Source organism: Mauremys mutica, chromosome 1, assembly GCF_020497125.1.
Source record: "Mauremys mutica isolate MM-2020 ecotype Southern chromosome 1, ASM2049712v1, whole genome shotgun sequence".
Classification (NCBI taxonomy): Eukaryota; Metazoa; Chordata; order Testudines; family Geoemydidae; genus Mauremys; species Mauremys mutica.
Genome location: NC_059072.1, coordinates 284849395 through 285426110, shown reverse-complemented (window position 1 = coordinate 285426110; position 576716 = coordinate 284849395). Strand labels below are relative to the sequence as shown.

The 576716-nt window shown below is 41.7% G+C and overlaps 4 protein-coding genes across 11 annotated transcripts; 2 read left to right on the top strand and 2 right to left on the bottom strand.

Moving 5' to 3' along the window:
* Nucleotides 1-113560: 113560 nt before the first annotated feature.
* On the bottom strand, nt 113561-270983 carry TBC1D4 (TBC1 domain family member 4). 5 transcript variants are annotated; one of them, XM_045011455.1, is made up of 21 exons: nt 270408-270983; nt 190470-191069; nt 188876-188965; nt 184142-184246; nt 178693-178825; nt 175976-176067; nt 174311-174421; nt 172886-173005; nt 166051-166125; nt 164657-164883; nt 162243-162380; nt 155365-155382; nt 143604-143764; nt 142165-142374; nt 136397-136555; nt 135376-135534; nt 133795-134039; nt 125621-125780; nt 122807-122976; nt 119713-119889; nt 113561-115861 (listed from the first exon to the last, which is right to left on the bottom strand). In XM_045011455.1, exons 1-21 carry the CDS (start codon nt 270876-270878, stop codon nt 115628-115630), a joined length of 3855 nt encoding a protein of 1284 aa, XP_044867390.1. In that variant the 5' UTR covers nt 270879-270983; the 3' UTR covers nt 113561-115627. The 5 variants fall into 5 exon arrangements, with proteins under 5 accessions (XP_044867390.1, XP_044867361.1, XP_044867371.1 ...); XM_045011426.1 differs by lacking the exons at nt 155365-155382; nt 162243-162380 and adding an exon at nt 139439-139441 and having other exon boundaries at nt 172886-173008; XM_045011436.1 differs by lacking the exons at nt 155365-155382; nt 162243-162380 and adding an exon at nt 139439-139441.
* COMMD6 (COMM domain containing 6) lies at nt 248899-298547 on the bottom strand. 3 transcript variants are annotated; one of them, XR_006578405.1, is made up of 9 exons: nt 298423-298523; nt 297552-297610; nt 296850-296915; nt 296647-296723; nt 295946-296114; nt 293818-293970; nt 291132-291261; nt 252021-252217; nt 248899-249174 (listed from the first exon to the last, which is right to left on the bottom strand). XR_006578405.1 is itself a non-coding variant. In XM_045011466.1 (7 exons), exons 1-7 carry the CDS (start codon nt 298469-298471, stop codon nt 291211-291213), a joined length of 624 nt encoding a protein of 207 aa, XP_044867401.1. In that variant the 5' UTR covers nt 298472-298547; the 3' UTR covers nt 286831-291210. The 3 variants fall into 3 exon arrangements, 1 of the variants encoding a protein (XP_044867401.1); XR_006578404.1 differs by lacking the exons at nt 248899-249174; nt 252021-252217 and adding an exon at nt 277499-277647; XM_045011466.1 differs by lacking the exons at nt 248899-249174; nt 252021-252217 and having other exon boundaries at nt 286831-291261; nt 298423-298547.
* Nucleotides 298548-301729: 3182 nt separating this feature from the next.
* Nucleotides 301730-368677, top strand: UCHL3 (ubiquitin C-terminal hydrolase L3). Of its 2 annotated transcripts, XM_045011411.1 has the most exons (9): nt 301730-301870; nt 302075-302086; nt 320533-320661; nt 328863-329019; nt 329596-329681; nt 330238-330285; nt 359102-359177; nt 365403-365461; nt 368447-368677. In XM_045011411.1, the coding sequence occupies exons 1-9, from the start codon at nt 301829-301831 to the stop codon at nt 368528-368530; spliced, it is 693 nt and encodes a 230-aa protein (XP_044867346.1). In that variant the 5' UTR covers nt 301730-301828; the 3' UTR covers nt 368531-368677. The 2 variants fall into 2 exon arrangements, with proteins under 2 accessions (XP_044867346.1, XP_044867354.1); XM_045011419.1 differs by lacking the exon at nt 301730-301870 and having other exon boundaries at nt 302086-302105.
* A 17186-nt stretch (nt 368678-385863) lies between these two features.
* On the top strand, nt 385864-574246 carry LMO7 (LIM domain 7). The gene is made up of 29 exons (XM_045011401.1): nt 385864-385968; nt 386608-386678; nt 439400-439470; nt 446273-446342; nt 480583-480689; nt 519614-519644; nt 520074-520187; nt 520676-520874; nt 523199-523451; nt 530918-531035; nt 532569-532711; nt 534145-534595; nt 535386-535703; nt 540741-540855; nt 543417-543578; nt 544675-544862; nt 546905-546965; nt 548056-548112; nt 550289-550314; nt 550633-550737; nt 554101-554193; nt 555843-556273; nt 557960-558025; nt 560483-560535; nt 563064-563283; nt 564566-564865; nt 568736-568844; nt 570698-570800; nt 573659-574246. Exons 2-29 carry the CDS (start codon nt 386610-386612, stop codon nt 573679-573681), a joined length of 4056 nt encoding a protein of 1351 aa, XP_044867336.1. The 5' UTR covers nt 385864-385968; nt 386608-386609; the 3' UTR covers nt 573682-574246.
* The last annotated feature ends 2470 nt before the right edge of the window (nt 574247-576716 follow it).

Genomic DNA, 576716 nt, shown 5'->3' with positions numbered 1-576716 from the left:
CTTAAAAATTCACACTCAAAAATGGCATAGACATAACCTCTTCCTGTTCCTCCAATAAATGTCGCATCCAAGAGCCACTTTCCTTTCACCCAGATTGCAATCTCAACCAGACAGTGGTTTCAGTCTATTCTTTGGTTTGCAAGATATTGGACCTTAAAAAAACTTGTAAATCTAGGACGCCAGAGCTAAACCTCCGATTAAATGTAACAGTCAATCTCTGCTTTCACAAGATCCACATTTGGAGGAAGAGAGGGAAGCATTTTTGTGGTAGGTTCTTAAGAAGAAAAGGTCAGTTGACAGCTCTTCAGAGGTTTGAAATGTTAGAAGCAGATCCACTGAAAATTAGTGGGCAGAGTTCAGGTAAGGAGCATGTCAAAGGTAGAAATTAAATGTAGTTTATTTCTTGGTTTCACAGTTTATACAGAAAGAGAGAGACATACTACAGATATATCACATACTGTTCAGCTCTCAATGTTTCACCATGAATGGGAAATTAAATATATGGGCTCTTTGCTCTGCTAAGGAATCCCCCCTCCTTTTTTTTCTTTTTGCCATTAAATAAGTTATTTTTACATTAATAGTATTCACCAAATGGAAATTTTTATTTTTGTGCTGGTTCAGTCTACTTTAATCCATTTATTTTTTCTAAACTATACTTCCAGAGAAAAGTATATGGAGCTTACTGAGATTTGTGCGTCTGGAAAGAAAAGGTGGCCTTTAAAAAAATTATGATTTTCATCAGCCCCATCAAGCTTTTTTGTTTAGTTTTTGGAGCAATGAGGGCAGAAGGAAATTATTTGCCAACTGGCCTCTTTCCTCTTCCTGAATTATGCACTCTACTCACAGCACAAACGTTTTCTTTTACTTTCAAAAATGGTGTCTTCTTCAGTGCTACGATAGTTGTTTGATAAAAAGATCTACTAGGGTAAGTGCTGTTTTTGTTTTATTTTTGCCAGTGAACTTTACCAACAGATGGCTCAGAAATGTACACTTCCAGAGAACTAGCTGGTCAATACACCGGTGAGAAGAATTTGGTTCAGACACCCAGACTTGTTAATGGGTGTAGAGGGAGTTTAAAGTGTCATTCAGTTTGTTGTGATTTTTGGCATGTTGGATGGATAATGTCAGGCTATGCTGCCTCAGGTTTCAAATCGGTAGTGATATTTGTCATAGGTGAGATCTGAACGTGTACAGGATGCCAGATGTCTACAGCCACAGGTAGGTTGGTAAGCACTATTTTCTTAATTTTACGTAAGAGTAAGTGAGGCCCAGAAAGGTTACGTGCCTTGACTTTGGAGGACTATGGTCTGGTGGATTAAGCACACTACTGAGAATTGAGACCCTGGACCAGATCCTCACATGATGTAAAACAGAATAGCTGAGAGGTACAGTCATTTACACCAGGTAAGGATATGGCCCAGAGGTGCTAATCCTGGTTCTGAAACTCATTTGATGTGATCCCTTGAGTATATCACTTAATGTCAATGATCCTCAGCTTTCTGCATCAGCAAAATGAAATTAATGATCATCTAACTGTGTTGTGAATCCTACCTAAATAGTATTTATAAAGTGCTTTATACATGCAAAGAACGTACTTTAAGGTGAGTTAGTGGTAGATATGAGACTAGCTCCTCCTAGCTCCTATACTTGTAATCATTTGTCTTGAGCAGGTATAGCCCCCTCCTCTGGCACCTTTTTTTTTCAAAATGTGTTTGTGAATTTCCATGCTTTGGGGGGTTCTCACTAATGTGATAGTGGAAATATTCTATATGCAACTTTGTCCAGAAGTTAAATTGACCCAATGGTGCATAAGTTTTGTTAACTTGAAAGTAGTTAAATTGTATAAAAAATGACTAGCAATTCACTCAGCTCCACATGAAAGGTCAGAAAGAATACAAATCTATCTTGCTTTCTCCTCACTTCACCACATGTGATTTTATCAAGAGTGGGATTGATCAAAGTGAGAAGTGAGTGAGCAGAATGTTCAGTAAATAGATGTCTTAATCTCCGTTTTTTCAGAATGTAGATTATAGCCAACCTGTACTTACTGGCATGCTTTACTCAATTAGAGTATATTCAAGGGTAAGTTTATTGAATTCTCCAATTTCTTTTTTAACTTGCTGTTAAAGATGCCTAAGAAGAGACATTATGATCTGTGTAAAATATTCAGAGTATGACTTCCTACTGAGACAGGCCTAGACAGCTCCGAACTGTCCAGGCAAAGCAAAGAATCAATAATTCTTAGAGGAAGTAGGAAGAGGAAGGGTTACTACAGTGGCAATTGCTTCACAAAGAATTCTAACTAAAGGGACTTCCTGTGGAGAAAAAGCAATCCCCAAAATAGAGCTAAGCATCCCATAACTCAGGTTTCAAGAATTAACTCAAAACTATACATTCTGCTATCCACTTCTCAGCTCTTTGGGGGGATAAGAAATGAAGAAATGGTACAAACATTTGGTTTTATACTCTTCCCTCTCTTCAGTAAAAAAGGTTACTGTGCCTTGTCTCCTGGAGACATTGACCTGACCCTAGCCTTCACTAAAACTGTACACTGTTTTAGCGCTTCACATATGTGATTTCCCCAGGAGAGGTTTATAACGGTGAAGTGTATACTTTAAATATAGGGTTATATGAACAGCTGCAAGTATACCTGTTACATTTCTAGTTTTAAAGTGTTCGGAGGACCCCTATGTGTACACCAGATAAAGCCTAGGGTGTAGTTTTAAACAGTGCTGATCTAATCATGAATTGTTTTTTCATGCTGTTGTGCAAGAGCAGGAATACAGAACTGAGCCAACTGCACAGATGGCCAAGTGGAGGGAGGCAAAGACAATGAGGATTCCATATGCCCATCTGCATCGCTGACTTGAAAATGCTCTAGGACCATCAGCAAGACCCACCCTGCTATAGAAAAAAATCTAGTGGAGTATCTTCCTACTTCTCAACACCAGTTATGTAGTTCAAATCCCAGTGGCCACCATGGCAGAGAATTGTGAACAAAAGCAAAAGATAAGGAGGATACAATATGCAGAAGATGAGAAGGAAATGGTACAATTGGAAATAGTATAACTTCTCTGTAATGTTATGTTTCTCTTCGTTTTGGCTAACACTTCATCCAAAGAAATCTGATCTCATAGTGTCTTAAACAAAGATTTATTGGCTGATAGCAGAATCTGAGGGTGTGTGAAATACCTGACAAATACCTTAAGAAATTATTTATGGCTGCAAATATCATATCCGTATGGGAAAGTTCATTTGCCTTGAACTTTTATTCAGACACTGAAGAAGCTGTTACTGATTTAATAGTCTGCAGGAATAAAAAGCAAAACTAAAAAAAACAAAAACCCCACACATAACAGGAGAAAAGCTAATTATGGTAATAAGAACAGGACATGAATAATTCCATCAAAAACCATTATTTACTTCTCTTCCTATATCATGATTTTTCCCCAGCCACAATACCCTGTTCATTAGGAGATAATTAGCTTTAGTGTGGAGCAGACTATAAATGCACTGTTTAAACCAAGAGCAGAAGAAATTAGTGTTACATTTCTTGTCAAAAATATTATTTTATTGATGTAGTATTACTGTATTACATCTAACAGGTTGCTAGACACGGAAGTAAGGCTGGGCACCTTTGGTAATGATTCAAAATGATTTCATTAAGTAATTGATAGATGCAGCTAAGTGGATTTTTCGGGTTAGGCTTTGCATTCCAGACTATTTATTGGGTTATCTCTACACTACAAACTTTGGGTGAAGCAAGTTAGATGCAGTAGAGCCGCTGCAGTTAATATATCGCTTGTGCACACACATACTAGGCTACTTGTGCTTTGCATACTCACCAGGAGTGCTTGTGTCGATGCAAAATATGGTGCACCATGAGTAGGTATCCCAGTGTATCATGCACTGCCCTCTGGTCCAATGCCTTTTGGTGGATTTTTGTAATGTTTTGTGGGCTACAAATGCATCACGCTGGGAACTAGGGGTCAGATTCCCCTCATGCAATTTTCCTCATCCCATAATATGATCCATATCCCATAATTTTCATTTCTTTTTTAAAATTCTCACAAACCTACACAGCACTTGTTACTGCCCACCATCTCTGACAGAAGCATGGAGCCTGCATAGGTCTGCACTATTGTCATGAATATTGCAAACACAGGACAAATTATCCTCTGGTATTTGCAGAGTTGCAGGAAGCACTACCATAATGGGGCACAAGACGATGTCTTCAAGAAGAGATTGCTAAAGTACATAGTGAAAACCAATTCAAGGTTGTTGGTGGTATTCATGGAGGTGCTGCAGACAGTAGAGTGTCACTTTTGGCCCCAAGAAATGAGCACTGACTAGTGGAATTGCATCATAATGCAGGTTTGGGACAATGAACAGTGGACAGGGCCGGCTCTAGACCCCAGCGCGCCAAGCGCGCGCTTGGGGCGGCATTTTGCCGGGAGGGCGGCAGGCGGCTCCGGCAGACCTTCCGCAGTCATGCCTGTGGGAGGTCCACCGGAGCCGCGGGACCAGCGGACCATCCGCAGGCACATCTGCAAGAGGTCCCCCAGAGCCGCGGGACCAGCGTGCTTGGGGCAGCCAAATTCCTAGATCCACCCCTGACAGTGGAGGCAGAACTTTTGGATGCAACAAGCCACATTCCTGGATCTCTGTGCCGAGCTTGCCCCAGCCCTCCAGAGCATGGACACCAGAATGAGAGCTGCATTGACAGTTGAGAAGTGAGTGGCAATCACACTGTGGAAGCTAGTAACATCAGATTGTGACCAGTCAGTGGGAAATCAGTTTGGAATTAGAAAATCCATGCTGGGGGCCATTGTCAGGTAAGTGTCCAGGGCCATTAATCATATTCTGCTATGCAGGACTGTGACACTTGGCAGTGTGGATAGATTTGCAGCTATGGGGTTCATGAACTATGATGGGATGCTAGATGGCCATCCACATCTCTATTTTGGCCCCAGCCCACCTTGCAACAGAGTATATCACCAATGTGGGCTGGTCAGGGAAGTTGCATGATGCTTGTGTCTTTAAGAACACAGGACTGTTCAGAAAGCTGCAAGCAGGGACATTCTTTCCTGGCCAGTGGATTATCATTGGTGATGTTGAAATGCCAGTAGTGATCCTGAGGACCCAGCCTATCCCTTGCTCCCCTGGCTCATGTAGCCAGATAGTGGCCATCTCTATACAGCATCAAGGTACAGAATGACAGCTGAATGTGCTTTCAGCAAACTAAAGGGATGCTGGCAGTGTTTACTCACTAAATTAGATCTCATTGAGAAAAACATCGTAATGGTTATAGATGCCTGTTGTATCCTGCATAATATCTGTGAGGCTGCCAGGGTGGAGAGCAGAAGTGGAGCAGCCAGCCAGACACAAAGGCTATTAGGAGGGCTCAATGCAGAGCTATGCAGCTGAGGGAAGCGTTGAAAGTGCTCCTGAACAGTCAGCCACAGTAATGTGCTGTGCTGGACAATGCTTTAACTGGCTCTGAAGTTTTAGGGGTTGTTAGGAATTGCATAATGCTTTCTGTACATGTATGAATATCACAGACTTGTAATGAACCTAGGAATTGATGTGTGCTTACTGTACATCTATAATTATTACAGTGTGTGTTGCATTGAGTCTATGAGTTCTGTGGTCCTGCTCAATTACGATTGCTGTGTGCTTTGGGTAGTGCTAGGCATTCTGCAGTATATGTTATGAAGTAATAAAGATGAAATTATTTGCAAAAAAATTTACTGCATAACAAAAACAGTGCAAAGAATAATGTGCAATTAAAAACCAATATAGTGCCAAATTATAAAATAAATTGATGGAACAGAACTGTTAAATTAGAACACCAGTAAATGTTCATGAATTTCTGCCAAACACACACCAACCATGGTTCTCACAGGTCAGCGTATGTGAATCTGTGTTTTCCTTACAGTCCCCTGGGGTGGAGTGGGAATGCGGCCCCTGACGACATGTAGAATGGTGGGGTGTAGCAAGCTGCTGAAATGGAGTCTTCATTGAGTGCAAGGGGAGGTGAACTTATGACTGTTGGATCTGTAGGTCAGCAAGAGTCTGCAGTATTTGTGTTTGCTACCTAAAAAGTCCCATAATGTCCTGGTGCATCTCCCTCTCTTTTTCCTGCGGGGACACCTGGGCCTTTCTATTATCTGCTTTTGCCTTCTCCAAGCTGTTTGCTATATTCAGTCACCAAGCCCTCTGTTCAAGGTCCAATTAAGTACTGGCTTGCAGGATCTCACTGAACATGTCCTCCCTAGTCTGCTTCTTTATCCTCCTCATCAGGGTCAGGTGTTCTGCAGGTGGGCAACAGCACCCCTCAAGGCCACAATGGCACCAGCTACAGATAAAACAGACAGATGCATCACTGTGTTTACAGTCACAGCAGAAAAAGAAAGATAAGTTTCACAACTCTCTTCCCTTATTCCCATAAAAGGGTAAAATCAGACATGTTTATTGACACTTCAGCCTTGGAGTGCCTGTGCACTGAGCCTCTCTCTCCAGTCCCAGCCACGGGCAGAGGTGGGAAGGAAATTGTTTGGTTGCATTAAAAAATTGGCCCTTATTTCCATGGGCACAAGTACAGGGCAATGGCACTTAGTGCTGGCACTATTTTCCATAGGATGTGGTAATTTTAGCTAATATCTTGCTTCTGAGGCCTGGTCTACACTGGGGGGGGGGGTCGAACTAAGGTACGCAAGTTCAGCTATGCGAATAGTGTAGCTGAACTCGAACTACCTTAGTTCGAACTACTTACCCGTCTAGACGCTGCGGGATCGAAGTCCGTGGCTTCCCCTTCGACTCCGCCACTGCCATTCGCGGTGGTGGAGTTCCAGAGTCGACGGGAGCGCGTTCGGAGTTCGATATATCGCGTCTAGATGAGACGCGATATATCGAACTCCGAGAAGTTGATCGCTACCCGCCGACCCGGGCGGGTAGTATGGACGTACCCTGAGAGTAATGAAAGCACAGAGCACAGATGCTACTGGTGTCCCAAAGCTGCCCAGGCATGTATGCTGCTAGTTTGTTTTACTGCAACAGTGTCTGCTGAAGTCATCACAGAATAACATCGGAAAGTGTCCTATTGCATAGTAAGAAATAGGGCAGCAATCCCCAGAAACCTTTGGGAGAGGTTTGCAGAGTATCACCATGAAGGTTTCTTTGAGATCTCTCAGGAGGATACAAGGGACAATCCTATGAACACAAACAAGCTGCTCTGCATAGCCCCCCCACCCCACCCCCCAGCACCTAATCCTACAGGGGAATGAAAAAGCATATAACAGCTCTACCTCTGTTTATTGTACCTCTACCTTTTCTGGTATGAGTAGGGACATTGCTATGTCTCTACCTCCTCTTGTATGAGTAAATCCATGAAAGGCAGAAACCTGTGCACTGATAACTTGGGGCTGGGCCAGATGCCATCTTCACATTTAAACTTTTTAAGGGAGAATGCATGCACACACTTATCCAAAGTTCCTTCCCCTGGATCAGGCTTGTCTGTGCTCAGCTGGTGGGACTGGCTAGATTGTGGTGGAGTCTCAAAAATATCCAGACTTGCAGTAAAGACCCAGACTCCACCCCCTGCACGTTTCTTCTCTCTTCTTCCTCCTCACAGCTCATGGCAATGATCTCTTCTCAAGGCTCCACCACAGTATCCATGGTGTTCTATAAGATGCTGGTGAGGTCTTCACAAAGTTTGGCATGCAGCTTGTAAAAGCGGCAAGTCTGTAGCTCGGCACCAGCCCCCCGGCTTTCTGGTATGCCTGCTGCAGTTCCTTCATTTTCATGCGGCACTGCTGCTGATCCCTGTCATACTCCTTCACCTGCATCCCTTATGCAATCTTTACATGAGAATCCATGTTTTTATGACTTGTCGGTAGCTGTGCCTGCAGACCCTTCTCTCCTCACAGGCCCAGGAGATCCAATATCTCCTGTCTAATCCAGGCAGGTGTGCATCTAGCCCCTGTAGCCAGCATGGTCAGTTGTGGAATTGTACACAAGGGAGAGTTGCTAGGTGTGCTCATCAAGCTGGGTAATCAGGGAAAGGCCTTTCAAAAATATGGGTGGTGGTTAAATGGGAGGATGGCTTCTGATCTCACTGACCCCTGGGCTGTGGAGTTCACAACTGTGACCAGAGAAGTCATTGTTGGGCATCGTGGAGGACTATTAAGGTCAACACAGGACACACAGTGTCTACACTCACATAGTGTCAATACCAATACGTTGACCATGGCTTAACACTGTTCAAGGAGGTGGGGTTACTGCATCACAGTAATGGGGTGCTTACATCATCAGGAGACAAATTTGAGTGTAGACACATGCATAAATAGGCCGACCCCAGACAACTTACATTGGCCTAACTTTGTACTGTTGACCAGGCCTTACTGTTAACATACAGAAAGCAGCACCAACAAGAACCATGTGTTTTCTTACTTCACCTTCACTGCGCTCTCTCCCTTTGCACATACTGGCAGCATCTAAGTAACATGCCTTGCTTCTCACTTGAGATTAAAAAGTAAAATTTACAATAATTAATATTAAGTTATCTACTTAGCAATTTGAACTGTACAAATATTAATTAATCCTCATACCACCTGTGCAAGGCAGGTAATTAATGATCATGGTCCCCATTTTACTGAAGAGGAAATTCAAAGCAAGGTAAGGTGATATTTCTAGCACCAAACAGCAAGTCAGTGCCAAAATCCCAATTATCTGCTCTGCTCTGTGGTAATTCCTCTATTTCAGGCTCGCTCTCTCTCTGTATTTAGTGGTAGCCAGGTTAGTCTGTATCACCAAAAAAAATTAGGAGTCCTTGTGGCACCTTAGAGACTAACAAATTTATTTGGGCATAAGCTTTCGTGGGCTAGAACCCACTTCATCAGATGTATGCTGTTAATTGATTTATCTTGTTAGACTGACCTCACACATGGTAAAGCAACCCCCATCCTTTCATGTATTTATATCTTCTCCTGTATTTTTCACTTCATACATCGGATGAAGTGGGTTCTAGCGCACGAAAGCTTATGCCCGAATACATTTGTTAGTCTCTAAGGTGCCACAAGTACTCCTCGTTTTTTCTCTCTCTGTATTATAATCCTGGGCTGCCATATGTCCTTGGAAATGTTGTGTGCTCCCATAAAGAAGACCAAGCTTCAGTTCCTGTGTTCTGAGCCACAGTCAGCATGGTCCAGGTACTGGCACTGAAGGAAAATCTGTATATTATTCACTGGTGACCCTCTGCCAAACAAAGAGTGTGACCGTGGTGGACTCTAAAGAGCATTGTGTCTGCTGATTGATGTTAGCCATAATTTGTGTAGTGTTTTGGGACGGAGTGGCATTCCCTTAAATTGGAGCAGGTTCAGAGAAGAGCCACGAGAATGATTAAAGAATTAGAAAACATTCCTTATAATAACACACTCAAAGAGCTCAACCTATTAACTTAAGGGATGACTTGATTGTAGTCTATAAGTATCTAAACCAGGGGTCGGCAACCTCTGGCACGCGGCTCGCCAGGGTAAGCACCCTGGCAGGCCAGGCCAGTTTGTTTACCTGCCGCGTCGACAGGTTCAGCCAATCGCGGCTCCCACTGGCCACAGTTCGCTGTCCCAGGCCAATGGGGGCAGTGGGAAGCTGTGGCCAGCACATCCCTTGCCCCACTGTGCTTCCCGCCACCCCCATTGGCCTGGGACAGCGAACCGTGGCCAGTGGGAGCTGTGATCGGCTGAACCTGCCAATGCGGCAGGTAAATAAACTGGCCCAGCCCACCAGGGTGCTTACCCTGGCGAGCTGCGTGCCAGAGGTTGCCAACCCTTGATCTACACAAATGTTTAATTCAATCAAGCAGAGAAAGGTTTAAGACAATTCAATGGCTGGAAGTTGAAACTAGACAAATTCAGACTGGAAACAAGGTGTACAATTTTAATTGTGAGAGTAATTAACCATTGGAACAATTTACCAAGGGAGACTCATGGTGGATTTTCCATCACTGACAATGTTTAAATGAAGACTGGATGTTTTTCTAAAAAGATATGCTTTAGGAATTCTTTTGGAGAAGTTCTGTGGCCTGTGTTATACAGAAGATCAGACTGGATGATCACAATGGTTCCTTCTGGCCTTGGAATCTATGAAGTACTTTGTGAGCCAGCTAGTGGCCCTCACTGTGTTCTATGTTTCAGAAGCCCCTGGAAACATACCTGTCTCAGGATAAAGTTAGCTTACAGCACAAGATTGTAAATTTTCTATTGGTCAGTAGGAATGCAGTGCATGCATCATAAATCAGATGCCAGCAATCTTGTGCAGGACATAATCTAAGGTCTTTCCTTGTCTTGTTAAAACCTAATCCAGGGATTGGCAACCTTTGGCACGTGGCTCACTAGGGTAAGCACCCTGGCGGGCCGCGCTGGTTTGTTTATCTGCCGCATCCACAGGTTCAGCCGATCGCGGCTCCCACTGGCCGCGGTTCACCGCTCCAGGCGAATGGGGCTGTGGGAAGTGGCGGCCAGCACATCCCTCAGCCTGCGCTGCTTCTCTCTCCCAGCCACTTGCAGAATTTGCTGTTTTCACACTGGTATTTGAATTTAGAAATAGTAATAGTCATTAAGCAAAAGTAATGTGTAGTAATCCCTTTACCATAGACTTTCTAAATCCTTTATTCCCCCAGGTTCGCAGAAGCCCCGTGCTGTAAAGTTAGGATATGTTCCTTATCTGAAGGATTAAAGGATTTGAAAGATGTGTCCTTTTTTCTCAACAGCACAGTATGTAAAATGTCCTAGATATTTTTGCAGAACTGCTTTTTTCTTTCTCTTGCACAGTAGAGGATGACAGACCTACAGAAAGTTCCCTATAAAACAGAATAATGGAAAGGACAATGTAAACTGTGCTTCATTTCTCTGCCTTTCTCAAGTTACTTTTAATGGGAAACATCCTGAAATCCTTGGGACATCTCCTGAGCTTGAATGCAGACAAAATTCCCACTGAAGCCAATTGGAGTCTGCCTAAGACAAGTAAGTATTGAGAAAAAAGAGGGGTAAGATCATCCTCACCCTCTTGAAAGCGGACTAGGTGGGGCGAGGGGGCAGGGAATCTGAGTGTCTACTAATGCTGATTTCCACAGATTGTTCTGTTAGGGAGGTGGAGTTTGTCCCAAGCCTTTGGGGAATGAGGAGTTGTTCTGTAGAACTAATGGACTTGGGAATCCAGTGGAGATCAGAACCCTCCATGTAGAGACACTATGCCTCAGCACTGGTTCGGTCAGCCAGGCCTGCACTACGGGGGGTGGGGAAAAGGGGTGCAAATGGAACATTTCCTCCCTCAGCAATCTTCAAGGGCCCTCAAATTATTTTCAGAAAGGCCAAAATATGTACCAAGTTACCCAGTGTTAACCAGTGGAACAGCAACAGATTGGAGAGTCTTCATCCTTTTTATAAATTACAAATCACAGCAAAACACTGCCACAGTAGCCAAATTTGACTTTTTAAAAGATTTTCCAGGGGTATAACTAGCCCCTGGACTCCTGGAAGCTTGTTTGTTTTCTAAATAGTGACATCCAGGGGCCCCAAAATTGCCCCACGTAATGAGAACCTAGAACCAGCCCTGCTGATGGCCCCTGCTTGGCTATTCCCCACCCTGCCAGGGCTGCTTATTGGAGCCAGGGTTCTGGCATGCCCCCTGCTGGCTGAAAACCCAGTTTCTCCTCACAGTGGGGGCTCTGTGGAAAAATGAATTCTGCATGATGCTGTATTAACCGTTTAAGCAAATTCCCAACTGGGCTGCTGTGCACCCTGCACAAATTCACCCCTTGCGCACACACGCTCGCTCAACCCTGCAGAGGTCCTCCAAACAAACTGGAAATGTGTGAATGGGTAAGGGAGGCAATACAAGGCGGCCTTAAGCCATCTGTGCATTTCCTTAGTCTTGCTCTGTCAAACCCCTGGACTAGTCCTCAACATAGATTAGAGCAGCCTCAAGGCTACTGTAATCTATGCTAGCTGCCCACAACACTCAAGGACCATTCTGGCAGGCCGGGATCACCGAGGCACAAAAGTGATCAGCCTCACCACCATGTCAACCTCAATCAGCCTCATCACCATGTCAACACTCATGATGTGAGGGCTTTCAGAGCTGCTACACCACCTGAAGATTCCCCTATACAGGGGATCCATCCAGCAACCTGGTAGGCCAGGCTTACGTCCAGTTGGTGCCATCAGAGTGGCAAAAAATGTCTGGAGTGCAGGGCAGGGTCTGGCCCTTAAAACCATATTCTGCCATAAGAAGCATAGACACGGGACCCCCCTGAATGTAATGGGAGCTAGTCATACACATTTCAGGTCAGAATTTATCCCCTACAATTCGCAACGGAACCTTCTCCATGTGTTTTGTAATTTGTTCCTATTTTTAACTCTGACTTGAATAGCAATTCTGATTATGATGTGAATATTAATGGTGTGAAGTTTGTCTAGCTGCCAGTCTCTATATTTGATGACAATAGTATTTTTAGAGGTGCTGATTCCAAATTTGGAACAGAATCTGAAAAAGAATATTTTTCCTATTTAAGCACATACCTGCTACTGGTGCTGTTAGCCGTTCAAAATATTGAAATGTTTTCAGTTAATTATTTTCCTCTTTGCTGTAATTCTGTTTTGTTAAACTTAAGTCCCCAGGATTGTTGGGGTCCCCCCCATTCTGATATCAGAGATTTACGGTTGCTTTTCTGAGGGAAGGACACATTCCAAAGCCCTTGAGAGGAGAGATGGTCTTGTGGCTAAGGCAGTGGACATAGATCAAATCATGGCTCTGCTACAGATGTCCCAAAGTTCCCATGTGACCACAGGTACATTTTTAGGGCTATATTTACAAAGGTAATTAGGTACCTAAAAATGCACATAGGCACTTAGTGGGATTTTCAAAAGCATCCAAGCTGGTTAGGCACCTAACTCCCATGATTTCAGTGGGAACATAAAAGCAAATACTCACCTCTGGAGCACCCTCTAGTGGCCTGGTCTGGAGATGCAGTTACATCTCTGCCTCAGTCTCCCCTCATGGACTTTCAATAAGTTCAATGAGGGTAGTATACAGTTAACAATGCCCCTTTAGGGGTCCAGTTTATTTATTCAGCTGCCAGATATAAAGAAGCCTTCTCCTTCTGTGGTAAATCCCCAGGCTTCTCCACTGCCTGGAGCTCTGCAGCATCTCCACTGCTGACTCAGGGTATCACCCAGGCTTCCCTGCTTGAACAGCTTTGTAGTGTATCTCCTCTCGAGTTTTCTCTCTTTGTGTTCTGGGAGATGTTGCTCTCTCCAGGAGCTCCTGCTCTCCAGGGAGGCACCAGTGGAAGTAGCTTATTAGCCAGCTCCCCTGAGGAGTTCTCTCCCCAGGAGCTGCCTCTCTATATTCTGGGCTTCTGCCTAAGCCCTCATAATTCTTTATAAAGCTCAGATGTTCCTTAACTAAACTTAACTACTCCTATGTTCAGATACAAGTTCTGACACTGACAGATCACACCCAGAAATATATAAACCTTAACTGCTCAGGCAATCTCTGATGACTCTCAGCCAGCAGCCATGGTAGCAAGTTTGAAGAGCAATAAGTTATAACCTTGCAGGTGGCCAGTATCACACATGATGTCATTTAACAATAGTACAGCCATTTCCAGCTGGAAACTAGAAAATGAAAAGATTAGTCAAAAAATTGTTGTTTGCAATACAACAGAGCTTACATGTAGAAAGACGTATTTCTCACCATGTGCGCTTTTGAAAGGTTATGCCAACCAAAATCAGAGCAGCTTTCTATTAATAGAGCTGGTATTCCTAGATGGAGCCGTCTAATTTAGGTGTAATAATTGGTCACAAAACCTGACATTTCAAAATGAAATTCCTCCATTAAAAAGATTTTCAATGAAAAATTCCATCAAAAATTTGAAATTTGTGAAGATTTTCACCAGCTCTAATGACTTTGCACTTATGAGCATTTCTCAGCTCTACATTTTAAAGCCGAGGCTAAGTATTATTCCCATTTTACAGATGAGGAACCTGAAAGAAAAGTGCCCAGAAGTTATTCCACCCACCTCACTCATATAGTTGCCTAGTCTACCAAAGCTAGTGCTAGGCTTGTATTTGAACATAGAGTTCCTTGCTTTCAGTCCCACTTTTAGTCGACTGGACCACACTGCCTGTTGACACAATGTCACCGAGTAAGCCAGAAGCAGAGCTAGAGATACAACTCTCAACTTCAAGTCCAGCACTCTGATCACTGGACCATGCTGTCTCCTGATCCTACGTCTCTGTTTACAACAAGAGGCAAGATCCAGTCCAATTTTATTTAGCTATTTGTGTGCAGATTTAAGATTATTTTCACGTTTCTCAGCTTAATGTAGGAGGCAGGCAGCATTGAAAAATGTGTTTCTCCCTAGTACAGTACTTAGGTTTGCAGTTTCCAGTTTGCTCATTCTGCAGTTGGCTGGCTGGCTTATTCCTTTTACTGATTTTAAAACATTATTAAACTCTAGAGAGCTGCACAGTTCATAGCTTCTGTAAAATGAATACATTCCACCAGGGTTGGTTCTAGGGGTGGGAGAGCAAGGCAGATGCCTTGAGCACCAACTTCCAGGCAGCACCGTATCACTGCTTTTTGTGTTCCACTGATTGGCTAGCTGTGCATTGGGGATTTTTTGGTTCGGCCACGGAGGATGTGGCACAAAAACGTTTTCTCCCCGGCTGGTAAAATGACTGGGGTGCACTCACTAATGGCCCATTTCATTTCTCCATTGTCCTCTTCAAAATCCCTGTGTGCCACCCTTCCATGCTCCTCTGTACATGTGACAACGTCTTTCCACTTATGCTGGGGAAATTGTTTTCAGCAGCAGAGGAATCCATCAGAGGCCACAACAGTTCTAGGCCCTGGTACTGATGAGAGGTGAAGAAGTGGGCCTCAGAACATTCTTCATTAAAGAAGAGTATTAACAGACCGGGGAGGAGGGCCTCTTGCTTCTCCAAGAGGTGGTGACTGGAGGGATTTGGACATCCCTTTTCAAAGATCTGCCAAGGCAACATGACTATGGGTTCAGTCCCCCTCAACTGGGCTGGCCATCAAAGTCTAACTCCAAATGTTTGGATGCTTAGCCAAACCTAACATTATTTTTTTCATATTTGTCCATCTCTTCCAATTACCACAGTGTAACAGCACGAACATGTAAGGAGAAACTGTCCATTTTTTATTTCAAAGAGTGTACTTGAAGGCCAAATTCTGATCTTGCTCAGACCAGCTTAAATCTGGAGTAACTCCACTGAAGTCAGAGGAGCTACACTAATGTAAAACCTCTATAAGACTGACCTAGGACCCAGTTGGTTACAGCGCTCAGATTCCCTGTCCCAGCCCTGGTTTACATTAGGGCAGCCTGGGGAATTCACTAACTTCTACCAGCTGGGCATGAGCAGAGCTTGAACCGCCAGCTGGGGGAGGCTGCCCCCAAACCCCACCCCTTCGCACCTGCAGTTGGAGCCCAGAGCCCACCCTAACCCCTGCCCCTAACCCCAGGGGGCCCCCAGCTTCCCCTCCTCTGCCCCAGAGTGGGCGGCATAGGCCCAGCCTTCCCGGCCCTGGAGTGCTGGGAGGACGGGCTGTATGGCCCTAGCATCCCCAGCCCCGGAGCTCGAGGAGGGTGGGTGGCATGGCCCAAGCCTGGGCCACCCCAGGAGACTGGAGCTACACTGAGTGGAAGCAGGAGGGAGGGGCAGGGGGTGGAGCATTGGTGGGGCCATGCTTGGCTGTTTGCGGAGGCACTGCCTACCCCAGCCTATGATACCCACCGTGCATGCAGCTGGATACAGACTTCATACACCAGCTGGGGAATAGCAACAACACAATGTATTCTGGCCAATCCCTGTCCTTGACCTGCACACACCCTATGCCTGTACCAAACACACCTTCTACACCAGACTGAGTGGAAGGAAGCAGATACTGAGGTCTCCCCAAAAATGAAGGAATTACCATCATGGGATTTGCATGTAGTTTCCAACCCCTTTGCATTGGAAAAGGACAAAAATCTGTCCCCCAAAGGCTTAATTTAAGGTGACTCAGTGAACCCTGTCATTTGCTGCATTTATTTGAATACTAATTTCTTTGAACTGTTTAATGCCATAAAGATTAAACATCTGTATTTTCATAATCTTTGTATCTTGGCCTCACAAGCTTTTCTGTTCTGATAGAGTGAAGATCTGATTTCACAGCTGTCAATAACTTAAAAGACTCTGTTACTGAAGTCTTTCTTCCCCCCTCCCCCGAGAAACTGTTCATTACAGAGTTAACAAGCACTCGCTTAGTAAACTGTCCTAACACAAAGCTAAGGACAAGTTAATGGTGTTATAAATTAGTCGTTATGTTAAATTATCAGTTTTCACAGTACAGTATTATTGCTTTATTGACTCCTACTTAAAGATTTATCACCATAGCTTGTATTGTGGTTACAGGCCACACAGTTGTAATGCAGCTGGGTGTAGTTCAGTTTATGCTCCTTTTTATGTTTAACTCTATTACAAACCTGTTGTGAACAGAGGGAAAAAAAGGTGGGGCCACAACGAATGAGAATGCAAGAGCCCAGCTACTGTATGGAGAGGATCAGCAGGATAGTAAAAAGTTGGGTGCGGAGAGAGGAGAACACACATCCTCCTCTTCCCCGTCCCATGGTTGCCTCTGTGTTATTGTTCTGTCAGTTATATTATTGCCACTTGACAACTCATTTTCTTGCATGAGGGCCACTTTCAGCTCTCACTACACCAGCATGCATGCAGAGGAGCTCCAAATTATACACTGTGACTGAGAGCAGCATCTGGCCTCAGAGTTTTAAATCCGCAAACTCAACCTGGGAACATAGTCAAATTGTGCTACCCTGATACATGCAGAGTGGAGCCCCTTCATGTGTAGATCTCTTCCCTTCTGTGTGGAAGAGGGGTGATTCATCCTCCTCTGTGACAGCACTGTCCCTTCCCCGGAATCCTGCAGAGGGTGCTCCTTAGGCTGGGATCTAGGGGGGGAAGGAGATTGAACAGGCTATGGCAGATAGCGCACTGTCTTGCAGTGATTGGAGGTGGGGCAGTGGATGTATGTTGTCCCTCCATTAATTCTGCAGAGATGATTTGGGAAAAGAATAGAGCCAGGGGAAGAGTGGGCAACTTCCAAAGGCAGCCACATCCCAGGGACTTCCGGAAAGGCACTGCACTGCCAGAGAGTGGTGCAGAATAGTAGGCTCCAGAGCCAGTGCCCAGGCGCAGAACCTCTTCAGAGATGTCTCTGGCCTCCTATGGATCCTCTAGGATAAGTTGGGTAGATGGGTCCTGACGATCATTTTCGGAAAGGGGAGCAAACCATATTTTCCCAGCTAATGGAAGGTGAGAGAAATTTGACAGGGAAATCAACACTGAGTTTTCCTCCCATTAGCCCACTCCTGTGGGTTTCACTATGTGAGAGGATGGTCCAGCCTTTCCCTTTTTCTTTTCATCCCTGAGTACTTTTACATGCAGGGGGAGCTATACAGCATTGCCATTCATTCCTGTCCATGGGTTGTTTCCCTGTTAAGCCCAACCTGGTTATGTCCCTACGTACAATGTCCTGCCATCTTGTCAGTGGTCGACCTTGTGACACTGTACTTCAGAGTAGCACCCTGAAACCCCCATATTCACCACTGTCATATAATTATAATATGTTTTGTACAAAGTATCACTTGTGAGGTATTATTTTTAAAGTCTTGATCTGTTGAACATTAATATCTTGGCAGGTTTCAGAATGGTAGCTGTGTTAGTCTGTATCAGCAAAAACAACGAGAAGTCCTTGTGGCACCTTAGAGACCAACAAATTTATTTGGGCATAAGCTTTCGTGGGCTAAAACACACTTCATCAGATGCATAGAGTGGAAAATACAGCAGAGAGGTATAAATACACAGCATATGAAAAGATGGGAGGTGCCTTACCAAGTGTTGGGGGGGGGGTCAGTGCTAATGAGCCAATTCAATCTACAACCTATCCTGAAGGCCGATCCCTCACTCTCACAGACCTTGGGTGACAGGCCAGTCCTCGCTTACAGACAGACCCCCAGCCTGAAGCAAATACTCACCAGCAACTACACCCCACACAACAAAAACACCAACCCAGGAACCAAACCCTGCAACAAACCCCGGTGCCAACTCTGTCCGCATATCTATTCAAGGGACACCATCATAGGACCTAACCACATCAGCCACACCATCAGGGGCTTGTTCACCTGCACATCTACCAATGTGATATATGCCATCATGTGCCAGCAATGCCTCTCTGCCATGTACATTGGCCAAACCGGACAGTCTCTAAGCAAAAGGATAAATGGACACAAATCAGACGTCAAGAATTATAACATTTGAAAACCAGTCAGAGAACACTACAGTCTCTCTGGACACTCAATAACAGACTTAAAAGTGGCAATTCTTCAACAAAAAAACTTCAAAAACAGATTCCAATGAGAAACTGCAGAATTGGAATTAATTTGCAAACTGGACACCATCAAATTAGGCCTCAGTAAAAACTGGGAGTGGATGGATCACTACAAAAACTAATTTTCCCCTGCTGATACTCACACCTTCTTGTCAACTATTTGAAATGGGCCAAGTTGATTACATTGGCCTCATTTGCACTACAAAAGTGATTTTTCCTCCCTTCTTGTCAACTGTTGAGAATAGCCCACTTCCACCTTAATTGAATTGGGTCGTTAGCACTGACCGCCCCATCTGGTAGGGTAACTCCCATCTTTTCATATTCTGTGTATTTATACCTCACTACTGTATTAATATCTTGTTGGATTGTATGTGCTATCATTAAATGTGAAGTTATGAAGTATTGCTGTAGGTGTCATTGAAATATGATGTGAGGTTGGGAACACCCACAACCAGCCTTTAAGGTACAACAATGGAGTAGCCAGACAGCAGTTAATGGCTCATCAACATCCATTAAGGAAAGAATACACTATCCCAGAAACTGTATACAATGGAGACTTCTCAAAGAGAGTATGTATGCAATGGAGACTGCTTGACCAATGGGGACTGACTGACCTGCATGTCACAGCACAGATCTTTCCAGCAAGCTGGAGGAAAGTATAAAGGAGGAGAAGTGACATCATCACTTGGCCTCTACCCCCGCCCCGCAAACTCAACTCCTGGAAGAAATCTCTGGAGGATAAAGACTTTGAACTGGAGAAGGGTGGCCCTGTGCTGGAATGCAATTTCAGCCTGTCTATTGAGGATCTGTGTGACCTCTTTGTACCATCTGTCAGGGTGAGACACTGCTTGATTCAAATCCTGTTTAGTTTGTAGAACTTAGACTGAGAACTTATTTTTAATTCTTAGGTAACCAACTTTGATTTCTATGCTTACTAATTATAATCACTTAAAATCTATCTTTCTGTAGTTAAAAATGTGTTTTATATTTTACCTAAAACAGTGTGTTTTGGTTGAAGTGCTTGGGAAATCTCAGATCAGTTTACAAAGGCTAGTATGTGTCTATTCATACTGAGGGAGTGGCAAACTGGATAATGAACTTACATTCACCAGGCTTCTGACCAGTGCAAGATGATACATTTCTGGGATGCAAGACTGGGGATCTGGGGGGAATTGGCTGGAGCCTCTCTATTGTTGGTTGATGAGGGGCTGGGAGATCATTCATGTAACTCAGTTGGGTGTCTCCCTGCCTGTGGATGGCTGTGTAAGTGCATTAGCTGCCTGAGATTTGTAGCTTGACATCAGCATCACGGTGTGAGAGGCAACTCAAGTTGTTGGGTTTGAGGGTCTCAGCAGTCGCACAGTCCAGGTTGCACCACAGGGACCCTGTCACAGGCTTCTAGTTCAGACTGACCTTGCTTGTGTTTGCATTATTTTGTTTGGCATCCTATCTTCTGTTTGCGTTTTGCAGTGTCCCTACCATCAAAATTTTTTTGATTGTAGCCAATCCTGTACCCCAATGATTTTACATAATACACCCCTTCTAACTTTCTTATTTGTCTCAAAATTATTCCACTTAACACTTGCCATCTTTCAAAGAATTCTTATCTCTACTGCCTCCACCCTTCTGATATCTGTTTCAGTCAGTGCAGTGGTTTTCAGGCCATAGAGTAATGGCTGTTAGTACACTGGTTTAGTTAGTACATTTTCACTTTGGTACCAAACAATGTTTTTAATCAGCCCACAATTTCTTCAATTTCTGTACAGAACTTGTAAGGCACATCTCCATTTAATCTCATCCTTGATGGAACCATCGGTACTGGTCAAGCTTCCTAGGTACACATAAGATTATACTTGTTCTATGATTTCATTGCTGCTGCATTTCAACACTTTATCTATTATGCCTTTTCAAGATACATCCACTTCAAGTTCTTGGCATTATTTGTAAGGCCAAGTTGACTAACCCAATTTTTCCAAGGTAGCAAAGGGTATCATCATTAATTCAAACATGCCTGCCAGTTGTACGATGTCATCTGCATAAGTTTAGGAGCTTATCTCTAGATCACCCAAGGTCACATCCTCCAACTCATCTAAAATTCCTAATGTCCAATTTAAGAACATGATGAAATGTGACTGCCATTTCCCTTTGTCTCACATCAAACTTCAACTTGAACCAGTTGATTAATTTTCCACCAAGTTTTATGGCACTGCGGGAATCTTCAATTTTTATAATTGCAAATATCTTATTTGGAACTCCAAATGATTTTGCTTCTTTCAAACCAAATCAAATGCTCCCCTCCAAACCAAATCAAATACCTTTGTGAAGTCAATGAAAATAGCAGACATCTTTAATCCCCATTTTTGCTTTCCACCCCACCCCTAATCAACTGTCAGAGTGGGAACATTTGATCAATGCAACTTTGGCCTGATCTCAAGACACACTGTCCCTTGCCTGCTAATTCCTCCAAAACTGGCCATAATTTGTTGACAATTACTTTTGTAACCCTTCTGCCCCTCTGAGTTGGCAGCAACAAGGGCCGGGTTCAGTATCCAGGGGTTCCGTTTCAATAACACAATGCAAAACCGGCTCGAGCCCCCACCCAGTGACCTGGGACAATTACCTACCACCCCCCCGGGCGCCTCTAGGAGGCAATACTTCCCCACTCACAAGCACGAAGTCTGAGTGTAGCAAAATCCTTTTAATAAAGGAGGGAAACAATGTGGCATCACGTTGGAGAGACACCACAAACAGGACTATACACAAACCATAAGCAAAAACCCACCTCCAAGTACATTTGGCACTGTCCTTAGGGTCTTAAGTCCAATCACCCTGAAGTCCAACAACCCAAAAGTCTCAGTCTCCGGTCAGTGCCACCCCAGAGTTCAAAAGTTTATCTGCAGAGTTTTACTCCCCCCCAGCCTGGGTGGAAATGGGGGGGGGGTCACGCACACAGGGTGCTAGGGACACCTTACGTGGGCCAGGGCCGACTGCCCCGCCTCTCCGTGGAGTTCTGCTGCAGCCTTCACCACGACTGGCTCCACTCCACCAGCTGTGCCGCTCCTCCAGCAGACCCGTGAACCACGTCAGCCGTCCCCCACAAACCGCTCCACACTGCTCACTGTTCCATGGGCTGCTCCAACGTGCTGCAGACTGCTCCGCTCTGCCAGCTGCTTGGTGATAGATCTTCAGGCTCTCCCACTACTTAACACAGCACTCAGTGATCTCAGCTTAGTAAGCTTAGCTCTTTTAGTGATTTCAGCTCTTAGTGATTTCAACTTGTAGTAGGAGAGCCCCACTGCCACATGGCCCAACGTGAATTCAGGTCAGCAACCTCTAGATGGACTCCTAAAGGATTCAAAATTAGCTCTGCTCTTTAACAGTGGAGAGAGGAGGATGTGCAATTGGTGTTCCAGGCCCTCAAAAAGGGCCCATACCATCAGGTACACACACCAGTCCCCAACCTCTCTCTCTTCACTGGGTTTTGGAACCCATGTCCCTTGTCTAGCAAGTACTATTTAATGTAGGTTGAGTCATTTCTGTCATAAAGCAGTCTCATAGTTCCTCATTCACATAATTAAGGTAACAGCCCCTTTTTTTCCTTCCTGCCCCAATAACAAAGAAATTGGGGATTCCACAGTGTGAAAATAACCATCCCATGCTGCTGTGTGTTATGCTAAGTGGAGTGGGTTTACCAATGCAAATGCACATTCCTAAAATTCCTTTGCCCACTCCTCATAATGTACCACCAGATGTCAGGGTAGATCTCATTCTGACTCTGCTTACACTTTTATCATGATTTTCCTGGATATGACAATAAGCTTATACTTCTATAATTATACGGATTGACAGGATCTCCTTTCTTCAAGATTGATACAACTATTGCCTTTAGCCAGGCATCTGGTACCTTCTCTAGCTCCCATATCTTCTTGTATATTTTTCTGATGCTTTGAAAGCACTTGTTCCACCAGCTTTAGCAGCTCTCTTATGCTGTCTATTCCTAAAACTTTCCCATTTTTAATCGCTCCACAACTCTTTCTATTTCTTCTTGTGATGGTGGTTCAGTGCTGACATCCATTCAGCCTTGCAAGTTGCCTTGTGCACATGGCCAGCTCCAGCTTTTTTGCTGCCCCAAGCAGCGAAGCAGGGAAAAAAAAAGATAAAGCCGCGATTGGTGGCACTTCGGCGGCAGCCCTACCATGCCGCTTCATTCTTCAGTGGCAATTCAGCGGCAGGTCCTTCGCTCCGAGAGGGAGTGAGGAATCCACCGCCGAATTGCCGCTGAAGACTCAGATGTGTCGCCCCTTCCCATTGGCTGCCCCAAGCACCTGCTTTCTTTGCTGGTGCCTGGAGCCGGCCCTGCCTGTGCATCTAGCATGTCTAAAATGGTTGTATCTGCATATTGTCAAAATGCTCCTTCCATAGTTCCAGCACTTATCTGGCATTTGGCATCAGTTCACTGGTAGCCTTTTCTACTTCTTGCACCATACCCTCCATCCCAAGGTCCATAAAATTAAATGCAAAAAAACTTTGCTATCACAGAGTTAAGGTTGTCGAACGGTATGTCATGTCCTTCAAGAATGTCACTTTCAGCACTACATTGTTGTGAAAACCACAGAGTTAAGGCTGCAGGTACCTAAGTTACCTTAACTCTGCTCCCCTGGAGCTGGCAGTAGCCACTGGGGATTATCTGCATCCAATCCAGTTGCATTCATTGTCTTAGGTCTAGCTGTATGGAATAGTGGAAGAATTTTCTGTAGCAGCTTGGAAGAGATGCAGTTGCAATCTGGGTGTCTGTGGCCCGCTGGGAGTGTATGTGAGCCCTTCTCCCTAACCTCTGTGTGTGATCACAGGAAAGAGGTGCATGTGTACCCTGAGAGATTCAGAATCCCTCATTTCAGCACTGCATTGTGTATGTTGTGTCACTAGCAGGGCACAGACGTCTTCGTGCCATGGGGACTGTTAGGGGGAAGATGAGCAGATATGGTGTTCTTTCTGTGGAGTAGGTTAGGTAACTGAGTCTAGGTAACGCCTGTTGAGTACAGTGCAACAGAAGAATGCAAATATGTTTTCTGGGCATATGGGGCATTACTCAAAGAGAGCAGAGTTAAGGTTGGGAGGGCATGTACATAATTCTGTATTTCCTGGTTTTCACAAGTTTGAGTTTTGCTAACCTTGACGTTCTGGAAAGGCATGAAATGCACTGAGGCAACCTTAACTCTGGGTTAACACATTTTTTGACTTGTAATGCCCTAGCTTTTTTAACGGGAGGAGAAATGTTGTAGGTAGGAATTGATGGGCATTTAGGCACTTGTAATTATCACATAGATGTACGGTTCAGATGCTACTGTGGGCAGATAATGATAATAATACTTAGCTCTTTTCATCAGTAAACTGAAGGAAAAAAACATCATTGTCTCCACTATATAGAGGGGAAAACTGAGGCACAGAGGTAGAGTGACATGGCCAAAGTCATTGCATAGCCCAGTCACAAAGCCAGGAATAGAGCCCAGGTTTTCTGAGCCCCAATCCTCTGCTCTCTCTCCATTAGACCACATGGTTGCCATGTGATTGCTAAGTGCTGCCTCCTGCCCACCCCCCCCACCACACACACTTTGTTATAGTAGAATGGGAACAATGGTAAAAGTTTGGAAGATGTAATTGGTAGCAGGGTCAGTGAGTGAAATCTCAGCCAAAGTCTATGTCCCAAGAAGTAACAGTTTTATTATATGTTGGTTACGGCAACTTTAAGCATCTGAGAGGAGACTGGTCCCACTCTCTCTCCTCCCCCACAATCTCCCATAATAGATAGCTCCCTTCCACCATTTCCATTACCCTTTCCTTCCCATCTCATCCCATTAAGCTGTTAGCATTTTAGAATCTTGATGTGAACAAAATAAGTTGGGAGAATATCTGAACTTTATGAAATACTGTTTTTTCAGGGTACTGTATCTTGGGAACCCCTTGGTCAAATGACCCCAAATGCAGCTCAAATTACTAGACAGCCTCTCACTGAGACACAATAGATTTCAAGGCAATCTAAGTACCTGTGATGATATTAGAGCACTTGGAAGAACTGAGCTTTAAACAGAACAATAGTGTAGATCTTTACTATAGTAGAACTGGTGGTCCACTATAATGCTGAAAGGGGAGATGTTTCAGGAGGGATAGAGGAAGGATGGAGAGAAGGGGCTCTACATATCCACCACAGGAGTCTCAGAGATGTGTGAAGTCACCCATTCATCTTAATGAGATGTTGTCCGCTGAATGAGAACACCTAGTGGAGATCAAGAGAGATAAGGTGGCTGAGATAATATATTTTATAGGACCAATTGGTGAGAGAGACAAGCTTTTGAGCTAATATCCTGGGGCTGACCTGGCTACAACACTGCATGCTGTGGAGATGAATACAGCCTGAAATAATAGTTTTTGAGATGTGTGAACAGCTCCATTCATATCAGTGAGTGTTCCCATCCCCATGCCCCAGTGCTGGAGAGTCTGTGATATGCATGAAGCATGCCCATTCTCAGCTCTTTACCCCATTGCACAAAGAGCCCCACAGCAGCAAGTTTCAGAACATGGGTCAACTTAGCCAAGTTCATGTACTGAACACTGGAGCCAAGGCTCTGAAACCTGGTGAGGCGAGAGAGTCCCAGAGCCCAAACTCCAGCCTGAGGAGGAATGTCTACACTGACATTTTTAGCCCTATAGTGAAAGCCCTGTGAGCCTGAATCAGCTGAGCCAGACTCTCAGATGCAGTGCTGTGGGTCTTCTTCCTCTTCTTTTTTTGCAAGGTAGCCATACCCAGAGTGTTCATAGTGCATGCTCCCAGTATGCCTTTTCACAGCTTCACTCCCAGAGGGACAGGGCTTCCCCAGGTATCATCTCACATGAAAAGGGTAGGGAGATGAGCTGACACCTCTCCAGCAGGCAAAGAACCCCAGATATCACAGAAGGGTGTGGGGAGAGGGGTTCAGAAAACTCTTGAGGGGCCAGAACCCCCATATCTTAGCTGACAGGACATGGAAGGGAGAGAGGCTCTGACCTCCCTTACACAGGCAGGGCCTCCAGATCCTAGCACATATGCAAAGGTAGGGAGAGTAGGCTCAGAATCACCAAGAGAGGCAGCTTCTCCAGATCTTGGCACAAACATGGGAGGGGAGATTGTAAGGCTAACAGGTGTCCCTGCCCCAGTTCTCCCTGCCATGCATGTCCATGTTCCCCTTCCCAGTGGCCTCCTCTTTCCTTCTCTCCCCCAAACCACCCCCACCATCCATTCCCATTTATTCCCTTCCTCATAATGTCCCACTTGCTGCAGCCCCAAACCCCTCTTGTCCCCACTCCTCTGCTCCCTAATTCCTCCTTTCCACTTAGCAAAGTGCCATGCACTCCCTGGGGGTAATCCTTAAACAAAGATGGTTAGGGAGATGTTTCTCAGGATCCATTGGTCTAATGATCCCATATTTGGCTCACTACCCATACCCCATGCTCCTATAAGGCACACCAATTTTCAAGGCAATCTGTGTAACCATAAGGATTTTAGAGAATTGAGCTTTAAACAGAAAGCTCATTTAAACCTTAACTAAACCATTATCGTGAGGCTGCTTTAAAAGGAAGACAGAAAAGGCCATCTGAATAGGGAAGGTGGACTATGCAGCCAACAGGCAAGAGAATTTAAGCAGCAGGCCAGGTTCTCATCTCACGTACACCAGAATAAATAAGGAGTAACTCTGCTGGAGCCAATGGAGTACACTGGTGTATACAAGTGGAGAACTAGACCCTTTATCCTATAATTAAGCAAGTCTGAAAAATGGGTATTTTGGACATAAATGCTGTTAGACACCCAATTATGGTGGTATTTACATCAGGAAATGCATAAGTGATAGCAAACAGATCAAAGCAAATTACCTAGTAAATAAACAAAAGCGCAAACTAAGCGTAAGATATTAGAAAGATAGGATATAAATTAGCAAATTCTCACCCTGGCTGATGATATAAGCAGGCTTGCAGATTCTCAAGGCCCAATCAGCACTTGCTTTGCAGCTTGAGATCCCCAGGTTTTCACACACTGGCTAGAAATCCCTTTAGCCTGGGTCGAGCACTTTCCCCAGTTCAGTCTTTTTGTTCCTTAGGTGTTTCCAGGAGTTTTATTGTGTGGGGAGTGAAGAACAACTGATGACGTCACTCCCTGCCTTATATTGCTTTAGCATATGGTGGGAACCCTTTGTTTTAAACTTGGTTCCCAGACCAGTTTGTGGAAAAATACAGACATCACAAAATGGAATCCAGAGTCATGTGGCCTGGCCCCATGCCCTTGCATACCCTGCTGAGTCATAGCAGCCATTACTTACAGGCTGTCTGGAGCATTCTCAGAAAGGCTTAACAAGTGTGGGATTCTCCTAAGCCTTATTGTTTTTCCTAATGCTCCATTACCTTGAATAGGCTCTTCACAGCCGGCTATCTAGACTGGAAGCATTTTGCCTAATGGGTGTTGCCCAGGAGTAACTATATTTGAAATACAGATACATAGTCAATATTCATAACTTCAGATAAAAAAAAATGATACATACATACAAATAAGATAATCATATTCAGCAAAGCATAATTTTTCCAATGACACCTTACATACCCCGCCTTTTACAAAACGCATTATAATTATGCCATAATCATAATAATATCACTATGAAGAATATGGAGTGCAGTGTCATACAAACCACTTTGGGATGTATATGAAGATCTGAGGTATTATTAAAATGTCATGGCAGTCAGGTGATGGTCAAAAGACATAGCAATCATTCCTTAATTAAGGATGAAATTAGCTCCACTGAACTGGCTACTTCTTTCCTAGGCAGAGCTACTGTTCATATTCATTTTGTGGTTGTTTCTTTTTCCATTGTATTTAATCCTATCCACAGGGGAAGAAATCACAAAGAAGAGAGAAAAAACAAATAGGCCAAATATTGTTAAACTTTATTTAAATTGCTGCTTCAAAGTGTTTCAAAGGATGACGGTATCTTCAGTAACAAACCTCCATGGTGATGCTAAAACCACACTCCAGCCACGAAAATTGTGGATACTGTCTTGAATCAGGATGAATTAAAAAGTTCCAAAGAGTAGAAGATAAAAATAACTTATAGCAGTTTGCATAAATTCTTATGTCAACAACATATAAAAGATCACTAACAAAAAAATCAATAGCCTTATTGATTAATGAAGCTACAGTGGTTTATTCTGTTCTCACTCATTTGTTTATCAGATTAATGACCAGAATATGCCTTTTGTCTGGCTGGGATAAGCTGGTTGACCGATTCATTGGTTGGCAGATGTTGTTCCTAGTTAGGCTGCTTCATTCTTTAGACCGCCAGCAAAACAAAATTTATACATTCAAGCTAGCCTTAGTCTGAAAAATATTCACATCTCTGAACCTGAATATGACAGACTAACAATATTTTGTAATCAGGGCCGGCTCCAGGCGCCAGCTCAGCAAGCAGGTGCTTGGGGCGGCCAAGGGGAAGAGGCGGCACATCCGGCTCTTCGGCGGCAATTCGGCGGTGGGTCCCTCGGTCCCTCTTGAAGGGAAGGTCCTGCCACCGAATTGCCACCGAAGAAGAAAGCAGCGCGGAGGAGCTGCCGCCGATCGCGGCATTTTTTTTTTTTTTAAGCACATCTTGGGGCGGCAAAAACCCTGGAGCCAGCCCTGTTTGTAATATCTTGAACAAACCTTATGGAAATAAGATAAACTTTATTGAATGAAGTTAAATTTTATTAAATTAGGGTTTAATACCTTTGGGGTACATTGTATTAAAAATGCAATCAATCATGTATCTGTTACCATGGCATTGTATGTACCTTCTTTATTAGGAGAGGGATGCTAATGTAATTCCTCTGGTTATCAGCCCTTTGAAGTCACCCCCCGAAGAGATTGGCATGTACTAATTCAAACTGCATTCTCTAGGGACCAACAGACAAAGAAAGGATTCTTGGATAAATAGCCTGGTTTTAAACAGGCTCGGGGCCTTCTTCCTCATCCAGCAAATTGGGGGCCCTTTTGGAAGGGTTGGAAGGACTGGGCCTACTGAAGCCTCCTGGGACTGAATGCTTGCTCTGAACTGAAGCTATAATGAACCTGTAACCAGAAGGAATCCTGTTGGGTGGGCACTTGAGGGACTGCTCCTGCCGGAGCCCATGATAGGGTTGGGATGATGTCTGTAAGCTTATTAGCATATGTGCGGGTTCTTTTATAGTTTTTAAATCTGTTTTCTCTGTAATGATTTTTTTAAGATTAAGAATAAAATAGGCTTGCATAGAAAGAAATGTGTGGTAACTCACAACTGTGGGCAATCGCTCTTATCAGTCTCTGAAGAGAAAGCAAGGAGGTGTGCTTGGGCAACCTGTCTCTGCTGGGAAGAACACAGTGAAGACAGCAGGCAGGGAACTGTGCAGCCTGGAAATGCCTTGGTCAGAAGGGTGTGAGACACAGGTCTCCAACCAAGCGAGGCAAAGGCTTGGGAGCTGGAAGGCAAGAGCAGGTGCCCTGGCTGGACCACTGAGGGGAAATACAGGTGCAGTTGTCCTGAACTGTGACACTGAGCACCACAAGCAGCAATGTACAATGACAAGATGGAAGCTACAGCTCAACACAATAGAAACATCTCTCTCTGGGTACGTCTACACTACGGGACTATTCCGAATTTGCATAAACCGGTTTTGTAAAACAGATTTTATAAAATCGAGTGCGCGCGGCCACACTAAACACATTAAATCGGTGGTGTGCGTCCACGGTTCGAGGCTAGTGTCGATTTCTGGAGCGCTGCACTGTGGGTAGCTATTCCGTAGCTATCCCATAGTTCCCGCAGCCTCCCCCGCCCCTTGGAACTTCCGGGTTGAGATCCCAGTGCCTGATGGGGCAAAAATTGCCGAGCTATGCCCTGACCCACCGCGGAAACGGTGTTTGACCCTAGAAGCATTTGGAGCTCTGTCTGGAGATTTAAAAAAAATGATTTTGAATTTCGTCTTCTGTAACGGAGCGCTGATAGAACAGATTTGCCTGCCCTTACAGCGATCACGTCCGCATGGTCCATGCGGGAGCTCTTTCTTTATTTTGATTTTTAACTGCATCGCCACCCGTGCTGATCGGAGCTCCATGCTGGGCAAACAGGAAATATTCAAAAGTTCGCGGAGCTTTTCCTGTCTACCTGGCCACTGCATCCGAGTTCAGATTGCTGTCCAGAGCGGTCAGTGGTGCACTGTGGGATACCGCCCGGAGGCCAATACCGTCGATCAGCGGCCACACTAACCCTAATCCGATATGGTAATACCGATACTAGCGCTACTCCTCTCGTTAGGGAGGAGTACAGAAACCGGTTTAAAGAGCCATTAAAATCGATATAAGGTGCCTCCTAGTGTGGACGGTTGTGGCGTTAAATCGGTTTTACGCTCCTAAAACCGATTTAAACGCCTAGTGTAGACCAGGCTTCTGTGGCAGTTAATTCGCTTGTGTCTGAAAGTAAAACCAAACACTTGCTACCCTTGCTGTATTACAGTATATACAGTGATAGTGCTTAACTATATACAATTTGCAGTTAATCAGCATCAGTATGTGCAATATTTAAACTATTTCCTACAGTAAGTATAGAAAAGTACAAGGATTTAAGATAAAGGATGTATATGCTTAAGCTGAGTAACTATGTAATCATGTTGCTGTAGCTCTCTTCTTTCATCAACCCATTTTTCTCCCCCTCATCACATTTTGTCAACCTCATTCATGTCAAGTCCCATAGATTTTAAGATCAGAAGGGACCGTCATGATCATCTAGTCTGACCTCCTGCACACTGGAGGCCACAGAACCTCACCCACCCACTCCCGTAATAGACCCATAACCTCCAGCTAGATACTGAAGTCTTCAAATCATGATTTAAATAAGTTACAGAGAATACACCATTTTCACTAGTTTAAACCCGCAAAAACACCAGGATCTCTGCCAATCTGACCTGGGGGAAAATCCCTTCCCAAATATGGTGAGCAATTGGACCCTGAGCATGTGGGCAAGACCCACCAGCCAGACACCTAGAAAGAATTTTCTGTAGTAACTCAGAGCCCTCCCCATCTATGTCCCATCACTGACAGGTGGAGATATCAGCAGACACAGATCAGCTACATGCCATTGTAGGCAGACGCATCATACCATCCCCTTCATAAACTTATCAAGCTCAGTCTTGAAGCCAGTTAGGTTTTTTGCCCCCACTACTCCGCTTAGAAGGCTGTTCCAAAACTTCACTTCTCTGATGGTTAGAAACCTTCATCTAATTTCAAGCCTAAACATGTTGATGGCCAGTTTTATATCCATTTGTTCTTGCACCTGTAGTAAAGAAAGAGAGCCTGGAGCACTGGTCATGTTGCAAGATTTGAGGCCTGAGCCAGAGGCCATGTAGTAAAACAGATGCTTAAAAGTTCACTATGCAGTACATGAACTTGGCATAGTTGTTGTTAGATTACTAGGCATTAGATATTAATGTAAATATATTCCAGTTAGTATAGATACATTTTAATCTAGTACAAGATCAGATGGTTTGACAACATGATAAATAGGGAAAAGGGGAGGTGACAAGCAGATGTTATGAAATGAAAAGGTGGTGTGTAAGTTGTGTGTGCTAGTTGTTTGCCTCAGCCTATAAATGTCAGGGTACTTCACCTTAACCCTTTGTCCAGCCTAAGGGGCAGCGGAAAGTCCTGCAGCTGACTGAGCTGAATCCACTGTAACGAGCATACATCTGATAGTGTAGACATTGACCCCGGGAGCTAGTACTGCGCTTCACTAACAATAAACCTGGCCAAGCACCTTCACCACTCAACCATGCCTGCGGTCTTCCTTTATAAGTAACATTGAGGTCTGCCAAATTAACGTGCCGCACTTTCTACCAATACCATTGGAGCCCCAAGGACAAAAGCAGTGAACAACCTAAACAGCACTACCGAGGCAACAATATTCCAGCCTCCAGCACTTAACCACACTGGATAGTACTATCGAGGTCTGCTGAACCAGCTATCTATGCAGAGCTGGTACAGCACAGGGAAAGAACACACATACACAACTTACAGTAGAGTCCACATTGACACTTAACTTAAATAACTCCACTCCCTCCCTGGTATTTATCCCTCTGATGTGTTTATAGAGAGCAACCATATCTCCCCTCAGCCTTCTTTTGGTTAGACCAGGGGTCAGCAACCTCTGGCACGCAGCTTGCCAGGGTAAGCACCCTGGTGGGCCGGGCCAGTTTGTTTACGTGCCATGTCGGCAGGTTCAGCCAATCGCGGCTCCCACTGGCCACGGTTCGCCGTCCCAGGCCAATGGGACAGGGAACAGCATAGAACAGAGATTGGCAACCTCTGGCATGCAGCTCATCAGGGTAAGCACCCTGGTGGGCTGGGCTGGTTAATTTACCTGCCACATCCACAGGATCGGCCAGTGGCGGCTCCCACTGGCCACAATTCACCGCTCTAGGCCAATGGGGGCTGCGGGAAGCGGCACCCAGCACATCCCTCGGCCCACACCACTTCCCGCAGCCCCCATTGGCTTAGAGCGGTGAACCGTGGCCAGTGGGAGCCGCGATCAGCCAAACCTGCAGACACGGCAGGTAAACAAACCAGCCCGGCCCGCCAGGGTGCTTACCCTGGCGAGCCGCATGCCAGAGGTTGCCAATCCTTGTTCTATGCTGTGCCTCCAGGAGCCCCAGGGAAGAGAACAAAAGGGTATCTTTTTGTCACCTTTGTGCCCTCAGGATTCTGGGGGCTTCTCATTGCTCTAATTTACAACCTGAGCCTTAGGAAATCTCCATAGACACCCATTCTACAGTTCTTTCCCTAGAATCCCCTGTGCTGGGATTTGCAGGGGCTAGGAAGAGCCCCAGCATACAGCTGCCTTGCATGGGGCATCTAGAGGGCAGACTGGGGTACTGAATCTGTCCCAGAAACACTGGTAAATATACAAAATATGAGCCTGCAAGCTGACAAAAATGCAATAAAATAATAAACAACAAAAAAGAACGGGAAGGCTCACATGGACTAGTTTCTCACAGGCATGTGCCTTAGACTTGCTCAGCCTTTTGACCCTATTACAATAGCTGCTGGAATTTGAAAGGGAAATGTTGTAAGAGAGAGACAGTCCATGTAGAGATGGCAGCTGATCTTGAACATAAAGCCTTGAAAAATCAGGGGCTAAATCTTTCACAGACTAAAAGAGGTTCATACATTAAAAAAAAACAAGAAAAGAGTATTTTCCTTCAATCCCCTACACAACTGCTTTTGCAGAGGACAGGGAAACTCTAGCTCTGAATTATTTTTATGGCAATGAATTTTCCATGATGTCATGTTCTCAAAGCAATGGGGGGAATTTTTCCACCACTCTGCTGCAGCTCTTATTCTACCTGTATGTAGAGAAATATTGTTCTCTGCTCTTTTGGCCAGTAAAATCACTCTACTCTCCTGCATTAAATAGATTGGGTGTTGAATTACCCACTGCAGATGATTTAATAGCTATGGCTTATTCTGGAGGACTTCTAAACTGATTTAAAAAGTCATCCAAAGGCATTTTTCACCTATAAATTTCTACATTAACCTAGCCAAAGGCTTGCAGGTCTGCTAAAATTTCTGAGGTACATGGCCTCTAACATCCCCTTGCAAAGAGAAAAATAACACCTCATCCACTGTATTAGATAGGAGTAGAAACTTGGAAGCCTATCCTTCATTTCCTAACACCTGTCAAATAAGGAACCTCTTGGTGAAACCTTGGAAATGCAGAGTTTGAGAAAAGTTGTTTTTAATAGACTGATCCAACACAAATTACACCCAATAAATCACAGTGATAACTAATGACAATCACTCCTCTGGCTACACCTTAGTTTATAAGAGCTGTGATGGGGTGGGGAGACCCGCCCCCATCCAGAGAGGAGTGAGTTTACTCTGTCCATCAAGCTGACCTTTGTCTCTAGACAGTGAGAACTAAGGGCTAAAGTAAATAGGGTTTGCAGGGTAGCAAGGCCTAGCAACCAGAGTCAATAAAGTTGTCATCTCGGTCAGGGCTGTATGGCCTAGTGGCCAGAGTCAATTGAATTGCCCTTCAGGAGGGGCTGTATGGCCTAGCAGCCAGTTGGGATGTGTGGGCCACAAACTGGGGCGGGGGGGCAGCCAGGGTAGGGGAACCCGGGCCCTCCCTGCTCCACCGGGTCCCAGCCCAGGGGCCTGTCAGTGGTGAGAGTGCCTGCTACTGAGTCAGCAGGGATCCATCTGCAACATGCTGACTATCGTCAGGACAATAGCTAGACTTCCCGGGCTGCTTCCTACTGTGATATTTGTGGTGGTGGTCTGTGCATCTTTGGGGTCTCCAGGTTCCTCTGCTGATACCCCTCCCTATAGCTCAGACCTCCGTAGGGCGTCCACAGGTAGCTGGACACCTGCTTGGGTCTCGGCGCCTTTGACTTCGTCGGTCCGGAATTCCAACTGCTCCAGGGCGGGAGCCAACAAGGAGCATCCTTCCTCTCTGGCAGTCAGCCCAGACTGAGCTGGGTTGCTCACTCTTATACTGGTGCTACACCTGGAGCATGCCCAGTAGGAACCTGGAAGTGTGACTTCTTCAGCCCACAGTGAGGAGTTAACCCTTCCCCATCCAGTGCAGGATGAGTTCATCCCATCACAAGAGCATATTGATTAATAACTGTCTCAATTTGAGTTCACACTAAAAATATCAACTGAAAAGGCCAGATCATCTGCTGGTCAAAATCAGGGTAGCCAATTTACACAGGATGAAAAGCTAAGATAAAATCTCTTTATACTTCTCTTAGAGCCCATCGAAGCCCAGTCTTTGAACTAGAGTGAATTGAAAAATAGAGTCATAGAGTCATAGAGTCATAGACTTTAAGGTCAGAAGGGACCATTATGATCATCTAGTCTGACCTCCTGCACAACGCAGGCCACAGAAGCTCACCCAATAGGGTTTCTTTGCCTTCCCCAAAAGATTTGACAAAAGCATGTTTTTCTCATTTTCATTGCAATTTTCCATGGCAAATATCAACTTTTCAGTGACATATTAAAAATCAAACACATTTTGGCTGAAAACCAAAGACATTTTGGTTTTGGGGTGTGTGGGTTTTTGACGAAACATCAAAATCTCCCCTAAGAAGCATACACCTTTCATGAAAAAAATTATTTAGTTGAAAACCCAATTTTCTGTTGAAAAACAGTTTATACAAAAAATGTCCGACAATCCTTAGTTTAGACTCTACCTTACAAACTGCACTTTAATAGTCCACCAAATAAAAAATGATGAGTGAGTAAGTGCTTTGCTTTTAAACTGTCACCTGTTCCTTCAAATAGTTAACTCACAGTTACAGTGGGGATGCAAAATATAATAGTTAAGTCTGGTGAGTGAGCTTTCTTTTCTTACTTTCAAATGCCGATGGTATTTTTCTTTTGAAATCTTTTAAGACTACATGGAAAAGAATGATGGTGTGCTGAGTAGAGTTGGAAATTCTAATATTAGAAGTGATCTAAATGTATCATTCAAATCATTTTTGAATGAAAAAATGGTCTTTATTGAGATTTTTTAACAGAAATTTTTAATTTCTTTCAAAATTTTCTATTTTTTTGTAGAAAAAAGCAAACATTTCAATTTTCAAAAAATAGAACCATTTCTAGATTTTAATACAAAAACAGGTAAATTTCCATGAAGATTTGAAAACAAACACACACACACATATTTTTCTTTTTTGGAAATTCTTTGCATAGAATCTATTTTCCTATGAGTTCTAGTTAATGTACACATTATTCTTTGTAAATGAGCTGTATGAATTGGGATGGGTCAGAACTGCATTTGTTGTTGTATTTATATATTTATTTGGATTGAGGGGAAATGTGGAGAGTAAAAACAACAATAGATTGCAGATATCTGGGCAGATTCTATGCCCCATTCCATTTCTTTTGTGCTGCTCATCTGTGATTGCCCTGCCAATTTTCTGCCCCTCTCCCTGCAACCCCCAGTGCAGGGAGTATATCAGGGCAGAGACGGGGTGTGGTTGGAACTATCCCCAGCTGATATTGGGCCCTTGGGAACCATTCCCAGCTGGCTCCAGTTAGAGTAACACCCTGGCTGTTCTAACTCGGGAAAGAGAGTAAGGACTGAGAATCAGGGAGAAGTAACTGGCTCTCTGATAGCACTCTGGATGCAGTAAGGGATGTGGCCCTTTGTCTCATTAATATGCTGTTTTATACTCTCTTCTCAAGTATTGTTTCTAGGTTCTATGATACTTTAATATTTTGGATACTTGCTATAGTGTCACCATATCTATGAACCACCAACATTTATTTTTGTTTAAAAAGTTGTCTTCTGTTTGCCTCTACAAACTGCAGACATAATTTATGCCATTTGGACATGTAACTTTCTGATAGGAACAAAGAATGTAGGTCATACTTACAGAGTGGAAAAACAGTGACTCTGAAAAAGTTGTGGGGTCATGATGGATAATACAGCATTGTCACATACATTTCACAATAATATATTGACCAGTATATTATTTGTTTTCAAATGATACCTTATAATGCATATTTTGTACAAATATCATTGCAGTAGCATGTAGGGTAGGGGTCAGCAACCTCTGGCATGCGGCTCACCAGGGTAAGCACCCTGGCGGGCCGGGCCAGTTTGTTTACCTTCTGCATCAGCAAGTTCGGCCAATCTGGCTGTGGTTCACCAGTCCAGGCCAATGGGGGCGGCGGGAAGCTGCTGCCAGCACATCCCTCACCCGCGCCACTTCCCGCAGCCCCCATTGGCCTGGGATGGCGAACCATGGCCAGTGGGAGTCGCAATTGGCTGGACCTGCCGACGCAGCGGGTAAACAAACTGGCCCGGCCCACCAAGGTGCTTAAATATCAAACACCAGGGTGCTTACCCTGGTGAGCCGTGTGCCAGAGGTTGCTAACCCCTGATGTAGGGTGTGAATATGGGGTATCTTGGGTCACAGAAGCATAAATAGGGAATATCAACTAGGAATAAAGAGGTTATTTTATCTGTGTATTTGTCACTGATGCAACTGCTGCTGGAATGCTGTCTGGTTCTGGTGCCCACAATTCAAGAAGAATGTTGATAAATTGGAGAAGGTTCAGAGAAGAGCCACAAGAATGATTAAAGGACTAGAAAACATGCCTTATATTCATAGGCTCAAAAAGCTTAATCTATTTAGTTTAACAAAGAGATGGTTAAGGGGAGTATAGAAATACCTACATAAGGAACAAATATATAATAACAGGCTCTTCAATCTAGCAGAGAAAGATATAACACAATCCACTGGCTAGAAGTTGAAGCTAGACAAATTCAGACTAGAAATTAAGTGTAAATTTTTGACAGTGATGGTAATCAACCATTGGAGCAACTTACCAAGAGTCATGGTAGATTTTCCACCACTGACAATTTTTTTTAAATCAAGATTGGATGCTTTTTTCTAAAAGATCTGCTCTAGGAATTATTTTGGGAAGTTCTGTGGCCTGTGCTATACAGGAGGTTAGAGTAGATGAACACAATGGTCCCTTCTGGCCTTTGAATCCATGATATATAGGTGCAGTCAGGTGACCAAACATATGGGATATTCATTGTTAATTCTTCCCACAAATGTGAGGATGCAAAAAAAGGGAATGGGGAAAGAGATGAGTTAAGGCTGGACTGAAAATCATACCTTATATATAGCTTTCCTTATATGTAGTTTTCTATGTACCATTTGAGTGATAGTGACATAAATGGCAATTTCCTGCAATAAACTTAGATCAATAAACATTTTCAAGGGTAAGTAACTTTGGAGTCCATTTTATTAAATCTATTAAATTATGGCTATGTATTATTGAGGGCCTAGATGATCAAAGTACTACATTGAACAACGTGGCAGAAAAGAATGAACTTTTGGGACAATACCTGTGAAGTGGAATTCCTTGGAAACATCTAGGGGGAGGTGAATGCAAACCCCTTTGACTGGTTATTGATAAATGCAACCTTTGGAAACTGCACCCAGAGAAGAGAACAACTGCCTATAATCACCTGTTCCTAAAGTTTGGAGCTCAAAGGCCCAAGCTATATAAGGAAACAGGCAGATTTGCACAGTCTGGGTGCTTGTTCTGAGCTGAGGCTGCTATGAACTTGTAACCACAGAAAAAACGGTTGGGTGGTGTGACACTGGCAAACCAGCTAACTTGTATATGACCCATAACAACTTAAGAGGTATTACAATTGTATCAGGACAATTCACTTGTATGTGAATTCCAAAGGGATGTATTATATCAGTAATCACTAACCCAGGGATCAGCAACCTTTGGCACACGGCTCGCCACAGTAAGCCCCTGGCAGGCCAGGCCAGTTTGTTTACCTGCCACGTCTGCAGGTTTGGCCAATCACAGCTCCCACTGGCTGCGGTTTGCCGTCCCAGGCCAATGGGGGCGGCAGGAAGCCGCAGCCAGCACATCCCTCGCGCGCTGCTTTCCACAGCCCCCACTGGCCTAGAACGGCAAATTGCAGCCAGTGGGAGCTGTGATCGGCCGAACCTGCACATGCAGCAAGTAAACACACTGTCTCGGCCTGCCAGGGGCTTACCGTGGCGGGCCGCATGCCAAAGGTTGCCGATCCCTGCACTAACCCATTCATTTGTAGTAATAGAATTCAAGGTTAGATGTTTGTCTGTGTACCTGTATCCAGTTAGAAGTTTACCAATGTAATCAAATTAACTTTTAGATGCTAAATCCTTTTCATGTCTTAGTTGCCTTACATTATATATGTGACCGTGCTCAGTTAATCTTAGGATCAAAGATGTGAGACACTGCAGGAAACTAATAATATCTACAGCTTATCTATCACTGTTATAATGAATGACCAGCTGTTGCCTTATGTGGATGAGTGTAACTAAATTACCTATGTATGCGTAGGAAAGTAAATGTTAACTTCAAAGTGGTGGATGAGTGTGTGCTCAACAAAGAAGAATTCTCAGTCACATAGGTTCTCAAAATACTTGACAGCCTGCTTCAGCTATAAAAGTGAAACCTCTGGCCTGATCCTGCATCTCTAGTCTGCAGAACTTTAATCAGGAAAAGATTCAAGCCGTAGGGCTGGGATCTACAAGTAGATACTTGGAATACCCTGTAAAATGCAAGGAAAGACTAAGAGACTCTACATCTAAGCTGCATTTGGATTCTAACCTTTTGGGGTGATTCCAGATTGATTTTTGCAAGCCAACAGATTCATCCATCACTGCTACAAATCTGATCTTCAGCTATCCCTTGATGTGAAGATAATGTCTGCCAAGGGGGGTTCATTGATGAGATTTTAAGTGGCTGAGGAGCCCAATTCTTGCCCTGCAGATTTTCCCACAGAAGTGACAGGTGTAATCTTGGAGGAGACGTAGTTGTTGGCTGGACTGTTGTGCCCTTTCTTTCCTCCTTTGTTGCTTCTCTGTCTCATGAGCACGTCTGTTCTCCTCCAAGTGAGCTGTGGCTTGGTGCCTGGTGTGGCACCACTGTGTTCCATTCAGAACATACTTGTGGAACAGAACAAATCTGATATAAGGGCCTTGCAAGCATTTGTAATGTATATAATCTTTTAATAATTCAATAACTCTCTTCTTTTATTAATTAATCTTTATTTCATTTATTAAGGATTGGCTGACAGCATGATGTTTAGGTAAGATCTGAAATATATATTGGCCTGATGGTGTATCTGATCCTTTGAGCCAGGTAGAACCTCACATGTAGTGAATTGGGTTTTCAGTAACCTCTCATTATATTAGACCAAATTTGTTTGGATGGGAACCAAGGGCTGGAATGCCTAAAGAGGGCTGTGTTTGGTTTCTTGTTAGCCAGTGTGGCGCTACAGAAGCTCTTTTGTTACTGGTTTGGTGAATCTAATTATAGAATAAACCACCAGTTTGGGGGGATTGTCTGCCCTGTTTCTTGAAGTCTGCCCTAAGGTGGCATTCTCAGTGTAGTCCATTCCAGGCACCGGTCACAAGTGGTTCAAAGAACTGACTCCAACCAGAGCCCTGGCTGGTGTTGGGGGGTGATCTCTGGTAAGAACATAAGAATGGCCATACTGGGTCAGACCAAAGGTCCACCTAGCCCAGCATCCTGTCTTCCAACAGTGGCCAACACCAGATGCTTCAGAGGGAATGAACAGAACAGGTTATCATCATGTGATCCATCCCACGTTGCCCATTCCAGCTTTTGGCAAAGAGAGGCTAGGGACACTTCAGATGGTTTTGCATCCCTGCCCATCCCGGCTAATAGTCATTGATGGACTAATCCTCCATGAACTTATCTCCTTCTTTTTTGAAACCTAAGCTTATTAGCATACTTGTAGGTTCTTTTATTGTTTTTAAATATGTTTTCTCTGTAATGCTTTCATCTTAATAATAAATGTGCTTGCTTAGAAGGGCTGTGTGGCAACTTGAAACTGCAGACAATTAAAATTTTCATAGCCTTCAGAGAGAAAGCAAAGCACAGACATTGGCCTGTTTAAACAGTCTGGTTTGCTGGGGAAATCACAGTGTAGGCTGCAAACTGTGCAGCCTGGAAAAGAAAAACAATAAGGAGGGAGAGATACTGGCCTCTGCCCCAGAGAGGTGATGGCTGAGAAGCTGGGAGCCTAGAGTGGGTGCCCTCACTGGACCAGGGAGGAGAAAATACAGGTGCAGTTGCCCTGAACTGCAATAGGGTTATCCATGTGACAGAGTGCAAAGCATTGTAATAAATGCAATGTATAATTCGCAGCTGACCACTTCGGCTCACTAATCCATATTTCCAGGACTATTTCTAACATACCAAACCTCTTTACAGCTTTAAGCAGTTCATTTAGTAAAAATCTGTTTTTTGTTTTTTTGGGGGGTTGGTTGGTTGGTTTTTTTAAGATTTCCTCAAATGTGGGTTTTCTCCAATAATGTTACACCTTCCAGAGGCCAGGAATGGGCAGCATTTAGTTCTGGAACAGTTACACGTTTAAAGACTGGTATGTCATGACACAACAGGGCTGCAAACTTGAGCTTTACCCCTATAAGAAAGCCAGGAATCTCCTTTTCTAATGGCTTTAGATTTTTGTTCCTAATCCTGATTCCACATATCATAAGGTTCAGGACCTAAAAATCAGTGTTGTTCTGTATGGAAAGGCTGGCGAGGCTTAAGTAATTATTAAAGATTTCCAGGTTTCTAACAATATATTGGTTATAATTTGTCTTCCCAGTCTTTGACTCTTATACAGCTGGACTCGTGGTACCAAGGAAGCCCAGAGGTGGTGAGATACTAAACAGAGTGCCAATCAAAATTGTGGACACTCTCTCAAACTTTTGTAAAATACTTTCCTGTAAAATGTCTGGCATACACAGACTATATGATGGTATGCAGCACTCATTTGGGATAACTTGGTAACCCATTGGTAACTTCACCAACCTCACCAAACCATCATGAAAAATATATTAAATCAGTTTTTTCACCCAAAACTCAAATCCAGCCAACTGCAAGAACACTTTAGCAACAATATTACACCATAGTTTAAGACAGAAAATTAAGAGTAAGGTATAAAGCTGCAGATCTGTAAGAAGTGTCTTATTTTACCAGAAAGGTTACTTAGAACTCTCCCACTTCTTAAATTAAAAAAACTATGTTGTTCTTTGCCCTGCTCCACCCTTCTGAAGTAATTTCATACAGCCTACATTACCATAATATCAATAAGGGGACCAAGCATGTTAGGCCAGGTAACCAGATAGAGGTGTAATTAAACAGAACTAGTTGCGAGTTTCTCTCCACTCATTTTCCAAAAGCCATCTGAAGCAAGTTAAAATAAATCTGACAAGATGGAGTGAAATAGTGACTGCCCTGTATCTTGCCAGCATTCCTGGAAACATAAAACACACTGACTCCTATAAAAGCCTTCAAGGGGTCCATAAGGGGCAGAGAAATTAATCTTTTCTTCATTTTCATCTGTTTTACTATAGCGATGAAACCATACTCCTTCTATTCTTCTACAAGGTAAGAATCCTTATGCAAAGAAGACCTGATTCTGAAACCCAGTCTTGTTGAGTAGTTCTTCAATGAGATTTCAGTGTGATAGTTCACATGAGAATGAATCATTCAACATGAATAAGAGTTGCAGAATTGGGCTTTCAGCTTTTGGTGGTGGTGCTGTCATTTGCAAGCTGGCAATCACCCAGAATTCGAACTGTCAAGGAAAACATTTTTTTATCCCTAGTTCAGCAATCCTCTAGTGTTGTGTATTTGGTTGTCATGGTTTTGTTGCTATGGCAACTGAGTTAGATTATTATGGGCTAGCTCAACCGGTTTCAACCGGCTGAGGTGCTCTCTGTATATATGTAAATAAAATGGAGGTTTTGGTTAGCTGCCTGCTCTCTGGCCTCAAGTGATTGCTTCCTACACCGGCTGCCCCAAGGATATAACACTGACGACGAGGATGGGATTCCGGTGCTGCTCCAGTAACAGAAGGAAGTAGAAGTTAAGGTAAAGAACAAACAAACAAAAAAGCTGCTTGTTGCACTGACTGTGAAAGTGAAACTAAAAATCATGGCTACTCTGACCAGGCCCCTGGAGCCTTTTGATGAGAATACAGAGCAGTGGCATGTGTATACTGAGCGTTTTGAGCTTTTTGGTATTGCAAATGACATTACAGAAGCAAAGAAGGTGCCAATATTCTTAACTGTTGTAGGGGCTAAAACCTACTCTCTGCTACGCAGCTTACTACACCCTGTTAAGCCTGAGACTAAATCTTACAGTGACATTGTGGAAATCCTGGGGTCTCATTTCTCCCCAAAACCACTGGTAATTGCTGAAAGATATAGGTTCCACAAAAGAGACCAAAAGGAAGATGAAACAGTTGTACAATTTGTAGCCATTTTTAAAAAAGCTAGCAGAAACACTGTGAATTTAAAGAAATGTTACATGATGCCCTGCGTGACAGGTTAGTGTGTGGCCTGTACAGTGAAGCTATACGGAAGCGCCTACTGACAGAGGCTCAGCTTACCTTACAGAAGGCTGTTGTGATATTGCTGTCTCCATGGAACTGGCTACAAGGGAGGCACAATACATCGGTGCACCCCCTAGGGTGCAAAAAGTGTCACAAGAACCGACCCACAAAACTGTGCAGAGTCAAGAATGTTACCGCTGTGGTAAGCCGGGTCACCAGGCATCAGAATGCTGGTGTAAGGACCTGGTGTGTCGACACTGTGGCAAAAAGGGACACATTGAGTGTGCCTGTAAACAAAAGAAAAAGAGGCCTGTGGTCTGGCCGACAAAAAGAGGAACCCTGCATACCCTAGAGCAGACCCAGGATGATCAAGGTGACACCTCATCGCAAGAGGAAGTGTCACTGCATGTTTTGTCTTTGGCAATGGGCTCACATGAATACTGGGTAACCCCGTTATTGGATGGCAAACGTATACGCATGGAACTGGACACCGGTGCAGCCGTCTCACTGATCTCCGAGACTGTGTATAAAGAAAAGCTACAGCATCTTCCGCTTAAGGCAACAAAAACTGTTCTGAAGACGTATACGGGAGAAGCTGTGCCTATGCTGGGCACTATTGATGTTAAGGTGGAGCTCAATGGACAGGTGGCTAAATTGCCACTGTTTGTGGTGAGAGGTAACTACCCAACCTTAATGGGTAAGTCTTGGCTTGGGAAGATTCAACTGAACTGGGCAGAAGTGCACCGGATGACTAAAGAAGAAACCAGTCTAGCCCCTATACTAAGGAAACATGCTGCTGTTTTTGGAGATGATTTGGGAAGTATGAAGGGAATCACTGTGACATTGAACATTAAACCTGGCAGTCCACCAAAATATCTGAAAGCCCGAACTGTGCCATATGCCTTCAGGAGAAGAGAGACCTATTGCTTTTGCTTCACGCACTCTAAGCAAAGCAGAAACTAACTACGCCCAAATTGAACGTGAGGCATTAGGAATTGTTTTTGGAATTCGGAAGTTTCATCAGTACCTGTTTGGGCGAAAATTTACTCTTCTCACAGACCATCGACCTCTGACATCAATTTTTGGACCTTACACAGGCATTCCCCCATTAGCTGCTAGTCGTATGCAACGTTGGGCATTGTTACTTTCAGCACACACATATGAAATCAAATATCGGAAATCCACTCTACATGGCAATGCAGATGGCTCTCTCCGGATTTGCGGTGATTTTAAAGTCACTGTCAACCCAGTGTTGTGTGCAGAGCAATACCCGCTTCCCCGCATCGATGACCTCTTCGCAGGCCTGGCTGGGGGACAAAAGTTCAGTAAGATTGATCTGAGTCAAGCATATTTACAGATGCACGTCGATGAAAAGTCCCAAGAGCTGTTGACTATTGTGACTCATAAGGGGCTTTATCGATACTGTCGTCTACCCTTCGGAATAACATCTGCTCCCGCCCTGTTCCAGAGGGCTATGGACCAGATCTTGTGTGGCTTGTCAGGAGTTCACAGTGCTATCTGGATGATATCCTGGTCACTGGAAGAATGAAGAGGATCACTTAAAGAAATTTAGAGGCTACCCTACAAAGACTGGAAGAGTATGGCCTACGAGTTCGCAAAGACAAGTGTGAATTCTTCAAGCCCTCTGTTGAATATTTGGGACATATCATTGATTCTGCAGGTCTTCATAAGGTCCCTGCAAAAGTTAAAGCTATTGTGGAGGCTCCCCCACCTCGAAATGTAAGCCAGCTGCACTCGTTTCTAGGACTCCTGAACTATTATGGAAAGTTCATCTCACAGTTAGCCACACTGCTAAAACCACTTCATGAGCTCCTTGGGCAGAACAAGGCCTGGAAGTGGACTGAAGCCTGTGATGTTGCGTTTAACAAAGCTAAGGATGCATTGCTAAATTCTGAAGTTCTAACGCACTTTGATCCATCCTTACCACTGCAATTGGCCTGCGATGCCTCCCCTTATGGAGTGGGAGCAGTCGTGTCACATATTATGCCAGTCCTCAGGACCCATCTGCAGTTGAGGGGTCTGACTTCACCTCTTCTGGTGAGGGATCGAATCACGAGTCACCTGTTTCTGACTGTTCTCCTCCATTACTGCCGGCGGCTGAGATACCCCTTTGCCCAGCACGAGCTGATACCACCTCCTCACCTGTTCGTGCTGCGGACCCTGAGCCCCTAGTGCTTTCGGGTGCAATAACACCAGTAGTTCGCCGTAATCCACCTAGAGACAGAAGGCCTCCTCATCGGCTGGACCTTTAGCTAGGGCGAACCCACGGTTATGGGGCAAAATAATCCCCAGGGTTTAGCCGGGAATGGAGGCAGTCTACCCTCCTTCTCTAGTCTAGTGTGTGTTTTATTTAGGGGATGTTCTTATTAGGGGGGGAGGAATATGTTGTGTATTTGGTTGTCATGGTTTTGTTGCTATGGCAACTGAGTTAGATTATTATGGGCTAGCTCAACCGGTTTCAACCGGCTGAGGTGCTCTCTGTATATATGTAAATAAAATGGAGGTTTTGGTTAGCTGCCTGCTCTCTGGCCTCAAGTGATTGCTTCCTACACCGGCTGCCCCAAGGATATAACATCTAGAGACTGCATGCCATGCCAGCTTAGGGAAGCCTTTGCTTAACCTAAAAAACACATCACAATAATACACTATCCTGTACAAAAATAATACAGGACAGGGCAGTTCATTATTAGAGTAGGAGCAAACAGAAATTTGAAAGACTGCATTGCACAAAGCTACCAAAATCCATCTTCTCATCTACTGTTAAAAAACAAACAACAGGTGTCATTACATAAAGGGGTCCTTTTTGGAGGTCATGTGAGCATTTCTTGACATTTCATCCATCATCGAAGGAATATTGTCATACATTAGAGAGCTTTCTCCATAGTTCTTTTTTTAGAAAGTAAATATTAAATCCTAAAAGAAGACATGAATTATGACCTGAGGTACTGTGTGATAAACTGGGAAATATCTTTATATTTAATTAATATTGTTATGTTCACAGCATATACACAGAGATATTAGATAAAAACAGAACATATTCTTGCTGGAAGGTAGCAATATAGCACTACTTTATTTCTTAGAATTCAGAATGATAACACACAAGAACCAAAAAAAACCAGAGAGAGACAAAGCAGGCTGCTCCCTAAAAAACAGCTAGACACAACTCACCCTACCTTACTCTAGGCTAGCTCTCTTCAACCCCCAAACTAATTTAGAGAATCGTCTGCACACTAAGGACTGCATACTACTTCTCTGTTCAACTCTGGTGAGAAGACATCTAGAATACTGAATTTTTTTTTGTTCACCTCAGTCCCAGAGAACTGTAGAGAAAAAGTAAGGAGTTCAGAGAAGAGCAAAGGATGATGTTTACCTGTGTGTTTGTACAGCACCTAGCACAATAGGGCCCTGATCCTGGTCAAGACTACAGCTATCTCAACAGTAAATCATGGATTCAATTTATTTTCACTGTCTCTTCTCTAATTCTGTTGGTGTTCATGACATTAAAACTGACTAGAATTAACTTTTGGTGCTAATGTGTGAGTCATATAAGATACGGTTTCATAGAAATTCAGCTTTTGTTTAGCAATAATAAATATGTATTACATATAAGCAGCAACTGATATTTTGCATTATTATTTATAATCTCATCAAGCATTTATATAGTTATTACAAGTACATATTTTTATTTAGTTAACAACTTAGAATACTATGCATAAGTCTTAGCTTTCTAGCCCAATTCTCTCCCTTTTTAATGGTACATAACAGATATTTAATATCCCCAAAGAGTACACTTCACTCTATATTTTGGGCTAAGCATCTCAACATCCCACATTACTGATTTGTGCTATTTTTTCCGTTACTGAATTCCAAATCACCACAGAATAGACTCCATTGCAGAGACATGAATAGCTGTTAATGGATAAGTGATTTATATTCTACCACAAGAGTGAGTGAGCATCACATCAATGAATCAATGTGTCCAAGAAAAAATATGGCATAAATTACAAACATGCTATCATAAAACTAACCCGATCAATAAATATTTGACACTTCCAAGCAGCCTGCACCAGCACCACTTCTAGTGAGAGACACTCCACTCCGGAAGTTAGAGGGGACGGCTGAGTCAGAACTGTTGGGCCACTTCAAAAAGCACCTTGTGCTGCATTTCAGGAGGAGCTGATCCAAGCTGAAGAGAAAGTAGAAATGTAAGAGGAAAGTAAAATATAAGATGAAAGACACGAGAACAGGAGATGATCCACAACCGAGCAGGAGAGGCTTCATTTTTTAAATATGGAACCCTGAACTACAGATAAATAAATAAATCTATGGGCCTATAATTTGACATGTTGATGTTGTTGGGCCTCTCACACTTTCATATGCTCCCTCATGGCCAAGTGTTTGATAACAGTGGCCTTACCTCCGTTTCCCTTTCGGTATCAATTCCAAAATGTGGCCTGTTAAGTTCAGTCTCACTTTATGACTCCAGCCGTCTGGGTAGGTCAGTTGAGACCCCACCCCCTTTCAGAGTAATAAGGGGTCTCACCCCAAGGTCCTAAAGGTCTTGTGATAGGCCTCCAATCACTAGTCCTGGCGGACAGTTGGCTATGGCTATTTTAATCCATCTGTTAGCAGAATCTACGGAAAAGACCAAAGCCACAGTTGTTCCTGTTTCCATTGTTATAACCATTGGCATATTTCATCAATGAGGCTGAGGAATGCTTGGTCAGTATGAACACCAGATTGTGTTCTTAACACTAAAGGTGGGGGCTATTCAGGTCAGAGTTCAGACACACAAGTGGACCGATGTAGTGAGCCTCACATTGTTGCTGCCCAGGATATACCAGTTTAGTTAATAACCTGAGGACTATAGTTTCCATCACTATCATAATAGGGGCAGCAAGACTGTATGCAAGACCTGGGGCAGGGACAATCTTTTTGTTCTGTGTTTGTACAGTGCCTAACACAATGGCGTCATGGTCCATGATTGGGGCTCCCAGGCGCTATGCTAATACAAATAATAAATAATATTTAGTCATCAACTTACTTCTTTAAGGCTTCTGCAGGTCTGGGCTAGACTTCAAGAAATTTCAAGCAAATTTGTGTCATCTGTCATATTGAAACACTTGACTGATAACTAGAGTAAAGCCAGATCATCACTGTACATTTGTCTCTATTTGTGTGTGTGTGTTTGCACAGCTATTCAGATGAGAAGAAACAAGGCAAGGAAGCCAAATTAAGTGCTAGTCAGTTGGTTTCGTTTTGTTCAACCCATTTAAGAACAGTTCACATTATACATTCCAGAAACTATTGTGTTCAGATCAGTCAAGGGTCTAATAAACATATGCTATCTTTTAATAATCTGTGAGCAAGCTGGATAAATCTGCTCACAAATTTTAAATCTGGCAGAAGCTCATATGAAGGTTCACGTGCTTTGGCTTCGAGAAGAGTATCTACAATCTGGCTTTTAGAAATGCACTCATTGATTATTTCCATGTAGTATACAACTTCTGTATTGCAATAGTGCAATTTTTATGAACTTTGTTCCCTAATATATTCTTTACACAAGCCACCAAATTGACTGGAATCTTGCATGTATAATTGCTCAACATATTATTAGAGTGCAACACAAAACTATGGCATGCACTTACACAGCAAGAGGGAGTTTTTTCCTAAGCCTTTATTATACTTCATTTAAAGAAGCTCCAACTACCATTGAAAAGCTTAGGCTCCAATAAAAATGACAACACAAATCAGACAAGTAGATATTTGCCATAAAAATATCACTGGGATCAATTCAGCAGAATAAGGCTTCAAAATAACTGTAATGAACAACATGTAAGACATACAAAGAATGTCCATTGATAAACTGCACTATCATTTTAATTAATGTTATCTTACAAAATTGTGAGTTTCTACCTGAAGTACTTTGATTAAGGTCCATCTTCATTTAAGTAACAGAGATGCTATATTTCATGCCTAGATAGCCGAGAGGATGTCAAGGTAACACGTTCTTGCCTTTCCCCATATGTTCTTATTTTTTTTAAAAAAATGCATTTCCTCCATGAATATCTCCAGCCAAGACACTAATTTATTTTCAAAGGTTGTTAGGTTCATTTTCTGATGCTAATATCCCTCAGTGGCTACAAAGAACCAAAAACAGGGTGAGTGACAGAATAACGTTTATAGTAATCTTATCTGTCAATCCCTATTTTCATTGAATATATATAATGTTGATTTTACTATTCCTTCTTATTAGATTAATTTATATTTGGCATAGAAATTATATTATAGCCTCTTAACTGAGTGTTTTTGTTATTTAGATGAATTATATAACACATTGTATGCCTGCAGAATAATGTGATAAATATTATTTATCTGTTAATAAGGATAATGTCAAATAAGCTATTTTCATTCTTCAGTAAGATGTTGTAAGAAGTTCAAGGAACCCAAAAGTCATATCTCAATTTTGAAAAGGCATTTTTAGTGCTATGTAGTATTCATTTGGTATACCTCCTTTGACACCTTACAATTCCTTCTCTGTTTCAATTGCTCTCCCATCTGTGTGTTCCTCCCTTAATAATATATGGAGATATACCTATCTCATAGAACTGGAAGGGACCCTGAAAGGTCATTGAGTCCAGCCCCCTGACTTCACTAGCAGGACCAATTACTGATTTTGTCCCAGATCCCTAAGTTGCCCTCTCAAAGATTGAACTCACAATCCTGGGTTTAGCAGGCCCAATGCTCAAACCACTGAGCTATCCCTCCCCCTGCTATATTTCAGAATGTTTTCATTTCCTCTGCCCTAAAAAAAGGCCCATTTGACTCCTCTTCCTCTCTAACCATAGTACCATTTTCAGTCCCCCTCCCCCAGATTTCCAGACTCAGGTGTCATGTGGTTGGTAAAATACCCTGATGTACTTGTGTGTGGTTTTGATAGGGTTTGCAATATAGACGCTATTTCTGTCTGCAAGCTCAACACAGAAGCTCAACTTTTCAGGTGTGAAAAAGGCCAGTTTTTCATCTCCAACATATGCAGAAGCTTCAATCTTCTCTTTCAGCTGGGAACATTGTCTTGGTGAACTGTGCCATGGTGAGCTTTAAGATGGATTATTATATTGCTTTTTCTTTGGAGAAATCCTAAAAATCACTTTCAGTGGAATCAAGAAAATTGGAACAGTAAGAAGAAAGCTGGTAATTGACTGGATACTAACTAAGTTCATAAGGAAATCAGAAAATGGCTGTAAGCAAGGATGGGGAAATGTTAGCTAAATTGTACAGGGGGAGAATTTACGGTGTCTTAGCCTGTAGTATAAACCATATTTTCAGTGGATAAGGTTCAGGAAACCAGTTGTAGCAGAGGCTGCATTCTGTTGCCAGGAGCTTCTGGAAAGTGCATTTTCTAGGCATCATGGGTGAAATTCTAACCCTCATAAAGTCAATGGTAGTTTTCCATTGACTTCAGTGAGGCCAGGATTTCACCCCATTAGACTTGTCTTGAAGGGGTCATGGAGACACAGAAGCTATGTGTCTGCAGGAGGCAGCAGGGCCTAGAGAAGAGTGCAATGCATAGGAAGAGAACTGCATATGAGGAAAGCTGAATGTGGCAAGAAAAACAGAAGCCAGCTGCATGTAGGTTAGGGCACTGACTGGAGCTGTGCAAACCTGGCCAACAAAGGAAAAGCCACAATGTTTGTCTCTGTTTTGTTTCACATCCCAAAATGTCTCAGTATGTAAAATGGGGAAATTATGTGCCCTTAATACCTCACGGAGGACACAGCCCTCTTCCTTAATAGAAAGACATAGTCAGTTTATTGGTCTTTTTTACATTTGTTTACTTTGGGAGGTGTATGGGAAACACATTTAATCTCACAACTGAGATAATTATACCAACATCAGTTAGGCAACAATTTTTCATCTACACATTGTTTCCAATGAAAAACTGGCTTTTCAACCACAATTAAAAATTTCTCAAAAATCATAATCAAAAATAGAACATTGCCAAATGTTCATTTGTGAAAACCAGATGTAACTCAGGTTTCAGTTTTTGTTGAAGAACCTATATTTTTTTAAAAGTTTTGTGGAACAAAGATTCTTTTTCTATATTGTCAAAAAAATAGCAGCAGCATTTTTTGACCAGCTCTGCTGTTTTGGGCTCAATGAACCTCTCAAAAATAGATAAATATCATTCCCATCTCCGATGAGTGTCGGGAGACATTACAAATGTTATCTAGTTAAGCCTCATTATTGCAAAGTATTTTTAGAACTGGTCAGTGGCAGAGGTTAGGAAAAAAACCTTGGGAGGTCCTGGCTCCCAGTTGTGCACTTCAGTTGCTGAATACATATGCCAGCCAGGCAGCTGTTGATCAAAAACATCCAAAGTGTGGAAAACATTTACTGCATAATTTTGTCCAAATGCTTTGCAAATGTGAAAACTGCTGCATGAAATGCTATACTTTGGTGGAAGTTTCAACAGGTCAGTCCATTCCACCTGAAAGAAAACATTTTGCTATGAATATTTTCCCCAGCTCTAGGAGTGACATGACGTCTCACAGGGCCAAGGGAAAAGCCATCATAGGCCACGAAAAGAGGTTGGAAGGAGCTTATAAGGCAATTCTCTGGAGGCCCAGAGAAGCCCTGGGCCAAGAGATAAGTCAGGCTTGCAAGAAGGCTGCCTCAGTGAAGCTGCAGCAGGAAGCAGGGCAGGGCAGCAAACAAAGGAGCTGAGAGCTCAGCATGCACGAGACAGAAAGAGTCTGGGGAACCTAGCATAGCAGCCATAAACATAGAGACACACACGCTGTATACCAATTAGTATGGATTATGAATCAAACCTATTGCAGAAATCTTTACATGTTCAAAGAGCACATCCATTCATTAGCATAGTGTAGAGCAGGGGTCGGCAGCCTCTGGCACGTGGCTCGCCAGGGTAAGCACCCTGATGGGATGGGCCAGTTTGTTTATCTGCCACATCAGCAGGTTCGGCCGATTGCGGCTCCCACTGGCTGTGGTTCACCATCCCAGGCCAATGGGGGTGGTGGGAAGCCGTGGCCAGCACATCCCTCAGCCCGCAGCGCTTCCCACAGCCCCTATTGGCTTGGAGCAGCGAACCGCGGCCAGTGGGAGCCATGATTGCTGAACCTGCAGCTTACCCTGGCGAGCCGCGTGCCAGAGGTTGCTGACCCCTGGTGTGGAGGGTCTCAGTGGGGTTGCCAGGGCTGGCATTAAGACTTGCTGGGGCCTCGGGCTGAAGCTGAAGCTTGAGCCTTGCAGCCCAGGGCCAAAGCTGAAGCCTCAGGGCTTCAGCTGTGGGTGGCGGAGCTCAGGTTACAGGCCCCTGCCTGGGGCTGAAGCCCTTGGGATTTGCATCCCCCCAAGATAGCAGAGCTCAGGCTTCAATCCACCCTCCTGGGGTCGTGTAGTAATTTTTGTTGTCAGAAGAGGGTCGCAGTGCAATGAAGTTTGAGAACCCCTGACCTAGTGGATTCTTTGGTGTGCTGAAAATCAGCTTTAACTGACATTTGGTAATATGAAGTTTGCACTTTTTTACCATGTCAGAGAAAGACACATAAAGGGTAGCTGTTCTATTAGATGCACTTTTCCTTTAAATATTAATGCACGAGCACCACAGTACAAGTATTTCTCACATCTTCTTCCAGGCATCAGCACCGAATGCCAGAAATGCAAATGAGCATCTGCCCTCCCAGCCCTTATTCTGGGTTTTACATAGTTGGGAGAATCTTTAGACCTTAGAGCATATTTATTCTTTGATTTCTTTTGGTAAAACAGTCTGTGCCTGGGTAAACACTGACGAAGGAATTGAGCCAAACTGTTTGTCTACAAAGCATTTTGTTTCTCTAGTTTTCAATGAGATTTACAGCAGAGTTTTTGTAAGAGGGTCATGGACCCTGATGAATCACTTCCATCCCACACAACAAAACTGAAACCAGTGAATGTCCCATCCCACTTCCAAATTCAACCTGTTCAATTGTTCGCATACATCACAATGATGATCTGTGCAAGCTCCTTTACAGTTCAGGCTGTCAAGTGCATTCAGTGCAATCCCGCCCACAATAGGCCCAATTCTGAACTTATACCAGTTTCGCACTAATTTCAGTGGAGTTACTCCTGATTGACAGCAGTACCTAGGAGCAGAATCAGACCCAAGGTTTCCATAGTCAATCAAAGAGAGTTCCATCTGTTACATCACTCCGCCTTACCAGTAAACATTTGAAAAAGCTTCATGTAGCAAGTTATTTAAAATCTTCCCCTTTAATAAGAATGCTGATATCCTCCACCTTGAATGAAGGTGAGGCTATTCTTTTTGTGACCTTGGACTGCAGATGTCAGGCAGCACTCACCTCCCGAAGCCAACTCTGCTCGTTGACAGGAGCTTCTGGAACGTGCAATTTCTAGGCTCCATGAGTGAAATCCTGGCTCCACGGAAGTCAGTGGGAGTTTGCCATTAACTTTAAGGGGGCCAGGATTTCATCTCATGGTTCTTGTCTTTGACAGAGGCTGGAAACACAAAAGCTGTAAGCCCCTCGCCTCATTCTTTTTCTGTCCGCCATCCAATGTTTCCAATTAGAGTGGGCTGTGGCAGGGTGAATGCCCCGGCAAGGTTTTTGCACTTGCTCAAATTTCCATAGGCCACAGTGACAGGGGCGGGGAGGGTGGCGAAGGGGCATGTCATGATCATTTTTAAGAAGAGTTCCTGTACTAAATCAGCATGGTTGCTGACAGAGCAGTCCAAAAGCACTGCTCTGGCTGCTTGGTAACAACACCACTGAAATTTGACCAGGCCTCCCTCTCCCATACAAATGGCGGGGTGGCCAGGCCAAACTTCAGTGAGTGTCATTGTGACCTGGTGTACAGGATCACAAGACCACTCAAATTTGGCCCAGCTATTCCTCCATTCAGATGGAAGGGTGGTTAGGCCAAATGGTGTTGCAGCCTGGTGCATGGGATGTCTGCTCTTGTAGGGTGGAGAGCAGAGGAGTCTGCAAAGAACTCAACTCCTGGCGAGAGAAGGGAGGTTGGAAGGAAGGTGAGCAGGGGACTGCAACAGGGTCCATGCCTGTGGAGGTAGCAGGGACCAGAATTTGCTCTGCCCCCAAGAAATATCTCAATTGGTGACATGGCTCCCATCCCACTCTCTCCCTTCCAGCAAGGTCACCAAGGGGAAAGCAGTGCCCTGATGGTCCCAATCCAACAGAGTGTCACTTCCCTCCACTAGACTTTAGTGGACCTGTCAGTTACAGAAGGTGCCTAACCACATCAGACCTCAGAGCCATTTCTGTGCCCTACCTCTTTCAGTTCAATGCTCTTCTCATGACCCACCCAGCTCTGCCACACAACTCCTGATAATTCCGAAAGGCAGTGAAGAACTCAAGCATTTAAAACTTTAAGTACAATTGCCTAGAAAATTTTAAGCACTAAAAGTGATTTAAATTTTAATTGCTAAGTGCCTGGTGGAGATCCAGTCTATTCTGATGAACATTGTTATATAGAGAACAGGATGGTTCTCTTAAGCATCTCTCTATAATGGGGAGAGGAACTGTGTTATCGGGGAGGGGAGAGGAGTTCAATCTAAAGGACCTATGCTGAAAGTCACATGCTGCAAGTAGTAAAACATCCTTGGAGTTAGACAATTATAATCTAGAATTTTTACAAACAAACAAAAAATTACATCCAAGAGAACATATTATATAAGACCTCATTCTGATGGATAAAAAAGAATTGATCAATTAAATAAACATTAGAGATTCTAAATTCTCACCTCCACCTTGTCTATATGCATTAGGATACAGTATATAACTACATAGTCACATACTACTTTTTCAGTGCACAGGAGGGATGCTTAAGAGGGCAGAATTAAGGATGCACAGGATAATGAAAATCATGCACTTCCTAACTTGCAAGTTCTTGACTTTTGCAGCCTAATTAATTTTCTGCTAGAGTAGCTTTTCGTCTGTAGTGTTCACATATATACCTTTGATATAGCACTCCTGTAACATTGTGCACCCCACTGGAAAGCTGAGTAGCTGCTTTTTCCAATGGCATAAAGTTCCCATATCTAGCTCTGCAGAATTTCAAGATATCTGATATTAAACCTATCATTGGTCCAGGATTGAATATTGTCTGTGCGGTGTGCTTTGAGCCAATATTATTTTTGAGGGGGGTATAGGGATTCTACATTTGGAGGAATTAAGAAAACATTTGTGGTAAATTGATTTCTTTATAAAAATGGCAGACATTGGAAGCTTTTCAGAAGTAGAGAATGTTCAAAGAAGTCCCAGCGAAAATGCATTAGTGGGCAGATTATAGGTGAGGCTGTCAAATGTGCATGATAAGTGCAATGTATCCCTACCTAACTGATAAATTTATGGATGTTGACGCCAGTATATATTTATGTCAAACAGTCTTTGAAGGTAGTAAAATAAGGACATTGCATCTAACAGGTTTATTTCCCTTGTAATCTTAGTAAATATCATGGGAGGAGGGAACCTGTTAGTGCTACAATAGGTAACTGCAAAACCTTCAAATGCGCATAGCTTATAATTATCTGTCAAAATTAAATACATATTCTATCTTGTTTCTGGGTGAGTGTGCTTAATACAGTTACTGAAAAGATTCCAGGCAGCAGAGAAAATAGATAGAGGAGTAGTAGTTTGTAGATTAGATAGATAGATAGCTAGATTCTTGCAGGCTTTTTGGCCTAGAAAAAATAATAAAATAAAAAAGAGCACGGACAGTGCTTTACACGCATTCTATAGAAAGGTTAGACTCAGACAATCTATTCATTTTCTCTGTATGCATGCATCACTGACTGTGTGTTGGAGTACACGGGATAGCTGATAAGAGAAGTCCTCAGTACTGTGTAATAGATAACTGAAAAACCACAATTTAAATTCTGTAGGACTTTGGGGAAGAGAAAATCAATTTCATTTCATTCAAAAAATATTATTGTAATAGATTTTCTGCTGAGGTAAACTAATCCTAACCATTAGCATCATAATGTCTCTATTTCTTAAGACTTTGTTTCTCTGAGTCGTAAAACGAAAGGCTGCTGTATCGTTTTCTTCCTGCTGCCCTGGGTAATGTTAAAACCACAAACAGATGATCACAGGAGACTACAGAATAAAATCACGGGAAAACTATTAACCCTGGGATATGTCTCTGTGAGACGCACACCTCTTTGATGTTGCTGTTGGTCTCTCCCTCTTGCTTGTTTTAAGTTTGAATCCACGTTAAGTCAGAAAATTAAATAATTTGGTGTGTGTCAACTGCACTCCTGGTAGACCACGGCTGTTTCTCAGTAGGCCTATTCCATTATCATTTGACAACTTCTGCCAGGACCATAAATTTACATAATCCCAACCTACACTGTACCTGAGCTGCAGAATAGCTGTTTACTATAGTTTATAGGCCTATTATTTCTAATAAAACTTTTCAGTAGACAGTTTCATCCATTCAGCCTGGAGACTTGGGTTTTGGTAACAGTTGAAATGACTTTGGTGGTTTCACAATCTAATCTCAGTGCCCATTTGTACTCAACATAAAAATTCCAAAGAATTGAAGACAGACTATCCCAGTAGCACTTCAAAGGGAAACAAGTGCTTCCTCACCTTGCCCGGCCATTGTTCGTTGTTGACAATGAAGAAGGCATGCTCCTTTGAAATTATGAATGAATACCACCACAATAACTACTATGATTAAGATTCTTAATAAGGACCTGTCTTCATGAGTCCCAATGGGCAGCAATAAAAGTTTAAATGTGGGAGATAGAAAAAACAGATAAGAAGTTGGGAGAAAACGGAAGGGGAAGGTTAACAAGAAGAGGGAGGAAGGGAGAGGAAGAAAGGGGAAGAAAGAAAGGGGACAGAGCAAAAGGCGAAATGACATGTTAAACTGGAGAGAAACCTTTTGAGGGATGGTCTACACCCAGAAATTGCACCACTTTAACTCAGTCTGTTTCTAAATTGATATGCTTAAACCAGTGAACACTCAGATTGGGTTAAGAATGGCTAAGCATGATTTAGCCTAATTAAACTAGATTGACGTTAGCCACTCAAATTGATTTCTGAGTATCAACACAAGGGGGTTGCATTGATTTAGCTACATGAATTTAAAAACAAATGTAAAGTGATACAATTTCTGGATGTAGAGCAGTCCTTATATGCCATAACTGCATATGCTTGCAGCACTAATAATAGGTGGTTACGGCCATTCTCCATTTTCAGTTTTGAAAAAAAAACTGTAGCTTAATGATTTTGAGGAGACAACTTTTTTTTTTCTTTCTAATGAAATGTCATCTTTATTTTATTTTCCACTTTTGCTTAATCAGCACAAATTGTTTAATTTTTAATGCATTTTTAAGGCATTAAATAGAGAGCCAGTAACATAGCATGTGGTTCCATTCTTCATCCTCTTCTTTGGATAGCCATCAGAGAATAACATTTTGAGGCAGAACCATCTGCTTACATGGATACTTCCCTGGGCTTTCGTATTAGTTTGATTGTCTCAAGGTCTGCCATGTTCTTAGTATGCTGATGGAGTGCCTGGACTTTGCTACAGACTGATTTTATGTTTACTATTTTTTAAAATAGCTTCATTAGATCCCTTGTGGGGCATATATAAAACCACTTTGATGGAAAACACTTGCTGGCATAAGCAAAATCCAATGAATTTGTCTTTTAGGATTTTATTTCTATTAAAAATAGATTTGTTACTTAAAGTGTGGTTCTATTCTGTAAAAAAAGACTGTGTAAAACTGGCAAACTCTTATTCCATAGATCTGCTCACTGTGTGCAATCAGGGTTGGGGTTCTTCCCTTTGGTGACAAAAATAAGTTTTGAATCACCTTTTTTTTTTTTTACTCTTCTTGGCCCAGCAGAGCAAACACAGAAAAGAGAGGAGCCCAACTCTGCTGCTTATTGTGTATCAACAGAATAGTTGGGCAAGTTCCAAATAGGTACACTTGTGCAAGCCCCGTGAAGGCAATGGAGGGTGGACACATGTCCAAGAGGGCAGAATTCGGCCTGCACTTTTTTTTTTAATTAACCAGTAGTGATATGAAAACAAGAATGCACATTGTTTGCCTTTCAAATCTCAGGCTGAGTTTGCAGCGTTGGCAGCTGGAAAACTGGACCTTTTAACTCGTAAATTGAGCACATTTGATGTGGAAATTAACAAGAGGAAAAAATGTGGAACCACATGGTGTCATTTTTCAAATTAGAACTTCATTTCAAGCCAGAGACTATCACAGGGTATGCATTTCTAATGGTAAAATAAAAAGGAAAAAACTAAACAATATATGAGCAATCAGAGTATTTGTGAGATGTTATCACACATATAAGTAGGTTCCTGTAGCTAAAAATTTGGGTTGCTCTCTCTTCATTGTCTTTCTGCTCCTGTATATTTAGCAACAGTTGTGGTACCTTCCCACTCCCAGGGAGGCAAATGAATAGCTGTCTCCAGTGTCCATAGCCATATTGAACCTCAGACAACAAAAGTTACCCTCCTCTGCTGAGACAAAGTGTAGAAAAACCAAGTTGGCCTGGGTTAAGGAAGATGACAGAGAAAGAATGTTGCTAGCTCTGCAACATACTACCCATTCTCTCCCTCTCCCAGTGCCCCAATCCAATACAAGCTTCTGCACAGGTGTTGCGTGGCGATCGGCATTTTAAAGGGAGAGGAACCATAGTACCAGCCCATACCACCAGATCATCATGGCCTACATTAGTTCTGTGTAAACACTAGCCAATAATTTCCATGGGTTTCCCCTCTCTACTATGACTTATCCTACCCCAAGGGGCACTGAGGAAACAGCAAGTAGTGAAGGACCTTTTGTGAAGGGAGTGGGAAGAGAATGGGTTGCAGTTTGGAGGCACAGGGCCTCTGTATGAATGGTCACATTTTACTGTGGCTCTCAAAGAATCTGTGGTTTTTGTAGGCGGTACCACCTGCCACATCTGCAGGGATCAAATTCCACCCTCCTACTGAGGAAACAATGAAAAGGAAACTCCATAAGTGAGAAAAAGCTATTCAGGGAAGCTTTGGGACTCTACGTGGCAATGCCTGGCTAAGGGAATGTGAGTTATCTCGGTAGTTAGCTAGATGGCACTAGACCTCATGTTGCTGTAATAATGTGAGCGTTTAAAGTACAATCCTTGCTTTCCTAGAAGAAAAAAGATTGTTTAACTGTTGCTGTGTCCTAATTACAGTAATTAACAATGGTCTCTGTGATAGTCGTTTGCCCAAAAGCTGAGGGAAAAGTTTCCTTCTCACAAACCCCCTATTGACAAAAAGCGTACTACTTGCTATTCAGTGGCCTGATTTGAGGATGTGATAATTTGCATTAAAACTGATTGATCATCTGGAGAAAATGTATTGATAGCTAATCTACATGATTAATATTTTTGGACAAATCAACTGAGATTATTTTAAAATCATATTTAAAGTTTCCCCCTATTTAAAATTCGACTGAACAAGGCATTAGAAAAATATACCCAGGGGATGATCCTGTGCCAGCAGGATGATGGACTGCATGCTTCCTGTATCTTATTTAAGTTATTCTATGATTCCTTAGATGGTCATTGACCCTGATGGCAAGATTCTTGCCACACACTGTATAAAATAATTTCCTTCAGAATGACCTATAGAGAAAAAAATCCTCCTTTGTAGTAGCTAAAGACTGTAAAGCACTGGTAAATGCAAGATTGCTAGAGTAGCTGTCAGGGGTGCAAACACACACAATGGAACAAAGCTTCACAGACTATTCTATAAAAAGGGGAATGGCAATAAATACCATGTAATCAGGTTTTTCACTTTTATGACTGACCACATCTATCTAATACTAGCCCCTTGGCCACAAAACTGCACTATTTAAATGGAAGCACTGGACAACATCATAAAACGACAAGTCCTTTTCAACTGCCTCACATTCCCTGACTGATATTTAAGAAATAAAATAAAAGAGTTGATCAACATCGAGTGTAAGCTTAACCTGGCACATTGAAGGTTGAATCGTGATTATTGGCAAGCCATTGCAGAAACCATGGAATTGAACTGTTTTATAGGAAAATCACACACACACACACAATCAGTGAGTATACAGAGGAGAGTTTTGCACCTCGAGAAAGTTTTTTAAGCCATATTAAAGATTTTGTTACAGTGAAAAGAGGGAACTTGTCATCTCTACAGTCATTCTTCCTCTCTGAACCCATAACATCCCCTCTGCCACGCCTCCCACAGATCTCTCAGTAAATAAAACATGCTTTGTGAGTGGGTAGGATTTTTCTGTCGTCTATCATTTATAACAGTCCATCCCCAAAGTATTGAAGAGCAGAAAAAAATATCTGCAAAGTCTGGAAAGCCCAAAAACAATACATTTTTCAAAATTTCTGAGCTTCATTTTCTCTTTCTCTGTCCTGACATTGTGAAGTATTCAAAAGGAATCTGCACTATGACAAGTGACAGAGTAAAGACTGACAACTCAAACAGAAATATTTTTTTCTGTCAAACTGGGAGGAAAAGTTCTACATGTGAACAGAAATGGGTAATAAACCCCCAATGCCTGATTTTTACTGGGACCTCGGCACTTGGCCCAGATTCTCTACTGCATTCATAACCCCATCACACTGTTCAAGGGGTACTAAGGGGCTGTAATCTGGCCACATAGATCCAGCAGAAAATGGCCCTGAAAGAGGGGAATCCCTCCTGGCACAAGCATGCAGTAGCCAGATCCTGTGCCTGTGCCCCATTCCTCCCTCTCTTGCAGTGAAGGGGATGTGTTGAGGGATGGAGGGCGAGTGCACACACCACCAACCGCCACTGGTACAGGATAATTTAAGAACTCTTGCCAATGGCATAATTTAGAGCAGCCCAGAAGCTCATCTAAGTCACTTCAAGGCAGAGACAGATCCTCAGACTCAGGAAATCTTAATTGGATCCCCGTTATGCCCCTTCTTCCCTCCCCACACCATCCCACCCCACACACACCAAGTGGCACTGGAGAGAATATAGCTATGTAATTTTAATTCTTGCAGACACAGCTATTAGTACTGGAGAAGTAAATACACAGCTGGACCAAGGTCTGAAAACAAGGCCTATGTATCCATATGCTTGTGCTGATTTCTGCTAAGATAATGATGTGCTGGAAGGAGCTCATGGAAGCTCCTGGTTACTATTCAGTTTCCCCACCAGAAGGAGCTGTGCAGCTTTACACAAGGCCATCAACAGGAGAGACATTTTAAACTCCAGTTCTCTCTACAGAGATGAGGTGGGTGAGGTAATATCTTTTATTGAACCAATTTCTGCTGGTGAGAGAGAGAAGCTTTCAAACTACGCAGAGCTCTTCTTCAGGTCTTCTCCTATCTATAGACCAGAGGTGGGCAAACTATGGTGGCCCGTGGGACCCTCCTGCCCGGCCCCTGAACTCCTGGCCCAGGAGGCTAGCCCCTGGTCCCTCCCCTGCTGTTCCCCTTCCACCACAGCCTCAGCTCACTGCGCCGCTGGCGCAATGCTTTGTGCAGCAGGGTTGCGAGCTCTTGCTGGGCAGCGCAGCTGCAGAGCCCAGCCTGACCCCAGTGCTCTGTGCTGTGCCGGGCAGCGCAGCTGCCTGTCCTGCTGCTCTGGGCGGCGTGACTTTAGCGCCAACAGCCACTGGTGCTCCAGGCAGCACAGTAAGGGGGCAGGGAGCAGGGGCGGTTGGGTAGAGGGCAGAGGAGTTTGGGATGGTGGTGGTGGTCAGGGGGTGGAGGGGTGGATAGGAGTCAGGGTAGTCATAGAGCAGAGAACAGGGGGGTTGAATGGGGGTAGGGGTCCCAGGGGCACAGTCAGGAAGGAGGGGGGGTTGGATTGGGCAGTGGGGGGCAGTCAGGGGACAGGGAGAAGGGGTGGTTGGATGGGGCTCCTCTGCTCTCCCCTCCCCTTTGCCTTTCACTACAGCACAGCAAGTGTGGAGGAGCTGGCAAAGGGAGATCAAAGAGGAGATAGCTGGCAGCATATGACAACATCAGCTGACCTCAGCTCATCAATCCAGTGTTTGGAGATGTGGGAGGAGGTAAAGTTCAAATAAAGCTGCTCATTAGGTAAGGGATGGAAGAGGGCAGGGGGAGAAACAACCCTTTGCCACTGAGAATAGCAGAGCCCTAGTTTTTAGCATGTTTCATAAATCAGTTTATAAAGAGTTTACACCTGTCTAGCTGGCCAGAGAAAATGGTGCTAGCTTGCTAGCAACAACTGCATTTAAAATGGGTCTAACTAATGTGAATTGAATTAGAGCACATGTAACAGTAAACTCAAGCTGCAAATATTGACCCCTATCATGTCCTGGAGGTACGTCTTTTTGTAACTAACTTTTGTAAATATCATTCTATTACCCGCATCCCTGTGTGTCACACTTTTATTGCAGTACACAACAATACAAACACACTATTTATTTTCTTGTGCTATGGATCATACATACCCCATGTGAGTACTGGTTCTTTGTTTAAAGTATGTATGTGCTATACTAATGTTCAGCCTAAACAGAAAAGAGGGCTGAATTCCCCTGCCTCTGATAGAGCTCAGCAACTTTCTGCAAAGACAAACTTTTATGGGTGGGTTCATAAGGCTGCTGCTGAAGAGCAAATGGTTTGCTTTTGGAATGCACCATATTGCAGTTGTCAGCTATTTTCAGAACATTTTCCTGAAGTCTCCCATCCTTCAGTTTTCAGGATATCCCAGGGCCACCCTACAAGCATTTCTCTCTCACACAGCATTTCAGATGACACAAGTTAAGCACTATGCTCTACTTCCCATATAATCAGCATATTTTCTTTTCAGGAACAAAGCGTAAACATTTCTAGCCTGTGCACTTATGGCCAGTTGTGTAAATGTCCTCAGCACTCAGCAGCTCCCATTGACATTAATGGGAACTGCTAGGTGCTGACCCCTGGAAAATCTGACTCAACGTATTGCAAGTTGGTTTTGGCAAGTGAGGTGCCTCCTGGGTGATTATGAGACAATGTGTTTATTTAAACTGGAAAATGATAATAGAGTCCCAGTCCCTCATCTTTCCTGTCTACAAGCATCCTCTCTCCATCCTCTGCATCTGAAGAAGTGGGCTGTAGCCCACGAAAGCTTATGCTGAAATAAATTTGTTAGTCTCTAAGGTGCCACAAGTACTCCTGTTCTCTCCATCTAGGAACTTATAGCATACCCATCCCTCTGGTATCTGAGTGCCTCACCATGGTATCTGAGCACACAGTCTTAGTACAAGGAAAAATGTAGTGGGGGGGTTGTATTGTTGTTGTTATTTTGGAGGGAAGGGGGCTTCTTAATAAAATACTGGCAACAATTCCCGGCTAGTGTCATGTGGGTTCTGAAAACACAATAATACTTTTGTAGGTCTGGGAATTCCGCTCCCTCTTGCCCTCCACCCCCTTCACTGTTTGGTTGCAAATGAAGTTAAAAATCAAAATCTTGCTGCTGGAGGGAATAAACTGTACATCTGTTCCCAAGCTCAGAAATTACTGGAATCAGATTGTTCATGGCTCTACAAGGACATTGCCTTGTTTTAACAGTCAAAGGCTAATGCCAATGCTGTCTTCTTCCTGTTGTAGCTATAGTACTGCTTTTCCTTTTTATCTTAGAAAATTATTGCACTGCATTTTGGTCAACAAATTAGTAGGCTGTATTATGTGATATAGCTGCTTAATTATGCATATAAGTATTCATTTTATCAAAATTATACCTTTCAAGTCACAGGTAAGGCTGTTGCTTACATGAATTAGCCTGATGGAACACACTCATGTATCAATATAAGGCAATACTTAGATCACAGTATCACAGCATTCATGGCACATTACATCAGCATGTCACAGTGAAATGTGATGGCACTGCAACAAAATGATGCTATCTTGTAGTGACATTCTATCAGCCCTAAGATTTGTATTCAGCTACATTCCACTAGCTAAGTTCAGGATCACCCCCATCAAAATCACACCCATCCTAGATGAGTAACAGCTCTAAGGTGCATTTCCAGCACAAGGTCATTACCATATAACACTTGTTGGCGACCTGCCATTCTGGTACCTTAAAATTGCCCCTCTCTAGTAACAGTGAATTCCTGCAAAAAAGTACTCCCTCCCTCAGGTTGAGCAGGATTTTAAAGCTATAGGACTATGTTCAATGGTATAATGGTCTCAGGGCAGTTCACATGGTGAACTGCCATCACAGTTGATATCCTTCAGAGAAGTCCAGACCCAGAGGCCAAAGACTGAACTACCCTCTCACTCATAAATTTGGCCCACTCACTATGAAATGAGGCATCTGGATGGGATGGTGCATGGAAACTGGCACTGCCATTTCCTGTGTGGCACATGTTCTGAGGCTTGACTAATTCAGTTTCCAATGCCATCAGTCTGGCATCTTTCACAAATGGCACTGGAGACTAAAATATGCCTATGAGATCACCTTAGTGTTTCAATTGCCTGAGTTGCACTGAACATTGGAGGATTACTTGTCAGTTATCACAGTCCTCTTTTTTCTATGAAATGAGTCCATTTTGTTGGACAAAGAATGTTATGCTTCTCAGAAGCAACTAAGCTCTAAATGATTTTCCTTTTTGGCCCATTAGCCTGTTCCTGCTGTTAAGAAAGGACACCCCTGCTCATGAGTTAAACATCCACAAGTGATGAAGAACGCTAGAGAGTAGCTTGGTTCATCTCCATTTTGTCCACATTTCGTATGAAATTTGATGTCCTTGCAGATGACAAATTACATTAAAGTTCTTGAATTATTGCCAAGCAATGTCTTAGAGGGTGGCCTGTGTGTAGTGTAGCAAGCCAGATGGGCAGGACAAAGGCTGAAGCAGAGAAGCAAGATAAAAATAAGGGAGGGCAGGACAATGGTAGAGTGATAATTAAATAAAGCAGCAATACAAGACACTGAGGACTCAATTCTGTCTTTAATTACATCCATGTGTATCCTACGGACTGTAACAGAAGTTACACTAGTCCAACTGAGCACAGAATTGGTCCACTGAGTGCAAACAATGGTGTAGTAAGAGCGCCATTCTTCAACTGGCCAGACAGCATCCGAGAACTCGATGAAATAACCACCAATGGCTTTAATTTAATGAACTTCATTGTGAGATACTTTCATCACCATCTTTGTCCATCACTCCACTAAATGGCAATAGCATTGCTTTAAAAACAACCACCACCACCATCAACCAGAAAAGGTTTTTTAAAAGATGGGCCACAGCACAAGGCTCAGTTTAGACAGAGACCTCTCTCTCCTCCCAATGAAGAAAAAGGATGGCTTTTAAGAAGCAGTTTCCTAGTGTGAAAATTAAAGACAAGGGTTCCTCCCTCCTACTTCTAAAGGTTTGACTGGGTATGATCTGGTAATCCTGGGTTCAGTTACAATTCACCTACAATTCCAGTATATTTTGGGAGACACACATTTTCTAATATGTGGAAGAGAAATATTTTCTCTTTTTTGCAGCTCTTACATAAACTATTTATTTATTTTTCCCCGCTGACAGATTTTTTTTTCCTTCAGCAGGGATATTAAATGTAATGGGCCAAATTCTTCTCAGTTACACCACTCTAATAATAAATAACAAATGTGTAAAGCACCCCACTCCACAAAAGTGCTCGGGGTGGTGAACAACAATCATAAAAACAATTTCTCATTAACTAATAAAAAGAACTACCCCAACCTCAACAAAAATTCCAAACAAGGGAGAGTAAACAAAAATCAATAAGAACAATAAAATAGCAACAGTGGTTGTAATTTCAAAACAATGCTGAAAATAATAATCATTTAGGTATTTTGAAATGTGGGGAGAGATAAAGAAAGCCAGATTTCAGCAGCGAGCAACTTCCACACTATCAGGGCTACCACAGCAAACGCTCAATTGTTCACTGACTTCTGGCACGATGGCGCCCCAGGCACCGAGTGGGAGGTGAGTGCAAAACTGTATCAGGTGGTGGCTCCAGAAGAAGATCTCAAATCTAGCCAGGGCCATTCTTCCAACCTAGTTTTCTGTTCTTACCATCAAATAAAATCTGTTTATAGCTACTTTTGGATATGAATCAATCTAATAATCACATTGGTTTCTCCATTTACAGAAAATGAGCACGTTTGATGGATTATCTGATTTTGTGGCCTTCATAAAACGCCATTTTCTATTAAATATAGAAAAAACAGGATTTATTACTAAAATTATTAGTTAAGATGCAAAAGCAGATTGTGACTATGATCACTACTTCCTTGTAATCCTAAAAACCAAGGAATATCTATCCTACTGATAGAAAGAACTTGTAATCGATGTATTCATAATGGACTAAATTCATCCCCAGCGTAACTCCAGTAGTCAATAGATTTACATCAGGGATTAATTTGGCTCATAATGTTTAGGTATTACATGGGTATAAATTAATGTAATCTGACAAACATATTGGTGATTAGCTCAAAGCCTATAGTGAAAGTCCACCATAGCCACTAACACTCTGTAGAAAACAAAAATTAAACAAAACCCATAACCCTTCATTCTCTCATCTGCTATATTTTATGTTTGTGGTATAATTAATTTTATTTATGGGCCCATCCTAAAAATCCTTATCCCCAAAGTAGTCCTTATTCCTGAATAGTTGCATTGATCTACTGGGATTGTCTGTGGGGCAAGTTTCTGCAGGATTGAACCATTAGGCCCCAATCCTGCAAATGCTTGACTTCAATTACACTTGACGCAGTAACTACTCACATGCATAAAGTTAAGCAGGTGCATAAGTGAAGGACAGAGCCTTAGTTTATAAGCCTCTAGGAGCAGGAATGTTGCCTTCTTACATGTTTTGTAGAGAGATGAGCACACTATGGGGGATAAAAAAATCTTTTATGTATTTCTATGAAAATTTAATAAAGAGATAATGATGTTTTAAAAAAATTAAAAAGAGCCCTCTGTCCTCAGTGAGACTGGTTTGTCATCACTGCACCGCCCTCAGACACACTCCCATGACTCACAAGTCAACTGAGGCCAGTCCTGCCTCCATAGCCCTCATCTTATCATCCCATGCTGAGTGCTAGGCAGAGAATATATGACACCTTAAAACCAGGACACAGCTATGAGCTGACAGTATTACTGGTTCCTGTATATATATTAGACTGAGACAGAAATCAGTGAGCAGCTTCAGTTAACCTGCAGTGTAATTCATCATGCTGTATAGTAATGCAGCGAAGGCAGAGGGGAATCTGAATTTAATTGCTACAGCAGCAGAGGACCCTAGCAAATAGAGAACTATGAAGGGCAGGGTTTAAATTCATTCAGGAGCACATCAGTATTTAATATCATAGCCAAATATCATTCCTTTACTTCATCCTACCATTCCAGCAAAACAGAGGGTAGTCCGTTTTTTGAAAGGCAGAAAAATGGAAGGGGTTTAGGGGTGCAGAGTGTGAGAAGCAGAGTAAGGCTACGTCTTCACTACCCGCCGTATCGGCAGGTAGCAATCGATTTCTCGGGGATCGATATATCACGTCTCATCTAGACGCGATATATCGATCCCCGAATGAGCTCCTGTCGACTCTGGAACTCCACCAACCCAAACGGCAGTAGCGGAGTCGACATGGGGAGCCGCGGATGTCGATCCCGCGCCGTGAGGACGGTAAGTAATTCGATCTAAGATACTTCGACTTCAGCTACGTTATTCACGTAGCTGAAGTTGCGTATCTTAGATCGATTTCCCCCCGTAGTGTAGACCAGCCCTAAGAAACAAACAGACACAAGGTAAGGGCCTGATCCTGACATTTTTACTCACATGAGTTATCCTTATATACACAAGTACATCCCACTGAAGTCAATGGCACTGCTTTCATGTGCAAGGATTTCCTGCAGGAGTAAGAGTTGCAGGATCAGGCTCTAGTATTTTAAAAATGAAAAACAAATCTCTAGTACATCCCATCTCCTCTTTCTCTCTCTTTCACACACACACACACCCCTGTATTGTAAATGCAGGCTTTGTTGCTGCTTCATGTTTTGGAATCACCAGTTTTAAAACCAAACCCAGTTTAAATTATTTTTTAAAAAATGCTTGAAGGTATGGTTAAAAAAATCCTGCGAACCATTGGTGCACATCTAATTATGTAGAATAGTTAGTGCTGTGATAGTAACCATTTAAAGGCAATGATGATTCTGTTGCACAGTGGGGGAAGTACAAAAGGGTCTGATTTTCAGGAATACAGAAAGTGCCAAATGAATGTGACTTGAAATAAAATTCAGCTTTGACGCTGTTGGAAGCCAACCCTGTGACCTTCTGTTTTGGAGTACTGCACCACCACACCCATAGGCCTCCATTTCATGTTTCACCCTAGACAGTCCCCAGGATACCACAGCTACAGAATTCCCTCCCATTAGCTGCAGGAATCCAGGATATCCATGGCAACCAGTCTCTAACCCCAGGGAGAAGGCAGCAGAATTGAAAGGCTCCATTCTGTTTCTTCATCTTCAGCTCAGTAAATTGACAGCATAGTAGTTTCCTAAGCTGCATTAGATTAGGATGTACATTTCTATCTTTTCTTTGTTTCCCTCAGCCTCTGCAGCTCTCAGCATAGGGTGGTGAATTCTTCACTGGAGTGTTTTCCTAAAAAGCCCTCAGACTGCTAATTTTGCAGGATTGGTTTATGTATAACAAAGCATACTTTTTCCTGACAGTCTTTTCACACTCTTTCAAAATTAGTATTTAATAGGTATGCCTGGCAAATTACTGACAAACATATAGGCTCCAACCATGCCAAGTCTTTTGTAGTGAGGCTCTTATAAACCAGGCAGCTACATAATAAATAGGGTTTTATAACACAATTAAATTGCAGGATCAAATAACTGTAATCATTATAAAGTGATTGTTTATGCCACAGATATTTAGACAGGATAACAGATTGCACATTGCTTTCTCTGTCTTTGCCAGTGTAGCCTGAATAGCTAATTTGCACACCATGGCCCTGTGGATTTGCAGCTGAGACCCCAATGGATTTGCAGAAAACCTGTCAGCAATAGACCATTCGGTCCACAGACTCAAAGAACTCACTGGTATAGGCTTTAACATTGATTTCTGGTCATTTGTTATATCAGTGGCCCCAGAATAACAGGACGGTCAAAGAAGTCTGAACTGTGTTCAGGAAGTTTTTTGATCTTTTGTTCATTATCTGATATTTTTGGATAGCTGGCTAAATCTGAGTTTCATTTAGGATTTGTATTCCTTGAATGGCACTTTTTTGTTTCACTCTGTGACACTTCTTGCCAGCTTTTTAAAGAAAAAAAGCAGTTTAATGTGGGTATAGCCTCACCGAGCAGTCCTGACTCCCTGAGCTTGCAGCAAGTGATAACAAACCTCTGTGTTCTGTCAAGGTTGGTTCTGACTTCCGTAATGCATCACTTTAAGGGGGACTGAAAGTCAGACATCTTAGCTTATCCCTTCCAGGGGGGAGAACAGTGAAAAAGGCTTTTGGAATTACACACAGAAGAATTTGACATTCCTTTTCCTAGTTCACACAAAGTACAGTATATCTATGCATACTTAACAAAGCACCTCTGGTATTAATGAGGGGCAGGATAGACCATTAAAAAATATGATTCATGCAGCCTTCCTGTCTCACCCCTTAAAAAGTTATTAACTATCTTCGTTATATCTAAGGGTAATGGCTGGCTAGAGTTCTTGCTATCAACTTTTTTACTTTGCTGGCACTGCAGATTAGGGCTTCAGGTTGTCAGAAAAAAATTGGTTTGAGGAGCTTGGAGAAGGAAAGTAGTAGATGTGATGATGTTTGCACAAGAACTAAAAATAGAATCAGAGTGACAGTCATGCCTGTACAGGGAGCTAACACAAGAGCTACATAGCCTCGTTAAACCCTTAGGGCTTATAATTTACTGTGTTATTATTGCCCCTTTTTGACCCAAGCAGCTAGTCAAGTTTAAGGCCCTGGGGATGTTCCAGATGGAAATAGTAGTTGATGGAGTCTGGTATTTTCTTTGATGCAGTCTTATGTATGTACAAGGAATTTATGAAGTCCTGTGTCTCTGAACACAGAAGGAGCCAAGAAAAAAAGAAACAGTTTCTTAGCGTACATCCTCAAAGCCTCTTTAGCCAATGCCAGATCCTAAAGCTCTTGCTCTCTAGCTTTTTCCAGGGTCACACTGTGCTTACAGGCTCCTGCTTGACTTTCTTGTTTCTCTTTTTCTCTCTGTTCTTGTTTGTTCTAAATTTCTGTGTGAACTGTTACCCCACCCCACCCCCGCACACACAGACCCAAAACAATACTCAGCCAAAAGTTACTGGGAAGGTTCACTCACACACCTTTTGTCTTAGGTGTGGGTTTAAGCTTCCATTTATATTAATTGAAGGGTGAGTGCACACCTATCAATCTCAATGGAGTTCTAACTCAACCCATAACTAGGTTTTGCCCAGCTCAAAATACCACCCCCATCTCTGCTTTGCTCAGCATCCTGATAGGCCTAAAATTGTTACACCCAACAACCGATCCCAAAACAGAAAGAAAAGAAATAATTTAACAAATTTAAAATGATACAAGATTTACTGTTCACATATATACAATGGCTTTCTGTCAAGATGTTTTCACATCATTGTGACATACCCAGGGTACAATCCAAACTGAGCAGCTGTGTCACCCCTGTCCTCCAACCTGGGGTGCCAATTACACTACTTTGCTGCTGTAGCTTCCAGCCTGGATTGCTCACAAACACATGTACTTCACTCCCACTCATGTCTGTGTGCATGCTTCAGCCAGTCAAACCAAGGCTCTTACCAGGCTGAAGTATACTGCAGTGTAGCCCCAACACCAATCCCAGATTCCGCCCCCACACACACACACAAAATGTATGTCTTGTACTGCCCAGCCCTCTCCTGGACAATACACATTTAAATAGGTCTGCTATTTCATCAATTGAAAAAGTATGCACACATTTTGCTATCCCCAAGGGAATTTCCCAAACAAACACACTGGATTAGATAAAACAATAAAATTAACCACAAAGAGATTGAGAATACAAGTAATAAAGTGTAAAAGTCAGAAATGGTTACAAGGGGAAAAAAGATAAAACGCAACTAATTTCTAACTTAACAAACTATGTGGAACGCAAAGCAAAGTTTTCCTCACCACATGCTCTCCATCGTCTTACTGGCCAAATATCTTCGGTCAGGACCCCTTCTTCTGTTAAGCGGCTGCTTCCTTTGTCCCTTCACATGCAGTAAACTGATGGACAGAAAGTGAGAGAAGAGGTGGGGTGTTTGTCTCCCTTTTTGTAGGGTCAGTCTCCCCTCTGGTTTGTTTACTGGCCGCATCCGCAGGTTCGGCTGATCGCAGCTCCCACTGGCCACGGTTCGCTGTCCCAGGCCAATGGGGGCTGCAGGAAGTGGCGTGGGCCAAGGGATGTGCTGGCTGTTGCTTCTTGCAACCCCCATTGGCCTGGAGCAGCAAACCACGACCAATGGGAGCTGTGATTGGCTGAACCTGCCGACGTGGCAGGTAAATAAACCAGCCCAGCCCGCCAGGGTGCTTACCTTGGCGGGCCGTGTGCCAAAGGTTGCCTATCACTGGTCTACAGGAAAGGATGCCCCCTGCTGCTTTTCCTCACCTGTTGGAGGTTCTTTTGTTTCCCTTCCTGCTTGATGACTCTGATTACTGCTTAAGTGCAAATTAAGCAGAGCACACATTTCTTTGTTTGAGACAGACCTGTTTGCCTCAGTTTGGAACATGTGTTAAGAGCAGCATACAGTGGAATGTTATACATACAGTGTTGCCACACATTTTATCAGGAGAATATTGACCAGCAAATTTTGACTTTTCAGATGATACCTTGCACAAATACATACCTTATACAAAGATTATTACAATCGGGTGTGGACACGGGGGTACATTCTGTCACAATCACCAACCCAAAATGAATTTTATTCCCATCTAAATCTCTGGCTTTTCTCTCTGTGGATTTCTTTTCAAACAGCCTCTGAGGAGTGACTATTGTTGCTGTGGAATTTGGTGGCTGAGGCAAATATTGATTGCCAGCCTCTGTTTCAGGAAATGGTGCAAGAACATCACTGGAAATGTGCTCCACCAGTGCCCCTACAAAATACTGCAGCAAAGGGTCTCTCTCTGTTTTTTTTTTCTTGTTTTTTGGGGGGGAGGGGGGTTGGGCTTCTTAGCAACGTGAGCATCACATTCCCTGCACCACTTTTCTACATCCTTATTGTGTTTTACCCAATAGAAATTCTCCCTTCACTTAGCTTAGGCTTTTGCAACCCCAGAAGTGTTCAGTGGTTTTAAGATCATGACAAAACGTTGGTACCTCCTTTTTCAATGTATCTGGTACTACCAGCTGGCACTTGTATTGCTCAGCCACTGGTTTCTCCCATCTCTTCTACAATATTTCATCTGTGAAGTCCAAGTTTTTCCACAGTGACTGAAAAGCTTTTACTGGGGTGTTGTGAGGGGACACTACCAAGGTGGCTGCATTTGTTGACTGATTTTCCAGTCACACACACTCCTGATATCAGGATCCTGTCTTTGGTTTTTAGTTGATCTGGGATCCATTCCTGCCACCTCATCCACATTGCTCCAGTGGATGGACCAGGACTATGGGCTCTGGGAATTAGAGGAGTAGAGGGACACTTATCCCCTTGAGCATCTAATTCATTACTTTCCTGCTCAAGGAAGTGCTTGCAATTAGCCACTCACAAGGCTGTCTGGACAAGAAACCAGCATTCTCGTGCTCATGGCCAGACCTGTGTGTGATTGTGAAATCTTAGCACTGCAGTTTTTCCAACCACCTGGCAAGCTGTCCCTCAGGATTCCTGAATCTAAAGAGTCATTGCAGGGAAGCATGATCTGTCTATTGATTTAACCCAGGGGTCAGCAACCTTTCAGAAGTGGTGTGCCAAGTCTTCATTTATTCTCTCTAATTCAGCGGTCCCCAATGCAGCGCCCGCGGAGGCATCTAAATGCGCCCGCATCCTGGCCAGCAGTCGAGCATCCGCCGAAATGCTGCCAAAATTTGGCGGCATTTCGGCAGCAATGCCTCTCGATGACGCCGCTTGCCACCGACAAGCGACGTCATCGAGAGGCGTCGCCGCCGAAATACCACCGAAATTCGGCGGCATTTCGGCGGATGCTCAACTGCCGCCACAGTCCTTCGTCTGGCACCCGTCAGATGAAAAGGTTGGGGACCCCTGCTCTAATTTAAGGTTTTGCTTGCCAGTAATACATTTTAACGTTTTTAAAAGGTCTCTTTCTGTAAGTCTATAATATATAACTAAACTATTGTTGTATGCAAAGTAAATAAGGTTTTTTAAATGTTTAAGAAGCTTCATTTAAAATTAAATTAAAATGCAGAGCCCCCCGGACCGGTGGTCAGGACTCAGGCAGTGTGAGTGCCACTGAAAATCAGCTCACGTTCCTTTCACATACTGCAATAATTTCTCTCAGGGATTTAGACTTTTGCTATAATAAACTACCACCCTTTCACATTGCTTGTGTCCTTGTGTCAATAGTGCCTCCAAACCATAAGCACTAGCATCTGTGTTTAATATGAAAGGGGGTTTGAAATATGGATAGGCCAAGACAGGAGCAGTCACCAGAGCATTTTTCAAACACTGAAAATGGTAATCACTCTTTATTGACCACTGAAATAGTTTCCCTCTCATTCTACCTATGCATTGGTTTTGCAATATTAGCAAACCGAACAATAAACCTTCTGTAATAGGAGCAGAGCCCCTGTAAAATGTGACTGTTTGGGGAGCTGACCAGCTCTGGCCAGCCTCAATTGGTCCTGCAGTATTTCATGAGCTGTGAATCACAAAGTAAATCGGTGGTGCCTGCCCTGCTGTGTTCCAGCGAAAGAAATAATTCATTATGGCTGATGGCATTCAAAGGGTAGCTGCACATGGTGGACTGTTGGTACTGGGCTCAGGAAAGAAGCACTGAGTGGTGGGATCACATTGCGATGCATGTATGTGATGAGCATTGGATGCAGAACTTTCAGATGCATAAATCCATCTTCCTGGAACTGTGTTCAAGGACACCAGAGTGAGAGCTGTCCTCACTGTGTAAAAGTGAGTGGGGAATCTCTCTATGGAAGCTGGCAACTCCAGACTGCTACCAGTCAGTTACTAATCAGTTTGGAGTTGGAAAGTCCACTGTAGGGGCTGTGGTGATGCAAGTGTGCAGGGCCATTAATCACATCCTGTGATGAATGACTGTGTCTCTCGGTAATGTGCAGAAAATACTTGATGGCTTTGAGGCAATGAGATTCCCTAATTGCAGCAGGGCGATAGATGGATCACGTATCCCAATTTTGGCCCCAGACCATTTTGTGATGTACATCAACTGGAAGGGCTACTTCTCCATGGTCTTGCAGGTGTTGGTGGATCACTGGGGCCATTTCACTGACATCTATGAGGGTTGGTCAGGGAAAGTGCATGATGTATGCATCTTTAGGAACACTGGACACAGTATAAAAGGCTACATGCTGGAACTTTTTTTCCAGACCAGAAGATTCAAATGGGGAATGTGGAAATGCCCATAGTGATCCTGGGAGACCTCACGTACCCTTTGCTCCCATGGCTCATGAAGCCTTACCCTGGAAACCTAGATAGCAGCAAGGAGCACTTCAACAACAGGCTAAGCTGGTGCCGAATGACCATTAAGTGTGCCTTTGGCAGATTAAAAGGGCGCTGGTGCTGCCTTTTTGGCAGGTTAGACCCCAATGAGGAAAATATTCCGATGTACATTGCAGCCTGCTATGCTCTGCATAACATTTGTGAAGTGAAGGGGGAAAAGCTTCCCCAGTGGCAGAGCGCTGAGGTAGATCGTCTGGCTGCTGATTTTGAGCAGCCAGATACCAGGCAATTAGAGGGGCACTGCGTGGAGCTATTCAAATTAGGGAGGCTTTGAAGGAGCATTTTGACAATGATTCCCAGTAATGTGTATTTATGTGATGCATTTGGCCAGGCAATGTTTACTTGCTGCCTTGAATGACCCCTGTAGTGCTTGCTTCCTCCGAGTTAATTATACTGAGCAAATATTCCTGTCTATAGTCACTGTGTTTGAACGTTAGCACTAATTAACATGTGCATGGCACAAATAAAGATTCATTTTATTTCAAAGACTAAAGTTTAATAACAGGACAAACCACAAAAATGTTGTCAAACAGGAGACATGGTAATGAGGAACAGTCTGTCAGTTATGGCTCTCACAGCTGTGTGTAACTCCAGTTTTCATTGTGAAACCAGCCACATGGGTAGAGTGCATGGGGTATTGCAAGGGACTAGGAACATGTGAGGAATGTGGTGGGGGAGTTTGGGGAGAGCATGGAACAGAGTTCTGTGTTGGCTGCAGGGGGAGTTGTATATGGATGTGCTCAGACTGCAGTGTAATGAAGGACTTGAACACCTTTGCATGGCCCTCTAGCAGCTTTATCATCTGCTTCTGCCCTTGTGTCCTTTCTAAGCTATCTAGCCTGAGTCATTTGTTGATTGTCTCCCTCCACACTCTTGTTTTGCTATGTGCTGCATCTAGCGACTCCAGCACTTTGTGAAACATATCTTCCTTACTCCTTCTGGTTAGCCACCTTATCTGATGGAGGTGCTGCACCAGTGTGGAGGAGTAGGCCCTCTAGGGCGCATTTGCATAAGCCAAAGAAACAATGATCAAAGACAGTATTATGAGTTCATTCACAGCCATGAATCAAAGGTTACACACACCTCTTTCTCACTTTGCTAGCACACAGCTCGGTGAGAGTCCAAAATATGGTGAGTTTGGTGGGAGGGGGCACTTGGGACAAAGGGTCTGGGGGGCTTATGATGAGGGTCACTACGTGGATCTAGGGAGAGTATTCTGAATATTGGCACTCTTTTCCACAGGCTGGGGTAATCACACCCATTCTCTCTCTCCTGAGGGTAACCCAGGATGCAAGAGTGTATCTCCTGCATGCATGTGGTTTCAGAATGGGTCTGTGTACTGCTTGTCTGTGTGCTGCTTTGTTCCCTGCAGAAATAAATTGCCAGTTTGTGCAGCAAAGTTTCCTATGGCAGGGGGAGAAACAAAGCAGTTCTGCTAAGGAACCTTCAGCAGAGGATTGCAGAATACCTACAGGAAAATTTCCTAGAGATCACGATGGAGAATTCCCAGGACATCCCAGTGTACATTAACAATTTTTATGCTGGGCCGCTACTGCATAGGCTCATTTGTTAACTTCTGTTCCTTATCCTTCCTCTACCATATAACAAAATTCATGAGAACTTAATCTCCTCTCACTGTGTAGTGTCAAAGCAAATGCGTGCTTACCAGAGCTTGCGTCCCCTGCTTCAGGCACACCAGAGCTGGAACTCTGGGATTGACTAAACCTCTCCAAAGTCAAAAAGAAGTCCTGACTCACCATGTCCCTGGATGACCCTGTTGTGTGTCCCACATCCTTTTCCAGCTCCACCTCCTTTTCTACCACTTTGTCATCAGGGTTGATTCTGCTGGCTGCTGCCTCCAGTCCCCCACAAAGTATCCACGGAGCTCTTGGTGGTTGAGCTGGGGTCACTGCTGAGGATGGTGTGCAGTTCCTTGTAGAAACGGCATGTCTTCAGCACTGCACCTGAGTGACAGTTGGCCTCCCTTGCCTTCTGGTATGCCTGCCGCAGCTCCTTGGTCTTAGCATGGCACTGCTGTGTGTCCCTTTTGTGCCCCTTCTCCTGCATCCCACTAGCTATCAGCCCGTAGGTATAAAAGTTCCTACGGCTGGAGCAGAGCAGTGACTGCACAGCCTCCTCTCCCCACAAACCCAGCAGATCCAACAGCTCCAGTGTACTCCATACGGGAGCACATCTGTTGTGGAGATCCAGCATGTTCAGCTGGGAAGATGCTGTGTGAACTGTCCAGGATGAGCAAACAGGAAGAGGAATTTCAAAAATTCCTGGACCTTTAAATGAGGGAGGGGTGCATGCTTGTGTACCTTCAGGGCAGCGGAGTTCAAATTGCTGACTAGAGCAGTCATGCTGGGCATTGTGGGACACCTCCTGCAGGCCAATTAGGGCAACATAAACAAGCGCAGTGTCTACAGTGACGCTGCATCAGTCTAACTTTGTTGCAAAAAGCTCTATGCCTCTCACCGAGGTGGTTTTATTTTGTTGACATAGGAGAGTTAAATCGGCAGGAGGAGCATTGTAGCATGCACATTCCCACTGTTTTGTTGACAAAACTCTGTCATGTAGACAAGGCCTGAGAATAAACAAGAACAGAAAGAGAGAAGGGGAGAAGCAAGAAAGTCAAGCAGGAGTCTATAAGCTCAGTGTGACCCTGGAAAAAGCTAGAGAGACTTTTTGGGTCTGGTGTTGGCTAAAAAGGCTTTGGGGGCTGTAAGGTTTTGTTCTTGGTTCCTTCTGCATTCAGACATACAGGACTTTGTAAATTCCTGGTAAATAAACCAGACTGCATCAAAGAAAATACCAGATTCCATCAATTTCTACTTCCATCTGGAACATCACCAAGGCCCCTGAATTTTAACTAGCTGCTTGAGTCAAAAACAGGGCCACACTGGTGTCAGGTGCAGGATCCATTTTACAACGAGATAGAGGGTATTCCTGTTGAACCACGCTGGAACACATAATGGAGGTGCTTGCAGAAATAAAAAATAGCCAGCACTATTTAAAACAAGACCTGAAACACAAGCTGGAGGCTTCACAAAAGGAATTAAAGCAGTAACTGTAGGATTCCTAGAAAGGCCTGAGGGTTGAATTACAGATGAGCATCAAATCTCTGTTGGAACAACAACTACAAAGAATCTGGACAGGTTGGGAAGCCCAGCTGCAAAACTCTCAGGCTGGAATGGCAAGACAGTCAGGTTGCTGGTCATCTCATTGACCTGCCATAGGTCAGAAGTTTTTCCATGAAGTACTGGGGACCAGGTAAGATTTAGCAACCTTGGAACTTGGTAACAGAGATAAACTGCAGCAAGGAGTTAAGCAGCTGAAAATTCAGCTTGAGAAGCAAATCACAGTGGAAGGCAGCTGCTTGAGACAGGCAGAGGGCTAGGGTAAGACTGGACATTTATGATCCTTTCCTATCCTGTTTGTAACCCACAGAAGCCCAGAGGGAAGAGGTCAGGCTGTCCCAGCTCAAATAATGCAAAAACTTTATACCTTTAAGGAAATTCTCCCTGATAGGCTTATTCAGCTGAATGCAATGTTATAGCTCAAATCAATGGAAGGGAAGATAGACAGAAAGGGGGGTTACTAGCTGTCAGCTTGGGTGGCTCAGCTCTGGAGAAGACGATGGAGTTATCTAGACCACGTACAAGCCCTTCACATGCGGTATGGAGCTAACCATCAATCTGAGCTGGCCAGGGCACAGTTTAGAGCTAGAACGAGTGGGAAAGAAGAAACCTCACCCGAACTGGCAGAGGACCTGCAGAGACTTGTGTTCCTGGATATTATGAGGTGTTCCAGGATAGACTGTCAATGGACCAATTGATAGATGCTCAGCTGGACTGGGACTTACAAATAAAGATCAGCAAAGGGAGGCCACAGATACTTTGAGAGGCTTGGTTTGCCACTTGAATCTTTCCCTGTAGCAGTTCACCAGAACAGGAAGCAACTGCTAGTGAGGAGGAGTGAAGCTGATCGCCGTAAGCCCTGTAAGTACAGCTCTGTGTCTAATATGTATGTTGAAATAGGTGTGTAAGGACCTATGGGGGCAGGTCCTTGGTTTTGGAACATCTTGAACCCAAGATGGCATGGCGGGGGCCCTGGGTCTCTAACACTCCCTTGTCACCACCAAAGGAGCTAGACAGAGCAGCACCTCAAGCTTACCTCCCAACACCAGCTCCTGCTCTGACCACTAGGTATGACTGCCTTTGCCCTGGTTCCTAACAGGGGGAGACAAATCTGGTTCATGACAATTTTGAACTATTAGAACAGATGATAAATTTGTTTTTTAAAACAAGGGAAATTAGTAATGCAAAAATGAAAGGAGACAGTTTAGATAAAGGCTGGCACAGTGACAAAACTGGCCACAAAAAGGAGGATTGTTATAAATTGAAGGTAGGCCAAGACTGCCTGTCACAGGTGTCTAGTGAAAGCCCCTTCCTCAGTTTGGGAAATGGGGGAAGCTGAAGGGGCAGAATTTGGAGGTACAAGCATCAACCCCACAGATTTTGTTTAGATATGAGCGGTTCAACAACAATGGGAGTTGGGCTATCAAGTTTGTAATAGGATCTGTGGTGTGTATAGGAGATAGTTAACACAGGCTCAAACTTATTTTTATTAGACCATACAGGCTCAAAAGATTGGATCTCTAAAATTTGAGTGAGAAGTCTGGGTTGCTGAAATAATGGATGAGCTAATAATTGGCTTGGATTTCATTATGGCTAATAACTGTGAATTCAGTGCCAGGACAGGTGTCTGACAAACTCAGTCTGTGGAAATTCCCTTTAAAGATATGGCCCAGGAGAGACACATGGTTTGTAGGCAATTGGTTTTCAATTAAGGAATTGTCCTGCCCCCTAGGGTAGAAACCATCATAACAGCTAAATGCTGTGATAGCTTTCTAGCAACAGGAGTGGGGCTGAATCCCCAAGCCCCTGCAGGTGCTTTCCATGAGCTGAAGCCCCAGCAGGTGAGCCCCAGCTCTCAACCTTCTGAAGATTGTCATATGCAGTTCCAAGGGTCAGTAAGTTTGGCCACCCCTGTTATATATCATGTATTAGTCCTTAGTATGGAGAGAATACCACCCTTTGAGAATAACTTACTGACTTGGATGTACATAGCATTTACTCTACCATTGGCGCCAAAGAGATCCAATGCAATGTCAGCAAACAGTAACACCTAATACTGTGAACACAAAATGCATCTAGCTCTAGAACCCTGGAGGAGTCTCTACAAAGGAATTTCCTTGTACAAGAGGGAACAGCTATTATCAGACAGCAGAACATGGGCTACGGAAGTGATTATTTTTCTGAGCTAGAAACCCAGTTATAGGGCTAGCCCACTTTCATGTTGTTATTTATTATTTGTTTTCTGGCAGTGCCCACTAGGTGTTAGCGTGGCCGCACAGCCACAAAAACACAGAGCTTAATTTTCCCCTGAATTCAGCTTTGACACAGGATGGGAGTCTGCACAAGTCTGGCACTGGTGTGAGTTGGAGCAGCCACAGGACTGCTCTAATGTACACCACTAGCATAAAGTATAAAAGGGGGGATCTCTGCCATCCCCTTCTGCACCCCCAGAGTGTCCCCTGCGCTGGAGGTGAAGGAGGGAGTGTCAGGCTGGGTACTAGATTCCCAAGATAACTTACTACAATATTTCAGAAGCACTAAGATAAATGAGAAACACTGTATGCTCTAATTTAACTGTATACGTCTTGGTTATACAGCAGCTGTACTCAAACTTCCAGCCTCATCTGCCTCTGCAACCTGACCTATTCTATGGCAGTTAAAGTCCTTGGCTGCCTAGAAAAGGTGTGTAAAGTTTAGGGATGTAGGGAACATGGATGAATCAGTCTCTACAAGATTAGAATCAGCCTTAAGATTTATCTAAAATTTCAACCTTTGGCTCAGAACAAACTTTAACAGTCTGGGGGAGGGGGAGAACTAGAAGTGGAAGCACCAAGCTACCACAAGAAAGGTTATTTGCAATCTAGCCCAAACCTCACCCTTTCCCTTTGTTTACTAGGCTCCAAACAGCCTGAGGCAAAAACCTGTCATTGTATTGGTCTGTGAAGCATCATGCACACCCATAGCACGGTATAAATAATAGAACACTACTAGTAATAACCACAGTAGAAATCCATTGTGAAAGTCTGTTCTTTGGAGGTTTCTAGACCAAAACATGTCCAATGAATTTAGAAAGCTTCAGATAACCATCCAAAGGTTTTCCAGGACTTGAGGGATACACAAAGATTCACCAAGCATCATAAGTTGGATTTGCAGACTGGGACAAGATAACAAAAAGAATACTTTTTGCTATATATGTAGCAATTTGATTTTGACAATACATTTTCTATTTTTCTCTCCACTGTTTTGGAAGGCATTGATGTTCTGTAAAAAAAAAAGTTTTCCCTGCCCAAAACTGAGCTTCTCCTCCTGCTTGATCCTGCAGTGAAGTCAGCATAATCTATTATTATGATACCACAGCCCGTTGCCATGAAAATGATCGCAGTGTCAAATTCAGCATTGTAACTTTACTGCGGAATGAAGAAGGAGAAGGTGACAGGGCTGTCAGAGTGAAAGTAGTGGATTAATCAAACAAATCTCTGATAATTAGCCAGAGGGGCATGAAAAGAAAAAGATCAAACCTATGAGAAGGTGTGCAGTGACACAGGTCAAAGTTGTCCCCAGTGTGAATGTCCTTTATGAGATGACTTAGAGCATTTAAGTCACAAAAGACATGTCTGCACAAAGGGTATAAAATATGGAAAATTTTGCTATTAATTAGGGTGTGCCCACAGCAAGATCATTACAGTTGGATTTGCTTCATTTCAGAAACATCCAGTTCAGCATGCTGTCTGTGAATTCAGAACAGAAACCCAAACACATTTCTTCAGTGGCAGGGCTAGCAGAGCAATATGCACTCTGGGTAACAGTCAGGAGGATGCAAAATGAGACAGGAAAGATACTTCTACTTCCAAAAATGTAGAGACTAATGGGAGGCAGCATTGTTTAGTGTAGAGGACATGGGCTTGGGAGTCAGGAGATCCAAAGTCTGTCTCCAGCTTTGATGGTGACTCCATGTACCTCAGCCTTGCTGTGCTTGGGCCTAATGATACTTATTTAACTTTATGAAGTGCATTGAGATTGGCAGATAAAAAGTGAGAAGTATGGTTTTCTCCATTTTTGCCAGCACTCCTTTATCAAGGTATGAATCTAAGATGTTTGGTTAGGATGCCATAGTGCATAATAAAGTGAAATTAAGTTACCCATTTAAGTCCATACAAAATGCTGCCAGCAGGATCCATTCTTTGCCCATTGGCTTCCTTTCATCTGTTGTAAAAAACTCAAGCTTGGAGTCTTGCCCTCAGGATCCTGCATTCTCTGCCCCCACCCTGCTCCTTATTACATTGCACCTTATCCCATCTGCTTGGCCAATGATGCCAGTCTCAGCAGGCTGATTGTCCCCTGATTGATCAAATATCTCTGTACTTCCCTCCATGCGCTCCTCTACTTGTAGAGCATCCTGCATAAAGCCAATCCTCAAGGCCATGGCACGCTTCTCATCCAAATCCCTCCTGCAGAAGCACTTCAACCATGATGCCTATAAGTAACTAAATATCCGATCGCACCATGGTAGAAATCAATTGGAGTAGCCTACCTCACTTTATACATTCTATGTAAACAACACCAAACAAACCAAAAGCCGTGTCTTATTTGACACAGCCAATCACATACATCACCTTACTTGTTTGTTGTTCCCTTTTCCTCTACCAGTTATCTCCATCTTGCTTTTGTCTTTTGTAGAGTAGCTTCTTTGGTGCAAAGATCATGCTATCTTTCTGCAACACATTGTGGGAAGTCCCAGAAACAATAAAAACTAAACTAGAAAAATCAATATAATCCAAAATATGAAACACATAACAGAGTGGAATAACCTTCCAAAGGACATATTGGATTCTCAGTTGCTGGAGACATTTAACTATTGAATGAAATGCACTGGTCCCTCTAAATATATTATATATATATAATGCACAATTTTATTTTATTTTCAGCTTCAGCTTTCATGAGAACTAAAGCTCTTCATACACTTGTGACTTTATGAGCTACTTTATGGGCCTGATGCAAAGCTCAGTGAAATCAATAGACTTTGGATTTTGTCCAGTGTGAATACATCAGTGGATAAAGTTTCTGCATGGCTCATATCATTTCCAAACTATCCATCATGTATCTTATGGCCCTGATGGGATGAAGCAATATGGTGCATAGGGGCCAACATCCCCAGAAAGTTAAAGACCTTCAACTATCCTGCAGATTTAGCAACAGGAAGGAGTGTCTATGAAATTACATTCTAAGCAAATAGCCATTTTAATTGAACCTCATCACTTGAGTTTGAATTAGTCCAGATTAACATTTTAAATGAGATAATTTGTAGCAGATCCAAGTAGGTGATCAATCACACTTTATCTCAGTCTTTCCAGGGAAAGAGGGTGAATGAGGCTGGGGCATCAATAGAAAGAACAAAGAGAGAAACTAACAGAAGTGCCAACTTTGCTTACCTGAGCTCCTGAGTAAAGAGAGGGAGACTTTGGAGAGTCTCCATTACAAGGATATGCTCCATTTGAGAGCAACCTTTGACTATAGCTTGTAGCTTTCAGATTTGCCATGATATGTGAGGTGTGAATCAAATGAGGCTAGGGTGCTCTGAGACATTCCTATCTGTATGCTTCCACTTCCTTTCAGTGTTAGGTGTGTACAGGGGCGGCTCCAGGCACCAGCGCTCCAAGCGCATGTCTGGGGCGGCAAGCCGCGGGGGGCGCTCTGCCGGCGCCGGGAGGGTGGCAGGCAGGCTGCCTTTGGCGGCTTGCCTGCCGAGGGTCCGCTGGTCCCGGGACCAGTGGACCCTCCGTGCTTGGGGTGGCAAAATATCTAGAGCCGTCCCTGGGTGTGTAACCCTTCTGCCAGGTGGAGTCAGCAGCAACAAAGGCCAGATTAAATATCCTAAGATTCCTCTTAATACAAAAACAGAACTGTCTTGAACCCCCACCTAGTAATCTGGGAAAACGTAACCCTACCCCGGGCGCCTCTCAGGCAATGCACTCAGTGCCTGCAAGTGGGGAGGTGTGTAGGAAAAGGGAACTTATTAAAAGGGAAAGGAAACCCAGCATTAATTTGGGAAAACACCACAACCACATTCAAAAGCATGAGACCATAAGCAAATCTAACCCCACAGTGAGTTGGGCAGTGTCCTTTACCTCAGTTTCCCACCTTGCAGTGGGAAAGTCCAACAAACAAACATCCCTTTAACACATCACTCCCCTCTCCCTGCACTGCATCCCACTCACAGTTAGTTGTCCTTGGTTAGTGAAGATCCAGAGTTCAAAGGTGCATTCACCTTCCACCTGGAGGCAGCAGGTGTTGAGCAATGTCTCTGCAGCTGTTTCACTACTGCCACTTTTCTCTGCTGCTGTTTCTTTGCCATGACTAGCCATCGCCACTTGTTGCTTCCACAATGTCATGTTCCGAGGTTCCACCACTTAACCCAGCTCTCTGTGATTTCAGCAGGTAGCGGGGAACCTCACAGCCAGTGCAGTCTCTGTGCTGTCTCTCACTGTCCCCGCACAAGCTCAGCAGTGATGTCAGCTCTTGGAATCACCAGGCAGAAACAAGAACTCTCAAGTGAGTCCAATCAGCTCTGTCATTAAATGCTAGGGTTGGACCTAGGACTTACTGGCCAGAATATACACCAGCAAGGAGGAACACCTGTCTCACCCACATTTCTCCCCACTAGGGGTACGTCTTCACTACCCGCTGGATCGGCGGGTAGCAATCGATTTCTCGGAGTTCGATATATCGCGTCTCATCTAGATATATTGAACCCCGAACGCGCTCCCGTCGACTCCGGAACTCCACCGGAGCGAGTGGCGGTAGCGGAGTCGACGGGGGAGCTGCGGACATGGATCCCGCGCCGTGAGGACGGGTAAGTAATTCGAGCTAAGGTACTTCGACTTCAGCTACGCTATTCACGTAGCTGAAGTTGCGTACCTTAGATCGACACCCCCCCCCCCCAGTGTAGACCAGGCCTTAGATTTGGCATCCCTACCCCCCACTTAGCAAGTGAGGTTTGGTGTAGGGTGACCCCCTCATTCAGGGCATGCTAAGCCCAGTCTGCTGCCCTGTACTCATACAATAAGGATAACAACATCTTATTACCCCTTGTGATAGGGCCACTCACCTCACAGGACAGCCCCTGCCAGCTAGGTGTGTCTGCACCTACATTCTCTCCTTGCTGTGACCCCTGTTGATAGTTAAACTTCTTAAGCAGGTTTTCAGTGACTTGACCCTCCATCTGACTCAAGCACAGTCTGTAGGTGTACAACAAAACAGACCTCTTCTGGGGTACAAAATCCCACGTGCCCTCTGTAACGTATCAGTCCATAGCTCTGTCTCTAGGCTTGGTTCTCAGTCAGTCTAACAGGGCCTATCACAGCACCCTGATTAGCCTCAGCCCCTCTTGCTTCCAAACTGTCCCCCAGCTTCCAAGGTCCCTCCCAGGTCACTCTTTGCTCTGTAGCAAGCCTTCCTGACGCCCAGCTCTCCAGCTGAGTCACTAGTTCAGTTCGATCCCCTTGTGAGGTTAACACAGTTCAATTAAATGCTGACCTTCTTCAGGGTCTTCTGTCCCCTTATCTGGGTTTGGTTAAGCTCTCTTCCCTTGGCTCAGGACATTGCGCCTGTAGCCAGTGGGGAATGGGGAAGAGAACCCAAGCCTGTCCACTACTCTGGGTCTCAACCCAGGGACCCTCTATGTAGCTCCCACTGGCTGCTTCCCTTTAACCACTGTTTTTGATCTGATTAAGAATAGTCAAAATGTTTTTCAAATATGGTAGTAACAGAACTTTTACCACTTTATATGCATTATAGGTAGGGCTGTCAAGCGATTAAAAAAAATCACAATTAATTGCACTGTTAAACAATAATAGAATACCATTTATTTAAATAGTTTTGGATGTTTTCTACATTTTCAAATATATTGATTTCAATTACAACACAAAATACAAAGTGTGCAGTGCTCACTTTATATTTATTTTTATTACAAATATTTCCACTGTAAAAAAACAAAAGAAATAATATTTTTCAATTCACCTCATACAAGTACTGTAGTGAAATCTCAATCACAAAAGTTGAACTTACAAATGTAGATTTATGTACAAAAATAACTGCATTAAAATATAAAATAATGTAAAACTTTAGAGCCTATAAGTCCACTCAGTCCTATTTCTTGTTCAGCCAATCACTCAGATAAACAAGTTTGTTTACATTTGCAGGAGATAATGCTGCCCGCTTCTTGTTCACAATGTCACCTGAAAGTGAAAACAGGCATTTGCATGGCACTGTTGTAACCGGCGTCACAAGATATTTACATGCCAGAAGCGCTAAAGATTCATATGTCCCTTGATGCTTCATCCACCATTCCAGAGGACATGCATGCATGGTGATGACAAGTTCTGCTCGATAACAATCCAAAGCAGTGCAGACCGACGCATGTTCATTTTCATAATCTGAGTCAGATGCCACCAACCGAAGGTTAATTTTCTTGTATGGTGGTTTGAGTTCTGTAGTTTCTGAATTGGAGTGTTGCTCTTTTAAGACTTCTGAACGCATGCTCCACACACCCCCTCCAGATCAGATTTTGGAAGGCACTTCAGATTCTTAAACCTTGGGTTGAGTGCTGTAACTATCTTTAGAAATCTCACATTGGTACCTTGTTTGCATTTTGTCAAATCTGCAGTGAAAATGTTCTTAAAATGAACAACATGTGCTGAGTCATCATCCGAGACTACTATAAAACATGAAATATATGGCAGAATGCTGGTAAAACAGAGCCAGAGACATACAGTTCTTCCCCAAGGAGTTCAATCACAAATTTAATTAACACATTATTTTTTTAATGAGCGTCATCGGCATGGAAGCATGTCCTCTGGAATGGTGGCCAAAGCATGAAGAGGCATATGAATGTTTAGCATATCTGGCACATAAATACCTTGCAATGCCGGCTACAAAAGTCTCATGTGAACGCCTGTTCTCACTTTCCGGTGACACTGTAAATAAGAAGTGGGCAGCATTATCTCCCGTAAATGTAAACAAACTTGTTTATCTTAGTGATTAGCTGAACAAGAAGTAGGACTGTGTGGACTTGTATGCTCTAAAGTTTTGCATTGTTTTGTTTTTGAGTGCAGCTATGTAACAAAAAAAATCTACATTTGTAAATAGCATTTTCACAATAAAGAGATTGCGCTACAGTACTTGCATGAGGTGAACTGAAAAATACTACCGTATTTCTTTTGTTGATCATTTTTACTGTGGAAATATTTGTAATAAAAATAATAATATAAAGTGAGCACTGTACCCTTTGTAATCTGTGTTGTAACTGAAATCAATATATTTGAAAATGTAGAAATATATCCAAAAATATTTAATACATTTCAACTGGTATTCTATTATTTAACAGTGCAATTAAAACTGTGATTAATAGCAATTAATTTTTGGAGTTAATCGCGTGAGTTAACTATGATTAATCAACAGCCCTAATGATATATATTTCCCACACATACATACAATAAAATTATATACAGCATATGCCTTTGAGATATCCAGTAAGTGCAGAAAAAGTATATTATTTCTTAACTACTTACTTCATGCTCTCTTTCTACCATGCTTCAGTTAGTCTCGGATTTTGAACAGTTTATTCTACGATCTACTGTCACATGACCAGAAAAAAAACAAATATTGCAATGGGCATATGACAAGGGTTGGAGGTTTCATTCAGATAAGGCTGGAAAAATATGGATATTTATGAGAAACTTATCTAAACTTTTGGGTAAAAGTAGATACTGGAGACAAAAATACTTTAAAAAAAATCTATACTTTCAAGTTTGCCTTGTTCTGCCACTAACCACATACTCTGAAGAACTCAAGTCTTTCTGAGCAGACACTAGACAATTCATGTAGCGTATTTATGTTCATTGCCACCAGTACTAAGCAAATGATTTTTCTAAAAAAAACCAAATTAGGCAAAGAAATGTTCATTTCTGGCAGGGTTCATTTCTGATAAATAAGTATGCAGCATGGTAAATTAAGAACAGTGGTCCCCCCACTTTTGACCTTTTGGGTGTATTATTTTTCAGTGACCATCAATTGATTTCTCATTGTCTGCTGCTCTGTCTACAGGGGTTGGTCAACGCTGAAGGAGTAGATGGGGGTCTACTTCTCTGCTGACTCCATGCAGGAGAAAGGAAAAGAAAGGAGCTGCTCATCTGAAAATAATATCTAGCTTCCTCAGTTACAATGTCTACAATTCTCTTCTGTGTTTGTAATCAGTTGTTTGTGGTGAAGAGTTGCTCAAAGCAGGATATTTTTGCTGCTTGTGTCCCCAGTTGTTTTCACCTCTCCCTCACTCTCATAACAGATCAAACAGCCACTGTAAGCCCTGCATGCAGCTTTGTGGAAGCCCACTAAGGTCTCCTGCAGAGCTCCTCCAACTCACTCTCCCATTTTCTTTCAAAGGAGTTGTTTTTTCCCCCAGGCTGCCCCATCTTTCCTCCCTGCCCCCAGTCTGCTCCACATTCTAAAGATACACTGATACTTTTTTCTCCCCCAATACAGCCTCTGCTGTCAGTCATTTGCACCTGAGCAAAGCGGATGTAAAATGCTACCATGTGTGGAAGTGAGTGGAGGAATCTCATTTGGTGGTGGTTGTACACTCTCTTTGCATTCACTCTGTAAAGGTGTAAATGACTACACAAGGGGCAATGCAGGCCCTTTCATCTACCCCAAAGGAGCGGATCCTCGGGGTTTTTTGTTGTTTTTTTTATTTGAGTTCATCATAACTGTGAAATCTAGATTGCCTATTGTTCCTAGTGGGCTCTGTCAGAACATCGGGATCATAGGTTTCTGATCAAAGTAAATCCAAACAGATGATTGAGTATCTCCCTTGGCAAGGTCTCAGAAAGGTAGAGTTCTTGATATCAAGGAACAAAAAATATGCTTTTCTATTGATGCAAAGACCAGGACTAGGGAGGAATTACCATTACCAAAATAAACTAGCTTGGGAGGCAGAAGGGGTCTGTAGCGGGGTGGTTACCCCGCTCCTGCCCTGAAGGGCTCAAAATCAGCCTTGAAAGAGGGCTGCAGTGGTAAAAGCAGACCTGCAGAGGGCTGCAGCTCTAAAAGCTGGGCTGATTGGGGAAGTCGCCACAGCTGGGCCACACCCCAATCAGACCACAGCTGGCCTGTCTAAAAAGGCAGGGAGCCAGAGGCCCAGGAGTCTCTCTCTGCGTTCAGAGAGAGAAGGGCCTGGCTGCCGGGAGGTTAAACAGGTATCTGGAGTGGACCAGGGCTGGGGAAAGGCCAAGGGAGACGGGGAGGTTCAGCCTAGGAAAGCCCCAGGCTGCAGGCCTGGTAAGGCCTATTAGGTACTGGGTTGCAGGGGGTAGCCCACGGGTAGCCAGAGGCAGCAGGTCCAAACCCCTTTGCCTGTGATGAGTGGCTTATACTGCAGTCTGCCCCAGTGAATGGGGGCTAGATGGACACTGGGCAGTAGCCAAGACTGAGGTGAAGTGGGGATAGTGGGTGGGGGTTCCCCTGGGAGGGGGAGACCCAGACTGTGGGGGTACTAGCAGGGGGCAGCACCCAATTAAAGGGGCAACCAGTTAAGAAAAAGACCCAAAAATCGGGACTGTCCCTATAAAATTGGGACATCTGGTCGCCCTAGTGTGACTTCAACATTAGTGACTTTTGCAATGTTCTTGAATTGGGCATTCATTTACCTGGTTGACATCCTCGGTATCATAGCTAGCCACTCTGTGGATTATCATAGTGATGTCCAGTGCTGGTAGCTTCCAGTTGCCAACATCAAAATGGAATTATATTCCTGCACATTTTATTTGTTTGAGTCATTCTAACAGAGTAATATAAGCTACTTAATTAATTCTGAGACAAGCAACAACAATATTTACAGATCACTGAAAGAGTGAGTGTATCCTGGGGGGAAAAAAGTAAGGGAAGGACTGCAGAGGAAATTACAGCAGACAAGTTTACACTATTTTAACACAAGGAGATTTCTTAGTCCCCCCACCACACTGTTAAAGTTCACCAATCGTTTTCAAGGCAGATTAAAATCTGAAGCATACAAAGGGTACTTTCCATCCAAACATACTGAGTGTGTCCAAGATCCAGTGCAATATCTGTTTAATACAGATACATTCTTTACCAAGGGACTATAATTCTGCACTTGCAGAGAGATGGATTCAGTATAGCAGGTCTTTTCCCTCTGTAACTTCTGTCATCCTATACATCCCAGGTGTACCCAAACATGTTAACCTCTCAAACATTAGGCTTCAGAAACAACAGGAGAAGATTTTTTTTCCAGGACTAGATACAGCTATAAAGATTTACCCACAAGGGAATGCATGTTAGAAGAAACATAAGATAGACTAAGAGAAACAAGTAAATTCACTGGATGCAGTGAAGAATAAGAGGGAGGGGGGATTTAAAAACAACAAAAACCAAAATCTGCTGATTTTTCAGGAGTCCAACCAATAACTGCAGTGAGAAGACAAAGATAATTGAGCCTGAATTGTTTTAGATGCTCTTTCAAAAGGGAATAACAGGTCACAGTGACGTGTTCCATAGAAGATGTAGTTTCTTAATATTCTCCATGCTATCGAGTGAATTCCCATAGAAAGCCATGCCCTTGTAAAAAGGCATGAAATCTTCTGTTTAATATTTACATCTTTACAGAGTGGTAATATGGAAAACAAGCTTGGGGAATGTAAAAGCAGGCAGCTTTGGGAATACTCTGAACTAACTGAAATCAAGCAACTGAAACCTTATATAGAGACATGGAGCCATCTACAGGCATGAAATGGAATTCAAGAAACAGCACCAGTTTCCCAGAAGCTGCCTAGATAGAAATTCATGCCGTAAATTTAACAGCTTTGCTTGACACCAGACTATTCATACTGGCCAACATCAGAACAAACCTGTCTCAGCAAATACATGTTTCTTCTCCCCGCTAACATGTTCACACAGCATCCAGAAATAATCAAAGGAAGATGATTTTAGTAGAGGCGTATGATGTATAGACATGTTGGAGGTTTTCAATTTCCAGTTGTGAAACACTCCCCCTCCCCCTGCAAATGTGCATAGTTGAATTCACAGTGAATCCCCACAGACCAAAATGCAAAGAGTTCTAACAATGAAGGACAGTTAAAGGACACCAGCAGTGCAAATTGGAGCAATGGGATTACACTGCAGGTAGCCAAATATCATATTATATGAATATCACAGCCTAAGATAGATCTGCCCACCTGGAATGGGAAAAACAAAAGCCTTTCTTTGTGTTGTGTGTTTCTGCAAAAATCAAGCACAGCTCCCCTTTGCGGCAGACCAAGGGTTTCCCCAGGAACAGGGAGGAGACAGCAAGCTGTCCAGGCTGCCCCCAGGGAATGGCCTATTTTAAGCCTGCCTGCAAACATCTCCCGTGTATGCGCTGTACTTTCACGGAAGAATAATTTAATCTTCATTGCCATCATTAATTTTTGACGGAGGACGAGGTATGACATCCTGTTTACAGCCCACTAAATCTCTATTATGTAGCCTGCGCTTATAAAAAGAGGAACAATTTGAAGAGCTGTGTTAACTTTTATGATACATTCCAGCACTGAAATACAAATGAATGATTAAAGTTACCCCCCAAAAATTAATAATACTGCATTAGCATTTTGTTATACTGCTACCAGAGTCCCAACCAGCAAAATCTTATCTAAATAAACTGTGTAATGCAGCAAGTGCCATTAAAAATAATGTCTAAGATACCAGGATTTATCTTTACTACAATATTTACTGTATTGCCCACATTTCAAATGGGAGCTATCGGGGTGGCTCTAGCCTGCGGGAGGTCCGCCAAAGCCGCGGGACCAGCAGACCCTCCGCAGGCAGGCCGCCGAAGGCAACCTGCCTGCCGCCCTCATGGCAACCGGCAGAGTGCCCCCCGTAGCTTGCCGCCCCAGGCATGCACTTGGCATGCTGGTGCCTGGAGCTGCCCCTGGGAGCTATACCAAGGAGTGGTAAGTGTCCAGTACCTGTGAAGTGGCCATTATGGCAAAGCAAACATGCTAAAAGAGATGTGGAGGGTTCATCCTAAAGGAAGGGGTTTTGCTAACATTTACTCCTGCTCTGATTCCTGTACATTCACACTCAGAGTTCTGCACCTAATTGCCGGTTCTGGCATTCAAAAGAAAACACAGTGAAAACTTCTGTTTCATCTAGTTTTTTGTGGGGAAAAAACACATATAGAGCCATGAGTGTTTGCTACAGCAACATAAATCATTCTAGACCATGAGCAGGGCTTGTAAACATTTTGACAAATCCAGTCTGAGGCCTTGTGTACATTAAGGAAATTTGCTCCACTAACTCCATCTGCGTGGCTACATCAGTGCAAACCCCTGACAAAGAGGGCTTATACTGCTGCAGTGTCATCTGCTCATAGGCCAGGACGGTGTTTACAGCTGTACGTTTCCCGATTAAGCAGCAGCATTGTCAGCCCTGGTTTGTGTCAGTGCAGCATGTCGACACTAGATATTTGCGCTGATGTAATTACACCACCATGAATTTCCTTAGTATACAAGAAGGCTGGTTTTCAAGTTTAGAAGTAAACTTGATCCCAGAGGAGTTTAAGTATTTCCAGGCTTATTGAGAGCATGTCACGTGGGTTCTTCTCCATAAGGTCCTGGTCCTCAGAAGTGACATGCACTTGCAATTCCATTTGTTACAGGAGAAAGTGGAAGTCTGTGGATAGGAAGAGCATCTCAGAAGTGCGAATTATTCCTGTGGGAGACAAACCATCTCCATTTTGTTTCTAAATTTTACACTGTTTTTCAATCTCTCCTCCTAAATGTTTTTAAGCCCAGGCCCTTTCAGCAAGAGCTGAAAGGCACTGGTGCCACTTCCCCCAAACAATCCTATTCATAGTTTTAAATTATGGGTGGCCATGCAATTTTGTACATCTACTGTCCTATTGTCTTGTTATGTATTCATTTTATTTCAGAGGTTTGTGAGCCTTTTCTTATCATGGACACCTCCCCTCCACATTGAGATAAAACGTGTCAGTTTAATATCCAATATCCTCTCTCTGGGGACTCTATTGTTTGTTTACAGAGCATGGACTCAGTAATGTAGCAGGAATATTTAACTGTTGTACAAATCAACATTTTTGTGAGTTAGAGATTCAGACCCAGTAGACAGGTCCTACTCTATAACACAGCAGGTATGCAATACAACATTACAATTCCCCTCCACAGCCCCATCACGTTCCTTTCCTGCACACAAGAGCACATAACTAAGGGTTTGGCTAGGCTACCTAATGACTAGACAAGTGGCCAGTAAGTAACTGCAATCTATTTTTGTTTATTTCTTATAGTTAAATTAAAATAATAAAAATGTTGAATGAGCTAAGACTACCTACATGGACATATAGCTAGTCTCTATAACCATGTTCTTAACCAGTAACACCTAAATCCCTTTGTTTACTTGTTTGTTCCTTACTACCACTTGTTGCATCTTGCCTTAGATATGATTGTACTTCCTCAGGCACATGTCTCTTATTCTTGCTTTGTACAGCACTCCGAACGATGGGGCCCTGATCCTGACTGAAACCTCTGTATACTACTGCATTGCAAACAACAAATATATCCTGCAAAGTTCACATTTGCCAACTAGCACGTGAAACAAGGCACTGTAATGATGCTTTCTTTTCTCTGGGTGCCATGGTTCATTCAGGTGGTACCAGAAAAGATAGGATCACATTTATTGTGTTGAATAAGTGGCACAGATGTTCAGAGAACAAAAATACTCATAACTTGGCAAGGCCACCTATTGTTGTTATGCTGTTTGATATATCCATGGAAATGAATCAGTCAGTCTAACACCAAGTCCTTATGCTTTCTTAAGGCTTTTCTGCCCTATTTCCATTTTTTCATTATCACAATAACCAATTCATCCACCCCAACCTTTCCCCACAAACTAGAAAACAAAAGTTTACTCTGATGCAGTCTAACCATGGCAAGCTCATTTTCACTGAGATGGAAAAAACCACCACCACAGAGTGGGTTAGTTACATTTACATCAAAATCCTGGAACTTTAACAGGGAGCCAGCTGTCATGCATATAGAGCATCATCTTCCATTGCTTGTGTGTAAACTCAGCATGAGTATGCCAACTATTCCTGAGTAACTGACAGACAAGGATATCTGCCTCTTCATAAGCAGGGCACAAATTCCAATGCCCAGGGTGCTGTCAGAAATAGAATTCTCAGGATGCTGGATGTGTTCTATTTAGAGGTGTCATTGTGCTCCCATAGTACGAAGCAGGTAAAGTCAGCACAAATCAAAAAAACGGCCAAAGAATCTTGGCTATTCTAAAGCTTTCTTTTCCCAGCCCTTCTGAAGCAAAGGAGAAGGGGAAGGCTGCACAATTGGGGGGGCAGCTGTTCCAGAAGGGGGCGGGGGGAACCACTACAGACACATAGACAGCAAGAGAGCTGAAAGCAAAAGAACAGGAGGCCAGAAGGGGAAAGGAGATAGGGTCACAGGAGAAAAGACAGAGCAATAGAGAGAACAACAAGCTGGACAATTGGAAACAGAATGGGAAATAAATTTTAAAAAAAAAGACAGGAAGAAATGTGTGACTTTTAAGAAACAGAAAAGCAAAGACTAGCTAATGGGGAGCGGGGACAAAGGAAAGGAAAAATAGAAAAGTACAAATAAATAGTGTGGAAATAATGAAAGCGGATGATGAGATCTGAGAATGGAGGAATTGGAAAACAGGGAAGAGAGGGACTTGTAAGTTATTTTGTTTGTACATGTCAGTGAGGGGAAGAATTTAGACTTTGATTAAACCAAAGAAAAGGGAGTTGGGAGATCTGGGGTCAATCCCTGGCTCTCCCACAGACCGTTCATAACATAGGTGCCCCATTTCCCCATGCTATACAAATGGGAATCTCTCTCTCTCTCTCTCTCTCTCTCTCTATATATATATATATATATACACACACACATACACCTATCCCAAGGGGGTGTCATAACGTTTAATTTATTAATGTTTGTAATGAGCTGAAAGGAGGTTTTGATTTTTCCCCCCCTTAGTATTGGTGAAAACTCCTTCCTCTCTCTTAGGTCCCCTTACTCAAAGCTTTAGGCATCTCAGCAGCTAAAATAAGTGACTAGAACCTTTCCAATTATTTACATAAATATGTAATACCAGAAAATAACTTGGTAGATTCTCTCTCTCTCTCTCATCTGTATTTACCTTGGCATAATGAAAGCTGCCTCCACAATTTTTCTCTCAACATTAGTAATGTGCAACAATAATCATAGGTCCACCCACAGCCCATCCATTTCAGCAAAGTGCAGAAACAGACATAAAACCTATAAATGTCAGAATATATCTTCATGGCAGGCATTAACTTTATTTAAATTAGGTTTTGAATGGTGTTCCCTCAATGCGATAGCTTTCAAAATGGTGGTATATTGCACATGACCTGCCCTAGACCTGCTTTAAGCATCTTCAGCCCATTAGTCATGGCCATAATTTGGTGCTCTCAGGAATGCAAACACATCGTAAAGTAGACATGGTCTCTTTGCTTATGTCCAGAAGTCCCCAGGGAACCACTGATGCCATAATTACCTGAGCGTGATTCGAACATTATGGCTTTGTTTGGTAGGCAAACATACATCTCTCACATCATCCAGACACATTTAGTCATAGCTGTGTCTTTAGAATTATAGCAATTGAAGCAGCATCTTGTTACCCTGAATGTGTTTCCTGCCTTTTAAAACAGATGCAACATCCAAAGCCTGTTCTGTTTAAAGCTAAGAATAAATTTAAATTGTAAAACAAAACTGGCAAGAGTTGATTGCTCAGTGGTCTCATGAAAAAGGGTTGGGAGGAAATTCCTTGATTTTGCTCTGTTCAGTGAAAATGACTGTGAATTAATGAAAATAAAACTTGGGGAGAATGCCCAACTCTTTGAAAATGTACAGTACTCTCTATGTGACACAAAACAAAGGGAATCCCACTACAAGTAGAGCCTATGAATGTAAGTGTTCTAACGGGAAATTACATTGTTAAAAACCTGTGTAAGGCCTTCATACTACACTATGGAAGTCAGTTAGGGGCTTTGTCTTTGCTTTCAGTAGGGACAGCATTAGCTCCAATGCCAGATTTTTTCCCTCCTCTGTGGATTGCTCATTTCCCTTCAGAATACAAAGCTCTCATCTTAATCCATAAATATTAGTGAATTGGAAGCTAACTACCTTAGAGGCCACCTCACTCTCCACATTTTCACAGGGACAGTGCAACTGGAGATACCAGGTTCAGGTTATTGGTTGCTGGTGGAGAACAGTGTTCTTTGTAAGAGGACCATCTGTATACGACTCCTTGCCAGAACACATCAGGTTGAACCCAAGCCTGATTGTGTCTAGGTCCAACTATAAAGCACCCTCTTTCTGGAAACCCTTCCCCAGGAAGTTCCTATTAGCAAAACAATTATTTGACCAACAAAGTCACAAAGTGCAGTATTGTGATAATATAAATAAAATGTTATATCCCATCATACATGAAAATAAATGAAGTGCCTTGTTTAAAGTGGAATCGTGGTGCTCCGTAAGCACAATATTTTGAATTGTTCAGACAGAGCATCTGGAACAGTAACTAAACTAAATTTTCATGAAAAGAAAAGAGATGAGGCGGGTGAGGTAATATCTTTTATTGGACCAACTTCTTCTGGTGAGAGAGTGAGTTTTCAAGCTTACACAGAGCTCTTCTCCAGCTCTGTGTAAGCTCAAAAGCTTGTCTCTCTCATCAATAGAAATTGGTCCAACAAAAGATACCACCTCCCCCACTGTGTCACTCTAATACAGGGATCAGCAACCTCTGGCACGCAACTCACCAGGGTAAGCACCCTGGCGGGCCGGGCCGGTTTGTTTACCTGCCGCGTCCGCAGGTTTGGCCGATCATGGCTCCCACTAGCCATGGTTCGCCGCTCCAGGCCAATGAGGGCGGCGGGACGTGGCGCAGGCCAAGGAATGTGCTGGCCATGGCTTCCTGCCGCCCCCATTGGCTTGGAGCAGCAAACCACAGCCTGTGGGAGCCGCGATTGGCTGAACCTACGGACACGGCAGGTAACCAAACCGGCCCTGCCGCCAGGGTGCTTACCCTGGCGGGCCTCATGCCAAAGGTTGCCAATCCCTGCTCCAATAACCTGGGACTGACACAGATACACCACCACTGTGAACATGAAAAGAAAATATCATAAGTAAAAACAACAGTGACACCTAATGGCCAATTTAGGGATAAAACTAGTTGGAAAGTACTTTGTGGCCCTCCCTTTGTACTGTTTATTTTTGCTGAATTTTCAGGATTTATTATTAGAAAAATTTTGATAATACTGCAGACACTGAGGTAACCTTGTCTCCTAAGGCAAAATTGGAAAGTTTAAGGACAAGAAGCTAAATTAATAATGTTAGTTGTAAAATACATTGCTAAATCATTTATTCCACTAGGCAGGCTTAAGAGAACTAGTTTATCCAATTGTCTTTGTATAATTGTACTCATTAGAATGATCTAGAAATATGAATTTTAAATTCCGCATTATCAAAATGTGGGACCCTACATCCTTAATAGCTTCCAACTCACTGACTTGTTACTGTGGGAGAGTGTGCTGAAACTGTATGCTCCCCCCGATAGTCCAAAACACCATCTCAGAAATCCAATTCATGAATCATATTTTAGGATAGAGATCAATATTTGTAGTACATGCAAACTGTGGAACTGTAAAATGAGATTTTATTCTGGTACAGGTTCATATAGACCACGAATGAACCTCCATCTTGGCAAAACTTCTTCCTACACTGGCTGGAGCATGCTTAGTAGAGTCTTAGGGCTTCTAAGAGTAAATTGCTATTCTCACCTTGGCCACCAGGTGGTAATAAGCATAACAAAACTACTTACAACATTACATTCCTCCCCCTTGAAAGTATTAGTAATCATAAACTTTAAACATCAACAAAACAAAATAAAACATCCTAACTAAGAGGTTGGGGTAAACTACCCTAGTCCACAGGAAATTACAAGATTAATCTGCCCTCTCTATCATAATTGTTTTATTGCTACAAATCCAATCTGTCTCTAGCTTAGGGGGATCTTCTGAAATGGCACAATGGAAACACGTGGTCCTTGATCAGCAGCAGGTGCAGAAGGGCTCTCTGATACTACAACCACCTCTGCAGCCTTATCTTCGAAGTCCACTGTAGTGGCTGGTATGTGGTCCTCCACAATCTCACTATTGCTGGATGTAGCAATTTGGTAGTCTAATGACTCCGTAATACCTGGTATCTCAACATCCAAATGAGAATTCTCTATAGGCAATTCCTCACAGTACCACAACTGAACCTGATTCTGACGCCTTTGAATGTGCCTCCCCACTCTCTGGTAACTCAGTCACCCAAAAAAGTGGTCCTGCATGTGCTGCAATGCAACCAGCGTGGGCCACTGCAAAAATTAAGAGCATATACTATATTACTTACACCTACTGTTCTTGGTGATGCTTGTACAGCTTAGTATAACTTTTGGGCTGTCTGCTTTTCCCTCACCTTAGCAGCTTCATCAGGGTGTAGAGAGTCCACATAAGTTCTCAGGTTCCTTCCCATAAAGAGTTCTGTAGGTGACTTTCCTGTTGTGGACTGTCACGGCAGACTAGAAAAGAAGCCTGCTCAGGTTGGCTTCTATACTACCATGTGTCATCATCTTTATCCATATTTTATTATTTGCACAGCCCACTGTGCTATGGCACATGAAGAATGGTGGTATGGCTCAGTTCTAACTGGTTTGATGCTGGGTTTTTTCCATAAATTCTGAAATACAGCATCAGTGAACTGTATACTATCATCACTCATCACTGTCTCAGGCAAACCAAAAATAGTAAACTGCAACTCACATTTGCCAACTGTAATCTCAGCTGCAGTAGAGAGCACGGTGTGCACCTCAATCCATTTTGAATGAAGCATCACTTATTAAAAACGTAGTCTTCAGGGTCACAGAAGCCACTGCAAAGGTGCAAAGGAACTTTTAGTGGAGCATGGCAGCTGGACTGACAAACCACTCACTGTCACACAAATCCTGATTTCCCAATCTATTCCTGGCAATCCCACACAACTGCATGGTAGCCCCTTCATGCGTACAATGCCAATATATGCTTCATGTAACAATTTTAGCACCACCAATCTACTTACTAGAGGTATAATCACCTGGACACTTAAAGACTTGTTTCAGGAGTAATAAGATTGGAATTCTGTACTTACCATTCTGTCCAGCCATTTGTAACCATTTGCTGCACTTCAAACAATAATGGGTCTCTCTCTCTTTTTAGCTGTGCGGCATCAGTAAGAGAAGTAGACAGTAGTTCAATAAGGAGGATGGCTTCTGCAGGCTGAGGTACTTCTGGGGGGCTGCCTAGTAAAGGATGCCTAGTCAGAGCACCCACATTACCCAATGCTTTCCAGGTTTATAATCAAAATTGTAGTCTTAAGATGATAAAGGTGAGAGCCCATCTCTGAATTCTGGCAGATGCTATAGCAGGTACAGACTTGCTCTCACCAAACAGATCTTTAAGTTGTTTATAATCTCAATGTAAAAGAAAATGCCTGCCATATAGGTAAAAGTGGCAATTCTTTACCCCCAAAACCACTCCTAGCCTTTCTCGTTCTAGTTAGGAATTTTTTTCTGCTGGAGCTAATGACCTTGATGTGTAACTTAGGGGATGCTCAGATCCCTCTGACATACGGCTCTCACCCCATATGGTGAAGCATCATGAGACAATATTAGTTCTTTTTGGCTATCACAATAAACGAAATGTTTTGATGACTTTAATAATTTATTTGCTTCTGCAAAAGTTATTTTTTTGTTTTTGACCCAACTGGAGATTTTATCCCTTTCTGTAACAGTCGTGTAATGGAGCCAATACAGATGCCAAGTTGGTTAAAAATTTACCATAATAATTTAGCAGGCCTAGAAAGAATTTCAGTTCAGACACTGACTTTGGTGGTGGCACCTCAGGAATGGTCCATGCCTTCTCCTCTACTGACTGTAAGCCAGTTGCACCAAATTTGTGTCCCAGGTAAATGACTCTGGCAGCCTGCAAAATACACGTCTCTCTCTTAAGACACATACCTGCATCAGCCAATTTTTGTAGTACCTGGTCCAAGTTTTGCAAGTGTTCTGACTCAGATTCCCCTGTAATCAGACTACCATCAAGGTCTACACAGACATGCAGCATGCCTTGGAATAAATTGTCCATCACCCTTTGATAAATACCTGGAGCTGCTGACACTCCAAATGGGAGGCAGGTGTAATGAAACAACCCTTTCATAGAATCATGAAACTGGAAAGGACCTCGACAGGTCATCTAGTCCAGTCCTCTGCACTCATGGCAGGACTAATCATCTAGACCATTCTTGACAAGTGTTTGTCTAACCTGCTCTTAAAAATCTCCAATGATGGAGATTCTACAACCTCCCTAGACACTTTATTCCAGTCCTTAACCACTCTGACAGTTAGGAAGTTTTTCCTAATGTCCAACCTAAGCCTCCCTTGCTGCAATTTAAGCCACCTGCTTCTTGTCCTATCCTCAGAGGTTAAGAACAATTTTTCTTCCTCCTCTTCGTAACAACCTTTTACATACTTGAAAACTGTTATCATGTCCCCTCTCAGTCTTATTTTTTCTAGACTAAACAAACCCAATTTTTTCAATCTTCCCTCATAGTCATGTTTTCTAGACCTTTAATCATTTTTGTTGCTCTTCTCTGGACTGTCTCCAATTTGTCCACATCCTTCCTGAAATGTGGCGCCCAGAACTGGACACAATACTCCAATTGAGGCCTAATTAGCACAGAGTGGAGCAGAAGAATTACTTCTCATGTCTTGCTTACAACACTCCTGCTAATACATCCCAGGAGGATGCTCGCTTTTTTTGCAACAGCGTTACACTGTTGACTCATATTTAGCTTGTGGTCCACTATGACGCCCAGATCCCTTTCCGCAGTGCTCCTTCCTAGGAAGTCATTTCCCATGTTGTATGTGTACAACTGATTGTTCCTTCCTAAGTGACATACTATGCATTTGTCCTTATTAAATTTCATTCTATTTACTTCAGACCATTTCTCCAGATCATTTTGAATTATAATCCTAACCTCCAAACTACTTGCAACCCCTCCCAGCTTGGTATCATTTGCAAACTTTATAAGTGTACTCTCTATGCCATTATCTAAATCACTGATGAAGATATTGAACAGAACTGGAACCAGAATTGATCCCTGCTGGACACCACTCATTATGCCCTTCTGGCATGACTGTGAACCACTGATAACTACTCTCTGGGAATGGTTTTCCAACCAGTTTTGCCCCCAACTTATAGTAGCTCCATCTAGGTTGCATTTCCCTAGTTTGTTGATGAGACAATCATGCGAGACAGTATCAAAAGCTTTAGTAAAGTCAAGATATACCATGTCTAATGCTTCACCCAGCCACAAGGCTTGTTACCCTGTCAAAGAAAGCTATCAGGTTGGTTTGACACAATTTGTTTTTGACAAATCCATGCTGACTGTTACTTATCACCTTATTATCTTCTAGATCAGGGGTTGGCGACCTTTGAGAAGTGGTGTGCCAAGTCTTCATTTATTTACTGTAATTTAAGGTTTTGCATGCCAGTCATACATTACATTTACAGGGGCCAGTGGATGGAACCCCAGACTGGCAGTGGGTCTCAGCCCACTGCCAGCCTGGGGTTCCATCCATCCATCCAGACTGGCAGCAGACTGAGTGGGGCCAGCGGCCAGGATCCTGGCTGGAAAGTGTCTGGTGGTTGGGACCTCAGACCGGCAGTGGGCTGAGCGGCTCATCCTGCTGCTGGCCTGGGGTTCCATCTGCCAGCTTCTGCCAGCCAGGATCCTGTCCGCCGGCCTCGCTCAGCCCGCTGCCAGCCTGGGGTTCCGTTCATCCAGGCAGACAGCAGGCTGAGCGGGGCCAGTGGCCTGTACCCTGGCTGGTAGCAGAGTGCCACTAAAAATCAGCTTGTGGCCACCTTTGGCACATGTACCACAGGTTGCCGACCCCTATTCTAGATGTTTGCTAATTGATTGCTTAATTATTTGTTCCATTATCTTTCCAGGTATAGAAGTTAAGCTGACTGGTCTATAATTCCCCAGGTTGTCCTTATTTCCCTTTTTATAGATTGATGCTATATTTGCCCTTTTTCAGTATTCTGGAATCTCTCTCGTCTTCCATTACTTTTCAAAGATAATCACTAATGGCTCAGATATCTCCTCTGTCAACTCCTTGAGTATTCTAGGATGCATTTCATCAGACTCTGTGTAGGGATATTAAAGAAGGTTTATATTAGACATGGTTTATATGAAAAATGACTTATTGTTAATTGATGCCTTATAACTAAAGGTTTATGTTAAAAGTAAATTTGTGATTCTAACCTGCAAGCCACCAGCTGTGTCTGTGTGAAGCCTGCTCAAAGAAATACTTTGTATAAAACTTGTTAAACATTAATTAACTCTAAGTAAGCCAAAACAGTAGCTGTTATAGTGTATAAATAGAGACCCCCACCCTCTGTAAGTTTTCATCTCACTTTATCTTTGCTTGTTAAAAGACAGGGAGTCTCACATAAATTGGTAACACCCCAAAAAGTAAAGAAACAGTGAAATAGATGTGATTAAGATAGAGAATGTATGTGACTGAATGGTTAGGGAGTCACCAGCCTGAAGAATTCAGTGTCAGCTGAAGAAGGTGTCAAGTGGGATCAACCAGATGACCCCCGGAGGGCAAACTGGAATCCACCCACCACACCTCAAAGGAAGGAAAAACAAAACATCTAATAACATGGAGCCAGCCATCTGCTGATTGATTTAGCAACAGCAGAATGAAGCAACTCCTATGAACTAACATAGGGAAAAATCCCTATAAAACTGGACTCTAAAGAATAAGGACTTTGAGTCTATGGTTCTGCTGCCAGCCTCCAGGAGCATCAGAGGCATCTGACACAGACTCGGCTCCATCCTCATGACCAAGATACCTGGCCAGTAACTTGGCATGAGCAACATCTAGTCTGGTAACTATAACATCTATACAGAACCTGAATGAATGATTGTGAGAATGAATATGTGTGTGTGTGTATAAGGAATAAGTAGTAATAGAAATAAGTAGTAAAACAACGTTGTTTACTGTTGTCTTTTGTTTTGTTATGGTATTTACAATAAATGTGGCATCTTTGCCTTATCCCTCTTAATAAGATCCTGCTGGTTTTTATTATATTGGTACAACATCTGGTGACTCGAAGACATCTAATTTGTCCAAGTCATTTTTAACTTGTTCTTTCCCTATTTTAGCCTCTTCTGATCCTACCTCATTTTCACTGGCATTCACTATGTTAGATGTCCAATCACCACCAAACTTCTTGGTAAAAACTGAAACAAAAAGTCATTAATCATAGAATCATAGAATATCAGGGTTGGAAGGGACTTCAGGAGGTCATCTAGTCCAAGCCCCTGCTCAAAGCAGGACCGATTCCCGACTAAATCATCGACCTCTGCCAAAGCACCTCTGTCATTTCCACATTTTCTGTTATTATTTTTCCCCCTCATTGAGTAACGGGCCTACCTTGTCCTTGGTCTTCCTCTTGCTTTTAATGTATTTGTAGAATGTTTTCTTGTTACCCTTTATGTCTCTAGCTAGTTTGATCTCATTTTGTGCGTTGGCCTTTCTAATTTTGTCCCTACATACTTGTGTTTTTTGTTTATATTCATCCTTTGTAATTTGACCTAGTTTCCACTTTTTGTAGGATTCTTTTATGATTTTTAGATCACTGAAGATGTCCTGGTTAAGCCAGGGTGGTCTCTTGCCATACTTTGTATCTATAGTTTGTTCTTGTGCCCTTAATAATGTATCTTTGAAAAACTGCCAAATGTCTTCTATTGTTTTTCCCCTTAGACTTGCTTCCTATGGGATCTTACCTACCAACTCCCTGAGTTTGCTAAAGTCTGCCTTCTTGAAATCTATTGTCTTTACTGTGCTGTTCTCCCTCCTACCATTCCTTAGAATCATGAACTCAATCATTTCATGATCCCTTTCACCCAAGCTGCCTTCCACCATCAAATTCTCAACCGGTACCTCCCTATTTGTCAAAATCAAATCTAGAACAGCTTCTCCCCTGGTAGCTGTCTCCACCTTCTGAAATAAAATATTGTCTCTAGTACATTTCAAGAATTTATTGGATAATCTGTGCCCTGCTGTGTTATTTTCCCAACAGATATCTGGATAGTTGAAGTCCCCCATCACCATCAGGTCCTGTGTTTTGGATTATTTTGTTTAAAAAAGCCTCATCCACCTCTTCTTCCTGTTCAGGTGGTCTATAGTAGACCCCTACCATGACATGACCCTTGTCTTTTACCCCTTTTATCCTTACTGAGAGATTTTCAACAAGTGTGTCTCCTATTTCCATCTCAACCTCATTCCAAGTGTATACATTGTTAATATATAAGGCAACACCTCCTCCCTTTTTTCCCTGCCTGTCCTTCCTGAGAAAGCTGTACCCTTCTATATTAATATTCCAGTCATGAGTATTATCCCACCAAGTCTGTGATGCCAACTATGTCATAGTTGTGTTTATTTACTAGCATTTCAAGTTCTTCCTGCTTATTCCCCATACTTCTTGCATTAGTATATAGACATCTAAGATACTGATTTGATTTCCCTGCCCCCCAGTTCTGTCTTGTCTCTCCTTTATCCCTGCTATAACATCCCATGCCCCCCCACAATTCCAAACCTTCTCCCAGGTCTCCATGTTCTTGACTTACCTATGGGCTTTGGTCACCTGCCCCCTTCAAACCTAGTGTAAAGACCTGTTCACTAGGTTAGCCAATCTTTATCCAAAATATGCTCTTCCCCTTCCTCAATAGGTGAACCCCATCTCTGCTTAGCAGTCCTTCTTCCTGGAACAGCATCCCATGGTCAAAGAAGCTGAAGCCCTCCAGGCGACACCATCTTCACAGCCAGGCATTCAACTTCAGGATGCATCTGTCTTTGCCTGGGCCCCTACCCTTGACTGGAAGGATTGAAGAGAACACCACCTGTGCTCCGAACTCCTTCATCCTTACTCCCAGAACCCTGTAGTCACTTCTGATCTGCTGAGAGTCATACCGTGAAGTATCATTAGTGCTCACATGGATGAGTAGCATGGGGTAGTAGTCAGAGGGCCGGATGATCCTCGACAGTCCCTCCATAATGTTTCAGACACAGGCCCCTGGCAAGCACCATACCTCCCGGAATGCCATGTCTAGGCAACAGATGGTTGCCTCCATCCACCTCAGATGAGAGTCACCAACCACCATTACCGTATGTTTCCTCCTGGGAGTGGTGGGTGTGATCCTCCCATCCTTGGGGGTACATGGCTTCTCCTCCTCCTCCTTTGGGGGTGATTCCTCATTGTTTATTGCCAGGGCAGCATAATGGGGTTTTCCATCACCATGGTAGATGGGTTGGGAATAGGAGTGGAGCACTGTCTGCTGCCAGAAGTAACCAGTGTCCTCCCTGTACCAGAGCCATATCCTCCTCCCCCAGTGGTGTGACAGCAGTCCTCTGTACCTGGATAGCTTCCTCAGCCTTGGATGTCTCCATGTGAATACTCTTGTGGAATTTCTCATGGGTTTTTTATGGTGCACATTTACAAGATGACCTCACTTCTGGCAAACCCAGCACTCAATATCCTTGTATGGGCAGGAGATATAGTCATGTTTCTCCCCACAACTAAAGCAGTTGTGTGTTCTTAAGGTGGTAACTCTGTTAATTTAATGATTCATTTGCTCAGTGTGGAATGCTGGATATTTGTGCGTGGTACCTGTGACTGGCTAACTATGTGCTGCTTAGTGCATCTGTGTAACTTTAAAGCATGCTATGCAGCTACTTCCATGCTTTGTGCTATTTCCAGAGCTTTTTTTAAATCTGAGGTGGATTCTGCCAACAGACATCTCTGAATTCTTTCATAACTGATACCATAGCCACAGCTTTTAATGTACCTCCAAAATCACAGCACTCCAACAAATGTAGTTCTAGTACAAAAACTGACACTGACTTTCCAGGTTGGTGGGAGAAACTTAAATTTTAAATGCTGCACAATCTCAGATGGCATTGGGTTATGATGGCGCAGGACAACTTTAATTAGTTCAAAGTATTTGGCATTGAGCTTTTCTAGTGCCACCAAAAATCTAATTAAACTATGTTTTTGCTCCACAAATACTCAATAAAAATGGCATGTTTCTTTTTAGCATCCTCTAAATCAATTTTAATAAAGTTCTGGGAGAGTCCAGTCCTCCTACTCTGCATCATATGCTTTCATTTTTCCATATGCAGCCATTTTTCTTTGCAGTACAAAAAAAAAGTTTGTTACTTACACACACAGTATGTAGAGCTTGCTGGCTGTTGTTTTTAGTTTATCCTTGTTGCCAACATAGTATATGGAGATCCAAGACAGATTAGAACTGGAAAAGGAAATCTTTTATTCTGGTACAGGTTCACAGACCACTAATCAGCCTACATCTTGGAAAAACTTCCTCACACAATTGTTGGAACAAGTTCAGTTGAATCTTAGGGTACGACTACACTACAAGACTATTTTGATTCATCTTAATTCGAATTTCTGGAATCGACCTAATGTAGTCGAAGTTGTGTATCCACAATAAATACAGTAATTCGACTGTGTGAGTCCACAGTAACGGGCGAAGCATCGACTTTTGAAGCGGTGCACTGTGGGAAGCTATCCCACAGTTCCCGCACTACCCGCCGCCCATCGGAATGCTGGGATTTCCCATCAATGCATGCTGGGGGGGGGGGGAACTGTGTCGAGGGTGGTTTTGGGTAACTGTCATCATTCAACCGTCACTCCCACCGGTGGGAAATCAGTTCGCGCACTTTTCCTGTTATAAGTGACAGCGCGGACGCCACAGCACTCCACTGCGACCATGGAGCCCGCTGCGATCATCGCTGCACTTATGGCCGTTGTCAACTCCTCGCACCTTATCGAACACCTCTTCCACAGTGAGATGTTGAGAACTCGGTCGAGAAGGCAACGGCAGCGTGGTGAGGACATGAAGTCTCAGAGTGGCACAGACCTCTCAGAAAGCACGGTACGCCGCGCCGTGGAGATCATGGTGGCAATGGGTCATGTTCATGCTATGGGACGTCGATTCTGGGCCCGGGAAACAAGCACGGACTGGTGGGACCGCATAGTGCTGCAGGTCTGGGATGAATCACAGTGGCTGCGAAACTTCAAGATGCGTAAGGGCACTTTCCTTGAACTGTGTGACTTGCTGGCCCCTGCTCTGATGCGCAAGGACACCCGGATGCGAGCAGCCCTGACTGTGCAGAAGCGAGTGGCCATAGCCCTCTGGAAACTTGCAACGCCAGACAGCTACCGCTCAGTAGCGAACCACTTTGGTGTGGGCAAATCTACCGTGGGGCTTGCTGTGATGCAAGTAGCCAACGCAATCGTTGATCTCCTGCTCTCGAAGGTGGTGACCCTGGGAAACGTACAGGTTGTCATAGATGGCTTCGCCGCAATGGGATTCCCAAACTGCGGTGGGGCTATAGATGGGACTCACATTCCTATCCTGGGACCGGCCCACCAGGCCAGCCAGTATATAAACCGCAAGGGCTACTTTTCCATGGTGCTGCAAGCACTCGTGGACCATAGGGGACGGTTTACCAACATCAACGTCGGGTGGCCGGGCAAGGTTCATGACGCGCGTGTGTTCAAGAACTCTGGTCTGTTTAGACGCCTGCAGGAAGGTAGTTTCTTCCCAGACTACAAAATAAATGTTGGGGATGTGCAGATGCCTACAGTGATCCTCGGGGACCCAGCCTACCCACTAATGCCCTGGCTCATGAAGCCCTATACAGGCGCCTTGGACACTGACAAGGAACTCTTCAACTACCGGCTGAGCAAGTGCAGAATGGTGGTGGAGTGTGCTTTCGGACGTCTCAAGGGGAGATGGAGGAGCTTACTGACTCGCTCGGATCTCAGCAAAAACAATATCCCCATTGTCATTGCAGCTTGCTGTGTGCTCCACAATCTGTGTGAGAGCAAGGGGGAGACGTTTATGGCGGGATGGGAGCTTGAGGCACATCGTCTGGCTGCTGATTACGCTCAGCCAGACACCCGTGCGATTAGAAGAGCACAGCGGGAAGCCGTGTGCATCAGGGAGGCTTTGAAAGCCAGGTTCCTCAGCGAGCAGGGTAACCTGTGACTATTAACTTTGTGTATAGAGAAGCGGAACCTGCCCCTGTTTCTTTACCCAGTTTCTGTTGACTCTCCTCTACAGTTTCATATCCCGTTCACCCCGTTTGCCCCCTTCCAACACACGTGTACAAATAAAGTTAATAGAGCATTGTTCAGCAACAACCTTCTCTGGACTACTGACTTCGCGTGAAAGGGTTGACACAGGGACGGTGACTGTGGTGGGTTGGGTGTGCAGTGATGTAGAGACCACTTCTAGACTATAGGACTGATAGGCTCCTGCTCGTACAGCGGTCTCTGTGGTGAGGACTGGTACAGGTGCGTGTGCAGGAATGGGTGAGTGGTGCAGGCTTTGCGACGGAGTTTGGGTGCAGGCTCTGGGCTGGGGGCATAGGAAGGTGTGAGTGGTGTGTGATAATGGGGAGGAGGTGTAGGGGGTTGCGGGCTGGGGACTGATGGTTTGATGCATTGTAGAGGCTCAGGGCTACGATAGAAGGGCAGGGTGAGGGCAACCTGCCTTGCCACTTGTGGATGGCATGCTCAATGACCCTGGGGCAGCAGACAGCATTTCTGCGGGTAGCCTCTCTACTGTGAGACAGGGACACGGCGCGGCGGGGGGGGGGGGTGAGACGACATGCCGGGGGAGGGGTGGCAGGTGGGGGCTGGTACCTGCTCCAGGCAGGGAATTGACGGGGCTGGGGGAGACCCGCGTGGGACAGGGCATGATCCAGGCATGGCCAGTGGAGAGACCCACCTGCAAATATACCTGGCGCAGGGCACTTTCCGCCTATGAGCAGAACATGAAAATCACCCCACAGACTGACCAGGGTGACTAGAGGCTGCACTCTGTGAGTGACCAGCTGTTGATCTTGCCCCCATATCTGTACCACTATTAACGGTGAAAGTCCTATGCAATTCCCAAACCATTCTCCCCCCTTCACGGAAAGTATTCTGCAAAGAAACCTGACGGGAAAAGAAATTACCAAAAAATAAAAACTTTTTATAATGAACAGCACATTAAGGGAAGGACTTCTCAAAAGTAAGGTACTGAGAGCGTTTTGTAAGTTTAGCACTCTGCTGTGGTGCATTAACATTTTTCACGGCCCCTGGTGCCCCTTCCTCTTGTCATTTTGGGTGATGATGGGATTGGATTTTGCGGCGGGGGGCGGCGGTCGCAGATGCAGTGAAGGGGAGGTCCGTCCTCCTTCCTGCGGTGCTGCAGAACATCGACAAGGCGCCTGGATCAGGTAGGGATACAGTTGCACCTGTGTGACGGGAAAAAGTGAGTGAATTCCATAGAGAGATATTTTTGGTCAAAAAAGAAACAAAGTCTACTCAGTGTGTGTGAACAAGAGCAAGCACAGCACCTCTCTCATGAGCACTCACTCGGGGAAAGTTCGATTTCTCTGGGTTCGCTTTCATTGCCTGTGGTATTGCACTGCAGACCAGAGAAGCGGGGCAGGAAAGAAGAATCCATGGAGCGGCCAGGCATGGTAAGTCAATTTTTTTTTGCAGCTTTAAGTTGCATCTACAGCACTGTCCTCCTGCTGCAGGCAAACATGAAAGTAGAATCGGTGCCCCTGTTGCAGCCCCTCGCGGCCGTTCCCTGTTAGAGATCCCCGTATTCTCCCACTCTGCAGCCTCCTACACGTGGCTGTACAGTGACGCTTCTTGTTATGCAAAGGAACAGTTAAGCACAACCATTACTAATGGTACACAAATTACTCTAATTACATGCAGGAGTCTGCGCGCGACATCACACTGAGGAGAGTGTCACGGAGAGAGAGAGCGCGCATGCTGGAGGAAAGCCAACACAACCCTGGGGCCTATGCTGCCATGCTCGTGAAGGCGCTGGTCCCCGAGTTCCAGCTGAGAGCGTTGCGTGGAAAAGTGTGCTTCCTCGGGGCACCCAATAAGCAAGCCCTGCCCAGGAACCTCATGCAGAGGCTTGGCAATTACCTCCTGGAGAGCTTCCTGGAGATGTCAGAGGAAGATGACAGTTCCATCCACCTGTACATAGACCTTGTGTTCGCCTAGTTGTTTTCCCAGTTTATTTAAAAAATAAATGTTAACATGTTTGAAGCAGTTACCGATTGATCCTTCTCCTGATTCAGGGTCCGTGGTAACGGGTGGGGAGTGTTGGTAGGGGATCTCATTGACGGTGACGAAGAGATCCTGGGTGTCGGGGAAATCTGTGTTGTAAGCGCTGTCGACTGCCTCGTCCTCTTAAACTTTCCCGTACGCGAACATCTCCGAGGAACAGTCCGTCGACAGTATCCCATCCTCTCAGTCCACGGTCACTGGTGGGGCAGTGGTGGCAGACCCACCGAGAATGGCATGCAGTGCCTCGTAGAAGCAGCATGTCTGGGGCTGGGCTCCGGAGCGTCCATTTGCCGCTCTGAGTTTCTGGTAGCCTTCTCTCAGCTCCTTGACTTTCACGTGGCACTGCGTTGTATCCCGGCTGTATCCTCTGTCTCTCATGGCTTTGGAGACCTTCTCGAAGGTCTTTGCATTCCGTTTGCTGGAGCGCAGCTCCGAAAGCACAGACTCATCGCCCCACACAGCAATCAGATCCGAGACTTCCCGGTCAGTCCATGCTGGGGACCTCTTTGTAGTGTGAGATTGCCTGGACTCCTCTGGTGGAGAACTCTGCATCGTTGCCGGTGCTGCTGAGCTCGCCCCGATGAGCAACCAGGACATGGGATTCAAACTGTCCAGACAGGAAAAGGAATTCAAATTTTCCAGGGGCATTGACTGTGTGGCTGGTCAGAGCATCCAAGCTCGGACTGGCGTCCAGAGCGTCAGCAGAGTGTTGCCCTCTGGGATAGCTCCCGGAGCTACTAAGATCGATTCACATCCACACCTAGCCTAATTCGACATAGCCATGTCGAATTTAGCGCTACTCCCCTTGTCGAGGTGGAGTACCGAAGTCGAACTAAAGAGCCCTCTATGTCGAATTAAATGGCTTCCTGGTGTGGACGGGTGCACGCTTAATTCGATTTAACGCTGCTAAATTCGATTTAAAGTGCTAGTGTGGACCAGCCCTTAGGGCTTCTTAACAGTAAATAGCAATTCTCACCTTGGCCACCAGGTGGAAATAAGCATACCAAAAATACTTACAACATTATAATGTTCATCACTGAGCATCTCCACATTCACCACACTGGCAATTCCTAACTTGATTGCTTAATTTTGCAATCTTGCAGTTCCTTAATATGGTAGTTTTATATGTAATTGGCCAAGCATATGGAAGCCCTGCACTCAACTTGATGGCAAGTCTCCATCAGTATGTAATGCAGTAACTTTTGAACTTTGCAACTGATCAGTTCCAAAATTGGAAATGTTCTAGGCAGTAGGCAGAACCTTATTGATTGGTGAAAATCAGAAAATGAGAAGGGGAAAATGAGGGACAAACAGTGCCTCTGGCAGTGGGTTAGCAGAGTGACCTCAACCAGGATGGTATCTGTACAGATCAAAGAACTGATTGAAAGTAGCCATTAATGCTTTCTAGCATAAACCTCCCTCCCCTCATTTTAGCTTTGCCCATTGTCCCAGTAGAGTTTAAAATGCTGACATGCTGAATGACATATCTCCCAGGCAAAAGAAATAATGGGAGTGGGGGATAGGGAGAAGAGGGCACAGAGTCCCTCCCCCACCCATCCACAAGCTCGCTAGGAGATTAATATTGCAAGGGAGATGAAGCACCATCATATACTGATGGGTTTAATAGCTAGCATCAATATTAAAATCTGAACTAACTACAAAATGCAGGATCAGTTACAATTTTTTACGTTACCTAAAATCAAATTTAGTGCCATCAAGGGAGCGTGGATGCAGAAATCTTCAGGCTTCTATGCAATCATCTTTAATAACCTGATGCTGAACCAAGCTGAAGGGGACAGTGGGCACTCAGTATTTGGACTGTCTCAATATGCCCAACTTAGACAAAGTTCTATATCTAATGTCCATGAAGGAAAGACACCAAGCTGAAGGGACGGTGAGTTGGTTCATTATGATGTCTGGTCCAGTGGCAGATACGAGTGGAGGTGTCTTCTGAAGATGCTAGATTCTTTTTCTAGAGTTCTAGGCAAACAGATGCAATTTTTCATTCTTAGCTGGGATGCAGCATTTGTTAAATATGCAAGAATGTGAATGTCCTCATTGTGGACAACTGGGTGCTTCAAATTGCTGGACCTCAGAACCTCTATTACACCCTAGAATGCTTCCATTTAGGCAACTGTGAGCTACCTGGGCAGCATTGCAGTGAGCAGGTTAAGAAGCAAGGAAGCCTGTCTAACGCAATAGAAGGGATGAGCACCACGCTGAAGTCTAACTGAAGATAACAGGTCACTATTCCTGTTTTCAAAGAGGCTCTTCTTACAGCTGGCTGAAAAATGCCAATGTTATTATTTCAAAATGTTAATATTTGTTTTTCAACAAAAGTTACAAAACAACTCTTTGGGTTTTTCTTTTGGGTAAAAAAAAGTTTGGTTTAAAAGACTTTGGCAGTCAGTTCCATTCTTTTCCCCTAAAAACTGAAAAAAAATGGTCAAAAAAGCCAATTTTTTCAACACGAAAGGTTTAGAAAATTCACCCAGCTCTAGCTCTTCTCCAAGATCCCAGCTGGTGTAATTAGAATCCTGGCAGAAGTAAGTAGTTTTCAGTTATAGCTTGTGAGCTAAAAATATTTAAACCTTCACAGCCCTTTCAAGGAGGCCCTCTGCTATCTGAGGTTCAAGAATTTAGAGTTAGCTCCTCCTAGATGCTGCATGATGTAGTGCTGCGTTCGTCCTTCTGACCTGCTCTCAGTTAGAGCCACAGCATAGTATTTGCAAGCACTCTGCCACCTGGGCTGCCACATTTCAGGTAAGATGTAGAAATGAGGTTCTGATTACTTGCAGTCAATAAGGATCCCCAACACTTTTTCCAAGAAGGGGCAAAATCCAGTGCCTGTTCGTATTATATTAGCACTCCCAATGTGTTACATGCTTTCTAAGTATATAGTGAGGCACAGTCCATATCCCAAACTCTTTGGCAACGTTCAGCATTGACAGACTGAGTGGCAAGATGGAGCACTTTCTCCAACACTTCTTACCTTAACTTCCCCACACCATCAGTTTAAATTGCATAAGGCATCATTCACTTCCTGTGGATTTGGTGTGCACTGATCAATAGTTTCAGAATATCATATTAGAAGGTGTGTGTGTGGGTAACAGGTGAATGTGTGTGATAAGTGAATGTGGCATACAGGTTCTTTAAACTAACAGTAGCTTTACACATGAAAGTAATAAACTGTACAGACATTTGTAAAAGGGATGCTGTCAGTTTAAAAATCAAGGGAAAATGCTGCTCTGCTACATTCATACAACATCTTCCATTGGCCTGGGATGGTGAACCGCGGCCAGTGGGATCCACGATTGGCCGAACCTGCAGACGCAGCAGGTAAACAAATTGGCCCGGCCCACCAGGGTGCTTACCCTGGTGAGTCGCATGCCAGAGGTTGCCGACCCCTGCCTTAAATTATTAAAACTAGAGGAATTTAAAAAAAAAAAATCTAGTTTATTTTTTGGATTTCCCTCATCTTAGTAAAAATGGACTGGCTATTTTCAATTTCTGATCCCCATGCATTTGCTTTGGAAATACTGCAAGGAAATGTTTATGCAATATGCTCAACCTCTTTATTTATTTATTTTCTGCAAACCAGGAACACATTTTTATTGGTATTAGTTTTACTGTTTATTTCAACTCATCTACCTTTTGGGCCTAAACTACTAATTAGATTTTTTTTAAAAATAAAAAAAGAATTGATAAAAAAAACTAGGGATTCAGGATATAAACTATCACTATCGCTGCTCCAGGCCAAGCGGAGCTGCTGGAAGAGGCATAGGCCGAGGGACTTACATGAAGACAGCACTGTTCCAAGTGAGAAACTGGTACTTGAAATGTGGAGAAATGAAAAAGCCAGAAGCCATGGAAATGCAGCAAAATTACATTTATTGGAAATTCTCCAGGCATCACATGAAAAAAATTGATATACATGAAACAGAGGATAAAGCACATTCAGTGCATTTAAAAAAAAAATAGTATGTATCTGAATAGCTTTGATCTTGTAATACACTGTACTGCAGTTCCCTGGGATTAGTTCCGTATATACATATTAGCTAAAATTTACTTTGAACAAACTGCAAAGAATTGCCTCTTCACTTGGCATTTTTCCATCTGGTGCAATGAAACATTATTGAAATACCAAGTCAGATTCCATGTAATTTTATACACAGTGTAAGAGCTTGCACCCAACTGCAATAAAAAAGATAAATACAGTGACTGAATGAGTACTACCAAATAAGAAAACCACCGTGGAAATAAAACTAAACCCTGCAGCAATGAGCAGCAAAGCAGTGATTCTGTTGCTCTTTTTTTCCTTGAAATTAACATACAGCATTGTGACATAGAAAGCAGTTACATTCAACACTTGCTTTCCAATCAATCTTATGCGTAAATGACACTTTGCTGAATTTGGCACTTTGCTTGATTTTTATTCTTAAAAAAAAACCTGCCTGGAATATAGCATAAATGGTAAGATAACATGATCCATTTTAACGTTCAAGTAACAAATCTGACATGAATTCCAAAATACATGTCTACTACATACAAACAAACCTTCTTGCAGATTTACACTAATCACAGCTGGCTTTTTCAAATCTGTAGGCATCTTACTTATCATCCTTTGGTTGACATACATACACTCTAAGAAATGACCTGGGCTTACCATGCTCTGTCTAGGACAGATTCACTCATGACAGGATAATTAAAATAAGTTTACAAAGACGTGGTGGTAACAGAATACAGGAATAGCATGAAAGCATTAAGCTGCATTTATAATACCTCCTTTCAAATGTGTGTTTCAAACCGATGCTTTAAATTGAAAGGTACATGACATTTAAAGTCTGGCTAGCTAATCCTCTCCCTAAACAGTTTCACAGCACAAGCCTGAAAATTATGATGTATGGTCTTTATCACGATGTATTTGGGGATTAAGAATGTTTAGAAATCCTAGCTCCCCACTTTATCCAGTGCCCCATTACACCTCCCATCCCCAAAAAATTAGCTATATAACTGTTGGGGGAATCAGTGAACTGTGTGACAACAGAAGGTCTTACAAGGTTTCTTTTGCAATTTGAAAACCGTGTCCAGTTTTAAATACATTACCACAACATGTCACCTGTTGGAAATTAAGCTCAGAGTGCAGACCACTCTGCAACCCTATTTCCATCCTTCAATTTCTAATGCCAAACTCCTGGGGTGGGAGAGGCAGGAAGGGAGGTAACAATCATTTCCTGGGTCTTGCTTTTTACTGACTTTTCAGTCTTTTGAGTTATTTAGGCATAACTGTGACATAATGCCTGTCAATTTCAACAGGTATGCGGGAGTAATGTCCTGACTGGCACATTCCAGGCAGCGTATGGCATTATAATTCTTCCTATAAGAGCCACAAGGTGACAGTCAGCATTAGTTATTGTTATATACACACGTCAGTAGAATTAATGACAGACACACGAGTTTATACAGAATTCCACAAAACATGTGAAACATGCTGTTCTTTGGAGGAAAAAATACATTCATCTTTTTCAAGTATTATACTATATATATATATATATATATATTAAAAAAAAAGACACATTATCCTCATTTTGCTACAAGACAAAAGATATGCATCTAGAATGAAATTTTAATTTACCACCACTTTGGGTTTCATTAGTGAAGTTCTGACCTTTTCCTTTAAATCAACTCTAAATATACATCTACTTGTCACAATTAAATGCAACAGTCCTTTATTTCCCATTGTGATATGTACATAACCCTTTAAAAAAAAATTTTGGTAACCTGGGATTTGCATAATGAGAGTGACAAGGCCCATCTGCTGTTATGAGTGTCCCAGCACCGGTTTTAGGCAAACCACTACCTGCTGCTTTCTGAGTTTTTATAGCGGCATACATATCTTTGCTTTCCCTTCATATCTGAAATTCTACCGCCTGCAACTCTTACTTATGGCTTATTTCCATGCTTTGTTCTATTGTTTGGGTTGGCATTTACTTCCTTCAGGAGCAGTTCACAGTCGGACAGTGCTTCTGCTGGCAGGTATTTACTTATTTGCTCAACCGTCTTTTGATATGCCATCTTCTCTTGTTCCAGCGACTGGATTAAGCTCCGCATTTTGTTCTCTTGAGACAATAGGCTTTCCAGGTTGGATTCCAGACTCTGAATTTTAGCATGAGCTAGCTGTAAGTAGTAGTAAGAATATCAATTTACATGACCTTCTAAGAGATTCAGATTAAGACCTTTTATTACCATATGTGGTTGTACTCGTTTGCCTCCATACAACTCATGGATATAATGTGATGATCTGTACAATTGTGTGAGATTATGAATTTTCTGTATGTATCTTTACAGGCTGCAGGTTTTTGTCTATCCCTTGCCTTTCACATGCTAGATTGAAATTCCAAAGGGGAGGGATATAGGGCTGCTAATGGAAGGTCATTAAATTGGGATGGTCCTCTATTCAAATACAAACATCCTAGACAACAGACTGGCTCCACCCAGGAGAATTGGTTTGCCAAGAGAGTGGTTGCCTGGTAAGGAAGACACCTGCTAAAGGCAGGTGATCTGGGAGTCACCTGACAGAGGAACTGGAAGGTTATAAAAGGGAAGGAACTGATCTATTTAAGGAACTCTCTCTGCAGCATGGGGCACGGGTCACTTGCTGGAAGATTCTCTGCACCTTGAAGTCTTTAAACCATGATTTGAGGACTTCAATGGCTCAGACACAGGTTTGATACAGGAGTGGGTGGGTGAGATTCTGTAGCCTGTGTTGTGCAGGAAGTCAGAGTAGATGATCATAATGGTCCCTTATGACCTTAAAGTCTATGATTCTATGAGTCTATTTGGAGTTTTCATCAATTTGGATTAGCTCAAGCAGAGGGAAGTTACTGTAGGAGTCTGAAAAGGCAGTGGAACCCTACCCACCTGAACATGGATCATTCTGCAAAGGAAGGGTGACCTAGACCGAGGGGCACTGTTTGTGATTTTCTATATAATCTGAACACTGCATATTTCTTGTGTGATTAAGCAAAGAGCAATGATTTTAGAATCCCTTACACAGTGTCTGTGAGATTCATCTGTTACACCTGGCAGCTCTCATAAGGGGATGCTAGACAAAGGATCTGCATCTTGAGTGTGCCTAGAGGCCCCAAGACAGCATTCAGATTCTGAAGGCTTAAAACACATGGAATCCAGCTGCTGGATCCCCTCACAATAGTCTGGTGAGTGGCCAAGAGAGGGTGCTCAAATGAATCTGTCACACCTACTTGTACAGACACTGGTTCCATCTCTGAAATAGCTATTTTTAAAAATATTTATCTACGTACCATGGCTTCCTCCTAGCCTGACGCTGCCCAAAGAACAGCTCAGATTCTAAGGATTCTTTGAAAGCTCTCTATGGGGGGTAGGCAAACAGAGAGAACTCAGATGAATGACTGTCGATAACAAGGAGTTGCGGCAGCAACAGATAAAGGCCCATGATTCAGCAAATTCTGTCCACAAGGAACAGACAGAAAGCAAATGGGAGCTTTCCAAAATAGTACCAAAGGAAGAGACTGACATTCTTGGCTTTGACAGGTCCTAACAAGCTAAGAGACTTCTGTAAAAAAATTAAATAACTGGGATAAGAACAGTTACCAAGAGAATCTAGATATCTGATATGGAAGCCACGTTCCTTTTCCAAGTGAAGATGGATGAGGACTACATGTGTGTACAGTGTAAACCAGATTCCTTCATTGAGGAAAGCACAGGACCATGAACAGTGGTGAATGTTTCTGGGAGAAATGAAGGAACCCTAACCAGATACTGTGACCGAATGCACCCTGTATTCACACCCTACACGCTATTGTAATAATCTTTGTACAAAATTTGCCTTGTGAGGTATCATTTGAAAACTAAACTCACTGGTCAATAATATCATGGCAAAATGCATGTAGCAACATTATATGCAAAGTTATGAACAGAAGCTGAAATTATGACTCAAGGTGTTTACCAGACAAGTCACAGGAAGCACCCAGTGGACTCTGGGAGAGATCCAACACAAAATTTGGTTAGCCCCATTGCTAGGAGCCCATTGCGGTAAGGGATTTTACCTTGAGCCAAGTCTAGTTTAAATTTTAGCACGAGAAAGCATTTTATCTTTTTCTCTTGTAACATTTCTGATTTTATACTTGTACTCACTTAAAATCTCACTTTGTAGTTAAATAAATATGTTTTATTCTTTAATTAAAACTAACCGAGTGTTGTGACTTGTTTAGGTAACTCCATTTCAAGTAGAAAACTGTTGGATATTGTTCTATTACAGAAGCAACGGACCTAAAATATCTGAACTGCCCAGGAAAGGGCTGGGCAGTGCAGAACATACATTTTGGGGGAAAATTTGAAACTGGGAGTGTGTTGGAGTCACCCGGAAAGTGGTAACCAAGGCTGACGGAAGCCAGAGTCTGACTGGAGTGTGCTGGCAGGCTGCAGTTATACACAGACATGCAGAGTGTGACCTGAATGCTGGCAAGCTGATTGTGAGTGATCCAAGTCGGAAGCTACAGCAGCAAAGCATTGTGAGGCACTCAACGTTGCAGGGCAGGGGTGACAGACCCTCACTAGTCTGGATTGTACCCGAGAATGTCAGATACTATATATAAAAAAAGGAAACATCAGAAACATGACAGATCTATACACAGGATAGGATGGTTATAGAGGAACAAGAAAGCAGATGGAGGAATGCTGTAATTAGGTAGAATAGTATAGATATGTACAAGGAGAACATCTATGGAGCCTGCCAAGTCAGTCACCAAAAATAGCTATTCTACCCTTTTTGGGGGAGAAAGAGCAGGAACAGATTGAGAACAGGCCAAAGACAGACACTAGTCCAACCAGTAACCAAAACCAAACTGAAAAAGGACCATCACAAGAAAAGAAAGGTGCAAGTGATCCTATTCAGTAGATTTAAAAAAAAAAAAAAAATCAGGGCTGAGACAGCAATGGCCCACAAAAAGGTTCATAATAAATATCACAATAAAGGAGCATGGTAGCTGGAAAAATTGTGGGGATTTTCCACTGAATAGTACACCTGGAAACAAACAAAACCAAGCAAAAGAAAATTTGATATCACAGAATTATAGGGTTAGAAGGGAACGTAAGGGTCATTTAATCTAACCCCCTGCCAAGATGCAGGATTTGTTGAGTCTAAACAATCCAAGACAGATTGGTTTCCAGCCTCCTTTTGAAAATCTCCAGTGAAGGAGCTTCCACAACCTCCCTAGGCAGTCTGTTCCATTGTCCTACTGGTCTGACAGTTAGGACATGAATTTCTTCAGTGATCTGAAAATTAAAATAGAACTGAAGATGAGGCCTACAGGTGAACTTCTGAGATCCTTCCAGTGCTAAATGAAAATAAATAAGTAGATCGCTACTAAAGATTAACTGGTCTGGTCTCATGGAAAGAAGGGTATTGTATTTTGTAATAATGCAAGATAATACAAATGGGGAAATAATCAAAATCCAGATAGCCAGTGGGAGGTATGCACTTAGAATGAAATTGTGCTTTAGAGTTGATAGGGAACATCCAATTGTATCTAAGTTTGTGAGGAGACAGTCAAAGCCCAGTGTGATACAGAGTATGAATGAGCCAGATATTTGCAAACTGATGAAAAAACAAAAAGTGAGGGGGCTGGAGGAATTGATTTATGAGAAGATTAAAAAGGTTGAAGATGTACAAATTATCCAGGAGATAATTAAGAAGGTGAGGATAGACATAATCTACAGGTATTTGGAGAAAGTAAACATCAAGAAGGAAGAGGAATTATTTAAATGGGTACAGAGGACTACAAATGGAGTAAAAAAAAAACCCATCTAAAATACAAAACAAGAACTTCTTGATTGCGAAAGCTATTAGGCTGTGGAACAATCTCCCAATACCAAGTTTTTAAACATTTAAGAAATTGATTTTTTTAATGACTTTAAAAGAAAATCCCCTGTTGGCTGAATTTTAGGAAAAAGTTAATGCATGGTGTTCAAATTCTTTGGCTATTTACCTGTAGCTTCTCCAGCAAGTCCATATTTTGCCTCTTTAGCTGACTGTTGACCCTCTCCAATTTCTCCAAAGGTTCACCATCATCACAGGGATTCAAACCTTCCTGCAGCTCATCCTGTAGTACATGGTACTCTACTTCATAGGCATGAATCTGTTTGGAAATATCCATCTCAAAAACCTACCAGGAGAGGGAAAAAAATAGTTTTGCTTACAACAGGGAGCATTAAATTAATTTGATTAATTGGCAATTCAACTTGGTAATTAAAATATTAAGTAAACCATCTAGCACAGACTTCATTGCTCTGACTAGAAAGGAACAATATTCAGGAAGATTTAATTGGGTCATTATTTTATGGTGGCCAAATAATGACACCAAATGAGAATACAGCTGATTGGATGTCAGGTTCTCAGACCCCGTAGAATTATTCTGCTGACTCATCCAACCACCAGACCATGTGGGTCTTATCAGCTCTAACTCAGAAATATAACAGGTGAAGAGAAAGATATTCAAAGACACAAGTGGGAGTTAGACATCCAGCTCTCATTGACTGTACAGATCCTCTTCTGTACGGACAAGAAGGATGATCCAATAGTAAGGGCAGTAGCCTAAGACTTAGGAGAAATGGATTCAATTCCCTGCTCCATCACAAACTCCCTATATGACACTGGGCAAATCACTGAGGGCTTGGCTACACTTGCAGCTGTGCAGCGCTGGGAGTTAAAGCTGTCTTCGTACAGCTGTGTAGGGAAAGCACTGGAGTGTGGCCACACTGACAGCTACCAGCGCTGCAGTGTGGCCACATTTGCAGTATTTGCAGCGGTGTTGGGAGTGGTGCATTATGGGCAGCTATCCCAGCGTTCAAGTGGCTGCAACGTGCTTTTCAAAAGAGGGGGGTGGGGTGGAGTGTGACAGGGAGCGTGTGGAGGAGAGACAGAGAGTGGATTTTTGGAGCCGACACTGTCAGCTCCCTGCCTTGCAAATTCCAACCACTTCCCCGACCCCTCATTCACTCTTAAATGCAAATAGCCTTCAGACCAGATAAGTAGCTGCTCCGACGGACTCCCTTCCCCCCTCGCCATGCTGTTTCTCTCCTCAAGCAAACACTAGCTGTGGACATTCATCCCCCTGCCTGCCTCATTCACAGCAAACAGTAGCTGTGTTTGTTTTTTAGATAAGCAGCTCCGGGAGCCCCAAGTTCACAACAAAACAAAGAGGCATCATAACAAAACAAAGAAAGTTCTTTAGTTAAAAGCATTATGGGAAAATTCCAGAGGTCAGTTACAGCGTAGTAAGCAGGGCCGGCTCCAGACCCCAGCGCGCCAAGCGCGTGCTTGGGGCGGCGTGCTGCGGGAGAGCGGCAGGCGGCTCCGGTGGAGCTCCCGCAGGCGTGCCTGCGGAGGGTCCGCTGGTCCCGCGGCTTCGGTGGAGCATCCTCAGGCGTGCCTGCGGGAGCTCCACTGGAGCCGCGGGACCAGCGGACCCTCCGCAGGCACGTCTGCAGAAGGTGCACCGGAGCCGCGGGACCGGCAACCGCCAGAGCGCCTCCCGTGGCATGCCACCCTGCTTGGGGCGGCGCAATTCCTAGAGCCAGAGATACAACGCTGTATGTGCCTTGCAAGTGTGGACGGTGAGTGAGTTGCAGCACTGTAACGCCACCACCAGCACTGCAACTCTCCAGTGTAGCCAAGCCCTTAGCCTCTCTGTGCCTTAGTTCCCATCTGTAAAATGGGTGTGATAGTATTTTCCTCCTCAAAGGTTTGTTGTGAGGATAACTACATTAAAGATTGTGAGGCACTTGCACATTACAGTGATGGGGGCTATATATGCATCTAACAGATGGACTGCCTATCTGAGCCTTTGAAATATGGCTTTAGAGAGGCTCTAAAGGAAGAGAGAGACAAAGGCTAGGGTGACACCAGCCTTGCAGAGGAATGTCTTAGAAACAGTCAGCTCAGCAGAAAACTCAGGCTCAGACTGACGTTTGCTGTTTTTCAAGTGACTCAAATCTAAGCAACTCTAGATTGTGTTCATTACTGAACACATACATACTGAGTGACTTCTCCCTCTCATTTAGAGATATGCTTAATACCAGATAACCCAATGAAGTTAATGATGATGCATATTACTATTATGTCTCATTGCTTTTTATCATATATTGTTAGGCATAGTAAGAAGCACACATACCAATTCAATGTCCATGGGGATAGTAAGGCTCTAACATGGTAATCCCAACCAATGAGGTCAGGAATTTGAGAACCATGTTTAAAAAAAGCATACTAGAGTAGAACAGATAGGCTGAGGCATGGGTTGGCTTGCGTTGTTTTCTGGAAAAAGATCCTTTCTCCATCGGTCACGGAAACTGCTAGCAACAGCCATGTCTGAATGGGTTGTTGCTAACATGATTTTAAGCATAGTGCTAACTGAGTCATAAGGATTTTCTAAAATTCTCTCAGTGCTTCAACTAAGGCTGCTCTGAGAAAAGAAGTTAGGGCTTGTTGTTAAGATACGGGACTGGGACTGAGACTCCTTCCCAGCTTTATCACAGACTTATGATGTGAACACCTCTCGACCACAGTTGCCCTTTGGTAAAATGGGAATAATAATTCACAGGGTGTTGGGATGATTAAGCTTAAAAAGTTTTTTAAGTGCTCAGATGCAGCCCATATAAATTCCTAGATAAAGGACGTCAGAAATTTTTCAGTTTAGATACAGCCTCTCTCTCTCTCTCCTCAGTGAAGGCTGAATTTTTCCAGTGACTGTTGTCTCAGACAAGAGAGCATTTTTTCAAAAATACCTTTCTTTTTTTTTTTTTTTTTTTTGCCACTCACCCTTAGTTAGTGATGGATTTTTTAAAAATCAGACTAGAGGCCATCAAAACTATAAAAAATTGATATGACTTACAGATTACAAGTATAGTCCAGAAAATGACTCCTTGAATTTAGTGTCATAGCAACTGAGAGGGGATCTAATTGATATTATATAAATTGAAGTAAGTGACTCATCATTAGCAGAGACCCCTGTATTCATCTTAGGGTTAATATCTTATAAAATAAGTCACACGGAAAGAAATAAAGGGGAAAAAAACCAATCTTACCTGGGTAATAATCTTTTCCATTTGAAGCTTAGTCATGTCTGGGATAGTGCCTTTAAGGAAATCAACAATATTCTCAAAGCTCTCGCATTCCATTACAAGTGCTTCTTGGCTGCTAAGCAGACTCAGAGCTACCTTAAATATGACTTCAGTTCCTTGAAGAAAGATAATGTCTAAAACAGAAAAAAAAATTGTAAATACATTGAAAATAAGGATTAAAACTATTTGGGTTAATTTTTGTGCTGGGATACTTTCCTTTGCCTTTCTATATTTGAGCAGTAGTAAATTGTGGAGGGAAACGAATGTAGGATCCATCATATTTTGACTATGTTATTTTTGTTATTAGAAGATACCAATATTTCAGCATCAGCTTAATAAATGAAAAAATGTACAAAAAATATTTTACTGCCCTTTTACAAATGCAACGCTTTAGGGGAAAAAAGATTGTACGCTTGATGGACAAGCACACTCTGAAGACCTATGAAGTGTGAAAGGCATTTGAGTATTGTTATAATGTATGTGATATTAACCATATTAAGAGAAATGTATATTGTTAATTTTAAAAAAACCCAACATACATTTATTACTGGGAGCTGATCATTAAATGTAATACAGAATGACATAGTTAAGAAATGACTTATCCTACTGTTCACAAGGTAGTAAATTGCTACTTCATTACTGGAAGCTCTTTAAAAGGCTAAAAACCCTACTCATGTCTAAAACCCATAGCAATGCTTCTGTTGTCTATAAGTTAAGGCCCTGATCCTGCAATCTGATTTGCTTGGGCAGATCCTTATGCCCAAATGGGGTAATGTCTTAGCCCCACGGAAGTCAATGGAATTTTTGCCATTGACCTCCACAGAGCCAGGATTTCACCCAGGGAGTCTCATTAAAGTAAGCTGGGCTCTGCAAGGGTTCACGAGTCTGAACAGATGAGATTGCAGGGGTGGGGACTAAAACAATGTTTCTGGTGTAGATCCAGATGCTGTACCTTGCTATATTTATTTGGGGAACAACCACCTATGATCCTCCCTCCAAAAAGGCAACTCCCTGACTTCAAAGTCTATTAGCGCAACAAATCATGAGAATACTATTTTTAAACAAAATGCAAAATAAACCAGAGTACTTATTTTTACTATTTTGCTTCTGTAAAGACAAGCATTAATATAATGAATGAAAAAAGTATTTAAACACTCACAATCATTATAGAGAAATAAATGAACCAACACCTAATTTTCTAAATTGGCCCCAAAATAGGAAATAAAATGTTAAGTCTATTTTTGTTATAAAAGCAAAAAGAGAAAAAATATTAATGACTTAGGAAAAAATAATTAAAAAACAAACAATAGGATAGAAATTAAGCAGCCCCTTTGAATAATGTAGGAATTGAAAAAAAATGAGAGAGGGTGCAGAAACACTTCACAAATGCTACAAAGAAAAAATTGAAAGCAACTTACTATTGATTTAAGAGAAAGTATGTGATATTTTTCTCATTTCTTGATAACTGTAGTATATTACAGTATCTAGATATCTGTTGTATTTTTGGACAAACTCCCACAAAGTTGAAGGCATAAAAAGTAATTTTTGAAATGAAGAAATTTGAAATTATTATTCCTAAACTATTAATAAGATGCAGAAATTCAATGTGATCCTATAAACACTTACTACCATGAGTAGTTCCAGTGAAGTTATTGTAGTGAACACTGCCCTATAGTGCATCAGACCCTAAAAGGTTATCTAAATAGAAAATGAAATGTACTAAAGTTGAAAACTCTTTAATTTTAAATAATACCTGAATAGCTAAAATATTCATGAAATCAAAACTGAGTATAGTGTTCAAGTTACTGGATTCAATAGGTTACTTTAATGAAATCTACAGAAAGAAATGCAGTGAACTGAAAACCTATTGTATCATACTTTTCTCCATAATGATACAATTCAGAGTTTAGAAGTCCCAAAACAAGACTGTACCTCTTGAGATATACATACTGCTCTTGAGTAGTCCTATGCAAAATAGGTTTAATACTTGTATCATCACTAAGGCTATGTTTTAGTCACAGGTATTTTTAGTAAAAGTCACAGACAAGTCATGGGCAGTAATCAACCTTGGCAGAGGTGTGGCCAGGCAGCTCTGTGTGCTGCCTCTGCCCGGAGCCCAGCTTCGCAGCTCCCATTCGCTGGGAACCACAGCCAATGGGAACTGCAGGGGTGGTGCCTTCAGGCAGAGACAGCATGCAGAGCTGTCTGGCCACGCCTCCGCCTAGCAGCTGGGAAAGGGAGATGTCGCCGCTTCCAGGGAGCTCCCCAGGTAAGCACTGTGCAGACCCTGCCTCACTCCAATCCTCTGCCCCCAACCCACACTGAAACTCTGCTGTCGGGGAGCAGCACACGGTGGCCCAAGATGTCCCCGGAGGAAGCAACCGCTGCAGAAGTCATGGAAAGTCATGGAATCCATGACTTCTGTGACAAACTCACAGCCTTAATCATCGTTGTTAATGAGTTAAGTTTTTGATGTCTACTTGACATTTAAAAGTAAAGTTTTTTTTTTAAAGTGGTAGTACAAGTGACTAAAAGCTTCAGCAATTAAGTCTCTATACCGTAACAATTTCCTGTTGCCCGTTTTTTCCTTCAGTTTAAAAACTTTCACTCTGACTTTATTAAAAAATAATAAAAAAAATTGTGGCTGACAACTGGAACAAGTTATCTGGCATTATCTATTAGTATATAAAACAAAGTGCAAAATATTCCCATGAATGTTTTCCCTTACATTATACAGGATATTGTGCTGCTTATGACTGTGATAAAACACTCTCTTACCAAAAACTCTGGCTACAAATCCTAATGGAAACTGAGAAGCAAACAATGTGAGAAACCAGGGTGCAGCATAAAGACTGGGGCTGATTTCATTCTCTTCAAGATGATTATAGAGGTTTCTGTGATAATCATGGAGGAGTCTTGAAAGTTGATACATCTGAATCTATAGTAGGTTTTGAGAAAGAGAGAAAAAAAAATGTTGAGCTCTTCTCCGAATTTTTCAATCACTTCACAGTGCACTTCAGGTGAAATCAACCCCAGCACAGAAGGCCCAGTAAAATGGAGCGTAAGTGGATCCTCTACCTTTGGGTGAATTTCAGTCTCAATGAATTAAAACCAAACACTTGAAGTAAGAAGGAGCAGTTTGAGCCAGACCATTTACTATTGAAGTACCATCTAAATTCACAGATTCTAGATTTTAAAGGCCAAAAAGAACCAATATGATCTAATCTAGACCCCTGTAAACAGGGCATAGAACCTCATCCAGCAATTCTTGCATCAAATCCAATTACTCCAAATTACCCTCCAGGTCAGCCCTCTCTCACAAAAACAAACCCCAGAGAGAAACCACCCAATCCCATTATGGATAATAGACCAGTGGTCAGGGCACTCACCTGGGATGTGGGAGAGCCAGATTCAAATCTCAGCTCTGTACGATTTAGAGCACGGACTTGAACCCAGCTTTTCCACACCCCATGTGAGTGCTCTGACTCATGGGCTATTGTCTAGAATGTGGTAGGTCTCACTCTCTCCCATTGGAGCTGTTGCATTTTGGATAAATAGTTAAATATTCTTTGTGCCAGAGTGATGGGGGAAAAAAGAGAGCAATTGACTATAGCCCAGTGGTTCAGGCACTCACCTGGGATGTGGGAGAATCAGATTCAAGTCCTTGCTCCAAAACAGGCAGAGTGGGGATTCAAATCTTGGTCTCCCGCATCCCAGGTAACCACTGGGCTACTGGATAGACTGGGATAGATGAACACATGCATGACAGACAGACCCCAAAATTCTCACCCCATCTGTCTTTTGTGTGCACCCCAAACCAGTAACTGTGCTCAGAGCACACCTACTGGATTGGGTCCTGCATACAAAATAGGTGGGAGAACAATTAGTTTGAGAATCTTGCTGGGGCTTAGGCATGCGTAAGGGCTCTGAGCAGCTCGTTAGCTGCGGAGGCAGTACCAGAATTTAGGTGACTTTGCACATAGCTACTGGCAGAAATGTGGGTCCCACAGGGACTTAGGTGCCTACAAGGTTAAGCGGCAGCTGAACGATGGTTTTGAGAATGTCAGTGGCACCTTAATGTTGGATTTAGGTGCCTAATTACCTCTTTGAATCTAGCCCTTAGGAGCCTAAATCCAACAGGCTTTCAACAAGATACAACTCACAAATCCTGATGTCACTTTTGAAAATGGGATGTAGCCTATTTAAGGTGCTTCTGAAAATGTTACTCCTTGTTCCTCCCCAAGCAAGAGATGCATTAATCTAGAGCTCCTAGAATTCAATGGGCAAAGGAGAATAATAGAACAGTTAGCAGTGACCTATAAATCCATCAATAATTCTTTCTATGGGAAAAAAATATTGTTCACATCTTAGTAAAGCCTTATGCACGTAAACTATGCAAGCTTTCTAATCCTCCCCAAAACCAAATAGGATTTGGTTTTAACTACATGTTCCGTTTAATTAGCTTTTGATCCTCTAGCTAAATCATCCTTTATAATCTCTTTAGCAGAGAAAACTTGTGTATTTTTGTCTAAAATAAGCTATTCACCTAGAAACCAGTTCTGGTTATTAAAAGTCATTTTTCTTTAATAGATGGAAAACAAAGCTAGAAATGATAACACTTTCCCATTAAAAAATAAACAAGAATGAGCAGAGCCGGTGCAAGGATGTTTCACACCCTAGGCGAAACTTCCACCTTGAGACCCCCAACTCCTGCTCCCCCACCCTGAGGTGCCCCCCCCACCGAAGCTCCCTCCCTCCGCCCTGAGGTGCCCCCTTGTGGCAGCTCCCCACCCCCCACCCTCCGCCATGAGGCACCCCTCGCACCCCAGCTCACCCCTGCCCCACCTTCTCCATGAGCACGCCGTGGCTGCTTCACTTCTCCCGCCTCCCAGGCTTGCGGTGCCAATCAGCGTAGGCGCCGCAAGCCTGGGAGGTGGGAGAAGTGAAGCGGCCATGGCGTGCTCGGGGAGGAGGCGGGGCAGGGGTGAGCTGGGGTGGGGAGTTCCCCTGCTTGCCGCCCCCGCCCCCTTATTTGCTGCAGGAGCCCTTCCCCCTGCTCCAGCTCCCTCCGCCTAAATGCCGGTGGCGACCAGGGCGGATGAAGATCTGGCTGCCGGGGTCGCTGACTAAGAAAATGGCGCCCCCCAAATCCCAGCACCCTAGGCCTAGGTCGCCTAAATGGTTGCACCGGCCCTGAGAATGAGCATGAATGTTCTTCTTAAAAAAGAGGAATTTATGGATATATGTCCATCCTATTTGACTTCATCAGAGTTCAGACCACAGAAGTTGCAATGGATAAAGTAGTTTTCCCAGATAAAGTAATTCTTTATTCCTTTTCACACTCTCTGCTTCATTATAAGAGAACCAGCCTGTAGTTTAAAAATAATTTGTCTCAGACTCAAAAAAGAGAAATACTCCTCTTATTTATTAAATGGTACAAGTCCTGTGACTGGGGCCTGTCCTGCCCTACCTCTACCTTCTACCTCCTACCGCCCTCCATCACCCCCCCCCACCAAAAAAAAGATGGGTTAACTCTCAAAGGTATCTACCAATGGGTTGCAGATGAAGGGGTAGGGGGAAAATTAACCTAAGTTTTGACCATTGTTTATTAAATGGCCATTGCCAGCTATATATCTGATCGCCAAGCCACTCAGCCAAAGGCTGGCTTCTTCTAGATCTGCCACTTTCATACTTTGCTGAAGTTACACAAAACAAAATGGAAGTTGGTTTTGTACATCTCTGAGCCTCTATCTTCTCAGTTGTGAGTCAGAATTGCAAACCTCATGCTGTCATTATTTCTGATTGCTGTGTATTTACCACCTGCTCCCAGGGTCTCCATATGCTAAAGAACGCATTCACAGAGTCAGAACAGACATTGAGAAGAGATGTACAGTGTCATCAAGCATAAACCTCACACTATGGTCTGAAATTCCTCCTGCAGAAATATGGAAAAGACAACTCCCTCCTAATGTAAAATTGGCCCAGTCAAACACATGCAGTGCAGGAGGAAGCCCAATTTGAAACTCAGACTTCAAATGTGTGTGAAAAGGTTGAAAATAGGGACTACATCTCCCTGTCTGTGGCTCACGCAATTCAAGCTTTAAGGAGAGAATCGGGTTTTGCATTCACTAGTTAGAGCAGCATTCCACGAAATAAAGCACTAAAACCCAATGCTTTCTCTTTTTGAGCCATATGCAGAGACAGTTCAAGGTTAACTAGGGCCCATATCCACCAGGATATGGGTGAGTCAGGTAACACAGAGACAGTTAGACTACATCCTTTTCATGAGTCTCTGAGGAAAATTTGTAAGTGAAGGGTCTAACAACGTGGCCCTCCTACTTTCAATACAGCAAATCCACTACTGGAAATAGCCATTCCAGGAAAGAACATAAATGCATGAATTGTCAGACTTGTCTGAGGGCATATAACATTGTAGTGGCTCGTTGGTCTAGGGGTATGATTCTTACTTAGGGTGTAAGAGGGCCTGGGTTCAAATCCCTGATGAGCTCTGTTTAGGGGAGGGATAGCTCAGTGGTTTGAGCATTGGTCTGCTAAACCAGGGTTGTGAGCTCAATCCTTGAGGGGGCCATTTAGGCATCTGGGGATTGGGCCTGCTTTGAGCAGGGGGTTGGACTAGATGACCTCTTGAGGTCCCTTCCAACCCTGATATTCTATATGACCTGCTGATTTTCATTCACCATTGAATAATAGTTCAATAATGAAGTATTTCTAATGCAAGCATATGATACCAAATACATTCAAAGTCTACTTAGTGGAATTACTACACCAGATTTCAGTTTTTAAATTGTCACAAAAATTCCTGTTTTAGAAAGCTAATAGTCCAAGGTACTCAAAGACAGCTACAGGTTTTTTTTAAAAAAAACTCATAATAAAAAAGATCATCAAACTTAGATTACACAGAAGAGGGCTCTTTCCTAAAGAGGGGCTGAATTTTGGATAACTAGTTGTTTAGTACGTTTTTAAACTTTGTAGCCTAAACTTTACATTTTTTCATTGAAAATGTATAATATCTATGTGAATAATACAGAAGTGTGCTGGTTATAGCTTGACGATTACACATTTTCCCACATTTCTTCTCTCTGCCATTTTTATATCAGAAAAATCCGTGAATTGATATATCATTTAGAATAGCCAGAAGAGATAATGTCCTATCAGTAGCCTAACTGACCACTAGATGTCACTGCTGATCTAATTTGAGAGAAATTTTATTCTGAGCGAGTTCTGGTATAAAATGCTACAGCCAATCTGACATGGGCAGGAGTTGTGCATGTTTTCCCCATACAGTACAGCTGTGATAGAGCTCATGAGTCTTAACTCACAATTCCCTTGCAAAGAACTTAAGCCTCTCAACTGAAAACTGCCAATCATACCAAATTAGGTTGAGGCTTCAAGATGCAGGCAAATGTCTGCAAAAGACTGAGATGAAACTGAACCCACGCTTGCAATGAAAGCAGAGTTCAGAGCTCCATTTTCTAAAGGTGAGAGCCAGTTACTCAATGGCCATCTAGCCTCCTTTAAAAAGGGACTAAAATGTATTCTATCCAGGTGGAAGCCAGAAATTGAGACAGTTTAGTTGAGAGAGGAGACAAATTAAAAGAAAACAGGATGGAAGAATACAAAATAAATTAATAGTACGAGAACATAGATCAGGCACTTCTGTTTACTCTGTCTCACATTACAAGAACATAGATATGTTCCATGTAATTGAAAGGCACACGGGGAATTACATTTCTAACAGTGGTCAGCATTTATGAGGCCTATTACAATTACTCTTTGTGGGAACCAGTATATTTGAAAAAGTTATCTTTTGATGAATAAGCTGCAGTCTCAGGCCTATAGTTCCTTTTTTAACATTAGATACAATTGTATTCCATTGAGTTGGAGATAGTTGTGTATCCACATCTCTATTCCAACTCTCAAATGATGAATCTTTGGCAGAAGTTTTTTGGGCCATAAAATTGTAAAAGGACACCACTGGCCAAGAAAATTCAGGAACTTTCCTCCAAAACAATAAAAGTTCTGGAGGTTCTGGAGCTCCCAATGCATCCTGTCCAAACACATTTGTAAGTTAATGCTTTAAATGGAGATATTTCCATAGTCTGGAACAGGGCAAACCAAATTGTTGCTGAAGATCTACAAATGGTTTAAATTCATCATTGTCAGTTAGCTGCAACAAAGTGATAATTGCTCTCTCCATCAAATCTCTCCACATTAAGGTTTTGCCACTGATTTTAAGGCTAGGACTGCCTCTATATGGATGGAAGCAGAGCTTTCTAGCTAATTTTGACCAAGCTTACCCCACCACCGTCACTGTGGGAGCTCTGGAGCCATCAAATCCGTAATAATTCGATCCTACAATGCCTGAAAGGGGGAGAGGGTATACCAATTCGTGTTCAATCTGAACACAAGGTGTGGTCCACATAGGGTGACCAGACAGCAGGTGTGAAAAATCAGGATGGGGGTGGGGGGGGTAATAGGACCCTATATAAGACAAAGCCCCAAATATCAGGACTGTCCCTATAAAATAGGGACATCTGGTCACCCCAGGTCCACATGGTCATATTTAACAGCCGCAAAGATGCCTGGCTTAACAAAAAGGATATGATAATTTTCCAAGTTGGGAAAACAAAATTCTCCCAGACATATTTATTTTACGGATGTCCTGGAATATTTTTGGTGATCAATATCCATAAATATTTCATAGAAAAAGATTGCCATTGAAAGTCCTAATTTGAAAAAGTGCCTTGGTGCGTGTATTTGTTAATGCATAAGATTTCTGATTTCCCCCCCAAATTAATTTTCTATCCTGAGAAAAGTCCAAATTTATTAATGGTGTTTAGAAGGCTAGGAATAGTAACCTTGGACTTAAATACAAATATAAGAGCATCCTTTGCAGACAGCATAGTTTTGTGCTCTGTTTGGCCTACCCTGATACCATGAATATGTTGATTTCCTTGGATGGCAATGGCTGAAGGTTCTAGAGCTAAATCAAATGGAAGAGGAGAAAGGGGGCAGGCCTGCCTCATACATCTCTGTAATGGAAAAGGGGCGGAAATAATACTATTGGTAACTACCCTGGAAATTGGGTTACAGTATAAAAGTTTAATCCAAGCAATAAATTGGTTACCAAACCCAAACTTTGCTAACACATGACAAAGATAGGCCCAGGCTATGTGGTCAAAGGCCTCGTAAGAAGTGACAGCTAAGAATTCTTTAGAATATCCTGAAGCAGCAATATCATCAATCAGTTGAAGCAAATTATCTGAGCTATGCCTTCATAACGAAGGAAGTTACCTGATTTATGTGTATGACGTGTGAGAGACCTTTGTCCCATCACATAGCAAGAGCTTTAGCTAAAATCTTAGCATCACAATTGATTAAAGAAATAGGCCTGTAATTACTACATAGTCCAACATCTTTCCCAGATTGAGGAATAACTGAAATTACAGCTTCTCTTAGAGCAGACAGGAGAGTTTGCTCATTCTTGGCCTCATTGAACATTCAATAATCTAGGTGTTTAATTCAATTGGGAACCCATCTGTGCCAGGAGTCTTTCCAACCTTCATTTCTTTGATAGCCACAGTTAGTTCTGCGATTTCTAGAGGGGCATCTAAGGGTAGGTCCATACTTACCCGCCGGGTCGACGCGGAGAGTTCGACTTCTCGGAGTTCGAACTATCGCGTCTAATCTAGACGTGATAGTTCGAACTCCGAACGCGCTCCTGTCGACTCCGGAACTCCACCACCGCAAATGGCGGTGGCGGAGTCGACGGGGGAGCCGCGGAGTTCGATCCCGCGGCGTCTGGACAGGTAGGAAATTTGAACTAAGGTAGTTCGACTTCAGATACGCTATTCGCGTAGCTGAAGTCGCGTACCTTAGTTCGACACCCCCCTCCGCCCCGTAGTGTAGACCAGGCCTAAGAGTTCCTTCTAACAGCCAGGTCTGTGGCAGAGACAATCCACTAAAAAGCTTATCTAGGGCATCTTTACGGATTCCCTCCAGGTAAATATAGTTTTGAATAAAAAACTTTTGAAATTGTTTATTAATGTCTGCCTTGTATATAATTTACTGCTACTATTGTGATTAGCAATCTTATTTCTGTAAGCCTTTTGCTTAAATCTATATGCCAACAGCTTCCCAGCTCTCTCACCAGATTCCCAGTAGTTTTGCTTCAAACAAAATAAAGAAAAACGTAACCTTTTGGGACAGAAGTTTGTTGATTTCATATCTTAGATTGATGAGGGATCTGGAGTTTCTCTGGGGAGGCTGCACAAGGATAGTTTACATCCAACACCTTAATTTCCTTCACAAGGGTATCTAGTCTATGTTCTCTCCATTTCTTTTGAAAGGAGGCATAAGAGATGATACAGCCTCTGATGAAGGCTTTAAAGGCTTCCCAAAGTGAAGTAGCAGTGGGAGCACATTTTTTTTAAATTCTAAATTCTGCTGGATAGAGTTAACAAATGATGTAACAAAACAGAGAGGCATTTAATCTTCACCTTTTAGTTGGGGGTGTCCTTGTTTTTACTCATTCACTGCATGAACGCAGGGGCAAGCAGACAGATAAAAACAATCATGGTTTATATGGGGTTTGGGGAGTGGTTGTTTTTGCTTTCTTTTGTTTTGTTTTTTTGAGGAGAGGGCAGAAAAATGAGCAGGAAAGGAAAGGATGAAAAGAAAAGGCACAGTTTCCAAATGGAAGAGTATCAGAGTTTGTGATGGGAAGAAGTTGGCAACTCTTAAGCTTCTATATCGACTTCTAAATGAGAAAATGAGAGGTTTGACAAGGATAACTATATGCATTTTACTCCCCTCTAGCACTTATCATCCCAACAAACTGCAACTTTCCAAGTATCAGAACAGGCACAGCCTCTCGGAAATCCTACAGCAGATTCAAGTTTAGTTTGTTTTAGGCGAAAGAACCAACTTACCTGTAGTGACAGCATGTCTGGCCTGTACTGTTTACGGAAGCCAAGATCATACATGAGGAATTTCAGCATTTCAAAGGCTTGCTCCTCACTCATGTGTAGAAGCAGTACTCCAGCCACAAAGCTGATACCCTGGCAATAACCCACTTCCTTGTCCAGCAAAGAATAAGCTTTCAGGAGATTAAAGAGCGACAGCTGCCCTGCTCCCAGCTGGGTAGAGAAGTAAGGATGTGTAGGGAATGTCCTGCCTGGCATAAAAATAAAAGAGAGAGGTATTTAATTCTCAGTTCTCTTTTCTAGAGAGACAGAAACCCATAAAACTCCTCTCCTCTGTATTTGCAGAAGTTTCTCTTATCAAGCCTTCCCAGAACATATCCTTGGAATTAGATTTAAATTATTAAACAAATTTGGATAGTTGGTCATACTTTCTGACTAGGGCAATGTCAAAGTTGTACTGAATAAAACCATATCTTGGGTAGTTCTAGGGCACCCATTGCTGTTGTACCTAAGCACTGGATAATTGTTTGTTATACACGATTTTTTTTCTGTTTTTTTAAAAAAAAAAGAGAGGTTCTGGAACCTATTGTTTTTTCCCCAAAGTTGTACTATAGATACTTCAGGTTAGGGCTAGGTTCAAGCTGCAGGATCCAATTCTGCAAGCCTGTGTTACAGCGACAAAGCCTGGCTCTTTAGCTCAACTGTAGACACTCATAATTTCACTCTGGACGTTTCCAGTCCAGTCCCTGGAGTCAGCCCAGATGAAGGCCATCACACTGACTCACACATGAATTTAATATTTCTAGTTCAGTAGCACCACGTTTCCAATCAGGCTCCATTATGTTAGAGGCTATACAAACACACAGAAAGATAGTCCCTTACAATCGGAGACAAGTAACATACGAGAGAGTGGGAGAGAAAAGAGAGAAGAGGATCAGTTACATGCTTTTGTAATAAAAAAAAAAACAAAAACAAAACACAAAACACTTGAATTCATGTTCTCCAAGAATAAATGATTCTTAAGGTTACCCTGATCTCCTCTCTCCCTTTTCCCCTTCATTTTTATTTGCTTTTCTGTCATCTCCCTCCAACCATTACAGACTGTTCCATTGCTTTCTCACAAGCCTACATAGCCCTGTCCTCTCTTCCCACAGCCCTGTGTTTTTTTTCCATCCTTCAGGTGAAATCCTGCCCACAAGTGAAGTCTCAGTGAATTTTACCACTGACTTCAACAGTGCCAGAATTTCATCCTTCAAGTTCGTAGTTCGTTCCTGCTCCACTCCAGTCCATTTTCTTCCCGCTCTGCAGTTAGCCTGCAAAATTGCACTCACCAAAATCCACGGGTAAGTGTCTCCCATTGCAGACATGGTGTGCATATAGCACGAACAAAAGGAGCAGGAGTGTTCAGCAAGGACAACACTGAAGGCAGCCTAGACAGAACGTATGTTCATGTACAGTAGCATCTTTCTTTCTGTACCAACATGAAACTCAACCCAAAACTTAAAACTAAAAACAACATTTTCCAGTCACCTCAGCAATAGGACACAAAGTACACATTAGAGTATCTATCAGCCACCACAAAAGTACCTAGATCTACAAGGATAGCATGTTGCTGAGCTGTCAGCTGCTTCAAGAGTTCTTTGTATGAGATGTCAGGAGGTTGTTGTTTACTTGGCAGTCTATGTCTTACGCGATGTTGTACAGCTAGAAATTGCCAAATTTCTCCCCGACGGCTTTTTGGTACACCTAAAATCAGAGGGGAGAAAAAACAAATGCCCCGAGCAGCTGAATATTCTGAAGGCTTTTTATCTAGATAAAACAGAAGTCACTATTCTAGATAATGTCATACAATGCATTATAGCTATGGTTCCTAACCTGAAGGCTGAGAACCACGATAAAGACTTAATCTACCTGTAACTCACACTAAGAGTGTAGTCGTTTTGTTGCCATGTAATGGCTAGTTGCCATAGAGGTTTATGAGTCTACTACTGACTTCAAGCTAATGGACTTAGCCTTTGTGCTTAAACAACAAAGGCTCATGATTTTAGGTCCAGATATCTCAGATTCAATTCCCAACTGGGGCATTGTATTACAAGGGATAACCCATATGGGAATTGTCAGGGTGAGTGTCCTCAGACAAATGTATAACCCACACTGATGCACTGTGGCCCCCTGTCCCCTGTCTAGTCCATGTACACAGGTGTATGAGTCGGCTACAGCCTTGAGCCAAGGAACTGGGTTCTTCATCTCAGAGAGTAGAGGTTCATGCTTTTAAATCCAAAGGCCCTGGGAGAAATCCCCACCAATGCTAACCTATCTGGGGACATCACTTTACATACAGTAGTACAACTATGTAATCATTCACTTGATCTTTCTGCAGCACTGTCTCAATATGTTGTAGGCACAACAGAATCAGTATATGTTCTCATTGCAAAATAGTTAGCTGGAGTTTGAAAAAAAAAAAAAAAAAGGCAACGGGCAATTTTTACTGATTTGGTGCTACTGGAACAAGCTTACTGAAGGTAGATTTGGTTTAAATAACCTTAAAGACTGAACAAAAAAAGTGTCCCAAATGTCCCAGCCAAAATACATCTTACATAATAAATACCTTCTTTCAGAGTGGTATGAATATCCTCCATATCACATCTGATTTTGGCTCTGCAGTTTAATAACTTCTTATCCCAGATATTTATGACATCTTTCTGACATGTACCAACTTCAAGGTAGTCCAATTTAGCTTTTCTTGATTGGAGTTCATCTCTACTTGCTGGAATATAGAACATGAGGGAGAGTATATGAGAGATCATATCAGAAATCAAATATCTCAACACAGCCAAGGTAACATCCAGAATCTCTCTTCTGTTACTGCACAGGACACTTTGAATCAATGGATAAATGATAGGAGACTGACTTTAAATGAACTGCTGACACATATGACTCATATTGCTGAATAAATAACATGATAAAGTTACAAACCAACATACAAGAAACAATATAAAAGAAAAAAAACCCAGATGTGTTTCCTCCCCTTCCCACAACTGCGCCTTCTCTTAACTTTAGCAAAGCTTTGCTGAGTGAAATTAATATTCTGCAACAGAATCCTCATAATACTTAAACCAGTGTTGATGGAATGAACAAAGGATCGTCTTTCCGTATTTCAAAAGACATGATCCTGAATTCTGCTAATGATGGAGAGGTATTTATCAGTTGTCTTTCTGTGGCTAAATGTTGACATCTCAGCAACAAACAATTGTGCAAAGCAATTTATCAGATAATTTTTACTTTATGTGTATTGCACATTAAAATAGCTTCACTGTGAGAAATCTCAGACTTTGAATGCTCCTTCTGGAACTATAAGAGCTTTGGTAAAGTCTTTTTAGGAAACTTCTCTTTTAAATGACAAAGTCGAGATCATTATCATTATATGGTCCCACCAGCTACACTGTTCATAGTGGTCCTAATTGATTAGGAGTGGCCAACCTGTGGCTCCGGAGCCACATGTGGCTCTTCAGAAGTTAATATGAAGCTCCTTGTATAGGCACCGACTCTGGGGCTGGAGCTACAGGCGCAAACTTTCCAATGTGCCAGGGGGTGCTCACTGCTCAACCCCTGGCTGTGCCACAGGCCCTGCCCCCACTCCACTTCTTCCCTCCGCCCTCCCCTGAGCCTTCTGTGCCCTCGCTCCTCCCCACCCCAGAGCCTCCTGCATGCCATGAAACAGCTGATCAGGAGTTGTGGGGAGGGAGCGGGAGGTGCTGATCGGCAAGGCTGCCAGTGGGTGGAGGTGCTGGGAGCGGGGTGGGAGAGCTGATGGTGGGCTGCTGACGTATTACGGTGGCTCTTTGGCAATGTACATTGGTAAATTCTGGCTCCTTCTCAGGCTCAGGTTGGCCACACCTATAATAGATCATGGCAGTTTCAAACAGATGCTTCTCACCACAATGGGGTTTTTATTTTGGCATCTTTTTCCCTTAACACCATTGCTCAGAGTCACAATGCAGGATAGCAGAAAATGGTAAGAGTTTTTAATCTCCCTGACTCTAAGGTGCACCATTTGCTAAATCCAGTCTGATGCTCTACCACCTACTCTTCTCATTAGGTCCTGCTTTATGCTCATTTCTTCTAGCAGCTATTGGAGACTCACTTTTCTAAAACAACTGTCAGGTAATTCTGGATTTTCATGGAGGCCTAATTTCGATTTCTACCTGGGAATGTCACAGTAGCGCTTTTACTGCACATTTGTTAGCAAGTGGAGGGTTTAATGCGCACACCGTGCTACGGATATTGAGATTTAACCCGCATGCAGTTCCAGAGTCCAATTGTTGCAAATAGAGTCTTTGGTAATCATGTGAGCAGGTTACATACTGCATTATTGCACAGTATGATCCCTCAAGGATTCCAATAACTCTAAGTCTCACACATTTACCATGCTCACTGTTGGAAGGAAGTTTACATGGTTCACTGAGGAACCATGATTCTTTAACTGTTATTTCCTCAGATCAGAATGATACAAACCAACACTGGGGATTCTATGGGAACATAGGACTTGCAAAGCCAAATCTGTTCCTCAAACTAGCTACCCTATTTCCAAAAATGGCCAATACCCGACGCTTCAGCAAAAGGTTGAAGAAACCCATGACAAGCCTCAGTTAATTGGGACACACACATAAGTGCATGCAGGATCAGAAATTAATGTCTAGGCCATTCCACAAGTCTAGTTTCTGAGTATCCCCAAGTGCTTTATAATTTATCATTTTTATCTGACTGACGAGGGCCCAATAAACAATTCTTGTAACTATCTGTATTGTGGTAGTGTCGAAGGCACCCAGTCGCTTTGTGCTAGGCACGAAGCATTTAGGAGAGCTCCTACTTCAACGAGCTTCAATCTAAACTTGGATATTGTCCCTGGATTTTTTTAAAAAGTTATCTTTAGGGAACAACAGTTGATCTTCAAAGGCAAAAAAACACTGATTTTTTTATGCAAACTGTTGCATAAATGCAAGACCATAAGAATGTGAAATTCCTGTGCTGCAAAAAAAAAAAAAAAAGGGCATTCAGTTCTGGCACCCTTATTTACATTGAGTGGTACTCTGCTCCAAAACTAGCCCCACTGAAATCAGTGGGACTGCATGTGGAGTAAGGCACTGCTCAGCGAGAATAGGGCAGCAAAATTAGGCTTCTTATAGATTTAATGGCTCGCTACCATCCTCCTTAAAATTTTCCTGTTGTGAAAACACCTAGAAATATTGTGTTTAAAAAAGTAGCTGTTAGCCCAGTGTTTCTCAAACTGGGGTCACCACTTGTGTCGGGAAAGCCCCTGGCGGGCTGGGCCAGTTTGTTTACCTGCTGTGTCCGCAGGTCCGGCCAATCGCGGCTCCCACTGGCCGCAGTTCGCTGCAGCAGGCCAATGGGGGCTGCTGGAAGTGGTGGCCAGTAAGTCCCTCGGCCTGCACCGCTTCCAGCAGCTCCCATTGGCCTGGAGCAGCGAACCGCAGCCAGTTGGAGCTGCGATTGGCCGGACCGGGCAGGTAAACAAACTGGCCCGGCCTGCCAAGGGCTTTCCCTACACAAGCGGTGACCCCAGTTTGAGAAACACTGCCTTAGCCACTATCAAAATTAAAACAATAGGTATTTGCTTCACAAATCTTACCTTCTGCAGAACAAACAGCTATTAGCATTCAAGTCTCCTCGAAGGCACAAAGAACAGTAGGAGAGATTCTGTTAATATTTTAATCAGTACATTTAATACAACACATTAGCAGATAAGAACTGCTGAGAGCTATTTCATAAAGGGGTGGAAATTGCACATAAAAAACAAAGCAATAATAATCAGCTTGATGAATATACAACTAAGAATCAGGGTGCCACTAGAGGTTTCGGCCCATTCTGGGTTTATGTTTATATTTTCTGAAGTCTGTAATGAGTTGTAGTGTTGGGAGACCAACCACCACTTGAATCAAGGTATAATAATGAAATACCCTGCTCACTTCAATGTGCATCAGCTTTCAATAGGTGCTTTCCACACAATGCCACACGTACTTGGACTATAATATGCCAACCAAACAAATGCAAAATTAACATGGAGACTGGGAAAATTACCAGAACAACCTATACCTTGTCTCAAGTCATCCTGTCTCCTCTAACACTAGATAACCAGTGCTTAGGTTCCTTAAGCAAAGTCACCTACGTTTACTTGGTGAGATTAAGTCCAATGTATTGGCAGCAATGCATTCTCAGCTGATAAAACTCCACAAGTCGGAGAACCCTTTGGGTTAAAAACTGGAATGCAGTTACTCTAGCACCCATCACTACACTGTTGTTTTCTAATTTTCACCAGGGAGACCAGACATGCACATTTAGTGTTAATCATTAACTAAGAAAGAGGCATTAGCTTTATGTTCTTTACTCTATAAACCACTTATTTCTTTAGCTGTTTTATCATTTGTTCTTGCAGAGGTCAGATTAGTTTTAAGTGTTTGTGATACCTGCAAGGTTTGAGATTTCAAGATACAAACAGCCCTTGCTGCTGTACAAAGAATCTAAAGGAATAACCAGTGCTTATTCATTGTGGCCTCTTCTTTTCCCAAACACAGACTGGCAGGTTGCTAAAACAATAGCCAAGAATAAAGGATTTGGTTGGACTGGCCATTCTTCAATGACTAAATAATCGGTAGAAGTTCCCTACAAACCCTATGTAGTTCAAACAGGGAGGGTAACACACTATGTGCTAAAGCAGTGTATTCAAGGGCATGCGTTTGCAGTCACATGGAAAGGCTCCTGCCATTTTTTTCCTTCCTCTCCTCTAGTATCCTTAGCATGGACTGGTGCCTATATGGTGCACTAAAGAAATGGAGAAATGGGAGGTGGGCATGAGACTTTCACAAATGAGGATGGTAAGGATATCTATGCTGAAAGAATGAGACTGCAGCATAATGCCAGCCTCTGGAAACTTAAAGACTGCACAGGACAATATATGCAAATTACCATTTGCAGTTTCTTTAGGGCGGGGGTAGGCAACCTATGGCATGCAGGCCAAAGGCGGCACACGAGCTGATTTTCAGTGGCACTCACACTGCCTGGGTCCTGGCAACCAGTCCAGGGGGCTCTGCATTTTAATTTAATTTTAAATGAAGCTTCTTAAACATTTTTAAAACCTTATTTACTTTACATACAACAATAGTTTAGTTATATATTATAGACTTATGAAAAGAGATCTTCTAAAAACGTTAAAATGTATGACTGGCACGCGAAACCTTAAATCAGAGTGAATAAATGAAGACTCGGCACACCACTTCTGAAAGGTTGCTGACCCCTGCTTTAGGGTAAAGGCACTAAGTGTAAAATTAAATCTTTTTTGATTTCTACAAGTTTTACATTTAGACCAGGATGTTGACTACTACTTTTTGTAGAAGGAATCCTGAATAACAGTAGTAAAAATCTTGGCCAAAATGTTGATAAATGAATAGAGTGTGTGTCCAACTTCAGACCCTTATCAGGACCTGATTTTCATGAAGTGCTAAGCACTTGTCTTCTGAAAAATGAAGCACCTTTAGGGTATCTTAAGTTGGGCACTCAAAAAATGGAAACACCAGAATACTAATTGCTTTTGAAAATTTAGGACCTTAATTACTTCTCTGGTAGAGTAGGAAAGACTGGAAAATATACAAGAAACCTTTTGTTGGAACATCATATGTTTTTATGATGTATAACACCTATCTGGACAGTGCAATAGAAAATCATTCACTACCCTGTTGAAATGAGGCATGAAGGGAGCAGTTCATTGATGTTTTAAGTATTCATGCCAATTTGCTATAAGATGAAAGAGGAATTAATCCTGTATGGTGGTCTGGTATTCCAGAATCTGGTTGCCCAGGATATGTATAGCAATGGTTTCTATTAAATATATACTCACAAGTATGCTGAATCTTACTCTGACAGAAAGCATGTTTTTAAATTGCAAAACTGACAGATGAGCATGTATTTTTACAAAGAAGGGGAACTTGATGAAGCATGTACTGCAGTATGCTATATCTTTGCTCCATCTCATGAAAAGAGTCTGTTTAAATCACGGAAGATTTTGCATCTATGCCTTTTCTGAAATGAGCAGAACAGTAATTCATATACCAGCTGTGTCATCTTTTAATATGCCCAATCTTTTCAGGTATTTTAATCACTAAATCAAGGAAAAACTGCAAGTTTTGCATGGAACAGCAGCACTTCTAAGATTGTAAACCTCAGTCTTGCACCAATTCTGTTTCTGAAACTACTGCATAACTTATAATAGCACTGGCCCTGATTTTCAGTTGAAGTCAGTGGGGGCTGCTTGTGGTCTGGGCCTCTGAAAACCAGGCCCAGTTGTTTCTCTGAGTGGCTAACCTTCCAGCTTCTGGTTTTCTTTTTCCATTCGAAGCAGTAGGATTTGTTGATGGATAGCTTTTCTCCACAGACTCTGCAACTCTTCCGATTTTTTTCTCCCGCCAGCCTTATCTGGGGCATCCTCATTTTGCAATATCAGAGAAAGAGGGTCCTCCTCCAAGGCTGGAGCAAGAGGGGACAGTGGCAACAATTCATTCCCCTCAAGCCCATCTGCAAAGAGTCACATAACTATCACTGGAAATCCAAATTACATTGGCTATAAATGCCACATTGAAGACAGCAATTTCTACTATCATATTCAGCAACAATACACTGATTATAAGCTGAAACCACACTTTTCTAATAGTAGAGGCAACATTTTAAATGAAGCTTTAAGGTCAATGGCTATAGTGAGCACCCTTCCACAAAACTCCCTCCAAGTTACAAAGGGCAGCTTAATAGCGGACCACTCCCACTGCATCCTTATTACCTCTTTCTACAGTTAAGCTTGTTAGCTGCCATAGGCCTGGTCTACACTAGGGGCCGGGGTTGACGTAAGATACACAGCTTCAGCTATGTGAATAGCGTAGCTGAAGTCAAAGTATCTTATTTTGACTTACCGCACAGTGCGGGATCGACAGCCATGGCTCCCCGTCAACTCCGCTACCGCCGCTTGCTCTGGTGGAGTTCCGGAGTCGATGGGAACGCGTTTGGGGATCAATATATTGCGTCTAGATGAGACGCGATATATCGATCCCCGATAAACTGATCGCTACCCGCCGATCCGGCGGGTAGTGTAGACATACCCCCAGTTTGCTATATGTTCCACCTAGCAGAGATGCCATGTTTTTCTCTATGCTATCACACAGTACTTGTGCAATAAATCTATCAGTTCATCTACAATCGCTGAATCTAGAGAACTTCTGTATTGGATCCATAGCTGTGAAGAGTGATATCGGAGCCATATTAACTAGTCAGAATTTTGAATTTTTAGAAGAAACTAAATGCACTAATGCATGAAAGAGACCAGTAGATTAACATCTAGAACTAAAAAAGAAAGAAAATAGGGAAGGATGCTTAACATTCAGATTGTGTTCTATTTGGGACAGAACACTGTCAAAATGATATCTTTTTAAAAAATAAATATTCTTGTCTCTTATATAAGCAGGGTGTGGCAATATTTGCTGACAGAAATATTTTGATCATTTAAAGGCAGTTCTTGCAGTTTCTCTGCCCTTGCTGGCAACTATAGCAAAATGCAATTAGTTTACGTCTACTGCTAGAAACACCAGTTCAAAACAAAGACTCAAAGCCACCCCAATGAGACATTTCCCAAATCTGGTTCAGCAAGTACATTACAATGTTGCATTAAGTTGCTTTATCTTAAACATCTACTTTTCTTTCCAGGAGTAATAAGCAATAGCATGTCCACAGCTTGCCCTCTTTGAAGCCCCACGGACCTTGATGCTGCATTGTTGAGGGAGATTTGTTCATGGGTGAAGCAACCCGCAGGAAGATTCGCTGCCGCCAGGAGATGCGGCGGGGGGTAAGAGTGACCCCACTGGCATTTAGAGACTCGTTGCTGCAGACAGACGAGGTCCTTTTCCTTCCCTCCCCATCACTGGAGGAAAACAAGCGGAGAGTGCAACCAAAAAATCAGCTTGAAAACAAAGTTGATAAAGGTACACCACAAAAAAACCAAACACACACACATGCATATGCTGAGTCAGTGTTAGGCAGAACATGATCACAGACTACAACCTGAACACAATTGCCAAATGATGCTGCAAAATTCACTCCAGACAGCAGGTAGAGGGAGCATTAGTATAGAGAGACAGTGCTTAGTCTGATGTTCAGAATTAAAGCTTATCTTTTTTCAAAATTCCATTTGAAAAACTAAGAGATATTCGAGTGCAGGAAAATAAAATAATATTCAGCCTTTAAATGGCTGCAATTTGTTTTCCTTTCAGCCTAAAGAGGATCTGATGCAACACATCAAAGTGAGGACATCGCTTGAGCACAAAACCCAACAACTCATTTAATTGGCAGGACAGACTAAAAGTAAGCAGGCTCATGAGGCCAAAGGTGGAAGTGCTTATAGCTTCAAGCAACCCCTTTTCCCACTCTTCAGGGAGATGGCTGGCAGTGACAGGGAACAAGGGGATGACTAGAGAGTGCTCCCCCTCTGCTGCCTCACACTAAAGGGGAGTCTGCATTATCTACCAGCATTTGCCAACCCCCAGATATCTACTGTCAGTTTCTGAATGTACTGACAAAAACAGTTGTGCATGACTGTAATATTTACTTAGAACGTGTCAGTCTACAGGATCTTAGTTTAAAATTTGCTTTAAAAATATTTCATTAGTGAGTTGGTGAAGATTATAAAAATCACATCTCTAAAAAATCCTTGCATAGATTTTTAGATGCACAATCATCTTTAGCCTTAAATGCTTGGATCTTCAGACATATGGTTTTTAAAATAAATTCTTCAAAAGACCACTCTTATCTAAAATACACGTTTTAATTACTATAGTTAAAAAAAAAACAAAAACCTCACTTCCAAAGTCTTCCTGTCCTTTCTGTCCATCCATTTCTCCCTTTACCCCTCTCCCCACCAACTGAAGGAAGCAACAGCCCTTTGCTTCCAGATAGCTGGACAAAGTATACCCTTCTTTAATTCTGACTATCTGATGAACTAGTTTTAAGCAAAATCAGTACCTTAGTAAGATATAAAATCCTTTGTTATGCCTAAAATCTTTGGAAACATATTTTTTAAAGTTGGTGAAATTTCATAAACATGTGTATTGTTATGGAGATCACACACAGTAAATTAGTTTTCCCTTTTTCTAAAAGCAATGAACATTGTTGTGAACACACTAAACCTCTGTGACTGATTAATTTAAAATAATGTCTGTTTCAATGAGTTAAATATGTAGTAATCTGGAATGATTACTTAATGAAGGCTTAAGAGTACATTTAAAATATAAAATCAGCTTAGAAATACTGATTAAGAAAATGTAAAACAGAGAAGAGCCGCATCATGTTGTTGAGATGAGTTCCTGTCTGCATCCTGTAATCATAATGTGATCATAGCTTTTCTTTAATTGAGAGTATTAGAGTTCCAGTATCTCATTGTTGGGTTTTTGTTGGTAATAGTTTAACCCCAGCCCCTACTTGGGTTGGTACTTATTCTAATTGTTCTATGTGGAGTTTCTCTTATGCTAATACCTCCCTAACTAAACCCACTCTTAATTTTACCTACCCCCCTCCCATTAATTGTTCTTATCGTCTTAATTATAATATTTTTTTGGAACCTTCTATACCTCCATAACACATACATATCTGTTTCATGCCCAGCATATGCATCATGCTGAGGCTGCATGTATCAATCGTGCATCCAGCTTTTATTCTGTAACCAATAATGGGTGGAGCCATACCACAGTTTCTTCCTTAAGACCCGGTCATTTTTGGATTTGCGGTAATGTTGCATTTGCTGTGCTTCCTCCCAATCCCCGGGGTATATGCACCATTGGCACCCTGTATCTACAGGGCGGAGGTATTTATACCTTGCCATCTAGCCACCGACACCATCGTAGTACCCACTCTTTTTGGACTCGTTTGCAAACAGCAGCTTCCTCCCTCGCCTCCTCTATTGTTAGTTTTAACCCTGTTGGTTATATGATGTTACGTGATCAAGTGCTGTTTCAATCCCTTGCTATTGAAATGCTTGCTAATACTACGGGCAAGGGCCTCTCCTTAATTAATCAGCAGTTAAATTCCCTTGTTCAGTATAGTATTCAAAATAGATTAATGATTCAATATTTGTTACAATCTTCCTCATTTTGTACTAAATTTGCTGAAGTATATCCCGACTTTGCTGATAAATGCTGCATTTCTTTGCCTTCTATTTCTCCTAATTTGTCCTCAATTGTTAAAGACCTGCAAACGTTGAGCTCTACTGTCAGAGAGTCACGAGAGTCCTTCCAATTTTGGTCATGGCTCGATTGGCTTGGCCTTGCGCCCTACAAATCCTATTTCCAATCCCTGTTTGTGTCCCTTCTGGTTGGGCTCGCTCTTCTCTGTCTCGGATGTGCCTTCATTAAAGCCTGCATTCACAAGTTTGTTGCCTCGGCCTACATCGCTTCCACCCCCGAAGCGCATCCCCTCATAGGTGGGGATGAGGAGTCGGACTCGGAAGTTTACGTTTTCGGCCTAACTATTTCGGCCAGGGCACGGGGGCATGTTAAGATGAGTTCCTGTCTGCATCCTGTAAAACTTGCCCATACCGGTATTGCCCTGGCCTCTTCTTTTGTCATTCAGTGTTGAACGCATTCTAAAACAATATGCATTTCCTCACCTTTTGGGGGCGAAGCCAGACTTTAAGGCACCTGCTCCCCTACTTGGTGTAAACTTTGCTTGTGCCAATCAGAAACGAACACAAACAGGTTTTGGGCCCTGTCCCCGTCCCCTATGACACTTCCAGGATGTCATAAGTTGGTACTTTATAGGCCTGCCTGCCATGTGCAGGCAGGGAGAGGAGAAAGAAAAACGAATCCTGTGTATCCTGTGTACACCCGTAACCGAGCCTGATCACCTCGAAGCCTCTCTCTCAGCTCACGTGTTTCAAACAGAGTTTCTACGTTTGCCGGTCGTTATGCGTTGGTTTGTATTTGTAAGTATCGGTTATTACTAAATGCTGCATCTCTGTTTATAAATATTGTTAGTAGATATTTCAGTCATTGTGTGTTTTAAGTTTTATTAACTCTATTAGCTAATCATACGCTGCTCCCTTACCCCTTGTAATTATCCCTAATAAAACTTTAAATTGATTAATTTTAGTTGTGTGTGTGTCTGCAGTTTGCATCGTGACCCATACTCCCCTTGCATCCCTTACCAATATAGTCTATTGCCACGTGCAGCCTGGTAAATAACAGGCATGCATTTTCTTTCGTCCCTGCGTGTACGTGGCAATTTACACATGTATTCCATAATATTTAATGTTGTATTCAGCAAGACAGCTGACTCACCCTTACTACAAAGTTTTTGCAAATAAATGTCTGACAAACTTCAGGGCATATCAAAAAACCCGTGACTGACATTTTTTATTCCCAAATTTAGTGCTTTTAATTAGGTACCTTCTGCATATCCATTCTGCGTGACTGAGAGAGTACAGGGGTCTCTGCGGGGAACTGTGACTCTCTGCCACCATGAGGCAGGCCGGGCGTCTTGTTATTCTTTCTGCCTTGTCCCTCCGCCCCTGCCCCTGCCCCGGCCGGGCTGCAAGCTCAGGCTGCCATCAGGCATAGGAGCACCAGTTTAATAATACTGCATATGGCCCCATAAATCCTAAGGATGGCCCTGGGGCAGTGATGAGCTGCCAAAATCATAACAACCGGTTCCCTCTTCACCCCAGGAGGGATCATGCCCCCCCCAACCCAAGGACCCCTGCCCCATCCACCCCCGTTCCCTGTACCCTGACAGCCCCTGGAACCCTTGCCCCTGACTGCCTCCCACCGCCCTCATCCAACCCCTGATCCTTTCTGACTGCCCCACCAGGACCCTTGCCCCTATTCAATCCCCCTGTTCCCTACCCTCTGACCCCCCCAACCCCTATCCACTCGCCCCCCACCCCCGAACTCCCCTGCCCTCTCTCCAACACATCCCTCCCTGCCCCCTTACCGCGCTGCCTGGACATGGCTGGCGGTGCTACAGTCCGGCCACGGCTGGTCCCGGGAGCCCGGGAATCGCGCGGCCGGAGCCCGCAGCTGGAGGATATGGCGGGAGCCGGCCGGACGGAGCCAGGCGGCTGGCCGGCCGGAGCCAGGGAGGGCCGCGGCCAGAGCCACACAGCCGGAGCTGGAGCCGGGCAGCTGGGGCCGCCGCCGGGCCCGGACCCCGGCATCTGGGTAGGTGGGGTCGCGGCCGCCGCCCTGCCCGGAGCCGGGCTGCGGCGGGGCCGGGCGGCCGGGGACGCGGGGCCGGGCCGGGCAGGGACGGAGCCCGAGCCCGCGGCCGGAGCCCGAGCCGGGCGGACGGGGAAGGACGCCCGGGCCAGGCCGGGCAGGGCCGCGGCCGGAGCCGGGCGGCTGGGGAGGGCCACGGGGCCGGGGAGGGCCGCGGCCGGAGCCGGTCAGGGCCACGGCCGGAGACCGGCCAGGGTGCACGGCCCTCCTCCTTCCCTCTACCCCTACCTGAGCTCCGTCTTCCTGGGCGTGAGCAGGAAGCCTGCTTGCTTCTCAGCCCTCCCAGACTTCCCGCGCGAAGAGCTCATTCGCAGGAAGCAGGGGGGGAGGAGAAGCAGGGCGGAGCATTCATGGGAGGAGGTGGAGGCGGAGCTGAGGTAAGCTGAGGCTGCAGCAGCGAGTGCTTGTTAAATTTAAATGCCCTTTTAGAACAAGTTGTCCCAGGTGGAACAACCGGTTTTAACAGGGCGTCTAAATTTAACAACCGGGTCATGCGAACTGGCTGCAGCTCACCACTGCCCTGGGGGCACCAAAAAGCAGTGCCCTGGCTCGGCAGGGAGGAGCCGCCTTCCGGAGGCACCGGAGAGCCAGGGTGTCTGCTTATGGGGGTGGCAAGCAGCAACCATGGAGGAGCCAGCGCGGCGCAAGGGGGCAGGAGCCCTGAAAAGGCGGCGGTGCCATTAGCGGGGAGCAGCCGTGCCCCCCCCCGGCCAAGCGGGGCCCTGGCGCCCCCCCAAGGGGGCTCCTGCGGGCCGCAGCAGATGCATGCAGGCAGAGGCCCCTGTGCGCCCCCCAGCCCCTCCTCACCACGCTTGGGCTCTGCAGCTCCCAGGCATGTCAGCTGCCGCCTGGCGCAGGGCCCTGAGCCTGCTCCGGGAGGGGCAGCGGCTCACACTCCCGGGAGCTGCAGAGCCCGAGCGCGGCGAGAGGGGAGCTGGGGGGTACACAGGGGCTTCTGCCTGCATGCATCTGTTGCGGGAGCCCCCAAAAGGCGGCTCCTCCATGCCCAGCTGCTGCAGCAGCCCAAGCCCGGCAAAGCCAGTGAGTGGACTTGGGACGGGGGCTGCCGGGGTGGGTTCACGGGGGGGGGAGGGGCTGTGCACCCTCCAGGGGAGGGGGGAAATCTGGTCTGGGGAGCAGCCCCTGGGCACAGCTGGCCCCTGGGGTCTATAAAAGGCTCGTTGGGATTTGCCCGTCAATGAACCGATGTTATGGGGGGTGCAAGGTAGAAGTTTTGCCTAGGGCGCAAAATATCCTTGCACCGGTCCTGGGGAGAGAGGAGGATAAAGTGCCTGTTCTCCGGCTGTGGCAGGTCTGGGCCGGGCTGGCTGGGGTGCTTGTCCCCCGGCCACGGCAGGTCCAGGGCTGAGCTGGGTCAAGGCCGGGACTAGAGGGAGGGGCGCTGTGGCAGGTCCAGCTCTTGGGGAGAGGCATCTCGCCCTGCCGCAGCCCTGAGCACCTGCGCGGCACTTGGCAGTTGCGCAGCCACATGGCTTAGAGGGAGCTTAGGTGAGGTAGTTATGTTATAATTGTCCACTATGGTGCTTAAACACCTCTCTCTAAAGCATCTGGCACTGGCCATTGCTGGAGACAAGGGGTAAAATTTTCAAAAGCACTTAAGTCAGGTAGGAACCCAAGTCCTATTGAGTTTCATTATTTGAAAATTTTACCCCGGACACTGAACTAAACAAATCACTGATTGAATCCATGAGGGCATTGAATATATCCACTGTTCCTATGTTCCCAAAAAATCTTGGCTGACTCTGTTGCAACTGATCCTTCCCTGCACTCCTTCCATGGCTCAGCGCATGGCAGTTACACTGGCCTGCAGACACCTACTGCTTCATTTGCCAAAGGCAAATGAACAAGTCAAACAAATCTTTACCAATCTTAAGTATTTACGCAGAACACTGCTTGGACAAATCACTTGCAGTAGCAGCTGATAAGGACAAATAGCACCAGCCGTCCTCAAATGGACTAAAAACGACCCTTGACTACAGAGATGTGACTACACTCCTGGAATAGTCTGCTGGAACACACTCAGCAGAGGAGGAAGAAAGGGTAGAATGGACCATTCATCTCAAAGAAGTGATAGGGTTTCTGTACAATATGGAAGTCCTCTAAAAGGGGGATGCCAGAGATTTGCCTGTGCTTGTCACAGGATTACCATGTACTCCATTAGGGTTCTGTTGCAGCACTTCAGAGTAATCTGAGATATTCTTCCCTAAAGAAGGTGGGTGGCAATCACTGGAGTTTCTCAAAGAACACCTGCATAGGACTCTGGGTTACACAAAGTCTGCAGTCCTTTTCCAGTGTTTTACCCCACACTGCCATCTGGGGAAAGAAGAAGACAACCAAAGCCTCAATACCAAGATAAAATTAAAAGGGTGTATTTTAGAGGTTTACAAAGTTAGCAGGGCAATATCACAGGTAACTATCACTGTGCACTCAACCAGTGGGATGACAATGCATCAGGAAGACAGGTTGAAAGTGTCAAGGCTGCAACTTTTATCATGATGGGTTGTCAGGACACTACAGAACATTGCATCTACAGATGCAGCCTTTGGCAGGAAAGTTCTAAAAGAACCAGAACTTTTCATGCTCCCGGGATCTACAGTAGTTACTGTGACACAGTAGGGAGCAGGGTGGATTGACCTGAGAATGTCATTTAGTTTTACTGGGACTGTCTGCATGGGGGATGGGAGAGCAGGGGATGACTTTAGGTGCGGAAGGGTACCTGAGCCTGTAACCTGAGCCAGGAAGGGGGGTGGGGCAAGTGGACACCTTTGCCAGGGAAGCTGGACAAAGGGAGAGGGAAAGAGAAGGAGGGGGAGAGAGCATGCTGGAGGGGGTTTTGGTTTCAGTTTTGGGCTGGCTGGGAAGAGGCAGGGAACCCCAAGTCTGGGGTCCAAAATCCTTGTCCCCTCAGCAGGACCTGGCTGAGGGGTCCTTGTTGTACCTACAAGCCCTGCTTGGGACTGTGTTCCTGTCATCTAATAAACCACCTGTTTTACTGGCTGGCTGAGAGTCACGGTGAATCGCAGGAAGTGAGGGCCATGACACCCCCACACTCCGTGAAACTTATATAATTTTGTTAATCCTCCATGGATACTGCTGCTACAGACTCCTGGATCTACAGAAAAGGGAGGGCTGACAGGTCAACAAGTGCTCACTATAATATTTAGGAAGTAAGTCTGTAATGGAATGTTACTACAATTGGCAAATTGTAATCAGCATCTCTGACCTCTCAACTGGTAAAAAAAAGAGAAAGCATGCAAGTGAGCTAGACCATGTCATATTAAAAGCTACAGTTATGTTAGCTATGTTGCCCTAAGCAACATGCTGAACCAAGGTCACAAATATGTACCTTCATCAGAGCCAGTTCTGGTGTGGAAAACTTCAGTTTACTGAACTTTAAAACAGAATGATTATGTGGTTTATCATCTGAACAAAAGGACCACATTAAGTCTGTATGTACCCAATCTATCCTGTTTTTTGTTTTATCTGCCCATTCATGGACTGCAGGTTCAGCAGAGATTTACCACCAGTTGGGCAACTCTTGTATCAAATATTGTAAACTGAACAATGATCCATTGTAAAAGCTAGGATTTGTTTTTGGATTAGCTAGTGTCACATCCTACCAAAACAACACTGAAAAAATCCCAGTTTTTATCTTTCTGTGGCCCAATAGTTGCCTTACATATTTTCTGTGGATAATAAAAGAAGGAATACTATTTCTATTATATACAACTATAGAGAATGTTATGTGAATACGAATCTGAATGAGGTGATGAAAAGAGTAGTCTGAAAATCATGACATGCAACTGCAGAAGATACAATTCATTTTGGGCCAAAATCTGCTCATTTTATGAGAGCATCAAAGACACAAGTCATGCAGGTAAAGCAATAGGACTTGTGTCTATTTATTAATTTGTTATAGAGGGATTACTAAGGATGCAAACTACAACCACTATTTACATTTATTCAAATGTTTGCATCATGCATTAGAACATAAAGCTAAATCATTACAAATCTTACAAAAATGTAACTTTGAGAACAAGAAAAGAGAAGCATAACCCCTTCTTTTTATCATTCTTTATATAAATAATAAAAACAAAACCATTATTCTAGTGCAAGCACTCAAAAGGGGGATGCAGGTTGGGGACATGCAATTCTGGGGCAAGTGACTGCAAAGAAAAGTGAAACATCACAAGTGTTTTATTTACAATATTTGACATGCATAGAAAAATTAGAGGTGGAGAGGTAGCTACCATACATTTTAGTCTATGGTTTAATATCGCACCTTTCTGACCTTCAGTATGTACAATGTGATGAGTTACTTGTGCTTCACTGGTTGTTTCTCTGTAGACAAACATGGCTACCATTATGCACTTCACACAATAAGTCTCACATCCTTAGACACTTAAGATAATGCATAATTACCAACATTATCTTCCAAAATTCCCCTGTAATTCTGAATGACTATCTTAGTTCCTCATTTTCCAAAAACAATTGACTATTGTAGAGGTAGTTGGTGTCAGACTTATGCACACAGCTTGAAGCATACAATGGGATACAAGTGGCTATTTAAAAAAGTGTAGAGTATTTTTTCTGATAATCCCTCAAATAAAACAAAAAACAAAACATAAAATAAAGTGCCTTGGAATTTCTTAAATTCCACATTGATAGTTTGCGTCTCTGAGCTAACAGGACCTAAATTTAAAATCTGATCTGAAAGGCATGTAAGGATGTATTATAGGGTAACAGGAAAAGTAAGTAACCCATACCTCAAATAAATATTAAATGTTATTTATAAGCTCCACCACTAAGATGAGCAGATGGAACCAGAAGCTGGCCAAGCTGGGTGCAGAAATGGTCAAATCAGCTCTACCACATGTTCCCAAACTTTCAAGTATGTGGTGATAGATTTCTGTATTGCTAATAACGTTCAACTCTGTATCTAGGCCTACTGGGCTGGAATCTGCTCTCAGTTACACTAAATGAAAATCCAGATTAGCTAACTTCAGAGGAGTTACTTCAGATATGTAATAGCCCAGCATTTTAGTACCTAGGTTAGGCAGGTGCATGCTGGAGGTCAGAAGGATCAACACCACTATAGTCACCACACTCTGAACTCAGTGGGCAGCCAAATATTAACTCCCAGCTCCCATCAGAGGGAGAAGTTGTCCAGGCATGGATATAGATGCTAATGGCTAGGGCCCTACCAAATTCACATTGCGAAAAATGCGTGGCGGACCATAAAATCTGGCCTTCCCTGTGAAATGTGTCTTTTGTGTACTTTTACCCTATACTATGCAGATTTCACAGGGGAGACCAGCGTTTCTCAGACTGGGGGGTCCTGCTCAAAAGGAAGTCATAGCAAAGTTATTGCGGGGGGGTCACGGTATTGCCACCCTTACTTCTGTGTTGCTCCTTTCAGAGCTGGTTGGAGAGCGGCGGCTGTTGGACGGGTGCCCAGCTCAGAAGGCAGTAGTGCAGAAGTAAGAGTGGCAATACCATACCATGCCATCCTTACTTATGAACTGCTGTTGGCAGTGGCGCTGCCTTCACAGCTGGACTTCCAACTAGCAGCCACCGCTCTCCAGCTGCCCAACTCTGAAGGCAGCGCCGCTACCAGCAGCAGTGCAGAAGTAAGGGTGACAATACCACCCCCCCTACAATAACCTTGTAACCCCCTCCCCCCAAAAACCACCCTCTTTGGTGTCAGGACCCCCACAGTTACCACACCCTAAAATTTCAGATTTCAACATCTATGTGGGTTATATCTCTGGGAATAACTGCAATTATCATGCACCTTTGGCTGCCTCGCCTGCGCTCTGCCCACTAAATTCATCAACACTGAGGCTCAGGCTACACTACAGAGTCCTGCACTTAGGACGGACGAATCCCAGGCACCACTACAGGCTGGGGACAGACTGGCTAAGCAGCCGTTCCCCAGAAAAGGACCTGGGGTTACAGTGGACAAGAAGCTGGATATGAGTCAGCAGTGTGCCCTTGGTGCCAAAAAGGCTAAGGGCACATTGGGCTGCATTAGCAGGAGCATTGCCAGCAGGTCGAGAGAAGTGATTATCCCCCTCTATTCGGCACTGGTGAGGCCACATCAGGAGTATTGTGTCCAGTTTTTGTCTCCCCACTACAGAAGGGATGTGGAAAAATTGGAGAGAGAGTCCAGCGGAGGGCAACAAAAATTATTAGGGGGTTGGGGCACATGACTTACGAGGTGAGGCTGAGGGAACTGGGCTTGTTTAGTCTGCAGAAGAGAAGAGTGAGGGGGGATTTGATAGCAGCCTTCAACTACCTGAAGGGGGATTCCAAAGAGGATGGAGCTGAATTCTCAGTGGTGGCAGATGACAGAACAAGAAGCAGTGGTCTCAAGTTGCAGTGGGTGAGGTCTAGGTTGGATATTAGGAAACATTATTTCACTAGGAGGTGGTGAAGCACTGGAATGGGTTCCCTAGGGAAGTGGTGGAATCTCCATCCTTAGAGGTTTTTAAGGCCCGGCTTGACAAAGCCATGGCTGGGATGATTTAGTTGGGGATTGGTCCAGCTTTGAGCAGGGGGTTGGACTAGATGACCTCCTGAGGTCCCTTCCAACCCTGAAATTCTATGAGTCTATGAAATCATGAAATTTACGATCATTAAAATCCTAAGACCATGAAATTGACCAAAACGGACCATGAATTTGGTAGGGCCCTACTGATGGCAGTATGGCTCCAGAGACTGCTGCCATGGGGATAATAACAGGCCAACCACCAGCACCGAGAACTGAAGCAGCAGGTTTTTGCAGCTACTGGGGTTGGGAAGCATTAACCTTATCTCTGTGATCCATCAAACTGCATGTCAACCTGAAGGAAACATTCAAAGGAGTCTTCCAAGGCTTTATCACAGGAGGGTACCATTGGGCCTTACAGGGCAAATATTTCTACAGGCTGGAAAGCTTATTCAGGTTCTACTAATATCCCTCCTGGTAAAAACACTAAGGGTGATCACTGTAGTTCTAATTTCAGATTATGTTTAGTCAATAAGGGTACGTCCATACTACCCGCCCGGGTCGGCGGGTAGCGATCGACTTCTCGGAGTTTGATATATCGTGTCTCATCTAGACGCGATATATCAAACTCCGAACGAGCTACCGTCGACTCCGGAGTCGAGGGGGAGCCGCAGACTTCGATCCCGCGGCGTCTGGACGGGTAAGTAGTTCGAACTAAGGTAGTTCGAGTTCAGCTACGCTATTCACGTAGCTGAACTTGCGTACCTTAGTTCGACCCCACCCCCAGTGTAGACCAGGCCTAAGCATCTGTTAGGAAGAAACGTTTCATAGGAAACAGGGAGGAAAAAAAAGATTTGTTGCATTTTTCAACGTGAATTGAAAACAAGTTGCTTTGAGAAGGGGAATTTTATAATTGCTTCAAAAGCTATGGAATTCCTTCCCTACCCTCCCTCTACCCCAAGTTCTTTTAGTTGTATCATAACATGTGCACTAGTAAAACTAAAATTACAACTGCATGCTATGCAATATTAATAGCTCGCCCACACTTAGGCATGCAGGGATTTGTACAAGCAATTAAAATATACTGCATTTTCAAATATAAGTAGGTAATATCTGACAGTATAAAATGTTAAACAGCCAAAAAGTAGAATCGCTAGAAACAGGGCCGGCTCCAGAGCCCAGCGGGGCAAACACCCGCCTGGGGCGGCCCTTTCCCACCTGCCGCAGTCATAGAAAGGAAAGGGTTGAAGAATACTGCAAACAGCTGAACTAAAAATGTGGATGTTGCTGTGGCACCTGAACAGTTTTCTCATTAAAAATGTTCAGCATGCATTCTCATAGTGAAGGTTCCATACATAAAGATCTCAATTTGGAAGTCATGCAAATGCAAAGAAATCCCTAAAAATTTAACTGACTAAAGTAAAATAAAAAATTTTAAAAAAAATTCTGATATGTTGACTCTTCCTGCCCCCCTGAAAAACAGTTTTGGATTTTGCTTATAATGGTCCTTTCTGTGTCTAGCAAGCACAAACAAGGCTTCTGGCAAGGTGAAGCATGTCTGTATGTGTTTAGTCATTGCCTGCTAAAACATTTTCCCTAAAGCATGACTTAAAGCGCTGGTTAATATACAGTACAGTATTCTACATTCTGTTTCTACCAGGCACTCTCTTCACAGCTCAATTCTAAATAAAAATGATTATTCTCAGTAAAGCTGCTGAACAAATATATTCTTTGATCCTCAATACTGAAATCCTTTGCATATAGATAACCCAAAAAACGAAATTAGAAATACAATGAAATGCCTCAGACATTTATCAGTTTGTACTTTAACTCTTTAACAGCCAGAACGTAATGTGAAGATATTTGCCTTGTAGAAACAGAAGGTAGAATACTGTATATTAACCAGAGCTTTAAAACATGCTTTATGGGAAAATTTTCAAGTGTCTGTCTGAAGGATCAATAACCCATTTTCTCATTTTGGCAAACTAACTATATTATATTAAAGCACACCAGTATATCCACTACCTCTTTTTGTTAGGTACTACATGCTAGACAGTACATGCTATGTTGAAACTAGACAGCTTCTTGAGGCAGCTGTTATGTATGACACACTTTGTAACTTACTGCTTATTTTCATTTAACTGCAAATACAAACTGTTCTTCACTTATCTAAAGCTTACTTTCAAAATAAATCTGTAAAGTATCCTCCCAAGATTGCTCTCCCAAGAAATAAGATCAGGTTGAATTACAATACTTATCTGAATTTTTTTGTACTTAAATCCCTTCATTACGACTGACCCAGGAGTAACTCTTTACTCTTGCTGTTCATGTCAAGATTTGCATTTTCTTCAATTTGCTTTCACTTCACTTCAACTTCTGCTTTTCTTTGATGCAACTAACTAAATAGCAGTTGGGCAAATAGAGAACCTGCTTTGCTGTTTGGAAACTAAATGGACAAACAATCCCAAATCCAGTACATATGATCACATGGAATTTAAATTCTTGTGACTTGGGCTAGCACAGGGGTAGGCAACCTATGGCACTGCGGCACGCAAGCTGATTTTCAGTGGCACTCACACTGCCTGGGTCCTGGCAACCAGTCCGGGGGGCTCTGCATTTTAATTTAATTTTAAATGAAGCTTCTTAAACATTTTAAAAACCTTATTTACTTTACATACAACTGTAGTTTAGTTATATATTACAGACTTATAGAAAGAGACCTTCTAAAAACGTTAAAATGTATTAAGTATCAGAGGGGTAAAATGTATTACTGGCACGCAAAACCTTAAATTAGAGTGAATAAATGAAGACTCGGCACACCACTTCTGAAAGGTTGTCGACCCTTGGGCTAGCATAAGGTTAAGAAATAAAGTATTCCTCTCTCAGGGGACCAAAAAAAGTTGGTTCCCACCATTTTCTCTCTCTCTTTTGGTTATATTTGCTGTTAGTTATCTTTATTCTGAAAGATGATTTTTCTGCTATTTTGTTCAGAGATTGCTCCTAAATCCTTTGCTTTTCTTAGTTCCTAGAGCACTAAGGCTATGGCTACACTTAGCGCTTCAAAGCGCTGCCGTGGCAGCGCTTTGAAGCGCTAAGTGTAGTCAAAGCGCCAGCGCTGGGAGAGAGCTCTCCCAGCGCTGTCCGTACTCCACCTCCCTGTGGGGAATAACGTACAGCGCTGGGAGCCGCGCTGGGGCTTTGACCACACTGGCGCTTTGCAGCGCTGCAATTTGCAGCGCTGGAGAGGGTGTGTTTTCACACCCTGCTGCAGCGCTGCAAATTTGCAAGTGTAGCCATGGCCTAAGTTTATTGTTAGCAATTAAATATTTCAAAAAGATTTGGAAAGCATACTAACTAGAATTTAAACACTGGTAACTCACTGGTAGCCAGTCAAAACACACAACAGGTAAAACAGCATGCTGCAACTGGGACACAATTTAAACTGGTGAGCTCTAAACTGCAACTAGCTTCTTTCCTTGTTGCAAAGTCCATGTAATTATTCATGTCTGGTACAGAAAAAAATAAGAATCCACACCAATAGTCTAGCCATCAGGAGCAACCCTACAACAACAAACCAAAGATTCCTGAGATGAAGGAAAGAAGATTTAAACGAAAAAACAGATTTTGCTTTCAAGCTTCAAAGGGGTTAAACATTCAGTTAAAACACCCCCACCCTGTTAACACCTAAAAATCATCTTAAACAAAAAAAGCTATGAGTACAAATTCCACCCTAAACTTGCACTTAGTCAGAAATCACTTTACCACTGCAAGCAAAATCTTTCCATATTGAATTCTGAGAGGTTCCAAGCACTAGCAACTTCCATTGAATAAGGCAGAGTTGTGGGTGTTGGTTATGACTCAGGAATTGTCTCTACAAAGCTAAGACAACTGTTAATGGACAAACCCTGTTAATAATGGGTAAAGTCTGAAGAGCCTTACTCGGTCTTCTAATGAAACCAAAGTTTGAAGTATGCCGGAATAAGACGTGGATAAGGACCAATGGATTTGTTCTAATGATGGCATTTTAATACAGTACTTCCAATAACACAGCACATTTTATTCTAAAAGGCCAGATTTTTAAAGGTATTCAGGTGCCTAGTGAAATTTCCAAAAAAGTGTTAGGGCAGTGTTAGGCACCAAGGTGCTTTTGCAAATCTCATAAGGTGCCTAAATACCTTTTAAAACCTGGCCCAGAGTGCTTAACACACAATGTTTTTTGGTAAAGGCCAGTAATTATCATTGAGATACTTTCACAAAGGAAATATGTTTGTTGTGGGAAACAGACATTAGGCCTCTAATACCTCGGTACAATTTTTTTTTTAATTGACCACTGGTATAGCAATGAAGATGTGAAAAATGAAATACTCACGAGGATCACATTTGTGTATCTTTAATTATCACTTTGGTACCACATAAAATAGCTGCACAGTTTAAGCAGGACTGCTTTTTATTCAACAGCTGTACAGTTTAACTGGTATTCATTGTATTTGAATAAACCCATTCAACTACTATAAATCAAACATAGCTGTTAAATTTAGCTCTGTGAAAAGTAAGCTGACACACACTCCTGCTGCCCATTAAGATTTGCAGTAGAACTGCCAGTAGCACAAAAACAAAACAAAATAAAATCAAGCTACATGTAAATTATATGTAACCTCAAATTGCATAAGGGGGAAGACTAACAAGAATTTCCCCAGTGCCATCTACATTAACCATGCCATCAAAGGTTCCAAAAGATGTGGCAGAGGATACTGCATTTTCTTAATATGGAAAAAGGCATCATGGGCTAAGATATACTTGAAAAACTCCTATTGATCTTTGCAAGGAACTCTCTTACTAAAACAGCCAGGTTTGTGAAAAGATACAAGTGCTCTGAAGTTATAATTAAGGGCCTTGGAAGTTCAAACAAAATCTACAGCTTTTTGCTTTTCGAAGTACTCTTGTATTACATTACCTGTTTTATTTTAATATTAAGTTTCCAGCCATCCCAGTTTAAAAAAAAAAAAAAAAAAAAGCAGACTTTTGCTATGTGAATCTATCAAGAGAGAAAAGTTGTCAGCACAAAAATATATATATATCAAACCACAAGAAAGATGTGAACTTCCTCTTTCATGCCTCAACCGATGGCATATTATGGTGGTTTCAGTAACACATTTGCAATGTAAATCAAAAAATCTAATCTAGGAAGAGAACGCCATTTGGATGATACACTTAGTTCTCTTTAAACTAAGCCAAATTATATGGATTTGAATGTTTGGGTGACTGCGGATTGTTACATAGCTACTTTATGCAGTTAAAAACTGAATGATGATAAACACTAATATCTCATTTTCACAAACATACACTCCAGATCAAAAAAGGAGAGGACTAGAAAGAACAGGATGTGAAATGTTTTGCAGAGCTCAAAGTAATGCAGATGAAACACCATCAGTACAGAATTTTCTAATAAAATTTTCATTTTTCCCCACTGTCTATTTATATTAGATAGAAACACACATGAGATAAATCCTGATGCTAGGAATAGCCACTAATTTTCATTTAAAAACTCCACACTACAGTGCACAATATCCTTTGCTAATGTATTCTTCAAAGTGGTGTTTTACAAAAACAGATTTTGAGACAGAGGGCCACATTCTGATCTATTACACTAGTGTAAATCTGAAACTACTTCATTGACTTCAATGGAGATTTTTATACTGACATTATTGAGATTAGACTCTGGCCCACAACATAACAGAGAATAAAAACTGACTTCTGGAAGTGACCGTATCTCACTCTGTGTAGAATTAGTATTCACCTTTCCCCAACCTCCAGAAACACACATGTTTATCCGTAGTAAGCCTAGGGCAGGCCTGCATTGTTGTTTACATTTACATGGCCCTGCTTTTCTGTCTATGAAGTAATAAACAAATACGTCCAGTTTGTGGTAGAATTGTGGGATTTATGAGGACTCCTCAGAATTAATCAAAAGTAGATGGAGGATAAAAGACTATTGACACCTACTGTCTAACAAAGTTATAACTCCCAAATCAATCTACCTCAGTGAAACAGAAGTAGGATTCTGAGTCCTAGGAGAAGAGGGCACTTCCTTCATTTTTAATTAACCTAATCAATATATTATTGGAAAACTCTATGCTAGAGTAAACGAAGGTAAAATGATGGCATTGTAGTCAGTATTGTGAAGCTCCAATCAGGATCAGGGCCTCTCTCTGTAGGAACTGGATAGATATGCAACTAGATAGCATCCCCTTGCCCCCCAGAGTTTATAACCTAATATAAATGAGTGATTGCATGTTTATTAGAAAGCAAGTGGGAGGATTATTTCCTTTAGGCACCTCAAAAACTTTAAAAGCAACTTCCCCGTACGCATCACATGACTGGACATTTATGTGTAAACATTCTGTCTGCAGATTGACAAATTTCAAATCGGGATTTGACAATAAACCATCTAAGACAACAACTGGCAGACATTGGTGCCTGTGCAGCGGAGGAAGGTGGGGGATGGACAGTCGAGATAGCTCCTGTCTTGGCCCCAACAAGAGACTGGTTTCTTCCCCACATCAAAGGGAACCAGCAGTTGTTGCAACAGTCTGCAGAGTGACAGAAGAAAAGCCAGTAAGTAATGGAGTGCACAAAAGGCCAATTGGAAGTAGGGTGACCAGACAAGTGTGAAAAATCGGGAGAGGGGGTGGGATCCTATATAAGAAAAAGACCCAAAAAATCTTTTAAAATTTTTTGCCCCTATAAAATCAGGATATCTGGTCACCCTAATTGGAAGAGAGGGGACTGGGAGAAGAAAAGGAGTCAGTTTAAAAAAGCAGCTGCAAAAATCATGGAATCAGAGCAGGCAACCAATATCTCAATCACTACAGCTCTGATTCAGGAAAACACTTAAGAATTTGCTTAAATGCTCTCCTGAATGAGGGCCTATGCTTGCAAACGTAAGGTTTTGTTTGTTTGGTCTATCTAGGTACTTATGTGGCCTTTTTCACCATTGCATTGAAAAGTCCTTCCCACAGCATCCTCTTTTTGCCTCTTTTAGACAGTAAACCCTTCAGAGCCATGGTAAGTTTGTGAAGCATCTAGTAGTGAGTGATTTGTTTAATTACTGAATGAAACATTGTTAACAACAAGGTACCCCCTTTCCTACCACACATATCAAGGCTGCGTGTTAGTAAGGGACTAGCACATTACGCATGTTTCGTGGCTCTCCCCCCTCATTTTAAAGCTTTACAGAATGATTCATGCTGGTGGTTAGCCAAACATAATGACACTTTCCATGCTGTCCCACATAGCCCAGAAAGGAGAAATTAATCGGTGAAATGCTCACAGAACACCTTATGTACTGGTATTACAAATCAATGCAGTAGTTTTACAGCACGACTACAACTGTAACTATGTGTGGTTACCCCATGAAATCGGATGTGCTTTTTTACTTTTAATGAGCATTTCTATAGTCAGTTCATCAATTTAGATCAACTATTTAGAAAACCTGTTAGAAAAATGTTAGCATGAGAAGTGACATGTTTCAAAACACCAAAATGCCATTTAATTGACAACTCCATGTCATAAGCCAACTGCACCAAAGAACGCTCTGCACTGAAGGCATAAGACACTCCTCTCACCTTTTGGAAAGGTCATTTTCTGATTGCTGGAGTGGCCTGCCTGAGCTCTGGTAAAAGCTTTTCAGGAAAGAGGGGGCAGAGAAGGAAGAGGGAAGTCCACTCTCACTACGATATCGTCGTCGAGCTACAGGCACAGGACTGAGTGCAGGCAATAAGACAAAATGGAGCAAATGCATCTAGAGTAGGTTACAATTCAAATACCTACATCTGTTATAAATACTGGGCCAGCTGCTGCCTTGACTTACACTGACTGGTGTCCCCAACAAAGTCAATAGAATTGTACAGGATACAAGTTGGGGTAAAATTTGGCCTAATAAATTAATCAAATTATTGCATTATGATGAAATTAAAGAGACACCAGAATGAAACTAAAGTATAGACAGCCAAGAAGATTTCTTTAGTCTTAGTTAATCTCAACAAGACAGAGAAATACCCAGTGTTTGTTATGTACTTCAGTGGTTCTACTTTTATAGCAAAACTTGCTTTGATAAATACAAAATACCAGGAAAGATTGGAGTGGGAATGAACCAGGAAAGTGAACACATTATAGAGAAATTTAAGAAGAATATTTTCTCAGCATATTTAAAGGTGCAAACTTTTTCAAGAAAATTCATGTGCAAGGTTATTGTAGAAATTGCTACTTAATTACTCAACACCAACTTCAAAAATTTTGGAAAATTGAAATCCTACATATATGTTACAAGGAAGACAATCACAACACATTTCAATAATTAAGGAAAAAATAAAAACATATTTGAAGACATATTAGAATAATTTCAGTTGCTCTGATATAAATATTTCTAGTTGATTACTCATTCTGTGACAGAAAGGAAGAACAACCTAAGATCAAGTTGTTGTGAAGCTGTTGTTTTGACTGGAAGCTTGCTGATCATGCAACTTAAGTCAGTGATTTCTTGAAGACTATTGTAAAGCAGTGAAGTCAGCAAGTCTTTAAATACTAATTGCTAAGGTTTCCTGTTTGCACACACCATCATCTTGGTCAGTGGAAAAAAAATACTAAAATTACCTGCCAAACACAGGGATAACATTCTGATGAACTCATTTCAAAGCTTCTTTTTCTTGCCTCCCCCACCCCACCTCTATATGAAACAGAACCAACTTCATAAGTAAGAGTCACTTGTGGTTTTAACCTTGTCATTTGAATAAGCACATTGAATGGAACAAAGAATTGCTAGCATTTCCCCCAACATGATTTTTAAAAATATATTTCTAAAAATGTAAACCTGTGTAAAATGTAGAGGTCACCTCAGTAGTTTGGGAAAAGAATGTCACCAGGTAAGAGGAATCAGAGTGTAGGGCAGTGGTGGGCAACCTGCAGCCCATCAGGGTAATCCGCTGGTGGGCCATCAGACAGTTTGTTTACATTTGCACGGCTGCCCGCAGCTCCCAGTGGCCGCGGTTTCCCCTTCACGGACAATGGGAGCTGAGGAAAGTGGCGCGGGCCACAGGGATGTGCTGGTTGCCATTTCCCGCAGCTCCCATTGGTCGGGAACAGTGAACCACAGCCACTGGGAGCTGTGGGCAGCCGTGCAAATGTAAACAAACTGTCTGGCAGCCCTCCAGTGGATTATTCTGATGGGCCGTGTGCGGCCTGTGGGCCACAGATGGCCCACCACTGGTCTAGGGCCTGAGCAAATAAAGAAAGACTGAGTGATGTTGAGCTTGTATGCTCACTCCTGGACATGGGGAGAGTAAAGGAATATCCAGGAAGAACTGAAAAAGAATTGTGGTGGCTCCTTCTGACAAAAATGAAGGAACCATGATTGTCTCCAATGGGAGCGCCTCCCAACCATGCTAGCTGGAGCAAAGTCTCCAGAGTAAAAGGAAAAAAAAGAGTTTAAAAGGGAGACATTTGGGAAAGGGCACTGTGGAGCCTACACATGCTATCCCCTCAAAAAAGTTAAATATAGCTCACAATGTGGTGGTAGTATTGAATTCCTACAACCCTTTCCTCAGGAGGTTTAACTGACCTGGTGGGAGACAAAGGAAGGCACTGGAGCCTTGCCTATATTTGACCTCCTGCAGTGTGGCCACCTGTGAAGCTGAACTGATGGGAATTTTCCATCCCCTAAAATTCTCTAATGCAGACACAGCCAAAAAGATTAAGTGGTTTGCCCAAGGCCACAGAGCCAAGATGAGAACGGGCTCTTTGGTTAGTTAATTATTGTCTGTGTATCAACTGGGGTACAGCAACAAGTACTATTGCTGGAGAGAAATTTCCTGAACAAAATTATTATGAAAAATCTAACACTGCACAAGCAGCCTATGTGAACATTAACAACTGTGGCTTAAATGCGTGGATGGGCATTATTTATATTATTCATTTCATTCTATTTTTCCTTATCAGAAAAATCTCTGAAAATGCTTGTACACATTTGAATGCCCAAACTCACCTGCTCTGCTCTACAGAATTCTGTCTCAGAAGTGGAGATTTAACACTCTGGGACCTCCCGTCCTGAAAAGTAATCCTCCTCTTGGCACTGGACGTTGGATGGCTGAAAGTATGCGCACGCCTTCTAACCTGAGGAGAATCGGAGTCCTCTTCGGGAAATGGCTGCCAGACCGAGGACACAGGGGAAGCTGGAGGAGTGGCTGGAGGAGAATCCCCGGGTGAACAGTCCTGAAAGGAAATCAGATAGGAGTGACACTTTCCCCCTGCACTGTACAACTGGTAACATAACTAAACAAATCCTACAGCTCAAGGGTCTGGAAGAACTAAAGCCTCTCCCCTTCTTGGTCATGGCCTATTGTATGCTAATTATCAGCTGCGCAACCAACACCAGACATCCTTTGATAATTAGCTCTGAAATAGCAATGTCTTTTTTAAAGCAACAAAGACTGTGTACACAAAGCATTCATAATAGACCAGTCGCTCCTCTCTTGAACACCCTTTGGCTACTAACAATTGCAACTGCTAGACTTCTAGCTCTTTCAGGAAAAAGAAAGTATGGAAAACGATCACAGCCAAAGCTGGTTTAAAACTAGCTTCCTCGACATATCATGAACATATTTCCTGTACTGTCAAAGCAATATCCTGGAAAAAACGATTATTATTACACAGCCAGATTCTGAGTAACAGCAGCAGGAAAATCAAATAATAAAAGCTGTTATGGATCCTCCTTCTCCTGGGAAAAACAATAATTCATTCAAATGTTGTGTGAGGTAAAAGGAAAGACATTAAAAACAGGAAATAAAATGAAAGTGAACAAAACTGGCATTACACATGGGGTTTTCAACTACTTAAAAAGGATTCAAGCTTCTCTTTTATTCAGTAACAAATAATTTGTGTTTCAACATCTTTATGTAATTTTTTTTTTTTAAACAATGGTGACCGTTATCTAGTTTTACGTTCACAGTTTGAATGTGGTAAAAAACAGCTTTTTTACTTGAAAAAAGTAATAGAATTTGATTAAATTGTGTTTTCTTTTTAGTTTAAACATCCCTCTGAAAAGTTATGAAAGAGAAGCAGACTATAAATTCCCTGGTTTAGCTTGATCACAAAAGCAAGTTAGGTGAAGTTTAAAAAATAAACAGCCAGCATGAATGAAAAAGAGCAAGATTTTCTTTAAGTTTGAGCTTTAACAATAATGTGGTTTAGAAAACTGAAATAAGATGCATACAATGTCCAGAGAGGATTATCCTTCACTGTAGATATATCTTACTTGAACTTTGCAAAATACATTTGTTCTTTATGGGGCCGTCTTGAAATCAAAAAAGGTGAGTTGCTGTGTTACTGCTTCAGCATTAGCCACAGCACATTCCAGTTTTACTTAATTTTGTTACATACCTTCTCAGAAGTAAGGCTGCTGCACCGTTCAAAGCTGTCCATGCTGCCCAGACGGCCTCGCATTCTGCTAGCTCCCTGCAGGAATGAGAGTGTTCCATTTTATCCCAAGTTTTGTTCTTCATAGTAAGATTAAATAAATTGTTTAAGAGAAGATTGGAAAAAAATAGCAGTGATCCTGCAGGTAAACAGTGAGGTGCTATAAAGTGCTATATAAAAAAGTCCACATAATAACTGCATGTACTATGCATCTTAATCTAATTCAATCTATCCTTTGATTTCAGAGCACTAAATTCACTCACTGATTTTTTTTAATTAGGATGCTATGCAATGGGTTTAAATATTAAATAAAGTTATTCACAAGGAAAAAACATGAAATTTTGTCTTAAATTTTGATGGCGTTCATGGATGGATTATAAAATAGAAGCTATAAATGTTTGGGATTTTTATACACATGTATTACAGATATTTTTACATTCCAATCCAGGATGGCTGCACCCAGAGTAAGCCTCAAATGTAAAGTCTATCACATGTTTACATCTGTATAGTACAGTTCCATCATCTCAGAGTTATATAGTGAGATTTACAGTCCATCAAGCCCCCTCTCCATTATGGAAAGTGATCACTGGTCTCCTTTTCTGCAGTGAAGGATGGAAAGATTTTGAAGAGTAAAAATCTGTTGCAAGTAAAGAGAATTGCCTGCTTCCACGTCAAGGTTTTTGACAAGGAAAAATAAGCTACCTCTTGGCAGAGGCAAGGAAGAATTTCTGCTATCCCCTGAAGGGAAAAATACAACAAACTTTAGGAAGAGTCTCTGATTGCAATAAGGACCAAACAGGGATATGCTCCAAATAGGGACATACTTATGCCTCATCTTCCTGAAGGCAGTACATGTAGTGATTACCAACTTAGTTTAAACATGCAAAGTCACAAAGAGTTATTTTGAAATCTAAATACATGACCTACTGCAATCAAAAACAAACTACCAGAAATGAGATACATTTTTTTTATTGGATTCCTGTCCATTCAAACCCACAGAATCTCTCCCCTAATCATTAAGACGTTTCTGGAACCTGTCTCCTGCCCTCATGTCATTCCAAAAGAATATTTTCCTATTTGACAAAACAATCTATATGTTCCTCAAAATTTATCAGACTTAATTTGTTTTCCACCCACTCAGAACCTTTAACAGAGGTAGATTCTTCTAATACAGGGCTTCCTCTCCCATTCCCAGTCCAACAACCCGCTGGGACAACCAGACTGCACCTAATTCCCTGACTCTTCAAATCCTGTTTTGAGAATGATAGATTTATTAGAGTGGATTTGGAGTCACAGACCTACAAATTCTACTGCGGGTCTCCCACTTTTCCTTGGGGGTAAGTGATTCCATCCTACACTTGTGTAAGGTTCCTTTCTTTTCTTCCACATGCCATTTACAGTTGGTGTTAGCATAATCTATTGGAGAACAGAATCATAGAACTGTAGGGCTGGAAGGGACCTCAAGGGATTATGTAGTCCATCTCCCTTCTACAAGAGGACCAAACATATCTAGACCTTCTCATCTCTAGACTAAACATAGCCAATTATTCCATACTTTCCCCTAAGACACGTTTACTAAACCTCTTATTTTTGTTTCTCTCCTCTGGGCTCACTCCAATTTGTCCACATCTTTCTTAAAGTGCCATGCCCAGCACCGAACACAGTCCTCCAGATGAGGCCTCACCAGTGCCAAGTACAGCAAAACAATGACCTACTGTGTCTTACATGATACTCCTGTTAATAGACCCAGAATGAGACTGGCATTTTTGCAACAGTGTCACACTACTGATGATCCTCTATGACCCTCGCATTCTTCTCTGCAATTCTGCTATCTATCCCGTTATAACGACTGTATTTACTGAGAATAGTCAGTGAACACTGCAAGCCTTTGGGTGAAATATACTATCAGAGTACATTATGTTACATTGTTTTATTATCTGATGGGAATGGATATCCCTCAGCTCCTGAAGCATGCTACTTTGATACTTAATCAGAACACAACAGCAAACCCATTTGCTTTCTCTCATGCGGTTTTTCACACCTGAGAGAAGCACCCCATAAACATCCGCAAAACTAACTCACTATCCTTCTTCAAAACACTCCTTTTTCCTGTGATGGCTACAAAACTGTAACAGTGATTAGGCTGCTGGTGTGCTGAGACCACAGTCTATCATGCTGACCAACATTGTCTCATTGTGGTTTTTTTGTACTGCCCCAGCTGATCTGACTATATTTGTCTATTATCTCATCTTATATAGAGACTGTAAGATCTTTGGGACTGTCTTTTTATTCTGACTGTATAGCACCTAGAACAATGGGTCCTGGTCATTGACTGGGCTCATAGGTGCTACAGTAATACAATAACAAATACATATTTTATAGAAATTGTTGGTAGACTTAAGGCACATTAGCTCCTCTTGTTGTACTCATAGCCATAGCTAATGTTTTACAATGTCAACAATGTTAAGAATTGCTTCAGGTTACTTTTTCTTGCCAGAGCTTTATTCCTGAAAACCACTCTCGGTGCCATGGATGCGCACACTACCTCCTAAATCTTGTTACCAACAGAAAGGAATGCTGGCCCTGAAGCATCTCTCTTCAGTGGCATATCATGTAACAGATATGAATGAAAATTCTGTGAATTAACACATTATTTTAGTTTAGGGAAGGGTCATGTTATGCTTTTGGCATTTAAAAAACAAAACAAAAAAAACATGATTACATTTTTGAGCCAGAGAAAAACCTTTGTTCTCTTAGTCTGGTATGTGCGCTAGCACCAAAATTCAAACTATATTTATGAGGTTTGAGGTCAAGCACAGGTTATATTTATTTTTCTGGGATACACATCTATGAAGCCACAGCTTGTTTTCAGTTCAGCCCTGGCAACTTTATAAGTGCATCTTTAAAAAAAAAAAATGAAAAAAACTTTACATGCACAATCAGAGGATGAAGAAGGATTTTACATTCCATGGATTTCTTGGTCTTTCTTCTTTCATGATCTACTAATCAAATATGTGAACAGATTTTCTGAGACTACAAATATAGCAACTTTCTGAATAGAAACTTTGAATTTGTTTTTGTGACAACTGCAGCAATGTCTTGTATTATCCTGGACAAACCTTACTGAATTAGGTTTAATATTTCTGAGTTCATTGCATTAAAAATGAAAATGTTTATGTACTGCTGTGGGATGGTATGGAACTTCTTTAGCAGGAAGGCAGGATTAATGCAATCTCTGGGAGACATGAGGCACTTCAAAGGATTTTTAGTGACAACCTTTGTAAACTGGATATCCTAGGAAATACCTGGGAGCGAATCTGTCCTTTTGAAGCTATGCCCTGGGGAGAAAGCTCAATTCTTTGCTAATTACCTTCTCCTGGAAACTCCAGATCAAAGACCCCTGAACTGTGGACTTAACATGTCATGAAGCTGCTTGTTCTGAGCTGAAGCTGTGATGAATGTGAAACCACAACTCCTTGGGTGGTGTTTTGAAGGACTGCTCTTGCCAGAGCCCATATTAGGGTTGTGTTGATCTCATGCAAGATGATTATTATGTTCTGTTACTGTTTTTAATGTGTTTTCTCTTTAGCGCTTTTACCTTAAGAATAAAATAGGCTTGCATAGGAAGTGCTGTGTGGTAACTTATTAACTGTTGGCAATCATTCTGTTATTAGGGAACAGAAGGCAAGAGAAGATTGCTTAAGGCAGCCTGTCTTTGCTGAGAATGACACAGTGGAGGCAGGAAACTGTTCAGCCTGGAGATACTCCAGTCAGAAGGGAAAGAGAGAGAAAGGCATCTCCACCCAAGAGAGCTGATAGCTTGGGAGCCAGAAGCCTGAGAGCAGTGTTCTTGCTGTACCACAGAGGGGGAAAAACAGGTGCAGCTGATCTGAACTATCACCATTTTCTTTCCTAGTTATAAAATTACATAAATCTTTTGTTTACTAAAACTTTAAAATAAAGAGGACAAGTGATGTCATCAGTTTTTACATCATGGTACAGTTAAATGACTTGAACCATTATTAGGGCCACATTGTGTAAGACACTGTAGAAAAACAGAGAGAGAGAGATGTTTCCTGCCCCAGGGAGCTTACAATCCAACATGAAACAAGCAGCAGCCTTTTAAAAGGTAGATGGCAAAAAAGACAGAGATAAGTTACAATGTATTATTTTTTATAATTTTTATTACAGTAGTGCCTAAAGGCCCAATCCTGGATCAGGGCCCTGTTGTGCCAGGCACTGTACATATGCAACAACAAGTCCCTGTCCCAAATCCAATTAGATGCAATGTCCTTATCAATCTTTTCCAATTCTTGCATTAATGAAGCCATTGCTGAAAGTGCAAGGAAAGGATTCCCTGTGGACCCATTTCTGCGACATACTGATAGTTTTTAATCTATTGTAGTTACATACAGGATACATTTTTGGCACCTAAAATTTGCAGTTCCTCTTTACACCTCTTCTCTCTGCTCCTAGCCTGCCTGCCATCATTCAGTTACAGCACTTTTACCAGTCTGAGCTTAAATAGGATTTTAGAACACCACACTGTGGGGGGAAGAGGGTTGAGGGAAGAGGAGAGAAAATACTACCATGCTATACCTTTTAAATTATTCAACTTTTCCAATTGTTACTTTGTTTTAATTGCACCTTGGCTAACATTAATGATGAAATGAGATGCCATTCATCATTATCTGGGTACCTCTTATTGTACATAATATAGCCATAACCTTAATATTTCACAATTTTTGCAACTGATCATGACAGAGTGCGAGCTGTAGCACCCAGGTCGCTTAGGTAATTGTGTGACAGGGAAGATTACAGACTTAACTGGAGGCAATTAACCTGTCATGGTGAGATTGCTGACATATGGGGGCAAATGATTGAGCTAATGAGGTAATTAGCTCAATAAGGGACGATATATATTTGGCAGGAAAAAAGACAGTTACCTTCAGTCTTCGAGTGATTGCTAATGTCTATTCCACAATAGGTGTGCGTGCTCGCCACATGCACCAGTGGCGAAAGTTTTTCCCTAGCAGTACCCGTAGGGGAGTGCCCCTACCAACCCCTAGAGTGGTGCCTCCGTGGCGTGGTATAAGGGGTACAGCACGTTCCCCCAACCGTCAGTTCCTTCTTGCTGCCAGTGAAGGTGCTTCGGAGCTGCTATGCTCCAGATTTGCTGCAGCTTCCCTCCAGAACTCTTGTTCGTTCAGTGTAATAACACTTGTAGTTAGGGTGGCTGAGAGAGTGAGCTGTGTGCGGTAGAGATACCTGGGTAGAAGGCTCCTCCTAATACCTGCCTGTACTATGCTCTGCGAAGCTGGGAATCTAAAGATTAAAGCTATACATGGGGGAAAGAAATGGCCTATGTGCATGTTGTGAGTAAGAGGCAACCCAAATGGGCCAGGCAGTGCGGCACACGAGCTAGCTGAGGGAGCTCCCTGTGACACTGGCTTTGTGGAACTAGAAGCTATAGCGTTCAAGTACATATGTCATGAGGGAAAAGAGTTACAACAGACTATACATGATGCTGTTTTATCACTGCTCTTTCAGAAGGGACTGACCATGTTTACTTAATGAATGTTGTCACACAGTTCAGGGCAATTGCACCTGTATTTCCCCTCAATGGTCCAGCAAGGGCAACCACTCCCAGACTTGCTGCTCCCCAGCTGTTGCCTTTCTTGGGTGGAGATCTGCATCTCACTCCTTTCTGACTGGAGTGTTTCCAAGCTGCACAGTTCCCTGCCTTCATTGTGTTATTCCCAGCACAGACCTCCTGCCCAAGCACAGTTGCTTGCTTTCTCAGAGACAGTTAACAGTGTGACTACCTGCCACTGTAACTTACCATTCCTGGTTCTTTCTAAGTAAGCCTATTTTATTCTTAAGGTAAAAAGTACTACCACAGAAAACATATTTTAAAACAGTAAAAAAACCTGCAATAATAAGAGCATCCCAATCTATCCTGGGCTCTGGTAGGAGCAGTCCTTCCAAATCCCATCCAAGGAATTTCCTTGTGGCTTCCAGTCCATTACAGCTTCAACTCAGAACAAGCCCCCAGCTTATGGCATCTCAGCAAGCCCAGACCTTCCAACCCTTCCTTAAGGATTGGGGCCCTCAGTGAACTAGGGATCCTGTCCGTCTGCTGGATCACAAGATGATTCCGAGCCTGTTTAAAACCAGGCTATTTATCCAAAAATCCTTTCTTTGTCAGCTGGTCCTTGGAGAATCCTGTTTGAACTAATATATGCCAACCTCTTCAGCAGGTCTTAGCATCCCTCTCGTCCTAGGAGGAGTTACATACAATTCCACAACAATAATAGCGTTTTTAACATAATGGACCCCAAAAGGTATTAACCCTAAGTCACTAAGTTTTAACTTAATTTAGTAAAATTTATTCCATAAGGTTTACCCAGGATATGGCAGGATATTGGTCAGTCTGTCAAACATAATGCAAAATTATGATTAAACGACATTTTATTGTGTCTCAAAATATCTGTAAATCTTGCAACTTAACTTTGTGCACTACTTGCTGTTGATGGGAACTCAACCCATTTTCAGAAATATTTACTAACAGACTGTCTTTCCGCTTCTGTGCATGTGTGCTCTTCCTGCACTTAACATCAACATAATCCAGCCAAATTAAACCCATAGGAAGCAATTAAGTTTCATGCATGTGATTTTAGCTTGTCTAGTTTTTAGTATAAATCTGAACTGTTGTTAAATATGAAAACAAACAAACACTGTATAACCTTATCATTAAGGATATCTGCAAGAGCTGTTGACAATGAGCTGTTAATCTTACCCTTGAGAAGATATTTTCCAGAGAACTAGTCAAGGATTTCTTGGCCTTGTTTTTCAGAATGTCGAGTTTAAACCGGCCACCGCTGGCAGTGTTTTCTGGGATTGCACTGTTTGAAATGTTCTGCTGAAGTAAGCAAGAACACTTTTTAGCTTTGGTAGGAGACTCGGCAATTGAAGGCCTCTGAAAACTAAAACTAAACCTGATCACATAACAAGCAATGTGCCCTTTACTTAACATAACTAGCCTATAAGACAGGGGCGGGCAAACTTTTTGGCCCGAGGGTCACATCTGGGAATAGAAATTGTATGGGAGGCCATGAATGCTCACAAAATTTGGGTTGGGGTGCGAGAGGGGGTGAGGGCTCTGGTTGGGGGTGTGGCCCACAGGGTGGGTCCAGAAATTAGGAGTTCAGAGTGCAGGAGGAGGCGCTGGACTGGGCGGGGGCTCCAACTGGGGGTGCGGGCTCTGGGGTAGGGCTGGAGATGAGGGGGTTTGGGGTGCAGGAGGGTGCTCTGGGCAGGAGGGGGGAATCAGGGCTGGGACAGAGGTTTGGGGCATAGGGAGAGGCTCAGGGGTGCATGCTCTGGGCGGCGCTTATGTCAAGCAGCTCCCAGAAGCAGCGGCATGTCCCTTCTCTGGCTCCTACGCGGAGGTGTGGCCAGGCAGCTCTGCACGCTGTCCCATCTACGGACACCACCCCTGCAGCTCCCATTGGCTGCAGTTCCCAGCCAACGGTAACTGAGGGGGGCAGTGCTTGGGGTGGGGGCAGCGTGCAGAGTGGAGCCCCTGCCTTCCCCTACAAGTAGGGAGTCAGAGGGGCGCCATGCCACTGCTTCTGGGGCCCCCAACCCTACTCCCCGTCTGGAGTGCTGGAGGGAGGCCATGCCGCTGCTTCTGGGAGTTGCATAGAGAGGACCCCGACCCTGCTCTCTGGCTGGAGCGCCAGAGCGGGGCAAGCCCCAGACCCCACTCCCTAGCAGGAGCTCGAGGGCCGGATTAAAACAGGCTTCTAAGATCCACCCACCCCTGGCTAACTTTCTTTTTTGTTATTTATTTGAAAGAAAGGAAGCATGTGGGCTAAAAAAGTAACGCTCTGTATATTCACCCCTGCACCACAATTATTTCTTACTGTGTTTAGGCTGGCTAAGGTTTTTCTGGCACTGCTTATATTGTACTAAAGTCTGCAACAAAAATTACCTGTCTGCTTTTTCCAAGGGAACAGAAAAACAGAAAAGCAACCCCAAACAAAAACTTTAAATCAAACATGCCAAAGTGAATCAAAAACAGTATAGTTATGGAAGACAGATAAGGAGGAGTCCTTGCTCATTCACAATATAAAAGGCTCAGTTCTCACTGCTGTACTGTAGCCTAGTGTTATCTAAGGTTGTATTTGAATAAAGAAAGAAAATAAAGTATAGGCTGTACCAATGGTGCCTCGCCAATATGGATGTGCGTCTTTTGTTTAGTTTCACACAGCTGTCGCAGATGTAAGACCACAAGCTCATTTTCTTCCTGGTCACTGACAGGCTTCATTTTCTGTCAAGAATAGACAAATAAATAAAACATCTCTTTCAATACATCACTTTTGCTTTGATTTCTGATTAGAAATACTATGAACATTCTAAAGGTAAGCTATTCCTGATGCTCCGGATGCCAGCAATTTAGAATATGCATTACATATACACTATCAATATCATTCAACTACGTCTAATAACAACTTGTACAAAAGTTTATGTAGTACCATACAAGCATAAAAGTAGTTTACAGGTACAACTTTCAAAATTACCTAAGTGGCTTAGGACATAAGTCCCATTTTCAAAAGTTGCCAGGTGCTTTTGAAGAAACCATGGAGGTGCCTATCTGCACCATTACCTCAGACTTTTAGAGCTATTTAGGCATTGCTCCAATCAGGATAACAGTGCTTAACTGACTTAGGAGCCTCTGTCTCATATAAAGTCAATGGGACATGGCTTAAGTACCCACGTTACTTTTGAGAAAGAATTAGGTATTGCACAATCTCATTCTCAAAAGTGACGCAGATACTGTACTTAGAAGCCCATGTCCCATTGACTTTAAATGAGACTTAGAATTAGGCATTGCAGAGTCTCAAAGTCTCATTTTCAAAATGAGCTCTAAGTTCATTTTAAAAACAAGACAGGCTCCTAAGTCAGTTAGACACTGCAGCATGGAGTGAAGCAATGACTAAATAGCTCTAAAACGAAAATGGGACTTGGGGAAAGATTTTCATAAAGTGCCAAAATGCTCTTACACATTGCACCAATTCTTCATCTGTACATTAAATATACTTGCTTACAGAGTCCTGAAGCAGGACTGGGATCCCAGGGGTCCTGCAGGACCTACTGCCATAATAGCTGGAGTAAAATGTACTTTGTTGCAGGTGGGATCGAGCGGGCAAAAAGCCCCAGACTGAGGGACAGGATTTAAAAAAAAAAAAAAAAAAGTAGCCCCGCTTATACGATGAGCCTCCAGAGTCAATACTCATGCGTAGATAATTCTAAGAGGAATTTTGGAACCATGTATTATTTTATCTTATACTAGAATCACTTTATCTCTAGCCTTTTTTTTATTGCCCACATCACTTCATTATTTGAACGTCTCATATACCTCACAGAACTCAGCCCCACATCACCCCACAAGATAGGGAAGTATTGTTTTCCCTATTTTTCACATGAGGAACAGAAGCACAGATAGATTAAATAACTTTGCCTATGGTCACATGAGAAGTTTGTAGCAGAGTTGGGAACTGAACTGTTCCCATACCAGCACCTTCTCAAATCATTTTAGACTGGAGTATGCTATTGTAGTACAATAGTTTTGAGAAATGAATTAATGTAGAGTATTAAGTCCATGCAGATGACTATAAGAAAGAAAGCCAAATATAGCTGAAAGGAAGAATGTGGGTTCTTCCCAATTTAAAATATAGTCCACTGACCACAGAAAAAGTCAGCAACCTGAGCACAAAACTTTGCACACACGCGCACGTACGCGAAAAAGGATTTCCAGAATATGAAAGAAGTCAAAACCTACATAGATATGGGAGGGACACAAGAACTGTGTTGACTTTATTACCTGAACACGCTCAAAAATGTCTGCTTGCTCATTATCAGTAAGTGATGACAGGTGTCTCTGAATTACAAGTTTGGCTCTTGGTGGGTAAAGACCTTCAGAAAAAAAATATTAAACAAAGCCTTTGAGAACTACTAAAACTACATTCATTCACCAGACTACCCTATGATTCCTATCTATGCTGCTATTAAAACTACATAAATATAATACACTTTTAAAATAAACGAAAGATGAGCTATTTTAGAAGGCTTTCAGTTAAAAAGCTATTAACATATCTACAAAGTACTTTTCAAATTCTATTAAAGTACAAACCTCTTACTTTGTCTACTCTCACTAGATCATACCGAGCAGGGGCGGCTCTAGGAATTCTGCCGCCCCAAGCACGGCAGGCAGGCTGCCTTCTGCGGCTTGCCTGCGGACGGTCCGCTGGTCCCGCGGTACCAGCGGGCCGTCCGCAGGGAAGCTGCCGAGGGCAGCCTGCCTGCCGCCTTCGCAGCGCTGGCAGAGTGCCCCCCGCGGCTTGCCGCCCCAAGCACGCGCTTGGCGTGCTGGGGCCTGGAGCCGCCCCTGATACCGAGGTAAGAATTCAGTGCCTTATAGATAGGGAATCCCATCTGGGAGGGATTTGGATAGAACACAACAATGATAAGCTCTAGGACCCCGTATCAAGATGCAAAGCTGTCCCCCTTCCTCCCCAACTTGCCCCTGTCCCCATCTACTCTTCTACATTCAAGTCAGACTGCTTCCTTCTTCCCCTCAATGCTTTCTGAGTTCCAGAAGGGGGATCACTCAGGAGAAACAGTCTATTCACTCTCAGTTCCTGGACCACAGCAACTTTAGCAGCTGGGAGTAACAACTTTAGCAAAAGGTCCAGGGCACACTGTGCTCTGTGAAAGCAGCAATTTTCAGAGGTTTATAACCTAGCCAAAATTGGGTGGATTTTCACTTGGGAGAAGGCCCAAGACAACCTCCGTGCCCCTGCTCCAAAGAATAAAAAACACTAGAGCTTCTTAACTTAATAGGTAAGAATTTTTAACCTTGGCCAAACACCACATTTCCCCCCAACGTCGTTCTCAAGCCGCTGAACCATTTTATTTGAAATTAAAAAAAAAATGTTTAGACTGGTGCAGACACCCAGCATGGAGGATTTCAACCTGAATAGTTCAAGTTTGGCAGAGTTATAAGCAACTGAATATTGGGTCTTCTCAGAAAAATTGTTAGGCCTCCCTATAATAAACCCTTTGGTTCTGTCTGAAGCCCACCAGCCTCAAATATAAAAACACTGTAGCAAAATATTTTACAATTACACCTCTACCTCAATATAACGCTGTCCTCGGGAGCAAAAAAAAAAATCTTACCGCATTATAGATGAAACCGCGTTATATCGAACGTGCTTTGATCCGCCAGAGTGCGCAGCCCCGCCCCGCCAGAGTACCGCTTTGCCGTGTTATATCTGAATTAGTGTTTTATTGGGTCACGTTATATTGAGATAGAGGTGTACTTAGGGAAAGATTTTCAGAAGCGACTGGTGATTGAGTTGCCCAACTTGATAAACATATTAGAAGGCCTTAATTTTCAGATGGTCTACATTCTGTACTTTTTAAAAATATTGGGCTCTCAATCTGTCTCAAGTTGTGGTATCCAAAAAGCTGAGGCATCCAAACTCATAAGTCACTTTTGAAAATCTAGGTGTTAGCTTCTTTTCACAGTTCTTCCATGCATATCAGTGGGACGAAACAGCAGCTTATGCATTTGTAGCTTTTCATTGAGAAACAGGGAATTTCCAACCAGGGTTTGCCACTTCTGAACACTAGTGCTTAACACAGACATTAAACTATAAAATTGTATTTCCTTGCCAAGACTTCTCATGCTTTTCACCCACCAAAGGGAACTAATAATTCTAAGTGAATCATTTTTATTTAACAAATACAAGTTTTGTGGTGTTTATTACAATACCTCAGACAAAAACAGACAAGTTTTTGTGTAAACACACCACTACTTTTTAGTGAATAGAGCATATCATACATAATTATGTATGTTGGTTCCATCTGCCAGCTTATGTCATTTTTAATAACCATCCTGTCAAATATTAAAAAGCCATACTGTGGCATTCTTAACTGTCATTGAAGTCAGAGCTATGAGTGCAGATCTGAAGTCAGGCACTAGCCCTAAATTCTTTATTATCCTTGTTCAATTTGATATTAACCCCATATTTTATTAACATATTTCATGTAATAGAACAAGGTAATGAAGTACATAAAGCAATCAGTCCAATGAGAAAAATCATCATCAACAAGATTACAAAATAAGAAAAAGAATAAACAAAAAAAAAGGCTAAAACATCAGTTCCAGCATTACTGTCCCTTCATTTACTACCATCGAAGTATGGGTTCCAAATATGTTCAGAGCACTATGTTGAGAATTTCCGTACATGCTAAAATAATAGAGCAGAAGGAAAGACAAAAACAAATATCTGAGGAAAATGTAATATTTATAGCAAGAGCTTTAAGGGCTAGTTGGAAAATAATTATTGTGATAGCCACCACTTTACTCAATTTATTGACCATTTATCATGGTCATGACAATTTTTTTCTTCTTTAACTAAACAGATTCAAGCAATTAGGTAGGTTTTAATTAAACTAAGAGCTGATGCACTGTGATGATTCTGGAGTGAAAACAGAAAATCTTCTATATGAATTTAAAATAAACGGAATTACTACCTTCAATTCTTTCACAGAGTTTATGCAATGAGTGCATAGGACAGGCCTCACACAGTTTAATCTGAGTCTTGGCATTCTGTAGGGCGGCAGCAGTGCTAAATGCTTGTTTCAGGGTAAGCATTACTTCATCAACCTAGAAGGAAAAGAAAAAACAAAACAGGCTATGAAAAGTCTGGGTGTTTTACAAGACAGTATAAAAGTGAAAAATATGTCATATACATCATATCAGACTTTTAAGTCATTCCACAATTGAGTGGTTTTATATTAGGAATGTTGTTTCCTGTTCATACTACATACACTGATCTATCATAAAAGATCAGTAGTCTAGTGGTCAAGAGAACAAGGTTCTATTCCTAATTTACTACTGATTTCAAGAGGATTTTAGACAAGGGACATTGAAATAAATGGGAGTTAGGCCCTTTTGAAAATCCCACTAGGCACCTACATGACTATCTACATCTTTAGGTGCCTAAACACCTTTAAAAATGTGGCCCTTAGGCACTTCTGAAAATTTACCACACAGGTCTCTAGATCCCTGTGGGAATCTAGTGGCCTATTTCTGAAATGTTGCACATTCACAGCTCCCACTGAAAATGAGATCCTGGGAGGGAGGGGGAAGGGGGAAAATCAGGCCATAAATATGTAACTTTAAGCACTCAGGCTTGAAAATTAGGTCTCTTACTGCGCCCAGAGATTACAACTTTTTACCTTCCAGTAGCTGCAATGAGCATATTAGGACCCCCCACTTCTGCCAATTTGCTTCTATGCAATTTACATTTTAGCTTGGCTGGGTACATAACTTGCAGTAGTGATCCTAAGAGTAAGGGGCTTTTATTGCCCCCTCTCAGAGACAGCTATGTATGGCTTTTTTCCTAAAATAGTTTTCATTTGCCCTGATACAAGTCTCTATGAACAAAATGCTTTTGTTCTGTTGCTGCAGTTATATCCTGTTGGTATGTCAGAAACTTTAGGGACCAGCCTATTTATTCTCTTGGTCCCTCACTCACTTGGATCAAAAGATTTGAAAGACAAGCTATAAGTTTCTTTGTAACCAACAAGTAAGCCTTATGTATTGTGTTCCAGTCTATGCCCTGCTCTTTCCTCTCACAGCATCACAAATACAGCAATGCAGCGTTCCCACACACTGCAGCACTGGGTAGGGCCAATCTCTATTTTGCATGGGAAAGAGGTCAGAGGTGATCATTTTCTCCTCAACTGGGATAGATATTCAAATGCACTTTCATCCTTTGTAGACAGACTTCTCAGAGTCTCCTTCCCCTTTATGTATTTTAAGGACACACTGCTATTAAAAGCAAACCAGCCCACTTCTGGGTTTCAGCCTGGCAGAAGAAAATTGTGTTGAAATTTCCTGTTCAGTTCTTAGAGGGCTTTCAAATATTGTACTTTAGATCTAGTCCTTTGCTGCCATCTACCACTTTTCTGTGAAGCACGTTTGTGAGGGATGAAATGTGACTGCATGTTCAGGTTTCTGTCTACAAGCAGTCTGTTAACATTCAACGTAGGATTATAAAAGTGTTCTGTATCACAGGGGTAGCCGTGTTAGTCTGGTTCTGTAGAAGCAGCAAAGAATCCTGTGGCACCTTATAGACTAACAGACGTTTTGCAGCATGAGCTTTCGTGGGTGAATACCCACTTCTTCGGATTCTTCGGTTACAAAAGTGTTCTGTAGATCATCAGGCCTCCAGCATAATTGTTCAAGCAAAGCTTTGCATGGGGATGGAGGCTTGAATTAGTCAGTTTGTGTGCTGTGGCATGTCATTTAATGTTGTTAAATGAAAATTATTTGATTAATGTTATTGATAGTTTCTGAGTGGGTTTCTCACATCTCACAATTAAATTTATTCTTGTCCTGTCACTGTAAGATTTCACGAGGCTCGTGGAATGCAGACATGACTACAACAGCAAAGCCTACTAGTCGGCTTTTCCAAATGGCAGGGCTCTTTTCCATGGCCTCTGCCCATTAATAATATTACACTCAAGTAAGTATTTAACTCTTAAAATATGTGAGGAAGTTGAGGAGAAGGATTTTATTTCTTTGTAAACCGCCTCCTTTCTTTTAGGTCACCTGTGAATTATCAGGGATCAAATTAACCAAAAGACCATATGAAGGCATATTTTTCTTTAAATGACATTCTGCTGGACATTCAATAGGTTCTCTCTCTCTCCTTAAATTTTGACAGTGAGTCAGATCCTCAGTTGGTGTAAAGCAGCATAGTTCCATGGACTCCAGTAAATCTATGCTCAGACACCATTTCAAGCCAGAGCTGCTGCAGCACCCTCCGGTGCCCCTAGTTCCAGCACCTATGGCAATGCTAGTTTCCACCAGCTGAGGATCTACCCCTACATCAGGGATTCTCAAACTGGGAGTCTGGACCCCTCAGGGGGTCGGGAGGTTATTACAGGGGGGGTTACGAGCTGTCAGCCTCCACCCTAAACCCCGCTTTGCTTCCAGCATTTATAACGGTGTTAAATATACAAAAAAGTGTTTTTAATGTATAAGGAGGGGTCGTGCTCAGAGGCTTGCTATATGAAAAGGGTTACCAGTACAAAAGTTTGAGAATCATTGCCCCACATTGTTTGAAGCATTGCTAAGAATGCTTAGCCCCATAACTGCTGTGGTCCTCCACAATGCTCAAATAATTAAGCATTGTTTAGTGCTCTGAGGTGAGTTAGAGTTGGTCAAAATTATATCTGTTAAACATATGGATCAAAAATTTGAATTTCAATGAAAAAAGTTAAACATTTCATCATTTTTTTTTGTTTTTCAGACAGCTAAAGAACTGGTTCAATATTTTTGAAAATTGTTTAAAGTAAAAAAAAAAATATTGAAAAACATTTTAGAGGGTTCCCCTCTTCCCCCCCCCTCCTTTTCTTTCTTTCTTTTTTTTTTTTAAACTAGCTCTAATTATGAGCAGTTAGGCCCTGCTTTATATGGGGAAATAGTGCATCTCTTCTATAAATTCATGGCATTCTACCTTTCACTTTGAAGCACTAATAAGTTAGAAAGCCATCAGTTAATATGGTTTCTTTGTACCTGATATTAAGAAAAGAGCTATGTGCAGCTTGAAAGCTTGTTGGTTTCACCAAACGGAAGTAGGTCCAATAAAAGTTATTACCTCAACCATCTTGTCTCTCTCTCCCCCTCAGAAAATATAGCAAAGACATTACTTTATATATGCCATATCTAACAATTGAGTATGCTGAGTCTTATAATCACAATGGCTAATTGACTGACATCTTTTATATCACACATTTCAACTGTCTATTATGCAGAACAATTATAGATCTAAATTTCTGCTTCAAACCTAACGTTCCTATTTCATTTCTCAGAATAGTTAGGAATAAAAAGAAGAAGAGCAACCACATTTGGAAAATGGGAGGATGTGCGTAGCACAGACAAGGAGTGTGACAACTTAGTAGTAGAAGCATGGACTGGAACTCAGTACATCCAAGTTCCATTTCCAGCTCTGTTACTAATTTGGCCCCAGTTCACCAAGGTACTCAAGTATGTGTCAACGGTTATTACAAGAAGGAGGGAGAAAAACTGTTCTTCTTAACCTCTAAGGACAAGAAACAATGGGCTTAAATTGCAGCAAGGGAGGTTTAGGTTGGATATTAGGAAAAACTTCCTGTCAGGGTGGTTAAGCACTGGAATAAATTGCCTCGGGAGGTTGTGGAAACTCCATCACTGGAGGTTTTTAAGAGCAGGTTAGACAAACACCTGTCAGGGAGGGTCTAAAAATAACACATAGTCCTGTCTTGAGTGCAGGGGACTAGACTCGATGACCTCTCAAGGTCCCTTCCAGTCCTATGATTCTATGTCTCAACAGATAAAAATGTGCAAGTTACTTATGGTCAGATATTCAGCTAAGCCTTTACCTAGCCATCATTTGTGCACTCAAACACATACACCTGAACTTTGCCAGTGTAAACATCTGTCTCTTCAAATTCTAACAATTGGACATGTCCAGATACTAAGTATAGCCACGTGTACTTGTACCTGTATATAGGTGTGCATTCACAATAGAGTGCAGAGACTGAATCGCTGAGCCTCAGTTTACCCATGTGCAAAATGAGGAATCATTAAAAAGGGGATAGAGAATAAGACGGAGAATATATTATTGCCCTTATATAAATCCATGGTATGCCCACATCTTGAATACTGTGTACAGATGTGGTCTCCTCATCTCAAAAAAAGATATACTGGCTCTAGAAAAGGTTCAGAGAAGGGCAACTAAAATTATCAAGGGTTTGGAACGGGTCCCATATGAGGAGAGATTAAAGAGGCTAGGACTTTTCATCTTGGAAAAGAGGAGACTAAGGGGGAATATGATAGAGATATATAAAATCATGAGTGATGTAGAGAAAGTAGATAACTTTTCCTTATTTACTTATTCCCATAATACAAGAACTTGGGGCCACCAAATGAAATTAATGGGCAGCAGGTTTAAAACAAATAAAAGGAAGTTCTTCACACAGCGCAAAATCAACTTGTGGAACTCCTTGCCTGAGAAGGTTGTGAAGGTTAGGACTATAACAGCATTCAAAAGAGAACTGGATAAATTCATGGCGGTTAAGTCCATTAATGGCTATTAGCCAGGATGGGTAAGAAATGGTGTCCCTAGCTTCTGTTTGTCAGAGAGTGGTGATGGATGGCAGGAGAGAGATCACTTGATCATTACCTGTTAGGTTCACTCCCTCTGGGGAACCTGGCATTTGCCACTGTCAGTAGAGAGGATACTGGGCTAGATGGACCTTTGGTCTGACCCAGTACAGCCGTTCTTATGACAACACTTATCTATTTCATATAGCTGCAGAGATTCAGGGATTATTAAGTGTTTTGAGATCCTCTGATGAAAGAGGTTATCAAAATGTGAAAAACTGAGGGCTTATCTACACTTACAGTACCGCAGTACATGATAGTGCCTAGTGATGACACTACCTACACCAACTGGAGAGCTTCTCCTGTCAGTGCAGGTACTCCACTTCCCCAAGAAGTGGTAGCCTTGTCCAGGGGCGGCTCCAGGCCCCAGCACGCCAAGCGCGTGCTTGGGGCGGCATGCCGCGGGGGGCGCTCTGCCAGTCGCCGGGAGGGCAGCAGGCGGCTCTGGTGGACCTCCCACAGGCGTGCCTGCGGAGGGTCCGCTGGTCCCGCGGCTTCGGTGGAGCATCTGCAGGCACGCCTGCGGGAGGTCCACCGGAGCCACGGGACCGGAGACCGGCAGAGCGCCCCCCGCGGCGTACCGCCGTGCTTGAGGCGGCAAAATGGCTAGAGCCGCCCCTGGCTTTGTCTCCAGGAGAAGCCATCCTGCTGACATAGCACTGTCTACATTGGGGGTTAGGATTTTCCATACCCCTGAGCGATATGATTATAGTGGCATAAGTTGGTAGTGTAGACCAAGCCTAACTGTTTATGTAAATTACTTACCAAAGATTCACTTGCACACTGGAACACGTAGCAAACATACTGATTTATCCCAGGTTCAATAGATTCCCGACAAATAAAACCAAAGTGATCAACATGTTGTATACCCTGAAAAATTTTTAAAAAGCATTAGTGAAGTATTTATTTTTAAATGTATTTTAAAATCAGTTCAGAAATACAGTGATAATTGTATTTCAGTTCTTGCCAGTCATCTCTGAGGGCTAGTCTACACTTACCTGCCGGGTCGATGCGGTGAGTTCGACTTCTCGGAGTTCGAACTATCGCGTCTAATCTGGACACGATAGTTCGAACTCCGGAAGCACTCCCGTAGACTCCGGTACTCCACCACTGCAAATGGCGGTGGCGGAGTTGACCTTGGAGCCGCGGAGTTCGGTTCTGCGGCGTCTGGACGGGTGAGTACTTCGAACTAGGGTACTTCGAATTCAGCTACGCTATTCACGTAGCTGAATTTGCGTACCCTAGTTCGACCCCCGTTCTTAGTGTAGACCAGGCCTGAGATACCACCACTTTCCCCATACTGAGCATTTGTAGTGAATAAGAAAACTGCACGGTTGCAGATATCAAGTATGGCAATTCTTTCTTTTTTAATGGCTGCCACCGTCTATCAAAGAAAAAGTGTAATATGCCTATAAGTCATAGGACTTCTTACACACACAAAACAAAATAAAAACAAACAAACAAAAAATACAAACCCTAAAGCAACAGCAGTGAATAAGGCTCAATTTCTTTCCTCATGAAAAAATCTGACCTTAGCTACTTTTCTCTGACTTATTTTGTTCAAATCAGCCCCTATCTTCTCATCTTACAACACTGGGAGGTAATTCAAACTATTCCCCTGTTGCAGCTCTGGACCTTTAATTCATTAATTAGGAAGGGATAGATTTTATACATACGAAAGGGCCACCATTCTGACCTTTATTTTGGTTAAACTCACATATTTTCTTAAAATGAGTCCCTAGCAGACCAGTTCCCAGACTCAGCATAAACGGTTTTAACACAAATCTAGGAAGAATTACAGCAAAATCTATTGCTGTCTTCTAAATTTTCTCATTTCCTTGCATAGGGGAAGGTGTATGGGGGGAGTGGGATGACACTTGCGTCACTGTACCTGAAAATAGCACAGCAAGCTTGTCTGTTAGCTGTACTCCCAGCACTGTTCTCTAACAGAGCGTCTCGACTTGTCATACCAACGGGACATGTGATGATTGTTTATTGTTCTGGGTTACCCACAAGGTCAAGGAGACTTAACAAGAAACCCACACAGCTGTCCGTGACACTTAAGATTATATATATATATTTTATATCATTTATATTTGTGGCTTGGTCAATTATACAAATTCAGGACATGCATTTTCGAGTCTGAAATGAAGCACCCTAGTATACTCATGCCACAGAAGAGCAACACATTTACTAGGGCAGAAGTAAAATAACCCTAAATATACTCTGAAGAGATTGCTGCTCTCTTTCACTTTAATCAAAATTAAGCTCATAACGGTAAATATTCCAAGCTATCACATTAGCTAATAAATCTAAAATGAAGGAAAGACTAACCCAGGGTGTTTAACAGTGAACAAATGCTGATGAGCTCTGTGTAACCAAGTACTCGGCCTGAATAAATTAATATTTAATTTCTATGGACCATAAGAATTCTCCAGATTTGTTGGGTTTTTGTTTTTGTTTTTTTTGTTTTGTGTTTTTTAAAATCAACTCTTTCACTAATATGCCACAGATGTTTTGGAAACATAGAACATTTTGTTAGCACCTACACCTCTACTCTGATATAACGCTGTCTTCAGGAGCCAAAAAAAAAATCTTACTGCATTATAGGTGAAACCGCGTTGTATTGAACTTGCTTTGATCTGCTGGAGTGCGCAGCCCTGCTCCCCGCAGCACTGCTTTACCGTGTTATATCCAAATTCATGTTGTATAGGGTTGCGTTATGTCAGGGTAGAGGTGTATTCAGTTTAGTTCTCAACAAGGCTTTTATTTTTCCCCACCCACTCAAGCTATGTTCTAGTGAAAGACTACTTAAACACCAGCATGAAACAGTCAGAAGTGATTTATTGCTTACAAATGCCCAGTTAGGAAGAAGTTGTAGATGTCTCTCTAATATCCTGGGTCTGACAGGGTTGAGGTGGGTGAGGTAATCTTTTACTGGCCCAATTTCTGTTGGTGAGACCAGCTTTTGATTTACACAGAGCTCTTCAGTGTCACAGTTTTCCCAAACCTAAGTACAAGGTTGAACAGATAGTTTAGCATAAGTAGTTAGCACACAGTCTGAATGTATGTGCTAACTACTTATGCTAAACTATCTGTTCGACCTTGTACTTAGCTGTGATGCTTTGACTGAGTTTCCCAGACCTGAAGAAGAGCTCTGTGTAGCTCAAAAACTTGTCTTTTATTGGACTTACGTTGGTGAGGGAAACATTACCTCATTCACCTTGTCACAGTTAAGAAGAAAGCAAGATCAAAGAGGACTGTCTAAGATACTAGGCCAGTTCCTACCTTACTTTAAATATCAGTGACTTACTTCACTGCCAGTTTTGTTCTCCTGAGCTGCCCATGGGTTCACCGGCTGTCTACTAGGACCCTCACGGAAACTAGCAGCTGCCACTCATGACATTACCCCAGTAAACAAGGATTTTGGACCCAGGGCATCCACAGGTTCTCTTCTTTCCTACCTCTCCTTCTTGTGTGCCTGCCTGACCTGTGTATGTTACAAATACTATTATTTCATCTTTATCATTTGCCTATGTAGGCCAGATTTCCCTATTCCTCTTGCAGTCTCCTTTTCCCTCCATTGGAAGCAACACTATATGCTAATCCCAGTTTTAATTTGCAAACTATGTAGCCATGCAACACAGATACAAGGGAAGATTTCGAATAGTGTAATTTTAACATCTGAAAAGAGTGCTTTGGATCAGATGCTGGTCTAAGAACCCTCAGAAAATGCATTTGGAGAACTTTAATAGCTCTTGTGCTCACCACATGGAATTCCCCAGATGCGGATTTATCATGAAACAAACAGTGTGATGGCACGGGGCCCCTAAAATGCAGGACAAATCTCATGCTGCTCCCAAAAGCAGCCGGCTACTGGCACATCTCTACGTGCCCCTGGTGGGGGAAGGCAGCTCCGCGATACCCACTACCCCCTCCGCCTAAGGGGCACACAGAGACGTGCCAGCAGCAGCGCAGCAGGACTAAGGCGGCTCCCTGTCCGCACTGCCTCCCTCCCTCCATGCCGTGCTGCACCCGGAAGCGGCCAGCATGTCCCTGAGGCGTGTGTGTGTTGCCCCTGCCCTGAGTGCCAACTCCACAGCTCCCATTGGCCGGGGGATGCAGCCAATGGGAGTTACGGGGGCAGCACCTGTGGGCAGTGGCACGCAGAGACACTCTGGCTCCCCCCTGCCTAGGAGCCACTGCCAGAGGGGTATGCTGGTTGCTTTGGGAGCCATGTTGCACAAGGTAAGTGCTGCCCCCCTGGCCACTCCTGCACACCAACCCCCTGAGCCTCCACCCAAACTCCCTCCCAGAGCCCAACCCCCTGCCCCAATCAAAGTATCTCACTTTATTTTCATTTACTTCCTATTACTTATAATATAGGAGGAGGATGAAGGAAAAAAGAATTAAAAACGGGGGTGGGGGGGAGATGAGAGAATATTCTTTTTCTTGGCTAAGTCCCGAGGGGGGGCTCCCCAAAAATGAAGCTGCGCACAGGGCCCCACTAACTCTAATTCTGCCACTGGAATTCCCAACTTTAGAGTTGCTGCTACTACTAAATTCTCCAAATGAGGCAGAAACCATGGCTCTGTCCCAATCTCAGCTGCAGAGCTAGTCCCACATTAGGGAGAGGCACACTTTGTATCCTGTCCCAAGGCGGCACAACAGCTCTACTTCTCTTACTCGCGAAAGCCCTCACTGAAACACCAAGTCCCCACCGTGGAGCACCTCCAAACTGGGGATTTCAGGCTACTGACAAAATTGAACCGAGTGGCCCCTTCCTTAACAAAATTCACATCTAGCTAGCAGAACTACTGCTACAATTCACAGAAATTCACTAGTTCTGTGTATGTCTTTAGATTGTGAGCACTTTGAGGCAGGGACTGTGTTTTCCTTTATGTTTGCGCGATTCCTAGCACTTTGAGGGAGCTAAAACAAACCAGTAAGTGGCATTTGGAGGCACAGAATTTGAATGACTGCTGAAAGGAGGGTCCACCCCTGTCATCTACAATGGTAGCAACTGGATGATTGATCACATTTTAAAATCCATCTTCCTCCAGTGCTGTCACCAAAACTGTACTGTGGTTTAATCACTTCTAAACTGTCGCATGTGTTCTTCTCATTCAAAACATCATTACCTCAAACATCACTCTAGAGATTATATTTAACATTTCCAAAGTACTCTGGTGGGGACGAGGGGGCACAGAATAGCTGTCTTACCATGTTTTCATTAGGGTTCTATAGAGAAAGCCAAATATCTAGTTACACAGGTGTTAACTAAAACAAAGATATAAATTGTTTAAAAAGAGACATATGATATACAACTACTATGTTTAAGGATATTCTGTATTGTGTTTTCATTTAATCTTCTATAATGAACAAAAGCTTTGATTGCTTCTTTCTGCTGCCCACTGACTAAAAAAAAGCCATCACAGCATCTCCAGATCAAAAAAGCCCCATCCCAGATGTACTGGAAGCTACCCAATAAATACGTACCTGAGAACATGAGGAGATATCTTTAAAATTCTTTTCAAGCACAACAGATTTGGTGTCTGGGCTGATGAGGTTAATTTCAAATCGTCCAACCTTGAATATAAAATTTAAATCAGACTGTTTTATAAGGCACAAATGAATAATACAACAACTAAAGTTCAATAACTGGTCAGATTCTGCCATCTTTGCTTTAGCTACTCACGTTGAATAGTAGCTTACTCAGTGAACGAAGATGGCAGAATTTAACACTCATGGAGAAAGGCAAATGAGGGAGGGGAATTGCAGAAAATTTCAACAAAATGGCAAAATATTCAGTTTGGGGGTAAAACAAAACCATTTTGGGGGTAAAAAAAAAAAAAAAGATTGCAGGAAGCAGACAGTTCATGAAAAGTTTTATTCCATCAACAGCCAGTTTTTAACCAGCCCTAATTAAAGCTCTGTTACATTGATTGTTTCAGGTCAGTCTAAGTTACAAGCCTCATTACACCAAAAATAACCATCCAGATGAGTTTTTTAAAATACAAATACAACAGTTTGGGTCTTCAGTTCTTTGCTGTTGTTGTTTGTTTGTTTGAAATAAAGGTGATGCATTTAGCCTCTTTTTAATCGTCAAGATTAAAGAACAGATTATTCGCTGCAATGAATTTCCCTTCTGCTTTCTCATGAACTGCTCCTCTATGGAGCTTGGAGGGGTTTTTCAGCTAAGACTTTTCACCACCAGTGATGGGCTGTGGGTTTCTAAATGGCAATATATTTCCTCACATCCGTTAGTGTTTCTCAAGAGGATGAAAATGCAAGACTGTTCTCTAAAATACGGGGAAAAGAAAATTCCTAAGCATTTAGCAGCCTATCAGTTTAAAAAGCAAAAGATCTTTGTTTTTTTATGGGTCACCTGTGCTAATAATTTTCTCTTGTTTCCTTAGCACATATACTTTGAAATCTTTAAATGAACTTCAGGGGAGAGAAAAAAAGTCTATAGGATTTAGGGATGAAGCTATTGAGCTGATCTTAGAAGTTTAATTTTTCAACAGACTTTTTTGCAAGACAGACTGTTCCTATTCTGGAAATGAGAAACTTCTTAGCATCACTGAAATTTACCATAAAAAGAGAACGAGTCAAACTGCACATTATTTTTCACAGCTTTAACCGCTTGTTCATTTTAGTAACACAAAAGGGAGATTTTGTTTGCTCTGTTAAACAACGTTATGGACAGAGAAATCAATCCACAAAAGGGCTTGAAAGAAGTCTGAATAATAGTATCAGATTCTAAGACAAAATACACTGTTCTCTTAATTTGACAATATAAACATAATATTTAACAGATAAGCAATTATATTCCCTTCAAGTTTACTAACTTATATGATTTAAACTTTAGCTTCCCCCAAAATAACTGGGATACAAATTATTCAATATTATTTAGAGTTTCCCAGTATGGTTTCTATTTTGTATTACAATACATGAAAACAAATGTTTTTTGGCTTAACAGAAATAGTTTGCATAAGAAGTTTCAATATGCAGCAGTGACAATAATGGTGTAAGTCAAGCTCTCTTAATTTTATTCTATGCATGGCATTGCAGGTACTGCTATGGAACTTACCTGAAATAACATTGTTCTGTTTTTCTCAGAGTCTGAGGGTTGAACATGACTGGGTGCACTTGCATGTCTCCTGCGTGGCTGTGTTTTCAGGCTGGTATCATGAACCCTCCTTTGCATAACTGCAGTGACGCTGCTGCACCGGGAGCGGAATTCCTGCTGCTCATCAAAGCCAGAATCCTCCAAAATTCGCTCGGGGAAGGAGACACGGGCGCCAGCCAGGTTGGTCTGGCCTCCAATTGTAAGGATCCCAGTGTTCCCGGTGGTGGTGCTCGTGCTCGTGCCATCTAGCTCCTCAAATGGACTATCTGACGGAGAAGCTGGCATGTCTCCTTCATACAAGGTTAAATCTGAGCTGGAATCTGTGCTCCGCTGCTCACTCAACAGTTTCAGGCGCTGGCGCTCATGTAGACTGAATTTCTCAATGCACTCATCAATTAGAGTGGAGGGGGCTTTCTTATGGGCCACAGTCACCTTTCCACAGTACAAAACCTCAAATTTTTGGGAATTGTAGAAGGCATCTTCACTATCCTTACCAGGCTTGGCATCCTCTTTCAGGGCTGCTTTGGACACTTGCCTTATGCTGCTGATCACATCAGGAACCTGGGTGACAATTAAAAATCTTCATAAGGAAACCAGAAATTAAAGACCAAAGACACAAATGTCCAACATGCAAGGCCTTTAAAAAACGGATTAGAATTCAATGCTGAATAATAGAATGTCAGAGAAAATCATCATTATCCTCAAATGGATTTGGCAGAAAAGGCTTTGTAAACACAGCCCCAAGGATGTTCCCAATAAGATTTCAGTCTTAGAATATAGAAATGTTCACGCCAGTAACAGTTTAGCTACTGCAGTATGTGCCATGAGCTTCATGCCTTGAAATACTTAACTAGTCATTCCTGAATCCTATATGCACCATTTCAGACGGGTAAACAATGTCAAATATTTTTCTAGAGCCTTACAATTAAGCTACTAACAAACCCTTTAATATAGTAAGTCAGGCATACCAGCTCCAAAGTCTAATTGTGGCTGTACAAAGCACCACAGAGGAAATCGTGGGTTTGATTTCCTTGGGAGCAAGGTGTACTGTGCAAAGTTTCACCTACACAAGGCAACAGAGCAAGATGCCTACATTTCAGGGATATTGATCATACACATGAATTTTGTAGTCCCTCAAAATGCTACCCTGTTAATCAGTGCATAGAACTAGTAGGCTACATTCACAACTTACATTACTGGCAACAACATAATTAACTACACTGGGGTTGTAAGTGCTTATCTGAAAATCCTGATTTTTCCATCAGTTACTAAAACCTGGTAGCTTTACTAACTAGAGTGAATTTTTCCCCCTTCAGTACGTTAATTTCTTTAAGTGCTCCCAGTTACGTTTTGGCCTCAAATGCAGTATGAGCAATGTATGGCAATGGTATTCTTACAGAGATGTTTAATTGTGGAACTTGCTTCCTATTTCTATTCAGAAAACTCATCTGTTACAGCGTTTAATATTATACTCAAAGAAGTATCTCATCACCTTTGAAATTGTTTCTCTACATTATGGTTTACTGTAAAAGCCCTCTGACACCCTGATCTAAGCTTTCAGATCATGAAGCATTAATCTAACTCTTGTCGTTTCATGAGGTACCAGCTGTTAAAATTTGGCTCTGCAGGGGGAAGGTTGGGGGGGAAGATGATGACAATTAGGCAAGATAGTAATCAGAATAAAAATTTAAAGGATCACACTTCTCATCTAATTAGTTAAAGTTATGTTTTTAGTATTGATAAATCCTCTCAAAAGTACTTTCTAATTTAAATGTTTCCAAGTGCAAGATGACCTACAATGGACAAATGAAGTGAAGTGGCTAAACTATTAAGGAAATGGAATATTTTCTATGCTTAGTTTCATAAGGCTGTTGTAGCTCCCCTTGAGCCTACAGAAAGAAACTACTTATGAATAGGTCTCAACTGACCTTTCAGATTTTCTTGAGGGGATTGTTTCCTCATACTCCAAATAGCATTTATTTACGTTACTTAAAAAGTACTATACGGACACAATTACTAAGTTACTTGTCAGCAGTGCTTTTCAGTTCACCAATGAAAATAGTAGATAGATCAGTAGAAAAAACTTTCAGGGCTAGAAGTATGTCCTAGCACTGGTTCCAGGGTCAATCTTTGGTGCTGAACTTGGTCATCAACATACAAATAGACTTTACTCTAACAAGGATACCCACCAGAGAAGGTCTCCCATGAAATTGCAAGTCCTTTGAAACACTACATGTTAACTGGAAGTAAATTGAAAAGCTATTTGTCAAGAAACTGTGAGCTTCATGGAATATTGGGTACAATGATAAATTGCATAGAAATGGAGACTGAAAAAATAAGCTTACTCAGATGTGTTATAATGGAGAAAGATCATTGTCTGTGCGCTAATACAAAAATTACCTCATGTCTAAACTGGTAATATGGACTTTAAACACTTTATATATCAAAATACTGCTAAGTAATAAAGGGACACAAGCCAAAGGGAATAGGGAGTAAGAGCTTCAATGAGAGATGTGCCAGACCAACCCCAAAATGTTCACCAGTCAGCATAAGTGCAGGAACAGGAACAGGCACATAAAAATTCAGTTTAAAACTTTTAGTCTTTCTTAGCCAATCTAAGAGTATTATTTTGAGTGAAGCCCTGCGAGCTCTTAGAGAATATAGAATAGGCATGCTGTATTCTTCTTCATTTATTTACTTTTCTAACTTGTCTAAAGCTGGATGCAAGATCGTTATCCTTTGGAATTACTGACAGGTTATTTGGGGATAAGTGCTGAGAGCCATTCTTCAAAGTCTGGAAAACAAGACTCAGAAGTCTGACTAAGAACAGAAGATACATCTCTGAAAGCTGTGTCAAAGCAGTGGGCACAAAAACTCTGTCATCAAGGACTGGGGCAGGATGCTATATTCCTTCAGTTGGTACGTGAAGGGTGAGGAGAGAAACAGATCAAGATGCGTCTGACGAAGTGGGCATTCACCCACGAAAGCTTATGCTCCAATACATCTGTTAGTCTTTAAGGTGCCACAGGTCTCTTTGTTGCTTTTTACAAATCAAGATGGGTGGAAGATAACAGAGATGTAGTCCTCAATGAGAACAAAGACCTCTCATAGTTTTGAAAAAATGTTGGTTTAGAAATCAAGTTAAAGATACTGTACTGCACATTACTTCAAGTGCAGACTTCAAAAAGTGTACAGTGAAATTTAAATGGTCACGTTTCACTGTATGGGGGTCATGCTGCATATGATCAATATATACCAGAATTTGATACGCAAAATACCTTTAAACTAAAAGGGAGGTGCACTTTTAAGCCTGTTGGTATATGAAAGGATTTTAATCATCTACAAATATTTTATTAATTAATCCACTACATCAAACTGGAACTAGTTTCTAGTGTTCGAGTAAGGAGAGAGGAGCTGTGATATTTTCAGTATGCTGATGATTCTCAGCTCTGCATCTCCCAAGGTCTGCATGAGACAGCAGCTTGAAAGCAGGTGAACTAGCTGCAGCTCAGCCCAGATGAGGCAGCTCTGAAGGCCAACCAGAAGAAAGTACAAAAGTTTAATCAGGGGGATTGTTGTGAGGATGTGTGACTGCCTCTTGTAATGCAGGTTTCACTTACAATTTAGAGCTCATATTAGAGCAGAGGCTGCTGCTGGATTCACAGGAAGCAGCTGTTGTGAAAAAGCACTGTCTCACTTCTCCTGCACCTAGCAAGGCAAATATGATCTTCCTATGGGATATGGATCTTGTAGGCTACTGCAATGCACTATCTGCAGTCTGCACCTTAAAACCATATACTGTAGAAACTAAAGCTAGCATAGAACATGGTTTCAATGCTCCCCAATGGGAGCATCTAACACCACTGCTGCTCCACCTTAGCCAGAGGCCAGATTTATTAAACATTTTGGACATGCTCCAAAATATCTTTGTTCATGGGTGTAAGAGTGGAAGCAGGTTGAGAGAGGGGGCGGGGTTAGATAGGGGGCTATTACAGGCCTTTTGGAATGGAGGATAAATACCTTTTTTGTGCAGAAAGTATTATAAAAGGTGTACACACACACACACACGCACTTTATAGATAGATAGATTTGTATTTTGTATAGTGTACTTTTAAATGGAGTGCTCAGAGCTTTGGATAGGTACTTTAATCTATTTATTTGAGTAAAAGTTAGGAATCTCTGTGCTTTACAAATACGCTTTCATGCTGGAATCCTTACTTATCCCAGTTTAACTACACATTATGATATTAGATGAAAGCATATGATCATTTTAAAGACAAATATGGTCAGGAAAAATACATGTTAAAACTTACTGGCAGGACTTGCAAACAAGTTCAAGAAGCGTTTGTGAAAGTTTTAGCGTAGGTGTCTCGCATTAATATCATCAAGTATGTAACAGTTTTGCTTGTCGTTTTTAAAGTGGCAGAGCTGATAAAGTTTAGATTTTGGAGACTACTAGTTTTGATAAATGATGCATGCTGCAGCAAAGAAAACAGCACAAAGGAAAACCATTGTTATGGCTCTAGAATGGGACAAGTAATTCCATGGCAACATTGGATCTTTTCTTCAAGAATACAAGCGACAAAAGAGTCCTAGTAGACTATTCTCCCTTCAGTATTCTTAACTGCATTCACTGAGTGGAAGAATGGACCCCAAAGCAAAATATCGTATAAAATCAGAAAAGGCTTCCAGTTTCCACCAAAAATTAACTACAAGCAGGTTATTCACAAAGGTTCAAAAAAGCACAAATTCATACTTGCTACATATTGGCATAAAAACAGCTAAATGGGTTTTTAGACTTCACTGTGAAATACACTGCTACCTCGATATAATGCCACCCGATATAACATGAATTTGGATATAATGCGGTAAAGCAGTGCTCCGGGGGGCAGGGCTGCACACTCCAGTGGCTCAAAGCAAGTTCAATATAACAGTTTCACCTATAACACGGTAAGATTTTTTGGCTCCCAAGGACAGCGTTATATCAAGGTAGAGGTGTATATAGGGAAACTGTAATGCCTTATTAAGTTGATTTCTAACTTCATAAAGCTTCTAATGGGAATTTAAACATCACGAAGGCAAACTGTCCCAGTTTATTTAAAAAAGCAAAACAGAAGTGGACTATTCTTACGATGTGTAAGAAACTTACAACATAGTAATAGTCAGGTTTAATGTATTGAACACCTTCTGTTAGTAGAGGCTACTCAGCTCTAAATTAAAATCACACACACACACACAGAGCTTTAACTTTACTAGTAGGTCAGATATATTTTCTATGCAATGTTGTTGTAGCTATGTCAGTCCCACAATATTAGAGAGACTATGTATTTTCAATATAGGTCTGTGACAAGCTGGGTGGGAAGCAGAAAGAACACCATACATCACCATTCAAAGAGTGGTACCTTCGGGTTTGGATCTCAGTTGAATAGCTGAGGCATTCTCAAGCTACACTGAAGTAAATGACAATGTTTTTATTGAATAGGGGGTACCTAATAATAGATTTCTGCTATGAATAAAAGTACAGAAAGTTTCTCCCACTACAGAAGCTGGGAGTAGTTTCACTACATTTTCTCAGACAAACTGAGTTCATTATATCATACTCCAGCCAGTCACGAGGCTTCTAGACAGTAACAGTTGGTGCTTCAAAAGCCAAGTGTTTCCTGATTTGGCACTGGAACCACACGGGCTACATAGGATTTGAACAGCCACATTTTTATCTTAAAAAACAAAACAATACATGTTCTGTTTACAGTTAACAGGAACAGAGAAAGATTGGGGAAATAATGGCATCAAAATCATATTTTTAGGGAACTTGTACAGACATATTTACATAACACTTATGAGAGTCTTTTTATGAGGATTTCAACCTCTGACAGATTAAAAATTCACAAAATAATTAAAAACCAAGAGAGTGCCAGTATAACGAAACAAGCAATGAATCCATATGATCTGCTGAAGCTAGAAAACTTTCAAAAGAATAACTGGTGAAGATGTGAAATTCTTTTGATTATGTTCATATTCATAGTCTGCTGCACAGAAGCAAGTGAAGACATTTTACAACCTAGGGCTAAAGCAGGCGTGGGCAAACTTTTTGGCCTCAGGGCCACATCTGAGTATGGAAATTGAATGGCAGGACATGAATGCTCACGAAATTGGGGATAGGGGGAAGGGAGAGGGTGAGGGCTTCGGCTGGGGGTGCAGGCTCTGGGGTGGGGCTGTGGATGAGGGGTTTGGGTACAGGAGGGGGCTCTAGGCTGGGATCAAGGGGTTCAGAGGGCAGGGCTGGGGCAGGAGTTGGGGTGCATGGGGGTGGCTTAGGGGTGCAAGCTCCGGGTGGCGCTTACCTCAATCAGCTCCCGGAAGCAGCGGCATGTCCCTTCTCCATCTCCTAAGTGGAGGCACGGCCAGGCAGCTCTGTGCCCTGCCCTGTCCATAGGCACCACCCCTGCAGCTCCCATTGGCCATGGTTCCCGGCCAATGGAAGCTGTGGGGGTGGGGCTTGGGGTAGGAGCAGCATACGGAGCCCCCTGGCTGACCCTACGCATAGGAGCTGGAGGGGGGACATGCCGGCTGCTTCTCGAGAGCCACACAGAGACACAGCACGTGCGGAGCAGGGCAAGCCCCTGACCCTGCTCGCTGACAGGACCTTGAGGGATGGATTTAAAGGTCTAATGGGCCAGATGTGGCCCACGGGCCATAGTTTGCCCACCCCTGAGCTAAAGTCTACTCAGTTACACTGGTGCAACAGAAGAAGATAGACTTATCTAAATGAATCTTATATAAATTATACAGTAATAAGGAAACCCACTTTACAATTTACAAGCTACATCTTCATTACAAATTTGAATCTGCATGCTAAGAAGTAGAATATAGCAAAATTATTTTTTTTATTTCATGGCTAACCAAAAAAAAAAAAATCTGAAGAAAGTTTGGTTCATTTAGAACCCAAACTAATTTTTCCCCCCAATTTCTCACCAAAGCAAAAAAAAAAAAATTGTTAGCCAATGTAAGGTTTTTATTGAGAGCCCACACCCCACTGGTCATCATAACTGGGAAATGTATGAAAGGATATTATTTTTAAAAAGTTATGTGTCTATACTGTGTTCTTAAAGTATAAGAGGTGGGTGTAGCAATATCTTTTAGTGGACCAATTTCTAGGGGTGTAAGAGACAAGCTTTTGAGCTTCACAGAGCTCTTCTCTGTGAGGCTCAGAAACTTGGGACCAACACGACTACAACATTGCAAACAACATTCTTAAAGTCTGTTAGGCCTGGTCTACACTGCGGGAGGAACATTGATCTAAGATACGCAACTTCAGCTACGAGAATAGCGTAGCTGAAGTCAACGTATCTTAGATCAACTTAGAATCACTTACTTCGCGTCCTTGCACGTGATAAATCGATCCCTGATAGATCAATCGCTACCTGCCGATCCGGCGGGTAGTGTAGACGTACCCTTAGTTAAGATAGATCACCTGGAGGTGGTAAACAAGTTCTGGTCAGGCAGGCGGTAGTAGATACTTGTCACCCTGGCTGGTTATTGTGTATTGTGTGTCTTACAATGCAAGTCTACTTGCACAGGGAGCCACCAGCTGATCAAGATTGCAAAGCTGACAAGAGATCACAAAATCTGAAGGAAGAACACACAGCAGGAAGGGTGTCCTGTTTATGACTAAGATCAAAAAATTAGTCTGGTGTATCAGGACAATGCAAGGAGTCACAGGATATCCTTCACCTAGGGGACAAACTGCCAAGCCGCCTTATGAACACAGGATCACAGCCAGGTTAGCTATTAAATTTTGGGAAAAAGACTCTGGGTGAGCTAAAACTTCATTACACAGTAAAATGTCTCAGTTAAATCTAGGCTCTAGAAAGTACTTCTCAAATCTCTATTCTTTGTTCATTAAAGAACTACCCATTTTCGCTATTAACAAATCTAAGTGCTGCGAGTTAGGCAGAGCAGTAATCCTGGGGTGAAGCTGGTAAGCTGGGGGTACTGTTCCATTGGGAGTGGTGGATCTGTGAATTCTCTGAGTGTCCAGTGGACATGGGGCTGGACACTCCAGGGGGGTAACTCGGAGGATTCAGGGGCTGGACTGTGCCTATTACGAACTTGCAGAGCCTGCATAGGCTGAGAGGGGAGTGCTTGCATTGCCTGTGAAGTCCAGGAGGTGACCCCTGGCTGGAACGGACAAGGCTTCCTCATGCTAAGAGCAGGTGGTAGCAAAGTGCCTCACAACCCTGGGCTCCCCCAGGAAGCATCAACCCCCTGTCCCCCACAAAATGCATTTTTCGGCAAATGCACTAGTTACCAAAAAACCTTCACCCAACTCATCTAATAACCCTATTGGCAACCTGACTGAAGTTACTCAGTGTAATTTTCTGCTTCCTGCCTGTGGTGCAGCTATAACTCTTCAAAATACAATTCCACATAGTGAGTATTCAAGTCTTTTGGAAGTCTGAAACTACAGAAACCTGCTATATAAAACCCCCAAACACACTCCGGTCAGTACTCAAAGTATTGCTACTTATTACTAATTGTGCTGCATTCTTTACTAATAGCCAGATAAAGGCCTAAATACAGAATTGGTTAGGTAATTTGGTGTAATTTATGTTGAGGGGTGGAAAGGTGAGGTTGTTTGAGGTGAACCAACCAACAGGAGAGTGATGAAGGATTCCGGTGTTAGGTGTTGGTTCTGAAGCCTTCCTCTTGTTTTTTGTACAATCTTACTCTTCTACTCCTCATTACATAAAATACAGATTTATCAATATGCAAAGTCTCCTTTTATATCATACAGGAATTTGGCCAGTATCTGTGGTACAAATCAACAGAAACAAACACAGATCAGAACGAGTATCAAGAAATGTTTGCCATCACCTTTTACTTTGTTCTACTGTCAGTTTGGACTGACAGACAGAAAACCTAAAACGCAGGACTTGTTAAAGAAAGAACACCAAGGTGCAGTATGAAAATCCAAATGCAGAGAAAAAAGCCCAGGAACTGGGAGTGTGGGTTCTCTGGGATGAGGGGTTTGGGCAGGGGTGTGGGGGCAGAGATCAGAGTTTTGGGGTGCAAGAGTGGGCTCCAAGCTGGGCCAGTGGGTTGGGGTGCAGGGTCCCGGTGGCACTTACTGCAGCTCCAAGGAAGCTGACGCCAGGTTCCTGCGTCCCCTAGGCGCCTGAGCAACCAGGCAGCTCTGAATGGTGTGCACTGCCTTCACGCACTCAGGGACCATCCCCTGCAGCTCCCATTGGTTGTGGTTCCCGGCCAATGGGAGCTGCAGAGCCGGTACTTGGGGCAAGGGCAGGGAACTAGTGGCCGCAGGGAACTGGTGGCCACTTTCAGTTGCTGCACAGAGCTAGGGCAGGCAGGGAGCCTGCCTTAGCCTTGGGTTCCTGCTGTGCCACCAACTGGGGGGAGAGGGGATAGCTCAGTGGTTTGAGCATTGGCCTGCTAAACCCAGGGTTGTGAGTTCAATCCTTGAGGGGGCCACTTAGGGATCTGGGGCAAAAATTGGTCCTGCTAGTGAAGGCAGGAGGCTGGACTCGATGACCTTTCGAGTCCCTTCCAGTTCTAGGAGATCAGTATATCTCCAGTTATTACTTAACTGGACTTTTAACAACCCAGTCAGCAGAGCTGCCAAAGTCCTTTTTGACAGGGCATTCTGGTAAAAAAAAAAAAAAAAAAAAAAAGACAGACACCAGGCAACTCTAGCTTTCCCCCTGGCTTCAAGTGGATATGTTTCCATTCAGGTCTTGACAAAACCGTTTCTCAATTGTGGGCAAGAACTGTTACACAGAGATGTATGTCTTCATTATACTACCAATGCACACTCACACATAGTGAGGTTCTACATGCGAAGATAATACAGTCTATTTCCAAAAGCAGAGCTGAGTACTTCTACAATGCAAAAGGGGAAGGGGAAAGAAACATTTTAAACAGGGAAGCTAGAAATTTTAATTGTCATGAAATACTTATTTTAGCTCACTTTAGAAATGACTGATGCATTTTGATTTTAATGCAACTCTGAGCATAGTCAGACAGTAATTGATGTGTAATATATAAATCAGATAACAGTATTACATGATTTGCCTCTAGAAACACATGTAAAGCAGCTAGCTTATTTTGAGTGGACAAAGTAAGGCATGTTCCTTCCTCAGAGCTTTTAATCTAAATAGACACCATAAAGTATACAGACAGCAAGAGAAGGAAGTCAACAGGCAAAAGGGATTATTAAGGAGGAAAAGAATACATGGAACAGGTGACTACTTGGCTGGTTGAGTAGATATTGGGTTCTCTCTTTTAAACTGTTTAAGGAAGCACTGTGGCAAACACTATATAGTTCAACATAGCTAGATAAATTGTTAATAGTTTTCCCAACTCTTTACAAGGAATATATACAGAAATATTTCCTTACTGGGGATTCTCTCAATTCTTCCCTCAAAAAGTTCCCTCAATTCTTCCATTCAGTATTTTGAAATTGGCAGCCAGTGTTTGAAATTCAAGTTATATTACTCTCCCTTCCTTCAAACAAAACCAATCTTCCTTTAAGCAATGTATAAATCAACAGAAAAATCATGTGTCCCACTGGAACAGAAAATGACTATAGTACTTTAAATACAAGTGTCATATGAGCACGATAGCATTATTTAAATAAGTAAACATCTAAAACTTTAGAACTATTTATTTTGAGCATGTGGAAATAAATTCAGGATTTGATTTCCAAAACAGATAAACACTGAAACCTCTGCTTTTCTACAGGTTTAAGAGTAGCTCATTTTACTTGAAGTTTCATACTGTATCTCCTCAGTTTTATGTCCTCCATTTCTCCTTCAGTCTTTGAAATTTTGTTCTTTCGTATCTTACACTAGATATTAAATATACACATTGCTAGTGAAAAACAGAGCATTTATTTGACCAAAGATGCAAGTATGTCATGCTACTTTCAGCCCTCTACCACTGCTAGCATGTGTGTGCTTCTTTAAAGCCTTATCTTTTCAGAGATAACTTTTTTTTTCCAAATTGATCTCCTGAATGGCTAATGCATTCGCTGCATTCCAAGTCATAAATTTTGAAGGGAATGATAGATCCCACTCTGTCCACTGTTCATTACATAATAATGGTGCTGTATAGCCAAACTTTTTTGAAGTTGTAAAGCAGGGGTCGACAACCTCTGGCACAGGTGGGTAAGTACCCTGGTGGGCCGGGCCAGTTTGTTTACCTGCTATGTCCGGAGGGTTTGGCTGATTGCGGCTCCCACTGGCCACCATTCGCTGCTCCAGGCCAATGAGGGTGGCGGGAAGCGGTGGACAGCATATCCCTCGGCCCGCGCTGCTTCCCACAGCCCCCCATTGGCCTGGAGCGGCAAACTGCGGCCAGTGGGAGCTGCAATCAGCCAAACTCTACGAACGTGGCAAGTAAACAAACTGGCCTGGCCCGCCAGGGTGCTTACCCCGGCAAGCCGTGTGCCAGAGGTTGCCGACCCCTGTTGTAGAGTAAGCTAATGGGGCATGACAGACAGACAGACCAAAAGATGTATGTATTTTATAATGAATCCATTATATCAAGATATAAAGGCCCTGATTAAAATTCATCTTCTTACATGAAAAATTGGAAGGTGAGGATTCAAGATAGTTCCTGAAAAGAATTGTATCAAAATATTCCCTCCATTCAAGGTAGGCATGGATCTTATTTCACCCATCTCTCTCTCCCCTCCTTTCACTCTTACAACTAGAATTTCATTAGCATGCCAAGTAAGATAGGTCTGAGACAAATTCACCCCTTATGTACGTGGGTACAATTCTGACTTCAGTGGATGCCATCAATGATTTGGTGCCCTTGCATCTTACTCATTATTCCCCTCCTGTCAAAAAGGATGAATGTGAAGAAAAATTTACCATATGAATATAGCAAGACCCTCAGACTCCTCATTATCCTCCAGGGATCTCACAAGGCCAATATATTAACGTTGGAGATGCTCCGTTACTATAAAGATGGCAACAGTACAAAGCCTTAAGTAGACAGAGGACATTCTGACTTTTCTAGGAACTGGAGAAACTTTTCCAGTGGAATCATTAACTGTGAGCCTCCACAAAAGGCTAGTAATTCACCAATGATTAGTAAAGAATTTGGATCCCCAATCCAAAGAACAATTTCCTTTGACTACTTTACCTGCACTTGTAGAAAGTGAGTGATATCCTTCAAAATTCATCAGTATGTGGTATCGGAGGACCTGCATCGCTATTAGGCAAAGAAGTTATCTACCAGGAGGGAAGCAGAATGCAGAGAAAGAATGCTAAGAAGCAGATGCAGACTCTTACTGAAACACTCACATTTTCAACGTTATATTATGAACTGCATTGCCTAATGACCTTTAAAATAACTTCCCTCTGCCAGGTAAAGTATGTTACAATCTGCCAGTATTTTAAAAATCTTCCTATGTACAACTGTGACACAAGCCCTCGCCTATTAGAAGTTGGGATGATCCTGTAATGTTAAAAAGATTTATTCAGCTACAAAGTTAATGGCTGAATTATTACAAACATAGATGATGAGAACATGATAGTATAATTTCTTCTGAAACCATTAAAACAGATAGCAAGTGATATAATTCAATGTCAGCACAAGCCTTGTACTGTAAACAAAGAACAAGACAGCTATAAAGTTGATCTTGAATAGGGCATTTTGAGCCACATGGGTTCCACTAACAAATTTTATATATATATACACATACATACACACACACACACTTCCACATTTTTAGCAGATTCTTGCAAAATAGCCCCAAGTGTTGGAACATGAACAAAAATATTTGAGTGTGGCAGTTATTTCTCACTAGATTTGACTTGCTTCAACAAAACCCTCAATGATTGTTGAGTTTCTGTCAGAGGCAAAGGAAAAATCAAATTAGTGATAATGTGCTGTTATTCAATCTGTGATGGAACACCAAAAGCTAAGTGATCTCATTCAAAAACATGATAATCTAGTTACAGCCTTCAATCACTGATTATTATTCCTAAAGCTACCATATAAAGACTTTCTGAATTGCTCTTAAGTTAATTGTGAAAGAAATTTTAACTAATACATTTAAAATGAGTTTGAAAGTTCAAAATTACTTCAAGCAAGTCTGCTTAAAGATTTTAAAATGGAGAAATATTGGTCTTTAAATGGTTTTTAGTGATCAAAAACTTGGCCATGATATCATATAATTTTATTTTGTTTTGCTTCTTTCATGGAAGATAAATTGCAAAGTAACTTTACAGGGTTACTGTGAATCAGTTAGAGAACTGATCAGCAGGAAGAGGAAATGAAGAGTTACATGCAAAGGAGAGGCGCTACATCTATAAAAGTTTTGAAATGAAAGGAGTTGATGAGACAGACACTAAGGTCATTCCACAGAGAAAGAGACCTATAGGAGAAAACTCTTGCACCAAGTATGAAGAGTTTGTGGAGGGACAGAGGATATTGATGGACAGGTGAAGGAAGTGGGGTGAAGAAAGAAGAGGCAAGTTCCTGGAAAGTCTTAAAATGGAGCACTACAATAGGCTGAGACAATTGCTTGTGCAGTCCTATGACAAAAAGTTGCACCAAAGCAAGAAGCATTTGTAGTCAGCACTCTGTAGTAAATACCAGTCTATGTGAATATTCCAACATTTAGTGCACAACAGTTAATACTGAGATCACAATTGCACAATACTTTAACAATCTATGTCAGCACTCACTATTCCAGGCAGTCTGGTCTCCTTGTGGTTCAAGGAACGGCAAACTTTGGCATGCGGCTCGCCAGGCTAAGCACCCTGGCGGGCCGGGCCAGTTTGTTTACCTGCTGTGTCCCAGGTTTGGCCAACTTCAGCTTCCACTGTCCACGGTTCGCCACTCCAGGTCAATGGGGGTTGTGGGAAGCGGCAGCCAGCACATCCCTTGGCCCGCACCACTTCCCGCAGCCCCCATTGGCCTGGAACGGCGAACCACAGGCAGTGGGAGCCGTGATCGGCAGAACCTGCGGAGGTGGCAGGTAAACAAACCAGCCCGGCCCACCTGGGGGCTTACCTGGGCGAGCCACCTGCCAAAGGTTGCCAATCCCTGTTGTGGTTAGTTCTCCACACTATCGTGAAAGATCCAAACTTCTTCAAAGCTTCTGGATTTAGTCATGCTCCCTAGTTCTGCCAGGGATCAGGTGGCTGCAAAGGTTGAGTCCTGAGAGCTTGGTGAACCAGTATGCCACTGATGTAATATGGCAAGTCCCATGTTCCTGTCTAGACATGGATCTAAAAAATCCATTTTCCAAAACAAAAAATAGTATGTTATAGTTGTTATGCTAGATTAAACAGCAGCAATTGCATGACATTTCAGTGTGGTCTTTATTTTGAAGCATGCTGTAAATGCCACAGACCTCAAAAGAACACTCTTTGTGGGTGGCAGGGTGGTGGTTGATAAGTTTTGCAGAATGACAACAACTGATGTAATGGTTTTCACACTACCCAGGCAGTTACCTCAAGTAACTTAAGATGTCAAAAATAGATGTGTGGTTTTTTCCAGTACAAGCCACAATCAAGAAACTATTATAATTGTTTTCTTCCTATAATTATTATTATTCAGTTCACCTATAGTGTCACTTTGGATGGTGAAACATTTGGCTTGCTGGTCTATATCATGAACATTGGAATGAGGTAACTTGCTTATTCACAGACTGAGAAGTTACTATGAGAATTGAGCCATTTATGAAAATGGGAGAACACAAGAGAAGACGAATTTGATGAGATCTTAACCAGCAGAATTTCATCAGAATTTTCATCTTGTGCATGTCTGGAGATCCTGTTCCCATTGAAGTTCTCACTGACTTTTAGCAAGCAGAACTGGGCCTTTAGTAGAAAGAGTCAAAGACTGAAAAATAAGGTAGAATTTCATTGAGACAACAGTTGACAATGAATGAACTCCTTCTAGAGCAGTCGTATTATGTTTCGGAAAGTTACTTCCGAATGTCATATCTAGGAAGGCATGGAATGCCAACCTAGCTGGATTTTAAGGCTCTCTTTCACTTAGTTTGCTGCCTAGACTTTCTTCAACAAGACTATTAAGTAGTGATTAGCAAAAGCATTACTGACCACAAAACAAGAAATCCTCAGAATAGAACTATTCTAAAATTTATTCCAAACCCAGACATCGGCATTAAACCCAGACATGCTATTATAACATTTTCTCTTCTGTGATCCAGCTTTATGGCATATGTTTCAGGTGTTTGAAAGCCAACACCACCAGAGATCTCAGTTGGCACAAAGGAGAGATTATTAGCATTAGCTGATAAAAGTGGAACTCAAGCATGCATGTCTTCAAGTTACAGCTGTGACACTGCCCAGAGGCCCTCATAAACAAGACCAAGACTTTTTTTGTGATTTGATGTAGTTAGACAATTACCGACAACCACTAATACACACACACTGCAGGACACTGAACTTGTAGCTAAGTAGGGGTGGGGGGGGGAGAAAGAGACTACAGTACTTAATTAACTGGGTTTCTAATACTTTACTCCTTTACCATATTTGGCATAGGCTATGTGTGTTCTAGTATCTGCTTCTTTCACAAGTCTCAGGAATCTGGGTCTAGCCCAACACAATTCCTAGGGGAGTGGGTTCCTACACTGTCAAAATAAGAAATGTTCTTTCACAGGCAGCTGAAATATTACTCTCATACTGTAGCTAGCTTCTAAAGGAAATTTCAAAAAACCATCAACTGAGTTTAACAGTTTAACAGCATTACTGTTTGAAGTGTTGTTGTAGCAGTGTCAGTTCCAGGATATTAGAAAGACAACGTGGGTGAGGTGTATCTTTTATTGGACCAACATCTGTTGGCAAGAGAGACAAGCTTTCAAGCTTACACAGAGCTCTTCTTCAGGTCTGGATATAGAAGAGTGCTGTATAAGCTCAAAAGCTTGTCTCTCTCTCGCCAACAGATGTTGGTTCAATAAAAGCTATTACCTCACCCACCTTGTCTCTCTAATGCTTAACATTAATCAAACAAAATCAGCAATACTGAATAAATCTTCAACCATTAATGATCCCAACTGGAAAACAAAAATCAAAGAGATAAAAGAAATGAGGTTAAGTCTAAGAAATAAAAGGAGCATAAAGATTCACAATCTGCAGAAGGAATGTGATGTGCTTGACAGCCACAGACTATATCAATGCTACATAACAGCAGTTTTCTGCTTATTAGTCAGATGCCATCAAGGTAAATTCTAGACACTTTACAGAATTCCTACTCCACACACACATACTTGTGAAAACTACTACTTTTTAAAGGTTGAAGACTAGCTGGAGTTCTTGGGGCGGGGGGGGGGGAAGTGGGGGGGAGGGAAGGAGTCATGGATTTATGCTGTATCAGAGAGCAAAATTGTGTTTCACTACCAAGAGACAGAAACAGGGCTGCCCGGCGGGGGAGGGAGGGACAAATGGGGCAATTTGCCCCAGGCCCCGCAGGCCCCCCCTCCCCCAAGAGAATACAGTATTCTATAGTATTGCGACTTTTTTTTAATGGAAGGGGCCCCCAAAATTGCTTTGCCCGAGGCCCCCTGAATCCTCTGGGCGGCCCTGGACAGAGACTTACATTTTTGCACCACCATCTCCCCAACCATTTTTTTAAGTGACTAACAAGTTTTAATCTGTTCTTTGGCCTATTCTGTATTTGTCTATAAAAGACAAATATGTTGTGTTCATTGACTTTATTGGGATCCATGATCCTTTCACAACCTGTCACATACTTTAAATTAGATGCCAGATCTGTCAGCACCTGTGGCATTAACGATCCCAGGATCTTCCTACCAAACATGTGATGATTCAAAGATTCAGCATGTGTTAACATCATGAATAGCTGGATTTAGGATTGCCTAAGGATGCAACTATGACAGGTTGGGTCACAGAGACCCCCTTGGGACTGTCACCTGACATGCTGAAACTACCTCTGAGCCCGTTTTCTCTGCCGGCTTGGGACTCCAGAACCCTGCCTTGTTGAGCCAGACACACTACTCCACTGCAACACAGACCCAGGTCTGGTCCACGCCCCCAAAACTCCAGATTTTAACCAAAAACAGGTCATTTGCTGAGCAATCTCCAGCACCCAGATACTCAGTTCAAAATGGGATCCAAACCCCAAATAAATCCAGGTTACTCTGTATAAAGCTTATACAGGGTAAAATCATAAATTGTCCGCCCTCTATAACACTGATAGAGAGATATGCACAGCTATTTGCTCCCCCAGGTATTAATCACTTACTCTGGGTTTACTAATAAACAAAAGTGATTTTATTAAGTATAAAAAGTAGGATTTAAGTGGTTTCAAGTAATGACAGATGGAACAAAATTATCAAGCAAAATAAAACAAAAACACACAAGTCTAAGCCTAATACATTTAAGAAACTGAATACAGGTAAATCTCACCCTCAGAGATGTTCCACTAAGCTTCTTTCACAGACTAGATTCCTTCTTAGTCTGGGCCCAATCCTTTCTCCTGGTACAGTTCTTGTTAGTTCCAGCTTAGGTGGTAACTAGGGGATTCCTCATGATTGGCAGCCCCCTTTGTTCTGTTCCACCCCCTTTTATACCTTTGGCACAAGGCGGGCATCCTTTGTCTCTTTCTGGGTTTCCGTCCTTCCTTCTAAATGGAAAAGCACCAGGTTTAAGATGGATTCCAGTATCATGAGACATGTTCACATGTTCTCTGAGACTTCATTACTCACTGGCTGGCACCCATATACAGGAAGGTTTACAAGTAACCAGAGCCATTTACAGAGGTGAAAGTAAGCCAGTCCGGTCCGGCGTACTGGCAAGAAACAGTGCGCCATACCAGACCAGCTTCCCCAGGCCAGCGATTTAAAGGGCCTGGGGCTCCCAGTCGCTGCTACTGCAGCAGTGCCCCGGGCCCTTTAAATTGCTAGAGCCCTGGGGGCTCCCAGCTTCTGCTGCTACCCTGGACCCCAGGACTCTGACAGAGATTTAAAGGGCCCAGGGCACCACTGTGGTAGCAATGACTGGGAGCCCCTGTCCCTTTAAATCACCGCCAGATCCCCACTGCCGCTACCTCGGGGCTTCAGCAGCGGTGCTCAGATGCTGATTTAAAAGGCCCGGGGCTCCAGCCGCCACTACTGCCCTGGGCCCTTTAAATTGCCACCAGACCCCCCCACCCCTCGGCTGCTGCTGCTGCTATCCCGGGGCTCCGTCAGCGGGGCTCTAGCAGTGATTTAGAGGGCCAGGAGCTCCCCACAGCGGCTGGAGCCCCGGCCCTATAAATTGCTGCCTGAGCCCTGATGCTGGAGCCCTGGGGTAGCAGCGGCAGTTGGGCTCCGTTGGCAATTTAAAGGGCCCGGGGCTCCCAGCCGCCGCTACTGCAGCCGGAGCCCCAGGCCCTTTCAATCTTGATTGAAAGGGCCTGGGGGTCTAAAGGCCCTGCCTCCTCCAATTGAGGCCATGCCCCTTCCGGTTGAGGCCCCGCCCCCAGCTCAGGACTCTGGCGTACTGATAAGTCCTTTAAGTTACTTTCACCACGGCCATTTACAACCAATTGTCCTAGTTAATGGGAGCCATCAAGATTCCAAGCAACCAATAATGGCCCACACTTTGCTTAGTTACAATAGGACTTCAGAGTAATACTTTATATTTCTAGCTTCAGATACAAGAATGATACATTCATACAATTAGGATGAACACACACAGTAGATAAGCTTTGTAAGGATACCTTACAAGAGACCTTTTGCATAAAAGCATGTTCCAGTTACATTATATTCCCATTCCAAGCATATTTTCATAAAGCATATGGAGTGCAACATCACAGCAACATAGCTTGGAGCTTTAGATAGTATCTCTTTTGAAGCTAACCAGGATGAGGGGAATTTTTTGTTTTTCTCCTCACCACTTAGTAGAATAAAGGTCAGAGGATTGCCCATATTGCCTTGGAATACATTAATGATTGTAAGTGGATATGTTTCACCTTTTACATATCATGGTCATGGGACTGTAAAAGGACACATTGGCACCTTAGGACTTGATTATTGAATTTTAAGAAGTATTTGCCTAATCTTCAGTTCTCCAACTAGCTATATTTTTATGTCCCAAAGCAATATTGTGCTGACTGCTGATTTTCTCTGCTATGTTGGAATACAGTACGTTTTCGACATGCACTTCATTTCCACCACACTTTGCTGTTGCAGCCTTTTGAAAAGCAGCAAATATTTCCTCCAGAGATAAGCAGCAACTGCGATTATCCATGTTAAGCCATATTTCTATGTCCTGGCTGTTAGAGTACTGGAGTGTATACGTGGCCATACTTTTCCACCTTGTCAGAAATTTTGTTGTCATTGCTAGATTCCCAGAAGAAGAAGGAAAAAAAAAAGTCATTGGTTTCATTCTCCCCGAAAAGAAATCAAATAAACCAATCAGCAAAAAATTCCATTTGAACAACATCTACTCCTTTGCTAAGATAAAGTACTGGTAAATAGAATTCCCAGGAAAAAAATCTGCAGACCTATTGACTGAGGCAGTTAACAGACTGACCAATCTGTAGGACCAAAGGCCACTTTTGACATCAACCAATCTGGTGTGTGGCTTGTCCAGATTCATTCAAGAGGAAGGCACTTATTGATTCACAATCAGACAAGTACACAATTTATTAAGGATCATTTGAAAACAAAAAAAGACTCAAAGGAGTAAAAAATTCCTAGTTCGTTGATAATTGAGCCTTGGGGCTTAAATTAATATCAGATTAATATTTGTCCATTATATCGAAATATGAAGCACTCTAAGTGCAGCAAAGTAAGAATATGAGTATATCACCTTGAATGTCTTGAAAAAAAATCTAGGAGAAGAGCTCACACATCACTACAACCATGACTGTTGGCTCTACAAACTAACTTCATTCTTAATGACAGTACTGTGAGTTTCTGGAACTCCCTTTTCTTCCATTCATTGACTGCTTCCTGATGAGGAGCACACAGACCAAAACTTGTCAGACCATTAACCACTGCCAAATTAGACAGATGGTGGACTAGGCTGACAGAACTGTCCTTCATGAAAGAGAATACAGTTTAGGTGTGTGTCAGGAGGGAAGGAGACTATTGTGAAACATTTTTCAGCATGGAACAAGAACTACTGAAAAAACAAAAACACATCAAGCCTTACAGAAATTAGGGATGAAAGTGTTATACTTAGTATGGATTTGAAGATTTACAGTGTAGTGGTTTCAAACAAAACAAACAAACAAACAGTCAAACATCCATGGGTTCTGTTACCAGTTCTACTGTCTTACATCTTCATAATATGGGGGAGGGGGATAAAAACTTCACAAATAAATTTGCTAACAGAATATAGTTGCTGCAAACTATAGGGATGTTTGTAAAGCACTTTTGAGATTCAAGTGACAGGTGCTCTGTGCATGTGCAAAATATTATTCCAAGGATGTGAAAGTAGTAAAAACATAAGTTCTCTGAATTTTGCAAAAGTAGAGTATAACACCATAAGATAAAATGTCTCATGAGAGGCGCTAAAATATAATCCCTGTGTTAAGGACTCACTAAAATGAGTATTTCTGAAAAGAAAAAGAAGATCATCAGTGGGTTTTAGTTTTTAAATTTGTGCAAGTTACTGGATTGATAGGCCTATAGTCTGTAGCTTTAATCGCAGCTAAAGTAACTTTGCACTCTTTCAGAACAGAGATTTGCAGAAGAGTGCTAAGCCAACTTCTTAGCTAGTTAGTGGTCAGCTGTTCTGAAAATCAGGCATATATTTAGGTGGCTAAAAGGATTTAGGAGCCTAATTTTAGGCATTCAGATTTGAAAGATTTTAGTCCTTAATAGTTCTGATAGTCAAAGTTTTGCTCTGTCATCATCTGCATCATGGTTAAAGTATTAACAGGGCACAAGAACAGAGGGCGGAGGAATATGAAATAAAATAGAACTGAAATATGTACATTGTTAAAAAAAAAAAACTTCTGCATCCAGACTTGAACGCTGACATGATTTAGGCCCCATGCTACTTGTTGTTGCCTCCAACTAACATTTATATTTGCTTTTTCTTCTGCAACTACCATACAGTGATATGAAATGGAGGCTGCAAGCATCACATGCTGTTAAAGTCAGAATATTGGAATACAGTTTCAATTGTAAAAGGATAAATTTCTAGTAAATTATTAATTAGACAGCAGGCTACCCTCAGGTTCCCTGCCAGAGCAATCTCCCTCTTTCTAGACTTTCCGTAAGATTAATTCCTAACTATGCTCATTTACTTGTTGCAGGTTCCTGATTGTTTGGTTTAAGGATTTCCCATGAAGATGTGGAAAATTTACCACACAGACAGACTTTTTCCTAGTAAAATTCAGGATGCTGAATTCCCACACTCCAGTGTCCATGAGACAGTTCCATGTTAGACCAAGTTATCAGACCCTTTCTGATTTCTATCAAGAAATATCAAAGTTTTGTAAATTTCTACATTATGATTTAAACAGAGAATTAATGTGGTGTATTATCACATACAGTATATGAGATCTGTCTATGACATGTTCTTCTATGGAAAGACATTTCTTTTATGATTTATAAACATTCTGTTCTTTTCATTTATCCTCTAGGAAAGAAAGAAACATCAGATCTGGGTTTTGAGACGTTATTTATGTACTTACACAAGAATTAAAGATTCTCCCCTCCCCCTAAACAGTACTTATTTATGTTTTATAACCTTTAATAAACCTGTCTGTGAACTTTCTAGTATTTCACAATAATGCTCATTTACATCCAGGCTAATGGAAAACAAAGTTGATAGATCTTTTAAATTAGGAAAAGTGTTTTTGGTTTTTTTTAAATTAAAAAAGGCAGACAGAGAGGTGGAGAGAGAGAGAGAAAGAGAGAGAGAGAGAGAGAGAGAGAAGGTCAGAGAAAGCAAGAAGATGATATTTGATAGAGGGGAACAATCCTCCTCCACCTATTTCTACCAAGTTATTCAGGTTTCTGTTTAAAAGTTTTAACATGCTGTGACAGGGTATATAAACCCCACACTAAGAGTGAAAGGGTTAAGGAACAACTCTGGGCAAAGACAACCCCACCATGCCACCTCTGCAGACCATACTCCAGGTGGAGGTGGGGCTTAAGGCTCAGAAGGGGGCTGACCAGGCAGGGAGAAGGACCTGCCGAGTAGCTCCTGAGAAAGAATGCAAAGCTGTTACACTGAGAAGAGAGGAACTGATCCACCAGACTGACTAAAGACACTGCGTTTGCTCTACATTCATTTGGTTACAGACTGAAAAGCTTGAACTACAGAATAGAGGGTAGGAAGTAGAGGACGGTCTTAAGATGCGCCTAGGTCCCAGACCTTAGCTACCCCTCATAGGGCCCTGGGCTGGAACCCAGTGGAGCAGGAGAGCCCAGGCTCCCCACCACCCCCTAACCACTAGGCATCACTTCTGTCAAATGCCTACAGTTACACATGCTACACATCCTGTTTTCTGGGATTAGGGTAAAGGTTATGGGACAACAAAATAGACTCAGAAGGACTAAAAGCAGTACAAAGTTACTTTATAAACACACCACCCTCCTTGGGAGGTTGACTGAGCAAATAGACAGAAAAATCCAGGACAGAAATTTTAGTAAGAACCAACTATGACCTAGTTAAAGTCAATCGATATCAACAGGAGGGTCACATACCATGATAAAAATATGAAAAGCAGAGAGAACTTTGTGGATTCAGCAGTTCTCAGAGTAGGAAACTGATCTGAAATCTTAATTCAAGCAGTCAACGTAAGTTTAATAAAATACATTTTAAAGTTGAGAAACACTAGAATATAGAGAAGATATTTAAAAAGCATATAATATTCATATATTGGCTTGCCAGAGAGTTTAAACAGCTCCAGTCCCCATAAATCACACAGAGTTAGAAAAGGCAAACTTGATGTAGAGGAAGACCTAAATATTTGTGAAATAAACCAATTGGAAGGATGAAAGAACTCAGTGGTTAGGCTAGCAAATCAAATTGCTGACAAAAGTTCTCCTGCTTCTGTGCTTCTAAGGTCAGGTCAGAACCACCCAGGCATGCAGGAAACTCAAAGCAGAGAATGGAGGACATGTCAAAGCAGCAAAGAGTCCTGTGGCACCTTATAGACTAACAGACGTATTGGAGCATGAGCTTTTGTGGGTGAATACCCACTTTGTCGGATGCATGTAGTGGAAATTTCCAGGGGCAGATGTATATTACACACGCGCACACACACACACACACACCTTTTCGTGGGTATTCACCCATGAAAGCTCATGCTCCAATACGTCTGTTAGTCTATAAGGTGCCAAAGGACTCTCTGCTGCTTTTATAGATCCAGACTAACATGGCTACCCCTCTGATAATGGAGGACATGTTCCATGCTTCAGAATGCAAAGGATGTGAAAAACAAGACTGGAAAGCTCCAGACATAAAAAAAGAAAAACCAGAAATACAACATGGGTTGGTTTGTCCTTCCTCTGCCAAAATCCTCCCAGATGAACATCACCCTTACTTTGAAAGAGTTTACCTTTAGATATGGGATAGTTTTTCCATTTGTAGCCCAACAGAAAAGTTCTGATAATCAGACTTCACTCGAAGTTGCCTCCTGGCAACTTTTCGATTTACTTTTCTAATGTTTCAGTACGACTCACTTTGAGGATTTTTATTCTTTCTGGATATAAATTATCATATTTATAGTTGGATATAACATGGTTCCCTGGTTTGTCAACTTTTACTGGGTTACATTCATACCTATAAATCTAACCCATCTGGGTTAATAGCTTGCTAAATAATATTTAATTGAGGTACCAGTGTATATGACTCAAAGATTTTTTTGAATACTTAATTTTTGTTGTTTTTAAAATTGATACAAATCTTCCACCTCCACCAAACGAGTAACAAGGAAATATAGCCAAATGCGATGTTCTTTAGTTTATTTTGTTACCATGGTATACAATATTAGCATTTTGTTCTCACTGCCTTGTTTTGCATGATTTTAGCATACTAAATAATAAACTGGAAAAAAAATCACTCTCTTAAATTTAAGCTCAGTTTCATCTATGGTAATATTTATGTAATTGTTGTTCACACCTAGTAGTGTAAAGAAAAAAAAACAACAACCATTGCCTCCCACCTCCAATTATTTGGCTGGAAACTATCACTGGCTCCAATAGCAGTTCTACCTTAAAATGGGTCTTGCAGGTGAAAGGGAGAATACAGATTGCTATGTAGAAGTAGGTAGCTCTATAAGCCCTGCATAAAAGGCCAGCTTTTCTAAAGCTGCTTCAAAAATTGTTGATTAAATTCTGCAAAGTTATTTTTTGAGCAAGCATTTACAGAGATGTCATTGGCAGGTTTTCCCTACGCAAAAACTTGATGTAAAACTATGGCCATGTAAACCAAAGCCTGCTTTGAAAAACTTCCCTGAAACACTTGTTTCAAAATCTGAATTACAGTATCTAAAGATTTTTAGATTAAATGTCACACTGAACACTGGAAAGATCTGTTCTACCTTGCACAAGAAACCCCTTTCACCGTTCTTTTAAGAACAAACGTGTATTTATTACTTCACCGCTTATCTGAACTCTACCCTACATTTTCTAGCAAAACATGCACTGCTGTTGCGTGATAAAGAACTCAGCACCAACCTGTGAACATGTTGACAGAACAACTTTAAACCCTCCGGCAACACAGGAATACAAGCTGTTTTTTTTTTTAAACTACTAAATGCTGGTTAAACTCAAAATGAACAAAGAGAAAACAAAAACCAATACACAGAGCTGAGAAGGTAACTCACCATATCCTTGGCTTTCTAGTTCAGGGATGACCATTTGCAAACAAACTCTTCTGTCCACTATGCATGGCATGTATTGATATGTATCTAGAGAGCTCCTAATATCAGCAAGAGATATTTAAAGTTTCTCATTTAAATTAATAGTCTAGCATAACTGCATGCAAGGTGAAAGAAAGTCAAGAAGAGGGAAGTAAAGTCCTCCAAGATCAATTTACAGTACAATTCACTCCCAAAACTTTCAACCCAAGAACAGCAGCACAAATGAAACCAACATAGGAAGTTAAGTTATACTGCCACAGACCACCTACCCTTTACCTTGCTCTTTCACTGTTCCCATCCATCCCATCCTCAATCAACTTTCAAAATCAAAGCAGCAGGTAAACAAACCGGCCCGGCCTGCCAGGGGCTTTCCCTGCACAAGAGGCAGAACAAGTTTGGGAACCACTGCTTTAATTCATAATCAATCTCTTCAAACGGCCTTTAAAAATTAACACTTCCTAGCGCAGGTGTTTTCCTCATGGATATCTGTTAGGAAGCTATGAAAAGGAACAGAGGATGGAAGATTCTGCTCCCTTTGGGAGAGAGCACTGCTTGTTTGGGGGAGAGAGGGGAAGGTGCACAAGCACCCCAGTACTATGGTAACAGGCACTTTACAGATGAATGTAGCCATTTCTCTCCACACATTCCCTGCTCAAGAAAAATCTAGTTAAAGTTTATAAAAGTAGCCTTTTGAACTAGTCTACAAAATTCTACTGTACATGTTAAACTAGGGTAGGATGAACATACATAATGGAGCTTGCTTACCAACCATAACCTCAATCCTGAAGTTGGATTTGTGTGAAAAGGACCCTTGTTCAAAGATGAAGCTCAGCTGACTAGTAATAGTCTGCCAGGGCAGCTGATTGTAGCACTAACACACAGAGTTTAAACAAAAAAAAAAAAAAGGGTGGAAGAGGTTTAAACAGGAGGCATTTTACTGCTTCAAAGGAATTCTTTACTTTGAGCAGCCTAGCCAGAAGAGGATGTGTTTTGCCCATGTCTGAGTTGTGGTTCCAAGCATGTAAGATCAGAAAAGGGCTCAAGAGTTTACTCAAGAACTCAACAAGCTGAAGTACTTTTCTAGGTTATAGAGAGAGGTCTTCTTGTTAAGCAAGTAGTTTAGCAACTACTTTGGAACACAAAGGCATTTTATACTTCCAACTAAGTTCTCAACAGTTTTATACTTTCTTTACCAGAGCAAGCCAAACAATTAGAGGCAAATCAGTAAAAACATCCAGTTCTCCCTATCTCATTTTTTAAAATAACTCTTTCTTTAAGTTTTTCTTTTATATCTAAGATGACATTAAGTGACTTACCAATTTTTATTCGGTTGTTAAAGAGAGACAGGCAATAATTTCTTAATATGGTATAATATACTAATAGGTCTACTAGATATAATCAAGCTATAATATAAGCTTTCATGTTTTCCCTCTGTCTTCTTCCCTCTCCCCAAAATATTTGATTCTCCTTGTTTTCTGTGGTTCAAATATTCTCCTTTAAATAAAGATCACAAAAAAATTAAAATAATCCACTACTATTTTCTTCCATTCCATCCACCAATTAAATTCCTTTGTGCCAAATAGTTTAAGTTACCTTTAGTTGCATGTCAAGGTTTCCTCAGGCACCATAGTTCCTGCCAAGCTGCAATAGCTCAGACAAGAGGGCTCTCTTGAGTCCAGTTTAGGATTATTATAAATCTTAAAAAAGAGTTTACAAATCGCTCACTTAGGGATTAAAAAAAAAAAAAAAAAACCAACAAAAACCCACACACACTCAAAGTCAGAGATGTGGGTCGAGATATGCCATACCTCAGAGATTTCAGTGATGCAGAAAGCCAACATCAAAGTCAGTATGTTTTAGGCAAGCCTTACTGAGTTTGTGCACAAACTACTCAAAACTTTGGAGATGTGAGTCAGAACAGTAACTAGAAAGACGGCAATAAAACATGCAGTTTCCAGAAAGGACTCACTGCAAAATGGCACCTGTAATATCTGCCAAATATTTTCTCCCAGAATCCTTGAAAATACTTCAAGAAAGTCTAGGGACTTGGAGAACTATACATTACCTTAAACATAGACATACTATTGTACTATAACTTCTCCAACTGGGAAGTAACATAACACTGTAACTAACATTTTTTAATATGTTGGCCTATTAAAAAGACTACAGATATGTTTGTGATATAAACAGCATTGATTTGGATTGGTGTGATACACAAAACAGGAGTACCCTGATTTGGCAATTCCTTTTTAGGGGTGGGTTTATGGGTCAAATTCCCAAAGGGAAACAATTTCTGGAACAGAAGGTATTAGTGTGTAGACTGCTTTATCTCAAAACCACAGTCTCTGCTTCTTAAAAAGGTGGTGTTTCTTTGTTTATTTAGTTGGTTTTTAAAACAAACAACAACAAAAAAATTCTACTTTGTTTTCTGTTTTGGGCACCGCATGATGCATTTTCTGTTTCAATGAGCTTTCACTTTAATGCAAGAAAAAAAATAAACCTTTCACCTCTCTCTCTCAAAAAAAAGATTTAAGTATGGTTGTCTAAATTTGGTCATTGGGATTGCTGGCCTACATCAGCAGGAGCTATTTTCTTGTTTACACTTTAGTTATAACCTCCAATTCCTTGCACATTTAACAATTCTGGTGCGGAAAAGAGAATGCTTGTAGTAATGGTGGCTTCCACATCCCCCACCACATAAACTCAAGTTCATTTTCGAGGAAACACTGAAGAATTTTGAAATTCTAATCTGTTGGCTAGTTCAATTTTATCGCTTGAGAACAGGGAAATACAGCAGACTAAGGCCCATAAACAAAAGCCTCATCTAATCACATAAAACAGTGGGAGTATTTGTTCTGTAACAATTCAGACCTTTAAATTTCTCAAAGGAGAAAAGCAGCTTGTTTAGTGATACACTTTATTCTTACAAGGACATTCAAATGAACAATATTTCAAACACTGACAATCACTTCTCCCAGTACTTCACTACATCCCCTTTTAAGGAAACTCAGGGCAAAAGAACTATGTTTAGATTACTATTAAAGCATATTACACAACACAATATTAATCATGGGTTTTGAGAGATTGAATTTTTCTTCTGATTTAAACATTCCTAGTAGTGTCTGGATTTGCAAACACTTCAGCATTACGCTAGTCGGCTAGTGCATGAAACCCAGACAAACAACAGCACAAACAGACCACTCTAGTTTCAAAGTGTGAGCTGAGGGAGATCTAAAAGTAAAACAAGCAGCATGAACTGTGAAAAGATGATCTGATCTTTTAAAATGGTGCATTTCAATAATCTAAAATATTATCAAAAGGGCTATTATTAAATATTCCTATTACAATAATGCTCAGAGGCACCAATCCAAATGAGGGTGTTAGGCATTGGCTGTACACAGACCTGATCCTGAATAGTTTACAATCCAAGTCCCCAACCCCACAATTGACAGCACATGGATGGATCCTTGCACTGGTGCAGAGCCCCATTGGAGTAATTGAATGGGGCTCTGAGCTCAGCATAAGGGTTTTACAAAAGTAAACGTTAACGATATTTTAGGCCCCAATCCTGTAAAGGATGAGAAGAGAAGGAGACAAATGCATAGAGTTTTCACATATATACAGATGCATTGTTTATTTTAGCAACTTTAATTGAGATACACAAGTCCCTTCCAACCGAAGAAGTGTACAAAAGAGAGTGAGTATCCATGTTCCTGTACCTGAAATCTTCTCTTATAATTATAGACTTAATATAGATGAACATAGGCAATGCAAGTTTTCCCAAAGAGACTACCAATCATTGCAAAACCTTGACAGGAAACCCTGAAGGGAGGCAGCACATAGCCGACTGAAAAATAAAAATCATGCTGAAAAACCCTTACAAATAGAAGGCTCAAGCAGAGCCCAATAAGTTTCAGAATTAAACATCCATCTTGGTATCTGCTAAAGAACTCAGCTCATGATTAATCATAAGACAACATGCTTTAAACGTAACCTGGTGCCAACTATAGACAAGAAAAAATTGTATTTAACATCATGCTAGCAAGCATTAATGTGTGTTAACAAGACATTTCCCCCCCAGTGTAGGCATGACCTCTGAAGATCACATTCACAAAGTGGCTATATATTTTTTTTAAAATGAAATCTTAGGTTCTGGAACACAAGATGGCACCTCTTTCACAAGAAAATATGAGAGCACCAAGCCACCACAAACCAGCCCAGTTTATTAGCAGGTAAATAGGCCCAATGGTCTGTGATGGGATGTTAGATGGGGTGGAATCTGAGTTACTACAGAGAATTCTTTCCTGAGTGCTGGCTGGTTAGTCTTGTCCACATGCTCAGGGTTTAACTGATCACCATATTTGGTGTCGGGAAGGAATTTTCCTCCAGGGAAGACTGGCAGAGGCCCTGGAGGTTTTTCGCCTTCCTCTGCAGCATGGGGCACGGGTCACTTGCTGGAGGATTCTCTGCAGCTTGAGGTCTTCAAACCACAATTTGAGGACTTCAATAACTCAGACATAGGTTAGGGGTTTGTTACAGGAGTGGGTGGGTGAGATTCTGTGGCCTGCATTGTGCAGGAGGTCAGACTAGATGATCATAATGGTCCCTTCTGACCTTAAAGTCTATGAGTCTATGAGAGGGTTTCTGTGCAGCCTCTTTACATTTGCCTTGGTAATCTGAGGGAATGTGCTGATGCCATTGCCCCTGGTGAATACCTCACCACTGATATTTTTAGTACAAAATCTTTGTGCATTTGCACAACAAAACTTTAATATCTCATGTTTCTTGTTACAAGTTGTCTCTGCTATAATAGAACAGGTTTTTTATCGAATATGGAGACTTACTCTCAACACAGCAGAATAGGGAGCAGGCGGTATAACCAAAATGTTTGTTATATTGGAAGGGAGGAGCTGGACAAAGGACTTCATGGGGGTGGGCAGAGAATGGGGGGGGGGGTCAGGGATTGCAGCTGCAGAGGGGGCGGGAAATGAGGAGAGGTGGGAACCAATCCAAGACTTGTGCATTTGAGAAAAATCTGTATTTTACTAGCCCCTTGGGGAAGGGGGTGGTAAGTGGCAACTTCCTGACCGCAGGGCATACTAACATGGTGTTTCTAAAGACAAAGTGCAGAACACAGGTACCTTGAGCGCTGAGTAGGGTGACCAGATGTCCCAATTTTATAGGGACAGTCCTGATTTTGGGGTCTTTTTCTTATATAGGCTCCTGTTACCCCCCCCCCCACCCCCTGTCCCGATTTTTCACATTTGCTGTCTGGTCACCCTAGCGCTGAGAGAAAAAGAAATGTGTGTGCTGCCAGGGTTACCAATGTGTGGATTCCAGGCAATTCCTGGATCACGAAATTGCTGAGGTTTGTGGGAAAGCAGATAATACACCATGGCATGGTGATTGCTGACTACAGGCTGATTTGAGTGGAGAGGGTTGGCTGACTTGGCATCAAGTTTTTTCTACTCTGCACAGTCTAACTGGTGACTTAAGAGGTTGTGATCTACCAGATATTGTGCTGATTCACTCAGGCAGAAATGAACTGGGCCTTCTTCCAGGTGTATATACCTCATATGGTGTCTGACAGCAGATTTGATCACATCAGAGATTTGTGTCCATGAGTTCTCTCTGAGTTGGCTGAGTATCTGAATAATTACTGCAGTGACCATATAAAAGCTATAAATAAAGTGCTGGAAGAACATTAATCAGGAAATTGGAGGGTTCATGGCTGACTAGAACATGTATTCTGTATGCAGGGCCAGCTCCAGACCCCAGCGCGCCAAGCGCGCGCTTGGGGCGGCATTTTGCCGGCAGGTGGCTCCAGCGGACCTTCCACAGTCATGCCTGCGTGAGGTCCACCGGAACCCCAGGACAGGTGGACCTGCCGCAGGCATGACTGCGGAGGGTCCGCTGCTGCCGCGGCTCCGGTGGACCTCTGCTCCACCCGAGCCCCGGGACCAGCGGACCCTCCACAGGCACGTCTGCAAGAGGTCCCCCGGAGCCGTGGGACCGGCGTGCTTGGGGCGGCCAAATTCCTAGAGCCGCCCCTGTCTGTATGGCAGACATTTCATTGAATTGAGTCTCAGAAATGTGGTACATCTATTAGACAAGAGTCATAGGATCTTTCTTTCAGGCATAAACTGTCAGTATTTTGGAACAGAAATTTAGTCTGTGATTTCTCTCACCGTCTCAACCACAAACTCCACCTTCCAACCATTGTGAACACAAGCAGCAATGCCATTCCACTGTAACTGAGGTGTCCTTTGCTCTGGGCACTTCAGGTGAGTTGGGTTATAGGAGGAGGGGAAGCAACAGTAATAGAAACCCTTCTGTACCAGGAAGTGAAGACTGCATTACATTCTGTGCTTGTGGGGGAGGAGGGAGATGGCTGTGTACTGTGGTGGGGAGGGGGCCAGGCTAGGAGAGGGAACACAGTGAATGAGTTAGAGGCATGGCTGGAGACGTGTGCCAAAGGGGGTTCATGGCATCCATCTGGTGGCAGAGGAGGCAGGTGGACTGGCTGGCTGGCTATGCATATTGCAGGACATGCTATGTACAACTGCCTAAATGGACTACTAATTCCTACCAACAACATATCTTTTTCTATTAAAAAAAGAACTGAGAAATTCAATTGCAAAAAACATAGATTTAAGGTGGCTTGGTGGTCTGTCACCCCCTTGCAGAACACTGAGTTGAGCAACACTTCTGGAAACCAGGAAAAGCTAAGTTAAGGTTGCCCATACAACCTTAACGGTGGGGTTGGCAGAGTAAAAAGGTACTTATGTTAAAAGGGCGCATTGGGACGTTACTGAAAGAGGTCAGAGTTAAGGTCGCATGGGCATTTCCTGGTTTTCAGAAGTTTGAGTTTTGCTCAACTCAGTGTTTTGCAAGGCGACCACACAACACCAAGCAACCTCAACTTGGTGTTAACATAGATTTTTGCTACTGAATTATAAATTATGGTTTGGTTACAACAGAACATAAGAGCTTACACCATGGTATGCTTCTTTTCCTTGATCTTCTGTTCTCCTCTTGCTTCCCACGCCTTTGCTGTTGTCCTAATGACAGCTCATTATTTAGTGGAGGAACTGTCACATCAATGGGAGCTTTGGGAAGTGGTGGCCCGACCCACGTTGCTTCCCGCAGCTCCCATTGCCCAGGAATGGCAAACCACGGCCACTGGGAGCTGCGAGCAGCTGTATCTGCAGACACTCAGGTAAACAAAGCATTTTGCAGCCCGCCAGGGGCTTACCTTGAACAAGCCGTGAACCAAGTTTGGGAACCTCTGATCTAGGTGAAAGTAAAAGCCAATCAAGAGTTTCCTTTTGTGAAACGGTGTATTCTAGTTTGGAAACTAACCCTCTGACTTGACATACAAGTATAAATGTCAGCATTCTAAAGGTGATACCCAGCTGATATAAAATAATTTTTAAAAAGTCATTAAGACTCATTAAGACAAGAAGTCACGTATTCCCTGTAGAGACTGTAGTTTCCCCAGGGCCTTGTGGATCTGCACATACATACTATTATATATAAAAACAAACAAACAAAGGGTTACCAGATAGCAACTGTGAAAAAATGGGACAGGGGGTGGGGAGGTAATAAGCACCAATATAAGAAAAAAGTCCCAAAAACGGGACTGTCTCATTTTTAAAGGGACATCTGGTCACCCTATATAAACACAAACTATATATAAAAATAAAAATATATAAAAAAAATGGAGGCTTAAAATCATCTTAACTAAATGAACTGAGAGTGACAAATATTTTATGCAAAAGACCTAAAATCAATTGTGCTTTATGATTAACCAATGTGCCTTGATGTGACAATTCCTTCCTAAATAATGAGTTGTTGTTAGGACAACAGCAAAGGCATGGGACGCAAAAGGAGAACAGAAGACCAAGAAAAAGAAACATACCATGGTATAAGCTCTCAGATAGATACTGGTAGGCAGGGTTTCGATCTTAGTTAATCAATTTAAGTACAACTTAAGGTAAAACTCAGCCATCTCCCTAGATTTCATGCTTGCAGAATTAACGGTTCACATAGTATGGCAGACAATCAGAAGGGATGACCTGAGCTAGCACACACACACAGCACAATTTCCCATCTATGGATCAAAGAAGCCTCCCCTGCATGAAAGAGTATGCTCTGTACCACCTGATCATGTAGCCAACGACTTTGTAAAGAAAATAAAGGAAAGATTAGCTAAAAATCGTATTTACACTTTCTTGAAGTGTCACACAATATCACATGTTGTGATGAGTACTTCTTGTGTCATTAAGGTATCAAACAGACTTCTATTGCGCACACAAAAAACTATGTTACAAGAACATTAGAGATGCAAAGTAAAGCACTCAAAAGTTAGGATGTGCCAGAATTAAGGATGTGATCATGTAATTAAAGACTGCATCATACTGCATAAGCATACGCAAACCTTAATTCTGGCATTTCTTACACAGTCCCAGTCTCCTCTGTAATCAGACTAGATAGATGATCTAATGCAGTGATTGGCAACCTTTGGCACGCAGGCTGGGCCAGTCTGCCGCATCGACAGGTTCGGCAGGCCACGGCTCTCACTGGCTGCAGTTCGCTGTCCCAGGCCAATGGGGGCAGCGGGAAGCGGCGCACGCGAGGGATGTACTGGCTGCTGCTTCCCGCCACCCCCATTGGCCTGGGATGGTGAACCGCGGCCAGTGGGAGCCACGGTCCGCTGAACCTGCCGACGTGGCAGGTAAATAAACTGGCATGGCCCACCAGGGTGCTTACCCTGGCAAGCCGCGTGCCAGAGGTTGCCGACCCCTGATATATATGAATCCTCAGCTCTTAATTACATCCACCCTGAGGCTTCTTTGTCCAATCTATTCCCCCCGCTCTGCCCCACCAACCTCGCTCCCTCTGCACTGAAAATCAGGCAGTTTCTTCCTCCTCATTGCCTGGGCCCACCAGGATCGGGTGGGGTTTGAGAACACAGGAGATAAACTTTCTTGGCTCACAGTTCCAGTGTCTCATCCCACCCCAGAGCTTCAATTGCAAGAAAAGTACATGCTCCAGCCTGGGCCTGAGCATCTCAGTGCAGACAGAACCCTCTGAGTTTTTAGCTGCAAAGCTCCAACACGTCTCCATTAAGCATTTGCAAACAGATTCTTCAAACGCTTATAGCTTGGCCAAATATGGGCACATTTTCATGGAGATGGCAAAAAGCAAACCCCTGACATAAAGGCATCCTCGCCAAATTTCCAGTCTCTGCTCCACAGCAGGAGGGTGCTAGAGCTTCTTAAAGAAAAGGTTGCCAGAGTTTAGCATAGCAAGCAAGGGGAAGGGAATGTGTTTTTCACCAACCTCATTCTCAGAAACAGCTAAAAACTGTTTTGGTTCAAATTCTCCAAAAAATGTTCAGCTTAAGGCATACACCTTGCATCTGAAAACAGGGTCTTAGGGTAAGAAGTGTCTGGCCACTAATAATAACCTAGAATATGGGGATTTTTGTGACAATTATTTAGGAAAGCATAATGGTTACTAGCATGCCATTTAATATAAATACATTACAATATATTTCAGAGTAAATCATTAGTTCACAAATTACACAAGTTAGGCCTTCCTGGTTTGTGAACTGTTTCATGCCATAGCACGTGTCACAATACAGGCAAAAAAATGTGTTTTGTCTACAGATTCATAACACAATGTAATAGTTTCAATATGAACTGATTTTTGGCAATACATTTGTATAAATTTAGTGTTCAGCAAAGGTACCAGACTTCTTCTATTCATCTAGTACCTCTGGCTGAACCAGACATATCATAAGAACAGCCTCTGGTGTTATTTCAACACTTCAAGTGCAAACTAGAACACGAACTCCACCTTCAATTTACTTATTGTTATAATCTGAAGGCTGTTGGGAGGCCTTTCAGCCACTAGCAATGAATGCTGTATTCAAACCAAGAAACTATAACAAAAAACTACATATTCCATTACCAACCCAGAGGCTCTTCACATTCTTCATTCCACATATCTTTTCTAGAAAAAAAGAGCTCTGATAACCAGGCTATCACTTCTTGGTCCTCTGAATATCTCCATCTATTTCTACCAAGCTCATCATACTAGTATTGGAACACTTGAATTTCAAGGACTCATTCTGCAGAACACCAGGAAAGGTTACTTGGACCACTGATGATCCACAGACCATAATCTGAGAACCACTCCCCTGAGCCTCAGCACTTCTGTTTTACTTTTTTCCAAGAGCAAGATTCAAAATAAGGCCAGGAACATGCCAAGTTTGACTGGCAGCCACATAATTCCAATGAATGTCATTCGAAAACAAACACTTTTTAGCTTTCTGCATTACACATGTTTCACATTAGGATTAATAAACCACACTGTAACCAACAGACAGAAAACTGAAAAGCAAAAAAGCAATTTTTTTGGATGAATAAGTGTTGGGTGGTAATGTATTTTTACTTAATTTAAAATCGAATTTGATAAAAAAAAAAATTCTGATCAGATTTCTTTACAAATCTAAATTTCCCAGAAGGGCATGTTAGAAAGAAAAAAAAAACAAAAACAAACAAAAAAACCCCTACCTTTCATTAGAACTTTCTTTTTTAAAACATAAAACTATCAGAATGTAGGAGTTTTTAAAAGCAAGAGCGTGCTATTAAAACAAGAATTCATATTATGCAGTCAAGCGTGTGAAATGGGAAGATCATAACCTGAAAAGTAGTTGAATACGGCTTTAAAAAAAGAAAGCAGAAATTCCATGTTTAGGGCCAAGTTGCAAAAGGGATTTCAATCATCATCAGTTGTGGATGCAAAATTGGGGCAATTTGGCCCTTGATTTGTTTTAACAATGTTAAAAAAAAAAAAACTCTCTTACTGAGGTCTAGTGAAAGAAGGATGGTGAAATTTTCACAATTCAATAAAAGGTGTTGAGAAGCAGATTAAATTAGCTTGCTTAAATTACAACAGGATTTAACCCACTAATAGAAAGTTATTGAAATCTAGCTAGCTAATGTGCAAATCTTCCAATCTTATCACTGAATAAACAAAACATCTTAAAATTACAGATAATATTCCCACAACAAATTACTTGGTTCTTTGACTAACAAAGCCTGTGGTCAGCAGGATAATTAATTTGATGTATTACATTTCACTTATTTAACACTTTCCTGTACTAGCTCCCAAGAAATTGATTATGTTAAAGGGGGGGGGGGAGCCAGTTAATTTCCCCCAGCAATAATTTTATATACATACAAAAAAAAATCTTTACCTTAAAGCACTACAGCTTTGCTATATAGAATAAGCTGTATCAGAAAATAATCATATGAGAAAAGTCCACACGACACATTCTGTGCAAACAACCTTAACAGACTTAGAACTACACACAATTCTCTTAACTATAAAGTGATTTAGACTTTCTAAAAATGCAGTCTTTCAATAACTATGGTAATGACAGGGGTCACCAGATGATCATGATGTTAAAAATGTTCTGAGAAATGTCCTTTTTTTTAAAAAAGCATGCAAGCAGATTTTCAGTCTTTGAAGAAAACTCTGTGTTGTTCATTTTTGGGTGCAGTTTCTTTGAGGGAGCTGTGTAAGAAGCAAAGGTATTTGCTCTTGGCCTTAATCTCTCTAACAAGAGTCAATTCTTGTGGCATTCCCTGATTCTCAAGGAGCAACTCTGCTTGCTCTGAGATCTCTGAAAAAGGATTATCTGCATGCCGTTAATGGCCACCTCTTTACAAGGACTGGTATACACATTGTAAAATAAGATAAGCTGTGCTATATATATGTCCAGACTCAGTTACTGGTTTCTCTTCCAATAGGATACTGACCTGCAAGGCTTGCTGACACCTGCTGCTGCTCAGCAAAACAGCAAGTGTATTAAAAAGTCAGATATATAATGTGTTCAGAAATATTTCTACAATTAACTGAACACTTCACAACAGATACCATTTCAGAAGAAGCCGTATGCAACACTGACATTAGCAGCCACCAGAGAATTACTTGCCAGATTTTGCTCTTGAAAATGATAAATTGAGGGAACCTGTCTTGACGTACTGTGATATATTACTGTTGCCTCAGTGATTCACATTCTGGCTTAGAGATCTCTGTAGCACTGCCAACATTTAAAAAAATAAAAAAAAAATCTTGCTAATGAAGTAGTAGTGCTGATCTAGGTATTTGACATCTTGGCTTCAAGTACAAGAAGCTTGATAACAGGACAGAACAACCTTGCAAGAATATAAAGAGTTTAATTTGCCCAGAACAGGAATCACGGAATATTGTTAAAAAAAATTTCTTGTGGGTGGAGCGCTCATATTCGACTTCTCCTGGCATGCTGTAGACTCAATCAATATGCTTAACAAACTTCATATTGGGGCAGGAAAACTAAACCAGTGCATCAGCCATTTGATGAAGTAATCTTATGCAAAATCCTACAATGATGAGCCACGCACGCTGTCTTCTAAAGCTTGAGAGGAAGTATGTAAACACTTAGGTGAGAAATAAACAGGTTTTGGAATACATTATTAGCTCAAAACAAATGCTGAAGTCAGACAAGAGGTCAAGTCAGAAAGATAAGTCACATAGGGTAACGGTGCTTGTTATTAACCAGTTCCTAATCAAGAAAAGCTATTTTTTCCCTGAACTGGACTATTTTACTAAGGAATCTCATACTGGTTTAAACCTTTAATGCAGGGGTAGGCAACCTATGGCACACATGCCGAAGGCGGCACGTGAGCTGATTTTCAATGGCATTCATACTGCCCAGGTCCTGCCCACTAGTCTGGGAGGCTCTGCATTTTAAATTTTAAATGAAGCTTCTTAAACATTTTAAAAACCTTATTTACTTTACATACAACAATAGTTTAGTTATATATTATAGACTTATAGAAAGAGACCTTCTAAGAATGTTAAAATGTATTACTGGCACGCGAAACCTTAAATCAGAGTGAATAAATGAAGACTCGGCACACCACTTCTGAAAGGTTGCCGACCCCTGCTTTAATGCAAAGGGACTGAAGCATTATTTTAAAGTGACCATTAGTATGGCCCAGAGGCAGAACAAAAAAGTCACACATGGGTTCCAAACCCTTTCCTAACACTGGTCCTTCCCGCTCAGAAGTGCGGAAGGGGTCAACCTGGTTCATCCGAAACAAGGTTGAAAGCCCCATGAATTGTTCAGCAATGCCTCCTTCTTCCTGAAGAGTCAGCTGAAGAAACTGAATTGACAGGTCATAGAAGGTCATAAAGAGCCAGACTCACCAAAGGTGGTTCTCTGTCAGGGACATCCAAGCCTAGGAGACAGTTAAAAAATAAAGAGGGAATGGAAAGGGGAGTCACTAGGGAGTAGAGCCTTCTCCCGACAATAGAATAAAAGATTATGCCCACCCTGAAAAAAAAAATCAATCTCAAAACAAGTCCACCACACAGGTGATTGCCATTCAGCATAGAGAGATTTTTCACATACAGTATAAAAGAAAACCAATATATACCTATTTACTGAATGACTGCCATTGTAAACTAAAGAAAATCCATAACATCTGAAAGTTATTTTGTCATGTGTTTCCACAAATTCACCCCCTGGGGTCTGGAAGAGAACACTGCTTCTTGAGAAATAGATTTCTGCTGTATATATACACACACACACTGAAAGCTCACACTGCATGCATATAACTTGCAAAGGAAAAATAAACATCAGACACCAATTTGCAATCCATCACCAAACCAGTTGCTTTGACAAAAAAATTCCTGGCCAACTGCCAAGGCACTGCCAACTCCTCACGCCCCCCATTTATTTTTTTGAATACAATTCAAAATAACTATTTTAGCTCCTACTGTTTGTCCTCTGCTCACCATGGTGAATGGCTGTTTTTCTTGCTGTGTTATGAACAATGAGATCTACACTTATGCCCAGAGCAGTATTTGACTCTGAAACCAACTCTGTTTTCAGCATGAAATTAACTAGATTCTGTAGGATTCTGGACAGAGAGAGGGCACACAAGCCTGATTGAGCAGGAAGAAGGACAGGAGACACTGGATGTGGTTTAATTAGGCCGCAACTTTAACATGCTGCAACAGTCTCATTTCCTTTCTTGTTCTCTAGATGACATGTTGCCAATAAAACTTTGTTCACATAACTGAACTAAACAGACTTTTCTGTACATTTCAGAAAAAAAAATCTAAACCAGATCTAAACAATTCAAGGCTGCAGTGACCAGCAATATATGTTACTGTTCTATATTCTTTACACTTGTACTGAAATGCTGTAACAGTGCAGTTTAATATTTTATCAGGATGGAGATTCATTCACTTTGTCTTACTGCACCTTTATATTTAAGGTTTAGGGTTATAAAATGATAATATACAGCACAGAATATATTTTCTTAACTTTACATTTTTGTAGTTTTATTATGGCAATAGTAGGAAAGGCAGCTATTGCATGGTCATCAACTTTTTGGTTTTGTACAAGGATTTCTGATTATCCAGTCATTATGAATATGACTTTGCTTCATGACCCAAGTTTACCTGTCCATCCTTGTCTGACAATCACTGTTTATACACCCATACTTTGCTCATTTTAATATCTTAGAGTACTCATCATGGTGGCAATCATTCTTTGCATCAAAGTAACACTACAGTCTACAGATAGAAAGTTTGTTTTATTTATCTTCAGTAGTTTTACCTGTTCAAGCATGTCACTCTTTAGAGAGATTAGGTCCTAGTGAGAGGAGGGGGAAAAAGGAAAAAGGCGCAAATCCTAGAGCCGCCCCTGCATACTAGAAACATGCTTCAGCCATTTTAACTCTGCAGTCTAGTGAATTAGGGAAGACAGATGACAGACAGGCAGTGTGGTCCAATGGACAGGACACACGATGAACTGATGACACCAGGATTTTATTTTGGAGTTGAGATCTTGGACAAGTCACTACATCTCGTTGTGCTGGAGCTGCTCCTTTGACATAGTCTATTTAGATTGTAAGCTCTTCAAGACAGGAGTAAGCTCTATATGGTTGTACAGTACCAAGCACAGTGAGACCATAACCTCATGCATGTAGGCTCCGCTGCAGTAATATTAAACAACAAAAATGAAATACCAAATAAGAGTGTGTAACTAAAAAAACCCCACACCAAAACACCAACACACTGAAGCACACAATTAAGCACAAAAGCATGTGACTCACAATAAAAAGTTTTCAATGTATATCTGTAGTGGTTAAAATGTAGCATTTTTAGGAAGAAATTTAGCACTGTTGACTGTATTTGGATTATTACAGGTCAAAACCTTTTAATTTGATTAAATCACTTACAATATCATTAAAATACATGTTACTTCAGGCTAAAGGAAATTAAGTCAAATGTAATGGGTTCATTTGCATGTAAATATCTGGAATTTCATAGCAGTGCTGTATAGACCTTGGAAGACAAATGAAAGGCTGTGTGCTGTGCTTCTGACATGGATACATTGTTTTCCTCTATGCTGTGGAAATAAAGAGATGGAAAGTAGGTAGCATGAAGGCTAAAAATGGAAACAGCATTTTAAGACTAATTCTGATCTGAAATACCGCCTCTAGTCAGGCAGGAGGCAATGCCTCAGGAGGAGCCAACTCAAAGACACTGAAGTGATAGGAATGAACTGACGGAAAATAGGGAGTAAGATACTTTTACATTATAACACTTTCATATTGCATCAGTCCAAAATTTAGTTAGATCCTTACCTCCCCAAACTCATAGGATACAACACCTACCAAAGCTTCAGTTTTTCACATGACATTTATTTTTCCTTTTCCTCGCCCTCCCTGTTTTTCATTCTAAGTCACTTGTAGAACCAGCTGCCAACTATATGCTTTGCTACTGGACCTCTTTGGAATCTTAGCAGTCTTTAAGTAGTCCTTTCCTGGACTCTCATTTACATTATTTTACTAAGTGGGCGTAAAGGTCCTTCATTTCAGAGGGATAGCTCAGTGGTTTGAGCATGGGCTTGCTAAACTGAGGATTGTGAGTTCAATCCTTGAGGAGGCCACTTAGGGATCTGGGGCAAAAATCAGTACTTGGTCCTGCTAGTGAAGGCAGGGGGCTGGACTCTATGACCTTTCGGGGTCCCTTTCAGCTCTATGAGATAGGTATATCTCCATATAAAACATTAGAGGAAAGAGAGTCACTTCACTTGAGGGATGTAGCACAGTTCAGGATACCTGGCTCTTAGAGGTCATACTGATTGGCACAGTAAAAATAGTCAGACAGATTAGAGACAGAGCCAGGCTCTCAGAAAGTCTGCAGTGCTTGACAGGTAGTCTGACCTCTAGACTGTGTGGGTTATGTGCAGGCTCCTTCAAGTTCACTATGGCCAAATTCAGGGAGGATATAAAATGATGGTGTAAATCAGTGTAAGGTATGGAAAGGTCGTAGCAGGAAAAAAAAAGAACAAACAAGAGATGGCAAAGAAGGGGAATATGCATTAATTTTAATTTTCCTGCTACAACTCCACCCTCTGCATGTAACACATACTACCATTTACATCACTGAACTTCAGTTTGGATTCTAAAAAGAGGGCCAAAAAAGTGCAGGCCCTGAGCAAGGCCGGGGAGGTTTTCAGAGGTTGATGAGGTAAGCTACAGCAGGCTATTGAAATACTGCATAGCAGAAAGTCAGACTCCTTTTGCAAAACACTGAGAAAGTACTAAGGTATTAATCTTTGATGAAGAGTCTGATTCTTCAAAAATGAAAAAAAAAATCATTTTCTTGTTTCTTCAGGAGAAACATAAGACTCCTACATGAAGTCTTTAACTGCCCAGAATTAATATTTCTTATTTGTTGCAGTCCTCCTATCAGGGATATATGAATCTGTCCCTCTGGGGACATTAAAAATGTATAGTGTGGAATCTGAGACCAACTGGTACAGACATGATCACAGCAAAGTGTTTTGTCTTGCCACAGCACAATCGCACATTCGCCATAATTGCAAGATTACCTCTTTGCAGAGCTAGAGCTCTATTTGTCACTGTCAAAGCCATAAGAAACTCCTTGTTTTGTTATGTTTGCCAATCTTGGAGGAACAAAAATAAAAATACAACAGAAGAATGGTTTAGGTTCCTGTGATCTACAGCGGCTGTTGCTATTACCGTCTTACAATTTTGCTTAATCCACACCAGGAAAATCATTTAGATAGCTAAGAACAAAATAAATAGAGGGATTTGTCTTCAATAAGGGCCAATCCTGTAGTTCTGCCTGAGAGACGGCTGCAGGATAGGGTCTATTGGTTCCAGTTTATACACGGTATCAGGTTTCTCATGATTCCAGAGGTAATAGTGAATATACTGTGGCAACAAAGATGAAAATTGTTTATCTGATGAAAACTTGCCAACTTGCATTACATTTGGTAGCCTATCAAAGATGCATTTTTATGATAAAAGTTTACTGTTACATAGTACTGCTGGCATTAGAATTGGGAATCCAGTTTATCTTTTTATGACAGGTCCAGTGGCAGTGAAATAAAACCTCGCATATTTTCATACTATGTTGAATTGAAAAGAGCAATGAAATAATAAATATTTCAATGAGACAGAGGATAATTTAAGTTGTTTTTAAAGCACATAACTTGACATAACCTATACCAGGGGTTGGTACGTGGCTCTGGCACGTGGCTCGCTAGAGTAAGCACCCTGGCGGGCTGGGCCAGTTTGTTTACCTGCCGCGTTCGCAGGTTCGGCGGACCGCAGCTCTCACTAGCCACGGTTCACTGTCCCAGGCCAATGGGGGCGGCGGGAAGCGGCGCGGGCGAGGGATGTGCTGGCCGCGGCTTCCCACCACCCCTATTGGCCCGTGACGGTGAATTGGGGCCAGTGGGAGCTGCGGTCCGCCAAACCTGCCGACGTGGCAGGTAAACAAACTGGCCCGGCCCACCAGGGTGCTTACCTTGGTGAGCTGTGTGCCAGAGGTTACTGACCCCTGCCTTAAAGCAAAAAATCAGAGGAAAGGTTTAAGTGCCAAAGTCTGCCTCCATTACTCATGTGAGTAGTCCCATTTTATTCAATGAGTGAACAGAGGATTTGCAATATTCTAAGTCGCTTTTGCAGACAATTTTCTGATGAAAGCAAAGTGGGGTACCGGGGTGAATTACTAATGGAACACAATGTAAATCAATGGAGATGCCAGTCAGATAACTATGCACTGTGCATATACCTCCCTTAGAGTATTACATGCAGTATTATTCACACTCCAATTCAGACAAGACTTGCAAAAGCCTTATGTTTGCACAGTTTTTAACTTTGTAATAGATTAAAAAAAAAGCTTTCTAAATACAGATTAACTTTCTTTACTCAGGTTTCAGAGTAGCAGCCGTGTTAGTCTGTATCCACAAAAAGTGCCACAAGTACTCCTGTTCTTTTTTCTTTACTCAGTGTTTGTGACTTCATCTGGTGAGAAATGGAACTGCTTTGCTGAAAGGACTGAAAAAAGGTTTCTAGATTAGGTATTATATTACACCATAAGATTCAAAACTATTTTCTGACTTCATACAGCAATATTCCTCATTGACTCACAGGCAAAAATCCCTATTCTTCTTATATCAGAGCTCCATGAGCCACTTCCCACACTTCCCCCGCCCCCCCCCCACCCCAAGATGTGGACACCATAATCACAATGCTGTCCAAATTAGAGTACTGCTCCTTTCTTCTTACTAAGCAGTCTTGCACTGTGCAGCCCTAAAAGAGACCTAAGTATACTTAAAGGAGGCAGAATTCCAGACCTCAAGGACTAAGGATGTAAAGAAAGACCTATCACAAGGTAATGATTTATCACTAGTCGTGATTCTCCTGTGGAAAAACAACAGGTGCCAAATAGTCAAAAAGCTTCTGATACTATTAGAAGTGAAGGAGACATCTCTGAGACAGTGACCTTCTAAACATTAGATGAATATGGAAGGGAGTGGGGTGAAGATGGAGGAAATGTGTACCTATGCTAGTAAAAAGGATTTGAAAATACTTCATGGGCAAGAGAAGAGGCTCATGAAAATGAATGTCCTGTCCAATGTAATTAAAAAAAAATTATGGCTATACTATGCCAATTCCACAAGTTAAACATTAAATTGAATAACTTCTTAATGTCCTTTGCCTGGAATATAAAGTATTAAGAGACTTTATTGATGCAGAGATATTTAATTCTAGACTGAAAAATAAAACCATCATAGGAAAAGAACAGACAATATAGGACATATGAAAAATGTGGGAGATATCTGTATTAACTGTACAAATTTTACATATGTGCATCTATGGACTTGGGAGTCACTGTGTTGTGACTGGCTCTATGGATCTCTATGGGTTAATTCCAGCTGGCACTCTCCCCAGATATCCAAGGACCCAGCAATGACTAATTCAATTGCCTGGTGCTCAAATAGACAATACAATGAATCCATTGTTTGAAAACTACCTGCAACCCCCTCTGGAGAAATTCCAACTAGTCTGATCAGGTTCAGGATCTCTGTTTGAAACCTCAGGAGATCTTCAGGCAAGAACTCATGAACAAAAAAAAATTGAAATGGATAAAAAGACAGGCTGTGACCTGAGGAATACTCACTGTCAGACTGTTAGAGATGCTGTCTGTCTCATCCAGTTCCAGTGATGGGGGTGCCTGGATCAAGTGGGATTAATTTAAACAGGCATGGAAGGCTAAGTTTAGGCAAGACAATATGCATGTAGGCTTTTGTTGTTTTAACCCCTCTTTCTTTGTTATTTTCCTATGGACAAATAAATAACGCTTGTTTTGAAAAAGCTATACTGTGTCAGTACAATTTCATACTAGTCACAAATCCCTGGAAAGAGGCCTTCAGCGAGGGCCAAAGCCAGTTGGATCTGCTGAGGTAATACAGTTGATAAACAGGGGGTGCTGTTACCTGGTCAGTGCAGTCTAAAATGGGTTGAATCATAGGATTCCACTAAGAGATGTACAGGATAGGCCTGTCACTTGGAAAGAGTGCCCAGAGAGAGAGAGAAATCAACGATACAGCTCACCTCTGAACTGTAGTAGATTGTTGGAGAAAGAGAGCGCAGAGAAGTAGCTAATAGATTTTTTTAAATGTGGTGGTTGATGTTCAAGACATTACAAGATTTGTATTTATATTTCAGCGTTGTGAGGGAACCCCAGGTCTACCCATAAAAATGCTGTTACTATTGTTCATTATGAAAAACAACCACGCTGTCCCTGTGAATTACTTTTATAACAGTTTAAAGCATCATCCATTTTCACATCTTGAAATTCAATTTCGTCCTGAGGAGGAATGAATAATCCAGCCCTATAATGTACAGTTTTGTCTGTAAATTAACTTTGGAAGTGTGAATGAGTTCTCAAAGCATATTAAATTAAGCTGTTAGTCAGAATCTGTTTTATTATTTATGTAATTAATTTGTGATCCATAAAATGAAGTCATCGACATCTGTGTCTTCTTTACTGCATTCTGTCCAGACAGCCAAAACCCTGATGTAGGTCCTCATTATTCACATCTTTATCACTGTAAACTCCTTCCTCTCCAACCTCTTGACACACATATCGACTCCCACCAACCCACTCACAACACAGCTGCTGAGATCATGTTCCTTGCCTGTTGCTTTGACTACCTCTCCCCCTCTTTATGGCTGTCCAGGCATCAAGTTCACACTTGTCCTTACCTTCAAGCTTCCTCATGTTTGTCCACTCTTCTCTTATTGTGTCACACCCCCACTTCCTCTGCTCATCAGCCTCACATTCCTATTTGGCAGCTTATCATAAATGTCTCTTTGCATTCTTCCATGCTACCCTTTATATAGGGAACACCTTCCCTGAACTGATGCGTAAGTAATTACATTCTGATCCTTCAAATCCCTGGTTAAGATCCACCTCTGCCATAGTCCCTGTAAGTAGTCGGCCAGTTATCGATGGAGAGATAGACGGACATACAGAACTATACTTTTATTATAGCAAATAATTGATTGTATTATTATTTCCCCTCCTCTCCCGCCCGTTCCCTTTTGGTCTATCACTTGCCTTCTTACGTTGCAAGCTCTTAGGGGGAAAAGATGATGTCTTATTTTGTGTTTGTATCGTACCTAGTACAATGGGGCCCCTGATTTCAACTGTGGCCTCTGACTGCAACTGTAATACAAGTATTAATTATGTAACAGGATACTTTGGTCTCAATTTGCCATTCAAGACAGCACCTGCAACAGCTCACCCACCAAGGAAACATCAGGCATGTGCTACCATATGCTAACATAAAGCCAAGAACAGATTGGCTTTACACTTTCACAGGCATAGGGCACCATAGAGGTTGAAATGCCTTCACATGCTTTACAATAATTAAAAAACCAACAGCAACATCTTTTTTAAATATGTTCAGAAATTTTATTCTCACATAATAGTTTATAGGGGAGAAAACTCAGTAGGCAAAGAGAATTGTAACATTCTGAATTAAATAAATAGGAATGTATGACTAATCTTCAATCTCTGTTGGTCCTGAAGACTTATAATAGGTGCTTTGATGAAGGCTTCACACACCATGATAGTAAACATTTAAGAGTTACTATGTCTCAGGGGAGGACAGCATTTTGTGAAATAGTTAGCATTGTTTTAGGGTTTTTCACATTTGGTTCTTATAGCACAAACACACTCACTATATTTGAAAGTCCAGCTTTAATGAAGACACTGACTATGTACTCTTGGGATCGGAGATGGCAGCAGACTAATCAGCTTTAGAGACAGAAAGGTTTTAGCTGCATTCAATTATTAAAGTGAGCATTGTCTAAACTAGTTCAAGGTTTTATTTCCTCATGAGGTAGGACCCTAGGAGTCAAGGGAACCTAGTTCTATACCCAACCCTGGTGCTGACTCTAGGACTATAGGCAAGCTAATAGAATGAGGCTAACAAATTCAACAGTCTGTAAAAAGGGGATTACGTCTGCACACTTTAAGCTCCTCAGACCCTTTGCAATAGTGAATTATTATTTCAAACATTATCTGAAAACGAAAGCTGAAACACCCCAACTTTGTTAGTTGCTGAATACCCTGATGAACATAGTAAAAAACACTTCAGTGCATTTGTACTCCAAATATGCTTTTCTTCCCAGATATTTTGTAGACCATTCAAGAAACACTTCCACAACAATCACTTCTAGCTCCATGACATGCCTCAGCATACGCTGTGCTTGACACCTAACAATCATCAGCATTTGAACAATGAGTTTGTCTGTAGAGGCAAAGACTGAAATTTGGGGGTGGGCTTGCACATACCCTTTGTTTTCACACACATACTCTTCCCACACTTACTGCATTTTTGAAGTTACCCCACAGGGGACTCCAACAGAAGAGAATTGTTCCTATACTGCTGGTTTTACTATTATTCCTATGCTGCTGGCTTTGTCTAGATGGGGAAATTGACCGGCAAAGCTATTGCAGAATAGCTCCTCCTGTGCACACTGTATTCCAGAATCAGTCACTTTATTCCCAAATAATTACTCCACTTTTTAAGCAATCACTCTGTAATAGTGTCTCCACAGTGGGACATATGGGGAGCTATTGCAGAATAGCTCATTCCACAATAGGTATTTAAACAATTTCTCTATCTAAACAAGGTCATAAGGACACATCAGCAGCTCTAGCAGGCAAACAAACAGGTGACTGAGAAACAGAAATAAAGAGAAAGTAGAGAAACAAATGGGGATAGGGTTCTAATTCCTTGTTCAGCCACCGATCTCCTTTAAGATCTTGGGGAAAGATCTTCTTCATGCCTCCATTCCCTCATAGGACTTCTATCCTTTACAGGTGTGTTGCCAGGCTAATATTAACTGTTTACAAAGCACTTTAAGAACTTTGCATGGAATGTGGCACAGAAGTACTAAAAAGATGGAGGCAGATGAAAGCAGTGGGGAAGATGTCCCACTATTCTAGTGGTAGCTCATCACCATGACCGAGTTTGATCCCTGTTGCTTGTGCCAGTAGTGGGAGAGGGAGGGTTGTCAGAGTTCTGCAGAGGCAGTGTGCATAGCTCTTGAGGTAAAAAAAAGCTATACTTGCAGTTAGCTAGTGGAGTTGCTGAAGGAGTAGCACAGAGAGGCTCTGAAGGAAACAGCTTCCAGTTCACTCCTCTAAAGGAAAAGTTATTGTTATGAAGAAAAAAAGAGGAAAAAGTAACAGATCCTGGCAGCAACTACTACAATGGAAGAGAATTAAAGCATGAACAACAACTCTCAAACTAACAGGTGGGGGAGAATGCTGAAATGAGAAGAGGCTAAAAAAATACATATAAAGTAATGGATAAAGGGAAAACTAGACATTCACAGAAAGAAATTTTTAAAAAGTGCTTAGAAAAGTGTATGCAAGTGTCTTGGCTACTAACCTCCTTAGTCATTTGGAATAGCTGATTTCTCTCCTCTTTTTAAGTGAAAAAGATGGTGAAGGGAAGGGAAAATCCCACCGACGTTAACAAGATGAATTGTAAGGAAGCATTCCTCGAACAGTCAGCAATTTTGCACTTCATGTTTTTATTTAAAACATTAGGAAAAAAAAAATGTATAAAGCTTTGAGCCTCCAAACCTAGAGAAGTTAAAATGATATCAATGTTTTATTTATTTTGGGGGACTTTGCAGCTAACAATAGCAGGCTTTGGATCAGGTTGTTAGGAGGTTTCCCTCCCCCCCACCTCTTTGTTTTGAGGAGTTGGGGAGGGTGCATCCCTTTGAGAGTAGAAGACAAATCACACTGAGGTGGTGGTATTATCAGCTGTAGCTGATAAAGGATAAGTTAATGAACAAGAAAAGTTCCAGAGTTAATTTGTCAACAAGCAGAACACTTTATACTAAATATTTGCTCAGCTGAGATGACTACCATAAACTGATAAATTTTCCCCCAATCTGTATTATCCCTCATAGCTTTATAGGTATCATACTCAAGCATGGGATACCAGAGCAAGTAGATACTTAAAAACTTACTTTAGGGAATGCTCTTCTTCTGTTTCTAGTTATAAACTGAAATACAGCATAAGCTTCCATCTTATTCATGAGGATCAATAAATGTAGACAGGCTCCTTTTTAAGGAAGTTTACTTTTACAGAGCATGCCCAGTAGGTTCTCCATGGTCTTCTGAGGGAATGCTGGTAGTGGACAGACCCTGAAAGAGGTGGAGCTAGGGTCCCATATATACAGCACCAGGCAGCAAGTCCCACATTAGTGTAAAGGTAATATGTGAAATAAGAGAAATTGATGTTTTGGTTAAAGGAAGACTTATGAAAAGGGAGATCCTTAGAGTTGTTTAGCTATTAATTTTTCTTCCTGTATGCTGTGTTTTTTACATTTGTTGTATGTAGTTTTCTAGATATTAGAGTTATATCAGAAACAACTGGTCCCTCATTCCTTAACCTGACCTGAAATCTTATCACTTAGTGTATTTAGTCTTCATGCTTATGTTACAGAAACACAAAACTACTGTTGTTTTTGTGGATTTTACGGAGGTTTCCTTCTTAATGTTTGGATGACTGCAAGTCAGAGAACTGACTTTACTTCCTCAGATTTTTGTGCAGATGCCATCTAATACCCTGATGCAGTAAACTACTTCATACTAATTAGTCCTTAAGTTTGCATGAAGTAATTTGCAGTCTAAGGGCCCACCATTGTGCTTAGAGATGGATTTAGGACTTTCACACCTAACACTAGTTTTAGTCCAAGTCTCTCTCCAAAACTTAAAAACACTAATTCTTACTACCTTTTCAGAAAGTGTGTCTAAACTCTGAATAATACTTGCTCATTTGTAAGAATTGGTGTTTATGCTCTGGTCCTTCCTGACTTGTTTTATTTCTTCATATCACCGTAAAGTGCCTCCAGCTTCTACAATCAAGGTTACAAGAACTCAAGTGTCTCAGCTGGTTAGACTGCTCTGAAAAAGCCTCTGTTGACAATGAATAAAACCGTTAAATAAATTCATGTTATCCAAGACTTTGCTTGGCCTTTTATCTAGTTTCTTATGAGACTTGATTTGTAATATTCCATATATGGTTATATTAGTTCTCTGCTCCATTTTGACTGGTCATTGGAGCCCTTTGGCTCCAGAGTTTTTAAATAGGGCTCTCTCAAGGGAAGTGCCAGTCTTAAATTTTTGCTTGTGTGTGACCCAACTGAGGAATTACTCCTTAAATGTACTTTTAATCAGCATTCATTGGTCTGATATGATTTTGTTAGTATTGTTAAAACACTGTTGTGTGCCTGTAATAACTGCACTGCATAAACTTGAGTGATAATGAAAAAACTCAACAACTTCTAACAGCCTAGAAGTTAGACTAACTCTAGTTTGCCTTTTCCCCAAAGGTACAATCTTGTTTAGACAAACTGATTTAATCCCCGTCTTGATACCTAAGATCCTAATCATGCAAACAGTTTGTGGCATGCTCACCTTTACTACCATGAGCAGTCCCAATTATTTTAATAGTCTCTTGTCTTAATGTCCATCTCAGGAAATAAGTGGTCACTGATTTATACTTATGTTTGTATTATCATAGTTTAGATAATGAAAAATGGACACTTCAGGGTTAAAGAGAGAACCAGGCCTAAGATTTGATCACTATCTTACAGAAATTTTTACATAGAAAAATCTGGCTTTGGAAAATTGAGCAGCTATGGAACAGGATTGGTAAATGTGCGTGATTTTGTTTTTGTTTTTTTTTAAGATAAATTAAGTATGTATAACCAAATTGTTGGTCACTTTTTTTTTTTTAAAAGTCTAACACTAATGTTTTGATTTTTCAGAATTGTTGACCACCACAAACCTTATAAGAGTCAATAGAAACTGGTGCAAGTCTACTAAAAAAAATAAAATAAAATCTGTATTATTTTGTTTTCCTAAGAGTTTATTCTAACATTAAGCAAGGGATGGGAAGATTTTAATCACTTTCAATCAAAAAGGCAGGCTACAGCTTTGACACTTCAAATACAAACTCAAGTTTCCATAACCTACAGTAACTCTAAATAAGGATAGTTCTGGCTCTAGTTTCATTCAATTTTATACAGCAGTTTCTGAAATGGATTCTCTCAATTTAGAAGGAAAGAAAATCATGTAGCCCTGGTGGAAATGAGCTTGATTTCTTCTGGGGAAGGGAGAAGGCTTTTTGTTATCTCCTATTATTTTTGCTCCACTTAGTTTCTGTCAGGTTCTTCCAACTACTGAAAGCTCCACCTTTAGGATCCTGCAATGAGCTTGTGACCCCCAGAACCTCTCAATGCCAACTAGCAAAGGGTGGGTCCACTGTTCTAGAACAGCAACTCCTATCAGACCTGACAAGCTCATGCACATAACATATTGCTCTCATGGCATGTATCCATAAAGAGGGTCATATAAGATCTTAAATGAAAGCCAAGAGCATGCTGGTCATTAATATAATTGCATAATGTATGTACAGATGTATGAAAATATATCCTGAGAATCTTTATCAAGGAATGAATCATCAGGAGAGACAGATTTTCTCAGGCCAGTAGTGTTTTTGTCCATACAGTGAACTGACATGTAAATTAAGCATTGTATTGTTTCACAATGGGCCTCTCATCACTGTTTTTAACTGAATGTCAATAAAGATTCTTTCACAGGGATGTGAAGTCAACATGAAAAACAAGCAATGGGGGAGAAGTGATGTATCTGGAGGTGCACTTAAAAGGTTTGCTGGAATATAACGGGGACAGGACATTTTGAGATCCATTTACCAAAAAAAAAACCCTGAAGGGCATGGGTTGTCTATGAATGCTTGGATCCTGGTTTTGACTGAAAACCAGCACCTCTGTCAAAGAATACGTGGGAAAAACTCTACTTTATTAAATAGGAAAGGTAACCACTGATATGTATAGACCCAGGATTGTGTTTTGTTTTATGGGTGTAATCATTTGTTTCCATGTATTATCCTTACTCACTATCTCTTAAATCTTAACCTTTGATGATAGACTTACAATTGTTTCACTATAAATATATTTGTGCTATGATGTTATAAAGGTTCTGAGTTGTACCAGCAGGGGTGGCTCCAGGCACCAGCGCACCAAGCACGTGACTGGGGCGGCCTGCTGGTTGCCATGAGGGCGGCAGTCGGGCTGCCTTCGGTGGCGCACCTGCAGGGGGTCCGCCGGTCCCGCAGTTTTGGTGGCAATTCGGCAGCTGGTACGCCAAAGCCGCGGGACCGGTGGACCTCCCACAGGCATGCTGCTGAAAGTCACCTGACTGCCGTGCTTGGGGCAGCAAAATACATAGAGCCGCCCCTGGTACCAGTCAAGCTGCGAGTACACTGTTCCTTTGGGGACAGCTTACCTGGTAATTTGTGAGTGTGCAGTGACAGGATACTGCAGGGGGACACTTCAGAGGTGCTCATGGGTAGGGATCTTAGGGCTGGCATAAACCCAGTGAAGACTGCTTGAGTGACCGTGACAGTGTCAGGGAGCTCATACTTAGCTGCCACAATAATGACTCCCTTTTGCTGGAGACAAGGTGGTAATAAAGTGATTAAGTCCTGGGCACCCCAGGAAAGCATCATAGAGCTCTGTTTGCCCCAGTATACAGCCACACTGGCTTCACTGGGTCCTTACTACTCTGACAACCTTAAAAATTCAAAGAAAATCAAAACTGCTCTGCTGTATTGTAAAAGATCCTGTTTCAAATACTGACCCCTAACAGCTAGTCTAAATAACCTTTGAAGTTAGAAAATGATAAACTATGGAGATGTAGCTCACAGATTTGTTTCCTAGAAATGCATTGAAAATCTTGGGATATTTTCTAGTATTCAACCACTAGATTTAATATCAGAGGAGTAGCCGTATTAGTCTGGATCTGTAAAAAGTGACAGAGTCCGGTGGCACCTTATAGACTAACAGATGTATTGGAGCATAAACTTTCGTGGATGAATACCCACTTCGTCAGATGCATGTGGGTATCCAGTACGTCTGTTAGTCTATAAGATGCCATTGGACTCTTTTTGTAGATTTAGTAGTATACTGAACTGCTCCACTTCAGCACTGATAGGTGCCTGCCATACTACATCATAGAGATGAAGTGCCAATTTATATTAAAATCGTACGCATGCTTTCATCAGCAATGGATCATCTAAGTTGATTTTACTTGTCAATTACTCTTAGAGCAGCTATATTCTGAAAAATGGTTCTGTAAAAATGGCAGCATGAGTTGACTCTCTGTACTTTTAATATGGAATGTACTCTTCTTACAAGTCAGGCTGTTACTTCTAATTGCTAATCCTGCAAACTCAACCTGGGATTTAAAAGTCAAGTTGTGGTGTTCCTGGCTTTTACATTTTATTAAAAAGAAAAATCTGCAGGCAAACTTCTACTTTCAATTATAACTGTACAGCCCCCTGACCACCAATTCTACCATTAGTCACGTATTTATTATGTGTGTTACTACTGCAGCACCCAGGAGCCCTAGTCATGGTCCAGGACCCCATTGTCTTACGTGCTGTACAAAAAGGACAAAAAAAAAATCAGTCCCTGCCCCAAAGAGCTGGCAATCTAAGTATATTAGGACAGATACATAGAGGAAACAATGAGACAATATTGGTAAGCACAATAGGCTGTGGTCTCAGGACCACAACCAGTGTCAAGGAGAGTTTTGAAGGAGGATAATGAGGTAGCTTTGCAGATATTTATAGGAAGCACCTCACAAGCATGTGGGATAGCATGGGCAAAAAGCATTAAGATACGTGTTTGAAAATTTAATAAATGGATGTGATCATTGACAGCTTGATAACGAATGAGAGATGAGCAGGGTAGTGGGGCAGACCACAAAAGGCAGTGAAAGTGAAGACAAATAGCTTATGTTTGATGTGATATAGAAAGTGTAATTAGAGTAGAACTAGGCCTTGCTATATGAATTCAGCTAATTCTGCTGATCTGTGGGGGAGAACTGACTCCAACTCACTCTCCCACAGCTTTTTTGGCTCTTTGTTGGCTAACTGGAGTAAAATAAAAAAGTATATTTATATTTGTTTTTGTCGCTAAATAAGCACAGAGGGCTCTGAATACACACTGAAAACAGATCAGTTGATTGAACTGGTGCTATTTTTCCATGGTCACTTCCTCAAAAGTAAAACCACATTTTCAGGTTTCCATGATCTCCACCACCTAGCCTCCTGAATAAATGCAGCAGTTGTGAGTTAGAGTACTGGAATATAATTTAAACCAAACTGTTTCTATCAGTGTCCTGTAGTTGTTAAAGACCTGATCAGTGTGACCTTAACTTCCATCTGTGAGAAAGTACTGTAGTTGATCAGGGCCTGGCATGGAACTCCTAGACTCAGGATTCTATACCCCGATCTCTTTCACTTGATGTCAGACCTGGAACAGGTCAAATCCTGCTTCCCCGCTCAGTAAAAATAAGGAACAAAATTTCTTGCATTCTCAGGCTACATTTTGTTGTTGTTTTTTTTAAAGCACATTAGGATCCTTAAGTCTTCTGTCAACCTAGCTACTGTCTCTCGGGGAGGTGGATTACCTACACTAGTGGGAGAATCCCTCTTGTCGGCATAGTGTATCTATACTGAAGCACTACAACGATGCAGCTGTGCCACTGTAGCATTTTAAGGGTATACATACCCTTAAATGAGAGGTGCTATGGTATAAAAGCAAAGTTTTATGCTTGTGGTTTAAACAATTGATTTATGTATTGCAGTATGTTTAGGAGGTTTCCATATCTATCAGCAATACAACATACTGTAAATTACAAGTCATTGTGGTCAGGTTACTGCTATAAATGAACTTGTTAAGAGAATGGATGTCTTAGGTACTGGTAATTGGAAAAGCCACACTCTCTAGCTCAGTTATCTGAATCTGGCCCAGGTGGGGAGGGACAAAGTAATTCTCATTGCAGGTTCACTCATCTACATGAAACAAGCTGATCTCAGTCAAGTTTTTTGTGGATAAATATTTACATCACATTTATTCTTTCCTTTTCCTCTAAGCCTCAACTCACTTAGAGGCCACGGATTGAATGAAGTTAAAGAGGTGAATTGATATTCTCTCTGTCAGGTTTGAGGTACTGTGGGGTAATGTAGGAAAGCTGATACAGCTGCTGATATTCTACCGATTCTGTGGACATAGGATTTCAATCTCTAGAACTACAGCACCTTTTTAGGAGCACAGAGTTTATTTAAAAATGAGGGTCTTGTACAGAATGGATATTTACCTTGCAGCATTTTGTGATTTAAAAGTGAAGAGTACAGGGAAAAATAAACATTCCCTATTTTTGTTTTGGGGTAACTAAAATGCACATCTTGATTTGAACTTCTTCAGTAAGTTACATGGTACATTGCATTATAAAATGACCTGTTTAGCTCACTAGTTTTGAGAGCTACTTTCTAAAAATATTTCTTAATCTAAGAAATGTATTGGCGTAAACTCCTTTGAACAAGTAGTCTTCACAGTGGAAGAGACTGAATAGGGAGAAAGCTTTTTACAATTTTATCCTGCAAAAACACTAACAGCATGCATTCACATGCAAGCCCAGATTTTTCAGAAAACTAGTTGTCTCTGAATAGCCAAAAAATCACTGTAGAGATCCATTTCCCTTAACTGCAGTTTAAATATAGTTATGTTATTTTTTCCAGGAACTAATATCAATATAATATTACTAAAGTATTATGTGTCATCTTGTAGTTGTATGCAGGAACTTAAGTTGCAACATACAACTAAATATAGAAGCGAATTGAGTATAAATAACCTAAATGGAATTATTTTACCAGAACCATCTTGCATACTGGGTATGTCTCAATTTGTGCTGCTTTGATTTAAAAAGAAGGCATTCTTTACATTTATTTAGCTTAGGTTTTATCTAGGCAGGAAGATGTTCTGATGGTTCTTGAACTTGTGGAATGACAAGTGAAAGCCAAAAAAAATGAGAAAGGAAGAGATCTGTACCAGATGCATAAAAGTTACACCAGTTTAACAAAAATCATTTTTTTGAAGAGATTGTTAAACTTTTGCAACTCTAAGGCCTAAAACTTTGTTGTTTTTTTTAAACACAGATTTAACTTCAAACAGGTAACATTTTGGAGAAAGGAAGTCCTATTTAAAGAAATGGTGCCTTGCCCCTTCAATGAGGGTGGGAGAACTAACATATATCACTTGACACTGAAAGCTCTGCCAGGTAAGCCCACACTTGGAAATATTAAGAATTTTAAGGTTGCCTTGGTCTCTGAACAAAATGAGCCTAAGCCTATTTTTTTTAATCTTTTGCATGTCATCATTTTAAACTGGACATCTCAAAAGAACTTTACAATGACCTAATCAATGTTTTTCCATGGCCAACTGATTACTAACAATTTAGTCCCTGTAGATCTAGTTTAAAATGTCTCTATCAAAATTGTGCATGCACTGGTTTGCAGGGCTCCTTGAGAATGCTTTTTATTTTTTAAAGCAAACACACTGATATGTTGAAGAAACCATAAATTACATGGACTTGTACATATATTGATTATATGAAAAAGGCAGACTAAATTTTGATCATAAGAACATAAGAACATAAGAAAGGCCGTACCGGGTCAGACCAAAGGTCCATCTAGCCCAGTATCTGTCTACCGACAGTGGCCAATGCCAGGTGCCCCTGAGGGAGTGAACCTAAAAGGCAACGATCAAGTGATCTCTCTCCTGCCATCCATCTCCATCCTCTGACGAACAGAGGCTAGGGACACCATTCTTACCCATCCTGGCTAATAGCCATTTATGGACTTAGCCACCATGAATTTATCCAGTCCCCTTTTAAACATTGTTATAGTCCTAGCCTTCACAACCTCCTCAGGTAAGGAGTTCCACAAGTTGACTGTGCGCTGCGTGAAGAAGAACTTCCTTTTATTTGTTTTAAACCTGCTGCCTATTAATTTCATTTGGTGACCCCTAGTTCTTGTATTATGGGAATAAGTAAATAACTTTTCCTTATCCACTTTCTCAACATCACTCATGATTTTATATACCTCTATCATGTCCCCCCTTAGTCTTCTCTTTTCCAAACTGAAGAGTCCTAGCCTCTTTAATCTTTCCTCATATGGGACCCTCTCTAAACCCCTAATCATTTTAGTTGCTCTTTTCTGAACCTTTTCTAGTGCTAGAATATCTTTTTTGAGGTGAGGAGACCACATCTGTACACAGTATTCGAGATGTGGGCGTACCATGGATTTATATAAGGGCAATAATATATTCTCAGTCTTATTCTCTATCCCCTTTTTAATGATTCCTAACATCCTGTTTGCTTTTTTGACCGCCTCTGCACACTGCGTGGACATCTTCAGAGAACTATCCACGATAACTCCAAGATCTTTTTCCTGACTCGTTGTAGCTAATCCTAGTGTTAGTCTTTTAAAGCACCAAAAGGATACAAAATAAATATGTCACAGGATCATGGCATCTAACTTGTAGCTATGATGGAGGAAACACTTTCATTTTAATCCTTTATCATAGATTTACAACTTGGGGCAGGGGAGGAGTGTTTGAGCTGAAACTTTTTTTTTTTTTGGTTCTTTCCCTGAAGGTGCTGCATTTTTTTCCTTGATCTAATTGCCTAATTTGAGATTATTGCTTAAAAATGGTTTTGCCTATTTAAAAATGAGTGCTGTTTTTATGCTGATAACTCAAACAGCTTTTTAAAATGTTATTCTCTGTACTTAGTTCTCAATGCTTTTGACTTCTGAAGAAATGTGGCTTAGACATAAGTGCACTTGCTGACCAATTATATGTTGTGATCTTACTGCTGGGGGATGGAGTGGTCACCTTTTACATGAGAATTTCAAAATTAGAACTTTTCAACCATTCTATTTATTACTGTTACTCTTCTTCACCTTCCTCCCATTTTTACACTCATTTAGTGCATCTTACTTTAAATTACATTGGATTTATAATGGGACCGTGATCCTGACTGGGAGTATAGCAAGTTACCATGATGCAAACAATCAAAATGAAAAAAAATTCAACCTCTGGACTTTTCTGGTGTACATGAAAGTATTCCAATAAATGGCTGTGTTTTCAGTATTTTTCTGTTGCCTGATTAATGGATGATTAAACTTTCAAATATAGCAATACATTAATAGTCCCCCCACCCGGTTTTTTTTTTGTTCTTGGTTTTTTTACACTAAAGTTTGTAATATACTCCTGGAAATTCCACAGTGAAATTGTCTCCGATGACTGAGTAATTACATTTGCATCACTTTTTCCAGCATTTCTTATGGAACACTATTATGGCTGTTAACATTCTACTTATGTAGCACCTTATGGTCTTAATCCTATGACAAGTTGTGCTTGATTGGTCTCCTGCACCTGTGCTGAACCCCAGTGGTATTTTGAGTATGCACAGCAGTCCATTCACATGGAGTTCTTTGGAAGATCAAATGCTTAGTGTGTGTGTGTTGCTATTAAGTGATTTTAAAAATAAATACACAGTTTATGCCCAAAGGAGTTTTTATTCCGAACTAAAAACCAATTACTTTAAACTCCAAAGCAATTTTTAAAAATATTCCTCCTCTTACCCTAGGCTTTGTGTGCCAAATTTTGGCCAACAGCAGATTTTTACAGCTGATTCAAGAGCCCTTACAAATAGAAGTAAAAACCAAATGCTGGGAGACTCTTAAGGGTAAACAGAATTTTTATAAACACGTGAATACACAACAGGCAGAATTAAAGGGGATTTCAGGAAAAAAAAAACCCTACACAACGAATGGATTCTCCATTACACTATAAATTCCCTAATGGTGCAGCTCCGTAGTTGTTGATTTCTCACTCACAGGCTTCTTAGCATACAATGGACCCGTGACAGGTGTAGCATCAAGAAAGAGCTCAAATGGAGGCTGCTTGATGAAGAGAAGGGAAGAAAGGTGAGTGAGGTTTTAGGTAATACTGATTAAATTGCTCATACTTTTTTTTTAAATGTTCTGAGAGAATATTCTAAGTCTTTATTAGTAATAGAAGTACCAAAATAGTCACATTTTCTTTTGAAGTCTTTTATTCATATTTGGTGCCACTGATACCAGTTACTACAATATCCATCAGAACCAAACAAGATAAATATGCAAATTTCAGAAGGGAGGCAATATAGGTGGATTCTGAAATTGATCATCTGAAAATATTTGTTTTTTTAATATTTATTAATGGCTATAAGCACATAGAAGAATGAAGAACCCTCAGCTGGGGGACAGGACTCCATGCTGATACGGTATGGCTAATGGAGAGAGACCAAAGTCAGCTGGAGCCCATCAGTCTGTCCCTTTCAAAAACTCCAAATCCTGGAAGACAAGCTGTCAGCTGCTGGGAGTGCCTTGAAAGTCAAGACAGACTACGGAGAAATCCTAAATGAGAGATTTTGGGTTCCTTGGTTTGTTTGGGTTTTTTTTAAACCCTGCTGAAAAGGAATTTGGGACTTATTTTGATTACCTCTTTTCAGGGTTGAGCTCAGCTTTTCTTACTCATGAGACAAGTGGATTTTAGGAACTCTTTCTCTAATTCTGAAGTGGAAACTTTGGGAACATCACTACTGAAGACACACACAACTTATATTCGTGGGTTTTTTTGTTTTCCCATATTGGTTTGCTGGGGATTCTTTTCATATGCAGAGCCATTCACCCACTGGACTAATGCATTAAGTAAGGAGGAAAGAATAGTAATTTGTACTTATGTAAATTACATCTACTGGAAGCTAGTACAGAGTAACTGAAGATATCAATACATTTAGAAAAGGTTATATCGAAATACTGCTCTTCCCATGAAAGAGCCTACTCCCAACCTTAACTCAAATGACAGCTTCTAATGAGGAATCAGAGTGCTCAGTTTCAGAAATACACTGAATCACCCAACAAGCTTAATTTGAAACGGAGAGTCTGACGTTTTCCCTCCACTGAAAGGGTTTCTAAAATGTCCAAAATTCTGCAGCACGTCAATGTGCTACTTTATCATCAGGACAAACACAATTATTTTTTATTAATTCTCTATGGTCTATTCTTTAGATTGATAGCTGAAATGCAATTTCAATAATCTGCTCTATAGAAAATAAGCTTGCTGTGTGAGAAAGTGAGAAAATGCATGTTTTACTGCAAGATTTTCTCCACTCACTGCTATAATAGAAATATTCAGAATATTGCTTTTCAAATTCCAGAATAATGCAATCCCAGACAATAGTGGGATACAAAAACTAAAATGCCACATGTATATGATATAGCTGCACAGGTTCAACCACACACAAAAACCTCGTGTCTCCCTAAAACTAGAATGACTGGAGATTCTAGCTTGATTAGAGCTGTTGGGTAAATCATGTTTGTTTTTTAAAAGCCCAAGACTAAAATTGGCTGTGGTCTATTGAATAATGTATACTGGAGGAGTCAGCTGTGTACATATTAATACAGTCAAGCTAAACTCTAAATATTGCATTAGAAATCCACTGAATGACTCAGAACTAGACTATGGACCATTTATCTGTTCATTCCTCAAATACAGCCTTAGTTACTATTAAGTAAAAGCTATTAGATTCTGACTGCTCTGTAACGTGTGTGAAAATAGTGGCTGGTCTCACACTTGATAGTATACATGTACTCACTTCAAACACTGCTGGCAGTTTAAGTAGGAAAAAGTCTAAATGTAGAGATGACTAAATTGCCCTCTCACCACTACGGGTGATCACTCAAAGTATGAACTGAAATATTTTTTTACAAGTTTACATTGGAAACTTTGCATGGCTGCTACCTATGTCAACCTGTGCTGTGGATAAATGGAGGCTTTAAGATCTGGCAGTCCAGCTCCTTTCACAAGAACTAAATTTAACTTTTAAAAAGATATAGGTATATACACATAATTTCACACACGCACACACCTACTTTTTAGTGTAAATCCTAGGGAACTAAACTATTAGTATATTTTTAAATATAAAACAAGTCTATAAACACAATCATTTCCTTTCTGACCCTCTGTTTGCAGCATGGAAAACTTTTCTAGTAACATGGGAAGGATTTAAAAATGAAGTTATTAGCATTTATACTACAAATTTTCAAAATAGCAACATGATTAAGTCTACTTATAATGTACAATTGCATTTAATATAATTTAAAGTTTGTTTTGCCCAGTATGCAAAATTAAGATGTTTTGGTAATGGTAGAGATGCATTGTCAAATTTTATATGCTGGCAGGTTTACTAAACAGCTCTACTGTTGCAGAAAATACATTTTGTGTGTGTGTGTGTATATATATACACGTGTGCATATATATATATATATAAAAAAAGGGAACTGGGGGGACATGAGCTTACACATGTAAAATATCCTCCTAGCCCTCAACATGAAATCAGGTGAGTGGGGAGCCTTGCACTTGGTGCTCATCATCAAACCCGTATCACCTACTTTTCTTTCATAGCTCAATTTTTAACTAGGGCCTGGCAACAATGGCTCTTTAGAGGAGCTCACCCACTTTACATGCAAGTTTTCTTGACTGCATAGAACAAAGTGCTGAGATTACTTTGCCTTTGATCCATAGTCATAGACCACAGCTTGAATTACAGCTTCTCTAGGGATGACCCAAAGACATATGGTGTTGAAACTTGCTCTACAACATGGAACATGTGCCTGTCCTACAAGGTCCTCAGCCATCTACTCCTTGTTCAGCAACAGGGTAGAAGGCACTTTACCCTCCCCATCCCTGGAAATGTTCTCACCTGGTACAAAAGCCTCCATTCTTGGAGCCTCTCCAATCCATTTGGACAGTTTTTCTTTCCCAGTCAATCTTCATGGCCTGTCACCCCCGGTGGCTTGCTGTCTGCAGAGGCTATAAGCTGTCTTGGCTGACAGCCATCATTATTAAGTGTGAAGTGGTCACTGCTTGTGGTGATGCCAGAGACCATGAAGCCTTTGCCTGAAAGAGTATTACTGGAAACAATCAATATTTCTAAATCATGACATGGGAGCAGTGCTATCTGCTCAGTGCTTAGAGAAGATTGGAAGCAGCTCCTCCCTGATGTACATTGGTAATTAACATGAAGGAACTCTAAGATGGCCTCTCACCCACATTTGGGTGTTGTGTGTTCAGATGACAGTTCCTTCTACTGCCTGCCAGTTCAAAAAACAGAATCTAATCATGGATAAGTGAAACTGGGCAGCTGGGAGGCACGGGTACTGAAAGGCTTTGCCTCTTGCGTGAAAAATAATGTGGCTTTTATTCCTTTTTCTGTTCATCTTCAGAACAGTTAACTCTGAATGAGGTATACAAAGACATTTAACCCCCCACCTCTTCTTTAACCAAAGGATGTTTACATATATTGCTTTCCCACGGTTGGGCACACATATCTAATCCTCTAGGCTTTGTCAAACGTAAACTGCTACTTTCTGCAAGGAAAGTAAAGAGGACTGCTTCCATGAACCAATGCGCCAGGAGAGAAGCCAGAAAGATAAATCACGCTTCCTTCTAATCTGCCCTACTGTCTTTCCACAGGACCCTTGCCTCATTCAGTACACAGGATGGATATTGCTCACTTAATTAGCCTATTCAATATTTTGGTTTGTTCTTATTGTTCAGTGTGTCAACCCTAGGCATTATTTACTGCACACTACTCACACTGTTCTGAAAATAAATATTTTTCTCATTTGCTTTTCAATGTCACTAATTACTATTGTTCACAAACATGCATTTCCATGAGATGTGAGGTATTATTATCCCTATTTGTACAAATATGGAAGTAAGGCACAGAGATTATGGTCAAAATTATCCACTAACTTTGGGTGCCCAATTTGAGATACCTAGGACCTGATTTCTAAGAGTACTTAGCATTATATAGCACTTCATATGTACAAAGCACAGCTCCCATTGACTTCAGATGCAGTTGTAAGTGTTAAGCACTTCTGAAAAGTCTGGTTTAAATGACTTGCCTACCATCACGTAGGAAATCTTTGGCAGAGGCAGGGATAGAATCCAATTCTCCAGGGCAGCATTCTACTGTCTTAACAATTAAACCATCCTTTCTCCTCCTACATGCCCCTGCCTCAGTCACGACACACCTTCTACAAGCTGTCGAGCGTTCTCTACTTAGTGTCCCGTTCCCTGATGTTTACCCTATGACTTTCTATTCCCATCCGTTTTTTCATGTTGTCCTCACAACTCAGTTGTAGTCTGAGTTTGACCTCATTAGCTGATGATTGGGGAGGGGCTTTAGTTTTGGGCAGGCATAGACCTGCCTGCCCCCAATAGTACAAAGAGTACATCCCTTCTCCAAGCCGCCAGGGATTCTCTACTCCATCTCCCCTCTGGGTTCCCTGATTTTATCCCTTTGACCTTCACTCCGGGCCCTGTGTTTTCCATTTGCCCCTACTATTTAATTTGTGGTTTGGGCTCAATGTCCCCCTTCCACTCATTTGATGGGGAGGGCCTTTAGCTTTGGGCGGTCTTAGGCCTGCTATCTCCTGGCAAATACAACAGGTACACACCTTCTACAACAAATTAAGCAGGTGTCCTATAGACACCTTTCTCCTTCACTAGCAATCTTGATTCATCCTCAGCATGAGTCAATCCTGTGCACTGAGGCAGTGGTCATGTAATTAACGGCATATATACAAGGGAACTTATCTAGATTCCTGGCATTTCTTAATTTGAGTACTTGAGTTTGCAATCTCAACGCTCTTTTAACAGTTGTGTGTATATATGTGTTTAATTAGTTACAGAATATGGAGGAAGTGAAACGTAGGAAAGAAATTTTGTCTAGCTAAAGTTTTATTTCTATGAATGTTACATCTTTGACTCTTCTGTTTGTTTTGCAATGAGGAAAGGGATTTTCAGCACAAGTGAGCATGACAATGTTTGGTATAATCAACATGAACAAAATCAAAATATAAAACATACTTCTAGTGTGTGTAATCTCAAAAGTGACTAAGAAACTGTACAATATCATTGTATACAAAGACACATTTCACAATGAAGAGCCCAATGCAAGATTAGGCCCAAAATCAGATTACTGACCACTGTAGGAAAGTCAGTTGCTCATTGCCAGGAATGAGCAAGGTGTTCATAGCATCAGATAAATCATCAATTAACAGCATTTCATTGGAATATTTTTCATAATTAGTTGAATGCAGGCACTACATAATTAAGTGAAACACACTTCTTATTTAGTGGGGGGGAAGATTCAAGAAGTGTCCCCAATTAAATCATGTTTCAGAACAGCTGATAAATGGATAAAAACCATGAAAATAGAGATCGATCTTCATGTAGACTCCTAAAAAGCTTTGCCTAAGGGAGTTAAAACTGGCAATAGCATATCTTATGCTTTGTAAGACTCATCTAATAATAGTAAGCTCATGTGGAAGTTCATCTTTTTTAAATTATCCCTCAGCAAAATTCTAGCCTTAAAGCCTAATCCTGCAAGCCTTATTGGCATGAATAACCCCACTGACCGTCAATGGGACTAGTTGTGCAAGTAAAGCTTGACAGCACAGGCGCTGACTTTTGTTTTTGCGGGTGGGTGCTCCTCTCCGCCTCGTCCCCCTCCCATGCAAGCAGTGGGTAAGGTTGGGGGTGGAGGGGAAGAGGCCAAGCAGGAGTGGGGCCCTGGGGCAGAACGGGGAGCAAGGCTATGGTCCGAGCACTTGGGCCCTCAAAAGAAGCTGTTCATAGGATACAGTAAGTGGATTTAAATACAGAAGAGTTTGAGTATACATTTCAAACAATTCTAGGTAAAGAATGTGCCTAGGTTTGTATTAACATGCTTAAAAAATCCTGGGGTGTACAAGTAAGGAGATCTGTGCAATGATTTAGTAGCTTCTGCAGTATTGAAGTAAGCTGAAACAAAAATCAGAACACTTTTAAGGATAAGTATTTTGAATTTGTAGCAAGTTGACCAGAAGAAGAAAAAAGAAAAGTTAATCTTCAGCTGCTTTTAAATGAGCAAGGTGAAACTAAAATGTTTTGAAATAAATTCTCAGGCCTTGAAATTGAAAATCAAATCAAACTAGCTTTTTAATGTCAAGGAACAAGTCTGCACAACTAAGCTGTTGTTGGCTTTAGGGTAGTAGCTGATCCAATTAAACTTTCCAAAGATTAAGAGTATAGTTATCTTCGTTTGCTTTTACACAGCAGTTCAATGAAGGTTCTGGGAAGCAAAAGCAAAACAAACTAGATAACCAAGGAAACCACCAGATCGTTCAATTACATTCATGCAATAACTGGTATCTCTTAGCGGCTCTTAAGTAATTTATTATTGGCTCAATACCAGTGTTTGCCAATTGCAGAAAACGATATAACAAGTAATTTGTTCATGTTGCACTGCATTCCTCCTCTGCAGAAGGTGGCTTAATATCAGATTTTTTCCATGAAGAAGAAGTATTTTACATACTTTCTTTCCAGAGTAAAAGCAAGATGGAAGTTACCATTGTTATGTTTTCACTTTGTAATACGTTATGAATGGCTGTATGGAGGGAAACTAAATTTCAGTTATCTGTTTTGCATAATGTTGACTTAATTTTAAGTCTGAAAATAACTTAGTCATATGATTGACTAAACCAACAGTGGTATAACCTGTCAAATACGCTTTTAAAAAAATTATATTGGACCCTGAATATTAAGAGATTTTTAAACACATTAACAGAGCATCTTTTTCTCTATTAGAATTGAAATTCACTATGACTGTGTGCTTAAGCTTTTTACACACAGTTTAGGAAACATATACTTCAACTATCATTCAATTCAATATTCAATATACAGTTGTTACCAAATCTCAGATAAAAAGCAATGTCAATAAGAAAAGGAAAGAGGTCAGCAGTCTATAGTCTCAAGTTTATGCTTCTCCAAAATATGAAAGCTTACACTAGGAAATTGAAAATAAGCTAAATGTTAAATTGATGCTTTCAGATAAGCCTTACTACACAAATCACAGTTGTGCCTAGTGAGCCCACTCAGGGTGTCATTGTGCTAGGGATGGCAGATAAACAGTGTTGCCAACTCATTTTATCACAAATCTTATTTGTTTTTTTTTTTCCTTAAGGCCCCAGCGCCTCACATCATGTGGCTGTGAGATGCTTATATTTCATTCATTAAAAAGGTTCTAGCCCTGGGGGTTTCGGAAGAAACTTTTAAGTGTGAACCCTAAAGGCTGAAAAATAGATGAGTAATAAAAAACCCAAACATTTCTAAAAATCACATGATTTTGGGGGGCCTGCCTCATGACTTTGAATGGTTGGGGTTGGTAATATTGCATGAAGTAAGGCGAGTCCCTACCCCAACAAGCATACCATCTTGGGTTGTGACAAAAGCAAAAGGTGGATGAACTAGATGGGGAGGGTGGGGAGTGGATGACAAAAACTATATTTTGCACAGTAAGCAGTCAAGTATTTGGTACACATACCTGAATAACAAGATTGAAAAAGATTCCAAGTGTTCTGCAGACATGCCATAAGAAAACTGTAAAATCCCTCCAACCACACCAAAACTTCTAACTTGCCCTCTGACATCTCAAGAACCAGAAATGTACATGACCTACTTCCACGTATAAGCAACAGAGCTGGTTGATGCTGGTAAAAATACTTACATTGGGCAATCAATTTCTCAATGACCATGAATGTTTGCATGGAGATTTGTCTTTATAAAAGATAATGGGTAGCAGCTCGTGGTCTCCAGCCTTATTCACTTTCAGGTTAATTCATTATGTAAAAAAATGCGTAGGAGTAGAACTGATAAGCTCAGTCTCCTGAATCCCAAATTCTTCATAATACAAACTGGCTTGACATAAAATCACCACATCATTTGTCCATAACGATATCAACTTCCAGAGAATCCACTTTCCAAGATTCCTTCTGCTTTGCACACTCATTGATAGTGTTCTTCATGTTCATGGGTTTTGTGGATTGTTTGAAATTCTCAACACAATGCTCCCTGTTACCTTTACAATAATGGTTCTGTTAGCTTCCAGGTGTTTAGCTATGAGGACACACGATGAAACTAGAGTTCAGTAACCAGATATAGCATTCGGTTGAAATGTTTTTGCCATGTGTACCAACTGCTCACTCATTCCAACAGTTGCAAGATTGAGACATATATGTTCTTAGATTCTCTGCACAGTTCCAAAAAGCACTGAGTAGCATATTCAGATTCAGTCAATCAGGAATCTGTCATACCTTTGATATCAAACTACTTATTAAGTAGAGTGCCACAGAAGTTTGTAGATGGTTAGAAATTTTTAAATAGGCATATCATTACAACAAAAGGTTACAGGTTATTATTTTACTAAAACAGTTCTAGACTATCCTATTTCATCTCACAGCAGGCTATTCTAGGATTAATAACTGACATACAACAGGCTGACAGAATGTGCCTGAAAATCCCACCCTGTTAGTCCATGGTGATCCTGCTGAAAAGTGGTAAATGGATTTTCCTGATACACTGTTGCAGCTGGCTTCTGACCCCAACTGAGTGGCTTTGTCGAGAGAGGTCACAGAGTGTAGGCAGGGCAGTCCTTAGAGGAACCCACGAAACAACTAAACCTCAATAGAAGGCTTGGACTGTGGGGTTTTTTTTTGTTTTTTTTTAATAGTTTCATCCTAAACAACCAACTCACCCTTCCACAAGAAGGGTAAGTTTTGATCCACTACAACTTGCATGAACTGTCTTTGGAGTGAGGTGCAGAACCACCTAATCAAAGTATGCCAAAGTAAATTTAGATTCACTCCTGGAATAGGAAAATATGAAATCCATACTTTGGTTCCATAAAACTAGCCCACCACAGCGTCATTAAGAGGGTGGCAGTGATTTTATCTAGAATAAATTATGTATGATACAGATTTAGCTCCCGATTACAGATGAAAGAGAAATATCTGTACAACTAAAAAGAATGGACTAACCATTAAATGCAATTTAGGAAATCCTGGGTTTTGGTTTCATACAGACTGTAGAACTTTTCACATCTTCAGTAATCTAACCCTATTCAAATGCATTGAAACTGATGCATGCATACCTCAAAATTATCACTGACAGGGTGCAACATGTAGCAAATTCAAGACCAAAAAGCATATGGGCAAAATGTGCTTATCCAATGTAAATGAATACGTCCTGTGCTGAGCATATGCACACAAGCTGTGGTACTGTATTTCCATGATGAAGACAGTTAACTGTTTCCGTGATCCTAATGAGTATTTTGAGTTTTTTGAAATGCTAAGAAAGGATGTTGGTACTCGACCAAATTATTACCAAAATTTGTAGTTTTCAGCTGATGGCATACTGCGTATGTAAACAGAGTGCAAAAAAAAAAAATGTGCAGCAGGATGTTGATAGTTTTCACAGCAGCTGGATTAACTACATACAATCAAGTATCAGAGGGGATTTTTACATAAAATCAGTTTTAAAAGGCTTTTTCAAATTTGTCTAAATAAATTGGACAAAATGCACAAATCCTATTAGGAAAACATTTGGGTGAAATTTCAAACTTTAACCAGGTTACTTAGGTTTAATTTCAGCAATTCCAAAATGGGATTTTTTAGGGTGCATCATGCATTGTCATAGTGCTTGGCTGGGGATGTGAGAAGTAGTAATCCAGATTTACACAGCCTGTTTGAGGCTTACATTTTCAGAAAGTACTGAGTACCCACCCTCTGCAAAAAAAAATCAGGCCCCTTTAATGTGTCAAGATGGGTACTCAAACTGCGGCACCCAGAGTCACTAGTCACTTTTGGGGGGGGGGAAAAAAAACAACTTAGGCCTGAGCATCAAGAAGCTATATGGAATTAGGGCCAGCTTCTTTTCAGCAGTGCTGAAAAGAACAAGAATGAAAGTAAAGAGTTTAAGACTAGGATTTATATATTGGTTTGATTTCAGATTTAGCATTAAACACATTTTAATACCAATTAGACCAATACTTTTCACTACATGCAAATTTCTTAATAGGGTATTTTATACTTCTGTATTAATCTGTCTCCAAAAGCACCCTAACAATCTGAATAGAGAGATGCATAAGACAAGTACAGTCAACCGTAGAATGTTGGGGACTTCAATGTCCCACTGTCATCCTCAATGAAGAATAAAAGTAAAAGGATGAGATGGTAAGTCATGTAGATGAAATGCAGGACTGGAGCTGAATGCATGCAGGCAAACATTTATTTTCAGTGAGCAATACCAGAAGCATACATTTACTCTTCTGGGCAGGAGTCCATATTTCTCAATACTCTGAGTATAATGCAGAAATATTTCTAAGTAAAGAACAAGTTGGTTTGCCTTGCTTTGACCTGTTTTTCTAGGTTATCTATAGAACTGCTCCTTATACTTCACAACACTTCATTTTTTGGAGTACGTTCCATCAAAAGGTATCAAAGGACTTTAACGCATGATTTGTAAATCTCACAACAGCCCTGTAAAACATGGGCATTATTTTTACCTCCCTCCCTCTCACATTGTACAGATGGGGAAAATGAAGCACACAGAGACTAAGTGCCAGGATGTAAAACCAGCTCTCCTGAACCGCCATCCCATGTATTAACCACTATGGCTTGCTCTGTCTCTCAATCATTTTAAGTACGTTTCCTCAAAGTAGCTTCATATTGCACACATACTCGTTGCAAATGTTTGCAAACTCCACGTGTATGTTTTCATGAAGAATTCAAGAAAAGCATGATGTGCTGCTCCCAGTGAAACCATCAGTTGACTCTTTATTTTGGCAGGATTTACCCCCCAAAATGCTACTTAACAGTAGCCAAGCTCTTGCCTCTATTTATAGTATGTTAGTTCACTTCATAGGGCTCAGCCCTGCAGTCCTTCTGCAGGGAAAGCTGAATGACTCTCATTGAAGTTCTGACTGCAAAAATCAGGCTGTACGTTTTTATAAAGCCAGAAATTTTAAACAAGTCTATCTTTTAAAAAAGAAAGCCTTATTCATAAACCTAAGCCAGAAAGTAAGATCTTACAATAGCAAAATAATTATTTAGATGGAACTGATAAAACAGTACTTTCTCCTGCAAAGCTGAAAATAAATATAGGATCCGGTTATGAATTATTAGGTCGTACAATATAGGATAGACCAATAGGCCACTATCTGAGGCCATGTCTACACTTGGAGCACTTTACCAGTATACAAATATTGATATAATATACTGGCAAAGCTCTCCAAGCATGGATGCAGCTATGTCAGCACAGCTGCACTTTGTGCTGATATAGTAATTCCTCCCCCATGAGTGAAACAAATTATGCTGGCAAAAAGTGCAGCTTTGCTGATATAGTTGCATCTATGCTAGGGGCTTCTGCTGGCCCAGCTATGTCAGTCAGAAATCCAACCTGTTCACACCCCTCACCAACACAGCTATGCCAACAGAAGTCTGTAGTGTAGTCGTGGCTCAAAGGAAGTTCACATGGAAACACAGTTCTGACTGCTCACCTGTGAACTGATATCTTAACGCTTTTAGATTACCACAGTGGTATTCAGTGCAACTTTGAGTTATTATGTAGCTGGGAATAGTAGTCCTCAGAATCCACACTCAATGCCATCCCTCTAATCCAGATGCCAGTAATAATAAATATAAAAGTTACCTCCCAGGCTGTGTCTACACTTATGATGGGATGTAGAATCCAGGCACTAGACATGCAGCTACATACCACAATGAAAAGCTCTGGCAGCAGGAAAAGACTCTAGCAGTTCCTTGCTGCCAGAGCCTTTCACTGCCACAGTGAAAGGCTCTGACAGCAAGAAGGCAGTGGGAAGCTGCACTGCTAAAAGTAACAGTGTAGCATGGGAGCCACTACTTGGGCGTGTAGAGAGCCATGTAGAGTATCATCCTGTGGTTCAGGTGTGTAGGGCTCTATACTTTCTTAAGCCATGTCTCACTGTCTACACTGCTATTTATACCCATGTTAGCAAGGTGTGCGGTATCCGTAACCTTACATGCTGTGGTAAGTGTAGATATAGCCCCCAACTCAGGCCCTGATTCCACAAAATCATGTGCACAGGTGGACCCCAGTGCCTGCCTGCAGCCATGTGGACTTCAACAGGGCCCCAAATGGGTGTTGAGGTCTACCTGCATGTAGCAGGGTGCTGCTGCAGAAGCACCTAATCAGCCCCTGCTCAGCCAGCCTCAATCAGAGGAAATGGATTGGGGCTGGGGAGAAGGCTGGTGCCTGGCCCCAGAAACTGGCTGCACCTGTGGGCCTGCTCAGGAAGGAGCTATAAAGCCTGGCTGGCAGCCAGTGCAGGGGGGGAATGGCCAGGGTTGGGTTAGTATCCAGACAGAAGGGAGAAACCCTGTAAAGAGGAGAAAAGCCTGTAAAGTTTGTATATAGTATTGCTGGTGGTGGGAACTATTCTGTGAATAAACCACGGGTGCTGCAAAGGAGAAGCCTGATGGAGCTTTATTAAAGGAGCCCAGAGCACCAGGGGGGCAGGCCAGGCAAGGACCTGGTTACACTGCACAAATCAGCTTCCAGGACCAGTATGTTACTCAACTGTCATATGTGAAAGTTTATGTAGCTAGAATTTCTCATATGCCTTTGTCTCTTCTTACTCCAGCAGCAACCTGACCAAAAAAAGGAAACATCAGGCACATGTAACTATTGTTCCTTTCTAGCAAATACAGTTCTTCAGGTCTCATCTAATTTCTCCTTTTGTTTAAAAGTCATATTGTAATTGAGGGTCACTTACAAATTTTAAGTATAGCTCTGAATCCAATGCAAGAAGTGAGCTCTAAGAAAATATTATTCATTGTATATGACATATCTTTAAACCTACCAACGTTTCATGATGTTACTACATGTTTAGTATAGCTTTAAAGAACATAACCCACGGAGCACTACAGGCTGTGTAAAGAGAGCTCCTGGGAGAATTTTTTTTTTAAATGTATACAACAGGAAACCCCAAATCAATGTCACTGAGTACACGAATTGCAATTAACATCAGGATTTAAAAAATAGAATATTTATTAAAATCCTGCTAGGAACAGTTATGAACTATTTTGAAAAGCATCACTAGTATACCCGAGAGAGTAACAGTTCTATTTCCAATTAAATGTTTTTAGACACTTTACAGATCACTCTTGATACAACATGGCTTTAAAAATTTCTGATTCCATGTGTTATTGAGCACAGTGGTAACTAGGTTTGTTTCATTTTTTACTTAGCATGAAGTTGATTGGTCAGATAGAAAGAAATTGCATGGCTAGAAAATAAAACCCACTGTTAAATAAAGTAACCACATAAAGGAAGCCTTGAAGCCATACCCGGGGTGGAGAGCAGAATTATTTTTTTAATATTCCAGTTTTACCTAAACTAGCAGCTTGTAGATTTTTTTTCATACTGTTCTATAACTCACTGAGGTTTTTCTTTCATGACTGTTTAAAATTAATTTAGTGCTTATGAAAAGTGCCAGGTAACCAGCCCTAAAGACTGAAGTCTTATTTATCTTCACCAGATACATACAGCATGGGCAGAACAACGAAGCCTTTACCAGGCTACCCTTCCAATGTTCCCTAATACAGACCAGGAGGGATCATTACCAAAGCTAGGTCTAAACTAGCCTTTTTAAAAAAAATTAATAAAGAGAAATCAAATCATGGACACTATGCCAAAGCAACCAAGTAATTAGCTGCAATGAAGACACTGGGACATTAGGAAGTGGGCTAAAGCTACCAATTTATTTCATACAGCACCAACAAGCCGAAGTGTGGAATGACTTTTGGTTACTAGGCAAGATTTGAACATGGTACTCAAAGTTGAGAGGTCCTGCATCCACTGATTTTAATTCTTTCATTTGTCCTTTGTTGCATCAGTCAAAGTAGTGTACACCACTGCTCTCAGAGCTGATTCAAACTGAACTATAACACGAGGTACATCTGGATAATTGCTTATCAAATTATGAAAGTATTAAAATCTTCAATCTCACAGAACACATTAATCAAATATTTACTGTCAATTTAAGGCTTGTAAAAAGTGTTAAAGATACTGAATACTTCATGTTTAAGTTTCTGGGTTATGATGCTGCATTACTCCATGTTCTAGTACAGGGGTTGGCAACCTCTGGCACGCAGCTCGCCAGGGTAAGCACCCTAGTGAGCCGTGCCAGTTTGTTTACCTGCCGCATCAGCAGGTTCGGCCAATCGCGGCTCCCATTGGCTGCGGTTTGCCGTTCCAGGCCAATGGGGGCAGCGGGAAGTCGTGGCCAGCACATCCCTCGCCTGCGCCACTTTCCCACAGCTCCCATTGGCCGGGACAGATCAGCCGACGCGGCAGGTAAACAAACTGGCCTGGCCCGCTAGGGTGCTTACTCTGGCGAGCCACATGCCAGAGGTTGCCAACCCCTGTTATAGTACAAGCAATCTGCTAATAAGTAGCTGGATTCAACACACATAGCACTCTGCTAGGGTGCAAGCAGGCACTTGGTTTCCTGGGCCTCCCTGCCCCTCATCCTGCTGGGGGGTGGGTGTGTGTGGGTGTGTGTGGGTGTGCGTGCGCTAGGATCTGGTCCAGGAGAAGAGAAGGGGGTTGGACTAGATGACCTCCTTAGGTCCCTTCCAATCCTGACATTCTATGATTCTAAGCCATATGTTGTACATAAGACAAATGAAAAGCCATCTTTGTTTCTGAACTTGAATGAATATCAGAAGTAACAAAACAGCATCTTGACCAGGAGCAGTGCTATGAGATAACTGTCAAACCTTGCAAAATAATTCAATATGATCAAGTCTTCCTCGGCAGCCCAAAGCAGTGATCATAACGAACTGCATCTAATGAGACACTCCTCACTTTGCAGAATTCACCACTTTACCTAAAGATAAAATGGGGAGGGAGGGGGAAACCACAGGAGAGGAAAATGGAAACAAGTACTGTATAGGAAAAAGGGGAAATAAGTATAAATAGCATGCACTAGAAGCTACTCTATCTGCTAGGGCCAGCAGATGTGCCAGTAGGATGGTGGGATGAGGGAGCTGTAAAGGAAGTTAAGAAGTCATGCTCTGATTCTGCAGGGATGGTGGGTAATGAAATATACCCTTTAGTAACCACTGGCCAGTGGCATTTCAGGCAGATTTTTACCATATTTAAATCCAGGCTGTTACCTATGCCAGTAGATGTTTTTTAAACACTTTGCCCCATCTGCACAGACTGGCCAAACCTTGCTACAAAATATTACTTTAAACTGAAGGGGTCTTCTAATGTGTAAAAAAAAGCCAGTGTAGATTGATCCTCCTCCTCAGGAGGAGGCCAAATAATAGTCTACACAGAGCTAATAAACCTACCCTATCTTTCTTCATATGGCTCTATTTTCTAGTCATTTATATTACCTTTAAACACCTTCCAGGGGCATTTGACATTCTACCAAGTCTCACCTATGAAGTTATCCCTTTTTTCCTTTTAAATATAAGAAGTCTTCTTTTCAGTGACCCTCCTTCCCTTCCAACTGACAATTAGATGCTAGTGGGGAATTGGAGAGGGGAAAATGACAACTGATGAAGGCAGCAGACGGGAGTTGGCTTTAAACATTTTCCTTCCTCCTGAAAGCTCTCAGTAGACATACCAGGTTAGCTAGCAGTAGGAACAGCTGGGATCTTATGTGAGGATTTTTAAATATTTTGTTTAACCACCTTTTTGGTATTTTCCCCATTTGTCTGTCAATGACAAAAGGTGACGAAGGCCGTGATCTTTAGTCATAGGACTCTAAAACTGGACTCCTAAATCCATATATAGGCATTTTCAAAAGTAATTAATTCAATACTTTTGAAAGTCAGGCAGGTACATAAATATGGATTCAGAAGCCTAACTTTATGTTCCAATATTGAAAATCTTAATCAAACCTTTTTTTTCAAACATAAAAATAGTTTGCCACCAGACTGTCACTTCACTCTACAACTGAGGCTCTCTCTCTCTCTCTCTAGTTAAACAGATTAGTATGACAATCCTCTTCTTTCCCCCAACCCCTGCCCCAAGCACACTCTGGGTGTGTTGACAATGCAGCTGGAAGGTGTAATTCCCAGCTTAGGCAGGCATACAAGCTCTAGCTCTACTTGAGATAGTGTGCTAAAAATAGCAGTGTGACCATGACAGCGCGGGATGCAGCTCAGACAAGCCACCTGAGTACGTGCCTATCATCTCAGATAGGGTGGTACTTATGCACCTGTCCCAATCCACTGCCCATGCCACCACGGCCACACTTCTAATTTTTAGTGCTCTAGCTCAAGCAGAACTAGCATGTGTACATCTGCAAGAGCTGGGAATTACAACTCCCCGCTGCAGACAAAGCCTATGTGGCTTATCACAGTCTACTCAACAGTTCAACTATACATCTTACTTCAGGAAGAGCCCTTCAAAACCAAGAACCACCTGTTTATCATGTGTAAAAAAAATCTAAATCCAGCTTCCAAAACTCAACGTTAATACTAACCTATGCAACATTCAGTCTCATTTGATGTGAACTTATTTTCCAGGCATTTGCATTGATGCAAGCCATGGGATGTTTTAAGGTGAGGATATATAAATCAAAGGGACAACATACAAAAAAATTCTAAATTTAAGGGTCACTTTCTAATATAATTACAGCTTCTTGTTTATTTGTTTTTATAACAAATGTCAGGGTAAAGGCCTCCTGGGGTTAAGATAAAAGCAAAGGTTTTGTCCTGACATTTAGTTTCTCAGCATGAGCCATCTTACAGAATTGTTCCAGTGCAGTGCCTTTTTTTTTTTTTAATTTTATCAGACAACTAACATACATCTGAAGTGGTCTACCATTTTATCTACAGCCTGTACAGCGATTACAGAGCAAGGATCTGGGTTACAACTTGGCTGCCTCAGGCTCCTGACTCTGCCAGACTACCCACAATAGTTCTTATCTCACCCTTACTTTATAGGCAAAATGCTCCATTATTTCTGCTTTGCCTTAGGCCAGTCTAGTCCCATTAACTCACAGCAGCAACAGAACAACAGAACACTGAAGCTACTGATCAGGCTACGCTATACAGAGGGCTGTACAATGGAAAATTTCCTTCTTCCCAGCTATGCGGTCCTTGAGTTATATTTGAAATGCTGGAGAGGTGCACACTTTGATCACTCTTCACAGGGTTTTTTAAATGAAACCTAAAATGTACAGTACCATTTTTTAAAATGTCAGCTAAGTACTTGTCTAAGAAGGAATGCCATTGTTGTGCAAGAGTCTTCACTACTAAATATCAGATTGTTTACAAATCAATTGTATTTGGTACTATACAAGTTACCAGTCTTGTTCATGTTTCATGCAGAAAATGAGAGTTCTACTTCATCATGTGAAATAGCAAATCAGACCCTGAACCTTTTCCTAAGGAAGAAGTATGTGATTTAGGAAATTTAAGATGATTGTCATATACCATTAAGATTTACATTCAGACTCCACTTCTAAAACAACTATGCCTGCTTTGTATATTTCATTTTGTGAGCTCAGGTGGGGTTTGAAAACTTTGCTGATCAATGTGAAGTTTTCCCAGATAATGAAAAGAGGGAAGTAGGGGCCGCTAAACCATCAATTTCTGCAGATTCTAGATTCCATTCATTTTATTTTTTTGAAAGCTTCTAGTTTCAGTAGTTGCGAAGAAAACATTCTAAATATAAAGTGAGACAGTGCTGTCATCTTAAATACTCAGATAGACACCATGCCTCCTAATTTATTCCCAAGTGAAAGCTGTGTGAAACTAACAACTCTGCTATTCAGTAGCCAGCATTGAAATGAATAAGAATCCTAGTCTATTTCAGTCAGCTGTTTCTTTGCAAAGTTATGAGCAGTAGCAAGCACTGCAGCTCTTCTGAAAGAGAAGAGAAGAGCAGCAGATTTTTTTCCTTCCCAAGCCCATCAATCAGAAGGTTCTGGGACTCTTCCCACTCCCATTTCCAGCACCCGAGAGCAAAATACTGAGACCTTGCACAGAGGCCAGGGACAGAAACCCTGTAAAAATCTCAGTATTCACCATCATGCTGACAGCTGAGAACTTCTGGGCTAGGCTTCTTGCTAGAGTACTATCTCTGAATCCAGGTAGAGCCCTCCCTCCACCCCCATATTTTTCAGATCTGCCTAAGACTAGTGGGTGTTTCAAATGACACCCAGTGACATTTTTCAAGATCTATCTTTAAATCTTCAGCAATCGTAAATAACCTTGCCAGATCTCTGCTGCAGTACAGAACTGGCCTTTATGGAACAGGTGCTTATGGCAACATTTGTTACAAAAATAAAAGGAAGGCGAAAGAAAGAAATTGTACTAGTGGTACTGTACTTCTGAAATGGGATTCTGTGAGTGGGGGGAAAAAAACTTCACTGCCAGAACTGGGTGAAACAGGCAAAAAAAAAAAACCCTTAACATGTGATTGTGCACCCTGAAATTTAATTTGTTTGTGTGGAATTTCTAGACCACTGGTGCAGGTGAAAAATCTACAAAGGCTATGTATTCAAATATACACTCTTTTGAACATTTTACTGTGAGTGACTGCTGTTTGTTACAACATGGAGGGGGGGCGGGTGTGCCTGCACCTTCGAGAGGCTGTATGGTCTAACTAGTGGACTGAGCAACAGGCTGGAAGCCACTAGCTTCCATGTTCTGTTCCCAGATGTGTCATTGTTTGGTCTTAACTACAATACTAAGCACTGCCCTCTTGAAAGTCAAAAACTACCATTTTACCTTTACAGTTCATAGAAAGTTGGTTACTTGACTACACTAGTGGAAAGACTACACTACACTCTGACTCCCTTCCTCCACTCCAGAGTAACTTGACCTGTTGTTCGCACTAACAGTCAAACATTTACAGCAAAAGCAAAGAAGTCTTGAAATAGGAGCATAAAAAACTGTTTAGGGTAACGTACACCATAACCACCACACATCTCAACTATTCCAGAGAACTGTGGTTGTATATTCTACCATCTTCTGATAATATCCTTGCGGTTTCTCAAGCGTAGAACTTGTAATTCTAGGAGGAACACTGTGCTTTTCCAGGTCAGCAACTCACACCTCATTCTGTTCGCTCAGAGCTATGGGTTAACTGCTTAAGACCTGCACAGACATGGCAAATAATATGTTAGCTCAATCTCTCCCACTGGCAGCAGAATTGGGGAGGGAGACAGCTTTCTGCCTGATCTCCGTCACGGCAGGCTGAAGCCATTAACATGCTTGAAGTCCCACAAATCATAAGGCTGGCCCTGCGTCTACGCCAGTTAATTTTATTCTTTGTCTTCAATGCCAAAACTAAGTAACCTCCAACTGGTAATGAGTTTTATTTTTCAGTAAGTGATAACTTACAAAAAAATCTTACTTCTAGGATATATCTTAAGATGATACATAGTCAAAAGTGGATAAGTGTTTTATAGTAAAACTTGTTTCTATTAATAACTTCCTCCCACAGTATCCATTCTAATTCCCTAACATAAGAGTGCTTTGCCTATACATATTTTTTTTTAAATTAATTCTGTGTTTTCTTCTGTGGAGTGCAGTGGAGAATCTATAGAGAATGATCAATAAAAAGTAGCATCCAAAATGCGAATGAAAGAAATAAGATCCATGCATACATGGAATAATACTGAATGGATATGTTACAACCCCCTACTGTCCCCATTATTTCCCTTCTGTCCCTGTAATAATAGGACCAGCATGGACCTATATAGGAGATGCACTTAATGATTCTGATTTAGCATTCACTCAAGTCAAAGAGAATCTTTCTGTTGACTTTGATGTGTGCTGCATCAAGCCCTGTATACAAATTAGTATCATGTATACACCTACACTACTCCACATTAACTACTTCTTTAATCTTGAGCACTTAACTTGCTGAAACCCAAGTTAGTATTCTAGAACCTTGGCAGTCAGTTGTTTTACACTCCTCTCTCTCTCACCTCTCCTTGCTCCCTTCACCTCAAAAAAAAATCTGTTCAGTAGCTCTAGATGTGTTGATTAAATGGCTTTGATAGACTCCAGTGCATATAACCAGTCATATTCCCTCCACCCCCATATATTTGTCTAAACCTCTGGGGGAGCTGCTCATGTTGCTCAAATAAAATACTATCACTGAAAGATTGCTTTCCTGCCATTACCATATTAACATAATTATCAGCTCTACTTGTCAAGGTTGCTGTTCCCCACATGATCAGCATAGCCAGGAGAAAGGAGTCCTCTGTGCATTAGATGCAACAACCAAAGCTTCCTACAGAGCCTGCAAAAATACATACTTTCAGCTAGCTCTTTCAGTTGGCACCAGCTCAACAATGTCCCCTCCCAGATATTACTTCTTTTATAAACACTCCTGAATGTGCCTGGCACAGCCAGGTGTCTTTACCATGACTTGAAAGAGAAATATGGCCCTGTTGTCGTTTATGGTGGTCTGTAAAGAGCAGACAGGGCATATAGTGCTGGCTATTCTGCTTGTTTCTAATGGCTATGCCACAGATTAAGGACAATTTAAAATACATTAAATATGTTTACTTCTCTTCAGAAGCAATTGCTGTGGTTACCACAGTGATGTTATGTGATCACAAATGAGACCAGGTGGTCCACGAGAAGGAAAAGGTTGAGATGGTCCACTCTTTGCATGACCTCATTATGAAAAGGTTGAGAAGCCCTGAACTAGCTCACAGGCATGCACTACATTATGGAACAAAGTAGATACAAAGTGTTCTCCCAACAACCCTCAACATTATGAAGCCTGCTGCTCACCTCTGTATTAATACCCCCCAGGGTGAGCTTGGTGTAAGAACCTGCACTATGATTCATACACACCAAAATGCAGAGTTAACCAGAAGCTTTTGTGAACAGTCCGATATTCCTTCCACTTGAGACACTGAAGCCTTTGAAAAGACCCTCTACCCACAGCCCCCTGGAAAACCTCTCTTTCCCCAGTCCCCTCTATTGATCCCAGGGACCCCGCTCAGAATACCACTGCCTAGATCTCAAAGCGCTTCGCAAAGACCCTCCTTTTCTCTATTATCCTCTTCGACAGTCCAAGTGCCCATATACTAGTGGCGCCTGAAGGCTCCCCACGTCTACAGTCTCTGAAGAGCAGCCTCTTTATTCCCCACCACCAGCGGGAGGGGTTCCCAACACCCTATTGTCCCCTGAGAAGCCTCCTACTCTGGGTTTAGGGCAGCCCCAGCACTTGCCTGGTTGGGGTCAGTGGCCCGGAAGACGTGGCAGGCCACCTGCGATTCGGGATTGTCGGGCTGCGCCTTGATCAGGTAGGCGAAGTAGGTGAGGTCGTGGCTGTTGTGGATGAAGCGGGAGATGTGCTGCGCCTTGTGCTCGAAGATGAAGACGGCCGGGTTGGCGCTGCCCGGGCTGCCGCTGGAGGTGGCGGGGACGCAGCGGAGGTTCGGGGAGCCCAGGAGCAGCAGCACCTCCCGGGCGGGCACCGAGCTACCCAGGGGTCCGCCAGGGTCCTGCCTTTGGCTGCGCCTGCGGATCTCGGCCATCAGCCAGGGGAGCATGGGCAGCGTGGTCCGTCTGTCCAGGCAGGACCAACCCACATACCACAACCTGAAGCGCTTCTCCCCCATCGCCCTCCCCGCGAGCTGAGGCTGCGGCTCCGGCTCCAAGGGGTGAGGGAGCGGCTCGTCCTGGCCCTTCTTCTCCATGGTAAGGCCCCTGACAGCAGCCGCGGGGTGCAACGTGCTGCGGAACAGCCTCTAGCCGCTGACCCGAGCAAAGGGAGAGCGCCCCCCAGGTGCAGTCAGAGGGGCCTAGGCTGATCCGTGGAGCGGGGACCCCCTAACCGTGCATCCTGCTCGGCTTCCCCCCGCTACACTGGCAGAGCAGGACTCCGCGGGAGCTGCTGCTGCTGCTGCCCCTCAGCCTTTCTACGCCTGAGCTGGCGGCTGTCACACCCCCTCCGCCCCGCCTGGGCTGCTGCTGCTGCAAGGTCCCCGGCGAGCCCCGCTCGGCAGGCAGTGGCGCGAGCAAGCAAGCGCTGTTCCTCGCTGCTGTCCCGCCGCCACCGCCTGGCTGGTGCAAAGCCTCCGCCTCCCTCCCCAGCCATGCGGGGTCAGCACCAGTGCGAGCGCAGAGGCAGGGAGGGGGTTGGTTCTCCCTCTTCCTAGTGGCTCTGGGGGTGGAGGGAAGGCGCTACGCTCCAGCCGGGGCTCTCCACTCGCAACCCCAGCCAAGGAGGCGGGAACTCGCCCGCCCCATAGTCAAAACAAAACCAAACGTGGCCTGTCCACGCCCACCCCGCCGCCGCCTCCTGGCGCTGCGCTTCCGCCCGCCCCGCCAGGTGTAAGAGCAGGCTCCGCTCCGGCTCCGAGCGCCCTTCCTGCTTCTGCATCTGCACATGCTCGCGCTCCGCGGGCAGCCCAACGAGCATGTGTGAAGGGCCTGCACATGCCCACCAGGAAGTAGAAGCTGCTGCCTCTTACCAGCGCTGTGCTGTTGCCTCAGCTTTGCTCGGCTTCCCTGAAACCCACAGGAGCAGGATGGGAAGGGAGGGACAGGGAAGAGATGGGATATGTGGAGGGGGGGAAGAGCTGAGCTGAGAGGGAACGGAGCAGATCCGAGACGTTGCAGGGAATAGAAGAAAAAGATTATAAAAAGATGTATAGGCTTTAAAATCTGGATCTCTATTTCCAATACTGGAACCGAAAACATCGAGAGCGATAGAAAAAGTATAATTAGATTCAGGCCCCAATGCGGCAAGCTGAGCTGTGCGGGAGGATCCCTGAGCCCCCATGGATCGGGGCCGTGCTAACTATCTCCTTGTGCCTGAACAGTTTCCCCCGCCCATTAATGCGACTAATTGTTTTGTTTGCAGTATTGTAAGACTTTCCTTTGCACACCCCACACAGTAAGGAAAAGATTTTGCTGCATAAACGAACCCAGCCAGTAAAGAACGGTACATAATACAGCAGCATCTCACTCTTGAGTGATTTTCAGGTCAGATTTTTTTTTCTTAAATATTTTCACTTTTGCAAGTGTTGGTTTTTTTAGGCTGTTTTCTTCTTATAATGATACCTCTTTTGATGTCAAAGTTGCCACCTACTGTAAATGTTAATTTTTTTTTACTTGAAGACACATGGACAATTCCTTTTCAATCCCATACCACCCATGTTCATGACACTGAAATATTTTTCTTGACTATTTCCTTTTGTACATATTTGTGGTATCAAATAGCAATAGCTTCAAGCCTTAGTTAGTTCATAGTAATATAGTGTAATGGTTATCATCTTAACCAATACAGTTGCTTGAACCAGGAACTTCTGGAGCTGAAAGCTTAAGTGTCTACAACTTGAGCTGAAGAAGCAGTCTTTAGTCCTGGGGAATTCAACAGCCTTACATCCTCTGTGACTCAAGGACATGTAACACATATTGAGCAGTGGATTATTATTTATTATTTGCATTACTGTAGTGGCTAGGAGCCCTAGTCAAGGACCACTTTGTGCTAGGCACTGTTCAAACAGAACAAAAAACAGCCCCGCCACAAAGAGTTTGCAGTCTTTAAGACAAGAGACAACAAATGAATACAGATGGAGGGGAGTACAAGGGAACCATGAGACAATATTGAACAGAACTACAGCTAATCAGAAAGGGAAAAGGCAATGCTAATAACATATATCAGAGGGGTACCAGTGTTAGTTTGGATCCACAAAAACGAGGCATCCGGTGGTACCTTAAAGACTAACAGATTTATTTGGGCATAAGCTTTCATGCATAAAAAAAACCAAACCATTTCTTCAGATGCATGGAGTGAATATTACAGATGCAGGCATAAATATACTGACACATGAAGAGAAGGGAGTTACCTTACAAGTGGAGAACCAGTGTTAACAAGGCCAATTCAGTCAGAGTGGATGTGGTCCACTCCCAATAACTGATGAGGAGGTATCAATACCAGGAGAGGGGAAATTGCTTTTGTAGTGAGCCAGCCACTCCCAGTCCCTATTCAAGCCCAAATTAATAGTATTAAATTTGCAAATGACATATGAATCTAATAACATATGAATCTCATTGTTAATATATAATTCCAAAAGTGGCTGAGATTGGAAAAGGTGCCTCCTCCAAGCAGCAGCAAATCATATCTCCAAGAAGCCTTTTCAATTAGGAAAGCAGAAACTGCAAATTATTATTGTTTGCTGGTTTTCCCAATAAAATAGCATTTTGTATTTTAGATACAATTATAGATAGGGTGTGCCTTTCATCTCCTAAGGACATGCTCCAGTTTTATTGAATGTTTCTCTAAAGCAGAGAGTGAAGACATGAGGAAAACTAAAAATATGTGAAACTTGAGACTGAAATTCTGGGGTTTATTCTAATGTGTGCGTGTGTGTGTCTTGGTACAGCATCTGTAAAATAGCCAGAAATTTCTCTTTTTATTACTGTTGCTGCCCACTTATGTAAAGCTATTTGATTTAATGTTGCATTTGGTTGACTTGCTTAATGTGATGTTAGATTTAGTTATTTTGATCTACCCAATTTATTTTTAGTGCTAAATTCTTTATAAACCTATATACATTTACATAATTATCTCAAAAGTACCAATGTTTAACTTCTCAACCTTTAATCCAGCTACCATAAAGTTTCAGTTTTCAAAACCACTCCTTTCTCTTCTCAACTTCAATCTTTTAGCATCTAGCCAGGCCCTTTCCTAGCCTTCGCCAATGAATGTTTAGATGGTGCAGCCAGTGATGCAATGGTGAGTGACAGGTGCCACTTAATAAACCTGTCTCTCCAGGAAAAGCTCCAATGGCTTCAGGCAGAGGAGTGCCTATGGGTGGAGCAGTAGAACCCCCGGAGGGAAGGAAATGTCCCCAGAAAAGCAGATGAGCCTGAATTTTGTTGGCCAACAGTATCCACTCTATTGGGACCATACCCATCTAAAGAAAAGGCGCAGTTACGGATGCAATAAGGTGGGTGCTTTCTTCAACTCAGAGCAGTGTTCCTGCTAGAAACTGCAGCAGGCCTTGAACTTTGTCTTGCAATTGGAATTCTATAATTCTTGCCAAGAGAGAAGGTGAAGGGCCTATAGCAACCCCTTCCTTCTTTGTTTTGTCTAGGCGTATGCGTCTGTGTTCAACGGTTGCTCATTCAGGTAGAGAAGGACCTAGGTGTTTGGCAGTGGCTCAGATCTCCAATCAGCCCTATTTAGGGGTGGCCTGCTTGCCCCAATCTGGGGAAGACACTAGGAATGGTGGGTTCAAAAAGCTCCCTTCCAACTTCTTTCCAGGCGCTAAACTAATCAGTGCTTGCTGCAATGTTCGTACTATGTTAACCAGACTTGAACTGGAAGATTCTGAACTTTGGAAAACAGCCATAACTGATAGAGAACTACATCAATTGGGCATTGATATTACAGCCCTCAGTGAGACAAGACTTTCAGAAATTGGATCAGAGAAATTATGATTTCTATTCATCTGGGAAACCTGACAATGAACCAAGGATACACAATGTTGGATGTGCTGTCAAGAAGTCTGACTTCAGTGCATGTGCCCCTCTGGTACCTATCAATGAGAGGATCATGCAGCTGGATACAAACACAAACTCAAGAATCTGACTCTTCTGTCCATTTATGGCCAAACACTCGATTATTCCAAATAGCAAAGAGAGGAGTTTTAATAATTTGTTCCAGCTGAGAATAAGTATGTTTTTTCCGGGGACAGACTCACTTGTGTGGGTAAGAATTGGGAGCACTGGGGACACATCATTGGTCAATACGGCACAGATAGCCGCAACAAAAATGGCCAGCTGTCTTTGAGCTTTGTGCCTCTTGTGAGCGGATAGTCTCAAACACCTATTTTGCTGGCAGGTAGCAGCAGCCACAGAAAGGTCACATAGAGGCACCCTCACTCAGCACACTGGCATCAGCTTGACCTCATCCTGATCCGTCGCAGAAACATTTGCCAAGTATTGCATGTTTGATCAATGCATAGTCCTGATCGTGACACAGATTATGCTGTTTTGGGGCCAAGTTCCAACTGCATCTTTAAAAGATCTGTTATGCAAAGCGAAAAGGTAAACCTTGCCTCAACATCACTAACATGAAGGATTCTGATACTTGTGTAAAGTTTCAATGTGCACGCGAGCTTGTTTTTGAAAATGATCCACCTGATTCCCTTGATTTTGACATCTTGTGGGAAAATTTTAAGAATAAGACAGTGGCTACTGCCAAGGATGTCTTTGGCACAACAAAGAAAAAATATCTTGATTGGTTTGCAGCATCTGAACATCTGCTGCTCCCACTCATAGAAAAGAAAAAGCAAGTTCACCTAACTTTACTTCAACAATCACCTAAGGCCAGAACTCTCAAATTTAAAGAGGCTAAGGCTGCGAATCAGAAAACCATCAAAGAAAGTGCCCAGAAGTATTAGCAAGACCCGTGCAGAAAGATTCACATCTGCTTTGAAATAGGGTACCATTGTGGTACCTATAATGGAATTAAAAAGGCCCTTGGTCCATCTTGTAAAAAGACTGCAAACCTGAAAGTGAAAGATGGTACCATATTAACTGACACTCAAAAATTACTTGACCGATGGACTGAGCATTACAAAGACCTCTACTCAAAGGATGTCATTATCTGTGACACTGCCTTAGGGCAAGTCTACATGTACACTGCTACATCGGCTCAGCTGCACTGATGTAGCTGTGCATCTGGTGAAGATGCAGTATGCCGACAGGAGAGCGTCTCCTGCCGACATAGCGCTGGTGTGGACAGCGCAAAACTGGTTGCTTGGCGGTGTGTGTGTGTGAGAGTGTTTCACATCCCTGAGAAACATAAGTTATGTTGACTTAGGCTGGAGTGTAGACTTGCCTTTAGCTGCCATTCCCCAGTGTAGGTCTGGCACCTTGATGACGCTTTCACCAAAGCGGTAATCACCAGCTTCCAACAATGTAGGAGCTGGACCAAATACCAACTCTTGAAGATGTAGAGAAGGCTATCAAAGAGATTACACCTGGGAAAGCAACAGGCAATGATCAGATCCCCCGCTGCCTTTAGGAGCTCTGGAGGTAGGAAGGTTGCAAGTCACATCTACGTGCTTCTCTGCGCCTGTTGGGAAGAAAGCCATATACCCAGGATCTATTAGTAGATGTTTTCTGTGTTTACATGTATATTGTTAGAGGTTAACAATGTAACCAAACAGTTCCTGTCTATAGCTGTATTCTGTTAATTCAGAGATCAAAAGCAGATGTTAACATTTAAATGTACTGATATCACTGTCTTAATTTCTCTTTGAAGTGTACAGCAAATCACCTGCATATTGTGGGAAATACACATTGTCTTATGTTAATCCATGTAATCAATTACCAGTGATGCTTGTAGTAAGAGGAGGCCCTAAGATATAAACCTTGGTATCAGAGGCCTGGTATGAGGCCTGAGGCCTAAACTAAAGTAATGGTCAAGACTTTGCTAACATAAAGCAAAGTTAAGCTGTGAGCCAGAGGCAGGCCCTGCTCACAGAAGCAAGGAAAGGGCTGATGCTGCAAGAAGATTATTACCTTTTAGGTACGTAACACTAGATATCAGAACATTCACATACTTGCACATTCCACACAGATAACAAAGAACAGGCTGGCCAATCCCAATGACAGGGGCAAAAGGGTAATATGATGGATAGAGTTGTTTTGATTGAACCAACATGTAGAAGGTGAGAGGCGGCACCTTAATACGTAGAGGGGTTGTACCGTGCTACGTAGAAAGGTTGCACCTCAATACGTCAGGTGTGATGTGTAACTTGTTTGTATCTGTGTATAAGAATGCATTCCTAGGGCGGTGTCTTTGTCCGGCCGAGGGGGCAGTGGAAAGTCCCGCCACTGACTGAGCCGGGTCCATTGCCAAGAGGCACTTTCTCGTAGTATGCCCTGAATTAGGCTAAGAAACCTACAGGGAACTGCCATTGTGTCCGAGGTCGCAATAAACTTAGTCGACGTGACTTTGCATCTTACTGGACTCTGTGGTTATTGGGGGTTCTCATTGGGTCTGCTGTGTCAGCTATCTGCGCAGAGCTGGGACAGCACACAGAGGGAACACGCACGCAGCCGAGTGATATCAACATTGGAGAGAGCAGAGCACCATACCGGTACACTTGACAACAATGTTTAGGAAATAGGTAACTTCAAAAGCCTACGGTTCACCTAAGGACTGGTGCTGTCAAGAGGCTGCAAACACCTCTATAAAAACCTCATGTGACCTGATTCTTTCATCTCAGATCTGCTTACGCTTTATTTGGGGGAAATTTGAGCCATAAAACAGATCTCCAGTCCCATCTGGAGTTTCTGTTTCAGATGGGAAAATTCAATATCTTCCATTGGTTGCAGTGTTGTTGTAGTCATATTGATCCCAGGATGTGAGATACAAGGCAGGTGAGGTATCTTTTATTGGAGCAACTTCATTTAGATACCATTAAGATGTCTGTCTTCTTTCTGTTTAATGAAGCAAATAAGTTCTGATCATAAAGAAGATTCAGCCAATCCCTCATTAACTCAATATGCTAGGTCTTCACATGACACTACATCAGCCATCTCCATGCATCAGTCTTGGATTTCCACTTCCTCAAAACCACTGTCGCAGAACTTGATCTTGCAAGGTGCTAAGAAACTGCAGGTCTGACTGATTTAAATGGGACCAAGCCTTAGCCAGCAATGATTATGTTTTTAGCTGCATTTTTAAGTGTAGAAAAAAGTATTAAGTAAGAACAACTAGACAAAGATGTTTGTTTATACTCCTATATTTTATGTATTACCATAATACACCTCTGACCAGAATACCTTAATTCTGTGATATGTCCATTAATAATAATTGGGATATCTCCTTATCTATCACCCCTCTAGAAAATAGCATCATCCCTCAACTCACATGTATTCCAGAGTCCAATCACTTATTTGCGTTATTTTGAACTACATCGATTTCATTTTTAGTCTCAGATTACCTTCAAGTAATAGCTAAGATCCTGAACAATTTTTTCACTGAACTTTTTATTAAATTCATCATCTGATCTTGTTCTAAGAGACTGATAGGCTGTCTAACTTTGGCAATGATTATTCCAGTATCATAGAGTAAGCCTGTGCTCCCAGTCAGGGTATTAGATAGGAATTGTGTTGCTGGAGAAGACTGTAGTGCCTTTTCTGCAATTCTGACAAGGCAGATTTTTAATCAATGTGTGAAACATTACTAGCAAAATAAAATCAATCATGTTGCAGATATGTATCACTATTATGATTTAAGAAATGAGTACAAGTGTTGAAATTATACTTATATCAGCACTCCACAAGTTAGTATACTCAATTTACCAACTGAACCACTCAACATATATTTGTTCAAAATAAACATGATGAAAAATGAACCTGATGGAACTTTTATTGCACAACTGACACTAATCTTGCATGATGACAACATTATGATTTGTTCTGCCAACAAGAACCATTCCAAAGGAGATTTAGGGAAACAGGAATGACCAAAATTTATAAACCACAAGTAATTATCTTTGGCTGAGGATTTCACAAGTCTCTAAAGCCCCAGGGATCCTAGTCAGGATTTCGATGTTCAGTGTATAAACAGTCAATTTTAAAATAACACTAATGAAAACAGATGGTTATCACATTCAAATATTAAATGTTTGCTTCAAGGAGGCATTTGATTTAACAGCAGCAATGTTTTCTGCCATTATTTAGTCAAAGATGGCCCCATGAGCCACATTAACAGCGCAGACTTTGAGGCCACCAAAGAGGAATATTAGCTTTTGTTTACAAAAGAAAGTTTCTAGTGAATACAGCCTTAAAAATGTAAACCAATGCAAGTTAATTATAAGGACTTAAGGAACAAGTAGCTGGACTATTTCTGCAGTAGAAGGGTGGGGAAGTCCAAAACGTCACCCACTCCACAAACAGCCACCATACATAATGTGAGTCAGTTATGTTTAGAGTAGATTCCAAAGAGTCTTCCCATTAACTCTCCCAAAAATGTTTAGCCTGACCTTGTGATTGCAGCTGTGATCCTGGTGGATCTGCTATGTCTGTGGAGTGGGAATTTGGTGAAATGCCGTTTTGCAGTCCCTCCCTCCAAAACAAAAAAAATGCTAAGGTTAGCTTTGCTTATTAAAATGTTCAGCCCTCTCAGACTCCGGGAGTAAACTGGCTGCTAGACGGCTGCCACACACAGGTATACTTTTTTTCCACTGCTGCAGTTGCAGCAATTGGTGCAAGGAGAACTCTGCTTCTACCTTCCCCACCATTGCTGTTTGGAGCACATGGGGATACATCACTTAATCCCCGTGCCCTTCTTCAGCCACTTGAATATCATATGAGGAGGAAAAAGAAAAGAGGAAGGCCAAAATACCAACTGCAACACTGAATGGAAGTTCTGCAGCTCATGGAGTCCACTTTTCTCTGCCAGTGTTGCCTGGCTGCCCAGCCTCACCTTGAAATTTAGGCGAGACTGGGAGCCTTGATCCCAGTTCTGTCTCACAGGCAGAGGCTATTAGCACCTCTGTCATTGCTGCTGCTCTGCCGAGCCACCATGAGAAGCCTTCCTTGGGTGTTGAGGTGGATAGAGCATGGTGAGTTGAGAAGGACGGGGCAGAAGAACTGGTGGATTTGGGGTGAGGTATGGGATTGGGAATAGATATAAGTAACTAAAGCCACCATTTAAAAAGTTAGCAGTTGGCAAAAGTTACCACATTATTATATTAGAAGTGCCACAGTGTTTTCCTATACTTAGGCTTGGAGATACAGATGGTAACTTTGTGGCAATGGTTAGTACATGTTAAATTGTTATAGGTGCTGCTGAAGTTGCAATACTCCTGAGAATAACTCAGAGGGCAGCAAAGAACCGTTTCTCTTGAAGTTATACAGTGCTGGTCACCATCCTTTTAGTGCTTGGAAAGGAGTGGACAGTATTTTACACAGCCATGTAGGAAATAGGAACATGCCAGCACCTCATATGGGATGTATAACTTGTTTCCTTTGCCAATTTCCTACACATGGTTTAACACCACTGAAATGTGGATGCAGTATTTAAGAGAAAATCTTTTGCTTAATTAAGAGCTATGCCAAACCAATGCAAGAAAATATCCACTTAGAACATTAGGGATGAAATCCTGGCCCCTTTGAAGGCAATTGCAAAACTCCCATTGACAGAGCCAGGATTTCACACTAGAACATTATCCTGAACACTAGGTTCAGCGGTAATTCTCAATGGAACTAAGCTGGGAACAGAAGTAACAGTGCCATCTTCAGTAGTTGAAAAGTGAAAACTTAGAGAGAGCAGTAGGCCTTAAAATAAACAACCTGAATAATACAATATGCTAGAAAAATAATAGGGTGGTTAAATTTCATGAGTGTAGGACAAAGAAATACAAATGTTTATTCCATAACATTGAAATATAGGAAAAAAGTATGTTCAGCTATATAAGCTAAACTACAGCTGTAACTCTTACACTTTAAAAATAAAATTAAAAGCCAGGTATGTTGCATAACTATTGTTATACAGTAACTTAAAATTACGTGTATCATTTACTGCAATACATGGTATTTTTTATTATCAAGGCACTGGATTTTTATTAGTATTTGTACATTGTGTGTGTGAATTTTAAATAAATTTAAGTAAGCAACAGGGAACATTTACATAGGTTTCTTCAGAAGTGATCCATATATGGTATACTACAGGTACAAAATCCTGGAAGAATGCAGGACCCACAGGCGTACAAGATAGGTAGTTCTCTTGTGTAGTTTTGGGTTTATTTGTATTGGTATACTTGGGATAAAACTATGGAATTGGAATAAAACCAAGCAAAGGGAAATTTAGGTTGAACATTGGGAAAAATTCTAAAAGTAATCTGTTAGACTGAGGAATAGTCTCCCAGAAGAAACAAGGAGCACCAAGACAGACATTTATAAATAGTGTGATACCTTCTTTCAACACCGTGATCCACTGTTAACATCAACTTTGCCAAATAGTAACAGAACTGTGGATCCCTACAGAACAATTTCCCAGTGGAGGAGAAATCAATGACATGGAGTCTTACATTTGAAATATACCCACTTGCTTTATTTGCATCTGCACACTAGTCTTGTAACAGGTAATTACAAACAGCATGCAGGCAATCAATCCCTTCTTCCAGAAATCTCAGCCCAACCCCACTCAGCTTCCCAAGAAGCTAGTCTATCTCAGGAAATGCCTCCACCTATAAAGAATAAAGCAGCGTGAATTCTCCATTGTCTGCTACAGTATCTCTCAAAGGACTACTGCACTGGAACACCAGCACAACAGTACTTATTTAAAGACGCACTCATTTACATAAACATTTCTTACACTATGTGTAACAGCACCACCTAGTGACTGCTACCATAACATGATGCAAGCATATGCAACATTATGACGTAGTGCCACTGCAAGTGGACTAAAACTAGTGATTCCCCCCCCCTTTTTTTTTTTAAATCAAAGTGTGTATTAAAACTCATTGCTTCAAAATTGTATGCTACTTAACTGGACCTTTGCACATACTGTATGAAGTTAACATATTTCCATTTTACATTACAACATGCCATTGTGTACATCAGGGATCGGCAACCTTTGGCACACGGCTTGCCAGGTAAGCCCCCCTGGCGGGCTGGGCCGGTTTGTTTACCTGCCGCGTCCGCAGGTTCGGCCGATCGTGGCTCCCACTGGCTGCAGTTCACCGTCCCAGGCCAATAGGAGCTGCGGGAAGTGGTGCAGGCCGAGGGATGTGCTGGCTGCCACTTCCCACCACCCCCATTGGCCTGGGACAGCGAACCGTGGCCAGTGGGAGCCACGATCGGCCGAACCTGGGGACGCGTCAGGTAAACAAATCGGCCTCGCCCTGACAAGCCACGTGCCAAAGGTTGCCGATCTCTATGTAACAGTAATAGACTGTCAGACTTCCCAAAACACTCACTCATTCTTAACAAGAATTTACTGGGATGCCTGGTGAAACTGGATGGAGTTTGCCCTGTACCATTCTCAGCTACCTGACCAGGAAAGGTAACTAGAAAACCTGCAAAAGCTAATAAATACAGTAACTCCTCATTTAACATTGTAGTTATGTTCCTGAAAAATGCAACTTTAAGCAAATCCAATTTCCCCATAAGAATTAATGTAAATGGGGGAGGGGCGGGGGCCCCTAGGTTCCAGGGAAATTTTTTTCACCAGACAAGAGATTTTTTTATATATATAGTGTGTGTGTGTACACATATACATTACACACACATACATACACACACACACTATAAGTTTTAAACAAACAATTTAATACTGTACACAGCAATGTTGATTGTGAACCCTGGTTGAGGTGGTGGAGTCAGAGTGTGGAATATTTCCCAGGGAATGCCTTAGTGCTGAATGATGAATTAGTACTCGGCTGAGCCCTCAAGGGTTAACACATTGTTAATGTAGTTTCACACTCTACAAGGTAGCACAAATGGAGGGAGGGGAGGCAGCACGGCAGACAGAGAGAGACACCCTGTGTGAGAGAGAAAGAGAGAGATGCACATTCCCCCCTTAAGTACGCTGACACCGCTCTAAGTACATTGCTCTTTTAAATAGATTAGTAAATTGAGACAGTAGCTGCTGCTAGCAAGCTCCCTCTGTCCTGAGCCCTTTCATGTCCCCCCACCCCCAGCTCTATGGAGATGGGGTAAGCAGAAGCAGGGGGACACCCGGACATTAGCACTCCTCTGCTCCCCCCTCCCTCCCCACACAGCAAGCAGGAGGCTCCCGGGAGCAGCTCTAAGGCAGAGGGCAGGAGCAGCACATGGCAGCGGGGGGAAGAGACAGCTGAACTGCCAGCAACTGATGGCCTGCTGGGTGGCTGCTGCACAGGGAACTTAGGGGAGTGGGGAGCTGATGAGGGGGCTGCCAATCCACCCTGGTTCCAAGCCCCCACCAGCTAGCTCCAATGGGCTGCTCTTCCTGCAAGCAGTGGACAAAGCAGGCAGCTGCTAAACAATGTTATAAGGGAGCATTGCACAACTTTAAATGAGCATGTTCTCTAACTGATACGCAACGAAACAATGTTAACTGGGACAACTTTAAGTAAGGAGTTAATGTAGTAGCTTCTGACAGCTGACAGATAATATCCAAATTCCCAAACTGACCCAATCACTATTGCCAACAAACAGCTGAAAACTATTAACATTAGGAGTATCCCATGACTCTCAGTTCAAGAGGCAGTATATTCCCCACCACCACTGCCTTAGAGCCTTTAAAAAAAAAAAAAAAAAAAAGACATTTCAGACAATCTGCTAGCATATTCTCAAACTGCACTATGTTATAAGAGGCTTTGATATGGACATATTCAGAGACAAACAGTCATTCCTTTAAACAGCAATATTTTTTCAGGCAGCTAACCAAGTGCACATATCTGCTCTAATTCAAATGCTGCTTAATGAAATGGACCAAATGGGCTTTTTACATTTTTATTTCCAATTGATCAATTGGTAAGTAGTTTGTTCCAGAATATTATGAGCAGACTAGTAAACCATTTGCTAAATTAAGACTCAACCATGTTTCCATTAAAATCAGTGTCAATTTTTTGCCATTGACTTCAGTGAGAGAAGTCTGCTGAAATAATGAACTTAGATCTTAAAAACTGTTCTCTTACAACAGAAAATTTGATTATAACCCAATTTCTATTTTGCGGGTAACATAAACAGACGTATATAAATCAGAAACTGTTCAACATAACATATATTCAGAATAACACCTGAACAAGAAGCCTGGTTTTCCAAAGGTCCACACAGCTAGCAGCCACACTGCTATCCTTGGGACCTTCTAGATCAGGGATCGGCAACCTTTGGCACGCAGCTAGCCAAAGTATGCCCCCTGGCGGTCCAGTTTGTTTACCTGCCGCATCCGCAGGTTCAGCTGATCATGGCTCCCACTGGCTGTGGTTCACCGCTCCAGGCCAATAGGGGCTGTGAGAAGTGGTGGCCAACACATCCCTTGGCCCGCACCGCTTCCCGCCACCCCCATTGGCCTGGAGCAGCGAACCGCGGCCAGTGGGAGCTGCGATTGGCTGAACCTGCAGACGTGGCAGGTAAACAAACCAGCCCGGTAGGGGGCTTACCCTGGCGAGCCGTGTGCCAATGATTGCCGATACCCTGTTCTAGATGCTTAGGCTTTTTGAGATCAGGCCTCTCGCTTAGATGCCTAAATAAAGATTTAATTCTTTAGAAACCCATTTTTGAAAATCTTACCTAGGAGGGAAATGTAGAACTGGACAGTAAGAAGACTCATTAAAAAAGGTGGGGGAATGGAACTAGTTATTCTGAAATTCAGAAGTAGTTTCTTTTAAAGTGTCTTTAATAAGAAAAATAAGGGAAGATTGACAGGAAGTAAGAACTTCCAAAACGTAAAATTTTTATAAGGAACAGGTAAGGGAATATAAACCAGTGGGTCTAGAGAACACACATCCAGGAGTACACTCATTAGCCAATAGCCTAATTGAATCATTGACTGTTTTTTAAAGAAGTCCTAGAGAACAAAGGATTTTTCAAAAGACTGAAGAGGAAGTGGTGTCAATCTTCTAAGGATAGAAAGTGATCCTAGAAGTTACCCTCCACAAAGTTTTACCTCAATCCCTCAAAGTAACCTGAAACATACTTAGAACATAATAAAAATCTGAATTTCCAGACCATTAGTGTCAAAAATACTAAGTAGATTAGCTTCCTTAAGAACAAATCTTCCCAGACATAATTGCTTTTTTATTTAAGAGAATGTGTGGTAGCAACACAGATTTCACTATTTTGCTTTTAGTAAAGTATGTGGTAGATCTCCTGACATCTGACTCAAAATTAAATGAAATTGATTAGGATACACATTACCACATGGATGGAAAATGGCTGAAGGACTGTAAATGAAAGGTAATAACAGGCAGTTCAAGCCCCCCCCCCCCCCTGCCTGAGGAGAAGGATTTGAACAGGAATTGCCACTGCTCAGGTGAGTGCTTTAACCACAAGACTGTAGCGTCATTCTCACTCTCTGTAGCCTATTTAATTATTAAATGATTTAATTGAAATAGAACAACTTCAGTAGGAAAGACTGAAAGGGACCCACATCAGAATATGCTACAATCCAGTAATTAAAGCACTGCCGATCTCAGTTTAAATTCCTTCTTTTCATCAGCAAAGTACCTTTATGGATCTGGGTCCTACTAGCTGAAGTTACAGTGGATAACTAGAAGAACTCTGCACTCCTATGCAAAAGATTAGAAACAGTCCTTCATATTAGTATCAGGAAGGAGAAATTAAAGAGAACTAGAATGGTTAGAATATATGAGCAGAAAAGTTTATCAAATTTTGAGGATAAAATACAAACTAGTACTTCTGAAGAAAAATAATCCAGAAGTCATTCAAGCAGCAGGAGAAACCTGGAAAGAGGAAAGCTAGAAAAAAAAAGCCAGGAGCGATTTCAAATCTATAACTATGTTTTCACAATGCAATTTAGAAAGAAAGGCAATGCAATTTTGGGGATCTTGACTAACACCAAATGGAGCCATATTTTTGCTTTGGCCATGACTGGATGAAACTGGGACATGCACAGGAGCAAGTGGGCAGAAGGGTAATCTAGGCCTTAATGCGTATGCTATTTTGAAAAATATCCTCACTGTCCAACAAAAGTTTGCAAGTGTGGTAGTGCTGTGAAGACGGAACATTGTTTACTTTCTTTACAACAGCAACGTTTCTCTTCCTCCACCCAACCACATTTCTTTCAATACTCTTTGACTTCCTGTTTCTTGCATAAAACTGATATTCCCTGCCCACCCCTACAAAACGTTAAAGTCAGACAAGAGTTGAGCAATGCTAATGTGGTCTTTTATTCAAGTCCAGTTAAATAATAATAATAATAAATCTTTAAATGCAGATGCTGTTCATTTAGGTCTCCTATGCCTCCCCCTTTTCCAGAGGTGCTTTCTTTCTTAGTAGCCGAGGGGGGGGGGGTGAGAGAGGAGGGTGTGTTCGACCCCTGCTCTGCCTCATGCCCCACCCCCACTCCATGCTTCCCCCAAGCTCCCACCTTTCTGTCCCCCCCACTCCTACTCCTCCCTTCAAGCACCTCCTGCACACCCCTGAACAGCTGATCACAGTGGGCAGGAGGCACCTAGAGGGAGGGGGAGGCACTGGTTGGTGGGGCCCACCAGCGGGTGTGAGGCATGGGTGGGGGAGGGAAAGAAGCTGATTGGGGGTGCTGTTGGTAGGTGCGGCCCACCCACTATTTTTTTCCCCATGGGTGCTCCAGCCCCGCAGCACCCACAGCATCTGTGCCTATATCATTTTCCAAGCTCACATTGGAAATGCACTATGTATTTATTTCTCAGTGGTGTAAATAATCCTTGTAGTCTTTGTAATTTAGCTTTGAATTCCATTTCCCTAATCATTTCAGCGTGTGATTAGCAAGATAAACAGATGGAAGAATTTGGCAAGTTTTACCTAATTCAGTATGGAAAGAAGTTTAGTTAGAAGACTACCTCTCTTGTTCTATTAATTAAAAAAAAAAAAAAAAAGTGTTTGTGTCCCAAGGGAGTCAGGATAGACTTTCATGCAACAAATTTAAATAACCACTGTCATGAACAAATATAGACCAATTTAAAATTCGTTATCCAAATATTTAATAACTTAGTTTGTAAACATACAAAAATATGCATGGTACAGAAATCTGTATTAAAATGGAAAGTAATATTAAAGACAAGATGGGATTCCTTATTTTGCTACAAATCTGGTTCCACAGACACAATAGTAAAAAGTTGCTTTTGTCTAACTTGCCAGTATCACTATTCCATACAATTCCATTTCTAAAACAATTTTAATTAAGTATTTAATTGTTCCATTGTTTAATGCTGTAGTTCTTACAGATGACTGAATAAAACATCTGGAATATGCCTCAATAGCCAACTCTCAATCACCATCTATTTAAAACAATATAAATCAAAAAGGCATTCGCTGAGATTTATCAGAACAGTCATACCAAACACAGGCTTCCGGGGTTCTTCCAGCAAGTTTCAATACCCTGGCATGCAGGGACGTTTCACAAAGTATTCATTAATGTTTCTGGCATTACGGTCTCAGGTTGCCATAACGTGACAGTTTTAGACTCAGACTTTAAGGTCCGAAGGGACAATCATGATCATCTAGTCTGACCTGCACATTGCAGGCACAGAACTTCATCCACCCACTCCTGAAATATAACCTCTAAACTCTGGCTGAGTAAGGGTATGTCTACACTACCCGCTGGATCTATCTATCAGGGAATCGATGCATCACGTTCAGCTGACACGATACATCGATCTCAAACGCGCTCCCCGTCGACTCTGGAACTCCACCAGGGTGAGAGGCGGAAGCAGAGTCGACGGGGGAGTGGCGGCCATCGATCCCGCACCGCGAGGATGCGAAGTAAGTCTACCTAAGTCGATCTAAGATATGTTGACTTCAGCTACGCTATTCTCGTAGCTGAAGTTGCATATCTTGGATCAATCCCCCCTCCCCTAAAGTGTAGACCAAGACTTACTGAAGTCTTCAAATCATGGTTTAAAGACTTCAAGTTATAGATAATTCACTAGTTTAAACCTGCAAGTGACCCATGGCCCATGCTGCAGAGGAAAGTGAAAAAACCCCAGGGTCTGTGTCAATCTGACCCAGGGGAAAATTCCTTTCCAACCCCAAATATGGCGATCAGTTAGACCCTGCATTTGTAGGCAAGACCCACCAGTCAGATACCTGGGAAAGAATTCTCTGTAATAACTCAGAGCCCTCGCCATCTAGTGTCCCAAATTCAGCTGTTGGGGATTTTTGCTACTGGCAGTCGCCGATGGGCCACATGTCATTGTGGGCAACCTTATCATCCCATCACCTCCATAAACTTATCAAGCTCAGCCTTGAAGCCTGTTAGTTTTGCCCCCACTGCTCTTCTTGGAAGGCTATTCCAGAGGCTAGTCCTCTGATGGTTAGAAACCTTCACCTAATTTTGAGCCTAAAGTTGTTGGCCAGTTTATATCCATTTGTTCTTGTGTCAACATTGGCTAAATAACTCCTCTCTCCCCCTGGTAATTATCCCTGCAATGTACTTACAGAGAGCAATCATATCTCCCCTCAGCCTTCTTTTGGTAAAGCTAAACAAGCCAATCTCTAAGTCTCCTCTCAAGGCAGGTTCTCCATTCCTCTGATCATCCTAATAGCCCTTCTCTGCATCTGTTCCAGTTTGAACTCATCTCTTTCTTAAACATGGGAGAACAGAATTGTGCATGGTATTCCCAATGATGTTTCACCAGTGCCTTGTATAATGGTACTAACACTTCCCTGTCTCTTCTGGAAATAGGGTTGCTGCAAATTGCTCCAACTGCACAGGTCTGCCACATCGTGAAGAGAAGTAAACAGAACTGGTAACCAAAACTCTCAATCTTCACTTAGAGAAGCTGCTATTAATGCTAGTTTAATGTTTCTGGACAAAAAGGCATCAATAACCGAAGTGTCTTTTCTCCACTCATGTTCCAATGTCAGCACAAACATTGTCAGCTATACAAAGTCTGACTAGAGTTTGTAACAGCAATTTAAGTATCAAGTGTCACCCCAAAATTTTGGGTTCAACCTTTTACTTGTGTTTTATTTTACTTTTCTGTCACCTATGCACATGTCTAAGAACAGTCCCCAAAACTCTTAAATGCAGTTACCTAAAAAATAAAATAGGTTCCAATTACAAACACCAATTTAGGCTCTTCTAGACGTCCTTCAATTGACCATGTGATGAGACTCTCTGTACCATCTCCCTGAATGCTCATAAAAAGTGGACTTTGTAGTATGCCCAGGCTGAGACACTCAGGTTCTGGCAGAATGAGGAAGGAAGTACATTCTAGAGGCCATACCCTCTCCCAGAGAATGTTCTGCAAGCAGCCTCCTCATTTTCAGATCAGTCAAGTGCCACTTGCGTATGCCTACTGATCTGAACTGCAGACAGTCCCTCAAGTAAGGTCCCAAACTATTTAGTTTTAAAAGGTTAAACCCATCATCTTTCAGTTCATCTGGAATCCAGTGCAACTCTGAGTATTGGTGCTATGCTCCCTGCATTATGCTCAAAGGAGCAGACACACTCTGCACAGCCTTGAGTTTGAATGGTTCCAGAGTGCACCCACAACAGAGTGCATTGCAATCATATTGTCCTGAGGTGACAAAAGGCAGAGATCAGGATAGCAAAAGCTGCATCAGAAAGAAGAGCTTGAACTCTTCTAGCCACTGCTACTTGATCTTCTAAAAGCAGCTCTTGTTCCAACCACCTTCGATATTGTGAAAGTAGGTCAAATGGTGGATGCAGCCCCTCTGTCAGTAGCACATAGATGACTGTTGCCAATTTTTTTCCCATTGCTTGCCTCAGCCTATTTTAATCTAGTCTAATCATCAAGACCAAGCCTGAGTCAGGTAACCCTCATCCATTCTGTTTTCATACAGGACTTATTTGCTCCACTGCACAAGTAAAGCATGATCTGATTTGAACACCATCAGCATACTTATGTCAGAATATTTTGTTTTCAGTATGTCTAATTCCAATTAGTTGTAATCTTCCATTTTAAATTATTCTGTTTATATGAAAACACTCAAAAATGGAAAGCTGAATTATTCCATATTTGAAGTTAACCCTCATTCTTGATCACAGATGGCCACTAAGTCAGAATTTTTCTGCTGACCAACAAGGACAACCAGTCTCTGGACAGACAGCAATGCAGTCCTGTGGACTCCTACCAGAGAAAGTACACCTCTACCTCGATATAGCGCTGTCCTCAGGAGCCAAAAAAAAAATAAAATCTTACCGCGTTATATCGAATTTGATTTGATCTGCCAGAGCGAGCAGCCCCGCTTCCCAGAGCACTACTTTACCACATTATATCCAAATTCGTGTTATATCGGATGGTGTTATATCGGGGTAGAGGTGTACTGAAGCTAAGAGACTGTCAGACTCTTAATATTGTCGTAAGTGATGTGTTTAGCTCAGGCTGACCTTTCTTGACTTCAAATTTCCAGTTCAGAATACCAAGTGATGCAACTGCATCAAGCTTCCAGTTTAATTAGGAAACAAAAATCAGAATAGTAAGTAAATGGCACAAGTTTAAAGTTGGATTTACTATAGAACATACATAAGCAACAAAATAATGTGCTATCAACTGTATCTATTTGCTATTTTTTGAACGCACGTTCACTTTTAAAATTTAAACTTACCTATAAATTCCGCTTAGTCAATGTTAACTTCCCTGCACAGAAGATTTTAGGTCTGTTTTACTAGAGATATTTACTGCAATAGGAGAGATGGTAAATCCAGATTTATGGAAATATTTCAGTGATACTAATCTTACATTGAAGTAACAATAATTTATTAATAGAATGATGGAATATGTTCTCCAGTAATTAACAAAAGGGAGTAAAAATTAGGCTTCCAACCTACTTGATATAACTGGAATTTATCAGTTTGGTGACAACTATTCTTCATGGCTAACAATATGCTTGCTGACTGTAATTTTATATACTCTACATAGCTAATGATATAATTGATTCCATGTGCACATCAACGACATGATTTTAGAGAAAAGTGTAAACATGGGGTTTACACTTCTTCCAGTAGTTTCCTCAGTTAGCATTTTCATGGGTGTTTCCACATTGCAGAGTTTATATACAGTACATAGCTTCTGCTGTTGAACAGTAGGAAAAGTTTGAGGTTGTGCCATGTCCTAGCACAATCTTCTGCCTGAATAGAGCTAAATAGACTTTTACTCAGATTGCCACCTTGGAAGAGTTTGTTCCTTCATATATTTAGAAGAAAAGTTACATAAAAAAAGCTTTCAGTGTGATCCAAAAAAAAAAAAAAAAAAGGAAGCTATTGGAAAATATACTGACAAAACCATGAGAATACATACCTTACTTAAACATTAACACAATTACTTGTGCAAGATAGGAAGGCTTATTAGGATCAAGTAAAGTGTGTCTTTGAAGTATTTAAACTGTTTCAAGAACAGCTGCCATTTCCTTGAAATGTCTGAAGAAGTCCTGAAAAAGAAGATGCAATATTAAACGGCACTTTAACAATTTGCATTGTAATTAAAGCCAACAACTTCTTCTTGGAATTTTTTCCCTATGTTTACAAGTAGCACCTAAGATTATAGTATCTGAAATATAAGAACTTTATTCCAGTTTGCTTTATGCATTAGTCAGCACTTTGTGTAAAGTCACTTTCACTATAGTCTAATGCTATATTTGTGTGGTTTTGTCTGATGCCTTTGGGAACAGGAGAGAAAAAAAATGGTTTTAAAAGTCGTAAGACCACAGAAATTGGCAGGAGTAGTACCTGAAAGTACTTTTATTCCCAGTTTGAAATAACCTAGATATTCAGTTGACAGTGTCCACTTCACAATACATTAAATAGTTTCCAATCTACAGAACTGAGAGACTAGTGGATCTAGAGTCAGAAAAATCACCAGTCATCCCTTGCTTTTTTAATACATTTTTCACTAATGGGTTTATCTATCATTAGGGTTGTAGAAGTTTAGTTTCAAAACAAAGGGGGAATGTAATGACCCTTCAACATAACTGAACTCTGATAGCTAAACAAAAGCCCTCACCACCACCCCCAACTTTGCAACTGTAAGCAAAGGAATTAAGGACCACCAATCATACAACTGGTGTGTGTGTGTGTGTGTGTGTGTGTGTGTTGGGGGGGAGAAAAATAGTATAATTGGACTGGTGTGCAAGTATGCTGTGACTGAACAGAAGATATAGCAATAGTAGAACACAGTGGGGCACCAGAGCTGGAACATTTGGGGGGGGGGGGGGAGGAGAGGAACGACCATATCATTACTGCTATTAAACCAAAATAAGACCATCCTTTAATGGCTATTACAGTAGGTCCTCAAATGCCAGCAAAAAAAAGGAGTGTTCAATATTTTATGTGAAGAGCCAAGATTTTTGCACCTTAGAGGAACAAAATCAACTTGACTAGTCATTTAAGAACAATAGGTAATAATTGGAGATATACCAATCTCCTGGAACTGGAAGGGACCTTGAAAGGTCATCGAGTCCAGCCCCCTGCCTTCACTAGCAGGACCAATTTTTGTCCCAGATCCCTAAGTGGCCCCCTCAAGGATTGAACTCACAATCCTGGGTTTAGCAGGCCAATGCTCAAACCACTGAGCTATCCCGCCCCCAATGTTTCAAGTATGACACCTGCCAATTTTTGTGGCTTTACAGCCACATTTTTTTACTACGTTACTTGGTTGTTGTGTGAAAGACTCACACAATCAAGCAAGAGAATATGACTGACTACCTGATTATATGGAGACCACAGTGAAACCAAAAACTACACACATACTATTGCCAAATACACAAAGTAAACAAATCAAGCAGACACCTTACCCCTTTGCCCCCCATCCTTGTCCCCCCCCCCCCCCATTTATAGCATTAGTAACAAAAACCAACACATCCCCCTACCTCAGAGTGAAGTGCTATTTTTAAATGGCATTGTTCTTAGTGATTTGTGCTACTTTTATGAATGTAAGCATGTAAAATGTAAGTTATATAATCACATTGAGAGGTCGCTGTTCAGCATTAGGAAGTCCCTTGCAGCAAGCTCAACCAAGTGGAAGTCTACTTTCACTTCTCCATGTTTATTGCATGGGCAAGGGAGAGCAGCAGGAGAAGAGACTTAATTAGCGGCTGCTGTCAGAAATGGTTCCAAAAGTTAGTGTACGTTCAGCTATGATGATTCAAGTGATTTGGAGATCCATGTTTGTTTTGAAGAAGTGCAACTCTTCTAGCAATTTAATTTTATTTTTTTATAATTAAATGACAATTCCACTTCATGAGGACTATGTACAAGTCAGTTATGTTTAAAATTGGGACCATCTCACCAGATTAAACTCTCTTAAAGAGCAGCTAATCCTCTGCCTCTTTAAGTATCATAAAAGAACCCAGAAAGCTCTTATTAGGCCCAAGACTAAAGAAATGCAAAACAATTTTTAAGGTTAAGGATTTATCATACACTAGGTCCTTACCCATTTGACTCTGGCCACTTTAGATGATCTCATAGAACCCTCCAAACTCCCAAACTGCTGGCACTAACTATTGCTCTAAGCATTAAGGATTTTTTTTCTGAAAGTTTCATTTTAGGCTTTAATTTAAATTTCAGTTTTTAAGGCTGAAGCAGTCCCACGGACCTCTTGAGCTTCAAAACACACTCAGTGATTGCAGGAGAGGCAGCTGGGTAGCAAACCACACAGATCATCAAGTGAGTTAACATACTAATAGATCTCGTAGTCTTTGGTTACAATTTTACTCATTGGAATGGGATAGTTTTGATAAGGGGAAAGCAATTTTAAACTTGGAATTCTTAAGTCAGAGTTCTTTTTAAATTAACAATGTTTGGGTTCAGTTGCTTAAGCAAATAGATTTTTAATCTGAACCATATGTAGACATCTCATCTTTCCATTGCCACATAAGTAATTAAATATCACAGAAATGTGCTGCCCTACATGTAAACATTTGCATTTCTATTAATAAAGCAGTGTTGTATGCAACTCTTTTTGAGAAGTACGAAACTGGATTACAAACCTGGAACTGTGGGATTGTCATTTCAAAAGACTTGCTCATTATCTGGCCCGAAGGCTCTGCCACTTTTAGTGTCATTGTAACGTAAGGGTACTTAAGAGACCTACAGCTGTCAGAGCTCACTGCCATTCCCAGTTTCCAGTGAATATCTATAATCTGCAGAAAAGAAAGAGCAATCAAACTGTTTTTAAACACTTCCAATCAATCCTACAGTCACTATACTATACTCAGGGTACACAGAGGTCTTCCAGGGGGTACATCAACTCATTTAAACAGTTACCTAGTTTTACAACAGGTTACATAAAAAGCACTAGCAAGTCAGTACAGTACAAACTAAAATTCATACAGACAATGATTTGTTTATACTGCTCTATATACTATACACCAATACACAAGTACAATGTTTTTGTAAATAAATCTTCTCCTTGGGTTGCCACCTTGACATAGTGGAGAAGCTTGCATATACGTAAGACCCTAAGAGCAATGGCGTTGGGAGTCCTGTACTCCTGGTAGGGTCACTCATTGCAGTAAGGTCAAAGGCAAGGTACCAGACAAAGTGCAGCCTAACTCAACACAACCCAGTATAAGACCTCAATGGCAGAACAGGCAGATGAAGCAGGATCACTTCTCAATGGCTGCAACAGAGAAGAAACCCCCAGTTGTCTCGGATTTCTTTGCCACCAGACACAGGTGCCTCTTCTGCCAAGATCTGTGTGGCTGTTGGTGCACAACGGCTCCCCCACATTAAAATACTCTCACACAGCATATGTTTCTGAAAGAAGTATTCTTAACTAACTCTAGACTACCTCCTAAATTCTTGATGAAGACATGAAGATTACAAAGAATATAGCCATAGCAAAAAGGTTTCATATAGGTATTAGTACAAGGTCTTGTGTCTCTCATCAGGGACTTAGGCGTGATGTTACCTTAATTTTCTTTATCAATTAAAGATGTGTGGGTAAAATCCTCCTGCCATGAAAAATGGCACTGGCAACAGAAAATCTGCATTAAGGAGGCAGAATTACTGATTTCTGTGCATGAAAGTCCATAACATGGACCATAGCAGTTTATATAAAGATCCCACATAAGTATTAACGTAAGAATTCATATCAGAATGTTTTGCATAAGTACATGAATGTCAGATTCTTATTGTGCTATACACTAATAACAAATGTTATTAAAACTCATGGAAGTTAAACTATTAGAGCTCCGTTTTAACTCGCCAACAACTGTGAGAAGCGAAGTTTGAACAGACTTTGTCACTTTTAATTGTATGAGAATCCAGACAACACTTTTTTGTAATTAAAAGTGTGAAGTGTGTTTAATGCCAGTCACTTCTTTCAAGGTATAACATATATTTTAATTAAAACCTATATACAACTTCAAGTAGAAATCTATTTATGTTGTCAGAATGAAAATGCAGTATTAATAGAAGTCTTCTAAACTTGTTGGAAAAAATATTTGAACCACCTAGCTCTACATGTTTCTTAAGCATTTGTAACTATTTATAGGTATTAAGGGGAAACTAATACAGTGAAACCCCGCTATAACGTGATGTTTGGGGTCCAAAAACTTTGATCGCGCTAAATGCGGGGTCGCAGTATAGTGGGGTTTGTCAGTGGTCTCCAACGCGGTGCATTGATGTGCGCCGCCTAGTGCCCAGCAGGGGAGAGGAGCTGCGGCTCCCCTCCTGCCGGGGACAGAGAACTCCGGGGCTGCGGACGCCGGTTCTCTCTGTCCCCGGCAGGCGGGGAGCCGCGCCTCATCTTGAAGCCGGAGAGAAGCCGCGGCCCCGGGCCTGCTGGGACAGAGAGCACCGGCGCCTGCAGCCCCGGAGTTCTCTGTCCCCGGCAGGCGGGGAGCCACGGCTTCTCTCCCCTGCCATGGTGTTGGGGATCATTGGTACAGTACTGTACTGTATTATACCTTAAAGGGGAGCCAACCTGTGATCGCGTTATATGCGATTTCGTGTTATTGCGAGGTTTGACTATTAGCCAGGTCTAATATCACAATGTGCAGGCATCCAACAGTCCATTAAATATATTATTTGCCACTTTTGCAGCAGTATCCGCCATGAAGTAGACATTTTTGGAAAGTTAATGCTATTGAATCAGAAGTCTAAGCTAGTTACCTGTCCCACTGTTGCCATATTTCTAGCATCTTCTGACATAATGATAAATTTACCCTGTTCATTCCATATATGGCGAATAACCTGAACGGCATGTTTTGGCAGCGTACTGATTGCATTACCCAGACCAGTGGAGAGTTCTTCTGCAGACAAGTTGTTTTTAGCCGCTGTGCTGTAGATAAATTTTAAACAAACAAAAATCTGTAGGTTTTTGTAAGAGTGATGTTCAAGAAATCCAGGTTTGTTTTTTTTAAAAATAGGCAAACATTTCCATTAGTTTTCTCTGTTCATGAATATTATTTTACATTGTAGTAATTGTGTAATGCAACCTACACACTCTTTTTGCAAAGGAGTTTACTTAATCTCCCCCAAAGTAAACTGTGCTAAGAATTTGCATGCAAGGTCCCCACAAGGGAGCAATTTCCTCTCATTTATGTATACCCCATATATTTTTAATATGCATAAATATTCTAAATGGAAAAAAAGATTTTTTGTTGCTGATTTATGAATTAAACAAACAAACAAGTTAATACAAGTTTTCAAACTCCTTTAGATCCTCTCACATACTTAAAGTCAAAATTTTCTGGCTCCTCCTCAGCCTTAATTTATACCCTTCCACCTTTTATGACCCCCCTCCCCTTTTTTTATTCTATAAAGAAAGAATAAAATGAAGAGAGATGTAGGGAGGATGGGTTCTTGCTTACCCGAATAAAAAGGAAACAACATTAATTATCTTTGCCAGGTCAGCAACATTCATTTCAACTCCAGCTGTTTGAAATCTCTAGAAATAGAATGGTTGAACACAAACAAATGTAAGTCTTAGAAACATTCTATAATTCACGTGACATGTAATATATGATGAATGTAAGTGATCTGCTTTTGGATGACCACTAATCATAAAACTTACCTGGCATAGTTCTACTGTATCTACACCTGGGCTCTGACCATGAAGATGCTGAATAATTCGCTCACACTACAAAAAAAAAAAAAGTTACATGAACAGCCAATCACTAGTGAAATTATTAAAATATCATGCTTTAAAAATATCTGTACAGAGGGTGTACACCTGAAGTTATGTGGTTTCAGTACACAGTGCCAAGTGAACAAGCTTATTGTGGCAATATACAAATAGTCTGCTACACCACTTTACATATATACTGAGTAAAGAGGAAAAGGATGTATTAAGTCAGTGGCGGCTGCTAAAACTACATTTAAATACCATCAAACCCACAAGAGTGAAAATACATGTTCAAAATTTTTAAACCACTAGCCTACCTGCTTTGCACTGCTTACAACACAGAGCTGTGACTAAGTGATACAATCCAGCACTAAGGGTGCATTTTTCATGATTTCATAGAAAACATGAAAGGGATTGTTTCTGTAGCTGTTCCTGTGTTCCTCAAAAGCGAAAATCAGTATTTTGTAAAAATATAAAATTGACTTAGTCTCACTAATCACTAGAGGATGGGTTCCACTTACGTAAAGGTGGGGGACATTGCAAATTTCCCTGATAGGATAATAGTACTCAAACAGCTAGTAACATAACCATTACTTCAAACATTTTACACTACACAAAAGCATAAGAAATAAATATAGAAATATTACTTACTAGCTCAGCAAATAGATCCTTAGGTATTAGTTTAATAATATCAGCAGTACTGCCAAAATCTAAAAAAATATAAACATTAGTAATTATCTGTGAGCCCTTAAAAAAAAATCCTCCCAGCTCATGGGAAGACTCTCAGGTCAGCCCCTCTGCACTGACAGTGTTTGCATTTTAAACAAGATCTTCAGTCAAAATACAGGAGTTTATCGCCAGATTTCTGCTTCAAGAACAAAAACTAACCCAATCAAAAAAACCTAATGACAGCATTAAAGGTAAAAATTAATAATAAATGAATCCATAGAAACATAGATTTTAAGGTCAGAAAGAACCATTATGATCTCTAGACTGACTTCCTGCATAACTCTCAGAACATTATCTGGTATATCTGCATTAAGCCAATACCTTGCATTTGAGCTACAGCACTTCTTCTTTTTCTTTTTTTTTTTTTAAAGTCAGTCCTGACTGAAAGACTGAGAATCTACCACCTCGCTAGGTAAATTATTCTAATGGTTAATTACACTCACTATTAAAAATCGGAATCCAGAATTATTCGGTTTCTTCAAAGAAGGGATAGCCACATAATGGCAAGCTCAGAGATATATATGTGTGTGTGTGTGTGTGTGTATACACAAAACTCCAGCCCCATCTCCACCTTGTGCCCCACTCAACTCCCCCTCCATATACCACCCTAACTCCCTCCCCGTTGCCCCCATATAGCACCCCACTGCCCCGTGCTCCCCTTCCCTTTTGCCCCACCAACTCCTCCCTCCCCACACGCATCCCATCAATCTCCTCCCAGCCCCCAGACCACCTCCACCCACGTGCCTCACACCCCCTCCCCCCCTCGCTCTCTCTCTCGCTCGCTCTCGCTCACCAAGGGGCTCCAGGGACCGCGCACCCACCCCGGCAGCGCTGGCTGCCATCCTTCCGCCAGCCGCCCGGAGACCCCGCCAAGGGGCTTCCGCTAACACCCGCGAGCGGCCACCCTCATTGGTTAGCACCTACAGACCCACCCTGCGCACCTCCACTGTCCAATCACCAGCCACCTTCCGCCGCACTTCGCGCTTATCGGCTGCTGGGCCCGTGGTCCGCCCCGCTCCCGAGCTCTCATTGGTTGCTCGTCATGGCGTTAAAATCGAGCGCAAGGGGGTGGGGTCGGCACCAACCACGCGATCGCGGAGCGGGCGGTCGCGCGGAGCTAAGACTCCGGGGCGTTTCTCCGGCAGCTGTTCGTGTGTGTCTGGCTCCGCCTGTCTCGCGGGGCGCCGGGCCTGGGCCTCCTGGCGGGCTCCCACCCTGTGTCCTTTCACCCTTCCGTTTCTGGCGGCGCTCCCGGGGGGGGGGAGGGCATTTCTGCCCACACACGTTTAAACCTGTTGTGTGAGACTCCGGGTTTCTCAGGCAGTACAGTCACTAAGATGTTTGCTACATGTAGGGGCTGTCGCGCCGAACTCCGCCCTGCAGCAGAACAATTTCTTCATCTTGCCGTGGTGTGGCAGCATGGTCTGCACGACACGTGCAAGGCGATGCTGTGGCCCAGTCAAATCACAGCGCCGTTTGAGGCATGATGGTGTCACGAAGCTGCATCAGTGTCAACCCGAATTTGGGAGCCTTAAAATATGTCACGCCTGGCCTACAGGATATGCGGTAGACCTACCCATTTCAGTACAGTATTCCCAAAACCAAGATAGGTCAGAACCCTGGTTATCTTCTCGAAACTATATGTCTAATATATGGAATAATCTGACAGATATTCCTCGTGATGCAGGTTTCACAGGTGTTCCATTTGCAATTTGCTTTTAATATTACCATATTACCATGATATCAAAATCATGAATTTGAGATGATTTGTTCATATTGAAAATGAACTGATTGGTAAAACTGTAAAAGGCTAGCAGTGCTGGTTAATCTGCATCCCACAGTTTTGCATCATATTTAACTAAAGCCCCTTTTAGTCAAACTAGATATAATATGTTGCAACCCCAGTCCTAGGTTTGCAATTATTGTGCAACATTATGTACTTGTTCATTGTTATTAATAAGCACTATACATATATGGATCAGATTCCTGTTTGGTCTTGCCATCTCCCTTCCCAAATATATAATTATTTGTGTTTATATTATAGGAAGGTGGAGATTACACACCTCCATAATCTCATAGTTATCAAAACACCTGCACTGTGCAATTCAGGAAGGTTCTCTAATTCATTTTAAATCCGTTTGGTCATTGGCTCAGATTGCTGATGAATTGTCACTTTCCCCATTTTTAGTTCAGAACTCTTTATTCTGACTGTGGCTAGGAGTCCTGTGTCTCTGACGTTTGTTATCCACTCTTGCTGAGTGAAAAGGATGAAATCACTTGTTCTTAACTCAGAAAGAATCCCAAGTAGATGCTCTGCTCTCTTTGGCAGAGAGAGACAGACTGGGATGTAAGTTTTTGCTGATGCTTCCTGTTACCAAGCAAACAGGGGAAGCGAGTGAAGATGTATCCTTGTCTTGATTCTTTCTATTTATTTCCCTCTCACAAGACTAACAAGACTGGGAAGAAGCTCTCTGCCTAGCTTCCTTCCCTAGCCATCTGCTTCATTTGATCCCACTATTTTTGCATACCAGATATCACCTTTGAATTTGAAGTCAATGGGATTAATTCAGTGAATAAAATTAAGCATGTGTGTAAATCTTGGAAAGACTGAGGTGTAAAATGACCAAAAAAAAAAGGAAAGGTATACAACATAAGCAGAGAGATGACAGATTCATGTTATGCTTTGTTCTATGCGTGTTTATTTTTAATATGTAAATATTTGTTTTATTACTGTTACAAACACTTAGGTTTATGGGGTGAACACACTGGTTGAAGATCAGGAAGAGAAAGGGAGTGTTTAAATAAGAAAGGGATCTGTGTGTGTGTATATGAGTGGTTCTGTGAGGGCATCAGTCATTGGGTTTGTGTGGGGGTGTCAGTCACTGGGGTCTATGTCAGGGGTCAGCAACCTTTCAGAAGTGGTGTGCTGAGTCTTAATTTATTCAGTCTAATTTAAGGTTTCACGTGCCAGTAACACATTTTAACTTTTGTTGAAGGTCTCTTTCTAGAAGTCTATAATATATAACTAAACTATTTTTGTATGTAAAGTAAATAAGGTTTTAAAAATGTTTAAGAAGCTTAATTTAAAATTAAATTAAAATGGAGAGCCCCCCCGAACCAGTGGCCAGGACCCGTGCTGTGTCAGTGCCACTGAAAATCTGGTTGCATGCTGCCTTTGGCACGTGTGCCGTAGGTTGCCTACCCCTGGTCTATGTGTATGGATGTGTGTGGTTCTGCGGGGGTCAGTCTCTGGAGTGCTTGTGTGGAGGATGTCAGTCACTGGGGTGGTTCTGTGTGGGTGTCAGTCATAAGGTCTGTGTGTGTAGGAATGTGTGTGGTTGTGGTGGGGGCAGGGGCGGCTCTAGGATTTGCGCTGCCCCAAGCACGGTGGCACGCTGCCGCGGGGGGCGCTCCGGCAGTCACCGGAGCCGCCTGCCGCCCTCCAGCGGGACGCCGCCCCAAGCGTGCGCTTGGCGCGCTGGGGTCTGGAGCCGGCCCTGGGTGGGGGTGTCAATCACTGGGGTCTCTATCTGAATGTAAGTCGGTATTTGAGTGTGTCAGTCTCTGGGGTGGTTGTGGGGGTGTCAGTCTCTGGGATCTGTGCGTGGCTGAATGGATGTAGTTCGGGGGGTGTCAGGGTCTCAGTCTCTGGGGTGACTGAGGGGGGGGTCTCAGTCTCTGGGGCTGTGTATGTACGGCTGGGGTGGGGATGGGGGTGGGGGGGTGCGGTGCTTTGCGTGGTCACTGCGTCACCTGCCCGCGATTAACGTCTCTCGCTGGCTTGGGCTCTCGGCTTTGAGCCCCCTGCCGCGCCGGGAAAGCACAGAGCCCTCCAGCCGCCACGAGCCGCTCCAGCCGCCGCCGCGTACCGCCAGCGGGGCAGCAGGGCGGGCAGGCTCCGGCCCCGCCCCTGCCTCGGCGGGAGAGTCCATGTTCCGAGAGAGGGGGGGGGCGGGTTGGAGAATCTGGTCGGGCGACAAGCCCTCTCCCCCGGCCTGGCCGGCGCCGTGCCCGCCCCTCTCGCCGGGCGGGGGCCCTGAGCCGGCGCCGCCCACTCCGCAGCCGGGGGAGGAGGCTGATGTTTCCCTCCTCGCTCGCTGTGGTGCGGTCCTGGGGCGGGGCGGCCGCGGCAGCCACGTGAGGCGCTGTCAGTGCCGGGTCCTGCAGCTCCGCGGAAGGAAGCGCCCAGAGCCCGCAGCATGGAGCCGCACCGCTGGCTGCCCCTGGAGGCCAATCCCGACGTGAGTGCTGGGGGCGGGGGTTGGGGAACCGGGAGACAATAGGGGGAGGGGGCCACGGGGTCAGGTGACATGTGGGGGGCGATGACTGGGTGGGGGGCTGGAGCTATGGGGAGGGGATGATTATAGGGCACAGAGGGGACTTTGGTGGCTGTAACTGGGCTGGTGTGACAACTTATTCTCTCTTTTTTTCTGCTTTATTTTCAGGTTATTAACCAGGTGAGCACAGGGGAGGCAGGTTTGTATAATTTTTGGTGGTGCCCAGAATGGGTTCATGTTCCCCCCCCCCCCCACACACACACCTGCCTAAGGCTCTGGGAGGGAGTTTGGATGTGGGCTCTCAGGTGGGGCAGGGAGTTGGGGTGTGGGGGGCAGGCTTTGGGAGGGAGTTTGGGTGTGGGGGGATGGGCTCTGGGCTGGAGAAGGGGGTTGGGGGTGGACCCTGGGAGGGAGTTTGGGTGTAGGCTCTGGGCTGAGGCAGGGGGTTCGGGTGCGGCGCTTACCTTGGGCAGCTCCCAAAAGTGACCCACCACCCCCTCTGGCCGCAGCTCCTAGGCGGGATGGTGGGGGGGGGGGGGGAAGAGAGGTCACTGCATGCCATTGCCCGCAGACACCGCCCCCACAGCTCTCATTGGCTGTAGTTGGCAGAGTCGTGCTGGGGGCGGGGGCAGCACACAGAGACCCCCTTCTCTAGGGGCCACAGGTATGTGCCAGCCGCTTCCGGAAGCAGAGCGGGCAGGCAGGAAGCTGCCTTAGCCCTGCTGCACTGCCAGTGGTGGTGGCGGGGGCCCCAGCCCATTTTAAATCACGCCGGGGCGGCTGGGGGGGACGTTCCGGGGGAGTCATGCAGGGGCAGCAGGCAGAGTCGGGGGAGAGACCCAGCCCCGAACTTTGGTGGAGCCGGGCCCCTCATGCTCTCGTATTGGTGGAGCATGGGCCCATACAACTCACCACCCCTGGGTGAGCAGCTTTGTTTCATATAATAATCAGCCCCTTACCCCTCCACCACTCCCTTTACCATCGCACCCAACTCCTTTGGCTTCCCTGTCATTAAAGGACCGTACCCCCTTCACAGCCCCAACAAAGCCTGTTTTACTCCCACGCATTTTGGTAGGGCCTCCCGTAGCCCATTTGACCCTGGTAGGGTTTCTGAAGAAGTACAAATATTTTTCTTTTCTGTGTGACAGTCCTAAGAGTGCAAATAAGATAGGATTTTTTTAAAATGTGAAAATTGAATTAATTATCAGGGTGTTTCCCACTGTTTATATATCACTGTACATATTTGGGTCCTAATTCTGGGCTTGGTTGGGTGTGCACTTCTGTATTAATGTAGAGTCCAAGAGCTAGCCCATGCAGATTCAATTCCAGAACTGGAGACATAGTCATGTTTTGCTCTGAAAAATGTATGTGAAAATGGCATTGTTTAAAAAATATATCTGTACCTTGCTTCTTATTCGGTCATATTTGCTTATTTTAGTGTCGGAAATAAGTTTTTTGGTTAGGTATTTTTACTCTGATTTCTCTTGTAGAACCAACACAGCTAAAGTGCGCTCTGTTCTACCTCATGCATCCGCAAAATGACTGGCTAAGTTCTGTTTGTAGGGCCACCTATATAGCCCTTAGTTGCAGCTGAGAATTCCTTAATAAAAGCAATAGGCTTGCCAAAGGCAGCATTTGGCTTGTATATATCTTTTGCTACTAATGATGGTGTTTGAGCCAGAAAACACAGCTTGACTTTTGCAGAGTAGAATCACATCTTTAAAATTAGTGGGATGCTGAAGTCCTATTAGTCTGTGAAATAATCCATTGTGTGCCCTGAGTTGATCATGTACCTTGCTCTTTATGTGTGTAGAATGTTTATTTTAAGAAATTCCATGATAATGAAGTTAATTTGTTGAAAGATGCAGGACAGGGAAAGTGGCTACTAGATCATTTTTTCAGGTTATTTCCATGTTCCCTACTAAGCAGTTTCTATGCCAATGCTTTAATTTCAGTGCAATGACTTGACAAAAATAGTTTTAAACTAAAATGTCTGAGACTTCACCAGATGTTCTCTGCTTTCCCCCTATGCTTCTGGAATCTTACAGCTTAGTTTATTTCAGGTTTTGTAATACACCTCTACCCCGATATAACGCTGTCCTCGGAGCCAAAAAATCTTACCGTGTTATAGGTGAAACCGCATTATATCAAACTTGCTTTGATCTACCGGAGTGTGCAGCCCTGCCCCCCTGGAGGGCTGCTTTACCGCATTATATCCGAATTCATGTTATATCAGGGTAGAGGTGTATATAAACTGGATAGCTGGACTGAATAGTCCTTTTGACATCCAAGTTAAGTATCTGGTTACTTTCCAGTTAGAAAGAAAAAGGTGAAAATGAGACGACAAAAGCTTCAAGTTTACAGGTTTGTCGCATCTTACGCGCATTTAACATGCGCGAATTCAGCTTTACGCGGTTGGCAAAAACAAAAAAAAGAGAAAAATAACAATTTAAATACTGTTCCTGTAGTGCGAATGATTCCGCCTGCCATTACACTCAATGTAATTTTGACTATACGCGGTTTTCGCTTTACGTGCTGACTGCGGAACGTAAGCCCAGCGTAAGATGAGACAGACCTGTATTAATTTTTAACAACTCATAACTATAATAATTGGAAGCAAAAATGAAAGAGAAACTTAACATGGTATAGCTTGGGACTAGCTAGCAGTGATAGGATGAAATTGAGGGAAAATTAATGACATTTTTCAAAATGTAAGAATTGTGCCATCTTGTATTTAAAAACTTAATTTGGCTTTTGCACATTTTAAAAAAACTAGCAATGTCTGAAAATGAATTTCTTCCGTGTGAAGACTAACTAATGGAGACGTCTGTTTTCCTTTATAGTCAACGGAAGAACACTCAACTTGAACTTTCTTTTAGGAGTTTCAAAATTTAAAATGGTGGTGGTATACATAGCTTTGTTTTAAACTACTTTGTTTTTGATGATTTCATAGGCAGGGGAGATCTGTGAGGTGTGGATGATGATGGAGGATACATACTTCCCACTTGAAGTGCTCCTCTCCCTTTCTCGTAGCCAAGAAGGGAGGTTTACTTGCCATTCAGCTGCTCTTTATTCTAATTGAAACAAATTAATTAAGTAGTGAGGAGTAACAAAAACCAGGTACAACTTGAATGTACCAATCCTATCTTGCATTATTAATCTAGTTAGCTTGTTTTCAGGACTTCTGCTAGATAAATTTGCTTAATTTTTGATGAGTTTTGAGTTAGAATAAGGTGAGAAGCGGGAAAGAAAACTCTTTTAATTAGGTGTGGCGATGGTGAAAGGGACTGTGTGCAGGAAGGTGAAAACGGTTAATAAAATGTAGATTCTTGAGGGTTCGTATCTACCATAACCTATAATTCTTGTAACTTATAAATAAAAACATCTTACTTAAAATAAATTCTCCATTTATCAATACGCTAAGTACATATGGAAAGTTTTTCTTAAAAAATGCTCAGAGTGACATGTTTTCCCCACTGAAATGAAAGCGAAGGAAGGTCTAGTCCAGGGGTTGGCAACCTATGGCACGCATGCCAAAGACGGCACGTGAACTGATTTTTAATGGCACGCTGCTGCCTGCCAGAGGTCCGGCAGGCAGCAGTGTGCCATTAAAAATCCTGCCTGGCCTGGCCCGCTCTTCTCTGCCCTCCGCTCCCCCTCTCCCCCCGCCCCTTCCCCCCCGTGGGGGCAATGGGCAGGGGGCAGAAGCTTGGTCTTGCCGGCTCCCCTGCCTCTTCCCGCAGTGTGCTGGGTTCCTGCCCCTCCTCCGCCTCTCCGTCCCTCCCTCCCTGCCAGTCAATCAGCTGATGGCCCTTGCGAGAGAGAGGGTCGGGAAGGAGCAGAATCAGCATGCTTGCTGCTCCCGGCGGAGGCAGAGAAGAAGCAGGAGAAGGGCTTTGGGGAAGGGGGTGTGTGAAATAGGGGAATATCCCCTGCAGGCCCCTACCCTGAACCCCCACACACACACCCAGCCCTCTGCCCTGAGCCCTGACCCTTCCTCACACACACTCTGCCCTGAGCCCCGCAGCCCCGCACACCCCCGAGGCCTGTGCCCTGAGCCCTGTGCCTCACACACCTCCCAGGCCCCTGCTCTGAGCCTTGTACCCCCCTCATACACACCCAGCCCTCTGCTTGACTCCTTCACCCCCCCACGACCCCAGCCCTGACTGTCACCCCCACACATACCCAGCCCCCCCACCCTGACACCTGCACCCCCTCACATGCCCCCAGCCCTCTGACCTGACTCTTGCACCCCCCACACCCTATGCACCCCCCACATCCTGACTCTTGCACTCCCCACATCCCCACCCTGAGCACCAAACGGGAGCTCCTGCACACACACACCCCTCCACACCCACATTCCCACCTGCACCCCTCCCACCAAATGGGAGCTGCCCAGATATGTGCCCCACACCCAAACCTCCTGCCCCAACCCTGAGCCCCCTCCCTCATTCTAGCTCCAGGCCAGACCCTTCACCCCCAGCCCTGTTCTCAGTGCACTCCCATCCTCAGCTTGGTGCCGAGAGAGGAAGAGAATGGGCCAGAACCAGGGAGAAGGTAGATACCCACTGTATGTGGGCAGGGCTGGGACCCCAGACTGGCAGAGGGCTGAGTGGGTCCGGCATCCGGGATCCTGGCTGGCAGGAGCCGGCGGATGGAACCTGATTGGCAGTGGGCTGCCCACTGTCGGTCTGGGGTCCCAGCCGCCGGCTCCGCACAACCCACTGCCTGTCTGGGATTCTGGCTGCTGGACCCTTGCAAGCCGGGGTCCCGGCCACAGACCCCGCTCAGCCAACTGCAGGCCTAGGTGAACAGAACCCCAGACCAGCAGCAGGCTGAGCGGGCCAGCGGTGTTAGATCAACATTTTTAATTTAATTTTAAATGAAGCTTCTTAAACATTTTGAAAACGTTGTTTATTTTACAATACAACAATAGTTTACTTATATAATATATAGACTTATATAGAGAGACCTAAAAAACATTAAAATGTATTATTGGCACGCAAAACCTTAAATTAAAGTGAATAAATGAAGACTTGGCACACCACTTCTGAAAGGTTGCCAACCCCTGGTCTAGTCACTGGGTGAGTGGTAGCTTCTATTAAATAAACTCAATCTATTTTCATAGAAATATTAATTTAGGATACATTTAATATTGTGGCTACTGGTCTGTGTGTGTGTATATATATGTATACACATATACACACGCGCGCACACACACACACATATAATTTGAATGTGTCTAATATTTGATAGAAAAGCAGGGTTTGAAAGCAATTATACTTAATATCAGGAGACTTCCAAATAACGAAATGAAATGACTGTGGAATACTTTTTATACAGAAGTGCTGGAATTCATACCAGACTGGAAAAATCACTAGATAATACAGTACATTGGCTAACCCTACACTGGCAGAGAAATGGACTAGATGACTTAACTATTCAGAAGGTTAGAAATGAAAAAGTACATGAGTTGCATTTGTAAGGACTGTGTAGAATTTTTTGAATCTGATTTTCAGCCTAATGACTGAAAGAACTGAACAGATAATTTAATTTGTTAGCCAGGCTGGGTTTTCTAGATAGAATTGTGGTGTTCTGATGCTAATTAATTGTTCATTTCTTAGAACACAAATATTTTCCCTGCTTTCTCTATTTCAGTTTTCCATATTTCAATAAACTCATTCAAATAAAGAAAACGTTGTGTGCATCTTTAGAAGAGGCAACTTTAGATAAATTAGATTTGCTGCTTAAACAGGTTCTGCAGCTATGTGTCTGGAATTCTCACCTGTTCAGTGGTTGAAGTTTATTTACAATTTGTATAGCAAACCTGCATTCTTAGAATAATTCAGCTCCACCTCTGAAATTGATCAAGAATGGCATGATTAGTAGATACCTGTGTCATAGTAGCATCTGCTTTTTTACGAATATAACTCTGTACAAGAATAGGGTGTTACCCACATAACGGGACAGCAGTTAACCATATGCTGCTTACCTAAAATTCCTTTTCAGTTTCAAATAAAGTTGAATTTTACTTTTTTAAAGGGTGGGGGAATTCAGAACCCAACCTTTTTAATTATTGCTGTGGAACGACTCATGTTATTCCATAGAATGTAAGGATGAGGATACTTGTAGGTAGCCATAAAGTTCATAAAGTGCCCTGTGATCCTTCAGAATGATAGACATTTTATGTCTATAAATATGATATACATTTTGGCATTGATTTATTATATTTATATAATTATTGAAATCTTTAGGTCTAAATTTAAAGGTCTTATTCAGTTACTATAATATTTTTGGAATATGTTGTTATGTGGTTTTGTTTAACTTTAATGCTGTTGCTTAGATGAGTGGCTAAGCAATATAATAATGTCCATTAAATCTGAAGAATAATATTCACTTACTTTTACCATAATTAAAAATAAAGAATCTGTACACTTTAAGCAAAGCCATTTTTTTGCTTTAACACGTTTTGAGGAGATATTGGTAATCATTTTAACCAATCAAAATGAATTTCAATAAGTAACTAAAAAGAAAGAAATCTATTAAATCAAGGTAATTTCAATAACTTTAAAATAAATCCACCCTTGCTTTATACACTACATATTAATACCGCTTTCTCAGTGCCTTGTAATTTAAGAGGCATTTACAGCCTAGTATTTTGTCATGTGAATTAAACTATTGAGAATGTTACAGATGAACATGTCACAGTTACAGGCTATCGGATCCAACATAATCACTCAATTTCTTCTCCCATATGGACAGGTTGCTGCACTGTGCAGTTCAGGAGAACATTGTATTATAGTGATGTTAGGAGCTACCAGTTTCTGAAATGCTTATTTAAATTGACATCTTGTTCCTTGCACTATCTATAATGCGTAGGTATTGGAGTATTGATTTAAAAGATTAGAGATCAGATGGTAGGAGGTACCTTCTTTGGCTTTGAAGATAATACTCCATAACACCAATCACCTGATGGCACATCACCACCAATAACTAGTGCTATACTTCAGAGATGCAATTCAGTACAATCAGAGCTCCGTGCTTACATTGCTGGACCTCTTTAAAGCCTTTTTCACAATGGACCATGAGTTACTGCTAATCCACTTACATGCCATATCAGGAATAGATGGCCCAGCACTACAGTGGCTCCACTTGTACTTCTCTAGCAGAACTTGGAGACTGGTGAGAAGGTAATCCTCCCCTCTGAAAGCCCTCACCTGCAATATCCAATAGGGATCTATACTATTCTTGCTTCTCTTAATATCTGTGTGAGACTTCTGGCAAAGGTGAGCCATAATGGGCTCAGCTGCCAACGCTATGCTGATGACACTACTCAGAGTTGATGACACTGTACTCAGTAGTTAACAATAAATGGTTGACTGTCAAACTTGGAGGATGTATAAAGTGGGATCCTGCAGGGGTCTGTCCTGGGTCCTGTACTAGTCAATATTTTCATTAATGACTTTGATAATGGAGGAGAATATACTTATACAACATGCAGATAATACCAAGCTAGGTGTTGAAAGCACTTTGAATTCTAATCCTGTCCTCCACAATGTTCTTGGAAAATTGGAGAATTAGTCTGAAGTCAATAAGATGAAATTCAGCATAGACGAGTGTAAAGTACTGCATTTATGAAGGAAAAATCAAATGCAAAAATTGCCTATCCAGCAGTACTACAGAAAAGAGGGTTATAATGGATCATAAATTGAATATGAGCCAACAAGTGATGTTGCAAAAAAGACAAATGTCATTCTGGGGTGTATTAAAAGGAGTGGCTTAGGCAAAGTGTGGGAAGTAATTATTCCTCTCTTCTTGGTATTAATGAGTGGCTTTAGCTAGGTACTGTGTCAAGTTTTGGACACATGCTTTAAGAAAGATTGTACTACTTGGAGTGTCCAGAGGAGAGCAACAAAAAGATTTAGAAAACATGATCTAGGAAAGGTTAAAAAAACTGGGCATGTTTAATCTTAAGGAAAGAGGACTGGATGGTTGTGAGAAACTTGATAATTTCCTGCAGTATCCTAAGTGAACTTTATTGAATTAAGTTACAGCTTATTGAATTAATTTTAACAACTTTGGAGTTAATTATATTAAAATGCAATTGTGTATGTGGTGTTGTGGAACTGTGTGTTTTTCCATGGAAAGGGTAAATAGTAGAACAACAAGGGGTGATTAAGTAAACTCACTCAGGTTGTAACATCTTGAGAGAAGCCACCTGTTGGAAAAGTATGCATATACTAGTTCAAACTGGATTCTCCAGAGACCAACAGACAAAGAAAAGGTTTTTGGGTAAATAGCCTGGTTTTAAACTGGCTGAGGGCCGCCTTCTTGATCCACCAATTGGACAGGACCCCTGGTCCACAGAGGGTCACAGTCCTTCGGGCAGGATTTGAAAGGAATGGGCATGCCAGAATTTGTTAAGGTTAGGGTTAATTCTGGGAAGCTTATTAGTGTGTGAGTTGGTTTTTATTGTTTTTAGTATGTTTTCTCTGTTATGCTTTTTACCTAAAGAATAAAGTGTGCTTGGATAGGAAGTGCTGCATAGTAACTTATATCTGTTGCCAGTCACTCTGTATCTCTGAAGAGACAGCAAGCAGGAGTCCTTAGGTAACCTGTTTGTGCTGGGAATTATAGAGTGAAGGCAGGGAACTGTGCAATTTGGGAACACCATGCTAAAAAGGGAGAGAGACATGAGTCTCCACCCAGGAAGGCAATGGCTGGGGCGATGGAAAGTGAGAGTGCGTGCCCTTTCTGAACCACTGAGGGGAAAATACAGGTACAGTTGCCCTGAACTGTGGCAAGGGATTTAAGTCTTCAAATATGTAAAGCTTGTTATAAAGAGGATGGCGATCAATTGTTCTCAGTGTTCACCGAGCATAGGACAAAAAGCTGCAAATTAAGCTGATTACAACAGTGATTTAGGATAGATATTCTGAAAACTTTCTAACCACAAGCATAGTTAAACACATGAACAGGTTATCGAGGGATGTTGTAGAATCCTTGTAATTAGAGGATTTAAGAATGGGGAGGACTAGGTATGCTTAATCCTGCCTGAGTGGTCAGATGGGGGGATGAATGGACTAGGTGACTGTGACTGGTTCCCCCTGGGGTGTCACTGAGCCCCCCCCGATCCACCAACCTGGGTTCCGTCTCACCCTGTGCTGCTGTGATAAATTGTCAAGCTCTCCAAACTCACTCTTGCACCAGCATAAACACAGGTAGGGACACACCCAGCTGCAGTACTTACAGGCTGCTGTGACCAGCTCTGCATGGGGGGCTACAGCTAAGGAACTGCCCACCTGCTCAAGAGCACCCCCCCTCCCCGGAGTGTAAACCTAAAATTATAGCGTCTTGCACTGGACAGAGATCTGTACAGCACAAGCTCATGAAATTCACCCCCTCTCTCAATGTGGAAAGGAAATATACAACAGCTTTTTGCTCCAAGTTATGACTCCCACGCTGTGGTTTGTGGTAAAGCAAAAAAAAAAATTAACTACAGAAGATAAATTTTAAGTGATTATAAGGGATAGCAAACAGATCAAAGCAGATTACCTCGCAAATAAACAAAAATGTAATCTAGGCTTAATATACTAAAGAGATTGGATATGAGTAGCAAATTCTCATCCTAATTGTTGGCTCAAGCAGGCTGCAGGCTCTTAAGGGGAAAGCTGCACTTGCTTGCATCTTAAAAACCCCAGGTGTTCCTTTCACAGGCTAAAATTCCCTGTTAGCTTGGGTCCAGCACTTCCCCCCAATTCAGTCCTTGTTCCTCAGGTGTTTCCAAGAATCTCTTTGGGGCGGAGAGTCAGTGAAGAACCACGATGATGTCACTTCCCTGTCTTAAATAGCTTTTGCATATGGTGGGAACCCTTTGTCTCCAAGCTTGGTTCCCACACCTTTCAGTGGAAAAACACTGGCATTCCAGGATGGAGTCCAGTACCAGGTGATCTGGTCACATGCCCCTGTAGTGTCATAGAAGCCATGACTCGGAGGCTGTTTGTAGCATCCTCAGGAAGGCTCCACGGTGGGAAATTAGCTTCTTCCAAGACCTATTGTTCTCCCTAATAGTCCATTGACTTGAATGGGCCCTTTCTAGCCAGCCATCTACACTGACAGTCTTTTGCCTAGTGGGCATTCCCCAGGTATAAACACATTTGTAATAGATATATAGACAATATTCCTAACTTAAGATACCAAAATGATGCATGCATATAAGTAGGATAATCATATTCAGTAAATTGTAACCTTTTTCATGATCTCAGATTCCTTGTCTTGCACAAAATACATCATAATTATTCCATACTCATATCACACTAATATTACTATGAAAAATACGGGGTGTAATGTCACAGTGACCTCTTAAGGTCCCTTCCAGACATCAGTTTGTAGAAATTAAGGGATCTTATTCTAAACTATTGCTATCACCACCACTACTAAAATATTAGAAAACCTACAGCTCTTGGATGAGGAACAGCTGGCTCAAGCTGAACCCAGGCATCACCCAGGCAAGTGATGCTGTCTGGAAAGGGAAAAAAGTTATTTTCATCTTCCATTGAAGACATGCAGCCCCTATTCATCAAAGTGGTGTGAATGCTAAGGGTTCCTGTTTGACTCCTTTCTAAATTTTTATGACTAGGTAGTATTGGTGTAAAAAGTTCTTTCTTTTACCTCCAGCTTGCCAGGAAACTTTGCCCATTCTTTCCAGACAGTGACATGGCCATAGTGATCCATATATTTGTGACATCCAGGCTGGATTATTGTAATTCTTTGCATCTGAACCTGAGTGTATGTGAGACACAGACTATAGCTGACACACACTATAGCCACCGTTCTTCTCCGTGGTCTAGGCTTCTGTCACCACGTGATGCTTATGTTCACTGATTCATAGTCAGTTTCCAATGTCAGTTCAAGGCCTTACTCCTAATTTTCAAAGCAATCAGTGGATCAAGCTCCAGGTGCGTTAAAAATGGAATTCCTATTTATGAGCCACCGTGCAAGCTGTGCTCCTCTGGGACATTACAGATCACAAAGTCCCAGATCAAGTTAATGAGAGTTGGGGACAAAGTATTTGTGATCAAGGGGAATCCAGTTATGGAACAAATGTAGAGTTGATCAGACAAATTCAGAGTCTAAGCATCTTTAGGAAATGCTTCAAAACCCTCCCCTGTGAAAAAGGCCTTTCCACCATAAAAATTATTATTGCAACACTGACTCTCAGACCCAGTAAGCCCCTGAAAAAATTAAAAAGAGAAGATTAAAACAAAAAACTCTACTCCATTTAGAGATTCTTATCCCAAAAGGAATGCCAGAGACTCCATGAAGTTCACTAGATATTTGGTTATTGCTATGATTTTTACAAGGAAGAAATTCTTATACTACAGTGATGGGTGACAGTATAAAATCTTAGGAAATATAAATACATACCTTAATATTTACATTGATGTCCTTCTGAAGACATTAAGTAGTGCTTTAAAAGAAAAAAAACAAAAACCTTCACCCAAACTCTACATTAAATAATAATTCTCATTTGATTTTTGTAAACCTATTCAAAGTTCCTAAATTTCTTCTCCCGCACCTTCCTGTCCCCAGAAACACTTTGTAAGATATATCCTTCTTGTGCAGTTGGGTTACGCATTTATCAAATAAACCCCTTATAATAACTTAACCATTAGTATACCGCTTTCTTAACTTAAGCTCTTGACTACTTCCCCAATAGGTGGCAATAAAAAAAGTATTGGTGTATCTCTTAGATACTTACACTATAATATTTGTGTGCTTCACAATCTTAAATGCATTCATTTTTAGAACACCCCTGCAAGGTAGGAACATACCGCTAACCCCATTTTACAGATGGAGAACTGAGGTAACGAGACTGAGGGCCAGATATATTTTTTTAAGGTACTTAGGTGACTAAAGATGCACATAAACATCTGGTGGGATTTTCAAGCAACTTGCCCAAGGTCAGATGGGAAGTCTGTTGTAGAGCAGGGATTTAAACCTGGGTCTCCTGAGTTTGAGGCAGCACCCTTACTGTTGGACCATTCTTTGTCTTCCCCTGAATTATCCTTCCTCTAGATCTGTCTATAAGCATGAGGGAGGCAGAACAAATTCCAATGACTGGAAGTTGAAGCTAGACAAATTCAGACTAGAAATAAGTCTCAAATTATTTTAACTAGATGTTCATAATGGTTCCTTCCACTACTGTCATTTTAAGTTTGTGAAGGGGACTATTTCACAATCCCTCACAGTTTGTGGCAGAATTTAGAATGAATCTTGTAGGAAACTTATCCATCTGAAGTAATTGAAATGTTAACTCATTCTGCTAAGTATGAATTCATTTGCCTTTGAAGCTGCTGCAGTAATGTAGCAGTAGTTGCTTTTGCATGCTTAACAGTCTGGCTTTTCGTCTGCTTTTTTTGCTTTCACTTACCTTTTGTTTCCATTTCCTTGTTTCCACTTAGTTGTTGTTCCACGGTCTCTCTTACAGCTATGACTTGACTAACAGTCTGACTCTCATGCAAAACTAGCACTCATCTTAGTGAATGGCATACAGTATAATGAAAAGCCGGTGTCTCCCTGGTACAAACAAGTGAAACTGCTTACTGTACCAGATTACACTGTAGCATGACAGAGAAGATGGTATTTTTTGCTGCTCTAAATTTCTTGGATGAAAGGAGCTGTAGGTGCTGCATGTTTTTATAGTACAACTTTTAGATAATGTTTTCACCATAGTAAATAACACACAGCTCGTTGACAGCTCATTTGGAAAGATAGGCTGAACAGCACCAGGTCCATTATACATGATGGTCTAGATCAGTGGTCCCCAACCTTTTCATCTGGCATGCGCCAGACGAAGGACCGTGGCGGCGGTGGAGGACCCGCCAAATTTCTGCGGCGTTTCAGCGGCGACGCCTCTCGATGACGTTGCTTGCCGTCGGCAAGTGATGTCATCGAGAGGTGTCGCCGCCGAAACGCTGCAGAAATTCGGCAGCATTTCGGCGGATACTCAGGCACCCGCGGGCACCGCGTTGGGGACCCCTGGTCTAGATTATTGTGACAGCCCTTCTGTGCTTGACAGAAGGGTGGTGGTGAGAAATATGTGACTTTATGCTCTAATCTTCAATCTTGGAGTCATCATGCCAGTTCCAAGACTCAATATAAAGCAGCCTCAGAGTGTTGTTACAACTGCCAGGGATTAGCTGGACATAGAACCACCCTAGCCCCAACTCCTGTGCTGGGAAAGGGGAGAAAGAAGGAGCCATTCTGCTGGCTATGTGCTTGCTAGTGATTTCCCCCACACTGAGAGTCTGCGGGTTAGGTCACTTTTCCATTTGCTTGGTGCAGTGCAATAAAACAGGCAGAGTGAGGGCCAGGATCTGGTCCAGTGTAGCTGTACATCAGCATATTGAGTATTAATTGTGAATCTTGCTGGACGTATATTCCAGAAGTAGGTCTCCAATTGCGAAGAGGCAGGGAGTTGGTATCTCTTTAAAGAGTGATGCTGCTTTTACTCAGTGATGAAATTGACACAACTGGAAGTATGAGTATTGTGAAAACCTTTGTGTTGTGAAAACCTGTCCATTTGTTGATGCAAGTGAAAAGCTTGCAGTTTTCTCATTGATCCTCCATTGCCATTTTAAATGTACTTTCAATTCTAATTGGGCTATTCTTTGTGTAGATTCTCATGAGGTCCTGAAGCATAGTTTTCAAGCACTATTTAAATGTTTTGGTACCTTTGAATTCTTTAATACGGCTTTTTTTAAAAATTGGACTATTGGACTAGTCCACTTAAAAGTGAGTTGGTTGCTGGAGAAGGGTAATATTCTTCAAACAAGTTTTACTTGCCTTACCCAGTTGTTGCAATATTGGTTACAACATAGAACTAAAACAGCTGGGCAAAACCTGAAATGGTGATGTAGACCTGAAAGGCTCTGTATATCACGTTAGCAATCTTTTGAGCCATGAATAATTCATATTATACATCAAATTAAGATATAGATATGTACAGCTAGTATTTCAAACAACCAGAACAGCCCAGATTCTGCAAAACCTTATTCATGAATAGTTCTTATTGTCTTCAGTGAAATGTACAGGGTTAGGCACCCAAATTTCTTTTAAGAAGGTTTGTAAGTGATTTTTCTCCCTCCTATGGCTTTCTAGTGATATGACATTTTAAATATTGCTAGGTACAGTAACTCCTTACTTAAAGTCGTCCCGGTTGATGTTTTGTTATGTTGCTGATCAATTAGGGAACATGCTCATTTAAAGATGTGTAATGCTCCTTTCTAACGTTGTTTGGCAGCCGCCTGCTTTGTCCACTGCTCGCAGGAAGAGCAGCCCGTTGCAGCTAGCTGGTGGGGGCTTGGACCCAAGGTGGACCAGCAGTCTCCCTGTCAGCTCCCCACTCCCCTAAGTTCCCTGTGCCGCAGCCGCCCAGCAGGCTAGCAATTGCCGTGCAGTTCAGCTGTCCCTCCCCCCCACTGCCATGTGCTGCTCCTGCACTCTGCCTTGGAGCTGCTCCCAGAGACTCCTGCTTGCTGTGCAGGGGGGGAAAAGGGGGAGGCTAATGTCAGAATGTTCCCCTCCCCCCTGTTCCTGCACCCCCTGCTTACCCCTTCTCCCTATAGAGCATATACGCGCTTTATTAGATGCTATAAAGTGGACTTTCTGTCCTCTGCAGAGGCCTCCTTTGGCAGAAAGGTGCTGCAAGTGGTGGTCATTTTGGGCAATTAACTCCAAGAAGTCTTCCCTATCTCATTCTGTTTTTCTTATTCCTCATGTCTGTTCACTGCTTGCTATTTCCCATACCTATCAGAATTGTGGGAGATGCTGAGCTGCAGAATGGTAAGTTTTTTACCTGATCATTTCCTCTCTGCTAGCAGTCTCTCCCATAATTCTGCCTCCCTTTAGGCCGATTCCCCAGAATCAGGCCCCGCGCCTAAGAGGGCCCCACGCTTTAGGCGCCTTTTTAATTTAAATTTTTTTTTACATACCCGGCGGTGGTCCTGGTCTTCGGCGGCACTTCGGCAGCAGGGGGTCCTTCACTCGCTATGGGTCTTCAGCGGCATTTTGGCGGTGAGGGGGTCTGGAGCGAGTGAAGGACCCCTCACCGCCAAAGTGCCACCAAAGATCCGGACCGCCGCTGGGTATTCGAATTGGGCCCCGCAGTTCCTAAAGCTGGCCCTGCCTGGATGTCTTCCTAGCCAAGGGATAGTATTTAATTTTGGTAGTTATGCTTGTAGGCCATAGTCTATTGTACATAATTTATGGGTTGGCATTGAAGCTGTTGTTACTAATCATATTGTATGAGTTTGTACACAGCTTTGGAATGAATCATGTGGCAGCAGACTGGAGAAGAGTGTGTGGGTAGCACAGGCTGTGCTACAGCTTTGAACTGTCTCCAGAAACTACAGACAGGAGGGGAATAACCCATGTGTATCAGAATTGTGGGAGATTGAGCTAGCAAACAGGAAATTATAATGTAAGACATTTACCATTCTTATGTATCCAGCACATTTAGGTAGTTTAAGTATATTTTTAATTCTGTTTTTGCGTATTGAAGTCCAATTTCATCCAAATAAAGATTGACACAGTTATTAATCTAGTAAATAAAAATACATCATGCATCACTTTCTAACAGAATTAAAATGTAAGAATTAAGAATCTTAGATGTGCATAAACTATATAATTGCTTTAAACGTGTATACGTACCTACTATTCTCCTGTTTTAAAAAGAAAAACAAAACCAAATTCAGAGTAAAGGCTAGAAGTAATTGCAAATCAAGTAGTTTAAGATAATGCTTTAAAGGTTACCAACCAATGAGAATCGCCCTTTCTCTAGGAACATAACTAAAACATCCAAATGCAAAGTAAGATTAAATTGATTATTTTAAACCAAGGTTTCCTGATTGTTGATTTAAATCATGATTAAAATCAATTATTTAAATCATTTTTACTGTAATCAATCCACTATGTCTAGATTCTTTTATACTTCCTTTTTAACTCTGAATCTGATCTTCACCTAACTTATTATGAGAGTTTTGGCTAATTGTTCTGCACTGTGAGATGGCAAGTGAGGAGAATATTGGGAATAAAATGTTTAAAATGGCTACATGTCTAAGCTTCCCAAAACAGTGGGTGTATATTACATTTTCTTTTAACAGCTGTCATTAACTAAAAATGGTTGGAAGTATTTCATTGCTTTTCCTTCCTTACTTCCTCCCATACATCCTTACAAATACATTTAGTTTTGTGCACTCTCTTTCTGCAAGGGATAACAATCTTCTTTTATATCTTCAAACATTGGTAATGGGTACCGTGGGCTTCCTATGATGAGACACCCACCATGTCTCTCATCCAGTGCAAGACTAATTTTAATCAGTATTTAAATAAGTTTTCTACTTTATTTCAAATAATCAGGGAATAAAACACTCATACTTTTTTTGGGGGGTACTTTTCATTGTAAACATCCCAGCCAACATCCTTGAGCAAAAAAAGTAGATCAGATTTGAATACATCTACATAAGTGTACCTACCTTTTAATTAATGTAAATAAACTTGCATAAATATGTATGTACCCAGTGGAGGCACCGTGCTACGGAGGAGAGGGCAGAGAGATGTTTTTAATTTTGTCTCCCCCTTCCTTCCTTCTCTACTTGCATTATCATGTCATTCCAAAACACCCTCCACCCCAAAGAAACCAACACAAATCCTCATCTTCAAACAGCTGTGGGGGGAGAGTTTAATGAAGCTTTTCCAAACACCTCCTTGGTGGGCCTCCCAGGCCTGAGTTAGTAGTGTTGGGAGCTACAGCAGGAGTTGCAGAGCTGCATCTGCTCCACAGCCAGCATTGAGGACACAAGTTCTCTAGCCTGTCAGCAGGGGAGGGAGAAGAAGCACTAGCCTCCCCATATTTTGAGGGACCAGCTTGTCCCTCAGCATGTGCAGAGGCTATTATTGTCTGCCCTTCCCCTTCTCCTGCATCCTGAGACTGCAGCCATTTGAATGAGATTTCTCTGTAGGTTAGGGGCAGATCTGTAGGAAGGTGTGAAAATCCGTAATCTACATGGAAACCATGTACTCCCTGCACATTCTAAGGGACAACCATGTAGGTCTGAGTGTGGAAGGAGTGTTCCAAGATAGGGCACTGGCATCTCTCAGTGATTTGCTTAGAATAAAACTATGGCAGAACAAAGTCGCTATGTTTCGTCTGTCATAGTAACAATTGTTTCCTGAACTGTGATTTGATCAAATTCATCTAGTAGTCTCCTCCTTTTCATGACATCTAACAAAACTGTCAATCAGAATGGCAAATAGTTCAAAATTGTTAGAAAGTTGTGTATAGGTTCTGAAATCCTCCATATTTTAGGATTAGACAATTGGAACTTGTTGATAGTTATTTTAGGCTATGTCTACACAACTACTTTTGTTGATAAAACTTGTCAGTCAGGGATGTGAAAAATCACCCATGACTGACACAAATTTCACCAACAGAAGTGCTGGTGTGGACAGTGCTATGTTGGCAGGAGAGGCTCTCTTTCCGACATAGCTAACGCTGCTAATTGGGGGTGGTTTAATTAGGCCAGCAGGAGAGCTCTGTCCTGCCGGCAAAGAGCAGCTACACAGGAGAACTTACAGCAGCATAGCTGTAGCGGTACAGTTGTGCTGCTGTAAGATCTGTAGTGTAGACATAGCTTTAGTATGTGAGAAACAACTTTAAGGGGAGATACTGTTAGTGAAGGGGAATGATATAAGGTTCTCAACTGGAAGGACAAGAACCCCTGTTAGAGGCAGGTTCAGCTTCCTTTTTTTTTAAATGGCTAGACGAGTGGTGGTTCATGATCCAAAAGCTTTTTTTCTGTTGTAATGTGTGGTCGTGGCATGGGAAAAGTTGAGTACCACTGGTCTAGAATCTAGTGAATAGCTCTGAAGAAACAAACTGAGAACTATATAAACTGCATTGTTATGGCCTGGCTTTCATTAATCTCTGTCTAAGTAAAATGGGTACTTTATGCTGGGTGTCATAGGGTTATTTTTATTATATATCATCCTTCTGGCAAAAGAACACCTTTAAAGTGTACTCCGTAAAATGCTCAAACATTAATCTCTTTAGTGAAAAAGGTCCTCTTAGGGGTCAGATTGCTCAAGTCAAGTGACTGTAAATGAGTTATGTGCCTATTAACACTCAGTATGGTATACTTTGAAAAATACATGGGATGTGGGGGGGGATTCTTAAATCCCTGCACTAAACTTTAATCTATTACAGATCCATGTGCTCCTCTGGGATCTTCCTTGTCTCAGTGACTAAAATACAACTTGAAAAATTGTTGACTTGAACATCCACTTTTTCCCCCTCCATATGGCTGTTTAAATATAGTGAAAACTGTTTATGCCGTAACAATGGCTCCTCGGTATATCTTGATTAGCAAAGCACTGCACTTTTTCAGTTTCAGTCATTACAGTTTAACCTCACTTCATCCTCCTGTTTACCTCTCGAATATCTTGATCTGCACAAAGTCTATTAAAGTGTATTTAACTTCACAGGTGATCAGTTATGCTTCTAATAGATGAATTATTTATTAACAAATCTGTTTAATACTGTGCATTTTTCTTTTCCTTACTAGTTTCTCAAACAGTTAGGTATACATCCTGACTGGCAATTTGTAGATGTGTATGGTATGGATCCAGAACTACTTAGCATGGTGCCAAGACCCGTCTGTGCAGTGCTACTTCTCTTCCCAGTAACAGAAAAGGTAAATATTTACTATTGATACTTAGTAATTCAAAATCAGCAGATCAGTCAAAATGCCCCATCATACGTAATATGAAATCTATAATTCTCTGCGTCAGTGAAATAGTTAATGAGACTTAAAAAACAACAACAAGCTTTCTTCAAAGTTCCTCTGGTTTGTGATACATTCTGTTCTTGTCAAATAAGATTATTAAACAAAACTGTACAATTGCAGAAGTATTAACAATAAATGTATAAACAAAGGAAATCTGATGTTGCTCTCAGTAAGCGATAGATGTGAATGATATTTTAAAGGATTTTGTGATCTTCTCTTAATGGAACTGCAGTATTTATTTTTGCTGTTTTAACATTTATACCACATTAAGGCATGAACAAAGTGGTAAGATGGGATATGGAAAATGTGGAAAATATCAAACAGCCATTTATAAAACATATATTGATTTTTGTAGTATCATAATTCAGTCCAAGCTTTAATTACTGTCTAGAGAAGCCTGTAGCTCCAACATAGCTTTCATTTCTTGGACAGATTGGGCATGTTTGTTACTGAGGCAGAATTGGGGGTCATCTTTGTTTTTTGATTTACTTTTTTTGTCAATAGGGGTTAAAGCAGGGGTGGGCAAACTTTTTGGCCTGAGGGTCACATCGGGGAATAGAAATTGTATGGAGGTCCATGAATGCTCACATAATTGGGGTTGGGGTGCGGGAGGGGGTGTGAGCTCTGGGATGGAGCTAGGGATGAGGAGTTTGGGGTGTAGGAGGGTGCTCTGAGCTAGGACTGAGGTGTTTGGGGGGCAGGAGGAGGATCAGGGCTGGGGCAGGGGTGTGGGAAGGGGTTTGGGTTCTGGCTGGGGGTGTGGGCTCGGGGGTGGGGCTGTGGGTTTTTCCTCTGGGTTTATTTGGGTTGGGGGAAAATAAAAATAAGTTCCTTAAACTGAACTTTTGTCCAACGTCTTAACTCTCTTATCTTGGGGATGGGGTAATCCATTACTAAAATGCTGTTATGGTATCATATCAATGGACTACTTGTGGCTAGTTTGAGTACTGTACCCATAAGTGTGCAAAGGACATGAGTCCTAGAAAGATCTCTTATGGCTTCTGTTTGTCACTTTTTTCACTCTACTATAATTTAATCTTAATTTGTTCAGGTTTTCAGGAAAAATAGTGCCTAGATATGTGCATGACATTCTGCTGTCCAGTCCAGACCAGTGAGGCGTTGCCTCACCACCTGCCCTGCAACCTTGGTGCCTTAGAATGCTCTGCTGCTGTAACTACCAACCTGGGCCCCTCACAAACAGCATGCAGGTCACACCTAGAGTGTCTGTGTGTGATGGGGCACACTCACCTATTCCGAGTGCCTCCTGTTGGCTGGTTGTGGAGCTGCAATGATCTTTTTCTCCTGGTGTCCTATACGTTGGTTCAGTGGCTCAGCCCTCTGACTGGGGGAGGGATAGCTCAGTGGTTTGAGCATTGGCCTGCTAAACCCAGGGTTGTGAGTTCAATCCTTGAGGAGGCCACTTAAGGATCTGGGGCAAAAAATTGGTCCTGCTAGTGAAGGCAGGGGGCTGGACTCGATGACCTTTCAAGGTCCCTTCCAGTTCTAGGAGATTGGTATATCTCCAATTATTACCTTTATTTTTTTTGTATAAATAGGGGCATTTCCAGCAGATCAAGGGATGTGATCATCCCCCTCTACTCAGCACTGGTGAGGCCTCATTTGGAGTACTGTGTCCAGTTTTGGGCCCCACACTACAAGAAGGATGTGGATAAATTGGAGAGAGTCCAGCGGAGGGCAACAAAAATGATTAGGGGGCTGGAGCACATGACTTATGAGGAGAGGCTGAGGGAACTGGGATTGTTTAGTCTGCAGAAGAGAAGAATGAGGGGGGATTTGATAGCTGCTTTCAACTACCTGAAAGGGGGTTCCAAAGAGGATGGATCTAGACTGTTCTCAGTGGTAGAAGATGACAGAACAAGGAGTAATGGTCTCAAGTTGCAGAGGGGGAGGTTTAGGTTGGATATTAGGAAAAACTTTTTCACTAGTAGGGTGGTGAAGAACTGGAATGGGTTACCTAGGGAGGTAGTGGAATCTCCTTCCTTAGAGGTTTTTAAGGTCAGGCTTGACAAAGCCCTGGCTGGGATGATTTAGTTGGGTTTGGTCCTGCTTTGAGCAGGGGGTTGGACTAGATGACCTCCTGAGGTCCCTTCCAACCCTGAGATTCTATGATTCTATGAGATTCTATGACTAAGTCTCACAGTCAACAACCCAGGGACCCTACGAGCAGCAGTTGCACACTGCTCCCTTTAACTCTGACAATTAGCTGCTACTGTTTTCCCTGGGCTTCTTCCCACTGGGTCTCTTCCCTCTTAGGGTTACTGTTCTCAGGTCCACTCTCTCCTTTCAGAAAGCAAAATGCAGCCAGAATTCAGCTTCAGGTTATCGCTCAAGCTTCTGTGGCCAGAGCAAAGCACCCTTCCTTATCATTTAGGTCCCACCTGGAAACTGACGTACTCAGGCCCTGCAGTCTTTTACCTGAGCCTGCTGGACTCTGACTGTCTGCTTTCCTGCAGCTTTTCTAGGCAGGCCTTGAGGACCCTGGGGCAGGGTATGGTAGGACCACTAGGCTTACAGCAGGGGGCCTCAGAGGGCCTGATGCACACTGTGTATAACTGTAGCCTTCCAGCACACTCCAGTCACACACTGGCTTCCACCAGCCTTGGTTACCACTTGCAGGGTAACACCAACACGCTCCCAGTCCTAAATTTCCCCCAAAAACATGTGTTCTGCACTGTCCAGCCCTTTCCTGCACAGTTTGTATGTTCCCTTACAGGGGCAACGGACCTAAAATAATATTGAACAGTTTGCTACTTGAAATGGAGTTACCCAGGCCTGGTCTACACTACGGGGTTAGGTCGAATTTAGCTGCGTTAGGTCAATTTAAAAATAAATGTGTCCACGCAGCCAACCCGATTCCATAGATCTAAAGGGCTCTTAAAATCGACTTCTGTACTCCTCCCTGGTGAGGGGAGTAGCGCTAAAATCAAATTTGCTGGGTTGAATTTGGGGTAGTGTGGACGCAAATCGACGGTATTGGCCTCCGGGAGCTATCCCAGAGTGCTCCATTGTGACCGCTCTTGACAGCACTTTGAACTCAGATGCACTAGCCAGGGACACAGGAAAAGCCTCAAGAACTTTTGAATTTCATTTCCTGTTCGGTCAGCATGGTGAACTCAGCAGCACAGGTGACCATGCAGTCCCTCCCAGAACCATAGAGCGTAGAATGTTTCTTCCTTCCCCCTATCGTCTCCGTCCCTGAGGTCATCGCAGATTAGAAGGCAAAAAACCTGCACTTGTGATGACATGTTTTCCGAGCTCATGCAGTCCTCCTGCACTGATAGGACACAGCTTAATGCATGGAGGCATTCAGTGGCAGAGGCCAGGAAAGAACTGAGTGCAAAGAGCGAAGGCAGGATGCGATGCTGAGGCTAATGGGGGAGCAAACAGACATGATGAAGCGTCTGTTGGAGCTGCAGGAAAACCAACAAAAACACAGCCCCCCCCGTTGCATCCACTGTATAACCGCCTACCCTCCTCCCCGTGTTCCATAGCCTCCTCACCCAGATGCCCAAGAACAGGGGGGGAGTCTCCGGGCACCCAGCCACTCCACTCCAGAGGATGGTGCAAGCAACAGAAGGCTGTCATTCAAACAGTTTGATTTTTACTGTGGCTACAATAAGCAATGTGACCTTGTCTATTATCTCTCTTTATTAATTTAAAAAAAAAAGACGGTTTCAAAACAATAGTTACTTTATTTCAAAGTGGGGAGGGTGGATGGCTTACAGGGAATTAAAATCAACAAAGGTGGTGGGTTTGCATCAAGGAAAAACACACACAACTGTCACACTGAAGCCTGGCCAGTCATGAAACTAGTTTTCAAAGCCTCTCTGATACGCAGCACGCTTTGCTGTGCTCTTCTAATCGCCCTGGTGTCTGGCTGCTCAAAATCGGATGCCAGGCAATTTGCCTGAATCTCCCACTCCACCATAAACGTCGCCCCCTTACTCTCACAGATATTATGGAGCACACAGCAAGCAGCAATAACAATGGGAATGTTGGATGTGCTGAGGTCTGACCAGCAGTGCCAGCAAGTTTTTAAACGTCCAAAGGCACATTCTACCACCATTCTGCACTTGCTCAGCCTATAGTTGAACTGCTCCTTACTACTGTCCGGGCTTCATGAATGGATCCCCCAAGCCCGTTGCTGGGGAGCAGGAGAGCAGAGTTGCAGCGGAAGCGGTGGATGATGATGGTTAGCAGTCCTACTGCAATGTCTGCTGCGAAGGCAAGGAGCTGCTGCTGTGTAGCAATGCTAGCTGCTGTAGGTGCTTCTGTGTCGAATGCTTGGCGATCCGGGTAGGGCAAGGTACCTCGGCCAAAGCAAAAGAGCAAGAGCCCTGGAGCTGTTACATGTGTCAACCACAGAAGTGCTATGGGGTGTTACAGCGCCGACTGGACTGGAATGTATGGCTGCAAGACTTCTTCACCAGTGACAAAGGACAGGAATATGATGCACCTAATATCTAAAAAGGCCCTCACATTTCCCTTGATAACAGAATGTCACTGATTGCATTGGCTACTTGGATCACAGCAGCCCCCACAGTAGACTTGCCCACAACAGCACGGTGATGGTGAGCTGAGTGGGCTCCATGCTTGCCGTGGTATGGCAGCTGCATGGGTAACCCAGGAAAAAAAAGGCACAAAAGATTGCCATTGCTTTTACGGGGGGGAGGGGGGTGGGTGACTGATGACATGTATCCAAAACTATCCGCAACAATGTTTTTGCCCCATCAAGCATTGGGAGCTTAACCCAGAATTCCAAGGGGTGGAGGAGACTGCGGGAACTGTGGGATAGCTACCCACAGTGCACCTCTCCATAAGTTGATGCTAGCCACGGTAGTGAGGACGCACTCCACCGACTTAATGCCCTTAGTGTGGGCATAATCAATCAACTTCTATAAAATCGATCTAATTTCGTAGTGTAGACATACCCCCAGACAATTCAGTTTGAATACAACACTAGATTAGTTTTTATAAAAGAATAAGACACCGTTTTATTTAACTACAAAGAAATTTTAAGTAAGTACAAGTATAAGGCATTATAGTCAGAAATGGCTACGAGAGAAATAAAAAATAGAACACTCTCTCTAGTAACTAAAACTTAACAAACTAGTCTTGGTTCAAGGAGGAATCCTTACCACATATTCCCAGCAACAGGGCTGAACAAATTATCAGGCCAGAACCCTTCCCAAAGGTCTGGGGATTTTTGTCATCTTCAGCAAAAGGGTGAGAAAGGAGGATAGAGATAGAGAATGAACACCTGGGGTGTTTTTGCCCCTCCATTTTATAATCCAGTCACCCTTGAAATGCCTTTTTCTGAGGGTTACGCCTAGATAAAGTTCCTTCCAGCTGTGAGGATCCAGACATGAGGTCTCATGGTGAAAGATCTTGTTGTTTGTTAAAATGCAAATTGATCGGTTCCTACCCGTCTTCACTGCCAAAGAATGGCTACTTGACCAGTGATCGCCAGTCAGCTTTGACCCTTGGCTAGAGTCGTGAGTTTGTCCTTTGTCTTCAAGAAACTGGTTTACCCACTCCCCAGATTTCCCTGGTTAAACACCTTGAATCAATTTCAGCTTATGTTCATAACTCTACATACAATGTTGCTATATATATTTCACCCTGATATAATTGTCCAGTGAGTTGTTAGTTTTCAAATGATACCTCACAAAGCATATTTTTGTACAAAAATTATTACAATAGTGTGTAGGGTGTGAATACAGGGCTGCATTCAGTCAGTGTACATTGTGGTATATATTAGTGTGACTTCTTTTTGAGCCGTTCTACTTTCCCAAATGGGTGCTTCTTGTTGTTATCAGATCCTTTCCTTATTTTCTGATATTTCCACATCTCTCAATCACGAGGCTTTACATCAATACTAGTCCTTTGACAGAGGGGGACTTAATAAGCCTCTGTTTAGAACTGTTAATGCGCCTCCTTGAGGCCTCACAATTAGTGCTGCATAGCTTGCTTTGGTAGTCTGGAATGCTTACCGCAGAGCAGGCATTCTTTCCTTCTTGAAGGCCAACCTGGCTGTAATGTGTAATATTCCTAACCTCTGCTGGCCAATTCAGTGAGTAATAGTGCCCAGAAATTGAATATGCCTTAAGAATATTATTGCTAGTTCATTGTACCAATAAGTAACTTTTTAATCCCATAAATGCATTTTTGTAGTGTTTTGCTTAAAGACATGTAATGGATTTTTTTTTGCTGCAGCATTGCTGTAAAAAAGTGCACAATAGAGCATTTTAGGCATGTATAAAGCGGATATGGCTATTTCCTAATAGATTTATAACTATATTATTTATTATAACCCTTTTTATTTCTGTGATTAACCAAGGAATTAAAGGAGGGAAGCATCATATTTCCAGAGCGAACAACATTCCAGCAGTAGATAAGAGAATGGAATGTTCTGTAATTGACAAAACCAGCTGTCTAGTGCTTTCAGGTTTGCTGTGCTGTCTGATAAAAATCAGTCATCAGGGCAGCATATTGAAAAGGTGGAAAGACTTAAAATCAGGACGTACCTTCATTCTTGTAGTCCGGATTGTCTATCTGATAACCTTTCTACTCTGTTCTACTTGCAAGCAGCTGTTTCTGGTTTATTTGTTTTACCAGTTGTTGTAAAAGCACAGTGTATTATTTTTATACTTTTTTACTGGTAAACTTCTCCGCAGCAGAGTAGATCTCACCAAGAAATGAAATGATACAGTAATATGTGTATACTGGGCTGAACATCAGCAAAAAAACTTCCGAATTCCATAGTTGTAGAGTATTTTTCAAAGCAAAACAAACTTTTGGTCCTAAAGGTAGCTTCTCTTCAGCAGAAATCCAGGAACTTGTACTGAGACCCAGAGTTTGCTTCATTGTCTCTGAGAGGTTCTCAGCAGCTCCAGTTCCCTCAACAGTGTCTTTCCTTCTGAATGGAAGGAAGCTGCTTATATCCTTTCCCAGCCAGCTTTGGTAGAGCGACCTACAAACACCACCAGACCTTGAACTAAGACTTCCAGTGGTTCCCTACAAAGGGGAGTCCACCCAGTACCCAGGAGCTCCATCATCATACTCTAAACAGCAGAAGCAATGGTCTGGATATACACCTCTACCTTGATATAACGCTGTCCTTGGGAACCAAACAATCTTACCGCGTTATAGGTGAAACTGTGTTATATTGAACTTGCTTTGATCCACCGGAGTGCACAGCCCCGCCCCCCAGAGCACTGCTTTACCGCATTATATCCAAATTCGTGTTATATCGAGTAGCGTTATATCAAGGTAGCAGTGTACTTCCTTCCTGAAACCATTTCTTCACTCCTTGTTGGCTACCTTCTTTATCCCAAAGGTCTATACAGTAGTTGACAAACTCTCTGGAATCCTCTTGTGCACCCCGGATGCTTCCCTCACCAGTAGATCCTGTTAAAACATGAATACATGTATAAATTTAATAATTTTCAGATTACACAGCCAAACTCTGTCATGTAGTAAACTGAACAGAATAAACAAAATTGAATTATTATTATTATTTATTATTATGGCCTCAGAAAGTTCAGCACCACTCAAAAATATATAAATGACTCAACTTTTTCCAGAAAAAATAAGACTATATTGGAGCTTCTACAATGCTTCATTTTTTCCCTTTTAACATAGTTATTTATTGTACTCTAGTTTGCTTGCCATAGATCTAAAACTTCCATTACCTTCTCCAAGGCCTTTTGCTGGATTGCAGGGAGACATAGGAGGCTGTGGTAAGGGGGACTGTTTCTCTAAAACTGAGCCTAGCTCATCAGTCTTCAGTTTTGAACTTCTTAGCATAGCACTAGATGGCACAACAAGTTAAGTGATTCAGAATATTGGATAAAAGACACTGATGTTTGGCTGGTGACAAATACTGATTTAGGACTTGACTCGCAGATTTATACAAGTGAATAATCTCAGGTACATCAGTGAGACTGGTCATGTGGCTAAAAGCTGCAATCACTTACTTATTCTGTTCTGCTTCCAACTACTATTAAATTTTAATGGAGCTTTGTTTTTGCATGGGAAATTTGAAATAGTTCTACATGCAAGACGCTATTGATTTTCTTTTCCAGTATGAAACATTCAGAACAGAAGAGGAAGAGAGAATAAAAGCCCAGGGACAAAATGTCAGATCATCAGTATATTTCATGAAGCAAACCATCAACAATGCTTGTGGAACAATTGGACTTATTCATGCTATTGCAAACAACAGAGATAAAATGAACTTCGGTAAATCTTTTCTCTTAATATACTTAATATAATTTTTTGGAGGGTAGGTGGCGCAGTACTTCCTTCATAGTGTTAACTCTACATGGACAATTCTTTAAAAGACGCCAGTAGAAATTTGCCATTAGTCTTCTTGTCTTAATTATACAGCAGCAATACAACACAGACTTTTGTTAGTGGGTAGTCATTAAGAATTTTTAGTAATACAAAGGACAGTAATACAGCACATAGTTAAATGAATAAAATACAAATCCAAATTCAAAGTAGCAAATACCATATTAATATTTCACACAATAATAAGAGTCTGGTGACTTTAAATTGTTTTGTCGTTGTATGCAGTGGAATAGAATGTGTTGCATTACAGGCTTAAATCTCCTGTCTGGATGTAAATAGACTGTATGCCTTGTGTACAAGTTTTTTGACAATGTAATGTTTAATATTAGCCTAGAAGAAAAGTAAAGAAGAAATAATACAAATCCAAATTGTTCCTTATGTTGTAACCTTTCAGTTTTCATCTAATTTTCTAAGTTGCTGAGAACAGAAAGAGGAATTAAATGATTTTATTTATTTATTTTTAAGAATCAGATTCTACATTGAAAAAATTCCTGGAGGATTCGTTACCTATGAGTCCTGAAGAGAGAGCCAAATATTTAGAAACCTATGAAGTTAGTATCTTTTTTTTTTCTTTTTTTTTTTTTTAATATAGTAGAATTGTTAGCAGGAATAGTCTTGCATCTAAGCCCTGATCCAACAAACATTGATGAGCTTAAATGGGGCTGCTCACGTGTTTAAAGTTAAGCATGTGCTGAAGTGCTTTGCTAGATTAAGACATGAATGTTTTATTGTAAATTTTGCTTGCTACTAGTGGGGAATTAGTAATCTCACTAACGTGGACAACTTTAACAAGTGTTATTTGATTTTTCACTTTGCATGAAATAGCATTACAGTTTAAAAAAACTCAACACTTTTAAAATACTGTCTTTTTTTTTTTAAATTGAGATATCTTGAGGTTAGTTAATGTCTAATCAGTAGTTCTAATAGTTACAACCCTAAAAAATCATACACTATAGTATATAACACAACTTTACTCTACTTTGATGTAAACTTCCATAACCTACAAGTTAAAATGAAGAAAGTGGAATGAGTCTTTAAATACCTGCTATTTTAGGAAATTATTTTTTTTCTTTTGAAGTCTAATTAAAACATGTGTTCTAATTTCAGGCTATTCGTGTTACTCATGAATCCAGTGCCCATGAAGGTCAGACTGAGGTATTCCATTTTTTTAACTTTGTTTATTTTACAAACATAATACTTTGACAGAATGTTTCAAGTTGTTCTGAATTCAGACTTATGGGGAAACCATAAATTCTTTCTAAATAGTTTTCATTAATAAAGTATCTTTTATTACAGTTTTTTGGGAGGATGAAAAAACTGTCAGAGAATGATTAAAAAACCTTGTTTAAAATCTACTGTCACCACCTTACTTCACCAAATTTGAAAAACAACTTTCCAAAGCAGAGAAGAAGATTCAAGACTGACTCCCGAAATAACTTTACTGGAATAGATATGATTAAGTAATAAGCTGGTTGGCTGTCCACAGAGTTTGTCTAACCTAAGTAAAAGCAGGCTGTAGAACCCTGCAGCACTTAGAGTATAAGCTCTAGGAAACCTGTACGTGTAATATATGGAAAATTTTTGTAGAAGACTGAATTCTTAAAATAACTGTAAAACAGGAGCTTTGGTTACCTCGCTACTGTAACCTCAAATTAAAATTAAGTGAAGTTGACTTTGGCATAACAAGCATTGCCTAAAGCAGTGGTCCCCAACCTTTTTGGCTGGCGGGCGCCAGCCGAAGGACCACTGCGGCGGTGGAGCACCCGCCGAAATGCCGCCGAACTTCAGCAGCGACGCCTCTCAATGACGTTGCTTGCCATCGACAAGCAACGTCATCGAGAGGCGTCGCTGCTGAAATTTGGAAGCGACGCCTCTCGATGACGTCACTTGTCGGCAGCAAGCGGCGTCATCGAGCGGCGTCCCCGCCGAAATGCCGCTGCGGCATTTCGGCGGGTGCTCTCCTGGGGACCAGGACGCAGGCGCATTGAGATGCCCCCGCGTGTGCCATGGCGCCCGCAGGCACCACGTTGGGGACCCCTGGCCTAAAGAATGATATGATGATTTTGGGTTAGAAAAGTGAATATTTCCAGCTAAACATCACATTACCTTCTCCTCTATCCCTAGGCAATGATCTAGAAGATAGGTCATTGTAGTAGGTGTTTTGTTCTATTACTGACTGCTGTGTGACATTGCATAAGTCATTTCACTTTACCTCTGTTTCCCCATCCATCCTTTGTTTTTAACTATATTGTAATATTTTTGGGGCTGGAACTCCCTTTCAGTCAGTGGCTAGCATGACTGAGCCCAAGTCTCAGTTGGTTCACTTCTCTAATACAAATAATTGATAAAGGCATAACATAAACTAATTGTAAATGCACAATTATTATAAATAAAATTCTAAGACTCTTAATATGAGTAAACATTTTAATTATAATTTGAGGGGACATTGTCAAGCACCCTAATTGGGGACCAAAGTTTTAGGTGACTGGAAAGTGCTGTATTCTGCTAGAAAGTATCATCCCAAGTATAACAGACATAGTCTTCAGCTTGATTTTCTCAAGCTATGAATACGACATTAACTGCATTTGTTGTCAGTGTCAAACAAATGTGTGCTCTTGGTGATGTACAATTAGTTATGTGCACAGGTTTCCTGTGGGATCTTCTGTGTATTTAACTACATACTGTTACATAGCTGTAATATAAGTAGCAGGATATTTGCAAACATATTTTAATTACATTTTAGCCCCTCACAACTAACCTCCAAATCCTAGTCCTATACAACATTGCTTAGTTGTATCTTGGCTTTGCAGTATGAGATACAGCTTTCCATTCCTCTAGTATAATCTAAAGTACTCCCAGCAAGAGTAATTAGCTGAAGTTATGAAAGCTGTCCAAGAGAATTGTCTCCATTTAATTTCCACCTTAATAAAGGCATCAAAATGATATTTTCCCTTTCTTCATATGCAATGTGGCACTGGCAACTTTAACCTGAGTAGTTCATGCTGATCAGACAGCAGATATCGGTGTGAAGCTATGCTCTACTAATACACCTCCAACTGCTGAAGTATTAAACTTTACAATCAAAACTATTCAATAATACTCAGAGCAGGAAGTAGTTGCAGAGAGCAGTTAGAACTTGGTGCATACCATTTTTGTTGTCATTCATCTAAAAATGGAAGACATTTCCAGGAGAAAAGGCATATCTAAAAATATTGGTTGACTTCCACTGGTTTTGATTAAGAAATTGTGATCTATTGGGCTGAAAACTATTGCAAAATTTTCACCAAAAACATAACATAGTATCATTTTTAGATATTCCACAAACACAGTTACAGTGAGATACAATTATTGTTTAGTGGGTGATGTAAAATGTGTGCATTTTTGCCTAGCTGTATATGGTTAACAGTGTACCCTTGTAGTTCAAGCATGCAAAAAGGCCTTTTCTAATTTTAGTGCTCCGTAACTTTGTAACGTGGCATTTATTTATTTGAATGAATATGCAGGAAAAATAGATGAGCCATTAAAATGAGTGGGTGATTGATAAATGTTACAATTTTAAATGCTTTCTTTCCTGCTAAAATCTAAAGCATAATAAGATCTCTTCTGTGCCTATCTTGTTTGGTTCTTCTTTCCCGTTGGAAGCTATTGAGAATGCTTAAGAGCCTAGTATATAATTTTTTAAAAGTGTTACTAGTTGCTATGGAAGACGGAGGAAAATAATAAATAGAACTCTAGATCAAAATCATTGCAAATATATAAAATGCCATTGCTATTGTATTGCAAATGCCTCTTAATTGTATCAAAAAAGTTGCAAATGTATCTACAACAGGGGTCGGCAACCTCTGGCACATGGCTCGCCAGGGTAAGCACCCTGGTGGGCCGGGCCAGTTTGTTTACCTGCCGCATCGGCAGGTTTGGCTGATCACGGCTCCCGTTGGCCGTGGTTCGCTGTCCCAGGCCAATGGGGACTATGGGAAGAGGTGTAGGCCGAGGGATATGCTGGCCGCGGTTTCCCACAGCCTCCATTGGCCTGGAGCGGCGAACCACGGCCAGTGGGAGCCGTGATCGGCCGAACCTGCTGGTGCAGCAGGTAAACAAAGTGGCCCGGCCCGCCAGGGTGCTTATCCTGGCGAGCCACGTGCCAGAGGTTGCCGACTCCTGATCTACAAGGTTATGTCTACACTACGAGCTAGGGGGTGTGATTTCCCGTTCGTATACATGTACTTGTGCTAGCTCTTACCAGGCTAATGCTAGTATAAATAGTAGTGTCACCGCATTAGCAAAGTAGTGGCAGTGGAAGCATGACTGAGTTGTGTGTATACACTTGGCACTAATTTCGGGTGGGTGTGTAGTCAGCACAGCTCAGTCATGCCTCTGGTGCTGCTGTCAGTGCCAATGCAGCTACATTGCTATTTATATTCATGGTAGATCATTGAGTGCTAGCACAAATATATAATATGAACAGGGGAATCGTAACCCAAGCTCATAGTGTAGACCATAGTCTAAGAGTGATAGTATGAGATTATTTCTCGATATGCTAAATTGAAGAACACCAAAAATTAAGCTCATCCCAGAGGAAAGCATTACAACTCAAACCACCATTCTGTATTTTGACTAGGGATACATAACATACATGAGAAGAAAACAGTCTAAAGCAGTACAGAAAACCAAGTAGTGGAAGCTTTAATGGTGTTAGCAAAGAGTTTAAAACCAAAGTTTGTGAGATCTCTTTAGAAGGGTTAAGAGAAAATGCGGGAAGCAGTGCAGGCTGAGGGATGTGCCGCGGTCGGCTGAACCTCCTGACGCAGCAGGTAAACAAACTGGCCTGGCCTACCAGGGTGCTTACCCTGGTGAGCCGCGTGCCAGAGGTTGCTGATCCCTGCACTAAGCCAAAAGCCCTTATATGCCCGTCTTGAACCGAAGGCAGGTGAGAGAGAAATATATAGACTAACAAAGACCCATGATAAGAGAACTAAAGACAGTGGTGAGATCCAAGTAATTAAAGATAAATGTAGAAATACCTTAATAAATGAAAACCAGATTAAGGAACAGTGGAGAAATTACTTTGAAAGGCTTATGAATGAAGAGAATCCAAGAGAACCGTGCCATATGATTAAAATCAAACTGGTGGCATCAGTCCAGGAAGTAGTTGCAGAAGCACTGAGCAACATGAAAAATAAAAAATAATTTCTGCCTTAGTGACATACCAACAGAAGTATGGAAGGTATGAACATATTGACACAACAGTTTAATTTTGTCATGAAGACTGAGATGATGCCTGGAGAAGAGCCCCATACCAATTTATTAAGAGGAAAGCAGACATAGCAAGACTTGGGTAACTAATGTGACATTCAGCTGGTGACCTACACGAGGAAAAATTGGGAGAAAGTTATGGATAAGAGACTATGAAGAGAAGTAAAGGTCAGTGACAATCAGTTTGGATTTTCTTACCAGGCAAGTCAAAAAATGGATGTGATCTTTGCTCTAAGATTGCTTGTGGAAAAATATAGAGAAAAGAGGAAAATACTGCACATAGTATCCATTGATCTTTGAAAAATCTTATGACTACATTATGAGAGTGGTCATTGGGAAGTGTATGAGAATGAAACAGATTCCTGAAGGCCATATGTAGAAATTGAACAGGTTCTAGTAATAGAGTACATCAGGGCTCTGCACTAAGCCCCTTTTTGTTCACACTGATGCTTGCTGCACTTACAGAAAACATCCAGAGAGTGGCACCGTAGTGTATGCTTTTTGCAGATTGATGTGCTCATGGGGGAGAGCGAAGAAGAAGGGGAAGAAGATTTAAAGATATGGAGGTGTGTAATTGAGAGAAATGGCCTGAAAATCAGCAGAAATAGAACAGAGTATATGGTTTGTAGATAGTTTTGTTGTCTTCCTGCAAGATATCAGTGAAAGTCTGGAGGGGCAGCCACTATCAGAGTTACGAAACTCAAGTACCTAGTTTTGATAATACAGCTGAACTCAACAACAAACTAATAAGCAGAGAGGCATGTACTAAATGGAGAGAAATGAGCGAAGTAATCTTTAATAGAATGCCTATCAAATTGAAAAATAAGATCTACATTATGGTAATTAGGTTTGTACTTTTGTATAGCTCCAAACGCTGGGCACTGATGAAGAGGCAGGAGCAAATCTTGAATACAGTGGAAATGAAAAGGTTAAGATGGATGCTTGGAGTTAGAAGGATAAACCATGTTAGGAACAAATGAATTAGGGGAAGAGTGAAGATGATACCAATTAGAGAAAAGCTGAGGAAATCCAGACTTGCGTGGTTTGGGCATGTGAAAAGAAGATCAGAAGAATATATAGGAAACAGGGTGTTAATCTTAGAAGTAGAGGTAGGAGAAGGGTTGGAGGACCCAAACTAAATAGATGGATGTTATACAAAAGGATTTGATTAGCTGCAAAGTTTCTGACAAACTGCTTCAAGAAAGACTGGAATGGAGAAGGACTCAGAGCCAGCCCCATATCAGTGGAATTAAGGAGAGGAGGAAAAGAGAAGACGATGACAGTGGGGAAAATATACCCTGGTATACCACCTGTTATGGAAGTACAGAAATAATCTCCTACTGTTTGACATTGTACCACTTCTGGTTTTCTTGTATGCTTCCTACTTCTAGCTACCAGGTGACAGCTTCAACTACAACTGTGCATGTTTGGCTAAGAAAGATGAGAGAGACCCTTGAACTGAGTAATCCTTGAACTGTTGTACCTTGGTTGCTGTGTAGCAGTATAACTGCCACCCCTTCTAGCGGCAACGCATAACTTTCCATTGAAACTTGACCAACAATTCTGGCAATGAGAAATTTAATTTTGGAAAATCAAAATGAACTGCTTTTAGTTACTCGTAAATTGAGAGAATTGGTCTCAAATTCACAGTTCGCTTATGGATTCAGCATTATGACTAGGACTGGTATTTTTTAGAGAGATTGTAGTTGTAGTAACTCTGAAGTCTCTTGAAAACCAGTAAATTGGAATCATAGTTCAGCTGGACTTCTTCTTTATCTTGAACCATGACTGCAAACCCTAGGCTATAAGAAGTTGTTTAGCATGCCATCAGAACTGTAAACTTGCTTGGAATGTAACATGCTCAGGCTTCAATTGTGATCGCTGTGGTTAGCCTTGGCAATGGTAAAGTAAAGAGTGAAGACATTCTGTTTTCAACCATTATAAAATGTAGGCTTTCCAAGATCTTTGGTTTCCTGGGTCATTATGATTTATTGGTTGAGAAATAACATGAAGGAGCTTGCCATTATCTTTTTCCATGGAGCATATAATGGTATTTTGTGTATTTTGACACACAGCCCATGTTTTCGCCTTTTTTTTGGCCAGGAACCCATGTGACCTCCTTAAGGAATGGTTTTTGCAGCTTCTCCAAGGTTCCAGTGATACTGTTGTTGCCATTATAAATATGGGTCGTGATAGTGTTTTGTTTTTTTTGTTTGTTTTACAAGTTTTTTAATACTCCAAAACGTACCCGTAAACGAAATGAAATTTTAAACGTTGTATAGCATGACCAAAGTATTCTTAGATATAAATTCTTTTTTCACTTTCTGTCTTACATTCTTACTGAAAGGTTGGGTATACATCTTCTCTCTCCAACTATCTAGAATACAAGAATATATATTTACAATTACTTTCACTCAAACTCTGATTCACTGTGTTCCACGGTCCCTTGCATCACAGTGGAGTATTTGAGAGAGAGATGTCCAGTCCAATTCTGATACTCCAGTTGCAGTACTGGAAGGATACAAGTAACTATTCATTATTGTGATAAAAATATGCTAGTATTGAGCTAGCACCCCGCTCCCCCATCCCAGCCCAGAGCCCCCTCCCGCACCCTGAACTCCTCCTTTCTGGTTCCACCCTGGAGCCTTCACACCCAACCCCAATTTCGTGAGCATTCATGGCCCGCCATACAATTGCTATTCCCAGATGTGGCCCTCGGGCCAAAAAGTTTGCCCACCCCTGCCATAGAACCTCAGCCTCTTCAGGAGGATTCCAGATTGATTTGACTGAAATAACTTTTAACGAAGTTTACAGTGGAGGTGAATTAAATATGGAAGGGTATTTAGGATTTTAATCTGGACACTACTTATTTTCAAGGCCCTATGTCTGAGGCCATTTGTCTGGCTCAGTAGTACTCTCAGGCGCTCTTCAAAATATGCTTACCTCAATTATGGACTGGATTGTAAATTGCAGGGAAATACACTGTAAAAAAAAAATCAGTTTACCAGTTTCAGAGCCTGTAAGTAATTCAGGCCAAAAACTTCACTTGTTGGAGGAATGCCTTCTAAATTGTAGAGATGTTGGATTTTAAATCTGCTATTCTTAACTACCAACCTGTAATATTTCCTTCTGCCTTCGTTACAAGCAGCTATTCAGTAAGCAGTCAGCTAACAAATCTTCTTCCCAGCAATATTGTGCTGACTTTTTGATATTCCCAGTGTTGATAGAATGAACTTTTTTTTTTTATGCTGGGAAAAATAGTTGATGAAATAAAAGCTACACAATCAATAGTAAAATGTTGTAATTACGCTTTCCTAAGTAGTTATTTGGAGAACTAAAAACAATGTACTCTTTATCTTCAGACAGTACTATTCTGCTGTTAAATAAAATATAATACATTGCAGGATAACTGATGCAAAAGCTGTATTTAAGCTTCAGTTTTGAAATTTGGTTACTTGATAAAAGTGTATTAACTATATGAAGATTAAGTTCAGATGTCGTCTTCAATGTTCTCTAACAGCTTTCATTGGAAAGTGCACATGGAGATGTTTTTAATCCAACAGATGTTCAGTAAAGGTTTAAAGTTGTAAAATATATTTACATTAGCTACTATATGGATCTTGTCACCGTAGTCTCTGAGTGCAATTTGGGAAGTTTGTGGAAAAAAATAACAGTTTGAGGTTATTTCTTGCAATTGGACAGCATGATATGAAGTATTCTGTCCCTACATGTGTTGAAACATTAAATCTGCTTAATGTAATAGCTTCCAACCCATCAATTTAAGTCTTCAAAAAAAATTGTGATAAATTGTGCCCAGTAGTTTGTTTATAAATACCTGCTTAGAAACAATTTTCATTTTGATCCAACATTCTAATGCTTCTTAAAAGGCACTGTGCAAACACTGAAGAACACAATGCCCATGTACAGTAGGTGTATATACACTATACAGATGGGGAAACTGAGTCTCAGACTACTTAAGTGACTTTGCTGAGGCTTGCCAATGAATCAGTAGCGGTGCAAGAATTAGAATTCAAGAGTTTGTGGCTTCAAGCTTTGTTTTCAGTCCCCAAACTGTGCTGTCTCAATACTACTACCTTGCAATTTGAAAGAAATTTCTAGTTGCAGGATAGATATCCTTCAGAGAACTTGAATTTCATTGTATACGTCATCTATTGTGCAGTATTATTCTAATATCATTCTTATGTTTCACTTCTCAAATATGATCATCAGCATTTAAGTGAATTTTCCTCTTGGGAATAAAAACCTTTATTCTGATTTTTATGTTAGTGAAGTTGGAGGCAACTTAATATAAATCTTGTTGACATTTAGGTGGTAGTATTATGTTTGAAACATTTTACAGTGTGTTCCTATATTAACATTCATACTTATTGAATAAGTCTGTATATACAAATCTGAAATTAAACTTTTATTCCAAATTTCTCATCCGTGGTATAACATAAATGATATCAGCTCCTGTGATAATTCTGGAGTCTATTTGCCACAGATAATAAGTACACCAGCTTTTTTTTTGTCAGTTTAATTTGTAGTTTCATGAAGGATTTTAACCCTCTAGAATTTTCAGCATTTTGCAGTAAGGTACTTCAACTACAAATCCTTTCATCTTGTATAATTGCATAGCCCAAGAGTCTCCCTTTTCCCTTATGCTTGCTGAGTGCTATTATGGGACTTGGTAGAGGATACCATCTAAAGCTGTGTTTGTGGCTTCCAAGTCGCCAATTAAAATGGAAATGTCATACTTAATGGAATCCTTAATAAATATGCATCATCTCTAAATACAGAGGTGTTTTGGAATAGCAACAGTCAAAATAATCTGTATTGGCTCTTTATATTAAACAACAGAGAGCTCAGATCATTTAAATAGTAGATGGAATTTAAAAATATCAGACCTTGTAAAAATATTTTAAGATACTTATGCACTGAATTAAGTGACTGCAGAAAGTAATCTTCTTAATCAAATACTGGCAATCTGCCTTCTGTGGATTTCCTAATACCTAGTAGTCCAGACATCACTCTTGTCTAATTACTATTAAAAAACAAACAAAAAAAAACTTAAACTTTTCTTTGATAAGCCAAAGAAATTCAAGAGGCAAGCTGATCATGATCATGAAGTCTGAATACAAGGAGACGCGATCTCATACTAGAGGGCTCTTTAATATAGCAGACAAATGCATGACAAGATCTAATGGCTGGAAATTGAAATTAGAAAAAAAATGAAACTGGAAATAAAATGTAAATTGACTAACATCTTACTGGGGATAAGGTAATTCTCTATCACTGGTAGTCTTTAAATCAAGATTAGGTACATATCTTTCTAAAAGATGCACAGACTGTTTGGCATTAAGGACGAATTACTTAGTGAAATTCTATGGACTGTTATTCAGGAAGGATGATTATATGGCCTTAGTAGTCAATTGTCCCTTACAGACTGGAAGAAAGGGAAGATGTGAGGGATGTGCTTTAATTAGACTACACCTTTATTAATTTAACTCATTTGGGAATTATCCAGCAATAATTCAGACAGCACACATCCTCATACCTTCCAGTACACCCAGAGGGTCTGGATGGCTGCACAGCGAGTTCCAGCAGGTGGAAGGAGGTGCCAGATAGAAGGTTTGAGCCCTGAGAGTGTGCTTAGGAGACCCCAAGATTGGGGCAGCATCTGGGCTTGAAATACTCCTGGGATCCAGAGTAGCAGGGGCTTGGATTCCCCTTAGAGTAGTCCTAGTGGGAGGCCAGCAAGGGGTGCTCCCTAAAATTTGTGACATCTGGTCTGTCAGCAGGGCCAGTCTTAGTGGTGAGTGATGCTGGTGATTGCTCAGGGTGTCATGATTGGGGGGCACGGTCCAAGTGCTGCAAGCTGGCGGGCCGTGGCTGCTGGAGCGGGGGTGAATGCAGGCAGTGCTTAATTTATAATGAAAGAGGTGCTGAGGCTCAAGCTGGGTGGCCAGAGAGCAGCAGCTGTTGGCCAGGCACCCAGCTCTGAAGGCAGCGCCACCGCCAGCAGCAGCACAGAAGTAAGGGTGGCATGGTATGTGGTATTGTCACTCTTACTTCTGTGCTGCTGCTGCTGGTGGCAGCTGCTGGTCAAGAGTCTAGAGGTGCTGGGGCTATGAACTGCAAGCCTAGCTGTGCTGGGACCAAGTCTCGGCAAGCCCCGGCACAAATTAAGCACTAAGTGCGAGCAAACCTGGGTCTGGAGCCCCTGGCCAGCCAAGAGGGGCGTGGGCCATATTGACCAGAGCTGCTAGCCTGGTGGGGAGGCACATGCAGGAGGGGTTGCCCCTGTGGAGCCCCAGGTCCCCCGTTTCCAGGGGCAAGGCCGGGGGCTGCACACTTGTTCTCCTCCTGGTAGGTTGTCAGAGGCTGTATGGCCAGGGCAGCCTTTGGACTTAGAAACTCCTCCCTGTGCAGACCACCTGGGCTCCAGGGCCAAGAGCTGGTCCTTGCGCCCTGTGCCCCTGCTGCTGTTCTCACAAAGAAAGGGCGCTAACATACAAGTTTGCCCAGGGTGTTAGTCTTCCTAAGGCTGGCCCTGTCTGTCAGGACCAGATTCCCTATGGAATGAGTACCTGCACCAGACATCTACCACCTGTTAAGTTGCAGCTACTTGGACTGTGTCAGTGACTGGGACATGGGTGGTCTTAGTGGTTAGAGTAGGAGTCCATGCTGAGGGCAAGGACTGGTAACTTGGAGTGAGGCAAGGCAGGAGCAGGGCTGGGAGCAAGCAAGCACAGGAGCTACCCCTGCTGCTGGGCTCAAGAGCTACTCTCCTGATTCTTCCAGTCAATCACACGGTGTAGGCAATCTGGCAACCTACTACATGCCTACTGCACTTTCTAGGTTGCCCGGAGACTGGCTCTGCTGCAGGCCCTGCTTCCTGACAAACTATGCCTCCCAGCTTACCTAGCTAGATCCTGGAGCTGCTTGGGAGGGTAGAAAAAAAACACTCCGGCCAATCTGGCAGTGAGAGAAAAATTAGTTTCCAGTTCCAGAAAAGTCAACAAATATGATGCCTACAGCCAGCCACAAAAACCCAGCCTACTTTGATCCCATGGGTAGGAGGGTAAGAACTGCTGATCTGGGCATGAGAGCACATTAACCTCTATGTGGTGCACAGGCAGATAATGGCTTACATGAGTCCCTCTGACAAGCCCCCAGCTCAGGTGACGTCCTCCCCTCCCATCCCAAAGGAAGGGGAATCCTTAAAGGAGCTATGACCCCATTCTTCCTGCTTGACCAAAAAAAATTCCCTGGCCTTTATAGTTTCCCATGTTGCATTCTGGCCTTAAAACCTATTCAGAAACACTTACCTGAATTTATTCACAATGTTCTTAAAAGAAAAAAAAGGAACAACTGGGAAACTCTGAAATAAATGCCAGTCATTGAGAATGGTAAGATGATTTAGTTGGGAATTGGTCCTGCTTTGAGCAGGGGGTTGGACTAGATGACCTCCTGAGGTCCTTTCCAACCCTGATATTCTATGAAGGGGAAAAATTCCTGCTCCTTAATCAAAACTCCCTTTGTCTTAAGTCTTGCCTTTCTTAGACTGTAGGATTTAATACAAGGTGTATTTAAAATAATAGTAAATGAAGGAAAAAAGATAGGTCATAATTGAGTCATGCAACTTCCCTAAGAATGGTTTTATATAAACTTTTGATTTACGCTAGCAGATTTAATAAGTCTTGTATGTAAATCTCAAATATTGGGTCAATCTCTACTCCTTTAAACAAATATCCAAATTCAGCCTCCCTTATGGATTGGCATTACCAATGTTGTCTTGACAGCTTTTATGCTATAAAAATACTATACTGTATTTTTTTCAGAGCAAAAATATACATACTGTAAGGCAATTTCCTGTCAGCTGTGTTTACCCAGCCAAAACTAAATTCCTACTCCATAATTTTTAAAGCTTTTTGTTGTTGTTGTTGTTGCTAGGTAAACAATTACTATACTTGAAGATTTAAGAAAGAAAACACAAACCTCTATTACCAAAATAGGCAAGAGATTTGCAGAATTAAAAATCCTCAGTCTGTTGTGGGCATTCCATTGTGGAGGGAGGGCACTGAGGTCTGACATGCCAAACCACTAGATATTGAGATCTCGATCCTACATCTTGTTCTGATCAGCAGACCCGTGCCTCCACATGTAGGTCCATTGACTTTGGAGATCTCTGCAAGAAACTGTAGGAGTAGTTCTTCAGGATTTGATTAGAGATTTTGAGTATTTTGCTGTGTATTCTGAAGCTTTGAGGTCCTTCCGATATGTTATAAACATTTGAAGTATTTTCCTAACTCAGCAGTCTTTTGTCTCAATACCTGTTTAGCATGAAGAGCTGAGAAACCACAGTAGTGTAACTGAAGCATAGCAGCCATCAGCTCCTGCAAACTTCTCTCACCCCACAAATATTGTCTGATTCTGCTGTTGGATTGTATCAATTCCCTCTTCCTTTAGCTGGGTATACATTCTCCTTTCCTGTAGAGCTGCTAACATCTAGGGCCTGATCCAAAACACATTAAAGTTATAACTTTTGGATCAGGCTCTAAAGCAGACGTTGGGCAAACTACGGCGGCCCATGGGACTGTCCTGCCCGGCCCCTGAGTTCCCGGCCGGGAGCCTAGTCCTTGGCCCCTCCCCTACTGCCCTCTCTCCCCCACACAGCCACGCTGCCATGCTGGCTGCGCTCTGGCCTGCCGCTCCCACTGGGCAGTGTGGGGAGTGCAGCTGGCTCTGGCCGGGTGTCGCGGCTGTGAGCTCCTGCTGGTAAGGGGGTGGGGAGCAGGGGGGTTGGGTAAGGGAGCGGGGGTCCTGGGGGGGCAGTCAGGGAGGAGGGAACGGTTGGATAGGGTGGAGGTTCTGGGGGGCGGTCAGGGGATGGGGAACAGGGAGGGTTGGGAGTCGGAGTCCTGGGGGGCCTGTCAGGGGGCAGGGATGTGGATGGGGTCAGGAGGGCGGTCGGGACAGGGAGCAGGGGGGTTGGATGGAGGCAGTGGTCCCGGGAGAGGGTGGTCAGGGGACAAGGAGCGGGGGGGTTGGATAGGTTGGGGGCTCTGAGGGGGGCAGTCAGGGGGCGAGAAGTGGGAGGGGGTGGATAGGTGGTGGAGGCCAGGCTGTTTGGGGAGACACAGCCTTCCCTACCCGGCCCTCCATACAGTTGCGCAACCCCGATGTGGCCCTCAGGCCAAAAAGTTTGCCCACCCCAGTCTAAAGGCAAGGAGCATATTACAAATTTCTACATGACTCTTCACCATGGCCCTAGGGTGACCAGACAGCAAATGTGAAAAAATGGGACGGGTGGGTGGTAACAGGAGTCTATATAAGAAAAAGACCCCAAAATTGGGACTGTCTCAATAAAATCAGGACATCTGGTCACCCCATACATGGCCCAGATGCTAAAAATCTCATGATATCCCAGGTATACTCATCTCTGAGTGAGTGAGGTTTGCAGTTGTTCTTGTCCTTAGTTCTTAGTGCTTAAAGGAAGAGTCTAGTTGATTGCCTCTTGCTCTGTTCTAAGTGTGTAAGGCAGTGTGTATGGCACAGAAATTTACCGGACCCTCCTTTCGTGGGAAAGTCACAGAATGAATATAGACAAAAAAGCAAAATGGCAGGTGGAAAGTTGTAAAAGCAGAAGGCAACACTGCTATGGATTTGTGACACGGGATATAAGTATCAACTTGACAAAAAGGTAAATTTCTATTTTGCAGCTATTTGCATAACTACTTAATCAATTATACAGTGGGCCTTTGTAATCCATTAGAACTATTTAATACTTAGTGTACTGTGTTGAATATATGCTTATTGATTGTATCTTGTGGAATTACATCTTGTATTCTGCATACATACATATTCTGTAAAATGAGAGACAGTTGTGCTTGAGTCACTTTGTTATTGCTTCTGTGGTCTTTCTTCTAGTAGCAACTATTTGAATCATTTAACATATCCCTAGTGCTTCCAAAGATATGAAAAAGAACAGAACCGAGATTTCAACTTGTGTTAATGGCAGTACTGCCATTGATCTACTTTGGAAGAATAAGTGGAACATGTATCAAGTTACCCCCGCAAGCCTTTCCAATTGCTATCCTTCTACATTAGGAATGTGCCAGTATGGAAACTTGGGGTTGCGCTGCAATAATGACTTGATCCACTTTAATCAGAACTATACCATATGTTTTTCTTCTAAATTACATGAAAAACTGACTTTTGGGCTGCGTATATGAGGACAGGATAGATCCTTGTGTGTCTTCTAATCTCTCCCAGAAGAAGTAGATACGATTTCAATCACCTTCCTCCTTTCTTCCAACAATCGATCTAGGATACATTTGTTAAACTTGTCTTCATTTTATGAAGTTTATTGGGTGTGAATAACTCAACTGTTCTGTCGAGTTCATATTTGTCTAGTGGGGAACTTCTTCAGATTTGGACCATATTGTTTGTTAATTTCCATTCTTTGTTGTCATATTATTGTTCAAATCAGTCCATTCCTACGCACAAATCTTCCATGCTGATGCTTATTAAAGCAATACGCAATACAGAAAGTCAGAGACTTTGCAGTAGCCTAGACCCTAGATATGTTAATTCAAGTTTAAGTGGGTTGTTTTTTTGTTTGTTTTGTTTTTAATATTTATGAAGTCATCATCGTCCTCGCTGTCCTTACCATCATTGTCATTGCAACCTCAGTTAAGCCTGTGCAGAACGAAGGCTTCACCATTGTGTCGTTCTGCATCTCTCTCCTAGGTCAAACATAACCATGTAGGTCCTGCACAGGCTACCAATCCATCAATCCGTCTTCATTGTTGGCAGCCATTGATACGCCTTCCTGTTGGGCTCCGTTCTGTTGTAAGTGTAGTCCATCTTCAGTCTCTACACAGCTGTTGCTTTTTCTCTTAACCATTCTTAGGGCTCTTTTCCCTGTGGAACAGCAAGCATGCATCAGTCCATGCTTTGCCTCCTACGTTTTTTTGGGGAAGGTGTTTTTTTACTTTAGTGATAATTTGGCATTTGTGAGCTATTTTTCCAAGTACTCAAGAAGCTTACCCTTTATGGAACTGCTTGTTCTTCCATAAGCTCTTCTTCAAACCTCTGTGTTCTTTACCTCATCTTTATGGTCTTTCAGTTGGGTCTGCTAAACGCACTTCTTAGTAGCTTCTAATTCTTTGCTATACAGCGTGATTTCCCCTTCCTGTGGTTTTATATCCCGAGCCCATTTTCCTTCTTGTTTTCAGTTTTGAGCCTTGCTTCACAATCCTTTAAGTGTTTCAGCAAAGATGAAATGTCTTCTGTAGTTCTGAGGTGGCTTAGATACTTTCTCCCTTGACATCCTATTATTTTAGCTGCAAAGTTTGTAAAATTCACCTTTTGGTTGAAGATTAAAATGTTCTGTTATTTGATAAGGAACCACCATCTATTATGCTTCAACTTTTTTCTCTTCATTCAGGAGGCTTGAATATTCTTACACTAATTGTTCAATCTATATTTGTTTATTTAGTATGCAACATTTTTAGATAATTGACTGGTTGACTGACTGAACCCTCAAAAGCACTAAATTGAAATAGAATGGTGGAGTGGAAATTCACAAAAATAAAGTCTATTACTTTCCCACACGTGAAACTACATATCCTAAGATGGATACTACCAAGTTATAACTGGGATAGTTATCTTTCTGTTTCAACAAGTATAATCACATTGCTGTCACACTGCTAGAAATTTGCATTTGATTAATGTGGATTCTGACTAAACTGAAATAATTCTGACTGTGAGCCAACTGTAAACTAAATAATTCCCCAGTCTGAATAGGAATATGGAAATCCTTGTTGTTGTTGTTTAATGGCACAAACATATTCACCTACGAAATACTTCCATTTCTTTTAGTGTATTTATTTTGTTCGTTATGATTTATATACCTCAATGTTGAGACCCTTCCCCATGTACCTTTCCATTTACTTGGAGAACTACTCTTCAGATACTTTATTTTATTCTGTTACATACATAGGGAGTAGCTCAGACTCTTGCAAATCAGTGTTTGAAAATTTTATGAAACTTTCTAGGTTTTTATATTCAGGGCTTTACCTGGTTTGTAACAAATAAAATCTGAGAACATTATTCAATGGAAAACACACAATTTAAAGGAAAAGAGGTTATATCACCCTTGGCCTTCTCATTAGCACTGGTAAATCTGTGCCATTCATCTGTCTTAATATTCAGTGAGGAATATTTTTTTGGTTGTTTTTAAGTTTATTTTTGTATCTTTAGAACACTTTGCCTAAAAGTTGCTAGTGAATATTTGTATTTCCCCCTCCAATAAACGTAAAACGAGTGAAATCAAGGATGCAATTAAAGTCATTTCTAGTGCAACTAGTACAGTACATTGAGCCTAAATGTTTTTGGATAAACAGTGTTCACTCTTTGTGCACATGGGGAATCCAGTCATCTATTTCATTTACTTGGGCAGGCACACACACACACAATGAGTTCCACAGGTTAACTACGCATTGCATGAAGAAGTACTTCCTGCTGCCTATTAATTTTGTTTGGTGACACCAGGTTCTTGTTTTATTGTGAAGGTAAAAACTTCCTTATTCACTTTCTTCACATCATTCATGATTTTATAGACTATTATATCTCCCATTAGTCATCTCTTTTCTAAGGTGAGCAGTCCCAGTCTTTTTAATTTCTCTTTGTATGGAAGATGTTCCATACCCCTAATCATTTTTGTTCCTTTTCCAATGCTAATGTATCAGACCTACGTACAGTATTCAAGGTGTGGGTGTACCATGGATTTATATAATGGCATTATTATATTTTCTGTCCTAATATCTATCCCATTCCTAATTCTATTAGCTTTATTTTTGACAACTGCTGCATGTAGAGCAGATGTTTTCAGAGAACTATCCATGATGACTCCAGTCGTCTGGTTTAAGTGATAGATTACATGTTACAGTTAGTAGTTCTGCAGTTTCATATTTGAGTTCCTTCAGAACTCTTGGATGAATACCATCTGGTCTTGGTGACTACTTACTGTATAACTTATTTATTTTTTCCAAAGCCATCTCTATTGACACCTCAATCTGTGACATTTCCTCCGGTCTCTCACCTAAAAGGAAAGTCTCAGCTGTGGGAATCTCCTTCACATTCTCTGCAGTGAGGACAGATGCAAAGAATTGACTTAGCGTCTCTACAACAGCCTTGACTTCCTTGAGTGTTCCTTTAGCACCTCAGTCATCCAGTGGACCCCCGCTGATTGTTTGGCAAGCTTCCTGCTTCTGATATACTTAAAAAAATCTTACTGTTATTTTTTTGTCAGTATTGCTAGTTGCTCCTAATTCTTTTTTGGCCTGCCTTATAATAATTGATTTGCCAGAGTTTATGCTCATTTATATTTTCCTCTGTAGGATTTGACTTCTAATTTTTAAAGGAGGCCTTTTTGCCTCTAATCACCTCTTTTACTCTACTATTCAGCTATGGTGGCATTTTTTGGTCCTCTTACTGTTTTTGTTTGTTTGTTTATAGTTTTTTTTTTTTTAAATTTAGGGTATACATTTAGTTTGCTCCTCTATTATGGTGTTTTAAAAGTCTCCAGCAGCTTGCAGGCATTTCACTGCTGTGACTGTTCCTTTTAATTTCCATTTTAAGTAGCTTCCTCATTTTTGTGTAGCTTTCCTTTTTGAAGTTAAATTCTGCTGTGGTGGGTTTCTTTAGTATATTCTTCCCTACAAGGATGTTAAATTTAATTACATTCTGGTTGCTGTTAGCAACCTCCTAGATATCTGTTGGAAATCTTGCTACCAACATTCTTTATTCTCATTGTTTAACACATTGCCTTTCTTCCAGTTACTATAGCCTATTACCAGGGTTCATCTCTGACTCCACACACCCGGGCAGGTTCTACAATGTTGTCCAAGAACCAGTCTTCTCTTTCCATATTGCTAAAACTTACAGTCAGCCCATTATCTCCTGCTTTGTGATCTCCCTGACATTCCACAATCCCCTTTGAAGTCTTTTCCATATATGGAACATTTGTCCTCAGCTGGTCCACAAGGCTGTTACCCTCACACAACTCCCCCAAGAGACATATACTCTCACCAAGGAGTTAGTCAACTAATAAAGATTAGGCAGAGGAGCCAGTTGGAAATCTGCTGTATCATGATAATAAACAACCTTGCTTGTATATTCTATCCCTTTTGCTTCATCCTTCAGGTATGTCTGTTGTCCTTATAGTTTATAAGCTCTTTAGGATAGGGACTGTCCTCTCTCTCTCTCTCTCTCTCTCTCTCTCTCTCTTTTAATCTTATTTTTCAGAACTTTAGCATATCCATACAGACATATTCAAATACAGTGACAAAGAAAATATAACAGGAATATGGATTTAACAATATGAAATATTCATAGATAAATACTCCTGAGTGTTATAAGAAATAATTCCCTAACTCCTCCCCTGTGATTCCCCCCAAAAAAATCAGAAGCACAAACTGATTCCAGGTACAGTAATTTCTCACTTAAAGTCGTCCGGGTTAACGTTGTTTCATTGTTATGTTGCTGATCAATTAGGGAACATGCTCGTTTAAAGTTGTGTAATGCTCCTTCTAACATCGTTTGGCAGCATGTCTACTGCTTGCAGGAAGAGTAGCCCGTTGCAGTTAGCTGGTGGGGGCTTGGAACCCTGGATTGGCAGCCCCCTATCAGCTCCCCCTATCAGCTCCCTGCTCCCCTAAGTTCCCCATGCAGCAGCTGCCTGCGGTTCAGCTGTGTCCCTCCCCCCACTGCCATGTGCTGCTTCTGCCCTCTGCCTTGGAGCTGCTCCCCGAGACTCCTGCTTGCTGTGTGGGGGGAGGGAAGGAAGAGGGGGGCTAATGTCAGGGTGCCCCCTTTCCCCCTGCTCCTGCATCCTGTTTACTCCATCTTCCCTAGAGCAGGGGGGACACACCAGGACTCAGGACAGAGGGAGCTTGCAGCAGCTGTGATCTCAGCAAGCTGATCTAATTAACAAGGCAGTGTACTTAAGGGAAATGCGCATATCGCCTTCCAGTCCTGTTTTTGTTTAAAATTGTTTGTTTAAAACTTATATATGGTGTATGTATGTGTCTTTTGTCTGGTGAAAAAAATTTCCCTGTACCCTAACCCCCTCAGTAAGGATTAGTAAATAGGGATGACCATGTCACATGCTGTTAATGTGTATACAGCAGGAAGTATGTTGCAGAAGTCAGGAGTGAGTGTGTCACAAATTGCGTGCACACGTATGAAGCAATGCTTGTCAATTGTGCTGGTCTTGGTGCCTGTTTCAATCCAACAGGATATCTCTGTGTTCCATTTTTGGAAACAGGTGAACAGCAAAGGCCAAAACATCAGTGTCAGGTGACCTAACTACTACGGTTCCTTTGACACCAAGAGACCCTTAATCATCCTTGAGTCCACTTCCTCCCTAGTACTGTACAAGTCTTGGGCTTTTTCAGCACTTCTACTGGAGATGGACTTTGCTAATTTCCTTTGGAAAAACCTTCAGCAAGAGGGGTGTTTGTGCTTTGTGTACGCCTATGCTCTTTGAACCGTATCTTCACAGAGGAATTTTACAAGTGACTGCTTATTGGATGCCACATTTAGAAACTCTTCATTAAGTCCACCAATCACCTGGCATTTCTTGCATCGAACTTCAGATCCTGTCCAGTGCAGTCTTTTTCATCAGTTTTCAGAGTTACTGTTGTGATACCTCTCAAAAACTTCAATTACAGAATTAGGTTTGTCAGATCCTTTTAGGACCTGCCTCTAGTACTCAGCAGCCAATTCACTGAATGTGTGGAATTTGTCTCCAGCCATAATTTGTATGACAGCCCTGGCACCTATGATGTACACTATTGTTTCTTTGTTGTATGCTCTTAGCTTATATATTCTTTCAGCTTAAGCTTCCAGCTGCTGCTCTAATTCAGCTTTGCCTGTTCTCTTCATTGTTCCATGAGCATGGAAGAGGGACATAGGCACAGGTCTCACTGGGTGACTAATAACAGTCAACACTGAAACATCATCTCTGGATTTTGCCAATGACAGGGCTCTCCAGAAAACAGTTTCTGGACTGATGGCTGCTGTGATTGTCCGTCCCCTCCCTTGCCAGACTTAAATGTGGTCATCTTGGCCATGTCTGCAAATGTTTTGATGCCAGATTTCTTGACTGGGCTGAAAAAGCTACATGTCCCATCATAATCAAGTGCACCTCTCACAAATCTCTCCATTTGTTCTTCACCAACATTTGCTATTTTCAGTAGAGACTCTTGTACGTTTACTACATCCAGTCCAGTAAATATGTTGATAAGCACCTCTGCATGTGATTCAGGGTCTAATGAGTTTGCCAGATTGTTGATGAGATGGTTGGTAAGAGCTGTAACATGCTTTTCATTCCTCTTCATTGCAGAGGCATGGACTTGTTTGTGGACTTTGTCTTCACTACTTCTTTTTATGTCACTTCTTTCTGTCATAGATTTTGCATATTCATAACATGAAGCTGTATATTGCCATCTCTAACACTAATACGGACCTGCGCGAGTAAGAATCACTAAAAACTCATTTCTAGAATAGTTCAAAGGCTAGTACTGCATTCATAGGCAATTAGAAATTAAAACAGGTTACCAGGCAGACTAGATGGGACATAGTACGTACATAAGCTTACAAATGGAGAAGCATTATGTTAGGAATTCATGTACATTTATACCTACCCACTGTGCAGTACAAACTATGGGAACAGAATGTACTGTTCTTCTTCGAGTGATTGCTCCTATGCATTCCAGTCAGGTGTGCGTGCCATGCGTGCACGGCTCTCCGGAACATTTTTACCCTAGCAACTCCGGCGGGCCGGCTGGGCGCCCCCTGGAGTGGCGCTGCTATGGCGCCGGATATATACCCCAGCCGGCCCGTCCGCTCCTCTGTTCCTTCTTACCGCCCGTGACGGCCAGTTGGAACTGTGGAGTGATCTCTGTCCTCCACAACCCTAGCTCTCGCTACTTTTTCCTGTATATAGTTCTTTCATTACTTAGTGTAGATAGTTCTGTTAGTTAGTTAGTTAGTTTTAGGATAAGGATAAGGGGGGTTTCCCCTCCCTTTCCTCTCCCGGTGCGGGCTCATGCCCAAGGCACCGGGCTTTAAGCCCTGCGCATCTTGCCAGCGGCCTATGCCTGTCGGGGATCCTCACGACTCCTGCCGCCGTTGCCTCGGGGAGAGTCACAGGACAGATAAGTGCCCTATCTGCTCCGCTTTCAAACCCGGGTGCGTAAGGAGCGGGACATTAGGTTAAAGCAGCTCCTAATGGAGGCGTCGCTCCTGCCCCCGGCACCGTCTGCGCCGGCACCGAAGACTACATCGGTGCGGAGCGCACCGGCGGTCCCGAGCCGCTCCGGCACCGAGGCTCCGCGACCTCAGCCAGCGGCACCGAAGGCCCGGCACCGCTCCCTGTCACCATCAAAGAAGCGCAAGCCGGCGAAGGCAGCTGCCAAGTCCCACGCTGAGGGCCCAGCAGCCAAGTCAATTACGCCACCTGCGGTCTCCGCTGTGGCAGTGCACAGGACGTGCACCGGGCCGTTGACTCCGGCGCCGCAAGGGCCGTCGAGTCCGGCACCGCCATGCTCCCCGGCACCGACCGCGGTTGAGCTTCGGCTGCCATCCACGCCTGAGACTTTCTCTACGGCGCGCGAGCTCATAGAGCTCACAGAGGCACCCACGGAGGCTGTCGTCCAGGGCTTGTCCTCGTCGTCGTCACCAGACGAGGCGGTGGCTGGAGCATCTGCCAAGGATCCTCCACCGATAGACTTGAGGGCCCACCAAGACCTCCTTCGCCGCGTGGCGAAGGCCATAGATCTCCCCGTAGCAGAGGTCCAGGAGGATGAGGACCCCCGTCACGAACGTCATTGGAGTGGAGGCTCCAGTACGGGTGGCCTTACCGTTCATTCGGACAATCCAGAAGAACGCCACCACGCTCTGGCAGTCGCCGGCATCCATCCCTCCTACGGCCCGCGGGGTCGAGCGCAAGTACTCAGTCCCACCTACGGGCTATGAGTATTTGTATACTCACCCGACCCCAGACTCGTTGGTCGTGCAGTCGGTCAACGACAGGGAGAGGCATGGTCAACCCGCCCCTGCGCCAAAGTCGAAGGAGGCGCGGCGAATGGACCTGTTAGGCCGTAAGTTCTACTCGGCTGGAGGCCTGCAACTTCGCATCGCCAACCAGATGGCCCTCCTCGCCAGGTACACGTATGACATCATAGTGTCCCTGGCGAAGTTTACAGAGCTGCTCCCAACAGCCTCCCGCCAAGAGTTCTCGATGATGTTGGACGAGGGGAAGAAATCTTGCAGGTCCTCCATCCAGGCCGCCCTTGACTCCGCGGACTCGGGAGCTCGGACCCTAGCCTCAGGAGTGACGATGCGGTGCATCTCCTGGCTGCAGTCCTCCACACTGCCACCGGAGGTGCAGTACACATTGCAGGACCTGCCATTTGACACCCAGGGTCTCTTTTCCGAGAAAACTGATGCCCGGATCCAGACCCTGAAGGACGGTCGCGTAGCGATCCGCACCCTTGGGATGCACACACCGGCTCCACAGCGCCGGTCCTTCAGGCAGCAACCCTCACGTCCTTTCTCTCAGCATCGGTATCGCCCTTACAACAGCAGGCGACCGGGCCAAAATCGCCGTCGTCCATCTGGCAACAGGCGCAACCAGACCCAGGCCCCTTCCAAGGCCCCGCAAGGCTCCAAGCAGGCCTTTTGATGGGACGCCCAAGGACGGCCCATCAGTCTCTCCACCGGATCCTACCCTTTTGTTTTGCAACCGCCTCTCCCATTTCTTTTCGGTGTGGTCCCATATAACTACGGACAACTGGGTGCTCCAAACAATCCAGTCAGGATACCGCCTTCAGTTTGTTTCGCACCCCCCTTCCCACCCTCCCTCCCTGTCCCTCTTCAGGGACCCCCTCACGAGCAATTCCTCTTACAAGAGGTCCAGACTCTGTTGAGCGTGGGTGCCATAGAGGCAGTGCCTCAAGACAGGCGGGGCAGGGGATTCTATTCCCGATATTTTCTAATCCCCAAAGCGAAAGGAGGGCTACGTCCTATACTGGACCTTCGAGAGCTAAACAAGTATCTGCTCAAGCCCAAGTTCCGCATGGTCACCCTGGGGACCATCATTCCCTCTCTGGATCCGGGAGACTGGTTTGCCGCCCTCGACATGAAGGACGCGTAATTCCATGTCGCGATCTACCCTCCCCATCGACGCTACCTGCGGTTCGTAGTCAACAACGTTCACTACCAGTTCGCAGTGCTACCATTCGGCCTATCCACCGCACCGAGGGTGTTTACCAAATGCATGGCGGTGGTTGCCACAGCCCTCCGCTGTCGTCAGATACACGTCTACCCGTATCTCGACGACTGGCTGATTCGCGGAAAGTCTCGGCGGCTGGTAATGGACCAGATGACAGAAATCCTGTTCCTCTTTCAACGACTCGGTCTTCTCATCAATGCCGAGAAGTCCTCATTGATTCCGTCGCAGCGGGTGGAGTTCATTGGAGCGGTTCTCGACTCCACGTTGGCCAGGGCCTGCCTGCCACGATCACGGCACCAGACAATGGTCTCCATCATCAGAGACCTCGTCACCTTCCCTACCACGATGGTGCGATCCTGCCTCCGCCTCCTGGGCCACATGGCATCCTGTACGTATGTCACCGCGTACGCGCGGCTCCACCTACGCCCGTTCCAGTCCTGGCTAGCGTCGGTGTACCGGCCGCATCGAGATCCCATCGACATGGTGGTCACAGTCACCAAACCAACCCTCGAGTCCCTCAGCTGGTGGCTAGACCTGGAGGTCGTGTGTGCGGGAGTCCCGTTCCACCCTCCTCGCCCATCCGCCACTCTGACCACGGATGCTTCAGCGCTCGGCTGGGGAGCTCACCTGGGCGACCTACACACCCAAGGCCTTTGGTCACCCCAAGAGCTCGCTCTACACATCAACATCTGCGAGCGATCCGTTTGGCGTGTCACACCTTCCGCACCCGCCTGCAAGGCCGCTGCGTGACAGTGTTCACGGACAACACGACGGCGATGTTCTACGTGAACAAGCAGGGCGGAGCCCGCTCCTCCCTCCTCTGCAAGGAAGCGATGCTCCTGTGGGACTTCTGCGTGACCCACTCCATTCACCTGGAAGCGTCCTTTCTTCCGGGAGTGCAGAACACGCTGGCCGACCGTCTCAGCAGGTCGTTCCTCTCCCACGAGTGGTCTCTCCGTCCCGATGTCGTGCACACAATCTTCCAGACGTGGGGGTTTCCCCAAGTAGACCTATTCGCGTCCAAGGAGAACAGGAAGTGCCACCTGTTTTGCTCGTTCCGGGGTCGCTCACCGGGCTCCCTGTCGGACGCCTTCCTTTACTCCTGGAAGGATCGCCTCCTCTACGCCTTCCCTCCGTTCCCGCTCGTACACCGAGTGCTACAGAAGCTGCGGAGGGACAGAGCCCACGTCATACTCGTAGCTCCGGCCTGGCCGAGGCAGCATTGGTACACCCTGCTGCTAGAGCTCTCCGTTCGGGATCCCATCCCCCTTCCGTTGTGGCCGGACCTCATCACACAGGACTTAGGCAGACTCCGCCATCCGAACCTGCAGTCCCTCCATCTTACAGCCTGGTACCTGCGTGGTTGACTCACGCAGAGCGGGGCTGTTCGGCAGCAGTACAGCACGTCCTGCTAGAGAGCAGAAAGCCTTCCACTCGCTCCACCTACCTTGCAAAATGGAAGCGATTCGCACTCTGGTGTGACCAGCGAGGACTCAATCCATTCGTAGTCCCTGTCCCTACCATCCTGGACTACCTCTGGTACCTTAAGGAGCAAGGTCTTGCGGTCTCCTCCCTGAGGGTACACCTGGCAGCAGTGTCCGCCTTTCGTCCATCTGTGGAAGGTCGGTCCATCTTCTCCAACCAGATGGTTTCCCGCTTCCTTAAAGGCCTGGACCGCTTATACCCGCCGGTGCGGCGTCCTGCCCCGGCCTGGGATTTGAACCTCGTCCTGGCCAAGCTTATGGGTCCGCCCTTTGAGCCTCTGGCCACATGCTCTCTGCTCTACCTCTCCTGGAAGACAGCCTTCCTCGTCGCAATTACATCAGCGAGACGAGTCTCAGAGCTCCGTGCTCTAACGGTTGGTCCACCATACACCGTCTTCCATGGAGACAAGGTGCAGCTTCGACCACATCCGGCCTTCCTCCCTAAGGTGGTGTCGGCCTTCCACCTCAACCAGGACATTTTCCTCCCGGTTTTCTTCCCGAAGTCGCACACCTCACTTCGTGAGCAACAGCTGCACACCCTGGACGTCCGCAGAGCGCTTGCCTTTTACATCGAGCGGACGAAACCCTTCCGACGCTCGACCCAGCTGTTTATCGCAGTCGCCGACCGCATGAAGGGCGAGCCGGTCTCCTCACAAAGGATTTCCTCCTGGGTGACGGCATGTATCCGCACATGCTACGAGCTTGCTCGCGTGCCAGCATGCCGCCTCACCGCTCACTCCACAAGGGCGCAAGCCTCATCGGCTGCCTTCCTGGCCCATGTCCCCATCCAGGACATCTGTAGAGCGGCTACCTGGTCTTCTGTCCACACCTTCGCCTCCCACTACGCGTTGGTGCAGCAGTCACGAGACGACGCAACCTTCGGCTCCGCGGTTTTACACTCCGCCACGTCTCACTCCGACCCCACCGCCTAGGTAAGGCTTGGGAATCACCTGACTGGAATGCATAGGAGCAATCACTCGAAGAAGAAAAGACGGTTACTCACCGTAGTAACTGTTGTTCTTCGAGATGTGTTGCTCCTATCCATTCCAGACCCGCCCTCCTTCCCCACTGTCGGAGTAGCCGGCAAGAAGGAACTGAGGAGCGGACGGGCTGGCTGGGGTATATATCCGGCGCCATAGCGGCGCCACTCCAGGGGGCGCCCAGCCGGCCCGCCGGAGTTGCTAGGGTAAAAATGTTCCGGAGAGCCATGCACGCGCGGCGCGCACACCTGACTGGAATGGATAGGAGCAACACATCTCGAAGAACAACAGTTACTACAGGTGAGTAACCGTCTTTTACTGATGCACAGTCTTCAGTGTGAATCTGATCAGCAAATTTCAACTGACAATATAGAAAACTATTATCACTTGTGGGATACTTTGACAATTAAGAATATAAAATGTGAAAACATTTCATGTTAATATACTGCAAACAGTTGATATTTGCCATTTTTGCCACATGCCAAATAGCTTCATGGGGGGGGGGAGGGGATATCTTTCCCATGCAAAAATAATAAAAAATATTTTAATACATTGTTGTTCAGTAGCTTTGACCAACAAATACCACACTAAGGTGTTGAAATTAACTGAAACCATAACAAGGGTGGTGGTCATGTTAGTTTTTCTGGAACTGTGCAAAAAGACACTTTTTAATTTTGGATACTATTGTTTCACCTTTTCCACAGGCTTATGGCACCAGCTGACAGCTCCACATCACACCTAATCAAAATGTACATAAAATAAGCTTTAAAATGATATATGATGTGGATTTGTATATGAAGAGTACATTAAATTCCAAAAATATGACCTTTTTTGGAGAATTTCCACATGCTTACAGACTTTGAAATGACTAGTACAGGGGTCGGCAACCTTTGGCACATGGCTCACCAGGGTAAGCACCCTGGCAGGCCGGGCCAGTTTGTTTACCTGCCGCGTCAACAGGTTCAGCTGATCGCAGCTCCTACTGGCTGTGGTTCGCCGTCCCAGGCCAGTGGGGGTGGCGGGAAGTGCCGCGGGCCGAGCGATGTGCTGGCTGCCGCTTCCCGCCTCCCACATTGGCCTGGGACGGTGAACCGCAGCCAGTGTGAGCTGCGATCAGCCGAACCTGCCGACACGGTAGGTAAACAAACTGGCCTGGCCTTGGTGAGCCACGTGCCAGAGCTTGCCGACCCCGGGACTAGTGGCTTCCAGCCACCAGAATTCAGTAATAGTGGCAGCAGTTTGAGGCTTTGGAGCAGAGGGAAATTTGAGAAGATAGACTCTTTTCCCTCTCCCTCCCTCCAAACTCCCAGTGCCCTGAAGAAGCTAGAGTTGCATGTTTTAAGGAATAAAACTGTTCAGACATAATATTTTAAATCTACAGCCAATAGAAAATTACTAGAATATAATATTACATTTAAAACAAAACTACATTAACAGAATACTAAAGTTGCAGAATCAGTTCCTCAGAAGTTAGCAACTGCCAGAATTAAGGTTACCTGTGCAACTTTAATTCAGCCTCCTTTTGAGTATGCATTATCAGGGCCGGCTCCAGACCCCAGCGCGACAAGCACGCGCGTGGGGCGGCAGTTGTCGTCAGGGGCGGCAGATTGGGCAGGCGGACCTGCCGCAGTCATGCCTGCGGGAGGTCCACCGGAGCTCCGGGACAACCGGACCTGCCGCAGGCATGACTGCGGACGGTTCGCTGGTCGCGCGGCTCGGCTGGACCTGCCGCAGGCATGACTGCGGCAGCTCAACCAGAGCCGCCGGACCAGCCAACCGTCCGCAGCTGCGGGAGGTCCAGCCGAGCCGCGCGACTAGCGGACCCTCACCAGTCAAGCCAGCGGGAGGTCCGCTGCTCCCGGGGCTCCGGGGCGTCTCCCGCGCATGACTGCTTGGGGCGGCCGAATATGTAGAGCCGGCCCTGTGCATTATGATACAGTCTTTAATTACAAAAACATACCTTTTCCACAGGACCTCTGCCTCTTTCATCACACAGAATGGTCAGGGCTGAGGGAATGAATTAGGGGTACATAATAAATAAAGCTGTTGTCTGTAGGATCCCTGTCTCCATTTGTTGCAGAAGTTAGACATGAATGGTGCAGGGATTGCAGGAAGAGGAAGGATGGTCTCATGAATAAAGCAGTTGATTGTTCCCCCAGATCACTGAGTTCTGCCTGTCCCTCTGGCACAGAGTTCTTGTGTGGTGGTAGGCATATCACTGAGACCGGATTTTTCACAAGTGGTCAGTAATTGTGTACACCTAACTTTCTGAGTGCTCCGTTTGAGACCCTGGAGTCTGATTTGCAGAAGTGCTGAGCACACAAAGCACTTTAAGTTTATGTTAATGGGAACTGGTGCATTGAACATATAAAATGTTAAATACTTAGAAAAAATAGGGTTTAGTAACCTAGATATCTCAAAATGAAAACTCAAGTCAAAATTAGGGGACATAACAACTTTGGCCTAAATCTCTCTGTGCTTCAGTTCCCCATCTTTAAAACAGGAATAATATCACCTTGATATTGGCGGTGTGAAGATACATTTATTCAGATACTTGTATTTAAGTTAAACTGTATAATTGCTTAAATAAATGTGTTAAGATATAGTCCTCCTGGTTAGCAGAAAGCACCAAATTTAGTGTAAAAGCTATATTTAATTGCATATCAACATGTCTGATTGGTTACTGACCAATGAGAACCAACCTGTCATTAGGAAAATAACTAAAAAATACAAATGGGGAAAAAAAAATAAACTACTTAAATGAAAGTTGCCTGATTGTTGATTTAAATCACTTCACTTTAAATCAATCCAACCTGGTTTTTAGGGCTTCTCGGCTACCAGTCCCCTCCTTTTATAGGTCACATGGTTTCTATATTGGGGGATTGTATTTTTAGTATCATAAGAGATTTGGTTTTCATAATATTATACTGTTTGTTTTCTTACAGGCACCAAGCATTGATGAAAAAGTAGATCTTCACTTTATTGCGTTAGTTAACGTAGGCGGTCATCTCTACGAATTAGGTAAGAACACTTTATTTCATTGCTCTGGAAACAGGTCAGTATGGTGATCTTGTCCGTTATAATCAAGAATATTACCATTAAAGTTACAATAAATCGTTTGACTTTGGTTTAAGATAGGTTCAAGTTGTGTTAGCTGTATTATAATTATTTCTTGTGTTTCTGCCAAAAATAATTAAACACTCTTCCTGTTGATTTCTCCCCCCTCCACCCCACCGCCCCAAGAAAAGAAGGTTATATAATCAGGGCCAGATTAACTTTTTCTGGGCCCGGTGCCAGACATATTTTGAGCCCCCATGGGGCAGGGGGGCGGGATGCAGTCTCCAGAGTGAAGGGTGGGCTGGGGGCAATGAGGCACAGCGTGGCAGGAGCAGCCTCCTGCTGCAGTCCCCCTCAGGGGAGTGGGCTTGGGAGGCGGGAAGGGGCGGGGCTGGAGTGGAGCATGGGTGGGAAGGGGTGGGAGTGGAGCAGGGGTGGGGGCAGCTTTCTGGCTGGCTCAGCCACCAGGGGATTGGGCTGGCTGAGGCCCCTTCTGACTCTGGGCCCGGCGCCATGGTAAACCTGGTACTGTAGATAATATAAAAGGCAGGATACAAACTATCATTGCTGGAAACTAGTCTGACTCAACAAAATTATGGTCCTAGTCATGAAAACACTTTTACTTCAGTTCTGGGGGGGTTTTAGGGTGGGGGTGGGGGGTTGGGTGGGGAGTGCAGGGAGGGAGTGAGGAGGGGGTTGGCTTCTTTGATGAATGTCATTGAATTATTTATTATTTTCTTCGTGATTTTTTTTCATGCTGAACAGTGCAAATTATAAATTCTGGCTAGAGCCATGTTACTGAATACCAGTATAGTCAGAATCAAAACGTGCTGTGTGAAGGATAGCATACCAATAGATATTAATGCTCTGTAATTCATTCATCGCAGGGTGATTTTAAAAAGTTTGCTTCATATTAAATAGGTAATAGTTCATTTGCATCTGAGCATTAGCTTCTGCATCTGAATTATTTTTGACTATTTGTTTCTGTGCAGGTTGAGCAGCACTAAATTCTGCTCAGATATTCTATAATGTTCCTAGTTTAAAGCATGTTGCTGGGCAACCAGATTTTGCTGTAGACACTTCTGAAAACTAGTTGAAGTTGTTTTTAAGTAGGTTAGGATGAAAATTTCAAGTCACACAGACATCTTCCCAGTATAATACTCCAATATAGTATAGTGAGAGTATGCTTGCCATATTTCATCTGACTACTTAACTTTTTAAAAACATATTCTTAATGAAGCAATGCTCTCTCACATTTTTAATAGTTTGGAGGCAAATGTTGTACAAAGGGCATGTTCTGAATCAATATGAAGGTGAACCTAAGAATCATCACCGTCAGCTGTACCTCATGAATGATGTACATTGTTCTCCATAAAGTGTGTTTTATGAGCTTATATTTTAGATGCTAGTGACTTACACTAAATAGTGGGGTAAAAGCTGTACGATGCAGCACAGATAACTTTTGGCTTTAAATTTCAAAATGTGATTTTTTAAAATAATGAACCGCCCATTGTTTTAAACTTTCTTCTCTGAAGTTTTGTGTCACTGTGTCCATGTTGCTTTTATATTTTATTGTGTCATTTACATGAGTTTTAAAAACAGTTCAGAGCATATGATTATCAGCTTTGCATATTGTACATGCTCTAAGAATAACTAAGTAGGAGGAGATGAACTTTAAGGTATGCTTGAATTAAAAATGTGTAAGATGTTGATGGTACAGTTGCACAATAGAATGCTAACACCTCTTCCTTTACAAATACATAAATAACATCTTTACAATAACCCTTTCCTGTACCACCATAAGAGATTAAAAATGTATTTTCCCTTTTTCTTATTTCTCTAAATTATAATAATCTGTAACTCTTCTTTTGTTCAACTAATTTATGGAAGTTCCTAAAATCTGTAATCATTGTGATTCCTATAAATCTGTTCAGATAATTTTGGCTGAGTCATCAGCTTTAGCCACGGTGGTGAATATTTGGACCCTGGCAGGCAGAAAGCTATCGAGTGCCACATGAACATAAATGCTCACACTACTGCCATCAAAAGCATGCTATTCATAGATAAATTCAAATGCTTTTGTGCCAAAATGCATGTAAGAATTCAGTCAAAAACACAGCTTGCGAAATACAGTGGCATTCACTTCTGTTTTCTGGAATGTGCTGAGGATTTTATCTTAAAGTTGCAGCTTCAATCATTTCTGCTATGTACAAGGGGTTAGTCATTAAAGTAAAGATCAAAAATGCTTTAACATATTATATTTCATAAGAGCCTACTTAGGTTTTTTAGGTTAATTATAGGTTAGAAGTACTGCCAAGTTCAAGGAAATTATGGCAGATTTTTAAAAAATGATTTGAGAACTAAAGAGAATTTGGCCTGGCAAGCTCAGTAGGCCACTGCTGCTGGTGCTGAAGAATTTCATGCCTTAACACATGTTTTGACATTCATAGTTTCTCATAAATAGCTTGAAATATTTACATAGTAAGCAACAAATGAAAATATTTGTTGAGAAATACTACACTTAATGGGCACTGTTACACATCACAATTGCAGGGTTAACTGTACCTTTGTCCCCTCCAGGGTCTCCTCAAGGGCACCCTTTTAATTCTCAGGTCTTTAGCTGTCACCTCTCACTGTGGGTGGGGACCCATGTTCCTCTGCCTCAGGATCAGAGTTTTAGATTAGTCTCCAGCAATTCACTGTGTTTATCCCAGCAGGCCTGACTTTAATCCAGCGCCTGCAGATCTCCTTTCTTCCAGGAGCCATGATAACATTTACCAGTGGTTTCACAAAGCACAGTACATTTACTTAGGACAACAGCATTACAAAGAAAACATATCATAAAACAATAAATGGTCTGTATGCATGCTAAGCTTACCAGCTGTCACCCATCTTCCATTTGGAGCCCCTAGGAGGTTTCAGAGTCCTTCAAACCCTTCCAGCAGGGTTTTGCCCTCTTGGTTAAAGTCTGTCAGTTCATGGATCAAATTAATGTTATTCTGAGTAAGTTCAGGATGACTCTATCATTTTTCCTTCTTGGTTTTCTTGCTCTCTTAGACCCACTCAAAACCATTGTATACAATGGTACAAGATATACAGTTGTCTATCTGTCTCAGGATTTGCAGTAATTCTCGCCCAGGGATTTTAGTTCCTGCAGGAAGTTCTGTAGCCCACCCCTACTGAGCCAGACTACAATCCCTAGTTCACAGAGATACACATACCATTTTATAGCTATAAAACTCTTTGAAACTGCCCCACTTTCAAGGTCTCATTTGTCGCATCTTCCCCAATGGAAGAGAAAGAAAGTTCCTTTCATAAATGAGAAGTTTCCCAGTTCTGCACAATACAGTTAAAGAAAAAGTTGAAAACTTTTGTAGCCCACTTCTTCTGGTATGGTGCTAAACTAGTATTATGAATCATGCCTACATTAAATGAACAGTATTAATTTTACTATATTTCTGTGGCTTATATATCTTGCTCTTAATTGAGTGTAATACTTCAGTTACATATTACTGGACCTTTAACCCCTTCAGAATTGGCGGGTTTGGAGTTTCCTTTTTAGTGCTCACCCCAGAAACCCTAGTTTCATTTGTCAGATTATAAATTTGCACAGTCATTTCAAAGGAGAATGCACATATTCATTCCACTTCAAGTGTATGTGCACCTAGTGGAGACTTTTACCAGCAGTACCACTAGGTGGTGCATATGCCTGCTCTCCTCTTGCACTGAGCCGAGAACATAAAAGGAATGTGTCCGCCACCTCCCTCTCAACTCCTCACTGCCCAGGGTGAGAACTGGAGCTCCTCATAGTTTTTACTTTGGTTCTCCAGCTTTAAATCTTTAGTGCATATAGTTCTTATAGTTAGCCTTAGAATACTTAGTATAGTTAGTAATTATTTTAGGTAGTCTGGGGTTTAAAATCACTAACCTTTAAGCAGTGTGCCACATGCAGGGCCATTATCCCTGTCATGGATAGGCACAGAAGCTGCTTAATTCCTCTTGGAGAGAGGCATGTGAGGGATAGATGCCCTATTTGTACCTCCGTCCCTTTTTTAGTCCTCTGTTAGGACTAAAAAACAGGAATTTCTGCCTCGAATTTCACCTCATGAAGGAGACTGTGTCCCTCCTCGAAACCAGGCCCCCATCACAAGATGATGGACTCTGTAACTATGAGAAATGCTTGTCCAGCAGCGTCAACTTTGAAGCATAAATCTGGAGAGAAGCATCACTTCCTCCTTCCTGATGGCCTCTTTAAAGAATCCAAGCATTCTGACTTGGAAAACAGTCAATGTTCTGATCTTCTCTGCACAACAAGGCTTCCAGTAAGTTCTCCGGTGCTGAGTTGAGGCCTTTGGATAAGCACAGATGCTCACTGGATCCATCTGAGGTGGCACTGTCAACTCTGGCTCTTCTGGGGTGGTTGAATGCTCACAAGAGATTGTGTTCCCGAGATCTTCAGGTCATCTAGATGAGCAGCAGGAAAGAATCCACTAGAGCGATATACATACGGAAGTGGAGAAGGTGCTCTATTTGGGCACAATTTCAACATTTACTGACCCATTACAGAGAGATCTCACGTGTATTGGACTATTTGTTGCACTTGAAATCTAATGGCTTATGGCCTATCAGTTAGTTCTGTGAGAGTCCACTTGGCAGCAGTATCTGCTCTGCATCCGCCAGTGGACAGGTTTTCCATCTTCTAGATTTTTTTAAAAAGCTTTGTCCAACCGTCTACCCACATGTGTCTGATCCAGTACCTTTATGGAATCTTAACCCAGTCTTCTTTAGACTAATGGGTTCTTCCTTTGAACCTAGGATGACAGCCTCACTATCCCTAGTGTCTATGAAGATGGCATTCCTAATAGCAATCACCTCTGCAAAGGAGAGTTTTGGAACTTTGTTCTCTTAGCTGCTCTTACTTTCACAGTTTTTCATAAAGACCATTTCTCTTAAGCCATACTCCAAGTTTGTCAAAAGCAGTTTCAGCTTTCAACCTGAATCAAACCATTCGTCTTGTGGTGTTATTTCCAAAATCTCGCTCTTCCAAAGCTGAAGAGAAGCTCCACACCTTAGATGTTCACAGAGCTCCTGCATTCTGTCTGGATTGCACTAAGTCCTTCAGAGCCTCTCTCCCAGGCTTATTGTAGCCTACAATGGGAGAGTTAGGGGCCAAACAGTAACAGTTCAACAAATTTCTTATTGGGTTTCTGACTACATTAAGCTGTGCTATAGCTTTCCTAAGATCTCGTCCTCCTCCTCCTCTTCTCAGGACAATAGCTCACTTTACTAAGGCTCAATCTACTTCATCAGCTTTTCTGAGCAACATCCCTGTAAAGGATATCTGCAGAGCAGCAATACCTTTTTCCAGACATTACCATCACTCAAGCCTTCGGCAAGTTGGTGCTACAGTCTGTTTCAGGTTATCCAGTGTCTCGTCACCTGTAAGGGAACTGCTGATGAGTCATCTAAGTGGAATGTATATATGCACAATCAGTTGAAGGAGAATAAACTGTTACTTACCTGTATAGTAACTGTTCTTAGAGATGTATAGTAACATACATTCCATGATTCTTCCACTTCCCTGCTATTTCAGACATTATATATACAGAAGTGTGAAGGAATGGAGAGGGAGGCAGTAAACATGCCCCCTTTATGTCCTTGACTCAGCATATGAAGAGAGCAGGGGTGCATTGTGTGCATATACACCTGAAGTGGAATGTATATGTGCACAACACATCTCAAAGAACAACGGTTTTTATACAGGTAAGTAACTTTTGTGTTTGTTTTTCAGCTAAATGCACTAAAGAACTACATTTTTTTTCAATGAGCTATTTGGAAAACCCAAAGAACCTAAACATTACCAGCAACAAAATAATTAGAACTCAAGGTTTCCTCTTGGCCTGAAAATCTATGTTCAACTAAAAAGTGTTTTATTATTTACTGTCACTAATTCTTTGTAATACTGTAATACTATTGAAATACTCGGTGTAGAGGGGAAAGTGCTGAATAGTTGGGTATTACAATTAGTATGCTAAGTTTATGAAAAACTGAGCTGATCTTGGTAGTATGCTCTCATATGAGGAGGGAATTATTTAATGCTTTGGGTTTATGTTCTTGTCTGAGAAAATTACAAGCTTTTCAGTTTTCATTTTACAATTAAATTTTGTATAATTGCTTGTATTCCGACAGATGGGCGCAAACCTTTTCCAATAAACCATGGACAAACTAGTGATGACACTTTTTTAGAGGTAGGAATAGAAAAATCTTTTAAGTTTTTGTGCAACTTGAACCTTATGCACTTCCTGGGTATGTAGTTGGGTGAGGGAAGGGATAAGAAGAAAAGGCCTTTAATTAGTTCTCAACCAGGAGTATTTCAGAATACCTATGCCGTTACTTCTGTGTGTAACAGAACATTTTAATATGGCAGACAAGAGCTGCTTGAGCAGAAATCTTGTACGGGTACCATGCCCATAGATCAGGTTGCTTTTTCTCCTATGTTGAGGTGCTCTTGTGCTTCTGCTGCTCTCAAAACATGCATACATGATGGGGGAACCCTGAAATGACAAATCTCTGAGGACTTTTGAGTGAAGGTATATTATTTTTCTTCCCCTTATAATTTGAGAGATGCCATGCTAACAAAGGGTGCACTCTCTCTTCCAGCATTTATAGTCTTTGCTCTTGTTCTCAACCCCCAAAATTTGTATTCTACCTATTCCCTTCTAACTTCTTTTGACTTAAACGTACTTGCTCATTGCTGATTTAATGTGCTACTTCTGGGGGGAATTCTGCACCACAAAATTAATAATTCTGCACACTGTATTTTCAAATTCCGAGCAATTCTGCATATTTTGTGAAAATAACACAGTATAATCATGCCAGTTTCAATTTTGGTAATTTATTTCAAAATATCTGTCAGCAAGTATGTCTGTAACACTACAGATGACAAAAAAGATTCAGGAAATGTTTTTTGAAAAACAGATTCCTTACTATCCATATTAATACAGAACTTTTGAGTAATTCATTTAAACTGCACTACAGAAATGTATTTCCCACACCCATCAGAAACAGTGCAAAGGCTTGGGGTAGTCTGTGGTAATGGAGGAGCTGAGGGAGAGGGAAAAAGCCTGGGAGTGAACCTGAAAGATTGTTGGGCATGGGTAGAAGAAATATGGAACAGTTTCCTTTGGGTGGGGTAGGGATAGTTAGGGACTTGAGGAGTCTCCCCCAGGCAGGCTCTGGCTGGCCCCAAGCCTCTCCCATTCAGTCAGGCACATCTGCTCCTGTCCCCATGTAGCCCTGCACTCTCCTATGCCCCTTCCCCATGTGGCCCTGGAGCCTCCTTCCATTCAGCGCCTGGCTCAATGCTGTCACCCCACTAGCTCCTGAGCCCATGCCCCAGTCTATCCCCCCCACTAGCACTTTTGAACCCCAGTCTGTGAGACACCCCCAGCAGCCCCATGTACCCCCACTCTGCCTCCTAACCTGGCTCCATGGGCAGGCTGCTGTGACAAATGCAGCCGGCTGCTGTGACAAATGCAGCCAGCTGGCTGTTCTGGCGCCACAGCGGCCTCTGGTGGGTCAAAAGTGGAACTGCAGCACATCTTGGGCAGATTGCATTTTCTGCTGGGGGGGAAAAAATTCTGCGCCAACATGAATTGTGCGCATTGTCACAGAATTCCCCCAGGAGTAAAGTGCCAGGACCTGTTTGACTGAAAAATGGATCCAAAGGGAATACATTTTATTTAAGAGAATAAACTTTTCTCACACAAGTAATGCTAGTTGGGCAGAGGTAGCACCATTATTCCTGGGGGAATTCTGGTTAAAAAAATTAAAAATTCTGTGCGAGAAAATTAAAAATTTAACGTGCACATTTTAAAATTCTGAGCAATTCTGCATATTTTGTGAAAATAACACAATATAATCATGCCAGTTTCAATTATTTTGGTAATCTATTTCAAAATACCTGTCAGCAAGTGCATCTGTAACAATACAGACGCACACAAATTCCCCCAGGAGTAGAGAGTTAAAGAAACCTCTACAACAACCCAGTTCCTGCTTCTCTGCCTCTTCTCCTCCAGAGCCCAGACGAAGGGCCAGACACCCCCCCTTCCGCCCAAAGCCCAGCCATTAGGCCCTCCTTGGCTCAGATACTCATCCCCTACCCGCTAGAGGCCAGGCCCCAGACATTCATAGAGCCTACCCTCCTAGACTCCAGGGATCCAGATGGAGAAACAGCCTGATGATGCTGGGTCCCAGTCTTGCATGGAGTTTCCTGTGCACCACTGCCTCCTTCCTTCAGGGGGTACTGGGAACTGCAATTGCTGGGAATCCTCCAGCTTCTCCCCCCACCCCAGCCTTGTCTTCTATTGTGAGCTGAGCTCTGCTGGGTCCAGTGGCCCCTAGTGGTGGCCAACATCTCTGCAGCCCATTTCTGTGGGGGGGGGGGGAAGGAAATTCTGCACACCCAACATTAATTTCTGCAAAATTCTGCATTGCACAGTGGTGCAGAATTCCTCCAGGAGTACACCATGCATAGCAATTTAAAACTTATGGTCACTTTACATAACCTTTGGGGAAGCAAGAGGCTGGAGATGCACAGGCAGCTTTCTTTAAGCTGTCCAAAGCCACTTTTTCTTAAATTATACACAGTGTGTGTGAAATGAGTGCATATTCTCCTTTTTTATTCCTTCCCATGCGTCATATTTTCTAACAAAAATAACAAGTACTGTGTGGTGCACCCTCAGTCTAGATTAGACACAGGAGTTATTTACAGTCTTCCACTTTCCCAACATATAAAGCTGGTGATGTTGCTTAAGAGTTCAGTGACATCTTTAGGTGAAGGAGAAAAGTTTCTGAATGCAGCAGTACTACTAAGGCAAATGTGCAGAGAAAATTATCCAACTGCCTCATCTTTTGAAATGTAACCCATAGTGTTCCAGACTGTTAGATGCAACAACTACATAAATCATCATAGTTCTTGAAGTTCAAAACACTTACATTGGGCACAGCAAGTAATATTTAGCAATGTCAACTCAGATCAGAAATTAATTCCAGTTCAGTTTGACACATTGGTAAAGTTTGTGCAGAAAGTGAAAGAATCATGAGGGACATAACTGCTGTAAATCATAGTTACAATATAATTCATGTGCCAATTGCTTTTTTTGGTTTTAGTTATAGTGTGTTTTATATAATAAGTAGTGATTGTGTGTTTTCATATCTTATTTTTTAAATAGGATGCAGTAGAAGTTTGCAAGAAATTCATGGAACGTGACCCAGAAGAATTAAGATTTAACGCAATTGCTCTGTCTGCAGCTTAATTATCCCATTTGGAAAAGCTGCACCACTAATATATTGTAACAAAATAAAAATATTGCCATATATTATGTACGACTTTTGATACTTTCACTGATATGTTGATTAATTTGAGCATATGTGGATTAAATCTTGAATTAGTCTTTACTGCATCTTGTTGCTTGTTCCTGTATCTTACATACACACACCAAAGATCTTTCATGCACTTCACTTTCATATTTCCTTTTAGTTACTCTGAATTATTCCCTATGATATTTTATCCCAGTTCATCAACTGAGTAAAGAGTAGATAACCAGAAGACCAGAATAGAACGCATGAATTCAGACACACTTCAGGGAGTACATTGTACGTTGATGAATAACGATAGAGATGCAAAATGTTGGGCTCTTGGTTTTTCAAACTGTTTTCTAATGATAAATTAATATAAAAATAAATTAACATTAGGACACTTAAAGAACTTATTCAGGTCAGTCAGAAAACCAAAAAGTAGTTTTCATTAAAATATTTATAAATGCAAAGAGATTGAAGAGACTTTTTCCATAAAGTTACCATCAGTTAGTTGCCGTAGCTGTTTTTCTCTGGATAGTGACTGTGAAATGCTCAGGGAGATTAGAGAGGCTATTAAAATAAAAACTCTATAATAATAATAATAATGGGGGATTTCAATTATCTTCATATTGATTGGGTACATGTCACCTCAGGGCGGGATGCAGAGATAAAGTTTCTTGACATCTTAAATGACTGCTTGGAGCAGCTTGTCCTGGAACCCACCAGAAGAGAGGCAATTCTTGATTTAGTCCTAAGTGGAGCACAGGATCTGGTCCAAGAGGTGAATATAGCTGGACCGCTTAGTAATAGTGACAATAATATAATTAAATTTAATATCCCTGTGGCAGGAAAAACACCACAGCGGCCCAACACTGTAGCATTTAATTTCAGAAAGGGACACTACACAAAAATGAGGAGGTTAAACACAAATTAAAGGGTACGGTGCCAAAAGTGAAATCTCTGTAAGCTGTGTGGAAACTTTTTAAAGACATCATAATAGAGACTCAACTTAAATGTATGCCCCAAATTAAAAAACATAGAGAACCAAAAAAGCCACGATGGCTAAACAACAAAGTAAAAGACGCAGCGAGAAGCAAAAAGGCATCCTTTAAAAAGTGGAAGTTAAATCCTAGTGAGGAAAATAGAAAGGAGCATAAACACTGGCAAATGAAATGTAAAAATACACTTAGGAAAGCCAAAAAAGAATTTGAGGAACAGTTAGCCAAAGACTCAAAAGATAATAGCAGGGTTTTTTTTAAGTATATCAGAAGCAGGAAGCCTGCTGAACAACCAGTGGGGCCACTGGACGATCGAGGTGCTAAAGGAGCACTCAAGGACGATAAGGCCATTGCGGAGAAACTAAATGAATTCTTTGCATCGGTCTTCATGGCTGAGGATGTGAGGGAGATTCCCAAACCTGAGCCGCCATTTATAGGTGATAGATCTGAGGAACTGTCCCAAATTGAGGTATCGTTAAAGGAGATTTTGGAACAAATTGAGATATTAATAATAAGTCACCAGGACCAGATGGTATTCACCCAAGAGTTCTGAAGGAACTCAAATGTGAAATTACAGAACTACTAACTGTAGTCAGTAACCTATCATTTAAATCAGCTTCTGTACCAGATGACTGGAGGATAGCTAATGTGACTCCAATTTTTAAAAAGGGCTCCAAAGGTCATCCCGGCAATTACAGGCCTGTAAGCTTGACTTCAGTACCAGGCAAACTGGTTGAAACTATAATAAGAACAATATTGTCAGACATATAGATAAACATAATTTGAGGAAGAATCAACATCATTTTTGTAAAGGGAAATCATGCCTCTCCAATCTACTAGAATTCTTTGGAGGGTCAACAAGCATGAAGACCAAGGGGATCTAGTGGATATAGTGTACTTAGATTTTCAGAAAGCCTTTGACAAGGTCCCTCACCAAAGCCTCTTATGCAAAGTAAGCTACCTTAGGATAAGAGGGAAGGTGGTCTCATGGATTGGTAACTGGTTAAAAGATAGGAAACAAAGGGTAGGTATAAATGGTCAGTTTTCCGAATGGAGAGAGGTAAATAGTGGTGTCCCCCAGGGGTCTGTTCTGGGACCAGTCCTATTCAACATATTCATAAATGATCTGGAAAAAGGGGTAAACAGTGAGGTGGCAAAATTTGTAGATTATACAAAATTACTAATGATAGTTAAGACCCAGGCAGACTGTGAAGAGCTACAAAACTTGTAGCATGTCTAGATTTTGGTAAATTTTCACAGGGATGGCAAAAGGCACATCTGATAACAGGGTGACTGCCCCTCACCAGCTTTCAACTCCCTGTTCCAAAATATGAAGCTGTTTATTAGATCTTCTCAACAAAACAATTTTTAACATTGTCAAGATGTATTTTCCCTAATCTCATTCTTGAAAATGGCATTGAAAGGCCATAGAGTTCTCTCCATAGGCATGTCCTTGCATGTCTTGCTGAGTCATAAGATGTAGTCCCTGACCTTTTCAATGGGTTCATTGTACAGTTGATGTCCCTTGATGGGCCATCAAGCAGGCTAGGCAGTGCTGATGCCAATCTGTCTGGGGGTGTTACCCAGATGCACAGCACAAGTTTGGAACTACAGACCTACCATACATATTTATAATTTACAATACAAAGATGATACAAACATGATTATCATACTTGGCAAGTATAACATTTTTGCAGAGATATTACATGGCATATCTGACACAACTCATTGCAATTTTACAATAGGGGTATTCATAATATCCGAAAGTGTTCCCCAGATTCCATACAGCATCATACTGCCATCCTCTCCAAATGTGAAAACATACCATACAAATGTAACTGACAAGGCAAACTTTACAAATACTGCTAATACTGTATTAGTCCCAATGCAAGTCTGCTTACTCTACTGCAAGTGACTCCAATCTGGCCCTTTTTTAGATTCTCCCTATTGGAACTACTGAATGTCAGATATTAGATCAATGCGTCTAGAAGAGTGTGGAAAGGCTTCCTTGTAGGTGTGGTGGTATCTTCATTGCTTATTACCCCTAGTTCCTTTCTGAACATAGATTTAACTCATATTGTGACATACCAGGGTATAATCTAGATTAATGAGCAGCTGTGTCACCCCTGCCTTGCATGTTTGGTTGCCTTGCTGAAGTAGCTCCCACTTCGGTCGTTCACAAACACCTTCCAGCATGCAAGCAATACCCTGAGTATCTGTGAAACTGCAGCCTGCCAGCCACAGTTGGGTTACAGTCTGGCTCTCACCAGCCTTGGTTATACTGCAGGGTGACCCCAACACACACCTGGTCCTGTAATGCCCATCCCTCTCCTGGACAATACAAAGTATGTTATTTCTGTAAAAATATGCCAGCTGATTTCAAAAAAATTTTCAGATACTTCAATTTAAATACACTGGATTCGATAAAACAGTAAAACAAGTTTATCAACTCCAAAGAGAGAAATTTTAAGTGAGTACAAGTAATGAGGCATAAAAGTCAGAAATGGTTACAAGAAAAATAAAAACTTGTACTTAAACTGTTAAATTCAAAGCAAAGTTTTCTCACCATGTGCTTTCAGTAGTCTTACTGACCAAACTTCATAGGTCAGGACCCCTTCTCCCAGAGCCCAACAAAGGTTCAATGAATGCAATGGGCAGGGAGAGAGAAGGAGGTCCCTCGGGCTGTTTACCCGTCCTTTTTATAGTTTAATTCCCCCTCTTGAAAAACATTTCCAGCTGGGTGCCAGGAGACAAAATGTGTGTGGAAGGATGTTCCATCCTGCTTTTTATCACCTGTTTGAGCCAGGGCCGCCCAGAGGGGGGGACAAGTGGAGCAATTTGCCCCGGGCCCCCAGGAGCTTCTTCCGCTCCCGATCTTCGGCGGCAGGGGGTCCTTCCGCTCCGGGGCAGAAGGACCCCCCACTGCCGAAGCGGGACACATCGCTGAAGTGCAGCCCGGTCTTCGGCGGTAATTTGGTGGCAGGGGGTCCTTCCATTCCGGGTCCCGCCACTGAAGGGCCCCAAAGACCCCCGGTGGGGACCCCCCACCACCAAATTACCACCGAAGACCAGGCTGCACTTCGGCGGCTGGTCCCGCTTCGGCGGTAATTCAGCGGCGGGGTGCCCCCACCGCGGGTCTTCGGGGCACTTCAGCGGCGGGTCCCGGAGCAGAAGGACTCCCCGCCGCCGAATTACCGCCGAAGCGGGGCCCCCCGCCACCGAAGACCCCAGGCCCCCAGAATCCTCTGGGCGGCCCTGGTTTGAGCTTCCTTTGTTTCCCTTCTTGCTTGATTACTCTGTTTACTGCTTAAATGCAAATTAAGCAGGCCACCCATTCCATTGTTTAAGACAGACCTGTTTGCCAACCTCAGTTTGGAACACGTGTTAACCCCATACAGCAGAATCTTATAACTTCATATACAATGTTGCCACACATATTTTATCAGGATGATATCGATCAGCAAATTACAAGTTTTCAAATGATACCTTCTTCCGCTCCCGGTCTTTGGCGGCAGGGGGTCAGGACAAATGTGACTGTAGTGCCCAGAGGGGCCACACTAAGAATGCTTATTTAGGGCAAACTGCAAGGAATAGGGCAGACAATCCCCAAATATTGATGGTTTATTCTATAATTAGATTCACCAAGCCAGTAACCAAACAGCTTCTGTATTACCACACTGGTTACCAAGAATCCAAACTACAGTCCCCTTTAATCAATCCATCTTTTAGCTCCCATCCAGACAGCAAATTTAGTATAGTGAGATATTAAAAATCTTATTCAGCATACTTAAAGTTCTATCAAATCCAAGGGACCAGACACATTGCCCACCGAGTCAATGAATATCTCAGATCTCACCCAAATACACGCTTACAGCCAATTTTTATGAATAGGGTTGTCAAGTGATTAAAAAAAATAATCGTGATTAATTGTGTGATTAAAAAATTAATTGTGATTAATCACACAATTAATTGCACTGTTAACAATAGAATACTATTTAAATAGTTTGGATGTTTTCTACATTTTCAAATATATTGATTTCAATTACAATACATTATACAAAGTGTAGAGTGCTCACTTTATATTTATTTTGATTACAAATATTTGCACTGCAAAAAAACAAAAGAAATAGTATTTTTCAATTCATCTAATACAAGTACTGTAGTGCAATCTTTCTCATGAAAGTTGAACTTACAAAGGTAGAATTATGTACCAAAAACCTGCATTCAAAAGTAAAACAAATGTAAAATTTTAGACCCTGCAAGTCTACTCAGTGCTACTTGTTCAGCTAATCACTCAAACAAGTTTGTTTACATTTGCAGGAGACAATGCTGCCCCCTTCTTGTTTACAGTGTCACCTGAAAGTGAGAACAGGTGTTTTCATGGTACTGTTGTAGCCTGTGTCGCAAGATATTTACGTGCCAGATGCGCTAAAGATTCATATGTCCCTTCATGCTTCAACCACCATTCCAGGGGACATGAGTCCATGCTGATGAAGGGTTCTGCTTGATAACAATCCAAAGCAGTGTGGACCTACGCACGTTCATTTTCATTGCCACCAGCAGAAGGTTGATTTTCTCTTTTGGTGGTTTGAGTTCTGTAGTTTCCGCATCGGAGTGTTGCTCTTTTAAGACATCGGAAAGCATGCTCCACACCTCGTCCCTCTCAGATTTTGAAAGGCACTTCAGATTCTTAAACCTTGTGTTGAGTGCTGCAGCTATCTTTAGAAATCTCACATTGGTACCTTTTTTGCATTTTGTCAAATTTGCAGTGAAAGTGTTCTTAAAACGAACAATGTGCTAACAATGAGACTACTATAACATGAAATATATGGCAGAATGCGGGTAAAACAGAGCGGGGGACATACAATTCTCCCCCAAGGAGTTCAGTCACAAATTTCATGAACACATTTTTTTAACGAGCATCGTGAACACGGAAGCATGCCCTCTGGAATGGTGGCCAAAGCATGAAGGGGCATACAAATGTTTAGCATATGTGGCACATAAAAACCTTGCAATGCCAGCTACAAAAGTGCCATGCAAATGCCTGTTCTGACTTTCTGATGATATAAATAAGAAAAGGGCAGCATTATCTCCTGTAAATGTAAAGAAAATTGTTTGGCTTAGCGATTGGCTGAATAAGAAGTAGGTTTGAGTGGACTTGTAGGCTCTAAAGTTTTACACTGTTTTGTTTTTGAGTGCAGTTATGTAATAAAAAAATCTACATTTGTAAGTTGCACTTTCACAACAAAGATTTCACCTCATACAAGTACTGTAGTGCATTGAAAAATATTATGTCTTCTGTTTATCATTTTACAATGCAAATATTTGTAATAAAAATAATTACATTTTGATTTCAATTACAACACAGAATACAATATATATGAAAATGTAGAAAAACACCCAAAATATTTAATAAATTTCAATTGGTATTGTTACAGTGTGATTAAAACTGCGATTAATCACAATTAATTTTTTGAGTTAATCGCATGAGTTAACTGAAATTAATCAACAGCCCCACTTATTAACTAAATCTAAGATTTATTAATAAAAAGAAAGGAGTTGCTATGGTTCAAAGATCAATATAGCTTCAGATATGAGTAAATTCTTAGGTCAGTTTCATAGCAGATATGGTGAGGCTGCTGATTTGTAAAAGTCTTTCTGGAATCGTTTAAAAGGTTATAATCCAATAGGTAGTCCACGTGCAGAATTTGTTCAAATTCTTCCCTGAGAATTCCAGGGTGAATCCAGAGTAACCTGGAGAACTCAGTCTTGTTACTTAGACTTCCCCTGTCAAAGTTTAAGTTGATCTGAGATAAAGAAGATCAGACCAGAATCGTTCTTTATGGTTGTAGCCAGCCATCATCACAGCAGGGCCTTTCTTGGATGAAGAATAGGTAATGTATATTGTTGCTTTGAAGCTAATCTGTTTCCTGTGCATACATAGGTAACTAGTTGTATTCATTAGCATACAGCAATTAACCATTTAAACAGTTCACAGGTAGTTTACCATGTGGAGTTACACGTTTCAAAGAGAAATGAGGACAATAATATTATTACACCACAAGTTCCATCTATATGATAATATCTCTTTTGGATCTCTGAATCAATAGAATACAGTCATGAAGCATTATGAGACAGGAACAGAACTGTAGCATCTACCAGCTAATCAGATCACATTGTTAAACTTCTAACAAAATACAGATAAATGTAGATAACTACAATTAGTGTCTACCCTTTCATTCTCTAACAATATAAGCAAACATATTAAAGTTTCTAGTCCACTTAACATGTCTTTGATAACTATCTGCAAGGAATGGCCCTGTTTATCATTGCAATACCTCCTGTTAAGCTGGTATGGGTCATACACTGCTTGACCAGTCTTTCAGTGTCACAGCATACTTTGTACAGAGATTTTTACAGTAGTGTAGGGTGTGAATACAGGGGTACATTCTGTCACAGTGCGGTATCATCTTCATTGTTTATTACCCCTAGTTCCTCCCTGAACATACATTTCACTCAGATTGTGAAAGAAAACTGCTCTGCCTTTTTCATTGGTAGTGGAATCTGAAATGGCTACCTGCACAGGCAGAAGTCATGCTACAGAAATGTGTCACACAGCACAAGTGCATAATGATTCTAGCTGTAATGGTACAAAGCCTCTACTCCATGAAATTGCTTCACATCAGAGAACTATCAGGAGTATCGACTTTGTAACCACCATGTATGACATATTTCCAGTGGGTGACAATACCTTACCTGAATCCATACATAGATTACTACCTCTCATTTCATTGTTCAGAGCCAATGGTAAGTCTGAAGTTAAACAGTTTGGACTTTCAGCTTCCATTCCTGCAACAGCTCTGTAATATTTGTACCTTTTTCTCCTGTACCATAATTTTTGCACAATGCTGCATATAATGTGACTGGAAGAGACGTATCAGTAATAATTGTAAATATTACAGTAACCAAGGGTACGTCTACACTACGGGACTATTCCGAATTTGCATAAACCGGTTTTGTAAAACAGATTTTATAAAATCGATTGCGCGCGGCCACACTAAGCCCATTAATTCGGTGGTGTGCGTCCGCGGTCCGAGGCTAGCGTCGGCTTCTGGAGCGTTGCACTGTGGGTAGCTATTCCCTAGCTATCCCATAGTTCCCGCAGCCTCCCCCGCCCCTTGGAACTTCCGGGTTGAGATCCCAGTGCCTGATGGGGCAAAAATCATTGTCGCGGGTGGTTCTGGGTAAATGTCGTTAGTCACTCCTTCCTCTGGGAAAGCAACGGCAGACAAGCATTTCGCGCCTTTTTTCCCCTGGATTGCCCTGGCAGATGCCATAGCATGGCAATCATGGAGCTTGTTTTGCCTTTTGTGACTCTCACCGTATGTGTACTAGATGCCGCTCACAGAGGCGATTCAGCAGCGCTACACAGAAGCATGCTTTTGCTTTTGCATGACAGCAGAGATGGTTACCACAGCCATACTGCACCATCCAAACCCTTCCCATAAATTGGAACTAAGATGATCATGGCTTCCATTCCTTTTTGTACCATTTGCTGCTGTCATAAGTGCCCCTGGCTGCTCTTAGCCAGGGGCGCAAAAGCCAAAATTGGGAATGACTCCCTGAGTCAATCCCTCCTTTTTGGTATCTAAAAATAGAATCAGTCCTGCCTAGAATATAGGCAAGTGTACTAGATAACCACTGTATCATAGAACCAGAGAGCACAGCTGCTCTGTGTCAGATCCTGCAGAAACTATGATCTGTATGCTATTCATAGGGGGTGCTCCTGTAACAACCCCACCTGTTGATTCCGTTCTTCCCCCAGCCTTTCAGGGCTACCGTAGCATTGTCCCCCCACTTGTGTGATGAAGTAATAAAGAATGCAGGAATAAAAAGACATGGTGACTTGTTAGTGAGAAATGAGTGGAAGGCAGCCTCCAGCTGCTATGATAGTCCAGACAGGACATTAAGCAGTGTGTAGGAGAGAAGCCCAGCATCCCTCTGCTAGTCCAGGGGCAACTGAATCTGTTCTTTATACATGAAGGGTGGGGGCTGATGGAGCTCAGCCCCCTGTTGCTATGATGACGATGGTTACCAGCCATACTGCACCATCCACCATAAAAAATTAGGGCCAGGCGCCCTTGATCGACCTGACGGATGCTAGTCAGCATGGTTACTGCCCCATGTGCCAATAGGCTGATGACGAGGACGGTTACCAGTCCTTTTGTACCATCAGCCACCCATGGCAGGGGGGGAGTGAGGATGTTGGTGTTGACGGCTGCAGCATCGTGTCTATCTGCAGCATTCAGTAAAGATAGGGTGACATGTAAAAGAGTCAGAGGATTGTTTTCCCTTTCGCTTCTGGGGGTGGGCGTGGGGGGGGTGAGTAGATTGCCAAGCTATGCCCTGACCCACCGCGGACACTGTGTTTGACCCTAGAAGCATTTGGAGCTCAGCCAAGAATGCAAATACTTTTCGGAGGCTGCAGGAACTGTGGGATAGCTTCAGTCCTCCAGTCCATGAGCGTCCATTTGATTCTTTGGCTTTCTGTTACGCTTGTCACGCTGCAGTGCGCTGAGTCCCTGCTATGGCGTCTGTCTGGAGATTTTTAAAAAAGGATTCTGAATTTCATCTTCTGTAACGGAGCGCTGATAGAACGGATTTGCCTGCCCTTACAGTGATCACATCCGCATGGTCCGTGCTGGAGCTCTTTCTTTATTTTGATTTCGGACTTGCAATCGCCACCCGTGCTGATCGGAGCTCCACGCTGGGCAAACAGGAAATATTCAAAAGTTCGCGGGGCTTTTCCTGTCTACCTGACCACTGCATCCGAGTTCAGATTGCGGTCCAGAGCGGTCACTGCTGCACTGTGGGATAGCTCCCGGAGGCCAATACCGTCGATCAGCGTCCACACTAACCCTAATCCGATATGTTAATACCGATACTAGCGTTACTCCTCTCGTTAGGGAGGAGTACAGAAACCGGTTTAAAGAGCCATTAAAATCGATATATGGTGCCTCCTAGTGTGGACGGTTGTGCTGTTAAATCGGTTTTACGCTCCTAAAACCGGTTTAAACGCCTAGTGTAGACCAGGCTCAAAACACCACAAGCATGTGAACTTCCCTTTAGAAAGCCCAAATTCTGAGTGTAGAAAATTTAAAGATGCTTCAGCAAACCTAGAGAATACACTATGTTGGAATTTGTTCCAAGAATCAATGTCCCCAAATTCTGCCACATTGTTTGTAGCAACTTCACCCTTAAGGTGTTTAAGGCCACTACTGCTATTACCCTAAAGCTTGTTTGTGACCTGATGCCTGAGTGAAGCTATTTCTACTGAGTTCAGTGTGGCACAGGTGAAGTGTAGGAGCTATTTGTTCTCCTTTTACTGCTTGCTGCAACAACGGTGAAAGATGTTCCTGGGCCTTGAAACAACTGAGTTTCTGGCTAGGTATTATTCTGGTCCTCTTGGTAAAGAAGATTTACCTCTAGATGGCATTACCTAGTTGATTCCACTCATTCCTGAAGCTCCCTGTTGTATCCTCTTTGTTAGTTGCTGAAACCATAATCTTACCCTATGTTTTAAGTCACCTTTGCCTCAAGATCCTTTGTTGGTCCTATTAATGTGGTGTCAATGCCAGCTTCTTTCACTATTCAAAATCTCAGCATATATAAACTGCTATTGCACTGTGTTCCCAATGTGCGATGACTGGAATGGAACTGCCTTTACCTCTTACAATGGCAACCTAGTTGTTCTGTGGTGAGTGTTCTTGGCACTCTCCCAAAAAATTGCTTGGGAGATATGGGCAAAGATAGCATGTCTGGTTTGCCAGCAAAGAGAAAGTGTCCAACATGCAGTATAAAAGGCAGCTTGATCCAAAAGACTGTCAAACTGGTCTTTTATTGAGTGAGAATTTCAATAAAGAAATCTTAAAAAATGAACAGATGCAGGTACTTGTACTTGGTTTACATGGTGCAAATTATCTGTCGTCCCACTACAGACCTGTTGCTGTTCACCCAGCTTGAAATGAGGGAAATTGACACATCAGGTACTTGTTTATTAATGCCCCATTTTCTACCAGCTACCTTGTTACCATCATAAAATGCCTCTGTGAGAAATGTTGCCTGTGCATCTAAAACCCTGATCTAGTTTACAGCCAGAGATCAAATACATTTTCTGGAGCAGCTAAAATTACATTTATAATTATGATCTGTGGATTAGGACAATTTGCTACCTTTAGTGAAGGTTGTACCAATGCTAGTCAAACAGAAGCATGAACAGATATGCTAAAAATCCAATGTGTGTATCATAGATTTGAATGTAAGGGATCAGATTTCATATTAGATATATTAGAAAGAAGCTCATAATAGCTTGAGGCAGGCAATTTGATTTTTTCAATATGCAACTGATTGAAATCCAAGTATGCTTTTTACAAGCAAACATATTTCAGTAAAAATGGTTGGAATTTCTCTCTCTCCGAACAATAATATTGTGCAATAATATCTGGTATGGTATGGCTTTCATTTATGTATACTCCTAAAACTTTTATCTAAGGAAGTTTTACTGCTTTCAGACTAGCCATACTATCATGAGTTAGTCTATTTGTTAACAATTAATAGGAGCTGAGGATTCACAGTACTTTGTAAGATCTAGCTTTAAATGATTACTATTTATGTTTGGTTTACAACTAAGTTCTTAAATGTATTTAAATCTAAAACCTTGATGGATGTTCAGCATTCTGTCAGCCACTGGCAAAATATGAATAAGATACAATACCAATTAAACTTTTTTGCTTATAGAAAAACTATATTAAAAAACTGTAACTGAAAATTAAGTGCAAAAATTAGCATACACGTAATTTTAAGGTAATTTTAAATGTCAAGAAATTTCAAACAATGATTTCTCAAAAGATTGTACATTTTTTAATGGATACAGGGTTTCAAATAATACCACCATTCTACATACAGATCTCCCCTTTACCCAGATGAACATGTTTTCTGATACGATGGTAGATTTTCAAATTGCTGAACTGGAAATGAGCAGATTGGTTTGATCCCCACACCTGCCTCCAGTTGGAATGGCAAATGAATGTGCCTGCTCTCTATAGAAGAGCGGGAGGGAAACTGCCCAGTGACATCTCTGGGCATAGTTCTATCTAGAACAGTTGTATGTAGTTACCACAGAGATCAGAGCACAGCACTCTAGAGAGCCAAACTCAGGAGCAAGTGGAAAGTCGGAGTATAGAAGATTTTGGGAGAAGAGAGGAAAGATTATAGAATCACTGGGACAGGAAACAGCAAAGAGCATATGTGGCAGGAGAGGGGAAGATAGAGGGGCAAAATAGATCAATGGACATTATGATGTGTATTACTGTTGGCAGTCTCAGCAGACTCCAATCATGGAGGATATGTTTACAATGAAATGAAAGACTGGGCTCCTTTTCGGGCTCGAGCCCAAACTCACCTTCTGTCTATATACAATTCTGTCTGACTCGGGCCAGCAAGTGGCCACAGCTAGGGAGGGAGCTCAGAAGCCTGTGATACGGTGGCCTGATTCAGGTCTCCTTACTACAGTGTAGATCAGGGGTCGGCAACCTCTGGCATGCGGCTCGCCAGGGTAAGCATCCTGGCGGGCCGGGCCAGTTTGTTTACCTGCTGTGTCCACAGGTTGAGCTGATCACGACTTCCACTGGCTGCGGTTCACTGCTCCAGGCCAATGGGGGCTGCGGGAAGTGGCACGGGCTGAGGGATATGCTGGCCGCGGCTTCCCACAGCCCCCATTGGCCTGGAGCGGCAAACCACGGCCAGTGGGAGACATGATTGGGCAAACCTGTGGACGTGGCAGGTAAACAAACTGGCCCGGCCCACCAGGGTGCTTACCCTGGCGAGCCGCGTGCCAGAGGTTGCCGACCCCTGGTGTAGAGGCTGGAGCATGGGTGTGGGGCCTGGGTCCAGAAAGTCTAAACCTTAGGATCACCAATGAGTGTGGAACTCAAGCCCTGGGCTTTCCAGCCCAGGGTCCATGAGCTCAAGTCCTACTAACCCCTAGCTTACATTGCAGGGTACACATATCCTTAGTAGACACACCAAGCAAATTAACTCCCTTCTATCGCTTAAGGGGATTCCTATAGGTTAGGGTTGAAGCAGAGTGGTGATACTGTAGGGAAGCTTGCTACTAGAACAGTCACTATAATCATTGTGTGTATAAAATGAGCAGTTCAGACTCCAGTACAGAATTCAAATCCTATCTAATATAAGTGGTAAAAAGCCCTCCCCCTTCCTCAGATATCAAATTAACTGGCATCTTTTAGAAAAAGTTAAAACCCTCACCTCCACATTACACTAATGATTAAGTGTATGAAATATAACATAGATTAAAGAAATGGAAAATGTCCACTCAGGACTGGCCTAGGGGTGGACGGGCTGGGTGGTGTCCCAGAGCCTGCTCCAGAGGAGTCTGTATGCAGTGTTTGGTGCCTGAGTCCCACCTGACCGCCAAGAGCCAGCTGGGCTTACAGAGGCAGTCGACGGGTGAGCAGAGGCATCTGGAGAGGGCAAAGGAATCCAAGCTGCAGGGGGGGGGGCAGTTGGACAAACAGCCAGGTCACTCCTTTGGAACAGGGCTGCCCTTCCTCCCCCTACTCCACCGCCTTGTGCAGCCGCTGCTCCTGTTTCCCCACTTCCTCCTGGCCAAACTGATCACCGGGAGCATCCTGTCTGCTGTGCAGAGCAGCGAGGGTGGAGAGGAGGGCTGATGTCGCGGTCTGCCCCTCCCTGCGCCCGTGTATCTGGTCTCCACTGAGCTGGATGGCAGGACAGGGGGGAACTTGTCTGTGTTGCTGCCTCTCTGGGTCTGGAGTGGGAGCTGCCAGTGGCTGCTGGTGTCTGAACAAGCCTTTACGCTCCTGACTCTGAGTGCTTTCTTAAAGACATAGCGTACTGACACTCTCACTCAGGCACACACACACACTCTCTCACACATTCCCCTCAACAGACACACTCACATGCTCTCTCTCACCACTCCCCAACATACACTCTCTCACACATGCGTGCTCTCTCTCACACACATGCATGCTCTCACACATTTCCCCAACACTCACACACTATCTCACATACTCCCAAAACATACACACAGTCTCACACACAGTCTCCCTCGCACAATCCCCCCCAACACACAATCTCTCTCAGATGCACTTTTGTATTATTATTATTGTTGTTACTTCTTGGTACTTCCTTTCAAAATGTGCAATGCACATATATTCTCTGTAATTTTATTCTTTCAAAGTTCATTAAGGATTACAGTACTGTTATTTTATTTTATTTTTTGACTGGTCTGTGCATTTCATAATTTTATTTCTTTCTTATGCTTAAATTTAATTCTTTGAGTAGTGAGTTCTAAAATGCCTAACCTGTCCTGGCTAGAATAATTATTATTACTTTTATTACCACATTGTGCTTTGTCATTCATTATTTAAAATGGTACACACAACTAATAGTATCCTTCTAGAATGTAAATTTAGCTTGTACAAACCTTAGCAGTGCCAGTTTAAAAAAAATAGCTAAACACATAACTTTAGACATTAGGATAGGGGTGGGCAAATTACAACTCAGGGGCCACATCCGGCCCTTGAGTTCCCACCGGGGAGCAGGATCCAGGGTCCTGCTGCTATTGGGAGCTGCTTGAGGTAAGCGCTGCCCAGAGCCTGCACCCCGATCCCCCTCCCGCGCCCCAACCCCGATCCCCCTCCTACCTTCTGAACCCAGCTTGGAGCACCCTCCTGCACCCCCAACCCCTCAGCCCCACCCCAGAGCCCACACCTCCAGCCAGAGCCCTCAACCCCCGCCCCCGGATCCCAACCCCCTGCCCCAGCCCAGAGCCCCCTGAGCTCCTCATTTCTGGCCACACCCCAGAGCCTGCACCCCCAGCTGGAGCCCACACCCCAACCACGAATTTTGTGAGCATTCATGGCCCGCCATACAATTTCCATACTCAGATGTGGCCCTTGGGCCAAAAACTTTGCCCACCCCGGCACTAGGAAGATGAAGGTTGCTTATTTTCAAATTGTATTTTTAGTTATATCTGTAAAATAACTTAAAATTTGTACAAAAATAAATGTGGTTCCAAGTCTGATACTAATAGTAATGATGGAGTCAAATGTTAGTGAGCCATGTATACGATTGTGATCAGTAAACATAAATGCCAAAATAATTAGAAAAATAAATTCCCCCTTCTTAATAAAAGAGGGAAAAAATCCTTAACTGAGTATGTTAAAATTAAGTAAATACGTTTTTAGTGGAGTGAAAAACAATTGACTAAAATAGAGTAGATAATGGCAGTAACACAGAGAGTGCCAGAGAAAGTAAGCCAATTTTATTTATATTTATTTATCTCTTCTAAAGATAGTGTACAAAGTATTAAATTTGTCTTTCTGATATCTGTGTTAAAGCTCCAGAACTGATACTTCTAGGCTTGGGATTGGGCTGTCTTCCTGTATTATCTCCTGATTGTTCTAAATTTGCATATAAATTTAAAATATGGTTTAATTGGTGTTTGTATATATATATTCCCTTTCTTTCTATAGGAATTAGATACAGAGCTTCAGTCAGCTAATTTCTAAGATGCTATCTGCTAAAAAAACAGTTTTCAGGGGCTTAAGTAGCTCCTGGATAAAGTTGCCCCCTCCCCCCATCTGAAATGACACCCCTGGTGAGCCAGGAGTGGCCACAGGGCTCTGGGAGAGCCATGGGCTCTGGCAAGATGTGGCCCCTGCGTGCAGGCCAAGCAGCAGGAACCTTAAGCCACAGCAACAGTGCAGAAGTAAGGGTAGCAATGCACTATATACCAGGGGTCAGCACCCTTTCAGAAGTGGTGTGCCGAGTCTTCATTTATTCACTCTAATTTAAGCTCTCGTGTGCCAGTAATACATTTTAATGTTTTAAAAGGTCTCTTTCTATAAATCTATAATATATAACTAAACTATTGTTGTATGTAAAGTAAATAAGGTTTCAAAATGTTTAAGAAGCTTCATTTAAAATTAAATTAAAATGCAGAGCCCCCCGGACCGGTGGCCAGGACACAGGGAGTGTGAGTGCCACTGAAAACCAGCTTGTGTGCCGCCTTTGGCACCCATGCCATAGGTTGCCTACCCCCGCTGTATACCATGCCACCGTACTTCTGCACTGCTGCTGCTGGTGGTGTTGCCTTCAGAGCGGGGGACCCACTCAGCAGCTACTGCTCTCCAGCCGCCCAGCCAGTGCTTAATTTATGCTGGGGCTGAGCCTCTTTCAATTCAAATTAAGCATTAGGGGGAGGCAGCGGGGCCCGGAGGTGATGAGGAGCCATGGGCAATGAGGGGGGGTGCTCACAGAGTCCAGGGGCGCCAAATTACAAGTTCGCCCAGAGCACCATTTTCCCTAAGGCTGACCCTGTGTCCACCCTAACTAGAGGAGTTCAAAGAGTCGCTATGTATCAATTAGAGCTAAAAGGGAAAAAAACTTTCAATTTGAAACGCAGGGGGCTGGGGGGGGGGGTGGTCCCAGGATACTGGAATCTTGCCTCTGGCATTTTTCCTTGTGCCTTTGGAGACAACACAAGGAATGACTGACAGAGAGACAATACAGAATGCCGTCCCCTTCCCTTTGGGCTGCCACACAAGTCCTTACTCTCTCAGATTCACCAGGAACAATCATTGCAGTCTGTACCCTAACACCACCCTAGCTCCCACGGGTGATAACCGACATGGGCCCTACGCATCTGCACTTCGGGCTCTTTGGAAGAGTGTCTGACTATGAGGGCTGAACAGTAGCTAACAGCTTAGCACCATTTCATGCGAAAGGAATCCAAACAAGTAACCCGTGTTTGGAGCCCTGCCCGGCAGTGCTTGGGCTGGGGGCGGCCTGTTTTTGGCCAAGGAGGCAGTGGCACACCCTGCTCGTAGGAAAGACCCCCGGGGTTCTTGGCTCCCCAAGCAGCGCAAGGGAAGCGGATGTTCCTTTTAAGGACTTTAGGAGAAAGATGCGCCCTGTGCCTGTAGCAAACTGCAGGGCACTCAGGGTCTCTTGTCTCCACCTGGGCACTCGGCTGGAGCGGAGGTGGGGGGAGGGAGGGCTACTTGCCGGGCCAGTTCGGGAGCGATCCCCGCTTCGCTCCGCGAGCCCCGGGCGGCCCGGCAGGGCGCGGGGAGGGGGCGCTGCAGGGCGCCTGCAGGCGCGGCACAACCAAGGTGCCAAGGCGAGGCCGGCGCGTCCTTCGCGGGCGCTTCTTTTACCTGCCGCCAGGTGGGGTCGGGCCGCTGCGTCCCGGGAGCGGGAGGGACGGACGCTGGGAGCCAGGGCGTGAAGAGCGGAGCCGCCAGACTGCGCTGCAGCCGGGGAGAGTCGGTCCGGGCGAGTAGCTGCAGGTAAGAGCCGCGCGGCGGGGAAAGCGAGAGCGGGGCGAGGTTCAGCCCCCGCTCGGCATTTGTGGCTGCCGGGAGCTATCCCCGGTGCGTGCCAGAGCCGCTACGCGGGGCGCATGCAGCCAGCCAGGGCCCGGCTGCCACGGCTGCGGGGGGAGCCCCTCCGCCGCCAGGCTGCAGCGGGCATGTCCCAGCCCCGGCCTTTCCGGACACTCATCCCGGGGGACGCGGAGCTGAACCCCTAGCCCGGGCGTAGCGAGTTCGTTCCCCCGCGGAGAGGAGGCGGCGGCTCGCGGCCCCAGGGCTGGAGCAGCTGCCGGAGGCGGGCTGATATTCTAGGGGTGCTGGCGGGGGGCGCAGGGGCGGGAGAGAAATGCGGTTCAACCAACTTTCCCGCCCTCTTCTCAGCCCCCCCCCCCCGGCTGCCTGGGGGTGACTCGGATTTGGTCTCCAGACAGCGGCTTCTTCAGATTCTTGTGGTTTTCGGAGCCTTCCCAAACTCCCGGGGAGGGGCGGGGAGGAGCTGACGGGAGCGTTCAAAAGCCCTAGCGGAGTCTCCAGCTCCAGTCCCACCGGAGCGGCGGCGTTGCTGGGGGTTGCCACTGATCTCTCGCTTCCCCACCCCTTTCTCTTGGTTCCCAGCCATGGAGGGGAGAGAAGATGCCGAGGGCAGCTGCGATGTAGCTTTTGCTGAAGCTCAGAGATGGGTGGAGGTGAGCGGATTTTTTTTTAATTGTCTTGATTGGTTCTTGCTTTATAGCTTGGGGCTTATACCCTAGCTGCTAAACATTCCCCGTAGACCTGGGGACTCCCCTTCGCTGGGAAGGTGGCGTCCAGCGCTGATGGAGCTTAGGCGCTTGTAAACTTTAGCGTTTGTCCGTCTCTAACTGCTGGAGGAAGACATGCCCCCTGCTCTTCAAGGTGAAGGTATCGCTGCTCCCGGCCTTTCCACACGGTTTATGTTTGTTTTCCACTGATGCTGTCGGAGGCGTTTCAAAGGAAACAATAGGGTCCGCATTCTTCTAGTAGAGAATCTGATGAGCTCAAAGCCTGGCCGGGGGGAGAAGGCAGCATCTGTGGGCAGGACTGAGGTTGTCTGACCCACTTGGTTTGTGAGGGCTGGGAGTTCAGAGCAAGAGACTGAAGAGAAGCTGCGTTGTAAACCGAAGTTTTGTGTGTGTGTGTTTAATGTATTTTTTTAGCGGGTAGTTGAGGGAAGCTTGGCCTGCAAGAGACTTGCTTACAAACTTTCTAACTTCATGAATAGCTGCAGTTTATTATAGGTAGAATGTGTTATTAAAAGCTTCCCGGTCTCATAACCATTTTAAAACAAAAATAAACTCTTCCATTAAAGGATACCAGGGCTTTACTCCTCTAATTACCATTTACGATTTTTTCGTTCTTTTCCTGGGACAGCTTGATCTAATCACCCACCCACCCAGTCTCCCAGAAATTATGGGTAACCTATGTCTGTGTGAGTTGTAAACTCGGATTCTTGGTTAAAAGAACTTGTTTATGTATAGACTGATACCAGGACTTCTCTGGCTTATGCCTGTGGTCACTGTACAGAACAGTATGTAAAGGGAGGGTTGTTCAGCGGGTGATCTAGTGTGCATATTGCTAGTGTGAATTACAGTGAGTAATGCGATTGGTGTAGTTTATCCCAGACATACAATTGCAAGGTGTGTGTTCAAGGCAAGTTACTGTTTAAGATGAGTACACTAACTTCAGTGCATTTCTGTAAACTTTAGAGAGACTAATACTCTGGCTCCATCTTCAATCATTTTGTACGTTTATAAAGAACTCTATTTTTTGAGTGTATATAGCAACTTATAATTTTTGACTGTACACATGCTTCAAAATACTTATTTTTTAAAAAACTAAATAGTCAAAGAAACATCTTTAATTTTTCTTTGCTTACTTGTCAAGTCCTGGGTTCAGGGTTCTATCTTTCCTGTTTGCAAATTGATGACATCCTAGTGCCTAAAACCATGCAGGGGTTGCAGAAGATTATCAACTCAGGACATGGCAAGTAAATGAGATAGATTTTTTTAAAATGAATGTCTAGTTTGCATCAACTTAGGGGTTTAAAGTAATTTTTAAAGCATTTCTGTACTCCCGCTTTAAGAATAGTTATTTTAAAGTCAGTGCAATTTATACTTAATTACATTAACTCACTTGAACAAAAACAAATTTGAAAACCTAACTTTTAAAAAAAATATTTCCATTTAACATTGGCTGGTCATACCAATTGAAATAAGTCCTCTCTTCTACTGGTAGTAGCAAACAGAGAGGAGTAGCAAGTGTAAAATATTCAGTACTTCTTGCATAGTGTAAAAACAGACCTTTAAACTTCTATTTAGCTTGTGTGATGTAATATAAATATGCTTTGCTTCTGAATTATGAATTCTTTATTTATTCTTTAGCATTTAGTAATCTGACCTGCCTGGATAACATTCAGATTTTAATATATAAAATGTTTTCAACACCTTTATTATAACCTGTTTAACAAATAAAAAAAATCATTTTATGTTAATGGCAAATGTAAATTTAAATGTATTTACTTTGAAATTCAAGCTTTGCTTTAAACCAATTATAGTCTCTTTTGCTATGTGTTGTTTTTAATTAAATCCAGTTACAAAAAATACACAGAAGTCACTTGGTACTAGTAACCATGGCTCTATCAATTAACTTTACGGGGCCAATAACTAAGAGAAAAGTTGATAAGATAAACTTTCAACAGTATTATGTGAATACACACTAGGGGAGGGATAGCTCAGTGATTTGAGCATTGGCCTGCTAAAGCCAGGTTGTGAGTTCAATTCTTGAGGGGCTGTTTAGGGAACTGGGGTGAAAATCTGTCTGGGGATTAGTCCTGCTTTGAGCAGGGGGTTGGACTAGATGACCTCCTAAGATCCCTTCCAACCCTGGTATTCTATGATCTGACCAGCAGGTCAGTTAGCGTGCAACATGTTACACGTTGGAATTCACACCCATCTAGTGTGTATTGCTGCACTGTGTAGACAAGCCCTTTGAGCTGAAACTTGTTGTGTTTGGTTAAGTTAACACTAACAATTCATTATTCTGTGAAATCCTAGTGAAATACAGCAACATGAATCTATTAGACAGTAACACTTAAAAATAGATCAACCTCGGTGGATGCTGTTGGGTGCTCTGCATTTCTGAAAATCAGGCAGGTTTGCAAATATGTATCCAGGAGCCTCTAGTTAGGCTTCTATTTTTGAAAATCTTGCCTATGTCTTTAGATCAAAAATTTTCTTGCAGTTTAAACTTAGTTTCTTTGTTAGAAATGCTTGCTTGCTTTGAGGCATTTTTTTTCACTTTGCAAAGTGAAACCTTGTATCACTGGAGGAAGATGAAAGGATACACAAAGTAGCTAGTGTTCGTATCTCTTAAAAAAGAGAACTTTTTGTAAACCGCAGTTTATTGCCTTTTGTGGTGAGTCCTCCATTAGTTGAGATTTCAGAACTTCTACTTTTGGCATAATCTATTTACATGATGAGGAGAAGAAGAAAGGAAAGGTGTTTAAAGTAGTGCTAATGTTAGTAAGGTGAAGAGGTCACTTTTGACCACTGAGAAACAGTACATTCATTGAGAATGCAGGCCTTGTCAGTAAAGGACATATATATTTCACCAAGTGCAATTTTCAATGAAATCTGGACAGAGCTCCATGTTCTAAAGTGTTTCTTTGCTGAGCACAGAATTCAATATTCCAGTAGGAGATTGACCATTTTCAGAGAGATCATAATAACAGCCATACTGGGTCAGAACAAAGATTCATCCAACCCAGAATCCTGCCTACTGACAGTGGCCAATACCAGGTGCCCCAGAGGGAGTGAACCTAATAGGTAATGATCAAGTGATCTCTCTCCTGCCATCCATCTCCACCAGGGGCGGCTCTACAAATTTGGCCGCCCCAAGCAGTCATGCCCGGGAGGCGCCCCCGAGCCGCGGGAGCAGCGGAGGGTCCGCTGGTCGCGCGGCTCGGCTGGACCTCCCGCAGGCATGACTGCGGGCGGTTCGCTGGTCCGGCAGCTCTGGTTGAGCTGCTGCAGGCATGCCTGCGGGAGGTCCAGCCGAGCCGCAGGACCAGCGAACCGTCCGCAGTCATGCCTGCGGGAGGTCCACTGGAGCCGCCGGCCGAGCATCCCCTCCGCAGTCATGCCTGCGGCAGGTCCGCTGCTCCCGGGGCTCCGGTGGACCTCCCACAGGCATGACTGCGGCAGGTCCGCCGGCCCAGCCTGCCGTCCCCCCGGGAAAGGGCCGCCCCAGGCGGGTGCTTGCCCCGCTGGGCTCTGGAGCCGGCCCTGATCTCCACCCTCTGACAAACAGAGGCTAGGGACACCATTCCTTACCCATCTAGCCATTAATGGATTTAACCTCCATGAATTTATCTAGTTCTCTTTTAAACCTTGTTATAATCCTAGCCTTCACAACCTCCTCAGGCAATGAGTTCCACAGGTTAAATGAGCGCTGTATGAAGAAGAACTTGCTTTTATTTGTTTTAAACCTGCTACCCATTAATTTCATTTGGTGGCCCCTATTTCTTATATTATGGAAACAAGTAAATAACTTTTCCTTATTCACTTTCTCCACACCACTCACAATTTATATACCTCTATCATATTCCCCCCTTAGTCTTCTCTTTTTCCAAGCTGAAAAGTCCTAGCCTCTTTAATCTCTCCTCATATGGGACCTGTTCCAAACCCCTAATCATTGTAGTTGCCCTTTTCTGAACTTTTTCTAATGCCAGTATATCTTTTTTGAGATGAGGAGACCACATCTATATGCAGTATTCAAGATGTTGACGTACCATGGATTTATATAAAGGCAATAAGATATTCTCCGTCTTATTCTCTATCCCTTTTTTAATGATTCCTAACATCCTGTTTGCTTTTTAGACTGTTGCTGCACACTGTGTGGACATCCTCAGAGAACTATCCATGATGACTCCAAGATCTCTTTCCTAATTAGTTGTAGCTAAATTAGCCCCCATCATATTGTATGTATAGAGCTAGATGGTTTTTGGAGCCTCCTAATTTTTTCAGTGGCAGAGAATAGTTTGTATGAGTACAAAATGAAAACCATTTTCAGGCATCCTTATGCAGACAATTTTCTAAACCAGAGCAAAGTAGGACATTAGGTTTATAGACCATTACAGCTGAGACCTCTGGAGTCCCCCAAATCTATACAATAACAGCCATTGCCAGTCATGACTATTCAAAGTTTGGTTTTAATTTCACATCTTGGTTGGATAGGTGAGAGCCAATCGCAGTTCACATAAATTGCTGATGTGAGAAACACCATCTGCAAAATATTATTACAATGGGGTAGAGGTATCCCTTCCCAAGGACAAGGTCACACAGCAAGTCTATGGCAAAGCCAGGAATAGTGTAGAACTCTGCTCTCTTAACATCCTGAATTTTAACCACAAGACCATCCTTCCTCTCTTCTAACTAGGAAATAATCTGAATAGCTCTACTTCTCCTGTTGAACTCAGTATGGTTCCTGAGATGCCTGCTACTGTAAAGATAGTCTAAGGGATCAAAGGATTGGACTGAGTTTGATAGATCCAAGCTTAAAACCCTTTCCTTCCCCACTGCTTCAAGATGTGTGAGTAGACTACTTCCCTCCCCAACCTAAAGACTCTTTCTAATGAATCTGGGTGGGAAAAGATATCTACTTACCACCACAGATGATAATGTCAGGTGTAGGGATAGGAGGTGAGCCTTTGGTCTGCCCATCAAAGATTTCAGAAGGAAGGGTGGTTCTGGATTGCTAATGACTCCACTAGAATACATGTAGGTAAAGCAGCGGAGATATCAATTGTCTTATAAAACTACTATTTTATTTGAGTTCCACATCTGAAATGAAACCAACTCTCCAGGTGAACTTCTCAGTTTGAAATTGTTTGTTGAAACAGTTTGAATCCTTACCTGCAAAGGTCAAGTATTATTTGCCCTATGGGTGTCTAACTAGAATATAATGATTTTTATAGTAGTAAATCTCTACTTGGCAGTAATCCATGCAAATCTTGAGGGGTTTTTTTGTTTTTGTTTGTTTGTTTTTTTGGGGTGGGTTTTTTTTTTTAAAACAACAGTTTCACTTCAGTGGCTTATGTGACCTGTAGATCTATGACACAACTTTGACTGATCCACTTAAGTGAACATAGATGTTGGGCCAAGCAATGTTCAGCATTGCAAAATGTCAGGAGGCCTCTTGTGACCTATGTCTGTGGATTTTTATCCCCATTAATGAGTGGATCTTGAGTTCTAAAAATAGTTACACATTCTGAGAACCATTAACTGGGTTTGTTAGATGTATAGTCACCAAGAATGTTAGATATAAGGAAGATCAATTCTGTGCTACACTTCTTGTGTAGGAGTATTGCAGTGTAGCAATGATGTAAATTAGTGATTTAAAATTTTATTTTAAAGTACTTTTTATAGTACAGGTATCTTAAAACAAAATCCTACATATTTCATTTCAGTGTTAGTGGCAGAATGTTTCATCTTGAAGATAGAACTTACTCTTTAAAAGACGACCAGAGTTAGTTAAAATAACCTTCCAATTTGGGAATACTGTCTAAGAATTGAATCCAATGAAATAGTCGTTTAACATGTGGTCACCAAATGACTTTGTTTGTGGAACTTGTTATAAAGCCAGCATGTCTACCATATATTTTCATGGCTTTTGCCAGTGCAGCAAAGATGACTAGCTGGGATGTATTTCCTGCATTTTCTTAAAAATCCTCCCTCACTCATTCTTTTCAAGCATGGATCTAATATATACAGTCTGGTTCAACAGATGGGACAAATGAGACAGGAATGCCTACCATCTCTACATTCATTTCATTGCTCAGATCATGTACCTCTAGGCAGACTATTAGTTACCTCAATTGTGCTAACCATGGTGAAAAGGTTTTGCCTGGCTCCAAATAAAGTATGCCCAGGTTGCATGCTAAAAGCCCATCAACGTCCTGAATGTTTTCAGAATGAAACTGTATAGTTGAAAAGTAAAATCTGTATGTTGTGCTGCCTGTACTATATCTATTATTGAGTAATTCTATGATCAAACCATAAAACCTGGGTGGGCTAGTTTCTGGAGACCTTTTTATAGCTGTGCTGTCAAGTCTTGGCTGGGTTCTTAATGTCTACATAAGGGATGGATTTAAGCCTCTATTAAGTAAAAGCATCAATATTTCATTTTTTGTGTAGACTCTTGGCCATGGGTACTTGCATGGAATAAATCTAAACTTATCCAATTAAGGTATGAACATGGACTGCCACTGCAAGATATACACTTTAAAGTAAATAGTGATGAAAATAAAATTTAAAAAGTAACCTTACTCTGATCTATTCAAAACTATGAAAGTGACTGTCAAGAATTTCATACAGCAGAGATGGTAAGAATATTTCAGAACATGATGGCTTAGCTCTTCTTACATTTAGCTGAAATTCTCTTTTCTGAGTAATGCAGTGTCACAGTGCTGTGTATATGTTTGGAAGTGTCAGGGAGAACTATTGGGATGGTAATTTGTTGTTTGAGAATATAAAGGTATTTTAGTGAATTGGTAAGGGTTTTTTTTTTACGCTTTAGTCAGGATTTTGTATGATGTTTGTTGCTTGTCTTCACAGTTCTGTAATATGTGTGCATATAGAACTTTAGTTGAATTTGCAGTGCTTCTCAGTAGGTTTTGCAGACATATATTGGTTTCTTTTATTCATGATAGCTGCCTTTGCATTTTTTGGTATTTCTCTGAAATCTTACCACCAGATGCTAACATTCAGCAATTTTTAGGAAAATTTCCTAAAGCTGCTGAATATCACTAGCTGTACATCTACACTTTCTAATATTGGGTTATGTAACATTCTTTCTTTAGTTGCTCTTTTGGACTAGACTGATGTGTTTAGATTATTTACTTGTAGCTTTCTTTTGTTCTGAGTTAGTTAGCCAAGCTACCAGCTACAGTCAATCATGGAACTATTATTACTCCTCTGCTTCTGTGTTCTTGAACTGTGACCTGAACCTTTCATCAGCTTTGTGGGGCCACTTATATTTTCCTTCCACAGTTCAGGAGTGAACAGACATCAGATAATATCTTCCATACTCAGTGCTCTTGTTAGTTTTTTTTTTTTCTGTACTGGAATAACTTCCTTCATTTAACTCCTTTTTCTCTATCAAACATGCTACTTTTTTCATCCAAAGTTTTGAAGTTTTTAATGAGCACTTGGGTGTATTATATTTAATACAATGTTGCAGAGTTGTGGAAAACACTTGGATTCTATTGTGTTATAGAAACCAGACACATTCCAGCTGTTTCTTGTAACCACTGCTCCCTTCCTCTAGACTTCCTTATAGCAGTAAAATAATCTACTGGAGAACAGGAGTAAAAGGCAAAAGTGGTTATGAGATATAATATGTGGGGAGAAACTTTTTTTTTAAAAACAACTAACTTTTCCAGTTTTTAAGTTACTTACTATTGCGTAAACACTACCAATATTCACAGAATCAATAGGCTACAAATACTTCTGTAAGTTTAAGCAAATGTACTTCCAGTATCCTATATGTTGGAGACATTGTTTCAGGAAGCTGTTTCTGTTTTGGGATCCTTGCACATTGTCATTTTAAAAATACATAGCTTTACAGGACTAAAGTGTATACTCTTATTTTAAACAGTGATTTTTTCCTTTTACCCTTTGAATTCTGTAAGCAAAAGTGAGTGTAGCTAGTGCTAGGAGCTTTTAATGAATAGGAAAATCTAAGATTTAACTTTGGTGCAAGCCATGACACATTAATAAAGTAGGTGCTAATTTTGGTTGATACTTGGCTATAAATCTTATTTTTAATCTCATCAGTGTCCTGGAAAATTACTGTTTAACCTTCCTTCACTGTTGTTTTGAGTGTGGGGTCTGAAGTACTTGGTGTTCTCTAAAGGATAAAATCATTGTGAGGGTCAGCTTGTTTGATGGTGAGTGTGCTGTGTGTTTCAATGATGTGTTTTTATAGCAGCCAACTGGAAGGGCCCTAGCTTATTCTCTGGAGAAAATAAAGCCAGTATACTGTTTTGAGGAAATACCTTTTCATTCCATTAACCAAAAGAACCAATCTGTGAGTCTTTAAGATAAGTGGCATCTAAAATGGACACACAAAATATTCATCTAATAAATTTAAAGAAGATTTATATTGTTGAAGCTTTCTGAAGCATAACATATTCAAGTATTATTAAACCAAAGCTCTCAAAGCATCTGATTCACTTATAAATTGGCTTCAGCTATGGCAAAAGTTGAGTTGCTGGATTTTTTTTTTTTTAAACTGGAATCCCTTTGTTTAGGAAAATGATACATTCTTCTATCTGGCTTGCTGGTTCTGAATGGATCATTTCAAGGGTCCTCAGATCTAGTCATCAGTCTTCTTTGCTACTCTTCATTATCAGTACCTCCTTTATTTTTACATACATTTTTGATGCAGAAATATTAAATAGAAATTTTATTGGTGTAAATTACCATTCTGAATGGAAGCTTATTACAGCTGATTGGAAAATATTCCCCCCACCTCCCTGGCCATGGAAAACTTTAACAACTTTTTTCTTAGCAATCAAAAATTGTTGTTTTACTGATGGGAGGAGGGAAAATCAATTTTCAACTAAATCAGATGCTTTCAGTGAAAAATTGTCCTAGAAAAAATGTAATTTGATCAAAAAACACATTTTTTTTTTTCATTTAAATTTTTTGGAGAAAGTCTTATATCTTTAGATTTGTTCTCAGTCCAAAGATTGAAGCTTGGTAAAGGAGGAATGTCCATCTGTTTTTATTTGGGGGCAGTGGGGAGAATAGCTCAGTGGTTTGAGCTTTGGCCTACTAAACCCAGGGCTGTGAGTTCAATCCTTGATGGGGCCACTTGGAGAACTGGGATAAAAATCTGTCTGGTAATTGGTCCTGCCAACCCTCATATTCTATTATTGTAATTATGAGCTACATAGGAAATAAAACCAGCAGAGAGATAATGAAAAGGAAGAAAACATTACTGTGGCAGTAGCTCTCCCTGCTGCTCTACAGGTATGCTCAGTGACAGGGTAGCCTCTGGAGGAGCTATATAACCAACCAACTTAATAATGCTTTGGATTGGCACACTAGCAACCACTGTTGAAACAGATGAAGATTCAGTTCTGGAGGTGGCAATTTAATATATTAATTTGTTGCATTTCAGTGGAGATTGGGGGGAGATGGCTATTCCAACCTCAGAGATCTCTGGTGGTAACTCATTTAAATGTGTTCTCTTCCCTCTATACCCAAACAGACAGACTGGGTTCTCTATCATGTATGGCAGGGTGTTGAGGTTAGCAGGGCTGGCTCCAGACCCCAGCGCGCCAAGCGTGCGCTTGGGGCGGCATTTTGCCGGCAGGGCGGCAGGCGGCTCCGGCGGACCTTCTGCAGTCATGCCTGCGGGAGGTCCACCGGAGCCGCGGGACCGGCAGTGCGCCCCCTGCGGCATGCTGCCGTGCTTGGAGCGGCCAAATTCCTAGAGCCGCCCCTGGAGGTTAGGACTAGTTCCCCATTCATGGGAAGTAGTAGGATATCAGGAAGGGAGGGAGAACTCTAAGGGAGAGGTATGAAATCAGATTAGCCTAGACAAGTAAATTCTACCTGTAGAATCCCTGTGCTTTATTGCAGTCACTTGGAGTGCTTATTTTGTATGGGAGGTGATTGGGTTTAATGTCTTTAGAAGCACATTAAAAAAATACTTCACATTTTACTGTGAAACTAGATTCATGCTTGGCTGCATGTCTACTGTATTTTGAGTGTCCTTGGTTACAATTGGCATATAGTTGCAGCATGTGTCCCTGGCTCACTTCCTCCTATTATTTCAGTCCCTGCAGGTGCATAGTGGGTAAACATTGAGAGATAGGGAGGGACATATTTTACAGATGTTAGAACAAGGACAAAGTTTGAATTTGCGTAAGGGAATGCAAATATAATGAAGGCATTTATTGAGGGAGTGATATGATCTGAACAACAAGTGAGGGAGATTAATTTGGCAGCAGCATTTTGGATGAACAGGATAAAGTTGGGTATTCTGTAGATCAGGTAAAACCTACCTTTTCAACGATGTTGCCGCCTTCCCCATAGCATTGCCAATTTTGGTTGGAGGTATTCTTGGAGGTTTCATCACATGACATAATCTCTAATTAAAGATTAATCTGTAATTCCTGGAGACTTCAGGGCAATCCTGGAGGCTTGGTGACTCTACTTTCCCATGAATTGATGTCTTAAAAATAAAACCTGCACATGCAAAATTAGCCCAGTTGTCTTTCTGCTCTGGGATTCTACACTCTTACATTTTCTGTAGTAGTTAAACACTGCAGTGCTGAACTATGGCTGTAGAAATGTCTATGAAAGAGAAAAGGAAGTTGCACTAAACTAGGCAGGGGAAGACCAAGTCATGGGAAAGGGTTTCAAGTCTGGCAAATTCCTCTGTCCCCTTCCTTTTTTGCGTCTCTTTGAATTAATACAACACATTCTTATCTTTAAATTAGGGTCTTGTATTTCCCTGAATAATAAGTTTAATAATGAATTAGATCAAAATAAAAATATCCACTGTGTTATGCCTCCTTATTGGTGGGTTAGCATATCCATGCAGAGTTCCTGGAACAATAAGACTGGCATGAGCTCAGTTTACTGGAAGAGGGAGCAGAGGCAGTTCCCCTCCAGGTGCTGGTGCAAACACTTTCCCTCCTTCTTCAAGGCAGAAAATGCACACACTTCAACTTCCTGTGTTTCTTTTTGAGACTGGGTGCTTTCTGTCTGGTAGGAGCCATAATCTTTAGTGTGTATGTCTGTGTGTAGGTGGTGGGTGTGCCACACACAGAGGCCCAGTCAGCACAGTAAGTCTTTTCTATGCTTCAGGATTAATCAATCTGGGTAGCGACCACAGACAGCTCCAGATGTTTAAGATTTTGTTGAGATCTACTGATGAAAAGCACTATATAAGAGCTAGGTATTTTTATTATATTGTGATAGCCAAAATTTGAGGCCCTTGATTCTTTGAGATTTTTGGCTTTAGAAACTTAATTTTGACTGGATATAAAATAGCTAATTTCACTCCTCTCAGGAGTCTGGCTCATAGGAAACTCTTCCCCCGTTCTTGGTTACATTAAAACTTTTCTCTCAAAAGTATGGAACTATTATGTCCAAGCTATCACTTGTTCTTTTTCCTTCGGTTACCAGAATTGTTAACCCAGAGCAATAATACCGACTTTTCAAATGTGGCAGAAGCATGTCACAGACTTTCTCCTTTAAAAGTTTATATTCTTGATTGTAAAATGGATTATTTTGACCATGAAATGGAATATCTGATGATAGTTTCTTTTTAAAAGATTGCTTGAATCAATTCTTCTTTTGGGGTATGTTTGTAATTGACTTTCCACGCCCTTTCTTCCCTACGGCATGTGGATAGCTCTGTGGCAGAGGAAATAAGAGCTCTGTAAACATTGCTAAGATTAAATTCCTTCCCTTCACCCCTTTAGTTTCAAAATAGTGTCATAATGTTGTGATATGGGAAGAAAATAAGTGAATTTGAAGGAGACGTGAATAAGCGGAGCATTACTTGCTCATCGCTAGTCAGATGGTTAGCATCATGACCTCATAAAATCTTAATATACACAAAGTAATTTTAGGGCATTTGACACAATCATGAAACTAATGATCAGATAGCAGATGATGTTGCAAATTATCTATTTATCATTGTCACATTTCCAACTCGTGTGAACTTTTAGAAGTCTACTTACTTCTGTGAATTTAGGCATCTCCTGTTTGTTGGATTAGTTTAAAGGATTGTCCTCTCTCTTTTAGTGTAGGTTTTATGAGAATAATGATATTTAGTCTTTTGCCAAGGGAATCTGGTTTTTAATCCTGGATTCTTCCAATGTGAATTCACATTCACTCTGAGTTGCGCTTTGAAGTAGTAATTGTGATTGCTCAGTAAGAATCCTATTTTTGATCACCTCCTGGCTATTGTTTGCCAGGACACTTTCTAACTTATGGTGAATTTGGCTAGAGATGATGGCAGCAGCTTCCAATGATCATTAAAACCTCACATCTGGTGGTGATTTGTTTTTACGTAAAATGAAATGGACATAATGGAATATTTTCATAATATAACTCTTTAACTTTTTGGTATAAATAGCTCTTCATTGCAGTGCCGCAGGCTAATATCACAACTAATGTTTAAGAGCTTTCCTTAAAAATTAGGTAACCAATGGAAAATTGTGCAAGCCTAGTTAAATCATAAAGTATCAGTTTGGAGTCTCCAGTTGTCAGGAAAACCTTCCAAAAGCCAATTGTTTCTATTCTGTCTAGTGTCAAGCAGTGCCTGTTGATTATTATGCTAATATAGTGTTTTTGTAGCAGTCCCAGAATATCTGTAAATTGGAAAACTGCTGCAAAGAACAAAGGATATGTCTACACTACGAAATTAGTTCAATTTTTTTAGAAATTGATTTGATACTGTCATTTGTGTGTGTCCCCACTAAACGCACTAAGTCGGCGGTGTGCGTCCACAGTACCGAGGCTAGCGTCGACTTTTTGAGCGTTGCACTGTGGTAGCTATGCAACAGTTCCCGCAGTCTCCGTCCCCCATTGGAATTCTGGGTTGCGCTCCCAATGCCTGATGGGGCAAAAACATTGTTGCTGGTGGTTCTGGGTACATATTGTCAGGGCCCCCCCCATGAAAGCAACGGGAAAAAATCGTTTCTCACCTTTTTTCCTGGGTTACCCGTGCAGACAACATACCACGGAAAGCATGGAGCCCACTCAGCTCACTGTCACCATATGTCTCCTGGGTGCTGCTGACTGACGCAGTAATGCAGTGCTACACAGCAGCAGCTCCTCGCCTTTGCAAGTTGGCAAAGATGGTTACCAGTTCTACTGTACCATCTGCTGCTGTCATGGGTGCTCCTGGCCGACCTCGGTGAGGTCAGTTGGGGGCACTTGGGCAGACATGGGTGCTTCTGGCTGGCCTTGGTGAAACCGGTCAGGGGTGCCTGGACAAAAATGGGAATGACTTCAGGTCATTCTCTCTAAGTTTTGTCTAATGAAGATTCAGTCCTGCCTAGAATATCAGGCAAGCCTACTAAAGAACCACAGATGCAAATGGCTGCTCCGGGTCAGAGTCCCAGACATCCTACAGAAATGATGAGCTGCATGCCATTCTAGGGGGTGCCCCTACAACAACCCCACCTGTTGCTTCCCTCCTCCCCCACCCCTCCTGGGCTACCTTGGCAGTTATCCCCCCATTTGTGTGATGAAGTAATAAAGAATGCATGAATTTGAAACAACACTGACTTTTATTGCCTCTGCAAGCAGAGATCGGGGGGGTGGGTGGGGGAGAACGGTTGGCTTACAGGGAAGTAGAGTGAACCACCATTCTGCACTTGCTCAGACTATAGTTGAATTGCTCCTTACTACTGTCCAGGCTTCATGAGCCATGGGAGCAAGGGGTAGGCTGGGGCAGGTGCGACCGCACGGTGCTGCCGACTGGGAGAGCAGCCTGAGGCAGAAGCCTCCAGCTGGCATTATATTCCAGGCAGGACTGAATCTCCATTACACAAAACTTAGAGAGAATGACCTGAAGTCATTCCCATTTTTGTCCAGGCGCCCCGACTGACCTCACCAAGGCCAGCCAGGAGCACCCACGGGATGACGATGAGGGCTACCAGTCATACTGCACCGTCTGCCGTCCACAAGGCAAGGCAAGGGAAGGGGATGCTGCTGTGTAGTGCTGCAGTACCACATCTGCCAGAAGTATCCAGTAGACATATGGTGACAGTGAAAAAAGGCGAGAAACGATTTTTTCCATTGCTTTCACTGGGGGGCGGGGAGGGGGAGGCCTGATGACATGTACCTAGAACCACCCGCGAGAATGTTTTTGACCCATCAGGCATTGGGAGCTCAACTCAGAATTCAAATGGTTGGCAGAGACTGCGGGAACTGTGGGATAGCTACAGTTGTCAGTTGACCGACCCTCCATGAGAACAACTGCAGACAATCGTTTCGTGCCTTTTTTTCTGCGCCAATGCCATAGCACAGCTCAGATTGCTGCGGCAGCTATGAGCACTGTAAACAGCATGCACATTATCCTGCAGTATATGCAGCACCAGAACCTTTAAAGGCAGGCGAGGAAGCGATGGCAGGGTGGTCATGAGAGTGATGAGAACATGGACACAGACTTCTCTTGAGGGAGGGATAGCTCAGTGGTTTGAGCATTGGCCTGCTAAATCCAGGATTGTGAGTTCAATCCTTGAGGGGGCCACTTAGGGATCTGGGGCAAAAATCAGTACTTGGTCCTGCTAGTGAAGGCAGGGGGCTGGACTCGATGACCTTTCAAGGTCCCTTCCAGTTCTAGGAGGTTGGTATATCTCCAATTATTATTATAAAAGCGCAGGCCATGGCAATTTGTCCGTCCTGGTGACAATGGGGCAGGCTCATGCCATGGAACGCCGATTCTGGGCCCGGGAAACAAGCACAGACCGGTGGGACCACATAGTGTTGCAGGTCTGGGATGATTCACAGTGGCTGCGAAACTTTCGCATGCGTAAGGGAACTTTCATGGAACTTTGTGACTTGCTTTCACCTGCCCTGAAGTGCAAGAATACCAAGATGAGAGCTGCCCTGACAGTTCACAAGCAAGTGGTGATAGCCCTCTGGAAGCTTGCAACGCCAGACAGCTACCGGTCAGTCGGGAATCAATTTGGAGTGGGCAAATCTACTGTGGGGGCTGCTGTGATCCAAGCAGCCAAAGCAATTTTTGACCTGCTGCTATCAAGGGTAGTGACTCTGGGAAATGTGCAGACCATAGTGGGTGGCTTTGCTGCAATGGGATTCCCTAACTGTGTGTGTGTGTGTGTTTTGGGGGGGGGGCGGGCATAGACAGAACTCATATCCCTATCTTGGGTTCCGGATCACCAAGTCAGCGAGTACATAAACCGAAAGGGGTACTTGTCAATGGTGGATCACAAGGGACGTTTCACCAACATCAACATGGGATGGCCAGGAAAGGTACATGACGCTCGGATCTTTAGGAACTCTGGTTTATGTCAACGGCTGGAGCAAGGGACTTACTTCCCAGACCAGAAAATAACCGTTGGGGATGTTGAAATGCCTATAGTTATCCTTGGGGACCCGGCCTACCCCTTAATGCCATGGCTCATAAAGCCATACACAGACAGCCTGGACAGTAATCAGGAGCTGTTCTACTATAGACTGAGCAAGTGAAGAATGGTGATAGAATGTGCCTTTGGATGTTTAAAAGCGTGCTGGAGCAGTTTACCGACTCGGTTAGACCTCAGTGAAACCAATATTTCCATTGTTATTACTGCTTGCTGTGTGCTCCACAGTATCTGTGAGAGTAAGTAGGAGACATTTATGATGGGGTGGGAGGTTGAGGCAAATCGCCTGGCCGCAGATTACGCGCACCCAGACACCAGGGCAATTAGAAGAGCACAGCAGTGTGCGTCGGAGAAGCTTCGAAAATCAGTTTCATGACTGGTCAGGGGGCTACAGTGTGAAAGTTCTGTTTGTTTCTCCTTGATAAAAACCTGTCCCCTCGGTTCACTCCACTTCCCTGTAAATTAACCATCCTCCCCTCCCCCTTTTGATCACTGCTTGCAGAGGCAATGAAGTCATTGTTGTTCAAAATTCATGCATTCTTTATTACTTTGTCACACAAATAGAGGGATAACTGCGAAGGTAGCCTGAGAGGGAGGAGGGAAGCACTGGCGGGGGGGAGGGGGAGAGGGAAGAGGAGGGAAGGACAAGGCCACACAGCACTTCAAAACGTATTGAATGCCAGTCTTCTGTTGCTTGGACGGTCCTCTGGGGGGGAGTGGTTGGGTGGCCAGGCACCCCCCCCCCCAAGTTCTTGGGTGTCTGGGTGAGGAGGCTATGGAACTTGGGGACGAGGGCGGTTGGTCACACAGGGGCTGCTCAACAATACACCGGAGAATGAGTTTGATCCTTGAGTAGCCTGAGCATTGCTTCATGCCTCCTTTCATTGCTATACCAATAAAATGAAAACCAGCAGGATCTTATTAAAGGGGATAAAACATTTGTCACACTACCCCAAATTCAATCCAGCAAGGTCAATTTCAGCGCTAATCCCCTCGTTGCATAGGAGTACCAAAATTGATTTTAGGAGCCCTTCAAGTCAACAGAAATGGGTGCGTCCTGTGGACGGTGCAGGGTAAAATCGATCTAATGCTGCTAAATTCAACCTAAACTTGTAGTGTAGACCAAGGCATAGAAAATATTAGTAGCTCATTTTCTCCTTCTGCTCCGATGCTTTATTCTAATCCACTTACTCATAGATAGCCATTGTGCTATTGCCAGCCAATGGCTTTAAAATTTTTTGCTGTTGATCCTATTTGAAATTTTAAACACCGCATTGTATTAACATGTTTCATGTTAGTTGATTCCTGTTTACAGTTGGCATCTTTCCACTTAAATGTCTGCAGTTTTAATTTTACACCAGACTTTTTTTAACTCAAAAGCTACTGGCCTATTTCCATTCTACCAATCAAATGAATGTGATAACAAGATTCCTGTGGTCCTACAGAAAGCCTAAGAGTTAGCAATACATTTATTTCACAACAGGCCTTAACGTACAAGTCATTTAGTACTGACTCCAGGAATTTAATGTTGATTCTTGCTTGCTAAGTGGGGAAATGACACTTTTGATGTTGAGCACTAGAAACAAGATGTTAGTCTGTGTATACTTGTGTTGGAGGAATTCATTATTTGCTTTAGTCAGTAAAAAACATTTTAGTGTATACTCTGTTGGTGACCTATTCTTCCCAATAAGTCTGTTCCATCTCCTCCAAAAATAACTCCCTTTTCCTGGGTTCTCCCATCTAAGAAGCCTATAGACTTTGGTTGAGTTTCTTTCTAAACTGATGTCATTTCTGTGTGGGGCAGCTATTAGGTATGATGGGTCAAAAAACTGTATTTGACATATTTAAAAACCTCTTCTGGAGTTCATTGTTTGCTGCTTTCCTGTCATCAGTTTAAGAAAATTTATGGTTGAGAGATCACTTACCTATAATTTAATAATTTTTGCTGTTAAATGATGTTAGTGGAGATAAGGAAATCTTACTTGTCTTATGGCAAGAATGTATCCTAGAGTCCAATGTAGTGAAGACCACTTGGGTCTTCTAGCCTCACTGCTGCATGTTACAGGATTGCTAACTACCTTATTCCCACTAACCATGTTTATTATGGCTTAGATTAGGAATCTGTTTAAACTAAACTGAAAAAACCTGCACTGAAACTGAAATAAGTGTCCAGACAGGGTGTTTGTACTGGCTTAACTTTAAATCTGTACAGCTTTCTTGTGGAGACAAGTCCTTATATTTCATCTGTATTGAGAAATGGCCTGAAGTCAGAAACTAAAATAAATGGTTGCCTGTACTTTAGTAAGACTTAGGTTTCCATTATCAGTATCTGTCTAGGTATGGAGGGAAAGAGCGAGTGGGCACATCTGCCATAGCAATTTTTAAAAATAATCATGGCCAGAGATTATTCTTTTCTTGCTGATCTTTAGTCTAGGAAAGTTTACTGGTTGTAAAAATGGGGGCTAGATTACTTTCTGAATTTGTGGTCTGTGGGTTGGGTCTGAAAATTTAAGGTCCTGTATTACCATCAATTCGTAGTAGAGATCCCTCTGTGAATAGATGCTAGCTACAAAGATTGAAAGTAAAATGTGTTCCTTACGTAGGAGTATACTGACTTTTTGTAGTAACTAAATTAGTGAAGTTTCTGTTGAAGGTCAGCAGTGCTCACTTAAGTATCCAGTGACTCTAAGAGCTAGGAAGGATAAATCTTTAATCTACATCTGAGAACTGAGATATACTTTCATATGGCATAAAGCATTAGTTTCTAGTTCTGGCTATCATAGTAATTTTGTATTGCAATACACATTCAGATTAAAGCAATTAATAATCAGAGTGGCAAGATTTTAAGGTCCAGAATTTCCAAACTACCAGGGCTTGAAACAGAAGAATGCCACAGCTTTCCAAGAGCACGTAGCATTTGTTTCCTTGTGGACTGTGAGGGTATGTCTACACTGCAATTATAAACCCACAGCTGGCCCATGCCAGCAGACTTGGGCTTGCCGGGCTTGGGCTGCGGGACTGTTTAATTGCAGTGTAGACCTCTGGGCTTGGGCTGGAGCCGGGGCTCTAGGACCCTGTGAAGTGGGAGGGTCCCAGAGCTCAGGCCAGAACGTCTATGCCTCAGTTAAACAGCCCCTTAGCTCAAGTCCCAGTCAGCTGGCATTGACCAGCGGTGGGTCTTTAATTGCAGTGTAGACATACCTTGAGGTGCCTGGGCTTATATCTGTAATTAGCCCATAAGTCTAGCTAGTGTCTTTTAGCCATTGCCTAAGACAGTGGTTTTCAAACTTTTTTCTGGTGACCTGGTTGAAGAAAATTGTTGATGCCCGTGACCCAATGGAGCTGGAGATGAGGGGTTTTGGGGGGGCTCAGGGCTGGGGCAGGGGATTGGGGTGCAGGTTTGCCTCAAGTGGCTCCCGGTCAGCGGTGCAGCAGGGGTGTTAAGGCAGGCTTTGCCCCAGAAGCAGCCAGCAGCCCCAGGTCCGGCTCCTAGGCGGAGGTGCGCAAGCAGTTTTGTGTGGCTCTTGCCCGCAGGCACCGCCTTCCTCGGCTCCCATTGGCCAGGAACTGGCCAATGGGAGTGTGGAGCTGGTGCTTGGAGTGTGGGTAGCGCATAGAGCCCCGTGGCCCCCCTGCCTAGCAGCTGGGCCTGCTGCTGGCACTTCTGGGGTGCAGCACGGCATCAGAACAGGTAGGGACTAGCCTGCCTTAGCCAGGCGGCACTGCTGACGGGACTTTTAACAGCCCAGTCGGCGGTGCTGATCAGAGCTGCCGCGACCCAGTGCTTTACATTCTGTGATCCAGTACTGGGTCGTGACCTGCAGTTTGAAAGCCACTGGCTAGAAAAGGCCCTTATCTTCAAACTAGTGTTATCTTCAATTTCTGATGAATTGTTAAAGGTGAAAAATATAAATCATAGAAATAGTTTTGTACTCTGTACTAAATATCCTAAAGTATATTTAATATGTGTGCTGTTGCAAGAGTGACTAACTGAACATGGGAGTTCCATAACTCACGCTAACTTTTGTAAACGCAATGTGTTTCAGTTCTTGTTTTTAATCTGGGTCAAAGAAGCTCCATGACCTCTTGAGGAATTAAGCTCTCACTAGGTCTACTGTTACTGAGCTATTGCATTCCTATAACCCTCCTGCAGCCTACTTTGACCATCACACGTACCCAAACACTTGCCAGATCCAACACATTATTAATGGCAACCATCATAGTTGTGACAAGAGTTCAACATTATGTGCCTCTTTCCTTTTTTTGAAAAGGGCAATGCCCATGTTAAATAAGCATCTTTTGTGGGAAGGAGAATATGAATTTAAATGGTTTTATATTTGATCTAATTCCAGTATATATTTTGTCATACTTGACAGTGCAAAGTCAAGTTCATCACAGCAAGAAATAGTGTAAACAAATTGAACTTCTTTTCAAGGAGACATTAATGAAGGAAACACAAATTCTTGTTTGAAACCTGTATGGAAGTTGGTCTAAAATACCGTTAGTTTTAAGCATAAACCCACCTTGCTCTTGCTCTGCTGGGGATGCATATTATTGCATCTCTCTTGCTTTCTCTTATTACTTGCTTTATGTTTAATTCCTCTTGTTTAGTAATAGGTGCTGAGTTCTGGCAATAGGATTTGAAAACTTATTTAAATTAAATGCTAATAGTCAAATGAAATAGGTTTAGTCAGGCTTTACATTGTTTCAGTGCCTTGGAGCTAATCATTTACAAATTACTGAGCTAAGGGGCACAGATTAATGGCATTCCATCTTAAAATAACCCTCACTATGTCATAATGGAAGAATGTGTAGTTGAAGTGCTATGAATTTTAACAAATATCTCACTTGTATGAAAAAATGTGACCTAGACACACAAAGGAATTGAGCTGAAGTTTAATTTTAGTTTCATGTGAAACTCAATAGGAAATATTTATATACAATTTTCAAACATTTGTAGTTCCTTAAAGTGGGTTTTCTCATCATAACTAATTTTGTTCTTTATTAGAAAACTTCAACCATACTTTTACAGGAAGTAAAATATCTTAGCAGCCAGTAAAAATGTTAGTATCACAAGTTCAATCACAAGATCTTTCATGAGTCTACAAAATGCTTATCATTTAATCCAGTCCACAAAGTTTTCAGACTTGATTAAAATAACAATTTCCTCCATTGCAGTGTATTGTGGCTTTATATAATCTAAGTCTCCAGGGAATGTACTGCATTAATTCTACACTTTTCCTTCATAATCACTCTCTTAAAGATGGTATTTCTTTTTGAAGGGTACTATTTCAGAAGCTAACCATTTCACTATCAATATATTGCACATCTGTTCTTTTGCTTTGAGTAAAGCACTTTAGGAAAGCTACATTGTAGACTTTTTTCCCAGTCATCGTAACAATGAGCTAGCAAGTATTCGTATAGGTCTTCAAGTGTGACTCTATTTTGATTGCATATTTGTAGGAGTGAGTTTATTGAATCAGTCAGAGCAGCTTGGTAATTCACTTTAATTGCTTTATTGACATGGAAACTGTCCTTTGGACAGTTGATTTGACATTCTTTTACATGGCATTAGGTCTGAGTTGATACATTTTTCTGGAATTTGACAGTGGCTTTTCCATCAACTAGCATAGCCTAATTCTGTGTCATACCATGTATACGGCTTTATTGTTTAAGTATCTTTGGATAATATGGAGATATACTTATCTCATAAGACCTGCCTTTTTACTAGCAGGACCAAATATTCATTTTTACCCCAGATCACCTCAGACCAGTGGTTTGAGTAATGGTTTGGTAAACCCAGGGTTGTAAGTTCAATCCTTGAGGTGGTCACTTCGTGATCTGGGGTAAAAATGAATATTTGGTCCTGCTAGTAAAAAGGCAGGTCTTATGAGATAAGTAATCTCCATATTAACTGTATTATACTCAAACATGTCTGAACTAGTCCTGGCTCTTTATCTTTGGATAGTTGTTCTTGTAGCTATGACATAGGGTCAAATATCTTGGATTAGGAGTTTTGGCCCAAGGTGACAGTATGTTATCTTTTGGATTTTCTGCATTAATTTGATTACTTTTATTCATATCCGTTTCAGACCTTGCTGACTTGAGTGGGAATTAAATTGCAGTCTCCTGTTTGGCAGGGCAGAGCGGTACTATTAGTCCACCAGAATGACATTTGTAATACTAACATTTTTTTCCTCTTGGCATGTTTTGTATTGTAGTTACTACTGAACAGGCTTTAACAAACCTATTAGGCCCTCAGGTGACTCAAGTGGTTGTGCTTAAGATGTTAATTATGGAATCTGGGGTTGGGGTGGGAGATGAGGTAGATCCACCAGACCTCAATAGCTGATTAGATAACCAGACCTAGGTTTTGTCTAGACAAGGATAAGAGATGTGGCATTAGAAAGTGTTAACTAGAATCCTGTGTTGACTTTAGCACATGCCAAGTTGTTCACGTTAGAGTAGTGCCTTTAGTGTTTTTCAAACTTAATTCCAAGACAAAGAAGTAAAACTTGGGGAAGACAACGCTTAAAATAGGAGCAGACTTGGAATCCATTGAATGGCTCACAAGCAAGTGAAGCGTTGTGTATGGGGATGGGAAGCCTGGGCAGAGATGATGTGTGCCTGCCGATAGTGTGTGGGAGGGGAGTGGAGAGGGCGAGTGAGGGCAGGCAGGTTCTGCAGTGTTACTAAGCATGCTCAGTACAAGCCAAACAGCAAATCTCGGAGGGGATGGGACAGGACCCCTCACGCACCCCCACATGTCGCCTCTAAGCCTGGGTTTCAACTAACCAATTTAGCACATGTAAAGTATACACTGCCTTGCCTATGCTATGCTTTTCAGATGCATGTCTTGGAACCCATGAGCTAATACCCTTTTAAAGCCTGGTCTAGCCAACGCCTTGGAAAGAGAGCTCCAGATTTCCAGCTTTTGAACTTTGTTCGAAGATCTCAGACACAAACCTGCCAAAGACTGGTCAACAGGTCCTCATAAACCTCCCCCAATTTCCCATTCTTTTGGGTTTGTCTTAATCCTTAATGTTCCCTTAAATCTAGTAGCAGTTTTCAGCAGGTCTGAATCTTTGAAGTACCTACCACAATGGTAGCCCTTCCATACAGGTACATAAGACTTCTTGTGGTTAAGAGCTGTTTAATGAATTCCAGGTCTGTTTTTATTTCAAGTGTTCTCTTTCACAAGATGTTTTACTTTTTGTTTCTGATTTCCAGAATCTTGAAGACAGAAATGCAACAGTAGTAATTTCCTTTCTTTTTCTTCTATTTTCACTTTCCCCATGTAATCCTGCAATTCTAGTTTTGCATGGAGATCCATTGTCATGGCTAGATCAGGATTAACTCTTGTCTAGAGGCAGGGGAAACTGGAATTTTTCTTGTTTATCTATCTGCGTTCATCATGTGATTTTTTTTTTTCCCAGGGAGGTAAATATGTAAACAGCCCCTGGGTTTCCTGAGCATCCTGTTTCTCTCTACATTCCTCCATGGAGAAAAACCTCTATAAAGAAACCTTGCCCCAGCATTCTGAGGTAGTCATTACCACAGTGATGCATGAAGATCTGATATAAACTATGGGATGGAAAAATAAAAGTAATTTGAATCTTGCACATCACATTGTGAGATGATCCTTTGCAAGGGACAGGAATGAATTTTCTCTAAACACAGCATCAATCAATGGCTTGGTCTTTGATTTCCTCTGATGCATCAAATATTGATCTACCGGTCTGTTACACTATGGTAAATCCTATTCCCTGTATAATTTATACTCCTGGATCACCAAGACTGACCTATAGAAAAAGTGCAGTTTTAAAGAGCAGTTCTCTATGGGAATCCAGACCTTTTTAGATTATGGCTTTTTAAGTGTGACTTGCATTGTATAATTTTGCAAAGACAGTAATAGTTATCATGATCCATATAATTATATTCAGTTGTATGGAAAACCAATATTTTTCGTTTCTGGATACACCAGTGTTGGTTGAGCAATGCCAGATCATCATACCAACCTGATTTCCTTCCCAGAGTGCGTGTGATAGAATAAATCCATCTATGTAGATATTTTTTTCTTGGTCCATTTATTGTATTTTCAAACAGCAGTCTGGGAGAAATACACAAAGATCATAAAGTGAACTTTTATTTTCATGCCTTGGGCCCTAATCCTCCAAACATTTATGCATGTGCTTGACTTTACCCATGGGACATGTGAGTAGTCACATATCAACGGGACCATGCACATGAATAAATGTTTGCAAGATAGTGGCCTTAAATTGGCTCTTGGTTTTCATAGAAATGTAAGGTTTGAACATAAGAATGGCTGGCGGTACTGGGCCAGACCTATGGTCCATCTACCCTCCCAACAGTGGCCAGTGCCATATGCTCTAGAGGGACTGAACTGAACAGGCAATTGAGTGATCAGTCCCGTGTCATCCATTCGCAGCTTCTGGCACACAAAGGCCAAGGACACTCAGAGCATGGAGTTGCATCCCTGACCATCTTGGCTAAGAGCTTGGAAGGGATTTTGAGAGGTCATCTAGTCCAGCCCTCTGCTGTGAGGCAAGTACAAGAATACCTAGACCATCCCTGACAGGTGTTTGTCTAACCTGTTCTTAAAACCTCCAGTGATTGGGGGTGGGAGGAGGGGTGTTCCATGATCTCCCTTCGTCGCCTATTCCAGTGCTTAACTATCTTTATAGTTAGATTTTCCTAATAGCTAACCTAAATCTTCCTGGCTTCAGATTAAGTCAATTATTTCTTGTCCTTCCTTCAGTGGACATGAACAATTGATTACCATCCTCTTTATAATAGCCCTTAACATATTTGAAAACTGTTATTAGGTTCCCCTTCAGTCTTCTTTTCTCAGTACTAAACATGCCCAGGTTTTTTTGCCTTTCCTCATAGGCTAGGTTTTCTAAACTTTGTATCATTTTTGTAGCTCATCTCTGGACTCTCTCCAGTTTTTCCACATCTTTTCTAAAGGATGGTGTCCAGAATTGGGCACAGTATCGCAGCTGAGGCCTCACCAGTGCTGAGCAGAAGATAATTATATCCTGAGGGATTACACATTACACTCCAGTTAATAGAGCCCAGAATGATGATAGTCTTTTTTTTTATGTAACTGCATCACATTGTTGATCAGTGTTCAATTTGTGATCCTCTGTAACTGCCAGATCCTCTTCAGCAGTACTATTGCCTAGCCAGCTATTCCTCATTGTGTAGTTGTACATTTGATTTCCCCACCCCCCTTCAGAAGTGTAGTGCTTTTCACTCTATTTAATTTCTTCTTCTTGATTTCAGACCAGGTCTCTAATTTGTCAAGCTCATTCTGAATTCTAATCTTGTTCTTCCAAGTGCTAACAGCCCCTCCCAGGCACGTGTCATCCACAAATTTTATAAGCATACTCTATTGCGTTATCCAAATCATTAATGAAAATATTGAATATTAATGGACCCAGAGAGACCCCTGCGGGACCCTACTAGGTACGTTCACCCATAAGAACGGCTGTACCGGGTCAGACCAAAGGTCCATCTAGCCCAGTATCTGTCTACCGACAGTGGCCAATGCCAGGTGCCCCAGAGGGAGTGAACCTAACAGGCAATGATGAAGTGATCTCTCTCCTGCCATCCATCTCCATCCTCTGATGAGTTTGACAGTGAACCATTGATAACTATTCTTTGAGTACAATCTTTCAACCAGTTGTACACCCACCTTATAGTAATTTCATCTAACTCTCATATCTCTAGTTTGCTTATGAGAATGTCATCTGAGACTGTCAAAAGCCTTCCTGAAATCAAGATATACCACATCTACAGCTTCCCACCATCTACTAGACCAGTAACCCTGCTAAAGAAAGGTTTTGATGCTCAAATAGAGGATGAATGAACAGTAAGCTTTTCAGTATTCAGTTTCCCATAACTTTTCTGATAGCATAGTATGACACAACTATATTAATATTTGTATATATTTTATACTGTATATACATGTATATTTCTCACTCTGTGTTTTTTGTACCTTTTCTTTCTGTGTGTATGTGTATTTAATATAGTTCACTCTGCTAAAAAGGCCTAGTGGAGCTTATCTCCTTGACATAAAAAGAAGACTTAAAAAAAATGGGCCTGATCCTGTGCGGTGCTGAATGCCTTGTATGTAGATCTGGCTACTCTTCTCTCCCATAATTTATTGAACCTTTAGTGACTTAGGATATGACAAGCATATCTCTTTAATAATAATAATAAAAAAGCTAATGCTACCTTCTTACAGTGTTCCTATAAATCTTTGAGAATTGCTTGATTTTTCTTCCTAAAAAAGAAATAGATCTTTTTTCCTTTTTTATAATTAGCTTTGCTATGCCTAGCTATAAACAGTAGTATTGGTTCCCCACTTTAAAAGAAGAAAAATTAACTGAAATACGTAGGACATTATTGATAGGTTGTATGAGGTACTTTCTAGCATCTTTGCTGTTTTATTAATAACCCACCTGGCACTACTGGAGCCCCAGTGGCATTCCTTGAGCCCCTTTCTGTTTTTAGTTTCCCGTGGATGATGGTTGCAACTTAAAAGTGAAAGAAAGCATATGAAGATTAGCATTGGAATGTGTGAACTTACAGGATATCCTTGTGATATCTGTGCAGAAGACGCAGGCGAAATGTCAAGTTGTAATTTGACTGTTTGTTTTACCATTTTAGTAGACGTTCTTTTCAGGTTTAATGGCTTTATTTATTGATCGTGCTTAGACTCGTATTACTTAAGGCGTATTGACCAAAATGAAAATCCCTGTGTGCAAAATCTTAAGAAATTATGACTAAAAGCTTGTAACTATATTTTTTTCTAATCCAAAATGTAATTCAAACTGATCAGCTACTGTATTTATTAACATGAGAGCTTTTTTATATACTAAAGGGGGGGAAAAAGTATTAGGGGCATTTTTATTAACCATTGGTAAGGAACATATTTGTAACAACAGCATGCCGAAGGCGGCACGTGAGCTGATTTTCAGCGGCACTCACTGCCCGGGTCCTGGCCACCGGTCCAGGGGCTCTGCGTTTTTGTTTTAATTGTAAATTAAGCTTCTTAAACATTTTGAAAACCTTATTTACTTTACATACAACAGTAGTTTAGTTATATATTATAGAAAGAGACCTTCTAAAAATGTTAAAATGTATTACTGGCATGCAAAACCTTAAATTAGAGTGAATAAATGAAGAGTCGGCACAGCACTTCTGAAAGGTTGCCGACCCCTGGATTAATATATGAATAGAAGGAGATGTAGGCACAAAGAATAAACAAAACTATTTTCCACACATAGTCTAAAGATGAGAGTTTCACAATTGCTATTAGACTATCAAATAACTCTTCAGAGGTAGGTGTGTGTGCTGTCTGGTTAAACATAAGATGCGAAGAGAGAAATGCTTCCAGAGAACATGCTCACCGAACGCTACTGTTCGGCAGTCTTTCTGGGTATTCCATCTACACTCTCAAAGGGAGAGTGCTTCCCCAGATGCCCACTCTGGATAATATTCAGTAAAATCTCTTTCCAACTTTCATGCTAAGAGAAGATTGAATCTGGAATTTGCACGACTCTCATCTGAATTTTTCCATTTTATTTTGGAGTGTGTCTGATAGAGATGGTGGGAATGCCAGAGCATCCCTCTTAAAAGGTTCAGTGTCTTCACCTTACGATCAAGGTGTACTGGATATGGCTCCTTCCAGAGCTCATCAGCTAGGGTTGCCAGGTGTCTGGTTTTTGACTGGAAATTCCAGTTGAAAGGGGACCTGTGCAGTGACCAGTTAGCACTGCTGACTGGATACCAGAAGTCCGGTTACCGCAGTAAGCGCAGTCAGCCTCTGCTACCGGGAACATGGGAGGAGTAGTTGCTGCTGCAGGAGGAGGGATCCTGACCCTGTATGGCACTTGAGGAATGGGCCCAGCAGTTGGGCTTGCCATTAGTGATGGCCCATCTCACCACCTCAGCCTCCCAGGGCCCCGGCCCCTTGCTCCAGTGACACCACCACCTCACCATCCCACTGCACTCCCCATCCGCTCTTCCTACCCTGGCTCTGCAGGTGGCGGGTGAGTTCCAGGTTGGGGGAGTAATCGACAGGGGTCCTGTAGTGTTTGGTTTTGGAAAAAATGGAAAATTGGCAACCCTATGATCAGCACTACTCTGTGTTTCAGCAAGAGGGGACAAGGGGTCCTTTAAAAACCAGTACTAGGGAAGAGTATATTCCAGCTTGAGCATGACAATCTGTTTATCTTCTGTGCTTCTCTACTTCAAAATGATGGTATGTGCAACTGCCACAAGACAGTTTTATTAAGTATGGCATTAATTAGCTCAGATGCTTATTGTGTCATGAATTTGCAGGACTTTTGGAGCATCCACCATGTGCATCAGTACATATCAAGATTTATTAGAGAGACATTAATATGGATTGGTGTTTTGGAAAAGAAGCTGTTGTGGCAATTTGGTAGATGTTTGTAAGGTCCAGTGATTTAAAAACCCTTAAGGGTAATAAAACCACAGTCACTTTGCAAATGAGTTAAATATTTTTCATCTATCCATATATATTTGTCAATGGATGGGGATTAATTTCACATGAATCTTTTTGATTTGTTTAAACAAAGGTTTGGAATGATGGAAACAATAATACATAAATTAAAAAAAAAATTTTTTAACTTACTGGAGTAAAAACCCTAAAGAGTTATTTTCAGTTTTAGATTAAGAAATCTATTAAAGTTACAGCTCAGAATGAATTTGTATGAGTGCTCTTTTGGAAAAATAGGGGTCATTTCTAGACCTACTATTGTAGTTTTTCAGAAATGTCTTTCTGTTTCTGACTAGCTCTACAATGGTTCTAACACTATGAAAATTCATTTATCTTGTTGAAGCAACACATTGAGTATATATGATTTGGTTGAAATAAATTCCACTTTATAACACAAGATGTCAGGAGATGCACAGGATCACTGCAAAGCAGAGAGACTACACAGTGACTATCTCTGAACTGAAGCTCTCTCCTTCCATTAAATATAATGTACGCAGTATGAATTAAAAAAAATCAGGTAGAAATAATGCAACATGTTTCTCTTATTATCAAATACATCCCAGCCTTTATTAACTAAATCATCAAGGAAGTGATTAAATGGTGTAAATTTTGGTGGAAAATGTATAGATGAAAGGGATGAACTCTTTGCCCAAAATAGTGATGCTTTTGGCTTCTATAAACAGTTGTTACTGTCACAAAAGCATATGGTAAAATGGTTCTGCTAAGTCTTAATGCAAACAAATGCCTCTTTAATATAGCCTAATATTTTACAGAGAATCAGGATAGGCATCTGAAAGAGAAAAAAACTTTACTGGGATTAACTTTCTCTTAAATATGATTTTGACTAGTAAATAATACTTCGTGTATTGAAGTAAAAGACGAAGAAACCACATTAGTTTAGGGAGGGTGTATTGAACCCATGCATTTTCCTCATTTTTTGGAGTGTAGGGGCCAGACCAGCAGTGTAAGGTATCAAATCAGTTAAGGTCTTTCAGTATTACGTGACATTAATGTATGCATCTCCTTAAATAACTGGGTGCTTATTATTTTATTTTAAACCTATGTTCTGGGATGTAAAATTACAGTAAGTAATTACTTAAATTCCTGCTGTCTTACTACTTTTTTGCATAGTAGTAGGAGTTATTTCAAATATTGTTAGTATTCATGCTGTAGACTAAAAATACATAATTGATCCCACTTTTCAGAAATAGCTGCCTCAGCTTTGGTTCCTGATTTCATATTTAGGCTACTAAGGGTGGGATTTTCTCATATGGCTAAATGATTTAGGAGCTTCAATAAAGGCTTTTATTATTTGTCCTCTTAAATCACTTAGGTGTATGAGAAATATCCCACCCTTACTTGCCTAAATATGAACTCAGGAACCTAAGCAAAGGCACCTATTTTTTAAATTGGCCAATATATGTCTGTGCATTTTTTGTACTGTCATCATGGCTACATCTTTCAGTTTAAAAATCAGCATCTGGAGCAGTCTAAAATAAGTTTCTTTAACTCTCGTGCTACTTTATTCAGTAATAACATTGGATAATCAGATGAAAAAAATAAATGGATGGTTTTTTTGTTTTCTGAAAAATGAATTATCAGTATTTTGGGGGTGAAACTGAATTCAGATAACTTAACAGAACTTATGCGGAGTCCTTGTGTAACCTTCGAGGCTAACAACTTTATTTGGCCATAAGCTTTTGTGGGCTAGAACCCACTTCATCAGATGCATAGAGTGGAAAATACAGGAGCAGGTATAAATATATGAAAGGATGGGGGTTGCTTTACCACGTGTGAGGTCAATCTAATGAGATAAATCAATTAACAGCAGGATACCAAGGGAGGAAAAATAACTTTTGAAGTTGTAAGAGAGAGGTCCATTAGACAGTTGACAAGATGGTGTGAGTAATAGTAGGGAGAAATTAGTATTGGAGAAATCAGTTTTAGGTTTTGTAATGACTCAACCACTCCCAGTCTTTATTCAGGCCTAATCTGATGGTGTCCAGTTTGCAAATTAATTCCAGTTCTGCAGCTTCACATTGGAATCTGTTTTTGAAGTTTTTGTTGTTGAAGAATTGACACTTTCAGGTCTGTTACTGAGTGACCAGAGAGATTGAAGTGTTATCTTACTGTTTTTTTAATGTTATGATTCCTGATGTCAGATTTGTGTCCATTTATTCTTTTGCGTAGAAACTGTCCAGTTTGGCCAAAGTACATGGCAGAGGGGCATTGCTATCACATTGGTAGATGTGCAGGTGAATGAGCCCCTGATGGTGTGACTGATGTGGTTAGGTCCTATAATGGTGTCCCTTGAATAGATATGTGGACAGAGTCAGCACCGGGATTTGTTGCAGGGTTTGGTTCCTGGGTTGGTGATTTTGTTGAGTGGTGTGTAGTTGCTGGTGAGTATTTGCTTCAGGCTGGGGGTCTGTCTGTAAGTGAGGTCTGACCTGTCTTCCAAGGTCTGTGAGAGTGATGGAATCATCCTTCAGGGTAGATTGTAGATCCTTTGATGATGCGCTGGAGAGGTTTTAGTTGGGGGCTGTAGGTGATAGCTAGTGGCATTCTGTTACTTTCTTTGTTGGGCCTGTCTTGTAGTAGGTGACTTCTGGGTACAAATTTGTTAGTCTCTAAAGTGCCACAAGGACTCCTCGTTGTTTCTACTGATACAGATTAACATGGCTACCACTCTGAAACCTGTTAACAGAACTTGAATGTAACAATGGGCGTATGATAAATGTTTGTTTTAATGAAAATGGTCAAGAGTTGAATAAAAGTTGAAATAAAGTGGTAAGTTTCCATCACTGAGTTCTAACATGTCCGTCTTGTTTTGGGAAACATTTTACTAACCTTTTGTAAAGTACTAACTTCGTAATACATTTAAAGTTACATTAAGGAACTCATGAAAACACACTTTAAACTGTATTGATGGGAAGCATAAGGTTATGGTAGCAGTATATTCTCAAGGAAGAGATTCTTCCACAATAGACCACATCCTGTTGTCTTCAGTGCTTAAATTTAAAAAATGATACTCATTTGTGTAATATTGAGTGACTAGGATTCCTTTGTGTTTCATGATGTTTTACTTTCTGTGTTTTGTTTTTGGATGCAGTATTCTTGGAGAAAATGTGATTTATATTAATGCATGTATTATTCCATTGTACAAAACAAAACTACAGCTGAACAATGTAAATATTTCTGACTTGGAGTAAATTATGCAGAGGCAGGAAGGTGAGGGGTCTGTTTCACTAGATAAGATCCCATGTTCATTAGTGAATGAAAAGGCTGAGGACTAACTTGATTCCTCATACTCATGAGCAAACTCTTTTTCCTTCACTTTGCCTTCGCTAAATTGGTTGTTAAATTTTTGGCACTATATAAACTATGTGATACTTTAGTAAACAGAGCAAGGCACATTCCTTGCTCTCTTGAGTGACATTTTAACTGTGCAAGCAAGTGCAGGCAATTTAAAAAAAAAAATATTGTGTGGTGGGTTTGTGAATACTGTTAGGTCTCATTGCCCAGACAGCTTACTTATTACATGCCCCTGGATATGATAAATAGTGACAGCTGAAAAGTCATATCATGAGCTGTGTCTATACACAAGCTTCTCCATCGTCTTGTTACACAAGAAACAAATATACAGCAAGTACCCTGACTCAGGTGTAGGAGTGGTTATTTGCTATGTACCAGGAAAAGGGATTGTTGAATACCTTTACTCTCACTATGGTGATTGCCATTTCCTGGTGTCTTCTCTCCAGTAACAATGTTCATTGCTGTCTAGCTGTTCCTTCCATTACACCATACCATTAGACAGAGGAAGACTCTTCCACCATAAAAGGTAGACAAACTGTACAAATTCACTAATAGACTTTTGCTTATTCTGAGGCATCTGGTACTGGTCACTGTCAGTGATGGGACAGCAGGCTAGATGGACAACTAATTTCCTGCTGTACAGTAATTCCTTTGTTCCTCTGTAAATGTTATGCAGATGGTTTGTGAATATTTCAGCCCTGAGCTTACCCCAGCACACTTTATTCTAAATGTAGATGATGTAAGGTTTAATGTTCAAGAAAGTCTTCTGAAAAATGTGCAGCGTGCCTGATTTATAATAGACAAATAAGATTAAATCTTGCACAGAAAGGCAGTGTAGTCAAAACTGTGACTTACTTAAAAGGGAACATTATTTTTCTCCCCGGTTTTACATCAAGAATATGAAGCAGTGACCTAAAGTTTAAAGTGTTTATCTGCCAATCTGTTTATTTAATGGTAAAGTATAGGGTGTCTTCAACTGCTCTACTGATTTGCAAATAAAATTAAACTTATCTTTGCTTAGAAAAAGTAATTATTTACTAGATTAAGTGGGAGAAATGCATGCTATCATGAAATATGTATAAAGGAAATATGTTTATACACTAAGTAGTGTATGCTTTGTCTAAGTTGCTAGGCAGAACTTCAGACATTCTTAAGTCTGAACATTCCAAAAGGTATTTGATCATAGAAATCATTGTGGCTTGAAAATAATGCTTCAGGCATCTTGTCTATCCTATGGAAGTCTGAAATATTTTATATTTTAGGCATCTTCCTATTACATTAGTTGTTTGGACTAGAAGTAACATTATTCCAGATTAGTGCTTCAGGTTTATTATACTTAAAGACAGAACAGTAAAGTAGAAATGCAAGAATATCCCAAACATTTGCATCTACTTTTGTAATCCAAAAAGTGTTTGCTCTTGGGTAAAAGCTATATAAACTACATTATTAGGATTAGATCAACATTCTTGCAGGATTTAGTGTCTGCCACTGGCATAACATAAAAAAGACTCTTCTTGCCTATTTAGTGCTTTTTTTTGCATTTTTCATTAATTATTATAGTCAAATATCTCTCCTGGAAAAAAAATATTGAAAATGGTTCAGCCTAGAGGTGACACAAACTAACATAAGTTTCTGCTACACAGAACTATCCTTGCCTAGCTAGTTATAAATCCAATATCCAGACTTCTCTTTGAGATAAGCATTATCAGATAAAGTAGTTTTGCTAAATCTTCTTTCTCTTTATAGTCTCTTCTTCCAAGGAAAATGTAGATATTAAAACCCTGGAAAAATACCCATGTTTAAGTGCATAAAGGGACAATTTTCATACTAAGTCAATTATGTGAAAACTGTTTGATATTTTAAATCTTTGGTTCTCTCCCCTCCCCCCTTTGCTGTAGGACGTACAGATTTCTGCTGAAATACCTTATTAAAAATAAGACACTAATAAATGGCTTGTGCAATGGGAGAGAAACTATATATAATATTAGTAATTTAAACTCACCCTGTGGGCAGTGCATGTAGCAATCGATGTGTATGTAGCGAGATAGCCAAATCTGCCTATGTTTCCTCTAAACACACCCTGGTTAGGGGGCCAGACTGGTTTGACAGAACTCTAACTTGTCTCAAAACCACACATTGCTGTAGTGAAGCAATAAAATAGTAACTGAAAGAAAGAGTTCACATTGGAGGAGATTAGAATCACACAGAATAGAATAGAGGTGTGTGGGTGATGGAACAGTGGTTTTGGGAATGGGATAATGCCACGCTTAGGAAAGACATTACCTTGAGATGTCACTATGCTGTAGTTGCTGCCCATTGTTTACTTCATGGGCCAGATTCCCCTATTTCCCTCCCTCACCTTAATTCTTAAACCAGTGGTACCCAAACTTTTCCTCTCATGTCCCCCTTACAGTAATAGAATGTGTCTGTGCCCCACCGGGTTGGGGGCCATGGCCAGGGGCTGGGCTGCATGGCAATGCTCCTTTCTCCCTGTTGTCTCTGTGCTGGTGTTGCTGCACCACTGACTGTCATAACCATCTCATTACATATAGTCATGCCCTAAATTTTAATTCCCACACAACAGACTTCATTGAAAAATAGGTTGCCAGTGCCATGTTGGACTTCGCTCAAAGTCAACTTATGACTTGACTTAGACATTAAGATAGGGGAGGGACAGAGAACTGAGTGATGTGGGACATATGGAGAGGGAGGTTAGAGCAGGGTGTTGGTCAGTGATAGGGTTAATGGGGGAGAGGGGCAATAACTGTGCCCTCCCCTATACCAGCAGCTTTTTTAGGTCTATGTGTGGCATCTTTTCAAGCAGATTATGCAACAGAGAAATGGTGTACAATACAAATTTTCACATGGGGCTGGAGAGTGAGTCTGCCCTGCACTCTTCTGGCAGCGGTAGCTCCTGTCCCATGAGGCTGGGTCTAGCTCTCCACTCCGGGGGTTGTGACATGATGCACAGGGTTACTTGGTGCTGTGAACCCATGTGCAATGTCACAGTGCCACTCTGCTGAATGATGGAGGAGTGGCTGGGACAAATCTGAATGGTGCTGTGACCCTATGTGTTGGGTCACAATGCCCAGAGAAGGAGCTGGGCCCAGCCCTGTGGGACGGGAGCCACTGCTGCCAGGTGAGTGTGGGATAGGATAACTTTTCAGCCCCATCACCCCTTCCTCTGCATGGCAAAATCTGGCTCCACCAGTGGGGCTGATGGAAGTAGATGGACTCTGTTCTGCTTGCTTCTAGTTGTTTCTGCATCTAATGCTGGCTTCATTAAGCCTGGAGTGCCATAAACCGGGGTGATGCTGGTGAACTAAGATATATGGTCACCCTGCCTTTTTGCTGATGATCAATCAGGGAACTTTGTTTTTTTGGGGGGGGGTCTTTTTTTTTTTTATTTTTTTATACAAACTGTTAAAAGTGAGAGGATGGAGGAAAAGTAATCAGTTTGAAAAATGTGTGGATACTTCTACCAGACTGCTGACAAAAAATATTTAAAAACCTTCTTAACACTGTGGCTGTTCGAAGCCAACTGAGAAAAATCTAATATATTAAATGGTTCAGAGAGAACTCCAAATGAGGTTTAATAAGAGAATCTGAATGGCTGATATACATATCCTTAAACATGTCCTATAAAATGTTATACAATACACCTAGCTTGATACACGTTGTAAAGCACTTCAAAGTGTTCTTGGTCTCCAGTGTTCATTACAACCAAAGTACGTTTTATAAATAGGGTTGGCAGAATTCAGTTTTTTTATAATTTTGATGATAATATCTATGTTTGTTACTTTTTTTAAATTTTTTTATCAATTTTAAATTTTCACAGTTGTGGGGAATCCTGGGAGTGTGAGTTTTAGACAATAACTAATGACAGTAAATGATGAGATTCAAAAACTTAAAGCTTTATAACTGTTAAAACACAAATTGTCAACATTGAATGTCAAAAAAAAAATCTTTAAATAAAATTCTAAATTTTCAGGCAACATTTTTCTTATTTTGCATATCTGTAAATTTTGATTATTATTAATGGAAATACTTTTTTGTATGTGTGTGGTGAAACTGATGTTTACCAACATTTACCGATAAAAATAAAATCCTTTCTAGTTATAAAGCTAAAACCTGAATCTTTTATCTATAGATGTGAGGCAAGGATGCATTTTAAGTCAAAACATTTGTTTTTCTTAATGGTTGCTATTTTCACTAAGCCTTGCAGATGCCCATCTAACAAGTGGTTGTTTCATTCTCATATGACTATATAAATCACTGCATTTTTTTTTTCTGTGTATAAGATTTTTTTTTTCCTGGTAAGATTGCCCCTTGCACTACAATTGTAAAGTGTACTGTAAAAATAAAATCTTGGAATTAGAAAAATTTGCGTGGGTAAGGAAAAGAAATCCTAATAACACTGATTGCCTCAACCAGGCAAGAAACCCCCCAATGATCTTAAATATAAGAAAACTATGTATTTACACACACAAATCTACCATTTAAACATTTCCCCTATCCCAATAGGGCAAACTTTCTTTCAAATTCCAACTAAAAAATCTTTTTTTATTTCATTCACATGACTCATCAATGTTAACCCATCCAAGGGTGCCAATATCCATGCAATGCTAATTCCATCAGACCTTAACCTTCATTTGGTAGGATAGGTCTTAAGCACAGGCAAGAGTTAATGTAACTTGTCAAAATCTATTTTTAAATTGCTTGTTGAAATATTGTTGTAACTTGAGTTAGAACAGCCTCTTCTGGAAAATCCTGCATAGCTGGCTGAAGTGTTCCTGGCGAAGGGCATGCAATGAGCATGTAAAGACCAAAATTGTTAATTTTCCTTATACTGCTTGTCTCAAACCACTATTTAAGTGAGATTGGTTAGGAGGCATGGCATGTTGAATTCTTAAGTCAATACTCTTTGTGTTTGAGTGTCTTCAACTCGTGGGGATCATTTGTTCAGCTAGTTTTTAAACAAACTTTCCTTTATCAGTAAACTAACTTATGATAATTAGACAGGATACACCAATTTAACTTTCTGGGATATAACTAACTTCTGTTTCAGCTTGCCTAAAGTCTTTGCTGCAGTGAGTGGGTGTCTCTCTTCCAGAACATGAAATCTATCTTAGATTCTCTCAGCAAAGTAGACACAACAGGAGAAATTGTAATGGAACACATCTGTTTTACGGTCTCTTTGTTTCTTAGTCTCGTACAATCAATTATTCACAATTTTGAATTCTCCTGCTTTTCTGAGTTGTGTTCCCTCAGGCATAGATAAAGCATTTGTGACATTGTGGGTCCCACTCTTGAATTTATATTGCAAGAAATAATTAAATCAGCTACCTGTTCCTTCTCCAGATCACTATTTGAATAATTTTTGGCAGTATTTTTTGTCATTCAACATCTTGTGTAAAACCACTTATTCAGTGGAAGTCAGGTCCACTTAATGAGAGCGAGAAACCTGAGAAATAATACTTAGAGATATGGGGGGACATCTAGACAAATCCTACCTCAGAGTTACTGATTGGAGCCCCAATCCTGCAATTTGCTCTACAAAGTTGCAGTCCAAACTTCTATTAAGCTGCAATCCAGTAGCAAGGGGAGCGGGAGGGGAAATGTGGATGACTGCATGCAGAGAGCTACTACCTCATGGAACAGGGAGATATAGCCACTACATATGACTCTAGGTTGGTCCCCTTCTGGAATATTGTGTTCAGTTCTTGGCACTTTTCATTACCAGAAAGATAGTGACAAATTTATGGGAGTTCATGAAAGGGCAACAAGAATTATCAGATCTGGAGCGATTCATTTAAGGAAAAATTTGAGTTAAATTTGCGTGGGCTTGGCTAACAGTAAATCTACAAATAAATGAAAGGTGTAAACAGTAAGGAATCCTGGTCCTCATTGAAGTCGATGAAAGGTTTACCAGTGACTGCCAGGATTTCCCCCTATGGAGGAGGAGAGAGGTAAGGTAGTACAAGAACACATAATTAGGAGTAATGGATTAAATTAAAGGCAAAATTAGGATGAATAACTGAAAAAGCTTCTTGAAAGTAGCATACTTAAGCATACAACTTTCTCAAAAGTATGATGAGAAATTAGTATAATTTGGGATTTAATTAAGGAATAGACTCATAATTAGAGGAAAAATATCTACTGGAGACTGTGGAATAATCTCCAAAGTGAAGTGCTAAAAGCAAGGTCACTTGTAATGTTGGCAAGGAGATGGGAAAAGCACGTATACCATAGGGAACAGCTCTGATTACCAGGGAGATGAAATGAAAGGCCTAACAGGCCTCTTCCACTTCTGATTTCTAAATCGGAGGCAATTGTATCCTTGAATAAAAACACAGTTGCTATTTTGAGATAATTATATTAGAAAACATTTTAATTAAAGGGCAGTAAACAAAGTTTAGACATGTTAGATCCAATGAATAGTTGAACAGTGAAACTAAAGACAAACTATTCAGGATCAGCCACCAAAGTGTGTTGAATTACAGACAGTTGATATTTTGAGACATTCAGAATTCCACCTTGGCACTACTACTAATGTACATTTTTAAGGGCTAACTAATTTACAGCTAGATGAGTGATGTTACTAATGCCAACATTTCTGATTTTGTAAGCAACGTGAATTCTGTTTTTAACATTAAAATACAAACCATGGAAGTTTCAAGGTTTGGGGCTGAAGACCTTCATCAAAATTTCATATCAAGTGTGCTAATATCAAGTGCTGATGATTGCCAGCTGCCTCTTCTGCAAATCCTCATTACTGTTCATTACTATTGGGCCAACTCTTTACTTTCTTCCTACCCCTATCTTCCCTTCAGGTCTTCAGATGTGAGTGATCCTTTCTTAGATCTTTTTTTCCTCTTGATTTCTAATCATCCTTCTCTGCTGACTGTAATTATTTAATTTCTTTTATCTCCTGCCAGAGAGAGGGCCTAATGTAGGCTTGAAGTCTACAGTTAAATGTTGGATTATGTATCTTTCACTAGCTTTTTGTTTTGCATTTTTAACACTTTTTCCTAAATATAAATCTCGTTACTTACAGGTAAACACATTTTTACAAGCCATAAGAAATAGAAGTCCTGAAATCTCACTCCTGAGATGGTTCATTTGTTACATTGCTTCTGCATCTCGCAGCCAGTCCAATACAGAACTTTTAAGTTAGTGTTTACTTGAGTTAAAACACTTGAATAAGCACACATCTTTGTTCTTTAGGATTTCCTCTTCCACATTTTAAACTTAATCATTTAAGGTCTCTTTGCCAAAGCATTGAGTAGCTTGCTTTCCTTATAACTCTAAAACTTGACTTGTAGCTTCAAAAAATAAAGCAGTATCTAATGGTTTTATAGACCTGAATGTATAGGTGTGGTGTTTATTTTTAATTTCTTTAATTTTCATTGGTATGTAATGTCATTATTACTGTTAAGTTTTCCTGAAAAACCAGCAAATACAATATGTTTTGCAACTAAGCACAGATGTCTTCCCTTTCTTAAACTTATGTTTAATCATTGAGTCTGCATGGCTATCGCTAGGTAGATATACTGTTGAGAGTTCTGCAGGGTCAGACCCTGGATCAAGTCCAATAATTACTAGAAAGAGCAGTGATGCTGGCTATTAACCCACAACTATGATGATTTCCTCAGGACTTTCACAGACTTGTGTGCCTTTGTGTACCTCCCCTACCCATTATGAAATGTTGTTTGCCATCCAATTTCTGTATCTGTCATCCATCTGCTAGTCTTGCACATGGAATCGATTGGAAAATATTGGGCCCCGAGGGAGATGCGAAAAACAGGAGAGAGAAGAGACAAGATGGGAAAACCATCAATGCTCAGAAATCTTGTGAAAAATATTGTCATTTTTTTTTGACCAGGTCTACTCCAAACTGCATCTGTTGTGAATACTACATAGGGAAGAATGCCTCCAGAAAAGCATCTTCTGATGTTGGGGAAACTGTCCAGTAATAATAAATACACGGATCACCTCAGTGTAGGTGACAACACAGCTATACCAAAACATTGGCTGCTTCTCATTGTACACACCTCTTTATCTCCTGGAATTCCTCCCCACCCCCACCCCCAAGTGATTCTAGGTTACACCCTTCAAAGTAGGGACCTATTATATTTGGCACTCAACTGCCAATCTATGGAACCATGTACATTTACTATCATAAAAGATTTAGAATGTCTGAAAACAAAGAGTAGTAAAACACTTCCAGGACTAGTATTAAAGCACTATTTTTCAGAGAAGAATCACTGCAACCTATACTTCGAGGAGATTTTAGATCTAAAGTGTGGATACTTTCCTTCCTTTCTCCTGCCAGTCCTGAAATGTTGCAGCTGTGATTCTGCCTGCCTAAGGATTCCCAACAGGGTTTTGCTGATAGATAGTGGTGGAGATTTATTTAGCCTGCTGTTCTCCTCTACAGTGAACAAGGCTACTATTCTTAATGCTCTTCCTCCAACAAAGAATAAAAATAATAACCTAAGAATGGCTATACTGGGTCAGACCAAAGATCCATCCAGCCTGATATTCTGTCTTCTGACAGTAGTCAGTGCCACATGCTTCAGAGGGAATTAGCAGAACAGGACAATTATCAAATGATCCATCCCTGTTGTCCAGTCCCAGCTTCTGGCAGTCAGAGGTTTAGGGACATCCAAGGCATAGGGTTGCATCCCTGACTATCATGGCTAATAGGTCCATCAAGGGCTATCTTCCATGAACTTATTTAATTCTTTTTTTAACCCAGTTATACTTTTGGCCTTCACAATATCCCCTGGCAACGAGTTTCACAATTTGACTGCATTGTGTGAATTAGTACTTCCTCATGTTTGTTTCAAACCTGCTGCCTATTAATTTCATTGGGTGACCCCTGGTCCTTCTGTTATGTGAAAAGGGAAAAAACACTTTTTTCTCCATATCATTCGTGATTTTATAGATCCCTGTCATATATCCCTCCTTTGCTGTCTCTCTTCTAAACTGAACAGTCCCAGTTTTTTTTAAATTTCTTTGTATGGAAGCAGCAAAGAATCCTGTGGCACCTTATAGACTAATACCCACTTCTTCGGACTTGCATCCGAAGAAGTGGGTATTCACCCACGAAAGCTCATGCTGCAAAACGTCTGTTAGTCTATAAGGTGCCACAGGATTCTTTGCTGCTTCTACAGAACCAGACTAACACGGCTACCCCTCTGATACTTGTATGGAAGCTGTTCTATACCCGTCATCATTTTTTGTTGATCTTCTCTGTACCTTTCCCAATTCTAGTATCTTTTCTATTTTTTTTTATTTTTTATCTTTTTTTGAGATGGGGCAACCAGAACTGCATGTGGTATTTGAGGTATGGGAGTGCCATGGGTTTATATCGTGGCATTATGATATTTATGGTCTTATTACCTCTACCTTTCCTAATGATTCCTAACATTGTTAGCTTTTTTGACTTCCACTGTGCATTGATCAGATGTTTTCAAAGAACTACAGTGACTCCAAGATATTTGACTCTACAGCTAATTTAGACATCATTTTGTATGTGTAGTTGGGATTATGTTTTCCAATATGCATTACTTTTCATTTGCATCAACATTGAATTTCATCTGCCGTTTTGTTGTGCAGTCACCCAATTTTGTGAGATTCCTTTGTAACTCTTCATAGTAAGCTTTGGATTTCACTATCTTGAATTATTCAGTAGCTTGTTTGAACTTTTCCACCTCATTGTTTACCCCCTTTTTTAGATCATTTATGAATAGGTTGAACAGCACAGGTTCCAGTACAGATCCTGGAGGGACCCTGCTGTTTACCTCTTTCATTGTGAAAACTGACCATTTATTCCTATGCTTTGTTTCCTACCTGTAACCAGTTACTGATCCATGAGAGGACCTTCCCTTTTATCCCATGACAGCTTACTTTGCTTAAAAACCTTTGGTGACAGACCTAGTCAAAGACTTTCTGAAAGTCCAAGCACACTACATCAGCTGAATCATCTTTATCCACATGCTTATTGACACCCACAAGGATTCGAATAGACTGTTGAGGCATGATTTCCCTTTACAAAAGCGCTGTTGACTCTTCCCTAACATATAGTGTTCATCTGTGTCTGATAATTCTGTTCTTTATTATAGCTTCAACCAGTTTGTCTGGTACTCACATTAGGCTTACAGGCCTATAATTGCCAGGATCACCCCTGGAGCCTTTTTAAAAAAAAAAAATGGCATTATATTGGTTACCATCCAGTCATCTCGTACAGAGGCTGATTTAAGTGATGAGTTACATACCACAGTTAGTAGTTCTGCAATTTACATCTGAGTTTCTTCAGAACTCCTGGGTGAATACCATCTGGGCCTGCTGAGTTATTTCACAAAATTTATAAATTAAACAGTATCAGTTATGTATTGAAAGTTTATATTGCAACTTCAGTTATAACACATACGTTCTGGTATGGAATGAACATTTCTTTACTGCATAAAGTTTAATTCCAATCTTGCGTTGTCTGTGTCGCAAGAGGTTGATTGCAGTTTGCACAAGCCTCTTCTGTCTTAAGGTATGTCTACACTGCACACCCCTTTCAGCAGTGTGTAGAGTACATACACTACATCCACCCCACCCCCCCAAACTCTCAGCATAGGTATAAATAGCAGTGTGAACAGTGAGGCACTGCTTAGGCCAGACCCTTGCACTGATATGTGTTGCTATGCACAGCAGTGTAGGCATAGCTTGTTTTGCACTGTGGCATATAACTACACATACCCTACATGCCACTGTAAGAGGTGTGGAATGTAGGCATAGCCTTAGAGGTATTCAAATTTAAAAATCACAGTTCTGCATATAAACTTTATATTAGTTTTGCAAGTAACCTAATCTTACTATAATTGAAAGTGTAATTCAGTATTTACTTTTTTCTCCTTTTCATTTAAACCAACAGTAACAGAAGTGCTGTCACTGTTTCCCTTGTTATAATTAGTGACATTTTCTTGTTTCTGCATGGAAGACAAATATGTTAAAGTGATGACAAAAACCCCAAAGTAGTCCAGGGGACTCAGGCAGGTGTAGTATTTGAAATTACTTTTAGTTCACTGTGTAAACTGACTAGAGCTCTGTGAAGCTCATATTTTTGTCTTTCACCAACAGAAGTTGGTCTAATAAAAGACATTACCTCACCTACCTTGTGAGTGTCATATTCTGGGACCAACACAGCTATATAATAACACTGCAAACAACAATGGTAGATTTCAAATTGTCAGCATCCCATTAATACATATCTTGAGCTGACAAGGTGAGTTATGGCAATCAGACAGAATTTAGTGAGTCAAGATTTTGTTATGGGCTATTTACAAATTTGTTTTCATTCTATTCATATCTGAGATGTACCGTGTGACGATGTACTACTCAGTGAAACTCTACCCTATTATGAAACACACATAGCAAGTTTAAACAATAGTGGGTAGGGCTGTAGCTAGGAAATTGAACCTTGTAAACACACAATGGCAGATCTATATTACCCCATCCATAGTAAACTATAATTTGTGAAGATAGACGTATCATCCCACACAATAGTCATTAAAATAGAAAATGCAGCTTGGGGAATGATCCATGTGATGTTAATTCTCTGTGTATTAAAAAATGTTGCCAATCCTAAGCAATGTTGCAGCCAAGAGACTAATTGTATGCTTCTAATGCTGGGATGGGCTACTAAAATAGCACAAAAATAGCACTTCTAGTGAATCAATGCAGTGTTCTAAAATGTTATCTATGAATTTTTAGATAATTCAGTTCTGAACTGTTTCCTATAGACTCTCAAAGTTAGGTACTTGGTAAATGTGCTCTTCCTGTGTTTTGCTTCTGGCTGGGACTTGGCATACCAATTGTTGCCTCTGAAGCAATTTTACCCTCATTCCAACTTCAGCTCAGTGTGTTTGAATGTATTGGCTGAGAGTGGGAATGAAAGTGTGAAAATGGCAGCTTTGAATGTATTTGTATTTACAGGATTGTTGGAAGCTTTTCAAATTATGATTTGAAAGGATAACACTTGTGCACTTATGTACTATGATTATGCTGAAAATGTCTATTCCTTTTGGCTATGCTAAATTAAAGTGTACTTAAGTAAAATGCTAAAAGCTACACAAATAATGAAAATGGTATGTCTTGAGTCACACCCTAATTTCTGTTATCTCAGTTATTTGTGTTTCTGGGAAACCAGATTCTGAGTAATATGTATTCTTCAAGTGAGTTGAATTTTCCTCTTGTGGCAAATAAAATGTACCCTTTAGTGTATCATCACTTCCACTTGAGTAGAATGTGTCACTCTAATGGGATCAGCCTCAGGAAGCCAAATGTTTTCCTGTTTCTTAAATTGAATTTCTTGTTGCATTTATGGGATGATAACAACTAATCAAGATGTTGTGTTGGCACGATTTTCAGCTGAACTCTTTGCAACTGGTAATATTACCAGTTAAGGTCATAGATTGTATTTTTTTTTAACTCCCCTCTATTACAATGGCAATCAGAAATAACCAGTATTGAGTAAGTAGGTTTGCTAATTTGTGCTTAGAGTGGGCAGGTGTTTTTGGATGAATAGTTTATTTACCAAAAAATGCAGTTTGGGGCTGAAAATATTTGTGAATTTGGGTTGAATTTGGTGAATTGTTTCAGATTTTAAAAAAAGTAACATTTTTTTTTAAAAAAAGTTTAAATGTTTTTGTTTTGACTTTTTAAAAATGAAACGTTTAGGTTTTTTGTTTTAAAACAATATTTTGTTTGGTTTTGTTTAAAGAACCAAAGAAGGGTAAAGAACACCTGAAAATTAACAAGAAATTCTCACTTCGTGTTTAACAAAATATCTTGTTAAACCAAGAGGTTTCTTTGCTTTTTCATTTTGGCCAGACATTGAATTTTTTCTGGTTTTAGCTTGACCTGAAATACTCCTCCCCCCCCCCACCCAGATTTTTTCACCTTGGCCAGAAACTGAAAAATCAGTTAGTTCAACTCTACTTGAAACTTTCAATTTACCAATCTAACATTACTTTTCTGCAATAATAAATAGTTTATAAAATAAGACCATGCTTCATTTAAAAAAAAAGTTAGTTGCAGAGAGGTGTAAGAATAATTTAATGTTTGAATAAATTTCATTCAAATAGGGTGGCTACTTTTGAACTGGATTCCTATCTCAATCTCAAGAAGCAGAAGCTATGTAATGTTTATAGAATAAACAATAGGGAAATCTGATCTCTTGGGATATAATTCCATTGGGGAGGAGGGGTCTGAGTAATATCACAAAAGCAAAATTTGAATGGATTATGCCCTCATAATTTCAGGTTTTAAATATTCTCTCCATCAAGGACATCTACTGCTATTGCTCTTTTATGGGGTGAATTTGCATAGGCATGGGTCACTTCTCACTGGACAAACAGGAATACCGTATATACTCATTCATAAGCCAAATTTTTTTTAGTAAAAAAGGGAAGCACCAGAGAAGGGAGTTGGCTTATGAACAGGTATAGAGAGGGAGAGGTGGGACACAGCCCCTCCCCCCAACAAAGGGAGCAAGGAGAGGCAGCACAGCCAGAAGGGAAGAGGTGGAGCCAGAGTCTCTCCACTTCTGGCCACGCTGCTCTCCCCCCCAGCCTCTGAAGCAGCTGCAGCTCCAGGGCTGGCAGGCTGCAGCTGTGCTGGTTGGCCCCACCCCCTAGAGCAGGCTATGGCTGTGCCGCCCGGCCCAGCCTGCTGGAACATGCTGTGGCTGCGCCGCTGGGTCTGGCCCGCTGGAGCTGGCTGCGGCCATGCTGCCCAGCCTGCCGGAGCAGCTCCAGCCAGGTCAGAGACATTCTCCCCAGATAAGGCAGGAAGGGATGGGGTGGGGAGAGTGTGGGGGTCCCGGGCTAGGGGTGGGGTCATGTGGGGGGTGGTCACGGGTTACTCCCCTACTCCCAGCTTCTCCCTCCCTCCAAAAAAAATTTCCTCACCAGTTGCTGTGCTGGCCCGTCAGCCCCTTCCTGCACCCCAAACTCCTCATCCCTGGGGCCCACTCTCGAGCCTGCACCCCCAGCCAGAGCCCTCACCCACTCCCGCACCCCTACCCCAGCCCTGTGAAAATGAATGAGGATGAGAGAGAGTGAGTTACCAAGTGAATGGGAGTGGGGCTTCGGGGACAGGGTTGGGGCAGGGCAGGTGTTTGGTTTTGTGTTATTAGGAAGTTGGCAGCCCTATCTCTTATGCATAGGAAGAGCTCCCCATAGATAGCCACAAATCGACTTTGTTGTCACCCTTGAAGTCCCTCTTTAAAACTTTTCCGTGGGTGTGTCTACATTGCTTGCTTCTTTTGGCGGCATGTAGAATACATACCCACGTAGCCCCCTAACATGGATATAAATAGCAGCAGTGTAGCTGGTGGGGCATGCCTAGGGTGACCAGACAGCAAATGTGAAAAATCGGGATGGGGTTAGGGGGTAATAGGAGCCTATATAAGAAAAAGACCCAAAAATTGGGACTGTCCCTATAAAATCAGGACATCTGGTCACCCTAGGCATGCCTTAGGCAGGTGGCATAAAGACATGCTTGAAAGGTGTGGGTATGTATGCGAGTACATACCCTACGTGCTCTCTACTCACCCAAGCTGTGACTACCTGTTTACAGTACTATTTTTAGCAGGGTAATGTCCCACTGCCTCCCTGCTGTTGAAGTCTTTTCCCTCCCACAGGAAAAGACTCCTCCAGAGGGGAAACGCTCTGACAGGGAGGAAGCAGAGAGGAAAGGCTCTGCCAGCTCCCTGTTGCTGGAGCCTTGCCTGCAGCAGGGAGCTGCTGAACCCTTTTCCAGCTGCCTCCCCTCTGCCAGAGCCTTTCACTGACATGTGTAGCTACACAGTGCACTGTGGGTGCAGCTTGCTTTCATGTAGCTACTAGGGCTGTCAAGCGATTAAAAATTTTAATCGCACTGTAAACAATAATAGAATGCCATTTATTTAAATATTTTGGATGTTGTCTACATTTTCAAATGTATTGATTGCAATTACAACACAGAATACAAAGTGTACAGTGCTCACTTTATATTTTTATTAAAAATATTTGCACGGTATAAAAACAAGGGGTAGTATTTTTCAGTTCACCTCATACAGGTACTGTAGTGCAATCTCTTTATCATGAAAGTTGAACTTACAAATGTAGACTTGTGTACCAAAAAACCCCTGCATTCAAAAATAAAACAATGTAAAACTTTAGAGCCTACAAGTCCACTCAGTCCTACTTCTTGTTCAGCCAATCGCTCAGACCAAACAAGGTTGGTTACAATTTGCAGAAGATAATGCTGCCCACTTCTTGTTTACAATGTCACCTGAAAGTGAGAACAGACATTTGCATGGCACTGTTGTAGCCAGTGTCACAAGATATTTACATGCCAGATGCACTAAAGATTCATATGTCCCTTGATGTTTCAACCACCATTCTAGAGGACATGTGTCCATGCTGAAGACGGGTTTTGCTCGATAATAATCCAAAGCAGTGTGGACCAACTCATGTTCATTTTCATCATTTGAGTCAGATGCCACCAGCAGAAGGCTGATTTTATTTTTTTGGTGGTTTGGATGCTGCAGTTTCCGCATCAAAGTGTTGCTCTTTTAAGACTTCTGAAAGCATGCGCCACACTTCATCCCTCTCAGATTTTGGAAGGCACTTGAGATTCTTAACTCTTGGGTCGAGTGCTGTAGCTGTCTTTAGAAATTTCACATTGGTATCTTCTTTGTCAAATTTGCAGTGAAAGCTTTTTTAAATGAACGTGCTAAATCATCATCCGAGACTGCTATAACATGAAATGTATGGGAGAACGTGGTAAAACACAGCAGGAGACATGCAATTCTCCCCCAAGGAGTTGAGTCACTAATTTAATTAACCCATTATTTTTTAACAAGTGTCATCAGCATGGAAGCATGTCCTCTGGAACGATGGCCGAAGCATGAAGAGGCATATGAATCTTTAGCGCATCTGGCATGTAAATATCTTATGACACCAGCTACAACAGTGTCACACTAACGCCTGTTCTTACTTTCAGATGACATTGTAAATAAGAAGTAGGTACCATTATCTCCCATAAATGTAAACAAACCTGTTTATCTTAGCAATTGGCTGAACAAGAAGTAGAACTGTGTGGACTTGTAGGCGCTAAAGTTTTACATTGTTTTGTTTTTGAGTGCAGTTATGTAACAAAACTTACATTTGTAAGTTGCACTTTCATGAGAAAGAGATTGCACTGCAGTACTTGTATGAGGTGAATTGAAATTAATGGGCAGCAGGTTTAAAACAAATAAAAGGAAGTTGTTCTTCACACAGTGCACAGTCAACTTGTGGAACTCCTTGCCTGAGGAGGTTGTGAAGGCTAGGACTATAACAGGGTTTAAAAGAGAACTATATAAATTCATGGCGGTTAAGTCCATTATTGGCTATTAGCCAGGATGGGTAAGGAATGGTGTCCCTAGCCTCTGTTTGTTTGTCATAGGGTGGAGATGGATGGCAGGACAGAGATCACTTGATCATTACCTGTTAGGTTCACTCCCTTTGGGCACCTGGCATTGGCCACTGTCGGCAGACAGGATACTGGGCTGGATGGGTCTTTGTTCTGACCCAGTATGACCGTACTTATGTACTATTTCTTTTGTTTATCATTTTTACAGTGCAAATATTTGTAATAAAAAATACTGAGTACTGTACACTTTGTCTTCTGTGTTGTAATTGAAATCAAAAGATTTGAAAATGTAGAAAAAAATAAAAAAAAAATTAATAAATTTCAATTGGTATTCTATTGTTTAACAATGTGTTTTGTTTTGTTTTTTTTAGTTAATCGCATGAGTTAACTACTATTAATCAACAGCCCTAGTAGCTACATGTTGCAGCCAGTGGTGTGTAGCATAAAAATAACCGGCTAGGATGCCCGCAAATACAAAAACTTGACAACGATTAAGCAACTGATATGTTTCGTTCTCCTTCAGTCTGTTCATTGCACCCACTGGTTATCTATAGTTAGTTGGATTTGAATAATAAATAATAGTGAGAGACTTAACAATTACAGTTAAACTTTTTCCCTCCTTGAGTGTTTGTTTTAATCCCATTTTTAAGGCCAGTTTTGGCTGCAAGTTTCTGAGTACTTCAAAGTTTCCCAAACTGTAACCGTGTTTCATGACATTGCAGTGGAGGAAAGCAAACTTCTGAATCTCTTCCCATTATATTTTATATAGCAGCCTAAGAATAGGATTTTAATGTGAACAAAGTGACTCATTTGCTGTTTCCTTATATTTCATGTAAGATGCATATTTATCATGTATGTATAGGAAACCATTTTGAAAGTTTTATGCACACTTTCAAGAGGACAGTCCTTATCAGAAAGCTGTTCATGTTTCTGATTTTTTTAAATTAAACTGTCACCCTAGTAATAGACACACCAAAGGTAGCCACTTAGTTTGGTTTTTTCCATATATGCAGTCTATTGACCTGTGACACAGGATATAATCCTGGAGAGACTGTGAAACAAGCCTATTTCATATAGTGTGTGTTTGAGAAATTGCTTTTTAAATAATTTATTAATGAAACCTATATAGCTGAAACATAGTTTGGATATTAATGTTAAGGAAGTCTTGGCAATAAGCCTAAGGCCCAGGATGGCCTTATAGTAGTTTGAAGTGTTTTAGCATAAGGGATGTTAAAATTAGCATAAGCAGCTTGACCTGAGTTCATAAGATTTAGTAACAACTTGTTTTCAACACTATTCTTTATTAGGATTCAAAATCTCTTAGTAAATGTATCTAATTTAAAAAATTCTTAAAATATATCAGTTTGACAGTCTCTCTCTCTCTCTCTCTCTCTCTCCATTAATGCAGATGCCTCAGGGGCTGTACGAAGAATAATTTAAAAGGCTAAAATGTGTCCAGTGCAAACAGTCTTTTAATTTTAGATGTGTAATTTTAACAAGTCCAGAAGTCTAATGCAAACATCTGCCAACTCCTCACAGTGAGATCAGACTCATTTTTGTTAGGAAGTGGTGGGTCCTTTCCAACTGCTGTCGTGTTTCAGTGAACTTGGTGATTATGAAAGGTGCTCCATTGACAGCTATGGAGAATGAAGTTTTTTCTTTATTTAGAGAACAGGCTCAGCATAGGCAATGACAAGCTAAGATTCCCCACATTGTGCCAGTAGAGCCAATTCTATGTTCTGGAGGGACTATCTCAATGAGTTAGACAGTAGCTGTCTCCATGACCAATGTATTTCTTGATTACTGCAGATAGGATTGCCAACTTTCTAGTCACGCAAAACCGAACACCCTAGCCCCGCTCCTTCCCCAGGCACTGCCCCTGCTCACTACATTTCCCCCTTCCTCAGTGGCTCGCTCTCCCCCACTCTCACTCACTTGCACTGGGCTGGGGCAGGGGGTTGAGGTGCAGGAGGGGTGAGGGCTATGGCTGGGGGTGGGGCTGGGGATGAGGGGTTTGGGGTGCAGGAGGGGGCTCTGGATTTGGAGGGGCTCAGGACTCAGGTAGAGTGTTGGGGATCAGGGTTGGGGCATAGGCTTACCTCAAGTGGCTCCTGGTCAGCAGTGCAGCGGGGGGGGGGGGGGGGCGGCTAACGCAGGCTGCCTGCCTGTCCTGGCACCATGCTGCATGTGCCCTGGAAGTAGCCAGCAGGTCCAGGTCCTAGGCAGGGGGGCTATGGGGCTCCACACGCTGCTTTTGCCTGCAGGCATTTAAGTGCGGTGCCAGTGTCGGTGCTCGGAGTGGGGGCAGCACGTGGAGCACCGTGGCCCCCCTGCCTAAGACCTGGACTTGCTGGCTGCTTCCGGGGTGCAGCATGGTGACAACCAGGACAGGTAGGGGCTAGCCTGCTTTAGACCCTCAGCACCGCCAGTCAGACCTTTAACATCCTGGTCGGCGGTGCTGACCGGAGATGCTAGGGTCCCTTTTTGAAAACCGGACACATGGTCACCCTAATTGCAGATGAGATTTTCAATTACGAAGTTTAAAATTTGCTTGGAATTTCAACATTTGGATGTGCTTGGTTTGTGGGTTATAGGTAAATAAGCCATTGCAGCTTAGTGACACACCAAATGTAGCCACTTTGCTGTTGACTAGAAGAAATATCACATTTACAGTTCCAATTGTGGCTTTATGAATAAACTGTCCATATTTAAATCCAAATTCTGCCTTGACCTTAAGGATGTACATCATAGGAGTAGCAGACCAAGTGAGGATAAAATTTGGCCCCTAGGTATTTTACTCAGTAATTAACTAGATAAGTGCCTCCTGTCATTTTTGAGTTTGAATCAGAACTACAACTCTAGACCCCAGTCCTGCAAATACGATTTCCACTCTTCTAGAATTTAGTGTTTGCAGGATCTGGGGCCTAGTTTAATTTATGGAATATAAACTCTTCTATAAACTGTCTATATTTAAATCTTTAACTTTAATGTAAGTAATGCAATCAATATAAGAAGAGTATCAGAGGGGTAGCCGTGTTAGTCTGGTTCTGTAGAAGCAGCAAAGAATCCTGTGGCACCTTATAGACTAACAGACGTTTTGCAGCATGAGCTTTCGTGGGTGAATACCCACTTCTTCGGATGCATCCGAAGAAGTGGGTATTCACCCATGAAAGCTCATGCTGCAAAACGTCTGTTAGTCTATAAGGTGCCACAGGATTCTTTGCTGCTTCAATATAAGAAGAAAACATTATGTTCCTCATTGAACGTAAAACAGGTTGAAAGAGAACAAGATACTAAAATAAGGTTAAGTGTATCCCAAATGCCTGAGAATGTTTGGGGAGAGGGCAGGGTGGGTGCTACTATTTGAACTTGCTTTCAGATGTGTTAATGGGTAAACTTTAATATCTCTTAAAATGATGTCACTAACTGATCAACTATAAGTCGATATGAGTCTCAAACACAAGTACTCACTCAAACCATTTTTAACAGGAAAATGACGACACACATTATCTAGAAGAACCAGTTTCACTATTTTTGTTACAAGATTGTTTTCTGAATTTTGAAGTTTCTTATCTAGAAATGAACACTCTCTATCTGTCTTCCTGCCTGATTATTTGTTGTGAAATTCTGGAATAACACATGACACCCTACCAAACAAACAGGAAGAGCTTCATAATGTACTCATTATTATATTTGATGATCTGTTTTTTTGGTCTCAATAACCATTTTGGAAATAAAAATTACATAACAGAGTTTAAAAATAATTTTAAAACTTAACTCTTCTGAGTTTTTTTTTAATGTAAATTCATTTGGTTATGTAGGAATAATGATTTGAAGATAGTGGAACTACTTACATGTTTCAGAGTAGCAGCCGTGTTAGTCTGTATCTGCAAAAAGAACAGGAGTACTTGTGGCACCTTAGAGACTAACAAATGTATTTGAACATAAGCTTTCGTGGGCTACAGCCCACTTCTTTGGATGCATAGAATGGAACATATATTGAGGAGATATACAGAGAGCATCATATATGTGTGTATATATATCTCCTCAATATATGTTCCATTCTATGCATCCAAAGAAGTGGGCTGTAGCCCACGAAAGCTTATGTTCAAATACATTTGTTAGTCTCCAAGGTGCCACAAGTACTCCTGTTCTTTTTTACTTACATGTTGTGCACATTTATTGTTTCAGGATCAGGTCCTTAAAAGCTTGCGTGTGTGTGTATATGTGTATATATATGCAAGCTTTTAAGGACCTGATCCTGCAACAATAAATGTGTATATGTATAATTTCCATTTCCCCTTTAGTTTACTTACCTTCCGTTTCCCCACCTTTAATTTTTTTTAAAAAAATGTCACATCAGTAAAGATTCATTACTCACCCTAGAAATAGGTATCAGTTTGGATATATTGAGTAAATGCTGGATAGAATAAGTCAAAAGTTGTTTGCAAGCCTTAACTTCTCTTTACAAATATAGCTAAAAAATCTTCTCTCTAGAAAGTTCCGCACTGTACTATGTATCATAGTTTTAGAGAAGTGTGTGTATGCAAACTGTGAAAATATCTGGGAAACATGGAACTTTTGTTCAGTTCTTCTGTTTCAAATTTACCATGCTTTGCACACTTCACAGTAATCATTTACATTAGAAAATAATGGTAGCTATTCCCAGTGTGTAGTTGATGATTGGTTCATGCTGAAGGAGATGGATTTACTGATATAGTTAAATGTAAGCTCTTCTTACGAGGCATAAAGAACAAACTTGCATTCCTTTGACTGTTTTTTGTTTTTATTGATATTACTTCCAAAGAATTCTTTCTGACTGTGTGAAGTCCTGAGTCTCGTAATACTACTTATCAGTCTGTTGCTAGCCCGGCTGTAATTTATTTTTAAAAGACAAATTAATACTGTTATTTTCTTTATAGGCAGTCACCGGGAAAAGTTTTGGAACCAAAGATTTTCGAGCCGCTTTAGAAAACGGAGTCCTGTTGTGTGAGTAAGTATGGAAAATGTACACTATAAATGTAAAAACTGCACAGCTTAAATATATCACCTATTCACTAATTAAGATAAAATTGGCCAGTTTTCTCTCTCTTAAATATCTTGTTCAACTGATGTTTCCTTGGCTGCAAACAATATCTGTCAAAGCAAATTAGATTAAATATACTACTTGTCAGTCTCAGACAACACTATTGAAGATGGAAGATGATGGGGGGGAAAAAGTAATATTCTCCAAGTGGTACTTGTTAGGGGGGAGGGATAGCTCAGTGGTTTGAGCATTGGTCTGCTAAACCCAGGGTTGTGAGTTCAATCCTTGAGGAGGCCACTTAGGGATCCGGGGCAAAAAAATTGGTCCTGCTAGTGAAGACAGGGGGCTGGACTCAATGACCTTTCAAGGTCCCTTCCAGTTCTAGGAGATTGGTATATCTCCAATTATTACCTTTATTATTACCTTTTAGCTGGGTGAAATTTTTCATTCAAATTTTTTTCAGCAAAAAATGCTGATTCAGAAACACCAAAATAGTTTGTGAATCCTTGTTCGTGCCAAATTGTTCGTATTTAAGAAAACCAACCAAAAACCCTACCACCAGAATTCCAAGAAAGTCTAAACGTTTTGATATTTTTGAGTTTTTGTTTCAAAATTCTCTTCACATTTATTTTTGAAAATTTTTAAAAATGTTAAAACACTCTAAATCAAAATGAATAGTTTGGATTCAAATGAACCATTTACACAGAAGATGTGGTATAATTTTTCCTTCTTTCTTCACTCACTCCATTGTTGACTTAGTCAACCTGATGATGCAGTTATTTCTATGATTGCTCACTGTCCCCAGTTTCCTCTAGAAACATGCCAACCACTCACAAGTTACTGGCAGGGAGCTAACAGGACTTGCCTTGCCAGTGAGTCAGGGTAATAGAACTTTCATCCTGTCCCTGAATTCTTTCTTCTTTTTTTTTTTTAAACTCCATCTGTGCAGGATCCCAAGACTGCAAGCGGCATTAATCCGCTAAGATTTTAGGACAGGGCAGGAGTAAAAGTCATCAGAATACTAACAACACCGGGAAATATCTAGGTGGGAGCAGAGGAATTCCTAGTAGAATATTTTTATAAAAAAAATAGCACTTTGTCTGTGTCTCCAAATTATTTTTAGATGAGTTAGCGTGGGGGAATACTAGTTTACATGGGCTGCAAAAATATTTATTTACAAGCCTTTCAGTTTCTGTCTGTACATACCATAAACAGTGATTATGAAAAGTGCAGAAATGGTGCAACTTGTTCCGTATTTCTCTCATTTGTCTTTATTTGTTGTCTTCTCTCTACATTCTATTTATTGATCGATTGTTTTTGATTTCTTCCACTCACTTCTCCTTCCCATCCTATTTTTCTGGCTGCTTCCTCCATCTTCCCCTGCAGGATATGGGAGTTGAGCAGCAAAGTGAACAACGAATTATGATTTCTTAAAAGTTAAAACCGCAATAGAGATGGAGAACTTGTCATGTCCTCATGCTGCTTCAATCAGATGTTGAGTAGAACAGTGGTTCTTAACCAGGGGTCCAGGCCCCCCTGGGGGGGGGGCTGCAAGCAGGTTTCAGGGGATCTGCCAAGCAAGATAGTCTTGCTGGGGCTCAGGGAAAAAAGCCGAAGCCCCACTGTGCGGAGCTGAAGCTCAGGGCCATGAGCCCTGCCACCTGGCCCTGAAGCCGAAGCCTGAGCAACTTAGCTTCATGGGGACCCCTGTGGTGTGAGACCCCAGGCAATTGTCCTGATTGCTCTCCCCCCACCCCCAACACTGGTCCTGGCTTTTATATGCAGAAAAACAGTTGTAGCAAAGGTGAGCTGTGGACTTTTTTTTAACGTTGGTGAGGGGCTCAGAAAGAAAAAGGTTGAGAACACCTGGAATAGAACAAGTGGGAAAAATCATGGAGCAGGTCCTCAAAGAATCAATTTTGAAGCACTTTGAGGAGAGGAAAGTGATCAGGAGCAATCAGCATGGGTTCACCAAGGGCAAGTCATGCCTGACTAACCTAATTGCCTTCTATGATGAGATAACTGGCTCTGTGGATGAGGGGAAAGCAGTGGACATGTCATTCCTTGACTTTACCGAACCTTTTGATATGGTCTCCCACAGTATTCTTGCCAGCAAGTTAAGGAAGTATGGGCTGGATGAATGGACTATAAGGTGGATAGAAAGCTGGCTAGATCGTCAGGCTCAACGGGTAGTGATCAATGGCTCCATGTGTAGTTCGCAGCCGGTTTCAAGCGAAGTGCCCCCAGGGTCGGTCCTGGGGCCGGTTTTGTTCAATATCTTCATTAATGATCTGGAGGATGGTATGGACTGCACTCTCAGCAAGTTTGCAGATGACACTAAGCTGGGAGGAGTGGTAGATACGCTGGAGGGTAGGGATAGGATACAGAGGGACCTAGACAAATTAGAGTATTGGGCCAAAATAAAACTGATGAGGTTCAACAAGGACAAGTGCAGAGTCCTGCATTTAGGACAGAAGAATCCCATGCACTGCTATGGACTAGGGACCGAGTGGCTAGGCAGCAGTTCTGCAGAAAAGGACCTAGGGGTTACGGTGGACAAGAAGCTGGATATCAGTCAACAGTGTGCCCTTGTTGCCAAGAAAGCTAGTGGCATTTTGGGCTGTATAAGTAGGAGCATTGCCAGCAGATCAAGCAACATGATCATTCCCCTCTATTCGGCATTGGTGAGGCCTCATTTGGAGTACTGTGTCCAGTTTTGGGCCCCACACTACAAAGAAGGATGTGGAAAAACTGGAAAGAGTCCAGCAGAGGGCAACAAAAAAGATTAGGGGGCTGGAGCACATGACTTATGAGGAGAAGCTGAGGGAACTGGGATTGTTTAGTCTGCAGAAGAGAAGAATATGGGGGGATTTGATAGCTGTTTTCAACTACCTGAAAGGGGGTTCCAAAGAGGATGGATCTAGACTGTTCTCTGTGGTACCTGATGACAGAACAAGGAGTAATGGTCTCAAGTTGCAGTGGGGGAGGTTTAGGTTGGATATTAGGAAAAACTTTTTCACTAGGTTGGTGGTGAAGCACTGGAATGGGTTACCTAGGGAGGTGGTGGAATCTCCTTCCTTAAAGGTTTTTAAGGTCAGGCTTGACAAAGTTCTGGCTGGGATGATTTAGTTGGGAATTGGTCCTGCTCTGAGCAGGGGGTTGGACTAGATGACCTCCTGAGCTTCCTTCCAGGCTTGATATTCTTGGATTCTAAGTGCTGATGCAATAAAATACTTGGTTTATATCTTTTTAAAATGTACTTCTTACATTGCAGTAGCAACCAATTAGTTCAAAATTATCATGAATTGGAAAAGTTTGTTTTAAAAAACAAACTGAATAGTTAGATGGAGTCTTGTAAATATAGTGGGAGAGAAGTGTGGATTCAAAAACTAGGTATGAGTTTTAAAAATAAAGCTAAAATGTTTCTTTCAGGGTTAGAACTCTGAATGGGTATTTTTTTTTTTTAAAAAACCTCTGCTAGCTTCATTATCCAGATATACCAAAAGAAGGTTAGGAAATGCTTGATATGGTTTTAATCTGGTCACAACTTTATTATTAGACGTCTGGGACTACCCGGCAGATAAAATTGTACAGTGCAGGTAACTCCAAGTTCATTCAATACCCGCTGCTTCCCACAGCCCCCAGTGGCCTGGGACGGCGAACCGTGGCCAGTAGGAGCCGCGATTGGCCAAACCTGCAGACGCGGCAGCTAAACAAACCAGCCTGGCCCACCAGGGTGCTTACCCTGGCGAGCCGCATGCCAAAGATTGCTGATCCCTGAGGTAGTGTAATGCCCACAGCAGGTCCTCACCAAACCTGGTAATTTTTGCCACCTTAAGGGCCGGGAGGGTGGGTGCTACTCCACCTGGTCTGGGGAAAAGGGGCTTCTCCCACTGGGCTTGACCCTTTTGAACTCCCCAGTCCTTTGTGGGGCACGGGTCACTTGCTGAAAGATTTTCTGCACCTTGAAGTCTTTAAACCATTTGAGGACTTCAATGGCTCAGATATAGGTTTGATAGAGGAGTGGGTGGGTCAGATTTTGTGGCCTGCGTTCTGCAGGAGGTCAAACTAGATGATCATAATTGTCCCGTCTGACCTTAAAGTCTCTGATTCTGGTCCCTGGGGATGAGTCAGCATCACTACTGTGACCCACTCCCCCTTTTGCAGCAGCTTCTGAGCCTTGTTCACTCAGCCTATAAAGAGCTATTCCCTCTCCCCCTGCAAGCCAAACAATGTCCCACCACCCACTTAAAGGTGAAGTGTGATCATTGTTGTCATATGTTTGGCAAAAGAATGGAAGAATAACTTGCACTTGGCATATGGGAGCTCTCTTCTGAAGCTAATCGGCTTAATTTAACTCTCATTAATAGCCGTATGCAGTAAAATATATCTCAAAATTAATTCTGCTGAGCAGGTTGATTTAGCATATAACGTTCTTTTTTAAAAAATGCTTTCTGAAAATGTAGTTACATTGCACTAACGTGTTCCAGTCTGCATTTAAGTTTTATAGATAGCTTTAAAATTATCTCATTTTAATATATTCAGAGGTAGAAGGAAAGGTGGTTTTATGAATAAAATGGGCAAAATTTTCCAACCACAGTATTTCCACTGTGGTATAATGGGGGGCAAAAATTCTAACGGTAAACTAAATACTAGACTAGTAAGCTGTTTCAGAGTGGCTCTGCTGCAATTGTTGAGGTAAAGGAGACTGAATTCTCATTGTAATACGTTGAATTTTCTGTGGGCAGTCCAGAAAGGTAACTCCATTTAAGTCATACTACTTGTAGACCATCCCATGTTCTAAACCACCTGCACCAAAAACATAGACAAATGAAAATGTTGTATTCAGAAGCTAAATAATACTTTGAAAACCCACCCAACAGGTTTCTTTTACTGTAAATCTTCAAATATTCTTATTTTTAGTGACTACTTACTGAAAATGTTAAGATATTAATACCCATAGTCCTGGAGCCTTAAAATTCCACCTGATTTGCTGGAAGGGAAAGTATCTTTCTTCCTACCTTTCCCATCTCATTACTGGAATTTAATAGGTTTCTATGAAATCTATACTGCAGGGGCAAGTAATCTGTGCAGAGCAGGTAGTTTTAAGATCTTGATTCTGCAACTGCATCTTTATGTGCATCCCACAGAACTGTATGGACTAGGGCAGGGGTCTCAAAAACGTGGCCTGTGGGCCACATGTGGCTGGTGGAGTTATTTCCTGTGGCTGCCAAGCTCCCCTCACCCCCCACTCCTCTGCCTACCTCCAGCTGTTTGGTGGCGCTTAGCGCTTTCCAGGAGGGAAGGAGAGGAGCGGGGAGCCGTGCGCTCAGGGGAGGAGGTGGAGAAGAGTGGGGATGAGTGGGGATTTGGGGAAGGGGTTGGAATAGGGTCAGGGAGAGGGTGGGAGGAGGCAGGCTGGGGCAGGGCTTCATTGAAGGGTGGAGTGGGGGCAGGGGGGCTTTTATATCTTTATATGAAAAGGTGTTATTGATGCGGACCTTGGGCCGACGTACTAGTCCTCACGTGGCTGTCGTCATGATTTGAGTTTGAGGTCCCTGGACTAGGGTGACCAGAAGTTCCGATTTTATAGGGACAGTGCTGATTTTTGGGTCTTTTTTCTTATATAGGCTCCTATTCTCCCCCCTCCTCCCCCCCCCGCCCAACCTCCTTTCCTGATTTTTACATTTACTGTCTGGTCACCCTAGTATGGACATCACTGGTGCTCTGTGCAGATGCAGTGATCTGTCCACATGAATGCAGCAGCAGGATGAGACCCCCTTACGGTCTGTAGGACTAATGAATTATATTGAATAAACCAGAGAACCATTCCCCCCCCCCACCCAGCACTAGTTATTCCAACCCTTAAAAAAAGGAATATGTTTTGCTATTGTAATAATTTGTTTAACTTTTATCCTAAATAAAGTACAATTGCATGACATTTTTTATGCTAAAAATATTACTTAATTATTCTCCGAGGGAGCAATTGGCTCAATTGCTTGACTATGTAAGCATGAATACCTGACTTGCACATGCATGCTTAAAAGTATGCTAGTTACATGCTTTTGATTTTGTAAATCAGGTTCTTGAAGCCTATTTTGTATTGTGAATGACACAATGTATTAAAACGGAGCCTTACAGACTTCCATTGGGTGTGTCCTCTAGACAAATGTAAGCTTTGAAGTATTTAACATTGAGTTTTGACCACATCTTAAAGAAATGTCGATGCACTTTTTTTAGTGATAACCCTTTTTTCCTTTGTGCTGATTATAAGAGACTAACCATTTGTGTACAAATAACTATTTTACAAACATTAATTTTTTTCCTGTTAATCTGTTGGTGGTGTTTATAGTGTTTGCAGAGCAAACTAAATATTTTTCAGCCTGAAAATTAAAATACTGGTATCTTCTCAACCAGAAGAATTTTTTTTAACAAAAGAGCTTAGATTCTGATGAAAATCTCCACTTTTGTGGCAAGAACCTGAAACCATTTCTTTCCCTTACCTATACATTTCTTATTTATTTTGTGCCTTCTCTCTGCCATTTTCAGCCGTCTTGCCTCTTGAGTATGTTTGTGATTGATTGATTTTTATATTTGGAAAGGCTGAGTATCAACTTTTTTTTATATCCTGTTTTAGTAGGTTCAAATTTAAATGAGAAATATGTAGAAACAATTTTTCACAAACATTTGATTTTTTTGGTATGCCTAGGGTAAAATGTTAACGTTATTACATAATAGCATCATGGTTAATGTTATCATTTATTTTTAGTTTGATTAACAAGATCAAACCTGGCATCATTAAGAAGATCAATCGTCTATCTACTCCAATAGCTGGTTTGGTAAGTAATAAAATCATTTCCAGTGTCTTCGGTGTAAGATTTCTCTCTGATTTTAAAGTAACCTTGTCCTGTACTTTGTGTTTTATGTTACAGTGTATAACCATTTTCCTCTTAGAACTGGTGTACAATAGCTACTGTTCTGCAATGTCTGTTGTGCTATGCAAATAGGTCTGTCTATTATTTGTATTGTATTTTGGCACCGTTCCCCATCCCTTGGTGCTCAAAAGAAGACTAAAAAGCATGGGTCCCCGGCACCGAGCAAAAGTGTCATAGGCCACCGGGCAAAGGACTCACTTCGGGCTGCCCGGCCACTCCGGAGCCACATGCTCGCTCCTCGCCAGCTGGGGCCCTTAGCCTGGTGAAAGGTCCACCACCGTCTCCCAGGAGTGCCTTGGGACCAAAAACCCTGGCAGCACCAACGCCTTCACAGGCTCCCCCAGTGCCAACAGAGTACAGGCCTCCACCCACAGCATCGATATAGCATGTGCCCCAGGAATTGGCAAAGGCTCTCCAAGCCAGCCACTAAGATCTCTTAGGGGGCAGTGGAGGGCTGCCAATCCCCTGAGACAAAGCAGCGCTCTCCACCTCCGCACCGCAGGTCACCAGAGTTGCAGCCCAGACACTCTGGGACTCGTCCTCAGTAAACGTGGCACCGGTGACCATCACCGCCATCTTGATGCAGATCACCTAGAGCAAAACGCCAGAGTCCATACTACCGACGCCGCTCATCTTTCTGCAGATTGTCCTCTAGACGCAGGTCCTAATCGCCTGCATATTGAGAGTGCTCCCTGTTGTGTCTCTGGTCCCCCCCCTCCCCCACACGCACACACACGAGTCCCCTTGATACTGGCACTGATCACCTCGCTCTGGGCACTGGTCCCTAGTGACAACAGTCAGCAGGCAGACCCAGTCATTGACAGTTCCACCGTGGTCATCAGAAAGGGATTCCTCCAGTGACCCCTTGCCTAGTCTGCACTGGCGTGAATAGGCACCCGAGGCTGCTTCAACAGCGCTGACTTGGCAGCATGGCCAGTGGCCTTATTGAGGCGCATGAGGAATGCCGGTTATGCCAATGGCTCCTTTTCACCATTCATCGGCTGCCACCTTGGAGCAGCGGCTGACATCACCGAAGGCACTGGGCTCGGTGCACAAGGCGTGCCTGGTGGTCAAAGCAAAAGGAACAGCGCCTACCCCTAAGCCACCCTCCCCCGCAGGGGAAGATGTCCTGGAACAATCATTGTCCTCATCCCCAGATGAGGCGGTTGCGGGACTCTCAAGGGTAAGCCCGCTGAACGATTTCAAGGAACATCAGGCCCTGCTGCGTCGGGTGACCGAGAACTTGGGCCTGGAGGTGGAAGAAATGACTGAACAGACATACATCTTGTTTAATGTTTTATCAGCCTCCACTCCAACCCATGTCTCACTACTGGTGCACAACAGTGTCCTTAAGGTTGCCAAGGGTCTCTGGCAAACTCCTTCCTCCATTACTCCCACCTCAAAATGGGCTGAAAAGAAGTACTTTGTCCCAGCCAAGGGGTTTGAGAACCTCTATACCCACCCTCCCCCAGGCTCACTGGTGGTCTTTGTGGCCAATGAAAGAGACAAGCAGGGGCATACCAGTTTGACCCCCCAAGAATAGAGGCCAAATGGTTGGATCTGTTTGGGGAGTGATTTATTCGACGGCCAGTTTGCAGTTCTGGTGGCGAACCATGAGGCCCTCTTTGGCTGTTACAATTTTAACTTATGAGACTCCCTCCATAAGTTCAAGGAGTCCTTTCCACATGGTTTGGCCCAAGAATTTGGCACCCTGGTGGAGTAGGGTACTGCGGTTGCCAGATGCTCCCTCCAGATGGCATGGGATGTGGTGGACTCTGCAGTCAGGGTGGTCATGTTGGCGGTGGTGATGAGGCGCAGCTCCTGGCTTCAGACTGCAGGTCTCTCCAAGGAAATGTAGACCTTCATCCAAGACCTCCCATTTGATGGGAACGGTCTTTTTTCAGACTACACGGATGTGAGGCTGCATGGGCTGAAGGACACCAGGGCCACCCTTCGCTCGCTGGGAATGCATATACTGGAGCCTATGATGAAGCAGTTCTGGCCACCGCCTAGGCCTTGGCAGTCTCGACAGGGATCTGCAAGAAAAAGGGACAAAGATGCTGGTTTCAGCCACCATCATCCTCCTTCCTCCCGCTCACCCATGCAGCCCGATCCGCAAAACATTCCAGGGGCCAGGAGCTCTCATTTTGATGGTGTGGTCGAGAGCAACGCCCCAGTCACCTTCCAGGATCCATTGCACTCTTTTCTCAACCATCTTTGTCCCTTCCATTTGGCCTGGTCCCAAGTCACCTCAGACCGTTGGGTCCTAGACATAGTGTCTCATGGTTACACCCTACAATTTTCAGCCTCCCCTCCTCCCTCCCCCGGTCCCTCTTCAAGGACCCTTCTCATGAGCAAGTCCTCATTCAGGAGGTCAAGAAGCTCCTGCACATGGTGGCGGTGGATGAGGTCCCTTGGGACACAAGGGGAAAGAGGTTCTACTCCCGCTACTTCCTAATCCCAAAAGCAAAAGGGGGCCACAGACCCATTCTGGACTTGTGATGCCTCAACATATCTCTCAAAAAGTTGAAGTTTCGCATGGTCTTCCTGGCCTCCATCATCCCCTCCCTGGATCCAGGAGACTGGTACGCCACCTTCGACTTGAAGGACACCTATTTCCACATCTCTATATTGCAAAGTCACAGACATTTCCTCTGTTTTATAGTGGGCGAACCCCATTTCCAATTTACAGCACTCCCCTTTAGGCTCTCATTGGCTCTAAGGGTTTTTATAAAATGTATGCCGCCGGTGGCCACCTACCTCAGACACTGATGACTGGCTCATCATGGGCAGGTCTTGGAACCAAGTACAGAGAAGCCTCGATCTGGTGTGTTCCACCTGCCATGACCTGGGCCTCTTTATAAACGAGAAAAAAAATCTACTTTAAGGCCGGTTCAACACACAGAATTTATAGGGGCGGTTCTTGACTCCACGTGGGCCAGAGCCTTCATCCTGGAGGCATGTTTTCAGGCCATGTCAGACCTGATCTCCCATGTGAGGAATTGCTCCCTCACCACGGCTTACACCTGCTTGCGATTGTTGGCCCACATGGCCCCCTGTACCTATGTGGTCAGTTACGTCCAGCTCCACCACTGGCCTCTGCAAGTGTGGCTGGTGTCTGTCTACACCCCCAACAGACACTATCTACACTGTGCGGTCAGGATGCCAGATCACATCCTGTCATTCCTGAATTGGTGATTGGTGTTGCTGGGAGTCCCCTTTGTGTGCCCGTCAGTAACTCTGATCTCTGATGCTTCAGACCTGGGCTGGGGAGCCCACCTGGGCGAGCTGAGCACCCAGGGCCGATGATTGTGGGATGATCTAGTCCTCCATATCCGTGTCAGGGAGCTGAGAGCAGTTCACCTGGCCTGCCAGGCCTTCTTGCTCCACCTATGGAACTTTGCCAGGGGATGCTGTGAAGGCCAAAAGTATAAGTAGATTCAAAAAAAGAACTAGATAAATTCATGGCACATAGTTCCATCAGTGGCTATTAGCCAAGATTATCAGGGATGCAACCTGTGTTCCCTGTAAGCTGTGTGCTTGCACGGCCACTCAGGAGAGATTCAAATGCCGCCCAACTGATTAGCAGAGCGCACACAGCCAGCAGCGTGTATTCAGGTGCCCCTCCCCACACATTGCTCTGTCCTATAGCTGCTCCCAGGACCCTCCTGTCTGTGGGGTGGGGGGTGATCAGGGTGTCCCCCTCCCGCTTCCCCCCCATCTCCGCAGAGCAGGGGAGAGGGGATACAGTGTGATTCAGGACTCAGTGCTCCTGCGATGAAGGATGAGTGACTGAGGGCCTTTTTTAAAGAGACAGTGCAATGTTTCTGAGACGTCCCCAGCAGCTAGCTCGTGTGTGTGTGTGTCTCTCTCTCACACTCTCTCTCACACACACACTCTTTCATGCTCACCTTCCAACACATACTTGTATTGTTGTTGTTGCTTGGTACTTCTTGCAATGCACATATATTCTCTGTAATATTATTCTTTCAAAGTGTGTTATTTTTGTGTTTTGACTGATCTATGCATTTCATAATTATTTCTCTTACACTTTAAATTTAAATATTTGAGTAGTGAGTTCTAAAATGCCTAACCTGTCCTGGCTGGAGTAATTATCCTTATGGTAACTTCTTAAAATATAAATTATATCTAGGTTTTTTGTTTCTACTTGTGGTGCATATCTGCACATAACAAAATTTATTTTGCATATGGATGGAAAAAATTAGAGGGAACATTGGATGCAACCCCATGGTCTGGGTATCTCTTAGCCTTTGTGTGCCAGAAGCTTGGACATGACGATGGGATGGATCACTCAATAAATTGCCCTGTTCTGTTCATTTCCTCTGAAGCACCTGGCCCCGACCGCTGTCTGAAGATAGGATACTGGGTAGATGGACCAATGGTCTGGCACAGTATGGCCGTTCTTATGTTTTTTCTTGCAAGTGGAATGCAGAATGTCTGCAGTTACTTTCTATATCTTAAAAAACATAGAATTGTAAAAAATCTCAGCAGTTTTTTGGGCAAAGTATGTAGCCCTTAAGTCTCTAGAGGAGGAGAAGGAGCTACGTAATTAATTGGTTAAGATGCCATAAAGTTGGGATAGCTTAACGTGTACTTTTGAAAACTATGGAAAGCCAATATATCTGTTTCCGTATGAGATAAATGCATGGTGCATTAGTGGCTTTCATCCTAGAAAGGCTTTGGGTTTTACTCACATAAAAAATTTTGTGCAGAACTCTTTTCCCATCAAAAAATCTAAGAAAGAACTTGAGTCAAACCAAAATTATCCTTGTGGAAGACAGTACAGTTACTCTGTTAGTAGCTTGACTGACTAAATGGCATTGGAAGCAGCCAATAATCCAAACCAGAAAACCATGGAATTGATTTCATTTTTGTGGTGGCTTAACTTCTGGCTTGAATCATCACTGAAATATTTAATAGCTAACACATTTAATCTGGTATCTCTTATTATTTTAGATCAGTTCTAAGAACTCAAGGTTTGCAGGCATATTTTTTTGTTTGCTAGCACAAAAAGTGGAATGTCACATTGTTTTTAGGAATATAGCTCTCCCTGACCCTGCGCGCACACACACCAAGTTGTTACCATTGCCAGTGAAGAGCTTAACAAAGAGTTTGAGGGGGAAAAGTTAGCATCATAAAGCAAGATTAGCCATAACATGGGGTGAATATAGGCACAATGCAGCTGGCTAAAATTATATTAAGAATCTCTGATAAATCCTGCTTATTTTTTAACCTAGAAACACTTTATTGAAAAACCCTTTTTTAAATATGGGATTAGATCATAATTACAAATGTACTGCACTGTTAATCAGTACAGGCCTGATTTTTTTTTAAATTGGGCTTTTTGCTGATCTCCACTGGTAAACAAACTTTTGTGTATGCACTTTATTGTACTAACACCCTAAATCCTAACACTTATCTATGCATGTGAAATTCACACAGAGAACCAGTCGTGTTTATCCAAAGGAAGGAGACTATATTGAACATAGTCACTTGCTACTATAGGGGTTCATGACAGGTCAGTGAAATAAAAAATGTAGACATTAAAGATGGAAAAGAGCTACTGGTAATCAACTCTCTATCCCGCCAGTTGTGGATTACTCCTTGCAATATTTACTTGTGCATTGTCCAGTCTACTTTGAAACTTTCAGAATAATGGGACTTCCATTGCTTGGAAGCACTCAAAGTATTAGAAAGTTACCAATCAGTCTTTCCTGTTGTGTTTTGAAAATGTCTTCATAGTGCCTCTTACTCTTCTAAGGACTCTTCCTCCACTTTATATTGCCTATTGGAGTATGCTGTATCTTTTTTATATCTAATATGGCCCCCATTACTGTAGTATCAGAGTGCCTCACAATCTTTTAACATATTTATCTTCATCATACCCCTGTGAGGTAGGGAAGTACTATTATCCTCATTTTACAGATGGGTAACTGAGGCATAGAGAGACTAAGTGACTTGCCCAAGATCATGTGGGGAGTATGTAGTGGTGCTGGGACTTTAACCAAAATATCAGGCTAACACCCTACCGCTGAAGATCTTCTAGTCTCAGACTGCCACAGCATCAGTTGCACCCTGTCATACTCAAACTCTAGAACTATATTTCCAAAATACTTCATGCAATCTTCATCTCAGGCAGTTCACATTGGTCTCACTCATGGCTTTACTGATAGAAATGCAGTTATTTTTTTCAAGATTGTGGCCATCTGGGAATCATTTTCCTTTGGAGAAAAAAACCTAGTGGCTTGAATGCTCATTTTCCCTTTGCCTTTCTCACAGAATTCCTTCACAGGTTTGTTTTTGCTCTGATAGAGCTTGCCTGATCTGCAATGCAAATATGGTATGAAGCTGACATGCTTAACTGTGGTTAAAGAGAGGGCTGGTGATAACTGTACTAAATAGTTGCACAGAAATTTTTCAATAGGATGCTTTAATGAAGGTCTGAAGGCATGTGCTTGACTGTGCAGCAGGATTTTATGATCAGTAGCTTTAAGATTATTTTGAAAAGAAACTTATTGAATATGGTAACATAAATAGTGAAGGCCAAAATAACGTTCTAAATTTCACCTGAAATATATGCTGTTGTGTTCTGCCTGTAGAAACAGGAAATTGATGTGCGTATTTTTATGTACCAAATTCTTTTCTGAATGGACATCAGTCAGTTGCTATTGTAATGTTTTAGCTATATTCTACTTTAAAAAAAAATAGGTGGGATTAGTTATTTAGTGGGATCACTTTTATTTCCAAGGGTTTTTTTTAGTCAGTTGAAAACAAGCTATAGTTTTCATGTCTAGTTTCATTATATTGCTGCTTAGAGAATTTGGGTGTGCCCCACACAGTTCAGGGATAATCATGATGGAAAGATAAATGAGACAATACATGGTATGCTTGAATGATTAACCAGTGAAATGAAAGTTGGGCATTCAGGGAACGTCTACACTGCAAATAAAAATCCCATGGCTGAGAGTCTCAATGCTCAGGGTCAACTGTCTCTGTCTACAGGGCTAAAAATAGCAGTGTAGACATTCCAGCTCTGGCTGGAGGTCAGGATCTGAAACTGATGAGGGATGGGGGGGTCTCAGAGCCCAAGCTCCAGCCTGAATGGGTGTGTCTACACTGTTATTTTTAGCCCCACAGCATGAGCCTGAGGCAGTGGGCCCAGGCTCTGAGACTTGCTGCTGTGGAGTGTTTTGCAGTGTAGATGTACCCTCACTGGCCACAAATGTCTATGTGGTATTAAATATGCTTACAATAAATGTTATCTTTGTTACAGAGTAAGATAAAGGATAATTCAACACAGTAACTTTAGTGCGGTCGTGGCCAAGATGAGTCTGCTCGCAGCAGTGAAAGTCCCTTCCACTCAGAGTGAACACACACACACCCACCCACCCACCTGCCCTGGAAAACTACAAGGAATGTAGGAAGGGAAAATAGTTATTCACAGAGGGATGAAAGGAGAAAAACTGGAAAATATCGGGGGAGCAGTAAAACAGGGTTTCATTCAACTCAAGGCCCCCCAGGCCCAGTGGTAGCACAATCTGAAAGGGCAGACACAGAGCAATGTGTCTGCACACAGAATTCAGGAGTCCTGGGCAAAGTTCCAAACTGCAGTGAGTCTTGGGTGCTCCTAGTTGTCTTTGGCGCCAGGAAACTCTCCCCCCTCCAACCCGCTCCGGTGCCCTCTTCTGCTGCTCTCTGCAAAGCCACACAGAGAGAGAGACCACCTCCCCACTCAGCTAGCTAACAGCCTCCCTCTTTATTCCCAATGCAAAGTCACAAGTCTCAGTACTCCCAACCCCATGCAGCTCTGGGGGAGAATGATGCTAGGTCCAGCTCCAGTGTGTCCTCATCAGGCGATTCCTCCCTGGCACAGTGTTCCTCCTGGCTCCTGTCCTGGGGTGTCCCTGATCAGCTGCTCTGTCCCTCCCAGGCTCCAGGCACGTTTTTGTTCTGCTTTGCTCTGTGAGGGTCTGCTTGCTGCAGCCACACACCCCTTCTTGCTCTCCCCTCTCCCTCTCTGTGCACCCCTCCCAGCACTTTCTCCTTCTGGAACAATCACCACTTCCCCCCTCAGGAAAAAGATTTAAAGGGGCCATGCTCTCTAAACACCAAAGCAGTTATGTTAGTATTTCTTGCCTCACAAAGGTTTGAAAGGCCTGAACTGCAGCTTTCTAGGGAGATTCCATTGATGTTGTTTCGGGAGGAGGAAACTTGGGTGAAGGATTGAGGGAAGGGTTCAAACCCTTAATGTAACGATTATGGCAGAGTTTCCCAAGGTGTGGGCAGGGCTGGCTCCAGACCCCAGCGCGCCAAGCGTGCGCGTGGGGCGGCATTTTAACAGGAGGGCGGCAGGCAGGTCCGGCGGACCTTCCGCAGTCATGCCTGCGGGAGGTCCAACGGAGCCGCGGGACGACCGGACCTCCCGCAGGCATGACTGCGGCGGGTGCGCTGGTCCCGCGGCTCGTGTGGACCTCCCGCAGGCATGACTGCAGAAACTCCACCGTAGGCGCGGGACCAGCGGCACGTCTGCGGGAGGTCCCGCGAAGACGCGGGACCGGCGCCCGGCAGCGCGAGTGGTCAAGCGCTGCCCTGCTTGGGGCGGCAGAATTTGTAGAGCCGCCCCTGAGTGTGGGGCATGTCCAGGTGGGGTGAATGCAGAGAACTAGCTTGCAGGGGGGAGGATGTGGCAGATGCAAGAGTAGGCCTTTAACACCACATTTCAGGGTGGAAGGTGGGTGCAATTTAGGCTTCCTGAAGGGGGCTCAGCTGTCAAAAATTTCAGATGCACAATTAAGGGATGGGTTAAAATAGTGAGTTCAGTAAGGGGCTGCCAATTGTTGAAATGATTGGAAATGAGCCTCAGTTATTCCCTGGTGTAACTCCATTCTAAGTTACCAGCTAAGGTAAGAAATACCCCAAAGTGCTTAAAAATCAGCACTGAATTAAAAAATAGCATCAGACTTGTGTGTAACTTTATTTTTGTGTATTTTCACAATTTTGACTTGATGTAAACGTCCTGCCTAACTTCTGTGTTCTTAACTCAAGAAACAAAAGGGCAAGCTCTTTCATTCTGCAGATGTTGGAAAAGAATGTTATTCAGTATTTTTTGCGGAAAAAATCATCATTTTTTTTCAACCAGTGCTAGTTAGCAAGCTTCACTGTGTGGAAGCTGACAGCAGTGTATTCAGCACAGTTCAAGGGGAATGACTGTACTGTACTCCTCCTTTCCCCTGTGTGCTCTGAGGCAAAACAAAACTTATGTTTATTAAGTTTCAGTTTTGAAGCTTTGTATTGAGGGAGTGCATTGAGCGAAGATTGAATCAAACACAGGACAAGGGTATGGATAACCCAGCGTGTGGGTGGAAAGAAAGGCCTCTGGAGCTGGATGAGGTATGGGAGAGATTGGAATTCAGCCCTGCCTTTGACATTTCTTGTCCAGTCCCCTTTCTGAGCCTGCCTGCCCTTCACCAGAAATCTTGTTGGTAATGTGGGAGTGCAGCACACTGCCCCTGCTGCTGATCAAGATGCCTCTCTGCATTTGGTGAATGCATGGCCAAAGCAGAGGCTAGAATGCTATGGTTAACATATCCTGCAGCTCTTTTGGCCATGTGTTTCAGGCAGAGCAGAAAGCTATTTCTAGTGATTAGAGTATACCAGTCATAGCTCTTCCATTTTGTTGATGGGGGCTATTAATTGGGAGGCAGGGCAGAGATTGCTATGCCTCTCCAGTTCAGTCTCTGTGAGAGAAACTCATCGTCCAGGTTGCAAGGAGAAACTTAGCATAAAACATCTTCAGATAAGAGGCCTTGCATTTTCCTCTGATTATTGTTTTTTGCTTTTTTTAACATCAGTCCATGTTTAGAGGGCTTTTGTCTGGCTCACATACAAGAGGCACACTCACTAATAAAACTGCAGAATAATTTGGCACATGTAGATATTGTCCCTTCTCTCCTGACTTTCTCCAAGTTTGCTCTTCCTCACACAGAAGAGTGCTCAGCTGGACACTTTGCCTTGTTTAACTAGATTTTCCAGTTAGTGTAATTATGTGCTGTGGCAAGGAGTTTCTGGGGTGGGGAAGAAGAGGGCAGAGAACAATACTCTAAATGCTCAACTTTTTGGGAAAGCCTACACTTTTGCTAGTGGTGGTGGTGAGAAGGGTCTTGGAGTCAAGACCCTTTTGAGGTCCAAGTTCATATTGCTTCTCTGTTCTTGTCTGTGGAGGAAAACTTTGCAGTTTCATCTAGGTCAGTCATCCTTTGACAAGCAGGGGCAGCTCCAGGCCCCAGCACGCCAAGCGCGTGCTTGGGGCGGCAAGCTGCGGGGGGTGCTCTGCTGGTCCCCGGGAGGGCGGCAGGCAGCCAGCTTTTGGCAGCATGCCTGCGGAGGGTCCTCTGGTCCCGCGGCTTCGGTGGACCTCCTGCAGGCGTGCCTGCGGAGGGTCCGCTGGTCCCGCGGCTTCGGTGGAGCTGTGGGACCAGCGGACCCTCCGCAGGCACGCCTGTGAGAGGTCCACCGAAGCCGCGGGACCGGCGATGGACAGAGCGCCCCCCGCGGCATGCCACTGTGCTTGGGGCGGCGAAATGTCTAGAGCCACCCCTGTGGACAAGCTCTGTTTTCACAGATCACACCTCCCAAACACTCTCATGACAATCTGTCCTGTTTTCCTGCTGGCCAAGGCATTTCTAGAGGTGCGAGCACAACTAGAAATTCCCAATACCCACCCACCAACCATTAGGGAAAAAAGATACACAAACAGCTGCAGTTAAGAAGGAAAAGCCTATCTTTTTTTTTTTTTTTAATCCTATCATGCCCAGAGCTGCTCTGGCTCACTCTGTACCCACGGTTATGGGCTTATATGTTTTTGGTGAATCTCTTGAGGATTGAGTTCAAAGGGATCCCAAGACACTGATTTTTCAAAGGGGCCTAAGAGTTTGGTACTCAATTCAAATTGAATTGTTGGGCACCTAACTCCTTTCAGCTCCTTTTAAGGTTGCAGCATGGAACAAAAACCCACTGGGCAGGCCTGGACAGGATAACCACCTCTCTCTCTGCTGTGAAATTGTTGACACACTTTACTTCTAAGTACTAAGGTAAAAGTTATGGGAAAAGGAGTGAGCTGAGGCACATATGGTGCAGCAGTTTAACAAATGAGAATCAGAGGAATAGAATAAAAATCCCAGAACCCTCAGGAGAAATGGGCATAGCTTTGGTTCAGAGATGGCTAGTGCAGTGGTTCACAACCTTTCCTGACTACTGTACCCCTTTCAGGAGTCGAATTTATCTTGACTACCCCTAAGTTTCACCTCATTTGAAAACTACTTGCTTACAAAATCAGGCATGAAAATTCAGAAGTGTCACAGGACACTACTAATGAGAGAGTAAGCAATTTTTCAGTTTTACCATATAATAAAATCAATTGTAATATAAATATTGTACTTAAATTTCAGTGTATAGTACAGGTGTCGGCAACCTCTGGCATGCGGCTTGCCAGGGTAAGCACCCTGGTGGGCTGGGCCAGATTGTTTACCTGCCACGTCGGCAGGTTCAGTGGACCGCAGCTCCCACTGGCTGTGGTTCACCATTCCAGGCCAATGCGGGTGGCGGGAAGCTGCAGCCAACACATCCCTCGGCCTGCGGCGCTTCCCACCACCCCCACTGGCCTGGGACTGCGAACTGCGGCCAATGGGAACCGCAGTCCGCCGAACCTGCCGACACGGAAGGTAAACAAACTGGCCTGGCCTGCCAGGGTTCTTGGCCTGGCGAGCCGCGTGCCAGAGGTTGCCGACCCCTGGTATAGTACATACAGCAGTATAGACAAGTCATTGTATGACATTTTAGTTGGTACTGACTTGCTAGTGCTTTTTACATAGCCTGTTATAAAAGTAGGCAAATATCTAGATGAGTTGATGTACCCCCTGGAAGACCTCTGCGTACATCCAGGGGTATGCATACCCCTGCTTGACAACCACTGGGCTAGTGAACTTAATACTGTATTGGTATTATGTTGTTTATTTAGGATGACCTTTCTTTGTGTGTTTGCTTATATTGGTTGCATATTCCTTTCCCCCTGGCAGAAAAGACTTACAAGTTTTAGTTTCTTACACTGACTGTTTTGGAGCAACTTTTTTTTTTATGTTTAAGCAACCTTAACTACAAGCATCACTGACTATAATAAACTGAGGCAGCCACTGAATTTCTGATACAAACTCTTCCTTAAAGCCCCCTTCTAAGAACCCTCGCATTCTCCTTCTCACCAAAAATCTTTCTTCATTTTCCCTTTCCTTGACTATTGAGCCATGCCTTGTCTAGTGGTTTTGACTTATCTTTTGGGGAATATCTTCACTGCAGATTTACCTAGCTTTTAGCCCAAACTCCCCTACTGCCCCCCCACACAAACCCTCTTAACCTGGGTTTGGAAGCGCTTTCAGCCCAGGCTAGCTGACCCGACTGGGGATATAGGTTAGAGTGTGGCCTCCACTTTAACTTGAGAAGTGAGAATACAGAATAAAAAACTTGAGTGCTGATGGTCCTCCAGTGTTTCCCCCCAATTCCCCCGATAGACACATTTTCCTAGTATTGATACAAGTGACTGGGAAAGAATTATCCAGCATCTCAGCACAAAGAGCCATGGGAGATGCCTCCAGACAAGCACAGGGCAGGGCAGAAATGGTGAGGTCTCAGGTAGGACTTTGTAGTATAACTGCTCACATCTGGCCAGGCTAATTCAGGTGCTCAATTCTGGCTGCTGATCACTTGGGCTAACTCTGTAGGGAAGGTACCCTTAAAATGTAAAATCTCTGGGGTGGGTGGTACGTGGCTTGCACTGTTTGCAAAGTGCTATGTGATCTGATTTACTAAAAAGTATTGTGTTTAAATTAGCAGTTGGTTTACTCAGCTTGTTGTTTTGTATTTGCCACAGGGCAAAACACAAAATGGTAGATCCTGCTCTGAAGAGTTTACAGTTTAAAAGAAGCTCTTGGACAGGTCGAACTGAGAGAAACAGTGGTGGGAGTTGCTATTGTCTTTCCCTCATCCAACATGATTCTATTTGTGCACACTCTTGTGGAGTTCTTATAGCCTGATAATTTAGCAGATTCTTAATTGGTAGATTTAGCATTTCTATTTAAATGAATTAACACATTTCAGTCACTGCACCTGTGGTATGTTTCATGATCAACTTCAGTCTGTCTATAGCAGTCTTGCTAACAGGGGCAGGCAGAAAGTGAATGCTGCACCACACCCTTCTCTCTCTCACGCTGTGTTATTTATGCCCCTGGCCCAGCCCATATCATATGAATGCGTCCTCTCCTCTCTTTATGGCCGTCCTGCTTGTGAGTTCCCCTTTAGGAAGTGGGAAGAGAAGATGTTTTTAAGCATCCATGATCACCTTTGATACTGTATTTTAACACAGTTCCAGCCTTCATATATGAAGGCATGTATGAAATAAGCCTATTTTAAATGACAGTGATGAGATTAATTACCTTTACTTCAGCTCTTTATCAGTGATATCCGCAGCACAAAGTTTCAGAATATAACAAGATTTGCTAGTCAATATAATGTGGGGTTCCCCCCCCATGAAAGCAAATTGTGTGTGTGTGTGTGTGTGTGTGTGTGTGTGTGTGTGTGTGTGTGTGTGTGTGTAAAAAAGCATTAAATACCGGGAAAGACAGTGACTGCAAATTTGTATAGTTCTAAATACTGGTGGTGTTTTTACTACATTTCATAAAAACAAGTACAGTACATGCATCACACATCTCTTTAGATTTTGTTCCTGATATTTCGGTTTGAGTTATCTTTTTGATTTGTGTTGACACAAGACTATAGATTGAAGCCTTTAAACTTACAGTAAAGTCATTTTGATGAAATAGTAAGAGCACTTAGCTACCATGTTTCAGAATGTGCAGTTTTAAATTAATTGCACGAATATCTTTGGACTTTGGCTCGCAGGCCTCAGGCTAAGAGGCTGTTCAATTGCAGTGTAGACTTTTGGGCACAGGCTGCAGCCTGAGCTCTGGGCCCTCCCACATTGCGGGGTCTAATAGCCTGAGCCCCAGCCTGAGCCTGAATGTCTACACTGCAATTCAACAGCCCCTTAGCATGAGCTGACAGAGCTGACACAGGGCAGCTGTGCTTGTCTACTTGCAGGGTGGGCATACCCTAATGCTTAAGACATGGATTTCCCAAACCTTGTCTATGTTTAGTGTAGACCTAAAAGCATATGTGCATGTTTAAAAATGTAATGTAGCTTGTCCTTATAGAAATATGTTTTATCTTCCATATTTTATTTTGATCAATGGTCCAGTACGAGGGCCTGAATGCGTTACCTGGCTAGGAAAGTGTTTATATCAGTCTTAGAAAATGTCCCTCATACTGGCAGTGTCAAGTGTAAATAGCAACCAATTTATTATTAACTTATTAGTTTTTATTATTATTTTGGTTAGTGAATCTTTATTAATGTAAAATCTCTCAATATTTCTACAAAATGTAATTACAAGTTAACACTGTTATTTCTGGTGTGGCTTCCTCTCATAGCAGAATCTGAAAGGCTTTGAGTCCCATGATATTTCTGCCCTCACAAGCAGTTCTTGTTCCACATTTAAGAAGCTTTATGAAACAAACCGTCCCTTAAATCAAATGGTGAAAATATGGATTTTTTTATTCTTAACAGACAAATGCATTATCTAAGAAAAATTATCACCTTTCAGAATGAAAACTAAGGAAATAAACTAAAACATGAATATCGAGTTTAGCTGAGAAATACATACGATCTACTTCTAACCAAAAGAACCTCAAACTGAAGATTTAAAAATAACACTTGAAAGGTGGAAGATTGATAAGGTTATTTGTGGAATCATAACTCACTACTTTTCCTGTATCCCACCCACAGTCTTACAGTGAATAGGTATATAACAAGTATTAAAATAACCCTAGAAACTTTTCACATTACTGAGTAACAAAGAAAAAGTTCTAAATCCATACACATGCTGGGTCTCAATTCTCTTCCCTTGCGAAGAAGTAGGCGGTCTTAATATTTAGAGATGAAGCATGCTATATATCCTCCCGTTACTGAACTGGGTATATTTAGTTCTTGATGTGGTCCACTGGTGTCTTGTGCTCTTCTGCTTGAGGATGTGTGGTATGTTTCAGCCTTGACTATAAACTTGTTTGTTACTGCCTAAACACTTTGAAATGCAGGGTGTGTATGTAAAGCGCATGGTGATATAAAATCTGTGGGATATTTTTAGTAACCACTGAAATTCTAGCAGGGTAAAAACCTAGCTTCACAGTAGGCTGTGATATAACCTGTAGTTTAATAATCTAATGTCACCTAGATCAGCACAGTTTAACTATCTAAAAGTAGTCATCTGCTTGATCATCTAGGGGTGTATGGTTCAGTTCCAAGTCCTCTTTATGCCAGGCTAGCAAATGCTGTGCATGTTTATGAATTGTATACAAAACCACAAAGTGTAGGGTTTGGTAGGTTTCTCAGGGTGCTGGGGATGAGAGCTTGCATTACAAACTGAAGCTTCAAGAGAATTTATTGGTACTCTGCTAATGGACCCCTAATTAAATGTACAAACATGACTTAAAATAACCTGTAAAGTAAATTTTAAACTAGGGTGCCATACTTAAATCCATAGTAAGACACCAAAGAAGTCTGATTTCCTCCTCAGCCCCCAAGAGTCAGGGCTGCCCAGAGGGTTCGGGGGCCTGGGGCAAAACAATTTTGGGGGCCCCTTCCATTAAAAACAAGTTGCAATACTATAGAATACTATATTCTCATGGGGGGCCCTGTGGGGCCCAGGGCAAATTGCCCCACTTGCCCTCCCACCCCCATCCTACCCCCGGCGGCCCTGGGAAAAATAAACATTTAAAAACCTTCCGCATCTCGGCACAAACCCAGTTTTGAGAGAACTTCTTTTCAAGTCACCTTTACAACATAAGAACATAAGAACATAAGAGAGGCCGTACCGGGTCAGACCAAAGGTCCATCTAGCCCAGTATCTGTCTACCGACAGTGGCCAATGCCAGGTGCCCCTGAGGGAGTGAACCTAAAAGGCAACGATCAAGTGATCTCTCTCCTGCCATCCATCTCCATCCTCTGACGAACAGAGGCTAGGGACACCATTCTTACCCATCCTGGCTAATAGCCATTTATGGACTTAGCCACCATGAATTTATCCAGTCCCCTTTTAAACATTGTTATAGTCCTAGCCTTCACAACCTCCTCAGGTAAGGAGTTCCACAAGTTGACTGTGCGCTGCGTGAAGAAGAACTTCCTTTTATTTGTTTTAAACCTGCTGCCTATTAATTTCATTTGGTGACCCCTAGTTCTTGTATTATGGGAATAAGTAAATAACTTTTCCTTATCCACTTTCTCAACATCACTCATGATTTTATATACCTCTATCATGTCCCCCCTTAGTCTCCTCTTTTCCAAACTGAAGAGTCCTAGCCTCTTTAATCTTTCCTCATATGGGACCCTCTCTAAACCCCTAATCATTTTAGTTGCTCTTTTCTGAACCTTTTCTAGTGCTAGAATATCTTTTTTGAGGTGAGGAGACCACATCTGTACACAGTATTCGAGATGTGGGCGTACCATGGATTTATATAAGGGCAATAATATATTCTCAGTCTTATTCTCTATCCCCTTTTTAATGATTCCTAACATCCTGTTTGCTTTTTTGACCGCCTCTGCACACTGCGTGGACATCTTCAGAGAACTATCCACGATAACTCCAAGATCTTTTTCCTGACTTGTTGTAGCTAAATTAGCCCCCATCATGTTGTATGTATAGTTGGGGTTATTTTTTCCAATGTGCATTACTTTACATTTATCCACATTAAATTTCATTTGCCATTTTGTTGCCCAATCACTTAGTTTTGTGAGATCTTTTTGAAGTTCTTCACAATCTGCTTTGGTCTTAACTATCTTGAGTAGTTTAGTATCATCTGCAAACTTTGCCACCTCACTGTTTACCCCTTTCTCCAGATCATTTATGAATAAATTGAATAGGATTGGTCCTAGGACTGACCCTTGGGGTTATCACTGGTTTTCAGCATCAGCTAGTGCTAAAAGGCACTAAAGCTCATTAAAAGGGTTGGACAGATATTTTCCATCAATACTCTTTTTGGATCGAAAACTAGGGGTTTTAAAAAGCAGAAAATATCACAGACAATGTCTGCTTTCCTTCAAAATTTGCTGTGGTTTTTTTAAGTGAAAAGCTGAAGTTAGTCTGCCAAAACCTGAACATGGTTTGGGGTTTCAGAAGTGTGTAGCCAAATATTTGCTGCTTGCAGTGTTTGATTGTTTAAAGAAACAATAAAAAAAATTCTGCTTAAAAAAAAAAAATCCAAAACTTTTGAACCACCTCAGCTTGTGACCAAACACCTGAGCCCATCCAGTCAGATTTTTCCAGGTTTCTGATACTCTGCTGGCTTCCTTGACTCATATCTGTCTCCATAACTTTGGGTTCATTTAGGTTAGAACATAAGAATGGCCATACTGGGTCAGACCAAAGGTCCATCCAGCTCGATATCCTGTTTACCGACAATGGCCAATGCCAGGTGCCCCAGAGGGAGTGAACCTAACAGGTAATGATCAAGTGATCTCTCTCTTGCCATCCATCTCCACTCTCTGACAAACAGAGGCTAGGGACACCATTCCTTACCCATCCTGGCTAATAGCCATTAATGGACTTAACCTCCATGCATTTATCTGTTTCCTAGAGACTGGCTCCAGGGGTCCCCCACAAACTGGAGATGGTTACTGTGGGGTTGTACATATTCCACGAACTGAGCATTTGAGCTTGTTCCAGAATCTGGGATGAGCCTATGTTGTGAAAACTGAAATGCTCAAAATAGAACATGCATGTGAATGGACACAGGGTGCTAAAATTAAATTAACCCAGGGTTCTCAAACTGGGGATCGGGATCCGTCATGTGGTCACAAGGTTATTAGTGGGGGTTGCGAGCTATCAGCCTCCACCTCAAACCCTGCTTTGCCTCCAGCATTTATAATAGTGTTACTTATATAAAAAAGTGGGTTTAATTTATAAGGGGGGGTTGCACTCAGAGGTTTGCTATGTGAAAGGGGTCACCAGTACAAAAGTTTGAGAATCACTGAATTAACCCCTCTGGAGCCTTGGGGAAAGGGGGGGGGGTCTCCTTGGTAGGGTTGGGAAGGAAGTAGGTGGTGTAGGATATTGCTCTTCTCATGTGATCCCTCCCCCATGGCTCTCTTGGCTCTATCACTGTTAAACTAAAGTGGCTAATTTTAATGAAGCTACCCTCCCCTGACGTGAATCTCCCTATGGCACTGAAATTAAATGTAGACTATAATTTTGGCATTTGAGGAGTGAAAGGGATGGTAGCCCTAAGGGAAAAGATAACAGCTTATCTCTTTGTGTTAAATAGCTGTCTGCAAGCCTCAAACTGCTGAATGAGCTTTAGGGAAGGGAAGGCTGTGCCTCCCCAAACAGCCTGGCCCTGCCCCCTATCCGACCCCCACTCACTTCCTGCCCCCTGATTGCCCCCCTCAGAATCCCTGACCCACCCTGCTCCTTGTCCCCTGACCGCCGCACCCCGCCCCCCCAAAGGAGGCACCGGGCGATGGGTGGGGGGAGCCGCTGACATTCTCGTAAGGGCCCCGGGCCAGGGCAAATTGCCCCGCTTGCCCCTCCCTCTGGGCGGCCCTGCCAAGAGGTGCTAACATTTGCACATCTTGCAAAGCATGTTGCTAGATAGGATGCATGGTCTGACTGTTTACCTAGCAACACAGTCAACTGTAGTCTAGTATGTACTGTTTTGTTGTATGCTATTTTTATTTCCTTAAACATTTTATGACTAGCAATATGTTTGTAAGGAAACATTCCTAACTAAATGATGATATGACAACTTACACTTTTCTGCATGATTATGTTAGTGACATTTTATGCTTTAACTTAAATTCCAAAATATCTCCTGATTTTTTTTTTAATATTGCAGCAGTTCATAGTATCTGTGCTAAACTAAAAAGATATTTATAAGCAGGACACATGTTGTTCTCTCTCCCGCTTGTCACAGGCTCTTTTGTTGAAAGATTCATATCTATCCGCTTTTTGGTGCAAAGATAAATTTAAATGAGTTGCAAGAGGTGATAGTTTCATTAAAATTCAGTGCTTGAACTGGACAGATATGCTGCTCACCTTTCTATTCTGTTGAGATTCTCATACCATTTCTATCACTGTGATACAAATACCTAAACATCTTGCCTTAGCTACATACCTCCCTGTGTCCTACTACTTATTTCTGTGATGGCATGTGTGAAAAAGAACTAATGAAGAAGCTGGCAGCATTAATACTGCTTTGAGCAGTTTGAGTTGCTGCTAGACCTTGCTTTCTTCCTACATAGTACAAGAATTAGGCTGGACCTGTGAGAGCTTGTTGCTAGCACAAGAGCTTAGATGTTGCTGAGATGTGCAGCCCTTTCAGTTCCTGCTCAGTGGTCCGCAAAGCCTTGAGTATCCTACATACAACGTCCAGTAAGCTGCAATCCATGGAGTACAGCTTGTACAAAGCAAGCTAATTCAGAAGGTGAACTGAGGTGTTTTTTTTTTTTTTAAGGAAAGCAGGGGTAGGGAGTGGGAGATCTCAGAATGTTCTTAAATGCAGAGGGAGCAGTTACCGCCCTGCACCTTTTAAGCAGGGAGTGGGGGCTGGCTGGCTGGCTGGCCGAGTGAAGGGACCAGTGCTTTATAGCTGGGGGGAGGAGGGCGGTTGGGGACTCCTATGATTGGTACGGCAGGGAGCCAACCCCCCCCCCCATTCTTATAGCCCACCTTAACCTTCCTACAAAGGGGAATGGATGGTAAGATCCCAACAATGGATTTGTTGGAGGGACCTGTAGGGGAAAAAGAGAGGGAGCTGATGGAAGCCCCCCAGGTAATTATGGAATAAACATGGGTTACCTGCACTGTACACTGTTATCTGCTGGGTAGTCCCAAACATCTAATAATAAAGTTGTGGTCTGATTAAGCCCATGCCAAATGTCTCCTGTCCTTCTTTCGGCATAGCCAGACAATCACAATCTGGAGATTAAACGAGCAGAGAATCTGTGACAGATACTGTGTTGGTATGTGAGAAGAAGGAGCAAGCCAACATTTCTTTACTGCTACAAGTACTGTGTAAGAATATAGTAATTTGGTGTCAGTTCTCTTGTGGTGAATTATAAACTATATCGACAAAACTGAAAAGCCTGTTTGTGTGATGGGGACCCCTGGGGTGCAACCTGGACTGTGGGACCACTGAGACATCCAAACCCAACAGCTTGGGCTGTCTCTCGCACTGTGGTGCTGATGTCAAGCTACAAGTCTCTGACAGACACTTAACTTACATAGCCATCCACAGGCAGGGACACACCCAACTGAGTTACTTGAATCATCTCCTAGCCACTCATGAACCATCAATAGAGAAGCTTCAGCCAATTCCCCACCAAATCACCAGCCTTGCACCCCAGAACTGTACCATCTTGCACTGCTCAAGGCTCCCTTGGTCAATGTAAAATCATTAATAAGTTCACCACTTCTTCATAGGAAAGTGGACATGCATCAGCCTTTGTAATCTGAGCTGCAATTACCCAAGCACTTCAACCAAACACACAGTTTCTAGGTAAAATATAAAACAGATTTATTAATTACAGAAAGATAGATTTTAAGTGATTATAAGTAGCAGGCATAACAACCAAAGTTGGTTACATAGGAAAAAAGTTAATTTACACTCTAAATTCTAACTTAAACAGACTAAGCAAGATTTGAATCAGTCTCACCTAACTGATGGTACAAGCATCTTGCAGTTCCTCAAGACAGACTGGACTCCTTTACAGCCTGGGACCAATCTCCCTAGTTCAAAGTCTTTGTCTTCCAGACACTGAGATGGAAAGGGGAGGGTGGGCAGAGGCCAATTGATGATGTTACTGTCCCTCTTTTATACTTTTTTCCAGCTGCTAGAGAGATCCTTGCTGTGACGTGGGTTAGTCTGCCCTCATTGCATACGTGCCTTCTCTTAGAAGTGTCTGGGATTGATGATTTTTCTTGATGGGCTGTTAATGCTGTCTGTCCCTCCTTTGTTGCAACTGACAGGTTGGCTGTGGGTATTTCCAAACCTCAACATATTTCAGTAGCATGTAAAGTAATACTTCATATACAATGATAATATGTACAATCCAACAGGATGTTAAGGTTCAACAGATTGACTTTTTGAATACCTCACCAGGCATACTTTGTATAAAACACATCATAATCATATGACAGTGGTGAATATGCAGGTTCCAGGGTGCTACTTTGAGGTACAGAGTATCACAGTATGCAAAAGTGGGAAAAAAACTTAATTGCTTTGCCAGCACCATCCATGTTTCAGAGGCAAACTGAAAGTTTTTTAATCTCCTGAGACTTTCTGAGTAATAAAGTTTAGCCTTCAGGTGGATTACTGTCATTCTGACTATATGTAGTAGGTTAACCTGGTGTCCCAGTAGCTTATGCATATTTAGCTTGTAAACTCCTGTTTTTAGAAACTGTCAAGAGTGAAAAATACATGGTTTGATTTTCTTTACTCTCACATGCATGCAAGTAACTGGCAGCAAAGTTTGTTTAAAATGTATTTATCAGAACAAGCAAGGCTCAGTAAGTTGTCCTTTATCCACTATTTACGTTGTATATTGGTTAAAGTAAAACTTTTTCAAGTGTGTATTTCTTATCCTATTTCTTACTTTATAGTATAGTACCTTGTTATAGGAAAGGCCTAGAATGGCTACACAGAACCTGTGTTCAGTGTAAAATACTTGATTAAATTAAGTCACACATGTAAATAGTGATTTTAAACTTTAATATTCCCCTTTGAAGTATTAAAGTTTACAAAACACATTTTTCCATAATATATCATGGTGGTTCATATTGCAGGTTAGATTAAACAATATTGTTACCTAAAGCACTGAGCTAATGGGAAAGCTTATAGACTGCAAGAATTTTTGTTTATCCTTTAGAATATCATGAACAATAAACTTGAACGTACTTTCTAGAAATTGAATGCCGAAAGTGAATTCGCCACATATTGTACAAACACTGGGTAGAATCAATCGTGTCCTGAATTCAGGGGATTCCTCAACTGGCAAGAGCTAACATAAGCTGTTCTACAGAGTCACTTGTCGCTCTGCAGGCTATGCAGGGGGCATGCAGAGAGAGGGGAAGGAACACATGGCACTTCATCTGATCCCTGACCTGTGCACCACTCCCTGTTGGACCCAGGGGCGGCTCTAGACATTTTGCCGCCCCAAGCACGGTGGCATGCCGCGGGGGGCGCTCTGCCGGTCCCGCAACTCCGGTGGACTTCCCGCAGGCGTGCCTGCGGACGGTCTGCTGGTCCCGCAGCTCCACCGGAGCCGCGGGACCAGCAGACCCTCCGCAGGCACGCTGCCGAAGGCAGCCTGCCTGCTGCCCTCCCAGCGACCGGCAGAGCGCCCCCTGCGGCATGCCGCCCCAAGCACACACTTGGCGTGCTGGGGCCTGGAGCCGCCCCTGATTGGACCACTGCAGCTGGGATAAGTTAGGTCAATACTTTGTTGATCTAAGCTGTGTCAGGCGTCATTTTGGCTGCAGTGGTACAGAACTGGACGGGAGGAGGAAAGTCATTCCGCTCAACCCCTTTGGTGTTTAGTTGCAGCTGAGGATTAAGTTCATTAATTACATCGTACAACACCATTCCACGGTAAGTAGGTGGTAGTATGCCATTTTTCATAGAGTCCAAAGTCAGAAGGGGCCATTGTGACAATGTGGTCTGATCTCTGGTATAACCCAAGCCATAGGACTTCCCCAAAATAGTTCCTAGAGCATAGATTTTTAGAAAAACATACAGTCTTTACTTAAAAATTGTCCGTGATTGAGAATCCACTACCACCCTTGGTAAATTACTCTCATTATTGAAAATGTTCACTTTGTTTCCAATCTGAATTTGTTAGCTTTATCTTTCAGCCATTAGGTCATGTCATGACTTTCTCTGCTAGATTGAAGAGTCCGTGATTAATTATTCGCTTCCCATGTGGGTACTTATAGGCTGTAATCAAATCACCTCTTAACCTTCTCTTTGTTAAGCTAAATAGACCCAGTAAGCTCAATCTATCACTAAAAAGCACGTTTTCTAATCTTTCAATGATTCTTGTAGCCCTTCTGTGAACCCTCTCCAACTTATCAACATCCTTCCTGAATTGTGAACACCAGAACTGGTGGTCACATCAGTGCCAAATAGGAAGGTAAAACAACCTCTCTACTCCTAATTGAGATTCCCCTGTTTATGCATCCTACAATTACATTAGCCCCTTTTGGACATAGCATCGCACTGGGAGTTCATGTTCAGCTGGTTATCCACTATGATGCCAAGTCCTTTTCAGAGTCCTTGCTTTCCAGGATAGTGTCCCTCATTGTATAAGTATGGGCTACGTTCTTTGTTCCTAGATGTACACGTTTACATTTAACCATATTGAAACATATTGTTTGCTTGTGCCCAGTTCACCAAGCGATCCAGAATGCTCTTTATCAGTGACCTGTCCTCTTAATTATTTAGCCCTTCCCCAATTTTTGTCATCTGCACATTTTTTTTTAGCTTTTATGGTTTCTTCCAAGTCATTGATGAAAATCTTAAATAGCATAGGTCCAAGAACAAATCCCACTAGAAACACATCCAATAGATAATGATTCCCAGTTTATAATTACATTTTGAGATATAATTGTATATAGTTCTAGTTTTTAAATCAAAATGTCATGTTGTACCAAGTCAAATGCCTAAAAGAAGTTTAAGGCAATGACTACATTATAAATTATTTTGGTATAACTTATGCTGCTCAGGGGTGTGAATTATCCACACCCTGGAGTGATGTAAGTTATACTGACCTAAGCGCTGGTGTAGACAGCACTATGTCAGCGGGAGAGCATCTCCCACCAACATAGCTACCACCTCTTGTGGAGGCAAGAGTTAAGCCAACAGGAGAGCTCTCTCCCATTGGCTTAGAGCATCTTCACCAGAAGCATCAGTGAAGCTGCACCACTGTGAATGATGTAATGTAGACATAGCCTCAGTATACTATATCAACATTATTATCTTTATCAGCCAAACTTGTAATATTCCAGTTAGTTTGACAGGATATATTTTCTATAAACCCAGGTTGATTGGCATTAATTATGTTACTCTTCTTTAATGCTTTATTAATTGAGTGTCATGCCAGTCGCTCCATTATTTTACCTGGGATTGATTTCAGACGGACAAGTCTGTAATTACTGGGTCATCCCATTTATCTCTTTTTTTAAATGGCACAACAGTAGCTTTCTCCCTTTTTTTTGTGGAACTTCCCTGGTGTTCCAAGATGATTGAATATCAACATTAATGTTCCAGCGAGCTCCTTAGTCAGTTTTTTTTAAATTCTTGGATGCAAGTTACGTGGATCTGTTGATATTGAAAATGTCTACTTGAGTAGCTGCTGCTTAACATCCTCCTGAGATAATGTTATGTTATCATATATAACTACATCATTTGTTTTTCCCCCCAAATACACAATAAATATTTTTGTTCAACACTACTACCTTTTCTGCATTATTACTGACAATTCTACCATTTCCATCTACTAATGGATCAATATCATTGTTAAGATTCTTTTTGTTCCTAATACTCTCCATGTTGTCCTTATCTGTGCTGGCCATAGATTTCCCCTTGTCCCTTTGCTTCCTTTGTCAATAAGGGTAAGGAATATGAATCAGATATTTAGTAACCTGTTGAAAGACACAACAGACTAGCATTCAAATTTAGGAATTCCTGGCTCCCAGTCCTGTGATAACATCTTGAGGCCAACCCCCTCTTTACATTATAATATGAAAACTAATAATAATCTGAACACACCTGTGATAAACAGCTAGTCATTCATCTTGTTTATCAAGATTATTTTATGGATTTCTTCCCCCCACCCTGTTTATTAATTTAAATGTGTTGCTATCATATGGTACTATTGCAAAATGCGGCTCCAAGTTCTGTCCTAAATTAAATCCAGTAACATGGGCCTTATAATTGGCATAATTGACTTTGGGTGTATGGAAACAAATATTTATACTTTTTAAACACCTTATTTGTGGCTGAAATATGCCTTTTTTGACTGAATATTCCCAAGTATCTGCAAGCAGGCTTCCTGTGGAACGTGTAGGTTGCATGGCTTACACCTCCAAAGCTGTGTATGTACTTAGAGTATCATAAATACTGTACTAAGAAATAGCATATTTTTAGTGGGTAACATGATGCCACTGGTCTGTGTGCCTGTCTGAGTATATTACAAAAGTCCCATTGTGACTTCAGTAGTTTAAAAGTAAAAATGTTTTCATTATAACCTTCTTTCCCCCGCCCCCATGCCACACTTGTTATTTTCCAATACCTTTTAGAATGAAATTGTTCATGCTTGATTTCTTCCCAAAGGTGAAATATATGGAAGATTTGAGCTAATCCTGTACATCTGTTTGTTGCTGTGTGATATGGTGAAAGGAGTGTGTTTTGTTCCTGCTTTTAAAATTTGTAACCACTGTGTTTTGGGGGAATAACTCAAATTTTTTGCATCTTGAAACTACCCACTTTGGATGCACATCTGTGCTGTAACTAATGAATAATGCTTGATTAGTTAAGTTCTGGAGGCAGACAATACGTTATATGTTTGTGTAATTGTGGGAGCTGGCCCCAATTGCAGACTTTAAAGCCTGCTGGCGAGCTCTCCTAGTCCTGGACTGTAACAGTAGGGTCCTCAAGAAAGAGTGCCTGCTGAAAGCATTCCTGATGAGCAAAGTGTCCCTTATGCCTCATTCATGTAGCTCTTCAAAGCATGGCAGATTTTTAATCCTGCAGTTGTTGCTTGACATACCAGAACTCTAAGCAACCCAGAACTGAATGCCTGGTCAGGAGAGCTTTCAAAGTTCTGCAAAGAGACCACTCTATCACTCCCACCCAGCTGCACATTTCCTGAATTTCGGATGCTTCATTGTGCAATCTTAGCATCACTTTACCTTTTTTCTTTGCAGTTGAGTAGAAATTAAAGAAGTTCTGGCACTAACTCCCCATCCAGGTGAATATGTGGTACTTGAACACACAAAAACCCTGGTTCATAGTTCTTAGGGTGATGTGTTCCTTTATGAAAGTCATAAATTGGCAAAAGAAACTTACTTGAGTTCAGTAGGTCTAATTCTGTGTTTGCTTGCATTTCAGTTAACTGAAATGGCAGAAGATCCCAATCTATGGGTTGGAGGATTATATACTCTTTTTGTATTGTCCTATGGAAACTGTTTCTTCCCCTCCCGCCCCAAACTCCAAGTACATTTTCCCTACACCCCTATTTTTTAAAGAGCCCTTGAATTCTAAAGATGTGACAACTTGTGTTTCTGCTAATGTTAAAAAGCTGTTTGCCCCGGCTAAATGACAGGACCTCGCTGCACTTCAGTATATGTATAAAACCTCAGAAACTGTTCCATAAGGTGAACATATGCTTCCCACCCAGCATGACTAAACTCCAAAGAAAGCAAGTCTGTTTCAATGTAAATAAGCTCTGGATTCCCTTCCCCCATCATAGTGACAACTAATCAGGGAGCCATAACTGTAAACTGGATGATTTTTCTAGTTTAAGTTCAATTCATAAATGTAAATTGATGTTAATGTAATCAGCATATTCCCTTATGTCTAAAAGCCACAAGGTAAGTCAAAATAAGACTGTAGTTCCATCTTCTCTTATTTAGAGACCTCTTTGTAACAGACTGGACCATGAGCCCACTCTAACTCCCTTATTTCAAACCCCGATACAAGTGTTCTATCTAGCTTATTTGGTTTGCCAAGATCTTTCTATTCTCTTGTATCCTTCAATTGCTTTTTCTTTTTTATGGATTTTTTTATTGTGCTTTCCATTTCTCAGTCCTGTTTGTTCTTTTCCCTCCCTCTTTACAGTACTTTCCTCTCCCTCTCTCAGTTCTTTTGTTCTCTGCTTTATGTTGCTCCTCTTATTTGCTCTTGTTCTACTGTACATCTCTGCTCCCTAGTGCTGCCACCTGCTTCCCTGTTCATCCATGCTGCTCGCTTCCATTTTAGGGGCTTTCTTCCCCTTCTCCATATTTTAGCTGAGGGCTCTGTTCTCCCAACCCTCCCTACTGCTGTTTGTTTCACACCTTCCCTACCACAGTGCTACATAGTGCTGCTTCCTGGCTCTTACAATAGAGATTGCAGAGAGCAGCACTAACACAGTACCGTATAGCAAAGCCTCAGCAGCAGAAGCAGGAATAACTGTGTGACTAGCAATCCCCTGTGGCAGAGCAGAGAGACTGGTGCACCCCTGGAAGGGTGTGGCATCTTCCCTCATTCCTGAGATATGTAGCATTTAAATTCCTGCTTGGGGGTTCTGAAAGCATAGATTATATTTCTCACCACAGGTTGGGAATCTATTAGTATCCCATCGCATTATCTTGGGATGTGGCTTACTTTGATTCATGCAAAATGAAATTGAATTCTAATATTTCCATGCAAGTCAGCATTTGTGGTGTAATCTTTATAGTTTTAATGAAACTGGAATCCTACGTGAAGCAGCTGAAATGGCTTTGTTTCCTTTTTTGCATATAACATCCCACCAAACTGCATTTAAATTTCGTGTCTGACCTTCAGTCTTAAATTCTCACAATTAAGCCTCATAGTTGTATAAAATGGTGTATAACACCAGTGCTGACCTGAGGTAATTTGAGCACAATGGGATTAGGACTAGGATTGCAGAACATCTTTCAAATTTCAAGTAGTATCAAACCTTTAATGTTGTTAAAATGCAGTTATGTTATGAAAAGTAACTCCCTAAAATAAGTTTATAGGCTCCATTTGTCTGTGTCTTTCACATCCATTTTTTTTCAGTTGCACTAGTAAAATGATGGCTTTCTAACCACGTGCTCTGCAAACATTAACATGGGATCTGAAAGTTAAAACATTATTCTCTCTTGCTGTGCCATCTGTTCAAGATGTTGCGCTTAGAATTTAGTTAATTCATTTTGGTATAAGAATGGGGTTTTATTCTGCCTTAATCTCCCATATCTGAATTTACCCTGCAGTATAAACAGGAGTAAAAAGCAGCATAAACTTTTTTTTAGCTAGAAAACTACACAGATGTGACATGAAATAGACATGCAGTACGTCTATTCAGTAAACTGCTGTTTTTACTTTGTCGTCTTTCTAACCATAAAGAGTCAAAAAGCTTAAGACCAGAAGGGGCCACTACATAATCTAGTCTGACCTCCATTACATCACAAGCTACCGGCACCGTCTAGCCACCTCCACACTAAACCCAGCAACCAAAATTAGACCCTCCTGGAGACTAAGCTATTGTGTGCCACAGGCACAGAATAGAAGATACTGAGCTGCACCAATGGTAGGGAATTAAATGAGAATTTTTAGTACCACTTCTCAGCATTAGCCGACCCTGCCCAATGTCCCTCTCCAGCTGTGGCCATCTCAGATGCTTCATGGGAAGAAAACCCACCCAACTTTTTTTTTGGGAGGGGGGGGAAGATGGGGGAAAGGAAGGGATTGCTCAGTGGTTTGAGCATTGGCCTGCTAAACCCAAGGTTGTGAGTTCAATCCTTGAGGGGGGCCATTTAGGGATCTGGGGCAAAAATCTGTCTGAGGATTGGTCCTGCTTTGAGCAGGGGGTTGGACTAGATGACCACTTGAGGTCCCTTCCAACCCTGATATTCTATCCTCCTAGGAAGAAGGAATCCCTTCCCCTGACCCCTGAAGGTGACTAGCAGAAGTCCTGATGCTTGAGGAATGGTCTAGACTCTAGATAATACTTAGTCCTGCCATGAGTGTGGGGGACTAGACTAGATGACCTCTCAAGTTCCCTTCCAGTCCTATGATTCTATGAGATTTTACAAACATAAGCCATGAACCAGAAGGGACAAACAAGGCTACTGATTTCTGCCCCCTCACCACAAGCAACCCATCATGCAATCACAAGCTTGTCAAGCTATCTTAAAACTAGTTAAGTTGTTTGCCCCACAACTCCTATTGGGAGGCTGGTTCAGAGCCATAGAGAGAGAACTTGCATAATAAACTACACTGCTATTTTTGAGTTCTGGTAATTATTTCTTACAACCTTGTTGACTGATTTTTATTTATTTTGTGAGGAGAGGTGTTGATCTAATACCTGACTAGATGCATCCCATTCTATTATAACATCACTACTGTTCCTGCTCCTACATTTTAAGGAGATGCTGTCAAGCTTGCAGTTCATTTGGGTCACTTTCACTTATTTTTAATAACCCCATAGGAACTTGGATAAAAATCAGATAACTGATTTTAATGTATTTTATTTGTGTAAGAATTTAAAATGGCTGCTAGCTATTTGGAAAGACATTTCTTGGCTTTGGTGCACTAGCATGATGACATTCTAATGCTCCGCAATCTTATAAGAACGGCCATACTGGGTCAGACCAAAGTTCCATCTGGCCCAGTATTCTATCTTTTGACAGTGCCCAATACCAGGTGCTTCAGACTAAATGAACAGAACAGGTAATCATCAAGTGATCCTTCCTCTGTCGCCCCTTCTCAGCTTCTGGCAAACCAGGGGCTAGGGGCCCTTCAGCGTATGGATTTGCATCACTGTCCATCCTGGCTAATAGCCATTGATGGACCTATCCTCAATGAATTTATCTAGTTCTTGTGAACGTTGTTATAGTCTTGGCCTTCACAACATCCTCTGGCAAAGAGTTCCAGGGGTTGACTGTGCACTGTGTGAAGAAATACTTCCTTTTGTTTGTTTAAACTTGCTGCCTGTTCGTTTCATTTGCTGACCCCTAGTTCTTTTGTTATGAAGAGTAAATAACACTTCCTTATTTACTTTCTCCACACAAGTCATGATCTGATAGTCTCTATCATATCCCCCCTTAGTAATCTCTTTTCCAAGCTGAAAAGTCCCAGTCTTATTAATCTCTTCTTGTATGGTAGCTGTTCCATACTCCTAATCATTTTTATTGCCCTACTCTATACCTTGTCCAATTCCAGTATGTCTTTTTTGAGATGAGGCAACCAGATCTGAATGCAGTATTCAAGTTATGAGCATACCATGGATTTATATAGAGGCAACATGATATTTTCTGTCATCTTATCTATCCCTTTTTCATTGATTCTCAACATTTCTCTTTGCTTTTTTGACTGACACTGCACATTGAGTGTATGTTTTCAGAGAAATATCCACAATGACTCCAAGATCTCTCTTGAGTGGTAACATAATTTAGACCCCATCATTTTATACGTATACTTGAGATTATGTTCTCCAATGTGCATTACTTTGCTTTTATCAACATTGAATTTCATTGCCATTTTGTTGCCCAGTCATCTGGTTTTGTGAGATCCCTTTGTAACTCTTCGCAGTCTGCTTTGGACATAACTGTCTTGACTAGATTTGTATCATCTGCAAATTTTGCCACCTCACTGTTTTACCCCTTTTTTCCAGATCCTTTATGAATATGTTGAACAGTACTGGTCCCAATACAGACCCTTTGGGGACACAACTATTTACCTCTCTCCATTCTGAAAACTGTATTTATTCCTACCCTTTGTTTCTTGTCTTTAATCAGTTACTGATCCATGAGGAGAACCTTCCCTCTTATCCCATGACAGCTTATTTTGCTTAAGAGACTTTGGTGAGGGACCTTGTCAAAGGCTTTCTGAAAATCTAAGTACGCTATATCCACTGGATTCCCTTGTCCATGTGCTTGTTGACCCCCCTCAAAGAATTCTAATAGATTGGTGAGGCATGATTTCCCTTTACAAAAAACATGTTGACTCTTCCCCAACAAACCGTGTCCATCTGTGTATCTAATAATTCTGTTCTTTACTGTATTTTCAACCAATTTACCTGATAATGAAGTTTAGGTGTACCTACCTGTAATTGCTAGGATCGCTTTTGGAGCTTTTTAAAAAAAAATTAGCGTCACATTAGCTATCCAATCATCTGGTACAAAAGCTGATTTAAATGATAGGTTACATGCCATGGTTAGTAGTTATTCAATTTCACACTTGAGCTCCTTGAGAACTCTTGGGTGAATACCATCTGGTCCTGGTGACTTCTTATTGTTTAATTTCTCAGTTTGTTCCAAAACCTTTTACATATTACTGTTTAATTTATCAGTTTGTTCCCAAACCTCCTCTAATGACACCTCAATCCTGAGATTTATCACCTCAAAAGTATGTCTCAAGCTTGGGAATCTCCCTTACATTCTCAGTTGTGAAGACCAATGCAATGAATTCATTTAGTTTCTCCACAAAGGCCTTATCTTCCTTGAGTGCTCCTTTAGCATCTTGATCATCCAGTGGCCCCCCTGGCTGTTTAGCAGGCTTCCCGCTTCTGATGTCCTAAAACATTTTTTTGCTGTTACTTTTTGAGTCGTTGTCATGAATAAATATCGTCCAGCTTCTTCAGAATTAATTTTGTGTGTGTACACAGCTTTTCTCCTCTCTCAACCTAACCAGCAACTTTGGCTTTTCTGTTTGTCAGCAAGACCCAATTGTCAGCAAGACCCAATTTTCTTTTCTCTGACCCCTTCCTTCCTTGCTTATCTGCACATTCTGATCCCATTTCACATTTTATTTGGAAAATCCAGTAATTTTGGATTCTTCTCTTCTGATTTTTGTATCTCCACCCAGTGAAAAGATGCCACCTTTGTTCAACTCCTGAGTGCACCCTTATGACGCCAGCCCCACCCCCAGGGTAACTGCTCATTCTTTCACAGAAGCTCAGTAATAGTTTTATCCCCTGCTTTTCTTGGACTCCCTAGGCCTTTAAACAATTCCTAGTTTAGTTGTCTAGTCTCTCAGCTCCTCCTATCTTTCAGTGTCATTCTTCAAACAGAGTGCCTCATGGTTACTCTTTCCAGCTGTTGTACTGTTCAGGGTAATGGGGTCCTTTCTGGACACTTCTGTCCCTGAAGCATTCTACAGGCCAATGTACAGTGTGTGTTCCCCATTTCATTGACGCTTTTGAGGCCCCATTCAGTTTATAAAAATCACTGAAGGCAAAGGTATGCTCTGAGTTTCGATAAGTTTGCCTTCCTGTCTGATTTAAATAAATTTGTAGGCCTGAACAAACTGGCAGTGCACCTCAGGCGCCAGATTGAAGCTGCCTCTTATGTGGGTGCACTGGATGGAGGAGAGAGAGCATGAGAGCCTTTCCTCACAGTACACCCACCCAAGAGGCAGCTATAATATCACTGCTTGTTCAGCAGCACACTCAGTTGAGGGGTGGGGGGGTGGGGGCAGGGTTGTGATTATGGCCCTGCCTCTTCCCAACTGTGCAGTGGCAATGAACACTTTTTATAGTGGTGGTGCTGAAAGCCAGCTAAGGAAACTCTAAAGCAGTGGTCCCCAAACTTTTTACCTCATGCCCCTCCCACCCCCAGAGCCATGGCTCCGGAAGGGGGGACACGGACAAGGGTAAGGGTGCCAAGGCTCAGGCCGCAGCTGGGGGTTTGCCTGGGGCTGGCAGTCAGGGCCTAGAGCTCGGGGTGCTGCAGCACCTCCCTCACCCTTCGTTCCTGTGCCTATGCCAGTGTGCCGCTCTTTCCCCTGATTCCACCCTCTCCCCTCTGCAATAGGGGAACAGCCTACACTTGGAGGCATTATGCTTCTGATTCCATGGGCCTCCATGTCCAGTGAAGATTGGGGTCTATGACATATGGTATAAGAACGGCCGTACCGGGTCAGACCAAAGGTCCATCTAGCCCAGTATCTGTCTACCGACAGTGGCCAATGCCAGGTGCCCCAGAGGGAGTGAACCTAACAGGCAATGATCAAGTGATCTCTCTCCTGCCATCCATCCATCCATCTCCATCCTCTGACGAACAGAGGCTAGGGACACCATTTACAATATAATATAACACTGTCTACATGTTAAATGTTATACAAGCATTTTCCTGAAATGAAGCTTGAATTTATCCATTAATAAATATGCTAAGACCTACTAGAGTCTAAAGACCTACAAAAACTGTAGTTCACTTATTAAACTGCTTTGTATTCGATTCTACTGACACTTTTTTTTTTAAAGTGGGGTGGGGGGGGGAGCTTTTATAATGTAAATTATTGAGCTCTTGCTTCCAGGGAGAGCAAAAAGGGGGAAAGGCTGTTTTAAGATGGTACTGAGTTGATGAAATGGCTGTTTTACAGACTGTGCAAAGTCTGACCTAGTACTTTAAGTACAGAAACTTTGAATGACATAGCTATATTAGCTTATGAATTAAGTAACATTAGCCTCCCCTCTCCTGTAACCCTTTTTCCCATGTTGAGTTGTGAAGTGTGTGCAAAGGGAAATTCTTCTGTTTATATAATAGTGTTCAATATTAACGAGAAGGAATTTCTTGTAAATTGCTTGTTGATTATGAAGTAGAAAGTGAATTAATGAATTGTGCAATCTTTACAGTTCTGTATTGGTTACCCTGTCTTTACTAGGCAGTTGTCTGTAGCAGGTGCAATGAGTGAATACTGTACCGCTCCTATATTTTATAGTGCCATACTATAAAAAAATATTTTTGCTGCTTCCTTGATCATGCAGTTTGGTTTCTCTCTCTCTCTCTCAAGAGCCTGCTCAGCAACCAAACCCAGATTCCAGGTGCCGTATTCCACAATCATTCTGTAATCTGTAATCATAGAAACAGAATGTTCCTCCTCTTATTCCTCCATTGCCAACAGTTTCTGGGTGGGTGAATGTCAGTAGCTGGAGTTATTTTTAAAGGCGAGAGGTGAGGCTTGTCGTGCAAAGCTAGAAAGAGGGCGTTTGTTTGTAGAGCAGAACTGACATCAAAGTGCAGATTACTGCCTACTGGCTAGCCACTTGCCTTATACCAGGTAATCTTTAACGTGTGTGTCAGTCACAAAGATTGCAACTAGCCCAGCCACGTATATGAAATATTGCTAGTATTTATGATCTGGAAGATTGCTTTTTTTTTTTCTTTCCATGAGCTGGACTTTGAAACTTAGACATTCATACTAATCAACTTGCAATACCTGCTCAGTGCTGCTTAACTAAGCAATCACTTTCCACTTTTCTTCACAGGATAATATAAATGTTTTTCTGAAAGCTTGTGAAAATATTGGATTGAAAGAAGCTCAGCTTTTTCATCCTGGTGATCTTCAGGATTTGTCCAGTCGAGTTACTGTCAAGTAAGTTTTTCCACTTAATATTTTTAAAGTTAGCTAATATGTTTTACAGTCAGAGTTTTTTAAAATGTTTGACTAGAAAATTCTTGCTTAAAACAGCTAGCAACAGAGCAATTTTGAAGCAGTGTAGCTCAGAATGGTCTTAGCTTTGTTAAAATTATTAGGTTAGGTCTGATATAATTAGTGCGAATATATCCTGTAGAGAACCTTACTTTGTAATTTAAAATTAGTATTTTTATACCTACCAGTATACTGGGTTGCTAATTAATATTTAGTGTTTAAAGATGTGAAGCAGAAACTGTTCTGTTACAATTTAATTTTAGAATAAACTCTGTAGGTGAATTGTGTACTATAATAACCAGAAGGTGCTAAAATAGATTTTAAAAATATTTCTTGATTTATTTGTTTAAATTTTGAAATCAGTAGTTTAAAATTTTTTTCAAGGATTAGACTAGTAATTTGTGGCATTCAGATGAGTTGCTGTGGGGTATGAGTATTGTATTTTTGAAGGACCACACTTCTCTCCAATTCAAAGGTTTGTTACTGAACGTCACACTTCAGAGTGGGGAGAGAAACAGGAACGAAGTACAATGTATTCAGGCCACTAGATGTTGGATTACACTCAGAGTAATTGTTATGTTTATAGATGACAGTATTTTCCCATGAAATAGACATGTTTGTTCTTGCAATATAACTCATAGCTTCCCATAACTTTAGGACTCAGGCTTTTCTCATTTGAATGAGAGTTCTGTTATTAACTTCAGTGAGAAAAGGATAGAGCCCTTAATAAGCTTCCAAGAACTCGGTAGTTAACAGGTGTTACTAAGGTAAATATGGCATGCAGCAAATCTTTCCTTGGGCTATTTAGCTTTGTAGTGCTTGGCACCTTTGTTCAATTCCAGTAGGGGAAAGGGGACAATGGGTGGGGACAGAAATTGACTAGCTTAAATTCTAGGATACTTACTGAATACAAATGTCCTTCGATTTTGTAGAATTGATTGAGTTGGTGGGAACCCTTTATGTATTTATTTTTTATTTTTATTTTAAAAAACAATTTTTTTGTAAAGGTGATGAGGAAAAAGTGTGAAACAACCCAGCTTTTTCAATTTGGAAGATTCTCGTATCGATTGCTTGCGTGGGAATATGCTGAAATGTTCTTCATGTCCATTGCAAAATGAAACTTAATTCAGGATTAAACTCTTGTGCTTATGATAGCAAGATGCTTCTAAAATATTTGAGGATTTATTTGGTCTGATGATTTTGTGGATGATGATTTAGCTGCTGCGTTTCAAAATGTTGGCATACTTCTTGAGTGACTTTATGCAGTGCAAGGAGCTAAGATGTTTGTAAACTCTGCCTTACTGTAATTATTCACAAGTCTCCAAATCCCTATTTTAGTCTAGATTGATTTTAAAATCTAGCTAAGAGTAATTTTAAATGGTGTGTGATTAGTCAGTCTTCAGCAAAGTAAATTCTGACAATCTGAAACCTGAGGGAGGTCAGATAGTAAGCTAGCAAACTGTTGTGCAAGGTATGTTGTCCAACTTGTCTGAGTACTAAGCACAAGTCACAAAAGTAGCAGGCGTGCCTGGGTGGTGGTGGTCAGCCATGAAATGAAAGACGTACTTATATGGCACCCATTAGTATCTGTGATACCTGAGCATGTCAGTCTTTAATGTATTTATTCTCAAACACCCCTGTGTGATAGGGCAGTAGTGTTAGACCCATTTTACATATAGGGAACTAAGGCACAGTGTGTCTAAGTGCCTTGTCCAAAGTCTCTCAGGAAATCTCAGTTTTCACCAACAAGGTTAGTAATGACTGGGACCTCTAACATAGTGAACGCCAGTGAAAATGAGGTAGGGTCTGAGGATAAAATTGGGAAAGAACAAGTTTAAAATTACTTCGACAATTTAGATGTCTTTATGTCACCTGGGCCTGATGAAATACCTCCTCAGTCAGCTCCTTGAGAGTTCCAGGATGTATCTGAGCCATTAGCAATTATCTTCAAAAACTCATGGAAGACGAGAGAGATTCCAGAGGACTGGAAGAGAGCAAATATGGTGCCCATCTATAAAAAGGGAAATATAGAGAGCCCAGGGACTTCCACACCAGTCAGCTTAACTTTGTTACCCAAAAATGGAGTAAATAATCAAGCAATCAGTTTGCAAACACAGAAAAGATATGGAAATGAGCAACAAGGAATAGATCACTAAATGATTACCTGTTCTGTTAATTCCTTCTGGGGCACTTGGCATTGGCCGCTGTCGGAAGACAGGATATTGGGCTAGATGGACCTTTGGTCTGACCCAGTCTGGCCATTCTTATGTTCTTAAAGTGATAAGTAACAGTCAGCATGGACTTTTCAAAAACAAATCATGTCAAACCAACTTAATAGCTTTCTTTGACAGAGTTACAAGCCATATGGGTGCGGAGTGGAGGGGGGAAGCAACAGATGTGTGATGCATCTTGACTTTAGTATGGCTTTTGATACTGTCTAACACGGTTCTCAAGACACAATTTTTGGTGGCCTCAGAGTGCAGCTAACAACTTTTGCTGGTGGCCACTCACACTTAATTCGCTTTAGGAAAAACAGTTAAATATGCACATATACACGTCCAAATTGTTGTAATTTATTAATTGCTAGCTAGTAAGTCTGCTGTGAAAAGTGATACTTGTATGTTTGTTAATATCACTTTTCACAGCAGATTGTCCCAAGGCTTGACAGGGCTGAGTAAAATTAAGCCCTGGGGGAGATGGGGTGGGGGAGCTGGAGCCCAAAGTCCTGTGGCCAGAGCCTCCTGCCCCACTGCCTCGCCACCCCATGGCTGAAGCCCAAAGCCTGAACCCCACCACCCCTGGGAAGGTGGGGAACTCAGTGGCTGCCTGGTCCTCCAGCATTGTGCCCCAGGTGCCTCCACAGGGGGAGTAGGGTCCAACCACTGCTGGCGGCAGCAGCAGCAGCAATCAACACCAAGGCGGTGCATCCAGGAGCAACAGGGAGGGACTGCTACTTTGTCCCCCCCACTCTCCCAATAACAGCCCAGGAGGCTGTGGCCACAAAAAAAAAGCCCCTGGCGGCCACATTTGAGAAACGCTGGTCTAGCATGAACCTCTCATAGGCAAACTAGGGAAATACAACCTAGATGGAGCTACTATACGGTGGGTGCATTATATACCTCTCCCTCGATATAACACAAATTCAGATATAACGTGGTAAAGCAGTGCTCCTGGTGGCGGGGGCGGGTAGGGCTGCGCACTCCGGTGGACCACAGCAAATTCAATGTAACATGGTTTCACCTATAACGTGGTAAGATTTTTTTGGCTCCCGAGGACAGCGTTATATCGAGGTAGAGGTGTACTCTCTGGAACAGTTTTCCAACCAGTTATCAGTGGTTCATAGTCAAGCTGGAAGGGCATATTGAGTGGGGTCCCAAAAGGATCGGTCCTGGGTCCAGTTCTGTTCAATATCGTCTTCAGTGATTTAGATAATGGCATAGAGAGCATACTTATAAAGTTTTTGGATGATACCATGTGCTTTGGAGGATAGGATTAAAATTCAAAATGATCTGGGCAAACTGGAGAAATGGTCAGAAGTAAATAGGATAAAATTCAGTAAGGAGAACAGCAAAGTACTCCACTTATGGAGAACAATTGCACACATACAAAATGGGAAATGACTGCCTAGGAAGGACATTAGAAAAAACTTTCTTACTGTCAGGGTAGTTAAGCACTGGAACAAATTACCTGGGGAGATTGTGGAATCTCCATCATTGGAGATTTTAAGAACAGATTAGACAAACACCTGTCAGGAATGGTCTAGTTTTTATTTAGTCCTGCCATGAGTGCAGGGAACTGGACTAGTTAACCTCTCAAGGTCCTTTCCAGTCCTACGATTCTATGACTTGAGCCCAAATCTCCCAAATCCCAAGTCCTAGGCTAGTTCTCTAACCACTTGTCTATCCTTCCTTTTAATTGTCTTTGAGAACTTTTCCTTTAACACCCCTAGTTCCTCTCCTAGTTCCTGGAGAAAGAAAAGTGGGATCAAATATGGGTGTGTCATATAGTAATGTAAAGTAGTATCTTAACCCCACCATGCAACAGGGCCGCATCTATTCAATTAGTAGGAAAAGTAGGTTTAACCATTGATCATTTTTATGATTCACGTACGAGTATACAGAAAGATTAGAGCAGAATAGAAATACTTGCATACCATACCGTCATGCTTTTTTAATTTGATTCAATACAAATTCAACTTTCTGTATGACCTGTATCATATGATAGCTCTATAATATGTCTAAAATGCTCAGACATTTCAGTTTGACCACATCGTAAAGCAGTAAATTGAATATCCTGGCAAATTTTGGCACACTTAAAACTTAAGTTAGGAGAGAGTGAGTGAGTGGTCATTTCCTGCCAAACTTCTGATAGAGCTTTACACTAGGATAACTCTTCATCAGAAAGTTGATCAAATTTCATGCAATCACCCTGGAGGCAAGGCAGTCTCTTGCAGAGAGTTCCCAGATAAAATAATAAGGTTGTCAGCAGATTAGCAGTATGTGCTGAATAAGTGACTCTCTCTAAATGGTCTTTAAAAAAAATATTAGGTTTCTGACATACACTGTATATAATTCCACCTGTGTGTGTGTGTGTCATATGTGTGTGTGTGTGTCATATGTGTGTGTGTGTGTGTGTGTGTGTGTATGTATATATATGTGTATGTATATGTGTGTATAAAGTGTGTATATATATATAGTATGTATATATACTTGCCTCAAATTGGTACACTGTTATTGTCATGTTAGGAATTTCAATGCTGTTTCTCATATACCATATGAGGTGAGCTTGTTCCAAATTAGTATGCATTTTGTTTTGATGCTAATGAATTATTCCTTGTTTACATTGTTTTGTATAAAGTTTTGTTGTCCTAAAGAGACAAAGATTTTTTTATATAGTAGAACCTCAGAGTTATGGATTTATCAGTCAACCAGACACCATGTGGAACCGAAAGTAATCATTCAGGCAGCAGTGGAGACAAAAACAAAACAGCAAGTCCTGTAAGGCCTCAAGGCTTCAGCCATGTAGGGTTTGGGTTGCAGGGGATCAGGGCTCCAGGCATGGGGAGGTCGGCTCAGGGCTTCTGACCCTCAATAGCACTAGGGCTCAGGGCTTTAGAACTGGGGGAATGCCGAGGCTCGGGGCTTCAGTCCCTCAGCTCCGTTCACAGCTTCTACCCTGTGGGGGTTGCCAGGGCTCAGTGCTTCAGTATTATCCAAATTCTGGTATTTATATGTGTAGGCGATTGCAAATCTCTTATACCACGGCAGTTAAGTGACTAGAAGAGCAGTAGTATGACATGGGAAATATATCGGCATGAATGACTTTCTGCCAGTGAAGATGGGAACAGGGATTAGTGTCTGATATTTATGGCTCAGTTTTTCTGTAAATCTCGAGAAATTATTGGCTATTGGTGTAGTATAGCAATGTGTCATGTCTAAAATAAATGATCGAGGTGGCACCATCCATCATACAGCATCCCAAAGAGTTTTGTGCATTTCTTCTTCTTTCATGGTTGGTTATTTAGTTAAATGTATATGTATCTCTGTTCATTCTCTTCAGTGTGTGTAATTTATTGCTACAATTTTTTTAGCCTAAACATTTATTATACTTAGAACTAAATGAGATGGTATTATTCTTAAACCCACCAACTTCTCAATTGCTTTTAATCTGAAATAGCATTGGGTTGCCTTTCGGATTCATTTGGTTCTTTTCAATTATATCAGCTTGAGTGTAACATGAGCTCAGTGACTTTCATTTAGCAACATAGTTACTATTTAAAAACCTTGAGTATTTCTTACCAAGTTCTTTTTAAAATGACGCACCCAGTTGTTCCCAGTTGTAGCAGGGTTCTTACAAAAATAGTTCAATAGCTTTAAAATTACCAGAGTTACCTCAGTGAGATGTCAAATTTCAAATGTTCTTATTGATACTAGAGATTCTAATATTGGGCTTCCTAGTTATTCAACTGCTATGTATGGTCAAGAATAGGGATTGTCTGTCTCATGTTGACAAATGCCTCTGTCAGAGTAAAATGCTTATCCGGTAGTGTATGACTGCTTAAAAAAATGAAGACCTTTTATTTCAAATGGGTGACTGGTAATACAAAATAAATGCTGATGAATAGATAAATTAGGAAAAAAGGTAGTAAGCCAAAAATTTATGAAATAATTTCTTGTGTTGTAAAGCTTAGCATTAAAGAATCTAATAATTTATCTCAAGCTCCAAAACCTTGTGCTGAAGGTAGGGTGACCAGATGTCCTGATTCTTGAGTCTTTTTCTTATATAGGCTCCTATTATCCTCCACCCCCATCCTGATTTTTCACACTTGCTGTCTGGTCACCCTAGCTGAAGGAGTAATGTTAAATTTTAATATCCCACTTCTAGCCTTCTGTAAGGACTGAATGAAATATGTAATTAAATATTTCACTAACTTAATTAAAGTAAGTAATTTATAGGCTTCCATTTTAAGCAGAAGTTGAGTCAAATGTTCATGGACATACTGAGCAGCAATACTTAACTAGGCTTCATCCTACTTAATGGTCAGATCAGTACCTTCAGCTCCCATTAAATTATATTGATGGTGAGGTTCCTCAGTACAAGGGGTTCTGGCCATAAATTAGTGCCTTAGCCTCAGTGGAATACTTCTGTTTTTCTGACAACCCTCTGCCTCATTCACTGTCCATTCTGTGCACTGAATAAAGCAGAATGAAGTATATGATGTTATTTAAAAACTAGCTTATACATATATAAAGGGGCTAAATTAAGGTTGCATGGGCAACTTTTATTTTGGTATTTCCTAATTATGAAGTCAAGCACTCAAAGAACCTTATCGTTTTTTAAACATGGGGGATGGGAAATGGCTTGGATGTAATTTCTTAGATTTTAAAACAAAATAACTCAGAACTTATAACTCCATGGCATAGAACTCTACATCTTGAGTTAAGTGAGTAACTTATAGCAGTAGAAGGCATTTGTGTTTTTGCTCCTCTTCACCCATCCAAAAATCTTTGCACCCTGGGCAATCTTTAAAAAAGGCATTAATAAATAAACAGACCCATCAATTGTACCATGATCAAATCAAATAACCTGAAAATATAAATCTAATTAACCTCCCCAAAAATTCCTCCCCTTTCCCCCTGAGTTCCACTTCACTGCTACCCAGCCCTACTCACTACCCATCTCCTTATGGGAGATAGAGAAAAGAATGGCCTTGTGACACACTAAAGATTATCAAACTTTTATGGACTAAGGGAGGAAGTGAATTCCAAAGGAACAGAGCTCTAACAGAGAGCACCTTGCCCATAGTGCCTTCTCACTTATACCAATGGTGCTCCAGCTCAGGTATCTCTGTGGACTGCAACTGTGAAAGTATGTCACAGGGAGAGAGGTGCTCTGATAGATTGGTAACACTGCTCCCATACATGCTATCAAATGGGAAACATACAGTTTGCAATGGAAACAGTAGCTGAGCTGAGCATAGAATCCTGGTCTAATGATGCCCATTCCTGTGCTCAGTTAACAAAAGCAGAGTGAAACTGGCACTGGTGTAAGTCCCATCCATGCTACTGCTCCTCTATGCATCAATAGGGGAAGTATTCCAAGTGTGGTCTTTGAGGCATGAACAATGTTATCAACTTCTCGTAGTTTTATTGCAAGACTTGTAGTATTTGGTGGTTTTAGTAAAGCCCTGGCTCCTGGAGTCATGTGATTGTGAGAATCTCAGCTTTCATTTAAAAACATCAGTTTCTAGCCCTCATGGTTGCAGAGAAAAGCCTGAAAAACTTGACTCAAGTGTACTGTAAATGTTCTAAAACCAAATGGCAAGTAAAACAAAAGGACAAATCTAAACCTTACAATTTTTTTAGAAATCTTGTGATTTTTAAGCCAATTTTGTGTGTGTGTGTGTGTGTGGTTTTTTGGGTTTTTTTTATTAATTTTTTTTTCAGGGAGGAGGGGCTGATTCTTTTCAATAGTTCAGTCATAAACATCTGACAGAAAAAGAAAAGAGGAAAGATACACTAATGTAGAGAATAGAGAGAAATCTCTGGTTAGGGGGAGAACTGCACTTGTGGTCTGTTGACCTGTGTGTTAGTATAGGGACAGTACCATTTCTCGCTCCCTGGCTTAGCATTTTGAGAACATTGTGGAGGCAAACTCAGACTGTCTCCAGCAAATGATGAAAGGGGCCATCTGGCCAGCTCAAGGTGCATTGATGACAAGCTCTTCTGGGAATTACATCTGGTTCTCTGCTGTAGGGTACTACAATTGGATTGGAGAATTCAGAATTAAATGCCCATAAAATGGGGATCCTAGAATATCTGTCTTAAAAAGAAAAGACATCAAGCAAATGTATGACTAAGTGGCTCAGTTATTTAATGTGCTATTGTTTCATTACTAGCAACTTTGAATTTAAACTTTGGTCTTATTGGTAACCACTACACAATGATGCATTGGTGGCCATTTACATGACAGGATTGAGATATGTTGGTTGAGTTGGGTGGGGAAGCTGGTTTTGCTGTAGCTCCTTACTTTCACAAGAGCAAACATTTTAAGTAAGTTGGGAAATAGAACTTTTAACTATTCAAAGAACCACAGAACTGCAATTTCATACTTTTTTAAATTTGTAGAACAGCAAAAATTATGCAATTGATGCATGCCATGTACTTCAGGATTACAAGTGGTATAGTAGTTAACCTCAATAGTTATTCCAATTTACACCAACATAAATAAGAACAAAATCCCCCTTAGTGGTAAATTTAATGGGGAAGAATAAACCTGAGAAACTACAGTTTAATTCAGTTTAAAATGAAAAGTTTAAAGGGAAAGATTTCACTGACTTAATGATATTGACATGTTTATACATCAGAATATTACTTAACCTGAGACTAAAGTGCAATTGTTGAAACTTCATTCCCTCTGGGGCACTTGGCATTGGCCACTATCGGAAGACAGGCTACCGAGCTAGATGGACCTTTGGCCTGACGCAGTATGGCCATTCTTCTGTTCTTTAAGTCTGCATTCAAATGAGAAGGAAAAATGTTTCTTACACATGGTTAAAATATATGTTCATTGTAGTAATTAAGCTTCCCAGTCACACTTCAGCTGTAACAAAAAACCTCAGGAACCCCACTTCAGAACAATCCAGAAACATCCTTAGCGGTTTCATGGATTGAGTGTTTCTCTTCAAGTCATTTACCACTGGTATTTTCATAAAAACCTACAACTTTAATACTTTAGAGTTGGTAATTATACCAATTATGTGTATCAATGTCCATGGTATTTGAATCCTTGTAATGTGTAATTTTAATTAATATCAATGAAGAATGCGCATGTCAAGAGACTGGAACTCATTGCACTTTGTGTTGTCTAATAGTATAATAAATCATAGTAATATTGGGTAAAAATATTCAAAGTTCATATGGTAACATGCTTAAGTTTTGAATCATTTGCAGTTATAGGTAATAAAATATGCTCTGGACTTTGGACGTACATGTCAGGAATTAAATCTAGCTTTTCAGAGTAAATGGTATAGATATTAATCTTTTAAACTATTAAATCTTATTTTATCTGAAGTCTCTCATAATTAAGATTAAGAGAAATTCTTAAGATTGTTGGATTTAGGTCATTCTGTAGGGTAACTTACTAGTCAGTGATCCTTAGTAGTATCATGCTTATCTTGTGGTTTTTGTAAGCGATCATAGTCTATATATTGTTTGGTTACCTTGACTGTTATGTAAGAGTGTTCTGCTGTAAAAGCTGAAAACCACAGCAGTTTAGTTGACAGCTGGAAATACTGAAAGGCTGAAGAGGTCTGAAAAATTCTGACAAAGTATAGATTGGGAATGGATGAGAGAGTAATTCAACTACTTTTAGTGAGGTTTATGGTGCTACCAGTCGACCCTTATTGGTATTTAAATAGCTGAAAGTTATTCAACCAAATCTAACTGACATATAAGAAAAAAAAGTAACTTTCTGCAAGAAGGAATTTATATGTTCAGATCAGGATTTCACACGTTATCTTTTAAAAAGTACACTGCTGAGATAACTTTAATTTAGGTAACATCACTATTACTAATTGGCTTTTATAGTGAATTTCATACATGAAGTCAATTGGAGTTAGGCGCCTAACTTAGGCTGTTTTGTGAATCCCACTAGATGTATATCTGTGTCTTTAGTCACCTGAATACATGTGCAAATTTGGTCTTCGGTCTCTTGCCATCCGAAAACAAATGGTTTTTATAAAACAATATGGGAGAGACGTGGGGAGAGAAATCTGGAATGGAAGCTAATACTGAAGGGTGCAAAGGTGCATTACGGAAGTTGTAATCTTTTGGTGCTGGTACCTTATTTTAAAAAAATACATTTTGTGCCTTTGGGAGTTGGTAAGTTGAGAGTCTACATTATCTTTACAGGAGTCTTATCAACTTTCTTGGTATGCATGCCAGATTACATATAAACTCTAGATACAAATTCAGTATCAGATTATCCGTAATTGTAAATTACCACTAAGTCCCTGAATGATACGGTTATCTCTTCAATAGACAAGCCCACATGCAACATGAAGAACTGATATTTTTTTTTAAGCAAGCGGGAGCTATTTCTTGCTTTGGGGAAAGCAGGGAGTAGAGAAGGAGGAGGAAAGACACTTGCATTATTTTCTGTACCTTTCCTCTCTGCAGAGTAACGATGAGTAAGGTCCTATATTAGAGGACAGTAACATTGGCCAACTAAGCTAAATGGTATATGTCTTCCATTTGCAACACATTTTCTGCTTCTAGTAATCAGTTCATAGTTATTTTTTTTACTTAATAAAATTTCAAAATGCTTTCAAAGACCAAATTCTAACAGATGTTTCTTGTAATTTTTAGGCATATAATAGTCACTAAGACATTTAGCATGATTTCTGTTTCTATTACTACCTGAAATAATTGGTATTACAGGAATAGCGTACTAATTATTTTATGTAGTACAAATTGAAGGGGATTGAAATTTCTGTTCCCACCTTATTGCTGTTATCTTATCACGAGAATGTCTCACAAATGACCAAAAAAAAAACCCCAACAACCAGCGTTGTGTAAATGAAGGTTGCCAAATTGATAGAAACATATAAACAACCTGAAGGGGCCCACTCTTTCCTTGTCACTGTTTGAAGAAAGGGCAGAGACCTGTTGTAAGGATAAGGCTAGAGAACTTGTAACAGGTGTTGGATATAGAGGCAACATGCAGTAGTAGTGACACTTGATTCCTGTAAAAATGGGTAAGGTCTCTGATATTGAGTCAGAATTGTATTATAAGCAATGAAGCAGCTAAGGATGATTAGTTAATTAACTTTTTGTGAGTAATATAGGTGATATTTGTTCTCTCATTTCCTGTGAACCTGATGTTGTAGAGCTGCGTATGTGCCATTAGTAATCCCTGAGCTGTACATAGCACGATATATTTAACTGGCAATAAAATACTGCGTCTGAAATATTTACACAGTTACATGGAATATTAAATTACAGCCAAATTTACTGGAGCCCAATGAATAACTCTCAAGCAAAAATGGCTGAAAGAAGCTGGGCAAATCCATGAGGTAATAGTGTATCCATTTTAATTCAGTACCCATGTCTAAGACTGTTTTCAAATGTTGCAGCACATAGCAGAAGATACTTTCAAATATTGACTGTCCTCAGGGGTGATCAATGTATTTATGTAAAACAGTGGTCAAACATACCTAGACCAGTTGGAAGTCAGGGTTTAGTTTCACAGTATTAAGGCTAGTAGCGTTTGACTTTAAGATGTGTTTTCATCACAAATCTGAATAGCAAAGGCATTATCCCATACTTCTGTAAACTAATACTAATCCACGCCTTCTTTAGTGTTGACTATGTCAGTCAATAGCTCTGTTTAACATTCTTTCACAGGGTAACTTTCTGAAATGGTAGATATTTTTCCTCTTTAAAGGGAAACAATCCTTGAGGAGATATTCCATTAATGACAGAAAAACACAGCAGAAGTGGAACACGTGTATTTCAGCCTCCAGTTTTCCCCACACTAATTGCAATAATAATTTTCTCTGTGTAAAGATTTGTCTTCAATAGTATTATCAGAATTAAAAACCAGAATCTTCTGTTATAGTAGTTGCTAATGTGACAACTGTGATGAACTGACCTTTTATACAGTGTCTGTATATGTATTAAATGCAAAAATATCTACAACAAACTGCACATTTGAAACCAAATGTGTAGGTCTAAGGATGGATGTGTGCAAGAAATACACAGGAAGAGAGACTGAAGTAATTAAATTAGAAAAAAGCAGTAGGGGATCAAAAGTAAGATTTTGGAGGGAGATGGAAGGAGAAAATACAGTGGAGAATATTGAACAGAAATGAAGAAGAAAATACAAGAAGGTGAAATGAGAAAATATGTAGGAATGAGAGAACAGATGCTGAACATAATGCAAGAAAAGATGCCTCCTTCTTCGAGTGCTGTCCCTGTGGGTGCTTCACTGTAGGTGACGGTGCGTCCCCGTGCCGTTGATCAGAGATTTTCGGTAGCAGTGCCTGGTCAGGACACATGCACTCAGTTAGTATCTCCCATCCCATTGGAATCTTCCTGAGTGCGTGTGTCCCACACCCTCCTCAGTTCCTCCTCAACCATCCTCTGCCGAAGACGGGACTCGGAGCAGTGCTGATCCTCTTCCCTGGTTTTTGAAGGAAACAATTACAAAGAACATAGAAAGAGTTAGTTAGTAACATCCCAGTTGTTTCCCTTCCTTTAGAATAGTTACTTAGTTTAAAAAAAAAATTCCCTCAAGTTTGTCTCCCACTGAGACACTCCCCTGGCATTACTAGTGCAATAATGCCAGGGGCTTCAGGATTCAAGGAATGTGCTTCCTGTCAGGACTTTATGCCAATATCCGATGGACACTCACGCTGTGTACAGTGCCTTGGCGAGACACAGGTCCCTGCCAAGTGTGTCCACTGCATGAACCTCAAAACCAGGGCTCGTCCTGACAGGGACCTGCGGCTGAAACTGCTTCTCATGCAGAAATCCCTGCAGCCTCCTCTGGTGATGGGCAATGGCAAACCCTCTCCCTCACGCTCCCCGGCCAGGTCCGAACTGAGCGGGAGCATGGCTTCACCCTCTCTGGAGCAGAAGCAAGAAGCTCTGCAGCTGCCTATGGAGCAGGGCAGTAAACCCGCTCCCTTGTCGGAACCAACCGGGAGCCTGGCTTCAACCTCTCACATGAAGAGACAGGAAGCCCTAATGTCTTCTCTCAGAGACACTCGAGGGTAAACGATCTCCTGCAGGGTCTTTACCCTTTGTGCTGTCAGCGCCGAGAGCAGGCAACTCTGATCGCCCCTGCACTTTACAAGCAACTCTCACAGGGCTCAAAAGCAGGGACCTGACTTCCTGCAGTGGGAAGCTCTCCTTGGCACTGGTTCCCCGGCACCGACAATGGACCCGGTGCAGACAACGCGTTCCACCTCTGGCACTGAGCCTGCTTGCTACCCGGGTGCAGATTCAGACCCCCTGCGGGGCTCTCACAAAGGGCTCTCAGCTCCTGCCAAAGTGAAACTAAAATCACTCCAGGCTACCACTCAGACTTCACACTCTGCAGCACACCAGCCTAGGGAGCAGCAATAATTCCTGCATCAGCAGGATATCTCTGTGGCCCCTAAGCCTGACTCTCCGCTCCTGGACACGGAGCACTCGCTGTTTGAACAGCAGCTCTCCCCATGTGACCTGGATACTTTCACTGATAGTGAGAACGGCACACAGCAGCAGGGAGGGTTCTCCCTGCCTGAGTCTTCCCCCGCACCGGAGCCATATATACCCCAAGATATGGGGCATCATATGAATCAGCCTCAGTTTCCCTACTTTGTCCCCCAGTGGCTAGGACCCATCTTTTTCCTACCTGGTGCCCTGGCCTCAGTGGTACCCGTGGTCGGCTCCTGCCACCACTCCTCCTTGCGCCCCTTCTACCGGACCACAAGCTCGTCCTGTGCCTATACCCCAGCTCTATCAACATCTAGAGCTCCTGAACCCCCTCCTGAAGACATGGGTTATGAACTCTTCCCTGTTTTACTGGCTTCTGCCCCGCCATCAGCTGCAGAAGTTGCCCTTATGCCTCCACCTCCAAAAAACATGGATGACTTTATGCAATTCCAGGAACTTTTTAAGAGAATGGCACTCAGCCAGGACATCCCTTTGGAGGAAGCCCAGGAGACGCAATATAGGCTTTTCAAAATCCTCCAACCCTCTGCACCTTCAAAGTTAGTACTACCCATGGGGAGAGCTCTCCTAGAACCAACTGGTACTCTCTCTGACCCCTGCCCCCATTCCACCAGCATGCAAGAAAGCTCAACATAAATACTACGTGCCCATGAGGGACATCGATTTATTTTTTACCCCACCCACAACCCAATTCTATTGTGATGGATGTAGCGACACACGGAACAAAGCAGCCACACTACCGGCCCACTCTGCAGGACAAGGACCTCAAACGTCTTGACCTCCTGGACCGCAAGGTTTATACTTTTCTACTTTGCAATTTAGAATTGCAAACTTATTCCACCCTCCTTGCAAGCTATGACCATGACAACTACAACAAGCTCTTTGATTTGCCTCCCATATACCGGAGGACAGGAGAGCGGACTTCCAATTAGTCCTCGTCGAAGGTCAATTGGTGTCTAGGATGACACTACAAGCATCCATGGACATGACTGGTCCAGCAGCCTGCACCACTGCAGTGGTGATGCGCTGGTCATCTTGGCTCTCAGCATCCAGTATCCCAAAAGATTTGCAGTCCAAAGTGGAGAGTCTCCCTTTTGACAAAGATAACCTCTTTTTCAAATAAAACAAAACGAAATAAAAAAAACACATGAAATCTTTCACACTATGAAAGACTCTAGAGGCACTTTGCGCACATTGGACATATACCCATCCCTCTCCAGGAGACAATGGTATCAACCTTACCAAAGGCACCGCACACAACAATACCACCGACCCCAGTCCAGACCGTATGGCACTGGGAAAAACCGCAACAGACCTCTTAGACACAGGCAAAACCAGGCGCAACCAACTACTTCCCACCATCGGGTAACAAACAATTTTGAAATGCTGGTCGGGGGTCTACGCAACCACCCCTTGACTCAGCCGCCTATTTGCCCATTTGTCTACTGCCTCCAGACTTTCCACCATGTCTGGCAACAGATCACGCAGGACCACTGGGTCCTGGAAATAGCTCAATCAGGTTACTCCATCCCTTTCCTATTTTCCCTGCCCACCCTTTCCCCGTCCCTCTTAGGGACCCCTCTCACGAGCACCTTCTCTTTGTGGAGATGGCTCATCTTCTCCACCAAGATGCAGTCAAACCTGTGATGACGCAACATCGGGGAAAAGGATTCTACTCCCAAAAGAAAGGCGGGGGGTGGAGATCTATATTGGATATATGCCAACTGAACAAGTTTTTACACGTACAAAAATTCAGGATGGTCACATTGGGCACAATAATACCTGCTCTGGTATGGGGGGGACTGGTTCACAGCCCTCACCCTACAAGATGCCTATTTCCATATATACATTCATCCAACCCAGCAGACATAGTTTCTGCATAACACTAACTCTGCCACTGAACGTATTGGCCTCCCTACATTGGTAGACAAAACCAGAGAACCTGTGCATGGATGTTCCCTTCCATCCACACTTCCCAGTACTCATGCTGACCATGGTCACTTTCCAGATAGATCGCGGAGCACACTTAGGTGACTACAGGGCCTCTGGTCCCTATCAGAGACGTGTCTGCATATCAATCTCCTAGAACTCGGAACTGTCAGGCAGGGAGGAGCACAATCTCACTCCCTATCAGGGGCGGCTCCAGGCAGCAGCACGCCAAGTGCGTGCCCGGGGCGGCAAGCCACGGGGGGTGCTCTGCCGGTCGCTGCGAGGGCGGCAGGCAGGTTGCCTTCAGCAGCATGCCTGTGGAGGGTCTGCTGGTCCTGCGGCTTCGGCGGACCTCCCACAGGCTTGCCGCCGAATCCGCGGGACCGGGGACCTCTCGCTGGCAAGCCGCCAAAGGCAGCCTGCCTGCTGTGCTTGGGGTGCCAAAATAGCTAGAGCCGCCCCTGCTCCCTATGCACAACAGCCATTAAACTATGGAATTGGTGCATACGTCACATAAGTCACCTCTTCCTTCCTGCCCACGTGTCACAACACTACCACTGACACACTCAGCAGACACTTCTCCGAGAAACATGAACGGGAATTACATCCCTCGATACGCCGACAGCTCTCCTCCCACTGGGCACTCCGTTGATAGACCTGTTTGCCACTCCTCAAAACTGCAAATGCCATCTCATTCCTTGGAACAACTCCCTCATGTATGCTTTTCCACTGATTCCGCTCATACACAGGGTTCTATGCAACATCACAGAGGACAGGGCCCGGGTTATACTTATTGGCCCAAGCAGACATGGTTTCCTTACCTGCTATGCGTGTCCATCCGTCCTCCCCATACTCTCCCCAACAGACCACATCTCCTCTCCCAGGACTGCGATCGGCTTCTTCCTCCGCAGCGCTGGAAACTCCATCTGGAGGTGTTGTTCCTTCATGGTTTCAATCCCACGAATTAGCCTGCTCAGAACAGGTCCGACATGTCCTCCTGCACAGTAGAAAGGACTCCACTTGTAAGACTTACCTGCAAAAGTGGAAATGCTTCTCCATCTGGTGCTTCTACAGATGCCTAATACCCCAGACTGCCAGCTCCCTGACACCTTAGACTATCTTTTCGAACTAAAACAGGATGCGTTTTCACTCAGTTTTATCACAGTACGCCGTGCGGCCCTTACCACCTTCCATGACACTCTGGACGGCTATTCACTTTCGCACACCCCACCATGAAACGCTTCCTCACGGGTCTGCAAAATCTCTACCCTGAGATTAATTCACCAGTAGCCTCTTGGAGTCTCAACCTAGTTCTCTGCGCTCTTATGAAACCCCTTTTCGAGCCCCTGGCCACCTCATCCCTGCTGTACATGTCCATGAAAGTGGCTTTCTTGGTTGCCATAATGTCAACAATAAGGGTTGGTGAAATAAGTGCCCTGATGGCCTACCCTCCTTACCCCATTTTCTCTAAACACAAGCTTACCATACAAACCCACCCCAATTCCTCCCCAAGGTGGTGTCTACCTTCCACCTTAACCAGTCAATACACTTACCTGTATTCCATCCCAAACCTCACACGACTCCACAGGAAGCTGCATCAAATACCCTCGACGTCCGACGGGCTCATGCATTCTACCTTGACAGAATTAAACAGTTTCCTGAATCCCCTAGGCTTTTGTTTCTACTGCCGAGAGATCAAAGGGTGATGCTATCTCTAAGCAAAGACTCTCCTAGTGGATCTCTGCCTGCATCAGATCCTGCTATCAGGCCCAGAATGTTCAACCACCAGAGGGTGTTAGGACTCATTTTACTAGAGCAATATCAACATCCATTGCCTTCCTCCACAACGTACCTGTTACAGACATATGCAAGGCGGCCATGTGGACATTTGACCACACATTTGCCAAACATTATGCTATCACATGGGATACCACGGCAGACACCATAGTCAGCCATACGGTACTGTCTAGCTTTGTTCCTCACACAAGTCCATAATCCCACCAACCATAGTGGGTACTACTTCACATTCAACTACAGTGGAGCACCCACAGGGACAGCACTTGAAGAAGAAGAGAAAGTTACTCACTTTGCAGTAACTTAAGTTCTTCGAGATGTGTGTCCTTGTGAGTGCTCCACTCCCTGCCCTCCTCCCCTCTACTTTGGAGTACTAGTATGATTTATCCACGGTAGAGAAGGAAATAAGGAGGGTGTGGAACGCACACACTCAGGAAGATTCCAATGGGATGGGAGATACCAACTGAGTGCGTGCGTCCCGACCAGGCTCTGCTACTGAAAATCTCCGATCAATGGCACCATGACGCACTGTCACCTACAGTGGAGCACTCACAGGGACACACATCTCAAAGAAGGCTTCAATTACTGCAAGGTGAGTAACTTTCTCTTATGCTCTATTATAGGAAAGAAAAGGTTGAAGTGAAGCCAGGAAGGGAAAGAGGTATAACAAAAAGGAAAGATTGACTGACTGTCTTGAAAATATGTTAAATAAAAATCCCATAAGCAAGATGCTACAACTGTTGTTTGTTCAAAATTGCAGCAGGGATGAAGTTGAATGAGCATTTTTTATGTCTAATTTTATCCTGGTGACTAGATTTAGTCTTCCAGCTATGGGGTATTGGTACAGGTCCTGCATTAATGTAGTCCCTTTTAAAAACATTTTTCTTAAAAATAAGTGAGAAGGGACAGGGGAAGGTGAATGGAAGAACAAACTGTGGCACTATGAAAGTTGTATGACAGTGCTCAGCACCTTGCAGGAAGGATGGCATAGCAGCTGGAGACTCTTCTATGCTGGTGGTCAATGTTGCTACTACTAGTGGAACTGAACTGGTGTTAGTAATAGCGGGAAATTTGTGAAAAACTTCCATTATGTGTAGGTAACGCAAAGTATGTAACTCCACAGTGCAACAGATGTTAACAGAAATTTAAAAACCCAATAGACTTTTTGTCTGCATATTCAAAGAAGCAAACTTAATTGCTCTTCAAGATTTGCTAACGTTTTTCACGCGGACAAAATGGATAACCCTATTGGTTTTTTGCTTGTGAATAACTCGTTTTTAAATGAAGAAAAGCGTAGCTTAGCTACTATGTGATATTTATGGAGTAAGAACCAGACAAGCTAAATATTTAAATTCACAAAACTTTAATTCACTGCTGAGCTAGTGTGCTTCTAAAAAAATTTATGCTTAAATTTATATCTTTTCCTCTGCTCCTTTATGAATTGTTCTGTATCTTTGAAAACTATTGCTGCTGATCTCTGGCCTTGATGCTACTATGTGAGCTCTGAGAGTTCTGGCCTAACTTTGAGTGCTGATGAATGTCTGTTTCTTATCCTCTTCCTATTTTCTCTCTCTCACCTCCTTCCCCTATTAGCTAGCCTGAGTCTATGAGATACTTAGTACTTCTTACAAGATGCTGAGCATCCTCAACTCCCATTTGCTTTTAGTCTCTAATAGTCCATTTAAAAGGGAATATTCCTAGTAGGAGACAGACATGCATGGTGTCTCTTGAGCTGCCTTTTAAAAAAAAAAAAAATTTGCTTCTTCATATTCAAAGCTTTTTTTTGGGCTAATTTTCTGGCTTTTAAGTCTCACATGAAACTCTAGGAGGGCTATTTTTGGGCAATATTATCTTACTAGGCTGAAAACTATGTAGGTAAGAGTGTAGCTTGTGTTCCACCCTCGCAATGTTTTGTAATACTCACTACAGTGACTAAGCCATCACAGTGACTAAGCATTCACAGATTTGCCACATTGGTGGGCATGGTATCACAACCTAGATGGAATGGAATAGAAAGCATGAGGTAGTTGCATGGGTAATGGCTGTTTTAACTTTGATCACTGAGCTTTTCATATGCAATTTTAAATTGATATTAATAATAGATGCAAAGTACATTTTCTGTATTTTCCAACTGTTCTACAGTGGCAATAGATTCCTTATGTTTTCCTTCCATTTCTTTTTTTAAACTTCTCTCCTTTCAAACTGTTTTGGCGGTTTTCAAAGGAACTGATACCTTTATTAACATGGATCTAGGAACTAGAGATAGTCAGATTATCCAGTGAATGTAGCCCTTTATGCTGCTTGCAAATCCATTCTGATTTCTGTATACCAAACAGACATCAAGCAATGAGGTTTTCATGAATTGTTCTTTCAATATATGCTATTCAATAGTCCTGTTGCGAAACTGGCCAACTTAATTGCTTGTTAATTTTCTGGATCCCGATTGGATGACTGAAACACTTAAAATAAAATTGTTTGAGTGATACATCCAGCCTAATGGAGCTAGTACAAGATAGGTGGAAGAATAGACTAGGCAGAAAGAGAGGGACACTGAGGGGCCTTCGTGGAACTGGAGGCACCTACTGAACAAGTAGGGGTCAGACTAGGTGAGGGGTGGGATTTTCAAAAGCACTTAAGTGATTTAGGAGCATGAGTCCCTTTGAAAGCTTATGGCTTGTGCTTTAAAGTCACTTACAAGATTTTGAAAATCTCATCCAAGATGTTTTTCAACTCTAACATCTGTGGGTATGTCTATACACCAGTGGGGAGATGTGATTTTCTGCTCAGGTAGACACGCTTCAGCTCTTTCTTCAAGCTAGTGTGCTAAAAATAGTAGCATGACCATGGTATCATGGGCGATGGCTCAGGCTAGTCACCAAAATACAATCCCACCCAACCCCCAGGTTCATATTCTAGCAGCTAGCCCGAGCCATTACCTGTGCCACCATGGCTGCACTGCTATTTTTAGTGCACTAGCAGAGCTAGCATGTGTATGTCTACCTGCAATTGTTAAATGTTCCACAGTACTAAGAATAATGGGATAGTTGTCTTTGACGATCTGAGTAAAATCAATGTAGGGAAGGAATATAAATCTCTCAATCTAGAGCAGTGTGAAACTTTTTTTTTTAGTAGTTATGACTGGCTCAGAGTCACTTACAGGAAAGTGAATGTTTGTCATAAACTCATAGAAATGTAGCTTTTTAGAAAGACTTTCTTTTACAAGCAGCAAAGAATCCTGTGGCACCTTATAGACTAACAGACGTTTTGCAGCATGAGCTTTCGTGGGTGAATACCCACTTCTTCAGATGCAAGCTCATGCTGCAAAACGTCTGTTAGTCTATAAGGTGCCACAGGATTCTTTGCTGCTTCTACAGAACCAGACTAACACGGCTACCCCTCTGATACTTTCTTTTACAAAACCATTTTAACATTCTATTTATTAAAGCTAGAGAATACCAATAACAAATTAGCAGAAGTGGCTGAGATTACTGTCTACAAATAAGCAAAAAACTATTTTCACATACTTTGCATCCAACATCATAACTTGTAATAAAGTTTGCTCTTATAAAGTGCAGTGATTTCAAAAGTGTTTAAAAAAAAAAACAAAAAAAAACCCCCAAACCAACTTAAGCACTGGGTAGACATTTTCAGATCACACATCAGATGGTTAAGCAGAAGGCACACCCACCCAGACTGAATAAATACAGAATAGGACGCATTGCTAATGAAACATGTCTTCAGTGCTGTCATTTTGCAAACCACCAGTCACTTTTGCTATCCAAAGTATTTTACTCTTTGAAATGTAGGCTGTGCACGCTTCTGTTGGGTGTCAATTGCTGATGGAAAATCTTATAAAGGTCACTGAGCTCCAAGGATTTACAAATAGTATTTGCCATTTCATTCTCTTCTCTCTGCCCCTTCATGGGTGAAAAGCCTTGCAACTTTTTCTCAGAAATAGCTGGTTTAACTGTTCCTGTTCTTATGAGTTTGTCTTATTTGGCCCATTTTTGTCTATACAAACTGACCATGAACCAATCTGATTTCCTCAGTTTATTCTCACAAAGATGAATGAATAATATATTCAACAACTTTGTTCCTGTTAATCATAGCTAATCTGTTCATGAATAATTTATTCAATTTAGCTCATACAGAGAATAGAGTAATTGTCACAAATTGCGAGTCACAAATTTATTTGTAAATGTTTTCCATGATTCAAACAGTTCTTTGCAATTGTTCATATAGACTCAAATAAGTTTGCAAAACTACGAGTTCTAAAACTGAGTTGTTCGTGAACTGCTTGCATCAAATACATCTTGGAGTATTTGTAGTCAGAATTCAATACTCTGGCTGTGTGACTTGACCACCTATGTCATATAGGATGACTTTTGTTCCCTTTTGGATAATATAAGCTTCACACATATGAGCAAAGCTTGAATAAGTCATTGAGCCTTTGGCTCTTTGAGAGTGTTTGTTTGTACCTGGGTGAAAGCACTTCATTGTGGGAAAAGAGAGGCCAAGAGATAAGAGGCCTGGAAAATTTGGAGCATTTTGAAATGTTTCTTGTCCTCTGTTTCCCAAGAAAAGGATTATATTTGCTATGTATTTGAACTCCATTATTTAAAATGGCTGTTTCTTCCTGACTGAACAAGGGAGAGAAGAGCTAGATTTATTGGTCACTGGGTGTAGGGGCAGGCCAGCACTGCTGGTGGAAATATGATAATTCTTGCAAAATATCTGTAGTCATATGAATAAAAGCTCCTCCCAGAATTTTCACAGAAAAGCAAATATGTTTAAGGCCCCCACTTTTTGATCAGATTTAATTGCATGTAGGTTTGGCAAGTAGCATTTAGTGATCACGTTCACTAATTTTCCTACTATTTGCCCAGCTCTATTCAGAGGAGACTGGGCTTCTTGCAATCTAGAATGCGGTGTAGAAGGAAACTTGTTAAATATTTTCTGGCTTTATGTATAATGGAATTTTTGTGCCTGTTATTTCAGGTACTTCAAGACTGGTACCTGATATATTGTTAATTCTGATGTGCTAAGGTGTTTGACAATGGGGACTTTTTGAGTACCTTGGGTGCCTAAATTAATTTGTTAAAATACTCTAGTCTCTTAGTATCACTCTGTTAGATTTTACAAGGGGCAAAGGTTTGTGTGAAATCATTTCAAAATCTTGTTCCAGTTCTGCCCTATATTCCCCTCCTTGTGTTCATCTCAGCCTCTTGAATCCTTACATGTAATCTAGCTACAGTTTCCAGTAGCCTTCTCTGCTCCTCCCGCTGTCTGAAATAGCCTTCCTGTATCTCTCCATATCTTTTCAGATCTCTGCTGAAGATGCATCTCTTCTGCTGCTGTTGGTTATTTTTCAAGAGCCTGGACATATGCTAGCCAACTCACAAAACAAGTAAAAACATGGCCCCAGCTTCAAAGAGCACACAGTCCAAGTATAATATAAGACAAAAAGTGAAGGATGCAAGCAACAAGTGTTTGAAGGATATTACAGGAGAGAGAGAGAGAGTCAAAAGATCACATAGTTGCTTGTTAAGACAGGTTTATGAATAGATGTTAAGGATCACTTTTTAAAGAAAAAATTACCTGTCTTTCCCAAAACTCACTATAGAAGAGATGGTAAGAGTAAGCTTGTAGGCAGGATTTGAAAGTTATGAGTAGTGACTTTGGAAGCAGTTTGAAAGAGTGTGTTCCAAGCATGAGGGACAGCTTGGAAGGAGGAGGTATCCACATTACAGCTGGATCACAGGGAATGCAGGGCCAGGAAAGGAAACACCTTTCTTGATCTGAGCTGCAGATCCTCTGGTCTGTTAATCTCTCTTGCCATTATTTAACCATGTAAAGAGTTTTGTAATGCAATGAATTTGAAAGGCACTAAAAATAAATGTGTAAATACTGTAGTATATAATGGTCACTGTCCACTAAAGAAATGAGTTCTAGTAGTCCATGGAAAATAACTTTTTTGGTGTGACTTTTACTAACGGTCATACTAAAAGCCTATGCTGTCACTGTAATATTATCTAAACGTTCTTTTGATTCAATGAAAAAGGTATATCAGGAAACTTTGGGCTTAGATTTTCTGTTTGCAGAGAAGGAAGCTTAATTCAAGAGCAAAATGAAGAGCTTTCCAAAAAGGCATAATGCATTTTCATTAGTTTTACCAGGAGGATCTCAAAATTAATTTTGTCTAATCTCAAATTTTAAGCATTTTGAGTATAGTATGAATTCGAAATAGGTTTAAATGAGCACAGAGTTACGTTAGATCTCTGATGTATTCAAATTTGCATATCTTAAATACTCTAAATCACATACAATCCAGTGATTCAGAATGAGGCTTTAAAATCCACAGTCTTGTCTGTGTGCATGCTGAAGATCCTATAGCACTACTTACAAGGGTAGGAGTTTCTCCTTTTGTCCTCACCCAGGGTAACAGCTGCATCCCCATTGGCTCTGCTTTCTTGATGGTGGTAGTTTTCAAAACAGGTTGCCTGGATTTCAGTGGTACTCTATGTATACAGAACAAATTTTCAAAATGTGGGGTGCCTAAAGAAAGGCACCTAAATAAATGGTCTGATTTACAGAGATGGTCAGTGCCTGCACCGCCTTTTGAAGTCACTAGGAATTCAAGTGCCTAAATACTTGAATTCATTGTCCATAGTTTGTGAAACAATTTGGGATTCTTTAGGGTGAAAGGCTTCATGCAAATACAAAACAGCTTAATAATATGTCAGGTAGTTAGCTGCAGTATATGTTTTCTAAAATATACGCTGTACTATATTTTTCCCAAGCAAAGGGTTTTTATGTGGAGTGTTCAGAAATATAGATCCATATGGAAGTTTTGTCTTGCATTCATGCCATCAAATTATATATATAACGCTTTTATGTTGCTCCCTAAATTTGCACTTCAGTCTTGAAGTTTCATGTAGTTTCATATTCAAATTTATATTGAAGGGGCTATGATAAGATAAGCAACTTTCATCATATCTTGTGGAATAGTTTGCATGCCAAATATTTTTTGAGGCATATATCATTCCATTGGTCCAATATTTTTGAAACCTTATTCTTTGAATAACTCCTCCTGAACTGTGATGAGGGATTTAACACATATCCCCTTTGTTCTCTAAGGCACCATATATTCCTTGCAAACTCCCAATAATATCACACTGAACAGATGGTTTGTTATATCATGAGGTGTTCTGCTATGAGAAAAAATTCAAATGATAAATGATGATGCTTGCATGATATATACTGCAATCTGGGCAATCCTTTGAGAATATGGAAAATAACCATAATCGATAAAACTGGTAAATTATGCTAATTTCTCTCATTAATATAATCTATGTTGATAATGGTTATATCATTCCTTTGGTATATAAAACAATTGCTGAATAACCTCTAGAATTTTAATTTCCATATGTTTTCAAAACTTTTTACCATAAGCCTGCATTTCAGTACATTATTTTTAAAATACACTACCGGACCCAGCATGGTGACATTTTAGAGTTGACTAGCCAATCTACTAACAAGTGAGGAGCACACCTGCCCTGGCAGGAACATGGGCTAGATAAACAAATAGATTGGGAGTGTCATGGACCAGCTCTCCACCCATTCATTGTCATGAAACAGGAAAAGGAGGATGTATTAGGCAAGTATTGAATACATTTTTAGCATTTAATTCAATTTAGCGGTTTGTAATAAGGAATTGCAACACATTTGTGACCAGTCAATTCTTTTTACAACAACAGTGGTCCACGTACCACTGTCTGAGAACCTCTAGTAACTACTTTCCTTCTCTAACTGCTGCGATTGTATGTGGTGACTGTAAATCAATTATTTGAAGAATACAGCATTTGTTCCTAATGAACATGTTTGAGAGAACCTGGTTAATGCTTGTGTATGTATATTAAGATTAATCTATCAAGACGACAGTTCTTGTATGTTTGCTTTTCTTCCCAAGTTTTTTCATGGCACTGAGAACTTCCCATACCATTCTTTCCTCATGCACTTTATGCCCTTCATCCTTTGGGCCAAGGAACATATGAGTTCTAGCTGGAGCCAGACAACCTTATTCCTTAATCTGCTTTTAGAAGTTAAAATTGAGTGACACCATACAATTTATTTTCCATTGGGCTGGTTGAATTTCCTCTCTGTAGCACTTCCAGCCCACTGGGTAAAAGAACAGGGCTAGAATTTAACCCAGGTCTACCGCAATGCAGAGTACTCCCTGGGCAAGTAGGTCTCTGAGCTGGCCTCCCTGTGTTATTTCCAGAAATGTAATTTTGTTTTAGATACATTTAGAGCCAAAGTTGTAAGTCTAATAAGAGGAAAACAGTGGATTAGTTTTATCAGACTGGATGTATTTTCAGGCTTATGGTCCAATCTTGGATTAGAAGTTTTAAATGACTTTGGATGATAAGAACTTGGCTGTTACTCCTGTTATGGGATCAGTGAGTATTGGCCCAGTAGCGTATGAGTGACAAACCATTAATTACTGATGGGCTAAAAGTGGTAAATGATAGGATGCCAGAGAGCTTGTGCCCCCCAAACACTTAAATAGGAAACAAGGCTGAATTTAACTGCATGTGACACTAATCCTTGAATATCCTGAGCTCACCCTCACTTATTGTAATTCGTGAAAAGCAGATTTTGTTGTTTGCTCTTCTTTTGATTTTATTTAATTTAGCAATTTCTCATAAATAATTACACAATTCACAATTTTCTGAGGAAGCCCTGAATCTTTCTAGGCCCATAGTCCCAGATGAGCGCCTTGGGATGCCTCTGGCTCTTAGCTGTGTCAAAAGAAACTCCACCTTGCATGTAGAAATGTTATTTGTATGTTGTTGGAAGAAGGCTTTATACCTCCTGTCCTTTCCCGCTTTGCTTGCCATAGACTAAGGGCTTGTGTACATGGGAAAGTTAGTACATGACAAGCTAGGGTGTGACTTTAAAGCTACTTGCTATTCCACATTAACTCCCTGTGTGGACACTTTTTGCACACTGAGTGACCTCATGTGGTTTAGCTTAAACTTCCAAAATGCATTAAGTTAATGTGCATAAAGGTACATAGTGTGGAGTAGTTAGTGTGCACCAGCACGTTTTCCCAGTGTAGGCAAGCCCTAAGTCTCACCCCGCCTCTGGCTGCGAAGGATAAAGCCACTAAGGAAGCTTGGCTTTTCGGAAGGTTAGCATATGCTTTCCTCACAAATGTGTTTTTGCTTCAGTGAGCTTGCAAGACTTGTGCTTATTTTGGCTAGACTTTGGTAAAAGCTTGCAGATGACCAATTATAGCTTCTGTGTAAAGTGTGAATGCCTACAGTACCTTTTTTCCATAGATTGAAAGCTTCCTAACTTAGGGCCCATTTTGTGCTTCCATTGAAGTCAATGGGAGTTTTGCTTTTGACTTCTGTTAAAACAGGAGCAGGACCTTTGTGTTCCACTTCTTTCACAGGGCAAGCTTGGGGGGGGAGGGATAGCTCAGTGGTTTGAGCATTGGCCTGCTAAAGCCAGGGTTGTGAGTTCAGTCCTTGAGGGGGCCACTTAGCAATCTGGGGCAAAAATTGGTCCTGCTAGTGAAGGCAGGGGGCTGGACTCAATGACCTTTCAAGGTCCCTTCCAGTTCTAGGAGATTGGTATATCTCCAATTATTTATTTATAAGTAGGAATAGCCTGTTAAAGCTCTTTTTAGTGGTGTCTTAATTATGATGTTAGGTTTTTTTCTCAATCAGCACTTTTTTGGTCTGAATTACATGTTTCACAAGTACCAATGCAAGTAAGAGTGTGAGATCATCCATATTTATTTAGCTGGGTCTGTTTACCCATGCTAATAATTTGGTTTAACTATTTTTGTTACACTTTCACTTTACAAAAGATACTCTCATGTGACTGACAGCATATTTTGGTTTCAGTTGTTTGAGGTGCTGAGAATACATATAGTTTTGCTTCATATAACTCCAACTTTGAAGGTACATGGCCAGACTAGTCCCCCCTGTACCCCACACACCACTTTCTGGCAAGCTGACAAGGCAAATACTTGGACTTTTACCCATTCTCTCACTCTTTTAATAGAGGAGCATTCATTTTTCCAACATTGAGAATTTGGCCAGAAAACCTGCCCCTCAAATTTTAACATTTGGAGCAAATGTTTAAAAATATCCTTTATCTGATTGGCTGGTTTAAGTCAAAGGTAAGTGTTTCCATGTACCCTGAAGCACTTCAGATTTCCTGTTTCACTGGAAAGCTTATTATATTTCGAGCAGAAAAAGAGTAACTTTCTCAGTGACAATGACCAATTAAATTTAGTAATGGATCAAATGTTAGAACTGACTGAAAACTACAGAAAATTCAGCTCAGGTTGCTCACTTCTTTAATTTGCTCCATTACACACAGATGATGCAAGGGCTGAGATCAGCATGTGAGATTTGCAGCAAAATGTGGAAATATTTGCTTATTTTAGCTTGTTCCTGTCTAAGCAAAATGGGGCACGATAATTGTTCTCTGCCTTTTTTCAGGGGGATTATAATTCATAGTTTTTGTTTGTGCAGTAATTTTACTGTTTACATTATGATTTCTACATGAACCACTTCAGAGAAACAACTTCTGTCCAAAAAGGAAGTTGAACCCAGAAGGCAAGTCAATGAAAATCTGAATTGTGGAATGTCTGATTCTGACTCAAGTCTCTGCCCATAAATAAAGAGGCAAACAAGGAATACCTAAGGCAATATGAAACTTGAATACTTTCCTTGTGGTCAGTTACTTTATGCCTCACTCTGTGCATATGTGATTGAAACCAAATTATTTGGTTCTTTTTTTAGCTTATGGAGCTAAGGTTCAATTTGAGCTTGCCTTTACTTTATGATTATTCTGACCTCTTTCCTGCTTGCTCTCTCTCTTTGCATATATGATAACATATAGTGGTTGCTAGAGTAACTCAGTGAGTAAACATGAGGAAAATAGGGGAAAGTTTGAAAAAGGAACTATAAAATTGTTAATATTTTGCCAAAATATTACATGTCAAATTTGGAGACTAAATTCAACAACTGAAGTGTAGAACAGGAGAATTTAACCCTGACACAAAGATAAAGCTCAACACAACCTTAACTATGGAGTTGTTTTTGATGCTTCCATATCATATTGTCATGACACTTGTGGAATAAATTATTTGCTTACCATCCTTGACTTAGGACAGAGGGCAGGTGGCACTTCTTTAAATAAACCAGATAGACTTCCAAGATTCTTGTTCTGTCAAGAATTTTCCCACAGCTGTCATAATTTTGGAAGAACCTACCACAAAAATGTATTTCTTTATGTGGCAACAGCCTAGATTTCAGTAAGATCAGGACCTGAAAATGACATTGTCCCATTTCTGGGACTCTTACATTAAGTCTTTGACCAATATGCCTATTCAATCCAGTATTTCATGAACCATCAGGTGCTGTAAATAAATATATCTTTCCTGGAGAGTTGGGAATCTTGGTTTTCCAATAGTATAAAACGTTCATAGTTAGCCAAGAAAACAATCTCCTCTGAGCGTTTAAACTACTGTGCTGTCTCTACATAAATTCGTAACTACCCAGCAGTGAAGCAAAGAACAGTTCAGACTTAGCAACATTCACTATTGCTATAGTCCTCCTATGTGCAATAATAGTTAATATAAGTTGCCATCAACTGCCAATTTTGACCAACTTATTTTAGAATTGTTTTTCAAATCGTAAGCCGTGACTTTTCTTCAGTGAGGGCTTAACATTAAAAGTTCGAAACCTTAATCAGCTATTTTAGTTGTGTACAAAGATATTAATAATGTAATGTATATATTCCTTCACCCTGCTTTCCTACTACCAAAGTAACAATTAACAAATCTACATCTGGGTACAGACCAAGCTGGGAGCCTAACAGATTTTTTTTTTCTTCAGTCCAATCTGTCTAGGTTCTGATATTATGCTTATCACAGTGGTATCTGAACAACTTTTAGTGGATATAATGAAAGAATATAGGTGGATGAAAGGAAAGCAAATTTGCAATTTTAACTGTAGTATCCACCCCATTCAAGCACAATCAAAATCTAAGAGCAGAAATTAAAGTAAAAGCACAGCACTTGTATTTTCATCATTCAGAAGAAATGTTAAATTTAATATAATGGCAGCAAAACAATGCCACCTGGCAGAGAAATTGAATATTGGGATTGTTTTGACAACTTTTACCTGCAAGTTGCCATGGTTACTCTAATTTAGACAGAAAGTAAATGTTCTTTTCTTACTCATAGTGCTATTTTTATGATATATTGTGTTGAACTTCTTCCATACTTCTGTGCTAATCCACAACTATACCTTTATGGGTTATGCCTATAGTCAGTAATCACAGTACCTGATTTAACACTTAATTTGATATTTATAGTTTTCGAAGAGGCCCCATAAATAAGTTTACAGTCTGGTTTGGGAGGACAACAAAGCACTGTAATTTAGATAAAAGCAGCAGAGAGTCCTGTGGCACCTTATAGACTAACACATGTGTTGGAGCATGAGCTTTCGTGAGTGAATACCCACTTCGTGCCTTATGAGGATATCTACAAAGTCTTTAGATGACCAACTTTTTTTTATGTCAATAGTGAATTATATGGTCTAGCCGGAAAACATACGTGAGAAAATAAATACAAGGAAAGTTAGCATGGGTGGAGATTAGTGGAAAACCATAAGGATCTGTATTGACTTTGAGGAAGGAATATGGAATCTGGTTATATAATTTGAAAATCACTGACAAAGCGAAAGGCAGTCAAAAAAATATAGGAAATAAAATTTAGGGTAACTTAAGATGCTTGGGAAGATAGGGTTTATATAATTCAATACATAGAAATGTCAACAATCAGAGGAAGGCCAAAAGAAAAAAATGTCCTCAAATAATATTCTACAAATACTTTGGACCAATGTTTAAAGTTCTATGAAATAATGGGATGTACCAATAATGGTATGAAATGTAATTTTATTGGAGCTAGTTAATAAAAAATTAAATGTTGTTAAAATTACTTGTTTATAGAAATTTTGACCAACTGTTTTATCACTGAGTAGACAACTAGTGAGTAGTATACACTAACATGAAGTTCAGATATGTCCTATAAAGTTAAACCATTTATCTGAAATATGGAGAGCTCTTAATCATCCATGCAAGCCTGAGTCATCTTTCCATCTTTTACCTTGCTATCTGTAGGAGGAGGCATTTCTTGTGAAAGTAGGGTGTTGTACTGGTGCTGTTGGCCAAAATGACTGGCACGTGGCTGACTGCAACAAAGAACCTGGTAGTTACTTTATTGAACTTCTATTTCTATTTGACATAAATACTAGGTCTCATGGGTTTCCAGAAGTTGATGTTAATAGGTACTGTGCTCACAGAGCAGAGAGAAAAAGAGCACATGATTTTGAGTATTACTATTACATTCACAAAGATCTTTAAGTGTGTCAGAAAAGAAAAATTAGACAAAAATCAAAGCAGAGATGTAGATGGGTACGAGTTAGGGTTGTGTGAAATGTGAACATTTTTTCAATATTATTTACTCATTTGTTTCATAGGGTTTTCATGAACAAGCGATTTCCTTGTCACTGAATTGGGGGGGGGGGCCTGAAACTTTTCATAGTGCTGTCGGTCACTAAGCACCAAGACATCATCAAAACTTGGTAGGCCTAAAATTAGGTGCTTTAGCTTTGTGGAGGTGAGTGTTCTAGGTAAGCCTGCAGATGTTGCCTCATGATGTCTCCACATATTTTCAGGACCTGAGTAAACAGGCAGAGCAGGGGGAATGAACAGCTTAACTATGCAGGCAAATCTGTTTAGTTCACTCAGCTCAGAAGCTGTGTTTTTCTGTAGGGGTCTCAAGGTCTGCATAATTAAGAAAAATATATAGGTTGAAGCCAGTCAGTGGTATTGCATTAACCACCAATATAACTTTCATTTTAGCATGCTTTAACATACCTTAAAATGTTTATGAAATTACAAACCCTGTCAATCAGTTGTCCTACTAGTTGTGGCTTTAGGTTTGTGACCTATAGGGCCTTGTTTTACCAGGGATCCTGACCTTGCTCAATTTGTCAGCCAGAATGTCTAGTCTCTGGCCATAGTCCTGTTTTATTGGCACTGTTGTTGTACTATATAGTATCATAGATATGCTTGGCACTTTGCAATATAGATAAAGGTGGATTTCCTTTCCCATAGAGCTCATGATCTAAATTAAGATGTGAACAAACTATAGGGGATGACTACACAGGGAGGGGTAGGAAAGGAGAAGCATGAGGAAGTGGATAAAATTACTGTGTTGTCCCTTGCCAGATTTAATGCATGTGTCTAGAAATAACTCTGTTCACTTTGATAAGGGATGTAAGAAAATGCAGCATGAAGGGTCATAGCAGAGAGGTGGAGAATAGGAAGAGTACACAAAGACTTTAAATCTGCATCAGTCTCTGCATTCTCTGGTTGCGCCCCCCCCCCCGCACTTTGGAAATTCTCTGCGCCATCATCTAGCTTTTCCAGCACTGTGGCTGCTCAGGCATCAGAGGCAACAGAGCTTCACAAGTAGGTTGACAAGGGATTTTTGTCACAGTCTGAGGAGGTTGTAAGGGCACAGAGGTTGGGGGAGGGGAAAATGTAGTCATAAATGGAGTGGGTGTTTGAAGGGGAGACTCCTTAAACATTACTTTACAGATGGCCTGATATGCTGTTACATGATGCATAGCATGGAGACCAGTGGGCACATTACTCTCTAAGTTGAAACATATTTGTGGTTTTTTTATATGTAAAGAATGACCAAATCTGCAAGTTGAATTTGAGCTCAAATTCAAGTTGGGTATTGGCTGTAATCACAGGGTAATTTTGTTTACGCTGGGCTGAGCTCTGAAATGAGGTTACTTAGAGTTAAATATCCAGATTATGAAAAATTCAGCTGCTAGAAGTGTCCCTATATTTCTGTAACCATGTAATTGTGCCATCTTCCATTGAAGCTCTTCTATTCTTAGCAACATGTGGGAGTTCAGTGAAATCTGATAGTCAGAATATTATTAGCAATTGAGTAGGTGTCCAAGGAGGTTAAAATTTAGCATGAGCGTACTGCCATTTGGGCAGAGACACTGAACAACTCACTTGTGCAGCATACCCCGAGTGGGTGGAGAAACCTTCAGATGCTTTAACATCCTCCTCATAAGCGTAAGTTGAGTCTGTCCTCTGTCTAAGTCGGTTAATGAGTGTTTGGTTCCTTCCAGCACACGTAGGGGGCCTATGCATTCTGCAATACAGTGGGCCTCTAGTCTGCAGCCTGCATCCGTGAAATGAAAAGCCCCTGATGATACAAGGTGAAAAGGAGAATATGATGATACCTTTTTAAAATAAATTTGTTTTCTGTTTTTATGGTAAGCTGCATAGTGACAATATTTTAGAGTATGGGGGACTGAGTAGGAGGGAGATAGGTTTGGCAGCTGTCAGGAGGGGTTCAGGGTATTTGTCGCTGGGGCATGGGCTTAGCAATGGCCCTGTGGCATTTGTCAGTGATGAAAGGAGTAATAGTCTCTCTTCCACTAATGAGTATTTTCCAAACCTCCTCCCATTGGGGGATTCAAACTGTTCTTTCTCCTAAGCCATGTCCATTTGGCTCCCTCAACAGTATCTTCCTTATAGGAGATCTGATGTGGATCTTGCAGCACCATTCTACCAGTCTTGTTTCTGACAAAGGCATGCACTTTAGTTTAGCATTGGAACTTGCTCAGCCTGAGAATTAGTAGAGTGCCCTTCCTAGAACTGTTGTGGTTCATTAAGACAGATGGTTGTACTCCTGTACAGTGTCCCCAATAGAGTACAGGTCATTGCTTTCCCCGCTGTGTCAGGTAATGCGAGATGCTCTCAATGCCGGACAGAACAAGGAAAGATTTTACATGTGGCCGCACACATTACACGTTCAGAGGCAAGTTCAGCAGCCTTGGATGACTGCAGAATACACTGGCCTAGAGCAGAAGTCTATCCATGCATGAATTTATCTGCTATTTTTCTTTTCCAGATCTGCTATGTAATCTATATTCTGAGAGATGCAACTGAATTTTTAAAAAAAACTTAATAAAGATGGATTTCCCCCCCACCCCCGATTCAGATATAACAGATGAGAGAGAGAGAGAACGAACTATGGATAAGATTTCTACATTTGTAACTAAAAAATAGAGGAAATTAGAAAGCATTTTAATGCCTTAGTGCAGGGATAGGCAACCTATGGCACGCGTGCCGAAGGCAGCACGCGAGCTGATTTTCAGTGGCACTCACACTGCCCAGGTCCTGGCCACCGGTCCGGGGGACTCTGCATTTTAATTTAATTGTAAATGAAGCTTCTTAAACATTTTTAAAACCTTATTTACTTTACATACAACAATAGTTATATATTATAGACTTATAGAAAGAGACCTAAAAACATTAAAATGTATTACTGGCACACGAAACCTTAAATTAGAGTGAATAAATGAAGACTCGGCACACCTGCTTTAGTGGATGCCATGAAATCGGCAGCGGTAGTACTTCCCTGATCTGAGGGCTCTTTGTTTTGAGTTTCATGTCACTTGTTGCTGGGGAGTGCATGGCATTGTTTTTAAAGTGTCAAACTAGCCATAAACTCATGTATTGGTGGTACCTGGAGTTTAGTGTGTGTGTTATCAGGGAGACGGGGAAGGAAAGTAAGTGTTGACATCAAAACAGACCAGAGTTTTTCTTAAAACCGTAGTAAGTACTCAGCTTAAATGTTCAAAACACATCAATTTTAAATATAGTTGATACCATTCTTTCTTCATATGAAAAAAGAACAGGAGTACTTGTGGCACCTTAGAGACTAACAAATTTATTTCTTCATATAAGTAACTGTAAGGAGAACCTCGTGAGATAGTGTACATATTGAAGATACAGTAATTTTTTTTAAATAACTATTTTTGTTTTCACAGAATCTTCACACATTTTAAGCACTCTAATCAATATCTACTGTTGCTTAGCTCTGAGAGCTTTAACAGTTAGTGTTATTTGCCATTATAATGTTTGGGAACAGGAAGTAAGTAATGTTTGACAATGACATTAGGCAGTCCTGTAAATTGAAACTTCAATAATTTACATTAGCAAAATTATATTACTGGTGGTTTGGCTGGCTTATAGCAAGTCATAGTAACACATATTTGTCCCAGCATGAGTATTACAAATATCTCATAGCTGCAGCCTTGGGTTGTGTCATTGTATTCTTAGTGAGCAAAGGAGCAGCCTCGTTACAAATTTAAATGTAATAGAATTTGTTTGCATTGATTAACATACTGTGAATTCTGTTTAAGTGGCAAATTAATTGCTGCAGCAAATTCATTGGATTGCCTACAGGAGACAAGTGTTTGTTAAATCAGGGCTGCATATGTATTTGGGTACTCTATCTTCACATTCAAGAGGAGGTTATAATTATCCAAGAATGTTAAGTGATTGAAAAGCTACAGTGTCAAAATCATTGTACTGTCCTTTTTCTAATTCCATCAAACGCAGTATAGGAGAATGGAAAGTTAAGGAAAACTTGTTCAGGTCTAAATTGTGGCTAACCCTTATGGGGCTGCATGGAAGAGTAGAGGTGAACCTTAATTGGCTGCATTAGAGCTACCGAGAGCTAAGTTCAAAGAACAGAGGCTGCATGTCAGATAGGAACAAGTGGGTGGAGAGTAGGCAGAGCTATTATGTCTCATGCACTGGCCACAAAGCTGGCTAGCCATGTGGGGCTATGAGGCTATGTGTGGCACCCCAAAAAAGATATCACAAAGTCCTCCTTCTGGCCCAAGTGGTACAGTGACGTCTAGGAGATATTGTGCCTAAGGCTTCATATGCCCCACCCTAATTTAGGTCTATACTAAAGGCAAAATCCAGCCTATGATGATTAACATTGTATTACACTAACATTTCAATAGGAGTGCTTTATTAAAGAAAAATAAATTTAATGTTAACTTGAGGAGTGCTTCCACGCTTTCATTAATAGCAACTGAATTAAAATTCCACGCTTGTATAATTTGATACAGACCTGGAAAAAACACCAGCACTCTTAGTAGTTTTTCCTCAATTCACAATGAATCCATACCAAATGGATATAATCTTTTCCATCAGTATGTTTAAATGAAATTATAAAGTTGTTTGTGGATTTTATACTTTGGTCACAAGTTTGGCTACTATGTTCATGTAGGAGGTTCTTTAATAGTTCAAATGATAACAAGTGCCTTTTGAAGTGGGTGAATCTGTGTTACATTCCTGTTGCACCCATCTGGTAGAATAACCATTGAGCAGCAACTCTGAAGTTAAGTGATGATTGACTTCTTACATTGTTAATTCCATTCAGTAACATGGTGATATTGACGCTTTTACCACTATTTCATTAGGCTGCTTTAATAGTTTACGTATTACTAAAATTCAAGGTTTTGGATACCCAGGGCTGGTTCCAGGCACCAGCCGACCAAACACGTGCTCAGGGTGGCACCTTATAAGGGGCGCTCGGGGGAGGGAAATTGATTTTCTTTTTGGTTCGGTGGGGTGGCGCTCGGGGGGGGGGAGGTTGATTTTGGTTCGGCAGGGCGGCACTGTTATTTTGTTGTTGTTGTTTTTTGGTTCGGCGGGATGGCACATTGTTTTTTGCTTGGGGCGGCAAAAAAGTTAGAGCCGGCCCTGTGAATACCTATTTTTATTACTATTGTTACTCCAGCATTGATACAGGCACTTTGAACAATGTCTCTTTGTAAACATGTACACCATATTGCTGGAAAATTCCTTCAGGACTTGTTTTGTCCAGGGCCGCCCGGGGGTGGGCAAGTAGAGCAATTTACCCCAGGTCCCGAGCCCCAAAGGGGCCCCGTGAGCCCTGGCCCGGTGGTGGTCTGGGTCTTCGGCAGCGGGGGGGCCCTTCAGTTGCTCCGGGTCTTCCGCGGAGCAATTGAAGGGGCTCCCCGCCACCAAAATTCCACCGAAGACCTGGACCACCGCCGGGTGAGTACAAGTGCCGCAGCATCCTCGCTTTGCCCCAGGCCCCCTGAATCCTCTGGGCGGCCCGAGTTTTGTCATGTTAGGATGTTGGCAGGTTGTGGCAAGCTAGTGGCTAGCCATTTTAAAAAGTAAAGTTATTGCTAGTTGCCCATAATGTTGCTGCACTGTGCAAAATACAAATATAAAGTACCACCTGCACCAGAGATTTACAATACAGAAGAGAGAACATAGAAATATGAGACACACTGGAAGAGCCAGAAACAGTCTAGGGAGATAATTAAAAAAATTCTTTAATAATTTCTCATAGGTTTTATTTCTGGACTTTGCATCTTTGGATGGTATTTAAATGAGAAGGCAGCTATCATATTGGGGTTGAGAGGTTATTTTCCCTGCCCTCCTGCTGCATCCATTGTAACAAGCTGCTCAAAAGTACTAATTGCTAGTAATTCAAATTAGAGGAAGCAAAGAAGTGATGCAAGTGCCAGCACAGAGTGATAGAAAAATTACTGGATAGGTCTGAGCAACTCCTTGACTTTCCTATTTCATTAGAGCAGCAAACCTAAGGCAATTTCACCTCATTAAACTAAGTTTTCTTGGGATTTGCATGTGTTTTCTTCTGTATTGCTCTAAGTATTATAGAATATTTCGTTAACCTACACAGGTGTTCTATAATGATTATTAAAACATCCCAAAGTAGCTGAATGTTTTCCAGTTTCAAAATAATTGGCCTGAAGCAATCCACCAAAACCAATGAAAACCAGAAGTAAACACTGTAATATTCATTGAAAAGCCTGACTGAAAAAAAACATCTGTGACTTGAGCCCCAGAAATACGCTGTGGCAGGCCATAAGGGGTCAGGCCTTCAAGTGTACACACGGCTGCCAATCCCAGAAAACAAAACTAGTTTTTATCAGGCAGGACACCCGAATTGACTTCAATGGTTGCAATGGAAAATAGAGGTAATGGCGTCTTAATAAATAGTTCTTAAATTTTATAAAGTTAACACTTTTTGGGTTGGACTCAGAACTGATGCAGTGGAGAGCATAAGAATTATATGCTCATAGTGGCTCACCATACTCAGAAAGTGGGTTTTCATATTCTTTGCTTTATCAAAGGTTTCTGAAGGCTTATCAGGTCGCCTTCCTGTTTCCAAGTGGAGCACATTAGCCATCCACCCTGATGTTTAGGTGTTCTAAATTTATTAGACATGTGGAATGTTTTGGAGAAAAGATCATTTTTGTACAGAAGGGAAAAGTTCCATCTGAACCAAGGTGGAACCAAACTGGTTGGTACAAAATCAGTAAGATTTTGGGAGACCATATAAACAAGTCCTGGCAAAAAGCAGACATGGCAAGGAACACTTAGGTCAAAATATCTGTTAAAGTTGTCAGTGATACAAAGTTATGTATGTATGCTGTAAAGGACAGGAGAGATATTAAGTTGAACTAGATGAGGATAGACGCCTCCCTGGAGCCAAGAAGAAAAGGGGAAAAGTCCCAGTCTCCGGCCAACAATTACATTAGATAGGATAAAATGCTTTCATAAGGGATATAAGCCCTCGTAGTCCCTAACAGATTACTTCATAGATGTCCACTATAGGATTTCTTCCTCACTTGAAGTATCTGTTACTGAAACAATATGATCTTATATGGAGACTTGGAGAGCATCGCCAGAGGAAGAGGAGTTTCTCCTAATTTTCCTCCTAAAAATTTTATTGAAGGAAAGTACACCTTGATTCACACACCAAAGCACTACAAGCAAGCAGTTTTAAAACAGGTTCACTAATATTACTGCTTGTACACTTCAAGTGCATTCTCTGAAGTATGGCCTTCTCCAGATGTTTCCAGTTTCAGTTGCTCAAGTTTCTGAAAAATTCTTACTTGGCAGAAACTTGCTATGCATGGTTGAGGCTCAGAGGCAAATATTTTGGAAAATATACACCAAAAATACCTTAAAGTTACAATCTGCAGATGGAACCAGAGAGACCTATAGATCTTCCAGATTAACAGGGAGTTTATCCCCAGGAAAATTAGGCTGTTTGCCACTTTATCTAAAGCTTTCAGTTTCCCAGCAAAAGTTATAATACAAAACCATTCAGATTTTTGCTTTGGTGTGGTTTTCCCCTAAAGTCAGAAATACTGATTATAATGAAGGTCACATTCTCTTTTACAGAGAGAATGGTCTAAAACCTCAGACCACTGTTTCTGCTTTCAGCTTTGTTCTTGTATGTAGTGGCTGAAGTTGTAAATAATTGTATTTTTTTTTTTAAAGAATCAAATCTATCCATATTTCATGGCAACTTTTAACTGGGCTTAAGAAACGTAGCTCTGTTTTTTAATACTACATTATTTCAGATTAAAATGGTATTGGGTGTTCTAGTCAGAAATACTGAAATTCTTTTTTTTTTCTCCTTTGCAGGCAAGAGGAGACCAATAGAAGACTTAAAAACGTAAGACATGTTTACCTTAATGCTTTCTGAAATTATTTCACACTTACTCCAGTTTACTATTTTAAAAACTTCTCTAGTCATGTTGTTGTCATTCTTAGCTTAGTCTTCAGCTGTTCATGTGTCTGGTGTACATTAGTACTACCTTACTGTGTGTCTCTTCCTGGTTTACTTTACTAAAAGAATGAATTAGAAACAGTAATAACTTAATATTCTGTCACTGACACACATCTGGATGGAGCACAGTAGTAACTGTTCAGCTTATTTTGATTGAGACAGCCTGGCAAATATGTACAAAAAAAAAAAAGGATTTTACACTTCTTTATGGAAAACCTGAAAACAACCACAGCAGTTTGTGTTCAAACATTTTTGCACTGGCATGCTGTTTAATAGTTAACTAATGAACTTCTCAATTTGTTTTTTTGGTTTTAGGTTTTGATTACATTATACTGGCTGGGGAGGAAAGCACAAAACAAGTCTGGTTACAATGGTCCACACCTTAACCTTAAAGCATTTGAGAAATTACTAGGACAAGCTCTAACCAGGGTAAGAAATCCAGATGGAATAGTAGCTGCTATGTACTTTTGTAAGGCAGAGTATTAAATGTATGCTGCATAGTTTGCCATATGCCATGCATTAGAGATGTCAACTCCAAACATCTCTTTGGGGTTTAATTATATTTTTCTTTGTAGAAAGATGGCAGATATTTCTCGTCACATTTTTTTTTCTAATGCACTTAAGATACTTCAAGCATATTTGAGTTCTTCCACTACCAGGTTAATAGTGGATTGTAGACTTCATCTTCCCTCATTTATCTGAGAGAACCTAAAGAATTTTCTTCTTTTTTAAACAGAGAAAAATTAAACTTAAAGCATTGAACTGGGGTTCCCTGTCCTAGGTTCTGTATATTTATTTGAGATTCTTAAAATATGTTTGTCTGAGCTTCAGGGTGCATTTAAAATTGTGTATTGCATTATGTAAAATAGTACCTGCTTCTTAAATTGCTGAAAAAAATAACTAACTTATTCCTTTAGGCCCTCGAAGAATCTAGCAGTCTGAAAAGCAGTGGCAGGGACAGTGGGTACGGTGATATTTGGTACATTGACCGTGGAGAAGCATTTTCACCTTCCACTAGCCATAAAAGAGACGATTCTTTCGATAGCCTGGACTCCTTTGGTTCAAGATCCTCCACAAGCTTTTCATCAGATATAACCTTGAAGGGTAGCAGTGAAGGTATTTTTGCTTATTAGGGTTCTCTGTTAATTTATGGATTGTCAGAGACAGATTGGGGGAAGAAAGTGTATGGACCTAATGTTGCAGTTGCTCAACATGTTAAATTCCCACTGATTTCAAAGGCAGCTCCAAGTTAGAGGTTGCTGCAGTAGCACTGGGTGCCATATCAGGATGTTTTTGCATGAAGAGTTATTGACTAGCTAGCAGCTGACTGAAAACAAATAATCTAGTCATACAAATGTGTCTCCAGTTGGACTCTTTGGGACTTTTGCCCCACTGTCCTCCCTCTTGCTCGTTTTTAAATTGTGGGGAGGAAAGTGTAGGGGTTTGGCTGCTGACCACTTGCCTATGACCAGGTTTTTCTCTTATCCCACACTGCTTTGCTAGGAAGTGAGATTGATCTTTCTGTTGAATGGCATGACTAATAGTGAAGGGTTTTGTTTGTTTGTTTGTTTGTTTTTTTTAAAAAGTGTGTGGTACAGAGTTAGGCATAGAAGTTTCTGGTGATCAGGGAATAATGTACAGGCCTTTTGGCTAAAATGATAATCTGTATGTTATTCCCTGATCACCAGAAACGTCTATGACTAATAGTGCTTGCCAAAAATTTTGATTTGAAACTTTTTGATCAATAATAAACCTTCGTGGAAAATTTTCATTTTTTTTCCAAAAACTTTCAATATCATAACCCAAACTGAAAAATAAAAAGTCTCCTATTTATTTTAATTAATACATACCTAACATTTTTCGGCCAGCACTAATGATGGTTTTCAGATTTTAGAATCTCCATGGGTGTGTCTAGTTTCAAAGGAGATGCTACATGAGATTGCGTTCTGTGAAGAACTGGAATGCCTATGACTTATTTAAAAAATCCCAAACAACTAAAGGTGTAAATATTCTACATATTAAGTTAAGGCTATTCTACTGTGTATTCACTGTTCCAATGGCTAGAGCACTGGACACTACCACTGATTTGTTGTTTACTCTTGGCAAGTCACTTTACTTTTCCGGGCTTGTTGCTTCATTTAGAAAATGGGGATAGAAATGCTTTGTAAAGCACCTTTTTAAAGCAGGCTGAGAAGAGCAGGTGAAAAGTCTAATTATGTAGTTTACAAATGATGTAACACATGCATAATATAATACTTATCTAAGGGCATTCTAGCTCATTTCCAGCTAGAGGGGTAATTTTCCAGCTCAGATAGACGTATATGTGCTAGCTTTGAGCTAGCCCACCAAAAATAGCAGTGTAGTCAGGCCACTACCCTTGGCACAGTAGCTACGTTGCTGTTTTTCACAGCTTGGCCAAAGGTAGCACATATACATCTTCACCAGAAGGAAATTACACCTCCAGCTCCAGTGTAGATGCACCCTAAATGTGGGACTTAAATCACTAACAGCCAGAAAGATGAGAAATGAAGCTTTGTTTCATACTTAACGCATCCTGTTCTCCTTTGCTTGTATATTTCAACACTTTATGTAAGATTATTTAAAGATCTTTAGACCTCTTAATTACAAGTCTCTTCTACCTTGTTCTTTTTGTAGGCATAAGTCAGATCACAAATATTTTTCACATTCCCTCGGAAACCAGCATTGAAGTCAAATACTTTAAAAGGTTTTCATCCCAGTTTGAAAATAGATGTAATTTCATTTTGGCATTCTAGTTTTTATGAAGAAAATTGCCAATAGCAAAGATTGTTAAATCAAATTCCTTCAATTATTTTTGAATGTGGCATATCTCCTGTAGTTGAATGCTTTTAAATTTCAATAGTAAAGTAAAATTGATTTTATAGTTGTCCAAGTTTGCAGATCTGCTTAAACAGTATAACTTACAAAATCAAATGTGTAAATTGTATGAGCTGCTTGGTCAAGGTTTCATAGATTTTTCTGGCCTCAACCAACCTCTTTGGAGTTGTGTGTTAATCTAATGACCTCTCATTAATCAAAAGTATTATATTAAATTTCTCAGTAGTACATGAAATGTACTAACAGTCTTTTTTGACTAATTTGAATGGCAAATGCACAACTTTAAAATAAAATTTAGTTCTGGAGATTAGCACTTTGCTTTCAGCCTCAAATGGGGACAGTAAAACATTCATTACATTCTAACACTAGTATGTAAACCAATTTCAACCTAAGGCATCCTATCAAAGCTTCATGATGCACTTCTAAAAATGCCTCTGCTATTATCATGTTAGTAGCTTTGCATGTTTTCAGGTGAAACTTCTGAAAATACATAGCTCAATCAACTTTATTTTTGTTTATTTTATTTTAGGTTTTAGTCAGAATAAAATCTGGAGGATAAACTGTTTGGCTTTTTTTTTTTTAAGGTTGTGAAAGTGACACGGACTCTGAACTGCCTTACAAAATGCATGATTCTGGCAAAGATAACATGTCATATCGCAGGATTGCTGTGGTTGAACCAAAACCTACTACAGACTTCAATCGGTTCTTACCCACCAACAGGAAACAGGCACCATATATGCCAGCACCGCTCAGGAAAAAAAGGATAGAGAAGAATGAGGACAACAGAAGAAGCTGGGCAAGTCCTGTCGTCACTGAGCCAGATGGAACATTTTCAAGGTACTAGGGTGGTATCTAATTAGAGCAACCTTGATTTATGGCAAATGGAATAGACTTATTCATTAAAGCAAGAGAAGCTGCCCTTACTTATAATTAAAAGTAAAGTATTGGAGATTTACAAAATAAAAAACATTGTTTCTTTGCATAGCTGGTTGATTAACATTGTGACATGGATAAAACTTTAACAGTGGGAATTTATATGATCTTAAAATGCAGAATTAAAGCGACTGGAGCATATGTTTAACCTTCTTGGTTAAAGCTTATCCAATTTTGTTGTTACTAATCTCTGCTGTCCAATTTTCCAATTTCTAAATGTACATACTTGAGATTAGCAGCCATTTTTGAGGCTTCATCACGACCTAGGTGATTTCACTGTCTTCACTTTGTTCCTGTTTTGGTCAATCTCAGTGAACGAGGAAAGAATCCTTTAGCTTCCTGTCAGAATAGCAGAGCAGAATGTGGGTTTACAAATCCAGCTTCCCTGCAGATGATCCATGAGTATGAAAGTGGCTCTGATTCAGAAGATGAAAGAAGACTGCCTGACGTGGTTATGGATGATTTAGCAAAACGTAGATTCTTAATAAAAAAGAGCTCTGTGAGTTCCGCTGCACCTGGACATCTTTACATCTTGCACAAGGACTCTCCTAAATCTTGTTTGCAACAAAATTATCCAGCTGGTCCATTAGCTGCTGTGCTTGAACCGATGAGGTCAGAGATACTAATCCTAGATCCAAATTATTGTACTACCAAAATTGCAATCCATAAATAACTGCATCAAAAAGCAAACCTTTCTAATCAGCATTTGTTTAACTCTGCTGATAAATTACTACATTCTTTGTTGTCAAATTCCTTTCTTTTTATCAGATGAAATAAGATGCTGTTATAACCACTTAACTTTGTTCTAGTGCTGCAGTAATGGAATTGGAAAACTAATTTGCTTCATTCACAAATTTGAACTTTTTGAGCCAAAAAGCATGTCTCTTGCGTATTTTGTGAAGTTGCTCCTAAAGTATCTTAATTGATTGGATATTTTGAACAGTAACCAGAGGAGGCAGAGGCATTTGGACCCTAAAGAGGAAAGCAAGCCAAAAGTTAACGTTTCTTCAAAATTCTCCGGCTATTCTGATGATGAGGAAGAAAAGGCAGTAGGCATCCCAAACATTGAAAAAGATGATCTCTATGTTCGCAAACTAAATTCTGCAGTTTCAAACCCAATGGTTTCTTTTGACAAGTTTCTACCTAAGTTTTGGACTCCAGAAGAAGAATTGCATTGGAAAAACATCAAAAAAGGATCCTCTTCCAAACCATGGTATAAGGAGCTTCAGGGATTCAGGTTTGTGTGTGCATGCTCCTCTTACATCTCATGCATGCACACCATTTGAGTGCACTGTAGCTTTAAATGCATCAAGAAACCTTTTTTTGGCCTGGTTTTTTTTCAACTCCACTAGCTGTTTCTTTAAAGTTTAACAGCTGGCTTTTTTTGTGTCTTATTTGTTGCTCAAACCGAGGTTTTTGCAGGGAAATAAACTGATGTATTATCTACAATAGACAATTGCACCTCTATCTTTTTGTGCTTTAGTCCATAATTACTCTAAATATTTCTTAACTTCCCCTCTTTTCCATTCCTCATGCTACTCTACAATAGAAGGAAGTCTGATTCTGAGGATGAAAATTCAGCCAATAAACAAAGCAATGCCAAACCGACTGCTGATTATGTGGGGAAATCATTGTCCCAAATTGCAGAAGGGGGAATCACATACGCCTCTGATCAACCCAGGTTGATATAATTGCATGAACTGTAAAATCTTGCTGCATCAAGGGAAACTACTAGTAGTGCAACAGTTGAGTGGATTAAAAGTGCAATGTGATGTTGCTGTTATCTCCGTACTTAGTCACAAGTTGCTAGTTTACTGACAGGCATAACAAACTGTAAAGGATCATTGGCCCTGTGTATGAGCATGTGATCTTGCTGTTTCTGCCAAAGTTAATATGCTGTACTATCATTTTAGAGGGGTGGATATGTGCTGCATTATAGCAAATACTGAATTGTGTGTGTGCTTCTCAGAATATTCCAATTCTAAAACAAATGCTCCTCTGAATACTTTTTGTCTGCAGTCTGAGTCTTCTGGCAATTAATGATATTCTACCTTCCCTTTGTTTTGTTTTGTTTTATATGCTTCAGTCAGTTTTCATTACTTCAGACCCTCCAAAAATACTCTGATGACTACTTGTCTTCTGAAATGAAGACCAAAATTGATCCTACTTCTGGCCCTAGGGTCATAACATGCAGAAAGAATATTTTTTTTACACCAGGATGCAACCAGAGGGAAACTATGAATGGAGACCTATATCCAGACTTGGAAAATGACGATTTGTTTGTTCGGAAGACTGGGGCTTTCCACATAAATCCAATTGCTCTCCAAGCTTTTGAATACTTTAGAAAATCCTCTGAGCAAGAACCTCTTCTAGAGGGTGAAATAATTCTGCAACCCAGAGAAGGCCAACCTGTTATTCCAGACTTAGAAAAAGATGACATGACTGTTCGTAAAGTACAAACACAGAAAAAAGGGGTGCCTTTATCAGGTGCTCCAGACAAATACCATCCTGCACTCTTTCCTGATCCTTGGAGCCTCCCACCAGAAATCCAATCCAAATTTCTTTGTTTACTTGACAAGACTATCACAACAGAAGATGAAAAAAATGGTGGTAGAGTCTTATCACCCTCTTTGCAGCAGAAGAAGGATGATATGCTGACTCGCAAGATTGAGTCTTGGAAAGTAGGAAGTGTTCTGCAGCCAGTCAGTTTTACTCCAGGTCCATGCAGCGAAGAAGACTGGAAAAAATGGGAGGCTATCAGAGAGGCCAGCAAAGTTAGACACAAGAAACGCCAGATGGTTGAGAGGTCAGGTTATGTCCCTGTGTGGAGAGTGCTTGTGTCTGAGTATTTGACATGTTCCCATTAAGGAAAGCCTCATCTTGTACTGAATGGAACCATGCATGCAGTGTGAAACTGCAACGTATTTATTTTGTGTGGTTGTAGAAAAGCTTATGATGGGGCAATACCGTATTTTCAACATGGTTTAGATTATTCGATCAGTGCTAGTAATGTACACTGTATAATTTGAGACTGAAGATAACCTGCATCTTTCCGTGATTGAGCAGGAAGATGAGCAATTACTCAAGAGACCATGGAAACCAATAAGGCATTTCTCAACACCAGTGTACAAACATTCCTAAATTATCTGTATACTTTATTGCAGGATCTTAGGGAATAGCAGCTCTGTTAATACTGCTTATGGGCTAGGTTTGAAAAAATTCCCAAGGCTCACTTGCCCACAGCTCTAAGGGTACTAGACTAGGTGAAAAATGCCTGTGCCACCATGACCCTAAAAAGCACCCCCCCAAATGGGGGTGTGTGTTTGTGTATGTATATATTTAACTTCCTCTAGCCCATCTTCCTTTCTCCAGTCAATTCTTCCCTTTTTTCAAATCAAATCTGTCACCATTTAATGCTCAACTCCTTGCCTGGCTCACTCAGAGCCTTGCTGTCCTATCTGCCCTCGGTTTTAACTCCTGCCCAGTCCTCTTTCAAACTCTGTGTTCACTCAGGGACAGTGGGTTTTTTCAAGTCCTCCTTATCACTGAAAATACGGAATTGCAAGTTGCAATTTTTCTCATTCAGCATCCTTATTTCATGACTGATACAATTTTATGTTCCAGCTAATATTGTGTATGTCATTAATTTTTAAGCTTAACACAGCTAAACAAGCCTTGCATTTAGTTAAAAGTATTTCTAAAACACCGGAATATAATTGACTTCTTAGGCTATTTCACTCAATAAAAATTATATTTATACTCAGTCTTCTCTAAGTATTTTAAAATTTAAAAAAATTAACTCAGTGCATCATATTGAATGCATCTGATTCTGCATCTTAATGTGTTAAGCTGAATGCATTTTTGGCATTCTGTTCATTCATTCCATTTGTTACCTTAGGAATGGGGAAATTAATTTGAACAAAAATATAACCTTTCTGAACCAAACTTTGTCTTAGGACTCAGTTCAAAATAGTCATCATTTTTTTGTCTGCACTTCTTGGTGTTAGATAGCACTGGAAGAGGCAATGAGTAATGACTATTAGACTGTTCATGCATGATTTCCAAACTGAAAATACTAGGAATTGTGATAGGGACCTTTTTCGTATTGTGAGATTTTTAAGCTTGACTTCCAGAATACACAGTTTCTGGTAGGTTTCTGATTTGCATCTGATCTTTGAGGTACGGATCCAAGCCTGTAACTCCTGATCTTTTGATGTTCTCCCAACACTTTAGTCAAAATGCTTCCACATCAAACTTCTTATGTTCTCTTACATATAGAATAAATCCCTGAAATGAATTTATTTTTGGTTTTTTGATTTCTCAGACTGTTTCAAAAGCTTTCTGATGAGGATGGGTAAGTTTATGATAAAAATATGAAAATTTCACCATACCATTTGTTTTGTGCATCTTATTAAACATTCCCAGTAATTTTTATGCATGCATAATAGCTAAAAGCTCTTGCTCAAAGCACCATGTGCATGCTGCTCCGTAGTTCTGTACTTGAGGAATATTCATAAGTTATCGGAAACACAATAGCTATGCTTCTGATAGAAGCTCACTGTGGTATAAAGTATTGCATATATAGTAAATAAATTGCAATGGCTGCTGTTGTCAGGCTTTTTGAAATCAGCTGTGAAATTTCACTCTTGCTGAAACTTGCATGTTTTTTTCCCCACTATATTCAAATTGGATTTTTAGAGGTTTAACAAATCTAGAGTAAAACTAGTAAATATTACTTCTTCTTTAATGGAGGGTGTATGGGCAAGAATATGGAAGTTGATGTGAATTTAAATATCTATTTATCCTGATAAGAAAGTATAGGAAGATATCTCAACTGGCCAAGGTCCAAATGTGTGGAATAAATCACCTAGAATGAGAGAGAGAAGAAAATCAAGAGCAGCTTAAATTAATGTGAAATTAATTTAGCATAGCCTTTCCTATTATTTTGGATATCATGTTTCTGCATCCGAGGTTAACAGTCTTTGTCAAAGATTGCACCAAAAATCCAACTTAAAAAGAGGGCATCTTAAAATAAAAATAGATAGGCAAATGAGGGTAGCTTTTCCTTTCAGGGTTATTTAAGGGTGTAGTTTCCACTAGAGAGGTTGGGCTTTCTGGACATTGTATAATTTATTGACTCTATTTATCCAACGCTAGGTGACTGAATACTGACTGAGTGTAAACCTACTCTATGTTCTACTGCAGCAGTATGCATTAAAGCACAATTTTGTCATTTAAGTCTTGCTTTTTACTTGGCTTACAATATGTTTGTTGGGAAGAGGAGTGGGAGAAGAGGAGTGCTTCACTGATTTTTGCCTGAATATACTTTTTGTAGATTTGCATATGCACTAATGTTTGTTTTTTGCATGCTTTACTAATTTTTTCTAGTTTCCCCTTTTGAAATCTGTGCACTTTTTTACCATGATCTTTATTTCAGATTTTGGTTCATTTCTAAAGTTGTATGAAACACTTTTATTTATAATTGGTTAAATATTGCCAAAAATCAGCAAGGAGTGAAAACTGGTCCCGGAGAGAGCTCTGCTACATATTCAGAGGAGGGAGAATGAGGGTATATCCATTAGATAGGTTTTTGATGTTAAGTGATTACATACAAATTAACAAACTTTTTATAAGTAGGTTTTAATCAAGTATATAAATTTAAATTATTTACATTTTCTATCTTGTTCAAGGAGAATATAGAAAAGCAAGAGAGAGGAAAGCCGTTCATAATAATTAGTGTATATTCCCTCAACCAGTCTTGAACACTTTTGGTGCTTTGATACAGGTTTATTATAATACAAAAACAATTTCTGTGCCTGAAGTAAAAATGAATGATAAAAACAAGGACAGGACAGAAAACTAACCAAACAAATAGTGCCTGAGGTAGTAACCATAGTATTGTTGCTAGAATTGGCATGCTTCCCATTTTAAAAACAAAAACAAGGACAATAACTGAGTGCTCTACATTTACATGCTGAAGAGCAGAGTCCAAAGTCTTAGGTTGCCACTGAAACTCAGTTTAGCCTCTTCTTAATCCCTACTTGCATGCATCACACAACCACCACATAATTTTGTACAGCTCATGTTTGCTTGGCATAGGCCCAAGTTTGGAGGAGCAGATCAGGATTGACTGATTTTGGCAAAAAATAGGTGAAACTTGTACAATACCGTTTCGTGTTATAACTGGCTTAAGTGAGTACTGTTAATTCCTCCCTTTCAGGAGCATTTAGTATGTTCTATTGGCCTGGTGGTCTAGTGGCCATTCACTGTCCTTCAGGTCATCATACAATTGGTTCTGTCTTCAGTCACTTTGCTCCCTGAGCTGGTTGGGTGGGAGTACACCTCAGGCAATCAGCTGAAGCACTGTGATGGGAAGGGAGGGTCCCATGTCACTCTAAAGGCACATCCATGGCCAATCCAGAAGAGGCTTTAAAAAATTTCAGAAACTGCAGGGATAAAATTATAATGCACTCTCTCCATGAGATGGCCAAACCCTGAAGTCAGGCTACAAGGAAACTTGATGGATTTGGGGGTTTAGCAGAGGCCTTCTGAATCCAGGTAGTACTAAAGAGGATAAAGGATACGAAGACTGCACAGACCTGTAGGGCTTTGTTCTGAATGGGAGAAGTAATTTTTTTAAAGATTACTGTCCCTTTTAAATATGTAACATAGAACCGTGCTGTTGCATAGCATTTTAGAAAGATTAAGAAAAGATACTGTCCATGTCCCAAAGAGATTACGATTTAGGCAAATATAGAGCATGGGATAGACAATGAATGTGCGGGGGCAAGAAAAGAAAGGGCTAGGACTGACACAAATTAATGTGAGTCCTATTCTATAGTAAGTGAATCATAAATTCTAATATTAAATCGGGGAATAAAGGTAGAGCAGGAGCAGATGAGACAGTAGTACAGGTGTGGAAGTCAGACATGGAAAGCAGGGTGGAAGAAGCCAATGTTGAGGAATTAGGAAAGAGGGGAGAGAGGGAGACAGTGAACGTACTGGGGGAGAAGGGTTGCATGGTTTGAACACATGAGGAGAGTTAAAAAATCTGACCAGAGGGAGAGCGTTCAAGAGCAGAAAAGTGCGGTTTGAATTATCAGAGTAAAGCTGCTAGGAGACCATACGAGTAGATTCTCACCTTTCCTATTCATTTTTGACCAATGATGCTGTCATTGATGTTTGTGTTGGCACCACTGCATACAGGATACTGAAAAATAGCTAGTGTATGTTTTTCCTGCTCTGTTTAAAAATGCACTATAGGACAACTCAGGTTATATTAATATAAATCCCTTCCTCCATCTTGGAAGTCTTACTTGCATAAATACTGGCAAAGACTACATTAAGCAAAACAATGTTTTTGGTTCTAGGAGCAAGTCTTTGAATGATGTCAGTATAGACGAAGCCCAAGTTATGCGCCAGGTTCATTATGAAGAGCTACAGAAAATAAAATCCAAGATACAGGAACAAGATCAACAATGGCAAGATGTGAGTGTTCCATTCTGCTCCCCCTAAATGCCCCACCAAGGGCCCAGTTTTGTAATCCAGTGTGGCTTTTCACTCAAGCCAAAGGGCATTGGGTGTCAGCTCCTCACAGGATTGGGTCGTAAATGACCAGTTTAAACATTTGTAGATTATCTGGGTGTGTGGAATGTAAATCCTTAATGCTTCTGTGTTATCTGTTTCTTTGATCAACTCTGCAGAGGAAGATTTATCTGTATGATAGCTTTTAAAGAGTACAAAAGTAAAAAAACAGCTTCAGGCCCAATTTATGTGCAGGACAATGCAAGATAAGGCACTATTATTATTATTATATTATTTGCTTCTCTTTTTATTAATGTAATGGCAAGCGTAAAATTCTTTAAATGCTAAGAAACAGACAATGTATTGCAATACAGTAATCTTATAAATTAGTTTCATAGGAAGGGGTACAAAAAAAGGCTGCATATCAGATTAGCAGAACAAAACCAAACATCTGTGAGTTGTGGGGGAAGTGCCATACTACTGATATTGTGAAATCTAATGAGAGGCAGAATGTGTATTTTTAAATGCAGTAATTTAGCACATAAAGTCACATGCAGTGAAATTGTAAAGCTATTTGGATGATTTTATGTTTAAATGTTTAGTCATTCGGAAAAATATCCCATGTGTTTCCTCTCCAATTTTGTTTAGTTTTTCTCCCTTGAAAAAAATGTCCTTGTTTAAATTTACCGTGAAAACTAATATCCCAGCTTTGAGATAAGCATTTTTAATTATCTATCCATCCATTGGGGCATATCAAAACCTCAAATTTTTCCTTCAGATGTTGAAATGTAATGATTATCGAAGTGAGGGGTTGGTGTTAATAAGCACTGGACACTGAGCAAGCTTTCAACATTGCTTCTAAACATTCAGTACTTCTGCTTAAACTAGTTCTGGTATTTTATGGGGCAGACACAGCTGACTGCTAAACTGCATTGTGATTTTAGAACATGAGCAAAATATAAAATAGGTTGATACTTCACACTTTCCATTTAGGATTTAAGGCAGGTTATATACTCAAGTCCCTACATCAGTCCATTCAAATGTTGCTTTACTTTTCTGTATTTTACACTCACTCATTCACTCACTCACTCACTCACTCAAAGTTAATATCCAGTTAAGCATTGCTATTACATTTTAGATAAATATTGAAGAAGTGACTGGAAAGAAGTTAAAAGAAAAACTGCACCTTTTTTTTTATGGCATAAAATTGCAATTGTTAGCCTTACTTAATGATAGGCAGCAGGCCACCTTACCTGAAAAATACAAACACAGTCTGTCTCAGAAACATTTAGGTCAGAAACATTTGGGTCAGATTTTAGAGGAAGACACATGAGACTCCTACCCTTGGTGCAGACAAACAGGCTTTATAAAGCAAAATTAGGACACACTGGTATCCAGTTGGAATGAGCAGTCTTAGCAATGTAATAGGGTAGTCTCAGTAGTTGTTAAAGATCACTAGAAAATCAGATCTGCATACATTAATGTGATTTGTTTTAGGATCTAGCAAAATGGAAAAATCGTCGAAAAAGTTTCACTTCAGATTTGCAAAAGAAAAAGGAGGAGAGAGAAGAAATCGAAAGGAGAGCCTCTGAGAATTCTGAAAGAAATAGCAAGTCACTGAAAGAAATGCAGCAGGACAGGTAATGCACCTAATGGAGATGTTGTATGCACTACTTACATTTGAGCATGTGTGTTCACTCTAATCTTAGAACAGCTTTAACTAGCATTTTAATTGTGCTCATATATGAAATAGAACTAACTTGGTACACCTTTTATTGAAGAATATATTTTGATAAAGCTACTCTTTACTGACCTTTGGGTCCATTTATACAATGCAGAAATCTAAACAATTGAAAGGCAGATACTAGTAAACTCTTTATAGTGCAAGTTAAAGCAAGTTAGAAAAGTAAAATATAACTTACAGAATGAAACAATGTAGGAATAAATTTTGCTTTGAAATCAAACTTCATTCACTTTAATAGTATATTTTTAAACAGGTCTAAAAACAATTGTCTAGAATGAATAATCTTGTTTGTCTGATTTACTATGGTTGTATATTTTTCTTTGCATTTAGTATTGCAACTGAAATTCTTTTTTATCAATTTATGAGTAAACATAGGGATTAAAATTTCACTTGAACTTTCCCCTATGCTGTTGCTATATTAATCCTTCTGGTATATACAGAATGAGCAGACTGTAAATATTTTTAAGACTTCTCTCTAAATAGAAAGTAAATTGATAACACCACCATTTCCCTATAAGTGGTGGCTTTATAAATGCACGGACATCCATTTTTAAATCAATGGGGGGTGTGTGTGTGTGTGTGTATACACATGCTGCATACATTTACAAACCAAATTTAAAGGATCCTTTTAAAACATAAATATAATATTTTGAGTGTCAGTAACTTAATTTCCATTGTGTTATGTTATTGAACAAGATGTCATTTCTATCCTAGAAATAAAAACAGATGCTCATATTTAATAGTTTTTTAAAGTTTTGGTAATATTGCTATTTTCTAAATAATATATTTGTCTCATTTCACAGTATAAGGAAATGTATGTGGTAAGGAACCAAGCCTCCACTTAAGCATCAGCAAATGCCTAAAATGTGTTCTCTTTAAATTGGTATACCATTCTAATACAGTAGCTAGATCAGTAGAACTCTGTAGTTCGGCTTACACTTTTCAAAGTCCTCCACCCTACCAGATCTAACTAGGCATCCACACCTTGCCTAACATCCAATAAATAAATAAATAAAGATGTAAAAAAATCCCTAAAAATGAAAACCTAGCCTTCCAAGCATTTTTACGTGAACTAGTTGTATTGCTTTCTCAGGGAAAAGGTAATTCTTGGCGTAACAGTTTATAACTTGAAAATATCATTAGTCATTTTAATATGTGGAAAGAGAGAATTTGAATTTTTAATTAGAGGTAGATTCATTTTCATTTAAACAGGAAGACTTCCATAGTTCAGTCTTTGCTTTGATCATTTCATAGCTGAAAGACTTCTTAAAGTCCATGTATTCTCCAGGTCACTCCTTTGGTATGTTAATGAGTTCTCTGTCTCCTTAGGGAGAACAGAGATCAAGGATCCTACCGGGACATCCAGCAAAAAAGTGAACGCAGGCGAATGCATTCATCAGATGATGTATTTAGTGAAGAAAAACCTCCTTCCAGATCATCAGTAGCAAAAGATTACCTTGTTGAAAAAGATGCCTCTTACAGCTTTAAGAAGAATGAAGAATCATATGCTGCACAAACTAACAATGAGAATTCTCAAAAGCCAGAGATCTATGCAACAGTTGAAACTCAAATTCCATCTAAAAGCCTATTAGAAGAACAGAGCTCAGTCCCTTTGTCTACTTACCCTTCAGTGAATGCACAAATGGGGTCAGCTCGGGTTTCAGCTTCTCTCCCCAGAAATTACCAGAAAACTGATACCTCTAGGTTAACATCTGTGGTTACACCAAGACCTTTTGGTGTCCCCTCAAGAGGAATCTCGTCACTTCCCAGATCATTTACGGTAAAACTCCTTCAATTTCTTCATGTTTGTGAATATTACTATCTTGAATAGTTAACCCAATAGCCATCTGAACTTTTTAATGCATTTAGTTTTAAATTTCCTGCCCCTGTTTAACAAAGGAGGTACTAATAATGGAGCAAATAATTCTGCCAGTTTCGTAAATAATTGTTGATGTTATGTACTTAAAATTATGACCTGTTTCCTATGAACAGACATCTGATAAATATATTGGTTTTTGGTAAAAGTTCGTGTTTTCTTGCTAGAAAATTTATTGACCTATCAGTACATTTTTCTGAAACTTATTTAGCATAATTATACTTTTAGCTGATGTAAATTGTCATTCCATCAAAGTCAATGGAACGAGAACAATTTTACACCAACCAAGCATCTGCCCCTTAGTATATTGTTAATCAACATATCTGCATAAATTGTATTGTCTTTTCCATAATTCCCTAGCTGCCCTAAATTTGAAACTGATGTGTCTAAAAGCATGCTATTTTAATGCATTTCTTTTCAATCCAAACCTGAATTAGTTATCCTGCTCACTTGCATCTAAGAGGGGAAAAACCCCATCTTGCTCTTTTAGTAATAGTGGATAATAGGGTAGTAGGTGTGGCAATGGGAAATTGCATTGAAAGAATGGATGGAGAAAAAGATATAAAAACTTCCGTGGCTGAGCTCTCTGGACTATTTAGCTTAGTTTGCTGAGAATCAAACTTGAGGCTTTTATGCTTTTAAAAAAAAAAAAGGGCAGCATGTGCCTATATAAACAACATCATTTTCATTCCAGGTGGACGATGCCCAGAAATATAATGGAGAAGTAGATGGAGCTAAGAGATCTCAAAGTTTGCTCACGAGCTATTCATTTTCAACAATGGAAGCAGGACCACTTCTCTCTGCAGATGCAATGACAAGTGGTGGCAAGGAGGAAAAGGAAAGCATTAAAATAACAGAGTCTCCTGCACTGAGAGCCTCTGCTACATCCCAATACCAGGATGCAGTGTCCCCTGGTCTTAAATCAGAGTATTATACTCATTCTGACCCTATTACAGTTGCATCTTCTGCAGAAATAAGAAGCCTGCCAGAGCCAGAGGTTTCAGTGTCACAGGTGAGTTTGGAAAGTATAGAATTACCCACAGTAACCTAGTAGTAATAGGACAGTGCGAACAAAGATTATTAAAGCCGTAGGCTAACATGCTTCACCAATGAGAGAGGTATTCAGAGAAACAAATAACCCATTTCATTTAAGAAGCGCTTCTCTTTCCCATGGAGTATGAAAAAGAAATACTTGGCCTATGTAATTTGTTCTTTTGATTACTACAATCTTTCTAAACCTCTTTTCTCTGTTTTGAGTTTGACTCTCTCTGTTTCTTGTAAAAATTGAGCCAAATTTTCAGTTTAGCATTAAGCAGGTTTCTATTTTTGTAGTCACAATTATTTGCAGCAGCAATTAAGGTCACTAGGACATTGAAGAATTTGGTTTGTGGGTTTAATTAGGTTAGTTGCACTAGCATTTATTTGCACCCTCAAACTTTAGGTGGCAAAATGAATGCCAACTTCTGAAAATCTAACCTTTAAATGTGCTAAGCATCACTCCAGGTTTCACTTTTTACTGCAATGCCTTGAGGCAGGGTTTTTTTCCCCCAATAATTCTTTTGTTCGCTTTACTCTATATTCACTAATTACTTTTAAAAATAAATCACTTCCTCAATATTTGCCTGTTTAATGGAAAGTTTCCAACTTCGGTTCAGAAGTTAGGTCCTGCGCTCTACCTTCAGAGCTCTGGGGCACATAAGGTACCATAATCCTTCCACTGCTGACTGCTGTTTCCTGCCCTCAGTCCCTTGTTTCAAATGTAACCCGAATACCAATAGTGTCAGCTGTCAGTAGCTTCTTGCAACAGTTGACATCACTAACTCCCAAGACCATGCTGGGAGTCACATTCCCTACATTGTTTATGCTGCTGTAGATAGCAGTTATGTCAGCTGTTGGAGGGAAAATACAGGACCCTGAATTCCAATTGTTGCAATCACTTCCGCTCTATTTTTTTGTTTTAAAATAGATTTGCAAATATTATTTTGAACAGTTATTTTTTATTTTTAAACCAACTTTGAAATATATTTTTCAGTTTACACCACAGGCTCCTAGCATTGCTGCCTGGCCTATCATCCTACTTTATTTAATCAAGGGTTCTGACAGCATGATTGTTGCATGTAGAAGGAGATGTTTTCAATGCATTGCAGTAAAAGGAATTATATTAGGTTAGATATGGGTCTTTTTTTATGGCTTACGTGAGCTGAATAGAAATAAAATGTTCTGAGTCAGATTTCATTCTATTCTCTCTATTAAAACTCAGACTGAGCCTAGATGGGCCTTGGTTATCAGGTATGTGATGGCAAACTCTCCCGCCTGGCAAATGAGGAATTTTTTTTTCTAATACAGCATGCGTCAAGCTATAGTTAAGGTAGGAACTCCTTTCCCACAAATTGAGATGTCCACTTGTGTGCTGGTAAGGCATTTCACAGCCAAGTGAGAGACTGGTATCTCTGTGAACCACTGAACCATTCATGTGGCATTTGTAGAGCACTGTAGGCATTGGGGTTACCTGTCCATATGGTTCAGTTCAGTGCATGGAGATGGATTGCCCTTCTGTTGAGAGCTGGGCTTGAGGAGGGAGAACACATCTTCAGATTGAGGAGATAAAAATAATAGACATGAGACCTTCTTGCAGCGTGGATTGATATAAATCTGAGCAATTTAAATCACTGACTTAAGTAATCAAGTTTAACGGGTTCTGCATTTGTATTTTTCAGTTATTTTCTTAAAGAAAGGTTGATTCTCATTAGTTTATTTGCATATCAGAATGTATTGATATGCAAATGAATCTTGTCTATACACTATCTATATACACTATCTATACACACTTTATTTAAGTAATTATAGCTTAACATACATTCACTCAGGTTCTTAATTGTTACTTTTTATTATGATAGAAAATGGTGAATGATGCATTTCTTCTTTATTAGACTGATTTGCAAGGAAATTGGAATTCAATAAAATAGCTTTATTTAAATAATAAAATACTATCTTAAATATGCTGGATATGTGAACTTTTTTCCTTATCAAAACATTAAAACAAATTGATTTATTGAACAAAGGAAGTAGTATATATAGTTTAGTAAATTGAATTGATTGTTTCTGATCACCATGTCAAGCTTTCCTATGTTTTCATTTGTCATTGAACTGAAGTAGTTGAATAAATTGAAATGAAGAAAATTAATCTCTCTTAAGGTGACCAGATAGCAAGTAAATCGGGACAGGGGGTCAGTGGGTAATAGGTGCCTATATAATAAAAAGCTCCAAATACGGCGACTGTCCTTATAAAATCGGGACATCTGGTCACCCTAATCTCTCTGTACCTGCAGAAGAGACTACTGCTGTCAAATGCTAGTTTAGTACTTCAACAAACTCTCTGATTCCAATGCTTAGCCAGTGACTTCTCCTAGTTCAGCAGTTTGATTTTCTTTAAAACTTTAAATGTTTTTTTATAAATTATAGTAAGTTTGTGTTAGCATATGTTGTCATAATTTCAAATTTAACTTTAAATACATTTTTCTTTTTATAAATAAACCTATTTAATTTAAATAAAAATATCATTGATTTTTATCCATCCTACATTTATGGAACATTTTAACAGCCTAATGCTTTCTTAATATATGATACTGTATTGAACTTACTCAATATTCTATATTAAATTTAGTATAATGGTCTCCTATTCAGTCAGATCAGTAGTATAGCAAGAAAAGTAAAAGCCTATTTAAATAATATTAGTGCATTTACTGGTTTATAAGCTAATAGCTGTATCTTAGACTAATAACTAACTCAGAAATATCTGTCCTGGACTTATATACTGTGAGTGTCTGTGACTTTATTGGCCAAGATGATTACCTGGTAAACAGGAAGAAATGTAATATTGGTATATTGCAGTATGTTCCTCTTCTGCACCCTGGGCTCTGACTATTGTAAACCCCTCTGCACAACTGCCTATTGTCCTCAGACTTGCCCAACCATGTGGCTGCCTCGGCTTGTAACCTCCTCTTCATCGTGTCATCCCACCCAGTCTTATTGCTTGCTATATTTTCCCTGCTCCTCCTTGCTTATTATAATGTAGCTCTTCCCCATCACTAATTAGAATAATTCTTCTGATGCAATTGTTTTGATATTAATGTATATGGGGTTAGACAGTGACATGATGAGTGTAGAGGCCAGAAGTTAGGATGACAAAATTTGTAAGTGTATGGATGGAGATTTGAGGACAGTTGCTACTCAGAACAGTGTAAAATGTCCAGGAATGATGCAGATCTTTGTATTCTTCTTCGAGTGCTTACTCATGTCCATTCAGCTTAGAGGTGTGTGCTCGCCACATGCACCGGTGCTAGAAGTTTTTCCCTCAGCAGTATCTGTAGGGGAACAGCTCCAGCACTTCCTGGAGTGTTGCACACATGCTGTGGTATATAGGGCACCACCAGTTCTCCCCACCCTCAGTTCCTTCTTGCCACCAGTGACGGTGCTGGAACTGTTGCTGCTTCAGCCAGTTATGTTTCTGCTCATTTGTACAAACTAATTATCTCCTGAATTATACTGTATATAATACAGTAATAGTGGCCTACTCTGCCACGGTAAAGGGTTTAGTATTAACATACTCGTTTTGTAGAAATGTCCATTTTAACATTTTCAATCAAAAAAATCTAAATGAAGTGTTATGATTTTCTCATTTCGATAATGTTGAAAAACATTTCACTTTGACTATAATGTCAATTAATTTTGTTTCAGCTTTTATATTACATTATATTGTTTCAATATCAACATGAAATAACATTTTTCATAGTTCTGAGTTGAGTTTTTCAGAATTTTTGTTTCATGGTAAATTTTGAAATGTTAGAATTTCCCAGGGAATGGAAATTTTGGTTTCTGAGCAGCTCTAGTAATTTGTTTACAATTTAAGACCCCTGTGTTCACACAGAACCTATTAATTAGAACTCCACACAGAGACAGTGGTCCACACCAATAGATCCCGTTACAACATTGGGGCCTAAAGGAGCATGGCTTACCCCTACCTTCGTATGCATAATTATAGATGAAATGAGTCATTATATCCAGCTTTTTCAAATTCCAGATAGGTTATGAGCCTCAGTCTCATGAGGCAGTTAATTCCACAGATTAACTATATTATGTATGACTGGGGTGACCAGATGTCCCGATTTTATAGGCACAATCCCGATATTTGGGACTTTCTTATATAGGCACCTATTACCCCCCCCACCCTCTGTTCCAATTTTTCACATTTGCTATCTCGTCACCCTATGTATGATGACCTGTTTAGGGTTTCCATTTCTTCAAATCTTTCATAATTAATTTAATAAATTGCTCTCTTGAGATACAATTTGTGTAAACTAGCTGTCCATTTCACCTTTCATGGGTGTCTCACTGTCATCTAATTCCTTCCTATAAACCAGGGGTCGGCAACCTCTGGCACGCGGCTCACCAGGGTAAGCTCCCTGGCAGGCTGGGCCAGTTTCTTTACCTGCCGCGTCAGCAGGTTCAGCGGACCGGGGCTCCCACGGGCCGCGGTTCACTGTCCCAGGCCAATGGGGGGCGGCGGGAAGCGCTGCGAGCCAAGGGACGTGCTGGCCGTGGCTTCCCACCACCCTCATTGGCCTGGGATGGCAAACCGCGGCCTGTGGGAGCCACAGTCTGCCGAACCTGCCAATGCGGCAGGTAAACAAACTGGCCCGGCCCGCCAGGGTGCTCACCCTGGTGAGCTGCGTGCCAGAGGTTGCTGACCCCTGCTATAAACTCTTATTAAAGCATTTTGCACTAAACAGCTTGCTATGACAAATTTAATAATATCTACAGACCGTTAAATATATATGTGTACACAAAATGTCTTCTGTGTAACCTTTAAAACATAATTATCTAAGTAAAAAACCTAGTTAGCATGTTCTACAAAGAAAACTGCTCTATAGTCAGTTAATAGATAATTAAAACGTACATTGTGAATAGCCTCACTTATTTAGTGGATAAACTTTCCTTCATGTAGATGCCTGTGACACCAGATAGTGCAGTGTCATGTTTTATTTTTCAGGACCAGTACAGTGAAATGAGAATCAGTATAAACCAGAGACCTGGTAACAGTCGCAACTTTGGGTTCACCACAAATTGGAAACCTTCTGGGGTTTTTATACAAACAATTGAAGAAGGTAAACTAATATTTAACCCTTTTATGAACTTATCTCTTACTGTTAATGGATTGAGATTGCTAGACAAAGGTATTTAATTTTAATGATGAATGAAAATCTTCCAAAGAATTTAGATGGAAAGAAAGTGAAAAGAAAACAGTATTTGACTGCTAATGGCTAAATACGCTATGATTCCTCTGTATTTTTATCCACTAAAACTGGTTTAATTTAAGGAATATTTGAAAGTGTATTTTGAAGTAAAGAAGTCTTAAATCCATAGCAATGGTATAAATTCTGGTTTATTTACCAGACATTATTCTAAGGCTTGAGAATGTCTGCTAAATACAATTGCTTACTTAGGGATATCACCGGGGCATGCATATAACATAGAGACTGCTCCTTTCTTGGAGTATATTTTAAAAGGTTTCACTTCCTACAACTTTAGAGACAGATGCATAGGAAAGTTATTTGGTTGCAGACTATTTTTTAATTTCAGGTTTCCTTTCCTCCACTATGTTAGAGTGTAAAATATTACATTCCATGAGTAACTGTAGCTTCTAAATGATCTGCATTAATATTTTTTTATTGAAGTAACAAAAAGGAATTAGTCAGAGTTTTGTTTGGTGTTGGAATAAATACTCACAAATTATAGTGCCATTTTCTTCAAATATTTACTAATATCCAGGATTAATTTTTTTTTTCCTGTGGAAATGAATCTTGCTCTAATCAGTATCTCAAGTTTCTTGTAGTTTGTTTTAAAGAACAAATTAAAATTATTTGTATTACATTGCTATTTATTTTTAAAAATTCAGCTATAAATTGTTCATCCAACCACCCCTTCCCCCGAAATTATAAACTGCCAAGTCTTATGGAGTACACTGATATTTTTTCAGTAACATTCACCCCATATTCAATAATGTCCTTGGTTACAACTAAAATATTACCTTGCAGTAAGACGGGCTTAAAACCAGAGCAGAGAAGACACCACTGGAAGCTTCATATTGGCCTGGCACTTCACTGCATTTCTTTTCACAGAAAAATACTTGTGTAACAATCACCTTACACATTGACTTTAAAATGAAAGCTAAGGCCAGGTTTTAAATCACTGTTAATCATGGCTTGCTCCTTCCAGATAAAACAGGCTAAAACAATTGATAACTGCTTTATCCAAAAGGCAATTTAAATTTGTTTTCACTGCCACTAAGTCTGTTTTACATCAGTTACTTTGTGCAAAGGGCTGTCTCTATATGCTCTTTAGTGTAAATCAGAAATATTTTAATTTTACCATATGAAGCTAGCTGAGCATTAGTTTGCTACCATAATATTCAGATAGAACTAAAGAAATACTTGTATAAAAATAAGAGTAGAAAAATGGCAATATTTACACTTCTTAGAAAGGAAAATACCTTTTATCTGCAGGAAAAATTATGAAAAAAATACCTTAACTAAGTGTTTCAATCTTCATCTAAAAGCCTGTGTACTGGAATGAAAAAATGATCAGTTCACACAAGTGGTCATCTGATGTATGTCTACAGATGTAATCTGGAGACCACAGCAAGTGCCATTGGTTCAAATTTCGTTGGTTGGTCTGGTCCTGGATGTGTTACCTTCTGGTGGTGGTATGAGAGGATTTGTGTGACCTTGAATTCTTCAACTTTTTTCCTGGAGGCTTACTTGGGAGTCCAGCTTTTTCCCACATGCAATTCCATGCACTCTTTTTTACTACTCCAATTGAGTAGAAGCACACCACTCACTTTGAAGACAGACTTTAGCTCAGTCAAGTCTTTTGATGTCTAGTTCCCTGCCTGGCAAAACAAGGTTTACAAAGTAAGGTTGGAGACAAAATTCAAATTCAGGCTCTTTGAAGCTAACAGCTGTCCCCCATTGTCTTTCTAGTGCATACTCAGGTATTCTTATATGGGAAGCCATTGTGTTGCCTTTCTATATGCTTCCCATTAACTTAAAGCAACAAGGGGGTATAATAAACATAATGTTAACCCTAATGCAAGTTAAATCAATGCATTCCCTCAGGAAAGTCTTCTAACACGATATGGAATAACTGTACTTCACTGACCTGGTCACTTGAACTGCTGATACCATGACATCAATATTCACTTATTACATAGCGATTCCTGCATCATTCATAATCTCGTTACATGTTAGCTCCATTTATGTCACCACATCAGTTAAAATTTAGTTTATCATTATTGACCGATATCAGGATGCCTGCACTGTCTTGCCTCTCAGAGCAGGGCTAGTGAGAAAGAGGCAGCAAGAATTTTGCAATGAACTGCTAGCTGCAATATGAAATGCAAATCTGAAAGTTTCTTGTTCCCCTCCAACTTCCACAGATCTATTTTATAATAGAAAACTATATAGTACTTCTACGCTAACCAAGATACCCAGCATTACATACCCCGGAGAGGCCAGTGTACAATAGCAAGTTTTACTAAGTTTACTTAAATTTCTGGCTATAAGCATTGTTTTTAGGAAACAAACTGAATAGCCACTTTCCCCATCGTGACTGTGGTAGAAGTGTTTAAGTATACCCAGACATGAGGAATTTTTGTCTGATCTGTTAGGTAGCACTGCAGACCTTGGCCAGCTGCAAGTAGATGATGAAATCATTGCTGTTGATGGCACAAGAGTTTCACAAATGGACCATAATCAGTGGGAGAAAGCCATGGCCAATGCACTAGAAACTGGAAACCTGGTCATGGATGTCAGACGATATGGAAAAAATGGTGAGTTGTTTCGCTGGGCAACTACAGCACGTTGTATAAGGTGAATAAGCTTTGTTTAGTGAAGTTGCTCTGATGGATTGGGGCCTGTAGTCCTTGCTTCGGCAATACCTTTTCTGAACCTACATGCTTTGTTAGTGTGTGTATTTTATTATAACATAACTTGGGGTTTCTTTTTTATATGGTTTGTACCGCAAATAACTTAACTAGCAAGTCTGCTAACCTTAAACTGGTTACCACTCTGTTATGCGCTGGTCTAATTTTTGAGGGAGTGTATAGTTACATGTACTTCCTAGGTTATTTTGTTAGATACATAAGGGCACCACAGAAAGGAATTGAAAATGCCCCCTTCTTGCCACTTCAGTTTAGGGGTGGAGGATAGTTCTGTCAGACCAGGAGGTGATGTCCATTCCTAGGATCCTTGCTGGCATCTGAGAGAGGCAGCACTGTCCCCCTTTTCTGACATAACATTGCACCCTGTAGAGGTTAGGCCAGGGGTAGCCATCTCCTTACCCATTTTGCTGCTATGGCTTAGTTACGGTGAGGACAATTTCTCTTCCTAGTTACTATACAGTTAAATGTGCTGTCTGCCACTTAGAACTCTTTACCTGTGTGGTCTAATCAATTGTAGTGTGGATTATAACATCCATCCATAAATTTGCAGGGACAAATTTGGTGGATTGTACTCCTGTAAAACTTGTAGATAATGTTCCAGGAGCAATGTGTCTGTCAGTTAAAACACAGCTTACTGCTCACTCCCCCTATGGCTTGATTATAGGTGAGAGAACTTTTGTCCTTACCAATGACATTGTTGTGAAAAAATAACTTTCAATTAATATTAATATCTATATTTGTAATGAATCTTAGTAAACTTGCTAGTATTTCTCAAGCCCATCTTTTGACTAACTCTTGCTTGTTATGGGAAGCTGGTCTGTTTATAAAAGCCCTAACCATTTCCTGTCTTTATGAATTCTACCTACTTCATCTTTCTCTCTTCTTGTCTTTTTTTAAAATGAGAGTGTGTTTTTACTAACTTTTATTCTTTTATACTTTGACTTTTCTGTCCACATTCATTTCTTGATCTCCGTGTGCCAATCAGATTGGGGCAAAGACCAGCCTTCCCTGCCATATGTAAGGCATAAAATCCTCAATCTCACCAGTATGGCTACCAACATTGTAGGTACACCTGAAAATAAATGGATTGATGCAACTTCTGGAGATCAGAATTCTACGAACTCTTCAAACATATCAGCCAAAAGAGATTTCTCCTACAGCCTTCAAAATTCTGTAAGATTTTTTTTTTTTCAGGGGGTGAACGGTGTTTGGGTGTTGGGAGGAGAAATGAAGGAAAAGCTTTAAGGCCTCACAGAGGAATAAGAAAGTAATTGTAGTAATTCCAGGAAAGCAGTTTTAATTTTGCTTTCTAACTAGAATACTAGAATCTCAGCTAAATATATTAATTCCTGTGTGTCTAACTTATTTCTGTACAAAACTAGTGTAATATTATGTGGAGTCACAGAATCACACGGTAGCAGTATTTTTGTTCTGGTAGCAATTAAATTTTTAGGTAACTGATTTCTGCATAACTACACAAAGACTGCATGATATAGTAAAATTATTTGAGCATTGATGTAGTTTCAAACATAGGGGCACATTCTCCAGAATGAGTGGCACAAAGGAGCCATATTCTGGCCATAAATAGCCAGTGGACAATTCCCCTTGTGGGAGGAACTCTCCATTCATCTAAACCTAGCGGTGGCAGCTCTTATGCTAGATGGCACTCCCACCCCAGGATAGGAGTGGGCTGAGCACTTGACAGATTGGATCTTTTTTTTTTTTTTTTTCAGTCCTCCACTGATATAACTTAGAGCAGCCACTAGCCTGCTCTCAATGTCTGCACAAGGCCGGTACAGAATCAGAGGGTTCCCTGATTCCCCTTTGCCCTCATTGAGTTTAGGGGTGATTCTCCCCTGCATCTAGAGTTTAGATTTACTAATTTATTCAGAACGACATCATACTGTTTGGTCTTCCTGGCTGCATAATAAAATAAGCATGAACATCTTTACTGAATGAAGATTGATGGCTCTTTTCAGTAGACAAGGAGTGAGGAGCAGTTTGGTTTTGTCATTATATTGTTTGTGTATTTGAATTATTGTTAAGTTATGTACATACAGTCAGGGCCGGTGCAACCATTTAGGCGACCTAGGCGGTCACCTAGGGTGCTGGCATTTGGGGGGCGCCATTTTCTTCAACAGCGACCGTGGCAGCCGGATCTTCAGCCGCTGGGGCAGGGGAGCACGGGGAGGGCCGCCTGCAGCAAGTAAAGGGGGGGGCAGCACACGGGAACTCCCCGCCTCAGCTCACCCCTGCCCCGCCTCCTCCCTGAGCATGCCATGGCCGCTTCACTTCTCCCGCCTCCCAGGCTTGTGGCGCCAATCAGCTTAGGCGCTGCAAGCCTGGGAGGGGGGAGAAGTGAAACAGCCACAGCATGCTTGGGGTGCTCGTGCACAGAGCAGGGGTGAGCTGGGGTGGGGGGAGGAGTGCCTCAGAGCGGAGGGTAGGGAGCTGCCGCAAGGGGGGCGCCTCAGGGCGGACGGGGGGGAGCTGCTACGGCGGGGGTGTGCCTCAGGGTGGAGGCGTGGGGGGAGGGAGGGCGCAAGGTGGAAGTTTCACCTAGGGCGCGAAACATTCTTGCACCGGCCCTGCATGCAGTGGTCACCTTTTAAAAATTTGCCAGTTTTGCCTTAAATAAAGTTACTGCAGGGTTTGCTGTATTCCCTTTACTTCCATATGCTTATTATAGGAAACATGGGATACTGCTAATACTGAGATGATGTTGTTTAAGGCCAATAACACATTTTGAGTAACCTCTGTTTGCCCAGATGAGTGTGTAAGCAATAAAAAAAAAAGTACCAGCTGTCTTAAGTTTAATCAGAACATATTTTTGATTATAATAACCCTTATAGAGCATGATTCTTTAGAAATGCTCAGTACAAGGGATTTCCAGTGACCATTTAAATGAATGCTGCCATTCCAAGAAACAGAAATGGTGTGCTTTTATTTATAAACAAAACACGGGGGTATCCATCTTGGCCCATGACATTTTCTGGTGAATTAATGGTTTCCTTTCAGCCATCATCTTGCAACTGGTCATTAATCCCAGCTAATGCCTATGGTCTTTTTATTATATAAAATATAGGCAAGAAGATTTAAACAATTGCTTTAACTTGAGGAATTTATAACAACCTGACACACTTTGCTGTGTGGAATTTCTATGGGAAGAAATGTTAAACTTGATTCATTATACTAAAATCGTTTTCTGTTTGTAGGATACTGGAGCAAAAGTGATAAATGGAATGCAAGCAGATCTGAGCTCTAATGAACAAAAAGGTAAACTGCCAATATTTTCAGCAGCTAACTGAGAGGAGAGAACATGGATTGTATCTGTAAATATTACTATACAGTGAAATAAATGTTAGGCCTCTGAGAAAATGAAAGCTACAAGTGTAGCATGTAGGTCCAATTGCATCTGAGGGGCATGGAGTTCTATTCCAGGGAGCATTGAATGGTTTAAGAACCGCAAACAGAGTACTGATAAGTTCCTAGATCTCAGCATGACTGGTTGTGGACTGACTGTGTGGTAGGGATGAAAGAGGAGAAACAAGAAGACACAGAAACTTAACTCCACCTATTCATTCTGCAATGATGGTTATAACATAAAGATGCTTTATGGTGATCAGTCTTTCCTCTGCCTTTAAGAATTTGAATATGTGGTTTCTCTCCCTTCCAACCTCCTTCCTGGAGACATGGGATGAAAAGCATCCAAATATCTGTTTTGCTAGAACTCAAGTGTGATACTTTTTTGGTATGTGGACTGCATATTGTTGGCTCTGTGCCATAACTGTTAGTGACTCTGTTAACAAAGGTAGCCTTGGGGGGAGGGAACGTAGGCACTTAAACCTCCTAATAGAATTCTAATTCCCTAATGGGAACCACTCATGCAATTACATTGTATAGTATTGTAAATGTGCATGGTGGAAAATAGACATAGGCAAAGGTACGATTGCATTTGACTCACAGTTAAATTGAGGGTAGTAGAGGAGAAGAGATGCCAAGGAATCTGAATCTGTAAAATCTGTCGGACTTTTAAAATCTGGGTGGGATCTTAGGTCAGAAAAATGGTGCTGCCAGACATCCAGGCCCACACAAAGTGGCTCAACCATGCTGTTATAGTAGATGGATAGCAGTTGTACTAAAATGAAGTACTAATCTCTGTGTGATGTAACCTACTAAAAAAATCTGCATTTGTTATAATAAAAGGTTAGCTTTTCTCTATCCTTCAGTTTTTCCAAGTGATGTTACTGTAGATTGGAAAGGTCTGATGAATGTCTTTTGTTATCCAATGGTGATAGTCATTAAAAAATATGTAGTTAGACAGCACCGTATTGACTTCTTTGTATTCTTTGTATTTTTCAAATAGAATCTGAACCTATTTCTTTGAAAAACTTAAAAAGACGGTCACAATTTTTTGAACAAGGTAAAACAAAAAGCTAACATTTCATGTACTTTCATGAAATTGTTCCCACTGTACACTCTACCTAATAAGTCTCTGGTGCTGGGTACTAAGCCTTTTCAGTGTTTGTTGCAACCATGACAAAACAACATAATCCATTTCCATTCTTTCCCCAGGGTCATCAGGTTGTTGTTACAATTCATGGGTCTACCTTTGTGGTAATGGGTCTTTGTGTGTGGTTTTTTTTTTTTTTGTATACGTAAAACCTTTTAAACCTCTGATATGCTGTTCAAAACACTTTTCCACTTGTAACAGATTTGTTTCAGGTTTGCAACTCCCTACAAAACAGCTTAAAACTGACCATTCCAGCAAAGTTTTCGTGCACAGGCTAAAGAGCTGTTAAAATATTTATAGTAAATTCAGTTTATTCAAAGCTGCTGCTTTACACCGATGTCCAAATTGATAGAATACAATAAAATGGATAACTTACTATTATGAAGTAGGTAACAATGACCAAGTCCAAAGAAAAGCAATACAAATTTGGCAAAAAAAAATTGTATTTTTATTATTATTATTATTATTATTATTATTATTATTATTATTATTATGCTTTAAGGTGTGCAAAATAAAGCTCTCATTACAGTTTTGTAGGCTTGCTTTTCTGGTGTGTTCTGCATGTCACACTTCAAATTTTCACTAATGTCAAATATCTAACACTGTCTTTAAAACGGTTTTGTATGTTTCAATATTTTGTTGTAGATCTTGAGGATGAAATTCTGGACCCATGAAGTCAATGGCATTTTGCCATTGACTCCGGGAGAGTTAGGAATTCACTGAGTGGTTGTCTTTTTAAAGTGACATTTGAAATGCCACTGCACACTTCATGCTGTTCATTTCTAAATGTGTGCTTTGTATTTTTAAACATAATGAAATTTTAACCAAACTGTTAAGATAATACTGTATTTTCCTTGGTTAAATATTTTTTTCCTTATTATTTTTGTATAATGAATTTAATAGCAGTATTTTATTTGCAGTCCTTTTTCCCTAGTTTGAAAAGAATCTTTTATATAGTAAAGCATACTATTAATATCCACATACATATTGTATTAATAGTTAAAATATATGATATGTTAATAGTTTCACTTAAGGAGCTTTAAATTGTCACTAATTATAAATTCCTGTTTTTGAAGAGATATAATTATATATATATAATTGATATAAAAATGAACATCTATTAATTTGACATAAGGCCTCTGAGCCATTATACATTTTTTTGTACACCAAATTTGCTCCATTTTCTCCACCGTGTTTTGTTATAGTGTAGGAAAATAGGTTCCAATATGTTGCTTTCCTGTTACTTTTTTCCACCAATTAAATTTTGCAGGTGAGTAATATGATCTAAACTATTGGTTATTTGGGACAATAAAATTAAATGGACAAGAATTTGTTTTTTAAAAAAAACCAAAGAAAACCAAAACCTGAATTGTAAGTGTGTATTTCCCATAGTTTTCCCACAGTGTTGTTTATCAGTGCAGTGCATGCATTTTTTTTTATCACTGTGGCATAAGCTCAGAGCTATAGTGACAACCTTCAAATATCAGGTTTGACACACACTATTATCAAGTATGGAAAAGTTGAAGATACCCTCTCTCTGGGAGTAGAGTAGGAGGTATTTATGTTGGTTAATAACGGAAGATTAGTTGCTTTTGGAAGGCCTATTGGTATTAATAAATGTAAAATGTGAGTCTCTAGCATCCTGAATATATAACCAGTATAACTGAATCCTAACAAAACTGTTTAAGAGAGTAGCTTTTTTGATTATGAAACAGCACTGAGTTATTTTTTCAGAGTAGCTAGGGAAAACTGTAATTAGTCCTTCATGTTACAAGGCTGGGGATGTACTGCTAATTCAAGACCAAATAATTATAGATAGCATCTGAAAGATTTGAACATGTAATAGGGTTATTCTCTTTTAAAAAACTTCCTGGATAGATGTGTATTAGTTTGAAGATACCTAAAGTTTCCTTGACCTAAATAAAGGGAATAGGGTCAAATGAAACAAGTATGGTTTAAAGTTTAACAAATTATATCCTGGAATTCATACAAGTGAAACTTTCCACATTTAAACAAACCTCATAACACATAATCGTAATGTTTTTTTCATTTTTTCTATTTCCCCTCTCTGCCCTAAATTCTACAGGAGGCTCAGAGCCTGCAGTGTCTGATGTGAGTACTGCTTATAAATGAATTTAATGAAAGAGGTTATTCATTTGTCTGGCTTTGTTCGTTTCAGGGAACCCTGCTTTTACGTTTCCTATTGTTCTTATATTGCATGCTCTTATTTTGGTCAGAAACCTATCCAGATTGCTGATTAAACCTTTTTTAAAGCTGGTAATAATCGTTACAATTTAACTGTTGTAAGTGTGTAGGTTTTTATTGTACTAAGGTTGTAGCTAATGTTTGTAAATGTGTTTTTATCTAGCTTTTAAAAATGTGTTTTTAAAATGACAGTGGATTAATCATCCTCTTTTTGTGATCTTTTAGCTCCCAGTTCCATCTATTAATGCTCCTAGTCGTTGGACTTGGGACCAAGAAGAAGAGAGAAAACGACAGGAAAAATGGCAGAAAGAACAGGAACGTTTACTTCAGGTACAGTTTAACTATGTACTCATAGACAGAGATTCCCTTGACTGAGGGAAGGATATGGGACTGCCGTTCAGTAGACTTACGCCCTGTTCCCAGCACTGCCTCTGAGATGCTGTATAACATTGGATGAATGGTTTCACTTCTGTGCACCTCACTTCTCCCATTTGTACAATGATAATTCCACTCATTCAAGTTTGTAAAGTGCTGTGAGATCTATGAATAAAAGCAGCAGAAGTATTAACAATTATTAATATTATACTTTGGATGGTCTACTTTTCTGAACCTATCCAATTCTGGATAAGTTACACAATAGCAGAGTTAGTTTCATTTTTCCTTTTGTCACTCTCTCTAAATTTGGAAAAGTTACAGAGTTTGAAAAGTTAGAGCAGAAAAAGTGGTGGTGATGGTAGGGGGGAATAATAATGATCAGAGTTTTATTGCAGTCAGTGGCCAAAAAAAAAAGGGGGAGAAGGAGAAGAGGCCAAGGGGAAAATGCACCTAAAATCCCCAAACTGACAAATCAAAATGTACTGTTTCAATTCACCTTTTGAAACAAAATGTTGATGTGATATACATTGTTTTGTTTTGAATTTTCCCTGCAAAAAATTCAAATAAACAACTTTGAATGAATTTTTTTTTTCATAATTTTCACTAGAAAGAAATGTTTTTTCAACCAGGTCTACTTACAGGTCTATAACCCAGCTAATTGATTTCAGAATGATTTGTTTACAATTAATCTTTTAATTTTTAATTAATATTTTTTAAGAAGGCTTATTTTTAAGAACAGTTCATACATATTTGTAGTTTGCCAAACTAAACATACTTTTAAATGCTGTGTATGGACTATACAGGATATCTTTTAGTCTTCATTAATTTTGATTAAAATTTTATTTTTCTATAATAGGTGACCCCCTTCACTTCCAGTTTTCTTGATTGTCAGTCACAATAGAAAATTAAGCAATGGAATATAATATTTTATCTGAACTAGGATACTAGTATTATGTATTAAAAAAAAAAAAAGGCAGCCACTATTGTACTAATTTTTCCAACAATGGTTTGTATTGGGAATTATGCTTCTGTGATAACTTGGTGTTGTATCGCCCAATATTTCGGGATAGCAGTGGACCAGTCACTCTCAAGAGAGGTGTAGAGGCTCAGAGAATAGAGTGACTTGGGCACTTCTAACCTCTCTTTAAAAAAAGGAGAAAATAGGCTTCATGTTCTTTATGGCCAGCTTTAGAGAGTGTTAAATATTTAGGGACACAAAAAGCTGCTGTTAAAGTAGTCTTAATGTACAGTTTGTTTTCCTTCCCCATTGAAAGAGGCTTTCTAAAAATGGCTTTGTGAGAATGTCAATGAATGAGCAAAAGAAATACTTGTTCTAATTGCTAGTCCTGCATATCCAGCCTGGGCTTTGGCATTAAGCTGGGAGGTTTCCTACAGTTGCCAGGTGTCCAGTTTTTGACCAGAACATCCAGTCGAAAAGGGACCCTGGCTGGTCCAGTCCGCACCACTGACCAGGCTGCTAAAAGTCCAGTTGGCGGCACAGTGGGGCTAAGGCAGGCTCTCTGCTGGCCCTCACTTCTCATGGCTCCCAGAAGTGGCCAACACGTCCGACTCCTAGGCACAGGGGCGGCGATGGGGGGCGCTGCCCCCCTCTCAAGTGCGAGCTCTGCAGCTCCCATTGGCCAGGAACTGTGGGCATGGGCAGCTCACAGAGCCCCCTTGCCACTCTACCTACAAACCAGAAATGCCGGTCACTTCCAGGAGACGTGCAGAGCCAGGGCAGGCAGGGAGCCCCACTTCCTTAGCCCCACTGTGCCACTGACTGGGAGCTGCCTGAGGCAAGCGCCACCTGGCTGGAGCCTGAACCCCAACCCCCCTCCCACATTCCAACCCCCTGCCTCAAGTTGGAACTCTCTCCCGCACCCAAACTCCCTCCCAGAGCCTGCATCCCAACTCCCTGCTGCATCCCTGAGCCCCCTCCCCCACCCAAACCCCATCCCAGAGCCTTCACCCCAACCTCCTGCCCCATCCCAGAGCCTTCACCCCAATCTCCTGCCCCATCCCTGGGCAGGGGGCATCACCCCCTGCCCCATCCCTGAGCCCACACCCAAACTCCCTCCCAGAACTCACACCCATCACCCCCTCCTCACACCCCAACCCACTGCCCCAGCCCTCATCCCCAGCCTCACCCCAGAGCCCACACCCCCTGCCACAGTCCAGGGCTCCCTCCCGTACCCTGAACCCCTTACCCCCCCACCCCCACCCCAACCCCCTGCCCCAGCCTGGTGAAAGTGAGTGAGGGTGGAGGAGAGCGAGCAACAGAGGGAGAGGGGATGGAATGAGTTGGGGCGGGGCCTCGGGGAAGAGGTGGGGTGGGGCAGGGGTGTTCAGTTTTGTGTGATTAGAAAATTGGTAACCCTAATGTTTCCATCTCCACCCATCACAAGAAAGAGAGATTCTTCAGGGCAAATTATAGACTTCAGTTTAGTAATGCACTTAGCGTGTGAGTAGTCCAAGTGAAACTAACCAAATGGCACTACTTGTGCGTAAAGTTGTGGTGTGTTTAAGTGCTTTGCTGGATTGAGGCCTTTTCTCTCAATAAACATGTACAACCTCATTATCTTCAAATTACATCCTCAGCATTGCGTGCAAATTCATTAACCATCCAAAGATTATTGGTTTCACTGAGTATAATTTAACCCACAGAAGCTCTGTTAAGGGGGATGATGAACCCAACATGAAAACAAAACAGTGTGTATATATATTACTTGCGTATATGTAATTTTCCTACCCTTCATCTTTCCAAGGCAAGGCCTGTGCCTCCCTAGGTGCTTGTACCGTGCCAAATGCATTTTGGGTGCTTCTGGAGATATAATAATAATAATAAATTAATACATAATCAGAGTCCCAAGATGAGTGCGGTAAGTTGGTCCAATAAATGATTAGTGATTTTTTTTTTAAGGACTCTAATTACTAACTTGTAACCAACGAAAAAGTTTTTAGTCTTGTTATAAATAGTTAAGATTTGATATTACTGTAGCTTAATAGAAATAAGTTCATAGCTAAACCAAAAACAAATCATAAGATCGGAAATGTAATAGGTTGGTGAGTCTTCTGAGGCTTAGGGTGAGATCCTAGCTCCCCTGAAGTCAGTGGTAAAACTCTCTTTGACGTCATTAGGGTCAGGATTTCGCCACCTGCGATCTATTAGAATTCTGTGCTGCTTATGTTTTTATTATACTTGACGTACTGCTTTGCACAAGGTTATTTTGAAAACAAATATTTTAATACAAATGAAGATCTTGTTTTCCTGTCACTTTTTAATTTACTTTTAATATAATCAGTGACTCTTCCCGCCAGGAGAAATACAGACGTGAACAGGAGAAATTGCGGGAAGAATGGCTACAGGCTCAGCAAGAAGCAGAAAGAGAGAGTTCCAAATATTTAGATGAGGTAGGTGATGTGTGTTTGTTCACTTTTCAAGTTTCTCATGATTCCTTTATTGAGCAGTAGTGGAAGTAGGTACTTAAATATGCAAATAACTTTGTTGCTTTCTCATTTGCCCAATGCAGAGAATAAATGCTCCTAGAATAAAAATAACTCTGTACAAAGTCAGTGGTTTACTTTTATGATCAGTTGGGTTTAGACTCATTCAAGACAGCAGGACAACATGCTGCTAAGCTGTATGAACAGAAGAAATGTATAAGTTGGTAACTGGCTTATAAAACAAAACAATATCATTGTGACCAGAGTGAAAACGACCAACTTCAGCCCTGATTCAGCATAGTAATCAAGCATGTACTTAACTTCTAGCCTATGACTAGTCCCACTGAAGTCACTAGGGCTATTCCATACTCAAATTAAGACGTGCTCAAGTACCTTGTTAAATTGCGGTCTTAAGGCAGAGCCATCCTACCTCTGAAGAATTTAGAGAAAAAATCAACTATAACCTTGGTGATGAAAGTCTTCCATATATCTCAAAATGTCAGGAGTGTGTCTGGTTTCTTTAGCTGCTTCCTTCTGCAGCTGTAGTCTGTTCTACAGCTGAACAGGCTATATTCTGGGTGTCCAGATGCTTTGGAGGCATCGTTGTTCTCTGTTCCTGTATCAGCTCAGAGAGCACTTCCTCCTCCTTCAGATGTACCAATGAGCATATTTATGCTTATACAGTAGTAAACAGGAAAGCAAAACAAATCTAAAGTTCATATAACTTAAACAGCAAGACTAGTGTCCCTTAATTAAGCTGTTGAGCGCCTCGTAGTGAAAGACTTAAGGACCTTTTGTTTTAAACCATAAGTGCTGAGAGTGTGATCTGGGCTAACACATTATTCCTTCATTTGAAAGGGTTATTTTGCTTCCTGCATGGAAACAAACTATTCAAAGACCTTTTTCAGAGGAGTGCATACAAAATAGAATGTCAGAAATGACTGCTAGAAGCTGGGAATGGATGATGGGATGAATCACTTGATTGCCTGTTCTGTTCATTTCCTCTGATGTGCCTGGAACTGGCCACAGTCTGAAGACAGGATACTGGGCTAGATGGACCTTGGTCTGACCCAGTATGGCCATTATGTTCTTAAATTTTAGATGTTGGGGGACGTTGAAGGATGAGGGTTACATCAGTACAGTTAACATGGATACTGAGTTTAGATATGTGCTCACTGTCGTTCATTTAAGGTTGTTTCTAACAACCTGTAAAATAAGGAAAAAAGTGAGTGAATATTCACTGACTCACTTATTGTGAAAATTGTGTAGGAAATTAGTTTTTAGTAGGGACTTAAGAAGAGAAGGAATGGCCTGAAGCATAAGTATAGGTTAGGTGTTCCATGCATAAAGGTGGTTTAAAAAATAAAAGCTGCAGACACTTTTGGAAAGACTAGGCAAAGGGGTAATCAAGGCTAGCAAATAAAATGGAACTTCTCACTTTAGAAGACTGTGTTTGTAAACATCCCTAAAGCATAAACTAAGAAGCACACTCTTTGTTGCCACCGAGAGTCCCCTGAGATTCTTCCCCTCAAGTCCCTGGTCACAAAATAAAATGTTTCCTAAATAGGTAGCCTGCACTATCATGTTTCTAAAACCATTATTTTTCCCTCCTACAGGAGCCGACTGCCCTAACCTTAAACACAGTATCGGTAACTGCACATGCACCACCTATTTCTAGCTGGAGAACAAACATGGGAGAAGACACTGATGCTCCTGAAGGAGGCAGAAGACATGAATGGGGGGAACAGCAGCAGAATGAGGAAGAGAAGGAAATGGAAAGGCAGAGACTCCAGGAGGAAAGGAGACTTCAAGAGGAAAAAGCCCTGCATTTGGAGCAAAAAAGGAAAGCCCAAGAACTAGAGCTTGAAAGAGAGTGGAAAGCAAAGGAACAACAGTATGCTGAGGAGCAGAAGCGGCGGGCGGAGGCTGAGGAGCAGAAGCGGCGGGCGGAGGCTGAGGAGCAGAAGCGGCGGGCGGAGGCTGAGGAGCAGAAGCGGCTCATGGAAAAAGAAAGGGAGATACCAATGCAGATGCCCCAATACCGAAGGTCGGCACTCACAATGGGAGAGATGCATTTACTTTTCAAAAGTATATTTTCAAAGATAATGCAGATATCCTGAAGTATGTGCATATTAAACATATGTTTCTGTGAATATCAAGAGAAAAGATAGACATGAAGTCACTAAGCAGAGTGCATTCTGTGACAACCTAAACCTATGTCTCATTACACTACCAATACACATTTTGTACCTCAGTCAAACATAAGGGCCTATCATCCTTCCTTCTATTGAGTTATACCTTATTTCGCTCATCATCCCGCTGAGTGTCAGAGTAAACCGCTATTCACTGTTTGTAAGGGTGTGACAGAATCAGGCCCATAATTAAAGCTGGTGGTTTTGTCTTTTAACGAAATTAGTTTGTTTATTTGCTTTCATAGGTTTTTGTTCAAAAGGGTTTACGCAAATGAACATGGTGACTGATAAGAGCTGGGCCAAAAACTTGAAAATTTACCATGAAAACTTCTGAGGTTATCACCTAGTTCTATTGACAATATGTAGCATTAATGGGGAATTTGCAAGTCTGTGTTTCAACACATATGTAGAGATTTATAATGAAATACTGAGTTAATTATTTCCTACCAGCTGCATTTCTGCATTCCTAAGTCAAACACTTACTGCTGTTATCTTGTAGTGGTTTGACCAGCACAGCAATATGTTTCTATTAATTGTGGAATAAAGATACTACAGCAGGGATCAGCATCCTTTGGCATGCGGCACATCAGGGAAATCCACTGGTGGGCCGGGATGGTTTGTGGGAAGCAGCAGCCAGTACATCCCATGGCCCGCACTGCTTCACACAGCCCCCATTGGCCTGGAACGGCAAACGGCTGCCAGTGGGAGCTGCAATCAGCCAAACCTGCGGACGATGCAGGTAAACAAACCATCCCAGCCCACCAGCGGATTTCCTTGACTGGCCACGTGCCAAAGGTTGCTGATCCCTGTACTACAGTATCTATGAGATAATTTATATTAGCTTAGATCCCACAGCATTTTAGAAATACCTAGTCTAAATCTAGTTATTTCAGACAATCTCTTTCCACTACCCTTTTCAGCAGTCTATTTTAAAGAGTAAAGAGAGCGGGAGGAAGGGACACACATTAACTTATAAATAACATTCCTTTCTGAAAATATTTTATCTACTAGTGTTACAAGTAACACAGAAGTGCCACTCTCACTAAAATATCAGAAACAATTTTTTTTTTGAATGTGCTCTTAAGGATTTGCTGAACAGGGTTGGCAAACAGGGTTGCTTTGCTGAAGTAGGACTTTAAATGGATTAACAATATTAACAACTCTTTCCGGTCCAATTGGGATGGCAGCTTCATTGTGCTAGGCACTATACAAACATGTATGAAGATGTGGCGCCTGCCCCCAAAAGCTGTGTTCATATAGATATACATATTCCTCTAATGTTAGCGCTTTGGTATCAGTGTTTGATAATTATTGTCATTGACAGACAGTAGGTCTGACTGGCTTCATAAAAGATCTTAGAAATGAAGTTGCGTGACAGATACAGCTTTCAAACTGAAACAGGAGCTGAGCCTCCTAGAATTTCAGTTTGCTGTGTACATGTTGTTTGTACCTTATTTCTTCATCTCTTCCCAATTTGGGTTTGATATTTACTTAATTCACTTTATTTCATATATTTATTTTATTTTATTTTTTGCTTATAGACATTATGACAATTATGAAGTATCTCAAAACTTTGAAGATCCATCTGGACACTTTCTTGCTGACAGGTTGGTATGATACTGAATCTCCAGGCAGGTTAGAATTTCACCTTTATATTACACAGCCTTGGATTTGACATTAAATTTTAACCATTTTGGTTTGGTGCCGTTTAGAGTCCTTACCAGCAGTATTGTTTTGCAGTCCTTGTGCTATGCTTTCACCTACAGGAGCTTTGGCCACCTGGTTTCTTTAAGCCATACTCTGTTTGTAACATAGAACATCTTTCAGTCAGTAGATCTTTCTATAAAGAAAGCCAGGAAGTGTAAGGAGGTGAATTTGTGGGTGGGAGTGGACTAATGAGACTGGAAAACAATCTCAGCTATTACAGTGGTTGTCATAGTGTTAGACAAGCTAGGGCATGGTTCCCACACAGAAAATTGTGCAACATAAAAGATAAGCAGGGAAAGGAGGGATACAATGAAAGTACAAAATTATCAAGAAGATGGCACACACCTTTTTAGTTTTCCTTTTTTTAAACTTTGCCTATTTTCTGTTTTGTTTTAACCCATGCCTGGTTTTTTGCTATCTTCTTTTCTGCTTTTAATAGAAGCTTTTTTGTTAACAGTGCATTGGTTCATTTAAATGCACAGTTGTATTTTCTTTTCCTTTTAATTATTGGAATAACCCTAAAAGTACTAAATTCCCCATCTCCATAAAAATATCTTCTATCCATAACTCTCCCATCCAACATTAATTCAGATACAATCAACTGTGGGGTACTAGGAGTCATCTGTATACCTTTTTCAGCAATTAGTCCACTCTTCCAATAGAAATAAGTAGGGCACTTGTGATGTCACAAGAAGAAACTCCAAGACCTGAGATGGTGCATCTGATGCATGGAACTGCACATAAATGATTTTTTTAGTTCGCTAGCAGTTCTAAAACTTGAAAATGAAATTCAGGTTTCATTGAATCAAAACTTAAAATTCTGAATTTTTTTAGTGAATCAAAAATGGTTATGGCACTCTTCTGAGAGGTTGGAGGTTCAGTTCAAACCCCTTCTCTACTTTAAATAGAAAGGGGGGTGTAGGGTTTTTCACATCGTGGATGAGTACCCTCGCCGAGGGCTAACGGTTATGTGGGAGGACTACCACTAGCTCTTCTTCTTCCCCACCTCTCCATTTTTGAATGGTGTTTAAATCCTGGAAAAAAATTGGCTGAAACTATTTAGTGAATTCCTGTCAAATTGACAGTTTTGGATTGACCAAAACTGCATTTTTTGGCAAATAAACTATTTGTCCAAAATATTTCGCCAAGGTCTACTGATGGGTATTCTGTCCTCTTAGTGCTCTGCCCGCAGAAAGTGGTGAGGGCTTTTGCACCAAATGGTTATGCTGTGGAGGCATGGGGAGAGGCCAAAGGTGCTAGAGGCATAAGCCCAGGTCTAGCTTCCTTGTTCCCTGTTGTAACTGCTTCTATATGCAGTTGAGCATTTGTAACACCCAGCTCTTGACCAGTGCAAGAACTGATCAGTCAGACTGTTAGGACAAACAATTAATTTGGGGAGCAGGAAACTGTATACAATTAAGAATATTGCATGAAAAGGCCGTATTGGCTTAATACGGTAGACTCATTTTGCACTGGGTAGTGGATGCATACAGTGATGCTGCTGTAACAGCCATCAGTAGTTTAAATATTGAAGCTGCTGCCCAAGAAATGAGCTCTTTGCTCCTTTTCTAAATAAACACCATATTTGTATGTACAGTCAGAGCCTCACTTTCGTGAGCTAGAGCTAAGCATACAGCAGCCAGGTGCTATGTTAACTTCCACATTGGGCAGCCAGAACACTTTCGCCTACTATTCATTTTCTTGTGCATCTGATGACTTTTTTTTGTCAGCTAAAACTCATAGGCACTTTCCCCTGCATGATAGGATCAATGAACCACAAGGATTTCCCGAGAATCATCCTCAGGTAGCATGTAAGGCCATACTTTTCTTTCAGCTGCAATAGCACTTCCAAACTAGGAAGTGGTAAGTACATCACCATGTAACAAACTTAAAAATATAAGCTGGCACCCAAAAAATTGAAATAGTCCTCCTTAGACTGGTATGCTGCACTGTGTCTGATCTTCATTGATATTCCAGTCTAATAACCTAGGGGAATGAGGTAGGGACCATGTTTTCAAATATTTGTACAGCACCTAGGAGAATGATGCTCCACTCTGTAATTGAGGTCTCCGGGAATTACTGCAAGATTAGTACTAAATAACAATAGCTTATACTGCTGAGACCACAGCCTGTCAATGCTGACTAGTGTTGCCTCATTATTTCCATGTACTCTCCTATGTCTGTCTGTCTGTCCATCTGTTGTATCTTGTCTTATACTTAAATTGTAAGCTCTTTGGGGCAAGACCATCTTTTTGGTCTCTGTTTGTAGAGTGCCTTGCACAACAGTGTCCTGCACCATGACTAGAGCTCTTGGGCGCTATGGTAATACAACTCATACATGTTTTCTGTATTTATAGAAATAAATCCAGATCGACTTCAGAACTGGATGATTACCCCAGAAGCAGAAATGGTGAGCACTTTAATTTCTATTAGATCTTTTTAAATTGATTGTTAACCGCATGAAAACGTGAATACAATCAAAGGGTAGTTACAGCAACTAGATATTTGAGGGTCAAAAAGATTACATTTTTGATTGCCACTCATAATTCAAGTATACAACATACTATATCAGATTTTTAGTAGTGTGGAAAATTAACCACTGCAATAGATTATCTAAGGGATGTGGTAAATTATCCAAAAGTCAGTGGGTTTAAATTCAGAATGGACGCTTTACTAAGATATACTTTAGTTGAAATTTATTTTAAAGTGGTATGATTAGTCATATTATAATCATAATCTATATAGCACATTAATACTTTTAAATAGTTATGTGTAAGGCTGTATTTTAATGCATTTTCTGTGGTAGATTGAATATAGAAACAATGGGGTTAATGTGGATAATAGATGTACTATGCTAGTGCGTTTGCACTGAGAATAACAAAACTCAATGCTACAAACACTGGGGCAATATTTTTAACACAATTGTTTTGCAACATACTCTGTATATATGGGAAGAAAACAACTGGAGATGATTTCATGATGGTATAACAACGGCTTCAGTTTTCTTAAGAAGCTGCCAAAATATAAGATTACATAGCATTCTCTTTAGAAATTTATATTCTAGATACTTTAGAATCTGCTTCGAGTATTGTATGTAAGAAAATGTGGGTGACTTACTGAAGACAGTATGATGAAAGATACAACAAGCTACTTTTAAAAAAATATTTTGTACAAGTGATAAATGGGTTTGTGTATGCAAACGTGACTGTAGGTGAATATGGAAAACCACTAGGTTAGTGGTCCCCAACCTTTCTGTTGCAATAACATATTCATGTTCTCAGAAGTGTGTGGCGGGCGCCGGACAACCAGCCACTGAAATGTTGCCGAGAACTGGCGTCATCAAGAAGCGTTGCCGCTGAAATGCCGTCGAGAAGCAGCGGCATTTCGGCAGCAACGCTTCTTGGCATTGCCGCTTCTCGGCAGTTGGTTGTCTTGGGGCCGAACTCCTTGGCGGTGGGTTATCCGGCGGAAGTGCTCCCTTGTTAGTAGGTGGGTGCACATAAATGCCCTGGCGGGTGCAATGGCACCCGCAGGCACCTCATTGGGGACCACTGCACTAGGTGGTATTGCACAGTGGCTGTTGCAAGATAAGTTAAACCGAAAGCAAAGTACGAAGACTCTGCAAAAGGCAAAAGAATCAGAGCTGGAGACTACAAGAAAACAAATGGTTTATCAGATGGAACATGCTAACCCAGACCAAGGTGGGAATGCAGCTCAAATTGGCAAGATCACTTTCTCAAATCACATCTCAATCACCAAAACTAATGAGATGACTAGACTTCCAGAAATATCTGACAAGTTAATCAATACCAATAAATCCAATAGTAAATCTGTAGTCAAAGCAGGATTAGAAGAGGGGATATTAAAACTGAAGTGACTTACTGTTTTGTTCACTTAAGTAGGCCTAGCACAAAGAGTAGCTGAATAATAACAGATTTCCTTTTATTTTTCTTAAACACTAGTAATTCTGTTCATTTGAGGAGAGTGGCATTGTTTTTCTACCTTTTTAAGATGTCAGGTAGGAACCAAAGGATGCCTTACACCAGAAGTTTGACCTTTCCTTCAATGGCTAGATATCCCAGTAACTAGAGAGTAGATAAAATGCTTCCAGCAAGGGGTGTTTTTGAAGCAGATACATTTATAAAGCAAGACTGACTCCTCTAAAACGCAATAAATTTGACATTTTGAACAGGGAATAATTCCCATAATTAGAGGGGGTGTGGATTATAAATTCTGAAAGGGGAGAAGGAATTTGTGATGCAGTTGTGTATTCTGGCAGGCTTCCATCTCATTATTGGAGAAAAGCCTCTTTCAAAGAGGGAGGGGAGTTGAGGCTTTTAGAGCAAAGGATCTTTTTGGCTTTCATCTGACCTTAAAAGTGCAGGGAATACTCATTTGTTTAAAAGTAGTGTGGCGTTGTACCATGGTTGATAAGCAGTTTTTGTTTGTCTCTATTTGATTTTTTTTAATTGTAAATTGCCACATTGTAAATTATGATTTATTGCTTGATTTGACACTAGTTACATGAAAAGCCTACATCTGTAAGAAGCAGCCTAGGGATATTTATGTTGTGGGGCAGGGGAGGAAGGGCAAAATAACGCCTACCCTATTCTGGCACTATATCCTAGAAGTACAGAATACTTGATGCTTGCTTCTGTGCTTTAACTTGGATATTCGATAGTTCACTGCTGGCTTGACACTGGATATTTCCTTTTTTGTCTTTAATGCTTGTAATGTGCATGTTGTCTGGTAATATTTGCTTTTGTAATGGCAATCAATACTAAAATGGTGAAATTATACTTCATCAAATATTAACAACACAAAGGTGCATATGTTGCTTCAGATATGGCAATTCTAGTTTAACGATTTGCTTTTTAATTTTCGCTTTTATGTTTTATCTCCCTCAAACTTGACAGATGTATGTATTTTTCAAATTAGGTACAAACAACAAATATTTGGAAAGGTCCTGGAATGTCAGTGATTCACAGAAGGGGTCTCAAAAAGAGCGTGCCCCGTCTTCAGCAGAAATAGAGAGACAACATATCCTTCAGGAAATGAGAAAAAAAACGTCACTAAATACTGACAACAGCTGGATTAGGCAGCGTAGTTCTAGTGTGCAAAAGGACCCCGTTAATCTACACAAGAATACAATGAAGAGGTAGGACTCTTTGAAAATTGTAAACTGAACTTTGCCTCTAGATAAATATTTAGTTTTGGGGCATTTGAACGTTGCTTTGCAGCACAGATTGTAAAGCCAGTAAAGATTTTGAGCTCATTTGAGTCACAACATAGTGGGGTAAAACTTGCTTGTGTTATAGCTGAGATCAAATATTTGCAAGTACGGAGTATAAAGGTGTTGTTGAATGGACTGTAAATACTTCCTCATTTGCTTATTTCTCCTTTGATGTACCAGTAATGTGAATTAATGATTAATGTGCCTTGTCGTTTGCACATCTATTTGAGAACCTCGGTAATTTAATTTGTTGTGAAATAAAGCTTAAATATAGGTTCTGAAGAATAATTTTCAGTAATTTTTAACACACAAATACCTTGTAGGAAACTTCAGAATTTCTTTGTATGTTGCTTGTGTAGGATCTAAACGTTGGGTTTGTCACTTAGGAAACAGTAAGATATCAGTTATGAGGTCATAGTTGTTTTGCCAACAGCTGGTTTCTGAACAATGTGACTATCTAATGAGGGGAGGGATTGATCTATTTTAGAACTGGTATCCCTTAGAGAAAAATACAAACACCACCACTATCTGGTGTCATTACTAAATAAAAACAATTTGATTTCTTTCACTCTGATAAAGCTGTAATGAAGTGTATTTGCTGTTATCTTTAGTGCTTTAACCTCACCTTCTTTGGTCATTTTTTCCCACTAAGTCTAGTGATGCCCAGTTATGATAAATAGTTTGCCACTTCAAATATTTTTAATAAAGGAATATAATAAAATATTCTTCAGGTTATAAAAAATAATTATGCTTAGAAAATCAACCTTTAAAATAGATACGGTGAATATTTTGATACCCCGTGTAAAGTGAAAACTTAAATATTTCCTTTTTGTAAAATCAAAGCATGATAAAGGGTTAGTTCAGGGTAGGCAACCTATGGCACGCGAGCTGATTTTCAGTTGCACTCACATTGCCTCTGGTCCAGGGAGCTCTGCATTTTATTTTAAATTTAAATGAAACTTCTTAAACATTTTAAAAATCTTATTTACTTTACATACAACAATAGTTTAGTTATATATTATAGACTTATAGAAAGAGACCGTCTAAAAACTTTAAAATGTATTACTGGCACGCAAAACCTTAAATTAGAGTGAATAAATGAAGACTTGGCACACTGCTTATGAAAGGTTGCCGACCCCTGGGTTAGTTCATAAGAAGATCTGTTTCTGGGCAGTAATATTCTGCACATAACAATTATACATTTCAGAGGTGAATCGTTAGATAATCTTGATTCCGCAAGAACAAGTTCATGGAGACATTCATCTTGGATGAATCAATCTGCCTCTTCCACATCATCTAGTCAAGATTTTGGTCGCTCTGCTGCTCCACTAGTGTCTACTTCGAACCGAGCTTACATGCGTACCCCCTCCTCCAGTGTAGCACCTCCTTCAGCCAGCTCTGGAAGATCAGCCACTTCTTCCCACACTTTCCCCTCAGCACCTTCTTCTGTACCGCGTGCTCAGTCTCCTACCTCTGCTTCCCAATCAGGAGCCCAGCAGCGGAACAAGTAAGTAGTTGCCCATCTGTTGAAAATTTGTAAATTGCTGGCTGAACTGTGGACACTCTCATATAGTAGTTGCAGCAGAGGAGTTGGAACTAATGAGTCTTTTACAAGCTTTGCCACTGGCTGGCTTTGATCTTAAACAAGCTACTTGATCTCTTAGTACTGGAGTCTGATTGTGTGTGAAACAGGTATAATTATATTGTTCAATTATATTATATTGTATAATATTCCACATTGGAGTGTTGTAAAATTTAATATTTGAAAAGTGCCTTGAGTTATCTAGCTGAAAGGCACCATAGAAGGACAGTGTTATCACTTTCATTTTTCTCATAGCTGTTCAGAAAATTTCCCAGGGTTTTGTTGCTACTGCCTTACACTGGTAAAGAGAAGATGAAGCAATACATCTTGAGTCACTCAACTCAAAATTATTTGTGGGTTACAAAAATTACAGGGCCGCCCAGAGGATTCAGGGGGCCTGGAGCAAAGCAATTTCGGGGACCCCTTCCATTAAAAAAATTGCGATACTATACAATACTATATTCTCGTGGGGGCCCCTGCGGGGCCTGGCGCACTTGCTGCACCCACGGGCAGCCAGTTTTGAGAGAACTTCTTTACAAGGTATCACTGGTTCTCAGCATCAGCTAGTGCTAAAAGGTACTAAAGCTCATTAAAAGGGTTGGACAGATATTTTCCGTCAAAACTTTTTCTGGATCGAAAACTAGGGGTTTTTAAAAAGCAGAAAAAAATCACGGACAATGACTGCTTTCCTTCAAAATTTGTTGTGTGTTTTTTTTTAAATTGAAAAGCTGAAATTAGTCTGCCAAAACCTGAATATGGTTTGGACTTTCAGAAGTGTGTGGCCACATATTTGCTGCTTGCTGTGTTTGATTGTTTAAAGAAGCAATAAAAAAATTCTGCTTAAAATAAATCCAAAACTTTTGAACCACCTCAGCTTGGGACCAAATGCCTGAGCCCATCCAGTCAGAGATTTCCCCAGGTTTCTGATACTCTGCTGGCTTCCTTGACTTGTATCTGTCTCCATAACTTTGGGTTAATTTAGGTTAGAACATAAGAACAGCCATACTGGGTCAAACCAAAGGTCCATCCAGCCCAGTAATCTGTCTTCCGACAATGGCCAATGCCAAGTGCCCCAGAGGGAGTGAACCTAACAGGTAATGATCAAATGATCTCTCTCCTGCCATCCATCTCCACCCTCTGATAAACAAAGGCTAGGGATACCATTCTTTACCCATCTTGGCTAATAGCCATTAATGGACTTAACCTCCATGCATTTATCTGTTTCCTAGAGACTGGCTCCACGGGGTCCCTCACAAACTGGAGACGGTTACTGTGGGTTTGTCTTTAGTATAGCTTATGTACATACTCCACGAACTGAGCATTTGAGCTTGTTCCAGAATCTGGGATGAGCCTATGTTGTGAAAACTGAAATGCTCAAAATAGCACATGCATGTGAATGGACACAGGGTGCTAAAATTAAATTACCCCAGGGGTTCTCAAACTGGGGGTCAGGACCCCTCAGGGGGTCACGAGGTTATTACTGGGGGTCGCGAGCTGTCAGCCTCCACCTCAAACCCCACTTTGCCTCCTGCATTTATAATAGTGTTAAATATATAAAAAAGTGTTTTTAATTTTTAAGGGGGGGTCGCACTCAGAGGTTTGCTGTGTGAAAGGGGTCACCAGTATAAAAGTTTGAGAACCACTGAATTAACTCCTCTGAAGCCTCAGGGAATGCAGGGGAGTGGGGGTCACCCTTGGTAGGGTTGGGAAGGATATTGCTCTTCTCATGTGATACCTCCCCCTGTGGATAATTTTAAATGAAGCTACCCTCCCCTGACATGAATCTCCCTATGGCACTGAAATTAAATGTAGACTATAATTTGGCATTTGAGAAGTGAAAGGGATGGTAGCCCTAATGGAAAAGCTAACAGCTTGGCTCTTCTGCAAGCCTCAAACTGCTGAATGAGCTTTAGGGTAGGGGAAGGCTGTGCTTCTCAAACAGCCTTGCCCTGCCCCCCATCAGACCCCCACCCACTTCCTGCCCCCCAACTGCCCGCCCCCCCTCAGAATCCCCAACCCATCCTGCTCCTTGTCCCCTCACTGTCCCCCAGACACCTGCCCCCCCAACCACCACCCTGAGACCCCACCCCTGCTCCCTGTCCCCTGACTGCCCTGACCCCTATCTACCCCCCGCTGAGTCCTGACAGACCCCCGGAATGCCCACAATCCAACCCCCCCTATTTCCTGTCCCCTGACCGCCCCCCCAACCTCTGCCCCCTCCCTGTGCCCTGACTGTCCCTGGGACTTCCTGCCCCTTAGCCAATCCCCCGGCCCTGGCCCCTTGCCCCTGGCTCCCCCCTCACGCGGAGCCTCAGCCCATCCAGGAGCTTCCCTCGACAGGGGCAGCATGGCTCCGGCAGGGCCTGAGCTCCGCCCCACTCAGAGCTGCGTGGTCAGGGGGCGGGGCTGCGAGCTCTGGGCCTAGTGGAGGGAGCTCACGCCCCGCTGGAGCTTGCAGCCCCGCCCCTGATGGGGGTTCAGGGGCCCCGCCGGAGCCACGCTGCAGCTGTCCCGGACGCTGCTGGCTGGGCTGAGACTCCGGGAGAGGGACGGAGATGGGGTCGGGCTGGGGCTGGGGCTGGGGAGGGAGCTTCAGCCATTCTCGTGGGGGCTCCTGCAGAGCTTGGGGCCTGGGGCAAATTGCCCCACTTGCGCCCCCCCCCTCCCCCCGGGCGGCCCTGAAAAATGATAAGTCTCCTTGTACTTTCCAGAAATCACTTCTGACATTTATTGGTTTTGCAAGAATCTTTTGTTTAAAAAATAAATACATAAAATTTTAAGGCCCACATTTTATTGACCACATCTCTCTTGCTGACATGTGGTCAACATCGTCTCAGAGAACTCTCAGAAATGTTCATGGCTAGTGATCCTGGGTAATTGTAGGATAGGTCATTTCTTTTAAGTTTTAATCCATTATTTTAATCCAGAAAAGGAAGTAATTAAAGTTTATTTTGGAGTAAAGATAACCATGCTCTTTCATGTTTTTAAAACTTTTTTTAAACAAATGTGTATATAAGATTTTGGAAACTCATGTACACACAGCAGTTACATGAAATAGGTGTAATGAGACCATTGCAAAAGCATTCCTTCACCCTTCCTAGCTCTAGTGTTCATGAACATGCTGATAAATTGAGGAATTTTTTTAAAAGCTAGACTACTTAATTTTTTTTAATAGTGTAAGAAAATGACCTCTTTAAAAATGGCTGCTTCTCTTGTTCTCTCTTCCATTTTCGGATTTCAAATAATCTGGTTGGCCCATGGAAATTGACCTCTATAAGGCACATGTTCAAAGGAGTTAATATAATGTATGTCCAGAACCAGACTTCAGTTATCTAACAAGCTACAGAGGGTGGTACTTGGCAAAGGTTTTAGTGAAGTGTAGCCCTAATAATACTTTCTTTCAGATAAGAAATGAGACAGGAGAACAAAAACTATGAATCACTAGTTTCCAAGCTTAGCTATATCTGTTTTCGAATCCTCTTCAACCAGCATTTAACATGATAAAATAGTGTGCAAGAATGCAACATAAAATCTTATGTTCACTTCTGTTTTGTCTGTTTCTGTAGATTTTTTCTTTTTTAAATTTTAGATTTTTATAACTTACAGATTTAATTACATAATATTAATTTTGATGTTTTTCCCCGATAACCTAATTTTCCATTCATAACTGCAGCACACAGTCCTCTGTTTCAATGCTTTCTCTCATGACATCATGTTCTTAATCACTTTCATCTATATTTTAAACATTTTCAAGTGGTTTTGAGGACCTGAGCCACATTCTTGTTCTGTATCTAGGTCAGTCAGTGGGAAGAAAATATGTTCATACTGTAATAACGTTCTGGGCAAAGGAGCAGCCATGATCATCGAATCTCTTGGTCTTTGTTATCATTTACGTTGTTTTAAGGTGAGAGCTGGAGAAACACTGTGAAGAAACGGGAACTAACTTGGAGCACGCATGGCTACTTGGAGTTCTGGTTGTAAAGGCTCTACTAATCACATGCTACTAGCTCCACTCATGTTGTGTGCTACATGCATATATCCATGCAACAGTCCTATCCACAGGCATTAAGCATTCACCTTAATACTACTCCTTGGATTGTTATTAAAGTTTTAACATTTTACACTCCAATTTTCACTTTTTAAAAAAAGGCATTTTCAGAAAATGCTGAGCCACCTGCCCTCTGAAAATCAGGCTACTTTGCCATAAACCCCTTACTAAGGGACAAAACATAAATGCACTGCTCCAGGAATAGATGAGAAACTAGATTAAAACTTAAGTGTGTCTGGTCATTGGTTCCAGGCTGAAGGGAAGAAGTAATCTGTGCCAGCTGAGTTGGGTGGCATGTTCTAGGGGAAGGAGCCAAGGCTCCACCTACTTCTGTACACCTGCATAGAAGGAAGAATAGTAATCCGCACAAGCGGCTCTCCGCTGCCTTTCTTCCATGTTATTTTCTGCTACATGGGTAGTCAGCACAGAGGAATTACCCTTTTGCGCTGGCACATAGGAGGAATTATGATCTCTCCCAAAGGCAATTGTTTTAGGATTAGTGTACCATTGAACAAAGTACTGCAGAGTTGAATTTATTATTTTAGATGTTATATAAGGGCTTTTATGAATGTGTGTTAGGCCCTGTGGAACAGCTGAATGAACATATCTTAATTCTAGAACCTTTTTTTTCTCCTGATACCCTTGCTAGATGCCATCCTACTGTAGCATTTTTCACAGAGGCTACAAAGCCTTAACCCCCTTGTTCTGTAGTGTTCATTTTATTTTCTAAATCCAGCATGCACAAACTATGGCTATGGCTACACTTAGCGCTGCACAGCACTGCCGCGGGAGCGCTCCCACAGCAGTGCTTTGAAGCGCGAGTGTGGTCGGAGCGCCAGCGCTGGGAGTGAGCTCTCCCAGCGCTGTCCGTACTCCACCTCCCTATGGGGATTAACGTACAGCGCTGGGAGCGGGGCTCTGATCACACTGGCGCTTTGCAGCGCCGCAACTTGCAGCACTGGAGGGGGTGTTTTTTCACACCCTGCTGCAGTGCTGCAAATCTGCAAGTGTAGCCATGGCCAAAGAACGGTGATACAGAGACAGTCCATCCAGACACCATGAGGTTTATATGTGCATGTGTCACCTCTGTCTACTTGGAGATTCAAGAGCTATTGCTTAGTTCCCGCTATAGCAATGCATTGTTCACCCACTATGCTTAAACATTTTAATATTAGCATAAGGAAGGGTGGCAAGAATTCTGTTTTGGCAAAATGAAGGAATCTGAAGCTCCCAAGAATTCTTTTAAATTATGCATACACACTTAGAATAATTGGGCATAAATGCTTCCTGTCTTGAAAAGCAAGGTAGCAGAATGAAAAGCAGATAGTGTTGCATGGAATCTGCAAGTGGCACACACAAACGTTTTGTGCCAAAATTGCTGTTGCCGTTTCAAGAACAAGTTATTTCATGTTGTGCCATTTTTAAAATTTTGTTTCAGAGAAATTGAAGCTTAAACAAGATTTCATGAGCTAATCTCTGAATCATTTCTTTTTTATATGTTTAGAATGTGCATCTCTATTAGTTTGCTAGTCATCACCTTTAAATGATGTCTCCCCTGGTTGGCTGCATTTTAATCTGCAAATCGTATGTTTGCTTTTGGTAATTTGGGTTTATGGTTCAGGCTTCGCTGTTTTTTACTATAAGCTGCTTCTGAATATGTTGTCTCCCAGTGTTTGTAACAAGTTGCTAATTATTGGTGTTTAATACAGTGCGCAGCTTGTGCATGTGACCTGGGGGGCTCACACTCAGGAGCTGAAGTCAGGATCCGAAACAATGAACTCTTCTGCAACGACTGCTATGTCAGATTTAAAAGTAAGGAGACCAGACTATAATAAGTGTGTGAAAACTTTTTCTACTTTTGCTCTGGGGCTCCCAGAGTCTGCCTACTGCTGTACTTAACAAAGACTCTTGTGTTTAGCGCTAACTTGGTATATTAGTGAATTGATTCATAAAGGTTTCATTTCTGTTTCTCTTTGTGGGCTGTACTCTCCATTCCCTTAACATACTGTGCAATGGTTTACCACCCCGTTATTATGGATTTGCTTCATTCTTTACAAATCTGGGAAAGTGGCACCTTAGGGCATGGCTACCCTGCAATCAGAAGTGTGACTGCAGCATGTGTAGACATAGCTGAGCTAGCTTTGATCTAGCTAGCTTGACTAACAATAGCAGTGAAGCCACAGAATCACCGACAAGCCACTTGGGTGGTCCTGGATGGGGTGTACTGCCTATACTGCAGCCCTTGCTTCTGTGGCTTCACTGCTATTGTGACTGCAATGTGGGCATACCTTTAAAGTCATTGCTGTACACTAAATAAAAGTCAGTCATGTTGCAAAATTGCATCTACTTATAAAACTGATCTATGCACATACTAGGAAAATGATTAGTTCATCCTAATTATAGGATGTTGGTTACTATCTCCAAAGCTACACTCTTTTGAATTATAACCTCATGATTGGTTATTCATTTGGGAGTATTCGATCAGCAGTGGATTGATTTACTTGCAGGTTTTAATTAAAGGATGCAGTATAGAATTTTTTTCTTTATTCCCATTTACAAAAATTCTAACTTAATGAGCTTGGTGCTGGTGCTTTGAATAAAAAGCATTTTTCTCTTTGCTGCTGCAGAAAGTGCTAGACAACTCCTTAATTCTGAGAAGAGTTCTCTATCCAGAGTCTCCTATATTGCTACTTTTATGTGGCAAACTCAAACTTCTTTAAATTAATAATTTTGAGAGGGGTGTCAGTTTCTAAGAATGAATGACAGAGAGACAAGCACTCCAGCTTTCCCATTTAAATTTTGGTCTGTATGGCTCACTGAGGTTTGGAAAGCAATGGGGATATCCTGGGCTACAAGTTGTGAGCTGAACCCCCAGGTCTTTTCTGGATGGGGGAGGTCCAGCAGGAGGAAGGGAAAAGTACTGGTTCCTTTGTTTCCAGATTTTGGGGGTGGGGGTTTGTACATGTTTGGAGAAGATAAAGGGATGCCACTTGTTTTTGAAAAACAGTTGTGATGCCTTTGCTAAAGAAACCATTTCTTGTCACATATGCTCTTGATGACTTATCTTTGATCACTTGCCCTCTTTGGGGAAAGTTGCTGTGTAACTGATATAACACTGGCATTTGGAATCCACAGATTTTCTTGACTATAGCTAGCCAGTATTTGAGTGGTGGTGGAAAATTTGCTGCTGTGGATGAGGATGAAGTGCCCCTGCTAATTTTTAAATCTGAGATCTGCCTGTAATATTCTGGTCCACAAAGCTGTGGTGACATGTAGCCATCCCTAGACAGAATTACTCTGGAGTGGGTCTCCTCTTCACCCTTCTTAAAGGCCTGGAGGGTAGTTTGGAGCAAGGGAGCTCTCATGTAGGTTTACTGTAGGATTCTAACTTGTTACCCAGTTCAGTGTGTATGTTAAGCCATTGAAAGGGTAAGTTAGAGGAGAGGGCTCTATATCTTCACCACTTTTCATCCCATCAGTGGAATGAAATGAACAACACATGTGGCTGTGTGATCACTTAAGAGAAATATTATGCACAGAGTGCCAGTGTTCCTGGATCTGCAACGGAGACCAATTTGCTTCCACATGGACTCTTGATTTTAAGCTAATAAGTCCAGTTCTCTGAACCTGGATACCTGAGAAGCTGCGTTTCCCACAGTATGTTGTTACAGCAGTTGTGATCAGTGGAGGCACTTGAGCTAGAGCTCATCCCATTGTAGACATGAGAGTGCTGTTTATAGTGCACTCTCTATAAAAGGGTCTTGACTCTGGAATTGATTAGTCTCGTCCATCCCTCTTGGTTTGTAACAACCAGGGGCGGCTCCAGACCCCAGCACGCCAAACGCGTGCTTGGGGCGGTATGCCGTGGGGGGCGCTCTGCCGGTCGCCGGGAGGGTGGCAGGCGGCTCCGGTGGACCTCCCGCAGGCACGCCTGCAGGAGGTCCACCGGAGCCGTGGGACCGGCGACTGGCAGAGCACCTCCTGTGGCATGCTGCCCTGCTTGGGGCGGCGAAATGTTTAGAGCCATCCCTGGTAACAACCTGTAATTTGTGAAACTTCCAGACATACTGTACAAGTGGCCCATTTTCTTCCTTATATGTTTGGGTAGAAGGTTGGTTAAGAACCTTTGAATGGTAAATTGTAGGATTATTATGGTAGTGACATGTAAAATAAATAACTTTGTACAATATATTTACTTGTAATATTTTTGAATATTGCAAAAGCAGCAGAGTATTGGATGGATACTTTTTAAATGCTAATTGAAAAGATTTGTGATTGTTAAATGTTTGCTAGATAGCTAAGCTCTTGACAAAAAATAAAAACCTGACCCTGACACCCCTCCCCACCAATATTTTTGACTGAGAACAAGTTTTAAAATGATATTTTTGGATGGATTGTATACACCATTGAAAATCCATTTGTTTTAAATGGGAATTTAGATTTAATCTCACAGTATAAGCAGTGTTGTTGTTGTTCATTGTAGTTTGCATATTGATTCTATCTTGTATTTAGATGCTATGTTCATTACCTTTTGCAAAAAGGAACTGCAAACAGATATTGATTAATGATATTATTTTGACAGACATTTTTGAACTCAATATCTTACATTTACTAAAACACTCCAATAAACTCTTCCTTAATCAAAACTTTTTTCTATTTCTCCCCAACAGCTGGACAGCCAACCGCCATGTGAAGCAACCATAAATATGAAACCATTGTTGCAGATAGAAGAGGAGGTGGTTGCTGGTGATGTAGATTTATAAATATGTATTTTGTTTGTGTTTTTTAAGGGTAACTTTTTTGCCTGTCTAGATTATGTAGAAGATGCATTGTATCTTTCATTCAACTTTAGTTATTTATGAGAATGTAATCACAAGAAGGAAATCTCTTTAGGGGGGGAGGGAGGGAACACATTCACTTTTTGAGTTCAATATACTAAAAAGCACAAGGGAGAACAAACATTTATCAGTAATAACTTCAAAACATTTTTGAGGCTGATAATCAACTAGCAGAGTTTCCAATGGTATATGAAGAGGGTATTTGGTTTTTTATGTTCTTAAATGAGCACTATTGAAATAGTTAATATAAATATGTATTTGTAATTGCTGTCTTTATTTTTGACATATGCTACGAAGTGAATTCTCTAGAATAATATGAAGCTGCATTAAAATGTACACCAAAGTGTTTGCTTTCTGTATTCTGGTTTCTAAAACTGTTTACTATTTGCTTTTTGAAAATAAAATACAAAGTATAGTCTGTTTGCTCAGTGGTGATGGCATAATGTTCTGCATAAGAACAATGGAACCTGTTTGGAGGAAAGGGGTCTCTCTTTTCTTTATTACTGAAAAATATAACTATCACTTTCCCCTCAAACAAGTTAATCCAGAAAGTGGAGAATTTTTTGTTGAATTCCAGTATATTTGTAAATAAATGTTCTGATGCTGCATTTATTAGGTATTTCCTTCTCTTTCCTGCCTTTCAAAATATCCAGGGCCATGAATGGTGCATAGGGTGAATTTGCTGAACAATAAATATGAGTGTTTGAATTTTTGTTTTGGTAAAACATTTCTTGTTTAATATTTACAATGCCACCATGCAGGCACAGGGACACCAGTGGCTCACTTCTTGCTATATGCCATTTCACTCACTCCAGATTTATATGTAGTAGCATTTTTTCCCCTGTCAAGCTCCATTTGTTTTTTCTTTTCAAAACTTAGTACAAGTGACCTGACTGAATGTGTGTGTTGCATAACATGTGCTAGTTAATAAGGATAGTTGGAAGCTTTGCTGAAAAGTTTCGTTGGGGCCACCAGGCTCTTCAGAGAGAGTTCCTGAACTTCACTAAATTGCTGCTGCGTTAGAGAACTCTGGGGGGATGTGTACTATGCAATCGTGGACAGTGGTTCTCAACATTTTTTTTGTCAATGACTCGAAGTGGTAGAAAAATAATAGTTACCAGTCATACTGCACAGTCCTTGGCAGGTGCAACAATATGTAGGATTTGGCTCACAGTTTTTTTGACCATTTGGTGGGTTGCCTCAAAAAAAGAGTGAGGGGGGGAGGCACAGACTCAAGTCTTGGGCAGTACCACATCAAAAGGCACCAAATCCCATGTCAAAGCCCCCAAAATGTTTCTTCATCTGACTGGGCTCTGAACTTAGCTAGGATAAGGAGAGGGTGAGGGTGGTGTAGAGAAAGAGGCTGCAGCAGAAGGAAGTAGGGGAGGGATCCTTCAATAAAGGAGATGTAACCTTTTCTTAAACTGAGCACAAATCTAGGCAGTAATTTTCCTCCATTTTATCAAGTGCTGTTTATCTTTTTATCTTTCTTCACCAACATTCTAGCTTCACTGAACTTTTTCCTCAACTTCTGTTTGATTCTTGACCCAGATAATTGCCTACAAATCTTACTATGTATTGTTTAATAAAAGGTTTCCTTTAGAAATACCTGACCACACTGAAGCTGGTAAATTGCCTGTTCTGCTGTCCTTGTGGACCTATTGACTTTGACTTCATACATTTGGTATACAATGTAAGTGCCTTGAAGGAAACAGGGATGACAAGGCTAGTGCATGCTAAAGTCTTTATCGTACTGACCTGTAAATGTGGGTCTCATTGCAATAAGAAGTAATTTGTCATACTGTAGATGAGCAACAAGAACTCCAGAAGAAAGCAGTTAAAATGTATGCACTGTGTGGCCACTTCTGTTCTCCACACTAGACACATTTGAAACTCAGGCAACTGAATTTATCATCTGACTTTCTTTTATAGTATGGCATTTCAGATTCTGCAAAATTACATCTTTACCATTGCTAAAAACTTCTACGTCTGTGAATGGGTTGAGGAGCCATCTCTACAATTAAATGTTCCTTTTCTAGGAAAGAAAGTGGAAGCTAATGCATCCAGCCAAAACTTGGATTATCTACATGCATTTCTTACTTGAAGTCTCTCTAAATTTGACAAGAAACAGTTAATTTAACTGAGCAAATGAGACTGAGGGAAAGTATGATTGCGCTCTCTAAATATATCGGAGAGATAAATACCAGGGAGGGAGAAGAGTTATTTAAATTAAGTGCCAATGTTGACACAAGAACAAATGGATATAAACTGATCATCAACAAGTTTAGGCTTGATATTAAATGATTTCTAACCATCAGAGGAGTGAAGTTCTGGAACAGCCGTCCAAGGGGGCAAAAAAACCTATTTGGGTTTAATACTGAGCTTGATAATTTTATGAAGGGGATGGTATGATGAGACTGGCTACGTACCATTGTGGGCAATCTGTGATTGCTAGTAGCAAATATCGTCAATGGCTGGTGATGGGACACTGGATGGGGAGGGCTCTACAGAGAATTCTTTCCCAGGTGTCTGGCTGATGGGTCTTGCCAAAATGCTCACTGTACAACTGATCGCATATTTGGGGTCAGGAAGGAATTTTCCTGTCAGATTGGCAGAGACACTGGGTCTTTTTTGCCTTGCTCTGCGGCATGGGTCTCTTGCAGGTTTAAACTGGAGTAAATAGTGGATTCTCTGTAACTTGAAATCTTTAAACCATGATTTGAGGACTTCAGTAACTCAGCCAGAGGTTAGGGGTCTATTACAGGAGTGGGTGGATGAGGTTCTGTTCCCTGCAATAAGCAGCAGGTCCCTTCTGACCTTAAAGTCTGAATCCATGAACTAATGGAAAAAGTCTTTGCATAAATTAAATGGTAGAGCCATCAAATTTTAC

What these genes read in the sequence shown, in the direction of transcription:
- TBC1D4 (XM_045011455.1), bottom strand. Translation starts at nt 270,878, where the DNA reads ATGGAGAAGAAGGGCCAGGACGAGCCGCTCCCTCACCCCTTGGAGCCG. An exon ending in ATATTGGCGAGGCACCATTG is followed by an intron (nt 173,006 to 174,310) that starts GTACAGCCTATA and finishes TTACTTCAGCAG; the next exon opens with AACATTTCAAACAGTGCAAT. An exon ending in GCAGCCTTACTTCTGAGAAG is followed by an intron (nt 164,884 to 166,050) that starts GTATGTAACAAA and finishes ATTTCCTTTCAG; the next exon opens with GACTGTTCACCCGGGGATTC.
- COMMD6 (XM_045011466.1), bottom strand. Translation starts at nt 298,471, where the DNA reads ATGGCAGCCAGCGCTGCCGGGGTGGGTGCGCGGTCCCTGGAGCCCCTT. An exon ending in ATACAGTAGAACTATGCCAG is followed by an intron (nt 296,724 to 296,849) that starts GTAAGTTTTATG and finishes TTCTATTTCTAG; the next exon opens with AGATTTCAAACAGCTGGAGT. An exon ending in ATATGGCAACAGTGGGACAG is followed by an intron (nt 293,971 to 295,945) that starts GTAACTAGCTTA and finishes TCTTTTCTGCAG; the next exon opens with ATTATAGATATTCACTGGAA.
- UCHL3 (XM_045011411.1), top strand. Translation starts at nt 301,829, where the DNA reads ATGGAGCCGCACCGCTGGCTGCCCCTGGAGGCCAATCCCGAC. An exon ending in TCTTCCCAGTAACAGAAAAG is followed by an intron (nt 320,662 to 328,862) that starts GTAAATATTTAC and finishes TTTCTTTTCCAG; the next exon opens with TATGAAACATTCAGAACAGA. An exon ending in AATATTTAGAAACCTATGAA is followed by an intron (nt 329,682 to 330,237) that starts GTTAGTATCTTT and finishes TTCTAATTTCAG; the next exon opens with GCTATTCGTGTTACTCATGA.
- LMO7 (XM_045011401.1), top strand. Translation starts at nt 386,610, where the DNA reads ATGGAGGGGAGAGAAGATGCCGAGGGCAGCTGCGATGTAGCTTTTGCT. An exon ending in CAGATGCCCCAATACCGAAG is followed by an intron (nt 556,274 to 557,959) that starts GTCGGCACTCAC and finishes TTTTGCTTATAG; the next exon opens with ACATTATGACAATTATGAAG. An exon ending in TTACCCCAGAAGCAGAAATG is followed by an intron (nt 560,536 to 563,063) that starts GTGAGCACTTTA and finishes TTTTCAAATTAG; the next exon opens with GTACAAACAACAAATATTTG.